This window comes from Macaca thibetana, chromosome 11, assembly GCF_024542745.1.
Source record: "Macaca thibetana thibetana isolate TM-01 chromosome 11, ASM2454274v1, whole genome shotgun sequence".
In the NCBI taxonomy this organism is placed as follows: Eukaryota; Metazoa; Chordata; class Mammalia; order Primates; family Cercopithecidae; genus Macaca; species Macaca thibetana.
In genome coordinates this window covers 31,996,428-32,573,143 of record NC_065588.1, presented here as the reverse complement: position 1 = coordinate 32,573,143, position 576,716 = coordinate 31,996,428, and the positions used below count along the sequence as shown (strand labels likewise).

The window sequence follows — 576,716 nt, the reverse complement described above, 5'->3', positions numbered from 1 at the left end:
CACTTTCCCCTCCATTGGGCCCTCTGGACCTTTCACTCTAGAATCAAACTCTTCCATATCCTCAGGCTCTTTTCTCTAGTGGCGGCTTTTTTTTTTTTTTGAGACGGAGTCTCGCTCTGTCGCCCAGGCTGGAGTGCAGTGGCCGGATCTCGGCTCACTGCAAGCTCCGCCTCCTGGGTTCACGCCATTCTCCTGCCTCAGCCTCCGGAGCAGCTGGGACTACAGGCGCCCGCCACCTCGCCCAGCTAGTTTTTTTTTGTATTTTTTAGTAGAGACGGGGTTGCACCGTGTTAGCCAGGATGGTCTCGATCTCCTGACCTCGTGATCCGCCCGTCTCGGCCTCCCAAAGTGCTGGGATTACAGGCTTGAGCCACCGCGCCCGGCCCTTTTTTTTTTTTTTTTTTCACTTCACCTTCTGTCACCTCTGAGACCTCAGGGCTGAGAACTGAGGCATGTATTCCCTGACTCTTCTTGCCTTCAAAAACCCCTGGCAGCTCTGAGGCCCATCATCGTCTGGCTCTACCCATCTCTCCTACTGAGTTAGCATCTCCTCATCATCTGCCCCACACCCACTCACTCAGGAATTTCTCACTAACAGATCATAGTTCTCTGCTCTACCACAATGTCTGTGGACTTCAACATTCACATGACAAGCCCAGCTCTACTGCCTTGTATCTCTGCTGCCAGCGCAGTGCAGTCTACCTTCTCTGTCCAATCTCATGGTCACCCCCGGGACTGTCACCACCAGAGGGTGAACCATATCTGGCATGCCAGGTTCACATATCCCATTTTTTTTTTTTACCAACATCTCTCTTATTTCTAATTCATTGGCCCCAAGATGTCCGCTACCATACATCTCTGAACTTACCGAAATTATTCTGTCCACAGACCCCACCACTTTCTCATTAACCATCAGCCTGTTTCCCAGCTTTCCTGCTCTTTTTATCCAATTGAGACTTCTCTTATTCATTATTAACTCTCTGGTGCAAATACTTCCCTTCTCTTCCAGTGTTTTTCTCATTGTACTTACTCTGGATAAATCCTGCTATCTGCCTTCGCTGGCCTGAGTTGCTGTATCTTGTTAGAGAAAAATCACTGCCATTAAACTGACTAGTGTCCCTTTAAATTTATAACTGTAAATTTCTAACAGGTGCCCAAGTCCAACTTTGTTTCTCTACTAGGCTCACCTTTCTCTACCCAGAGAAAATTTTCACACTTAGTCCTCTTTCTTGAATCTCCCCATCTCTTCCTCCTTCCCCTTCACTTTCAACTGATGACTCTACTTCATTCTTCAGTGAACATACAGATATTGCACCTAAATGGAGCCAGGTGCGGTGGCTTATGCCTGTAATCCCAGCACTTTGGGAGGCCGAGGTGGGCAGATCATGAAGTCAGGAGTTCGAGACCAGCCTGGCCAACATGGTGAAACCTCATCTGTACTAAAGATACAAAAAATTACCTAGACATGGTGGTGCACGCCCGTAATCCCAGCTACTTGGGAGGCTGAGGCAGGATAATCACTTGAACCTGGGAGGCGGAGGTTGCAGTGAGCCGAGATCACACCATTGCACTCCAACTCGGGCAAAAGGGCGAGACTCTGTCTCAAAAAAAAAAAATGTATTTAGCCAGGCGTGGTGGCTCACGCCTGTAACCCAGTACTTTGGGAGGCCGAGGTAGGCGGATCACCTGAGGTCGGGAGTTCAAGACCAGCCTGACCAACATGGAGAAACCCCATCCCTACTAAAAATACAAAAATTAGCCAGGTGTGGTGGCGCATGCCTGTAATCCTAGTTACTAGGGAAGCTGAGGCAGGAGAATTGCTTGAACCCGGGAGGCGGAGGTTGTGGTGAACCGAGATCACGTCATCGCACTCCAGCCTGGGCAACAAGAGTGAAACTCGTCTCAAAAAAAAAAACAAAAAAAAACACAAATAAACACATATTGCACCTAAACTCCCTCATTTCTCACCACCAGAGCAACAAAAACGGCAACTCACCCACATTTGTACCCATCTTTTTCTTTTTCCCTTCTGATATAATGGAGGAAGTTTTCCTCTCCCCATCAAAGCCAGCACATCTACTTGTACTGTGGGTTCCATCTATTCTTGTTTCTCACACACATCCTTTGGCCATTATTTATCTAACATTCCTCCTCTTACTCATCATGCTCCAGCCTCATGACCTTTGGCAGTCTCATGAATAGACCAAGTTCCTTCCTAGCTCAGGGGCTTTGCATATAGACTTTCACTGTCTGAAGTTTCTCCCTGTCTCTATTGATTATCGGCTCTTTCTCAACGCCCCCCCCCTTTTTTTCCTTTCTTTTCTGAGACAGAGTTTTACTCTTGCTGCCCAGGCTGGAGTGCAATGGCACGATCTCAGCTCACTGCAACCTCCGCCTTCTGGGTTCAAGTGATTCCCCTACCTCAGCCTCCCAAGTAGCTGGGATTACAGGCACGTGCTGCCATGCCTGGCTAATTTTGTATTTTTAGTGAAGATGGGATTTCACCATGTTGGTCAGGCTGGTCTCAAACTTCTGACCTCAGGTGATCTGCCTGCCTTGGCCTCCCAAAGTGCTGGGATTATAGGCGTGAGCCACTGCACCCAGCCCCTTTCTCAGTCTTTTAAGCATCATCTTAAATACCAACCCCTCAGATAGGTCTCTTTTTCTAACCAAAATTGGTTCCAAATCTTCCTCTGTTACTAATACTGTCCGTTTTTAACTTCTCAATTGTTTTATTTCATCTATAGTAATTTGAAATTCTTATTTGTCTGTCTTCTCCATTACAATGTAAGCTCTGTAAAGCCAGGGAACCTTTTGTCTAACGTTTTTTCTCCAGGGCTCAGCACAGTTCTCTGCACATAGTTGGCAGCAAAATAAATTTATTAAGTGATTTGTTGAAAGTCGTTTTTGTGTGTGTCCCAAGTTGATGACTTTATATCACTTATATGGTTACTAGCAACCTTAATGATCAAGAAATCTCACTTACATATCCACATGCTCGACAATGATGCCTCCTCCGTGTCAGTGCATTGAAAGGCTCTTTACATTTCATACACATTGTCACTTCATTATCTCGGATCCATCTTGGGGCTCTTTTCCCTAGCTCAGCAGTCTAAAAAGGGAAGAAAGATTCAATTTTAATAGAAAAAAACTATAATTCCCTTTTATTATTATTTTTTGAAAGAACTTTAACTATATTGCTCAAACCATGTTCTGAAACTCAAGAACAAGGCCGGGTGCAGTGGCTCACGCCTATAATCCCAGCACTCTGGGAGGCTGAGGTGGGCAGATCATCTGAAGTCAGTAGTTCGAGACCAGTCTGGCCAACGTGGTGAAACCCTCTCTCTACTAAAAATACAAAAATTAGCTCGGCATGGTGGCATGCACCTATAATCCCAGCTACTCGGGAGGCTGAGGCAGGAAAATTGCTTGAACCCAGGAGGCGGAGGTTGCAGTGGGCCAAGATTGTGCCACTGCAATAGCCTGGGCGACAGAGCAAGACTCTGTTTCAAAAAAAAAAAAAAAAAAGAATAAAAAAAATTCAAAGAAGTTCAAGTAGAATGAAAAGTCACTCACTATTGTGTTCATCTAAGAAAGAATGAGATTCTGTCTAACCAGCCAGTTCTGACATTGTAAAGGGAAAAGGTTGGAGAACAAAATGATTAGACAGATCTTCTGCACCTGCAAAGATATGAAAGAGCTTGAAGTTAAGAATTTAATTCAACTCACAGAAACCTCTGAGTGAATGTCATTATCCTTTGCAATTGCATTTCTGAAGGTTTCATGCCTTTGATGAAAAGCATCGATGGTTTCTTGAAGGGCCTAAAGTATAAGTAAAATTCAAAGCACACATTAAAGTTTCTCATATAAACCAACGAATATACTTTATCAAACAAATATCTATGATAGGAATCATTTTGAAAATTAAGTGAACCTGTTCTGATGACTGCATATTAAAACACACACAATATATGCACATTTGTATACACATAGATGTTACTAAAAAACAAAAGTGAAAATAAGCTGGGTGCGGTGGCTCACACCTGTAATCCCAGCACTTTGGGAGACTGAAGCAGGCAGATCGCTTGAGCTCAGGGGTTTGAGACCAGCCTGGGCAACATGGCGAAACCTCATCTCTACGAAATACAAAAAAAATTAACCAGGCATGGTGGTGCACGCCTATAGTCCCAGCTACGTGAGAGGCTGAGATGCAAGAATTGCTTGAGCCCAGGCCCAGGCTGCAGTGAGACATGACGCACCACTGCACTCCACACTGGGTGAGAGTGAGACTCTGTCTCAAAAAAAAGAAAGAAAAGGAAATAGAAATGAGGCGTACCTTGATCCACTCTTCTTTGTCTTGCGCAGAACTAAAACAAAACAAAATTAAAGTGAATGTAAAGAACATTAATGATTCACAGCCAGTGAATAAAACTATGCTTTCATGTTGTTCCAACTTTCTGGAAAATTCAGGGATGTTACGGAAGGAATTATAATAAAAATTAATCTCTGGCAATTAAACAAATAAAAATCTTAAAAACAGGTTCAGACTATTCACTGACTTTGGTACACATCAAATTTGATGGGGCTAGTTAGGTTTAGCTTCCATTAATATACTGTCCAGACATGAAGTCTAATCACCATCATCCGGTTTGATATATCAGGTGACTGTATATATAGCATTACACTGAATATACAACAGCTAATCTTCCAGTTTTCTAAAACACATGAAGGCTACTAAAGGCTACTAATCACAGCCCATCTTAGAAGAGATAGTAATTATCTTTGAGAATCTAAAATATCTCTGTAAAGCCTTAGGGAGCTATTTAACATTTCCTTTGATAAACAATTTAATTTTATTTTCCAGTTCTTAGAAGGCTTTAGGCAATACCAAACCTAACCCCTTTTAGATAAAGAAAAGCATATAAAAATTTTAAATGCCTATAGGAAGGAGGTGTTACAGATTAAGAGACCCCAGTGTTTAGTAATTATCCTTAGAAAACAAATTTCCTTGACTGTCGTCAGGTTCCCTTTTTCCCTATAAGGCAAACGTTATTTCCTCTTTCTTGCAGGTAGCTTATGTTGCTGGCTGCTATCACAGACCGCATTTGAAAAATCCTCCGTAGTGGAGTCTGAACTGGGTAAGATCTCCAAATTGAAAAATTCTGAAGAGGATGAAAGAGTGTGCTCTATCTGTTTGTATGTGCTTGGTAGAGGGGCTAAGTTTGAATTCTAGCCTGAAGGTCACCTGCCTGCCCACAGGTATGAAATATGCATGAGGCTAGCTGAAGGATTGTTTCTGTGTCACAATCTATCTTTCCAGCAAATTGATTATTGAACACCATGATGTGCCAGGAATGCTGCTGGAATCTGTGTCCACCAAGTGGAAGCTTCTGCTCATTGTTCACCTGGGGGCTTCAATCTTGCTTCTCAAAATAAAAAAAAAAATTAAAAATTAAAAAACTCTCCCTATTGCTCTGCCTTGCCACCACAGCTCTGTTGCCCTGGAAGCACAGTTATTTGCTAGCTGCTTTTAGCCTTTCAAATGCAGAGACACCCAACAAGTCTTTATAGCTTTTCATTTTAGTTTTTAGTTATGGTAGATTGTTTTCCCCCTTATATTTTTATTTCCACTTAGCCATAGAAAACCATAATGGTATTCTGTATATAAAACAGAATACTTTTTATCTTTTTGAAAGTAGAAGAAGCAGCACAAAAGTACTTCAGTCTTGAGGCTGACTCACACCTTAGCAAGAAAAGTGGGGTCCTTTTTTCCCAGTTAGCTTCAGAATCAAATACTCTTTCAGTATCTACAAATATATACCCAAGTTTTGATTCCACATAATTCCTATGGCACTCTGACTTTCTTGGAACTTCAGTGTTTGTCCCATTCTTAACAGAGCATGATAGGCTGGGTGCAGTGGCTTAGGCCTGTAATCCCAGCACTTTGGGAGGCTAAGGAGGGCAGATCACCTGAGGTCAGGAGTTTGAGACCAGCCTGGCCAACATGGTGAAACTCTGTCTCCACTAAAAAAAAAAAATTAGCTGGGTGTGGCGTCATGTGCCCATAATCCTGGCTACTCTGGGAGGCTGAGGCAGAGGAATTGCTTGAACCTGGGAGGAGGAGGTTGCAGTGAGCTAAGATTGCACCATTGCACTCCAGCCTGGGTGACAAGAGTAAAACTCAGCCTCAGAAAAAAAAAAAAAAGAGCATGATAGATCATACCGAAAATAATCACTTAATTCAGATGTTCAATATCACCATATAAGCACAAATATAACTAAAGCAATGAGATTAGGTAAATAAAAATTTTTTGACAGAATAACCATGTTTCCAATAAGAAATGGAAGGTATCCAGTACTGTGTGTTGGAATGTTATAAAGTGATGACTGCCTGTACTTAAGAAAATTCCTCACCAATTAGCCCCATCTTGATGAGAAAATAGCCCAACTGGCTAAAGGAGGACTGAAAGTATCCATTCAGGCAAACTAAGAAACCTTAGAAATATCTCCCCTGTAGTTACACACATCTCTTGGGTTTGCAGATTGGAAGTGTGCTGAAATTTCAGAGTCAGCAATGCCTTCATTCTTTCTGCAATGAAAACTATGATGATCAGAACTCTTGATGAGGCTGGGTGCGGTGGCTCACGCCTATAATTCCAGTACTTTGGAAGGCCAAGGTGGGTGGACCACCTGAGGTCAGTTCGAGACTAGCCCGGCCAAAATGGCGAAACCCCATCTATACTAAAAATACAAAAGTTAGTAGGGCTTGGTGGCAGGCACCTATAGTCCCAGCTACTTGGGAGGCTGAGGCATGAGAATCACTTGAACCCAGGGTATGGAGGTTGCAGTGAGCCAAGATCATGCCACTGCACTCTAGCCTGGGCAACAGAGCGAGACTCTGTCTCAAAAAAAAACAAAAAAACAAACAAAAAAGAACTATTGATAGTGTTCCTTGTTGCCAGGGCCATTAGCTCAGTAAATCAACCACTGAGTGAGGACTCAGTCAAGAGCCTTCAGCAGAGCATCATATATTCTGCCCTTGGGTTTGAGGGGCTAGGGCCCGAACCCACCATGAGGTAGGGAAACAATGACACTCAAAGGCAAGTTTCAAATGCTACCTGCTCCCTGAGGAAAAGGAAGTTCAGTACATATTCTCTGTGGCAAATCAAAGAACGGGCTGTTTCTTCAAACTTTCCCAGCCTGCCCACATTCCAAAACTGTAAATTCACCAATTCTTGGACTCCCTGGGTACAGATACCTGTTAAAATGATTTATTCTCTTTTAAAATCTGAAATTTCAGCTTTTAAGCAGTTACTAAGTACAAATATTCAGGGTAAATTCATCTGAGCAGCCAGAAGCATAAGCTAATGGTGGAAAGGACCAGAAGAATATTCTGAGTCTCCATGGATTCTGGGATATTGACGCCACTAGAGCTAGGATTGGTTCTTCACCCTCTGCTCTGTGACCCCCTGAAGCATCTAAATTTTTACCAGGCCATGCATTAGAACAATAAATGGATGACTTATTATTATTTTTTGAGACAGAGTCTCACTCTGTTGTCCAGGCTGGAGTGCAGTAATGGGATCATGCCTGGCTAATTTTTGTAGTTTTAGCAAAGACGGGGTTTTGCCATGTTGGCCAGGCTGGTCTAGAACTCCTGATCTCAAGTGATCCCCCCACCTCAGCCTCCCAAAGTGTTGGGATTACAGGCGTGAGCCACCGAGCCCAGCTTGGAAGACTGTTTTCTAAAGCAGGTATTTCAAAACCTGACAGCACTCTGTATTCCAGAGGTTCATGCATGAGGTAGCTCTGATCAACTGCAGTGGTTCTCATGGACTTTTTAATCCTTTAAAAATGGTTACGGGCTGGGTGCAGTGGCTCATGCCTGTAATCCTAGCATTATGAGAGGCTGAGGCGGGCGGATCACCTGAGCTCAGGAGTTCAAGACCACCCTGGTCAACATGGTGAAACCCTGTTTCCATTAAAAATACAAAAATTAACTCAGGAGGCTGAGGTAGGAGAATGGTGTGAACCCAGGAGGCGGAGCTTGCAGTGAGCCGAGATCAGGCCACTGCACTCTAGCCTGGGAGACAGAGCGAGACTCCGTCTCAAAAAAAAAAAAAAAAAAAAAAAAAAAATTTGCCAGGCGTGGTGGCAGGTGCCTGTAATCCCAGCTACTCAGGAGACTGAGCCAGGAAAATCGCTTGAACCTGGGAGGCAGAGGTTGCCGTGAGCTGAGATCATGCCATTGCACTCCAGTTTGGGCAACAAGAGTGAAATTCCATCTCAAAAAAAAAAAGTAAGGGAAAAAAAAAAAGGTTATGGCTAGGGGAATGTTAGCCAGAACTCCAAACCTTTCTCTCCCAATAAAAATATAACAAGAGCCATACCTTCTAGAAGTCCTGGTTGTCAGAGGCCACCTGAGTCCCTAATGGCTCCCTTCATGTATTCTGCAACTATGGTGGGAGAAGTTTTACCCTTACCACCCTGCCTCTTACGAACATTTCTTTCCATTCAAGTGCCCCTAAGGCCCTAAAATGTAGAGTATCTGAAAGACTCAGAGATTAGCATGGAATAACAAGCATCAACAAATATTTGTGGACCAAAAGGAGGGGTGGAAGGATTAGGAGAGAACCTTTTCCTGTAAATCAAGGTACTGGCTTGATGGCAATAATTTCATCCTCTGAGTACCCTGTATTTCTGAAGAGTTAATCAATTTACTGAACGCTTACTGTCAACAAACCACTGTCCTAGGCACTATGGAGGAATTGAGAGAGAGGAGACATGACTTTTCAAGAACCTACAGCTCTGCATTTATATCCAACCAGAGTCCCAGAGATCTGCAGTATTCACTTGGGGAAAACCCTCAGAGCCATTCTGTTCTAATGATTCATTCTGATGCTTGCTTTTGGAAAGCAGTGTGATAGTAATGGTTCCCTTACCTGGCCTGCAGTTCCAGTGTTCTCTCTTTCCCAGATACCTGGAAAGTATGTGGATATTCTTCATTTTGAGTCTCTACAATTTTCATTCCATCAATGCCAACCCTGGTTCGAACTGTGAATTTAGAGCCTACCAAGCTGAATCTGGGCACACAGTACAGCAACATGTTGTTGAACTGCAAGGAAGGAGAACATATATCAGTAAAGAAAATAAATAGGGGAAACTGATCAGTGTTTTTTTTTTTTTTTTTTTTTTTGAGACGGAGTCTTGCTCTGTTGCCCAGGCTGGAGTGCAGTGGTGCGATCTCGGCTCACTGCTAGCTCTGCCTCCCGGGTTCACGCCATTCTCCTGCCTCAGCCCCCCGAGTAGCTGGGACTACAGGCGCCTGCCACCACGCCTGGCTCCTTTTTTTGTATTTTTAGTAGAGACGGGGTTTCACCATGTTAGCTGGGATGGTCTGGATCTCCTGACCTCGTGATTCGCCTGCCTCAGCCTCCCAAAGTGCTGGGATTACAGGTGTGAGCCACCGTGCCCAGTCGGAAACTGATCAATTTTAAAGGCAGCCCTAGACAAAAATTCTAAGTAATTTCTAGAGAACACAGTACTGCCTGCATGAGAAAAATTATTTTCTAAAACATTGAGGTTTATGCTTGTATAAAAAATCATATTCTCGCACTTTGAAAAATATATTTCCCATTCATGACTCATACATATTTTATTGATATTCATTTAAATCAACAGTTTTATACTACTGTACTAAGCAAATTAGTTCAATAAATTCACAACAAATTACTAAGGACCTTTTGATATACCAGGAGCTTAATTTCTTAACCTTTTAAGTTCTTAAACACAAGAATTTCTCATTGATGTATCTTAGAGGGCAAGTCTAAAACTAGGTGTTAGAAGAAGAGAGTAATATTTAGCAATTATTATTACATCGGAGATAGGGTCTCACTCTGTCACCCAGGCTGCAGTACGGTGGTGCAATCATAACTCACTGCAGTCTTTAACTTCTGGGTTCAAGCCATCCTTCTGCCTCAGCCTTCTGAGTAGGCGGGACTATAGAAACACACCACCATGCCCAGTTAGTTTTTCTTAGTAGAGATGAGGTCTTGCTATGTTGCCCAGGCTGGTCTTGAACTCCTGAACTCAAGAAATCCTTCTGCCTTGGCCTCCCAAAGTGCTGGGATTACAGGCCTGAGCTACCACGCCTGGCCTCAATTACAAATTGTTTTTGTAGACATAGGGCCTACCTATGTTGCCCAGGCTGGTCTTGAACTCCTGGCCTCAAAGGATACTCCCGCCTCTGCCTCCGGAAGTGCTGGGATTATAGTGTGAGACACAGCACCTGGTCAGCAATTTTTTTTTTTTTTTAAACCGGACTGTTGAATGTTAAGCTTTTAAAAAATAGCCTATTTATTAGTTCAAATCTCATTAGAACATGTGGGGTTTGGACATTAAACCCTACATAAAAAGCAAGCCACAGGGCCAAGGTCTCTGTGATCCCACAGTGCTCTTGAATAGTATTATGAATCCTTAAGTCTTGCTTAAAAATTTACCACATATGGGCCAGGCGCGGTGGCTCACGTCTGTAATCCCAACACTTTGGAAGGCTGAGCGGGGTGGATCACCTGAGGTCAGGAGTTCGAGACCAGACTGGCTAACATGGTGAAACTCTGTTTCTACTAAAAATACAAAAAACTAGCTGGGCACGGTGGCGTGCACCTATAATCCCAGCTACTCGGGAGGTTGAGGCAGGAGAATCACTTGAACCCAGGAGGCTGAGGTTGCAGCGAACTCAGATTGTGCCATTGCACTCTAGCTTGGGCAACAAGAGCAAAACTCCGTCTCAAAAAAAAAAAAAAAAAAAAGACTTTACCACATATGATTTTTCTGAAAAGCCATCAGTTTTATTAGAGGTCTTTAAAGGCAGCGCCTTATTCTTTACAAGATGTACCTTTAAAAATGAAGACTATCCCTGTCTCTACAAAAAATACAAAAATTAGTCAGGTGTGGTAGCACGCACATATAGTCCCAGCTACTCAGGAGGCTAAGGTGGGATCCCTTGAACCAGGGAGGTAGAGGTTTCAGGGAACCGAGATCACGCCACTGTACTCCTGCTTGGGTGATAGAGTGAGATTCCATTCAAAACAGGAAAAAAAAAAAAAGCACGGGCTATTAATTGCATGAAAAATGGTATGTTAGAAGGCTGACACGATAGAAATTGACTTTCAAAGACTTTATGAAATTATTTAGTTCACTTTTGACTATGTTAAAATATGCAAAGAAATAAAACCGTAAATATTTGTGTTAATTTGAGGGCGGATTCCTGAGAGAAGATCTATACTCATCTTCTTCATATTTATTGCTTCTCAAGTTGTTTCTAGGGTTACATGTATTTTCTAAGACCAGAGCAATTAGGGAATAAAATTGCTTTAAAATTTACTTTCCCAATAGCATGTGGGCTAAATTCAACATGGTTTTTATTTTACTTGCTTCATCAAGATTTCTCAATTTATTAATTCTTCAAATTTTCTCTAAAATTTTACTTTCAGCTGAGTACTATTATTAGCAGAGGCTCTGAAGCCAGACAAGAAGCTCTCAAACCTGCACTCTACCTCTTATGAGCTGTGCAAACCCTCATGCCTCGAGGTCATTATCTGTAAAATTCACAGGTTGCTGAGATTAAATGGAACAAATGTGAAGTATGTAGAACAGTGCTTTGCACAGACTAAGTGCCTAAATTCAACAAGTCTTCTCATTTTATCTCCTTGGGACTTGAGTCTAGATCCGTCCTGCTAGGCCCTCTGTTCAGTTTCACATTGCTATGAAGACAAGAAAGGTTGATGGGTATGTAAAACATTCCAACAAGTTTATGTGACGGTCTGTAATAGTCATTCTGGATGTTAGTTTCTCACAGTTGTTTTCTCATTTTGTAAGTTTCTGTATCCAGTGTTATAAATTTCAGTTCCACACTGGAGAATGTAGAAATAAATGATTACATCTGTAATGATCACATTACAGATATATCCAAAGATATAACCTATATCCTGGAAAAAAAGACAGAGCTGTTTTTTTTTTTTTTTTCCTTAAATAGAGATGGGGTACTGCTATGCTGCCCAGGTTGGTCTTGAATTCCTGGGCTCAAGAGATCCTCCAGTCTCAGCCTCTCAAATATATCCTCTTGGGGTGTAGGCCTTTATCACTAACTGTCCACTGTATCTGAATCTGGCAATGACACCCTCATTATACATAGATTTTAGAGATCTGAAAAAAAGCTCCAAAAGGTTTTTTATCACCATCCATATCATTGTCTGATTAAGGCCACAGCTTGCTTGCTAAGTTTTCCTGTTAACACTTCTATCAAGGCCTTCTCAGGGGGATATTTGGTTGAAGCTGTGAATGTTGCAGGAGCTGCAGAGCCACCAGCACAAGGGACAGAGGTCACACATTCCAGCCATCAACAATAATCAAATTGTTCCTGCAAACTGAGTGACAAATGTAATGGTATGGCATAAAATTTGTGAGTTATCTGATACTTGTCCTCAAGTTGGCTTTTAAGTTCAGCACTCATGCTGTTTTATAGAAACAAGTCCATGAATATGAAGGTTTTTAGCATTTACTATTTGTAGTTATGCTCACATGACAGATTATCTTATAAATGTGTATGTTTCTCCTTCCCTTTCATGCTTTCAGGACTATATTCCCTCTATTATATTCTCCCTAAATGGGACTTCACATATATCCTTTTCTTCTTTGCATAGGTGAAGGTGGGAGCTCCTGCACGATAGAAATCATTGCTTACAAAGAAGATATCAATATATAGGAAGAAACCAAGTAGCTCGTCCTGTTCCCTCCATGAACCTTGCTCCTGTAGCAAAAGCCACCACCACCTTTCACAAATAATTACTTCCCCCTGGGTTTTCCCTGATACTGAAAAAAGAAATTATAGCAACTATGGTATGAAGAACATTGACTTTCCCTTTTAGGGTAGGAGATTCCCTTTTATTTCATGCCCACAGCTTAGAAGTAGTGATCAGTGAAGCAATCTCAGACTAGCGAGGCAATTTCTACAAGTCCTAGGTGGTGATAAAAACTACAAGCCTCGGCTGGGCGCGGTGGTTCATGCCTGTAATCCCAGCACTTTGGGAGACTGAGGTGGGCAGATCATGAGGTCAGGAGATCGAGACCATGCTGGCTAACACAGTGAAACCCCGTCTCTACTAAAAATACAAAAAATTAGCCGGGCGTGGTGGCGGGCGCCTGTAGTCCCAGCTACTCAGGAGGCTGAGGCAGGAGAATGGCATGAACCCGGGAGGCGGAGCTTGTAGTGAGCCGAGATTGCGCCACTGCACTCCAGCCTGGGCGACAGAGCAAGACTGTCTTGAAAAAAAAAAAAAAAACAACAACAAACAACAAACCTCAATATTATTAAAAACACAGGGAGGGAGGGTCTTTCTTGATCTCTACTGTTCAAGTATTTATTTCAAGCCTCTAAAAATATGTTTGACTGAAATAATTCAATTTTGTTTTCTCACCAGTGACAATTTCATTAATGTTTGTTTCCAAAGGTAATAGGATATTGGTGGAGAAAATTTCTAGTGCTTGTTCTGTGTTCAAAGATTAAATAAGGGAAAAATAATCTGACTCTATCAAGTTCCAAGGAAATAAGGAACAGAACAACTCCAAAGAGCCAAGAATAAAATGTCTTGGTTGTTTTGCGGGGTAATTTGCTGCTTTTATTTTATTTTTTTTAAACTTTTGGATGTCAGACAGTTTATTTCAAGAGTACCTGCCATAGTAATGTGTAAAAAGTATGTGTTGGGAAACTTAATCCCTAATGCAGAAGTGTTGGGAGGTGGGGCCTAATGTAAGTGTTTGGGTCATGAGGACTCCAGTAATCTATGAATTAATCCAGGAATAGACTAACGCCGATTATAAAAGGGCTTGAGGCCATGAATTGGATTTCTTGCTCTCTCTCTTTCTCACCATGTGATGCCGGCCTTCTGCATGTTACGATGCAGTAAGAAGGCCCTCACCAGATGCCAGCCCCCCAATCTTGGACTTCCCAGCCTCCAGTACTGTAGAAAATAAACCCCTGTTCCTTATAAATTAGCCAGTCTCAGGTGTTCTGTGATAGCAACATGAAATGGCTTACGTTAAACAGCATCCTACATTAAAATAAAAAACCATGAAAAAGTGTGGTGTGGAGGCATGAAAACATGCAAACACATGAAGATCATTTAAAAGCAGATAGAGGATTCTAAATATAGTTTGGTTTTCTAGACAAATGTAATATCTCAAGTGTAGGAAACAGAAAACTAGCCCTCATTACCTTTCTAGAGAGAAAAGAAGATAAAAATGGTGCTTCTGAAGTTTCTACAAGCAAAAGAACAAGAGGCTCCATGGGAATAAATGTGCACTGGCGAGGCAGGATTCTGTGACAAGCACAGCACTGGAGAGGGTGGATGAAAAGAACCAACATGACACTGGAAATGTTTCTAAGATGGTCTTCAAAGAATGAATGTGGCTCTCCTAAAATTCCTGCCACGTGGCCTCATTCTCCTGGGAGGCAATGGCATGATATGTTTGATGGCTTAAAGTAGCTGGAACAGGAGGAGTCTTTTCCTCAGTCACTGACTGCCATTTTCCCCAAGGTTCTTTGCCACCTGTCCTCCAAAGAGCTGTTTAATTCAGCTCTGCACCAAGATATTCAACATAAACCTCTTTCCAAAATAACTCCCAAATGTGAAAATTGGGCCGAGGCAATTGGTTAGACCCAGAGCTCAGAGTTTAACTGCAGAGGCTGTCACATTAATGAGGAAGAAGAGAAAGGAAAATGATCCTAGCACCTAAAAGGCAAAGACAGAGGAAAGACATTGGCTCCCAGTTATGTTGTCTAGAATGGTGTATTAAGCATGTCTTTTTATTTATGTATTTTTGATTTTAGGCATCTTAATGCCTTGTTGACACTGACAGGACTGCCCCTCCCAAGGTTATCCAATTCCTAGAGAGAGTAACACGCCTTTCATGTGGAAATCAACCAATTCAGAACTCATACCTGCAGTCACCTCCTGTATTGAACACTTACTCTCTGGGCCACTATTCTCCTGCCCCAGTCACCTCAGGGCCAGGACAACAGACCCTAAGCCCGGCCCCTAAGCCCTAAAGAAATTATTCCAACTAGCCATTCCTAATCCTGATGCTCTGTCTTGCCCATTCCTTCCTGCAGAAACCACAATAAAGGCTCTTGCCCACGTTTCTGCTTGCTCCTCTGCCTCCTGATGCTGGTGCTTTCCCACTGCTCTCCCGATTCATATGCCACACCCCCACCCCACCCCGATTTGCCTTTCCGATGGCAATCATCTGACCTTTTATAACAGACCTCTGAAGAGGACTCTGAACCCTAACATGACACATCCTTGTTTTCTATCTAGCTCTCTATATTACCTGTGAAAGAAGTACTTCTGTTTAGCACAAATGAGAACTTTTATAGTTAATCTGGTAAAAATACACATTTTTAAATTATGAAGATATTCACATACCATAAAATTTACTCTTTTAAAATGTACAAATCATGGTTTTTAGGATATCTGTAACAGAACATTTTACGTCTCTAAAAGGGAACCTCGTATCCATTTTCCATTCCTTGCTAGTATTAGGGAACCACTGATTACATCCTGTCTCTATGCATTTGCTTTTTCTGGACATTTCATATAAATACTGTAGATGGTCTGTTGTAACTGGCATCTTCCACTTGATACAACATTTTAAGGTTAATCCATGTAGCATTCATAAGTTTTTATTCCTTTTTCTCAACATATACTATTTCATTACATGAACATACCACATTTTGTTTATCTATTCAGTTGATGGACATTTAGGTTGCCTCAAATTTTTTGGCTACTATGAATAATGCTGTTATGGACAAATATGTACAGGTTTTTGTGCAGACACACGTTTTCAATTTTCTTGAATTATAAAAACTTGGAGTAGAACTAGTGGGTCATATAGCGACCAAATTCTTTTAAAAACATGACTGTTACAAAAAGACTTTTAAAAGTTTGTGGAAAAATGGAATTAAAAGAAAAAATTTTATTTCAACTTAAGGTCTACCAAGTTCAATTTTGTAATCAATGATAGCAGTCATTTAATCCGTCCTAAAGAACTGAGGGTCCTGAGAATTTTACCATGGCAATGCAGTAGTTTTTACACTATTAACTGAAGAAAATGGGTGTCCTTTACAGATTCTTTAAGATTAGGAAACAAAAAGAATTCAGAGCCACCAAACCAGGACTGTAAGGTGTATGCTTAATGATTCTCTGCCAAAACTCTAAAAAAATTGCACTTGTTTGATGAGAATAATGAGCAAGAACATTGTCATGGTTTAGAAGGACTCTTTGGAGAAGCTTTCTTGGGTGTTTTTCTGCGAAACTCTTTGGCTAGCTTTCTCAAAATCGTCTTATAATAAGCAGATGTTATTGTTCTTTGGCCCTCGAGAAAGTCAGCAGGCATATTGTCTTGAGCATCCCAAAAAAACACTTGCCACGACCTTTGCTCCTGACTGGACCTCTTTTGCTTTGACTGGACCACTTCTACCTGTTGGTAACCATTGTTCTGATTGTATTTTGTCTTCAGGATTGTACTGGGAAAGCCATGTTTCATCTCCTGTTACAATTTGTTGTAGAAATGCTTTAGAAGCTTGATGCCACTTATTTAAGATTTCCACCAAAACTTCTGCTCTTGTCTGCAGCTGATCTGGGTGCAACATTTTTGGTACCCATTGAGTGGAAAGTTGCTCAACTTTAAGTTTTCAGTCAGACTTGTGCAAGATGAACCCCACTGAGATGTGTGTGGTATTGGCTACTGCTTCCGCTGTTCACTGTCAGTCCTCTTCAATTAGGGCAGGAACGAGATGAATTTCTTCCTAGCGAAAGGATGTGGATGGTCTGCTGCTGCAGGTTTCATCTTCAACAATGTCTTGACCCTTCTTAAAATCAGTTACCCATTTGTAAACTGCTGATTTCTTTGTGGCACTGTCTCCATTAACTTTTCATGAAGAATCAATGATTTTGTCATTTTTGCATCCAAGCTTCACCGTAAGTTTGAGGTTTGTTCTTGCTTCAACTTTAACAGAATTCATGTTGCTTTGATTCAACCTGATGTCTTTATTTTTTATTTATTTATTTTTCTGAGACAGGGTCTCACTCTGTCACCCAGGCTGGGTAGCATGGTCATAGCTCAGTGCAGCCTGGGAACTCTTTGGCTCAAGAGATCCTCCTGCCTCAGCCTCTCAAGTAGCTACGACTACAGGTGCAAGCTACCATGCCCAGCTAATTTTTAAATTTTTTGTAGAGACAGGGAGGTCTCTCTGTATGTTGCCCAGGCTGGTCTTGAACTCCTAAGCTCAAGCCATCTTCCTGTCTCGAATTCCCAAAGTGCTGGTATTAGACGTATGAGCCACTGTGCCTGGTCTCAAACTGAGGTCTTACCCTTCTTAGTGCCTCAAACCAGATACTGTTTGGACATGTTATAATAAGTTACTATGGGTTTATTTTGTTGCAAAATGCTTTGAAATCTATGCATAGTTTTTTCATAATATGCATTTTCCATGAACTTTGTCAAGACCCCTTGTACTGAACACCCCTCTGCATGACAATTAGTTCCTAAGTTTTCCTTTCAATGGAGACTGGAAACAGACACAGAAGTCTCTAAGCCCCCATGACAACTCATGCCATGGTGGGTGAGATGACTGCCTCGCAGCAGAAAAGTCAGACATGAATAACATCGTAAGAATGTACTGTATGCCAGTCACCAGGCAGCCTTTTCACCCATGTGTCTGTTTCTCTTTAATAACAATCAGAATGAAAGCTAACGTTTATTAAGCTACCATTCGATGTTAGCTTATTCTTTGTCAATGCATATTATTATTATGATTCTTCTTATCATCTTATTAGATATAGAAAGGAACTGAAATTCATTAGGATAACAAAGAGTAAAGGTCAGGTGGACAGAGTCCAAAAAAAAAAAAAAAATGGTCTGGATGCCCCAGGAAGTGCTCTTATATTTGAGATAAGCCTCAGACTGTCATTTCCAGGAAGTGAAGAAAGGGCCAAGGACTGATTGCAGTGAGAAAGAACTATCTAGAGAACTCATGTACTTTTCCCATAGATATTTTAGACATAAGTCTTACAACCAGGCCTATATATATTTTTAGCCTAGAAAGATTAAAAATAGTGACTACAGAGGATTAGGAAGAGAATTGATGTCAGGAAATGACACACCAACAAAATATCCAGGAAATGGTACCCAATTACCTGAGAATGAAAGAGAAAATCTGAAACAAGCAAAAGGAGCATTTCCGAAAGTATCATATCCCACATGTGTAAAGTTAAATTGTTGTCAGTATGTGCTACTGCAGTAAATTATACAGTCAAAGGATCCTTGGGGTGTTGCTTTGTCAGCGGTAAACCTTTGTGGCCAGTGGCTCCTTTGCCTGAGATCTGCTTGGGCCTGCTGGGCTCATTCTGCCCATTTGGCCTGGCGGGCTGCGCTTGGCTTGTGCTACCAGCCCAGATCCCACACCTGCCAAGGGCGAGCCTGGAGCAGCAAGGGGTACGTGAATGAGCGAGCACAGGTTCTGGGTCATGTGCACAGCCAGGCATGCCGGCTACAGCAAGGGGAGCATTTCCAGGCACCAGCATGGGTGCCGGCTCCCTGCAAAGCTATGGCTGGACCAAGCATACCGCAAGCGGCTTCCACTGCTGGCACTGGGGAACATGTAGGGCCACACCAAGCCACCCTCAGCACCCCCTTGGCTTCCCTCCCATGCTCATTGGCACCCAAAGTCTAGAAGAGGCTGAGACACCAGGGGCCTGGCATATCAGCACTGTCCCCAGTGTGTGCACACCCTGCTGGTTTGCAACAGCACCCAGGCTTGACCCCAAATTTGCTCCGAGATCGGAAGGGGCATCGGGAGCGGGGAGAGGCCAGGCAGTGGGAGCAGGCATTTCTGAGCCTGCAGGGGTACAGGGGGCTTCCCAGGAATGCCTGGGTCAGCAGCTGCGACTGGGTAGCTGCCCTGGCCATGCCTCTCCTGCTGCAACCAGCATCATTGCAGCACCGCTCCAGATGGGCCACTACTGCTGGCCATCCATACCAAGTATACAGAAAAATTACAGAAAAATACGTTACTTAGAATATTTCCCTAAATGGAATCCCTAAATGGAATATCCCCTAAATGGAATGTTGACTAAAACAGGTTAGATATAATTGCTTTGGTGAATAAGGAAACATTCTACTTTTCCACGCTGTATACAACTATTTTTATATATAATTCCTTTTTTTAGATGGAGTCTCACTCTGCTGATCTCAGCTCACTACAACCTCCACTTCCCAGGTCCAAGCAATTCTCCTGCCTCGTCCTCTTGAGTAGCTGGGATTACAGGCACCTGCCACCACACTCAGCTAATTTTTGTATTTTTAGTAGACTGGTCTCAAACTCCTGACCTCAGGAGATCCACTTGCCTCGGCCTCCCAAAGTGCTGGGATTACAAGCATGAGCCACCGTGCCCAGTCACATTTTTATATATAGTTCTTTTTTTTTGAGATGGAGTCTCGCTCTGTTGCCCAGGCTGGAGTGCAGTGGTGCCATCTTGGCACCACTGTTCACCACGGGTTCATGCCATTCTCCTGCCTCAGCCTCCCGAGTAGCTGGGACTACAGGCGCCCGCTACCACGCCTGGCTAGTTTTTTGTATTTTTAGTAGAGACGGGGTTTCACCGTGTTAGCCAGGATGGTCTTGATCTCCTAACCTCACGATCCGCCCGCCTCAGCCTCCCAAAGTGCTGGGATTACAGGCGTGAGCCACCACGCCCGGCCTATAGTTCTTATATGACTTGTAACACTATAATACTCACTAAGAAAAGGTAGCGTTCTTGTGCTGATGTGTTCCGAGCAGCTAGTTTGAGGATCTGTCCTTCTTTTATTAGTTCATTTGAAGGGTTTACAATGTCTTCTTCTTCTCCCAACATTTCATAAATCTCTAAGAGTTTCTTTAGGTTCTCCTAGGAAATTAAAACAGCAAGATCACATACAGGCAAGTTTCAACCTAGTAGTTTTAATAATACTATGACCTTAACTAAAATGTAAATTCAGAAGGGATTAGGAGTAAGCATACATTTTGATATAAATTCCATCAATTATTAGCAAGTTCAGAGAGTTATTCCAGATAACATTAAACATTTCATAAACATTCTTTTTGGTTCATCTATTTCAATTCACTTTGGTCCAAATCTACATAGTATTGAGGCAGTATTATTGATAATTGTCTAATCAGAAGGCTCCTGTCTCCTCCGAAAACCACTTACCATTTTTCTTATTGCACTATTAGAATGGCTTGCTGCTGTAGATATAATTTCAAGTGATTCTAAATGGGAAAAAAAGAAAAGTAAATAAATATGCTTTGTCCTTTCTGTGCTTCTATATAGCTGAATAACTTACTAAATTAAGAAGTCTGAGACCAAAGATACAACAAAAATAGTGGCATTTTCCATTTATAAACGGTATACTTTCTAAAGTTCATTTGTAAGCAAATTACTTGAAACTTCATATTTCCTTATGAAAAGTCACACATGATGATTAGGCTCACAGGTTTAATTAATCCCTAATGAACCATCAAAATTAATAAGCAGAGATAGAAACATCACTGCTTTTCCTTAGTTCATCTCTTGAGCTGTGGCCCCAGCCCAACTTATTTTGTCTCCCCCTATCCTGGATCCTGTATTGAGTGCACAGAATTGCCCAAATCAGAATAGTTCTCCAAACTGTAAACAAAAATTCAGTTTCTTCTATACTCAAAGACTTTGAAACTTACAGCGTACCCTAACTCCATACTAGGTACTTTGCCAGGTACTTACGGTATCAATTCTTACACAGCCTTAAACCATTAAGTATTTTAGCTTCATTTGGCAGATGAATGAAATGGGGAAGTAATACAACTTGGCTGAGGTCACACAGCTATGCTATTGGAGGGCCAGATTTAAACCCAGGTTTCTGACTCAAAAGTTCTAAAATATTTCAGGAGCAGTAAGTATTTTACTAGTTGTATGAGCAAATTAACCACTAAGCATAGCCTACTTTCTCTGGGAAAATACATTCACAATTCTAGCCTGGGTCGGGTGAAAGGGACTCTTCTGAGGCCAGTGTTGGAGGGTTTTGTTGCTGTGGCAGCTGGGAATGGGAACTCTGTGGTGTGGACATCATAGGAGCTCCAGGGGCTGCTGGTGGATGCTGAGACCTCTTGCGGGACTGACACCAGGGAAAACCTCTCAATCCTAAATCACGTCCCGTTTTCTTCTTTTCTTTTTTGTTTTGTGAATACTGGCCTGCCTAATTCTGTTACCACAACAACCCTGAGACTTTTCAACTACATTTTTTGTCTTCTGTGCACTGCTGGACAGAATGCACTTTTGCTGCTTTCGCTTCTACTTTTAGGTCACCAAAAGCCCTTCTCCTGTGATCTCTTTAGAATTTTAGTTTAAGTAGCAATGAAAAACAAACGAAAAGGAATAAAATGCCATACCATGTCACCAACTTTTTCATTTTTGACATGGGCATCTAAGGGGATACCAAAGTCTGAGTATAGAAGAAACTGAATTTTAATTTACATTTTAAAGAACTATTCTGATGTGGGCCATGCTGTGCACTTGATACAGGATCTAGGATACAGGAAGACAAAATAAGACGGGATAAAGCCACTGCTCTAGAGATGAGTTCGAGGAAGAGCAGTGGTGTTTCCACCCCCACCCCCACCACTAGATCTGCCACTCAAATTAAGCAGTCAGGTGAGATGGATGGAAGTGGAGACAGGGCAGAGTTCCCAGGAAGTAGTTGGTTTGAGGAGATGGCAAGTCGAGTTCATTCTACACTATGGAAGGGGCGAATGGAGAAGAGAAGTTTCTGTGATCAGTCACTCAAATGGTGGGAGAAACACATCTGAGACAGCCTGTGTTCTAGAAAAGACTAAGGATCAGGGCCAGGAGCAGTGGCTCACGCCTGTAATCCCAGCACTTTGGGAGGCCGAGGTAGGTGGATCATCTGAAGTCAGGAGTTTAAGACCAGCCTGGCCAACATGGTGAAAACCCGTCTCTATTAAAATTACAACAATTAGCTGAATGGCTTGAACTCGGGAGGTGGAGGTTACAGTGAGCCAAGATTGTGCCACTGCACTCTAGCCTGGGCAACAGAGTGAGGCTCTGTCTCAAAATAATAATAATAATAATAAAAAGAAAAGGTTAAAGATCCAAGACAAAAAATGTTTTATGTACTTCATCTCTCATCAAGGGTCACTTATGACAGAAAACAAGAAATTACAAGGGAAGGTAGCAATGTTTTAAGGTTGTACACAAGTACCCTTACTGCTTGTTGAATATCAAGCCACTGTTATTTCTTAAATTTTCATTCATGCCTTTACAGTTGATTCACAAAAGTACAGAAAAAGGTAAAGTATTATTGAAACTTATAAGCCTTTAAAAAAAAAACCCTTTCATTATAATCTAAGGAAAAAATAAGACATCTAACAGAATTAAAGTTTTCTTGGAGAAAATGTTACTGGACAATAAAAAGCACCATTTCCTGTTATGGTAGGCATGTTAGGGCAGGTGGAACCAACTCTGCTTAGGTTATTTTTACATAGTGAATGTCACCTTAGCTTTCTTGGTATGCACCAACCTATCTAATTAAACAGCAGCACTTGTAATTCTGAATGGTTGTATTCTTCCTCTGACAAGGAAATTGTGTATTGCTATTCTAGATGTCTTTAAGTCTATAATTTTATATTTCAGAGCCAGTGACTAACATGAAACCAGAAAAATAAATGTGATTTGCACTGCTCTAAACTTGTCATTTTGGCTCAAAAGTGACTTGCCTAACTGAGGTGATGATAACAATTTCCAATGAAATTATCTTCTAACAGCAACATTTGACTAAAGTAGCTGTGAGATATATTTCCCTTTGAAACCATAAGGCTGCTTGGCCACTTGCTTATTCCATAATAGAGAGAAAACAAAAAAAGCATTTACTTTTAGCATCATTCCAGTCCAGGGAATCAGGAGGCAATTTCCTTAGATAGTCCTTAAGGAGCATCTCATACCGGGGAATCCGCTGAACAGGTTCTAGCATGTGATGCTGCAAAGTTAAGCTCCCACAGATTTTCTGTTTCTGTAATGAGAAAGGTTTTCTAAGAAACATTTAAAAATTAGGTTAGCAAGTCTAAAAACTCACTGTAAAACAGAACTTTCGTCAAGGACAATATTTTTTGACAAAGTTGTCCATCACCTGCATGAAATGCAGATTTCTGGCCAGGCGCAGTGTCTCACACCTGTAATCCCAGCACTTTGGGAGGCTGAGATGGGTAGATCACCTGAGGTGAGGGTTTGAGACCAGCCTGGCCAACATGGCAAAACCCTGCCTCTACTAAAAATACAAAAATTAGCCAGGCATGGTGGCACACACCTGTAGTCCCAGCTATGCGGAGGCTGAGGCTGAGGCTGAGGCAGGAGAATTGCTTGAACTCAGGAGGTGGAAGTTTCAGTGAGCCAAGATCATGTCACTTAGCCTGGGTGAAGAGTGAGACTCCATCTCAAAAAAATAAAAAAAAATGGCCGGGCGTGGTGGCTCAAGCCTGTAATCCCAGCACTTTGGAAGGCCGTAATGGGCGGATCACAAGGTCAGGAGATCGAGACCATCCTGGCTAACACGGTGAAACCCTGTCTCTACTAAAAAAATACAAAAAACTAGCCGGGCGAGGTGGCGGGTGCCTGTAGTCCCAGTTACTCGGGAGGCTGAGGCAGGAGAATGGCGTAAACCCAGGAGGTGGAGCTTGCAGTGAGCTGAGATCTGGCCACTGCACTCCAGCCTGGGCAACAGAGCAAGACTCCGTCTCAAAAAATAAATAAATAAATAAAAAATAAAAAAAATTTAAAAAATTAAAAAAAAAAAAGCAGACTTCTGAACCCCACTTCAATCTATAACATCACAATCTTTGGGGAAGGAGATGGAGAATACGCATTTTTTTCTTCTTTTCTTGAGATGGAGTCTCACTCTGTTGCCCAGGCACACAGTGGTGTGATCTCACTGCAACCTCTGCCTCCTGGGCCCAAGTGGTCCTCCCACCTCAGCCTTCCAAGTAGCTATAGGCATGTGCCATCATTCCCAGCTACAGAATATGCATTTAAAAACACCTGATATTTCTATAACACTGAAGTTGAGAACTACCAATCTGGTGTAAGAACAGAAAGGGGGAAAAAAATCAAGCAGAATTTTAAGCAAGAAAATTCCAGATTGCTGACAACCACTTCAATTAGTCACTACAAGGGTTTGTGAAGTCACATCATTAAATCATTCTATAGAGATGTTTCAAAAGATGTGCCTGTTTAATGAGGTTTGCTAAGAACAACTGTATTAAATGACTTTGGACTCAGCAGAAACTATTTCATAATAAGGCTATGATAAATGTCATTGCCTTTGAACTTAAAAAAGACTCCACAAAGAAGAATAACAAGATCTGGGCATCTTATCTGTCAGAAAATTTTAATTTTTCATCAGTTCAAAGCATTCTTTTTCATTAGAAACCAATTTCTGTAAATAGAACTCCATTTCTTAGGGCAAAATTAAGTCTGTATCACTTGCTTCCAAGAAGCTGTTAACAAAAGAGAGGAAAAAATAAGAAATGTTCTTGTTCCTGTTAAACAAAGCAGAAATCCCATTAAAATATATACTGAACTCACACCACAATCAGGACACTGCAAGGCATCAAAGCTATCTTAAGACATAGTGTTTGCATTTGAAGCAAACAAGTAACTAAAGGCTTCACAGAGAAGGGAACATTTAATGCAACCTCTGATGAGTGCAGGTTTTGGAGAAAAAGACAGACTAGGGAGCAAGTCCAGGGGAGAACAGGCCCACGGTAATGAAGCATGAAGTATGTTCAGTGAAAGGGACAGACAGGTTTTCTTGGCAAAAAAGATAAGTGGAGGGAAATAGAAGATGTAAAGTAAAGGTAATATGAGGTAATGATGTCAAGGTGAGTTTAGATTTGTTTCATCTAATGTAGATTTTTGTGCATGACAGTTGTATCATTAGATCTGAGCTCTATTAGATTAATCTACTACAGCGTAGCTTTAGGGGGACGGGGGAAACTAGTTTGGAAGTTGTTACGACAGACCAGGAAGAAAATAATAAGGGCCTGAAATTGGCATAGAAGTTGAGAGAATAATAGCTTTCTTTAATAAAGTTTAAGATATTAATTATATAAATTTAAATATGTCATTTGATTTTCCCAAAATCTATTATGTACATCAAGGAAAGTATTACTGATCCTAAATATTTTATATGAAGAAACTGTGGCTTTCTAAGGTCAAGTAAGTGGCAGACTTAGAATTCTAAACTAGGTTAGTTGATTCCCAATCTACCACTCTTTTCATAAGCCATGTCGTTTGGTCATAATATGGAGAAGACAGACATTGTAGAGACAGAATTCAGAGGATGATAAGACAATAACTACCACTATCACTACCATCACCACTATCATTTAGTGAGCACTTACCATGCAACAAGCACTATGCTAAGCAATTGGAATACATTATTTCACAGGCAAATGAACACATACAGAGAATGAAGACATGTAACAAATCAAAGATAAAGCTAAGTTGTCAAGCTCTGGTAAATGACAGGATAATGGTGTCACCTAATAAATCCAATACATATCAGAATAATTATCTACTCTACACAAGGCCTAAAAAGTCAGATAGAAAAATGCTTGCGAGCTAAAAATAGGAAAAAATGTTGACTTTGTTTGGATGACAAGATGTTCACATGCTCAGCTATCTGTACCTGGAGTTTGGGAGTAGAGAACTAGACTAGAAACAGCAATCCTAGAGGAACCTGTCTGGCAAGATAGTTAAAGGCGTGCGGGAATAAGATATCACTGAAAAGCATGAAAAGAAAGATTGTAGAAGGCAAACTTTATGCTCTGCCCACGTTTCAGAATTAGCAAAAGAAGCTAGTAAAAATCAAAGGAGCCCAGTAAGGTAGGTGAGTGTTTAATTACAAAAGAAAAGAAGGTTAAAAAAAAAAAAAAAAAAAAAAAAAAGGAGTGAAGAGGATGAGGCAGGCTTTTTGGCTACAGCTGAATGAAGAGACTGGCAAATCCTCCCTGTTAAAAGCAGCTTATAGGCCAGGTGCAGTGGCTCATGCCTGTAATCTCAGCACTTTGGAAAGCCGAGGTTGGGGGATCATTTGAGGCCAGGAGTTTGAGACCAGCCTGGCCAACATGGCGAAACCCCATCTCTACTAAAAGTACAAAAATTAGCCAGGTGTAGTGGCACACACCTGTAATCCCAGCTACTCAGGAAGCTGAGGCACAAGAATCGCTTGAACCCAGGAGGCAGAGGTTGCAGTGAGCCGAGATCATACCACTGCACTCCAGCCTGGGGCGACAGAGCGAGATTCTATCTCCAAAAATTAAAAAAAAAATTAAAGCAGCTATAAAGCTAGATAAAATTGACAAAACAATATCTGCATTTTAGAAATTGATTAAAAGGCATGCAACAATCTGAAATCTGTTTATGCTTTAAAAATTGTTGAACTTTGGGTAAGAACGGTGAGAATCTGTGGCATGCTAGCCTGCAGCTGCTCCTGTCCCTCTCCCAGCTCAGTCACTAGGAAGGGGGCGTCAGGGTGGCATGGGCTGTGAGGACTGGCGGCTCCTCTGCTGAGGCTGAAAAGGGCTCATTCAATTTGGAATGGTGGGGAACACACACACCCAACAACATCAGTAGAAGTGAAGATCCCTGAGGTGAGCGAGGGGTGAGAGCCAATAACTCTCCTAGCCAGAAGTTGTGGTTGTGGATGTGAAAAAATATAATAATTGAAAAGAAAAATTCACCATAGGTTCAACAGCAGATTTGAGATGACAGAAGAATCAGGGAACTTGAAGAAAAACTAGTAGAAATTATACAATCTGAATAACAGAAGAGAGATTGGGAGGATCACTTGAACCCAGGAGTTTGAAGCCAGCCTAGGCAACATAGCAAGACACCATATCCAAAACAAACAAAAGGAACCCATAAAATTTGTGTAATGGGAGTAAAAAGATTAAAAAAAAAGAGAACATGAAAAGGACAGAAAATATTTGAAGAAATAATGGCTGAAAACTTCTGAAAATGATTTAAAAAAAAATCAATCCACAAATGCAAAAAGTTCAACCAACCCTAACTAGGACAAATACAAAAAGGTCCACACCCAGACACATCATATTTAAACTGTTGAAAGCCAAAACACAGAGAAAATCTTGAAAGCAGCAAGAGAAAAGTGACTCATCACATACATGGGAATATCAATACAATCAATGGCTGGCTTCTCATCTCAAACCACAGAGGATGGAAAGCAGGAGAACGACATATTCAAAGTGCTGGCAGGGACCCCATATACTGGTTGAGTGTAGTGGCTCATGCTTGTAATCCCAGCACTCTGGGAGGCTGAGTCTAGGTGTTTAAGACCAGGCTGGGCAAGAGAACCAGACCTTGTCTCTACAAAAAAATCTAAAATTTAGCCAGCGTGGTAGTGCATGCCTGTAGTCCCAGCTACCTGAGAGGCTGAGGTGGAAAGATTGCTTGTGCCCAGGTGTTGAAGCCTGCAGTGAGCTGTGATTGGGCCACTGCACTCTAGCCTGGGTGACAAGAGCAATACCTTATCTCTAAAATAATAATAATAATAATAATAATAGTTATAGAAACAAAGACTGGGCGTGGTGGCTCACCCCTGTAATCCTAGCACTTTGGGAGGCTGAGGTGGGCGAATCACGAGGTCAGGAGATCGAGATCATCCTGGCTAACACGGTGAAACCCCGTCTCTACTAAAAATACAAAAAATTAGCTAGGTGTTGTGGCAGGCGCCTGTAGCCGCAGCTACAGGCTGAGGCAGGAGAATGGCGTAAGTAAACCCGGGAGGCGGAGCTTGCAGTGAGCCTAGATCGCGCCACTGCACTCACGCCTGGGCAACGGAGCAGCGAGACTCCGTCTCAAAACAAACACACACACACAAATTATAGAAGCAAAATAGAAAATAAAAAAGGAAAAACCCATATACTAGGAATTCTGAATCTAGCACTTCATTCTTCATTCATTCAATAGTCAAGAAAAAATAAGTGTAGTCCCAGACAAAAAGACTGACAGAATTCATTGCTAGCTGGCCTACTTTTTAAGAAACAACAATCATGTATGCTGAAAGAAAGTTACTCTAGAAAGGGCAAATATAAAAGTTAGTATAAAATAGACTTATAGATACATTTTTTCTCATATCCTTCCATAACAATTGTAGCACTGTATTATAGACTCACAACATACAAAAAACGTAATATACAGGACACTAACAGTACAGAGCACAGAGGAGGGAACAGAGCTATATTGGAACTAAGTGTCTACATTTTACAAGAATTAAGGTGAGTATAATCTGAAGTACATTGTGAAAAATTAAGATGCATACTATAATCCTAAAAGCAACCACTGGAAAATAACTCAAAAAATCGTTGACAGAGGAATTAAAATGGTACAATTAAAAAAATTCCTATGACACAAAATAAGACAGTCAAGGAGCAAAAGAAGTCCCACGCCAAGAATCTTAGATGATCTAAAATATGCCTCTTCAATATCAACTGTATCAAAGAATATGATATTAACAATTTCGGCTAGAGAATCAAGTGGAAATTATTACGGTATTATTAAAGTGTGTTATTCAGGTTTGGTGACACAGAAGAAAATGAGGATACAGATATCAAGTGACAAAAAAAGAATGATTAGTTTCCCAAATCTCAAGGTTTACAGCAATCATTCTTTATATTCCTTCCAACAACTCAACCTCTGAAATAATGCAAGAGAGGCACAGACCTGAATGTGAACTCATTTTGTAAATTTATGTAGACCCTAATAAAAATCATCCTCTGCTGGTCTCAAAAGCAAATGGAGAAGTTATTGCTTAGTACGCAGCATGTGATTGATGTCTATTTCAGCTTTGCAGAGATGATCTTGCATAATTCGGCGTAGTATGAATTTTGGCTAGGTGTCCCAGATCTCTAGATCTCAGTTTTAGATCTAGAAGACTGTATAATTTGTATGGCAATAGTAATTTATAGCTTTGAATGAAACAGTCCTATTACCTGAATTTCTTCAACCACTGATTTGAATTGGGGAATACGTTCTGTCATGTTTTTAACCAATTCCATTGCGTTATCAAATCCTTTCACATATTCTCCATACATCTTAAGGAATGGTGCCAATTTCTGAAGGATGTCTCCAATTCTAGGAGTAGTTTCCCTGTATCAAATGTAGAAAAACAAGTCATTAAAAAAAATTTTTTTTTTTGAAACAGGGTCTCTTTCTGTCATGTAGTGCAGTGGCATGATCACAGCTCAGTGCGACCTCGACCTCCCAGGTTCAATCAATCCTCCAGCTTCAGCCCCCTCAGTAGCTGGGACTACAGGCACGCGCCACCACGCCTGGCTAGTTTTTTGTATTTTTTGTAGAGACAGAGTTTCACCATGTTGCCCAGGCTGGTCTTGAACTCCTGGGCTTAGGTGATTCGCCTGCCTTGGCCTCCTAAAGTGCTGGGATTACAGGCATGAGCTACCACGCCCGGCACATTAAGATTTTTTATAGAATGAGTGAACTGACAGGACTAGAGAGGAAGTCATCACATTCTACATACGCTCTGTGCTTTATCTCATTCACCGTACTATGAGGCTGGTAGAGAACAATGCAGCACCTTTTTAAAGGGACTATAGGAATGTCATAGCAAAGAGAGATGTTCTGGAATTCTTGAAGCTCCACATGACCCGATATCTTGTCTTCACTAGCCAAATGATAGTTTGGAGAGCAGACATGAAGTCCTTTGTACGACAACTTCTATCAGTAGTCTTCAATGTAAAAATTTAGCATAAATGTCTAGTTACAGTTGTGTGTGGCATTTCTATTTCAATTTAAAAGCTGAAAAATACAGCATCTTATATGACTGCCTTAAACATATCATTTTCTATCTACTCCTCTTACCATTCTTGCATTCGTTTCTCCAGCTCTGGCAAGAGGAATTTACTATGGAAGGCATTTATTGATGAAATATTAGAAAAGATTTTATTCACCATCTCTGCTGGAAACGAGCCTCGGTTTGCTTCTTCCAACAGTTTGCAATAAAATACCTGAATAAAAGAATAATGTAAGCATTACTTCACATTTACTGGTTAACCACCTAGCACTGTGCTAGGCACATAGTGGGCTCTTAGTAACTTTTTATTGAGCAATTGGAAAAGTTTATGGTTCAAGAAAATCCTTTGAAATTTAGGAGTATATGCTTTGATTTAGAAGAATCAGGAATAAGAATCAGAAAGTTTTGATTCTAATCTAGGCTATGCTCCTATCCATAGGAAAATTATGGTGAATAATTCACCCTTTCTGTGCCAGAAAATTTCCAATTGAGGTTAATAGAATTTACCCTTCCTATCCATAAGCCAGAGTTAAGAAATGTGAAAACACTTTATGTACACACAATAATTGTGGTATTTTTCACTTCTCTTTATGTTTTGAAAGACTTGTTCACTTATTACATATTTCCCTTTATTGTAGTTTGCTGATGTAAGTCTCATTTTTCCTGTTAAAACTGTATGCTCCTTGGGAAAGGGGAACATCATGATTTAGTTCCCACAACAGAACAAGTGCATAATATCTGGCCAATGAATGGACAAAGGAATATTTCAATTCTCAGATATTTACTTGCTTTTTAGTAAATAATAATGCACAGTAACATAAAACACTGATACGCAGGGGGAAAAGTCTCTTTCTACACATAGTAACACGTACGTTGAAGACAAAAAAAACAACAAAAAAACCCCAAACCTTCAGTCTTAGCTATGCTTCACTAAGGTTACTATACCTCTTAATTGCCATTCTGTTACATGTAGGCAGAAGGAGGTCTATTCCTTCATAATATCCAGATGGTTGTTAATTTTCTAAATTCACCTCCACTGTATTTTCTTGAGAGGCAAAAAGAACAAAAAATTATGTCCTTAGAGGCTCCAATAGTTAGGTTACTGTAGTAATTAGGACTCTAGAATTCTAAAAGGTCAGCAACAGTGGCTAATGAGTTATTTGGCTTTAAAAAACCACATAACGGCCGGGCGCGGTGGCTCAAGCCTGTAATCCCAGCACTTTGGGAGGCCGAGATGGGCGGATCACGAGGTCAGGAGATCGAGACCATCCTGGCTAACACGGTGCAACCCCGTCTCTACTAAAAAATACAAAAAATTAGCCAGGCAAGGTGGCGGGCGCCTGTGGTCCCAGCTACTCGGGAGGCTGAGGCAGGAGAATGGCGTAAACCCAGGAGGTGGAGCTTGCAGTGAGCCGAGATCCGGCCACTGCACTCCAGCCTGGGTGACAGAGCGAGACTCCGTCTCAAAAAAAAAAAAAAAAAAAAAAAAAAAAAACAACATATAACTTGATAAGAGAAGAGAAATACGTCCACTATGGGAATATCTAAAATTTCAAGTCTGTAATTCCCATAAGGAAGAGAGTTGTTTCAAAAGTACAAACTTCACATTATTTGATTTTGGCTTATGATGAAATTCCTTTAAAAATGAATATGTGACCCATAAACTCATTCTTTCAAAGAGCATAAGCCTTAAAATGGCTTCCCACGGCTCACCCTAGCAGGCAAGCAGTTCACTTCTGAAACTAATGATAAGGAGGTACGCACAGGATTGCCTGTTTCCATGAAATTCCAGTTTCCAGCAGCAGAAGTGGGACAATTCTTACAAGTAACACTCTAACATGGCAGCTTTCCCTTCTAACAAGGAGTCTGTATGGGCAATCAACCATTTGTCCTATTTATTGCTGATACAGGATTAAGATGCCTCAGTGGCCGGGGGTGGTGGCTCACGCCTGTAATCCCAGCACTTTGAGAGGCCGAGGTGGGAGGATCACAAGGTCAGGAGTTTAAGACCAGCCTGGCCAAAATGGTGAAACCCCATCTCTACTAAAGATATAAAAAATTAGCCGGGCCTGGTGGTGCATGCCTGTAATTTCAGCTACTTGGGGGGCTGAGGCAGGGGAATCGCTTGAACCCGGGAGGTGAAGGTTGCAGTGAGCCAAGATCGTGCCATTGCGCTACAGCCTGGGCGACAGGGCCAGACTCCGTCTCAAAAAAACCAAAACACAAAAAAAGATGCCTTAGTTTTCAAAAGTTATTCTTATAATATGTTCTTAGACTTTCCAAGTGTATATTTGAAATGATACTCAAGGTTCCATGATAAAAGTACAAAACACGATAAAGTAGATTCACACATTAAACCAATATCAGCTGGGCAACTTTATGCCAGCTACTATATTAAATGTTTCATACAAGGTTGAACAAGTGAACTTTCAAAATCCCTTCTGGCCCTATGACTACACCAGCTCAGATCACTCGCATAATGCTAGATAGCAAATGAGGCAAACAGAATCAATGATTTTTAGCATTAGAATCATCAATATCTTACTTAGATTATAATGGTAACATGGTTCTTAGGATGACAATGAAAGGTCAAGAAACAGACTAGTGTATAAGTTTACAGGACACTTGATAAACACGTTTTGTGATTCACACAGAGAGAAACCTCTACTGTTTACAAATTAGAAAATGCCCATACTTGACCAAGCTGAAAGTGCTGGAGATTTCCTTGAGCAAGTACTTTTCACTAGTCTAAAACAGGCCCTTCCTTCATGCAGTTTCTAAAATACTTTCATTACTAGGTTAAAATGATGTACAATGCCAAAATATCAAATAATTCTGCGAAAGAAAATCTTACCTGATCTAAGAGGTCAAGTCGGTTGACATAAGCTCTTTCGGTAAGCAAAAGTTCATTGGCTATTTTGTGAAGTTTTTGCTCATTAGTCTCCTAAAAATTGAACAGATATTCACACATTAGGAAAGATACCTTGGACAATATTTCTAAAGTAAAAAACACCTCTTCAAATGATTTGATCGAAACAGTTTTCTCAAGCTTTTCAGTTACTCAGTTCTTTCAGCCATCAAGAGATGTCAAATCAGAAACGAACAAAACTAGAAATTAGTAAGCAGTTGGATTTAAACTATAGTTTCTCCTTTGACCTCTGCAGCAGTTACCACCATCGTATCTACCTTTTTCCTGGAAATCTTTTATATTTTTCAGTTTCTAGCATTACTCTTTCTTCATTTTTCCATCTTTCTCAGGCTACTCTTTGGAAATGTTATCACTCAGACATCTTGTCTGATTATCAGCTCTATACATTCATTAAGTTTTTATTTAAAAAAAATATTTTATTAGGCCAGCTGCAGTGGCGCATGCCTATAATTCCAACACACTGGGAGGTAGAGGAGGGAGGATCACTTGAGCACAGGCGTGGTAGCGCATGTCTATAGTCCCAGCTACTTGGGAGGTGGAGATGGGAGGAGGTTGAGGCCACGTAAGCCATGACTGTGCCACTGCACTCTAGCCTGGGCGACAGAGCAAGACCCTATCTCAAAAAAAATAGAAAGAAAAACTTCAGTCAAATAATACAGAAAATAGTAAAGTGAACTCCCACATGCCCATCAAGATTCAACAAGTATCAACTCATTGTTAATCTTGTTTCATTTACGCTCCCCCTCACCTCTGTCTGCCCATATTATTTTCCATTAAATCCCACTTTATTTCTTCAGTATGTGTTTATTTAACCCTTAAATATATTTATATAACCCTACCAGTTTCATGATGACAGAAACATTTTTTTCTTGCTAGCTGCTGTATCCCCTGTGCCTACTACAATGCTTCAATAAAAACATTGGTATTCAATACAATATTGCTGAACAAATGAATGAATGAGTAGCAATCACATACCTAACTATCGCTGGACATTTATTACTACTTTGACATGCTGACAACACAAGCCCAAATTCATCTTTTCTGAGAAACCTCTACCCTACTACTAACTCCTAATTTTCTCCTCCTGGTAATGGTACAGTTACCTGGCTTTGGAATCTTGAATTAAACTTTGTTCTCTACTATGGCATCCTAACTGCTACCAAGTCCTACTTATGATACTATGTCTAAATTTAGCATTCATCCTTTAAGCTGTCAACACTGCCACCCTGTTTTGCTCATCTCTTCTCAAGCCCAGCCCAATCAATAGCTATCAAATGGTCTGATTCCAATATTTTGTGGTTCTTACCTTGTATATTGCTGTATGAGAAATCTTTCTAAAACTTTTCTTTGTTCCACATTTATAAAGCATTGCCAAGAATGAATTAATCCTTATAAATACTAAAAAGAAACAGTATTTCCAAATAATTAAGCCATTGTCTCTGAATGTTATTATTTTTGTATTTTATCAATTGTTTTGTGGAAATCTTTCTAATGTATATGCTAAGATTTCTGCTCTGAGAAAAATATATAACAAAGTTATATCCTTCCATGTACTTCTCTCTTTTTTTTTGAGACAGAATTTTCTTCTTGTTGCCCAAGCTAGAGCACAATGGCGTGATCTTGGCTCACTGCAACCCCCGTCTCCTGGGTTCAAGTGATTCTCCTGCCTCAGCCTCCTAAGTAGCTGGGATTACACGCATGAGCCACTACGCCCAGCTAATTTTGTATTTTAAGTAGAGACAGGGTTTCTCCATGTTGGTCAGCCTGGTCTCGAACTCCTGACCTCAGGTGATCTGCCCCCCTCAGCCTCCCAAAGTGCTGGGATTACAGGCATGAGCCACCGCGCCTGGCTCCTTCTAAGTACTTTCTAGGGTTATTTATCTTAAAGTGAAAAGAAAATTCTAAACTTAAAAAACAAAACAAAACACTTTGCATTGCACACATAATTCTACTTTCACAGAAAGAAAAGCCTTCGTTCGTCTTCTCCTCAGTGACAGGATAAAATCCATACCGTGTACATTCAGGGTAATTCAGATCTCCACTCACTTCCTCAAACTTCCTTCTCATTCTATCATCACAGGCACCATTCCCTCCAAACACATCACTCAAATGCATGTTTGATTACCATCCAAATGTGTCCCTGAACATCTCGAAACCTTTCTGCTTTCCATCCTCTGCCTGGCATATGCTCTTGCTATTGTAGCTCTCTAGGCGTCTAAGACACTTTTCTTTTGATGGTTGCATTTCCAATTCTTGTCCATGGAGCCTTCTTCAACTATTCAAAGCCCTTGGGCTTGGTCCTATTAGAAGGCATTTTGTGTTTCATATGCAAATCTTTGTATTGAAAACTTTCTATCTACTACTTTGCTGAAATACCCTCCCTTTCTCTGTAGGAGATTATAAAGTATAGGTAAAACTCTAGAAGCAAAGTAGACCAAAGTATATTTTAAGCCAGTGTCTAACTTATGTATAAATACTACATTTTAAACTGTGTATAAATGCTACTAAGTTCTACGAATACTTCACTGTGTTCACCTCATGAGATCTACTTCATGCTTTACACTTTACATACAAGATCCATTCTAATATATAAAGTTAATGTGTTGCTTCTTACAGTGGCATTGAAATGAAGTATTTTTAGGTGAAGTCCTCAGGTAAAGCAATATAATACTGTTTAAATAATCTGTGGTCTCAGAAACACAGATATAAGAACTATGTAGTCATCTAGTTGCACAATTAGTCAAAGTTTTGGTTTAACTTAATACAATTCGGGATAAAGTATTGGCACTGTTGGTTGCCAGCTTGGCATATTTCCCACACGTCATTTCTTAATAGTATCCAGGTTGGGTTAGTGTATATATTACTACTATACAGTCAGTTCCTCTAGGGAAACAGACCTTATTTCCAGATCAAAAGATGGAGCCCTGAATAGCGTAAGAATCCAAGTACATAGTGATTGGTTCCGGAGATGAGATATGAGGAAATATACACTGAAGGCTTTGGCAATAGGTAGCTTCCTATTCTTAAGGCAGAGCCAATGGGAAGACGTCTCCTTTTGGGGTTCCCAGAAAATGAGAGTATATGGAGGCTTAAGTGCTATGAGCAACCAGCCCATAACCACAGGAATGAAACCAACACACTTCATTATTGTTTAGGCCAGGCTAAGTGTTACTTGTGGCCAGAAGTATCCTGATTGATATATGAAACATATGCAGGATACTCCATGAAATTTAAAAACCTAAGTAATTTTTAAGCAATTACTACTTATAAGGAGAAAGAGATAAAACTTAAATACATTGTGGGATAAAAATGTGACTTTCCAAACTGTAATAAGTAAACATAAATGCATAGTAAATACGTAAGATACCTATCAACATTTCAGAGGAAGATACAGGAATATGCTGTCCTTCATATTCACAGGAAATACTCCCCTGTATCAATGTTGTAAGCCCTTTGTTTTATTTTGCTGTGTTTTTTTTTTTTTTGAGACAGAGTCTCACTCTGTCACCCAGGCTGGAGTGCAGTGGTGTGATCTCGGTTCACTGCAACCTCCACCTGCTGGGTTTAAGTAATTCTCCTGCCTCAGCCTCCCAAGTAGCTGAAACTACAGGTGCATGCCACCATGCCCAGCTAATTTTTTGTATTTTTAGTAGAGACGGGGTTTCATCATGCTGGCCAGGCTGGTCTCGAACTCCTGACCTCGTGTTCTGCCTGCTTTGGCCTCCCAAAGTGCTGGGATTACAGGCATGAGCCACTGTGCCCGGCCTGTTTTGCTTTTCTAAGCAGGAACGGTTGAGGCATAATTTATAAACAGTAAAATTCGCCCTTTTTGGTGCATAGTTCCAGGAGTTTTGACGAATGCATGTGATAATGTAACCCAGACTTCCCCAACCTTTTTGGCATCAGGGACCGGTTTTGGGGAAGACAATTTTTCCATTGACTGGATTGGGGTGGGGAGAGGTTTCACGATGATTCAAGCACATTACATTTATTGCACACTTTATTTCTATTATTATTACATTGTAATATATAAGGAAGTAATTATACAACTCATCATAATGTTGAATCAGTGGGAGACCTGAGCTTGTTTTCCTGCAACTAGGCAGTCCCATCTGGGAGTGATGGGAGACAGTGACAGATCGTCAGTCGTTAGATTCTCATAAGGAGTGGGTAACCTAGATCCCTCACATGCGCAGTTCACAATAGGGTTCAAATTCCTATGAGAATCTAATGCTGCTGCTGATCTGACAGGAGGTGGAGCTCAGATGGTAATGTGAGTGATGGGGAGCAAGTCTGGAAATACAGATGAAGCTTCACTTGCTTGCTTGCCTGTCCCACTACTCACCTCCCGCTGTGCGGCCCCATCCCTAATACGCCACAGACCAGCCAGTACCAGTCTGTGACCCACAGGCTGAGAACCTCTGATACAACCGCTACCATAACCAAGATATGGAATATTTCCATCATGCCTCAACTATTCTTGTGCCCCTTTGCAATCAACCCCGTCTATCCTCCTATCACCAGATCCTGGTACCTACTGATCTTTCCTTTTCTATGTCATGTAAATGCATGTGCCTTCTTAGTCTTGCTTCTGTCATTCAGCAAAATTCATTTGAAATACATGCATGTTGTTATTAGTAGCAGTAGTTTATTCTTTTCAAGCCCCTGGTTTTATTCTGATAGTGGTGATGTATCGTTTTGACTCACTCATACCCTATGTTCTGAATATCTTTAAAGACAGCAACCTGGCAGAACTTGTGCCATGATAAAATAATACATCTTTCATGAATCAGGGAATATGTTAACTAACAGATCTTACTATGCATTACTGCTATGCAATGAAGTCACCCCTGAGGTCTTCCACAATCCTACAGGATCTTAAATAGGAAGCTTATCAGAACAATCTGCTGACTGCAAAGCATGCTTTAGCTGAACTTGGCAATTGTGGATATCCTGGTCAGATTTTGCAAAATCCAAGGGGGATGCCAGCAGTTATTAGCAAAAGCTATGCTCTCTCCACACAGATGGTCTTCTACATGTTAGGTCCTTAACCCTGACAAAGCCAACACAAAGATAAGCAAAAAGCAAGTTTGCTGACAACATACGGTTTAACCACTCACTTACATATAGGTTTGCAGAAAAGTTACTAGGGATTTCGAGATGGAGATGAGTAAATCACGGACTAATTGTGCCTTGCTTTAGGTCAACCAAAACAGCAATAATATCGCCATAATAATAAAAGCTAACACTTATTCACTGATTACTGTATGCCAGACTCCGTTATAATTATTTTATATAAACTGATTAATCCTTACAACAATAAATACCATTATTATTTCTATTTTACAGATAGCACACATACAACAAACAAAATCCAGAGGCTCAAAGAGGCCAGGTTACTTACCCAAGGTCAGAGTTAGAAAGTAAGTGTATCATATAGGCAAGTACATGATTTTAAGTTACTATTCATGATATACCTTGGTTCTCACTATCATCTTTCTTTCAACAAAACCCAAGACTGTGATATATGCCTGTAAACAGGCAGACTGACAAATCACCAACTATCTGCTTATAAAATCCACCTGAAAATGAAAAGTGGTACTACTATATACTTTAACTTATACATTCTTTTTTTCCAATGTAAATTCTATTAAAAAGAGACTTTTCAGCATTTTAGTAATTATTAGGTATACAAAATACAGTCATTTTGAAGTAATAATATGGTGGCCTCCAACTTGAAAAACTTATTTAAGGAAACTCATCTATAAGTACATTTAAGGAGAAATAGATGATTTATTTGCATGCATGGGGCTTTATTACTATATTAGAATTACATATAAATAATAAAGTAGTTTTAAAATTGCTGGTACATTGGGGCTGTAGCCAGATTTTTGTTAACTAGGAAAGCTAAATAGGTACACACTGTTTCTCAACATCGGGCACCTCAAAGTTATATAACCACTACTTGTGCTTAGCACTTTACCATGAAGCCATTTATTCTTGCAATCCTTTGGGAAACAGTAATAGTCATGCACTATTAATTTAATATATAATCCCATTTTCTTCTACTGAAGTCTAAGAAAAAAAGCTTGACTTTTCAACATAATTTATAATTAAAGTATAATTTATAGTTTTTCAAAAATGGGATTTTAAAAGCATCTTACTTTTGATATCCCTATTTAAAATAAAGGGATATAAAATACAAAAATTAGCTGGGAATGGTGGTGCACACCTGTAGTCCCAGCAACTCAGGAGGCTCAGGCAGGAGAATCGCTTGAACCCAGGAAGCGGAGGCTGCAGTGAGCCGAGATCACGCCATTGCACCCCAGCCTGGGCGACAGAGCGAGACTCTGTCTCAAAAAATGAAAAATAAATAAATAAATAAATAAATAGATTAATTTTTAACTTACAAATATACACACAATACTATACTCATAAATTGAAAGGTGATTCCCAGAGTATTGCCTCAAAATAAAAATACACAAGAGGATATCTAAGCTATCAGCACCAAAAGTCACACTCCTCTTAACAATAATAGAGTACGCAATTAACTTTCCTCTTTCTGTGTAACGCACTTCCTAGGCTGTTACTGTCTGCCTTCACACCTCCAGTACCCTTTAGGAGAGATCTGCTCCTTTCTCTCTGGGCTTAGGTTCAGCCTGGTTGTTAGTCACTGTAGCCCACTACTTCATAAATGTACTGCAGTGTCAGTCCTGCCTCCTCATTTGCAGATGTTACCAGATCCTGTAGCTCTTTTCAGACCTTTTGGCATGACTCTCCCATACGGCTGGAGGCAGAACAAAGGGCCCGCACTGCAGCTCACAGAGTTCATTAACCGTATAGGCAGAAACACTTGGGTGGCACCAGTGATTCATTCTTCAAAATCTTGGTGCCATCCACCCTGCTACATGCCTCGAAACTACCAAGTCGGGGAGCAGATCTTCTGGGAAGAATGTTGTAAATGCTAAAAACAATTATAGTTTCCTGAGAAATGCTTCAAAGGCAAAATCTTCAATTATTTTAAAATGAATCAGACAATATTATTTTTTATGACTCTTCAGCACATGTTCTCATATGTGATTTCATTTTAGGTAGGAAGAAGTTCCCTAAAAACATATACTAAAAGCTACTAAAAGGCTTTGCAGCTTTTCCTATCTATTTATTAGAGGTTATAGTCAAAACAAGTAAATTATCAGGTTTTTACAGGACATGAATGAACAATTATTAATCATGGCAAGTCTCTACTCAAATCTGCTGTCAGTTAATTATATTCTTCTATGGAAAAAGAGGGTGTACCCTTTGTATAGGTACATATGTCTCTGTGGTCCCTAAAACCCATTCTCTGGTAAAGAAGTTGAGTCAACTTAGGGAATGAATATTTGATTTTGTACCACAATTTATCAGATGCATCAACACTTTGATATGTCATTTTATATGTCTTGCCACATACTGAAGTCTTCAATGGGGCTGCAGCCTGTTAAATTAAAAATTAGGTCACAAGGACATTTGAATGTCACATAATTGGTCTAACCTATTACTTGTATTAGACATCTTTATTCTGTGATATTCCAAAATTCTGCAGATTCTTTATCATGAAAGTAAAGAGCTGGGAAATCAAGGAAGCTATTACAAGTGAGAGATGCTGACACCACCATTTAATGAGTACTTACTACAAGCACTATTCTATGTGCTGCACATGAGTTATCTCATATAATCTCAATCCACCTGTGAAGCAGGAGTATTATCACTCTCATTTTATAGATGAGGAAGCTGTGTCATCACGAGGTTAAGTAACTGGCCCAAAGTCACACAGCTAGTAAGTGACTGAGCCAGGATTCAAACCCAGGTCTGTGAAAACCAAGTTCTTGCTCTGCTACAGCCTTTTGCACGAGGAGAAATCCCTCTGGATTTAGGGAACAAGAAAACCAGAAGGTAGAGGAATAAAACACAGGTTTCATGTTCAAATAAGATCATGTCATAAATGCCATCAAAAGGGTCATGAGGTCTCAAGAAAGATTTGTTAACAGTAAGGAATTTATCACCAGACTCACATTATTAAAAAGAGAGAGAGAGAGAGAGAACACTCACTTATGATATGCATATGTTATTCCTTGCTTTTTTTTTTTTTTTGAGACGAAGTCTCGCTCTTGTCCCTTAGGCTGGAGTGCGAAGGCACGATCTCGGCTCACTGCAACCTCGGCCTCTCGGGTTCAAGTGATTCTCCTGCCTCGGCCCTCGCAAGTAGCTGGGATTATAGGTGCCTGCCACCATGCCCGGCTAACTTTTGTTATTTTTAGTAGAGACGGGGTTTCACCATGTTGGCCAGGCTGGTCTAGAACTCCTGACCTCAGGTGATCCACCCGCCTCGGCCTCCCAAAGTGCTGGGATTTCAGGCATGAGCCACTGTGCCCGGCATTCTTTGCTTTATAATATAGTGTCATAAGCATCAACAGGCTGTCAGCTCAGCATGATCCTGTAAGAAGCTTTGGGAGGTAAGTCCAGGCCTCCTTGTGACCCACCACCAATATGTTCCCAAACTTAGGTCTTCCACACTATCCAATTCAAAACTTGAAACCAGACGGGCGAACAGATGAGTGAGAGTTAATGGCACGATCTCAGCTCACTGCAACCTCTGCCTCCTGGGTTCAAGGAGTTAAAAGTGAGAGCTTTTAGGCCGGGCGCGGTGGCTCAGGTCTGTAATCCCAGGACTTTGGGAGGCTGAGATGGGCGGATTACGAGGTCAGGAGATCGAGACCATCTTGGCTAACACGGTGAAACCCCATCTCTACTAAAAATACAAAAAATTAGCAGGGCATGGTGGCGGGCGCCTGTAGTCCCAGCTACTCAGGAGGCTGAGGCAGGAGAATGGCGTGAACCCAGGAGTCGGAACTTGCAGTGAGCTAAGATCGCACCACTGCACTCCAGCCTGGGTGACAGAGCGAGACTCCATGTCAAAAAAAAAAAAAAGAAAAAAAAGTGAGAGCTTTTAATCTGAAGGTTTCAATTACATTCTTTCGTGACATGTCGGGGAGGAGGGGGAAATAGAGGTTGCACAAAGAAGAAAAGTTTGGTTACTTGCACAAGATCAGACAGGAAGTAAGTGGTGGTGAAGAGAGAACAACTTTGGTCTTCTTATAATCCACGTAATATAAGTTACACTAAAGAGTCCTTTGAGTTTTATAGAAATTAAAGAACAGGCACCAAAAAAAAAACTGAGTTTATGTATACACATTAAATAAATGAATTAACCTATCTAAAGACTCAGTCATCAAAGTATCTCAGTCACTTATAAATGCTTTACGTTAATTCCCTTAAGTCAGAACTTTGTACACACTAATGAGAGTACATCATGTGGTAACAACCAACGGTCCTCAAGCAGGAGAAACAAAATACAGGAACCCTAGGTTAAAAAAGAGGTGGTATGCAAATTGATCTCTGTGTATCCCACAGTGGGAGAACTGAAAGAGAGGGCTCATATTAACCTGGCAGAATGTGTTGAAATTTGGATCTATTAAATGACATCTCAGGTCTTCAGTCTATTGATCTTGATTCACAAGTGAGGAAACAGGATGTTTAATTAATAAACACATAGCTTTTATGTGCCAAGGCACTGTTCTAAAGCATTTTACAACTAGTACATGATCTATACCTCATAATATTACAAGGTAGATATGCTATCTCCATTTTACAGATGAGGAAACTGAGGCACAGGGAGGTTGAAGTAATCTGCTCAAGGTCACAGAGCTAGTAACTGGTTGAGTGGGATTCAAATCTAGAGGACCTGGCTCTTGAGCCTGTGCTCCTGACCACTAGGTTACGGTATCTGGCTTTTTAATTTGTTTTTAAACCCATATAAAGCAAGATTTTAGCTTTTCATTTCTCTCACACTCACACTAAACTGGGTCTTTCTACACGCTGTGACCTCCAAGCACCTGATCTTTCCCAATTCTCCTGGTTCAACTCAACATTCTGTTAAACCCCATCCTTTGTTCTCTTGGCACTGCTGACTTGCTGATCCTGGCTAATTCCCGCTCCAAGTCTGCTTTTTCTCTTTCTTGAATTCCAGGCCACTCAGCAATGCTGGGAAGACTTCTGACTGGCCCTACAGTCTTTGCCCGAGGCTCTCAGAATCATGGTCACAGTCGCCACAATAGCCACCTTTTCCAAGCTCCAAGTCTTGCACCCGGAGGATTTCCTACTGGTCTTGACAGGGCACTGCCCAAATAGACACTTCAATCACAAAGCCTGCCAGCTACCTTGGTGCTGTGGTCCCTCAGTCCATCCTAGATTCTCCATGACTTCTCTGTTTCTGCTAACAACAGCGAATTCACACTAATAGCCATGATGTAAACTTAGCTTTATGAGTGAGGCCTTTTCTCTTTATCTCAGGATATCTTGAGTAATGGTCATTTGTTGTCTTAACTCTCCATCTCAACTATAAGTTTCTTCTTTGGATTTACTGCAGTGCCTTGCCCATAGCCTATGTGCAATATACATTTGCTCAACTTTGTTCAATTACCCAAGTTCACCAAGTTATATACTGGTATACAGCTAGTTAGCTATCAAGTCCTACTAAAGGCCTAGGTCTCCAAGTTAAATCCTAGTTCCATATTCTAAACGCTGACCATACTTTTTTCCTTAAAGCTTACCAATATGCCTGCACCCCCACCCCATTCCCCTCCATCCCTGTGGTTCCAAAACACTGTTCTCTCTTCTTTTTCCTCTTAGACAATTTATTAAACATCCTTTTCTATTGTTTGTGCTTCACAGCTCAACTCCTGGCCCATTTCCTGTTCCTACACATTCTGCTTTGCCAACGTTAATCACACCCTCATGCACATCCTCTTACATTCTTACCCTTTCCTGGGCTCTGGATCCGTAGTTCCACTTGCTTAATTAATATCTCCAAATGGATGTTTTGCAGGAACCATAAACTTAGTGTAAGAGTACAAAACTCACCTAATTAGCAACTCTACTTCCTTTTCTCAAACCCACACCATTACTTTCCTTCCTGTCATCTCGATGATTTCAACATGTCAGGAAGCCATGGCCTGGTGAGTTTGTTAAAGTGATATGTCTGGCCAGACACGGTGGCTCACACCTGTCAGCACTTTGGGAGGCTAAGGCGGGTGGATCACTTGAGCTCAGGAATTCAAGACCAGCCTGGGCAACATGGTGAAAACCCGTCTCTACAAAAAATACAAAAATTAGCCAGGCGTGGTGGCGCATGCCTGTAGTCCCAGGTACTCGGGAGGCTGAGGCAGGAGAATTGCTTGAACCTAGGAGGTGGAGGTTGCAGTGAGCCGAGATAGCGCCACTGCACTCCAGCCTGGCAGCCTGGGCAACAGACTGAGACCCTGTCTCAAAATAAATAAATAAAATAAAATAAAATAGCCATTAAAAATTTTTAATTATAAAAAATGTGATGTGTCAGTGGTCACCTAGCTAGTAAGTGATGGGGCTGGGATTCGAACTCAGGTCTTTTTATTCCAAAGCCTTCATGCTTAACCTGTAAATCGTAATGTTTCCAGAATATTCCTTTTTTTTTTTTTTTTTTTTTTTTTTTGAAACAGTCTCACTCTGTCATCCAGGCTGGAGTGTAATGGCGCGACCTAGGCTCACTGCAACCTCCACCTCCAGAATTTAAGCAATTCGTCTGCCTCAGCCTCCTAAGTAGCTGGGACTACACGTGCGTGCCACCACACCCAGCTAATTTTTGTATTTTTAGTAGAGATGGGGTTTCACCACATTGGCCAGGCTGATCTTGAACTCCTGACCTCAGGTGATCCCACCACCTTGGCCTCCTAAAGTGCTGGGATTACAGGCGTGAGCCACTGCACCAGGCCCAGAATATTCCATTTCTGTGAGACATCTACACCCGGACTTCCAAGAAGCCCCTCAATTCAGTATGTTAAAATGTAATTTTCTTTTTTGCCCATAAAATAGGTTCTGCCTTCCATTCTCTTGTAGCTCATTCAATGGCACACCATCTGCCAATTCATCCAGCCTAGGAATTAAACCTGACTTAACCCCCACATCTACCCACAAGGTCCTCAGAATCTTCCTTGTCTCTCACCCTCTGCCTCATCCAGGACCCCTTCATCTCACACCTGGACTAGTGCAGTTGCTTCCTAACCACGTGTCCTGCTCCATCTGTTTTCCCTTTCATCTGACTCATTTTTCAAAAACCCACACATGTGTCATCATGTCACTTCCATGCTTCAATTGTTTCTGAGGCCAGATAATATTAGGCTTATGGAAAGTCTGAATTAATATGAGGGAAATACCTATGTATAACCCAACAAAACAGGATATAGAGTGACCATACATTATGCGATCAAGTATGTTTTTTCAAACAGCTCAGAAAAACAAGCTAGAATATCAAATATCTAGGCAATTCTCACTGGTAGAATTACGGGTGTGGTTTTTGTGTGTATTTTCTGTGCTTTGCCAATTTTCCTCTTTTTCAATGAAAATTGTAAACTTTTAGCAACTTAAAAGGTTTTAAAAACCATTTAAGATTTTTAAACTTTTTAAACTTTCAAACGTTTAAAAAAAGTCTCTAATGTTTTCAGGAAAAAAATATGTACATTCTTAACAGGCATTCAAAAGGCCATCGCAGTCTGTTCTTAGCTTACTCTTTTAAATCTAGCCTTGTACCTCTACATTAATTTCTCTAGCCATTCTGACCTCTGATTATGCAGTCAGAAATATTCCCCCAAATGCAGCATCTACAATCTTGCCTCTACTCATTGCTCACATTTTCACTCATCCCCATCCCACCACATCTTTGATCTCACCCAGCAATCTCCCATCCTTGCTTCAAGGATACTTCAACTGCTTCTCAGCAGCCTGGCCCTCAACTATCACTCCTGGGGCACAACTGCTTCTTCATCTGCATTTCCTTCTTTTTTTCTTTCTTCCTTTCTTTTTTTTTTTTTTTGAGACAAGGTCTCAGCTCTGTGGCCCAGGTGAGAGTGAAGTAGCAGGATCATAGCTCACTGCTGCCTCGACCTTCTGGGTTCAAACAATCCTCCCACCTTAGCCTCCTGAGTAGCGGGGACCACAAGCAAGTGCCACCACACCCAGCAAACTTTTACATTTTTTGTAGAGATGGGGTTTTGCCCGTTGCCCAGGTTGGTCTCGAACTCCTGGGCTCTAGAGATCCTCTGCCATAGCCTCCCAAAGTGCTGGGATAGCAAGTGTGAACCACTGCACCTGGCCCAGTCATCTGTATTTCCAAAGCACTTACTGTACCACATTATGTCCATTTATGTATGTCTCTCACCCCTCAGCGGACTGAGGCTTTGTTGATAGGATTTGTTTAGTCCATTTCTATGTTTCTGGTGCCGAGGAGAGTGAGCCTGGCACACTGAATTTTTTAATTGAACAGTTCAATTTTTTCACATTTTTCTTTCTTATATTATGAACATAGTAAACTGAGTAGCCACAAAAAAGAATTTTCTGAGTTCACCATTCAGTTCTAAGTGAATAAAGAAAAGCTGCCTTTAAGATATATGTATATATACATACATACACACACATACACACACATATATACATATATATACACACACACACACACATATATAATTTTTGAGACAGGATCTCACTCTGTCACCTAGCCTGGAGTGCTGTGGTGCTGCCTCCCAGGCTCAAGCGATCCTCCCACCTCAGCCTCCCGAGTAGCTGGTGGTGCATGACACCACACCAGCTAATTTTTTGTATTTTTAGTAGAGATGGGGTTTTGCCACGTTGCTCAGGTTGGTCTTCAACTCCTGGACTCAAGCAATCCACCCACCTCGGCCTTCCAAAGTGCTGGGATTACACAGGTGTGAGCCACCGTACCTGGCTGCTCTCCTTTCTTTCATTCCCTATCCCTTCATTTTCCCACTCCTGTGGGCATTTGGGAAATGCCATCAAATCTAACACTAGCTTAAACAAAACATATTTAAGACTATTCTGAAGTCAGTATCTATATCCACTTCCAGGAAGATTAAAGTTTTTCAGTTGTCTGCATATTGAAACTAAAAATATTCCATTGTATCTTAGAAGTTCAACACATTAGATAGCTTAAGCAGCAGCTGATAATCTGGTGTGCTATGCTAGCAAGGGAATATACCTACATATCACAGCATAGAATTAGTACACAGTCACTGAAATGGGCCTTAAGATTTTTCTTTTTTTTTTAGTGGGGGGGGGTTGGCTTTTACAACATGAAGATAGGGCCTTAAGATTATATACGGTTAGATTCTTTCACTAAACACACAAAGAATTGTTGACTTGTTCAAGCTCATACTGCAAGTTAATGGACAAACCAGAAGTAGAATTGAGATTTCTTTGTTCTAATCGTTTGGTCTACTATATTACTACTGATATTTTTATTAAGATTTTTTTCTTAATTGTGGTAAAACACACCTAATAAAATTTACCATCTTAACAATACTAAGATTTAAGTTTGTATTTAGGAACAAGGAAAGGCAACATAACAAACATCAGCACAGCAAAGGTGAACACACTGCTGCAGCACAGATACGAAATCCTAACATTGCATTTTAACAGGAGAGATGTGGTATTTGCCAGAGAAATTTTGCTTTTTCTTCCCACATACAGCATGTGCCATCCACTGTGTAAAGGCCCATTCAGGAGAAAGGCCAGTAGTACTATTCTATGTTTCACTAGTTCAGTAGGAAAATTCTATAAAATCTCTCCCAAAGAAGTGTAAGGTTCATCTATGAAAATGCATCCATAATAATATGTGAAGGGAAGGAAAAGTACCATCCAACAACCATAGGCGTCATCACCGTTTAAAATATTTTTCTTTGTAAGAACAGCTCTTACTATTTTATATATACTTGCTGGTGGCGTCATCCCAACAGTAGTAAAAGATTTTCTGGGTTCTAACCTTCTCTTCCTTCCATCATGGTTTATGAACAAATACACTAAAATCTATCATTGTATTGAGGTATACGGATTCACTTTGCAATGTCCTGTTTCTTTACTGTTTCAGATGTTACTGAGTATGACTCACTTTCTCCCACCCACTTCCTCCTTTAAACTTTCTCTGCTTCAGAGTCAGTATATATTTCACCAGCAAATCAGCATTTTCTTAGCTGACATTGTGCATATGGGCAGAAACCCCATCCAGGCAGTTCATCAAATCACTTCCTTCTTTAGAAACGACAGAAATGTCCAGTTCTCAATAATCCCACCAGCTTATTACCCATAGCTGCTTCATTTAGTGACATTTCTTGCATTTAGCCATTTAAGTTTGTGATGTGTTGCTTCAGGGACACAACACTGGCCTGGGAGTCACAGCATGAGGTTGGGAGCTATTATTCAAAAAACAGTGTGACCTTGAAAACAAAATCATAAGCTTTCTGGGGCTATTTCTGCTTCTATAAATGAATTGCTAAACTAAGATTTTTTTTTTTTCTTTTGTTGTTTTTGAGACAGGGTCTCGCTCTGTCACCCTGGCTGGAGTGCAGTGGCACAATCATGGCTCATTACAGCCTTGACCTCCTGGGCTCAAGCAATTATCCCACCTCAGCCTCCCGCGTAGCTGAGATCACGGGTGTGAACTACCATGCTCTGCTAAGTTTTAAAATCTTTGTAGATAGGGGCTCTCGCCATGTTGCCCAGACTGGTCTTGAATTACTGGGCTGAGGAACTCTTCCTGCTTTGGCCCCACAAAGTACTGGGATTACAGCAATCAGCCACCATGCCTGGCTCTAAAATGATTTTTTTTTTTTTTTTTTTTTTTTTGAGACGGAGTCTCGCTCTGTCACCCAGGCTGGAGTGCTGTGGCCGGATCTCAGCTCACTGCAAGCTCCGCCTCCCGGGTTCCCGCCATTCTCCTGCCTCAGCCTCCCGAGTAGCCAGGACTACAGGCGCCCGCCACCTCGCCCGGCTAGTTTTTTTTTTGTATTTTTTAGTAGAGACGGGGTTTCACCGTGTTAGCCAGGATGGTCTCGATCTCCTGACCTCGTGATCCGCCCGTCTCGGCCTCCCAAAGTGCTGGGATTACAGGCTTGAGCCACCGCGCCCGGCTCTAAAATGATTTTTAAATGGCCTTGTAACTCAAAGACTATACCATTTATTACAAAATTGGGCATTAATTAGAAAACTTAAAAAAATTAAAAGCCTAGAGTTATAAATATAATCTGTTGAATAATTTAATACTTCCATATTCATGTCCTTAAAAGTAACATTTACTAGTGGCAAGTTCATCTTACAGGTCTACTATTTATTCTATTAGAAACTTCTGAACAACAAAGATTATACAATTTCTTCTTGCTTGGTCCATAAGTATTAGGGATACAGCACCAACATCTAGAACAACAAGGAACATTTTCTTTCTATGTAAAAACAATACGTTTGTGGATTTCCTACATTAAAGTTTCCACACTGTTCTGACTCCTGAAATTACAACAGAGATATTAACAGAAACTACACGAAAAGAAAAAGTGAAATATCTGCTTAGAGCATAGGGGAAATACTCATCAGCAACCAGAGCTTGAAAATCATTTAACTGCCAGTGTGGGTGACCTGATTCATACATTGCAGGGGTGCAATAAATAAAGAGTTTTAAGCCTGTAATCCCAGCACTTTGGGAGGCCGAGGCGGGCGGATCACAAGGTCAGGAGATCCAGACCATCCTGGCTAACACAGTGAAACCCCGTCTCTACTAAAAATATGAAAAATTAGCTGGGTGTGGTGGTGAGCGCCTGTAGTCCCAGCTACTTGGGAGGCTGAGGCCGGAGAATGGCGTGAACCCAGGAGGCGGAGATTGCAGTGAGCCGAGATCACGCCACTGCACTCCAGCCTGGGCAACAGAGTGAGACTCCCTCTCCAAAAAAAAAAAAAAAAAAAGTAGAGTTTTAAGACAACAATCGAACAGGCAGGGTTTTCCCTGCTTATGAGCTAGTCTCATGCTCTACCTTCATCTCATGGTGCTGGTCCAGCTGCTCCAGTTCCAGAGGGCTTTCCCCATTTTGCCTCTCTTGTACGTTGGCTTCTGTTTCTGCCCCTCTTTCTTCTAGGGGGAGCACTGGGCCTATGCCTGGAGTCCTGTAGCTACTGTCAGAAGCATTTCCATCACAGTCATCTGCTGTGGGTGATGCAGGAGCTGTGGCAGTTTCATCTCTTTCTCCATTCACTATGTGCGTATCAAGCAAGGGTTCAGAAGCTTGAATAGAAGTATCTGGGCTAAGAGTGGCAGCTTTCTCCTCCTCACATTCCATCTGGTTTTGTGCTGCCATTACACCATTGGCCACACAAGTCTGTGCACCCTGAGTCTTATCTGTCTCATTTCCCTGCCTCTGTGGCAACTGCTGGGAGAGGAGTTTTTGTGGAGGTGTGGTTGTCAATCCATGCCTTCCTGGGGTTCTAGAAGCATTGAGGTTCACAGCAGAATCTTTCTTCAAATCACTATAATTTGATAATGAGCTAAAAGATAAAACACAAAGGAAGCATGAAAACATTGGCATGGAAAAGTTCTAGAATTAAGACAAGTTTATTCCAGTTGAAAAGGGATATTTGCTAATTTTTTTTTCTATCTCTGATGGTTTTAGAAACATGGATTTGAATATTCTCAGTGTAGCCCCAAGTCTCTGGGGATGCTATCCACATTTAAATAAAGATTTAAATAAAGAAGATGACCCTGAGTCTACCTATGGGGACTGGAACACTTCCTTGGGCTGTTTATTTTATTTATAACTTAACTTTTCTTGATCCTTGCAGTGTTTAATAATGTGACTAGTTAGTAAAGACTTAGATATAATACTTACGTATATATCATCTCTTCCTAACATTTTTACTTAGTGATGTTTCTTAACATTTTTAAATAGGTGTAGCCAGTCCTTAATTCATGAACAAATTGTGAACCAAAAAGTTACTTTTATTTGGAAGGCATAATGAACACTCTGAAAGCTTTTTTACTCATGCTGTCATAGCTTTTTACCTGGTCTCTTTGTTTCCACTCTGATCTCCTCCACTAGAACCTCTACAAGTCAGTCACAGAACTCTGACGGCTTCTTCACACACTCAAGGGAAAATTCAAGTCCCAGTGACAGCCTATGAGATTCTACATACTCTAGTTCCCAAAGTGCCTGGCCTCATTAGATTCCATTCTTCCCTAACTCACTGTGTTCTTGCCATACTCCTTGCTGCTCCCCATTCTTAATAACCAAGTATATGTGTCTTTGGGTCTTTGCAGCTGCTGTTCTCTGCTTAGGACAATCTCCCCCAAAACGCTGGTATTTCTTCTCGTCATTCGAGTTTCTGCTCAGGTATCACCTCTCCAAAGAGGTTTTCCTAGATGCATCTATCATAACAGCACTCTCCATCACTAACTCCACATCTTATTTTATTTTTTTTAAAGTCCTTATTACTGCTTGACATAATAGTAGTCCTAATAGGAGAATGAAACTTACTCCCAATATATAACAATATTCCTGTGGAAATATTTGTATAGATTTTAATCTAGGATTCTGGGAGTGAAGTGGGGAATGGAACAAAAAACTTTGGGCTATACTCTTTGAAAGATTCCTGTGACCTAAACGAGAAGAAATAAAGGAACTAAAACTCGGTGAGGGTGTAGATTTCCTCTCTGCTTTATTCCTACCTCTTAGCATGGTGCTTGACACAGGGGAAGTACTCAATAAATATTTGATGAGCTTTGAATAACCATGATAATGATGATAATTGTGACAATAATAACAGCCGGAAACATTTATTAAGTGCTTACTAAGAACCACAAACTACAAGAAGCCCCTTACAATAATTACCTTGTTTCCTCCTCACAATAATTCCAAAGACAGGGATCCCATAGAGAAATCTAGGCTTAGAAAATTAAGGTGGCTAATGTCACAATGTAACGAGCAGAAAAGCCAGAAGGCAAACCATGAATCCAACTCTAAATCATATGGTCTTCACCCCAAGTTATGATGTACTGCAGCAGAAGGACAGAATGAGCATCAGGTGAATAGGCTGCAGGCAAAATGTGGGAAGAAAGTCTAGGGTTGATTATCTTCCCCAGTGCAGGTAACAGGATAAAGGGAGGTGGGGAAGGAAACAGCAAGCAGCCCAGTTCCAAGGACAATGCTGAGATGTGTCACCTTTGCTCTCACTTCACCCTTCCCGGTCACGGCTGATCTGGACTAGAGAATGAAACAAGGAATAAAAGTAGACAGCAAGAAAGTGACGAAGGAGGAAAAAAGATACGGGTAAAGTCCAACACCAGAGGAAAGAAAGGATAAATGGAGTAGGGGAAAATGTCATATACATAAAAGTTGGAGGTGGGCAATATAAATAAATGCTATACACTCTTCAATTGAGATTTGTCCCCTCGAAGAGGACACCTTTGGCTGTATAATTTCCCAAGTAGTCTTTAGAGATTTGAATCAAACTGTCCTCCTTCTCCTGCCTGCATCAGTCTCTGGATTCCCTGGTGAAAAGATCCTCAACAGATCCTCTGAAACAAATTTAAGCATGTTCAGGTCTTGTCTAAAGAATGGCTTTGAATGAGAGCTGCAAATGCCCCACAGTAAGTGACATCAAGGGTATGAGTGGGGAGGGAGAGGAGACTGGGAAGGATTAGGTGGGTAAGGAGTTGGTAAAAGCAGTAGTTGAACCAGTACTTGGAAGATTCCTGCTGCTTTGTGGATGCCAAACCATAAGGGGAAAACAGTTGACCCTGGAGTGTCCATGGGAAAAACCAATGTTCTGGCCAGGCGCGGTGGCTCACGCCTATAATCCCAGTACTTTGGGAGGATGAGGTGGGCGGATCACCTGAGGTCAGGAGTTCAAGACCAGCCTCAACATGGAGAAACCCCATCTCTACTAAAAATACAAAATTAGCCAGGTGTGGTGGTGCATGCCTGTCATCCCAGCTACTTGGGAGGCTGAGGCAGGAGAATTGCTTGAACCTGGGAGGTAGAGCTGAGATTGCACGACTGCACTCCAGCCTGGGCAACAAGAGCGAAACTCCATCTCAAAAAAAACAAAAACAAAAACAAAAACAAAAATCACCAATGTTCAGGTCTGTAGAAACATAATCTTATTTCTAAAATCTTAAAGTCTTTCCTAGGTTAAAAAGAGTATTCTCTCTTACTCTGAAAGAGAGAAAGAAGGAGGAATAGGAGAAAGAAAGAAGGAAACCACAGTAAAAATTAAAGAAAATCTACTTGCTCCAAATCTCTCATCTTAACAAACTAGTGTTACTTGGGATTTTTTTTTTTTTTTTTTTTTTTAAGGCAGGGTCCCACTCCATTGCCCAGGCTGGAGTGCAGTGGCACAATCTCGGCTCACTGCAGCCTTGACCTCCTGGGCTCAAGCAATCCTTTCACAACAGCCTCCCAAGTAGCTGGGACCACAGGCGTGCACCACCATGCCTGGCTAATTTTTGTATTTTTTGTAGAGATAGGGTTTTGCCATGTTACCCAGGCTGATCTCGAACTCCTGAGCTCAGATAATCCAACCACTGCGGCCTCCCAAAGTGCTGGGAATATAGGCATGAGCCACCGCACCCAGCCGGGTAAGGTCTTAACAACAGTATGCTATGACCATTCTGACCAGACTCCACTCTAACAGTTGTTGGTTCTTCCTATCAATTTCCTGTAACAACTCAGAGCCTCCCTCTATTTTACAAAGCTAGTCTAAGCTCTCATAAGAAAGGTTAAAACTGAAAACAACCCTTGCAAGGGCAAGGACACCACTCAACAGTAAATACAAATCTCCTACTCAAGTCCTATAGATCCAATGCAGTATTAACCCACTCAAACACTTTTGGGGCCAGTCTGTAGTGGTAATACCTCACTGAGAACATATCATTGTTTTTTGTATTGGCAGTGGACTCTACCACAAATAATATTTTTTCACCAGACCTGCCAAAATACACTATACCCAATTTGCACTCAGAATAAATTTGCTTAAAAAAAAATCATAAATTATAGCACATTTTTCCTTAGATGAATTAAACCTTCAACCTCTGCATCAAAACAGGATTGAATTTGTGAAGCTTGAATGATTAAAAGTACAAACATTTCACATGTAGAAGAATCTAAAACAATGCAGAGTGGGTTAACCAAAATGGAGGACGCAGTCTTTGGAATACTGACCCTTTCCAGGTTTCAGAGAGTTATCCCTGAAACCTAGGGATGCAGGCTCTGACATGCCTTATGACAGGGATCAGGGCTCCAGGCCCTCCTATTACGCAGTCACTGGGCATGGCCCCTGGAATCTGCAAACGCGAGGGGTCACTCTGTTGTTATTAAGTCAACTTATACCCTGAGCAGCAAAAAAATGTTTTAAATGGAATTAAACCATTCTAGTAAAGATCACTGTAATTCAAGATAGCAAAGGTCCTATAAATCCTACTTCAGAGGAAGAGATGCTGAAGTTGAAATATTTATGACCAAAGTTCCTAAAATTTATCAGGAATGAAAATTGAAGACAGGCTTCTAAGTTAATTTTCTCCAGAACTTGTAACTTTGTAAAATAGAGGGGGGTTCTGAGTTGTCACAGGAAATTGATAGGAAGAACCAACATCTGTTAGACCCATTTTAAAAATGAGGGACACTGCAGGTTTTGTGCTTGGTCACAATTCCCAGACGATACTCAAACTATTTCCAAGCTATGATTTCATTACATAAATAACAGTAAATCCCACAAATAAATAATAAAATCACCCTAATGGGAAATAAGTCCCAAATATTACACTGGAATGAATGAAAATATTTGGTTTCAAGGATGAAAGTGAAGTTATACACATTCTATTTAGTTATACATAGATTTTGGTGACAGATAACAAAATCCTACTCATAACATTGTTTAAAATTATATTTAAGTCAGTGACAAAATTCCTTTTTATCAAAAGACTAAGAAAAAATAAACAATTGAGATTTTTATTTTTATTTTATTTTATTTTTTTGAGACGGAGTCTCACTCTGTCGCCGGGGCTGGAGTGCAGTGGCCGGATCTCAGCTCACTGCAAGCTCCAGGTGGGTTCCATTTATCTTTAAATGAGAAATATAATATTTCACCTACTTTCAAACATTGGGATTAAGAATAGAAATTATATTTAATAAATACAAAACTGAAATTTAGCATACATTTTGCCATTGGTAATATTATCTCTTTGCAAAACCTAGCATATGACGGAGTATATGGAGAGGGGAAACAGGGACTGAATGGGTATAGAATACCCACATTAAATAAAATGGGATGGAAAATGGGATGGAAAGAAGAGACGGCCCCAGGGAGGAGACAAGCCCACAGGGGTCACATTCACAAACACACAAAGTGAGAAACGAAGAGACAGAGGCCCGCTCAGCCTTTCCAACCCAGATATCCAGCGCCCCACAGAATGAGCCACAAGGAGTAATACGTAGAGAATGACACACAGAGATACAGAGGAAACGAGAAACCACACAGATACCCAAGCACACAATTTCATGAAAAAGCTGGTGGCCTACAGTGCTGCATCTAGCTAATACATAGCACATGACAGTTCACATTAGGGTAAGACTAAGTCATTTGTTTTAAAAATTCACCCTTTCTAAAGGCCTATCAAACCTAATGGAATAAGATACTATGCTTTTTATTTAGAAAATCTATGACTATGGCTATCATTTTTTCGAAAATCAGCTTTCTTCTTCCCCTGCCTCCTCCCATTGTAAATTAGCTCTTACCTGCCTCCTTCAAAGCGACTGATGAGATCTGATACCTTACTGGGTTTTTCTTTTGAGACACAAGAAGCAGGGGCAGGTTTAATTTCCTCCATCCTTGGTTTTGCACTAGGTAAAGCTTTATGCCTGGGGGTTTGGTGTATATTGGACGAAGGAGAATTCTGCAGGTGTAATGGCTTTGGAGGCACTGTAGAAAAAGAATAGAATTCAGTATTTCACTGATATTTCGTTCAATAACAATAAAAATTCTGGTGTCCTGGGTGCAAAATATTCAGCATTATAAAACTATTGTAAAGGGGGCGGGAGTCAAATTTTGAACTAAACCACAATCAAAAGACTTTTGTTCATTTTGGACATTTGCTTTGTGCCTTGTGGAAATCCCATCTCCAAACTTAAGTGGCTCTTTTAATTTTATTGTATCTTAAATATGGCAATATTAAACACCTCAGAATCTACATAAGGCTAAAGCATTCTAAGATCTACAGATAACACAGCAGTTATTCATCTCAACAGGGTAAAGGTGGTGCTAAATTTAAAACTAAATCCTAGAGATACATTGTCTGCTACAAAACAGGTTTTCTAATAGAGTGATAGTTGATATACCCAAATCCACAGCTAACAAGTTAAACAACATAAAAGCCAACAAAACAACAACAAACAACAGTAATACAGTGTTGCATTAATATAGCATCTTCTTCCCATTTAACAAAAGCACTTTATCTCTTTGATCTTTGATGAAATGTTATACTTTATAGTTTTCTCAGGTAGGTACCACTATTCTCCTCTTATGTCTATGAAGGCTTAGAGAGGTTAAGTGGCCTGGGGTAACAGAGTTGGTGCTACAGGTTTGTATATTTGTCCCCTCCAAACATCATGTTGAAATCTGGTCCCCAATGTTGGAGGTGGAAACTATGGGAGGGGTTTGAGTCATGGGCGCAGATCCCTCACGTATGGCTTGGTACCATTCTTGCCATAGTGAATAGGTTCTTGCTCCATTAGTTCCTCCAAGACTGGTTATTAAAAAGAGCCGGAAACCTCCCCCATCTCTCTCTTGCTTCCTCTCTCTCCATGTGATCTTTACACATGCCAGCTACCCTATATCTTCTGCCATGAGTGGAAGCAGCCTGAGGCCCTCACCAAAGGTTAAGCAGATGCTGGCACTGTGCTTCCTGTACAGCCTGCAGAACTGTGAGCCAAATAAGCCTCTTTATAAATTACCTAGCCTCAGGTATTCACATATAACAACACTAAACGGCTTAAGACGGCTGGCCTGCATCAATATACCACAAATCATCTACTTTCTTCACAAGTCCTTCAATCAATTAATAGGATAAATACAGATCATTTCATGAAATACTAAAATCTACAGAAGTTTCCCTAACACACTGTAGATGATAAGTACCCAATTGGTAGAGAAATTACATCACTTTGGAAAACCAGTATTACTTTTCTCTAAGATTAACATGCAGGATAAAATACTATAACATGTAGTATTTTTTAATAAGCAGTGTTGACAGATCAAATAGAATCATCTTTTCTCTTCCTTAAATCCTTTTCTTACCTTCTGGAAGAAGGGTGAGGAATCATGTCGCCTCCTAATTACATGCCCCATTTTCCCCCAGCTGGTTCCCTGGTTTTTAGTGATCTCATCTCTTTTATAAACTCAGTTAGCTGACAGTTGGCTCATGCTCACTGGCCTAGATTTCATCATTTCAGTGCCAGTTATCAATTTATTATAGGGAAGGAAAAAAATGTCACAATGAACTACAAGTGGAGCAATTAATTCACTTAATTCTCTTTCAATATAAACAAGAAGAAAATCTCAATTTAAAAATGGCATGCTTCTTTTGTGAAAATGATATTTTCCAACATATGTGTGGGGGAGTGATTAACGTAGTATTATTTGAGAACAAACGGGCTTATATAAGTGTAATATTTGTTAATTTTACAGAAAAACTTCTGTGTAGAATAAATATGTACTAATGTAGCAAAACAGGAAAATCTCCCACCAAAAAACCCTTTTAACATTATGAGTAGTAAATATGAACTAATGCAGTAAAACAGGAAAATCTCCCACCCCCCCAACAAAAAAAACAAACCTCTTAAGGTTATGAATAATCCAACATTCTTAACTAGAATACTAAAAGAAGGAAGTGAATATACTTTTGTGTGCTAAAATTGTTATGAAATAACTCATTCATCTACCTAGAGTTTACTCACTAAACCGTGCCTTATTTATTAGGTGTCAGATGAGTGAAAAACTAAAACACAATGATACCCATCACTTTCTCGGGGATGACTCCACCTACTTTCCCAGTCTAAATTCTGTCCATCTCTTAAACTGTTTCATAAGCACTGTGTGCTTTCTCCAAACTGCTTATCACAATTTGTGGTATACTTATTAAATAATCAGTATTGAGTAGGATTAAATAATAAAGCTGCAGTGAAATAGTAAATATATTACAGGTTTGAAGTTTTTTTCTTTCTTCCACAAGGCAGTTGATGAAGGTAAGGAATATATTACTTTTGATCACAGCTATATTTATAGTGACTATTTGCATTATGTTTGGCAAATGGAGATCATATACTAGTGGAGAGGCACTTTAACAATGTTGATACAAGTGAACACTGGGTATTTTAGAAGCACAGAGGAGGTATCAAATTCAGCAAGGGAGAAAATGCAAATGTATAGGCAAATGTATAGTAAATCAGTAAATATACATATTTTAAATAAAAAAGAACAAATGGTACATGGATATGACAAATCTGAAGATGATACATGAATGGCTAAAGTTAGACACACTGTCTTAGAAAAAATTCTATCACTTGTTCATCATTTATAATGTAATAACAATAACAGATACTTTGGCTCAGAATACCTAACTGATGAATGAAAATGATTCTTTCAACTCCCAAAGTTATGGAGTTAACCGAGGAATATCTAATGCAGGACTAAAAGAAAAAGAAATCTTGTATGCTATGTACTTACGAAGCAAAAAAAAATCCAATTTCAGTTAAAAACCAAGATCTCAGAGAGTTTCAATCTAATAGTCCGTACCCAGAGGAAATGACAACAGATGGCAGGAGCAACCCAGGAATTGATACTTCAAATTATTGAGACTAAATTTCTCTTCATGGCCGCCTTTCTTAGCTTCTGGGCAACCAAACAAATTACAGCCAACGGCCTTTATATCTCTTGTATGTTTTTGTTCCGCTAATCTGTTGTTATGTCAGTTTAATTCGTAGGCCCAGCTGGAGACCTAAAAGGTAAGTAAACTGACATAAAACCATATGCAAGATCACGAATTAGAAAGGACCAGTAAATCCTTTGTATAGCAACATAATCCAGATTATGAACACTATATTATAAAACAAAAAAAGAAAATAAAAATCAAGGGGTAAAGAAATTACGATTTTATCAAATAGACAATTATTCACTTTTAAAAAGATTTCCCAAATTAGTTACATAAGAAGGGAAAAGATTACAAATTGTAGGCAATATTCTAAGGATGCAGTTTATTATTAGTCTCTATTGGCATTACAGACCATGAGAATGGAAAACCCTAAAGTTCCGATTCCTTCTCTTCTTGATATTTCAATTATTTATTTATTTAGATTTTTTTCCTTTCTTCAGACACAATATTAATTCTAGAGATCAACAGTGTGACATTTAAAACATGCAAAATCATTTCCAGATTTGTGTTTCACACTCTGAGAACAGTGCAGTATGCAAACACAGTCTTTCCCTACTTGATTGTTAAGCTCTCTAGAGCAAGTAAGCTTTTCAGGTAAAAGGTGCCCTGAATCCAACATACCTACTGTAACATTTACTTAGCTGAATAAGATCCGCTAAGTACAGTTCTGCTAGGATATGAACAACTGCAGAATCATGTTGTAAGAACCTTATTATATATCTAGAGCTAAATGAAAACAACATGTTTATTGGAAAGCCACCACAGTAGGTTCATTTTTTCTATTTTATCTTGTATGTGTGTGTGTATATGTGGGTATAAATACACACACACATGCACGCACACACACTGTCACCCAGGCTAGAGTGCACTGGTGCAATCATATCTCATTGTAACCTCAAACTCCTGGGCATAAGTGATCCTACATCGCAGTCTCCAGAGTAGCTGGGATTACAGGTGAGAGCCACCTCTCCTGGCTTCATTTTCTTTTGAAATAGATTTCTTGGGAACTTTCTTACTGCTTGCCTCATCTCTACTCTCCCACCCCCTATGTGGCCTAGATTCCAGCCACACTGAATTGCATCTTCCATTGTAAGCTTGGGAAGGTTCTCTCAGGCCTTCAGGCTCTGGCACATACGTAGAATGGTCCACTTGGCAAAATCCCATAATTCCCACAAGGCTCACCTCAGTCATCAACTCTTTTTCAGAAGGCTTACCTGACTCTTCCACCTCTTGCCCTCCCATCCTGCCTCAAAAATCTTCAAATATCTTCTCAACTAACATTTGTAATTTTGTTTTATAATATTTTACAACCAGGGTTGCCTCCCTAGACTTTTGAGTTCCTTGATGAACAGGAAATGAGTCTCATCTTTGTTTCGGCTCAATACTTCTTGTAACCCATGATTATAGGTTAACATTCAACTGTTTTTTTTGGAGACCATATCTCACTCTGTCACCCAGGTGGAGTGCAGTGGCACAATCTCAGCTCACTGCAACCTTCACCTTCTGGGTTCAAGTGATTCTTGTGCCTCAGTCTCCAGAGTAGCTGGGATTACAGGCACCTGCCACCACACTGTTAAGTTTTGTACTTTTAGTAGAGATGGGGTTCTGCCATGTTGGCCAGGTTGGCCTCAAACTCCCGACCTCAGGTGATCTGCCTGCCTCAGCCTCCCAAAGTGCTGGGATTACAAGCGTGAGCCACCGTGCCCAGCAACATTCAGCTCTTAAGGAAAATTACTATTTCATAAAATGAATTCATATTTAATCTTACTGCTCCTATCAAAGACTGAAAAAGTAACACACAGCTACTTTGAGAAGTAAATGACTAGAAAAGGATTCAAAAACACATGAAAGAACCCTACCTATGAAAGCACTTTGTACTTGCACAAGATTAACATATATGAGACATCTATTTTTAAGATAACCATATAATATCTATGTGAAATTTTGTGGCAGGATACAAAGTTTCAAAATGCAAGAATGCCCTTCATCTGCCCCTTTATTCAGCCGTCCTTGGCTCTTCTACAAGGCCCTGTGAAGAACTGGATCTTACCGACCCAGATAAGACTTTTGTATTATATATAAGGAAGAAAGGAATAACAATCAGAATAAAAAAACTCGGGCACAGTGTCTCATGCCTGTAAGCCTAGCACTTTGGGAGGTCGAGACAGGTGGCTCACCTGAGGTCAGGAGTTCAAGACCAGCCTGGACAACATGGCAAAACCCTGACTCTACTAAAAATACAAAAATTAGTTGGGCGTGGTGGCAAATGCCTGTAGTCCCAGCTACTTGGGAGGCTGAGGCAGGAGAATCGCTTGAACCCGGGAGGTGGAGGTTGCTGTGAGTTGAGATTGTGCCACTACACTCCAGCCTGGGCAATGAGAGCAAAACTCCATCTCAAAAAAAAATAATAATAAATAAATAAATAAATAAGTAAATAAATAAATAAAATAAAATAAACTACTATGCACTATTAACTAAAAGACCTAACAACTCAAAGGATATAGACAGGAAAAACTGTGTTCACACTCACTTATTAGTATTTCAGGGAAATACAAATTAAATCCATAAGCTGATACTATTTCAGACAAATCAGATTGACTACAATTTGAGCATTTCTTTTTATTTTTTTTCTTTTTTTTTGAGACAGAGTCTCACCCTCTCGCCCAGGCTGGAGTACAATGGCGCGATCTCAGCTCACTGCAACCTCCGCCTCCTGGGTTCAAGCAATTCTGCCGCCTCCAACTCCCGAATAGTTGGGATTACAGGTGCACACCCCCATGACTGGCTAATTTTTTCTATCTTTAGTAGAGATGGGGTTTCACCATGTTGGCCAGGCTGGTCTCGAACTCCTGACCTCGTGATCCACCCACCTCGGCCTCCCAAAGTGCTGGGATTACAAGTGTGAGCCACCATGCCTGGCTTGACTAGAATTTTAAATCTGACAATACCACGTATCAGTAAAGATATCAAGTAATGTGAACACAACATTTTTGATGAGAGTATAAATTTATAAAACCACTAAGAATTCAGCATTCAAAAAATATATATCCTAGAACAATCCTCATACCTCTATATAGGGTGTTTCATTTTTTCATTAATTAAATGAATATTTATTGAATATCCACTAGGTTCTAGGCACTTGAGCCTATGAATGAGCAAAGGAAAAATAAACAAAAAAAATCAAGTAAATCATTTATCGGAAGGAGGTAAGTGCTAGAAAAAAACGTGGTGAGGGCTAAAAGAACAAGATCAATACGATCCAGGGTGTGGGAAGTCAAAGGGAGAGCAGATTTCAGTCTTAAACAGGGTGTTCAAAGTTAGGCCTCCGTGAAAAGTCAGGATTTGAGTAAGCCTTGAAGCGGAAGGAATTGTTTGGGGAAGGGCTTTCCAGCAGGTGGAATGAGAGCCAGGGACACCTGGGGTCTGGAGGCCAGCAGGACTGGAGCAGAACGAGCATGTGGACAAAAGTAGTGCATAGCGAGGCCTGAGAAAGTAGACTCTGGACCACTTATTTTGACTTTGCATGAAATGAGAAGTCCCTGCAGGGTTCTGAGCTGAAATGTAACATGATATAACTTAACTTTCAGCAGGATCACTCTGGGAGCTGTGTTGAGAATGTAGAGGAGGAACAGGGGAGAAGCAGGGTGGACAATTAAGCAGATATTGTAGAAATTCAGGCAAGAGATCACAGTGCTTAGGAAAAGGCAGTGAGAAATACTTGGATTCTAGGTATATTTTTAAAGTAGATTTCCTGGTAAGATTAAGTGAGACATATTAGAGAAAGAGAGAGGAGGCAAGGATGACTCTGAAGCCTTGGGTCTCAACTGCCAGAAGGATGGAATGGTGGTCAAGTGACATAGCAGGCAAAGCAATTTTTGGAGAGGAGAATAGCAGTTCAGTTTCATACATGTGAAGTTTGAGATCTCTATTAGACTATAAATAAGTTGGGTTTTATTACACCCAAATTTACAGATGTAAATAGGAAAAAAAATTGATTATTCAAAGTGATTATCTAGAATGAAAAGAAACTAATTGCCAGTTTAAGTCAGTAGTCTTCAATTACTCTTCTTTTTAAAAACAGAAACAACAAAAGCTGGCTATGTATAAATGCATTATAATATTACACTTTTAAAAGAATGGATCATTATACATAGACTTTTACTTTAGAAGCTAATGAATAGGTTTAAGTACTCTATATTTATGTAAGTTACTCAAACAACAATGTGGCTCTTTAAAGCATTTAATGATTGAGACATTATGTGACAATTTGCACTTTATAAAAATAATCAGGAATTACGGAGGATGTTCTGGATAAAAGCTGTTAAGAGAAAAAGAACTATTAACTTTAATTACTAAAGGAGTTATTTTGAGTCACTGTCTAGCATGGTAGGAAACAGGCCAGTATTAAAAGTGGTGAACAAGAAGAAAGACTTATGCTGGAGGTTGCTCAGTAATTTGTTTGACTATTAGGATTGGTATGAAGTGAATAAGCCATTGTTTCCAAGGCCTTAGGGTATTTTCTGAGGCTAAGGCAAAACAAGCTCTAATTATGAAACAAATCCATTTCGAAATCTACGTATTTCAATTTGGATCCAAATGCGAGTTTATCCAATCTCTAATCTAAAATTTATCTTTCTTTCTGCTGATTTTGAAACACCATGCAAAGGGCTGCCATTCTGGTCGTTCCTTTTTCAGGTTTAAAATAAAACTTAGCTCATTCACCTTTTAAAAACCTACAAATAATTCTTCAAAAATATTTACTTACTGGTAATTAATAAACATAAACCATATATTGTTCCAGAGACATTACTACATAATCACCACTAATAAAGATGTGCAATACTTTCCCCTTTTAAAATTATCACAATAGGCCGGGCATGGTGGCTCATGCCTGTAATCCCAGCACTTTGGGAGGCCAAGGCAGGCAGATCACCTGAGGTGAGGAGTTCGAGACCAGTCTTGCCAACATGGTAAAACCCGATCTCTACCAAAAAATACAAAAATTAGCTGGGCGTTGTGGTGCATGCCTGTAGTCCAGCAACTGGGGAGGCTGAGGCAGGAGAATCACTTAAACCTGCGAGGTGGAGGCTGCAGTGAGCCGAGATTGCACCACTGCACTCCAGCCTGGGTGACAAAACAAAACCATCTCTCTCAAAAAAAAAAAAAAAAAAATCCCACAATAAATTATAACTATAATCTTCTTAGCAATCTACGTAAGGGAAAAAAAGATATAATTATGTGCTTATTTTTATCTAGATCAGAGTTTTGCAAATGCAGCAACTGATATTATAGTTTGTATGAATTCTTAGTTGTGGACTGTCCCGTGCATTGCAGGATATAGAGCAACTTTACCCTCCACTCACCAGCTGCAAGTAGCAACTCCTACAAGCAGTGTCAAGCAGAAATGTCCCCAGATACTACCAATGTCCTATTGTTGGGAGAGGATATGCAAGTGTGGGCAAAACTGTCTCTGCTTGAGAACTACTCACCTAGAATAAGAGTCCTAAATTAAACTAAAACAACATAGTGTTGTGGGTAGCAACTATCCGGGGCTGGTGGCATGGGCAGTAAAGGAATTCACCAAGACAGGTAGGTAGAGAAAGGCATATTTATTAGACAAAATACGAAAATACACTGCAAGAAAGCAACAGGCAGATCAGCAAGAGAGGAGCTGACTACAAAGAGACAAAGGTGTCCTGGGGATTTTACAGCATGGTGCTGGAGGGGGCTACATGCAGTACCGATGATGCCAAGGTTGCAGTGAGCTAATTTCCATTTTTCTATCAGCCACGTGTCTGGTGATAAGTCAGTGCAGGAAGATTGTGAGTTATTTGCACAGGAGGGCTACGTGCCTTGGACCAGGAAGAAAGGCAGACTTAACAGTTTATCAGCTTTTTGTTTCTGCTTTCCCCTGCTCCTGCCAGCCTGACTCCCCTTCCCTTGTTAGGACCCCACACAGTGACCTTGAAGCCCCAGCAACCTCACCATTCACAACTTGTAAGGGATTTGCAGTGAGGCAGGAACAAAGGTGTCAGGGTGATAATTCCTTGCTCCACACAGTAGGTCCCTATTAGCACCCCCTTCTCTTCTCTGCCTCAGTCACCCAAATGTTAGGAGAAATTAAAATTAGCTCTCTCCACTAAACAAACACTCATTATTGGGTACTGTTGATTGAATTACTGACCAATCTATGTAGCAGCTCATCTGACAATACTAAGATGTAGCCTCATTTCAGGGACGTTGGTCGCTACATGGCACATGTTCAAAGTTTTAAACAATAGCAGAAACAAAGGGGAAGAAATGTAGCAATATAGCAGTATTATTGAAGACTGGTTATGTACTATGTGAGCGGACACATAGGCAGAAAAAACTGAGCTGATGAGTAAAATATACAGCAGTTTAGGTTGTAAAGAATGAGAAAAAATAAAGTTCGTATGGAGTGCTATGGTCTGAGTGTTCGTTTGTGTCCCAAAATACATGTTGACATCCTCATTCCCAAGGTGACAATATGAAGAGGTGGGGCCTTTGGGAGGTGATTAGGTCATGAGGACTGAGCTCTCATTAATCAAATTAGTGCCACTGAAAAGAAGCCCCAGAAAGAGCTCCCACCCCTTCCACCCTGTGAGGTTATAGTGAAAAGATGGCCATCTACAGACCAGAAAGCAGGCCCTCATTACACCCTGAATCTGATTTTGGACCCATCTGTGGACCAGAAAGCAAGCCCTCATCAGACCCTGAATCTGATCTTGGACTTCATACCACAGAACTGTGAGAACTACATTTCCGTTGTTTATAAGCTACCAATTTATGGTATTTTGTTACAGCAGCCTGAACAGACTACAGCATAGGGAAATATAAAAGGACAGGGTGAAAGGTGGGGTTAAAACTTTAGCCATGGGTATCAGGGAAAGGCCAAACACCACTTGAACGTATTTTGAAAAAGAAGTATAAAGTACTCTGTGATTTGTTTAATATCTGCAAATATTCCCTTTAGTTAGAAAAGTATATATATATAATTAGCCCATATTTAAGATAGGAAGTAAATATGTATTTAAATAACTATACAGAGGTTTTAATATAACCACAAAACAGCAAAAGCAAGGTTAGTGTTGTCTACTTAAAAAGGGGATTATTTTGGCACATGCAGCTCAGGAAGGACACTCTTATTATATCTCTCAATACACTGACTTTGGAAAACAATGAAGTATTGCAGTGCATCTTCAAAAATAAAGGCTTTTTAAGTCACGAAATTCTTCCTTTGATCAGGAAAGTTACATCAACTAGAATTGTATTCATTATTAATATTCTTACCTCACGCTGGATCTTTGTCAACTCGGGTCTAATGGGTGAAATGGAATTTCATATTTTGGAAATAAAAAGGCTCAAATCATGATCAAAAAAAGTCATATGCTTATATTCACATCAATGCTATAAGGGAGCAGTATAGTCAAAAGAAATGGTTGTAAGATCATGAATAGGCTACTCATCCGAATCATCAATTATCTGACCTTGCTTGATAGTGATATTCCATATCACCACAAATATAACTGTAGTGAGAACAAGACAAATATCCCATAATCTAGAAGATTCATTTTAAACTTGTTCTAAAATTTTTTTTCAGAAATCCTTAAAACATACAACTTTAAGGAATAACACCACTTATTTTATAATGTATGCTCTAGAATACATTTTTCTTTGCAAGAACAGGAAAGAGACCTAAGTAAACACAAAATACGCAAAAACAGAAATTGATTTTTCCCAACTGCAGTAACTCTGACAATGCCCAGTATTGTTTCTCATATCTGTTTAGCATTCATTATAAATGAAAATCTATAAGGAAGAAACTACACATTAAACCACAGGGTAGCTTAGCTTTTGTGTTCCATTTCAAAAGGCCTTGCTCCCTATCATCAAAACTGTAATTTTTTGCTTCTCAAAGTTAATACCAAGTTCACTGGAAATTTATTTGTAAAAGGAAATGGTCACTGAAAAAAATCATTCAAGCTTCCTACCATTATGGCTTTTTCTTTACCCTCACTGGCCACAGAATCCTGAATGAAGGGCTGCTACTGTTCCTTTCTGTGGCTGAAACAATACCTCCACAGAAAGTGGAAGTATAAAAATACTATCAGGTGTTTTCAGGCCCCACCTCCTTAATATTTTCAAGTCATGTTCTTGGTAAGTACATGAAGTGCTGTTTTAGAATTATGTTTCACAAATGCTGACATCTAGCAAATCATTTCTTTCTAACAGTAGCTCCAAACACATTTATTACACAGACAGTAGTAAGTCCCTGTGCTAGGTCAGCCATAATAAAGAGATCACAGTTCCATTAAGATGACATGCAAAGAATTTCAGCGACATGAAAAGATCCATAATAGAGAAATGTATGTTGTTTCAGGAGCAGAGCAAATAGCAACCTCTGCCTGAGAAGATGCACACATGGACTATTCTCTAAAAAATAATGTACCCAATTGCTTCCTTCTAGCTTAAAACACTTTCTTTGTGGCCATCATTTTTCTGGTTAGCCTTCTTTGATCAACAAAGTACCCACCCTGATCACAAACCCTCAATGAACATACCTTGTGGCTTTGGACTTGCAGCTGAGTGTTTCGCTGGCCTGTTCCCATTTATTCCCTGAGCCTCTTCTTCAGATACATTCTCACCAACCAGTGTGGTTGTGCTGCTTATGGAGCAAGGCGGAATTAAAGCGATCTTTGGACAGGTACTGCTGCTACCTGCAAGAGTTCAGAAAGAAAGGGCAGGTAAGTATGGAGGCATAGCACAATGCTGTCTTATAAGTCAAATTTCTCCTGACCCCATAAAACAAAAACAGTCATCGTTATAGGACTAAGCACAGAAATATTTTTCCCACATGGACTGGCCTTGACAAAGAGTTTTCCTGGGAACTATCTCATTCCATGTGCTTTAGCAATCTTATAATGGATGTTGACAGAAGACTGTTATACACAGGCCTCCTCTCCTTGCAGGGCCACAGAAAGGGCAGAACGCAGCTGCTACAATGTAGGCGAAGGAAAGGACGGAATTAATCCGTTAAAAGCCTTCCTTTTTAGTGTTAGGTCTGTGGCTAGTCATAGAGCAACTCAAAAGAACAAAGGAGGAAAGCCCAACGTGACAGCTGACCTAAAGACTCTAGAAGAATGGCTCGATTAGAAACGAACAAATACACGCACGCGCCCACGTCCACACACACCCTCGTGCCCACTAGGCTTACTCAGACTCCACATCAGCATCCATGACATACTTTAACAGTGACCCATGTTTTCCAAAGAAGGGATGGCAAGATTATACAGATAACAGGGTCACATTTACATAGAACTAAAAAAAACCCAAAATGTTCTTTAAAATCACACAAATACATCATAAACCATAGACGAAAAGATTAAATTTTTGTTCACATTCTGGTATAAAAAATTATATGTTGAATTTCAGAGACTTTTAAAGAAGTCATGTGTCAGTGTTCTCTCTTTATTATGCATATTAGATTTCCTTCTTTTCTGGTTGACATGGTGATATTAAGATGACTGACTCTGCTTCAGAGAAAATAAAATTTCTACCAGGAAATTCACTATAATTGAACCAAACAATGCAATTTAAGGAATTATCATTTGGTTAAGAAACAAAGCGTTTCATTTTTATAGAATCCAAATATCTCAAAGAGAACTCTTAGAGATTTTTTAAGCCTTAATTATTGAAAACAAGAGAAGCTATTTTTAAAAAACCCAATCAACTTTGTTGAGTAAAAAAAACCACCTCTCTTAATCCAATTCATTATTAAACAATACTGATTAAAAACCACGTGGTGGCTCATGCCTGTAATCCTAGCACACTGGGAGGCCAAGGCAGGTGGATCACCTGAGGTCAGGAGTTCAAGACCAGCCTGGCCAACATAGTGAAACCCCGTCTCTACTAAAAATACAAAAATTAGCCGGGTGTGGTGATGGGCGCATGTAATCCCAGCTACTTGGGAGGCTGAGACAGGAGAATCACCTGAACCCGGGACAAGGGGGAGGTTGCGGCGTGCCGAGATCGCACCACTGCACTCCAGCCTGGGCGACGAGAGTGAAACTCCGTCTCAAAAATAAATAAATAAATAAACAACCAAAAAAAACCACCTTTGTGCTTTATTTTCTGTTGCTCTCCTTAAAATTTATCTTAGTAAAACAGATTTTGGAAAATATCAAGAGTTCCAAGTACCTTCTCAACAGGTCTTTCAGAGCCGATACCAAAACAGAAATTAAATGACACTAGGAGTTTGAGACCAGCCTGGGCAACATAATGAGACCTTGTCTTTACTTAAAAAAAAAAAAAAAAAATTAGCTGGGCATGGTGGTGCATGTTTGTGGTCCCAGCTACTGGGGAGGTTGAGGTGAGAGGATCTCTTGAGCCCAGGAAATTGAGGCTGCAGTCAGCTATAATCACACCACTACACTCCAGCCTGGTAAACAGAGGGAGACCTTATAACTTTGAGAAAAGAAAAAAAAAAGCTGGGGTGGGAGGGGTGGTACTCATTAGACACCCTTCTGCTAAAATGGTTTATCAGCGAGATTAAGCATTGTTTAGTAAAATATAACAAGAATTTAGAAAGCAAAAGTAATGAAGGATTATTTGACAGATCATTATTAAAATTATAAAAAGGCCGGGTGCAGTGGCTCACGCCACTCAACACTTTGTGAGGCTGAGGCAGGCAGATCATTTAAGCCCAGGAGCTTGAGACCAACGAGGCAGCCACGGCAAAATCCTGTCTCTTAAAAAAATCCAAAAAAAAAAAAAAATTAACTGGGTGTGGAGGCATACATCCGTAGTGTCAGCTACTTAGAAGGCTGAGGTGGGAGGATGGCTTAAACCTGGGAGTTTGAGGCCACAGTGAGCCGTGATCACACCATTGCACTGCACTCCAAACTGAGTGACAAGCGAGACACCATCTCAAATAAAATTATAAACAGAAGAAAAACAGTTCAAACCTTTAAATGTGTAAGCTCACCTATCTTCTTGGAAAAAAGTATGTGAAATAGGCAAAATATATCCCTAAAATCCACAACACATCATGCAACTACTTGGCCTTTTTGGGGGAAAATCTGGATGGTTTTCACAGTGACACTAAGAATGGCTTAAAGGCCACCTTTGAGCCTGCTAAAGGCCACCTGCCGGGGACTTGTGAAGGATGCCTGTACAGGCCCACACAGTGCAGAGCCACAGCTCAACTACAAACTCAAGGAAGAAACTAATGTAATTGTAAATTGAGACCCTGAGACATCATCAATTTATAAGAGAAAGCAGCAACAATACTATTCAAAGGGGGCAGTTAATGGCTTAAATGAGAAAACGAATTACACTGAGTCTTTTTAAAAAGGTCATCACTATTACACATTAAAATATGAAAAAAGTTTGACAGTCTATTTAGAAATAAAACATGTCTTACCTAAATATTAATGTGAATGAAAACTAGGCACTAATTTCTAGACAGCAAACGTTCAGGGTATGGTAGGTTTTGCAAGTGTCATGTTTATAGAGAATATCTCTCATGAATTTGCCAAAATGCGTGCAATAAGAGATCAACTGTGCATCTATTTTTAAAATAAGTTCATCAAAAGTCATGATTACACATCTTTTGCCAGAGGCAATTAGATCAACATTTCAGAACATTGTTTATTAAAACAAGTCTCTAAACTTCAGCCACTATCACAAAGCATGAAAACATGGTGAAGGACACAGAGAACATTTACATTTTTAAACATTTGTTTAAAAAAACAAAAAGGCAATGACAAATACATAGAGATCATATGTAGCTGCAAGGCTAAAAATACTATTAATAATTATTTGATTCCCATACAATAATAATGGGAGACTTCAACACCCCACTGTCAACATTAGACAGATCAACGAGACAGAAAGTTAACAAGGATATCCAGGAATTGAACTCATCTCTGCACCAAGCGGACCTAATAGACATCTACAGAACTCTCCACCCCAAATCAACAGAATATACATTCTTTTCAGCACTACATCGCACTTATTCCAAAATTGACCACATAATTGGAAGTAAAGCACTCCTCAGCAAATGTACAAGAACAGAAATTATAACAAACTGTCTCTCAGACCACAGTGCAATCAAACTAGAACTCAGGACTAAGAAACTCAATCAAAACCGCTCAACTACTTGGAAACTGAACAACCTGCTCCTGAATGACTACTGGGTACATAACAAAATGAAGGCAGAAATAAAGATGTTCTTTGAAACCAATGAGAACAAAGATACAACATACCAGAATCTCTGGGACACATTTAAAGCAGTGTGTAGAGGGAAATTTATAGCACTAAAGGCCCACAAAAGAAAGCTGGAAAAATCTAAAATTGACACTCTAACATCACAATTAAAAGAACTAGAGAAGCAAGAGCAAACACATTCAAAAGCTAGCAGAAGGCAAGAAATAACTAAGATCAGAGCAGAACTGAAAGAGATAGAGACACAAAAAACCCTCCAAAAAAATCAATGAATCCAGGAGTTGGTTTTTTGTAAAGATCAACAAAATTGATAGACCGCTAGCAAGACTAATAAAGAAGAAAAGAGAGAAGAATCAAATCGACGCAATTAAAAATGATAAAGGGGATATCACCACCGACCCCACAGAAATACAAACTACCATCAGAGAATACTATAAACACCTCTACGCAAAAAAACTAGAAAATCTAGAAGAAATGGACAATTTCCGGAACACTTACACTCTTCCAAGACTAAACCAGGAAGAAGTTGAATCCCTGAATAGACCAATAGCAGGCTCTGAAATTGAGGCAATAATTAATAGCCTACCAACCAAAAAAAGTCCAGGACCAGATGGATTCACAGCTGAATTCTACCAGAGGTACAAGGAGGAGTTGGTACCATTCCTTCTGAAACTATTCCAATCAACAGAAAAAGAGGGAATCCTCCCTAACTCATTTTATGAGGCCAACACATCATCCTTGATACCAAAGCCTGGCAGAGACACAACAAAAAAAGAGAATTTTAGACCAATATCCCCTGATGAACACTGATGCAAAAATCCTCAATAAAATACTGGCAGACCGGATTCAGCAGCACATCAAAAAGCTTATCCACCATGATCAAGGGCTTCATCCCTGGGATGCAAGGCTGGTTCAACATACGCAAATCAATAAACATAATCCAGCATATAAACAGAACCAAAGACAAAAACCACATGATTATCTCAATAGATGCAGAAAAGGCCTTTGAAAAAATTCAACAGCCCTTCATGCTAAAAAACTCTTAATAAATTTGGTATTGATGGAACGTATCTCAAAATAATAAGAGCTATTTATGACAAACCCACAGCCAATATCATACTGAATGGGCAAAAACTGGAAGCATTCCCTTTGAAAACTGGCACAGGACAGGGATGCCCTCTCTCACCACTCCTATTCAACATAGTGTTGGAAGTTCTGGCTAGGGCAATCAGGCAAGAGAAAGAAATCAAGGGTATTCAGTTAGGAAAAGAAGAAGTCAAATTGTCCCTGTTTGCAGATGACATAATTGTATATTTAGAAAACCCCATCATCTCAGCCCAAAATCTCCTTAAGCTGATAAGCAACTTCAGCAAAGTCTCAGGATACAAAATTAATGTGCAAAAATCACAAGCATTCTTATACACCAGTAACAGACAAACAGAGAACCAAATCATGAATGAACTTCCATTCACAATAGCTTCAAAGAGAATAAAATACCTAGGAATCCAACTTACAAGGGATGTAAAGGACCTCGTCAAGGAGAACTACAAACCACTGCTCAGTGAAATAAAAGAGGACACAAACAAATGGAAGAACATACCATACTCAGGGATAGGAAGAATCGATATCGTGAAAATGGCCATATTGCCCAAGGTGATTTATAGATTCAATGCCATCCCCATCAAGCTACCAATGAGTTTCTTCACAGAATTGGAAAAAACTGCTTTAAAGTTCATATGGAACCAAAAAAGAGCCCGCATCTCCAAGACAATCCTAAGTCAAAAGAACAAAGCTGAAGGCATCATGCTACCTGACTTCAAACTATACTACAAGGCTACAGTAACCAAAACAGCATGGTACTGGTACCAAAACAGAGATATAGACCAATGGAACAGAACAGAGCCCTCAGAAATAATACCATACATCTACAGCCATCTGATCTTTGACAAACCTGAGAAAAACAAGAAATGGGGAAAGGATTCCCTATTAAATAAATGGTGCTGGGAAAATTGGCTAGCTATAAGTAGAAAGCTGAAACTGGATCCTTTCCTTACTCCTTATATGAAAATTAATTCAAGATGGATTAGAGACTTAAATGTTAGACCTAAAACCATAAAAACCCTAGAAGAAAACCTAGGTAATACCATTCAGGACATAGGCATAGGCAAGGACTTCATGTCTAAAACACCAAAAGCAATGGCAACAAAAGCCAAAATTGACTAATGGGATCTAATTAAACTAAACAGCTTCTGCACAGCAAAAGAAACTACCATCGGAGTGAACAGGTAACCTACAGAATGGGAGAAAATTTTTGGAATCTACTCATCTGACAAAGGGCTAATATCCAGAATCTACAAAGAACTCAAACAAATTTACAAGAAAAAAACAACCCCGTCAAAAAGTGGGCAAAGGATATGAACAGACATTTCTCAAAAGAAGACATGCATACAGCCAACAGACACATGAAAAAATGCTCGTCATCACTGGCCATCAGAGAAATGCAAATCAAAACCACAATGAGATACCATCTCACGCCAGTTAGAATGGCAATCATTAAAAAGTCAGGAAACAACAGGTGCTGGAGAGGATGTGGAGAAATAGGAACACCTTTACACTGTTGGTGGGATTGTAAACTAGTTCAACCATTATGGAAAACAGTATGGCGATTCCTCAAGGATCTAGAACTAGAAGTACCATATGACCCAGCAATCCCATTACTGGGTATATACCCAAAGGATTATAAATCATGCTGCTATAAAGACACATGCACACGTATGTTCATTGCAGCACTATTCACAATAGCAAAGACTTGGAATCAACCCAAATGTCCATCAGTGACAGACTGGATTAAGAAAATGTGGCACATACACACCATGGAATACTATGCAGCCATAAAAAAAGGATGAGTTTGTGTAGGGACATGGATGCAGCTGGAAACCATCATTCTCAGCAAACTATCGCAAGAACAGAAAACCAAACATCACATGTTCTCACTCATAGGTGAGAACACTCACTCATAGGTGAACAATGAGATCACTTGGACTCGGGAAGGGGAACATCACACACCGGGGCCTATTATGGGGAGGGGGGAGCGGGGGAGGGATTGCATTGGGAGTTATACCTGATGTAAATTACTGGTTGATGGGTGCTGACGAGTTGATGGGTGCAGCACAGCAACATGGCACAAGTATACATATGTAACAAACCTGCACGTTATGCACATGTACCCTAGAACTTAAAGTATAATAATAAAAAAAATGAAAAAAAAAGAAAGATAGGACTTTGTAATATTATAGTACATTCCACAGATATTTAGCCAAATAAAATTGATGTTGAGGGAGAAAAAAAAAAAGAAGTAGGGAGTATCATGGCTACTAAAGGCTGAGGTGGGGTGGGGGTGGGGAGGGAGGGAATGAGGAGTTGTTGATGGAAGGGTGCAAAGTTTCAGGTAGAAAGGAGAAACATATTTTGAGATCTACCACACAGCAGGATGACTATAATCTATAATAATATGTTATGTATTTCAAAGTAAGAGAGTAAATTTCAAGTGTCTCCCCATAAAAAATGGTGAGCAAGATGACAAATATGTAATTAGCTTGATTTAATCATGCCACTTTGTATATATATATCAAAACATAACATTGTGCCCCCAAAATGATAGAATTATAGTTTGTGAATCAAAATAACATTAATACGTTTTAAATAAAAATAAATACATAAATACATAAAAACCTAAAGAAAAATAAAGTATATGGTGGAATGAAGAACCCAAGCCAAGAGGATCCAAATAGCTAGCATACAAATCTCAACAATACATTAAACAGGAAATGCATTATTTAGACTATGTCACACATTATTATGTATTTTAATATTTTTCTGCTAAAGCAGATTTGTTCAGTGTCTGGTACTATACATGAAAATCAAACTAAAGTAACTACAACATTATTCTCATCCTCAACACTCTAGAGCTAAAGTATGCCACCACATTCCGTCTCTTTTCAGCCAGGGTTTAAAGTACATAGATGCTATGTTCTGTTAACCTTTTTCAGCAGGTTGATGCCTTTTGGGAATCGTTGGTTTCCTAAGACAAGACGTGTGGGGCTTTGGGAATATTTTAATTAAATATAAAGTCACAGATAAAAAATAATAATAATTATTATTATTTGACCCTTTACAGGAAAAAATGTACGGACCACTGGTATAGGTTAAACAAATCATGGTAAAAGAAGTTTGCCTAAAAGAAGCACCCTTTCATTAAACACTTCATCTGCTAACATCTTGGATAATAGCAACAAAAAATGAAACTTTTTGCTTGTTTATGACTGACTTAGCCTACTCATATTTGGAAACAGTCCTTATTTGGGTGCCAGTTGCATAACAGGGAATTGAAACCAAAATTGTAACCAGATGGTCCTCTCATTTAAGACGTTTTACATTAACTCTAGAGGTTCTTTGACTAGAAATTACAGTATCAAGAAGAACCAGTAGGGCTGATTTATAATTATAAATAGTTATCTTAGACACAGCTATAACAAATTACAGTACGTTAGTTAGCATGGGGAAGGAGAGGTATATGATTTAAATACTGTCTCCTCTTGAGGGCTGGTCATCTTTTTAGCCACTTTTTAGTACTAACCCATTTTGTACTCTGACCTTGGGTTGCTGACCTATGCTTGCTGGGTTGTAATACCTACAGGAATTCCTAGACATATGCTAACTGCAAATATTCTCAATTGGCCTCAGTGTTGACTGCATGTAGCTCCCTCGTTCCATCTGCAGAGGTTGCCACTATAGCTTAACTTTCCTTTATCTGTCTTTTTTGGCATTTCAATAGTCATGCACTAAGTCATGCTTTTGTGTGGTAGATATGCCCTATGATTAGGTTAAGGTGACTTTTGGCTACTATTTGCAAGACTCTGTTATAGGCTGTTATATTATATTTTACCAAATCATTCTTGAATTATTCTTTTGCATTTTAAGTTTGGACCCTCTCTTTGGCTATCCATTGCAAAGTCCACTCAGTTCTCTGATTCTTCGGGCCTGACCTCTTGCCACAGCGTCCATGAGCGCAGATCACATCATTACACGGTCTTGCTTACAGTCTGGTTATACTGTTTCATCCATCCATGCACTGGGTCTCTAGCCCAGGAGATCTCAATGGAGTCCACCCTTTGGGATAAGGATCTCTTGGATTTAAGAGGGAAGACACAGTTTTCTAGGGTAGACGATCTTTATGGGAGCATATTGTCCATTAGGATAAACATACTTTAAAAAACCAAAACCCACTTTATTTGCAATTAGTTTTCACTGTCTCCTTAGTGTACTACAACCTGTGAGAATTACTTAGATTTGTCTTGCATGACTTTTGGCACCATGGATGGTACTTTTGAAGAACACGGTCAGGTATTTTGTAGAATGTCCCTCAAATTGGGTTTCTCTGTTATTTTCTCATTATGAGACTGTGGTTATGGGTTTGGGGGAAGAATATCACAGAGGCAATGCACCCATCTCACTTTATTATATTAATATCACTGCATGATAGCAATATGATTATCATGTGATGTTAACCCTGGTCGGCTGATGAGGTGGCATCTTCCAGGTTTCTCCACTGTAAAACATTATAAAACGTTACTCAACAGTCTTCTATCATAACTCCCAAAACTCCCCCATTTGTCCCACAGATTGCAGATTACATCTCCCATATGATAGCTAAAACACCTAGATTAAGAGATCAATTGCCTTTTTTTAAAAAAAGTCATTAAGGTTATAAAACTCACAGTTTACAACTCTCTTGCTAAGGGGAACGAATCCAAAGCCAGGAAATTCATTTGAGTGTTATTTCAAACAGCTCCCCAAACTTCTAAACCTGAATAACAAATTTTCTAGAAACATAATTATCAAGCCACAAAGGTTCTTCAAAAAGAAAATCTGATGAAGAGTTAAAGAAAGTTCCTTGAACCCAGGAACTGCACTTCTAGGACTCTCATCTACGCTAACAGCCCTGAACACGTAAAGGTAAATATAACACTATAGAACATATGCAGCAGATTGGGAAGATTTCTGAAATATTAATAATTGAGAGGTCTCCAAGACATTATTAAACTATAGACTATGTACAATATCTCAGTTTTTAAAAAGAATAAGATATAGACAAATGTATAGAAATGTACTGAAAGAGAGGGAAGATAACACACCAAATGTAACTTTGGGAATTGCAGATGGAGGTGAGGTGAGAGAATGAATGAGAATTTTCATATTTTGGTCTCTAATTAGCTGTATCACTTAAATCTTTTATGATAAAAATGTATTTATATATTACTCATATTTTTAAAAATCTATGAAAGTCACAAAGTATACATACCACAGAGACTTTTAAAAAAGCATATCCCTGCTGGGCACGGTGGTGCATGCCTGTAATCCCAACACTTTGCGAGGCGGGCAGATCACCTGAGGTCAGGAGTTCAAGACCAGCCTGGGAAACATGGTGAAACCTTGTTTCTACTAAAAATACAAAAAGTAGCTGGGCATGATAGTGGGTACCTGTAATCTCAGCTACTCAGGAGACTGAGGTGGGAGAATTGCTTGAACCTGGGAGGCGGAGGTTGCAGTGAGCCGAGATTGTGCCACTGCACTCCAGTCTGGGTGACAGAGTGAGACTCCATCTTGGGGGGGGGGGGAAAGCATATCACTTACATTTGTACATCCATGTTCACAGCAGCATTAATTCACAAGAGTCAAAAAGTAGAAGCAGGCCCGGAGCAGTGGCTCACACCTGTAATCCCAACACTTTGGGAGGCTGTGTCGTCTACCACCACGTGCAGCTGATTTTTTTATTTTTAGTAGAGACCGGATTTCACCATGCTGGCCAGGCTGGTCTCGAACTCCTGACTTCAGGTGATCCACCCACCTTGGCCTCTCAAAGTGCTGAGATTACAGGTGTGAGCCACTGCACCCAGCAGGAAATTCTATCAACAACATGGATGAATCTTGAGGACATACATAATGCTAAGTGAAATAAGCCAGTTACAAAAAGAGAAATACTGTATAATTCCACTTTAAAAGGTACTTAGAATAGTCAAAATCATAGAAACAGAAAATGGAATGATGATTTTGAGGAGCTGGGAGGAGGGGGAAAAGGGGGTTATTGTTTAGTGGGTGCAGAATTCAGTTTTGCAAGATGAAGAGTTCTGTGGATGACAGTGGTGAATGTATTTAATGACAGTGAAATGTACATTTAAAAATGGTTATGGCAAATTTTAAGTGCTTTCTACCACAATTAAAATTTTAAAAAATTTTAAAGCATACCCTTTGTTTAACCAAGGAAAAGTCAAGAAATATTAAGCTGTTCCTATCTCTGATAGGGCAAGAAACCATATTAAAGACTCTTTAAAATTAAAGCGCCTGGCCAGGCGTGATGGCTCATGCATGTAATCCCAGCACTTTGGGATGCTGTGGAGAGAGGACTGCTTAAGATCAGAGTTTGAGACTAGCCTGGGCAACACAGCAAGACACTATCTCTACAAAAAGTAAAAAAAAAAAAAAAAAAAAAAAAAAATTAATTGGGCATGGTGGTGCACACCTATAGTCTTAGCTACTTGGGAAGATTACTTGAGCCCAGGAGTTTGAGATTGCAGTGACCTGTGATGGCGCCACCGTACTCCAGCTGTAACAGAGTGAAAGACCTTGTCTCTTAAAATAAAAATTAAATATTGAAGTGCACTTGCATTAGTGCTTGGTTCTCATCTCCCACTTGCACCCACAATTCCATGCCTTCCACATGTTGAGATTATCCTACACTTAAATCTCCACTGCAGACCTCGCCCGCCTCCAGATTTACGCATACAGTTGCCTACCAGAATCTTCCCCAGTATGTCTGAGAGCCATCTCACTATCAACAGATTCATATCCGAACCCCTCATCACCCAACTCTTATCTAAAACTAACTTCCTTAAGGTTTTCTCTGACTCAAGAGCAACAACTCCATTTATGCATAGGCTAAAACCTTGGAAACACTCCAAATCCTCTTTTTCTCTCATACTCTACATCCTATCCACCAGGAAATTCTGGTGGCTCTACTTCCAAAATATTTCCAGATTTTACCATCTAGCATTATCTCTGGTGCTACTATTCCGGCCTAAACTACCATGATTTTTAACTGAATTATAGCAATAAGATCCCTGCTCCTTCCCTTGTTCCCAGTGCAGTCCGTATTTTCAAACCAGGACCAGAAAGACCCTTTTAAAACTCAAGTCAGATACTGTGCTTAAAATTCTCCAGTGGATCCACATTCTACTGAGAGTAAAATCTCAAGTTATTTGCAATGCTTTGTAAGCTCTATAGGATCTGGCCTTAGCCCCATTACTACTTTCACCTGATTGGCCACTATTGCCCCTTGGGCATTCCATTCCAGGCATGCTGGCTCCTTGCTATTCCTCCAACAGGCTGAGCAAACTAGTTGGTGCTAGAATGTTCTTCCCCCTGATTTTATTTTGAGGTTAATTGCTTTATCTTTTTAAAATCTTGGCTCAAATTGTATCTTGTCCATATGAACTACCCTGGCCACACTATGTAGTTTTATTGCTACTCCAACCCTACATTATAGTTTATTTTTTCCTGTAGCACTTATGGCTTTCTAACAAACTACATCATTTATTTTTTTTATTGCTTATTGTCAGTTTTCCCTGGTTAGAATGTAAGCTCCAGGAAGACAGCAATCGTGCTCCTGACAAATCCCAGGAATACCACCTGTCACAGGGTAGATGCTCAATACATATTTGTCAAACAAATGAATTCTGGAGACCTTGGGCAAGTTTCTCTGTTTGCCAAAATTCTTAGTTTCTATTTCATAAAAGATGTTTTCTAAATTCTGACAATATGGAAATATGTAGTTTAGAGCCCAACCTATATAAAATTTTTGATATTTCCATTTAAATCTAAGATCCAAAACATTCAAAGTTATTCTACACAAATCCTCAATATTCAGTTTTTTTTAAAAAAAAGTTAAAAGCTACACATACCCAAATGATTTTCTTCACAACCCAGAAGCAGATTTGTAAGCATTTGGAATTGTGGAACTCTTCAGATGTTTGTCTTGATGAAAAAAATAGCAATGGTAAAAAAAAAATCCCAGTTATTGCCTGAATGTTTGTTATTATAATTATTTTCATTTATCATTATGTTTTTGAGACAGGACCTCACTCCGCCACCTAGACTGAGGTGCAATCACAACTCACTGCAGCCTCAATCTGAGCTCAAGTGATCCTCCCTCCTCAGCCTCCTGAGCAGCTGTAACTACAGGTATGCACCACCACATCCAGCTGATTTTTAAAAGATTTTTGTAGAGATGGGGTTTCTGTTGCCCAAGCTGGTCTCTAACTCCTGGTGTGAAGCAGTCCTCCTCCCTCAGCCTCCCAAAGTTACGGAATTACAGGCATAAGCCACCATGCCCAGCATGTTTCTGTTTATTATTTTATTTACATTTACTAGGATCACTAACTTATATGCATTATAAGCTGCCAATATTTTAGACTCATCATACAATGCTACTTAAAATTAAAGAATGTTATACTGTCAGGTAAATCAAATGGCTTGAGGTCTTTTGAGTTCAAAAGTAATATAAACTCAAAATAAGACTTGAAGGGAGATAACTGCAGATATTCAATATTTCTAAGGGTCTCATGGTTGGATGACCACAAATATAAAGTGTAAAAAGGCAATCTTGACTGTTATCTTTCTTAAGCATATCAACAATGTGGCCATGCAGTTGACATAAATGTACAGCCTCTAAAGACAAAAATAATTTTTAAAACAATAATTTTCAGACTAGAAATATTTTGTTTTCCCCAAATTAGACTCCATATTATTTACTGAGTGCCTTTTGTTTGCTACCCCAAAAGGATGAAAAGGATAACACTAAGATTTCTAAAGAATACTATCGTCTGTGGCACCTTAAAAGTTAGAATTCTGTTAGAATGCAACCTGCTATGCTCGTCCTAATTCCAATTTTCAACAGGAGCTGATAAGACCCATGGCCATAGTACCTGTTATAAGAAGACTGCATACTGCTACAATAAAAATGTGGGCTCTAGAGGTCCAATACTCTGCTCCACCACTCTCGGGATGGTCATTTATTGTTAGAGACCATGTGTCCCCTGCACAGACATGTTGAAAGTGCACACTCCAGCCAGGCACAGTGGCTCACGCCTGTAATCCCAACACTTTGGGAGGCCAAGGCGGACGGAACACCTGAGGTAGGGAGTTCCAGAACAGCCTGACCAACATGGAGAAACCCTGTCTCTACTAAAAATACAAAAAAAAAATTAGCCAGGCGTGGTGGCGCATGCCTGTAATCCCAGCTACTCAGGAGAATAGCTTGAACCCAGGAGGTGGAGGTTGTGGTGAGCCAAGATCGCGCCATTGCACACCAGCCTGGGCAACAAGAGCAAAACTCTGTCTCAAAAAAACCAAAAAAAACAAAAAGGCACACTCCATGATGACTCCTGCACTGGGGCTGGCCAGTGTGCTCTGTTGTACCTTGGCATGCTGTTTTCTTAGGTGGAGACTGAACTTGCAGCAGGAAGGCAGCTCTCCCACACATATTTGCCCTCACTACTGCCTGAGTTCCATGTGATAATGGAGGTTCCCCTTTCTGCTGTGTTCAACTAAGAATGTTGGTTAAAGCCGGGAGTGGTGGTTCACGCCTATAATCCCAGCACTTTGGGAGGCCAAGGCAGGCAGATCACCTGAGGTCAGGAGTTCGAGACCAGCCTAGCCAATATGGTGAAACTCTATTTAAAAAAAAAAAAAATGCAAAAATTAGCCGGGCATGGTGGCGGGCGCCTGTAATCCCAGCTACTCAGGAGACTGAAGCAGGAGAATCGCTTGAACCCAGGAGGCGGAGGTTGCAGTGAGCGGAGATCGAGCCACTGCACTCCAGCCTGGGCGACAGAGTGAGACTCCATCTCATAAAACAAACAAACAAAGAAACAAATAAAGATTACAAAAAGATCTAGCTATTTACAGTACACACATTACTCTGTGTCTGTAGTGATGACCAGAGTGGAAGGTGGCAGTAAAGAGAAACCACAATCAAGTACATGTGTCTTTTCTGCCTGCTTAAAAAGGCAATTCTATTGACACCATCTTGAGCTGGAGGAGGTTTGCAGACTGATGTGCTTTATCTGAAAATTGTTTCCAATTCAGCATAACACCCATTTCTTGGTTCCTTCTTTTAGAGCTAAGCATAGCCATATGGAAGAGACTGGGCAATAGATTTATTAAAACACCTTGCGTTATTGCTGTGCTGGTGGTGAGAAATGGGCCTGAGAAGTTGCCCATCCACAGGATAAGATAAATGCCGAATTTTTAAACAATCACATTTTTTTGCCAGAGCCTGAGAGTCATAATAGTTTTGAGCTTTGATATCAGTGAACAGTGAAATAGTTTTGAGCTTTGACATCATGAAGAACTCCAAGCATATTACTGTGCAGATAGGCCTGAAAACTGATGGTATACTTTTCTGGTATGATCATCTGTATCAGAAGGCAACTCAAATGCTAGGTACATGCACACTTAGGCAGCTTTCCTTGATCCCTAAAAGCATGACATTCAGCTGTTTGGATACCAATTGTATCAGTTATTGTATATCGTTAAGCATTAAATACAGTTCTACAGCAATCTAAACATTCTTCAAGTCAGCCCTGTCAAATAACCCTCATTTTCCTGCGGTCAAATCGTGGCTTTTCCATTTACTGATGATCAGCTGGGTGAATGACTTACTTTCCCGGTATTTCAATTTTGTCATCTATAAATGAAAAGTCATAGGATTCATAATAGTATCCACCTAGGTTGCTGTGAGGATTAAAGCAGTAAATTCTAGTGAGCATACTACAACAGTAGCTAGCACATGGTATATCTAAAATAGTTATAACTATTGGAAATTACTAACACTTATGTAATAATGCTGCATGATGCCCGGGGAGTGTTCCTGAGTCTCTGCTCCTTCAGCCTCCTAAAGCCTCTTACTTCCTGTCTCCTTCTAGGTCTGCCCTGTCTGCTTGTATTTACCTCACAACTACCTGAGTTCTATTTTCTTACCACCCAGCACTTGCTCATGCTGGCTTTAGGACCTGCTGTTAGCTTCACTGCCCAGTGCCTCTGCTACTCTCTGGGATTACCAATCGACCATTCTGGATAAATTCTTGCAAAATCATGACTCTTGCAAACTAACATAATAATGAATTATTTACAAATGTATGGACCTTGTATATTAAGTATGACCCTCTTATTCAACAATGATGGTAACAGGATTAGTAATGATAAAATGCCTAACAACCGATATGCAGCTGAATTTACTGCAGGTAATTCAAGTCTCAGATAATTTAATCATAATTCTCCTCCAAATTATTTTCACAGTATTTCACATTCTTGTAAATGTGTGTCCTGGATTCTATAAACGTTTTTCATTTCTCCTCCATTTGACATTTCTTCATTTGCTATTATCACAATTGCTAGTTTTTGATAATTAGTTGTTTTCTGAAAAGCATGTTTAAGTATTTATGAACTTTTTGGCTTTTTTGTGAGATAGGGTCTTGCTCTGTCGCCCAGGCTGGAGTGCAGTGGCACTGTCACAGCTCACTGCAGCTCTCACCTTACAGGTTCAAGTGATCCTCTCACTTCAGCCTCACAAGTAGCTAGGACGGCAGGTGCACAATCACACCCAGCTAATTTTTTGAAAAATTTTTGTAGGCCGGGTGTGGTGGCTCACACTTGTAATCCCAGCATTTTGGGAGGCCGAGGCGGGCGGATCACGAGGTCAGGAGATCGAGACCACAGGGAAACCCCGTATCTACTAAAAATACAAAAAAATAGCTGGGAGTGGTGGCGGGCGCCTGTAGTCCCAGCTACTCAGGAGGCTGAGGCAGAAGAATGGTGTGAACCCGGGAGGCGGAGCTTGCAGTGAGCCTACATCGCACCACTGCACTCCAACCTGGGCAACAGAACGAGATTCCATCTCAAAAAAAAAAAAAAAAAAAAATTTGTAGAGACGGGGTCCCACTATGTTGCCCAGGCTGGTCTCAAACTCTTGGGCTCAAGTGATCCTTCTTCCTCGCCCTCCCAAAGTGATGGGATTACAGGCATGAGCCACCACGCCCACCTACTTTTTAAAAACTCAATGTATGATTTTAACGTATCTTATCTGTATGCTGCTAAAGTGCTAACTGTTCTACAAGCATTAAGAATAGCCAATGAGCAACTGCAAAAAGAGTAACAAAACCTATCAAGCTTTTACTTTATTCCATTCTTTGTTTTTTTCTTTTTTTCCCTATTTAAAAGTACTGAGTGATAACTCCTTAATTAAAAGTGTCAGGTACTGGGCTAATTACTAGAGACAGAAAGGCAAATAAGACACTATCTTCACCCTCAAGTAACTCATGGTTAATGGGAAAAGAGACATGAACAATTCTATAAATATCTGGAATGCCTGCCTTACCCCCACGTCCATCCCCAGCCGACTGCAGCTGGGAAGCAAAGGCATCAGCCCAGGCACAGGATGATGAGACCAGAAGCAAGGCCGTGCCGAGGCGGAAGAGAAGAGGAACACGGGAGACATGCTGAGGAGACAACTGGCAGGGGCACTAGCTGTAGAAGGCAGGGCCAAGGAGGAGGCAAGGATGACACTTACTTCGCAGCATTGCTAGTGTGACAGGGAAACAGTGCCTTTCACTTTAAGAATGCAAGAAGAATACTGTTTTGTGTGTGATGATTTCAGGAGCCAGTGAGGCGAGGCTGTCAAAGATGCAGTCTGTCTTGACATTCATTAGCCTCAGCCATCCCTAAACACACAGTGTGCCCTCATTTTTCAATCTCATTGTTACATTATTAGATACAGTCACTTTGGTACTTTCTTTAAAATTTTCATTATATTTTCATTTTAAGGGAGTGGGGAAAGCCTGTTTGCCTAATTCAGGGCCAATTATACACAAGCTCTGATCCATTCATTATGTTTCGTTGTTTGTGGTCTCACTTGTCCTTCTTCCTCTAAGAAGGGCTGATTTCCTGAATTCTGTTAATAGCAGCAACAAATATCAGCCAAGTGACTCAGATGGAGGACGAGGGGGAAGCACTCAATAAGAGCCTAGATAACTTTTTTGGGTGTTTGCTGGTTCCTTCCGAACCCCAGAGTTAAGAGCCAGGCGAAAGGTCACGGCAATGAATTCAGAGCACACGCCACAGGCCCTGGGACAACTTTTCCCTAAGTGCGTTCTGTGGAGTGCTACTCTGACGAGAGGATCCCTCCTCTCTCATCACTCTTGGCCACATCCAGGATTCTGTATGAAATATCTGTTATTTGCCCAATTTTAAAGCTACATCTTGTATACTTACAATATTAATGGGCATATCAGAGGCTCTGACAAGCTCTGCAATAGAAAAAACCTGCTTAACTCTGAACTCAGTGTTTGTCTAGAAAACCTTTCCACCACATATTATTGTAAGTCAACATCCCATACAGCTAGTATATCTTGGAACATGTTTTGGGAAAAGCTGCCCTAGGGGCTCCGTCCCACGTTCCTGACAGTTACGTTTTGGCTGTTTCCCAGACTTTCCCATTGAAATTACTGGCACGTGCTTTTGACTTCTCGGTAATCATCTTGAGGTGCCCTCACGACCCTGACCTTGAAATCATGAACTCAAACTCCAACCTGCTCTTGGACCTGATCCCATATGTTCCCAGCCTTGAGGCTGCACGATCTCACGATGTTCTGACCACAAAGCAGCAGTGGGGCAGGACCCAGGATGCCTGAGTTCTATGCATGGAATCTAAAAATGGAGTAGTCCTCAGCCTAAAAAATCAGATGAAACCACATTCTGTAATTCTGCCAGTCCACTTTCTCTTCATTCTCTCCACCTCCCTCATTTCTCTCAAATGCAAAATCCCACAACCTAACAGACTTGGAGGCATGCAACTTAGGAACCACAGGAAATCTCCAAAGGAATTGGTTCTTTCCTTGAAGTGGTTATAAAATAAATCTGCATGCTGCTTTAAGTACGCGAAGCAAGTATCGTAATAATTACCAATACAGAGAATAGTAATATGGAAATGCAGAATAATGCATGCACAGTTTTACTTCATTGAGACAAGTATCATAAGATCTCAGAATACAAAAGCAAATTTCTGGCCTGTAATTCTAAGTAGTGAAAAGATGTTTTAGCCCTTTGCTTTGTTACCTCCTTGTGGGTTTAAACTCTAAGATCAGACAAAACACTTCATTTGATAAGAAGCTTGCCTTCACACTGAAGACCTATAATCCAAATACCCCTCACACACGGACGCCCCAACAGGGTACTAAGGTATGCTCCCTGGAAAAAAATAGTTATCAAAATGGCCTTGTCTCAACTGATTTGTTCTCTGGACACCAAGACAACTCCGTGTAAATGCAATGTAACATATGGGCTTCAGGAAAGGACACACCGATCCTGAGACATGCCCTTCAGTAGCATAATACTAAAAAGTATTTATCCTGAATGTCACAAAAATATTAACAATTATAACTTAAGGCCGAGTGCGGTGGCTCATCCCTGTAATCCTAGCACTTTGGGAGGCCAAGGCGGGAGGATCACTTGAGGTCAGCAGTTTGGGAACAGCCTGGCCAACATGGTAAAACCCTGTCTCTACTAAAAAATACAAAGAAAAATTAGCTGGATGTGGTGGCACGCACCTGTAATCAGAGCTACTCAGGGGGCTGAAGCAGCAGAATCGCTTGAACCCAGGAGGCAGAGACTGTAGTGAGCCAAGACTGCACCACTACACCCCAGCCTGGGCAACAAAGTGAGACTCCGTCTTAAAAAACCTGGGATTTCATACTGCTTTAAAACTAATGCAAACTTGCTTTTTAAGTATTATTACTATTCTTACTACTGTTAGTAATACTGGTAGAAATCATATCTAATAATACTAAGTGTTTATTGTGAGCCAAGCACATTGTGCACGGCACATTATATGCATTATTTTATTTACTCCACTCAAGAATACTATGATGTAAAGTATAGCAGGCATTTTTATGTCCATTATAAAGATGATTAAGAGGTGGTAAGTGGTTAGGCTGGTGTGTGTGTGTGTGTGGGCGCACGCACGCACGCGTGTGTCTTTATTTTTTGTTTTCACATGCAGACAGGCTGGAATATAGTGGCATGACCGTATCTCACTGCAACCTGAAACTCGTGGGCTCAAGTGATCCTCTCACCTCAGCCTCCCAAGTAGGTGGGACTACAGATGCATGCCACCACACTCAGCTATTTTTTTTTCTTTTTTCATTTTTATAGAGACGGAGTCTCATCATCTTGCAGAGGCTGGTCTCAAACTTCTGGGCTCCAGTGATCCTCCCAAAGTGCTGGAATTACAGGTGTGAGCCACCGTGCCTAGCCTTGCCTGATATTAAATGTCGTATCTACATGTGGTTTGTAAGCAATTTGTGGACACAGATTCTAGCCATTGATTCTTTGGCTTTCACTCAGCAGGTACACAAGTGACTGCAGCTATTTGCCCTAATTCTGTGCCTTTATTTCAGCCAAGATTATGCAACTAGGAGCTTCAAAATACCCAGGGCATCAAACAAATCAATTTAAGAAATATAAGGTAAGAAGAACACGAGTCTCGATTTAGCATAACTCAACAGACATCAAGACAGAGTTCCAGATTACCTTGCCTGTTTCCAGCTTTGAATCACTTACCACCTCTTCAGCTCTGCAGACTCCTGACCTTCCTCTTTTCCTCTTGTTCTGCTCCCCATTTCTGACCTACACTTGCTTCTCAAATCGAGGCTGATGAGGCCTCCCCATTGTAGACTCTTTGACATTCTCTCTGGAAACCAGTGGGCACACTCCCATAGACTCACTCTATGCTAGTCTAGTCCTACTTCCCTCTGTGCTCTATGGCTGTAGTTTCTGCTGGGCCTGACCCAAACCTCCTTAGGGAGACGTCAGAAAAGTGCTCACAAGGCACTGTCACATAGACAGCACACCTCATTTCACCTTTGGCATCCCTAAAGAGTGGGACAGATACCTGCACACTATAGGTAAATAAAAGTAGGGTTGGTTAAAAGTGGCAAAGCCATGAGTCACAACAGGGCTTTGAATTCCAAGGTCACTGCTCTTTCCACCACAACCAAGGGCCCTGTTGTCAGGTCAATATCTGTTTTGCATCAGAAATTAGAAATGGGTTCATGTCTGGGGTGGTGGCTCATGCCTGTAATCCCAGCTACTTGGAAGGCTGAGGCGGGAGAATGGCTTCAGCCCAGGAGTTTGAGACCAGCCTGAGCAACATACTGAGACTCTATCTCTTTAAAATAAGAAGAAGAAGAAAAGAAAAAGAGAAACGGACTCCTAATCTGGGGCCATACTTCTAACATTTGGGTGGCTGTGGGAACCCATTAGCATTTGTTTAATTTTGCTAAAGAGTCTACTGGCCACACATAAGTATAACAAAGATCTTAGGTCCAAATGAATTGAAATAAATATTGTTGTGAGAAACTAACAACATTCACAAAAATAATTAAAGACAGTGTATCATAAAACAGATTTTAAGAAAAACTTTCAGATTTAAAATGAATTCTTAGAATCTGTTCCAGGAAATTAAGATAATTATAAATGCCCTAGGGCAAATTCAGATCTTTAATTCGCTTGAAGAATTCAGCAATTATACCCTGCTACAGACTTCAAGCATTTCCTCTCCAAAGCTGGAATATGTGCCAACTGTTTCCCCTACTGGAAGGGTTAGAAGCAACAAAAAAAGTTAAGAGCTGACTAGATATGAATTCAACAAGCACTCATCTAACACCTTGCAACACAGGGCACTGTAACAGTACCAGGAAGTAAGGCACCACGGGGGACCAGTAACGTCTTCAACCTACTCTCAAGGAGCCAACTTTCCAGCGGGAAGATTCAAACAATCCTCAATCAGGGATCTGCAGCCTACAGGTCACAGGCCAAATCCAGTTTCTGTCAATAAAGTTTTACTAAAATACACATTCATTCATTTACATAATGTGTGTGATGCTTTTTACTATGTTAGCAGAGTTGAGTAGTTGCAACAAAGACCATATGGCCTGCAAAGCCTAAAATCTTTATAATCTGGCCCTTTACAGAAAAAGTTTACAGAACTTGACCTAAATAATCAAGGCAACAAACTATGAATTACTGCTGTAATTTTCCAGTTTTGGTTGTGTCCCCAGCTAGTGGTGTGACCTTGGGCAAGTAAAAACCTCTAGGTTTCTGTGAACTCATTAGCAGCACCATACACAGTTGATCTAGCACATTTTGGCTTATAACCCACTCTGGAATGTATTTAATAAATTCACAGTGTTGTATGGTATAATCTTTAGTTTCTTACCGTTCTAAACCCTGCATGCCTACCACGTGATTGTGTCAGTTGTTTTCCTATTTTAAGCAAAAATTATCTCCCCAACTATCTCTACTGCATGTAAACCAGGAGACCAGAAGGGGTTAGCCACCTTAAAAAATCATGCTTCTTGGTCAGTAGTTCTCAACCATGACTACATTAGAATCATCTGTGGAACTTTAAGAAAGAAAACTGCAGTACCTGGGTTGCACCCCAAACCACTTAAGTCAATCTCTAGGGTGTGAGACCCACGTATCAGTGTATGTTAAAGCTTCCCAGGCAATCCCACTGTGCAGTCATGGTTGAGAATCACAGTGCTTAGTGTTATTAACAGGATTGGATCAAGTTAGTATTTACAGTGGAAGCTATATGAAATGAATTCCATAATTTTAAGCTGGTAAGCTAAAGTTCACCAAAACACCATGAAAATTAATTTTAATAGTAATTTTTTTTTTCTTTTTGGAGACAGAGTATCCCTCTGTCACCAGGCTGCAGTGCAATGGCACGATCTCAACTCACTGCAACCTCCACTTCCCGGCTCAAGCAGTCCTCCAGCCTCAGCCTCCCAAGTAGCTGGAACCACAGGTGTGAGCCACCATGCCTGGCTCATTTTTGTATTTTTTTGTAGAGACGGGATTTCACCATACTGACCAGGCTGGTCTCAAACTCCTGAGTTCAAAGTGATCCACCTGCCTTAGCCTCCCAAAGTGCTGGGATTACAGGCATGAGCCACTGCGCCCAGCCAAAAAAAAATTTTTTTTTGTTTTGAGACAGAGTCTTGCTTTGTCACCCAGGCTGGAGTGCAATGGCACCATCGCGGCTCACTGCAACCTCTGCCTCCCAAGTTCAAGTGACTCTCCTGCCTCAGCCTCCCAAGTAGCTGGGATTATAGTTACTCACCACCATGCCCAGCTCATTTTTGCATTTTTTGTAGAGACAGGGTTTCACCATGTTAGCCAGGCTGGTCTCGAACTCCTGACCTCAGGGGATCTGCCCATCTCGGACTCCCAAAGTGCTGGGATTACAAGCATAAGCCATGGCACCTGGCCCTGGCTAAATTTTACTAGTAATTATTTAAGTTCATAGCACCATGTGACTCTTGTTTAAGTCATGGCCAGTACTTATGTACAAAGTATGAAGTCCTCTTCACAGGTAAGTAACAGTAAGATTATCTGATTTTAGAATCCATTTGTGACATAATAAAAATATATATACTTGATCTTTGTCTCTGGTTTCTGACAAAGGGCAGTACTTAAATCAAAATTTCCGGCTGGGTGCGGTGGCTCACGCCTGTAATCCCAGCACTTTGGGAGGCTGAGGCAGGTGGATCATGAGGTCAGGAGATCCAGACCATCCTGGTTAACACAGTGAAACCCTGTCTCTACTAAAAATACAAAAAATTAGCCAGGCGTGGTGGCGGGTGCCTGTAGTCCCAGCTACTCGGGAGGCTGAGGCAGGAGAATAGCGTGAACCCGGAAGATGGAGCATGCAGTGAGCTGAGATGGCGCCACTGCACTCCACCCTGGGGGACAGAGCGAGACTCCGTCTCAAAACAACAACAGCAACGACAACAACAACAACCTCTTGTAATTTCCTAAGTGGTGGGGATAAGAGGAGCATCTTTTGTTCCTAACAGAGAGTTCTTAAATCTCTTGACGCTTCATAGGTGGAAGAAGCCTCTTTTGTTTTGATGAAACGACTCTTGGCGCAACCCTAGGTAGCCTCAGGATGGAGCTGGCTGCCAGAAAGATCAAGTAATGATCAGAAGCATAGAACTTTCAGACCCATTCCTCCCAACTTCTGGAGAGGGAGAGGGCCTGGAGACTGAGTTAATAATTGATCACGTGCACATGATGAAACCTCTAAATGACAAGGATCAGAGAGCTTCCAAGTTGGTGAATACATCCATGTGCAGGGAGGGTGGCCTACCCTAACCCATGGGACAGGAGCACACAAGATCAGGAATCTTCTGGACCTCACCTTATGTATTAATCTCTCTTCATCGGGCTGTTCATCTATATTCTTCATAGTATCCTTTATAATAAACCAGCAAATGTCAGTAAAGTGCTTTCCTGAGTTCTGTGAACCAATCTAGTAAACCTGATGAGGAGTTCATGGGAACTTCTGATTTACAGTGAATGAGTCAGAATTATGGGGTGCATGAGACTTGTGACTGGCATCTAAAGTGGAGATAGTCTTGTGGGACTCAGCGTTTCACCTATGGGATCTGACGTGAACTCCAGGTAGAGTTGAAGAACTGGTTGTTGCTGGGAGGAAGACCCTCCATTTGGTGTCAGAGGTGTTCTCTGGGTACAAAGAGATAATATCAGAAACAACCTAGGCATCCCCTTATATGAAAAGTCACCAATCAGGAGCCTTGAGAAATCAAAAGTAAATTATTTATGGCCAACAGAAGGCATGAAAAGCTCCTATACAAGGAGAAACTTCTGTAACAATGAAATCAAAATTTTTATTGACTTCATAAAGTATGAAAGAAATAAAAACAGATGTAGGAAAAGAACTTGAAGGACAAAAGTTAGCCTTTTTCTAAGAGCTGTAGCCAACTCATTTATTCACAATGTCTGGTTTATAAATCGACCAGATTCTTGGCTTTTCCCGTGCTTCTGCCCACTGCCAAACTATTTTCCATTTATTCACAACAAATTTATCTGCAGGTCCAGAGAGGAGAAGAAAATCAAACTGCCTAATATTTCATAAGTTTTCACAAGGAGGCTGCTAAAACCAAATAAAATTGCTTTTAATTATCTCAATCATAAGTAACCAAGGGTGAACAAATGTTTCTCTTCACAAAAGGGAAAATAGATCCTTTTCATAAGCAAATTCTTCCTGACATTGTTGCTATTAATTTTGTACTACTTTGCTGGTTTATTTTTCTAAACTTGATTTCTCTAAATCTGAAATCTAGTGGCCAAAACATCCCAGCCTAACACTATTTCTGTAAACTAATTTCTGTAGACTTTATCTGCTTCAAACTACCTCAGCCTCCTGTGTTGCAACACTTTGTTTTGCAGTTACCAACACTGCTCATTCAACTTTTCAAACCTGTATTTTGCTTCATGGCAGTAATAGATAAAATGAACACTGCTAAGTAGGAAAAACTCCTCAGGACCAGCCAGTCACCCAAAAGCTGCTACTTTAAATGCACCAACACTATCACTTGTTCCAAGGTCAGGATCACCCAGACCTGCGGTGAAACGCAAGGTGATGTTTATCTGGGAAGTACATTTTTTTTTTTTCTGAGGAAAAAAGCAGGGTGGATTACTAAAACTAGTAGTTGAAAGGTCAAATTTTTGACATGATTATTTTATGACTGTGGGAAAGTTGCTTAACTTCCTTATAAATTAGAGAAATATTTTTACTGCTCTACTGACATCTCTTAGGCATAGATACAGATCAAAATTCTTCTTTTTGATGGTTGGTAATTTTAAGAAAAACTTAACAAATTAGGTGACTCTCTAAAAAAGGCTTGGTGATACCCTCTAGTCTTGACTCTCCTCTTTATTTTGATATTCTCTCTTTAAGAAAAATATTACTGGCCAGGCACGGTGGCTCATGCCTGTAATCCCAGCACTTTGGGAGGCCAAGGCGGGTGGATCACGAGGTCAGGAGATTGAGACCAGCCTGGCCAACGTGGTGAAATCCCATCTCTACTAAAAATACAAAAATTAGCTAGGTGTGGTGGCGGGCGCCTCTAATCCCAGCTACTCAGGAGGCTGAGGAAGGAGAATCGCTTGAACCCGGGAGGCGGAGGTTGCAGTGAGCCAAGATTGCGCCACTACACTCCAGCCTGGCAACACAGTGAGACTCCATCACAAAAAAAATTACTATAAACCCCGTTTTACTAAACATTTAATATTTAGTAGCTTACAAAGTTAAGTATTGGCTTTCCTTACTCCCTGCTGCAGAATCAGACTAGCAGGCCTCACATTTTTTCTAGACCCAGAGCACAATAGCATTGTGTGTTAGGCTTCTAACAGTGTAGGGGATTGTTTCAGTGATGCAAAACTTAAAAAGCAAATACTGCTTCTAGCTTATCCATTATTTCCTATATTTTTTTCTGGCTGACAGAAGAAAGAAGTTAGGAAGAAAAGAAAATGAACCAGTTAATCAAAGATAACCAATTTTCCAATTCTGAATTTTTAAATTGCATTACATAAGCCATATTTGGCTACATCTAATACAATTTTTCTCCTATAAATAAAAAGGTTGATGATTTTATTCATTCAGTGATATAACCAATTTTACTACTCCCTTGCTTAAAATTATTTAATGGAACTGCAAGGCCCAGTGGGGAGGGGGAACCTCAAAACCTCTAGTTTGCATAAAGGACCCTTCACATTAAGACATCAATCTCACCTGCAATCCCAGCACTTTGGGAGGCCGAGGCGGGTGGATCAACTGAGTCGGGAGTTCGAGACCAGCCTGACCAACATGGAGAAACACCGTCTCTACTAAAAATACAAAATTAGCTGGGCGTAGCGGCACATGCCTGTAATCCCAGCACTTTGGGAGGCCGAGGTGGGTGAATCACCTGAGGTCAGGAATTCAAGACCAGCCTGATCAACATGGAGAAACCCAGTCTCTACTAAAAATACAAAATTAGCCAGGTGTGGTGGCGCATGCCTGTAATCCCAGCTACTAGGGAGGTTGAGGCAGAAGAATTGCTTGAACCCTGGAGGCAGAGGTTACGGTGAGCCAAGATCACGCCACTGCACTCCAGCCTGAGCAACAAAAGCAAAACTCTGTCTCAAAAAAAAAAAGAAAAAAAAAGGTGTCAATCTCCTCAAGGGCCTAATATCCATCTACTCGGAACTATGCGCCCTAACGCTCTAGCCACATTCCCATCTTCTCCATTCCTGGAAAACGTGGTTCTCTTTTCATATGTTTCTCTCCGCTTTTGCATACGTTAGTTCTTTCAGCTTAAAAAACAGAAAGTCTTTGTTTAAACAAATTCGTCAATATCTAGTTCCAATGTTACCTTTTTTGAGGAAATTTCCTGGAATCAATGAAACGTTAGTTGTTCCTCCTTTTCTATTCTTCAAACATATTTTGTACCTCTCCTATGACATTTCCATAGTCATTGCTTTTAGAGGAGTATGAGGGAGGCAAACTTAAACCTCCTTGAAGATAGAGGTACTGAGTATAGTGAATACAGTTACATGTCCTAACCCTAAGCATGTCTTGTTACCATTCTGTATCTAAATGGTCAATTTTAGATAAAAAGTTACCAGAAATACCTTTTTTCCTTGATATTTCTTATTTTGCTATTTTATACTCTAAATTTGTAACTCTGATGGAAATAAATAAAAAAAATTTAACTGGGCAATATTAGAGAAAAACTTGCTATTTCTAATAAATCAGTAACTCTACTGATAGTCATTAGGGGTCTTACATTTATAAAATAACAAAATTATTTTCAAGCTTTGAATAATTTCTTTTTGCTATAGCCAAAATTGATTCCATATTTCTAAGAAGTCATGTAATCTAATAATGCATAATTACTATTCAGATCAAGTATATTATCAAATAGCAAACAGCAGTTCACAGATTTTAACTGTGCATTTGGGGAAGGGAACTTTTTTTTTTTTAATGTTAACTGTTGCTACAGATTTTAAAATGTAGGTCAATTTCCAATTATCTAAATTTGGAAATAAACTACATGAAGTGTAAACACACAAATAATTCTTACACTTTAATTCATGTACTGTTTTTCTTTCTTTCTTTTTCTTTTTTTTTTTTTTCCTGAGACAGAGTTTCGCTCTTCTTGCCCAGGCTGGAGTGCAATGGCGTGATCTCAGCTCACCACAACCTCCGCCTCCCAGGTTCAAGTGATTCTCCTGCCTTAGCCTCCCAAGTAGCTCGGATTACAGGTGTGTGCCACTACGCCCGGCTAATTTGGTATTTTTAGGAGAGACGGGGTTTCTCCATGTTGGTCAGGCTGATCTTGAACTCCCAACCTCAGATGATCCACCTGCCTAGGCCTCTCAAAGTGCTGGGATTACAGATGTGAGCCACTGCACCTGGCCCATGTACTGGTTTTCTATTCCACATCAAGCCTTACAGGAACTACTAAGGAAACATTTCTAAATTATTTTTTATTCAATCTTTTTACTTTTCCTATCACCCTCCTACAAGAGTATTTCAAAGAGTGAAATGACTTAAATGTAGGAAGAGAAAAAACAAAAAGAGGGGCAAGTACATCATTAATACAAAACATTAAGTACCTCTTTTTTATATATTTTTATCTTTTTATTTTTTGAGACAGAGTCTCCGTCTCCCAGGTTGGAGTACAATAGCACGATCTCGGCTCACTGCAACCTCCGCCTCCTGGGTTCAAGTGATTCTCCCGCCTCAGCCTACTGAGTAGCTGGGACTACAAGTGCGTGCCACCATGCCCAGCTGATTTTTTGTATCTTTACTAGAGACAAGGTTTCACCGTGTTAGCAAGGATGGTCTCGATCTCCTGATCTCATGAGCCGCCCTCCTCGGCCTCCCAAAGTGCTGGGATTACAGGTGTGAGCCACCATGCCCAGACTAAGTACATCTTTAATAGCAAAAAATCTTGGCCACAATTTTCTCCATACAGACAGTGTCGCTCCAAATTTTTTAGTTTCACACCCCAAAGCTTCTCCCCCTCATCTCTTTTCTGTCTTACAACACAGCCCATTAATTCATCATCCAAAATCATGTATGGGCTCAGCCACAGATTCCAGTCTCACTAACCCCTCCTTACTTTATTTGTTGATTGAAATGTATTCAATCAACAAATATTAACAAAGTACCCAGTACCTACCTATTAGCTACCTTTCTAGACCCTAGGAATATAGCAGTGAACACCACCACAACAACAACAACAAAAAATCTGTACAACATGCTAAATGGTAAAAGTGCTATGAAGAGCCAGGCACAGTGGCTCACCCCTGCAATCCCAGCACTTTGGAAAGCCAAGGCTGGTGAATTGCTTGAGCTCAGGAGTTTGAGACCTGCCTGGGCAACAAGGCAAAACCCATGTCTCTACTAAAAATATAAAAATTAGCCAGGCATGGTGGTATGTGCCTGTAAGTCCTGGCTACTATGGAGGCTGAGGTGGGAGGATCGTTTGAGCCTGAAAGGCAGAGGTTACAGTGAGCCAAGACTGCGCCACCACATTCCAGCCTGGATAACAGAAAGACCCTGTCTCAAAAAAAAAAAAAAAAAAAGTGCTATAAAGAAAGTACAGCTAGGTGAAGGAACAGGAGTGCTATTAGATGAGAAGATATTATTATATCCTATATACAGGGAGGACAAGGAGGTCTCACTAATACAGTGTTAGCTGAGTAGACATGAAGGGAATAAGGCATAACATATTTTGAGGATTAGCATTCCAAGCAAAGTGTAAACACTACAAAAATTCTAAGGTAGAATCACAGTTGATATGTTCAAAGAGAAATAAGGAATACAACATGGATAAACTAGGGAGCATATTTGATGCTGAGGTCAGAAAGTTAAGGGGGTAGGGATAGGGGCTAGAGAAGGTAGGGCCTTGCACATCATTGAAAGAACAGGTGATTTCCTTTGAAAGAGATGGGAATCCACTGAAGGACTGCGAGCAGAGAAGTGGCAATTATCTGCCTTTCGTTTTTAGAGGTGCACACAGGCTGTTAGGTAGAGAATGGACTCCAGGAGGTCAAGGGTAGATAGGAGACTAGTAGAACCAATCCAGGGGAAAGCTGTGGGTAACCTAAAGCAGGGCAAGAAGCAGTAGAGGCAATAAGACATAGTCAATTTGATAGATCTTGAAGCCAGATTTGTTGCCAGATTGTATGTAAGAGAAAAATGACTCAAGGAAGACTAGGTTTTTGGGACTGAGCATAAGAAATAATAACTGCTTTATGATCAGGCACGGTGGCTCATGCCACCAGCACTTTGGAAGGCCGACTGGGCGGATCACAAGGTCAGGTGACCAAGACCATCCTGGCTAACATGGTGAAACCCTATCTCTACTAAAAATACAAAAAATTAGCCGGGTGTGGTGGCAGGCGCCTGTAGTCCCAGCCACTCAGGAAGCTGAGGCAGGAGAATGGCGTGAACCCGGGAGATGGAGCTTAGCGCCACTGTACTCCAGCCTGGGTGACAGAGTGAGACTCCGTCTCAAAAAAAAAGGAAAAAAAAAAGAAAGAAATAACTGCTTTATAATGGCATGGAAAAGACAAGACCACAGTGACACAGTCTTTTATTTTTTTGTTTAAATTAAAAAAAAAATGTGTGTGTACTTATTCTCTAAGAAGGTGAAGGACCCATTTTCGCCAGGCCAAATTTATTATAATAACCACCATGTAGAATGACCAAATTCTATGATCAACACTATTTTTCTTCTCATAAGTATTTTCCTTCTGCCTGCTAAAACATATAACCAACTAACTGTGTCAATTCGCCAGGGAATAAAAATGGAAGGACCTGTTCCAGCCAGAGCTTAGCAGGTGCTGTGGTGGGAGATAAATCAGAGAACACACACAAACCAGGGTGAAGACATTTATAAATGTACTTCAGCCAATAAAAATTAGCTTGTTATTTTATAAAGATAAAAGGCGCCTATAGTAAAGGTTATCAGAAGGTGGCTCAGGAAGTGGGCAGGGATGGTCTACAAAACATCTAAGAAAATGCCTTTTTATTTTTGAAATAAATGAACTCAACTTTTCCTTAGATTATTCCAGGAACCTCCTATCTACTCTTGACCTCCTCAAGTCTATTCTAGTATCTAAGAAGAACCGATTAAATTTAAATCTTAATCCTAGTTTGCAGTTCAGGTTACACGTACATTTGGATGTTTATTAAATGAATACCAGGTTATCATCCTTCCAAAGAACTGCATAATATTTCCTATTGAGTCATTCATCATACTCCATCATATTTCATTTCTTTCACATGAAAGGAGTTTGCCTGAAAGCATAAGCTTTAGAAAAAGAAGTTTTTTCAGGTCATTTAAAAAAGATAAAACTGTTGTAAATAACATGTGCACTAAATACGCATATTTACAATTTTTCTTAGATGATTTAACAAAATTATCCAGTAGTGTAGGCAGGAAGTGCTATATTACTATCTTCTCAGTTTAAAAACCTAAAAAGGAACTTAAAAAGCCCGTACTGTTGTAGTGGCCACTCTCTAAAGGGTGCTGTCCATTAAAGCAGAAAACAAGAGCCAACAAGTTCTCTATGTTTGTCAACATTGACCTCTCAAGCTTCATCTTCCTGTTCTAGAAGGATTTTCCTCCCTAATTAAGAGCTGCCTTCCAGGAGGGAATACTGTCTCTCCAATCATCTCTAACTAAAGATGAAATGAGAAGGGACAGAAGCTATTTCAGGAAAAAGAGAACCTAAAACTTCACTGCTTGGGGTGAGAAAACACTTTCCTTTTGCAGCATTTTAAAAAATTTATTTCATATTTAGAGTATGATGGTAAATTTTGGAGAGATCACAAGACCTCCAAACTTGATGCAAGAGTGGTAGAACGCCTGCAAAAGAATTCAGCCTTCTGCCTGAGTGACGGAGGGAGCAGGGGCAGGCATGGACTGGGCTGCTTAACCCTCCCACAGCTACTAGAACCTGGGAACAGAGCCAGCTGTGCAGCTGCAGGAGGGGCGCCTCAGCTCTCCCGAGGCAGTGCTGTCACCAACCCCAACCTTGGGCTTCCACACTCAGCGTATGCCCCTGACACTTAAGGAAGGAAAGAGCCACACCACCATCAGAAAGAATACTGATAACTGTGAGGGCTGCCGGTTCTAAGTTTTAGTTTATCTTGTTCAGCAATGTAGACATTTTTCAGCGAGGCTTATATCCAGTCAAAAACGAACGGAAAAATAGATAAACAAAATGAACCCATTTCAGCTATTAAAAATATTTTTAGCAGACATTTCCCGTCACATGATTACATTTCTATCACACAGTAGAATTACACTTCTATTTCAAAGACTCAGTTTCTCATTAATATACTCTCTACAACATTCAAAGAGACCACAGTGGCTTACTACTACTACCACTAACAATTTTTAAAAAACAAACTCGTGCCTATCTCTACAATGTTGTCTTTTATGGAAAAACAAATAATACTTACTCCCCTGAACTTCACCAAAACAAGACTGGGATGGTGGGAATTTTTGTTTGTTTTAACAGAACAATGCTCCATGCAGTAGCATTAGAAAAAAGATTAGTAATAAATATTTCTTAACATTTGTTCACACCAGAAATGGAAGGAAAAAGAGAAAACTGTTTCTTTCTTTCTCTGTATTTCTCCCCTCAGTGACTGAATTTCCAAACTTTACTTATGTTAATAAAAATAAGCCAGAGGAACATAACTATCAAACACATTTGTATCTGGTTAGCCCAGAAGAAGCCTCCAGGAGAGTCAAACCCATCAATAGCATATATTTTAATCTTGAAGTTGAAAACCAATGTGAGTTCTATTAACTTTAAAATAAAACCAAACTCTGCCACTTTTACATCCCGCAGCATGCCGTGTTACAAAGTGACCCACGCTGGGGAAGAAAAAACTATATCTACTAGAAAATGAAACCACTTACCTTGATCAGTGGACATGATTTCACATATACTGATAATTAATCTACTCTGGTTTAATAAAAAGATATTTGGCTTTACTCTTTTAAAGTTCATGTGATAAAATCTCACTCCTGGCTGTAAAGCCTCGGGGAGGCTGAAGATCACACAGGATCTGCCAGGAGCTCAGACCAATGCACTATGACTTCAGTGCATTCTTCGAACTTAACTGCCCAAGGACGACCTCATGCAAAACATGCCACACCTCCCCAGAGGACGGACTGCTGCAGCGCACTGCATGAGACGGAGTATATGAGCACAGAGAGCCTTCTATTTATCAAAGTAAAGTAAACAACTGAGGCACATGGAACCTTTAAAAGCGTTCAAAGTACAGCTGGGAATAGGGTGATTTCTAAATGGACTAATGCCTTAACTATTAGTAATGCTCTAAAAAGCTAACGGAAAAACAGTTTGTTTCTATTTAACAGGGCTACTGCCCTGGACCAAGATGTTGGTTACAGATTCATGATTCACAAGCTTAAGATGTTAAAATCTCATTTTGAATGACCTCAAATACCATTTTCCTATTTATGTTTTCCTTTCCAGCACAGCTCATTGATTTCAGTGACTAAATAATACAGAATTAATAACTACTACATACATATTTCCTAAGGAAAACAAGTTGTATATGTTATTTCAAAACATAGTTTAACTGGTAAAATATTTATTACTCATTTTTATCTGTCTTTATAATTTTACATACTGCAATCAGTACATTAACAATTTCCCACAGCCTTGAAAAATCAGAAAATGTCAGATTAAAGCCAGGCACGGTGGCTCATGCCTGTAATCTCAGCACTTTGGCAGGCTGAGGTGGGTGGATCACCTGAGGTCAGGAATTCCGAGACCAGCCTGGCCAACATGGTAAAATCCATCTCTACCAAAAATACAACAATTAGCCAGGCGTGGTGGGGGGTACCTGTAATCTAAGCTACTCAGGAGGCTGAGGCAGAAGAATCGCTTGAACCCAGGAGGTGGAGGTTGCAGTGAGCTGACATTGCGCCACTGCACTCCAGCCTGGGCGACAGAGTGAGACTCCATCTCAAAAACAAACAAACAAACAAAAGAAAATGTCAGATTAAAATATTTATAAAATCATAATGAGTTAACAGGCTACAGACATTCTCCCTCACTGGGGAAAATAACCTCTCCAACCCCCTCCTCTCTGGTGGTTCCCTCTCTCTAGTGTGCACTTGAATCACCTAGTGGGTTATCAAGACGTACATCACTGAATGCCCTATCAAAGTCAGATTCAGTGTACGGTGGGGCCACATAATTTGCATTTCTAACAAGCTCCCAGGAGACAGTGACACTGCTGACCTGGGCCTTCACTACAGGAATCACACTTTGAGAGCCACTGGGGCAGTGAATTGCTGGGTTGGGGAGGATTAAAGGACTTGTAAATTGCACGCCTGCTAGGAGCTGATGGATGTCAGGTGGGAGCCAATACAATGCTGAGGATGAGGTGTAAGGGGTTTGTTCTCCCACTTCAACACAAGCTCCCCATCAGGACACAGGGGTTGTCAATCATTTTAATGAAAGTGGTACTTTTTTAGTAATAGAAATGTGTATATAAGGCATGAATAAATAAGCTTTACAATTAATCTAATACAGAATAGGGTAATAGTACATGGAGAAAATAAGTCAAAGAGAAGAAACCTGAATTGTTTTTAATTCCTTTGCAAACTCCACCCATATGTGTTTAAATTTCACTGTGGCAGAGAAACTGTTTAGGTTTGATTCCAAGACCACTTAGCCTTGGCAAATTTCAGTAATGTAAAAACCAGACTATTTCCCTGTCACAAAAATGCCCCAGCGTCTGTCTGTACTTCCTGAGCTTTGATAGGAATGTTTAAATTATAATCTCAGGTTTGGTATTAAAACAAACACTTAAAAAAAAAAAAAAAAGCTAACATGTGCTTTGTGCCCATTGCTATGTTAAGCATTTTCCATGTAGAATTTCATAAAGTCCTTATTGCAGGGTAATAATTTATCACCATCTTACGGAAGAATACCACTCTGTAAGGTAGCGATAATTTATCACCATTTTGCAGAAGAGAAAACTAAGTTCAGGAGGTTAAAAATCTTGACCACTCATGCTAGTACAATGATAACCATTAAGATATTAAATTCATCGTTGTACAACAAATTAAGACATAATGGTACAGCAGTCACCGTTTACCTGTGATCAACTTTAGGCTGAAAATATTACATACAATATTTTGAGAGAGATACCACATTCACATAATCTTTATTACAGTATATTGTTATAATTGTTCTATTTTATTGCTATTGCTGTTAATCTCTTACTGTGACTAATTTATAAATTAAACTTTATTATAGGTATGGATGTAAAGGAGAAAACAGTACATATACTATTCAGTACTATATGCAGTTTCAGGCATCCACTAGGGTCTTGGAATACATCCCCTGCGGAAAACGGGACACTACTGCATTCACTTTTGAATCTTTATAGATGAAGGCCAGAAATCAAAACATGGCTTGCAGGAGAAAGTGGTAACTAAAATAAAACATAACAATTATGACTGACTCTCAATTGCCCACAAGTGGACAATCTGCAATAATCTGCAGCATCTACCACAAACTTAACACGAAATTCTAGGCTACCCAATAGGAGCAACAGCAGTTTCTCACCAGGTGGGAATGCACTTACCCTATGAGCCAGCAATCCTAACTCTTAGGTACTTAACCTAAGTAAAACGATTATTTACATTGACAAAAATGTTTACAGAGCCTTTATTCATAATCACCCAAAACTAGAAATGCATACTTGTTCTTCAAGTAGTGAATGGGAAACAAACTGTGGTACATCCATACAATGGCATACCACAAAGCAATAATAAGGGATGAACGCAAGATACCTGCATATGCATTAGAAAGAAGCCAACGTAAAGGGCTACACATATATGATAAAATGAGACATTCTGGAAAAGACAAACCTATAGGAATAGTAAACAGATCCAAGGTTGCCAGGGCTGGTGGTAAGGGAACTGACTTTTCGTAAAAGGGCATGACAGAATTTTGGAACTGAAGGAACTGTTCTGTATCTTCATTGTGGTGGTGGTGGTTACATGACTGCATGCATTTGTCAAAATTCAGAATTGTACCCTAAAGAGGTTGAATTTTAATGTATGCAAATTATCTTTTAATTAAAAAAAAATTAGAAGCAAATAAAAACAATTCATTCATTAAAAAAGATGCTAGTTGGGCCGGGAGCGGTGGCTTACACCTGTAATCCCAGCACTTTGGGAGGCCAAGGTGGGATCATGAGGTCAAGATCGAGACCATCTGACCAACATGGTGAAACCCTGTCTCTACTAAAAATACAAAAATTAGCTGGGCATGGTGGCGTGCGCCTGTAGTCCCAGCTACTCAGGAGACTGAGGCAGGAGAATTGCTTGAACCCGGAAAGGGGAGGTGCAGTGAGCTGCGATCGCACCATTGCACTCTACCTGGCGACAGAACAAGGCTCCGTTTAAAAAAAAAAAAGGCTAGGAAACTAACTGTCATAGATAGTGTAAACTCAACACTAAATGATTTTTGGTATATCCACTACACTTCTCATTGTCAACAGTAGAGATAATCACAAATTCATTTTCTGTGATTTACAAAAAAGTTGGCAAATTTATTAAAAGTGATCTAATTAATTCCCCATACATTGTCCATTTGTAAAAGCTGAAGTTTATGATATCATGCTCTGAAGACTTAGTGGCTATCATCCAACCCTTTCACTTCTCCCTCCTCGTAGAGATGTTATTTCTGTACACATTCCACTGAATAAGAAACTTAACCAAGTTCTGCCAAACATTCACGTGATATTTCTTTTTTTGAGGACTCTCTGTCACCCAGGTTAGAGTGCAGTGGTGTGACCTCAGCTCACTGCAACCTCTGTCTCCTGGGTTCAAGCAATTCCCATGCCTCAGCTTCTCTAGTAGCTGGGATTATAGACACATGCCACTGGGCCTGGCTAATTTTCGTTTTAGTAGAGACAGGGTTTCACCATGTTGGCCAGTCTGGTCTCGAACTCCTCACCTCAAGTGATCCACCTGCCTCAGCCTCCCAAAGTGCTGTGATTACAGGCATGAGCCACCGTGCCCAGCACACATGATATTTCGTAATAATGTTTTTTCATTATATTAAAATTTTAAATAAAAGCCTACCTATATTATATTCAATAGTTTACCATTTTCCATGGAAATGATCTGAAATCAAGAATTTTATATGCAACCTGCACTTCCTGAATTAAAACCTATAAATCTACAATGTTTAAAAATAAAAGGAAGACTAAGTTGTTTGCCTTAGCATTTTTATTTAAACTTAACTGGCACATTAGCTGTCATATAATTGAAGACATCCCAATTAACCTAACATACCATTGGCAATGTCAGCTTTATTTATTTTTTTTAAATTTTTTTATTTTCAGACAGAGTCTCACCCTGTCACCCAGGCTGGAGTGAAGTGGCTTAATTTTGGCTCACTGCAACCTCCGCCTCCCAGGTTCAAGTGATTCTCCTGCCAGCCTCCTGAGCAGCTGGGATTACAGGCAAGTGCCACCACGCTTGGCTAATTTTTGTATTTTTAGTAGAGATGGGGTTTCACCATGTTGGTCAGACTGGTCTTGAAATCCTGAACTCATGATCCAACTGCCTCAGCCTCCCAAAGTGCTGGGATTACAGGCGTGAGCCACCGCGCCCAGCCGGCAATGTCAGCTTTAATAAATTATGTACAAATAAGCACATACTAGCAAAAAAGTAACAGGAAAATTATTCCTAGTAAATGTTAGTATTTAACTAACAGATAATATAGAAAATGGAGTAGGAAAACATAATGAAAGTAGGCCAGGTGCGGTGACTCACGCCTGTAATCCCAGCACTTTGGCAGGCCGAGGCGGGTGGATCACGAGGTTAAGAGATGGAGACCATCCTGGCCAACATGGTGAAACCCCGTATCTACTAAAAATACAAAAATTAACTGGGCGTGGTGGTGCACGCCTGTAGTTGCAGCTACTTGGGAGGCTAAGGCAGGAGAATTGCTTGAATCCGGGAGACGATATTGCAGTGAGCCGAGATTGTGTCACTGCACTCCAGCCTGGCAACAGAGTGAGATTCCGTATCAAAAAAAAAAAAAAGAAAAAAAAAAAGATGCATAATTTCCATTTTGCATGTCTCTGAGGCTTAATAAAATGAGGCATAGAAATTCTTGAATGTATGCCAAGTAAATCCTATTGCTTGAATATTTTTGTACCAAACCATTTTGGTACAAATCTTCAAAGCAAATCTATTATCCTTGAACATCTTTTTTTTATTAAAAATAATTAATAAAAAAAGTTTTCTATCACCTCTTTAGTTATCTGTTCACTTATAGTCACACACACACACAGAGTACAGCTGGCCTCCACACCCAAAGTTTCTGCATTTGCAGGTGCAAGCAACTGTGGATCAAAAATATTCAAATACGATTTCAAATAAAAACAATACAACAATAAAAAAAAAATTTTAAAAAATATAACTATTTGCATAGTGTTTACATTGCACCGTATTAAATATTATGAGATGATTTAAAGTATAAGGGAAGGGCGGGTGCAGTGGCACACACTTGTAATCTCAGCATTTTGGGAGGCTGAGGCAGGCAGATCGCCTGAGGTCAGGAGTTTGAGATCAGCCTGGTCAATATGGTGAAACTTCGTCTCTACTAAAAATACAAAAAGTAAGCCAGGCATGGTGGTGCGCACCTGTAATCCCAGGTACTCAGGAGGCTTGAGTCAGGAGAATTGCTTGAAACTGGGAGGCAGAGGTTACAGTGAGCTGAGATTATGCCACTGCACTCCAGCCTGGGTGACAGAGCGAGACTCTATCTCAAAAAAAAAAAAAAAGTATAAGCAAGGATGTGCCTAGGTTATATGCAAACACTATGCCATTTTATATAAGAGACTTGTGCAAGCACAGATTTCGATATGAGGGTGATGGTCCTGGAACCAATCCCCCAACCCACACACGCTGAGTGACAACTTAGTACTGTTAAGAAGAAACCTTACCAGCCCAGCTCAGTGGCTCACGCCTGTAATCCCAGCACTCTGGGAGGCTGAAGCCGAAGGATCGGTTGAGTCCAGGAGTTTGAGACCAGGCTGGACAACATGGTGAAACCCTGTCTCTACTAAAAAAGAAAAACAAAAATCAGCCAGGTGTGGTGGAACGTGCTTGAAATCCCAGCTACTTGGGAGGCTGAGGCAGAGGTTGCAGCGACCTGAGATCACACCACTGAACTCCAGCCTGGGTGACAGAGCAAGACTGTCACCAAAAAAAATAGGAAAAAGAAAAAGGAAATTTTATCTGTGATGTCATCCTCCCTTGATCCTCTTCCACCAAAAAATACATAATACTAGAGAATAAAAACATTATACTAATCTAAATTAGGAAATTGATCCCTAAACCCCAATTTACAATCTCTCTGATCTTATCTATAAGGATTTCAGTTGGTAATATTTCCTCTTTCAGCATTTTCCCTCACCGTGGTCGACTTACTACATTAAAATACTAAGATAGGCCGGGTGCAGTGGCTTACACCTGTTAATCCCAGCACTTTGGGAGGATGAGGCGGGTGTATCATGAGGTCAGGAGATCGAGACCATCCTGGCCAACGCAGTAAAACCCATCTCTACTAAAAATACAACAATTAGCTGGATGTGGTGGCACAACTGTAGTCCCAGCTACTCAGGAGGCTGAAGCAGGGGAATCACTTGAATCTAGGAGGCGAAGTCTGCAGTGAGCTGAGATCGTGCCACTGCATTCTAGCCTGGTGACAGGGTGAGACTCTGTCTCAAAAAAGAAAGAAGGGGAGAAAAAAAAGAAAAAACTAAGATAACCATGACACAGATGATGACTTCCAACAAGATACCATGTTAAGGATTAGGATTTTATTGTTATACTTGAGATGTCTGGGGCTGGGCACAGTAGCTCATGCCTGTAATTCCAGCACTTTGGGAGGCCGAGGCAGGCGGATCACTTGAGGTCAGGAGCTCGAGACCAGCCTCACCAACATGGTGAAACGCCGCCTCTACTAAAAATACAAAAATTAGCCGGGCGTGGTGACAGACGCCTGTAGTCCCAGCTACTCGGGAGGCTGAGGCAGGAGAATTGCTTGAACCAAGGAGGCGGAGGTTGCAGTGAGTCGAGATTGCGCCACTGCACTTCAGCCTGGGCGACAGAGTGAGACTCTATCTCAAAAAAAAAAAAAAAAAAAAAAAAAAGAGAGAGAGATGCCTGGCCAGGCTCTGGGAAGAAAACGATTCTGGATGTGTGTGGTGCCCCTGGTCAAGTAGGGGCAGGACTGCAAAGGGAGCGCATCATCCTCGCTCACTGCTCCTGTCAGCATTCCATAGGCTAGGCTCCCTGTCAGACACCCTTCAACGTATATGTGTTGATCAGCCTGACATTAAACACTGCATAATATTCCATGGTTTAACTCTATTGTAATTCATTTAATTTAATTAACAAACATAATTTTATTACTTTTTTAAAAGAGCATCCTAGTAAATTTCTCTATATTTGCACAAATTTTTTTTGGATAGATTACTAGATGTGGACTTGACAGCTCAATGGTGTCTGAAATTTTAAATTTTGGTAACTTACTGAAAACTTTACCTTGCAAGGGATGATATCAATATATATCCTCTCTGCCCTTTACCATTAATCTACACTAGATTATTAATTTTTAAAATCTTTACTCTTAGTTGACAGAGTATGGATAAGTAAATTTATAGTATATTTATGTGATGTAATACTATATCTGAGTTAAAACAAATGAACTACAGCTACACATCAACATAGGCCATTCTCACAATGTGTAGTGAATAAAGTACACAGAATAAAGCACAATTCCAGTTGTATATAGTATGTAGTTTTAAAACATTCCAAAATGTTGTTATAGACACATAACCATATGTGGTGTGATGTTATGATTTTTGTCCACAGTTCCAGTTCATAACTCTCACGGCCTTGTTATGAGGCTGGGGTACTTTACACCTCAGAAAATAATCTCTCTTTGCCCTCCTTGCACCTGCCCAACGCAGGACTCTAATCAGATTGTTGGGTCACAAAACCCTCATTCTGGAGAGGGAGAAAAGCAAAGGTACACTAGACAACAATTTCAGGACGGCAGATACCTCTGGTGGGGAGGCACAGTAGAAAAAGGAAGAACACAGGGGCTTCAAAGGTATTGGTAACATCCTAATTCTTAAAGTCTGTTTTGCTCTTGTTCTTTAAACAATCTTTAGAGATATATACATACACACACAACTTATTATGCATAAAATATTTCATACTAAACAACAGCACTTCATTGTTTAAATTTTGTATTTTCCTAATCAACAATTTCTATGTTTATAAATATTTATTAGCCATTTTTCTAAAAAAACTTCTGTAATCTCTGCACTCTTTTTTGTTTGTTTGTATTTTTAAACAGAGTCTCACTCTGTCACCCAGGTGGATCACAGTGGTATGATCACAGCTCACCGCAGCCTTGACCTCCCATGCTCAAGCAATCCTCCCACCTTAGCCTCTTAAGTAGCTGAGACTACAGGCACATGTCACCATGCCCAGCTAATTTTTCACATTTTTGTACAGCCAGAGTCTCCCTATGTTGTCCAGGATAGTCTCAAACTCCTAGGCTTAAGCAGTCCTCCCATCTTGGCCTCCCAAAGTGCTGGGATTGCAGGTGTGAGCCACCGTGCCCGGCCACATATATTTTTTGTTTGTTTAACTGAATTATAGCTGTCTTTGAAGGAGTTCATATCACAAATATTTTCTCCAAATCTGTTGTCTCTTATCAAATTTTGCTTTTATACTAATTCCAGGTAATTTATCTTTTTTTTTTTTTTAGACAGAGTTTCCCTCTGTCGCCCATGCTGGAGTGCAGTGGTGCAATCTCAGTTCACTGCACCCTCTGCCTCGTGGATTCAAGCAATTCTCCTGCCTCAGCCTCCCGAGTAGCTGGGACTACAGGCGCCCGCCCACGCCCAGCTAATTTTTTGTATTTTTAGTAGAGATGGGGTTTAATCGTGTTGGCCAGGATGGTCTCGATCTCCTGACCTCGTGATCCGCCCACCTCGGCCTCCCAAAGTGCTGGGATTACAGGCATGAACCACCACGCCCGGCCAATTTATCTTACTTCTAAGAACAAACATGGTGTTTAATTATAACCATTATTATTTTTACTATTAATTTCTTTGGATTCCAGTAGATCAATGCCAGGTGGCTATTCATACCAGAAGAACTATGTATTTTCTCTTTTTTTTTTTGAGATGGAGTCTCGCTCTGTTGCCCAGGCTGGAGTGCAGTGGCAAGATCTCAGCTCATTGCAAGCTCCACCTCCCGGGTTCACGCCATTCTCCAACCTCACCCTCCCAAGTAGCTGGGACTACAGGTGCCCACCACAACATCAGGCTAATTTTGTTTTTGTATTTTTAGTAGAGACAGGGTTTCACCGTGTTAGCCAGGATGGTCTCGATCTCCTGACCTCGTGATCTGCCCGCCTTGGCCTCCCAAAGTGCTGGGATTACAGGCGTGAGCCACCACACCTGGCCCAGAGCTATGTATTTTCTGAATGTGAATCATTTACTTAAATGCAACCAGATACAAGTTTATTTCTCTTCTCTGCCTCATCCCTCCTTATCAGTCCCTCTCAGCTTCATCCACCTGCAAACAGTAAATGCTTTGTGTAGCATTTTAGAATCCTTTAACCACATCTCTTTCATGCATACCTACCATGACACAGTCCTCTGTCCACCAGTTCTAGTTCTAAGGTTGTCATGTATTGCTAGCTTAAAACTACTACATTAATTGAATGAGTACAGAGTTTCAGTTGGGAAGGATGAAAAAGTTCTAAAGATGGATGGTGGTGGTGGCTGGACTACAACATAAATGTATTTAATGCCACAGAACCACACACTTAAAAATATTCAAAATAGTAAATGTCATAAATATTTTATCACACTTTCAAAAATTGCAAACATTCTCTGCCATAAATTTATGCTTCCCAACCTCAGCAGCCTCTCCTTGCATCCCAACTTGTATGCTCATGCTTAGTCAACCCTATGATAGACACTCCACTGCTTGCACTATTTCTCTGTGTTCTCTTTTTTCACTCTCTGCTCTGAGGAACTGAGCCAGGAGGGGGTTTACAGTTACTCCACTATGCAGAAGGTTCCCTTTTCAGTTCATGCTCTCCTTCCTAAATATCTAGATAACTACCTCCTTCACTGAAGAAGGGAAGCTTGAACTTTACATTGAAGGATAAGTAGGATTTCATTAGGCATCATAAGGAGGGAAAGGATATTATTTCAGGCTTTGTAGAAAGGAAATTGGCGGCAGACATGCAAACTTCACTGTGGTTTACAGAAGTGTTCATCAGTGCCTGCCAAAAGCCTCAGTGGCTGCATACTGCACTTGGAATGCGATCTTAATTTCACAGAAAGCCTGAAGGCTCTACCCCTCATCTCTTGCCACTTTGCTTTCAAAATATGGCTCCTAAACCATGCTCCCTCTATCAATCACCCAAGGTTTTGAGAAGGAAGTCAAGAAAAATGTTTTCATAAATTTCCACAGGAACCTATTATTTTTTCCAACTTTGAAATAACCATGCAGCTTCCAGAAAAGGCTCCTCTGAGACTTAAAGAAAATAAAATGTTGGTTCTGCCCCTGCCGGGTCAGACAAAGGATAAAGTACAGCCAGTTACTTGCTACTAACTTGAGAGAAAAGAAGGAAGGCTTTCATTTCTCTTTTTTTTTTGAGACGGAGTCTCGCTCTGTCACCCAGGCTGGAGTGCAGTGGCATGATCTTGGCTCACTGCAAGCTCCACCTCCCAGGTTCACACCATTCTCCTGCCTCAGCCTCCCGAGTAGCTGGGACTACAGGCACCTGCCACCATGCCTGGCTAATTTTCTTGTATTTTTAGTAGAGACAGGGTTTCACCGTGTTAGCCAGGATGGTCTCCATCTCCTGACCTCATGATCCACCCGCCTCGGCCTCCCAAAGTGCTGGGATTACAGGCGTGAGCCACCGCACCTGGCCCATTTCTCTATTTTTTGATGAGCTGCCCGATCCAAATTTCTTCTAATTATCGTCCTCCTTCCCCCAAAACCCTAATGCACAGCTTCCTGGGGTAACAGCAGTGATTTGGGCCTTTTGTGTTGGCCCGAATATTCTTAAAGGCCAAATTCAGAATGTGGAAAGAAAAGATACCCTAAATATAACGAGGATCTATCTTCCTTTCTTTTGCAAATCATCCACTCTACGTATCCACCCCCACCCACCACAGATAATGATAATCTTACACATGCAGTTTCTTTTTTAATACAATCTCAGAACTTTCTTTTTTAATACAATCTCAGAAGTACATTACAGTAATAAAATTCCAAGGAAAAAAGAATATTAGTAGATCCAAATTTAGTCAGCTTTTAAATATCTTCATAAGTTACTGAATTTGTGGTAGGAAATAAGGTCAAAGATAAAAAAGGAACTAATTTTTTAAAAAAACAGCTCATTTCCATCACATGCACTTTTAAATGGGTACTAAATAAATTACACATTTATTTATTTGGAATTTTCTAATTATTATTCTGGCAATCTATATATTGTCAACTTTAGTAATCATGTTGAAACAGTTCTTCAGTACTATGCTAAGGATTATAAAATATCTACATAGGCTTTAAGACACAACAGTTCATCAGTAGTGGAACTTAAGATAAATAATCTTGTATTAGTAAACACTTCACTGTTCAGGGAGTATGGCTTATCTTCATCTTCTGCACGGGATAGCAGAGGCAAATGTTATTTGCCACAAATGGGTAAGGATTCGAGTTTAAAACAGTAGAAATTAGAGTAACCTATGGCAAACTAGAAAACAATATTTTTTAAAGTAAATGCTAAAACTCAAAAACATTTAAAATTCTTTCTAAAGATGCTGTATTTGTTTATTTACAAAGAATTACTGAGCCCCTATATGGGACTCAATATACTATATGGGACACATTGTTAGGGACTTGGGAATTTTTTATAAAGTCCTGCCCATCACTTCAGCCACATCAGCTTTTTCACTTCCTGTGACCTTAAGGTCTCTACATATGAATAAGTATAATTATTCCCTGTGGGTTTCCTTTGAATACTTCCACACAAACATAATTAAATATTCATGCAATGTCCTTTTTTCTTCTGGAGACGGAGTCTCGCTCTGTCCCAGGCTGGAGTGCAGTGGCACGATCTTGGCTCACTGCAACCTCCGATTCCCTGGTTCAAGGGATTCTCCTGCCTCAGCCTCACGAGTAGCTGGAATTACAGGCATGCCAGCTAATTTTTGTATTTTCAGTAGAGACAGGGTTTTGCCATGTTGGCCAGGATGGTCTCAATCTCTTGACCTCGTGATCCGCCCGCCTTGGACTCCCAAAGTGCTGGGATTACAGGCATGAGCCACCGCGCCTGACTTGCAATGTCCTTTTTTAGCATGTCTTCCCTACCACGTCCAAAGTTTCTACAGGACAGGGACCGTGTCTGTCCTGTTCATTATTATGGGTCCCATGCACATTGTTTCAAACACTTTACACAATCTCATTAAATAGTTCCATCTCGAGGAACCAAAGGGAGAGCAGACAAGCAAAATAGTAATCGACGAGTTTGGCTGAGGCTCTGTGACTGCTGGAGGTCCAGAGCAGAGGGTAAGAGAAGGCTTTCTAGAATACTTTATCTCTAAACTTTTTGAGGGCACATCCCTATCAGAATAAAACCTGGGCATGGACCCGCTAGTATGTATATTCACACATAATGTAGGTGTGAGTTAAATACAAGCATTCCTGCATTAAGATACACACTTTAAAACACAAAAATAGGCTGGGCGTGGCAGCTCACACCTGTCCCAGCACTTTGGGAGGCCGAGGCAGGCAGATCATGAGGTCAGGAGATCCAGACCATCCTGGCTAACACAGTGAAACCCCGTCTCTACTAAAAATACAAAAAATTAGCCGGGTGTGGTGGTGGGCACCTGTAGTCCCAGCTACTTGGGAGGCTGAGGCAGGAGAATGGCGTGAACCCGGGAGGCAGAGCTTGCAGTGAGGCGAGAACATACCACTGTACTCCAGCCTGGGTGACAGAGCGAGACTCCATCTCAAAAAAAAATCCCACAATAGAACTTAAAATAGGGCAAGGTAAAGGTAAAAATACTATTGTTAAGAGAACAATGTGACTGAATCTGCTTGTTTTTTAAAAATCTTTTAAGGTAAATGCTAAAACTCAAAAACATTTAAAATCTCTTTAAAGCTGTTGTATTCGTTTATTTAAAAAGAAATTTTAGTTTTAAGTAGAGGCATGGTCTTGCTGTGTTGCCCAGGCTGGCCTTGAACTCCTGGCCTCAAGTGATCCTCCTGCCTCAGCCTCCCAAGTTGCTGGGAGTTACAGGTGTGAGCCAGTGTACCTGGCCAAAGACTTTAAAAGATAGTTAAAAAGATCTGTATGTAAGTTTGAGTATACTTGCAGAAAAAAGCTTTTTTAAAAATAAGATTTTAAAAATAAAAGATACATCCATTGTAGTGATAAAATTACACAATAATGGAACATTTCCAATCATTTCAGAAATACTGTGTCTATAGTGTACTTTTCTGCTGCTCCTGATTGCAGTCACTTTCTAACTCATTCAAATGTTACCTGTACCTCAAAGGGACAGACTGTGTTTTCCAAATATATCTGCTAAGTAAGAACCTGCTAAATATTTACTGACGGACACTTGTCTTCACATGAAAGTTAGCAAATGGGCACATGGCGGGGTTGGGGGGCGGGGCTTTTTTTTTTTTTTTTTTTTTTTTCCCTGAGATGGAGTTTTGCTCTTGTTGCCCAGGCTGAAGTGAATGGCATGATCTCCGGCTCACTGCAACCTCTGCCTCGCGGGTTCAAGCGATTCTCCTGCCTCAGCCTCCCGACTAGCTGGGATTACAGGCATGCACCACCACACCCGGCTAGTTTTTGTATTTTTAGTAGAGACGAATTTCTCCATGTTGGTCAGGCTGGTCTCGACCTCCCAACATCAGGTGATCTGCCTGCCTCGGCCTCCCAAAGTGCTGAGATTACAGGCGTGAGCCACCATGCCCGGCCCATTTTTGTGTGTGTGTGTGTGTAAAGAAAAAGATGCAATACCTTTAGTCTCACAACTTGTTTAAGAATCGTGCCATTAATTAACTTATGTTTGTGGTCACTTATTACCAAGTATTGCCAGAATTCCACTATCTAAAATGCCATGGACACAAAAACAGACAAGTGAGCTTGCATTGTCCACTCTCTCTCCTCAGAATTCCACACATATACCATATAGATTAGATGTATCTGACACATAGATGGAAAAAAGTGCCAGAAAAAGGACAAAAATATTAGGAATGCTAGGGCTGGTTTGTTGTTGTTGTTGTTTGAGACGGAGTTTCACTCTTGTTGCCCAGATTGGAGTGCAATGGCGCTTACTTGGCTCACCACAACCTCCGCCTACCGGTTCAAGCGATTCTCCCAAGTAGCTGAGATTACAGGCATGTGCCACCACGCCCGGCTAATTTTGTATTTTTAGTAGAGACAGGGTTTTTCTGTATTGGTCAGGCTGGTTTTGAACTCCAAGGTCTAGTACCTGCTTCCTGCTCTCCAAGCGTTCATCTTTTGCGCACTGTAGGGCACACCACCCTTCATAGAACATTGCTCCATAGAAGGCATTTCCTAGAATGTAAGCAGTAGTCGTGTTCCTAGACAGATAGTCTTTCACAAGAATCTCGTACATGTCATCTACACATGTCAATCCTGAAGTTAGTTCTAAAACTTAGTAAGTCATAAAGCTGACATAAATATGCTATAGTGCCAATGTTAAAACCACGATGACGGCAGAAAGTAGGCGGAATAAACAGTAAATGTTACATGCAAAAAACCACTAACGATATTGGGGTTGAGTGGGGGGGAATCTCCAAAATGATTTCAAGTTGAATTTTTCCAAAACTTTTTTTTTTTTTTGAGACAGGGTCTCACTCTGTCACCCAGGCTGGAGTGCAGCGGCATGGTCTTGGCTCAGTGCAGCCTCAACTTCTCAGGCTCAAGTGATCCTCCCATCTTAGCCTCCCAAGTAGCTGGGACTACAGGCACATGCCACCATGCGAAGCTATTTTTTTTGTAGAGACAGGGTTTCACCTTGTTGCCCAGGCTGGTCTCCAACTCCTGGGCTCAAGCGATCCTCCTGCCTTGGCCTCTCAAAATTCTAGGATTACAGGAGTGAGCAGCCGTGCCTGGCATGTCTTCTACACATCAGTCTAGATACGAAGACTACCTAATCCTGTAGTTTGATTCTGGGACATCAACTATGATACTGAAAATTTCATTAAACTAAGGATGCCATTAAATTCTAACATAAAAGTAATGATAATTTAATAAGGATATATGTGTAAAAAATTAATCTCCATATAATAAAGACACAAGTTTTTTTTAGACTTCGACCAGAAAAAAATGACTTTAAATTATAAAATCCAGTGCCGAAGACATCATTGTCTCAAGCACTCACAGTAGCAGGTAAATTGAAACAGCGATGGAGAAGGCAGCGTGGCAATACCTACTGCACACCAGAAAACTGTGAGTCATCCGCCTATGATGCTTGGGCAAGCTATCCCAACCAAAGAGCTATATGCATAAAGATGAATGTAATGCCATTTAAAACAGAGAACAATTAGAATTAACCTAACAGTTTAACAAAACTATTTTTATGATTATGCTCTGGCACCCAAAATAAGCTCAGCTCAAAGCACGAAAAAGGCATACAAATATTTGCTGATTTGAATGTGTTAATAAAGAAGCTTTACTACGCATCTAGGAACTTTTTGGGTACCCACTAACTACGCTAGACCTGAAATTGCCCGATTTAAATTATGGTCATTTCCAGATCTACTACAGTATTACAGAGTGATATTCCCAATATTATGTCTTAGGTATGTATTCATTAGATAAAATTACCATCTTAAAGTACCAAGTTTCCCATTCTTTTCCTCATTTAAATAATGAATTAAACTTTTGGTACCTTCATAGATCAGTGGCATTTTACCAGAAAATAATTTTTATTCTTTTTTTTTTTTTTGAGACAGAGTCTCGCTCTGATGCCCAGGTTGGAGTGCAGTGCTGCAATCTCAGCTCACTGCAGACTCCGTCTCCTGGGTTCATGCCATTCTCCTGCCTCAGCCTCCTGAGTAGGTGGGCTACAGGTGCCCACCACCATGCCTGGCTAATTTTTTGTATTTCTAGTAGAGATGGGGTTTCACTGTGTTAGCCAGGATGGTCTCGATCTCCTGACCTCGTGATCTGCCCATCTCGGCCTCCCAAAGTGCTGGGATTATAGGCGTCAGCCACCACACCTGGCCAATTTTTACTCTTATCATTTACAAACAACTCGCCTAATAACTACCCTGGGATTTTACCACGTAAGCCATCATACCTGACTGAGATATTTATTCTGTTAAAATAAAACCTTATGCTATGTTAAATGTGAGAGTTTACGCCAAAAGTGCCAACAGACTGCTTCATCATTTCATACTTTATGCATATAGCTCTTTGGTTGGGATAGCTTGCCCAAGCATCACAGGCGGATGACTCACAGTTTTCTGGTGTGCAGTAGGTATTGCCACGCTGCCTTCTCCATCGCTGTTTCAATTTACCTGCTACTGTGAGTGCCTGAGATAATGATGTCTTCAGCACTGGATTTTATAATTTAAAGTCATTTTTTTCTGGTCGAAGTCTAAAAAAAACTTGTGTCTTTATTATATGGAGATTTATTTTTTTACACATATATCCTTATTAAATTATCATTACTTTTATGTTAGAATTTAATGGCATCCTTAGTTTAATGAAATTTTCAGTATCATAGTTGATGTCCCAGAATCAAACTACATTTTACAGTTTACATATGCATCAATGTAAGCATATATGTTTACAACAGATAACTTCTGTCAGTGTCACCGTTACCATTATTCCTATTAATCGAGATGCTGTCTAAAAGTCCACCGATACTCAAAGTAAATAGGAAATACTGATGATACTAACCACAACTCAAAAAGAGAAGTTAGGCCAGGCATGGTGGCTCATGCCTGTAATCCCAGCACTGTGGGAGGCTGAGATAAGAGAATCACTTGGGCCCAGGAGTTCAAGACCAGACTGGGCAACAGAGTGGAACTCCCTCCCTACAAATAAAAAATAAAAAAATTAGCCAGGCATGGTGGCGTGCACCTGGAGCAATCCTCCTGCCTCAGCTGCTCAGGAGGCTGACCAGGTGAAGGCTGCAGTAAACTGTGATCGCGCCACTCCACTCCAGCCTGGACAACAGTGAGATCCTGTCTAAAAGGCAAAAGGGAAATTAGTTCCAGCTTGCTGCCTAATTCTAATCATGCCCAGCCCCCGCACCCCCCGATTATTATTTTTCTCCTGGCTTCTGAGAACGGCTTTGCTTTTGGCAATTTTAGTTATTACATCATGCACTAATTTGGGTTAACAGTTTGTTATTTATTAAAATCAAGTTACTGGTTGAAGACTGGGTTCAACTTCTTCAATACGATTGTCACGTTTGTTTAAAGCTTATTTGCCTGCCCTTTAAAAAGGTGTATTGCATTCAGAACCACAGTTTTCAATTTATCCTATCTTCCTCTGTGGGATTTTGGTCTGTATCCATCCCTGATCATTTTTATATTCAAAAGACACAAGTACCTACATATACCTGCAAAAATAGTTTCCATCTGCCCATGTCTCTTTTATTACTTATGTAAAAGGAGGTACAGGCAATTCATAATTAATTCAAGAGGAAACAAGAAGATGAAGTTGTTTGAAGTGGCACAGCATGTGCAATGCTCAATGTCAGTGCAGATACCTGAAAAGAACAGGAGGGACAGGCAGGAAAGCAGATTTTCAAACCAAAACAAATATGTATTTTAAAATAAGACTTTGGTTTCATTTAAAAAGATTATTGTTGATTGTAACTCAGCCCTACTGTCTATGATACCTTTCAAATTCCTTAGTGATTCTCAAACACTTTAAGAGGTCTGCTTAAGACTCATTCTTTTCCTCACTGCTTCCATTAGGTGCTTTATCTAGCACATTCTATGTGCTGGGCTTCATGCAATCATCTGGGAGCACAACGATGACCAGGACAAAAACCTATGACCTTCAACAGCACCCAATCTAATCAGAGAAATCTGGACAAGAATGGAGCAAGAACCATAAGATTTGAGCAGGAGCTGTGAAATTCTTACTGGAGTGGGGCCCTTTCCAGGGACAGTGGAACTGGAGCAAGGTGGTATCGTCCCTGTTCTAATCCCATGGTGTGGTGCCACTCCTTATCTTCCCATTGTTGAAATCGGATTGCTAATTTTAATAAGTTCCTTTAAAGTTTTCCTTTAGCCTTAGTTCTGTTCAATCTAAATGTTAGTATAGGTTCTGTGCTGAGTCAAAAGCTGGGGATATAAGGTGAGTAAAATAGTTCCTGGGGCTGGAAGTGGTGACTTAAGCCTTTAATCCCAACACTTTGGGAGGCTGAGGCAGGCAGATAGCTTGAGTCCAGGACATCAAAATCAGCCTGGGCAACATGGCGAAAACCACATATCTACAAAAAATTAGCTAGGCATTTAGCAATATGAAATTTATTTTTAGTTAAGGTATGTATTCCTTTTAAACAAATGGATAGTACACTTTCCCAACAATGTTTAGTAAACAATCTGCAATTCGGGCCGTTGATTTGAGATGTTAACTTTATCTTACATTGAATTTTTATAAATACATAAAATACATCCTTTAATAAAATACATCCTTCTGTTAAAAAAAAAATTAGCTAGGCATGATGGTGTACACCTGTAGTCTCGCCTACACAAGAGGCTGAGGCAGGAGGATTGCTTAAGCCCAGAAGTTCAAGGCTGCAGTGAGCCACAATCATGCCACCGCACTCCAGCCCAGGAGACGGAGTAAGACCCTGTCTCAAAACAAAAAGAAACAGCTTCCTGGCCTCAGAAACACTATCTATTTGGGGAGAGAGACAAGACAAGAGCCAACTCGTTAATGATAGATAAAAATCATGAGAGCTTCAAGAGCTCAGAAAAGACTAACGTGGCTGAGGGAAAAGGTTTATTGAAAAAGTGGTATTATAGTTAAGAAGTCCAATTAACACTGAACCACTTCTTACATTCATACATAACCACTTCATACATTCAACCACTTCATACATAAGAAAATCAACATCTTATGGCCATTTCTTGCCTCAGCATTCACACTGCTTCTGTATTGTATAACTGAAATGTCTATCACTAAACAAACTACTTGACTGACTGGATAACATGAATATATATCCATTAGTTTTTCCAAGTTATATTGTGAGCTCAAAAGATCCCTGTTTTATTCTCTGCTTTCACCGCACAGCAAGGGTACAGTCACCTGTTGATAGGCAACAATTAATTTTAAACGGTAGAGAGTTGTAGAATTTGAAGTGTGATGTATAAAGAGAAAATGGGAATGGGAGTTTGTTTTGAAATATTTGATTTTCTTTTTATTGTTACACTTTACGTTTTCATAAAATGGAAGCTAATACTGTTTATCAGACATGAATATATAGGATTTCTATGGCATTTATTTGCAAAATTGTAAAGAATACAAATTTCTTTCTTTTTTTTTTTTTTTTTTTTGAGACGGAGTCTCGCTCCGTTGCCCAGGCTGGAGTGCAGTGGTGCGATCTCGGCTCACTGCAAGCTCCACCTCCCGGGTTCATGCCATTCTCCTGCCTCAGCCTCCCGAGTAGCTGGGACTACAGGCACCTGCCACCATGCCCGGCTAATTTTTTGTATTTTTAGTAAAGACGGGGTTTCATCGTGTTAGCCAGGATGGTCTCGATCTCTTGATCTCGTGATCCGCCCGTCTCGGCCTCCCAAAGTGCTGGGATTACAGGCGTGAGCCACCGCGCCTGGCCAAGAATACAAATTTCATACATACATTTAAACCAGTTATTATAAACCGGTGATGAGGAATTTACTAGCGTTCCTGAGTCAAACATAGGATCCGAGTCTGCTTCCCCCACATTATTCCTTATATTAGCCAATGATGCATCATCTAGTCAGCTATCCAAGCTGGAAACTTCAGAGCTGTTCTTGACACTTTCCACTCCTTTACCCCATCTACACATCCAATTAATCCTATAAATTTCTCAATTCCTTCTCTCTTCTACATCCTTGTGCCAGTCTTAACTCAGAGGACTCATCATCTTTCTCCTGTACCATCTGCTCCTCATCAAAATGCCAAGGCTCCTGCACCTTGCAACCTTAGCCCCTCCTCTGCAGTTCCATCAGAGTCATATTCCCAAAATGTATAAAGAACCATGTTGCCTGGCAGCTTAAAACTCTCAGAGAGCTCCCTCCACTGCTTACTGGATCATGTCCCACATCTAACTTACAGCTTAGACTAACATAATCTGGTGCCATTTATCTTACAGATTCCAACCTTTCCACTCCTACACCTAATTCCAATACTCTAGTTAAACTAATTTCCTGTATTCTAAACAAATACGATGCTTTTACAGTTTTCAAGCTTTTATGTGTGCTGTTCCCTTTATATGAAACGCCCTTCACCATGTAGGAGATCTTACTTCCTCCTAAAATCTCCAAAGTGATGTATTTCTGATTCTCTGGCCTAGCCATGAGTCCTCCCTTCTCTCTGTGCAATCATAGCACTTTGCATGTACCTTTGTACAGTATTATGACCTTGCATCATACATTGTAGTTTCTAAAGTGAGCTTACTGAAAGCAAGACTGTATCTTTATTGGCCCAGCAAAGCTTTGGACATAAACCCTTAAATGTTTAAATGAATGTCCAGGTTGCCTGGGTAAGTATATAAATCTACCTAACTTGGATGTGAGGAGACTCCATCTAATCTGTTCTCCACTAGAAATTTTATGCAGATACCATGCCCTTCCCTCTTTCTGCCAAGGTTTACAAACAATAAAAAGCCTTTCTGAAAGGTATTATGCCTCTGAGTAATTAAGAGAATACAGGCTCTTTACTTCCATGTGGCCAAAATAACTCAATTTTTCCTACTGTTAAAACATAAATGCTCTCTAGGAGAGAAAGAGGTAGGCCCTGGAGCAGCCTGTCTCCAATCAACTGTGCATTTCAGGCAGGCAAGCTATTGGATTTACTGGCTGTTCACCTACCTGGGTCCTTCCAAGAGATGAAACCGCTACCCTGACAATTTTCTGTGACAAGGGGACAGTGACAAAACCTGATAAGGACTTGGCATGTGAGTCCCAAGTGATGGAGCAACAGAAACCGAAGGCTGAGACTAAATGAGCTCAGAGTCATGAACAAGCACTCTACTTCTTTTTTTTTTTTTTTTTTTTTTTGAGACAGAGTCTCACTCTGTCCCCCAGGCTGGGGTGCAACGGCACAATATTAGCTCACCGCAACCTCTGTCTCCCAGGTTCAAGCGATTCTCCTGCCTCAGCCTCCCGAGTAGCTGGAATTACAGGCTCGTGCAACCACATCCAGCTAATTTTTTATTTTTAGTAGAGACAGAGTTTCACCATGTTGGCCAGGCTGGTCTCGAACTCCTAACCTCAGATGATCCACCAGCCTCGGCCTCCCAAAGTGCTGGGATTACAGGCGAGAGCCACTGCGCCCGGCCACAAGCACTGTACTTCTTTGAGCCCTCAAGTTGGCTACAACTTTCAGTTTAGGATCACTCACCAGAATTTGTTTAGAAGTTGAGAAGCATCACAGAAAAGACTTCTATGTACACAATCATAAAAAAGTATAATTCAAAGAAAAGCAATATTAATCATTTTATAGTAATAATTTTACATCTGTTCCATGTTTTTTTAAATAGGGGGAACAATCAGCTTCACACAAAATGCTAAGCTGAGTTTCAGTTCTAAAATCAGCTTACTCTTCAGGGAAATTCATCTTCTGAGATTAGACAAGATCGAATGCATTTAGGGTGGTATGGCTGTAGACTGTCTTTTTCTAATGAACAGAAAAAATATATCTTTAATACTGCTTTACTTAAAAAAAAGATGATCACATAACATACAGTAAGACTAAAAGTTCTCGGTTTCTTTATAGTTCTGTGCAGTTTCAAAGAATTTTAATGTGTGAGTTAAATAAGTAGATTGATTTTTATAGCACAGCTGTTAATGTACTATTAATGCCATCATTTAACATAACCACCAAAACATAAAAATCACACCAATCAGGCCAGGCACGGTGGTTCACGCCTGTAATCCCAGCACTTTGGGAGGCCGAGGAGGGCAGATCACGAGGTCAGGAAATCGAGACCACCTGGCTAACGTGGTGAAATCCCATCTCTACTAAAAAAAATACAAAAAATTAGCCGGGCGTGGTGGCGGGCGCCTGTAGTCCCAAGCTGAGGCAGGAGAATTGCTTGAACCTGGGAGGCTGAGCTTGTAGTGAGCCGAGATGGCACCACTGCACTCCAGCCTGGGCAACAGAGTGAGACTCTGTCCTAAAAAAAAAAAAAATCACACAGATGGCCCTAAAGTTTTTCTTCTCAGAATATAATTAAGCCCACAAACACGCAGATTTACCATGGTTGCTTCCCTTTGCTCTCTTGTTCAATCTAAGTTTTGTACCACTTCATGCTCATCTCACTAGAAAGTGAACAAGGAAAATAAATGCCTCTGCCATTTGGCAAGCAATTTGGTTACTATCCCTCATCCATAACTGGCTGAATCCTAACTCTGCCTTAGCACCAATTACTACCTAAGCCTTAAAATAACTTCCCTCTTATAATCTAGTCCCTGCCTATCACCCTCTTCAAAATCTGGCTCAATCCTCCTGCTTAATCCTATAGACTCTGATGACTTCTATATAATTTCACATCTCTTTCATAAAAGGTACTCAGCTTGTATTATTACAGTATCTTCCCCTAACACTTGAGTACTTTAAAAATAATCTTTCCAAAGTAAATTCTACATTCTCAACAGAACATTGGGGTTGAATACTTTTGAAGTCATTTAGTTCCACATACTTGATAGATGAATCTTCTCTACAATATATCTGACAAAGTGTCTAATTTATATTTAAATACCACCAGTGATAGGAAAATAGTTCTTGAACAGGACATTCCATGTGTGAAACAGTCTAATTACTAGGAAATTCATCCTTAAGTTCTTACTATATAATCTATAACACAAATTAAATACTAGCCTGCATTGGTTACTATTACTTACAACAGGTTTATCGTCCCTATTAGATTATAATGTCTTTTTTGAGCATTTTATATTAGTTCACTTTTTTATTATAGTAAAATTCCTATAAGGTCATTGTTCATTATTTAAAATCTACAAAAAACTTGTAAAGAAGAAAACAAAAGTGATCCTAAAATCTAGAAATAACTAGTGTTATTACTAGAATTTCTAGTAATTCCCTCTAGTATTTTATTGTTATATAAAAAGCATAACATAGCATATACAACATTATATACATTTAACATTTTGTCATGAGCATTTTCCCACATTTTGTGAAGATGTTTTAGTAGTTGTATAACTTACAATCCAATGAATGTATAGTAATTTATTTAGCTATTTTCCTATTGTTGAACATGTTACTAGCTTCCCACTTCTTCCCATTCCCACTAAAACACCTGATGTGATGTGATAAATCATTCACTGAATCACTCAGCAACTTACTAGTGGTAGATTTCTAAAATTGGAATTAGGAGAGTAAAAAACATTTTTAGAGCTATTGATAAGGTAGTAGTTGTATTCTATTTGCTTATTACAGGCCAAGTGACTCCTATGTTCCATGGCCACAGCTGACTAGCAAAGGTAATCAATGACCAAAACTTAGCCCATTGGAGTCTCTCCAGGGCATCTGTAGTTAGAACTGTGTGCTTCTACTGAGCACTGGAAAGGGTGTAATCTGAGATTAGAGGTGGCCACGTTTTCTGCCATTCACAGAGGCATCCTAAGAGGCCAGTGCAAACAGCATGAGGCACACAGGCAGAGTAGTGGGGTTGAGAGGTCACACACCCAGAGGGACGGAGATGTAGCTGTCCAGGGTCCAGCTTCTTGAGAGGCATGGATGAATTTATTGCCCCTGGGTTCCATGAGACACGTTTATGTTGTTTCTATACATCCTCTTTTCTCTTAAATTACAGGGGGATTCTATTTCTTGCAGCCATGTGTTCTCTGATTAAGATAAAACATATTTACCAAATTGTTTTCCAAAAAACTCCATCAGTTTACAGTGTCATCTGAAGTATACAAGGGTGCCAATCCAAAATATGAGCATTTGGAAAATTTCTGCCGATATAAGCATGAATATTTTGTGTATTCTTTGCTTACAAGTTGTATATAATTTTTTTCATACATTAGCCAATGGTGTCTTCTCCCTCCGTTTATGTTCTTTGACAATGACTAACCCTGAGGACTTCTTAAAGACATTTCTCATTAATTCTCTTTTCATCTCTTTAGAGTCTTATTTCTGTACTCTCGCTGCTACTGTGGTAGTTATGTTTCCTATATTATTATTTTGCCTAGGTTAATGGAATGGCTAACTCAAAAAAAAAAAGAGGATAAAAGTTAAGAACATAGAATTGAGGCCAGAACAGATCAAGGTATTTTTCCTGGTTCATCACTTAATGTTGGTGAACTTGGAAATCCTAGGTACTATACCTCCTAACAACATTTGTATTTTTTCAATGAGGATAAATCTCTTATCTCAAATATTAGTTAACCATTAGATGGATGAATATACTTTGCAGCCTCTGACATATAGAAAACACCAAAAGTTGGTATATATTGCAATTAGAGTAGTTGCATCTTAACTTGCTCAAAGTGAACTATATACACTTTGCAGACACAGAAAACAGCTGTGTGTGATAGCGTGTGCGCATGCACCCAAACGCGGGTGCAATAGTTTAACTTGTTCAGGCAATCTGACCCAATGCTCATGTGCCTTGTAGTGGGAGTAAGACAGACAGAAATTATGAACCTGCAGCTCCTGCAATTCCTCTTGGTTCACATGAGTCACTTGGTGACTCTCCAAGTGTGAGGTCTCAGCACACTGAGCTAAATTCTAGGACTCTATTTCATACAGCATGACCTCTAAATGCAAGCAAAGTAATTATTATATCATGCTCAACCCAAGAAGCAGCAATCTTCTAATGCTAAAAAAACACACATACAGTGTTGGACTTAACAAGAAGAGAGTTGATCTACAAACCTATGCCTTCCTAAGGGATTTTTCAAGAGCTTTTTTGACTTCATTCAAGTTCCGCTTTCTGTGCTGACTTCAGAATCTAAATACCAAAAATAAGATATGACAACTATATTGTGGTGGTGAAAATAAAAGAAAAAGTCTACGTGCTGTGGATGAAAAAGATAAAGAAGAGAATTCCGGCGTCCTTGGAGATTGTTCCCTCCCATGTTTCCATCATTTAAACTGCCAGTTATCTTTTTCAGACTATAAAACTGAAGATCTATTCCCAAATGTTTTAAAAGTATTCAAACATTCCTCATTCTTTACAGGATACAGTAAAAACTTCTGTGCAAGGCAGTATCTCCACTTGCATATCCTGCCCTGCCTTAGCCCAAAGACTGCACTTCCTGGCCCATCATATCTCCTTGCTTTAGCATCCTCAGATCAGAATTCTCAGCTGCGCCTCACGTGCACAGCCGAGGAACCCGTACCCTCTGTACCCTTCATTCCTCCTCTGCTATGTCAATCACACTGAATGCAAATGATACTCTTAGCTGAGCACTGTGTGAGTGCAGAGCATGTCTTGGTCCTGCTCTTCACCCAGAATCTAGCAAGGGAAGAGTGAACACCAAGAAAGGATTTGCTGAATACATGAATCTGTGGGCTGATAGTCCTACCAAGCTTTCACTGCCAAGAGTAGCAAATATTTCAACATTCAGGCATTATTAATGATGCCCCTAAGAGAACATCACAGTAATCCCCATCATTGTCAGAACAACTTGAATTTTTGAACATAACCTCCTTAATACCCAGGATAACCCCACAAGTTCTAACAAATGGGGAAGATGGGGTTTAAGGAAGTTAAGTGACTGGCCTAGAGACATCCAGGTAGCTAGTATGAGAGACCAGCCTAGCCCCAGGTCTGCTCAACTTTAAAACTGCTGCTCTTAATCACTGGTAAATGCTTTCCTGTGCTCTCCCAATAAACTGTGACTTTGAAAAAGAACACACATTCGGGATTAAGTCCTGAAAGAGAAGTAAAGATAACACGCAGTGTGGCTTTGTAGCACTCACTTAACATGACTGTTATACGATCCTGATGACTGGCTTTCCTCTATTTCTACCTCCATAAATTGAGGATAACAGCAACACACTTTCACCGCACCAGAATACACGTGGCTGGTTCCTTATCATTTGCGTCTCAGCTTATATGGGACTGCCCTAGATAAACATCTGCTGGTTACCCAATCTAAAGTTTGCCACCCTCAACTCCCTCTTTAACACAGCCCGTTTTGTCATCACATACTTGCCACTATTTGAAATTAAGTTGTTTACTTATCTCTTTACTTTTGTATTATGTCTCTTCCCACTACTAGGTAAATTTCACTAACATCTTGCCCATTGTGCTTACTGCCGTATCCTCCACATCTGCAATAGGAATGGCATAGAGTAAACGTGCAAGAAATATTTGATGAATGAATGCAACGTTAATACTGAAGACAGTGAATGTCTCCTTAGGGGGTAGGGTGGTCCTGAGCAAGGAGGTGCCTGTGGGTTGGTGCAGGGAGCGGAGGAAAGGCCGATTAAGTACGCAAGTGCGGGTCGTATACCTGCGGGAAAGGTCCACAGAAAAGCTGTACTAACCCACAACAGGAATGCTATATGCTGCCCAGGTGACAGATATGTCCTAGAGTGGACCATAGTCATTCCTCAGGCTCCTCCCTCCCCCACTTGCTCTGGGATCCACAATGACTAGGCAGCACTCTGATCATTTTACTTCACGTATAGATTGGGCTAGAAGGGAGAATGCCTGCAAGCTGAGAAACCTAAGTGTCCAATTGGCTTGGCAGTTAATGTTTTGTAAAAGCTTGGTATGTATAATGACAAACTGTTTCTTATGACTTTGATTACGGAGAAAATCATCTTTCAAAGGTGTATTCCACCTAGGCACACTGAACATTTCATCTGTGGAATCTGAGGGTAACACCCCAATGTTGTGCTCCTCTTAAGGACAACAATGTAGGATGTTAAGCTGATACTGCCCTACGTGTTTGCATTCAACATGCAATACCCAACATTAGCTGTTTCTGTAACTCACAGGTTTCCTGACCTTGGAAAAGCTACTTAATCTTTATGGGCTCCAGGTTCTTCTCTAAAATGAGGGCATTAAAAAGCAGACAATCCTGTTTAGATTGGCACCCTTAAATTATGTGAAAATAAACATCTAGTGATGTATAACAGGGATCTAAAAACATCCCAGAGATTCAGTCTGTTTGCCTTATGGGAACATACTACATCTCATAATTTCATTAATCTGAGTTTAGGACGAGTAAATTGGTAAAAATAAAAAAAGAATACAGGATTTAGGCAGACAAGGAAGGAAGGAACTATTACTTACACAGGAAGTCAGTAATTCAACAGGTTTGTTACAAAAGAACAATTAGCCGTACAGAGTGGCGGTTATTTGTAAAACATGGAACTTTTCTAAGAATAAGGTATGCCAGGCACCCTCATGTAACTCCATCAAGCTATTTCTGGGGTTAAAGTGCCAGCAACTGAGCAAGAAAAGGTTAAGTGCCATACAGAAGCTGTTCCAACAATCTACATCAACCTGCATAGACGTACTTATTGCCAATTTATGGAAAGTTTGCCTTTTTAGTTTACAGAAGCTCAAGAGCAGTTAAAAAAATAGAAGACGACAACTCAGAAGAAACAGCTGCCGATACTCAAATCAACTGGCACACATATAGAGAAAAATCCTGCCAAATGAAACCGGCTTTGAGCTATAGCTTTTGTGTAAGTTCACATCGTTCACAGGCATGCTTTCCAGGCTCCCCATCCTGTAAATGTATATCTAATGCAGCAATGCAAAATTGTGCTGATGCACACAATTAACTCATTCCAAGCATTTCTTGTACCCATGGTAATATGGCATTGTGGGAGACAGCAAAAGGGCAATTTTCAGTACATCTATTTCTTAAAATTATGAAAAATGTGAACAGATTCAATCCCAAGGACATGTGAACACAGCAGCATTAGCAATGACAGCATCTGCAGGTGCTCCTCCACTTCAGATCCCTAGCATTCCATCATCTCAGACAGCTCTAGGGCCAAATGGACCACAATGGTCAAAAATACTTAACTTCAAAAAATGGATTATAAATCTGTACCTCAAAAGCAAAGAAACTGAAGGACTCAATTTAGGCGAGGCAGAATGAATGTGTCCACAAAACATAGTATGAAAAACTAAGAAATTTAATCGCCATTAATTAAGTCTAGAGTTTACATGTCTGAATTTGTTATGTCAGGCAACATTCCAGCATAATATGTCAAAGGGGCAGAAAGATTTGACTGTGTGTGCTGAACTAATGCTGGCTGATTTGCTGCCTACTCAACGTTCATGGATTTGAATCATTCTAAGTACTCTGTTCAAAGTTTCACATTGCCATCTACACAATCCTTTTACATGAAATAACCAAATAAGGTTAGTTTTACATATTTACAAGCATAAATATAAACTCATCACTTAGTAAGGTCTTAAGTCATATTGAAGAATTGAAAATCATCAAGCCCTCAGACAGTTGGAAAAGTTGGAAGAAAGCACAGACACCTCGGAAATCTAGCAAGTCTCTTCACCCCCACAAGTAAGGATGGTGAGAATCAGAAAGCAGTGCTTCACAGTGGATCCGCGAATTCAGTACATTCTAAATTCTAAATTCCTTACTGTAAGAAGCTGTGTGCCCAGTGGCAGGTCTCACTGCTGACAGTGTTGTGAGTGGAAGTGGACATCTCACCAGGTCCTTCATGTACAGGACAGTCATATGACAGTGCACTCCTGTCCCATAGGTACCCTGGTTGGGATCACAGATGTTCCAGGGACTGTCCCTGCTGCCCACTCTTCACCTATTTTTGTAAAGGGTTACCCTCAAGAACCACTAAGTCTCTTGTTAGTGGTGGATTGGACAAAGCTTTTTAAAAAAATTTTGAAAAACCTGTGGTTTTATTACTTGTTACTCTGGAAACTTGGTCAATGTAACATGCTCACACATGAAAATATACACATGCCTGCCAATACTCAAAAGGCTGGAATACTGTCTAACATTAACACCCAATTAAAAACACAATCTTAAAACTTTACCTCAATAACAAAAAGAAAAGAGTAAGTAAATTCACCAACACTAGGAACTTGAGAAGTGTACAGATTTATCTAGCCCACCTCAATTGCTCTAGGTAACTACATCCCAAGCACCCAGATGCCACACACTTCAGACCCATTCACTCACAGCCTTTTTCTGGATTCTAAGATAATGGTAATTAAAGCAACATGAACACCTAATCATACACGAGACTTTCAAATTACCTAATTTCCTCCCAAGCCTTATATTGCTTATGAAAGACTGACATTTATGGGTGAAAAAAATTATCCCAATACTATTACATTGGCTTGAAAATTTTTAGATTATGCTAAGGAAATTTTGAGGCAGACATGTATCTACTATTATTAAAACATGCTTCTTAGAGCTAGTATGTAGCTAAACTACTTTTGTACATTAAGAAAAAAACTTTTTAAAAGTAGTAATAATGATGTATAAACACCAGTAAGCACAAAAGAGGGTAACAATTTTAAAGTCAACTACAATTAACACCAAGAACTCGCAACTGTCTGGCCTAAAAACCTGTTCTTGAAATAAGAACATGAGTCCTTGACTAATATGAGGTTATCTAATTTTACATTATCATCTTAAAAAGAAAATGAAACAATTAGGGCCTATTAGCAATAACCTTTTCTAACTCTCCGGGCAGCCACTGACATGAATGTCCAAGATGACAGCAGCACCGCACAATTAGAAAGGCTGAACCTGCATGAGCCAAGCCTTTCCTTGCAACCTTTCCTCTATCCCTCTATCAAGTAAAAATGGCAGACCCAGTTAGACTCACAGAGCACTGGCCCTATGGTTTCAATGATAAAAAACAAACAAACAAAAAAAAAACTTACACAAAAGAAGTATCCAGAATATAGACAGCACTCTTTTTGTTTTTTCACATTTATATTTTAGGGAACAGTTTTGGGGAAGGGGATACAATGCTGCCTTACAAAGGACATAGAAGTCCCTTGTTTGAGCTACCAACCTCTTAGCCACACAGAAAAATGTCAGTCATCCGTTTGTTAGGACCCAAATCTCCTTCTACTGCTCACAATATGCAACACACATTTTAAGGGGCTGTTGAAATAGAAAAACAAAGGAAGCCCTTGAAATAGAAGCTGATCTTCCTTGTCTTGCCCTTCCTTTACCACGGTGCCTGCATGCATGCCTTAAAGCACTGCCACATTGTTTCCACATGCTCAGGCCCTTGAAACTTGTGCCAAAGCATTGCAAAATAAAACTGCATAAACATCACATTTCAAAACATCAGCTAGTAATGGTGGGTCAGTCCTGTGGGCCAGAATAATCATTAATTAAATCATAACCTACAAACGTCCCTGACCTGAGTTATTTTTTCAAATAGTAAGAACAGGCATTGAATACGTTGGGGCCATGGGCGTATTTCAGAAAGATACCAGTGTAATTCATTCTGAAAAACCATTAAAAATGACTGTCCTTTTGCCACTTTCAGGAGTCACAAAACAATTTCACAAGCAGAAAACAGTTTAAAAGATTAATTTTTTTCCCATTTTTTCCAAAATCAACATGTAATTGCACAGGCATTATTGAACTGCATAAAATCAATACAAGAGAAGTGTATAACGCTGGAGGTTTCTTTAAAAAGAGCTTAGAGCTCACTTTCCTTGGACCACATGGAGATAATGCCCTCACACAAATGTACTACAAACTGGATACATATTACTAGGGTTACTTACCTTATAAAAGCTGAATTTATTCCTCTTGGCCAGAAGTCACAAATGGCTGAAGTAAAACTCCCTTCATTTGTTCTTCCAGTGAGCCAAAGCAAGCCTCCCATTAACCCGGTCCATTGCAGATAATCTCACCCAGCACAGGCTCCCCTGCTTTCCCCAGTTCCCAGCCCAGCAAGGATAATCACATTCCGGTGGGGAGTGAACAGATGGTGGATTCCATGGTAACCAGCCCTCCTAAGGCGATTGGTAGAAGTGTGTGACTACTGCTTATTGGGTAACAATCGCTGTCTTTGTGCTCCAGCCTTGCAAATCCTAAAGGAAGGAACATATATAGCCACTCACATGCGCAGGGCTTGCCTAGCAGGTGTTTGGCTATTTAAACAAGTCAGTGCAGCCCAACTAAAAGCTTTCCAGCAAATTTACCCTTGGTGGTACAAACTCCTGACATTTCAGATAGCTAGCTCTGCTCATTCAGGGAGAAAGGTCACAAGAGGCTTGACTTGACAAACAGAAAATAAAACCTCAAAGTTAACTTGAAAACTAAAGATAAAGCATTCTAGAAATGTAAGCTTCATCAGCAAGTTGTTTTATGATTTGGAATCCACATCAGAACTGAAACTGCTTTTATAAGGATTTTTTAAAACAAATATAATACTCAAACATGGAAAAAATGTTAATTTGAAAATAAAGTTTTCAAAAATCAATTGTGTTATAAATGAATAATTTCTGGGCAAACATACATTCATTTTTACTGCATTAATTGAACTTTGTGGGGAGAGGCGGTGCTGGATTTAAAATTTTCATCTAGAGTCCTACCCAGTTATAGGATTAAAATATCTTAATTTTATACTATCTACTGAATTTACTCTGTTTCAGTATATGAAGGTTAAACACTGATTCTGCTGAACAGTTGCCCACCCCGTGGTCTTCATGAAGGAATCACAGATTAAGTCCTTGGAAGATCAAATTGGCTGAAAACCAAATATACCACATAAAAACCAACTATTAGAGGTAAACTATAAATCTAGAAAATATAAAACTATAGGCACTCAAAATGTCCATTATTGACACCAGCCTGAGTAACACAGTGAGACCCTGTCTCCACAGAAAATTTTTTAAAAAATTAGCCAGGTGTGGTGGTGCCCACCTGTAGTCCCAGCTCCTCAGAAGGCTGAGGTGGGAGGATTGCTTGGGCCCAAGAGGTCAAGGGTGTAGTGAGCCATGACTGCATCATTGTATTTCAGCCTGGGTGATAGACAGACCTTGTCTCCAAGAAAATAAAAAATAAAGAATAAAAAATAAATGGCAAAGAAAATAATTAGGATAAGCCAAAAAAGAAAATGAAACAAAAACAGTGTATTGTGACTAGACTTTTAGGTATTAATTACCTCCTTACTCTATAGTAACTCCCTATCTTAATTTCAAAGTTCTTGTCTTGGTACGAACCAGAAATGAGACACGAACACCAAAAGGAAAAAGACAAAAATTATTTCAAATAGATGATATGATTCTATTTCTCCTAAATAAGATCCATTTTATAGATACCTAGCCCCCCCTCAAAAAAATTAAAAGAATGAAGTACAATATTACTTATAGTACCAGAAGTTTAGTGAGGTAATCATATACAAATATATCAACATAATTCCTTTATAAGGGCAAAACTATCAGAATACCAGTAAGACTGGATTCATAATGGCAACAGAAAGTATAGAAATAATATTATCTAGAAATGTGTGTGAACTATTTGGGGGAAAAAATGAACTCTAAGAGAAATAAAGGAAAGCTAAACAGCGACATAATGTGTTGAAGAATAAGAATATCCATTTTATAGATGCCAAGTCTTCCCTATTTACCAAATAGTCTCCTAGTAAAATTTCCAACATACTCTAAAAAATCAATTTAACAAAGTGACTGTAAAGTTTATTTAAAATTTTTAAAAATAGATAAAAATGGCTGGGTGCGGTGGCTCACCCCTGTAATTCCAGCACTTTGGGGGGCCGAGGTGGGCGGATCAGGAGGTCAGTAGTTCGAGACCAGCTTGGCCAATATGGTAAAACCCCATCTCTACTAAAAATACAAAATTAGCCAGGCGTAGTGGCGCATGCCTGTAATCTCAGCTACTCGGGAGGTTGAGGCAGGAGAACCGCTTGAACCCAGGAGGCGGAGGTTGCAGGAGAATTGCTTGAACCCGGGAGGCGGAGCCAAGTTGCGCCAATGCACTCCAGCCTGGGCAACAGATCAAGACTCCGTCTCAAAAATATTTAAAAAGGCCGGGCACGGAGGCTCACGCCTATAATCCCAGCACTTTGGGAGGCCGAGGCGGGTGGATCACGAGGTCAGGAGATCGAGACCGTCTTGGCTAACATGGTGAAACCCCGTCTCTACTAAAAATACAAAAAAAAAATTAGCCGGGCGTGGTGGCGGGCGCCTGTAGTCCCAGCTACCCGGGAGGCTGAGGCAGGAGAATGGCGTGAACCCGGGAGGTGGAGCTTGCAGTCAGCCGAGATCGTGCCACTGCACTCCAGCCTGGGAGACAGAGCAAGACTCCATCTCAAAAATAAATAAATAAATAAAACATAAAAATATGAAAGAAAATTCTACATGAGTTGTAATAGTAATAATGATGGGTGAAGTAACTGTACCATGTTTTTAAAACATCTTATAAATACCATGAATACATTAATACTTCCCAAATATATGACTCCAGGACAAATCTCTCTCCCTGTGAATTCCACACTCTTACTTCTGACTACCTATTGAACATCCTGGACTTGGATGTTTAATAAGCATCTCAAGTCCGGGTGCGGTGGCTCACGCCTGTAATCCCAGCACTTTGGGAGGCCGAGGCGGATAGATCACCTGAGGTCAGGAATTCGAGACCAGCCTAATCAATATGGTGAAACCCCATCTCTACTAAAAATACAAAAATTAGCCGGGCATTGGTGGTACGTGCCTGTAATCCCAGCTACTCAGGAGGCTGAGACAGGAGAATTGCTTGAAACCAGGAGGCAGAGGTTGCAGTGAGCTGAGATAGTGCCACTGCACTCCAGCCTGGGCGACAGAGCGAGACTCCGTCTCTTTAAAAAAAAAAAAGGCATCTCAAATATAACATTTCAAAACCCAATTCCCCATTTAATCTTCAAATCTGGTCCTCCTGTGTCTTTCCTTGTGTTTGGAAATGGCAACTCTATCCTTCTAGTCACTCAAGTCACTCAGCCTGGGAGGCCATCCTTCACTCCTCTCTGACATTTTATATCCAACTGTCCCCTTGTGTCCTGGGTATTTCTTCAAATTCAGCCACTTCTTACACCTCCACCATTCCCCCTTGGTGTAGGCCACACCATCTCTCACCTGGATCCCTTAACTTCCTAATTAGACTCTCTGCCCCCATCTTGTACCCTACAGGCTAAAATACCATCGAGATAAGGTCAATTCTCTTCATAAAACTGGCTTTCCCATTTTAATGGGAATAGAAGTCCCAATCTGTATGATGGCTTAAAAAGCCCTTGATAACCTGACCCCACCCACATTAACTCACTTATCTCCTACAACCCCTCCTGACTTCCCTGAGCTCTCGAGGCAGAGTCTGACATTTTTGTTCTCTCCTCTACACTTTCTCAGTAAGTTGGACACTGATGGTGTTTACCACAGGGCACAGTTATTTGTACACATCTCTTCTTCAGACTGTGAGCACCTCAAGGCCAGGGACAGTGCCACTGTGAACCATTTGTTAACAGCAAGCCAAGGTCCTTGTACACAGTGTGAATTTAGTAAATCTGATGAATGACTAAAGACTGTTTTAAAATTCTAGTGCAAATTTAGAGGTACCTAAGAATCCAGAATTAGAAGAATGGTGATGCAAATATTAATGTATACACAACTGACACACTCTTATGCAGTTATTAAAATATGGTCATGGCCGGGCACGGTGGCTCACGCCTGTAATCCCAGCACTTTGGGAGGTCAAGGCAGGCGGATCACAAGGTCAGGATCTCGAGACCATCCTGGCTAACATGTGAAATCCTGTCTCTACTAAAAATGCAAAAAATTAGCCGGGTGTGGTGACGGGCCCCTGTAGTCCCTGCTACTTGGGAGGCTGAGGCAGAAGAATCTCTTGAACCCGGGAGGCAGAGGTTGCAATGAGCCGAGATCGCGCCACTGCACTCCACCACCTGGGTAACAGAGCAAGACTTCGTCTCAAAATAAAATAAAATAAAATAAGATCAGAAAGACTATGTGGCAAAGGGGAAATGTTTATATTAACAAGTACTGTTTACTGGTCCCTAGTATGTGCTAGACACTATAATAAACACTTTACAAATATTTTATATAAACCTCACAGGGCCTATGAAGTAGGGATTATTATCTTCATGTTTTAGGTATAGAACTGAGATTCAGAATTTAAGCTCTTTGCCCTTGGTCTCACCGTTGCAACGAGAACCTCATTTGTCTGAGACCAAAGCTTGGATCTAAGTCACTACGCTACACCACCTCCCAGAAGTGGGAGGAAAAACAAATACAAAACTGAATACCCACTACGAATAAACACTATGCATTTGCAATGATATAAAAATACATATATATTTTTTTTGGAGACAGGCTCTCACTTTGTCACCCATGCTGAAGTACAATGGCACAGTCTTAGCTCACTGCAGCCTCAACGTTCCAGGCTCAACTGATCCTCCTGCCTCAGCCCCTCAAGTAGTTGGGACTACAGGCACGTGCCACCACACCCAGTTAATTTTTCTGTATTTTTAGTACAGACGGAGTTTCGCCATGCTGGCTTGAGCTCAAGCGATCTACCTGCCTCGGCCTCCCAAACTGTTGGGATTACAGGATTCTTGCCGAGCAGAGAAGAGAATCTTAGCAACAAAAGGCCAGGCTTACCTAGGCTTCAAAATTTTCAGAGTACCTGTGAGGAAGAAATATTGAACTTATTTTTCTTCTCCAGTTTCCAAAATTTTTAATGTCAAATTATAATTTTATAATCTTCTAAAAATATATTTACTCCTCCTATACGTATTTTTTAATGTTCACTCCACCATGTTCTTGGGAAGATCTACAAACAAGTGAGACAATAAAAAAACTAAAAAGAATTGGCACAGTTTTTAGAGAATTGATGCCATGGGAAAAAATGACTCAGAAAGGAAAAATAAAGGCAGATCTATGAAAGGTGAGTAAGGAATAGTAATGTCCTCTGGAGCTCCAAGTTCACCTCCAAGTGTTCTGGTATTATCATCATTATAGTATCCCCTCAAACCACACTGCCCGGAATCTAATTATAGGGCCTGAAACCGAAGTGTAGGGCATGTGACGAACAGCCAACAATCTCCATAAAGGTTCTTAAGATAAAAAGGCGTTGGAAGCAGGAGCCTGATAATTTATCTTTCTCAAATACTGGGCAGGCGGCAACTTTGCCTTGAATATCTGCTGTTGCAGCCATTGTGCCAGCTAGGCAGAGATGGAATAATCTCGGGAGCATTTTTCCATTTCCCTTCGTGGCTGAATATGCCTAATTCCATTTGCCCTTACTCCTCCTTTCTCTTTCCTTTTGTAAGAGGCTTTACCCAGGAAATCAGAGGTTCCCAAACTTTTCAAATCAGAGCATCTCAGTAACTTCTGCACAGTGACCCGGGGCAGGAGCAATTACTTAGAGTTCCACTGATTAAGTGGTTTGGTACAAAAAAACTAATAACTGCTGGGCACAGTGTCTCACGCCTGTAATCCCAGCACTTTGGGAGGCCAAGGTGGGCAGGTCACAAGGTAAGGAGTTCGAGACCAGCCTGACCAACATGGTGAAACCCTGTCTCTACTAAAAATACAAAAATTAGCTGGGCATGGTGGTGCATGCCTGTGGTCCCAACTACCTGGAAGGCTGAGGTGGGAGAATCACTTGAACCCAGGAGGCAGAGGTGGCAGTAAGCCGAGATCACATCACTGCACTCCAGCCTGGGCGACAGAGATTCTGTCTCAAAACAAACAAACAGACAAACAAACAAAAAACGAATAACTACCTTTGACTTAGCAACTTAGCAACATTTGAGAATATAACAAATAATAATTTCAAGAAAAAAAATCGCACTTTTATTCTATTCCTAAATCACTCCTACTACTTACTAACGGGATGTGGATGTACCCTGCCAACCTCTCATACCATAGGATCCTATTAAACATCGCAAACCTCATTTCCTCTCCCAAGTTGATTTTCACCAGCTTGTTATCATGGTACCCACCAAACCCTCGACTCCGTAAAATATGCCACTATCAAAAGAAATATATTGCAATCAAATATTTTTTAAAAGGGAACTATCTAGAGGTAGGAGTTTGCACAGTATTTGATAGATGTTGTTGTTTTTCCCTTGAAATTTTTAAATACCCTGCAGACAGCACTCCTGTGAGTTGGCAGTGATACCCAAAGTACCTAGGCACATAATTTTGGGAATTATGTGTTTAAGCCCTTAGCCTCTATAATTAGGGAGTCCAACTACAACTCCCTAATTACAAATTCAGAAACCCAGACTCCAGTTCCTGTTTAGCCAGCCCTATGACACAGGCAAGACATTTACTCTGTCTGCTCCTGTGCAATTCAGTCACAAAAGGAGGACGCTGGCTTAGATCATCTCCAAAGTTCTCTTCAGCTCTAAAATAATGAGAATAAACGTTAGAGGAGAGTCTTACTGAGTCGAGAAGAAGAAAAAAGCTTGAAGCAGCAAAGACAAGAAACATTTATTTTCCAGAAGGAAATCGCATATTAAAATTTAAAATAACATACTTCTGCATACTACCCTTACATGTGGTATGACTGAAAGGCTTGAGCAGGAGGTATTGCTCAAGTACCAGTTGAAATGGCAATTGTACCTACACAATGACATGCAATTTAGGGTGTACTTTCAGTAAAAATGCCACAAGCTCTGCTACTGGTTTTACTTGTCTTTCCATGTTCTCTTTCCATTCTTGCTGAGACTCCTTCTTGACAAACAGTTTATATTATGAATTGACCAGATATTGTTAGTGTTGCCTGTGACTATGAAACACTCAAATTACCTATCCTAATTGGGGATCAAACATATCAATGAACCCAAAAAGCCTAAACAGCAGAGCTAACCAATTACAGATATTGAAACCACAAAATACAGTATCTATAAAGAGGTGGCATCTCCTTAGATATTTTCTATACATTACCAATAATTTTGCATTTTTGGTTAATATTCTATGAATTTGTTTTGTTTTAATTTAATGGGGTTTTTATAATTCGTGTCATAAAAGTGACTTAGAGCAAAAATGTATTTGCAGGGTACAGAGTACTTTATAAGGAAGATAAAACACATTGAAATATTAATAAATTGAACTTTTCCGCCCAGTTTGCAAGGGGTTAAGGTTAAGAATCTAAAGCCTAATTTGATAGAAACTTTTTTAGTGGGAGCAATACCTCCTGCTCAAGCCTTTCATTCCTCTCCTGTGGTTAGCATTTCAGAGAAGTACTTGTTGTTCCAGGGCTTGCCCAAGTATACACTGCCAAAAAAACAACCAACATTGACTAGGGAAGTCTATGCGAGGAGGTTCTTATATTTCTAGCCCTTTTCTATTCATGTCCAACCATCAAAAAACTCACCCAGATCTACCAATGCCCCAGGGATATTTTTAATTAAAGTTTGAAAGATAATGTGGCTTAGTCAAATAAGAATAATGAGATTTAGTTCTTTACATCATTAGATTGTTTGTTACTGTCTTCATTATAGTAATATTCCCTATCCTTCCAAATCCTTAATATTGATTCTAAAACAAAGGTGGGAGGAAATTACACAAGCACCTAGGCCCTGCCTTCTACACTCTTAATTCTTATCCATATTTTTTTTCAAAAAGTGATTCATAGATAATTGAAATCTAGATATTTTAATTCTTCTTTCCTTAAGAAAATTTCTGAAATATATGAAAATGAAGACTCTACAAGGATATATGTAAGACATATGTATAACATATATAGATGTATTAATTACATTAACAAATCTAAAATATGTGTGGAGTGTAAAACAGAAAAAGGGCTAATAATAAAGAACGTTCTATAAATGAGGCTTCTAATAATATGCAAAGTTCCATTCTAAACTCCACAGACATAAAAGCATACGTTACCCCTTTTTCTTGATGAGTTTTTGATATGTATGAGAAATAAAGACATTTAACTTTTGTTGTAGGGGGTTGGGGAGAGGAGCTAACAAGATAGATGTATAGCACCAGGTAAACAGCAAAGATATATCACACAGACATTCTGCAAAAGCTAATACATTACCAACATTATGAACCTTCGCTTCATATTTTAGGGCTGAGATCAGGCCAGAATAAAAAGTATAATTCAAGCTTTGTGCTGATAAAACCCAATGCTGAATGGTTAATCCTTGCTGCTCAAAAAATATCCTAAAGGACCAAAGCATGCAAACAACTATGGCTTTAGGTTCAAACTTAAACAAAAACTGTTTCACTCAAGTTCTACAGGGTTGCATTTTTGAAGAGAGAAAGCAAATTCAGCAAAAATGTAATGATCACTTGAATGTTTATTGTTGATACCAGGGAGTTATTTATGACCTCTCATCTGATCTTTTAAAATCAATCCTAACTTTACTTTTCTACCCCAAGCCCAAATCCCAGAAAGAATAAAGTATTGAAAAGCGAGGGTGGCCGGGCGCGGTGGCTCACGCCTGTAATCCCAGCACTTTGGGAGGCCGAGGCGGGCGGATCACGAGGTCAGGAGATCGAGACCATCCTGGATAACACGGTGAAACCCCGTCTCTACTAAAAAATACAAAAAATTGGCTGGGCACGGTGGCGGGCGCCTGTAGTCCCAGCTACTCGGGAGGCTGAGGCAGGAGAATGGCGTGAAGTCGGGAGGCGGAGCTTGCAGTGAGCCGAGATTAGCGCCACTGCACTCCAGCCTGGGCGACAGAGCGAGACTCCGTCTCAAAAAAAAAAAGAAAAGCGAGGGTGGCCAAGCCTGGTGGGCAAGAGTCCCTTAAGACTAGGACTGAGGTGCATCTAATTATGACATTTGAAGATAACTGAATTTGAGGTTTTGTATGCAGCAAGGGTGTGTATGCAGGGTAGGCAGAGTGTGTGTGTGCGCACATGCATGCACACAAACAGATATGCAGCAGTGATATGCAAGGCGGGTGAGATCAATGTGTGTGTGCAGGAGGATATGGAAGGAGGTGGTGGAGGGGGTTCTGAAAAGCTTCTTCTTTTTCTTTTTTCTTTTTTTTTTTTTTGAGACAGAGTCTCGCTCTGTCGCCCAGGCTGGAGTGCAGTGGTGCAATCTCGCCTCACTGCAAGCTCTGCCTCCCGGGTTCACGCCACTCTCCTGCCTCAGCCTCCCAAGTAGCTGGGACTACAGGTGCCCGCCACCATGCCTGGCTAATTTTTCGTATTTTTTAGTAGAGACGGGGTTTCGCCGTGTTAGCCAGGACGGTCTAGATCTCCTGACCTTGTGATCCGCCTGCCTCGGCCTCCCAAAGTGCTGGGATTACAGGCGTGAGCCACTGCGCCCAGCCCTGAAAAGCTTCTTAATCGCCCTGCAAGTTTTATTTCATAAATGCTCTGGGTTCTTTTCTAAGATAACCAAGGCATAACCAGTTAAATATGGGGCAAATCATGATTGGTTAATGCTGTGAATATAGGTTCACAAACTCTGTGAATGTATGTGACAAAACAACTTGTTAGCAGGGTGATTTCTAAGCTACAATCTCTGAGCTTTGAGGCTTTCATTTAAGAAATAAACAGGCATAATATTTGGTACCATCGTCTCAGGAAGATCAATGAGATCATGTAGGTGAAACCTCTTTGAATATCTGGAAAACTATGCAGCTATAAGAAGTATTAAGCAGGTTTAAAAATGGGGGGTGGGGGGACTCTATTCTGTGAAGACAGAATGTCAAACAATTGACTTCCTATTGTGAAAAAACAACAACACAGAAGTCTCTTACGAAAAAAACCTCTTGGCCCCATTCATATTACTGTCAAGCTGTCTAAGCTCATTCCTTTCTTGCTTTTCTATGCTTATCAAAAGGGTGGGAGGTCTAGTCACTTCTCACCTCTTAGTCACTCCTCAGCCACATCTATCTGACCCAGCACTCAACTGACACTGCTCCCAGCAAGGCCAGCAGTGACATCTCAGCTCCAAACCCATAGGTCGGGTTCAGTTCTCGCATCCTGGACCCTCTTGGGTGCCAATCACGCCCTCTTTCTTGACCTTTCCTCCCTGGCCTTCTCATAACCAGCTCTCCTGGTTCTCCAGGATTCTGAACACTTCTTTCATCAGCAATTCTGTGCCCTGCTCTCTCCTCCATCACATCTAATAAATCGGGTAAGATCAATAAATGTTCACTGAACAGATGTTCATAAAAACAGATATCACCAGTAAATGTGTTTAGATATTACCGCACAGCAATTCATTGTTAAAATATAAAGTTATCAGTTCAGACATGGAATCCTACTGAATGGCTAGAAGCTCTTAATCTCTGTAAATAAGAAAGCAAACTAAATAATATTTTACTGATTATATGGCTGGAGGTGGGTAAAAGACCTCACCATCCCTCACAAATTGGTCCAATGAACAGTTGTGTAGGTATTTTAACACTTCTTTGCAAAATCCCAGCACCTCTGGGAGGCCAAGGAGGGAGGATCGCGAGCCCAGGAGTTCAAGACTAGCCTGGACAACATAGCGAGATCTCATCTCTACAAAAACAAAATAAAAAAGTTAGCCAGCTTTGGGAGGCCGAGACGGGCGGATCACAAGGTCAGGAGATCGAGACCACCCTGGCGAACACAGCAAAACCCCGTCTCTACTAAAAAAATACAAAAAACTAGCCGGGCGAGGTGGCGGGCGCCTGTAGTCCCAGCTACTCGGGAGGCTGAGGCAGGAGAATGGCGTGAACCTGGGAGGCGGAGCTTGCAGTGAGCTGAGATCCAGCCACAGCACTCCAGCCTGGGCGACAGAGCGAGACTCCATCTCAACAACAACAACAGCAAAAAAGTTAGCCAGGTGTGGTGGCATACACCTGTAGTCCTAGCTACTCGCAAGGTTGAGGCGGGAGGATTGCTTGAGCACAGGAATTTGAAGGTGCATTGATCGCACCACTGCACTCCAGCCTGGGCAACATAGCTAGACCAACTCTTAAAAAACACTTCCCTGATGAAATTTGACTACCAAAGCTCATTCCTGCCTCAGACCCTTTACATTTGCAGTTCCCTCTACCTAAGACATTTTCATCCAGATCTTTCTCTTGTTTCTTCAATACACTTCATTCAAATCTGCTGAATGCCCCTTCCTCAGGTGTTTCCTTCCCCACCACCCTATCAAAAATAGGAATACTATTCCCACCTCTGTACTTTCTATCTATTCCAATGCCTTGCTTGTTGTTTAAGGTATCACTGCCCAACATTATACTGAACATTTCTTTTTCCCTTGCTTTAATTTCTGGCTCCTACCCTAAAAGGTAAAATCCATACAGACAGGGGGCTTTGTCTTGTTTACCAAGAAATCTCCAGTGTCTGGCACACAGTAGGTGCTCATTAAATCTTTGTTGAAGGAACAAATAAAAAACGGCTGGGCATGAAGGTAATGCTAAGCCTGGGCGGCACCAGGAGGTTATTCAGGAGGTAACCGTGGACCTGGGTCACTGACACATCTGAGCTAATAGAGTGGAGGTGGGTGACAAGTGTCTGAAGCAGGTCAAGCAGCAAGAATGCTTTCTAGTCCTGATGAGCTGCCAGACAGGAAGCCTATGTCCCAGGACTAATAACCCTGGCTCATCAGATTACCACACCTTCTCCAGGACAACAGAGTAGGGCTCAAAGGAAAGCGGTGTGACAGCCTGGGAGACAATCAGGACCCTGCAGAGGTCACTGACTTTCTCCATGCTTTTTGAGGAAACTTGAAAGAGAAGTCCATTCTTAACAAAACTGGAAATCAAGTGAAACATTTAAAAAACTAAGGAAAACAAAGCAAAACAAAAACTCCTTTTTCCATATCTCCCTATTTCTCTGCTATATTGCCAGGTAGCTGGACGCTGACTGCCCAGTGACTTTGATGCTAGATTTCTACCTTCCTGGCTGTGACCCAGACATCTTGTGACCTAAATCTGGCAGTCATCTAAATCCCAACCGGGTGCAATGAGCTCAGACCAGAGTTTTCACCTTGAAAACTGAAATAGAGTCAGCAGGCCTGGGTGTCCATAATAGCTGCCCAGTCCATAAGCATCCAACTACATTCTCTTAGAGTCTGTTCCACCTTCACTGTCTGTTCCTGGAAGGCAAGGCTGCCCGAGGTGGCGCAGCACCAGCCTTTCACCTTTGCTAAAGCTAGAAGAAATACTGATTCCCATGCTTGCTGCGACTGCTTTTTAAAAAACTTTGTGAACCAGGAATTAAGGTTTTATTTTAAAAATTATAAGAGAAATAACCAAAAATATAACCAACATAGCTTATTTCCCATCATCTAGAGGTAACTCCCAATGATACCTTTTCCTATCATTTTGGTATACATTCATATACCTCTACACATGAATATATCACAAATGTATTATGTTTATAAAGCAGCATATTGTACATCCTGCTCTAACACTTTTATCATAAACTATAGCAATTTCAAAGACACATTCTGTGGAACATATTTGTAAGTATATTTAAAATATGAGTTGCAACTAACATCAATTGTTTTGATAAAAAGAAGAAATTAAAATCCACTATAAAACCACTGTGTAGACATAATCACAATCAGCATTTTGGTGCATTTCTGAAAGGTATTGTGTGACACATATCAGAATTAGGGTTTTTCTGAATATTGTGCTCTGTAACAACTTTTACGAAATGATTTCGACCGAAGAGTCTGCTTTGTATTTTCTCAATCATGTCAGGTAGTTGCGGTTAAAAGGAGACTTTGATGTATAATTAAGCCACTTAATTAACTTTTATTTCATAGAGGTTGGCACTATTTATGAACCTAATTTCTGTAACAGCCCAATAAATGTCAATACATTCATTTCAAGTTTCTTTAAATAAACACTCTGCCCAAGAAGGCTTGCCACCTGATTCAAAGAAGACCTGTCAGCTGATGTACACTTTCCTCCTGCAAGTTAAGCTAATTCATTGTCCAGAGTCACTATCTTTCTAAAAAGGCTTTTAATAGTCTCCAAAGTGCTGTTCACTTTAGAAAATTTTCAACCATCAGCTGAATAGTGATTCATGCTGGATAAAACTCATGAATGTTAACAAGCAATTGGGATGCTATAATTTGGTTCTTTTCTTTTAAAAACGGACAACGCAGTATCTGAAGGAACTGTAATGCCAGAGAAATGGCAAAAACATGCAGAGACATAATCCAGTCTACACTTCCGCTGCCCCTGGACCAAAATAACAAATTGCCATTGCTAGAAAGAGGATCAGTGTTACTTTTGGTTTAACGTATAAAACAGGATTTAAGATTTTCAGTTAAAGTAGCATACCTAGGAACATCATAGCTCACAATGTTCATGATGGGCTATAGTGACGTATGCGATGTATATGTACCAAAGAAACCCTGAGGCATTCTTATTCAGATATAGTTTCACAAACATAAGAAATGAAACCTTTACCGTATCAGCAGGAACATACATTTTCTGAAATGCATTAGAGAGAAGGACAAAAGTTCCTTACCAAGGAAAAAAGGTTAAAAAAAATTATTAGGTGTTTCAAGGGATGGGACTTTCTGTACCTGGTACCATGTCATGCTCTCAATTCTATTCAACAAACATTTACCAAGAATGTTATACCACACACAGACAATTAAAAGAGGCTTATAGACCTCAGAAGCCTAAGACAATGATCCTCAAAGTGCGGTTCCTGGACTGGCAGCACTATGGCATTATTTACTAGATCTCAAATTGCAAATTCATTTCCTTTAGCACATGTAGGGCTATTTGACCTTTCTCTCTCTACTTAGAGTTTAATTATTTCCTTAAGGTGGAAGCTTATATCTTCATAATTTGTTTCTAATATGTTCCTATAATGCCTATATATCTTTCCAATTTTATAGTTTGTTCTTTTTTTATTTTTATTTTTTAACTGGCAGAAGGTATTCCAGCATCCATTACTCTTCGTACCGGCCAAAACCAAAAGTCTTTCATGGAAGTCTTTACCTCAGTGCTTACTTAAAAATCCAATGGGTCATTGAAAAGAGTGAGTAAAACAAAACAAATCAGGCAGGGTAAAAGGTCTCCAGTCTGGTGAACTGTGTAGACTGACTGAAAAGACACCCCAGCGCACACACAGAACACAGCAGATACTGCAGTTGAAGAACTCTGTTTTGAATGGATGACTCCTCTGATACTTGCTTTCACTCCTGTGAAAGGAACTATAATCCAACCTTTCCTGATTTTTAGTAGAAAGAAATTTATGGGAAAAGTGCAGCTAGGAAGATTATACCCACAGACACACATACTGCTTCCATCTAGCAATGTGAAGCCATTTCCTTCTCTTTCCCTGCAGGAATGTATACATCCCAGCTGCTGCCATCCCATTAAAAAAGACTGATAAGGCCAGGCGTGGTGGCTCATGCCTGTAATCCCAGCACTTTGGGAGGCCGAAGCAGGTGGATCACAAGGTCAGGAGTTCAAGACCAGCCTGGCCAATATGGTGAAACCCTGTCTCTACTGAAAATACAAAAATTAGCCGGGTGTGGTGGCAGGTACCTGCAGTCCCAACTACTCGGGAGGCTGAGGCAGGATAATTGCTTGAACCTGGGAGGTGGAGGATTCAGTGAGCCGAGATCCCAGCACTGCACTCCACCCTGGGTGACAGAGCAAGGCTGTCTCAAAAAAAAAAAAAAAAAAGACTGATAAAAATCTCTTTTCCTACAATATATATTTTCTATTTTATCTCACTATACTATACTAGATAAAATAGAAAACATAGTCTATGCCTGAGACAATTTAAGAAAAACTACAAAAAGCATCTGAGATAGTTTAGATTCTGGAAATGTCAAATGTCAGAATTTTTAGTCAAAACTGTAGAGATTACAAAGTTGCCACTAAAATATAGTGGGCAAAGGATAGTCACTCCAAATGGGAAAAAAAATGAATCTTGATTCCTACCTCTCATCATTCACGCAGATCAATTACAGATGAGTCATAGACCTAAATGTGAAAGGTAAAACAGTAAAGCTTCTGGAAATACTATAGGAAAATACCTTTATGACCTTCAGGTAGGCAAAGTTTTTAAAACAGGATACAGAGACCTAACGGTAAAGGAAAAGACTGAAACTGTTCAAAGGATACCAAGTATGAAAAAGAAAGCCTTAGAGGAGAAAAACACGTTTAGCTCATATCTCTGACATACAGAATACATGAAGAACTCGGACAACTTAACAAGACAAAAAAATGTCTTTAATAGGCCAAAGTCTTGTTTTTTTTAATATAAATAAAATAACCTCATTGAGCTTGCTTTCTCCACACGAAAAATAGGGTCTTATCACCTATCTTATAAGATTGTTCTCAGGATCAGGAATAATGTGTATATAACACAAACCACCGTGTCTAATAGGTGCTCAATAAGCAATAATACAAGGAGTTCGCAGACACAATATCACTCAGAATCAATCATCAACCCCTTTTATACACAAACTTTCCTCTCGTAAAATCAAGATAACTGTAAAATCAAGATAATGTTCCACCTGACCTGCCAAATAAGTCTGTAGCATTTCTGCTATAGAAAGACATAGGAGGTAAAACTACTCACTGAATATACGTGAACTTCCAAAGAAAATTATGCAGTTTGATCATTCCCACTTGAATATGAAAAGAGTTGTTGATTTAGTCATCAGTGAAACTGTACAAGAACTGGGTCATGACATTTGATTATTCAGCTACTTTATGAACTCCATATGCAACTGCAGCTGTCAGCTCTAATACCAGAGGATCAAATGAGTTGGAAAGATTAAACAAATGGGCAGGAGAGATGCCAAGAAGGGTATAAACTCCTGGACAGGAGTCCAGTTGGTTCAGTTACAAAGTTGATCCTTAGAAGACTTAATGTGCACTACAGGCATACACTGAAGAGAAGCATATGACAGGCTGAGATGCATGAAATACAAAAAAAAGAAAAGAAAAGAAAATGAAGGCAAATACAGGAGGAAAAAAAATTAGTGTGGTTTTCAGACTAACTCTGAGTCTACTTTTAGTCTTACAAATGAATATACTCACTACTTATCACAGAGAATAAAATATAGGTTCTATAATAAATCCCACTGTTACTTTTTTTTTTTTTTTTTTTTTTTTTTTGAGACAGAGTCTCACCCTGTCACCCAGGCTGGAGTGCAGTGGCACAATCTCAGCTCACCGCAACCTCCGCCTCCCGGGTTCAAGCAATTCTCCTGCCTCAGCCTCCTGACTAGCTGGGACTACAGGCAAGCGCCACCACACCGAGCTAATTTTTGTATTTTTAGTAGAGATGGTGTTTCGCCATGTTGGCCAGGCTGGTCTTGAACTCCTGACCTCATGATCTGCCCACCTTGGCCTCCTAAAGCGCTGGGATTACAGGCGTGAGTCACTGTGCTCAGCCAACTTATTTTTTAATATTAACATATATCTGGGATTTAATACAAATCAGATAATGTATTTTTAAACAAAAAAATCAGGTTGTTGCCTATACTACACCATCTAAGCTCACAAAGGGAACACAAAGAATGGGCAAATAAAAAAAGAAATCCCCTGAGATCTTGAAGTCAAATTAAAAAAAAAAAAAAAACACCTCAAATTTTCTGGTCTAAAATTACTTGAAGATAAGGCTTCAAACTTCCAAATTCTGACCGTATAATCATATTACCCTAGCTATTTCTCTTCTATTATTATCTTTATGACTGTAAGTTTTAAATAGAAGGCACACTTAAGAATTTATAAGTAACTCAAAGTACTCTAAACTCAGTTCTATTCATTCCCCAAGAAAGGTCAGTACACCATCTTGGTGCAAGTCTGTGACACAGAAACTTTTTACAATGTCACAATGTTAAAAAACAAAAAGCCTTTTCTCTCTCTCTCTCTTTTTTTTTTTCTGTGGCTGAATTATTTGGGAAAATCTAAGGCCATTGATAACCTAATAAAACAAAGAAAAACTGGCCAAAAGCTTTGTGAATTTCTGTTTTTCCAGTTACCAACATTTTCACAGCCCAGGCTTGATTTATCTCCTATGCATGGATCTAGTTTTCATTCATATAAGACTGGGAACATAGAAGAGCTTGTCTTAGTTGAAGTCCTCTATTAGTTTTCTCAAGGGTCCAGCTATCTGAATAAGTTCTATGGCTTCCATTCCACTTTGTCTCTCTGAAAAAAGCAATGGAATCCACATTTTTAAAATGGCTAAGGCAGGTGTGATGGTACTTGCCCATAGTCCCAGCTATCGGGAGGCTGAGGTGGGAGGACTGCTTGAGCCCAGGAGTTCAAGTCCAACCTGGGAAACATAGTGAGAAAACCTTGTTTCTATAAATAAATAATATAAATTGGCTGGGCATGGTGGCTCACGCTTGTAATACCAGCATTTTCGGAGGCCGAGGCAGGCGGATCACTTGAAGTCTGGAGTTCAAGACCAGCCCGGCCGACGTGGCAAAACCTCATCTCTACTAAAAACACAAAAATTAGCCAGGCGTGGTGACATGCACCTGTCATTCTTGGGAGGCTGAGGCACGAGAATCACTGAAACCCAGGAGGCAGAGGTTGCAGTGAGTCGAGAACAGGCCACTATACTCCAGCTTGGGCAACAGAGTAAGACTATGTCTCTTAAAAAATGATAATAATGATAACAACAACAATAATAACATAAATTTTAAAATGGTAAGCACATCGCTACCTGTCACATAGAAGTAAAAGTGTAAAAAGGGCAATATTCATAAGTTTAAACAAATATATGCCCAACACATGTGTTTAAAATCCTAATTCAATGTTTGTGCTTAAAAATCTAAGGTCGAGCTATTATTGATATCTTAAAATCAAGAATACAACTACAGTGAGACTCCCCCCAACCAAAGGCACCTTGCAAAATAGTCTTACAAATTCATGTTCTTCTCACGGTTATTTATAAAACAAAATTTAGAAAAATTTTAAATATCTAATAATAGTGGATGTGTTAATTAAGGTACTACCCTGTAACAGAATAGAGTACAGCAACTGAAATGGATATTTCCTAAGAAATTTTAGTAACCTGAAATAATTTAATGATACTTGGTGGGGGTTAGAGGGAGAAGCATAATTCAAAATCCACACACAGTATAGCCTCAGTTTCACAAAACGATAGGTACAAAGAGGAAAAACACCTCAAAATGTTATAGTAGCTGATACTTGGATATTTACTTTTTTCTCCTTCCTACTCAACAAAAATATTGGTTTAAAATTTAAAATGTTTCTCTGAACAAAAACATCCACCTAAAATGGTTTTTCAGTTAAATATAAAAGACTACAAGATCACTTAAGCCACAATGATAGAAGTATCTAGTCGAGTCAACTATGCTTCAGATCCCAATAAATCAGATAATGTTATTTCAAGAAATCCTTAAGCCTGAGAATTACCAATGTACCTTGCTAATGTTTTAACAGTAGGGGGAATTCTTATCCTCAAATAATTGATGACCAAGAGAATATTAGGTACACAAGTTTTAAGAAACTGGCTAAAGCATAAATCTTAAATATTAGAAATAGAAGACAAGTGAAAAAAGTAGAAGGAAAGAGGTTATAATAAAAAAGACTGAGATGACAAGGGTCAACAGTGGTTGCACTTACTTCCACTACTCTCAGGAAACACTCTGTGCCACAAACTCACAGGGAGAAATGCCATTCCCTCAAGTAATTGTTCCTGGATCATGAAGATAAGAAAAAACACACCTTTGTGCTAAAACCACAGCACTGAATTACTCTAAAGAAAATCCACAGTAATTTTTCCATAATGGTACAAATTACTGTCACTTAATAGTGAACAAAGAGAAATACCTGTTACTTCATTTATTTTATACTTTGCATAGTGAAAAAATCCAAATGTTTTAAGCTAAGATATTTCAGAAATGGCAATTGCAAAACAATACTCACAGCCCCCCATAAAAGATTCCTTTCATAACATCCAGCAGTCTTCTGATTAACCTATTTCCTGCTTCTGGAGCAAGGATTTGGATCCATAATTTATTGGTAGAAACTATAGGCATTCTGTATTTAGACACTAGACACTTACACTTCTAGTGTTCAACATGATAAAGAACTAACTAATGGGAAGTACAGAGTTCTGTTTCATAAGTCTTCTTCTAGCAGTGATGCAGCCTCAAGGAACTACGCAAGTAATGCATTTCAAAATTCCACGAAGGTGTTTCAAAATGTAGTGAGAGAGCTCTAGAACACTGGGGGTGGACTAGGAAGTATGACGCCAAATGCACGTGACTTTATTACATTTATGGCATTTAGGCTTGTAACAAACTTCCCTTTAAAAATAGGTCTTGGCCGGGCGCGGTGGCTCACGCCTGTAATCCCAGCACTTTGGGGGGCCGAGGTGGGCGGATCATGAGGTCAGGAGATCGAGACCATCCTGACTAACACAGTGAAACCCCGTCTCCACTAAAAATAGAAAAAAAAAAAAAAATTAGCCGAGCGTGGTGGCGGGTGCTGTAGTCCAGCAACTCAGGAGGCTGAAGCAGAAGAATGGCCTGAACCCGGGAGGCGGAGCTTGCAGTGAACAGAGATCGCGCCACCGCACTCCAGCCTGGGCGACAGAGAGAGACTCTCTCAAAAAAAAAAAAAAAATTGGTCATAAAAGATCTCGGAATTCTTCCTGACAGACATCAGAAAATTGTAAGAAATAGTGCAAGCAATGCTGAATAGTGAAACTGCGTATAAGCTCTCCTGTCCGGAGCTGCACGCCCCGGCCATAGCGAATAATAATTGAGGATTAAACGCCTGAGCTATATTCATTTCCACCCCACACCTTCTCCCTATCTTTGCCTTTTTTCTCCTGTACTAATACCTCATTAAAGATGGCGCTCTTCCTGCTTCTTCTTCACTCACTTTTCCCACGCCCGGGAAAATTGTTACTTAATAGCGCAAGCGCAACATGACCTCCGACCGGAGAAACCGAAACTAACCTGGCCACGCCCTCGGCAATGAGATCATTTCCGCCTTAGCCCAACCCCTTCCCCTCCAAATGTATATAAGGCACTGCATTACCGCCATTAAACGAGACTTGATCAGAGCACTGTCTTGTCTCCATTTCTCGTGTCTCTTGTTCCCCAAATTCCCACCCCCTCCTCCAGGGCCTACTCGGACTATCCCGCGGGCCGGGATACGTGGCGCCCAACGTGGGGCCTGGAAACGAGGGACTCCGTGAGGAAGAGGACGCCAAAGGACGGTCGACCGCTAACGAAGACAAAAGGAGTCAAATTCTTCCGATCACCGCGGGAACCTGCCGCGTCAGAATCGAAGGTAAGTGACGCGTCCGAAATGGGACAAGAATTAAGCCAACATCAAATATATGTAGGACAATTAAAAGAGGCTTTAAAGATACGAGGAGTAAAGGTTAAAGGTAATGATTTGTTTAAATTTTTTGATTTTGTAAAAGACACTTGCCCTTGGTTCCCACAGGAAGGAACTATTGATATTAAAAGATGGCGTAGAGTAGGGGATTGTTTGCAGCACTATCAGCTTTTCCTTGTCAGCCACTTAACATTTATACAGACAGCGCCTACCTGGCTCATTCAATACCCCTCTTAGAGACCGTGTCTCAAATTAAACATATTTCAGACACAGCTAACCTATTTTTACAATGTCAACAACTTATCCGAAAAAGGACTACTCCCTTTTTTCTTGGGCATATTAGAGCACATTCAGGATTACCGGGACCTCTAACACAAGGTAACGCAACAGCTGACACGGCAACAAAAACCATAGCCACAGTCACTACAGACAATTTGCAACAAGCGCAAAAAGCACATGCCTTACATCATTTAAACGCCCAAACTTAAGACTTATGTTTAAACTTACCAGAGAACAAGCTCGACAATAGTTAAACAATGCGCCAACTGCATAACATATTTACCTGTTCCCCATCTAGGCGTTAACCCCCGAGGACTCATCCCCAACGAAATTTGGCAAATGGACGTTACTCACCACTTAGAATTCGGTCAAGTAAAATATATCCATGTATGCATAGACACCTATAGTGGATTCATCAGTGCAACTCTCCAAACAGGAGAGGCCACCAAACATGTCATAGCTCATTTATTACACTGCTTTTCTATTTTAGGAATACCCAAACAAATCAAAACAGATAATGGCCCCGGTTATATATCCAAAACCTTCTTACAATTTTGTAATACCCTACAAATTAAACATACCACAGGCATTCCCTATAATCCCCAAGGACAAGGTATAGTAGAAAGAGCTCATCTGTCATTAAAAACTATTATCACAAAATTAAAAGGGGGGAGCTGGTACCCCGTGAAGGGTACCCCCAGAAACATACTCAATCATGCCCTGTTTATCCTTAATTTTTTAAATTTGGACAGTCATGGAAAATCGGCTGCCGACCGTTTCTGGCATCCTGAATCTCAAAAACAGTTTGCAATGGTAAAATGGAAAGATCCACTTGATAGTTCATGGCATGGCCCCGATCCAGTTTTAATTTGGGGAAGAGGCTCAGTATGCATCTTCTCACAAAAAAATGATGCAGCCAGATGGCTGCCTGAAAGATTGGTAAGACAAATAAATCATAACCATTGTCAGTCCAGGGAAGATAAATCTCCCTGAGAAGTTCTTTCCTTCTTGTTTTTCAGGAAATGAAGCCTAACATGAAATTCCTTTGGAGAATAATCGCTCTATACAACATAGTGACAGTCTATGCAGGTTTTGGTGACCCTCGTAAGGCAAAAGAATTATTACGAAAACAATACAGCCAGCCTTGTGACTGCAGAGGGGGACAAATATCTGAACCTCCATCAGATAGAATCACCCAGGTGACCTGCACGGGCAAGACAGCTTACCTAATGCCAAACCAGTTATGGAAATGTAAGTCTACCCCAAGAGATACCTCACCTAACGGGCCGCTCCTAGAATGCCCTTGTAGCTCTTTCCAATCTTCTGTACATAGTTCCTGTTATACATCCTATCAACAATGCAAATCAGGCAATAGAACATATTATACGGCCACGTTACTAAAAACACAAACTGGAGGCATTAATGACGTACAAGTATTAGGATCCACTAATAAACTTGTACAATCTCCTTGTAACGGCCAAAAAGGAAAGCCTGTTTGTTGGAGCACTACCGCCCCCATTCACATTTCTGATGGAGGAGGCCCATTAGATATTGCAAGAATTAAAACCGTCCAGAAAAAATTAGAAGAAATTCATAAAGCTTCATATCCTGAACTTCAATATCACCCTTTAGCCCTGCCTGAGCTTAGAGATAATTTTAGGCTCGATGCCCAAACCTTTGATATCCTCAATGCTGCTTACAATTTACTTCAAATGTCCAATAGAAGCCTGGCCCACGATTGTTGGCTTTGTCTTAAAATGGGCCCCCCTATTCCTCTAGCCATACCTAACCTTTCATTGCCCTATGTCAATTACTCAAATGAATCCTTAGTAAATAATTCCTGTCCTATTACCCCCCCCCTTAGTTCAACCGATGACATTTTCTAATTCCTCTTGCCTCTTTTCACCATCATATAACAACACTAAAGAAATTGATTTAGGCTATGTTGTGTTTGGCAACTGTACTTCCATAATCAATGCCACCAACCCTTTGTGTGCTGTAAATGTCTCGGTTTTCGTTTGTGGAAACAACATGGCATATACATATCTACCTACAAATTGGACAGGGCTTTGTGTTCTGGCCACTCTTCTCCCCGACATTGATATCATCCCTGGAGATGAACCTATCCCCATCCCCGCTATTGAACATTTTATTTATAGACCGAAACGAGCCATACAATTTATTCCCTTGTTGGCTGGACTAGGAATCACCACTGCTTTTACTACAGGAGCCACAGGCCTAGGAGTCTCACTAACCCAATATACTAAATTATCCAATCAATTAATCTCAGATGTACAGACCTTATCCAGTACTATACAAGATTTACAAGACCAAGTAGACTCGTTAGCTGAAGTAGTTCTCCAGAATAGAAGAGGTCTAGATTTGTTAACGGCAGAACAGGGAGGGATATGTTTGGCTTTACAGGAAAAGTGCTGTTTTTTTTTACGCCAACAAATCCGGAATCGTCAGAGATAAGATAAAAACTTTGCAAGAAGAACTAGAAAAGCGCAGAAAAGGCCTGGCCGCCAATCCACTATGGACTAGACTCGATGGACTTCTCCCCTATCTCCTGCCATTTCTTGGTCCTGTACTCACTCTTCTACTCTTCCTCACTCTCGGGCCTATAATCCTTAATAAGCTTATGGCATTTGTCAGACAACAAATTGAGGCCTTCCAGGCCAAACCTATACAGGTCCATTATCATCGCCTTGAGATGACTGAAAATGGTGAGTCTTATTTACCTTAATAAGACCACCTCCCCTGTGTGCTGAACTGGACAGTCAATGACGGGTAAGAGGACACTATCTCCATCGGAGCCTAAGACAGGAGGGCCGCCCTTGCTGCTGCCTTATCCCATGATGGGCCTAGAAGGTGGGGGTGAGTTGACCCAACCTAAGACAGGCGCAGTTCCCGAGGGGTTTTCTTATAAAAATATAAAAAGGGGGACCTGTCCAGAGCTGCACGCCCCGGCCATAGCGAATAATAATTGAGGATTAAACGCCTGAGCTATATTCATTTCCACCCCACACCTTCTCCCTATCTTTGCCTTTTTTCCCCTGTACTAATACCTCATTAAAGATGGCGCTCTTCCTGCTTCTTCTTCACTCACTTTTCCCGCGCCCGGGAAAATTGTTACTTAATAGCGCAAGCGCAACATGACGTCCGACCGGAGAAACCGAAACTAACCTGGCCACGCCCTCGGCAATGAGATCATTTCCGCCTTAGCCCAACCCCTTCCCCTCCAAATGTATATAAGGCACTGCATTACCGCCATTAAACGAGACTTGATCAGAGCACTGTCTTGTCTCCATTTCTCGTGTCTCTTGTTCCCCAAATTCCCACCCCCTCCTCCAGGGCCTACTCGGACTATCCCACGGGCCGGGATACTCTCCATATTCCCAAAAGCAAAAAAGGGCCTTCCATTTTTTTCCAGGAATGGCTATGCGGGTTACCTAGCAATCCCAAGTAATTTCTATAGAAAAACATGTCAGGTTTTTAAAAGAGGAAGACACTGATTGGTAGGCAAATTTCTCATCCTTGTTATGCCTATAAATTAAAATTATGGATTAAAATGAATGTTTTATGTTTGAGGCCGGAAACTAGAGACCAACCTAGGCAACATGGTGAGACCCCATGTCTACAAAAATAAATTTTAAAAAATTAGCTGTGTGTTACTGCACGTGCCTGTCATCCCAGCTACTCAACAGGTGGGAGGATCACTTGAACCCAGAAGGTTGATGTTACATAGTGAGCTATCATCATACCACTGTACCTCGGTCTGGGCGACAGAGCAAGGCACCATTTCTTAAAAAATACAACGGGAAATTTTTTTTTTTTTTTTTTTTTTTAAGACAGAGTCTCCCTCTGTCACCCAGGTTGGAGTGCAGTGGCGTGATCTCGGCTCCCCGCAACCTCCACCTCCCAGGTTCAAGCGATTCTCCTGCCTCAGCCTCCAGAGTAGCTGGGATTACAGGTGCCCGCCACCATGCCTGGCTAATTTCTGTATTTTTAGTAAAGGTGAGGTTTCACCACGTTGGCCAGGCTGGTCTGAACTCCTGACCTCAGGAGATCCACCTGCCTTGGCCTCCGAAAATGCTGGGATTACAGGCATGAGCGACCGCACCTAGCCTAAAAGGGTTATTTTAGTTAATTTATCACATAACAGATGTTTCAAACACACCTAAACATTAATGACCATGTAAATTCAACATTTACATAATAACACAAATGTCCCTTTTCATGTAATATTTAAATGTTGAAGTCAGAATCAAACCATAATACCTAGACTCAGTTCAACTTTATAATATCACTTCTTAAAATTATTATGTTTCTACAAGAATAACAAACTGAAAATTGTGTATTACCTTAAAGCATTTTGAGAGTACGTGAGAAAATTTTGATGGGTGTAGTAAAACAGATACCTGATATAGCTTATGAACCAACAAGTGGAAGCATGGAGGAAACTACTTGGAGAAGTAACACTAACATCATAAAGTCTTAAGCCATTTAGAAATCCTCCCACTGCGTGGATAAGAAAATTGAGGCCAAGACTGATAAGGCAGTCAAGATAAAGCCATACTGTATGAGGGAGACAAGATATGTACAATTCAGAGCTTCCAATGGATCTTCTTTGGTGTAATTTCTAAGGCAATATACATCTAAATAATTAACTCTTTCTTGAACACACCATAATCTAGTATAATACTGCAATGGAGTGGTGATTTTGAGAGCTACTAACCTACCTCCAACAATCACTTGCTGTCAATGGATGTTATTTTCATAAACTTTAAAAGCTGATCTTTATGAAGTGAAAGGTATAGGAATAAGACACAGCATGTTCATATACTGCGGTGGTGTCCATCTGAGGGCTCATGCTTTCCAAACCTCACCAATTCCAGCCATCATCCTCATCCAGGTCAGCTGAGGGCTGGGGGTGTCCTCTACAGTCAGGATAGGTTTTATACAGGAAGTGCTGGCACTTACACAGGCTGGAGTGAAGATGTCAAATGAGGATGTCAGCATTTTTGGTTCCCTCTCTCTAGTTCAGAAAAGTACTGCAGGAAACTTCAAACTGACCATATGGGCTAAAACTGGAACTGTCCTGCACTGCTACTGGGAACCAGGGCCAGAAGGATCCTCATGAGTATGCTGCCTTTTGTTCTTGACCTCTTTTTCAATATTTTGGCAGTTTGGAGGGCAAAGAAAAGAAAAGTTATATGGAATATTTTCTGATAATTTGACATTGTATATTGTAGATTTTTATATATCTTTACAATTGACTAAACCTTTCACTATTCAGTCAGAGATTACATGGATCTAGCCGTAGAAAACTGCTGCAGGGATTACACTGAAATAAAATTGCACTCATAGATGTGTGATTGTGCTGTTTTTCTGAGTTCTATGCACAGATTCTCTGCCTTCTAGATTTTACAAAATACAGATTTATCCCTACTGGCTTTAAATCAAGAGATCCTGATCAATTTACTCACACACACTTAAAATTCAGAATGGCTCTAGGAACTGCGATTTTAACCAATTTGTTACAAGCTAAAATTAGTATGCTACCCACAAAAAATTATCACATGGCTAAAAATAAAGCTTCATAAAAAGAGAATACCATAAGCTATTCATATTTTCCTAATACCACTATTATATTCCGTATCTTGATAAAATTAAGATTATCAGTAATCATAGCAGTATACTTAACTTGCTATGTGCTCTCCTCATAACCACCTCAACAAAAAGTCATTATTAGGTGTTGAAACTGAGAAAATCTACACATCATCTATAACTGAGAAAGTAACTTTCCAGATAGTAAATGGCAGGTCTGGAATGCAAATCCTCAACTATTTAAACTTCAAAACCTGATTCTAAAGTGCAGAATGTCTGCTTATCCTCCCAAAGTTTGTCAACCTGGGATGAAATAAAAACTTTTAAAATATGTCTTCGTTTTCTTGTATTTTCCCCCCAAACTCAAAACTTAAAAATTTTTATGCCTGGTAAAGTTCCTCTTTCTACCTCATGTGATTTTTTGCATAACTAAATTCCTGAAAACTCTGCATTTAATCTACTTGTAAGCAAATCATTTTATATATAATCTGGAATAGTGGGATCATTTTAGAGTAACATATCTTGCAGTCCTACAGTCCGCTCAGCAAGAGTTGCTTTGATCTTAATTTGCTTATTCGCTGTACAAATGAGAAGAACACATTTGTAACTTCCTCAAGGTCACTTCGAGCCAGAAATAGAATTTTGGTTTAAGCTCTGGTTGCTAAATCACACTTCCTCTGCAATGGTAAGCTACCATTGGTAAGCTGGTCACTAAGAAATAGAAAACAAGAAGTATGGGATATTCAAAATACTTTTCATGCCAGAATTTCTCTTTTCCCTACCCATCTGTCTCTGTTTTGCCATCTCCTAAATATGCTATATTGTGATTACGGAAAAAGCAACTACTTTGGCAGATAAGGAAAAACACCTTATTCCTATTTCAAACATGAAGCAAATACTTCATTTCCTTTGTTCATTAAAATATAGAATGTGGCCTTGAAAGTCATGGCACTGTTTAAAAAAATGCTTGTTAAATTTATTTATTCTATTTAATCTTACTGGTATAGACAATTATTTTGATTTATAAATTTGAGACTGTTCTCTAAGAAATGTGTAGGTACCAAGACATGTGACAACTGGCACTACTGTAGAGGGTTTTATCTAAAGCAGACTGCCCAATTGAACTTTATGCAATAATGGAAAGTTCTGTAATTATGGTATATAATAAGGTGGCCACGTGAGCACTTGAAACATGGTTTGTGTGATCAAGGAACTGAAATTAACTTTTATTCTTTTATTTCAATTAACTTAGTTTTTTGTTTGTTTGTTTGTTTGTTTTCTGAGATAGCCTCACTCTGTCACCCAGGCTGGAGTACAGTGGCATGATCTTGGCTCACTGCAAACCTCTGCCTCCCAGGTTCAAGAGATCCTCCCACCTTAGCCTCCCAAGTAGCTAGGACTACAGGTGCACACCACCACACCCAGCTAATTTATATATTTTTAGTAGAGACAGGGTTTCACCATGTTGGCCAGGCTGGTCTCGAACTCCTGACCTCAAGTGATCTGCCCACCTGGGCCTCCCGAAATGCTGGGATTATAGGCGGGAGCCACCACGCCTAGCCTGATGTTTTTGTTGTTGTAGTTGTTGTTGCTTTTGAGATGGAGTCTCACTCTGTCACCCAGGCTGGAGTACAATGGCATGATCTCGGCTCACTGCAACCTCCAGCTCCTGGGTTCAAGCAATTCTCCTGCCCCAGCCTCCCGAGTAGCTAAGATTACAGGTGCAAGCCACCACGCCCAGCTAATTTTTGTATTTTTAGTAGAGATGGGATTTCACCATGTTGGTCAGGCTAGTCTCGAACTCCTGACCTTGTGATCCACCCGCCTCAGCCTCCCAAAGTGCTGAGATTACAGGCATGAGCCACCGCACCTGGCTGATGTTATTTTTAAAGCAATCTGTGGCTAGTGGACAGCATAGGTCTAAAGTCTGGATATATCTTTTAGCTTTTTATTTTGAAATACTTACAGACTCATAGGAAGTTGCAAAAACATGACAGAGAGGTCCAGTGTACCATTCACCCAGTTTCCTTTGATCATTACATCTTCTAAGACCATAACACAATATGAAAACTAGAACACTGGCATTGCTACAATGTATTTGGTTCTATACCACTTTGTCACTTGTATAGATTTGTGTAATCATCACCACAGTTAAAATACAGACAATCATTCTAACAGAGTTCCCTGGAACTACCTCTTTATCACACCCAATGCCCTGCTCCCCAGTATCCTTAACACTTGGCAACTACTAACCTGTTCTCCAACTCTACCATTTTGTCACTTACAGAATGTTTCTTATATAAACGGAATCACACAGTATGCAACTTTTTGAGATTACTTTTTTGCACTCCACATAATGCCCTTGACAGTCATTCAAGTTCTTGCAGGTACCAATCTCACATTCCTTTGTCCTGCTGCACAGAATTCCACTGTGTGGATGTACCACAGTTAGTTTAGCTATTCATGTATTAAAGAACATTTTGGTGGGAAAGGTGGCTCACGCTTGTAATCTCAGCACTTCGGGAGGCTGAGGCGGGCAGATCACCTGAGGTCCGGAGTTTGAGGCCAGCCAGGCCAACATGGTAAAACACAGTCTCTAATAAAAATACAAAAATTAGCTGTGCATAGTGGTGCACCCCTCTAATCGCAGCTACTTGGGAGGGTGAGGCAGGAGAATCGCTTGAACCCGGGAGGCAGAGGTTGCAGTGAGCCGAGATCGCACCACTGCACTCCAGCCTGCATGATAGATCAAGACTCTGACTCAAAAAAACAAAATTTTTCATTGTTCATAGGTTTTGGCTATTACAAATAAAACTGGTATGGGCATTCATGTACAACTTGTTTGTGTGGCTCTAACATTTCATTTCTCTGGAATAAATGCCCAGAAGTATAACTGCGAGGTCTTATGATTATCATAAGTGTTCACACATGCTTATCTCGTCTGTCTTCTGTATATCCTTTGTGGGGAAACATGTCATTATGTTGTTTGCCATTTTCTAATTAATTGATTTTTGCTTTTTACTGTTGAGTTTTGAGGTCTGTTTAAATAGTCTAGATAGAATGTTTTGTCAACTACAGAGTTTCCAAGTGGTTTTTTCCCCAGGTTAAACCTTGTCTTTTCTACCTTTTAACAGAGACTTTTGCAAAGCAAAAGCCTTTCCTTTCAATCAAATTCGATTTATCAACTTTTTTTGATGGATTATGCTTTTGGTGTCATGGCTAAGAACTTTTTATCAGATTTTCTCCTATGTTTTCTTTAGAAAGTATTACAGTATTACTTTAGAAAATATTACAGTTTTGGCTGGGCACGGTGGCTCACGCCTGTAATCCTGACACTTTGGGAGGCTGAGGTGGGCGGATCATGAGGTCAAGAGATCAAGACCATCCTGGCCAATATGGTGAAACCCTGTCTCTACTAAAAATACAAAAATTAGCTGGGTGTGGCGGCACGAGCCTGTAATCCCAGCTACTCGGGAGGTTGAGGCAGGAGAATCGCTTGAACCCGGGAGGCGGAGGTTGCAGTGAGCCGAGATCGCACCACTGCCCATCAGACTGGTGACAAAGTGAGACTCTGTCTCAAAAAAAAAAAAAAAAAAAAAAAAAGTATTACAGTTTTATGTTTAACGTTTTAATAAATGATCTATTTTGAGCTAATTTTTATGTAGGGGCTGAGGTATTTTTATTTTTTTGTCCACAGACATCCAACTGCTCTATAACCATTTGTTAAAAAGATCATCCTTCCTCAACTGTAATACTTTTGCACCTTTGTCAAAGACCAGCTGGCTGTACTTATGCACGCGTATTTCTGGGTTCTATATTCTGTTTCCTCTATTTGTCTATCTCTCTTCCAATATCACAGTCTTGAAGATTGTAGTGACATAATAAATCCTAAAAGTGAATAGAGTGATCCCACATACATTTTTCTTTTTCAAAACTGTTTACTATCCTAGTTACTTTGCCTTTTTCTCCCTGCAGACAGGGTCTCATTCTGTCACCCAGGCTGGAGAACAATGGCACAATCTTGGCTCCCTGTAGCCAGTCTCCTGGGCTCAAGCAATGCTCCTGCTTCAGCCTCCTGAGTAGCTGGGACTACAGCCACCACACCTGGCTAACTTTTGTAATTTTGTAGAAACAAAGTCTCCCCATGTTACCCCAGGCTGGTCTCAAACTCCTGGACTCAAGTTATCTGCCTGCATTGGCCTTCCAAAGCACTGGGATTACAGGGTGAGCCACCATACCCAGTCTACTACTTTGCTTTCTATGTAAACCTTTAGAATGATCTTGTGTTTAGCTACAAAAATCTTGCTAGAGATTTTATAGGAATTGTGTTACACCTTTATATAAATGTGGGATAACTGAGATCTTTACTATACTGAGCCTTCCAATTCATGAATACAGCATGTCTCTCCATTTATTTACTCCACTCACTGCCCCCTCCTCCTATTAAAAAATCTTCTTTGACAGGTGGAGTTTTGCCTTTTGTCTTTTAACTTACATACTAAAGATATAATTTACACACCAATACAGTATTTAAGTATTCTTTTTCTTTGTTTTTTGAGACGGAGTCTCGCTCTGTTGCCCAGGCTGAAGTGCAGTGGTGCAATCTCGGCTCACTGCAAGCTCCGCCTCCCAGGTTCAAGCAATTCTTCTGCCTCAGCCTCCTGAGTAGCTAGGACTACAGGCGCATGCCACCATGCCCAGCTAATTTTTGTATTTTTAGTAGAGAAGGGGTTTCACCATGTTAGCCAGGATGGTCTTGATCTCCTGACCTCATGATCCACCTGCATCAGCCTCCCAAAGTACTGGGATTACAGGCATGAGGCACCAAGCCTGGCTTTTTTTTTTTTTTTTTTTTTTTTGAGACGGAGTCTCACTCTGTCACCCAGGCTGGAGTGCAGTGGCACTATCTCAGCTTACTGCAAGCCGGTCTTGCAGTGACACAAACACAAGCTGGGCACATGGCTTACACCCATAATCTCAGCAATTTGGTAGGCTGAGGTGGGACGATGCTGAGCCCAGGAGTTCAAGGCCAGCCTGGGCAACATAGGGAAACCCCATCTCAGCATGCACACACACACAATTATTTTTACATTGGCCGGATGTGGCCGTGCACACCTATGGTTCCAGCTACTTGGGAATGTAAGGTGAGAGCATCATTTAAGCCCAGGACATCAAGGCTGTAGTGAGCCATAATGGTGCCATAACACTCCAGCCTGGGCAATAGAGCAAGACCCTGTCTCAAGATTTAAAAAAAAAAAAAAAAAAAAAGCCATGTGCGGTGGCTCACACCTGTAATCCCAGCACTTTGGGAGGCTGAGGCGGACAGATCACGAGGTCAGGAGATCAAGACCATCCTGGCCAACATGGTGAAACCCCATCTCTACTAAAAGTACAAAAAAATTAGCCTGGCGTGGTGGCACGCACCTGTAATCCCAGCTACTTGGGAGGCTGAGGCAGGAGGATGGCGTGAACCCGGGAGGCAGAGCTTACAGTGACTTGCAGTGAGCCGAGATCACGCCACTGCACTCTAGCCTGGACAATAGAGCAAGACTCTGTCTCAAAAACAAACAATCAAACAAACAAACAAACAAGTATATCCATTTGGGGCAAATAAGCAGAATATGCTGAAAAATAGACTTTACAGCCAGGGCGTAGTGGTTCATGCCTGTAATCTCAGCACTTTGGGAGGCTGAGGTGGGCAGATCACTTAGTCCAGAAGTTTGAGACTACGCTGAGCAACATGGCAGGACCCTGTCTCTATAAAAAAATACAAAAAATTAGCTGGATGTGGAGGCATGCATCTGTGGTCCCAGTTACTTGGGAGGCTGAGGCAGGAGAATCACTTGAACTTGGAAGGTGGAGGTTGCAGTGAGCCAAGATTGTGCCACTGAACTCCAGCCACAGTGACAGAGACTGAGTCTCCAAAAAAGAAAAGAAAAAAGAAAAAATAATAATGCTTTATAAATTTTTCTTAGATTTCTGCAGAGAAGGTCAAGTGGAAAAAATAAATTCTGTTAAATAGTAAACAAATATAACTATTTGGACAATTTACTAAAACTACAGGGAAGAGTGAAATGTATGGAAAAATCTTTAGAGGATTAAATTTAATTAGCCCAGCAGTGAGAGGTCTGTGAAAATACAGACCTCTCACTGCTAGGCTAATTAAGGAATATATTCCTTAATCAGAAAGTTATGTACCTACCCAGGGGAAATAAAGGATAATTTAAAAATTGTATGCAAGAATACATTCTTAACAACAGAAGTTTAAAATAGTAAGAACTCATGGGAGGCTGAGGTAGGAGGACTGCTTAAGGCCGGAAGTTTGAGACCAGCCTGGGCAACACAGCGAGACCCCATCTCTATTAAAAATAAAATAGAACACGGCAAGTTTTACAAAACTTTAGTCATATGACTATACTTTAGTCATATTTAATAGGAAATGAAACAATATTAAATATGACTAAGTATAGTTCTAAGGCAAGAGCACCAAAAAAACTCAGAGACCTCCTAAAACAGCACAAGTATATACTCCAAGCCTTCAGAAAACTACATTCAGCTCTCAAATCTGACTGAAAAATTGTGAAGACTGAAGACCAAGGAGCCAATTACAGTGAACATTTCCTGTTCACCTCTGTGTCTCCTAGTTAACATTTTACTAGTTCACATATAATAATTGCTTGACGGATTGATAAGTATCTAGCATATCCCAAAGCAAACGGAGCTATAATTTGCACAGATACAGAAGGAAATAATCTCTAGAAACCAAGAGTGTGGGCATCGTTGTTGAAACAGTTGGTAATGGTATCGTGCCACGGAAGTTTGACACTGGGATGGAGAATATCAAGAAGGAGCTGGAAGGATTCCTCATGCAGATTCATATGACACGGATCATAATTGTGATCATGCCTCAACCACGCTACCCATAAGATCATTCCTAAATATGTTACTCCACCAGACTTGGTAAGGTATGAGGAGGATGGAAGATACACTTGCAAACTACTCAGGTGTGGCAGAGTAAAACTGCAAGCAACTAAGGGAAGCTTGTGCTATCCCAAACATTTTCACAATCATGATGAAGAAAAAATATTCGAGTTATTTCAATATTTAACAAGAAGTCAGGCACAATGGCTCACATCTGTAAGCCCAGCATTTTGCGAGGTCAAGATGGGCAGATCACCTGATGTCAGGAAATCAAGACCAGCTTGGCCAACATGGTGAAACCCCATCTGTACAAAAAATACAAAAAATTAGCTGGGTGTGGTGGCATACACCTGTAGTTTCAGCTACTCGGGATGCTGAGGCATCAGAATTGCTTTAATCTGGGAGATGGAGGCTGCAGTGAAAGTCGAGATCGGGGCACTGCACTTCAGCCTGGGCAACAGACTGAGACTCTGTCTCATTAAAAAACACAATCACGTTGAAGAAAAATATTTAAGTTATTTCAATACTTACCAACAACTTACGGATGCTATCAAGAAAATGTATAACCAGAAACAAAAGCATTAAATCAAAAGTACAACAATACGATAAAAAAACAAAATAAAGGTCAAAGACTTAATACTAATCAGATTCTATGAAAGATGGATATAAACTCTGTTGAATCACTGTTGTCACAGGGCATTAATTTGATATTTTTTTTTCTAAACAGAACTCCAAATAAGACATGGAGAAATTTACGAGTCTAAGTGCTTAACAAATTCAGGAAGCCATTTACTATCCCGTATGAGCAAACCTAATAGATGACTCGGGTGAATAAGCAAAGGCAGAGGCAACCTCTGCTGCCATCTGTTTTGTCATCTCCTAGCAATCTACAAACAGCTGCACCACGAAAGTTCCAAGTGATAGAAGGCCCTGGGCTCCTGTCATCCCATTATTCCCTCTTTGGTTTACCACAATCATTTCTACCATGCATCCAGATTATGCCTCTCATTGTTCACAACTCTTGAGCATCTGGTTGCTATTTTGAGGAGGGGAGTATGTGGAAGGGGACTCTTTCTCTACATTGAGTAGTGTATAAGGCAAGCTTTATTTTAAAAAAATACACAGCTCACTGGTAAGATCAAGTAAGATGTATAAATGCATTCACACTTCCCTGTCACACACAAACTTTGACACAACCAATGGTGCTGGAGAGTGTTACTCTGTTGGCAAGGAACTTAAAATGACTTCTGTCCATCTGTGAAATATACCATTTCAAATTCCTTCCAATAGTGCTTACTTTGGCAGCACATATACTAAAATTGGAATGACACAGAGAAGAATACAAGGATGACATGCAAATTCGTGAAGTGTTCCATATTAAAATAAGATTTCAACAAACTGATATCAAGAGAGGCTCTTTATATGGAAAGGTTTTCTTGCTACCTCTTTCCAGATCTTCAAGGTTTTTTCTTTTTTTTTTTGAGACAGAGTCTCACTCTAATCACCTAGGCTAGAGTGCAGTGCATGATCTCAGCTCACTACAACTTCTGCCTCCTGGGTTCAAGCGATTCTCCTGTTTCAGCCTCCTGAATAGCTGGGATTACAGGCACCTGCCACCATGCCCGGCTAATTTTCGTACTTTTAGTAGAGAAAGGGTTTCGCCATGTTGGCCAGGATGGTCCTGAACTCCTGACCTCAGGTGATCCGCCTGCCTAGGCCTCCCAAAGTGCTGGGATTACAGGCCCGAGCCACGCGCCTGGCCAGATCTTCAAGTTTTTCAAGTAGTAAACAATTACTTTTCATCAACTCATAACCTTAAGCCAAGAGTGTCTTCTGTCACTACCCCCACTAAGAGATGGGGTATATTTCTCCACCTCCTTGAATCTGAGCTAGGTATATGACTGCTTTGTTCAGCAGAAAAGACCAGAAATTCCACTGTATACCAATTGTGAGCTTAATGTTTAAGAGTCCAGGCAACTTCTGTTTTGTTTGTTGTTGTTGTTTTTTTTTAATTAGAAACAGGTTCTCACTGTTACCCGGGCTGGCCTCAAATGATCCATTCACTTCAGCCTCCTGAGTAGCTGGTATTACAGGCACCATAACCCTCCACCTAGCTAGAGGCATGGCAACTTCTGCTTCCTGCTTTTTGGAGTCTAGCTGCCACGTTGTGAGAAGGTCTAAGCAGCAACATGCATCAGGAAGGGCTGTGTGGAGTAGAATTAAGGCCCCAGTTGACAATCCCAACTAAAACCTCAGGTGGTGGGACCAACTTGACAGTCATATAATTAAGGTATCTTGGAAATAAATCAAATCAAGCCACCCAAGCTGACAGCACACAGATCACAGATGCGCCATTCCTACCAAACTCTGGCCAAACTGCAAGACCATCCTCAAGAAAATACTTGTTTTAAGCCATTAAATTTTGAAATTATTAATTATGCAACAACAGATACAAAATAAAATTTGGTATCAGAAGTGAGGCTCTGCTGTAACAAAAACTCAAAATATGTACTGGTTTTGGGTCCAGGTGGTAGACAACAGCTAGAAGACTGTTAGTAAAGATTTGAAAAACAGTATAGATATGTTACTGGTGGCTGAAGAAATGGAGACCCAAGAAAAAGCAGCAGACCCGTTTCATACAGTAATATGGAGGACAGAAAGGGTCCCTAATGAACTCATGGACCCAACTAAGGAGAATTCCAAGAATGTCAAAAGTGCCAACTGGCTTGTTTTTAGCTGCCTATAATACAGGAGTAGTGAGATGAATTAAAAAAGGAACTGTTTGGTTCCTTTTTAAGCAGAATTCAGAGGAAATACAAAGAAGTTGGACTTCATGGGTTAAAAAATAAAACAATTCCTCTTTTCAGCAGCTAAGCTTAAAACCACTCAAAATAAGAAATGACCTTAGGGCAAAGATCAAATCCAGTGCTACCAGTAGAGCCTCTAGGATGTAGTGGTAAGACCCTTTTTTGAGACCTCATGAAGATGTTAGGTGGTTGCTCGTGGACTTTCTGTTAGACCAGTGATTCTAAAAGTTCATATGCATCAGACTCAGATGGAGATTTTATTAAAACCTAGATTGCTGGGATGGATCATCACAGTTTTTCATCTAGCAAGTCTGGATGCAGACTTCAACTGTAAGTTCCCAGGTGATACAAATGCTGCTGGTACAGACACCCATGCTTTTGGAATCACATAGCTAGACCAAAAGGCTTTAAAGAATCTTAAGTGGGTGCTTTGAGTATCAACTAAACCAGACAGTAGAGCTTTTGACAATAAAAGGTTATTTTCACATGACAGTCTGATACAAAGGCAGTCCAGGGTAAAGAAAGTCCTATCTTAAAAAGATTTGTAGGGGTATTTTTTATCTAATATTGTGAACACCTAAAAGATCTATGGTAAAACCCAAAAGGCATTTCAGAGAAATATACCAGTGGAAACACCATCAGCTTGGACTAATAGAGCTAGTTAAAAATGAAAAATATTAGCACCCCTATTCGGACAGGAAGAGGCCAAAAAACACGGGCCATTTCTTGTGGAAAAGAAAGAATCAGAAGACAGCCAAGAGCCTAGGGATGGAGATGAGGGCCAAAGAGAGGCACCCGGTAGTGAACTAGTTCCTCAACAAGGATATAGATCGAGCTAAATGTCAGAACTGCTATGTACCAGTCACAGCCATGTGTCTCCCAGTCACATCTGCTGCTTTTTTCTATTTAAATAAGTTTACAATGGCAAGGTTTTTACTATATTCACAGATACATACACCCACCATCAATTTTAGACCTTTTTCATCACACCAAAAATAAATTTGTTTTTAATTTGGAGATAGGGTCTGGCTTTGTCACCCAGGCTGGAGTACAATGGTGCAATCATGGCTCACTGCAGCCTCAACCTCCTGGGCTCAAGCGATCCTCCTGCCTCAGCCTTGGAGTAGCTGGGACTACAGGCACGTGACACCATGCCTGACAAATTTTTGTGTTTTTTGTAGAAATGGGGTTTCGCCATGCTGTCCAGGCTACTCTCAAACTCCTGGATTCAAGCAATCTACCCACCTTGGCCTCCCAAAGTGCTGGGATTACAGACATGAGCCACCTCTCCCAGCCCAAAAAAGTTATACCTTTTAGCTATCACCTTCCCCCCATTCCAGCCCTCCCAGCCTAAGCAACGCTAATCTTTCTGTCTATAGATTTGGCTGTTTGGGACATTTCATATACATAGAAGCACACAATATGTGGTCTTCTGTGACTGGATTCTTTCACTTAGCACATTTTTAAGATTCATCCATGTTGTAGGTAGGAATACTTTATTCTTTCATATGGCCAAAAAATTCTATCATACAGGCATATCACTTTTTATTTATCCATTCATCAGCTGGACATTTCAGTTGTTTCCACCTTTCGTATATTATATTGCAACTATAAACATTTATGTACAATGTTTTCTGTGGAACTAAGGTTTCATTGCTTTTGAGTATATGCTTAGGTACAGAATTGCTGGATCATATGGCAACTCTATGTTTAACCTTCAAAGAACTACCCAGACTGTTTTCCAAAGCAACTGTTCCATTTTACATTTCTACCAGCAGCGTGTCAGGGCTCTGATTTCTCCACAGCCCCAATACCTTTTTTTTTTTTGAGACGGAGTCTCGCACTGTCGCCCAGGCTGGAGTGCAGTGGCGCAATCTCAGCTCACTGCAACCTCTGCCTCCCAGGTTCACGCCATTCTGCTGCCTCAGCCTCCCAAGTAGCTGGGACTACAGACGCCCGCCACCATGTCTGGCTAATTTTTTGTATTTTTTAGTAGAGACGGGGTTTCACCGTGTTAGCCAGGATGGTCTCAGTCTCCTGACCTCGTGATCTGCCCGCCTCAGCCTCCCAAAGTGCTAGGATTACAAGCATTGGCCACCGCGCACGGCCCACAGCCCCTAATACCTTTTTGAAGAGGAATATCTGATGCAATTTTCCTGTCCCTGTCTTACCATTATATGTTGGGGTGGAAAGTGGGGAAGAAGGGAAAATAACGTGTCCTTTTAGTTCATAGGTCTTCAGTTTGAGATGAGCTGCACTCAAGGAGCCTCACCTGCACCTGGACCTGATTTACAGGATGAGATCCTAGACCCGTCAAGCTGATGTAGTAATGGAGTGAGTGAGAGAGACTTGTGTGGGCTGCTCTATCGTGCATGTGTGAAGGGCCAGAGAGCACAGTCTGGTCAGTGGTTATTTTGGTGATCATCCCCAGTGAACTACATGTCTAGGTGCTTACATCTTTGTTTAGTCCCTTCCCACACTGATGTAGGCTGGGCCTATTACTGCCTTGACCATTAACACATGGCAGAAATGATGCTGTCCCGGTTCTGGGCCTAGTCCTTAACTGTGTAGGGTAGCATCCACTGCCTCCCTGTTGGAATCCAGATACAACTCCACAAGTGACCCAAGCATCCACCGGGTCCCAGCTGAGCACCCATCCAAGTCTCAGAGGAACACAGCCATTCCAGCACCTAGCCAACACCACATGAACCAGAAGAACAGCTTGGTCAGCCCACTGAATCATGAGACATAATAAATCACTAGATGAAGCTACTAAGCTTTAGAGTGGTTTATTACACTGCAATAAATAGCCAAAACAGAGATCCCCTTTGGGTGGGCTTCTGAAGAGATGTAATGTGGAATAAACCTTTTCTTTCTTCTGAAAAATCTAATGCATTACATCTAGATCAATTCAACAACGTTTAAACAAAGGAAACATAGCTTCTAAGTCTCAGGAGGCTTTTCTAGAATACATATTAGCTACGGTTCTCCAGAGACACATAACGAATAGGATATAGATCAGATAGAGAGAGATGGATGGATAAGAGGGAATTCATTAGGGAAATTGACTCACGTGATTATGGAGGCTCAGAAGTCCCACAACTGGCCATTTGCAAGCTGGAGGCCCAGGGATGCCAGTGCCTGGCTCAGTTGAAGCCCAAAAGCCTCAGAACCAAGGAAGGCAATGATGTAATTCTCAGTCTGAGGCCAAAGACCTGAGAGCTTGGTGTGGGGGTTGGGGGGAAGGTTGGCAGGCCCCTAATTAGTCCAAAGGCCAAAGAGCCCGGGGTTCTGATGTCCAAGGACAGGAAAAGAATGGAAAGACAGAGAAAGAGAAACATCTAAAATTAACCATCACAGGGTCTAAACAATTAATAACAAATATTTAAAGTTTCCATTTTCATCAGAAAACAACAAGCAGCTATGGAGACCATCAGGGAAGAGCACCCAACTGACATGTCTTGATGGCAGACCAGAATACAGCCCAATCTAAGGCAAGGCCCTGTGTATCAATTAAATTCACAAGAGAATGTGGAAGTCAGCAAGGACTACACAGACACCAATCAATTGGTGGGAAGAGCCAAGGAAACCTTCAAAGCAGGCCGGACGTGGTGGCTCATGCCTGTAATCCCAGTACTTTGGAAAGCCGAGGAGGCCGGATTATCTGAGGTCAGGAGTTTGAGACCAGCAAGGCCAACATGGTAAAACCGTCTCTCTACCAAAATACAAAAATTAGCCAGGTGCAGTGGTGTGCACCTGTACTCCCAGCTACTAGGGAGGCTGAGGCAGGAGAATCGCTTGAACCCGGGAGGCAGAGGTTGCAGTGAGCCAAGATCAAGCCACTGCACTCCAGCCTAGGCAACAGAGCAAGACTCCATCTCAAAAAAAAAAAAGAAAAGAAAAAAGAAAAAGAAAAAAGAAACCTTCGAAGCAGTCAGAACGGTTAAGAAACCAGTTCTTCTGAAACCTGTCATGGCAACCAGCGAATACTTTGGCATCAATACCTCGGCAAAAACTTGTGAGCTCTGCTTTTTTGTACTGAGGCAGATACTTCCTTCCGCCTGTTCCTTTGGATTTAGGAGCCCTCACATGTCTGATCCAATCACCCTGTCTTTTGGTCCATCTCAGGGAGGGTCAAGATGGCGCATAGGGAACTTGGAGGCTTTCTGAACTCTGGAAGAGGTATAGCAACTCCCTCATAAAGTTGTAGAATTATTCTAATTCGTGCAGGATAATTCTTAGAAAACTTCTAGACACATAGTAAAATGTGAATATATTAAACTATTAAATTACTACGTATTTGTTCAATGACAAGTGTATCTGCTCTAAAAATGATGACTTTCAAGAAAAAAATGTTTTTAAATAAAATATTATCAACCCACAGGTCTATTAATAGAAAATTGGTTAGGCCAGACGCAGTGGCTCACGACTGTAATCCCAGCACTTTGGGAGGCCGAGGTGGGTGGATCATCTAAATTTGTGAGTTCAAGACCAGCCTGACCAATATGGAGAAACGCCATCTCTATAAAAATACAAAATTAGCCAGGCATGGTGCCGCATGCCTGTAATCCCAGCTACTCAGGAGGCTGAGGCAGGAGAATTGCTTGAACCTGGTAGGCAAAGGTTGTGGTGAGATGAGATCATGCCATTGCACTCTAGCCTGGGCAACAAGAGTGAAACTCCGTCTCAAAAAAAAAAAAAGAAGAAAAAGAGAATTGGTTTAAACGAACTGTAGTCTAGGTATAGAGTGAAATACTATGTTGTCTTTAAAAAGACAGCAAATGCCTGGACGCGGTGGCTCACGCCTATAATCCCAGCACTTTGGGAGGCTGGGGCGGGTAGACTGCCTGAGGTCAGGAGTTTGAGACCAGCCTGGCTAACATGGTGAAACCCCGTCTCTACTAAAAATACAAAAAAATTAGCCAGACATGGTGGCGCACACCTGTAGTCCCAGCTACTTGAGAGGCTGAGGCAGGAGAATTCCTTGAACCCAGGAGGCAGAGGTTGCAATGAGCCGAGATCACACCACTGCACCCAGCCTGGGCGACAGAGCAAGACTCCGTCTCAATAAATAAATAAATAAATAATAAAAAGATAGCAAGATAGGGAATTTTAAAAGATTTCTGTGGAAATTTTCTAATATATATAAATAAAAAAACAAGTTGGATAAACAGTATAATTCCATTTAAAGAAAAAGTATATACTGTTAAAATATGTATTTTAAAAATCTGATAGAAACCACCAGAATAGGCCGGGCTCATGCCTATAATCCCAGCACTTTGGGAGGCTCAGGAGGGTGGATTATCTGAGGTCAGGGGTTTGAGAACAGCCTGGCCAACATGGCAAAATCCTGTCTCTACTAAAAATACAAAAATTAGTTGGGCGTGGTGGCGGGCACCTGTAATCCCAGCTACTTGGGAGGCTGAGGCAGGAGAATCGCTTGAACCCAGAGGCAGAGGTTGCAGTGAGCCGAGATCGTGCCATTGCACTCCAGCCTGGGTGACAGAGCGAGACTCCGTCTCAAAAAAACAAAAAAAGAAACCACCAGAATAAATAAATGCTATAAATTGGGTGCGAATTTCATCTTCTACAAAATACATGGTTACAATATCCTTTTTTACTTTTGACAGGGTCTCATTCCGTTGCTGAGGCTGCAGTGCAGTTGCGCGATCACAGCTCACTGCAGCCTCAACCTCCTGGACTCAAGCCATCTGCCTGCCTCGGCCTCCCAAAGTGCTGGCTTTACAGGCATGAGCCACTGCGCCCAGCCCCTATACTATCTTTTTAACAGTAAGCACACGACTTTTAGAATCAGAAAACTATTAATGTAAAGGCACATGGATCCTTCTTAGAACACACCATACTTTTACCTGAATTTGTTCACAATGTTTTCAATATTCGTGCTTCTCTAGCACCCGAGAGCTCAAGTCTGTTTTTAGAACAGCATCATAAGCTGCTACATGAGCTGTTTCCTGTGTTGGTCAGCTATTTTTAATTAATGAGCATTTGCTGTAAGAGATCACTGAGAAAGAGAAACACTAACTCTTTTGCAAGTTACACTACAGAAAGGTTTCCTCTCTAGAATTAAACAAAAAAAAAAAATCTAAGCTATAAAAAAAGTACCCTACTTCATTTTTATTTTGAGACAGGGTCTCACTCTGCCACTCAGGTGGAGTGCAATGGCACGATCATAGCTCACTGCAGCCTTCAACTCCTAGGCTCAAGCAAGTAGCCTCAGGAGTATCTAAGACTACAGGCACATGTCACCACGCCCAGCTAATTACGTTTATTTAGAGATGCTGGTCCCAAAGGCTGGGCTCAGGCAAGCCTCCCACCTTGGCCTCCCAAAGTGCTGAGATTACAGGCATGAACCACTGTGCCCAGCCAGCCAGTATTCTACTTAAAAAGGTGTTAGACAGTATTTTGTATTAAGTACTCACTTCCACTCTGATATTAAGATAAATTAATCTGTCAAAAGTTCCTCAAGGGACAGATCTAAATTCTATTACTTTTTCTTAAAAAAAAAAAATACATATATATATATATAGCATTCATCATATAGTAGACAATGATTGAGAATAAAATTAGAGGTAAGCATTGGCTGGGCATAGTGAGGCATACCTGTAGTTCCCAGCTACTTGGAAGGCTGAGGTGGGAAGATTGCTTGAGTCCAAGAGTTTGAGGTTGCAGTGAGCCAAGAGGGTGCTACTGCACTCCAGCCTGGGTGACAGGGTGAGACCCCAACTCAGGAAAAAAAAAATTATAATTAAATAAAAATTAAAAAAATTTTTTTTTTGAGATGGAGTCTCGCTCTGTTGCCTAGTCTGGAGTGCAATGGCGTGATCTCGGCTCACTGCAACCTCCACCTCCTGGGTTCAAGCAATTCTACTGCCTCAGCCTCCCAAGTAGCTGGGATTACAGGCGCCCACCACCACTCTTGGCTTATTTTTGTATTTTTAGTAGAGACGGGGTTTCACCACGTTAGCCAGGCTGGTCTCAAACTCCTAACCTCAGGTGATCTGCCCGCCTTGGTCTCCCAAAGTGCGGGGATTACAGGCGTGAGCCACCACACCCGGCCAAAGGTTAAAATTAAAGACCAGTGGAAGAGAAAAAAGAAAACAATTACAAAAATAGAACAAGATTGGTTTTAAATCAAACATTTATATTAAGCACCTATATACAAAACACTGTCCTACACTGACTAGAAGACTTAAAATTGTGGTTGCTGTTTCTGTAAGAGCAGTAATATAACTATGCCCTCCACTTTATTAGCTCCTTTCAAGGTTTATATGAGATAATATGGTTAAACAGTAGCTGCTATATAGACTTTAATTACGTTTTATGCATTTATTCTTCAACCAATGAGTTATATACCACCACAAGGAATTCCTCTGAAGAGTTAGCAGCATCAAAAGAGGTAAGACTTGTCCAGTGTTTGGGTAGTACAGCCAGGGTTCCTAAGGTCCCACAGCTACTCTCCCTTAGAATGAAGATAGAATTTTCCTGTAGATCTAATAAGGCCCCTATTGCACTGTGTATAGTAACATACATTCCAGGCTCAAAATGAAGAAAAGGTTTATTTTTCTTTTGCCAAACTGTAATCCTTATGACAGGTGACAATCCACACAATTATAATAAACTCTACCCACATCCTCTTAACTCACCACTCCCCTAAATTCTTTGCATTGTAACTGTTTCACAATAGGATGCTTTCTTGCCTATTTTTATTTGGTTTGAATAGGTTTTAGGATTTCTACCTAATAAAATATATTTCTACCTAATAAAATATATGTGCAAAAATACAGCTAAAAATGCTGGGCTTGGAGAGAAGCTCTGGGAGTAGGGTGGTGAGGGCTGATGCCCTCTAAAAAGGCCTTGCCTGTACCACATTCCACAGGGGCTATGATTGCTAAATTTTTTTTTTTTTTTTTTTTTTTTTTGAGACAGACTCTCACTCTGTTGCCCAGGCTGGAGTGCAGTGACGCCATCTTGACTCATTACAACCTCCCACTCCCAACTTCAAGCAATTTTCCTGTTTCAGCCTCCCAAGTATCTGGGAGTACAAGCGTGCGCCACCACTTCTGGCTTATTTTTGTATTTTTAGTAGAGACAGGGTTATGCCATATTGGCCAGGCTGGTTTCAAACTCCTGGCCTCATCCAATCAGTTAAAGGCCTGAACAGAACAGAGACCAGCCTCCCAAGCAAGAGCAAATTCCCCAGCAAATGGCCTTTGGACTTGTTTTGCACCATTGACTCTCCTGGGTCTTGAGTCTGCCAACCCCACTGCAGATTTGGAATTGTCAGCCTCCATAATCTCATCAGTCAATTCCTTACAATACATTTTTTTATATGTATATATACAGGCACACTCAGAGATATTGCAGGTTCAGTTCCAGACCACCAAAACAAAATAAATACCTCAAAGCTAGTTGCAAACTTTTTTCATTTCCTAGCAAATATAAAAGTTAAAGTTATGTTTACAATATACTGTAGTTTGGCAAATGTGCAATACCATTATGTTTTAAAAACCAATGGGCATCCTTAATTAAAATATACTTTAGGCTGGAAACAGTAGCTCATGCCTATAATCCCAACACTTTGGGAGGCCAAGGTGGGAGGACTGCTTGAGGCCAGGAGTTCAACACCAGCCTGAGCAACATAGCAAGACACCATCACTACAAAAATTTAAAAAGCAGCCAGGCATGGTGGCGTATGACTGTGGCCCCAGCTACTTGAGAGGCTGAGGCAGAAGGATTACTTGAGACCAGGAAGCTAATGTTGCAGTGCAGTGACTGTACCACTGCATTACAGTTTGGGTGACAGAGCAAGATCCTGTCTCAAAAAACAAACAAATACACAAATACACACACACACTTTGTTGCTAAAAAATACTAATAATCATCTAAGTCTTCAGTAAGTAATAATCTTTCTGCTAGCGGAGGGTCTTTCTTTGATTTTTTTTTTTTTTTTAGGCGGAATCTTGCTCTGTTGCCAGGCTGGAGTGCAGTGGTGCAAATCTCAGCTCACTGCAACCTCTGCCTCCTGGGTTCAAGTGATTCTCCTGCCTCAGCCTCCGGAGGAGCTGGGACTACAGGTGTGCGCCACCACGCCCAGCTAATTTTTGTAGTTTTAGTAGAGACAGGGTTTTACCATGTTGGCCAGGATGGTCTCTATCTCTTGACCTCATGATCCGCCCACCTCAGTCTCCCAAAGTGCTGGGATTATAGGTGTGAGCCACTGCATCCAGCCTCTTTCTTTGATTTTAATGGCTGCTGACTGGTGAGGGTGGTGGCTGCTAAAGGTGAGGGCTGGGGGGACTATGGCAATTTCTTAAGACAAGGAAGAAAACAGTATATAATATATATAACATACAAAATATGTATTAATCGACTGTTTATGTTATCAGTAAGGCTTCTGGTCAATAGTAGGCTATTAGTAAACTAAGTTTTCGGGGAGTCAAAAGTTATATGTGAATTTTCAGCTCAACAGGGGTCACTGCCCCAACCCCCAAGCTGTTCAAAAGTCAACTGCATTTTTTAACACTTTCTATTGTTTTTACTCCTCCTGTTCCTCTAATTTCCATAATGTATCCTAGCCTATAGCCACCACTCTGGCTTTAATCCCTATTACATCACAATTTAATCAGAAACTGGAGTTGTAGGTAGAACAGCACAATTTAGGATGACGAAACAAAAAAAGAGATTGACTTGTACAAGCTCGAACTTTAATGATAAAATTATGATTAGGACCCATTTTCTAGTAACTCTTAGTTTCATGTCTATTATAAGGGACCAGCATAACACAGTTATTTTAGCACAGGATGTAAGTCACATTACTCTATCATTTATGAAACTATGACCCTTAATATTAACTTGTATTTTTTGTGCTTTGGTTTCTTCATCTATAAAAATTGAAGTAATTAATAGCATCTATCTTCAGACGAGATTTTTCTGAGATAAAATGCATAAAACACCTTGAATATTACCCAGTACACAGAAGCTCTCAATAAATTTTATCCATTCTTACTCTTCTATTATTATTCAATCAGCCTTTCAATGAGCATATAATATAAACACCCTATGTGCATTTGTCCTTTTTCTTTAACCCCTTGTGGAATCAAACTTCAGGTGGTTGGGGCCAAAAACACTTATAAAACATGACTAGGCTGGGTGCAGTGGCTCACACCTGTAATCCTAGCACTTTGGGAGGCCGAGGTGGGCGGATTGCTGGAGCTCAGGAGTTCAAGACCAGCCTGGGCAACACGGTGAAACCCCGTCTCTATTAAAATAGAAAAAATTAGCCGGGTGAAGTGGTGCGCACCTGTAGTCCCAGCCACTTGGGAGGCTGAGGCAGGAGAATTGCTTGACCCAGGAAGAGGGAGGTTGCAGTGAGCCGAGATCACACCAGTGCACACCAGCCTTGGCGACAGAGCGAGATTCTGTCTCAAAAAACCAACCAACCAAACAAACAAAACCCAAAAACATGACTAATCCAGTATGTACATACGTAACATGTTTCACTGGGACACATGCAAATAAGTGCTTAGCAAAAGTTAAAAGAAACTTGGGGCCTAAAGGAAATCAGAATTTTTAAGAATATTTCTACCTACTGAGTTGTCTACTTAGTGGCTACGTTAAATTAGTGTCTTCTAAATATAGAATTTTACTGAATTCTTTCTTCATGGGATCACTTTATTCAACACTGACAAAGTCTTCACAAGGCTACATTCTAAATCCAAGTAGCAAATAAATCGCAAATAAATCTTCCTCTGCCATTTTTTATCTCTTGACTTTAACCACAACATTTCATTTTCTGCCCACATGGACTAATGCTTCTGCAAAGAAATGGGCAGTGGTCAGAAAGCCTGAGTTCTCATTTCAATTCTCACACAAAAGTTAAAAGAAACTTGGGGCCTAAGTTTCTTGGGGCAACCTCAGTGTTGCCAACAATGGCACCACCTGCTCCCCCTATTTCACAGGTTTTCAGAACAAAAACAGTGAAGACACATCATAAAACAGGGACATTTACCCAGGCTTCCAGGTTCACTGCACAGGGTTAAAAAATACATATTTATGGGGACTGTATCAATGTTTCTCCAAATGAAGGCATTTTAGACATCTGAAGCTCAAAGTCAAGAAGAATACATTATTTACCTTTAAACAATGAAAACTGAATGATACTTTATTATATTATAGTCTAACCTAATCTGTTGCCCCAAAAGTTGGTGTTTTAATCCACAACAAAGGTGACTCTTGACATTCTTAATTACATAATGAAGGGGTTTTTGTTTTAAGATCTTCAGTATGAAATCCACACGTGGGTTGAAGTTTTACTCTTTTCTACTAGTCACATGTGACTTAGAACAAGCTATCTCAGCTCTTGGGTTTTGTTTGCTTGTTTTTCGGTAATGGTTATCGTGAAAGAAGAAAATTCCATCTGGTCTCAGAGCTACCTATGAGGAGGCAAGTGAGATCATACACACCAAGTTATGAACAAGAAGGCACCTGTTCAACACTGGTTGCTCAGTTCAGTCAGCATCTGAGGCAGCAGTTTTCATTCAAGAGCTCCCACTTGATTTCTAAAGTTGTCTCCAGTGTATTCTCTAAGTGATGTGAGTTAACACAAGCCCACTGCTCTAAAAATTGCAAGAAATTAGGTTAAAATCCCCCCACAAAAGAAATACAGGATGAGTAGAAGTTTTAGCAAGAATATTTGCCATGACGCACAGTACTTACATTGCGTTTTCTTGCTGTTCTCACTGCTTTTGTATTACAGCAATGGCACAAGTAAATGTGGGGGGAGCTGATGAAAATTCCACTGCCTGAAAGCACTATTTTAAGCATCAAGGTCTAATTATCCAACCTTACATATTTCAAGAGGTATATAACCTTCTCACTTTGAATCTGGCCCTTGGATATTGCCAGCCTGGAAGGTATTCAGCTAAGACAGAAAAATAAACAAAAAAGAAAATGTCTTCCTATCTTTTTCTCTAAGGCATGAGGTTTTACAAACTATGGTCTCATCTCATTAGTGGTTCTGATAAAAAAAAAAAAAATCAGTGTACAAGCACCTGAAAAAGTTTTATTTCAAACACACATACAAGCACACTCACACACATACACACAGTGTTATACTGGGCTGTGGTTAAAAAATTTGAAAGTCGGCCGGGCGCAGTGGCTCACGCCTACAATCCCAGCACTTTGGGAGGCTGAGGCAGGCAGATTGCCTGAGGTCAGGAGTTTGAGGCCAGTCTGGCCAACATGATGAAACCCCGTCTATACCAAAAATACAAAAAAATTAGCCAGGCCTGATGGCATGCATTTGTAATCCCAGCTACTTCAGAGGCTGAGGAAGCGGAATTGCTCGAACCAGAGAGGTGGAGGTTGCAGTGAGCCAAGGTCACGCCACTGCACTCCTGCCTGGGCAACAGAGCAAGACTCCTTCTCAAAAAAAAAAAAAAAAAAATTGAAAGTCACTGTTCTAAAGTACCCACTATGTGAGCAACAGTGCCAGAATCAGAAATCTTGCTTGGAATCACTACTTTGTCAGTTATTAGTGGTACAACCTTCGAGAGCCTGTTACTTAAATTCTCTGAAGCCCAGTTTCCTCCAACCTAAACTGGGGATAACACATTCCATAATGTATACTAAACAGCCGAGCCCTGCACCTGGCTAGTGTTGGTTGCATTCCCTCTATTGTCACCCTGCTTCTACTTTCTTGCAGCAATCAGGGGCAAGGGAGCAGTTAAGTAGGGTTCCAAGCATTTTTGCACATATAAATGCCTCCAGTATTTTGTCTATTTATAGAAATATTTGGAATTCTATTAGGATAAAATTTAAGTTCAGTTTTAAATAAAAGTATATAGTGGCTTCCTCACCGATAAAAAAAGAAATAGATAAAAACAAATGCAGGGTCTAAATGGCAATTATGTAAAAGATGAGTGAACCCTGGAGAGAATACACGAATGAATGATAATAGAAGCTAATTGCCTTGAATCAGAAAAGGAAGCTAGTCAAAAATAGGAGATAAAGGAATAATAGCAATTAAGTATTCAGCACTTACCTCTGCACTGGACATTGGGTTAAAAGTTTCGCATGCATCATTGTATCTGACACCCACCAAAAAAAAAAAAGGCAAACCACAGAACAAACTGTGATGGCACTTAAGGCTGCCACATCAAGAATGGAAAAGTAATCTTCCCACCAACTTTCCAATCACAGATATGCAGTGTTTACTTGCTATAAACCACCTGATATTATGCAGAAACCAAACTAAATCCATAACTTAAAAGGTCACGGTTAAAACTATTATAAAGGCCAAGCGCGGTGGGTCATGCCTGTAATCCCGGCACTTTGGGAGGCTGAGGTGGGTGGATCACGAGGTCAGAAGTTCAAGACCAGCATGGCCAAGATGGTGAAAGCCCGTCTCTACTAAAAACATAAAAATTTGCCTGGCGTGGTGGCGGGCGCCTGTAATCCCAGCCACTCGGGAAGCTGAGGCAGGAGAATTGCTTGAACCCGGGAGGCAGAGGTAGCAGTAAGCTGAGATTGCACCACTGCACTCCAGCCTGGGTGACAGAGCAAGACTCCTTCTCAAAAACAAAAACAAGGCCGGGCGAGGTGGCTCAAGCCTGTAATCCCAGCACTTTGGGAGGCCGAGACGGGCGGATCACGAGGTCAGGAGATCGAGACCATCCTGGCTAACACAGTGAAACCCCGTCTCTACTAAAAATACAAAAAAAACTTAGCCGGGCGAGGTGGCAGGCACCTGTAGTCCCAGCTACTCGGGAGGCTGAGGCAGGAGAATGGCGTGAACCCGGAGGCGGAGCTTGCAGTGAGCTGAGATCCGGCCACTGCACTCCAGCCTGGGTGACAGAGCGAGACTCCGTCTCAAAAAAACAAACAAACAAACAAACAAACAAAACTGTTGCAAAGATGAAAAGAAAGGATAATAGTCACAAGGGAAAGGGCATAAACTGTGGAAACAGAGCACAGCAGACACTTACATTTTAAAAATGCACAACATTCTTGAAATTCTCCCTGGAAGCCTTCTTCTGTTTGCTTTATGGGAGCTTTCAGTGCTCTGTACAAATACGTGGATTCAAATTCCACTTCTGCTAAATTCACATTAAATAAACTACCTGGCAAAAACATGTCAAAAGAAATAGAAAAACAGATGAATAAATGGAAATGTTACTACTAATTTCTTCAGGTAAAAGCCTCTTAAGCATTGTGGCATTTTTCTACAACATGTGAGCTCCTGAGACTGAAGAAATCATTTTAATCAACACTTTTGTTACTAGAGCTTGGTGATATCATGAATCATATAGGACCATGAAAACTCTCATCTGAAAAGGGTAAAAAAAAAAATCAGAAAATTTCATATTTATACCAGTTTTAATTGCTTAAATAGTTATTATGGTTTTTTGTACATCATCTTAATTTAAAATATGATATTTTCCCAAAGGAAAAATATTTTGCCATAACTGAATATTCTGTTATCAAACACAAACTTAGAAGAATCAATACTAACTTTCAACATGATGAATAAGTTACGGACCACAGATACAACTAGCACACATTATATATGTATTAGATGTCTCAAGTAGGGTTAGTACAAATACATTCTTATAAAAAATTCAATTAGTAATCTGGAGAACATCAGTTACTTGTATTCCTTATCTCAGCTAATGGCATTTTCAAATGCCCGGTTAATTCAATAGAAACAGAATGTGGAAAGAGTTTAGAAAGAAGACTGAGGCTGAAATACAGAATCCGCAATACAGTGACTGTGCCCATGGGCAGGTTATTACACTTCTCTGAGCCTCAGTCTTGCTGACTATAAAGTGGAAATATTTATTTCAGAAGATTATTAACATCACGTCACATAACATATGCAAAGGAAATCATATAATCACCGATACCTACTAGAATCTAAACCCATCCTCAAATGACCGATCTTTCTTTGCCTTAGTTTTCCAGTGTCTTTCTCTAAGTTGTCTCAAGTTTTTCATCATGCAATCCATTGACTTTTGGACTCTCCACTCCAGGATATCTCCACTTATAAATTCTATACATGTACTACTCTACTATATTATAAAATACTCAAAAATAGCTTTTTCTTTTTCTTTTTGTTTTTTGAGACAGGGTCTCACTGTCGCCCAGGCTGGAGTGCAGTGGTACCACTGCAGCCTTGTATCTTCCAGACTCAAGCCTCAGCCTCCCAAGTAGCTGGCACTACAGGCACGCACCACCACCAGTGGCTAATTATTTTATTTTTGTTAGTAAAGCCAAAGTCTCACTAGGTTGCCCAGGCTGGTCTTGAACTCCTAGGCTCAAGCAAACCTCCCGCCTCAGCTTCTCAAAGTCCTGGGATTACAGGCGTGAGTCACCATGTCTGGCCAAAAATAGCACTTTTAATAAGATGATACAAAGATAAAATGAAGAGCAGTTTTAAATATTGGCTTCACAATACTAGTTAATATCTCAAGGCATGATAAAATGTCAGGCAAAGTTCATACATAATAACAGTGGATGTAAATTCAGACTTCAAAGAATCTCTGTGATAGTTCTGATTTTATTTGCGGCTGTAGAGGCCTAGTCTCCCTAAACAATAATCATCAAGTAGGCTAAGCATGGTGGCTCATGCCTATAATCCCAGCACTTCAGGAGGCTGAGTTGGGGGGATCACTTGAGTCAGGAAGTTAGAGACCAGCCTAGGCAACATGAGACCACATCTCTCCAAAAACAAAAAACAAAAAAAATCAGCCAGCTGTGGTGCCATGTGCCTGTAGTCCCAGCTACTGAGGAGGCTGAGGCTGGAGGATTGCTTGAGCCCAAGAAATGGAGGCTGCAGTAAGCTGTCATCACACCATGCACTCCAGACTGGACAACACAGTGAGGCCCTGTCTTGAAATTAAAAAAAAAAAAAAAAAAAAACTACTTATAAACACTTTTAGATTTTTAAATACATTTCTTTTTCAAATCTTTTTTAAGTTTTTATTTTATTTGTATTTTTATTTCGGGAATAGCACAAAAGAATCAAATGTTTATTTTTGAAGGAGATAAATCCAAATGCAGAAGCATTTTTGAGTGCCTTAAATTTACATTTTATGATCCTTATAAATAGCAGTGTCTGGCCAGGCACAGTAGCTCATGCCTATAATCCCAGCACTTTGGGAGGCCAAGGCAGCGGATCACTTGAGGCCAGGAGTTAGAGACTAGCCTGGCCGACATGGCGAGACCCCATCTCTACTAAAAATACAAAAATTAGCCAGGCGTGGTGGTGCACACCTGTAACCCCAGCTAGTTAGGAGGCTGAGGCATGAGAATCGCTTGAACCTGGGAGGTGAGGTTGCAGTGAGCAGAGCGTGTACCCATGGACTCCTGCCTGGGCGACAGAGTGAGAGACTCTGTCTCAAAAAAAAAAAAAAAAAAAAAAGCAGTGTCAAACATCCCAATAAACACAATTTACTAACCAAATTAATAATCTTTTGCTGGCCAACTCTTCCTGCTATCTAAATACTTGAAAATTATTAATTCTAATAAGTTGTTGACTCAAGAGATTTCTGAAGGTATCATCACTCCTGTTAATAATTTTCCTCCTACCAATAGCCAATTACATAAGGAAAGGATTGATAATTCCAATGAAAAGACCTGGCTTCTTTTCTAACTAGTGGAGAAGCTTCAGGAAAACTTTAGGCAAATCCTTCAAACTCTATGAGCCTGTTTCCTCTTTGGTAAAAATGAGGATTGTATGATGGGTGAATGCTTCCTAAACAAAAACTCCCTCCAAATTCAGTTGTACCTGTGAAGTACTGCTGTTAAATTTAGAACAATGAATGTTAAGTTGTAAGCCACAGAATACAACCTGGACCCTACCATTAATTTGTCAAGTAACCTTAAGAAAGTCAATCTCTCTGGGCCTAATTGGTAAAAGAGATTACTGGACCAAATCACTAGTTCCAATAATTGTTATGGGATATGGAGCACTTGAAATTAACAAATGATGCTCTTTGCTTAACACATTTCAGTGGAATAAAATATTTATTTACCAGCTAAGTTCAGTTCTATCACACACAGGGGATATTGAATGGAAAATTCAATCATATTATATATATTAAAAATTTTAAAAATCAGGCCGGGCACATTGGCTCAGGCCTGTAATCCCAGCACTTTGGGAGGCTAAGGCAGGAGGATCACTTCAGCCCAGTTCAAGAGCAGCCTGCACAACATGGCAAAATCCTGTCTCTATAAAAAAAAAAAAACACAAAAATGAGCATGGTGGCGCACGCCTGTAGTCCCAACTACTCAGGAGGCTAAGGTGGGAGGATCACCTGAGCCCAGGGAGGTCAACACTGCAGTGAGCAGTGATCACAGTACTGAATTTCAGCCTAGGCAACAGAATGAGAGCCTGTCTCAAATGGAAAAAAAAAAAAAAGGAAAAAAAGAAAAACAAAGAAAAAAATCACAGCTACCAGCACACAAGACTACAAAAAAAATTGGTTATTTGAGTCTTCCCTCTTAATCTGTATTCATTTGTACCTGTTATTTCACTTTGAATTCAGGTTAGTACTCCCAAGCAGAGAAATGGTAGAAAATAATGAAAATTAAAAAAAAAAAAAATAGGTGAAAAAAATCATAAATGAGGAAATTATATTATCTAATTGAAAGAAAACAATCCTGTCATTAATTATTAATTATTTATTTAAATTCACTAGCAGAACTCCACAACCAAGCTCCTTAGAGCAGAGCTAGAAGATTAAGGCACCACATATTCTCCAAGGTCCCTTTCGACCCTAGGGACTCTGTTTCTGGTTTCCACTGCAATTTGCATTCTATTTTTATATGTTACACACTGTTCCAGGCACAAATAACAATGTAATATTTTTAATAGTACCTGATAAACTGATCATTTTAGTAAGAGTCCAGTAAACATTTATTTACACATTTACACATAAAACACATACCCACAAGAAGCAATCCTTGTATTCTGAGTCCACTGAAGATATCTCAGAAGCTCAATAAACACTGTTAACAGTACATATTATTCCATACTAATTTAATAAACCAAGCACAAACTGTCTTTTCTTGCAAAAGACCCCAGCAATTAGATATTAAAATTTTCCTGGCACACTGCACTATATTTGTGACATATACTTGTGGCATGCATAAGATAGGCTAGTTCCAAAATAAACACAGTGGTAATTAGTAAGAAAAGAAAAATCTAGTCACTACAGTTTTTCATCTTAAGATCATGACATCTTTAGGCATTATTATTTCAAGTGTTACAGTCCTGAACTAAGTTAACAGACAAAAACAAGCCAAGGCACACTTTGGCTAAAATAGAAAATGTCTCACATGTGTATCTCTGATTTCTAGTTAAAAAAAAAAAAAAAAAAAAACTATAAACAATGTTAAAATGGAATACTTAAAACTTTACTGTTGCTTATAAGAAACTTTCTAATGACATAATGTAGAGATAAGTAAAAAATTGAGGATAGAAGCCTTATTCTGCTTTGTAAAATCTAGAGGTTTTCAAATAATTCAATCCCTTCATCAAGTCCACTCCTGCTCATTACAGAGCTTAGAACAGGATACACCAGTTCCTGTTCTCCCATTCTCATTTTGTCCCAAATATCATCCTGTCAATGCAGAAACAATGCACATTCAAATAAGTGTTTACAGAAAAAGCAAAAGAAGCCCAGCTCATTAGCTGACTGAAGACATTTATGTCTCAAATACAAAAGTGGAGATGGAAGTCTCAGATCACTCAAACAAGAAAATGGCAGGTTCCTTTAAAAAGGACTGCATCTTTTTGTGGACGAGGATCTACTGGAATTATTTAGAAATATACAGCAGCTCTAATTTTTCTAAACATTTATCAATTCTTTCAGTATAGCTTTTGACTACTTTGGTCAAATATTTCTAGATTAAGTATATTCTAGGGCATGAGAGCATGACCTGAACTTTATAACATTTTGATCAAAATAGATCCAAAATTAAATTAATGATAATATTTGGCAGCATCAATCTCATTAATAAGATTACAGGTAAATCCTCTCACAAGTTACTTTGCCTTCTGAACCTAAAGTTTTGAGCAGAATAAATTCTCCCAAAGCTGGCAATTCCAACAACCAAGGGGCAGTATCCTTTTACTACAGTAGTCTCATGTGAGACACTAAATAGAAATTATCCAGGTGCTACAAAAACAGAAAGAAGTAAAGAAAAATAGATCGGCTAAAGGATAACCGTTCATCCACTGTCCCCTTACAATACATGCCTAGTCTCTATTCCCCTGAAGCCACAAATTATGGCAATAGTCACATGGGTACATTCTAATCACATAGGAAAAGTATACACTCTTACAGTGAAAAAATGGGCACAATGTATCTCCTGAATTTCAAGCAATTTTAGATAGCTTTTAGTAATAACTATAGGAGAGCTATAACATTTGCTAAGATTTTACTGATGTTATCTTTAAATAAACACTTGACACATTATTTTAGCAAAAACATCAGCTAGAAAAAGATATCCTCAGCTGTTAATGACAGTAATGCTTGCAGGGTTTTACACAACTGAGAAGGCTGGATGGACACTAGCAGTCTGCAAACTGAAAATGCACTCATCCATTGAAATGATTACTTTTTCTATTGTTATTCTACTGCTACAGCAACCACAATAATTCCTTTTGCTTTTTAAGTATTCACAAAGAGAATAACAGGATCACAAAGTCTAGTCTAGGGCTCTGTGATGATCCGCTATTATTTAATTCATTTATAGCAAAACTTTAAGATTCAGAAGGCAAATATTTTCATACACAAAAGTTCTTAAAATGACAGAGGACTAAGTTTCCTGATTCAGGATACAGAAATCTTAGACTAGATCATGCTGCCTCCTAGAGGCCAAAGGTACGTAAAAACACCTCTATTTCACAAAAAGTCTAATTTTAACAAAAATTACACACTCTCAAATTTGAGGCTTCACAAAAACTGCAAAGAATATGTCTTGTTTATTATCTTAAGGGACTCTATTTTCTAGTTTTTGGGTAAATACCTTTGTATGTTAAAATACTGAACTGATTAGGGAAAGTCTATGGCAAATGATCCAACCTTGAAGAGACAAAAGAAATGGCATAGATATTCTGCTATCACAGAAATGGAATATTAATAAACGTAAATATTTCAAAATCTATACTATACGTTTAAATACAATTATCCTGATATTTTAAAATAAACTATCTAAAAGGAATATACTACTATACTTCATGATACAGCCATGTCTAAAAAAGCTCTAAAGATAAATAAAAAATTTTATGTGTAAGTATGATCTCCTACTGAACAAAATGCATAAAGGTGTTTCAACAGAGCAAACATACTGACAATGAACACATATGCAATCAACTGTTGCTGCTAAATCCTCATTCACAATATTATTGTCAAAGAAATCTGTAGAAAATACCAAGATGAATAAACTTCTTAATTCAAGGAAGTACAAGAACAATGCAATTTTCCTCATTTCTTTTTGGCTGCCTGCTGCTTCATTGTGTTTGTATAATAAAAGATCTGGCAAGTTGCAAGTCTCAATGCATTCACATGGGCAATTCTGTAGCAGAGTTACCTTGGGAATAAACATGCTCTCTGGCACAAAGAACCATTCTAAGTAGGTCAAAGCTCCCCTAAACTGTATTTAGATCACCAGATGTTTCAAAAAAGACTTTAAAATTCTGTCACTTCACCCAGAAAGGAAGAAAAATTTAAAAATCACAAGATACACTGTCAGAACAAGAACACTGAGGATGGAAAAAGGCAACTATTTAAAAGAAAATTTTCTGAGACTCTAAATTATACTGCAGTCAATTTAAGATAACAGCAAAATATTTGGTCAAAAGCATGCTTTATGATCCTGTTGAATTTAATTTTTAAAAGTAAAACAAAACTACTACAGTCAAAGGAAAACAGGAATCAAAACTTAAAACAATCATTTGATAGGAAGGAATCAGCAGCTGGGACCTATCACACTGACAGTATTTTAAAGCACTAGTGGTTTTTTAAAAATAAAAGTTTAGAAAAGACTAGTAATTGGCCCTAACCTTATATGCTTATGAAATTAAGACCGACAAAAAAAAAATGTTTTTAACCAGTAACATGGTTTAAAAAATTATCTTTGCTATAAAATCCTCAACTATAGGAAAACGTCTTAAGTGATGGAAGAAAGATCACTTCTCTTAAGGAAGAGAGGATGCTGCCTAATCATTTCCACTCTGCTTTTTGGGCAACTGAGATTTTGCATTTCAAAGAACAAAAGGCTAATCCCTTAATGAAGGCACTAGAAAAAGCAAAAACCCTCGCATGCAGTACAAATGCTCATTCCTTCAAGTCACTCCCATATTACTCATTCAGTGTGAATGTTAGAGAAAAGAACATTGCTCTGCTCCTGAAACACAGAGAACTTGTCTCTTATGTCTCGTTATCAATGTGCCTATTTCTCCTCAATGCTGTTAGGAGTTTAATAACTGGCTACCAGGTTAAGAAATAAACCATTTTTTTATCATTTCACATCTTATCTTCAGTTGGGGCTTTTTATTAACAGCTAAACACTCACAGAGATCGAGTCCACAATATTTCCCTGGTGGCAAGAGTCCACTTACAAGGAAAACCACAGAATTATTATTGATGGGAAGGAAATAAATAATGCCACCTAAAATATTTTTAGATGCAAATCAGACTCCTAATATAAAATAGTTTTGATCCATTCATTCAACAAATATTTAATGAACTCTATACATCCGTTGTTCAGCTAGGTACTGGGTGTGGATTAGTAAATACAACAGGTGTAAGCCTGCCCTCCTCAGTCTGAAGAATGAGATAAATGAATATCTAAAAAATAAAGTATGGTAATAATTACAGAAAAAAGTTTTTGAAAGCCTGAAACAACGAACCCAGGTTAGGCTTCTCCTAAGCAAGTTGGGCAAGTTAATTGCCTGTCTGAACACCAGTTTGCTTCTTGGTACGATGAGCACACAATTTATCAGCCAAATTGGAGTACTTATCCAGGACTAATGATAAATAAGAGATCCTAGGCCAGGAGCAGTGGCTCACACCTGTAATTCCAGCACTTTGGGATGCTGAGGCGGGTGGATCACTTGAGGCCAGGAGTTCGACGCCAGTCTGGCCAACATGGCAAAACCCCATCTCTACTAAAAATACAAAAATTAGCCAGGCATGGTGGTGCATACCTGTGATCCCAGCTACTCGGGAGGCTGAGACACAAGCATTGCTTAAACCCGGGAGGTGGAGTTAGAAGTGAGCCAAGATTGCACTCTACTCCAGCCTGGGCAACAGAGTGAGGCTCTACATTAAAAAAAATAATAATAATAATTATATATATATTTATTCTAAATTTTATAAATCTTTATAACATAAAATTATTTGGATGTGTTAATAATTATCAAAGCTGGATGATGGGTAAATGGAGATCATACCAGTCTTTGCATAAGTTTGAAATTTTCCGTAATAGAAAGTTCAATAAAATTGTGTATCTAGTGCATTCTTATTTTTTGAGACAGAATCTCGCTCTGTTGCCCAGGCTGGAGTGAAGTGGCACAATCACTGCTCACTGCAGCCTCGACCTGCTGGGCTCAAGTGATCTCCCACCTCAGCCTGATGAGTAGCTGGAACTACAGGCATGTACCACCATGCCCAGCTAATTTTTTAATTACTTGAAGAGACAGGGTATCTGTATGTTGCCCAGGCTGGTCTTGAACTCCTGGGCTCACTCACACAATCCTCCTGCTTCAGCCTCCCAAAGTGATGGGATTACAGACGTGAGCCACTGCACCCCGCTCATTCTTTACCATAATACACTCTTGGCTATTAAGAGTCATATGGTTCAAAGGACAATAGCAGACTAGAATTCAAAGCAAGGAGAATGCTCAAGTAAAATCATTCACCTACCATGTGATCACTGCAGCTTTACTTTTTGTGTAAATCTAACCAATTCAATCAGTTGTATTACTTTGCATGCAGTGTAACTGCATTTACCTACACTCAGATTACCTACACTCAGATTATTGATCTACCTACACTCAGATTAATAACTTCTTCAGTAGTTTCCTACTTGTCTACCAATATTTAAATATTGTCTATCAATAATTCATTTGTAGACAAATGAATGCATTAACTTGCTTTTGGAAGAACATTTATCTGCCCACTTATGGCTGCAACACTGACCTCTAGATTCATTATGAATGAGAGATGATATCTGAATTCTGTCTGGTACTTACTAGCAATGAGAATTCCATAAAAATTTCTATCTATCACAGGCAAAGACATAAATCTTTTTCCTATACAACTGTTCCCCAGATCACTGAAAAATAATAGTGAAACAGGATGGCTTCCCAGAAGAGTTACTTCAGTAGAATGGACTTAACAAAAGGAAATGTAAAGAAGAAAAAGAACTCTAAAGTCAGCATGCTTTTTAATTAGTCAGAACCTTGGGAGTAATTAAACAATTGTTGCCAGAGTGCCCACATTTACGTAGCTTGCTATAAATTAGGGTAGGCGCATAGAATAAAAAACACTCAGGAAGTTCTATTTTCCAACAAAGTGACTTGTTTTTGAAGAAGGATATCCATGGAAACATAGCTTGGGCAGGTAAGAAACTCTGTTATTGTTATCTTTAGAATATCAGCATGATCTTAAGTAGTAACTTTCTTTTTTTTTTTTTTTTTGAGATGGAATTTCGCTTTTGGTGCCCAGGCTGTAGTGCAATGGAGTGATCTCAGCACCGCCACTACAACGGCTAATTTTTTGTGTTTTTAGTAAAGACAGGGTTTTGCCATGTTGGCCAGGCCGGTCTCGAACTCCTGACCTCGGGTGATCTACCCATCTTGGCCTTCCAAATCCCTCCTGGGATTACAGGTGTGAGACATCACGCCCGGCCTTAAGTAGTAACTTTCAAACCTCATGCATTTTTTAAAGAAAAAAAAGATCCTTCTAAGGAATAACAAACACAAAAGAAACTAAATCACTACTGGTGAGCTCTTTGATATAATTTTAAAATCAGAGAATCATAAGTTTTGTGATAGTCTAGTTATATTGGGTACTCTGATATGATTACAGACTCTATGCAATCCATAATCATGAGGATCACAGGCAGACACATGAGACTTTTAAGCAGGGTCTAACACCTTTGCATTTTATGTTGATGTAGAAACATATAGCTTTACTACTTACACCTTAAAAAGTACTACATATAACATTTATGTAACATATCACAAGCTGTCTAATAATAATGTACATACCCATTGATACGAGAATCAACACCCACCGGTAAATATATTCATCACTACTGTAGTTAAGGACAAAACAAACAAAAAGAAAGTTAATTAGATAGAAGGACTGACCAAAAAAATGCAATTTAAGGTTAAGGGAGATAGGCAAGACCTCAATAAGAACTTTTGCTCTTTGCAAAGCTTCACCCAAATTATAAGAGAAGTCCAGTCCTTGTAGACGTGTCACACTTAAAAAGAGAACCAAGTGCATGCCAAGTGAGGAGGGTGTGTCCATGTGGGGGTCACTGCAGCACAGGATGTCAGGGAGGGCCCAAGTGTATAGGACATCTGCACAGAGGGAGGGAGCAGCAGCAGTGGGAGACTGGTTACACAGAGCAGAATTGACTAAGTAAGTAACTTAGGGATAAAGGAACCAGGTTTCTCATCTTCAGGAAAAGAAGTTACAAATGGGGCAAGGGAGAAAACTGGAATGAATGAATCCTGTGGTAAGATTAGAAGTGGATACGTCAGTAGGAACAATTCATGACTTTTAGAGAGAGAGACAACATGTAAATGTGTACGTGTATATGAATATATTCCCTACCTTTGCTCACCAAGAAAGCCTGAAAGGAGAAACAACCTTTGATTACACTTAGCAGCCAGATCTTGGTTTGTATACGTCCTTTTCCACTAAGAAACCAGGGCTCTTGGAGAAATGGCTGATTCTAGTACCAGGGTAGGGAAGAATAAGATGAGCCTAGAACATTTTGTGTCAGCTAGACATGCTCAAAGAATTATAATAACTTGTTAAAAGAGAACAGAAGCCAACTTGAAAGGGGAGTAAAAGATTACAATTTTTAGGAAATGGTGAGTATACACTGATACAAGTGAATAAACTTAAAGTGTGATAAGAAAAATAGTTGGCCTGGCGTGGTGGCTCATATCTGTAATCCCAGCACTTTGGAAGGCTGAGGCAGAAGGATCTCCTAAATCCGAGAGTTCAAGACCAGCCTGGGCAACATGGCAAAACCGTGTCTCTACAAAAATTTGAAAAATAAAAATAGGCCAGGTGCAGTGGCTCATGCCTGTAATCCCAGCAGTTTGGGAGGCTGACGCAGGCGGATCACAAAGTCAGGAGTTCGAGACCAGCCTGGCCGATATGGTGAAACCCTGTCACTACTAAAATACAAAAATTAGCCAGGCATGGTAGCACGTGCCTGTAATCCCAGCTACATTCTGCTGAGGCAGAAGAATGGCTTGAACCAGGGAGACAGAGGTTGCAGTGAGCTGAGATCACGCCATTGCACTCCAGCCTCGGTGACAAAGCAAGACTCTGTCTCAAAAAAATAAAATAAAATAAATAAATAAATATAAATAAATTAGCTGGGCAGAGTGGTGCATGCCTGTGGAACCAGCTACTTGGGAGACTAAAGTAAGAAGATCCCTTGAGCCCAGGAGGTCAAGGCAGGAAGTAAGGTGTGACTGCACCACTGTACTTTAGGCTGGGCAACACAGCCAGACCCTGTCTCAAAAGAAAAGAAATGAAATAGTTACATAGTTTTAGAGTACTTCCCCACAAAATATTACAAAGAAGAAAAGAAATTTCACACTGGAGAAGCCAGGCAGACACGACCTTAATCAAGTGATCAAAGTAACAGCATCAATAATGGGACAAACAGAAATCATAAGTCACCTGATAAGATGCAATTAGAACATAGCATCAGTTCTATGACAGTCCCATCAAAGGTGTCCAACCTGAATTCAATCACAAGGAAACCTCAGATAAACCCAAGTTTAAGAACATTCTACAAAACACGTGGCCTTTCACCTCTAGGTCATAAAAGTCAAGGAAAGACTAAGGATCTGTCCCAGGCTATAGGAACCTAAATAGACAGGATACTAAAAGCAATGGATAATCCTGAAATTAATCCTTTTGCCATGAAGGGCATTACTGGTGCAACTGGTGAAACTTAAATGGGATCTGGGGATTACATGGTAATAATAGATCAAGATTAACTTCCTGATTTTGATAGCTATATTATAGCTATGTAGGTGCATGTCCTTGTTTGTTCAGACAAAAAAAAAGGCACTAAATATACAGAAATGATGGGGCTTCAAGTGGGTAACTTACTATTAAATCAATTAGGAAAAAAATTTTCTGTATATTTGAGATGGTTTTTGAAATTAAAAAATAATATATAGGAACCACATCTAGTGTAATTACCTGACTTTGATTTATCTATCTCAGTTTCTCAGTCTATAAATGTTAATACTGTCTATCTCTCCAAGAGCATTATGAAGATGATTAAGTTACATAAAAATAAAACATTTAGTTCACTTAGTGGAACAAAGGTTTTATTTAACATATTATTTAATGTATTCATGTTCTAACCACACTTTAGAAACAGTCTAATCTGTCTCAGGAGCTGTCTCATGGTTTCCGGTTTTCCCGTTTTACCTTGCTCTCCCTCCCACACATCCTCTCCTATACTGCAGCCTACAGGAAGTGATGAGGCTGCTCCCGTGTTACCGGACTGCTTCCCTTCTATCTTCTTTCCTTCCCCCTGCTTAACACACATTCCTACCTCAAGTCCAAGCTCAATCACCCCTTTTTCTTTTTTTTTTTGTGATGGAGTTTCACTATTTGTTGCCGAGGCTGGAGTGCTGTGGCGCGATCTCAGCTCACTGCAACCTTTGCTTCCTGGGTTTAAGCGATTCTCCTGCCTTAGCCTCCCAAGTAGCTGGGATTACAGGCGCGTGCCACCACGCCTGGCTAATTTTGTATTTTTAGTAGAGATAGGGCTTCACCATGTTGGTCAGGCTGCTCTCGAACTCCTGACCTCAGGTGATCCACTCGCCTCAGCCTCCCAAAGTGCAAGGATTACAGGCGTGAACTACCACGCCCAGCCAAGCACCCCTTTTTCTATGAGTCCATATGACTCCGCTCCATTTGCTCAGACAAAAATGATGGCTCCCTTCCCTTCTTTGTACTCTCACTGTACTTTCTACATCCATCCATCCTAATACCTCTAACACCATATTGCACTGTGACCTGCTTCCAGTCATTTTCCGTCTTAAGATCATGGCTTACTTGCTAGCATGAACTCAAGCTCATCTTATGAATCAATCAAAGTGAGTGAATGAGCAAGTGAGGGCATCCAAGAGGCCATGGTTAACATCTGCAGCATCTGAAGATTTGGGGACAGATCAGACATTCAAATCTATTTTTGCTGAACAGTTCTTTGTCTTGTACTGTTATGCCCAGACTGTTTGTTCCCCAAAGAAGACCACCAGAGTCCAGAGTCAAAGCCAAGCGGCAAGGATCTTTACTACAAGTTCGAACCTGGTCCCTCCTTTACACAGTATACAAGAGGGCCCTGAACAATGCGAGCGTTTGCTTTTTATAGCCCGAAAGTTGCAGGGGAACAAAGAAATTCTTTTGGCTCCTGCGCTTTCAGTAACCTTGAACGGCTGTCTCCTTATCGGAGACTTTCCAGGTGGTGTTTATACTGGGCTCAGGGAGTTTGAGAGATATATGGTGGTGGGATGGGAGGATGGGATGTGTTTGTGCTAGGCTCAGGGAGTTTTGAGCCCGGGGCTGAGGAATGTGCCCAGCTCCTTTCAGTACCAATGTTCTTTCCCTCTGTAATGGGTAAAGGTTTTAGGGTCTGTTCCTTCCCCAACACAGACACAAAAACAAACAGTGAAAATATACACCTTCTGCCTCTAATAATGACCACAGGAAAAATAGGTGTACTTCTCTCTTACATTTATTTCAACCAACAAATATTTGAGTGCTTGCTATGTGTGAAGCACTGTACGAGATGCTAAGGGCTCAAGTGAACAAATCAGACATGGTGTACAAAGTGTTTGTATGTTTCAGACCTTGCCCCATCAAGTATTTAACCAAGTTACACTTCTCTATTTAGGCAAATAACAAAGCAAGTCATTCAGCATAAGTGATTTGACCTGTGTCACTGAGCAGATTTGGATGGCTCAAGACTAGAATGCTAAACCTTTCAGTTGTACATTTAATTCTGAGTTGTATCAGGTTATCTCATATATTACAAATGGGCCATCTCATTTAATACAATATGATACTGTAAATATTATAACTGTGTCACCATAAGTTGGGAATCTAATGGTTAAAAAGAATGACAATAAACTTTAACTCTGGAAAGGTTAAAGGTTAAAAGAATAACTTTAATAGCCTCTATTTGAGTAAACCAACCACACCCCATAAACTACTCACTGAGAAATGTAAAAGTGGTTCTAAAACATGAAAGTCCAGTGAAGGAATAACAAAATTTAAGGGACCAAAGATTTAAATTTGTCCAATCGTAAGCCAATATCCTTTTTAAGGTAAGGAGTACAAGCAAGAGTTTTATTTTCAGCCCAATGACTCCCCAGATAAAATGAGTGACTACCTATAGAACAGTGGCAGCTCCACTAGACAGAAAAGTTTTCTTAAAGGAGTCAACGGTCTGGATGAGCTAGGAGACATGCCTTAAAGCAGCTATCTCACAGCTTTATATTTTCATAGTTTCCTTTAACCTGTATGATTTATTTTGGGGGGCTTTGAGTGTATATAGGGACTCAAACAAAATAAAGGGGTAGCTTTGCCTTATCCTTTTGTTACCTGGAACTTTTCCATAGCCCAAGGCTGCTAACACACTGAACTGTCTGCTGCTCACAATAACCATATTGTGCTTCCAGCTCTGGGCAGGATGCATGCCCCTCATTGCACCACTGCTAAATCCTACCTGTGCTCCAGGAACGAGATCAACATCACTTCCTGTATGCGCTGTTCCTCAATGTCCCCACTGCAGGTCTTTGGTGTCTCTACGTGCTCTAGGCATTAACACTTTTCAGCTTGTAGAATGGGTATTGATGTCCTGTTTCTCCTCAGAATCATGCCCACACTGTTGATAGGGCTCAGGACATGCTACTCCAAAATATGGCCCGTTGGCACTTGAGGAAACAGCAGAAGCAGGAAGTTTGTTCCCTGTTCCCTTGCCTCTTCTCCCCTGAAGCAGACCATAAAACCTAACTGACCTTCCCCTGAATAGGTCTTAATAGCCTCATTTCCTATACCTGGAGGAAAGGAATATCTTTATCTCTGTAGACACAGGAACACAGAAAAGAATCTGAACAAACAGGCCTTGCTAAGTACCCCCGACCCTGTGTACTGCCATTAGACATAACCCCTGTATTCAGCATACTGAAGCTTTCACCTCTTAATTACTATTACATTGGGCTTCAACATAAAAATACTGGGGTGCGGTGGGGAGGGGAAGGTGGGGTGACACAAACACTCAGACTCTAGCAGTGCACCAGCCATGAACCTTGTAATGAGTGAGGAAAAAAAGATACTACTTTTTCTACCCTATCTTGTCTAGGCCATTCGACCTAGCCCACAGGCAGGTTTCCCTTGGTCCACAAAACAAAGTAACACTTTATTTTTATTTTTTGAGGCAAGGTCTCACTGCAGTTGGCCAGGCTGGAGTGCAGTGGCCTGATCTCTGGCTCCCTACAGCCCTGACCTTCTAGGCTCAGGTGATTCTCCCACCTCAGTCTCCCGAGTAGCTGGGACTACATGCTGGGCTAACTTTTTGAATTTTTAGTAGAGACGGGGTTTCTCCAGTTGCCCAGGCTGGACTCGAACTCCTGGACTTAAACAATCTGCCCACCTTGGCCTCACAAAGTGCTCACAGAAGTGTGAGTCACAGCACCCAGTCCAAACTAACATTTAAATTAGCTGCAAACAAATGCATTTTAAATAAAATTCCAGTCTTCGGACTTTTCTTGAAAATTTGTTCTATAGGTAGAAGGTCCTTACAATTATTTTGAATCTGTGTTTAACAAAGAAATTTTAGGCCCTTGGAAATAGTGTGTGTCTTCTTCATAACTCGCAGTATAGCCCAACTCCCAGTCTTGAATTATGCTTCCTTCCACAAAATGACTGCTTATATGACCATTTGAAATGTGTAAATTCAGTTCCAAAACAGCCAATGCACAGAGGCCCATTGATGAAATGCAATAAATATGTTTTCCAACTGCCATTTTCAGCATTCACAGAAACAACAGATTTTATTCAATAATCCTATCATGAGATGTGTTCTTCAGTCCTCACCCAAATAAAAAGCCATTGTCTTTCAGACAATCCCCAATTTGCAACCTAATCATTCCTAAGCAATGGTCCAAGAGTAAATCAAAGTCAAATTTCCTAAAAACCTATTTTATACCACAGAAATGGCAAAATTAGATGAAGAGAGGAAAACCTCAATAAGGACTTTTTACAAATATTAAACATATAAAAATTTATTTTAAAACAGTCACATTATGAATATTGTATTCCTTTCAAAGGATTTCTTTCTCGTAAGGACTAGCCAAACTGAGATTTCTCTAAATACTTCAATAGGCACCTACTTCTTTCTCTAGCAAATCTTACGAAGGCAAGGGTGAGCTTTTCTGTCTCTTTAAGGACCTTTGAACTACCTTCACACTTCGTCTCACATCCTTTTTTTTTTTTCCGAGACGAGTCTCACTCTGTGGCCCAGGATGGAGTGCAGTGGTGCAATCTCGGCTCACTGAAAGCTCCGCCTCCCGGGTTCACGCCATTCTCCTGCCTCCGCCTCCCGAGTAGCTGGGACTACAGGCGCCCGCCACCACGCCCAACTAATTTTCTGTACTTTTAGTAGAGAGGGGGTTTCCCCGTGTTAGCCAGGATGGTCTCGATCTCCTGACCTCATGATCCGCCCACCTCAGCCTCCCAAAATGCTGGGATTACAGGTGTGAGCCACCGCGCCCGGCTCTGTCTCACATTCTTTCACGGCTAATTCATCACTTTTGGCACACACCCAAAAGTCTTCATCTGGTAAAAGTTACAGGAAGGTACATATCTGCATGGAACTTACTCATCAACGACCCTTGTTCTTCTATCTCAATTTTGCTAAGTGTTGGTGAATGATATTCTAATAAGTCAAACATATATATTAATATCAATCACCATTTCAAATCTATTTGTTACACAATTTGGTAGAAAGCATTTATGTTATTACAAATTTGGAACGGCATGTCTACTTAAAGGCTGGCAAATCTTTTTGCTGAATTCTGAAGAAATGCCCACCCATCCTTTATCTTCACCTCAGGTCTCACTTTGCCACAATTAAGCACTTTTGAAAGGAGAAAATTCTTGTCAAAAATCATTGCTTAGGCCATGCACAGTGGCTCACACCTGTAATCTCAGCACGTTAGGAAGCTGAGGCAGGTGGGTCACCTGAGGTCAGGAGTTCAAGACCAGCCTGGCCAACATGGTGAAACTCCCTCTCTACTAAAAATACAAAAATTAGCTAGGTGTGGTGGTAGGCGCCTGTAATCCCAGCTACTCGGGAGGCAAGGCTGGACAATCACTTGAACCTGGGAGGCAGAGGTTGCCATGAGCCGAGATCGCACCATTGCACTCCAGAGCGAAAATCCGTCTCAAAAAAAACAAAAACAAAAACAAAAACAAAAATTGCTTAATTCAGAGTTCCATGGAACTGCATTAAAACAAACCAAAGTTTTCTATCTTGAAAATCAGCCTGTCTGCTGGGTGCAGTGGCTCACACCTGTAACCCCAGCACTTTGGGAAGCCAAGGTGGGAGATCACTTGAGCCCAGGAGTTCGAGACTAGCCTGGGCAACATAGTAAGACTCTGTCTCTATAAAAAATTTAAAAATTAGCCAGGTGTGGTGGCTCATGCCTGTAGTTCCAGCTTCTTGGGAGGCTGAGGTGGAGCACTGCTTGAGCCTGGGAAGTCGAGACTGCAGTGAGCCATGATGGCACCACTGTACTCCAGCTTGGGCAAGAGAGTGAGACTCTGTCTCAAAAAGAGAAAAGGAGAGGAGAGGGAAGGGGAGAGGAGGGGAAGGAGGGGGAGGGAAGGGAGGAGAAGGAGGGGAAGGGGAGGGGAGGGGAGGGGAGAGGAGTCGTCAGCCTGTACACTTTACATGGGTGAACTGTATAATATGCGAACTACATCTCCGTAGAATTGTTTTTCAAAATAAGTCAACCTGTCAATTTTTTTAAAATCACAACTTATTGCTTTAGTTTGGTTTTAGGCTCTTTGAAATAAACATTTTTTCCTTCTTCAAAATTGTCATAATAAAACACAAAACACTCAATTTGAAGGCTGTACCATTCACTTTCATTCTGGCTTTTTTTTTTTTTTTTTTCAAGAGAAAGACAACCTGGGCAACATGGCGATACCCCGTGTCTACAAAATATACAAAAAAAATTAGGGCTTCTCCATGTTTCGCCACCACCAGGTGTGATGCCACATTCCTGTAGTCCCAGCTACTCCAGAGGATCACCTGAGCTTGGGAGTTCGAGGCTACAGTGAGCTGTGATCGCACCACTACACTCCAGCCTGGGTGGCAGAGTGAGAACCTGCCTCAAAAAAAAAAAAAAACCAACAACAACCTAAAACACAAGATCTCAGCCAGGCATGGTAGTGGCATGCCTGTAGTCCCAGCTGCTCAGGAGGCTGAGGCAGGAGGATTGCTTGAGCCCAGGAGGTCAAGGCTACAGTGAGCTATGATTGCACCACTGCACTCTAGCCCAGGAGACAGAATGAGATCCCATCTCTAAAAATAACAATAAACCAAAAAAACCAGGAGTCTTGTTCTGTTGCCCAGGCTAGACTCAAACTCCTGGTCTCAAGTAATCTTCTCAAGTAGCTGGAACTATAGGCCTGGCCAATTTTTCTACTCTTGATGTCAGATTGTCAGACATAACTCCTGTTACTGTGCCTGTGTCTAAAAGCACCCTTACTATGAACTTATACCGAACTAAAAAGCTTCTGCACAGCCAAGGAAACAATAAGAGCAAAGAGACAACCTATGGAATGGGGAAAATATCTGCTAATCATACATCTAGTGAGAGGTTAAATCCAAAACACATAAGGAACTCAACAGCAGGAAAACAACCCAATTTAAACATGGGCAAAATACCTGAACAGACATCTGTCAAGACAACAAACAGCCAACAGATATATGAAAAATGCTCAACATCATTAATCAGAGAAACACAAATTAAGACCACAATGAGCTATCACCTCACGCCTGTTAGAATGGCTACTAGTAAAAAGATGGAAGGCTGGGCACAGTGTCTCATGCCTGTAATCCCGACACTTTGGGAGGCCTAGGCAGGTGGATCGCCTGGGCTCAGGAGTTCGAGACCAGCATGGGCAACATGGTGAAATCCTGTCCCTACTAAAAATGCAAAAAATTAGCTGGGTGTGGTAGTGTGCCTATAATCCCAGCTACTCAGGAGGCTGAGACAGGAGAATTACTTGAGACAGGGAGGCAGAGGTTGCAGTGAGATCGCACCACTGTACTCTAGCCTGGGAGACAGAGTGAAACTCCATCTCTTAAAAAAAAAAAAAAAAAAAAAAAAGGATGAAAGATGGGAGAGGCAGAGCAAGATGGCAGAATAGAAAGCTCCATCTATCGCCCCACCCCACCACAAGGACACCAAGTTAACTACGATCTACACAGAAAAAAAAACACCTTTGTGAGAACCAAAAGTCAGGTAAGCACTCACAGTACCTGGTTTTAGCTTCATATCACTGAAATAGGCACTGAAGAGACAGAAAAATCAGTCCTGGCCAGGCACAGTAGCTTACACCTGTAATACCAGCACTTTGGAAGGCTAAGGCGGGTAGATCACGAGGTCAGGCGATTGAGACCTTCCTGGCTAACACAGTGAAACCCCGTCTCTACTAAAAATACAAAAAATTAGCCAGGTGTGGTGGCACATGCCTGTTGTCCCAGCTACTTGGGAGGCTGAAGCTGGAGAATCACTTGAACCTGGGAGGCAGAGGTTGCAGTGAGCCAAGATCGCACCACTGCACTCCAGCCTGGATGACAGAGCGAGACCCCATTTCAAACAAAAAAAACAAAAAACACAACAAAAACAACACTCCTGAATTGCCAGCACCACCCTTCCCCCACCCTGAGAGCAGCGGCATGGCGTGGAGAGCATCTCTGGACACTGGGGGAGAACACAACAATTGTGGGGCACTGAACTCAGTGCTGTCCTGTTAGAGCAGAAAAGAAAACCAGACCAAACTCAGCTGACCCCTGCCCACAGAAGGAGCACTTAAACCAGCCCTAGCCAGAGGGAAATCGCAATCCCAGTGCCCACAAACCTAAGGCCAAAGTGCTTTCGGTGTCTAAGTAAACTTGAAAGGCAGTCTATCTAGGTCACAAGGACTGCAACTTCTAGGTGAGTCCTAGGGCTGAACTAGGCCCAGAGACAGTGGACTAGGGGGACAAGCAACACACTAAGACACAAACTGGGGCAGCCAAGGGAGTGCTGGCATCACCCCTCCCCTGGTTCCAGGTTGCACAGCTTGCAAATCCAAAAGAGACCCCTTTCTTCCACTTTAGGAGGGGAAAAAGCGGGGAGGACGTTATCCTGCATCTTGGATACCAGCTCAGCCACAGCAGGAAAGGGCACCAGTCAGAGTCACCAGTCAGAGTCAAGAGGCCCCTGTTCCAGGCCCTAGTTCCCAGATTACACTTCTAGACACATCCTGGGCCACAAGGGAACCCGCTGCCTTGAAGGAAAGGACCCAGTCCTGGCAGCATTCATCACCTGCTAAGTGAAGAGACTTTAGACCCTGAATAACCAGCAGAGATACCCAGGTACTACATTGAGGGCCTTGGGTGAACCACTGAGACTTGCCGACTTCAGGCAAGGCTCAGCATATTAACCAGCTGTGATAGGTACAGGGCAAAAAAGCTGCTTGAGAAAAGCAGAGGGAAAAGTAAAGGGGACTTTCTCCTGCACCTTATGTACCAACACTGCCACAGGAGGGTAGAGCACCAAGCGAGCTCTTGGGGTCCCTGGTTCCAGACTCTGACTCTTGGATGGCATTTCTGGACCTGCCCAAGCCAGAGGGGAACCCATTTCCCTGAAGGGTGAGTCCCAGCCCGGCAGCGTTCACCACAGGCTGACTTAAGAGATCCTGGGCCTTAAGGGAACATCAGCAGGAGTCTGGCAGTGCCCTTTGTGGCAAGGCGTGGCAAGGCGTGGCAGCGGCCACGGGATGAGGCTCTTCTGCCTTTTGGAAAACGGAGGGAAGAGTAGGAAAGACTGCATTGTGTGGTCTGAGTGCCAGCTCAGCTGCAAAACAACAGATTACCAGGTAGACTTCTAAGGTTTTTGACTCTGGTTCCTGACTTCTGGCCCCACCCAGGGCATGGGGGACCTTGCCGCCCTGAAGGGAAGGGCACAGGCCTGGCTGGTTTAGCCACGTGCCATCTGTAGAGCCCCAGGGACCTTGAGCGAACATAGGCAGCAGCCAGGAAGTAGTTACAGCAAGCCTTGGGCAAGACCCAGTGCTCTCCTGGCTTCAAGTCTGACCCCATGCAGTATAGTGGTAGTGGCCACAGGGGTTCAGTTATAGTGGTGGTGGTCACAGGGGTCACTCTAACCCCAGCTTTATGTGGCTTAGAACAGAGACAGGGACTCTATGTTTGGGAGAAAGTAAGGGAAGAGAACAGGAGTCTCTGCCCGGTGATCCAGAGAATTTTACTGAATCTTGTCCAAGATTGTCAAGGTGGTATTAAACCTCTATGAGTCTACAAGAACTACGCATTACTGAGCTTGGGGTGCCCCCTAAAGCAGAAACCGCTTAGATGACAACAGCCACATCCTTTCAAACACCTGAAAAGCCTTCCAAGAAGGATGGGCACAAACAAGCCCAGACAGGGAAGACTACAATAAATACCTAACTCTTCAATGCCCAGATACTGAAAAACATCTACGAGCATCAACAGCATCCAGGGAAACATGACCTCACCAAATGAACTAAATAAAGCTCTAGGGACCAATCCTGGTAAAACAGAGACATGTGACCTTTCAGATAGTGAATTCAAAATAGCCGTGTTGAGGAAATTCAAAGAAATTCAAAATAACACAGAGAAGGGACTGATACTTCTATCTGATAAATTTAACAGAGATTGAAATAATTAAAAAGAATCATGCAGAAATTCTAGAGCTAAAAAATGTAATTGGCATCAGGGTCCTTTATTAGCAAACTAGATCAAGCAGAATAATTAGTGAGCCTGAAGACAGGCTATTTGAAAAGACACAAAAGAGACTAAAGAAAAAAAAAAAAAATGAAGCACACCTACAGAATCTAGAAACTAGCCTCAAAAGGGCAAATCTAAGAGTTATATTGGCCTTAAAGAGGAGGCAGAGAGAGCGGTAGGCTGCAGAAAGTTTATTCAATGGGACAATAACAAAGAATGTCTCAAACCTGGAGAAAGATATCAATATCCAAGTAAAAGAAGGTTATGGAACACCAAGCAGATTTAACCCAAAGAAGACTACCTTAAGGCATGTAATAAACTCCCAAAGGTCAAGAACAAAGAGAAAAAGGAAATCTTGTACACTGCTGGTAGGAATGTAAATTAGTATAGCCATTACGGGAAACAGTATGAAGGTTCTTCAAAAAATTATAAATAGAACGGCCATATGATCTAGCAATCGCACTACTGGATAACTGGGTATGTATCCAAAGGAAATGAAATCAGTATGTCAGAGTTATCTGCATCCCCACGTTCACTGCAGCATTATTCACAATAGCCAAGATATGGAATCAACCTAAGTGTTCAGCAACAGATGAACAGAAAATGTGGCAAAGATACACAAGGGAATACTATTCAGCCTTTAAAAATAAAGAAATTATATCATTTGCAACAAGATGAATGAATCTGGACAGCATTATGTTATAAGCCAGATACAGAATGACAAATACTGCATGATCTCAACTATATGTGGAATCTAAAAAAGTTAAACTCATAGAATTTGAGAGTAGAATAGCAGTTACCTGGGACTGGGAGTTGGGGGTGCAGTTTTGGGGAAATGTTTGGTTAAAGGATACAAAATTTCAGTTGGATAGGAAGAATAAGTTCAAGAGATCTATTTTACAACATGATATCTATAATAATTTTTAGTAAATTATAAGTGAGGTAATACATATGTTAACTAGTTCAATCAAAAAATGAAGACACTGGTCAAATCGATCAAGTCATTCCACAATGTATCCATATTTTAAAACATGTTGTAGGGCCAGGCGCGGTGGCTCACTTCTGTAATCCCAGCACTTTGGGAGGCTGAGGCGGGCGGATCACGAGGTCAGGAGATCGAGACCATCCTGGCTAACACGGTGAAAACCCATCTCTACTAAAAATACAAAAAATTAGCCCAGTGTGGTGGCGGGCGCCTGTAGTCCCAGCTACTCAGGAGGCTGAGGCAGGAGAATGGTGTGAACCCGGGAGGCAGAGCTTGCAGTGAGCCGCGATCGTGCCATTGCACTCCAGCCTGGGCAACAGAGCGAGACTCCGTCTCAAAACAAACAAACAAACAAACAAGAAAAAAACATGTTGTATGTGAATAGTATATAAAATTTGACAATTAAAAAAACAACTAAAAGCATCCTCCTGTGTCCACTTACTTACAGATATTCACATTCACATACCTCTCCTAGTTTTTCATCTGCCTTGCCTTGAGCAGTTGAAACCTAAAAGAAAGCTTATTGAAGAATTTGCTAAGAGAAGGCTAACATTTTGAATAAAGTACAGGAAGTACAGAGTTTTCAACTTTATCTTAACAGCAGATATTTTTACCTTTGTCAACCTCAGCTGATGCCTTAGGAGTTACTGTTATCCCAAGTCCGCTCTATAGAAGTGCAGTATTGTTAGATGCTATACATCTCCAAACCATTTCAATAAGGCAAGTGAGAATTCAGTGTTTTCTAAGATGGGAAGAAATGGTTCTAGAACCATTCCTGGCCAGACGTGGTGGCTCGCGTCTATAATTCGAGCACTTCGGGAGGCCCAGGCACGTGGATCACTTGAAGTCAAGAGTTCGAGACCAGCCTGGCCAACATAGCGAAACCCAGTCTCTACTAAAACTATAGAAATTACCCCGACATGATGGCATATGCCTATAGTCCCAGCTACTCAGGAGGCTGAGGCAGAAGAATCGCTTGAACCCGAGAGTAGAGACTGCAGTGAGCTGAGATTGTGCCACTGCACTCCAGCCTGGGGGACAGAGCAAGACCATGTCTCGAAGAAAAGATCCATTCCTGCATAGTCCTACCTACAACACTGGAGACCAATAACAATGTAAAAAAATAATATTCACAGTGGCCAAGGATGTTATCAGTGGTATATACAATGTATCAGTGGTATGTGTGGTATGTAGGGTGAGATGAAATAGTATGCAACGTCAATTAGCAGGATTATGTCTAGAAAAAATTTTACTTTTACTAAAAATGAAAAGACACTGGTCAAATGCAAACCATCCAACGAGTAACAGGGAATTCATATTATATGTTAATATAACATCACTTTCTAAGACTTTAGGAACAAATAAAAACATCTGCTTATGTGAAATCTGCTGGTTTTACTCAATGAATACCACAGATATCTGTGTAGCGAAGCCCTGGTAGTTGCTACATGAGCTTTATCAAACATCTTTAAAAAGGCCTGGGCCACGTTGTCCATTAACACATCCGGGTGTTGTCGGACACCTCGCCTAGCTCATCATGTAGAGAGCATAAAGAGCCTCCGTCCTCAGCCACGTGTAGCTGAAGTGGCTTTCCTGAGCAGAAGGCTCTTCTTTCTTTTATGGGTGTCCCAGCTTCTTCAAGACCTTCACACTACTCTGCCTCAATGGACAGTCATTTCTTTTTTGAGGTATAACCTTTTGTTTTCATACCTTCAACTTGAGTCATCCGATGTTTTGTAATCAGCTGTCTGGCCAAATGTCTGACCAGAAAGAGAATGTATTTACATTCCTCCTGCATTGTTCAGCAGCCCCTTGGTGTTCTGTGTGATTTGTTTTCTTTTTCCCAATGTTTTTTTTTTTTTTTTTTTTGACATGGAGTCTCACTCTGTCACCGAGACTGGGGTGCAGTGGTGCAATCTTGGCTCACTGCAACCTTCACCTCCCAGGTTCAAGCAATTCTCCTGCCTTAGCCTCCCAAGCAGCTGGGACTACAGGCACCCGCCACCACGCCTGGTTAATTGTAGTAGAGACAGGGTTTCACCATGTTGGCCAGGCTGGTCTCGAACTCCTGATCTCAAGCTATCCACCTGTATTGGCCTCCCAAATTGCTGGGATTACAGACATGAGCCACCACACCTGGCCTCCTTTTTTTGTTTTTTATATGCAGGGAAGTAATTGTACTGGTAGTGTAGGTTCTTTGTGCGGTTCAAACATGAATTTCAAACACACCAAGCTGCTAATGAGATAGCAGCTTTTTTCTGGGACCTAGTGTCATAACCAAATTGATTTAAGACCAGACCCAAGACACCTTTAACATAGGATTAAAGGGAAAAGGCATAGGGAAAAAGCTTATTAAGAAATTTATCAACAGTAAAAGTAAAGCGGGAGAACCACAACCAGTTCATAATACTGAACTGGTTCAAGGGAGAAATAAGGCTTTGGCATTCTGCTGGCTCCAGTGTTTCCTCTGAAACCTGAGGCTTGCCAGTGTGTGGTCACTGTGCAGTCTTTTATTGCAGCCATTCAATGCCCACATGCTTTGCCTTCTTGTTTCAGAAAAACACAAAGTCACAACAAGGTATTTTATTTCCCTCCAAAGCCTTTTGTCTCCTTGTGCCACTTTTTATCCTTAGGAAAAGATACAGGTGTTTGTGAAAAGAACCATGAATGGAACAGGGGAGGCTGGTCCGGTTGCTGTTGCTGATTAAGCTTTAAACTTTTATTTATTATTTATGTGTGCTGTATTTTAAATAAACATTCTCTCTCCTTCTACTTCCAGTCATAGTGTGTCTGTAGCATTCCAGTCCAACTATATAATTTATTTATTCTAATAGGAGGGCTGCACTGTACATCACAGTGTCCTGTGACAACTTGTTCCAGACATTCACAGAAGGAAAATACCCTAGGTAAATGAAATCATCATTCTGTGTCCTCCCCCTGCAGCAGATATGTCCTTCTGTTGAGTGAGGGTAACCTTACGTCCACCAAGGATACTTTGAGAAACTCCCTAAGGAACAAGCTTCAGTCCCAAGGTTTCAGACTATTTATTCTCTGAACACAAAAGTATTGATTAATTATGTTCTCAGCTCTCCTTGCTGTTGCATTTGGGCACTCACTCACTGCAAGTAACTTACATCTTTTTATTTGAATGTATTTTAAAGCAGTGGGTAGAATAACAAAGGAATATGAAAACCATGGACTGAATTTTATGTATTCAGAAAGCAGGGGCCACCCATCACTGCCAGAAATACCATGTAAAAATTGGCAATTCAGATGTTGCAGTATTTAGTACAATAAATAAATAAATGATCGACATTGTGTAATCACTAACAAAAAGTGTTATAATGCACCAAAAGAAAATCAACAAAATTATATTCGCTAATGAGTATCAATAAGTTTGAATGATGGAAACCACACACACACAAAAAAGGCCAATTCCAACTTAGTCATCTAAAACACACACACTTTTTTAATTGTAGCTAGCATTTACTGAGTACTGAATATGTAAATATATCATTTTATAAGCATTACTCTAATCCTTCAGAACTTCTGAAATGAGAACTTTGATTATCCTGATTTTACAAATAAACAGCCTGAGAGAAACTGACTCACCCAAATCTGCAAATTAACAGAGGCAGCACCTGAACCCAGGCCTATCTAACTCCTGAGCTAGATCTCTCAACCAGTTTTATCTCACTTTAATGAAGTGGCTGGACACGGTGGCTCACACCTGTAATCAATCCCAGCACTTTGGGAGGCCAAGGTGAGCGGATCACCTAAGGTCGGGAGTTCAAGACCAGCCTGACAAACATGGAGAAATCCCATCTCTACTAAAAATACAAAATTAGCCGGGCATGGTGGCACATGCCTGTAATCCTAGCTACTTGGGAGGCTGAGACAGGACAATCACTTGAACCCGGGAGGCAGAGGTTGCGGTAAGTCAAGATTGTGCCATTGCACTCCAGCCTGGTCAATAAGAATGAAATTCCGTCTCAAAAAAAAAAGAAAAGAAAGAAAGAAAGAAAGAAAAGAAATGAAGCAAAGCTGCTCCTCTCAGAAAAGAAATCTGTATCATTCACCATTATATTTGATTTTTTGCATCTTATTCAATCCTCTCACTCATATATAGTACACTGACAAAATCTGGTCAAAACATAATATGGTGTCTCAATGCATTGTGTAGATTTTTGCATCAGAATAAATGTGTACCTTGTTAACAAGTTAACCATGTTCTAAACATCAATATCTACAAAAGTTTAAAGTACTTTCCCATTTTCCTAGCATAAAGCAATGAGAAGGCAATTAAGTTAATTACATTCATGAAGAAATCACAGAGCTACCAGAAGCACAAAAGTCATAATTTACATGAAGGAAATAACCTTCCTGAGGAATACAGTGTAATTAATGCTTTCTTCTTTGAAAGGCCAAATATTTCTAAGGAGCTAAGAAATGAATTTAGCCCACAAGTTCAAACTTATTCTTCCTGTGTACAAAATTTATCCAACTTGAAGGGAGGAAAGAAATTATTTTCAATATTCTAGCTGTAAAAAACTGTGTGTATTTAAAACTATTACTGCTCACCTGAGTCTCTGTTCTCTAATCACAGGATAATCAACTTTTCTATGAATTACAAGCATTAGATAATGCAAACTCACACAGAACAAATTACCATTAAGTCACACAGGGTGTGTGAGGAACTTTGAAAATCAAGGGAAAGGCCCAGCTTCTTGTGCAATTCAGGTTTAAATATATTATCAGGCCGGGAACAGTGGTTCACGCTGTAATCCCAGCACTTTGGGAGGTTGAGGCGGGCTAACATGGTGAAACCCCGTCTCTACTAAAAATACAAAAATTAGCTGGACGTGGTGGTGCATGCCTGTAGTCCTAGCTACTCCGGAGGCTGAGGCAGAAGAATCGCTTGAACCCAGAAGGTGGAGGTTGCAGTAAGCCAAGATCGTGCCACTGCACTCTAGCGTGGTGATAGAGCAAGACTCTGTCTGTCTATATATATTTTTTTTTTCAGGTAGCCAATTCCTTTACTTTGTAGAAGGATGTTTCATTGCATTCCATGATAAAAAATTTTAAAGAGGTAACTTTGTCTGAAAGCAACAATTAACAGTGATATGGCTAACTTCAATAGCTAGAATTAGAGGATGCTTTGTTACATAAAACATGTACTTTTGAAAGCTACATTTAAAAAACGCACCTTTAGGCTGGGAACGGTGGTTCACACCTATAATTCCAGCACTTTGGGAGGCCGCGATGGGCAGATCACTTGAGGTCAGGAGTTCAAGACCAGCCTGGTCAACATGGTGAAACCCCGTCTCTACAAAAATACAAAAATGATGGCAGGTGCCTGTAATCCCAGCTACTCAAGAGGCTGAGGCAGGAGAATTGCTTGAACCTGGGAGGCAGAGGTTGCAGTGAGCCAAAATCGAGCCACTGAACTCCAGTCTGGGTGAAAGAGCAAGACTCCAACTCAAAAAAAAAAAAAAAAAAAAAAAAAGTATTTTTAAAGTGAATTAGCTCACAAGCAAATTTATGTTAAAGTATCTTATTCCAGGCTGGGCACGGTGGCTCAATCCCAGTACTTCAGGAGGCTGAGGCAGGTGGGTCACTTGAGGCCAGGAGTTCGAGCCCAGCTTGGCCAACATGGGGAAATCCCATCTCTACTAAAAATACAAAAATTAGCCAGGTGTGGTGGTGCACACCTGTAGTCCCAGCTATTTGGGAGGCCGAGGCATGAGAATTGCTTGAATCAAGGAGGTGGAGGTTGCAGTGAAGCGAGATTGCATCACTGCACTCCAGGCTGGGCGACAGTGAGACCTTGTCTCAAAAAAAAAAAAAAAAAAAAAAAAAAAAAAATTCTTGTTCCAAAAAAATGCAGAAACCAGGCAAAGAAAATATTAAAGGGGCAAGAAGGTGATAAAGCTTCTATGTAAACTAGGTTTTTATATATTGAGCTGGCATTAAAATATATACTTTGAAAATTAGCACTCAATAGGATTTCATTCACTCACTCATTCAATTAATTAACAAATAACATGAGCCAAGAACTCTTCTGGGTGTTGGAGAGACAGCAAAGAATAAGACAGGTATAGTCACTGTTATTACAATGTTAACATGAAGGTTCATGTTCATGTTAAAGGGATTCACCAAATGACTAAAGACAGTGATGAAGAACCCTTCTCTGTATATAATGCTCTCAACTTTATAAAATGAAGGGCCAACCCCTATTACTACCTTCCTTTTTTGTGTGTGTGAGATGGAGTCTTGCTCTGTCACACAGGCTGGAGTGCAGTGGCGCGATCTTGGTTCACTGCAACCTCTGCCTCCTGGGTTCAAGCGAGATTCTCATGCCTCAGCCCCCCGAGTAGCTGGGATTACAGGCGTGTGCCACCATGCCCAGCTAATTTTTGTACTTTCAGTAGAGATGGGGTTTCACCATATTGGCCAGGCTGGTCTCAAACTCCTGACCTCAAGTGATCCACCCGCCTTGGCCTCCCGAAATGCTAGGATTACAGGCATGAGCCACTGTGCCCGACCAGGACTTCCAATTTTAAATAAGATGCCCAGAGAAGGCCATAAGGTCCATTTAAGTAAAGGTTCAAAGGAGATGAGCTCAATACTTTTTAAAACTTAAAAGGTTTCAAACACCTGAAACTTCATATTAGTCACACCTTTCAGGTTTACCATAAAATTCTATTTGTGTAATTGTATCAATTAACACAGGAGCAAGGAGAAAATATTAGAAGAAAAAAAGGGGAATTATTTTCTTTTTCTTTTTTTTTGAGATGGAGTCTTGCTCTGTCGCCCAGGCTGGAGTGCAGTGGCGCGATCTCGGGCTCAGCTCCGCCTCCCGGGTTCTGCAAGCTGCCCGCCTCCCTGGGTTCAGATGCCATTTCTCGTGGTCTCGCTCTCACCCGCCTCAGCCTCCCAAAGTGCTGGGATTACAGGCGTGAGCCACCACGCCTGGCCTTATTTTCTTATTTTTTTAAGACAGAATCTCGCTGTGTCACCCAGGCTGGAGTGCAGTGGCACAATCTTGGCTCACTGCAGCCTCCACCTCCCAGGCTCAAGTGATCTGCCCACCTCAGCCTTCTTAAGTGCCAGGATTACAGGTGTGAGCCACTGCGCCTGGTTCAGAAATTATTTTCTTAATCTATTTGTTGGGGACGGGTAGGGGGGAGATTAAAGAAAAACATGCAGACATAAACTATTAAATTTTTCCAAAAGTCCACAAAAAGCCTATCTTCTAAATATGCCACTACAGCATTTGCAGGAACTGAATGTAAGGAACTAGCTTTGAGACTCAAAACAAGGAGTGAGAATAAAAAAGCCCTTTTCCAAATGAAAAACAGTATAAATTACACTGGGACCCAGGATCTATGCCAGAAATGGACAATTGACAAAAGATCTGAAAAAGTGGATATTCTGAAATAAGGGCTTGTGCATGAATCAGTGATACATGCAATTGTCAATATAATTTTCCTGGAAGTTTACAGAAAGGGGCTATAATCAAGAGGCAGAGAAGGACGTAACACACCTGCTGCCTGCTAATCAGAGAGGTTTCATGACATTATACAATGACAGCTGCTCCCTACAGGTGGGGGTTACATGATTTTTAATATTTTATTCCTTTTTTCGACCTCTCCAATGCCCATTATGTGGCGAAAGCGAATCTCCCACGTTAACAAAAACATACCAGTTGTTCATTCAGTTCCAAAACCTGGAAATGGACATTAGCCCTCAATGAAAATCAGCTTAGATTGGGCACCACACTGACTTCAGAACAATGACTGCCATCATTGGCAGTTTCCTCCTTGCTTCCTCCAGAACCCTTCTCCTCTTCCCTTCTTTTCAATGCTTTCACAGGCAATGGCTTGAGTTTACCACTTTCTATAAAAGGACTACAGAGGGTCTCTAATTAGCACCCTAGTCAGTTCCTAGTCCTGAAGCTAGTTCTTCTACTTTGGACAGTATCTCTGGGTGTGAATACTCTCAATTTTTTATTACACTAAGATGTTAAAAGAGTGGGGAAAGGCTTACCTAATTTTCTTAGAAAAATTAAAGTGGTTTGCCAACATATACCAGTAAGATCATGATATTAATATATTAATATTACTTTTACACACATGCAATTATATGTATCAATCCATTACAGTTTTTGTAAATAGAGTAAAAGAGGAATGAAGTTTTAGCTGTTTTTGCAGAACATATAAAATTCACAGGATTCTTGAAAATAAAGATTATTCAAATAACTTCAAAATTTAGTAGGTAACTGTTACCCTGCTAATGATATATGATATAATCTAGTAATATAAGTTCCTAGAAAGCAATAGAAGATCTGAGTTAATCAAGTATTACCAAAAGTACAGTTGCCCAGCAAAGATCAAGAAACTATTTCTTGTTTCCACCTCCAGCATCTTTTCTTTCCTTTTTTTTTTTTTTTTTTTTTTTTGTTTTCCTTTTTCGAGAGAGTCTCACTTTATCACCCAGGCTGGAGCACAGTGGGGCGATCTCAGCTCACTGCAACCTCTCCCTCCCAGCTTCAAGCAATTCTCCTGCCTCAGCCTCCCAAGTAGCTGGATTACAGATGCCTGCTACCACACCTGGCTAATTTTTGTATTTTTAGTAGAGATGGGATTTCACCATGTTGGTCAGGCTAGTCCCAAACTCCTGACCTCAGGTGATCTGCCCACCTCAGTCTCCCAAAGTGCTGGGATACAGGCATGAGCCATCACGCCCAGCCCAGAATCTTTTCTAATAATGTTTCTGTTTCTCCTTGAAAATGTCCTTTTTTTTTTTCCTCATTAACTACAGTAAACCTGAGATAGGAATTTGGCAGGACTTGTTTTAACAAGATGCAAATCACAAAGACCTCGCTGATAAAACAGGATAAGAAGCCAGCGGGCCAAAACCCACCAAAACCAAGATGGCGACAAAAGAGACCTCTGGTTGTCCTTGCACCAATTACAGTTAATTATAATTATGTATGCTAATTAGCATGCTAAAAGACACTCCCAGTAGCCAGACTGCCTCTCTAGATTCCTCCTCTCTGGACAGGGCATCTCTGAAAGAAAGACAGCAGCCCCAGTCAGGGGTTTAAACTCCCATCTCCCTGGGACAGAGCAACTGGGGGAAGGGGCGGCTGTGGGCGCAGCTTCAGCAAACTTAAGAATTCCTGCCTCTCAGCTCTGAAGAGAGCAGCAGATCTCTCAGGAAAGTGCTTGAGCACTGCTAAAGGACAGACTGCCTCCTCATGTGGGTCCCTGACTCCATGCCTCCTGATTGGGAGATACCTCCCAGCAGGGGTCAACAGACACCTCATACAGGAGAGCTCTGGCTGGCATGTGGAGGGTGCCCCTCTGGGATTAAGCTTCCAGAGGAAGGAATAGGGAGCAATCTTTGCTGTTCTGTAGCCTCCACTAGTGATACCCAGGCAAACAGGGTCTGGAGTGGACCTCTAGCAAACTCCAGCAGACCTGCAGCAGAGGGGCCTGACTGTTAGAAGGAAAACTAACAAACAGAAAGGAAGAGGATCAACATCAACAAAAAGGATGTCCACATAGAAACCCCATCTGAAGGTCACCAACATCAAAGACCAAAGGCAGATAAATTCACGAAGATGAGGAAAAACCAGTGCAAAAAGACTGAAAATCCCAAACACCAGAACACCTCTTCTCCGAAGGATCACAACAACTCGCCAGCAAGGGAACAAAACTGGACGGAAAATAAGTTTGATGAACTGACAGAAGTAGGCTTCAGAAGGCAGGTAATAAAAAAACTCCTCCGAGCTAAAGGAGCATGTTCTAACTCAATGCAAGGAAGCTAAGAACTTTGAAAAAAGGTTAGAGGAATTGCTAACTAGAATAACTAGTTTAGAGAAGAACATAAATGACCTGAAGGAAGTGAAAAACACAGCACAAGAACTTCGTGAAGCATACACAAGTATCAATAACCAAATCAATCAAGTGGAAGAAAGGATATCAGAGATTGAAGACCACTTAATGAAATAAAGCATAAGACAAGATTAAAGAAATATGGGACTATGTGAAAAGACCAAAGCTACGTTTGATTGGTGTACCTGAAAGTGATGGGGAGAACTGAACCAAGCTGGAAAACACTCTGCAGGATATTATCCAGGAGAACTTCCCCAACCTAGCAAGACAGGCCAATATTCAGAAATACAGAGAACACCGCAAAGATACTCCCCGAGAAGAGCAACCCCAAGACACATAATCGTCAGATTCACCAAGGTTGAAATGAGGGAAAAAATGTTAAGGGCAGCCAGAGAGAAAGGTCGAGTTACCCACAAAGGGAAGCCCATCAGACTAACAGCGAATCTCTCTGCAGAAACCCTACAAGCCAGAAGAAGAGTGGGGGCCAATATTCAACATTCTTAAAGTAAGGAATTTTCAACCCAGAATTTCATATCCAGCCAAACTAAGCTTCATAAGCAAAGGAGAAATAAAATCCTTTACAGACAAGCAAATGCAGAGCGATTGTGTCACCACCAGGCCTACCTTACAAGAGCTCCTGAAGGAAGCACTAAATATGGAAAGGAAAAATCAGTACCAGCCACTGCAAAAACATACCAAATTGTAAAGACTGTTGACACTATGAAGAAACTGCATCAACTAATGGGCAAAATAACCAGCCAGCATCATAATGACAGGATCAAATTCACACATAACAATACTAACCTTATATGTAAATGGGCTAAATGCCCCAATTAAAAGGCACAGAGTGGCAAATTGGATAAAGGGTCAAGACCCATCAGTGTGCTGTATTCAGGAGATCCATCTCACATGCAAAGACACATATAGGCTCAAAATAAAGGGATGCAGGAATATTTGCCAAGGAAATGGAAAGCAAAGAAAAGCAGGAGTTGTAATCCTAGTCTCTGATAAAACAGATTTTAAACCAACAAAGATCAAAAGAGACAAAGAAGGGCATTACATAATGCTAAAGGGATCAATGCAACAAGAAGAGCTAACTATCCTAAATATATATGCACCCAATACAGGAGCACCCAGATTCATAAAGCAAGTTCTTAGAGACCTACAAAGAGACTTAGACTCCCACACAATAATAGTGGGAGACTTTAACACCCCACTGTCAATATTAGACAGATTGCGACAGAAAATTAGCAAGGATATTCAGGACTTGAACTCAGCTCTCGACCAAGCAGACCTAATAGACATCTACAGAACTCTCCACCCAAAATCAACAGAATATACATTCTTCTCAGCACCACATCTCACTTATTCTAAAATCGACCGCATATTTGGAAATAAAATACTCCTCAGCAAATGCAAAAGAATGGAAATCATAACAAATAGTCTCTCAGACCACAGCGCAATCAAATTAGAACTCAGGATTAAGAAACTCACTCAAAACTGCACAACTACATGGAAACCGAACAACCTACTCCTGAATGACTACTGGGTAAATAATGAAATTAAGGCAGAAACAAATTCTTTGAAACCAATGAGAACAAAGAAACAACATACCAGAATCTCTGGGATGCAGCTAAAGCAGTGTTTAGAGGGGAATTTATAGCACTAAATGCCCACAGGAGAAAGTGGGAAAGATCTAAAATTGACACCCTAACATCACAATTAAAAGAACTAGAGAAGCAAGAGCAAACACATTCAAAAGCTAGCAGAAGGCAAGAAATAACTAAGATCAGAGCAGAACTGAAGGAGATAGAGAAATGAAAAACCATGAAAAAAATTTAATAAATCCAAGAGCTAGTTTTTTTTTAAGATTAACAAAATAGACCACTAGCCAGACTAATAAAGAAGAAAAGAGAGAAGAATCAAATAGACACAATAAAAAATGATAAAGAGGATATCACCACTGATCCCACAGAAATACAAACTATCATCAGAGAATACTATAAACACCTCTATGCAAATAAACTATAAAATCTAGAAGAAATTGATAAAATTCCTGGACACATACACCCTCCCAAGACTACACCAGGAATAAGTTGAATCCCTGAATACACCAATAACAAGTTCTGAAATTGAGGCAGTAATTAATAGACCACCAACCAAAAAAAGTCCAGGACCAGACAGATTCACAGCGGAACTCTACCAGAGGTACAAAGAGGAGCTGGTACCATTCCTTCTGAAACTATGCCAAACAATAGAAAAAGAGGGAATCCTCCCTAACTCATTTTATGAGGCCAGCATCATCCTGATACCAAAACCTGGCAGAGACACAACAAAAAAAGAAAATTTCAGGCCAATATCCCTGATGAACATCGATGTGAAAATCCTCAATAAAATACTAGCAAACCGAATCCAGTAGCACATCAAAAAGCTTATCCACCACAATCAAGTTGGCTTCATCCCTGGGATGCAAGGCTGGTTCAACATACACAAATCAATAAACATAATCCATCACATAAACAGAACCAATGACAAAAACCGCATGATTATCTCAACAGATGCAGAAAAGGCCTTTGATAAAATTCAACACCCTTCATGCTAAAAACTCCCAATAAACTAGGTATTGATGGAATGTATCTCAAAATAATAAGAGCTATTTATGACAAATCCACAGCTAATATTATACTGAATGGGCAAAAGCTGGAAGCATTCCCTTTGAAAACCGGCACAAGACAAGGATGCCCTCTCTCACCACTTCTATTCAACATAGTATTGGAAGTTCTGGCCAGGACAATCAGACAAGAGAAATAAATAAAGGGTATTTAAATAGGAAGACAGGAAGTCAAATTGTCTCTGTCTGCCGATGACCTGATTGTATATTTAGAAAACCCAGCATCTCAGCCACAAATCTCCTTAAGCTGATAAGCAACTTCAGCAAAGTCTCAGGATACAATATCAATGTGCAAAAATCACAAGCATCCCTATACACCAATAATAGACAAACAGAGAGCCAAATCATGAGTGAACTCCCATTCACAACTACTACAAACAGAATAAAATACCTAGGAATACATCTTACAAGAAATGTGAAGGACCTCTTCAAGGAGAACTACAAACCACTGCTCAAGGAAATAAGAGAGGACACAAACAAATGGAAAAACATTCCATGCTCATGGATAGGAAGAATCAATATCATGAAAATGGCCACACTGCCCGAAGTAATTTACAGATTCAATGCTATCCCCATGAAACTACTATTGACTTTCTTCACAGAATTAGAAAAAACTACTTTAAATTTCATATGGAACCAAAAAAGAGCTTGTATAGCCAAGACAATCCTAAGCAAAAGAACACAGCTGGAGGCATCGTGCTACCTGACTTCAAACTGTACTACAAGGTTACAGTAACCAAAACAGCACGGTACTGGTACTGAAACAGATTAATAGACTAATGGAACAGAACAGAGACCTCAGAAATAATGCCACACATCTACAACCATCTGATCTTTGACAAACCTGACAAAAACAAGCAATGGGAAAAGGATTCCCTATTTAATAAATGGTGTTGGGAAAACTGGCTAGGCATGTGCAGAAAACTGAAACTGGATCCCTTCCTTACACCTTATACAAAAATTGACTCAAGATGGATTAAAGACTTAAATGTAAGACCTGAAACCATAAAAACCCTAGAAGAAAACCTAGACAATACCATTCAGGGCATAGGCATGGGCAACAACTTCATGACTAAAACACCAAAAGCAATGGCAACAAAAGTCAAAATTGACAAATGAGATCTAATTAAACTAAAAAGCTTCTGCACAGCAAAAGAAACTATCATCAGAGTGAACAGGCAACCTATAGAATGGGAGAAAATTTCTGCAATCTATCCAACTGATAAAGGGCTAATATCCAGTATCTACAAAGAACTTAAACAAATTTACAAGAAAAAAACAACCCCATTAAAAAATGGGCAAAGGATATGAACAGACACTTCTCAAAAGAAGACATTTATGCGGCCAACAAACATGAAAAAAAGCTCATCATCACTGGTCATTAGAGAAATGCAAATCAAAACCACAATGAGATACCATCTCATGCCAGTTAGAATGGCGATCATTAAAAAGTCAGGAAACAACAGATGCTGGAGAGGATGTGGAGAAACAGGAATGCTTTTACACTGTTGGTGGAAGTGTAAATTAGTTCAACCATTGTGGAAGACAGTGTGGCGATTTCTCAAGGATCGAGGACCAGAAATACCATTTGACCCAGCCATCCCATTACTGGGCATATACCCAAAGGATTATAAATCATTCTACTATAAAGACACATGCACACGTATGTTGACTGCAGCACTATTCACAATAGCAAAGACCTGGAACCAACCCAAATGTCCATCAATGATAGACTGGATAAAGAAAATGTGACACACATACACCATGGAATACTATGCAGCCATAAAAAAGAATGAGTTCATGTCCTTTGCAGAGACGTGGATAAAGCTAGAAACTATCATTTTAAGCAAACTAACACAGGAACAGAAAACCAAACACCGTATGTTCTCACTCATATGTGGGAGGTGAACAATGAGAATACATGGACACAGGGAGGGGAACATCACACACCAGGGCCTGTTGAGGGGTTGGGGGCTAGGGGTGGGATAGCATTAGGAGAAATACCTAATGTAAATGACGGGTTGATGGATGCAGCAAACTATCATGGCACGTGTATACCTATGTAACAAACCTGCACGTTCTGCACGTGTATCCCAGAACTTAAAGTATAATAAAAAATAAATTAATTAATAGCAGGAAATTCTGTCATTTGCAACAACATGGATGAACCTAGAGAACATTATGTTAAGTCAAATGAGCTAGGCACAGAAAGACAGCTTATGTGTGGAATTTAGAAAAGTCAAATTCATAGAAGTAGAGAGTAGAATGGTAGAAGTAGGGAAAAGGTGGACAAAAAAAAAAAAAAAAAGACCCTCCCACCAGTGCCATGACAGTAAATTTACAGATGCCAGCAACTCCTGGAAATTACTCTATATGGTGTAAAAAAGGGATGAACTCTTGGTTCCAGGAACTCCCAGCTTCTTTCCTGGAAAACTCATGAATAATGCACCCCTTGCTTAGCATATGATCAAAAATAACCATAAAAATAGCCAACCAATAGCCCATGGGGCCGCTCTGCCTATGGAGTAGCCAGCCTTTTATTTATTCCTTCACTTTTTTTTTTTTTTTTTTTTTTGAGATGAAGTCTCACTCTTGCCCAGGCTGTAGTACAGTGGTGCGATCCCAGCTCACTGCAAGCTCCGCCTCCCAGGTTCGAGCAATTCTCCTGCCTCAGATACCTGAATAGCTGGGATTACAGGTGCCTGCCACCACGCTTGGCTAACTTTTTGTATTTTTTAAGAGACAGGGTTTCACCACGTTGGCCAGGCTGGTCCTGATCTCCTGACCTTGTGATCTGCCCGCCTCGGCCTCCCAAAGTGCTGGGATTACAGGAGTGACCCACCACACCTGGCCTATTCCTTCACTTTCTTAATAAACTTGATTTCACTTTATTCTGTCAGCTTGTTCTTGAATTCTTTCCTGGAGGAAGACAAGAACCCACGTGGCCTCTCCAGCTGAATCCCAATTTTGGGGTTTACCCAATGACAAACCAGTTGTTTTGTTTTTTAGACTTTAGATAAACTGGATAAAGAATATCAGGAGGAAATGATTTTTCCATTGCTAAAGATAAACAATATCCTCACATTCAGTGATACTAAAAATGGGCAATAAGAAATTTACATCAGACAGAAAAGTACAGAGATTAAGAGCACGAGTTTAAATCTTCACTCCCGCACCTACTAGCCATGTGAACCTGGAGAAAGTATTTAAACGTATGGGCTTCTGCTTCCTCTTCTGTACCGTGAGGATGATAGTTCCCACTTGTGATGACTAAGCAAGTTTATACACGTGAAGCACTTGGAACAGCATCTAAAAAGTAAGTAGTCAATAAATAACAGCTGCTATGACTCAAGTTTATAATTAAGAAGGCTAAGGAAGTAGCAAGATATATGAAAATGATATTCATATATAGTATGTTTTTAATTTAGAAAAGGGGGAGGAGAATTTGTTAGTGTATTTTCTCAGTTATATAGTCTAGGAGAGTATTTAATAAACTATTATGCAGAGGCAGTAAATATTGTGCAATTACATTTTAAAATTTAGGCCAATCTACATTTCAATGTCACATAATTTTTAAAATGCCGCCGATTTAAGAAGCTCCCAATTTGGGAGGCCGAGGCAGGCGGATCACGAGGTCAGGAGATCGAGACCATCCTAGCTAACATGGTGAAACCCCGCTTCTACCAAAAATACAAAAAATTAGCTAGGCATGGTGGCGGGCGCCTGTAGTCCCAGCTACTCAGGAGACTGAGGAAGGAGAACGGTGTGAACCCGGGAAGCGGAGCTTGCAGTGATGCAGTGAACCAAGATCACGCCACTGCACTGCAGCCTGGGCGACAGAGCAAGACTCTGTCTCAAAAAAAAAAAAAAAAAGGCTCCCAATTTCAGAGATGCTTAAATGTGGAAAAAAAAAATGTACATTTTAGATTTAATGAAATAGATTAAGTAAAAGAGATGGAAAACAGTAACAGCAATATTCCAAGCATCAGATGTTTTATAGTCTCATCTTTTTTTTTGAGACAGAGTCTTGCTCTGTCGCCCAGGCTGGAGTGCAGTGGCGTGATCTCGGCTCACTGCTACCTTCACCTCCTGGGTTCACGCCATTCTCCTGCCTCAGCCTCCAAAGTAGCTGGGATTACTCGGGTGCCTGCCACCACGCCTGGCTAATTTTTCGTTTCTTTTTAGTAGAGACAGAGTTTCACCGTGTTGGCCAGGATGGTCTCGATTTCCCGATCTCGTGATCTGCCCGCCTCCACCTCCCAAAGTGATGGGATTACAGGCATGAGCCACCGCGCCTGGCCTATAGTCTCATCTTTTTCTATACAAGCTGTGAACTAAAATCCAGCTTCTAAACATGCATAGCTTCTTTTGTTTTGCTTTTGTTGGTGGTGGTTTTTTTGTTTTTTGTTTTTAAAGCAAAGCCCACTAGAGACAGCACCACGTATGTGACTGGTAAGTCAACAGCAGAAGAAAGGAGTACTTTTATTAGGAGTCTTGACCTAAAAAGCCAAGTCCTAATAGTGAAAAAACAATGAGCAAAGAAAGAGGAAGAAAAAAGCTAGGAAAGAAGAAAGGACAGTGGAAATGGGATAGGATAGAGAAAGCTACAAGATAAAGAAACAGAAATTCCTGACAACCTAACAAAGCATTCTGGGGGCTTCCAGTGGAGGAGCAGCCGGGTCCTACAGCCCAACATGCTCTTGAAATGAGGCCCTACTACAACATCGGAAAGGACGCCAAGAATATTGGAACTGTTAAACTAAAAGGGACATAAAGAAAGTCCAGTCTGTGAATACTCGAAGAGAACAAAAAGTATACTATTCTATAACACACCCCAGCACAAAATTGCTACACATTGCTGATGGGAGTATGTGAATGGTGTAGACACACAAGGAAAGCTGAGTACCACTGATGTTATTTAGTTTGCAAGCTGGGATTACAGGTCAGAAAGAATTACATCTGGCATTCTGTCTCCTCTATAGCAAAGTCAATAAGTCATCTAGCCTCTCCTTGAATATCCTCATTATTAAGAAACTCATGATCACTGCAGGACCTGAATTCCACTTTCTGACAGTGTTGGTGGAAAATTCTTATGTTTGGTTGGGCATGGTGGCTAATGCTGGTAATTCCAGCACTTTGAGAGGCCAAGGCAGGAGGATCACTTGAGCCCAGGAGTTCGAGGTTGCAGTGAGCTATGATCATGCCACCATACTCCAGTCTAGGTGACAGAGTGGAGACCCTGTCTCTTTAAAAAAATAAAAAGTAAAAAATAATTATTACATTGAACCAAAACGTACCAACTAGTTTGGGGTTCTTCTGTTTATTCAATATCTATTGAGCCCCTGAATGGACTTTGAGAGGCCCTTGAGCAATGGATGACTACAGAATTAGGGGCTATACAGACACAGAGCAAAAACAAGGACAAGTTTGGTGAAGAAATTGAGGTGACTGACAAGGCTGAAAGCAGGAGGAATTTTTTCTAGTCAGGAAAAGCTAGAAGAGGGCTGATCTCAGGTCCTAACCGGAGACATGTGGGTCATGAAAGATGACCAGCTGTCACTTGAGTGTCACCAGGGAATCAGTGATGTGGGAGAAAGCCAGGCTTTATGCAGGAAACTGTGTGGGTTTTAGGGAATTTTCTAAACATAAAACTGAGGCTGCTCAAGACAGCACAGAAGGAAGGACTGAGGAAAGTGGTCAGCAACAAAAGGCAGTTTTGGAAGGTGCTAGGGAGGCAAGGGCTAAGCCAGAGGGATTGAAAGGGAATGGAAAGACATGCCCAGAAGAGCTTGCACCGAGGGCAGTAACTTGTAGTAGGTGCTAGATCCTTGTAAACAAACATGATCCAATGAGACAGGCATTAGATTAGAGATACACAAAAGCTGCCACAAAGAACTGCTGGGGCATGAAAAACAATACCCCAAAATACAGCACTTTGGCATGCTGAACTAAAGCAGCAGCCACAGGGGCAGAGCGAGAGAGTGGAATAGAAGAAGCCTACACTGTTTGTCACCCCCCTCACACCCAGGAGGAACACCAAATTTTAACAACTAACTGCATGTAAAAGACACCCATCTCAAAGAACCAAAAATCAGGTGGACATTCACAGTAGCTGGTTTTAACTTCCTCTCACTGAAAGAGACATTGAAGAGGACAGGAAAGACAGTCTTGAAGGGCCAATGCCAGCCTTCCCCCTTCTCCCAGCAGTGGCCACACATGCAGATTTTGTGCTTTTGGGCGAGGGAGAGCACAGCAGTTGTGAGGCTTTACTTTGAACTCAGCGCTGTCCTGTTAGTGAAAAGCAGAACCAGGCTGCACTCAGATGACATCTAACCACAGAAGAAGCATTTGGACTGGCCTTAGCCAGAGGGAAGTCACCCACCACAGCAGTCAGAGCTTGAGTTCCCACAAGCCTCACAACCATAGGCCAGAGTGCTCTGGGGCCCTAAAAAGTCTTGAGGGGCAGTTTAGGCCACAAGGACCACAATTCCTAGGCAAGTCCTAGTGCTGGGCTGGGCCCAGAGCCAGTGGACTGGGGCACATGACCTACTAAGACACCGGCCAGGGCAACTAAGGGAGTGCTTCTGCCATGCCTCCCCCAACCCCAGCAGTGGCTATGTGGCCGGGAGAAGTCTGTGCATTTAGTAGAGGGAGAATGCAGTGACTGGGGGACTTTAACTTAACTCAGTGCTGCCCTGTCACAGAGGAAACCTGGCAGGATTTATCACCTGCTGACTCAGGAGCCCCAGGGCCCTGAATTATCAACAGCACTACCCAGGTAATATACCAGAGGCACTGGGCTCTGAGACATGCTGGCTTCAGGTGTGATCCAGCACATTCCCAGCTGTGATGGCTACAGTGAAAGACTCCTGTTTAAGAAAAGCAGGAGGCCGGGCGCAGTGGCTCAAGCCTGTAATCCCAGCACTTTGGGAGGCCGAGATGGGCAGATCATGAGCTCAGGAGATCGAGACCATCCTGGCTAACACGGTGAAACCCCGTCTCTACTAAAAAATACAAAAAACTAGCCGGGCGAGGTGGCGGGCGCCTGTGGTCCCAGCTACTCGGGAGGCTGAGGCAGGAGAATGGCGTAAACCCGGGAGTCGGAGCTTGCAGTAAGCTGAGATCCGGCCACTGCACTCCAGCCTGGGTGACAGAGCGAGACTCCGTCTCAAAAAAAAAAAAAAAAAAAAAGGCAGGGGGAAAATAAAGGAGACACTCTGTCTTGCACCTTAGGTATCAGCTCAGCCACAGAGGGCAGAGCAGCAAGCAGGCTTCTGAGGTCACTGAGTCCAGGCCTAGGCTCTTGGTCAGCATTTCTGGACCTGCCCTGAGCCAAAAGGTGAGTCCCAGACTTGGCAGCATTGGTCACAAGCTGACTGAAGAGCCCTTAGGCTTTAAGTGAGTATCAGTGATGGCCTGGCAGAACCCCCCCGTCATGAGCCAGTGGTGATGGCAGCCACAGGGAAAGGATCTTCTGCCCGCGGAACGGGGAGAAAAGGGTGGGAAGCACCTTGTCTTGTGGGTCGCGTGCCACCTTAACCATAGTAGAACAAAACACCAGGTAAATATCTAAGGTTTTGACTTTAATTCCTGGTTCTCAGACAGCATCTATGAACCAATCCGGGGCCTAGGGGAACTCACCACCCTGGAGGGAAGGGCACAAACCTGGCTGGCTTTGCCACCTGCTGACTGCAGAGTCCTAGGGCCTGGCGTAAACTTAGGTAGTAGCCAGGTAGTGTTTACAGTGGGCCTTGGGCAAGATCGAGTGCTGTCCTGGCTTCAAGTCTGAACCAGTGCAGTCCCGGTTGTGGTGGCCACAGGGGTGCTGGTGACACCCCACCCCCCAGTTCCGGGTGGCTTAGCACAGAGAGAGACTCCATTTGTTTGGGAGAAAATAAAGGAAGAGAACAAGAGTCTCTGCTTGGTAATCCAGAGAATTCTTCCAGATCTTATCTAAGTCCATCTAGGTGGTACCTCTATAAGTCAGCAAGAACCACAGAGTTCTTCAGTTTGGGCCCACATCCCCTCAAATACCTGAAAAGCCTTTCCAAGAAGGATGGGCACAAGCCCAGACAGTGAAGACTACAATAAATACCTAACTCTTCAATGCCCAGACATAGGCAAATATCTATAAGGATGAAGACCATCCAGGAAAACATGACCTCGCCCAAAGAACAAAGTAAGGCACCAGGGACCAATCCTGGAAAAAACAGATACGTGACCTTTCATACAGAGAATTCAAAAGAGCTGTGGTAAGGAAACTCAAAGAAATTGAAGATAACACAGAGAAGGAATTGATCATTCTATCAGATAAATGTAACAAAGAGACTGAAATAACTAAAAAGAATTATGCAGAAATTAAAAATGCACTTGGCATACTGAAGAATGCATCAGAGTCTCATTAGCAGAACAGATCAAGCAGAAGAAATTAGTGAGCCTGCAGTTGGAGACCAGCCTGGTCAACACGGGGAAACCCTATCTCTACAAAAAATACAAAAATTAGCCAGACATGGTGACATGCACCTGTAATCCCAGATACTCAGGAGGCTGAGGCATAAGAATCACTTTAACCCGGGAGGCGGAGGTTGCAGTGAGCCAAGACCGCACCACTGTACTCCAGCGTGGGTGACAGAGTGAGACTCTATCTCAGAAAAAAAAAAAATAGATAACATATAATGGAGCTCCAATACATGTAGCACTTTTCAGTGGAAACTTTACAGGCCAGGAGAGAGTAGCATGACATATTTAAAGTGTGGAAGAAAAAAAAATTTAACCTAGAATAGTGTATCCAGCAAAAATATCCTTTAAGCATGAAGGAGAAATAAAGACTTTCCCAGACAAACAAAAGCTGAGAGATTTTATCAACACCAGGCCTGTCCTACAAAAAATGCTAAAGGATACTTCAATCAGAAAGAAAAGGACAGGCCGGGCGCGGTGGCTCAAGCCTGTAATCCCAGCACTTTGGGAGGCCGAGACGGGTGGATCACGAGGTCAGGAGATCGAGACCATCCTGGCTAACACGGTGAAACTCCATCTCTACTAAAAAATACAAAAAACTAGCTGGGCGAGGTGGCGGGCGCCTGTAGTCGCAGCTACTCAGGAGGCTGAGGCAGGAGAATGGCGTAAACCCGGGAGGTGGAGCTTGCAGTGAGCTGAGATCCGGCCATTGCACCCCAGCCTGGGCGACAGAGCAAGACTCCGTCTCAAAAAAAAAAAAAAAAAGAAAGAAAGAAAGAAAAGGACATTACACCAGGCGCGATGGCTCACGTCTGTAATCTCAGCACTTTGGGAGGCTGAGGTGGGTGGCGGTCAGGAGTTCAAGATCAGCCTGACCAACATGGTGAAACCTCATCTCTACTAAAAATACAAAAATTAGCTGGGCGTGGTGGCACGCTCCTGTAGTTCCAGCTACTCAGGAGGCTGAGGCAGGAGAACTGCTTGAACCTGGGAGGCAGAGGTTGCAGTGGGCCGAGATCATGCCATTGTACTCCAACCTGGGTGACAAAGCAAGACTCCATCTCAAAAAAAAAAAAAAAGGAAAGGATGTTAATGAGCAATAAGAAATCATCTGAAGGTACAAAACTCACTAGTAATGGCACATAGAGAAATGGAAATACAACGTGGAAATTTTTGGTGTGTGAAATACTCTTAAGTAGAAAGACTAAACCATGAACCAATCAAAAATAATAACTACAACTTTTCAAGATACAGACAGAACAATAAGACATAAAAAGAAACAAAAGTTAAAAGGGGAGGAGAAAGTTAAAGTGTATAGTTTTTATTCATTTTCTTTTTGCTTACGTCTGCGATCAGTGTTGTCATCCATTTAAAATAATGGGTTACAACATAGTATTTGCAAGTCAAATACTAATTGTTGTGTTTTATGTGTGTCCATTGTGTGCATGTCCAACATACAATGGACACACAAAAAATAAAAAGAAATTAAAGCATATCACTGGAGAAAATCATCTTCACTAAAAGGAAGACAGAAAAGAAGGAAAGAAGGAAGAGAAAACCAGAAGACAAATAAAATGGTAGGAGTAGTGCTTACCTACCAATAATAACATTGATTGTAAATCAATTAAACTCTATAATCGAAAGACATAAAGTTGGCCAGGTACAGTGGTTCACACCTGTAATCCCAGCACTTTGGGAGGCCAAGGTGAGCAGATTGCTTGAGCCCAGGAGTTCAAGATCAGCCTGGGCAACACAGGGAAACCCTGTCTCTACAAAAAAATACAAAAATTAGCTGGACATGGTGGCATGCACCTGTAGTCCCAGCTACTTTACTTGGAAGGCTGAAGAAAAGGACCACTCGAGCCCAGGAAACAGAAGTTGCAGTAAGCTGAGGTTGCACCACTGCACTTCAGCCTGGGTGACACAGCAACCCAAAGACACAGAGTGGCTGAATGGATGAAAAAGCAAGCCCCAATGATCTGTTGCCTAAAAGAAACACACTTCATTTATAAAGATACAAATAGACTGAAAATAAAGGAATAGAAAAAGATATTCCATGCCAATGAAAACAAAAAAAGAGCAGAAGTAGCTATACTTATCAGATGAAATAGGTTTCAAGAGAAAAACTTTAAGAAAACACAGATTAGGTCATTATACAATAATAAAGGGATCCATTCAGCAAGAGGACGTAACACCTAGATATAAAGGAAATATTATTAGAGCTAAAGAAAGAGGCCAGGCACAGTGGCTCACGCCTATAATCCCAGTACTTTGGGAGGCCAAGGTGGGAGGATCACGAGGTCAGGAGATCGAGACCATCCTGGCTAATGCGGTGAAACCCCATCTCTACTAAAAATACAAAAAATTAGCCAGGCGTGGTGGTGGGCGCCTGTAGTCCCAGCTACTTGGGAGACTGAAGCAGGAGAATGGTGTGAACCCAGGAAGCAGAGCTTACGGTGAGCCAAGATCCCACCACAGCACTCCAGCCTGGGTGACAGAGTTAGACTCTCTGTCTCAAAAAAAAAAAAAAGAGAGAGAGATCCCAATACAGTAATAGCTGGAGACATCTAAACCCTACTTTCAGCACTGGACAGATTTTCTAGACAGAAGATAAGTAACGAAATATCAGACTTAATCTGCAGAATAGAACAAATGAACCTAATAAGTATTTATGAAACATTTCATCCGACGGCTCCAGAACATCCTTCTGAGCACATGGATCATCCTCAAGTACAGATGACATGTTAGGTCACAAAACAAGGCTTGAAACATTCAAAAAAACTGAAATGATATGAAGCATCTTCTCTGACCACAACGAAATAAAGCTACAAATAAATAACAAGGGGAATTTTGGAACATATACAAACACATGGAAATTAAATAATATGCTCCTGAATGAACAGTGGGTCAATGAAAACATTACAAGGGAAACTGAAAAATTTCTTGAAACAAATAATAATGGAAACACAACTACCAAAATCTATGAGACACAGTGAAAGCAGTTCTAAGAAGGAAATTTATACCTATGAGTGCCTACGTCAAAAAAGAAGAAAAACCTCAAATAAATAACTTAATAATGCACCTTAAAGAACTAGAAGAGCAAGAGCAAACCAAACCCAAAATTAGAACAAACAATAAATATCAGAGCAGAAATAAATACATTTGAAACGAATAAAATACAAAATATCAATAAATATCATTTGCAACAGCATGGATACAACCAGAGGTCATTATGCTAAAGTGAAATAGGTCAGTCACAGAAAGACAGACTTTGCGTGTTCTCACTTATTTGTGGGTGCTAAAAAATCAAAACAACTGAACTCATGGAGATAGCAGAAGAATGATTACCAGAGGCTGGGAAGTGTAGCTGGGGAGGAGGGGAAATGGGGATGATTCATGAGTACAAAAAAAAAAATAGAAAGAATAAGACTTAGTATTTGATAGCACAACAGGGTGATACAGACAATAATTTTAATTGGACATTTTATAACTAAAAGAGTGTAATTGGATTGTAATACAACGATGAATGCTTCACAGGATAGTTACGCCATTTTCCATGATGTGATTATTACTTGTTGAATGCCTCTATCAAAGTATCTCATATGCCCCATAAATATATATGCCAACTCTACACCCACAAAAATAAGTATAAAAAAAAAAAAAAAAGAAGAAGTAGGCTGGGTGCAGTGGCTCACACCTGTAATCCCAACACTTTAGGAGGTCGAGGCAGGTGGATCACCTGAGGTCAGGAATTTGAGACCAGCTTGGTTAACACGGTGAAACACCATCTCTACTAAAAATATAAAAATTAGCTGGGTGTGGTGGTGGGCGCCTATAATCCCAGCTACTCAGGAGGCTGAGGCAGGAGAATCAATTGAACCCAGGAGGCAGAGGTTGCAGTGAGCCGAGACCACGCCATTACACTCCAGCCTGGGTCACAAGAGCGAAACTCCTTCTCAAAAAAAAAAGGGCCGGGCATGGTGGCTCACGCCTGTAATCCCAGCTCTTTGGGAGGCCCGGGTGAGTGGATCACACAAGAGATCAAGACCATCTGGCCAATATGGTGAAACCCCATGTCTACTAAAAACACAAAAGTTAGCTGGGCATGGTGGCGCCTGCCTGTAATCCCAGCTACTTGGGAGGCTGAGGCAGAAAAATCACTTGAACCCGGGAAGCAGAGGTTGCAGTGAGCCGAGATCACACCATTGCACTCCAGCCTGGTGACAGAGCAAGACTCCGTCTCAAAAAAAAAGAAAGAAATAGCTTCAAGGGCTCTCTGACCTTCGCTCCCCTATCTCTCAATTATCTTTCTCTCCAAAAGTACAGGATGAGGCTGTTCTCTGTAGTTCTTTCATCTACCTAGAAACTGGACCCCCAAAGAATACAATTGCCTTCAATCCTGTTGATAAAAAAAAGCAAATTCTGTAAAATATTTAAGGTTTATTCTGCACCAAACATAAGTGACCATGGCCCGAAGCACAGTCTCCAGAGGTCCTGAGAAAGCGTGCCCAAGGTGGTTGGATTATAACTTGGTTTTATACATTTTAGGGAGATTTCCAGATTGTGCCAGCAGGCTGCTGCTCCCACCAGATGCATAAGCCAGTACACACAGGCTCCCAGATGACCTTGAGGGCACAAATTACATGTTCAGTTTTCCCCAAAGATGGATGCAGCACAGTCCCAAGTGTGCCTTCCTCTTAGACACAACAGTGGTATTAAAATTATGCATCATATTCCCCTTTCTAGGATGAAAATTACCAATACTGCTAACGTACTGCTAAGTCATTAATATGACAGCATAATTTACACATCACATTAATATGACAGCATAATTTACACAGCATGTAAATGTTACATGTTAGTCAACTTTCTGCAGAGTAAACGAAGATCATTTTGTTAAAAGCTTTTTTTTCTATAAAGGGGTTTTTGGTAATTTTTTATATATATATACTTCAAGTTCTGGGAACATGTGCGGAACGTGCAGGTTTGTTACATAGGTATACATGTGCTGTGGTGGTTTGCTGCACCCATCAACCCATCATCTACATTAAGTATTTCTCCTAAAGCTATCCCTCCCCTAGCCTCCACCCTGCTGGTAATTATTTTTAACCAAACTTGGCTATGATTTTTTAAAATTTTTTAATTTTTTTGGAGACAGAGTCTTACTCTGTCACCCAGGCTGGAGTGCAGTGGTGCAATTATGGCTCCACTGCAGCCCTGACCCCCCAAACTCAAGCAATCCTCCCACCTCAGTCTCCTGAGTAGTTGGGACTGCAGGCATGCACCACCGTGGCTGGCTAATTAAAAAAAAAAAAATTCTAGAAAAGGGGTCTCTCGACAGGCGCAGTGGCTCACACCTGTAATTCCAGAACTTTGGGAGGCTGAGGCAGGCAGATCACAAGGTCTAGAGATCAAGACCATCCTTGATCTTGATGGATGGTGAAACCTCATCTCCACTAAAAATACAAAAAATTAGCTGGGCATGGTGGGTGTGCCTGTAATCCCAGCTACTCGGGAAACTGAGGCAGGAGGATTGCTTGAACCCAAGATGCGGAGGTTGCAGTGAGCCGAGATCGTGACACTGCACTCCAGCCTAGCGACAGAGCGAGATTCCATCTCAAAACAACAACAACAAAAACGAAAAGGGGACTCCCTATTGCCCAGCCTGGTCCTGAACTTCTGGTTTCAAGCAATGCTTCCACCTAGGCCTCCCAAAGTGCTGGAACACAGGTGTGAGCCACCATAACCAGCCTACAACAATTTGATAACTTCCAATTGAAGAACACAAGGAATTTCCATCCCAAAACACGGCCTCCTGAGATAATGAGTATTTTGAATTAAAAGTCCTTAGAAATCAACAGGTATTAGGAATAGACTTTTCTTCTGTCTACATAAACACCAGACAGACCCAACAAAAACAATACTTTTTCCTTCCCTCCATTATCTCACTATCTACTGTAGAAAAAATGACCAAGAATGTAACCAGACCTAATCAGACCTTTCTACAAAATAACATCTGCCTCTTGGGATCACTCCATTTCCAAAGAGAATCATTTACACATCAATCTCTGTTCCCTCATCCATTCATTCTCCACAGTAATCAATTATTACTCAGCAGAATACCAATATTCCCTATCTCCTCTTCCCCTCTGAAATAAGGTTATGTAAGTATTTGGGCCCCACTGGGACACTGGGCAATCATTCTGTGATTGTCACGTGTGCATGTTAATAAATTTGTATGCTTTTTCCCTATGTGCCTTTTTTTTATTTCCTTTTAAGATGGAGTCTTGCTCTGTCACCCAGTATGGAGTTCAGTGGCATAATATCAGCTCACTGCAACCTCCACCTCCTGGTTTCAAGCGATTCTCCTGCCTTAGCCTCCCAAGTAGCTGGGACTACAGGCGCCCGCCACCACACCCTGTGAATTTTTGTACTTTTAGTAGAGACAGGGTTTCACCATGTTGGGCAGGCTGGTCTAGAACTCTTGACCTCAGCTGATCTGTCCACCTTCGCCTCCCAAAGTGCTGGGATTACAGGCATGAATCAATGCACCCAACCAGTATGCCTTTCTGAGTTGATTTTTACACCGCTCTGTACTTGCAACTTGATAAGCAATGACCCCTCAATATTCTTCAGTTTGGGGTATCTTATAATTTATATGGTTCCACATGCAGACTTTTCACCTCCTAGCATGTGTTTGTTGTTGTTGTTGTTGTTTTAAGACGGAGTCTTGCTCTGTCCCCCAGGCTGGAGTGCAGCGGCGTGCTCTCGGCTCACTGCAACCTCCGCCTCCCAGGTTCAAGCAATTCTCCTGCCTCAGCCTCCTGTGTAGCTGGGATTGCAGGTGGGCGCCACCACACCCCGCCTGTATGTTTTAAAAATATAAAGGCGTGGCCAGGCACGGTGGCTCACGCCTGTAATCCCAGCATTTTGGGAGGCGAGGCGGGTGGATTGACTGAGATCAGGAGTTCGAGACCAGTCTAGCCAACCTGGTGAAACCCCATCTCTACTAAAAATACAAAAAGTAGCCAGGCGTGGTGGGGGGTGCCTCTAATCCTACCCACCCGGGAGGCTGAGGCAGGAGAATCGCTGGAACCCAGGAGGCGGAGGCCGATCCAAGATCTCACCACTGCACTCCAGCCTGGGCAACACAGCAAGACTTTCTCCAAAAAACAAAAGAGTTCATTGTAAAGTCATTGTACCTTTTAAGACTATTATTAACATGTGGCCTAAAACAAAACCCTGCCAGAGGCCCCAGGGGACAACCTCAGCCTTGCAGAGTAGGGTGGACATTTGGCATTTTGTTCAAAGCTGCACTGAGGCTCAGTGCAGTTCCCAGAACCATGGTAGCTCCCTGGTTTCCACAGACACTGCAGTTGATGAAGGCTGACAGTTTAATTTCAATGAATGGATGTGCATGTGTGAGGCCCACAGCAACTGGGTTTGTTTTCACTCTATTCTCGCTTAAGTGAGGCAATAATACGAAGTTGACTGTGGGCTCCCAGAACACTTGCTGGTGCTAATGTCTGCACTGCCAACTGCAATTCAAGAACAGATGACAAATTCAAGACAATGACCTGCAAATGATGCCAATTTTTTTTTTTTTTTTTTTTTTTTTGAGACAGAGTCTCATTCCATTGCCCAGGTTGGAATACAGTGGTATGATCACAGGTCACTGCAGCCTCAGCCTCGCCCTTTGGGACTTCAGCAATCCTCCCACCTCACCCTCCTGAGTAGCTAAGACTACAGGCCATACTGGCAATTTTTTTTTTTTTTTTTTTTTTTTGAGATGGAGTCTCATTCTGTCGCCCAGGCTAGAGTGCAGTGGCGCGATCTTGGCTCATTGCAAGCTGCACCTCTCAGGTTCACGCCTTTCTCCTCCCTCAGCCTCCCCAGTAGCTGGGACTACAGGAGCCCGCCACCACGCACAGCTAATTTTTTGTATTTTCAGTAGAGATGGAGTTCACCGTGTTAGCCAGGATGGTCTCGATCTCCTGACCTTGTGATCCGCCTGCCTCGGCCCTCCCAAAGTGCTGGGATTACAGGCATGAGCCACCGCGCCCGGCCCATACTGGCAAATTTTTTTACTTTTTTTTTTTTTTTTTTTTTTTTTTTGAGAGACAAGGTTTCACTGTGTTACCCAGGCTGATTTTGAACTCCTGAACTCAAGCAATCCTCCCGCTATGGCCTCCCAAACTGCTGGTTTTACAGATGTGAGCTACGACGACTGGACCAAATGATGCCAAATATATTCCTCAAAACAAACATACACACAACTTCTAAAGTGTGATCAATGCATGACTACTCTAGCTTTCATAGTTCAAGTAAGATTAAATATTTGTGTCGATTTTTAAAAGATATACCTATTCCAAGGGTTACTGGTAAGGTTTAACCAACAATCACTAAGGCAATCATTTCCGGATCCCATCACAGACATCAGTAACAGGCAGCTGGGGAGACATGAAAGGTTTTTGACTATGGCAAAGATATGATACATACTCAGATTTAAGAAAAATTACTGGGGGGAGGCTGGGCGCAGTGGCTTATGCCTGTAATCCCAGCATTTTGGAAAGCCGAGGCGAGCAGATCACCTGAGGTCAGGAGTTTGAGACCAGCCTGGCCAACTTGGTGAAACTCCGTCTCTACTAAAAATATAAAAATTAACCAGGCGGGGTGGCAGGCGCCTGTAGTCCTAGCTACTTGGGAGGCTGAGGCAGGAGAATCACTTTAACCTGGGAGGTGGAGGTTGTAGTGAGCCAAATCATGCCATTGCACTCCAGCCTGGGGGACAAGAGTGAGACTTCAACTCAAAAAAAAAAAAAAGGAAAAAAAAGAAAAATTACTGGGGCGAGGAAAGAGATACATAGAATGAACAGTAACACTATTGTTGAGAAATAGGCCAAAAATAAGGCAAAAACATTCAATGTGAAATAAAGGAAAACTGATAAGAACTGGTAGCTCATTGGGTGGCAGGTAGATTCCATTTTAAAAAAAACTTTGAAGCCAAACAAAAGCAAGGTTAGGAAAATTGCTAAGGAAAGTCAGGAGAAGGGGCTGGATTGCAATATTAAAAGAAATTGTGATTTGGTGCCCTTGGGGCATTTATGTTCATTAAGCAGGCTCTTGAAAACACGAAGTAGCTATAGATACTCTCTGCTGAACCTTCCCAAAGGGCAGATGGGACCCCCAATGATAAGGGAAGGCTGGGGAGAGGAGAAAAAGGGGATGCTGGCAGAAGACAAGAGGAGAAAGGAGAAAATGGGAAAGCCAGAGGAAGAAAGTTGAAGAACCAATGAGGTAAGAAAATCAGGATATCTCAGGTCATCAGAACCAAGACAAGAGCTTTAAGAAGGTATAAATGTCACAGAAAAATTAAGAAGGGCTGAAAATAGGCGCTGAATGCTACTTGGGAATTCACTGCTGACCTTAAAATTGCTAATCCAATGTTGTAAACACAAGTCAGTCCAAAAGAAGACAAGGAAGTGGTGAGGATGATGAAGAAGTGAGGGCAGCAAGGGAGGTCCCACACAGTAAGTTAAGTCACTGGGAGGATGGTGAGGTCGAGGCAGGTGGATCATTCAAAGCCAGGAATTCAAAACTAGTCTGGCCAACACGGCGAAACCCCATCTCTACTAAAAATTAAAAAATTAGGCTAGGTGCGGTGGCTCACACCTGTAAACCCAGCACTTCGGGAGGCCAAGGTGGGCAGATCACCTGAGGTTGAGAGTTCAAGACCAGCCTGACCAACATGGAGAAACCCCGTCTCTACCAAAAATATAGAATTAGCCGGGTATGGTGGCGCATGCCTGTCATCCCAACTACTCAGGAGGCTGAGGCAGGAGAATAGCTTGAACTTGGGAGGCAGAGGTTGCGGTGAGCTGAGATCGCACCATTGCACTCCAGCCTGGGCAACGACAGCGAAACTCCGTCTCAGAAAAAAAAAAAAAATTGGCTGGGCGTGATGGTGTGGCCTGTAATCCCAGCTACTCAGGAGGCTGAGGCAGGAGAATTGTTTGAACTTGGGAGGTGAAAGCTGCAGGGAGCCAAGATGCACTCTAGCCTGGGTAACAAAGGGAGGCTCTGTATCAAAAATAAATAAATAAATAAATAAATAAATAAATAAATAAATAAAGTCTAGGATTACCTCACTGGGGGAGGGGAGGGGAAAAAATACCCTATAAATGAGAATAAAGGGGCAAACCATGGAAGGTAACACAGGAGAAATGTCTCTGAGGACTGGGTTTACCTGCCAGATTAGGAAAAGGAGAGGGCTGCAATAAAGGAGATTATAAATCAAGTCTGAAGTGACAGGTCAGTTGAGCTCACTTCAGATACCCCAGTCTGATAAAAATTGTATATCGGCACAAATTCAGGTCTACTTCAAGAGAGAGAAGGTGGAGTTGAGACAAAACAACAAAGTAGGAAAGACCTGTAACAGATACAAAAAATGCAATTAGGAATCAAACAGAAATGAGCAAAAAGTCTGCCAGAAAGTACAGAGGGCCCAGATTATGTATTGAGGGACTATCTATAACACTCCTTGTCTTATTCCAAGCAAATCTTGGCTACCTGTCCTCAGGACCAAAGTGGGGTTTACCCATGTTTGGGAATGCACAGAAGCTTATAAACCGGGTTGTACATCAGGATCGTCTGGGTACTTGTTAAAAATACAGCTTCTTGGCTGGGCGTGGTGGCTCACGCCTGTTATCCCAGCACTTTGGGAGGCCAAGGCAAGTGGATCACGAGATCAGGAGTTCAAGACCAGCCTGGCCAAGATGGTGGAACCCCATCTCTACTAAAAATACAAAAATTGGCCGGGTGCAGTGGCTCAAGCCTATAATTCCAGCACTTTGGGAGGCCGCGGCGGGTGGATCACGAGGTCAGATCGAGACCATCCTAACTAACACAATGAAACCCCATCTCTACTAAAAATACAAAATATTAGCTGGGCGTGGTGGTAGGTGCCTGTAGTCCCAGATACTCTGGAGGCTGAGGCAGGAGAATGGCATGAACCCAGGAGGAGGAGCTTGCAGTGAGCCGAGATCGCACCACTGCACTCCAGCCTGGGCGACAGAGCAAGACTCCATCTCAAAAAAAAAAAAAAAAAAAAAAAAATTAGCTAGGCATGGTGGCAGGTGCCTATAATACCAGCTACTTGGGAGGCTGAGGCAGAGGACTGCTTACACCTGGGAGGCAGAGGTTGCTGTGAGCCAAGATCACACCACTGCACTCCAGCCTGGGTGACAGAACAAGACTCTGTCTCAAAAAAAAAAAAAAAAAAAAAAATACAGCTTCTTTAACCCTACCCCTCAGATTCTGAGTCATTATGTCAAGGGTGTGGCTAGGGATTTTTAATTAGCAATCCCAAGTAATTCTGATACAGTTGGCAGAATGACATCTGGAAACCAAGCAGATCATCAGCATTATCTAATAGACCTTTTTACGCCCGGCCCCACATCCATATATTTAAATGCATCATGTAGGCTGGGCACAGTGGCTCACGCCTGTAATCCCAGCACTTTGGGAGGCCGAGGCAGGTGGATCACCTGAGGTCAGGAGTTTGAGACCAGCCTGACCAACATGGAGATACCCTGTCTCTACTAAAAATACAAAATTAGCCAGGCATGGTGGTGCATGCTGGTAATCCCAGCTACTCAGGAGGATGAGGCAGGAGAATCACTTGAACCCAGGAGGCAGAGGTTGCGGTGAGCCAAGATCGCGCCACTGCACTCCAGCCTGGGCAACAAGGGCGAAACTCCGTCTCAAAAAATAAAAAAATAAAATAAAATAAAAAATAAATGCATCGTGTTCTAATCCTTTTTCAATCAATTTTCCAGCAAATGCATATTTGAAAAAAAAGAGATTTCAGTAAGAGCAATACAAATAATTACTACTGATTGAATTCTGGTTCTGAACCAGAACTATATGTATGTTATCTCCCTAAAAAAGGACTGACTCCAACAGCAAGTGGCCGCAGGCAGCCCCCCAATCAAGTTCCCATTCCCTCAACAAGTTCCAGTTCCTCTCCTCTGTCACCAGTTAAAACCATGAACCTAGATTTCCTTCAGCAGAGAAAAGGAATGCAAGCAAGCAGGTGACTGTGGAATAAGAGTCTCTCTCAGTGTTCTTAGGTCCACAAGTTTACATGGCTATTCATTAAAAGACCACTGACTAGGCCAGGCGCGGTGGCTCACACCTGTAATCCCAGCACTTTGGGAGGCCGAGGCTGGTGGGTCACCTGAGGTCGGGAGTTCGAGACCAGCCTGACCAACATGGAGAAACCCCGTCTCTACTAAAAATACAAAATTAGCCAGGCATGGTAACGCTTGCCTGTAATCCCAGCTACTCAGGAGGCTCAGGCAACAGAATCGCTTGAACCTGGGAGATGGAGGTTGTGGTGAGCTGAGTCCGCTCCATTGCACTCCAGCCTGGGCAACAAAAGTGAAACTCCTTCTTAAAAAACAAAACAAAACAAAAAAAACACTGACTGCTCTTTAAACTGTTCTTGGAAGGAAATATAAGAAACCTTTCCTGGTTCCAATTTCAGAGCCCATCTTTAAGGAGCTTCTAAGAAGCATTATTGATAATTAATGATATTCATGTACATGCATACCATCCATCATTTTAATGTAAATCTTTACTTGTTTAGAACATTGTATGATTCTAATAATGCTAAAGATACTTTTATATAAAAATATAATATAGATTTGTTAATGTTACAAATAACATGAGCTCTAACATATAAATGCAAATGACCTATAGGTATTGCTTTACGTTTGGCCACTCAAAGCCCTGGTAAACCTTAAGAACAGGTGTTAACAGGCATGAAAGCACTGAAGCTAGTGACATAAGTCTGAATCCTGCCTCCAAAATTTACCAGGTGCAGGGTACTGCAAAAGGACTTTCTGAAACTTCGGTTTTTTCCTTCCCTAAAATTGTAATAATACTACCTATTTTTTCAGGGTTGTTATAAGAACTAGAGGTAAAATACACATAGTCCTGGTTCAGTGCCAGAATTCAATAAATAGTACTTTTTTGTATTGCTCTTACCAAAATTTCTATCCCTCTTCCCCGAAGATGAAATTAGTATTCTAGAAGTTCTCAGGATACTGGAGTATATGTTGAAAATGTAAGCATTCCAGCCATGGTGAGTACCAGGAAAAAACAAAACAAAACTGTACTTATACTTATATAGAAAGTTTACCAAGTAAATAATGTAAAAAGTCCCTCACCGCAAAGCACCCAGATGTTGAATAAATTAAAACAGATATTCAGCTGCTCAGATACAACAAATGCATTGCTGAGCTCATAACAAAATAAAGGAGGTGCCCAAAGGGAAGCAAAAAAAAAAAAAAAAAAAGAATCCGAAACCTAAACACAAGTAACTAACTTGTAAGACCACACTGCCCAAGAGGCAAAGCCATTGCCAGGAACCTGAAAGCCTAGGGGACTAAAAGCCTTGCAGAGGACCGAAGTTTCGGCCTTGGGTTTTCACAATAGGAAAGAGCAGAACCTGAGGCCTGGGACTAAGGTTCCATAAAAGGGAGCACTGGGCCAGGCACGGTGGCTCCCGCCTGTAATCCCAGCACTTTGGGAGGCTGAAGTGGGCGGATCACTTGAGGTCAGAAGTTGTAGACCAGCCTGGCCACCATGGTGAAACCCCATCTCTACAAAAATACAAAACTTAGCCAGGTGTGGTGGCAGACGCTGTAATCCCAGCTAATCAGGAGGCTGAGGCAGGAGAACCGTTTGAACCTGGGAGGTGGAGGTTGCAGTAATCCCAGCACTTTGGGAAGCTGAAGCGGGCGGATCATGAGGTCAGGAGTTCGAGACCAACCTGGCCAATATGATGAAACCCCGCCTCTACTAAAAAATACAAAAATTAGCCGGGCGTGGTGGCGCACGCTTCTAGCTACTCAGGAGGCTGAGGCAAGAGAATCGCTGGAACCCGGGAGGCGGAGGTTGCAGTAGCTGAGATGGTACCACTGCACTCTAGCCCGGGCGACAGGGTGAGACTCCATCTCAAAAACAAAGGGAACACTGTAAGGCAGATTTTTCTCAAGCTACCTTCTATTAAAAAAAAAAACAAAAAAAACTGCCTTCCACCAAAGCAAACTGAGAAAATCTGTAGACCTATACCAAGCCTAAGTGGAAAAATAAGCGCCCCTACGCAAACCTACACTACACTACCCTGAAGTTAGGGAAATGCCGGCTATTAAATTAAAGCTGGGTTGAAAGTAAAAACAAATATTTGCTACAGAAAGGCATCTTCAATACAGACCCTTAAGAATTCCCATAAAACTAAGGAATAGTAAGGTAATAAGCCACCTTGAATGAGTCAGCAGGAACATTCAATAGACACACTCTCTGGCCAAGTGTGGTGCTTCACACCTGTAGTCCCAGCACTTTGGGAGGCTGAGGCAGGAGGATCGCTTGAGCCTGGTGTTCGAGTCTGCAGTGAGCTCTAATTATGCCACTGCACTCTAGGTGACAGAGCAAGATCCTGTCTCAAAAATAAATAAATTTTTTTTAAAAAGAGACTCTCCTCTACCCTCAAGGGCTTCAGATATTCAACTATAGAAAAGAAAAAGGCTTAAAAAAATCTGGGCCAAATACAGCATGAAATAAGAAGGCAGAAATAAATCCAAGTGTAACAGTACTTAGAAATGGACTAAACTGATACAGTAGACTTAACAAAGAATTTTTAAACTTACTTTGTGTGTGCCTGTATTTATATTCCTTTGAATGTGTGTGTGTGTGTGTGTGTTTTTTTTTTTGAGACAGAGTCTCATTCTGTCACCCAGGCTAGAGTGCAGTGGTGCAATCTCGGCTTACTGCAAGCTCCGCCTCCTGGGTTCACGCCGTTCTCCTGCTTCAGCCTCCAGAGTGGCTGGGACTGCAGGCGCCCACCACCACGCCCGGCTAGTTTTTTGTATAGAGACGGGGTTTCACTGTGTTAGCCAGGATAGTCTCGATCTCCTGACCTCATGATCCACCCGCCTCGGCCTCCCAAAGTGCTGGGATTACAGGCGTGAGCCACCATGCCTGGCCTGAATGTATGAATTTTTTATAATGGAAAAGACCACTTTGAGAGAGGGTAACCAAATGACTTCTAGATCTTTAAATTTATGGGGCCACAATAGTCAAAATGTTCCCCCTACTCCATGCCTAAAGACAACCTGGTGTCTTTTACCCTCTTTGCTCTCATAGCACTTCTTAGCAACTTGCTTAGGACTAGGACTAAAGAAGCGAACTCATTTTCCAAAGAGACTACTTTATGAATATGGTCAGAGCGCTGCTTCTGATGCCAAACGCACTTATGTTTGAATCCTGACTAATCAACTACCAGTTAATAATGCCAAGCCAGTTAGTAAAACTCTCTGTCTCAAATTTTCAGTTGTAAAATGAGCATAATGTTACCTACTCGGTAGAATTGCTATAAATTCATACACAAGCATATTTGTGTGTACCACAATACAGTTCTCAGTGTAGAAAATGCATTCAATAGGCCGGGTGCAGTGGCTCATGCCTGTAATCCCAGCACTTTGGGAGGCCGAGGCGGGCGGATCACCTGAGGTCAGGAGTTCAGGACCAGCGTGAACAACATGGAGAAACCCTGTCTCTACCAAAAATACAAAATGAGCCGGGCATGGTGGCACATGCCTGTGAACCCAGCTACTTGGGAGGCAGAGGCAGGAGAATCACTTGGACCCGGGAGGCGGAGGTTACTGTGAGCCGAGATCAAGCCATTGCACTCCAGCCTGGGCAACAAGAGCGAAACTCTGTCTCAAAAAAAAAAAAGAAAAGAAAATGCATTCAATAGCCAGTTGCGGTGGCTCAAGCCTATAATCCCAGTACTTTAGGAGGCCGAGGCAGGTGGATCATCTGAGGTCAGGAGTTTGAGACCAGCCTGGCCACTGTGGTGAAACCCTGTCTCTATCAAAAGTATGAAAATTAGCTGGGCATGGTGGCAGGTGCCTGTAATCCCAGCTACTTGGGAGGCTGAGGCAGGAGAATTGCTGCAACCCAGGGGGTGGAGGTTGCAGTGAGCCAAGATCGTGCCATTGCACTCCAATCTGGGCAACAAGAGCGAAACTCTGTCTCAAAAAAAAAAGAAAAAGAAAAGAAAATGCATTCAATGAACAGTAGCTATTATGAACATCACAGGGGACAGCATTAATTCATTAATTTATTTAAGTATCTATAGAATGTCTCCTATATGTCAGTACTAGTGGTAGACTTTTGGGGACACAGAGATGAGTAAAAATAATGACTCCTTGTGATGATACTGTTTGCTTTGTGTCAGACATTTACCTATACAATTTTACTTAATCCTGCCAGCAGTCTTATTAAGTACTGTTTGTTGGGGGGTGTGTGTGTGTGTGTGTGTGTGTGTGTGTGTGTGTGTGTGTTTAAGAGAGGGAGTCTTGGCCAGGCACATTGGCTCACACCTGTAATCCCAGCACTTTGCGAGGCTGAGGTGGGAGGATCACAAGGGCAAGAGATCAAGACCATTCTAGCCAACATGGTGAAACCCCGTCTCTACTAAAAATATAAAAATTAGCTGGGTGTGGTGGCATTGTGCCTGTAGTCCCAGCTACTTGGGAGGCTGAGGCAGGAGAATCACTTGAACCTGGAAGGTGGAGGTTGCAGTGAGCCAAGATCATGCCACTGCACTCCAGCCTGGCAACAGATTAAGACTCAGTCTCAAAAAAAAAAAAAAAAAAAAAAGAGATGGTGTATTGCTATGTTGCTCAGGCTGGAATGCAGTAGCTATTCATGGGTTCAATCATAGCATACTTCATCCTCAATCTCATGGCTTGTAGTGATTCTCCTGTCTCAGCCTCCCAAGTAGCTGAGACTACAGGAGTGCACCACTGCACTGATTATAAGGACTGTTATCTCCATTGTCCAGATGAAGAAACTTAGAAATTAAGAGACAGTCCAATTCACACAGCTAGCTATGTAAGAGGGACTAGAACGTGAGTGCTATATAACCCCAAAGCCTATGTCTTACTTGCTTCACCTTTCTGTTTCACTTAAACGGGGAGCTTCACATTCAGGAATACACGAAGGATACAGTTGGTACAGTTTATTATTTTTGCCAAAAAGCATAGAACTCTAAAAACAGCAGGGTTTAAAACCATAGAACATGACACAACAATGCTAAGCACAATTATCTGGCAAGTTCTTGAGTTTTCAGTTTTTGTTGCTTCTTCTTTAAAAGGGAAAGTAATGTTTCAATTGAGTAATGCCTACTTTGTAATGCGTTTAAATTTTGTGGTTTTCATATATAAATATTTTTCTAGGTGCTATAGAATGAACTGGCACTTTTCAGTAATTTAAATCTGGTTTACTTTTTGATGAGGGGGGAGGAACAGAATTATCTAATGATAAATAGTTCAATGAGACTATTGAACTAATAGGGAGGCAGATTTGAGTCACAGAAGAAAGCACTTTCTAAAATAGTTTTTACCCTTCCCAAAGTGAACAGGGTATGGTCATCCAGTAGTTTGAGAGTGCTTCTCAAAACACTAGATCATTCTCTCACAGATACTACAAATTTTATTATGGAAAGGGGAACGGCTGTATCTATTAAGATAATTACTTTTTGACCCTGAAAATAGCAACAAGAATTTTGAGTTTCAGCCAGTTAACAATATTGATACAATGTAACACACCTAGAAAAGGTATTGCTAGGTTCTCCATTTAAAAAAACTGCTCTGGGTTTTCTCTGAATTAAAAAAAAAAATTGGTGTGTGCCTGTAGACCCATCTACTTAGGAGACTGAGGCAGAAGGATAGCTTTGAGCCCATAAGTTCAAAGCTGTAGTGAGCTACGATTGTACCTACGAATAACCATAGCACTCCAGCCTTAGCCTGGGCAACACAGTGAGACTCCATCTCTCTCTGACTCCCCTCTCCCCTTCTCTCTCTCTCCCTCTCTCTCTCTCTCTGTTTGAGATAAGGTCTCACTCTGTTGCCCAGGCTGGAATACAGTGAAACGATCATGGCTCACTGCAGCCTCCACCTCCTGAGCTCAAGGGATCCTCCCACTTCAGCCTGCACCGGGTCATTTTTTGTAGAGACGGCGTTTTGAAATGTTCCCAGGCTGGTCTCAAACTCCTGGGCTCAAGCGATCCTCCCCCTCGGTCTCTCAAAGTGCTGGGATTACAGGCGTGAGCCCCCGTGCCAAGCAACCCGTCTCTTAAAAAAAAAAAAAAAAATGCCTGGCCAACATGGTGAAACCTCGTCTCTACTAAAAGTACAAAAATGAGCTGTGCGTGGTGGCAGGCATCTGTAACCCTAGCGACTCAGGAGGCTGAGGCAGGAGAATCTTGAAATCAGGAGGCAGAGGTTGCAGTGAGCCGAGATTGCGCCACTGCACTCCAGCCTGCAGGACAAGAGCAAAACTGCGTCTCAAAAAAAAAGAGAGAGAGAGAGAGAGAGAGAGAGAGAGAGAGAGAATGGAAAACAAAAAAAGCAGAGCCACCTTGTAGAAATGATTTGTAGACTGCCACAACTCCCTTTTATCCTTACCGCTAAGAGGGCACTTCCTCTTTTCACCTACTCAATGGGTTTGTAATTAAGCCAGGTGATTTTAAGTAAAATGATAAGCAATTTGAGGCCGGGAGCGGTGACTCACAACTGTAATCCCAGCACTTTGGGAGGCTGAGGCGGGCGGATCACTTGAGGTCAGGAGTTCGAGAGCAGCCTGGGCAACTACTAAAAGCAGAAAAATTAGTTGGGCATGGTGGCGCACGTCTGTAATCCCAGCCACTCGGGAGGCTTAGGCAGGAAAATCGCTTGAACCCAGGAGGCAGCGGTTGCAGTGAGCTGAGATCATGCCACTGCACTCCAGCCTGGGCGACAGAGCGAGACTCCGTCTTAAAAAAAAAAAAAAAAAAAAAAAAAAAAAAACAGTTGATGATTCACAAATTCTGTACATTAAATAACTTGAAAAACCATTAAATAAATACCTTCGATCCAAAGCAAATCATTTTCATTTGATAAGGAAGAAAACAACACCCTTCCATTAATTTGAGCGAATCACACCTACGACTGGAAGAGAGTTCAGAAACTGTTTCACTAGTGTCTTTATTCTGTAGACGAGGAAATGAAGACCGAAGGCACTGTAATTCAGTTACTTGTTTACATATGTTCTCACCTCACAATTTCTTCCCTTATCTAGTGTAGTTACATATTTTTAATTCATCATGTTTTTCTGCTCTATGCCTACTACAACTTCAGAACCAGGACTAAAAGGGAACATTTAAAAGCTCTAAAATTTGTCATATTTAAATCGTCATATTTGCTTAATCAGAATGAAATGCGTGAAAATAATTAGAATTATTTGTATTTCTGCTGCTCAAATGAAGTTTTGCCTCGTAAGCTGGTCTACATAGCAGACATCTCTGGTTACCGCATAAACGAGGGGAGGGGATTTTAATGAAGTTTTGCAAATCAAAGAAAAAAGAAATCCCTAGTTTCAAACTCGCCTGGGGAGAAGGAACACATTTACAAGACGGGGGAGATTATTTGGCCTTGAATAGATCGCCTTGAATAGATCACCTTGAGGACTTATTCGATGAGAATTCAGAAATCACAACACCGCATTACTGACATCTGAACCTATTAACATGAAAACAGCAATAATGATTCCGTTTTCTGATACCAGGAACAGCTTTCCTTGGCGCTTTTCACACACAGCCTGGGAGTCAAACGTCCCTTTAAGAAAACCCAGGCACTAAGGAGGTTTGCTCACCACACCTAAGTTGTCGGACCTGGGTGGACATCAGCCTCCCCTTCACCCTATTAGGCCTTCACCACGGCTGCCCAAAGCAGGAATTTAGCGAAGCAGCTTAAGCTTCAGTAGCTAGAAAACTGGTCTCTCCAATTCCTAACAAAAGTTAGAGAGAAAGAAAGAATTATACCTTTACTTTCTGAATTCTCTGAGAAGTGACCTCCAGGGCAAGCTCAGCGGTAGGCGGATTCTTGCCCAAGGTCCTCTGGGGGAAGGGACAGCATAGCTAAGGGAGTGGGCGGCCGAGCGCAACCTTCCACGACCAGTCTCTCGAACCAGTTACTTCCGCAGCGGGAGGAAAGGGCGCACCTGCAGGGCGCTGAGAGCGTCCCTCACTCGCACCTACGCGCCGGGGCCACCCTCCCCCCGCGCCCCAAGGCGCTTACCTGTGGTGCCTGAGGGCACCTGGCCCTTGAAGGCAGCCGTCCCCGCACGTCCCAGGTGCGACGCAGGACTGCTCCAGGGCCGGGGGACCCCGGGCGGCAGGTAGGAGGGGTTAGACTTCCGCCGGATCGCCACCCGCCTGAAGTTGGAGCCGCCCTCGTCGCTCATCTTGCCGGGCTCGACCGCCGCTCCGCGACTTCTCCCGCTGCAGTCCAGCAGCGAGCGGCCCCTGGGGGGCGTCGCCTGCATGCCCAGGTTCGGTGCGACTCCGGAGGCGCCCTCTACCGCGGCGTCTCCTCAGCGAGTGCCTCCTCTCCCTCTCCTTCCCGGGACGCTTCCTCCGGGCGTCGCGACGAGTTTGGCTGCAACTCCTCCTGCGGCAGCCGCAGCGTCTCGGTCTCTGCAGCTCCCGCACTCACTCAAAGCCGCTACCGCAGTGGCCAGGCCGGGGCTGCCTCCACCCCTTCCTCTGGAGCCAATCCCCAGCAGGCCCCCAAGGGCGGGAGAAGGAGAGCGCAGAGGGTTCAGCCTGTTGGCGCCGCCGCCGCCGCCGCCGCCGCCGCCGCCTCCTCCGGCCGGGGAAGCCGCCAAGAACTTGCAGTGCCCAGCGGACCGCCCTGGGCGCGGCCCGGGAGCTGGAGCCGGTTCGCTCTGGCCGGCCCCGCCCCGCCGCGCTACTGCCTCGCCCTTCGGCGGAGGGGAGCCGCGCGGGCGCGCACCTGCGGCCGCACACCTGGGGTGCTGCGAGGCTGGGGGCCGCGCTCACCTGCGGGCCACGCAGTGCAGTCGGGAAGAAGTCAGCTACATGTCCAGAGTGCTTGCATTCTCGCAGACCCACACTCTGAGGGTCGCATATGTGTCTCAAGCCGTTGTGCTGAACCCTTGATCTTATGTCCTAAAACTACCGAATAAGTATTTCAGATCAGCAAGGTGCTGAACCTACAGTGGGGTCACGTAACACCGCAGAGCTGGAGTCTCCGCACTGAAGTCTGTCCTTACTCCACTGAACCAAACATTTTGCCAGGGACAGAAAATGAAATAAGGGGTGTGGAAATAAACGAGCAGGGGTAGAGGTAACAATCCACAGGTTTCCAGAAAAGCAGCAGACCCTCCATTCAGGACTTCATTAGGAATACAATTTACAGTCCTTTTACTTTGTTTGTTTGTTTTGAGACAGGGTCTCGCTCTGTCACCAAGGCTGCAGTGCAGTGTTGTGATCATAGCTCACTGCAGCCTCGACCCTCTGGTCTCAAGCGATTCTACTGCCTCAGCCTCCTGAGTAGCTGGGACAACAGGGGCGCGCCACTACTGCTGGCTAATTTTTCTAGGTTTTGTAGAAATGAGGCCTCGCTATGTTGCCGAGGCTGGTTTCTAACTCCTGGGCTCAAGCAGTGCTACTGCCTTGGCCTCCCAAAGCGCTGGGATACAGGCTGGAGTCACTGCGCCCAGCCTAGAGTCCTTTTAAATTATCAAGTCATGTTTTTGTTTTTAACACCAGCTAAATACTAAGTTGAAGAAATGCTTTTTTGTTTGTATGTTTGTTTTTTAGATACCGATCACACCCTGACCCAAGCTGGAGTGCAGTGGCCCTATCAACTCACTGCAGCCTGGACCTCCTGGGCTCAAGGGATCCTACTGCCTCAGCCCCACCACTAGCGGGAACTACAGGCCCATGCCACCACACTCAGCTAATTATTAGTAGTAGTAGCATTTGTTTATTTATTCTTAGTGGAGATGAGGTTTTCCTATGTTGACCAGACTGCTCTCCAACCCCTGGACTCAAGAGTTCCTCCCACCTTGACCTCCCAAAGAGCTGGGATTACAGTCGTTAGCCACAGTGCCTGACCAAAAAAATACATTTTAAATTGACTTGCTTATCTGCATTTGAAAATTCACTAGTCTAATAAAAAAGAGGCTGTGTCCCAAAATCACACAGATAGGAGGCAAAAAGACACCATTCCAAGTACCCCAGCTCAAGCCAAGTTCTCCAGCCATCACTTCCATCTTGGAAGCCACCCCACCTTTTTTCAAATGGTCATTCACCCAAGTACCATCTCCAGTGATGTTTACAACACACTGATGACAACCAGTTACAGATTTCTTTGTTTCTTCTCCACTCCAATTGCTTTCCATAACTAGCCTTAAAAAAAAAAAAAAAAGGCTGGGCACGGTGGCTCATGACTGTAATCCCAATGCTTTGGGAGGCTCAGGTGGGAGGATTTCTTGAGTCCAGGAATTCGAGACCAGCCCGGGCAAGAACATGAGCCCTTCTCTCTACAGGGTAAAGAAAAAAAGAAAGATTGATTGATTTTAATGGCATCACTATTTATGGGGGTTTTTTTTTTCTTTTTTTTTTTTTAGTAGCCAATATAGGAGAATATTTTGTTTTTTAAAAAGTATAATTTATTCATCCTATAGAATATTTTGTCAACCTTAAAAATATTGTAATTGCAGGCCGGGCGCGGTGGCTCAAGCCTGTAATCCCAGCACTTTGGGAGGCCGAGACGGGCGGATCACGAGCTCAGGAGATCGAGACCATCCTGGCTAACACGGTGAAACCGCGTCTCTACTAAAAAATACAAAAAACTAGCCGGGCGAGGTGGTGGGCGCCTGTAGTCCCAGCTACTCAGGAGGCTGAGGCAGGAGAATGGCGTAAACCCAGGAGGCGGAGCTTGCAGTGAGCTGAGATCCGGCCACTGCACTCCAGCCTGGGCGATAGAGCGAGACTCCGTCTCAAAAAAAAAAAAAAAAAAAAATTGTAATTGCAAACTTTTAATAACCTACAAAAATATTCACCATAAGTGTTACAAGGTGAAAAACAGGATTTAAAATTGTATATTCAACATGATTCAAGGAAAGGCACCAAAATATTAACAGCAGTTTTCATTGAGAGAGATTATGGGTGAATTGTATTGCTTCCTTTCCACTTTTCCGTATCTTTCAAAGTGGCTACAGGAAATATATATTACTTTATTACTAGAAAAAGAGAAGCAAACATTTGAGAAATAAATGAATGAATGGGATTGGCAGACCTGTATCTGTGGCCAATCTGAAAAAAATAAGCTAATTTATTCCAGGTGAAATTAAAGTTTTTATCCTCAACTGAGCAGATGTCTCCCAAACTTCCTGTCTGTGAGGCAGAGATGTAAATCCTGTCCAAGGACACAGAGAACCTCTGCCAGTGACAAGTTGACAAGTATAATGAGTAAGGCTAGGCTGTTAATAGGATCTTGAACTTAAAAATCTGACACTGGGCCGGGCGCGGTGGCTCAAGCCTGTAATCCCAGCACTTTGGGAGGCCGAGACGGGTGGATCACGAGGTCAGGAGATCGAGACCATCCTGGCTAACACGGTGAAACCCCGTCTCTACTAAAAAATACAAAAAACTAGCCGGGCGAGGTGGCGGGCGCCTGTAGTCCCAGCTGCTCGGGAGGCTGAGGCAGGAGAATGGCGTAAACCCGGGAGGCGGAGCTTGCAGTGAGCTGAGATCCGGCCACTGCACTCCAGCCTGGGCGACAGAGAGAGACTCCGTCTCCAAAAAAAAAAAAAAAAAAAAAAAAAAAAAAAAAAAATCTGACACTGCCTCCGCAGCCTAATTGGTGTGATTATCACTTAGCCAATTATCATCCTGTGTATTTGCTTATCTAGGAGATCTTTAAGAACACAATCAGTTCTTGAATAATTTGAACAACACCTTAGGCACAGTTTTTCCATCTGAAAATACACACTGTCACAGGCTCTGCAAGTCTGTTTTCAAACTTTATCAGATGCACTCTAGAACATATTTTAACTATATTCTATTGAATTTTACATCCTAAATTAATGGAATTGCTTTAGAAGCATGGGTATACTTCAGTATAGGATTGCAAGTGCCAGGAGAATGCCATTACTTCAGCACATATTCCAGTGTTTCATGTTTGATAGTTGGTATAATTTTGCTCAGTTGATCATAAAGAAATTTTTTTAGATTCCACTGATGCAAAAAGAAAAAGAACTCTTCACAAGAAATAATTGAATAGACTTTTAGTAGGGAAGATTTTCACCAATTAGGCTTTATTCTCATCTTTGATATTTATTTGTTTGATATTTATTTTGTTTTGTTTTTATTTTTGTTTTTTGAGATGGAATCTTACTTTGTCTGGAGTCCAGAGAGAGTCCAGGCATGATCTCAGCTGACTGCAACCTCCGCCTCCCAGGTTCAAGCAATTCTCTGTGCCTCAGCCTCCCAAGTGGCTGGGATTACAGGTACCCGCCACCATGTCTGACTAATTTTTGTATTTTTAGTGGAGACGGGGTTTCACCATGTTGGCCAGGCTGGTCTTGAACTCCTGACCTCAAGTGATCCGCCAGCATCGGCCTCCCAAAGTGCTGGGATTACAGGTGTGAGCCACCACACCCGACTGTTTGATATTTGTTAAGTACTCCTAGTACTTACCTAGGTATAAAATGTGATGATGCCCTTTCCATATTACATAAACATATTAAGTACCGTGGCCTTTATATTCTAATAAAGTAACCCAGAATTAGGACAACTCTTCATGTGAATAAAGCAAACACTGACTTTTAAATATATACTAATTTCTGTTAATTCTGCTGAAATAGCCAACTTTGAAGTTTGAATCTATGTAAACCTAAGAAAAATGGTAACACTAGACAGAAAAAAAAAAAAAGTAATGCAAAGCTTAGCAATGTAATAATACTTCTCTTTTTTTTTTTTTTTAATTGAGATGGAGTCTCCGTCTTGTCACCCAAGCTAGAGTGCGATAGTACGATCTCGGCTCACTGCAACCTCCGCCTTCCAGGTTCAAGCAATTCTCCTGCCTCAGCCTCCCAAGTGGCTGGGATTACAGGCATCCACCACCACGCTCAGCTAATTCGTGTGTGTATATGTGTGTGTGTGTGTGTGTGTGTGTGTGTGTGTGTGTGTGTGTGTGTGTGTGTGTGTGTGTGTGTTTTGAGACAGAGTCTCGCTCTGTCGCCCAGGCTGGAGTGCAATGGCGCGATCTCGGCTCACTGCAAGCTCTGCCTCCCGGGTTCACACCATTCTGCCTCAGCCTCCTGAGTAGCTGGGACTACAGGCGCCTGCCACCGCACCCGGCCATTTTTTTTTTTTTTTTTTTTTTTTTTTTTGAGACGGAGTCTCGCTCTGTCACCCGGGCTGGAGTGCAGTGGCCGGATCTCAGCTCACTGCAAGCTCCGCCTCCCGGGTTTACGCCATTCTCCTGCCTCAGCCTCCCGAGTAGCTGAGACTACAGGCGCCCGCCACCTCGCCCGGCTAGTTTTTTGTATTTTTTAGTAGAGACGGGGTTTCACCGGGTTAGCCAGGATGGTCTCGATCTCCTGACCTCTTGATCCACCCGTCTCGGCCTCCCAAAGTGCTGGGATTACAGGCTTGAGCCACCGCACCCGGCCATTTTTTTGTATTTTTAGTGGAGACAGGGTTTTACCATATTGGCCAGGCTGGTCTGAACTCCTGACCTCAGGTGATCCACCCACCTTGGCCTCACAAAGTGCCAGGATTACAGGCATGAGCCACCACACCCAGGCAAATAATACTTCTTTATTTTTATTTATTTATTTATTTTAGAGAAAGGTTTTTGCTATGTTGGCCTGGTTGGTCTTGAACTTTTGACCTCAAGCAATCCATCCTCCTGCCTCGGCCTCCCAAACTGCTAGGATCACAGGCATGAGCCACTGCACCTGACCAGCAACGTAATAATAGTTCTTACTTTTGTATTAGGAAGTTTATGAGAAAATATTTTAAAAGACGCCATTAATTTTATAGAAAATCTGGATGAAAGGGTCATTCAAGGAGAAGAGAGTTAGAATTAAGGACTAGAAGAAAAAATAGCCTAGTTTCTGTCTATATGTTGAAAAATAACATTATGACTTATCTCAAAGATTATTTATACAGTCAATTACAAGTCCCTTAGAATTGACAGTTGGCTGGGTACAGTGGCTAATGCCTGTAATCCCAGCACTTTCAGAGTCCAAGGTGGGCGGATCGCCTGAAGTCAGGAGTTTGGGACTGGTCTGGCCAACATGGTGAAACCCCATCTCTACTAAAAAAAAAAAAAAACAAAACAATTAGCCGGGCTTGGTGATGTGCTCCTGTAATCCAAGCTACTTGGGAGGCTGAGGTAGGGGAATTGCTTGAACCAGGGAGGTGGAGGTTGCAGTGAGCCAAGATCACGCCACTGCACTGCAGCCTAGGCAACAGAATGAGACTCCGTCTCGAAAAAAGAAAAAAAAAGGCCAGGCGCAGTGGCTCATGCCTGTTATCTCAGTACTGTGAGAGGCCGAGGCAGACGGATCACCTGAGGTCGTGAGTTTGAGACCAGCCTCACCAACATGGAGTTTGTCTCTACTAAAAACACAAAAAATTAGCTGGGCGTGAGCCTGTAATCCCAGCTACTTGGGAGGCTGAAGCAGGAGAATGGCTTGAACCCGGGAAGCAGGAGTTGCAGTGAGCTGAGAGCATGCCATTGCACTCCAGCCTGAATGACAGAGCGAGACTCTATCTCAAAAAAAAAAAAAAAAAAGAGGAGTTACAGTTATCAATAAACCAGTTGAGTTAAATTATTTGATACAAATATTTAAAGGAGAAACCTTAGTGGACAAGTCCCAAAGCTTCAAGAAGGCATGATTTATAAAATAAATATTGGGATTTTAAAGCAACACTATCATGAAATAAAATATATGCATATTAGCTGGGCATAATGGTGCACAGCTGCAGTCTTAGCTACTTGGGAGGCTGAGGCAGGAGTGAGCCCAGGCGTTCAAGTCCAGCTTGGGCAACACAGCAAGACCCTGTCTCTCTTATTTATTTACTTTTTTTTTTGAGACAGAGGAGTCTTGCTCTGTTGCCCAGGCTGGAGCGCAGCGGCATGATCTCAGCTCACTGCAACCTCCACTTCCCGGTTTCAAGCAATTCTCCTGCCTCAGCCTCCCAAGTAGCTGGGACTACAGGGGCGCACCACCACGCCCAGCTAGTTTTTGTATTTTTAGTAGAGACAGGGTTTCATCATGTTGGCCAGGATAGTCTTGATCTCCTGACCTCGTGATCGCCCACCTTGGCCTCCCAAAGTGCTGGGATTACAGGCATGAGCCACCGCACCCAGCTGACCCTGTCTCTTAAAAAATATATATCTATATCTATATCTATATATACATATTTTGTAATGGTTATGCCAAACTATTACACAACTTAAAAAGACTTGTTTTTGAGAATGCTATTACTTAATATTAATTGTTGTTTGATATTTATTTTTATTTTCATTTTTTTGAGATAGTCTCCCTCTGTCACCCAGGCTGGAATACAGTGGCATGATCAAGGTTCACTGTGGCATTAAACTCCTGGTGTCAAGCAGTCCTCACACCCCAGATTCTCAGTAGCTGGGACTACCAGCAGATGCCACCATGCTTGGCTAATTTTTTAATTTTTTTTATAGAGATGAGGACTCGCTATGTTGCCTATGGTTGTCTCAAACTCCTGGCCTCAAATTGATCCTCCTGCCTTGGCCTCCCAAAGTGCTGAGATTATAGGCATGAGCCACTGCACCTGGCCTGGTATTTTTAGATGGAGAATTAGTTCTACAAAATTTGGGGAAAAAAATTGAATATAGGTTATTTAATATTTTTTAAAACTGAAGCAACCATAATACGAAAAGAATGATTTTTTCTTGTTTCATCTTTTTGATGAGGCCCAACCTGATCACCCCATTTAATAATCTGTTTTACTTTCTCCCTACCCCAATCTGACACAATCTTTTTTCCCTGTTCTTTTTATTTTTACATTACAGTTTCATAATCTAACATACTATGATAGCTATATAATTATTATACAACTCTTTTTTGTTTGTTTGTTTGAGACAGAGTCTCCCTCTGTCACCCAGGCTGGAGTGCATTGGCACGATCCCGGCTCACTGCAACCCCTGGCCCCAGGGTTCAAGCGATTCCCTTGCCTCAGCCTCCCTAAGTAGCTGCGATTACAGGCTCATGCCCCTGCGCCCAGCTATTTTTTTTTTCCAGACCTCAGGTGATCTGCCCGCCTCAGCCTCCCAAAGTGCTGGGAGTACAGATGTGAGCCACTGCGCCCAGCCACTAATATTATTTTTAATAACACAGTACCTAGATAATTGGAGTCCTATATATTGACATGCATGAAATTCATTCATTCATTTATACATGCGTTAATTCAGCAACTGTTATTGAGAGCTTATTTCATGCCAGATTCTACTCTAGGGGTTTAAGATACATTAGGGAACAAAACGAGGGTTCATACCTTTTGGAAGTTCCTATTATATATGTACCATGGATGGGGGAGACACAGAAAATGGTAGTATCGGCTGGGCGCGGTGGCTCAGGCCTGTAATCCCAGCATTTTGGGAGGCCCAGGTGTGTGGATCACTTGAGGTCAGGAGTTAGAGACCAGCCTGGCTAACATGGTGAAACCCCGTCTCTACTAAAAATGCAAAAAATTGGCCAGGCGAGGTGGTACATGCCTGTAATCCCAGCTACTCAGGAGGCTGAGGCAGGAGAAGTGCTTGAACCCAGGAGGTGGAGGTTGCCCTGAGCCGAGATCGCCCATTACACTCCAGCCTGGGCAACAAGAGCAAAATTCTAGCCGGGTGCGGTGGTTCACGCCTGTAATCCCAGCACTTTGGGAGGCCGAGGCAGGCGGATCACGACGTCAGGAGATCGAGACCATCCTGGCTAACACGGTGAAACCCCATCTCTATTTTAAAAATACAAAAAATTTAGCCGGATGTGGTGGCAGGTGCCTGTAGTCCCAGCTACTTGGGAGGCTGAGGCAGGAGAATGGCGTGAACCCGGGAGACTGAACTTGCAGTGAGCCGAGATAGGCGACTGCACTCCAGCCTGGGCGACAGAGCTAGACTCCATGTCAAAAAAAAAAAAAAAAAAAAGAGTGAAACTCTAGTAATAATAATAGCTACTAAATACTAAACACTGTTTGAAAGATGTTTAGTATTTAGTAGCTATTATTATTACTAGAGTTTCACAAAGATTTAATTACAAAGATTAAATGAAATATATGTTATTTCATTTAATCTTTGTAGTAACCTTGCCAAGTAGGCTTTTGTTTTATTTTTGCTGAGTTTCGCTCTGTTGCCCAGGCTGGAGTGCAGCGGCCTATCTCGGCTCACAGCAACCTCCACCTCCCAGGTTCAAGCAATTTTCCGTCTCAGCCTCCCAAGTAGCTGGGATTACAACCACGCGCCACCACACCTGGCTGATTTAGAGCCGGGGTTTCATTATGTTGGCCAGGCTGATCTCAAACTCCTGACCTCAAGTGATCCACCCAGCCGGTTTTTTTTCCCGATCTCAGGTGATCCGCCCACCTTGGTCTCCCAAAGTGCTGGGATTACAGGCATGAGCCACTGAGTCCCGCCGAAGTAGGCATTTTTTTAATCCTCATTTAAAAAACGAGACCACTTAAGCTTGGAGAGGGTAAGAACCTTTCTAAAGTGACAGAGCTAGTAAGTGCCAGGGTTAGAATTTAAACACAATTTTATTTATTTATTTATTTAGAGACGGAGTCTCACTCTGTCGCCCAGGCTGGAGTGCAGTGGCGCGATCTCGGCTCACTACAAGCTCCGCCTCCGGAGGGTTCACGCCATTCTCCTGCCTCAGCCTCCCAAGTAGCTGGGACTACAAGCTCCTGCCCCAACGCTCGGCTAATTTTTTTGTATTTTTAGTAGAGACGGGGTTTCACCGTGTTAGTCAGGTTGGTCTTGATCTCCTGACCTCATGATCCGCCTGCCTCGGCCTCCCAAAGTGCTAGGATTACAGGCGTGAGCCACCGCGCCCGGCCGATTTTGTGCTTTTATTTCTGGCTTGTGAAATTTTTAAGAGCCCACATTTTCTTAATTTTTTTTCTTTGGATAAATCATTTATTTACGTGGTTGAAAACAATACATAAAAAAGGCATTCATACACTGGAAGAGTCTGGCTTCCACCCTTTTATCATACCCTTTGCTCTTTTACAGATAATCATTTTTATTGGTGTCCACTGTTACTTTATCCAAAACAAGAAAAACTTAATATATATTTTTATATTCTCCCCTTTTTACATATAGGGTGGTTTACTACACATAAGCACCCATATATTCTAAATCAATGAATTTCAATGAGGTAAATAATTTCTTTTTTGATTTATTTGGAATAAAGGTTGTCATGAATTACTGATTAATCTTGGGCTAATAGCTCTTTTCAGTTAGGCAAACCTTCCTGTGACATTTGACTGACATTATTAATACTTCACAACTTCAAAGGACATCAAACTATAAAAGTAGCAGTAGGGTTCTTAAATTAGTTTTACTTTAATATACACTAATTAAAATGTCTACTGCTGCTTTTTTGAAGATTTAAAGATTTTTATAATCTTAGTATGACTTGATACACGTGTCAGGGTTTAGAAATTTTGAGTTGACATGTTATGGCTTCATTGGAATATGGAAGTATTGCAAGATTCAACTTTAGATCTCTTTGATATATTAGCATTAAATATTTTTCCCCAGGACAGAAACACATTAATATTTTTCCTTCCAAGCACAGAAACTTAGAAATCTATTTTGTTACAAACAAAGCCCAGTTTCCTATATATATATATGTGTGTGTGTATTTTTGAGATAGTGTCTTGCTCTGTCACCCAGGCTGGAGCACAGTGGTGCAATCTCGGCTCACTGCAACCTCTGCTTCCCGGGTTCAAGCTGTTCTCCTGCCTCAACCTCCTGAATAGCTGGGATTACAGGCGCGCACCACCAAGTCTGGCTAATTTTTGTATTTTTAGTAGAGACGGGGTTTCACCATTTTAGTCAGGCTGGTCTCAAACTCCTGACCTCGTGATCCACCTGCTTTGGCCTCCCAAAGTGCTGGGATTACAGGCGTGATCCACAGCGCCTGGTCAACAAAGCCCAGTTTCTGAATAGCTACATTCAGTGTTGAGATCCTGAATCATTATTTCAGCATATTCTGGGGCAAGGCTGACTTCATGGCCTGTGGATCCCTGCAGTCAAACAAGGCCCTGTGCTTAAAAGGACCCCATGCTTGACCTAATGCATTACTGTCACTGTCTTGAAATTCTATTTTTTGATCAAGGAGTCCTGCATTTTCATTTTGCACTGGGACTAGCAAATTATATAGACAAGCCCATCTTGGCATATGAGACATACGTCTATCCTACTTTTTACAGTCTTTCACCTGACTTTAGTAGTAACAGAAGCTAACTTACTGAATTATCTTTCTTTTATCCCCTACTGATATAGATAATAAGGAAAATGAGGGGCCGGGCGTGGTGGCTCACACCTGTATTCCGAGCACTTTGGGAGGTCAAGGAGGGTGGATCATCTGACGTCAGGAGTTCAGGACCAGGCTGGCCAACATGGTGAAACCCCATCTTTACTAAAAATACAAAAAATTAACCAGGCATGGTGGTAATCCCAGCTACTCCAGAGGCTGAGGTAGGAGAATCACTTGAACTTGGGAGGTGGAGGTTGCAGTGAGCTGAGATCGCCCCATTGTACTCCAGCCTGAGCTACAAAAGTGAAACTAAAAACTAACTAAATAAATAAATCTTAAAAAAAAAAAAAAAAAAAGGCTGGGCACAGTGGCTAACGCCTGTAATCCCCAGCACTTCAGGAGGCCGAGGCCGGCAGATCACGAGGTCAGGAGATCAACACCATCCTGGCTAACATGGTGAAACCCCATTTCTACTAAAAATACAAAAAAATTAGCCAGGTGTGGTGGTGGGCACCTGTAGTCCCAGCTACTGGGGAGGCTGAGGCAGGAGAATGGTGTGAACCCAGGAGGTGGAGCTTGCAGTGAACTGAGATCACGCCACTGCACTCCAGCCTAGGAAACAGTGCGAGACTCTGTCTCAAAAAAAAAAAAAGAAAACAAGATATTCTTACTTTAACGTTTCTTTACTATTTAACAAGAAGCCAATATAGTTATGATTTATCTTTACGTTGCTTCCTACATTCAAATTATATTATAAATTGTTTACTTTTGACACTGGCAATATTTTTCCCAGAGATTTATCTTCCTTGACAGTTATTTTGTGGATTAATTATTCTGACGGTCTTCTAAAGCATTTAAGTGTAGTTGATTCATAGATTGTTTAAAAAACTCAATTGGACATGGTGGCTCATACCTGTGTAATCCCAGCACTTTGAGAGGCCGTGGCAGGAGCATCGCTTGAGTCTAGGGCTTTGAAACCAGACTGGGCAACATAGGAAAACCTCATCTTTACAAAAAATAAAAAATTAGCCAGGCATGATGGTGTGTACCTGTGGTCCTAGCTACTTAGGAGGCTGCAGTGGGAGGATCACTTGAGAGGTCAGGGCTGCAGTGAACTGTGATCTCGCCAGTGCACTCCAGCCTGGGCAACACAGCAAGATCTTGTCACACACAAAAAAAAGAAGAACAACTCTTAGATTATTTCATCTTACATACTTAGCCTCCTGTTACAATGTTAGAGATCCAGTTTTTAGATTCACTAAGAAAGAATGATAGGAATAAGCATTCACTTAATTTAAAGGCCATTTCCCCTAATTAGTTGATATGTAGTGTCTGCTGTAATTATTTAAGTAGGTGACATTAGGTTCTGTAAACTCAATTCTGGATGTCTTATGAGAAAGCTAGATATCAAGAAAGCCAAGAAACTCACTTCTCAGGAACAACTACTCTAATTCAAAATTGACTGAGTTCCTACAATGTACTAGTCAGCATGTGTACAACCAAAAACTAGGAAAATCCTTTCCTGGCTGGGCGATGTGGCTCATGCCTGTAATTACAACACTTTCAGAGTCTCAGGTGAGAGAATTACTTGAGCCCAGGAGCTCAATACCAGCCTAGGCAACATAATGGGACCTCATCTGTTCAAAAAAAAAAAAAATTAAACAATTAGCCAGGCATGGTGGTACATGCCTGTGATCCCAGCTACTTAGGAGGCTGAGGTGGTAGAATCGTTTGAGCCCAGGAGGTAGAGGCTGCTGTGAGCCAAGATCATGCCACTGCACTCCTGCCTGGGTGGCAGAGTGAGGCCATGTTTCAAAAGGAAGAAAAAAAAGAAAATTCGGCCAGGTGTGGTGGCTCACGCCTGTAATTCCAGCACTTTGGGAGGCTGAGGCGAGCAGATCATGAGGTCAGGAGATCAAGACCATCCTGGCCAACATGATGATACCCCATCTCTACTAAAAATACAAAAATTAGCTGGGCACAGTAGTACGTGCCTGTAACCCCAGCTACTCAGGAGGCTGAGGCAGGAGAATAGCTTGAACCAGGGAGTCAGAGGTTGCAGTGAGCCGAGATCGTGCCACTGCGCTCCAGCCTGGGTGACAGAGCAAGACTCCCTCAAGTTCCCACCAATTCTGATCTCTTTCTCATCTCTTATGGGTTGCAGGAATCCTCCCAATGCCTTCACAATATAGGCTGCCCAAGTTGCCTGCAAAACACATAGATAAGAGGAGACTCTCTTGATGCATCCAGCTGTTTTTGCTTTTGAATGTGACAGACTATCAGCTTTATCATGTAAGAGAAAGTCAAGCATCAAATAGACTTATAGATCCAACCTCAGAGAAAAACAATAGTTCTTTTGGAAGAGAAAAAGGAGAGATTTGTAGAAAAGTTGACATTATTTCTAGTGCTATATTTATGTAGCAGGTGAGCAGACAACTTTAGCCAGGATGTTGGCTGCCCGTGTGGCATGAATTTGATTAGCTATAATGATTGCGTTAGATTTTTTTTTTTTTTTTTTTTGAGACGGAAAGTCTCGCTCTGTCGCCCAGGCTGGAGTGCAGTGGCCGGATCTCAGCTCGCCGCAAGCTCCGCCTCCCGGGTTCACGCCATTCTCCTGCCTCAGCCTCCCGAGTAGCTGGGACTACAGGCGCCCGCCACCTTGCCCAGCTAGTTTTTTTGTATTTTTTAGTAGAGACGGGGTTTCACCGCGTTAGCCAGGATGGTCTCGATCTCCTGACCTTGTGATCCGCCCGTCTCGGCCTCCCAAAGTGCTGGGATTACAGGCCTGAGCCACCGCGCCCGGCCTGCGTTAGATATTTTAACTCACTAGAATGCCATATTCTATCTGGCTCTCTCCCTCCTCCACCCTTTAAATAAAATCAATCAAAGTGGATGGTTCCCAAAGCAGCTGATTTACTACAATATGTATTTGTAGGAGGAGCTAGTCAATTAACCTCCCTCAAAGTTTTGGAACTCTGCTGTTCCAAAAAGAACAAAGAGGAAAGAGAACAAAGACAAATTGTCTCCCAAAATACTGCATACAAACTTCATTCTTCTTTCATCAAAATAATGTTTCCTGTTTTAGAACAAGCATTTTCTTCATGTTGCTACATTTCTAATCGAATTCAGCCAAGTATATCCTCCTGCCAAAATAGCTTTCTAGAAAAGATTACAAGTAGAAGAGGTGATAACTGGAGGGAATTAGCAGAGTTGATGCACATTACTTATCAGGATGTATAGAATTGTTGTTAAGGCCGGGCGCGGTGGCTCACGCCTGTAATCCCAGCACTTTGGGAGGCCGAGAGGGACGGATCACAAGGTCAAGAGATCGAGACCATCCTGGCTAACACGGTGAAACCCCGTCTCTACTAAAAAATACAAAAAATTAGTCGGGCATGGTAGCAGGCGCCTGTAGTCCCAGCTACTCGGGAGGCTGAGGCAGGAGAATGGTGTGAACCCGGGAGGCGGAGCTTGCAGTGAGCCGAGCTCTCCCCACTGCACTCCAGCCTGGGTGACAGAGCAAAGACTCCATCTCAAAAAAAAAAAAAAAAAAAAAAAAAAAAAAAAAGAATTGTTGTTAAAGCAAGGAATTTAATTTTTAGTTCAAATAAGTCCTCACTTTGAATAAACATGTAAATCATATCTGAATTCATATACTCTTATCCTTTTTGTAAGTATACATCAAAACGACATACAGAAAAACTGCTCAAATTGATAAAAAGGCAGCATTAATGAAATGAACAAAAAATAACCAGTTTATTTACTGGAAAAAGTTATGCATTACACCATATGCAGTTGGTAACATAAACCAAGATATAAGAATTGACATATTGGCTTCTGGTTATTTTCTTAGCACTGGAGTGCCTTTTCCAACCATTGAGTGCATGATCAGATTACACAAATACAAGCACATATCATGTGGATTCTCCCATGAGACATTATTCACTTAGGATTGTCTACAATAAAAAAAGTTAAAGTACAAGCAATAATAAATTCATAAGAATTTTTTGAATTTAAAACAAATGCATGTGTCTTTGAGAACATTTTTTTGCAATTCATATTTTTAAAAATAACAACAAAAAAGTTTCTTAGATCAGTCTTTTAGGTCACGTTTTCATATGGTATTTATCAGTAGGTGGAAACACTTCACATCATTTAACCCCAAAAGGCATAATAAAAAAACTGCAATTAAATGTAGGAACAGTTGAATCATTACAACAATAATACAGTGTACAAATCAAGGTTGGCCACACAATACACATGTTAATACTGGAAAGAAATACAGCATCAGAATCATGGATGGTTCATCACGTAAGCATAATCATGCAAATAAAAACAGAGTAGATTATAAAAATATCATGAGATTTTCAAATAATAATTGTTTGACTCTCATAGTCAAACCATGGAGCTTAAACATTTCATGGGAATAATGTTAAAATGATGTATTTCCTCTAAGATTGGCTGCATAAATCATACCTATGAACCATATCTCCATTATCTATCACTGAATAATTATTTTTAAATAAAATGATATTTCCCCTTTATAGTTCTCTCATCTTTGTTTTAAAATGATTTTTTAAAAAGAAAAACATATTTACACTAAGAAGCACCAGATTTACTTCTCGGTGTTTTCATTAGAGAAAATGATCGAATAATAATTCTGAAAGAAAAAAAGTAAAAAATATGTTCTCAATGAGTGTTCTACAGCAATTAAATTCCAATCACAGGAATAATCTGGCTCAGCAGTTTATCCAGGCTTCAGTTTAAATAGGGCAAATTTTAAATAACTCAAGAAGGGATAAAAATACACCAAGGATTAGAGCCATGCATTTCAATATGGAAAGGAGACTAGATATAGATAACAATCTCCTTACACTCCTAATGGACAGAAGATCACAGAGAAATGAGACTTCTATAGTGTTCATCTTATGAATATGGGAAAGCTTACATGATGTGAAATAATTCATGCAAACATTTTACATTGCATATTTCTATGCACTCTCGCCCTTACACTAAAGGCAGTTAATTGCTCTTCTTCTTCTTAAGTAGAATATTCTGGAAAATTCTCAGTTGGGGAACATACTAAATATCTCTTTCAATTACACTTTGAATAATACGGACGAAAGACATGTCTAGATGAAATCTTTCAGGTATTAACATAATAGGATCAGGTTACAAATGCAATACGTTAGGGACTCTGGCAGTTAAGTTGGCATATAAATAAAGATGAACTTAATTTTAGACACAACTCATCCGAGGGCATTATTACAGACAATGGAAAAGGTCACTCGGGAGCTAGATTGATCTTGTAGTTCCATAGAAGTTGATTTTAAGATAAAAAAGTACTTGTCAGTATCAGCACTGATCATGCTATCTGTCATAACCTATCATAACTCCAGTTCAACAGCTTTTTGAAGAATTATGTTCCCTTTACTTGAAAACATATTCTTGTACATTTTTTGCAGCCTTAAATGTAAGGATTACTTAAAATCACTCTAGTTTATAAACAAACAAAAAAACTGGAGGGCAACCTTTATAAAATTGTGAACTTTATCCTATAAGTTTCTTTCAAATGTAGTCCTACTTCCTACCTACCATATCAATGTATTTGTGGCAGCCTGAGGTTGAACCCACCACAGCTCCTTACTGGAAATCCATCAGCTTCCCCCGATGTCACTGAGGGACAGATTGTAACTTTTGACTGATTATGACAATTATACATTAAAATTGACACTCATCCCAGAAGAAAAGGTATTTCATTTCTTCCTTTTCATGTTTTGTGATCTCCATTTGAGACATGTAGAGAACTTTAATTAATACAGAATATCAAGAAATTTCCATATTCTTAGGTTATTGGACCAATGTTTCATGCTTGTTTCAAACAGAAGGACTTCTCTGCACAAGGATATTTTCCAAAGCACGAAAAAGCAAATGTCGTAGACTGAAGATCCTTCTAAATAAAGACAAAATCTGAAATGCATTTGCCCCCACTGAGGGACTGCATACCTTCTATTTCTGAAGTATTCCTGAGGACATTGTTTTCTAGACTCCGACAATTGAAGTTTTTTAGTAAAAGTACTATATTCTGAACAATTTTAAAGATACCATAGAATATAGTTGGAAGAAAAAATAATACCAACAATCCTTCTTTTTTTCCAACCAATATCTTGGAAAAATTAAGATTGATTGCCATCCTATTTTCAAATACAAAATATTTTATGATTAACCAGTAAAACTTTAACGTATCTTAAAACTTAAAAGAATCACAGGATTATGAGCTCCCAGAACTGAAATGCATTCTCCTATCTTGCCACTTAATACTTACTAGACCACCAATGATATTCAATTTTTAAAAAACAACTATTCCTTATGATTTTCAATTTCCATGTTAATTTCCCAGTGTTAAAAATCTCTTTCCTAGAGTTACTATACATCCTTCACACTGAAGCCTTTTTCATTCTAGACTTAGTAACAATATCTTAGCTGATATCTATCATTTGTTAAATGTTCTTTTCTTGAAGACCACTATTGTACCTCCTCTTGGTTAGACTAAAGTATAATTTCTAAATAGGTCTTCTCTTATTTAACAGTTTTCCTTTTTCTCAAATTCTCCAAATTCCTTTTATTAGAATCCAGAATTGGATATATGAATGGGATCTAATGGATTATGTGTGGACGAGAAAGATCAAGCCAAGCTCCTTTATTTATGCCACTCAGCACTCAGGCCAAAGACAATTTATTGCTGCTTCTTATTTTTTGATTAAGGAAAATTCTCAGGAGAAAAGCATTTCTCCATACTATTCTTTTCAATATTGTAATTGTGCTTACTTTTTAAAAACTACCTGTTTACTTTGCCAACTACTTTTACTTAGTTAGCATTAATCTTTGCGCACTGTGTTTGCAATAATTAGCCAGTATTTTTTAGTGTATTTCTGCTGTTTATTTTTCCTCTCCAAGTATGTCTTCAATCAGTCTTTTAAGGTTCATTCTTTTCGGTTCTCACTAGTTCTTCCACTTTTCAATTTCCTTTTGAATTCCTGATGTTATCTTTACAGATACTGATTTTTATCAACACTACACATATTGATTCATTTTAAATGCCTATAAATAAATAGAGATATGGCTCAGTTTAAACTATACTAAATGATGCCACAGTGTAAATACATGTTATTCTCTCTTACTTCTTAGGGACTATCACTTAATTTTGTGCTGAAAATGAGAAATGTATTTCCAAGTTTCTATAACTTCTTGGCAAAGATTCACTAAAATTATTATTTTCATAGAATTAGTATTTCAGAACAAGCCTTTCCCACTCTATGAAGATAAATAACTGAAATGAAACTAGTTTATAATAGACGTAATAATACACTTTGTATTGGAAGAAATACATGTTTTGTGTGTGACCCGGCTTTTCATGGAGTCCTAGATCCAGAGTTAGGGATAAAGAATGCAAATACAACATCGCCGACCGGCAGTACTGCCCCATCCTCACACACAGACAGTACTTCCTGCTGAACTCCCAGTCCCCCAAACAAAACCGATGCAGTGATATAGGAACATGTTCTGAGGTACGTTTTAAAAAGGCATATATTTCCCTCAGGCACAAACAGTTTTTATTAAAAGTCAGCTTAGCAGCTATGCCACTTGTCAGGTCCAAATACATGGTGCTTGACAAAGGGGGAAAAATAAAAAAACAAAAAGTGAGGGCAGGGGTAAGCTTTCTTTCATTGAACTCTGATAAAATCCACAGTCACACCAATACTGGTACCAGACAGACACACCACCAATGAAATGAAGACAATGTTTAGGAACAGCAAGGCCATGCAGGTAGAAAAGAGTGGAAGGTTAGGCTGCTATGGTTAGGACCTTCGTGTCGAATTGTTTTGTTTCTGTTTCTGTACTTTAACCTGAATCCCTATTTTGGTGAAGAATTCAACTCTTTACTCCACGTTGCATAATAAATGACACTGTGGAAAATAGCACTCATATAAAGAACACAAAACGTCCTGGTTGCTTTGGTAATAGCGACCACTACTTAATAGGTGTATGACTGACAAAAGCTCCTGCAATGTGCTTTATGACTTACCATTTGGTCTCTGATGGACCACTCCATTTCTGTGCCACCCATGTCCGCTCAGTAAGCTGAGTGGCTCCTGGATCTCCTTTTTCAGTGCCCTACACTGGTAACTGTCCTTTGTGTTAACAGTGAGGGTCATTTTTGTTTGAAGAGAAGTTACAGATGTCTTTACATGAAAAGGTAAACCCTTATGGTTTTAAATAAGTTAAGGCTACCTGACAAAGACAAGGAATCAGGGCTAGGAGCAGTTGTGTGGGCAGCACTTGATGGTTAAGGAGCCCAAGAGTGTTAGACCTTTCAGCTCAGTTAGCTGTTTTCCTTGTTTGTCAGATTATGTGCAAAATAAATTTTGCTATGAAAATCCACTGCCTTAAATCAAGTCATAAAAGTTACCCAGCAGAATCTGTAAATTAACCAGGAACATGTATTATCTCAAGATAATAGAATGTTTGTAGGCACCTGAGTGTTTGTCAAAAGTAGACAATGAGCTAAGGTTTATTATCTATTGTTTTTTGGCAAGGAAGATTCGTTATGAAAAAACCTAACAACAACAAAACATACAATTTTAATCAAACTTTGAACACTCTCTGGGTAAATTAATTAATTAAAGGCTATCTTACATCTATGTATGTATATATTTTCCTATTTGTACTTGATACCTTTTATCAGGAAAGACTCAGTAGGACCCTGATTTTGGGAGAAGTAAAAAAAATCCTGGTCGTTAAATAAACACACCATTTTTTCCCCTTCAAGTTATTGAGCCTTCTTTAACGTTATCACACACATACACACATACAAAGGAGCAGCACCAGTACATCTACTCAACTGCGATGAAAAAATAAAATTAAAGATGCCATCAAAACTTGAATAAGTCAATAAATCATAACTTAGTCTCTTTCTTAGATTTACTTAGTAATGTCCAGTGAAGAACTCTAGTTAAAAATACAAAAACAAAACCCAGCAGTTAATAAGCTACTGATTAGAAAATAAGTGCATAAACAATACCAGCGTAGCAGCAAAATACAGTTATTGTTAACATTCTGATGCACCTCATTTATCATTTTGTGCAAGAAAAATGACCACAGTCTGGCCAATTCCAGATTTCAAACTAAATTCAAACTCATACTTAATTGAGCAAATTATGCTTATTTGAAAATAAATGAAGTAAATTCACTTCAGAGAAATTATTTTTATAGACATAAATCATGTGGCAAACAAAGTACAAAATAAACATCAATGACAAAAATATTGGAATCAACTTCCCTAGCTGAATTTGGAGTGTGAGGAAAGATATTACAATATATGTATTTTACATGTCTTAGGTCTCTCTTATGCTATCGAGGTAAAGCCAGCCATCTGAGACATGTTTCCTGTTTCTCTTTTCTTTTTTTTAAACTTAAATGAACTGTAGCCATTTGATGGCAGAAGTTTATCTGTGACTCAGAGAAACCACAAATGTTTTATCACATCAGGGTCTGTGCTTCGTGTTCTTCTCAATTTTCTCTCGTCTTCCAAAATGACGGACATTAATCCAATTGTACATCTAACAACTGAGAAGAAAACACCCGCTGGATCTTGGGCAGTATCCTGTGTGTGGCTACAAAACTTCCACCCCAGATGTTCGTCCACAGGAGATGAAGACTAGGGGTGAGGAGGCTTGGAGAGACAGTGGAGAGGGGCGCACTGGGAGCTGGAATGTGGCTGCTCCTCGGGGAGAGCTGTGTCAGGACTGGAAAGGAGAAACAAGCACGTCAGCAAGAAACACATTTCAAAGGGCCAGGCACAGTAGTAGGGGTTAGACAAGTTATTTTTGCATACATTTAAGAACATGAACAGAAATCTTGCACAGTAAATGGTTTCCATCTAAAGCATGCCAAGATAATGGTGGCTTTTCAAAACAAGGCATAAAAAAGAAAAATGAAATGTATTAAGGAAATGATATATGAAAGGCACTCTTTTTTTTTCTTTCTTTTCTTGCCCCCAGCATTTTACAGAAGTTCTTTTCAATTTTTGCACAGTGTTGTTCTCCTAGGTCTCTGCGTTAGCTGTAAGATTTCATGAGATCAGTTCTTTTCAAACTTTAATATGCATTCAAATTACCTGGGGATCTCAGTATAAAGGGCAGATTTGGATTCATTAGGTGTGGGGTGGGACCTGAGATTCTGCATTTTTAATGAGCTCCCACTGATGCTGGTGGTACTGGTAGGTTGACAAGGCTTTGGAGTTTAGAGGATTCTATAGTTATCTGGTAGATCCAGATTCACTAGGATAAAGAATTTGCCTGTGGAAGTCCAATTTGCTCTAAGGATTCCTGCTTGGGCTTGGAGGTATAAAAAATACAGAAGAGTTTTATATTTCACCTTTTTTTTTTTTTTTTTTTTTTTAAGATGAGTCTCGCTCTTTTACCCAGGCAGATCACTGCAGCCTCCACCTCCCGGGTTCAAGCAATTCTCCTGCCTCAGCCTCCCAAGCAGCTGGGATTTCAGGCACGCACCACCATGCCCGGCCAATTTTTGTATTTTTAGTAGCGACGGGGTTTTGCCATATTGGCCAGACTGGTCTCAAACTCCTGACCTCAGGTGATCCACCTGCCTCGGCCTCCCAAAGTGTTGGGATTATAGGCATGAGCCACTGAGCCCAGCCTAACATTTCACATTTGTTAAGTATATAGTAGCTTTCCAAATGACCGCCTATGATAGCCTCTAGTTTGCATGAACCCGTGCTCAGGCCTATCAGTGTCTGGATGAATAATCTTGAAGAATAAAGAAGCAAAATCATTTGAGTTTCCTAGTATAAAATGACAAAACACATTTGGGTTTGGGCCTTTTAAAATGTGATTAGTGACCAGGCACAGTGGCTCACACCTGTAATCCCAGCACTTTGGGAGGCCGGGGCGGGCGGATCATGAGGTCAAGAGATCGAGACCATCCTGACCAACATGGTGAAACCCTGTCTCTACTAAAAATACAAAAAAAAAAAATTAGCTGGTCATGGTGGTGTGTGCCTGCAGTCCCAGCTACTTGGGAGGCTGAGGCAGGAGAACGGCTTGAATCTGGGAGGCAGAGATTGCAGTGAACCAAGATGGTGTCACTGCACTCCAACAGCCTCGCGACAGGGCGAGACTCCCTCTCAAACAAACAAACAAACAAACAAACAAAAAAATGAGACTAGCAGTGGGGGAATCACAACATGGGATTTTTTTTTTTTTAATTAGAAAAGATGAGTATTTTTCTAAAACTCTTATTTTCCCTTAAACTATGAAAGTCAGTACTATATAATTCGTTTCTGCCAGAAGTGATGTTTGAGAGAATGATTCAAAGCTCATTATTACTTTTTTTTTTTTTTTTTTTTTTTTTTTGAGACGGAGTCTTGCTCTGTCACCCAGGCTGGAGTGCAGTGGCCAGATCTCAGCTCACTGCAAGCTCCGCCTCCCAGGTTCACGCCATTCTCCGGCCTCAGCCTCCCAAGTAGCTGGGACTACAGGCGCCCGCCACCTCGCCCGGCTAGTTTTTTTGTATTTAATAGAGACGGGGTTTCACCGTGTTTGCCAGGATGGTCTCGATCTCCTGACCTCGTGATCCGCCCGTCTCGGCCTCCCAAAGTGCTGGGATTACAGACTTGAGCCACCGCGCCCGGCCCTCATTATTACTATTTAAGCATAGCTTTTTAAAGCTAATATTGTTGGAGTCATTAAAATTAGTATTAAACAAATAATTTTTATCTTTGGTATTGAAATTATCCTTTATATCTCTTACATTTTAATACAAAATCGCAATTATGTAAAATATCTGATTGGCTTGAGGTTATTCTTACTTCCCAAACTTTTTAAAGTGCTGTAAATTTAGTTTAAAAGAAGATTTGCTGTTCTGTACTGGTTAAGACAAGCACTGATTGCCGGGCACGGTGGCTCACGCCTGTAATCCCAGCACTTTGGGAGGCCGAGATGGGCGGATCACGAGGTCAGGAGATCGAGTCCATTCTGGCTAACATGGTGACACCCCGTCTCTACTAAAAATACAATAAAAATTAGCCGGGCTTGGTGGTGGGCGCCTGTAGTCCCAGCTAGTCGAGAGGCTGAGGCAGGAGAATGGCGTGAACCCGGGAGGCAGAGGTTGGCAGTGAGCTGAGATCGCGCCATTGCACTCCAGCCTGCGTGACAGAGCGAGACTCCGTCTCAACAACAACAACAACAACAAAAACAACAACAACAAAGACAAGCACTGATAAAAAATTTTTTTCCTACCTATTTTTAAAATGTGGTAAGTAAACATGGGAGAACTGGAGCTTCAACAAAAAGCCTAAGAAAATAGTGCATAGTTTCATTTGTAAAATTTTTTGATAAAGTCTCACTCTGTCCCCCAGGCAGGAGTGTAGTGGCACGATCTCGGCTCACTGCAACCTTCCCGTCCTGGGTTCAAGCAATTCTTCTGCTTTAGCCTCCCGAGTAGCTGGGATTACAGGCGCCCACCACCGCGTCTGGCTAATTTTTTAAATGTTTTTAGTAGAGACGAGGTTTCACCATGTTGGCCAGGCTGGTCTCGAACTCCTGACTTAAAGTGATCTGCCCACCTTGGCCTCCCAAAGTGCTGGGATTACACACAAGCCACCGTGCCTGGCCTCATTTATAAATTGGAAAATAAGGCCGGGCGCGGTGCCTCACGCCTGTAATCCCAGCACTTTGGGAGGCCCAGGCGGGCGGATCACGAGGTCAGGAGATAGAGACCATCCTGGCTAACATGGTGAAACCCCGTCTCTACTGAGAATGGCGTCAACCCAGGAGGCGGAGCTTGCAGTGAGCCGAGATCGCGCCAATGCAATCCAGCCTGAGGGTGACAGAGTGAGACTCCATCTCAAAAAAAAAAAAAAAAATTAATTAATTAATTAATTAAGAAACTCTTAGGCCTGTCGCAGTGGCTCTCGCCTGTAATCCCAGCACTTTGGGAGGCCGGGGCAAGCGAATCACCTGAGGTTGGGAGTTCAAGACCAGCCTGACCAACATGGAGAAACCCTGTCTCCACTAAAAATACAAATAATAATAATAATAATAATAAGCCGGGCGTCGTGACACATGCCTGTAATCTCAGCTACTCTGGAGGCTGAGGCAGGAGAATCGCTTGAACCCGGGAGGTGGAGGTTGTGGTGAGCCGAGACCATGCCATTGCACTCCAGCCTGGTTAACAATAGCAAAACTCCGACTCAAAAACAGAAAAGAAAATCTTTAAAAAAGAAAACAGAAAATAATATATGGCAAGATTCATGCTTGACCCTCCAAACGGAGTTTGACGGCCTGGGAAACAGCAGGTTACAGGTCAGACTTTCCCACGGACCTAACAGTTTCTTTCTGTAAATATGCATGACTTAGAGCTAATTTCTTTTTTTTAAGTGTTTTATTTCTTCTTTTTACTTTATTTTAATATGGAACGCTTCACTAATTTGTGTCATCCTCGTGCAGGGGTCATGCTAATCTCTGTATCATTCCAATTTTACTATATGTGCTGTGGAAGTCAGCACCAGAACTAATTTCTTTTTAGGGAATTAAACATATTATGCAATGTGATTTATGGCAAGTAACGCAGAATGGTCACATTACACAAGAAAGATATGGGGTTGTTTTTTATCTTTTCTTTTCTTTTGAGCAGAATCTCACTTTGTCGCCCAGGATGGAATGCAGTGGCGCGATCTCAGCTCACTACAACCTCTGCCTCCTGGGTTCAAGCAATTCTAGTGCCTCAGCCTCCTGAGTAGCTGGGATTACAGGCCTGTGCCACCACACCTGGCTAATTTTTGTATTTTTAGTAGAGACGGAGTTTCACCATGTTGCCCAGGCTGGTCTTGAACTCGAACCTCAAGTGATCAGCCTGCCTCAACTTCCCGAAGTGCTAGGATTACAGGCATGAGCCACCATGTCCGCCCAAGAAAGATATGTTTTTGAAGACCTTGTGTAATCCAATACTCTTTTTTTTTTTGAGACAGTCTCAATCTGTCGCCCGGCCTGGAGTGCAGTGGTGCGATCTGGGCTCACTGCAACCTCCACCTCCCAGGTTCAAGTGATTCTCCTGCCTCAGCCTCCCGAGTAGCTGGGACTACAGGCACATGCCACCACACCTGGCTAATTTTTTGTATTTTTTGTATTTTTTTTTTTTTTTTTTTTTTTTTAGTAGAGACAGGGTTTCACTGTGTTAGCCAGGATAGTCTCGAACTCCTGACCTTGGGATCCGCCCGCCTTGGCCTCCCAAAGTGTTGGGATTACAGGCGTGAGCCACTGCGCCTGGCCTCGGTACTCTTTTTGATAAAGGAGGACAAATATTTCTGCTTGACCAGCTGAAGTGTGTAACAATAGCTTAAATATGGGTTACAACTCACTTTGCCTCACATCTTGACCTTACATCATTCGTGATGATTTAAACATTTTTTCACTCCTTTAGATAGATTTCTCATATAAAGTGAGTTATTATCTATAGTATTATATTTTTAATTTGCATAAAATGCTGCAATCCCATGGTGTATATTATGTGTAAATTAACCTGTAAAACACACGTTCTTGGCTTACAGGTTAAGATACTATTTCTTGGATATAAATATTTGATAAATTATAATCATTTAAGTCATAGAATGAATTCAGTTTCAGTTGTGATTGCTAAATATTTTCAAGAGTCCACTTGTTATTCAACATTTACCATTGATTTTACTTTACATAGGTAGATCACGTTGTAAACAGCAAGTTTAGGAAACTGTTACTAAGATATAAAATTGGATACCTCTTCAGGAAGTTTCTTTTTTTTTTCCCAAGTGGAAAACTACTTGATAGAAGGGAAGTGTTAAATACCAAACAACTCTATATATTTCAATATTATATCCAAGGCTATAAACTTTGGGCATTCCTTTCATATTATAGTATCTATTATCTATAAACAGTTTTGATAATTTAGCTCTACAATGGAATCAGCCTGTACAAAGTATACATGGAAATGTTCTACTTTTTTTCTTTTTTTTGGAGACAGGGTCGTCTTCTGCCACCCAAGCTGGAACACAGTGGCACAATCTCGGCTCACTGCTGCCTTGAACTCCTAGGCTCAAACGATCCTCCCACCGCAGCCTCCTGACTAGCTGGGACTACAGATGCAGCCCACTATGCCTAATTTTTGTATTTTTTTTAAAGGACAGGGTTTCACCAAGTTGCCTAGGCTGGTCTGGAAATCCTGGGCTCCAGTGATCTTCCCACTTTGGCCTCCCAATGTGCTGGGACTACAGAGGTGAGTCACTGTGCCCAACTGAAAAGTTCTACATTATTAAATGTGAGAAAATGCTCTTTTATTAAAAAAATCATTCACCTTAAAAGCTGTTTGAATATATGTATAAACTGAGGGAAGTACAAAATAATTTTTTTTTTTTTTTTTTAAGATAGAGTCTCACTCTGTCGCCCAAGTTGGAGTGCTTGGTTCACTGCAACCTCCGCCTCCCTGGTCCAAGTGATTCTCCTGCCTCAGCCTCCCAAGGAGCTGGGATTACAGTTGCCTGCCACCATGCCCAGCTAATTTATGTCTTTTTAGAAGAGAAGGGGTTTCACAATGTTGGCAAGGCTGGTCTCAAACTCCTGACCTCAGGTGATCCGCCCACCTTGGCCTCCCAAAGTACTGGGATTACAGGCATGAGCCACCACACCCAGCACTGAAAATCATTTTTCAAAATGAGAAACAGAACACCTGATATGAAATAACTCAACATTCTTAGCACATCTTCTATTTCCCATTAAACAAATATTCCTTTTCGTTTGAGGGAAAAGGAATCATGGTGGGTGATTTCCATACTCTCACTTTGTTCCTCACAGTGTAACTGAAACAGATTTCTCTTCTGCAGTGCAGCCACCTGTGGTGGTAGGTAGGAGTCACTGGGCTCAGTTGTGTTCAGGATATGTGACCTTGAACAAGTCATTTTACCTTCCCAAACCTTGAATTCATCACATAAAAATGGGTGTAAGGCCAGGGGTGGTGGCTCATGCTTGTAACCCCAGTACTTTGGGAGGCTGAGGTGGGCAGATCACTGGAGGTCAGGAGTTCAAGAGCAGCCTGGCCAACATGGTGAAACTCTGTCTCTACTAAAAATACAAAAATCAGCTGGGTGTGGTGGCGCACACCTGAAATTGCAGCTACTTGGGTGGTTGCGGCAGGAGAATCGCTTGAACCCAGGAGGTGGAGGTTCCTGTGAGTCAAGGTCACGCCACTGCACTCCAGCCTGGGCAACAGAGGGAGACTCCGTCTCAAAACAAAAACAAAAACAAAAGCCAAAAATTAAACCAAACAAAAACAACAAAAAAATGGGTGTAATAACTGGCTCACCCCTTACGGGAGGTTACATGCCTGGAATCCCAGCACTTTGGGAGGCTGAGGCGGGTGGATCATGAGGTCAGGAGATCGAGACCATCCTGGCTAACATGGTGAAACCCCATCTCTACTAAAAATACAAAAAAAATTAGCTGGGCATGGTGGGGGACGCCTGCAGTCCCAGCTACTCAGGAGGCTGAGGCAGGAGAACGGCGTGAACTCGGGAGGTGGAGCTTGCAGTGAGCCGAGATCGCGCCACTGCACTCCAGCCTGGGTGACAGAGCGAGACTCTGTCTCAAAAAAAAAAAAAAAAAAAAAAAAAAAAGAACTGAAACCTTGTCTGGTTTATACTAAGAATTCGAATGTTGGCTATGGGTTAACTTTTCTGCCAAGAAGGAGTAAAAAGGGCAATGAAAGTATTAACATTGACCCATTTAGCAGTGGGTATGGGTGGGAAGAGAGTCAGTCATCATCCCAGCAACTTTGAAAAGGAGCCTTTTCAGATCTATATGCATTTAATCATTTCTTTATGCAGACCACGACGGGGAACAGTAGAATTGGGCTCTAGATCAGGCTGTATTCATGCGGGTAGAAACTGGAAACATTTGAGAAGCTGGAAATATTTGCAATTCATTAAATTGCTTTTCTTTGAAGTAAATCATCCCTGTGGCAGTAGTAAGCAACCTAAATTCATTAATCTCAGAACAGATGGAACTAGACTACATAATTGTTTAGTCAAACTGGTTCTCAAAAAACAAGCAAGGTGGGAAAAAAAAAAGTTAAAAAATCTCCTGCTAGCCTTTCAATTTCCTATTTAATGGAAACACTTAAAGCAGTAGTCTTCTGAGGCAGGAGGATTGCTTGAGCCCAGGGTTCAAGTCCAGTTTGGGCAACCTAGCCAGACCCAATCGGAAACAAACAAGCAAACGAAACAGTAGCCTGCTCCATGCTTTCTTCAAGCAAATTAGAGAGGTCAAGAGATTGCAGATCTTTGTCTTAAGGAATGGGAAGATACTAAAAGAGTATTGATAACAGTTCCCGAGCAGACACTCCAAGCCAGGAGTGTGCCTCACTGAATTCCCCCAATAACTACTGTCACCTGAACTTTACTAGTGAAGAAATGGAATCTTAGCCAGCAAAAGAAATTTTCCAAAATTAAACAACTAGTGGGTATTAGAGGTGGGATTTCAACCCAAGCAACCTGATTCCAGAGCTCATTCACTCATTCGGGTATAATCAATATTCAGTGAACAGCTGTCATGTGCCCAGCACTGACCCAGGCCCTGGGTAAGGGCTGGGGGTGCTTGGTAGAGAATGGACTGTAGGTGAAGAGCCTATGTTCTTAACCGCGACACATGTAGAATCCCACTGAGACGAGTTTGAATATTTACATTCAGTTACTTACATAACTGAGATAAATCTATAATTATACTATCATTATTTTTTTTTTTTTTTTTTCCTTTTTTGGGACAGAGTCTCGCTCTGTCACCAGGCTGGAGTGCAGTGGCACCATCTTGGTTCACTGCAACCTCCGCCTCCCGGGTTCAAGTGATTATTCTGCCTCAGCCTCCTGAATAGCTGCGACTATAGGCACACGCCACCATGCCCCGCTAAGTAGAGACAGGGTTTCACCATGTTAGCCAGGATGGTCTCGATCTCTTGACCTCGTGATCCGCCCACCTCGGCCTCCCAAAGTGCTGGGATTACAGGCGTGAGCCACCGCACCGGGCCGCGAAGAATCTTTCTTAAAGCCCTGTTGCTGAAGGCGGTTGGAACAATCGACTAAAAGACACCAATTGGAAACTGCTGGCTAGTAACCTATTTTATAATGTATTTTTCTTTTTATTTATTTATTTATTTATTTGAGACGGAGTCTCGCTCTGTCGCCCAGCCCAGGCTGGAGTGCAGTGGCGCGATCTCGGCTCACTGCAAGCTCCGCCTCCCGGGTTCACGCCATTCTCCTGCCTCAGCCTCCCGAGTAGCTGGGACTGCAGGCGCCCACAACCGCGCCCGGCTAATTTTTTGTAATTTTTAGTAGAGACGGGGTTTCACCGTGGTCTCGATCTCCTGACCTTGTGATCCGCCCGCCTCGGCCTCCCAAAGTGCTGGGATTACAGGCGTGAGCCACCGCACCCGGCCGCGAAGAATCTTTCTTAAAGCCCTGTTGCTGAAGGTGGTTGGAACAATCGACTAAAAGACACCAATTGGAAACTGCTGGCTAGTAACCTATTTTATAATGTATTTTTCTTTTTATTTATTTATTTGTTTTTTGAGACAAGGTTTCGCTCTGTTACCGAGGCTGGAGCACAGTGGTGCAATCACAGCTCGCTGCAGCCTTGACCTCACCAGCTCAAGCGATCCTCCCACCTCAGCTTCCTAAATAGCTGGGACTACAGGCATGTGCCATTACACCTGGCTGATTAAAAAAAAAATGTTTGTAGAGGTTGGGGGGGCGGTCTCCCTGTGTTGCCCAGACTGGTCTCGAAGTTCTGGGTTCAAGCCCTCCTCCCACGTCAGCCTCCCAAAGTGCTGGGATTACAGGCTTTAGCCACGACACCTGGCCAGTAATGTACCTTTCTGTGCTAACTCAATGTTCCACTGATAAAACTGGCTGCACAATCAGCTCTGAGACCATGTGACACTTGGGCTTCAGCTGCCACTGTGCTTCCACACTTGTGGCACCCCAGCTCCCCTGGCTCTGACCCCGACCACGTGTAGCCTGCTACTGACATCTACTCCTCAGACACACATGGAAAGTGTTTGGGCCTGCCCCTGCTCAAAAGAAGCCTTCCCCTGGTAGAAGGGCAACAGCTGTGATAAGGAGACAACACTGAGGAGACGATGAAAACCACAACCAGACTACTAAAGTCTGGCACCATCAGAGGCCAGGTGGCTGAAGATGAAGCATTCCAGGATGGAGGCGAGGTCCTGATGGAATGCTGAGATGCTATGTGGAGGTTCACCAGGATGGAGGGCAATTCATGACTGATTTGGAAAGCTTTCCTTTGGAATCGGAATTGTCAGCAAACTCTCCAGTTAGTGTTCAGGGACTGTGCAAACCTGCTTTTACAATTTTTCAAGTAATCTCACATAAAGTTCACTGTCACAGCAAATATTTTCTTTTGAATGCTGACTACAATGTTTTCCTCTACCTTTCAAATTTAGTTTTTACCAAGGCTACTGCGTGGACAGAGAACAGAAACACAGAAACACTTTTACACAGCTGTTTTGTCTGTCTCTCTATCTATCGACAGGGTCTTGCTCTGTCACCCAGACTGGAGTGCAGTGATGTGATTTTACTCACTGTAACTGCAAATCCATGAACTCAAGCAATCCTCCTGCCTCAGCCTCCCAAAAGTGCTGAGATTACAGGCGTGAGGCACTGCACCCAGCCTTTGTATCTAATCCTTTATATTCTTCCTATCTTTCTGTTTGTTGGCCTGAGATACATATCTTTTTAATTTTTTAATTTTTTTTTTTTTTTTTTTTTTAGATGGACTCTCTCTCTGTCATCTAGGTTGGAGTGCAGTGGCACCATCTTAGCTCACTGCAACCTCCACCTCCCGGGTTCAAGTGATTCTCTTGTCTCAGCCTCCTGAGTAGCTGGGATTGCAGGCATGTGCCACCATGTCTGGCTAATTTTTGTATTTTTAGTAGAGACGGGGTTTCACCATGTTGCCCAGGCTGGTCTCAGACTCCTGACCTCAGGTAATCCCTCTGCCTTAGCCTCCCGAAGTGCTGGGATTACAGGTGTGAGTCATCACGCCTGGCCTATTTAAACATTTTAAGTTTTATTTTACTGTGGGTTTTGTTTTGTTTTGTTTTTTAGCGACAGGATCTTACTCACCAGGCAGGTGTGCAGTGGTGTGATCATAGCTCGCTGCAGCCTTGAACTCCCAGGCTCAAGCGATTGATCCTCCTACCTCAGCCTCCTGAGTAGCGGGGATTTTATTTTTTTAAATTGACAAATAATAATTGTACATATTCATGGAGTATATAGTGATGTTTTAATACGTATAATGTATAGGAATCAAAGCAAGTCAATTAGTATATTGGTGTCCCTTGGATTCCATAGGAAAATAAATATATTTTAAAGACAAAAGACAAAAGAAAATGAAAAGTAGGACAAACATCATAACAATTCCAGCTTTTATTTTTTGGAAAGGAATGAAACAGTGGACTAATCCAAGTATTTACACAGACAAAGGGGCTGAACGTAGCCTGTAGACTACCAGCTGGCAGCCAGCAAAATAAACCCCAGCTCTCTTGTATTCCCATTGGGAACACAGGGACTGCAGGTGTCCAATGTGTGCCTATGTAACCCACACTTGAAATAAAATATAGCAAAACATAAGGATGCCTAGGCAGTTCAGGTGTTGGAAAGTGGAGCTGGGGTCTATGGATCTGACATGCAGCTGGGTGGGAAGGGAAAGGACATCTGAATTTACCTGACAGTCGGGCAGTCTTGCCTCCCGGCTAGTTGTGAGCACTGTGGCGGTACGGAGGCAGCAGGCTGCTGACAATCTACAAGAAACTGATAAATTAGACATGTATACAAAGAGATGACAGAGCAAGGTGTTAGTAACAGTGACTAAAGCAGCTGCCTGAGAGATTTAGTGAGGAATGTGCATTCACACAGAAACATCCTGATTCAGCTTTTTTTTTTTTTTTTTTTTTCTTGAATGATGCCAATAGAAAAGACAGGTTTTTTTTTTTTCTTAAATACAGTACTAAAAAATTAGTGACACAGCATTAGTAGCGAGATTTCTCAAGTACATTAGGACATATGTGATCATTTATCTTTGGTATTTTGTTATATCTAAAAATAAAGGGTCTATTAATATAATGAAAGATCTTCCAGTTCTAAACTTGAATGTGGTGGTGGTGGTTAATTGCTTAGCACTTAGATCTGTTACTCCAAAATGGAACGTATTCAGATAACTGACTTTACTGTCAGGACACATGGACATATTGTCAGTCCCATAGGTAACTTGAGAAAAGTGTGCAATATAATCTTTTCTATAATTAGTAGAATCTTAATTGAACAAGGAAATCATCTTTACAGTTTTCTGAAAATTGATTTTATATATTGAAAGTAGAATTGTTGGCAGAAATCTTAGAATGTCTATTACATAGTAAATTGTTAGTGACTTGGACTAGAGCACTAACCTGAATAAGAACTCCACTTTATTTTGTTTTTATCATTTTAAAGTCACACAGTATAACATACTAGGTTAACAAAGTGCTAGCTAGTAAAAATCAAGCTTTAGCTGGGTTAATCATCTACTCCAAGAAAGCAGCGCCTGGTGTTCTAAAAAAAAATCAAACAGCAGTCTGTTTACTGGTACTAGGTGACTATATTAGAATCATGCAAGAAGCTGGTTAGAAATGCATATACATCATATTTCTTTTGCAAACAAGATTAGAATTAAACTTAAAAATTCTTCTTAAATAATTGAAGCATTTCCTCTTGCCCACTGCTTAGACTATGTATTTGCTTAGCAAATCCCTTTCCTTATATGTGTTTGTTTGTTTATTTGAGACAGAGTTTTGCTCTTGTTGCCCAGGCTGGAGTGCAATGGCTTAATCTTAGCTCACTGCAAACTCCGCCTCCTGGGTTCAGGCGATTCTCCTGCCTCAGCCTCCACAGGAGCAGGGATTACAGGCATGTGCCACCACGCCTGGCTCATTTTATATTTTTAGTAGAGATGGGGTTTCACCATATTGGTCAGGCTGGTCTCGAACTCCTGACCTCAGGTAATCCACCTGCCTCGGCCTCCCAAAGTGCCGGGATTACAGGCGTGAGCCCCTGCGCCCAGCCTCCTTATATGTTATGTAAATACTATTTAATCCACATTATCACAAATTCTGGATTTACAGCCTTAACGAGGCTCTACTGATTTTTACATTTAAAGTCTTCTATTTAAATATCACCTGTTTTAAAGCTAATATATTCTATTATAAAAAAGCCTGCCTATATAGTTATATAATTCCAGAATTTAAAATTCAAAAAAACTGCTGATGCTTTTCCAGAAATACACTAAAACTGTTTGTGATGCAAAGCAGAATACAATATAAGGCAGGCTTGATTTTTGTTCACTCAAGAAAACATTACTGAAGGGACCCTTTTATATGGTGGGCTTTGTTGCCATCTTACTAATTAGCACATCTTAACAGGAACAAGGAGATCTGATTTTTGTTTAGTAGCTGGTGTTCAGATGATCATATGCTGTAAAAGTCTTTCAAATGTAACAAATCTGTTTTCTCAGATTGAGGAAATTCCTTTTTTAACTCTATTATCCCATTTTGCAGCATTGATTAGCTCCAGATTCCCTTTTGTAGAAACTCAGAGTCTTAAGGAATGCATTCTTTTGTCTTTTTTAAAATCTTTGCTCCTTTTGTCTTTTCCAACAGCTTTCCTGCCTATCTGAGTGGTAATTTAGGAATGTCTTAGACTAATTTGACAACTATTTTGATAAGGCACCAGACAGGCAGTTTTTAAGTTAACCAGGTGTGCGCTGCCCTCTGATGGTGTATTTGGGTAAATGCAATGGATGTAAAAACCACTCTGGATTCCTTATGTCTTACATTGCTAGGGAAGTATAATGAAACTCTTCCAAAGCAGAGTAGTGGCCTCTGTGGAATAGCGATCCTTAGAATTAGAGTAACTAGAGTATTCAAATGGCTTACATCTTTTAAAAATATCTCATATTTGACTATTTTTGCCAATACAGTCACAGATTATTATTCATTCAAAATATAATTTATGATAAAATTCAGAAAGCAGGTGATCAGAACCACAGTGTACTCCCTTAATGAAATGCTAGAGAGGTGGTAGACATTCTTCATATTTGTAGTGAATATTACTTTTTCCTTCGTTAGAAGTAACATCATCTCTGGCTAATATTTATTTTTTTATTTTATTTTAGTTTTGAGACAAGAGTTTCGCTCTTGTTGCCCAGGCTGGAGTGCAATAGTGCAATCTCGGCTCACTGCAATCTCCACCTCCTGGGTTCATGCAATTCTCCTGCCTCAGCCTCCCGAGTAGCTGGGATTACAAGCATGCACCACCACGCCCAGCTAATTTTTCGTGTTTTTAGTAGAGATGAGGTCTCACCACGTTAGCCAGGCTGGTCTCTAACTCCTGACCTCACGTGATCCACCCGCCTTGGCCTCCCAGAGTGCTGGGATTACAGGTGTGAGCCACTGCACTCGGCCTATTTATTTAGTTTTTGAGACAGGATGTCATGCTGTTGCCTAGGTGGCTATCATAGCTCACTTCAGCATCCAATGCCTGGGCTCAAGTGATCCTCCTGCCTCCGCCTCTTGAGTGGCTGGGACTACAGGCACACACCACCACACCCTGCTAATTTTTAAAATTTTTGTAGAGATAGGGTCACGCTATTTTACCTAGGCTGATCTTGAACTCCTGGCCTCAAGCAGTCTTCCTGCCTCGGCCTCCCAAAATGTGGGGATTGCAGGTGTGAGCCACTGCTCCTAGCCAAGCTAATTATTATGATTTTGCATTTATTATTTATAAGCACTTAGCTACATGTTATCCTTAAAGAATAAAAAACAAATTTCATAGAAAAAATGGTGATAGATTTAAAAAATTAAACTAAAATGTAGCTACATTGCTCTGACTCAATTGTCTTCTAAATCCCTGTTCTCAGGTCTACAGCCCTCCATTGTGTCAATTGTAGCCTGGCTGAGTCACGGATGTGTCTTAGCATGTACTTTGTAAAATGAAGGAGGTAGGTTGGGAGGCTGAGGAAGTCCCTTGTAGCTCTGAGATGCTGCTGGCTCTGAGTGATCTCCCCTGCTCCATCTAGGATCTATTCTGCTAGGCTCATTCTTGAAGGAACTAGGCCACTCTTGAAGGAACTTGTTGCTTTGGGAGGCATAAAAGATGACAGCTATGTGCATTAAGGAGCAGGCACTGTAGAACCCACAAAGCCATTGCTGTTTGGCCACCAGGGTTTGTCTAAACCATTCAACAGTCAAGTTACTAAACTTCTATTTTGTGTCAGAAACTGTGTTAGGCAGCAGGGGGATAAAGGTGAACAGAGAAAATGTGGTCTCTGCTTCATGGAGGAAGATAAGCATATTTAATAAGCAACTACAATGAAGTGTCATGATGGTGATGGTGATGATGATGGTGATGGTGATGATGATGGTGATGGTGATGATGATGGTGATGGTGATGATGACAGCATCTAGTACTTATTTATTGCTTACGATGTGTCAGGCACTGTATAGGCACTTAATATACATTCTCTTCTATAACCCTGTTTTATTAATCTCACTTTACGTATAAGGAAAGGGGAACTTAGGTTAAGTAACTTGACAAACTCTACTAGGAGGTAGAGGTACAATTTGAATCCAGGACTGTATGGTCCAAGGGCCGAGTTGAACTTGCAGAGTTATCACTGTATTGCCTCCTATGATAGGGAAAGTGTAGGGTGTTACAGGACCTCATAGCGGAAGTTAATTAAATTAAATTAGACTGAATCTAACTAACCATACACAACTAAATCTAATTAACATAACTAAATCTAAGAGATAAGGGAGTACTTCCTGGAGGTTGTGATATCTAAGCTGACATCTAACAAAATGAGTTACTCAAGTAACTTCTTTGTAACTACAAACTTTCTATGGTCTTTAGTAACAGTAATAAGACATTTTTTCATAAAATTAAAGTGTTTATTTGAAATGATCAGAATGGAATTAGAAAATGCTATACATTTATATAAGGCCACAGGCTTGAGAAATGTCATAGCACACTCAAGAGATTATGTATTTTTTTAGAGACAAGCTCTTGCTGTGTCGCCCAGGCTGTAGTGCAATGAGTTCAAGCAATCCTCCTGCCTCAATCTCGTGAGTAGATGGGACTACAAGTGTGTACCACCGTGCCCAGCTCAAGAGATTACTAATGCCTCAAGGGCAGGGATGAATATGGAATACTATAGCTCAAAGCATCTATAGGTCTGTCTTGATATGCGCAAGAAAAGTACCCTTGTATGACATTCCTCCATAAACAAGGGCCTCATGTAGAAGGAAGATAGAAAAGAAAGGGAGAAACAAGAGAGGAAACTATTTTCTGAATCAACGTGATGTAATCTTTCCTATAGACTTTACAGTTGTTATCTGTTTTAAGACAGGGTCTTGCTATGTTGCCCAGCCTGGTCTTGAACTCCTGGGTTCATGTGATGCTCTCATTTCAGCCTCTAAAACAGCTGGGTCGACAGGCTCGCACTATTCCTACATTGAGGAAAATAAGTGTTTTTGATAATATGGGAGTATATCATAGTCTCACATATATATACATTTTTATTTAACTTCTTTTTATAATCTCTCCTGCCAGAAACAAACACAGAATTTGCCATCACAGTAGGTGCTCTACAAGCCTCCACTGATTAATCCAAGATCACTATGTGTATTAACTTGCCCAAGGTCACACAGTTAGGAAGTGGCAGAACAAGGATTTAAATTTAGACTCTTTAATGCTAAGGCTGCTTTTCTGTTCACTCCTCTGGATGCTTCTCAAGTTGACACCAGCTACTTCTAGAAAATATCAGGGTCATAGAGTCAAAGAAACAGAAGGAACTTCGCCAGAGATTTGAGATACTGATTTTAAGGCAACCAACGCTCTCAAAAACACAAAGCAAAATGAAGGGTAGACGAATGAAGATAATATTCAGTTTTTAAAAAGAGGTGGCTGAAAATATTACATTTCATTGGCAGGGAGAGAAAGTTTTGCTGTGTGGTTTTCTCTCGGGCTTCTATTATTTATAAAATTTTCAACGTAATTTAGAAAACTAACCAATTTTCTTTTGTTTTCTTTGAGACAGAGTTTCACTCTTGTTGCCCAGGCTGGAGTGCAATGGCATGATCTCGGCTCTCTGCAACCTCTGCCTCCCGGGTTCAAGGGATTCTCCTGCCTCAGCCTCTCGAGTAGCTGGGATTACAGGCACGCACCGCCATGCCTGGCTAATTTTTATAATTTTAGTAGAGACGGGGTATCACCATGTTGGCCAGGCTGGTCTTGAACTCCTGACCTCAGGTGATCCACCTGCCTCGACCTCCCCAAGTGTTGGGATTACAGGCGTGAGCCACTGCGCCCAGCCAAACTACCAAATTTTCTAAAAGTCAATGCCTTAGGGAGTCCAGGAGCCCACTGGTGGCTGTTTGGGATGGGGAGGAGCAGCTCATGTAGGAGACAGGGAACACTTCCATGTTTTGGCTTCACACCTGGCCCAGATGGCAGTAGTGGGCACTGGTGAGCACCATGTGGGTGAAAGCCCATCTGTGGAGACCAAACCAAGCCAGGATGAGTAGTGAGGCTGCAGAGGTGGCTTCTTTGGGGCCTAAGTGCTCTGGGGCAGGCACAGCAGCAGTTATTTGTGGCAAACAGTCTCCTGTAGCATTGCTTGACCCCACCTCCTCGTTTTCCTGACTTGAGAACTAATGCATCCCTACTTTTTCATGAGATCGTACTTTCTACACCACATCTCTTTCCCTCATGACCACAAACACTTCCGGGTGCTCCACATATTCCCATGAAAACTATCTCTGTCCTCTGAGTTCTCCTCAGGCCAAGTATCCAAGTTCTTTTCTTTTCTTTCTTTCTTTCTTTTTTTTTTTTTTTGAGATGGAGTCTCGCTCTGTTGCCCAGGCTGGAGTGAAGTGACGCGATCTTGGCTCATTGCAAACTCCGCTTCCCAGGTTCAAGTGATTCTTGTGTTTCAGCCTCCAGAGTAGCTGGGATTACAGGCATGTGCTGCCATGCCTGGCTAATTTTTGTATGTTTAGTAGAGATGGGGTTTCACCATGTTGGCCAGGCTGGTCTCAAACTCCTGGCCTCAAATGATCTACCCGCCTCGGCCTCTGAAAGTGCTGGGATTATAGGTGTGAGCCATCAGGCCCAACCCCATTTCTTCCTTTTAAGATGTGATGTCAATTTCCCTCAATCTTCTCTTGCTCTCTGACCTTGTTCCAGTTTGTGCACATCCTTCTAAAAATGAGGTGATAAGAAAGGAAATCCTGTGTGGTAAGATATGCCTGGTGAAAAGTACAGTGGCACTGTCTTGTCTCATCTGAGACATCCCAGTCCTATTAAAACAGCAGAAACCTCATGGCATTTTTGGACAGCCACATCACACTGCTATATCCATTGAGCTGGCTTTGTTTACAGATAGTGCTATCAAGTCATTCTTCCTCCATCTTACAATGCTTGGAATTCTAGCACAATATTTCGTATCCATTTAAACTTTATGTTTAAAATACATGTGATATATTTCACCTCTTCCTATCTGATGAATATTTTGGATCCTATTCCGTCATTTAGCATTTTTTTCTCTCTCAAATCAGAAAATGTGAGAATCATGACCTTGATAGCTTTATGTAAGATTAGCAATTAATAATAAGGTCACGCTATGTGAAGATCATATTTCATAAATATAGGTCAATGAATTTGGACCCTTTGCATATATCATTCAATTACTTATGAGTCTACACAATTATATTATCCTCTAGAATTGATTTCTCATTCGTCTCAAGAATATTTTTAAAAAAATGTCTGGTTAGTTGCTTGCCCAAGTTCAGACACATTATTTTACCATTTCCCTGGTCTTACGAGATAGAGAATGTGGGTAGTCCAGTTCAAGTTATTCTTGACGAACTCACATTGGCTTTTAACAATCCCCATTCTATGGAGAGCATTTGTAACTCATCCATTTCCAGAAATTTGCCGAGGATGAGGCTCAAGTTTGTTGGTCTACAGTTTAGAGAAACTTTTCTTTTCCACTGTGTAAAAAACTGTATTTCTACATTTCTTCTTCTGACATATATAGGTACTAATCCTCTTACTTAAAAATACTCTATTTCTCCTCAGGCACCTCTTCCTCTATCTTTCATAAGTTCATGATTTTTCAGTCTCTTTCCTTCAACAAGAAAAGTGAGAAAAAAAGGGATGTGTGCTTTCTTCTTTTCCTTTCCTGTTTTGAAAATGGGCAATTCATATACTTATATTGTTTTTTTTTTTTGTTTTTTTTTTTTTTGAGACGGAGCCTCGCTCTGTTGCCCAGGCTGGAGTGCAGTGGCGCGATCTCGGCTCACTGCAAGCTCCGCCTCCAGGTCTCCGCCATTCTCCTGCCTCAGCCTCCCAGGTAGCTGGGACTACAGGTGCCCGCCACCTCGCCCGGCTAATTTTTTTGTATGCTTAGTAGAGATGGGGTTTCACTGTGTTAGCCAGGATGGTCTCGATCTCCTGACCTTATGATCTACCTGCCTCGGCCTCCCAAAGTGCTGGGATTATAGGTGTGAGCCACTGCGACCAGCGCATACACACATTTTTTTTTTTTTTTTTTTTTTGAGACGGAGTCTCACTCTGTCACCCAGGCTGAAGTGCAGTGTCGTGATCTCGGCTCACTGTAACCTCCGCCTCCTGGGTTCAGGCAATTCTCCCGCCTCAGCCTCCCGAGTAGCTGGGATTATAGGCATGCGCCACTACACCTAGCTACTTTTTTATATTTTTTTGGTAGAGATGGGGTTTCACCATATTGGCCAGACTGGTCTCAAACTCCTGACCTTGTGATCCGCCCACCTCGGCCTTCCTAAGTGCTGAGATTACAGGGGTGAGCCACTGCACCCGGCCTTATATTCTTAAAAATAGGCAGGAGAAATGGAAGTTGATGATATAAGGAACACGCATGCCTCTTGATGAGACTCTTAGTTATTATCTTTGCTAACTTGGTGTGCTCTTTCCAAGACTGTTTATAAAAAAGGTTTAATACATTTATTTGAACAACTGCTATCATAGAACATTGCTGCTACTATCTATTTGAAAGTAAATACATTCAAATAGATACCACTGCTATGGTTTGAATATCCCCTCCAAAATTCATGTTGATGCTTAATCTCCAACGTGGCAGTATTGAGAGGTGGAACTTTTTAAGAGGTGATTGGATCATATGGGTCTGCCCTCATGAATAGATAAATCCATTCGTGAATTAATGGATTAATGGGTTAATGGACTGATGGATTATGATGGGAGTGGAACTGGTGGCTTTATAAGAGGAAGACAGACCTGACTTAGCACGTCCAGCCCCCTTGCCGTGTGATGCCCTGCACCACTTTGGGACTCTGCAGAGTCCCCACCAGCAAGAAGGCTCTCGCCGTGACCTTGGACTTCTCAGCCTCCATAATTGCAAATTACAAATTCCTTTTCTTTATAAATCACCCAGTTTCAAGTATTCTGTTATAAGCAACAGAAAATGGACTAAGACAACCACTTTAGACCAAAAATCTTATAAACTTGGAGAAAACAGTCAATATTCATTAAAGACCTTTCAATAAGAACAGATGATTAACAGTAGAAAAGCAAGAACATTTAATTTTGAAAGCGTTAACTAGGAAATTGACAGAGCGTTATAGATTGTCCTAAAATTAACACTCCATAGATATGATCAAAGCACAGAGACATCGTCTTTTAGTCCTTATGGGAAGGAAAAGATACCTCTCTTCCTTCTTTTTCCAAACCTGGCCATGTTCTCCCAAACTATTCATTAACTGAAACTTTAGGCAATGACAAAAAAGGAAGAGCAGGCAGAAGAAATGTAGAAGAAAGAAGAACGGATGAGAAATAATGGTAATATGTAATGCTTATAAAAAGTGCTATTATATATATATATTTGCAGACAATTTGCATGCAAAAGCTCTTGAATCCTTGTAAAAACTCTGAGATATATTTTATTTTTGTTTAGAAATGAGAAACTAAGTTTATGCAAGGTCACTTTCTGTATTACCTTTTTTTTTTTTTTGAGATGGAGTCTCACTCTGTTGCCAGGTTGGAGTGCAGTGGTGCAATCTCGGCTCACTGCAACCTCCACCTCCCGGGTTCAAGCGATTCTCCTGCCTCAGCCTCCTGAGTGGCTGGGACTACAGGTGCACAGCACCATGCCCAGTTAATTTTTGTATTTTTAGTAGAGACAGGGTTTTGCCATGTTGGCCAGGATGGTCTACAACTCTTGACTTCCTGATCCACCTGCCTCGGCCTCCCAAAGTGCTGGGATTACAGGTGTGAGCCAATGCACCTGGCCTCTGTATGACTTTTATAATGAACAAAAGCTTTTTAGTGCCTAGAAAACTCAATTGAGGCCAGGAGCAGTGGTTCATGCCTGTAATCCCAGCACTTTGGGAAACTGAGGCTGGCAGATAGCTTCAGTTCAGGAGTTCAAGACCAGCCTGGCCAACATGGTGAAACCTCATCTCTACTAAAATAACAAAAATTCTGGCCATGGTGGTGCTTGCTTGTAGTCCCAGCTACTTAGGACGCTGAGGCATGAGAACTGCTTGAACCCAGGAGGTGGAGGTTGCAGTGAGCCGAGATTGCACCACCGTACTCCAGCCTGAGCGACAGAGCGAGACTCTGTCTCAAAACAAAAAACAAAAAACAAAAACAAACAAACAAAAATTCAACTGAGATTGGTAGCCATAATCTCCATTTTACAGACTAGAACACTGAGGATCAGAAGGGTTACGTGATTTTCTTAGGTCCCATGGAGAGAGTGGCAGAGTGAGAACTTGTGCCCAGGTTTCTGGCTGTCCACACACGCCCTTTCAGTGGAGTGGCCCATGATGTTATAGACTGAATTGCGTTCCCCTAAATTCATATACTGAAGCCTTAACTCTCAGAACCTTAGAATGCAACTGTATTTGAACACAGGACCTTTACAAGAGGTGCTTAAAGTGACACTGTTAGAGTTGGCCCTAATCCAATCTGATTGGTGTCCTTGTAAAGGAGAGAGGATTACTACATACAGAGAGACACCGGGGATGCAGTGCACAGAGGAAAGACCACGTGAGGACAGTGAGAAGGTGGCCTTCTGCAATCCAAGGAGGGAGACCTCAGGAGAAAACAGACCTGCAGACACCTCGATTTTGAACTTCGGGCCTCCAGCACTGTGAGAAAATAAACTTCTGTTGTTTAAGGCATCCAGGCTGTGGTCATGTGATGGAAGCCCCTGCATACTAACACAGTCTTTGATTCTTGCTCCAAAGTAGAAGCAGTTAGTGCTCCTTTTTACTCTGCCGAGAGTACTTCTTCGGTCTAAATAAACCAAGAACAGCCCAAATTCTCTCAAATTATTCAAAACTAAGCAATCCAAGAGTTGAATTAAAAAGTTTTAATTCAAGGAAACTCAAAGTGAAAAAGATGTATACAAAAGGCAGGAAGCACAAATTACGAAGGATAATCTGGGGCCGGGCGTGGTGGCTCACGCCTGTAATCCCAGCACTTTAGGAGGCCAAGGCAGGTGGACCACCTGAGGTCAGGAGTTCGAGACCAGCCTGGCTAACATGGTGAAACCCCATTTCTACTAAAAATACAAAAAATTAGCCGGGCGTGGTGGCGTGTGCCTGTAATCCCAGCTACTCGGGAGGCTGAGGCAGGAGAATTGCTTGAACCCGGGAGGTGGAGGTTGCAGTGAGAGCCAAGATGGCGCCATCACACTCCAGCTTGGGCAACAAGAGTGAAACTCCGTCTCAAAAAAAAAAAAAAAAAAAAAAAGAAGGAGAATCTGCATTCGAATTTAGCGGATTCCTTCTTAGCAAAAGCACTGTAGACAGAAGTGTGAAAGTGGTCAAAACAGTGGTACTGGGGAAAACTAAACTGACGGAAGCGGAATGTGAGGAGTTGTGTTAGTAGAAAACATAAATGTCCATATACTGTGCACTGATGTGGAGATAGAAAAGTTGCACAGATATAAAAGGCTCCCACACCCAGTAATTCTGATAATAGCACAAAGGTGCTCTCCATAATCAGTTACTAACACGCTTACATGCACTGGGGTCTTAAGTGAGGGTACACCACAATAATTTCCTTGCATTTGCCAATGATACTTCTGCAGCCATTTCCTATGGCCTCTCAGCTTTCTTCTTTTATTTGTTGAGATGGAGTCTCACTCTGTCACCCAGGCTAGCGTGCAGTAGTGTGCTCTCGGCTCACTGCAACCTCTGCCTCCCAGGTTCAGGCAATCCTCCCACCTCAGCCTCCCCAGTGCCACTAAGCCCAGCTTGTTTTTTTTTAACTTTTTGTAGAGACAGGGTTTTGCCATGTTGCCAAGGCTGCTCTTGAACTCCTGCGCTCAAACGATTCGCTTACCTTAGCTTCCCAAAGCGCTAGGATTACAGGCATGAGCCACCGCACCTAGCCCTCTTTATTCTCTATTCTCTCTCCTCTGTGCTCCTCAGCTCTTCTCCATTTCAGCATGAAATTTAGAGTCCATCAGCAAGACCTCTGTCTCTCTGTTAGACTCCAGCTCCAACAACCAGTAGCTAGGGACACTGAAGAAGTGACTTAACTGTTCTGAGCCTCAGTTTTTCTGTTAAGTGAGAACATTAAATACCAATCCTGCAGGGTCCACGTGAAGATCAGGTGAGAGAATGTTTGTGAAAGCGTGCAGCCCTGAGTCCCTCCATTAGACATGATGGACAAAGGAAAGGGAGGAATCGAACGCCCTTAAGGTTTTCAGCTTCAAGAAACAAAGTAAATGCTATTAACAATGATGAAATAAGAAAGGTCAAAATGGATCATAGGAGAAATTCATTTCAACAAGCTATTCCTCCTATCATTATATTCATCGGAAATGCTCTTGTCTATCAGACCATGCAAAGTCAAATTTCAGTCATTATTTCTGGTCACCCCAAAAGGAGGTGTCTGCTTCTTGCAGACTCCTTTAGCACTTCTCTCACCTCCTTTGGCATTTCTTTCTTTCTTTCTTTTTTTTTTTTGAGACAGAGTCTTGCTCTGTCACCCAGGAGTGCAGTGGCGTGATCTCCATCTCAGCTCACTGCAATCTTCACCTCCCAGGTTCAAGTGATTCTTATGCCTCAGCCTCCTGAGTTGCTGGGATTACACGTGCACGCTACCACACCCAGCTAATTTTTGTATTTTTAGTAGAGACGAAGTTTCACCATGTTGCCCAGGCTGGTCTTGTACTCCTGACCTCAAGCAATCCGCCTGCCTCAGCCTCCCAGAGTGCTGGGATTACAGGCGTGAGCCACTGTGCCCAGCTTCCTTTGGCATTTCTTATAGAACTCTAGACCCTTGCTTCCCTTGCAGTATATCTATTCTCCCTAGCCACACCGTGCAGCTCCTTGAGAGCAGGCAGGACCCTGCCTTATAATTCTTCAATTCCCCACAACACTTTGCTAGGGAATTTATGTGGTGCAAACCACCTCCCTTAAAAAAATCCTTGGATTTATTTATTAGTATCATCAATGTCATTGTTTAATTAATTCACTTGAAGGGAGAGTTTACAATTTAGACATTCCTGTCATTGTAACAACATCTTTCTAACAAAAGTAATAAGAATGGATAAATATTATCTGATAAAGATTTTAAGGTGAATTTAGTGTTATCAGATGATCAATTCTTCTTCTTTGGTAACTGTAAGACTTTGATATATAAACCTTGAAAATAATTTTTAAATTGCCATCATTTAAGATGTGCCAGATAACATAAACAGTAAATTATTCCTCACTAAATCTACAAAATGATTAATAATGTTAGTGAATTAACAGAAAGGTTAATGGAAAGAAGCATCAAAGTACATTCTCCTTGTAGTAACAACTTGAACATTTAAACAGTCCTGTGTATTCCTAAACAAATAAACTAAAAACCGCACATATAGAGAGTTTAGAAATAATAAAAAAAACTGAGAAGGAAATATTATATATAAAAGAAGAAGAGCATGAGATAGAAACATTTACATAAATATTAACAGTAGCTAGAAAATAACTACTTTCAGAAATCTAATGATGAATTTAATGGTACACTGATATGAATAAAAATGGAGAGCTGTGAAGCACTGTCAGCATTTTATAATCAAACACATAAAGTTGGCTATCTCATCCCTTTTCACCAAACGTATTACATCCCGTTAAAACATTAGTTATTCTGAAAGTACCCACAGATGATAGTGTAATTTCTGACTTCTCAGGGGTGAAATCTGCTAATTTATTAGCCAAACACTTCAGACATATTTACATCAGTCTTTAACACAGCAAAGTCTATGATAGCGTATGCTCTTGATAGTCAGAAACAATCATTCTTCATTAATAAATTTCCAGAGAACAAAAAGAAGGAATTGTTGAAACACATCAAAAAGTTTCAATATAGACAATGCAAAAATAAGACCTGGTGACAAATCTTAAAAAGCATCTGGCTCTTCCTTCACATAAATAACAACTGCATATAGTTCATCCCACTTCAGTGACAAGCATGAAAGTCGTCTTCAACAATGTAGAATGACAGATGCCTTGCTAAGTAGAGAGGGAGCATTTTTAGATTTTTCAGTGGTTATGGATTTGACAAAACTTTTCACCCATCTTCCCATTTGCTGTCCTGATGAATATCGGATGACTAGCTGATAAAACAAAGCAATATTCATGCAAAAATCTATTTTTATTTCAAATCTTGCAAAAGAGAAATAGAAAAATGCCCTGCAGTACAGTCAGCTTTCTGTTTCTGAACAACTTACAATTAAATCGTGAGCATGTGTGTTATCAATAGCCTATGGTAGGAAATACATGGAGGATAAATGGGGTGAGGGTAATTAAATACAGTGGCACCAAGAGGTAAAAGTACAGTTTGCTGCCAGATTCTTACACCAATTAAAAACCTTCAAAAAATAACCTTTTGTTTAGAAATGACCTTCTCAAGAGCAACGCCAGCTGGCACAGAGTTAACTCAAGGTGGTATGATGGTCTGTTCTTGTTAAGAAAAGTCAGTAACAGCACATATCTAATGACGACCAGCTGTACCTCTGAAATGTCAGAATTGATGCATCATCAAAAAGAAAAGAGAAATAAGTTAAACTACAACCAATAATTCACTAAAAAGATCAATTATAAAAATAGATCCCAAACAAGAAAAACATGAGACACCACTCAATGAAATGTGTTTGATCTTCTTGTTTAATATTTTCTTCATTTCTTCTAATCATTAAAAAAATTACGCTAGAAAATATTCTGAGAGTTTCAGGGCATCTTCTTCTGTAAATCAATGGATCTGAAAATTATAGACTTTCACCAATGTCCGTTGTTTCTTGGCTTTTTTTTTTTTTCATTTTTAAGGAAACAGGAAATACTTATAACATGTAATCCACATTTTTGGTGGGAGAAACAATTCAGTTATCTCAAGTTTCAAAATGCCTTGTCTTCACAAGCAAATTAAACCATAAGTATAACTTGGTTAAAGGAAAAGCAAAATGTTTAAATACTAGATATCTTGAAAATCTAAGTTTACAGAAGATGCTTATTCATTTTCAAAGAAAAGAATAAGAATTTCCAATGACTATCTTCCTAATGTAAAAGTATTTGATTCGTAGAAATTTAACTGAAGCAAAGCTACTCAGGAACAAATCTATTAAGAAAAATAAGGTTCACCTTCAGGTTTATAGCCAACTTACCTCTTTTTGCTTTTGATGTCAAGTAGTGCATAAAAAGAGAAAAAAATTTATGTTTAACTGATTCTAATGTCAATACATAATGGCTTATTCCATAAATACCTTCTCAGAGTAAAGGACCTCAGAACTAGTCTTTTAAAAGACCCTATGGTTAGAGGTGAAGCTTGGCCAGAAGCAAACGGTAGTCCTTCCTACTTTAAATTTCTTTCTTTTCTTCTTTTTATTTTTTAGAGACTGGGTCTTGTTCTGTCACCCAGGCTGGAAAGCAGTGGCACGATCTCAGCTCACTGCAGCCTCTGACTCCCAGGCTCAAGTGATCCTCCCACCTCAGCCTCCTGAGTAGCTGGGATCATGGGTGTGCCTCACATCCCTGGCTTCTATTCTAAATGTACAATTCCAGTTCTTATGATCCAAGCTGATCACAGACTAATTTTCTCTTTGTAGTAAGACACAATCTGAAGTGCAATGAAGAACTGGGAGGCAAGGCTCAGTTTACAGCAAAAGAATGGACTAGATATGGACTAGATGATCAGCATCAGAGCAGCAAAAAGGTCCCTAAGATGAGGAAATGTGTCTCCTTAAACTAAAAAACAAAACAAACAAACAAAAAACCACCAATTTTTCTTTTTTTTGAGACGGAGTCTTACACTGTCGCCAGGCTGGAGTGCAGTGTTGCAATCTCAGCTCATTGCAACCTCAGCTTCCTGGGTTCAAATGATTCTCCTGCCTCAGCTTCCCAAGTAGCTGGGATTACAGGCACATGCCACCATGCCTGGCTAATTTTTTTGTATTTTTAGTAGAGATGGGGTTTCACCATGTTGGCCAGAATGGTCTCCATCTCTTGACCTCGTGATCCACCCGCCTCGGCCTCCCAAAAGGCTGGGATTACAGACGTGAGCTACCGCGCCTGGCCAAAAACACCAATTTTTATATTCACTAAGAACAACCTTTTTTTTTTTTTTTTGACAGAGTCTTGCTCTGTCACCCAGGCTAGAGTGCAGTGGCACGATCTTGGCTCACTGTAACCTCCACCTCCCAGGTTCAAGCGATTCTTCTGCCTCAGCCTCCTGAGTAGCTGGGATTACAGGTGCCCGCCAGTGCGCCCGGCTAATTTTTGTATTTTTAGTAGAGACGGCGTTTCACCATCTTGGCCAGGCTGGTCTCGAACTCCTGATCTTGTGATCCACCCGCTTTGGCCTCCCAGAGTGCTGGGATTACAGGCGTGAGCCACTGTGCCTGGCCAACTTTTGTTTTTGTTTTTAAGATGGAGTCTGGCTCTGTAGTATAGGCTGGAGTGCAGTGGCGCGATATTGGCTCATTGCAACCTCCGCCTCCCGCGTCCTTGTTCAAGCAATTCTCCTGCCTCAGCCTTCTGAGTAGCTGGGATTACAGGAACGCACCACCATGCCCAGATAATTTTTGTATTTTTAGTAGAGACAGGGTTTCACCATATTGGCCAGGCTGGTCTTGCACTCCTGACCTCATGATCCGCCTGCCTCGGCCTCCCAAAGTGCTGGGATTACAGGCATGAGCCACCACGCCTGGCCAAAAATAACTTTAGTTAAAATGACAGTCCTGCTGTAGATCATTATTCTGCAAAATAAATATATGTATTTTCATATAAGTCTTAAATGCAAATTTTTCTTTTCTTTTTTCTTTCTTTTTTTTGAGACAGAGTCTTGCTCTGTTGACCAGGCTGAAGTGCAGTGGGTGCCATCTCCGCTCACTGCAGCCTCCACCTCCCAGGTTCAAGCGAATTCTCCCGCCTCAGCCTCCTGAGTAGCTGAAATTACAGGCCTGTGCCACCATGCCTGGCTAATTTTTGTATTTTTAGTAGAGACAGGGTTTCACCATGTTGACAGGCTGCTCTCGAATTCCTGACTTTAAGTGATCCACCCACCTCGGCTTCCCAAAGTGCTGGGATTACAGGTGTGAGCCACCACACCCAGCCACAAAATGTTCAAGTTATAGAAGTTGGTTTTTTTTTTAAGTAATTATTTTAAGAGTAACAATCTAATCTAGCCCTGAGAATCATCACTGACTAATTCAGTCACACAAGAGGGCCAGCACCAGAAGTGGTCCCTCAGAAGATCTCATGTGTGTACTGGGCACACTCAAGTGACATAAATCATCTATATGCCAAAAAAGAAAAAGAAAATCTCTGAGATCCAGTAAGACTAAAGTTAAAATAAACTTGGCTATCGCATGTACAGTTCACAAAAAAACTTTAAATTTGTGGTATGGAGAGTATATCAATGACTATTATTGGCTGACAGGTGACAAAGGACAATGAATTTAGTGGTTCCATGGCATCTTTATGACTTTACACTTTTTGAAGAAAACAAAGAATGGAATAGTCAACCATTTTGAGTTGTGCTTTTCCTTTTTCCTCTCGTACCTTTCCGGCAAAATACACTAGGGAAACTGCCAGGAAAACTGAATAAGATCAATAGACGACTAAAGAGATGGGTGTGTGAAGGACAGAACACAGAGTTATGCAAGAGGAATCCCAGAGGGTGGCAGCAATGCTTCCCTGCTCTATAATGAGTGTGGTGCACCAGGAATCTTTGCTGGTTGATGAGCTATGTAAGTTTAATTACTAGGTCACTTTAAGTAGTGTAGGTATAAGTGCTATGAAACTATATTTTCACTACATCATTTCTTTCTTTCTATTTATTTATTTAGGCACTGTCACCCAGGCTAGAGTGCAGTGGTGCGATCACAGCTCACTGCAGCCCCCACCTCCTGGGCTCAAGCAATTTTCCCACCTCAGCCTCCTCTGAAACTATAGGCAGCTAATTTTTGTATTTTTTGTAGAGACAGGGTTTCACCATGTTGCCCAGGTTGGTCTCGAACTCCTGGGCTCAAGTGATCCACCCACCTCGGCCTCCCAAAGTGCTGGGATTACAGGCGTGAGCCACTGCGCCTAGCTCACTATATCATTTAAAGTAAAGGAACGGGAAGGAGCAAGCCTGGGCGTTCCATGAACATTCTAACTGCACATCAGTTGAGCTATGCTCACAGCTGGAGCTCAGGCTGCCCTGCCCAGCTCCCTCAGAGCTCAGGAGAACCACTACCGCCAGATTCAGTGTGTAGAAAGGTCAATTTTCCTAACCATTTACAATGCCTCAGAGCACTTTAGGTGGCTGTCATGTTGACGGACATTCCGGAATTGTATCAGTGGTTTCCATATGCCATGTAACAATATCGGTATACTTTTAGATATCAAATCCTGCCCATTTTAAGAGAGAAATCAAAGTGTTGGCACATTGTCAGAATTCAGCAAGAACTCAGGAACATCACTACTCCTTCCTGCCTTGTCTACTCAGTTCACAACACATAGTCACTTTAAATCATCAAAAAGTTTGTTTTACATATTAATGGGAATTTTCCTTCTTTTTTTTTTTTTTTGAAAAAACATTCCCTTTTCTTGGGAACTATACTATATGGTGCTGAAATATCATAACATTTATTTAGAAGCACAGATTTTACACAGTGACCTCCGGAGCCAGTCATGGACAGAATAACTTGAATTCATAGCATCAGAGAGTCTCAGACCTGGGAGATGCCCTTCCGGGATTTCTTCACTGTAGGCTCTCCTTTTACATTTATGAGGAGAAATGGACAGATAAGTAGTTGGTTAACCTAGAGACTGGCTTCCCCGGGTACCTACTGTGACTTTCTCTTAATATGTTTTCTTAGTATTCTTTGCAGATAGGAGAAGTCCCTTTGCAAGGTACAGTTTGGATATACCATCTCAGATAATGCCTTATAATCAGAGGGTTTGTTGTAATAGAGGTGGTTGTTATGTAGGTACAGTGGGGGCAAATAGTAGAACATAATAGACTGATGTCAGCAGATTGGATTAAATAGGTATGAGGACAGCATAGAAGATACTGATGCCTCTCTTCCTCTGGACTACAACAAATGGCCCTAGCTGCCCAACAGAACTCTTCTTTGCTTGCAGAGCTTTGGGATATGAAGGCGAGGCAATGTTATAGGTAGATTGTTCAGCACCCAACTCCCTGGGAAGATACCAAAGAAACTGTGGATTTGGTGTTGTAGGCTAGTGACTGCTGGTTGGTAGAATAAAGGCTATTCTCTGTCTTGAGCGTTGAGAGCACACACAGGTAGAAGGTGGTGAGATTAAAATGTATAATTGTTTTATTCTGGATTTAGACTAGTTTGTTATTACTGGGTGGAGGCTGGTCACTTCAGTGAGTCTGAGGCAGTATCTGTGATCTAGAAACGAATCCTAGAAATGTCTCTTTCAGCTTGAGTATCTGCCTGCTGAGATATATATCTATATCTATATCTATATCTATATCTATATATATATATCTCATTGTTTGGGCAGAGTCAAGAGAGGCAGACAGTTTTTGCCTGGAATGTCCTGGGCCTCATGTATATCTCAGCCCACCCTTTCCTCCCTGTTACTCGTCTGGACACAGTCACCTTCTGGAGGCCGCTATCTTTAGCACTGTATGGGTGGACTTAGGTGAACATAAGTACGAACTAATTACTCTTGCTCTTAAATATGTAACAATTAAGAATATCAAACAAGTACTTCTTTCCTTTATGGATATATTAGAGAAAAATTGTAGTTCTTCCTCCTAAGGATTTAAATATATTAGGAACTTACAATTTTCATGGATTTAATAAAATTTTAACAAAATCTAAAAGACTTTAAAATTACATAATGATACTAAAATAGTCAATATGGATTGAAAAGTATGATCTAATATAATATACACTTTCTTGCTACAGAGTTTTTCATATTGATCTCTTCAGTAATTAAAAAGTTTCATCCTTTCATCATAGCTTATTTTGCTTACAACGCTCAGGTTTTGAATATGAAATCTTTTAAGGAGACATAATTTCTGGACAGGAATACCTGACAGAGGAGAGAACAGTAAACAATAACAAAAATAAAACAAAACAAAAACACGAACAGGACCGTGGTCACAGATGTTCTACTAAGTATTGCATTTTTGTTGACTGGGTCCAATTTGTAGCATGGAATGGTTTACTCAGTATTATCTTTATCTTCTCTCTTACTGTGGGAAGAAGGAAGACACATGAAATAATTAATCTTGAAAGACTTTGATGTGTTTTCAGTTTATATACGGTGTTGATAAATTCTGCTATTTAAAACTGGCAGGATGTATTTTAAACTTTTTAAGGCACTCTCTGCTTAAAATAAGAAACAAGGGCTTTCATAACTTGATTACAGTAATTAAAAAAGTCATTATACTGTTTTAAGAATGTTTAAGGAATATGTTTTGTTAGGATATATCTAAGTAGTTACGTTCTTATACCGACAAAGAAATCTAGTAACAAATAAGAGATGTATGAAAAAGGTATACAGGTACAAACTTTTTTTTGTTTTGTTTTATTGAGACAGAATTTCGCTCTTGTTGCCCTGGCTGGAGTGCAATGGTGTGCTCTCGGCTCACTGAAACCTCCACCTCCTGGGTTTAAGCGATTCTCCTGCCTCAGCCTCCCGAGTAGCTGGGACTACAGGCGCGTGCTACCACGACCAGCCTGATTTTTGTATTTTTAGCAGAGACGGGGTTTCACCATGTTGGCCAGGATGGTCTCAATCTCTTGACCTCGTGATCTGCCCGCCTCGGTCTCCCAAAGTGCTGGGATTACAGGCATGAGCCACCACGCCTGGCTCAAACATTTAATATATATCTATTTTAAAAAGCATTGCCACCAATCAGAGACAAAGCATAATCAGCAAAATAGCAAATGTTTGCTCCAATATTTCAGTTTAAAAGAAAAATGAGGGCCGGGCGCGGTGGCTCATGCCTGTAATCCCAGCACTTTGGGAGGCTGAGGCGAGAGGATCACCTGAGGTCAGGAGTTTGAGACCAGTCTTACCAACATGGAGAAACCCCATCTCTACTAAAAATACAAAATTAGCTGGGCATGGTGGCACATGCCTGTAATCCTAGCTAGTTGGGAGGCTGGGGCAGAAGAATTGTTTGAACCTGGAAGGCAGAGGTTGCAGTGAGCCAATATTGCGCCACTGCACTCCAGCCTGGGCAACAAGAGCGAGACTCTGTCTAAAAAAAAAAAAAAAAAGAAAGAAAAAATAAAAATGAAATACATGCTATCTTAAATTTTATTTTAAAATCAGTTATTCAAATTTAGATTTCTGTGTGGAAATTCTATCTAGTAAAAACTATTGGTAAGAAGTTCTAGAACTGCACCATCCAATACAGTAGCCCTTAGCCAAATGTGGCCGTTGAGCATTTGAAATGTGGCTAGTTCAAATCAAGATATGCTGTAAGTGCCTAATACTGAATTTCAAAGGCTGAATAAGAAAAACAGAATGTGTACGTATGTATGTATGTATGTGTGTGTGTATATATATATATATTTTTTGACAGGGTCTCACTCTGTCATCCAGGCTGGAGAGAACTAGCACAATCTTGGCTCACTGCAACCTCTGCTTCCTGGGCTCAAGGGATCCCCACACCTTGGCCTCCTGAGTAGCTGGAACTACAGGCATGCACCACCATGACTGGCTAATTTTTGTAGTTTTTGTAGAGACAGGGTTTCGCCATGATGCCCAGGCTGGTCTTGAACTCTTGGCCTCAAGGGATCCACCCACCTCAGCCTCCCAAAGTGGAATTATAGGTGTTAGCCACCTATGAATTCCATGTTGAAATGATAACATTATGGATATAGTGTGTCAGTTCAAATCTATTACTAAAATTAAGTTCACCTGTTTCTTTTTATTTTATTTATTTTATGAAACAGGGTCTTGCTCTGTCACCCAGCCTGGAGTGCAGTTGCACAATCACGGCTCACTGCAGCCTCCATCTCCTGGGCTCAAGCAATCCTCCCATCTCAGCCTCCTGAGTAGCTGAGACTACAGGCGCATGCCACTATGCCTGGATAATCTTTTTATTTTTGGTAGAGACATGGTTTCGCCATGTTGCCCAGGCTGGTCTTGAACTCCTGGGCTCAGGTGATCCTCCATTTTGGCCTCCCAAAGTGCTGGGATTATAGGCATGAGCCATGGCGCCTGACTTCTTTTTACTTTTTCTAACATGACTACTAGACTACTAGAGAATTTAAATTTACATATGTGGTTTATATCATATTTCTATTGAATACTTCTGAATACAAACATTCTTGTAGCTGTCATTTTATCATTTGGCAAGAAATATTTCTACTGTACACAGAGAAACATTCCAAGCTTTCTTAAAGAGCTCAAGCATGTCTTCCTTCCCCTTCGTAACTTCTTCTGACTCAAAAGAAACAAAAAGATGAATGGATAGGAAAGAAGAACCCAGATACAGCAATTCAAAAAAACCTGGCAAGCATAGTGTCTGTGGTTGTGCCAATGGTATTAATACATATGTAAAATGCATATTTGTTTTTATATATGTATATATTTATATGCATTTCTTTATGTATAGAATGTTTCTGGAAAAATACACAAGGTTAGTTGGGTGGGCACAGTTGTGGCAGAAATCTACCATCTACTGTATACTTCGTACTTAAAAATTTTTGAACCATTACCTATTGAAAAATATACAGCAAGTTTAAAAATATATTTCTCAACATGTGGTTGACAATTTTGTGAATTAATATATTTTTTCTTCTTCTTTTTACTCTGTCACTCGTTGGAGTGCAGTGGCTCACTGCAGCCTTGACCTCCCCGACTCAAGCAATCCTCCCGCCTTAGCCTCCTGAGCAGCTGGGACTATGAGTGCCTGCCAGCACATCCAGCTAATTTTTAAATTTTTAATGGAGAGATGAGGTCTTGCTATGTTACCCAGGCCAGTCTCGGACTCCTGGGCTCAAGCAATCGTCCTGCTTTGGCTTCTCGAAATGCTGGGGTGACAGGAATTAACATTTTTGATTTAACTTTTGTTTTGGCAGATTCCAAACTAAAGACAACATATTCTGACATCAAGAAGGGCCTGGGCCTTCCCCTACAGGGAAGAATTCTGTGGAAACTATGTTCAAAGAAAATACAAGCCTAAAAGATTACAGGTTTCAACAGACTACCCCTTCACTCCTACTACTTCAATAATTGAATCCTGTGGAAAAAGAAAGTATAGTGATATAGGAAGTGAAACACACATAAATAGAAAAGCCTCTATAGGAAAAAATATAATTTATAAAGTACAAAACACTGAGGCCATTAGTTCAAACAAGATTGACTGAGCTCCTTTGACACACAGAACATGGAAAGCGTAAGAGCAGGTCATGTGTGCACAGGATATGCTGGCTGATGAAATATATAGTTGAATTGTAAGTTGGGACATATTTAAACATTCCTATTCTTCACAGTTTTGATTCTGGTCTCCACTACCTCTCATCTGCATATTTTATGAGTCTTTGTACCTGCTTCTTTATCTTAGATGTTACCCACATCTAATCCATTCTCCACCTTGTCATCAGGGTGATTTTATCAAATGAAAATCTGATCCTATTCTTAAAACTGCTAAGCTATGCCCATGGTAAGGTCTGCTCTCACTAACCTGGCTCTCTGTCTTCAGGTCCCTGTCCACCTTCGCAGCCTCGCTTTCTATTACTTCCAAGTCCTGCACCAGGTTGTAGTGCTGAGCTCACTGGCACTGGGGCAAGTTGACCTCCTTTCCTATAAGGTTCTTCTCATGACCAAAACCTGCGCGGCTACCTTCTGCCTATTACGGTATAACCACCTTTCATGGCCAGCGTTGCATTTCTTCTGGAAGGATGTTCCTAACCGCCCTAATTCCTTTATTTATTCCAGGAATATCTATTAACATCAGTACATATTTGTCTCCTACCTCCCCTACCAGACTGTGAGTTTTATTTGAATATCATTGTCTATCAAGAGCCAAGAAAAGTGCCTGACACATAGCAGATATTCACTAAATTTTGTTAAATTCTGGTGAATGAGTAAATGGATTAATGAAATAAATGTGATTTTGGTACATGCTTAAGAACATAGGCTTTGCAATACATGCAACAAACAAATATCTACTTGTTTGAATGCAGTGAAACATAAAGGCAGTTTTTACTACGAACATGTCGGTGTGTATGGTAGACTATGTATCTCAATGGGTGATTATGTATCTAAGGCTAATACACTTCTGTGAGTTGTTTTAAAAAACAGTAAAATGTAAAATGTCACAGGAACATTTTCAGACTTCAAAATAATACCATTCTCTTAAACTAGCTGAGTCACTGTGTCAGAGAAAGAGAGGGAGGGAGGGATGAAGGAGGGAGGAACAGAGGAAGGGAGGAGATTGAAATGATAGGGAGAAGCAAGATATCTAAGAGGAAAAGCGTGACATGGGAAACACAGTGTGAAGAGCAAGCTGCTTAGGCTATTACTTCCAGACTGAGTTCAAACTTGCTTCTCCAGGTTTGCCATTTCCTACTTATCTTGTGTAAATGCTGCAGTCAGGTCTTTACTACAGAAATAACAACTCCTGCCTGTGAATTACATGGATTCCTTTTACATATTCTGACAGGCTGATTATAATTATTGATTAAATGGTAAGATCATGATGAAGAAAATGAGGAGGAGGAGGAAGAGAAGAAGGAGGAAGAGAAGGATATAGGCCTAGGTAGTTAAGGAATCAAGATAAAATGCTGACTAAAAAATACGCAACAATTTTGTGAAGACATACAATCTGCTGCCTAATTACAAACTCCTTGATGACAACAGGGTCCCTTTTGAGTCAAGGTCATCAAGGCTGATAGGCACTTCTCAGATCAGCTGGTAAATGAAACTGTGAAAACTAAGATGAGCATGTGGAAGGACACTGGAATTTGTGTGCCAGGATAAGGATAACGTCAAGAGCAAGAAAATCAACAAGCAAGCCATGGCCAGAAGCACTGGAATTGCAAGGGCTGAGGTTGCAGAAGCTGAGCCAGCCAGAGGGAAACGCCAGAATTTTCCCTTAAAAGGTTGTACTAATGCAGCAAATCAATCAGGTAATGCATTAATTAGTATAAAACATTCTACTAATGTTGAAAATCAGTGGCCTACCCTATAGTTGATTCTCTAGAATTGAGAAATTGTGTACTTGAGATGAGGTTTTCTGTTTACCATCTCATAGAAATAAAATCTATTTGAAAGTATCTCTTATATAGAATAAATAACATTTTATGTTCTGTGTCTTAAATTTTTAAATGAGACATACCTCTCTCAATTCCTCAACTGAAGGATTAAGAACAAATTAAACTAATTTCATTTTTAGTTGAGATAATTGCTTCAACGGTCCTCAGTAGAAAAATAAAGCCCATATTTGCTTATTAGAATAATTAAAAATCACCTAAAAACATGTATTAAAAATATATTTTTTAGGTGATTTAAAAATCACCTAAAACATGTATTAAAAATATATTTTAGAAATATATTTTAGTTTTTAGCTTATCAAAAACATTCTGACAAATTAAGAGAACTTTTTGTTTAAAATGACTAATAAATACTGTTACTAGCTAGCAAATTTTATAATGGTTAAACTCATGAATTTAAAAATACTCATAAAATCTATTATTTCCCATAGGCTTATGATATTTCTTATATAGAACATGAGACTGGTCATATATGGCATATTTTATCTTTCTTGGCTTAATGAAAATATTTTATATAGTAAAAGCATCATAATGAATGTTTGATATGTCTTACCCTATATAGGGAAAATAACATATATTGGTAATAATGCAGATATTTATAGAAGCTACAATTTATTTGGTGTGGATGGTCAGTCACTTTCTATAGTAATTCATTGAACTAGGACCTTTTAGAAAATGTTGCTAAGACTCATAAGAATTTATTAAGTGTTAATCTGGTTGATTCCATGATACATAATTAAAAATTCCTAAGGCTATAATAACAGCTTTACTTCCTTTCCTCTTTTATTATTTTAACTTTACATAAATGGTGAGAATTATAAAGGTTATCAATATGTTAAGCTGTCAGCGTGATCTTCCGGTCTGGTGATGATTCTGAATTCCACATTCCTTATATCGCTAATCTTTTTTTTTTTTTTGAGACGGTGTCTCACTCTGTCACCCAGGCTGGAGTGTAGTGGTGCCATCTCGGTTCACTGAAACTTCTGCCTCCCTGGCTCAAGGGATCCTACCTTGGCCTCCTGAGTAGCTGGGACTACAGGCGCCCACTACCACACCTGGCTAATTTTTGTATTTTTTGTAGAGATGGGGTTTCACCATGTTGCCTAGGCTAGTCTAAAACTCCTGAGCCCAAGTGATTCACCTGCCTCGGCCTCCCAAAGTGCTGGGATTACAGGTGTGAACCACCGCACTCAGCCTCGAATCTCATAAATATAGTAATCATTTCTAAGGTCAATTTCTAAGGTATTTTCTGGTTATTCAAAACTAAAGAGTTTAAGACAATATACTGGTACTCTTATTCGTGTATGCTCACTGACTTTAGAGTTGTAAGATGCGTACAGTGTGTATAAAGTAGCAGAAAGATTCCCAATCTGGGAAAACAGGGAAGTGTTTTATGGGCTTTTAGTACATTGATATACCCTTCTTGACAGCAACATCAGAATGGAGCCAAAAACGTAAAGATGTTCAACTTTTAACTGAGTGATCTCACTCCTGAGAAGCATTTAATAGATGAGAAGCTGAGTGCATGAGGGCATTCCCGGCAGTACTCTGTAATATAACAAACAATGAAAAACTACCTCAGTGGACGAGGGGAAGTAGTGATTAATGTGGTAACAGCATCTGAAACAAAATCTATGATACAATGACTTTAACAAATAAAAGACTAGATAGCAACATGGAAAAGCTTGTGATATAATGTTCATGGCTTAAACAATGTAATGATAACAATATAAAATATATATCCATGTAAACAAAAACCAGTCATACAAAAATGAAAAGTTATTGTTGTTAACATTGATTATTTTTAACCTTACTGAGATGTTATCTTTTTAATTAAACAACAATAGGAGTTATTTATTAATCATACCAATTTCTTTTCTAAGTTCCAGTAGATAGTTCTACTAAATCCATTTGGAACACTAAAAAGACGACTTTTGTGGGTTTTATCCGAGTTAGGTATCCTGATAAATCATTACCACTTTGGTGATTCACAGAATACTTCAAGGTACCTTCCAAGGAGGTCTAAAACAATAGGAAATCAGTTATGAAATTAAAAACACCAAGCAGTTTTTACTTTTTTTCTTCTTAGGTGTATATTTTGGCTACTACACCATTCCAACGCATTATCACTACCAATTTCCTCAAACACCTTTAGAACATGAAATGCACTATCAGTTTCTACACCACATCTTTTAATCCCAATCAGTAGGCTGATTCCATGAATCAGATAAGGAAAGTATTAGAGATTCAAAGGCTGAGGTTTGCAAAAAGGAATTAAGGTAAAATGAAAAAATAAATTCTATTTCAGCGGTGGCAAACTCAAAGACTACAGGAGGGGCCAGGAGAGAATAGAAATGAGGATAGCAGGCTGGGTATAAGTAATAAGGAGTGGGGACTGTGGCAAAGTGCAGAGCTTGCCCTAACAGCAACAGCCACTACAGAGCTCCAACAGGTGTTGACATGCGTGAACGCAGACCTAGGGCTGCCAGATATTCAGAATCTTCCAAAAGAGGCCAGAAATACTGATGCTCATACAAAATCTCTTGAATTTTTAACTTTCGATAACTAACTTGAATTAGTTTTATATTTTATTTTCTAGCAATAGTCAAATAACAGCTGCCCTTAAGCTTACTTTGGTTTATGGGCTCCTTGTTTGCCACTTCTGCCCTATACTCACATGCAGGGATTCCTCAAAAGGATGATTTTTATTTGCAAGAAGTCACATTTTCTCTGTTTGCCATATGTCACATTTTCAATTTAGGCGTCTTCATAGAACAAGTAAAAAGAATGAAAGGAAGGAAGGAAGGAAGAAAAATGCAAAATAGGGAAGCTAAGTGTGAGCATGTTGGTAAGCATTAACCAGCGGGGGCTTGCAATCTACAAGAACATTATACTAAGACCTAAATGTTCTTGAGGAGTAAAATCTTAGAGGGTTTTACTTTTATTCTCAATATAATGATTGAGGAGACATTCTGAGTCACTACAAAAGGAAATCAGCCCAAAAGCCTTGTTATACATATGGCTCCCTTTACGGAAATTACATTAAAAATGATAAGAGAGAACTGGCCAAATCTGACCAAGATGGAATCGCCATGAGCTACCAAACTGCAAATAGGATCCAAGTGTGTATGTATTGTGCTTGTTGCTAATTTCCCTTTTCCTATCCCAGTCCTTCCAACTCTCATTTGCCATCTTTGGCTGTTAAATGGAAGTCTGTCATTCTAAGGAATATGAGTAAAGGAGGAAACGGGAAGCTAAGTGTAAGGAAGTTTTTATTTGACCTGTAGGAATTTACACATCATCAAATGTAGACTCTGCGGATGGGTGGGCCTGAGTGACTGGAAGGAAGGGGAGAGTCTACTCAACTAATCATTTGCATCACATGCACCCAAGGAAAAAATGTTTACCTGGTGGAGCCACGGTTAACCTTTTTTCCTTGCTGAGCCGGTGCCCTTGGATGAATTCACTCATGGAGGGGGGGCCCTTCAGAAGAAATGATTCTGTGGAGGTGGGATCAGGGGGAACTCTTAATAAATTCTGTAGGTAGGAAGCCCCTGAAGTCCTGGGACGGCTCTGATCACAAAGGGAAGGTGAAAATTGTCTTGCAGGAGATCCAAGAAAAATACATATAGGAAACAAAAAAGTTTTACTTTAATTACCTTTCAACGCCTCACCAGTGACAACATTATTTATATTGGCATTTCATTGTTTAAATATGTAAATCAATATTTTTGCTATTTTTTTTTTTTTAAGTTTCCACATCAGGATACAACCCTATTTGGAAACTGTTCTGGATACTGGAAAAGAGATTTATTACAGTTAGTCAGCTTGAACCACAAATAGAAAATATATTATTTGAGTCTTTAATGAAAGCTCCTAAAATAAAAATGTTACCATTAACCGAAAATACATGGTAAGTAACTCAACAGCCAGGACTCTGGAAAAAGGTCACACAATCAAGCCCCTAAAAACCTTACAAGTGGTTTCTCTGGGCAATATTCCCATGCCAAATGAAAAAGCACAAAAACCACTGTCAAGAAAAGGACTGTGCGTATTCCACCCCATTTTATCTAGATATAGACATGCCCTTTCAGTCCGTCATCAATTTTGGTCATATGGACAAAAGTTACCCTAAGAGAACATATTCATATCCTTGTCCCATTAAAGAGAAGCTGATAAACAGCACCATTTCCAAAGGTACAACGACTTTTAAAATTATAACCCAGGTAGAACACGCTTCATTCTTAATATCCACCTTTATCTACTAATTCTTAGGTTGGAGGGAAGGGAGAGGCACATTTACACATACAAAGAGTAGCAAAAATATTAACAGACACTTGAAAATTATATTACGATTAACCAAGAGGAGGGATTGGGCAGGGGGTTAGAAAGGACTACGTAAACACAATTATCAAAAAGGTTTTGATCTGGAAAGACCCACATTAGCAAGGATCATTTATATGCCAGCTCCCATTTTTTCTTTTCCTTCCCCTCCTCCATCCTCCACAGCAAGAGCACATTCATTTTTGCAGTTAACTAAAATCTGGCCACTGCACCGTACTATGAAGATCGCTGCATGCATACCTTTTCCTCTGAGTGCCACTGCTGACCCGAATGTTGGGTGTCTGTGGGCCCTGACTATGCAGGAGGTAAGTGTCTATGGTGGGCACGGTGACTGATGCCTCCCCACTTACTTTAGGGCTGCCGATCTTGCTCTTTCCAAGTTTGCCTTTGCTGCGTCGGGACTGCTCATGGTCAAACTCTAAGTCCTCCAGCCTCTGGGTCAGGGCGAGTTTTTGCTGGATAGCCATTCGTAACAAAGTGTTTAGAGTCTTCTTCTCATCCTCTGCGGCTGCTAACTGTCTCTGCATCTCATCCAACTGGGTGACATATTCATCACATCTGCAACCAAAACAGAGAAGGGGTCAGGGGAAAATCTTGGTGAAACTGAATTTGGACTTAAGTTGAAAAGTAATAAATTTGACTGAAATTTAGAAATGCAGAAGACTGGTTTAAAGATCTAGCAATAGAATGTAGATAACTTATAATAGCAGAAAATTGGAATGTATGTTCATCCATACAATGAAGGATAGACAGGACATTTAAAAAAATTTATTATTATTTTCTGGTTGTTTTGTTTGTTTGTTTTTTAAGACTGAGTCTTGCTGTATTGCCCAGGCTGTAGTGCAGTGGCGTGATCTTGGCTCACTGCAACCTCTGCCTCCCAGGTTCAAGCAATTCTCATGCCTCAGCCTCCCAAGTAGTTGGAATTACAGGAGTGTGCCACCATGCCCAGCTAATTTTTGTATTTTTTTAGAAGAGACGGGGTTTCACCATGTTGGCCAGGCTGGTCTCGAACTCCTGACCTTAAGTGATCCTCCCACCCTGGCCTCCCAAAGTGCTGGGATTACAGGTATCAGCCACTGCACCCAGCCCATATGGAGACAGTCTTAATAGGCAACGTCTTAAACCCCAGGGACAGAGTTATTGTGGGGCTGCCGTGTAACAGCAGAATAACGGTCAAGTCTCCCACAATGTCCACAGTACCTGAAGTGTCTTACAGTAGCTCTTTTTACTGTATAACATTTTATTCTTTGGAGGAATGTAACAAGTTTATTATCGGCTATGCCTATAATATCCAAAATAATAATGTTTATGAAGAAAACATTTCCTTATCTGTATTTACAGGTTTTAGTTTTAGTACAGATTGCAGCTGTTGCTCTTGTCAATTTGACTGATTTGCCTGAATTAGAAAACTGAGTATTTTCAATGATTTCTCAACCAGATGACAGAGCAATGAGTTGTCAAAAAAACAAAAAACAGAAAACCCTGCAAAAACCAAGAATTGCGCAAGGTTTGATACAGATATAGCAGGCTGTCCGAAACATCTTTATTCAGGTTTCATACTTGTGCCAAAGAAGGAAGATAAGCTTAGTGATCTTTTTTCCTTACCAAAGGCAAAACCTGAGCACATATACATTTGGAAGATAGAGGTGGCGTGGGGAAAAAGCTCTTTCTGAGTTTTTTTTTTTTTCTGAATTTATTTACCCACTAAAATATGAATAATAAATATTGTTCACGCCAAAAAAAGTATATGAAAATGGACAGTTTGGGGATAACAATTCCTTTTTATAAAAAACTATTATTATTATTATTTTTGAGACGGAGTCTTGCTCTATCACCCAGGCTGGAGTGCAGTGGCATGATCTCAGCTCACTGCAACTTCCGCCTCCCAGGTTCAAGCAATTCTCCTCCCTTAGCCTCCTGAGTAGCTGGGACTACAGGTGTGTGCCACCATGCCCGGCTAATTTTTGTATTTTTAGTAGAGACGGGGTTTTACCATGTTGGCCACACTGGTCTCGAACTCCTGACCTCAGGTGATCCACCCGCCTTGGCCTCCCAAAGTGCTGGGATTATAGGTGTGAGCCACCGTGCCTGGCTAGGGGATAATAATTCTTATATAAATCAGATTCAGACTTGAAATGTCCTTTGACATTTTTAAAAGTTTCCTTCTCAAAGAGGAAATTTATGTTTTCTTGATTCCAAATGTAATCCTGATTCTTTCATCAAAGAGGGGGACATTGTGCCCTATTCCTATTCTCTATCCTGTCTACCATAGCAGCCAGGTAAACACATTCTATTCCCCAAACACTGTCATGCCCTGAGACCCAGAAGCCAGTTCCCTACAGTTCCTCTGCACCCCTGTAGGCTTTCAGGCACTCAGCCTTCTCACTGCCATCTCCAAGAGATTCAATCACAAGGTCTGAGCTTAAGCCTGTACTCTCCTAACATACAAAAAAAGCTGGGCAGTTTCTGGGGGACTCCTATAAAGCACAAGAGATCTTTTTTTGTTTGTTGTTAACACTTTTACATGTATCAGCTACATGTAAATTATTTAAAAATTCTGCCAGTAAAGACATAGTAATTATTTGTGAATTTTGCACCAAGTTTGCATCATACAAGATATATAATTGGTGGGATTTGGTCGGGCATGGTGGCTCATACCCTAACTCAGGACTTTTGGAGGCCAAGGTGGGCGGATCTCTTGAGCCCAGGAATTTGAGACCAGCCTGGGCAACATGGCGAGACCCTGCCTCCACAAAATCCACAAAAATTAGCGGGAGTGGTGGTGCAAGCCTGCAGTCCCAGCTACTGGGGAGGCTGAGGTGAGGTGGGAGGATTGCTTGAGCCCAGGATGTCCAGGCTGCAGTGAACCGAGATGGCGCCACTGCACTTCAGCCTGGGTGACAGAGACCCTATCTCAAAAAAAAAAGTAATTTTTTTTTACACTGCATTGTGACAGCAAAATATGTATTTCAACAGTATACTGAAAATCTCAAGATTCTGAAAACTTCAAATCAAATACATTCTTAACAATCACTTCACGTTTAAAAACAAAATATGGCCGGGTGCAGTGGCTCACGCCCATGATCCGAGCACTTTGGGAGGCCAAGGCGGGTGGATCATGAGGTCAGGAGATCCAGACCATCCTGGCTAACACGGTGAAACCCCGTCTCTACTAAAAGTACAAAGAATTAGCCAGGTGTGGTGGCGGGTGCCTGTACTTCCAGCTACTCGGGAGGCTGAGGCAGGAGAACGGTGTGAACCCGGGAGGCAGAGCTTGCAGTGAGCCGAGCTCTCGCCACTGCACTCCAGCCTGGGCAACAGTGCAAGACTCTGTCTCAAAAAGAAAAAAAAAGCTGGGTGCGGTGGCTCATGCCTTTGATCCCAGCACTTTGGGAGGCTGAGGATCACGAGGTCAGGAGATCGAGACCCTGTCTCTAGTAAAAATACAAAAAATTAGCCGGGCGTGGTGGCGGGTGGGTGCCTGTAGTCCCAGCTACTCGGGAGGGTGAGGCAGGAGACTCTCTAGAACCCGGGAGGTGGAGCTTGCAGTGAGCTGAGATCGCGCCACTGCCCTCCAGCCTGGGCAACAGTGTGAGACTCTGTCTCAAAAAAAAAAAAAAAAAAAAAAAAAAAAAATTCTAAGTAATTAGCTGGTATGATGATTATTAACCTTCATTATGACAGTATCTTCTCACACAGTACTAAAGGTAAGGTGCTTTTATATACTTTGATGTACTTCCTTCACAGAACTCTATTTCAGAGGTGATAATATTTAGCTATTCTAGGAAGTGGGGTTTTTTGCCTTATTGAAAGCTTTTTATTTGGAAGGCGAGTCTCTTTGGGATGCATAAATTCTAGAAACAATCTATTAATATTAACTCACTTAAAAAATATTTTTATGTAATAGAATTTCTGGATCCAGAGTGTTCAGTAGGGGGCTCTGGAAAACAGCACAGAAGGCTTGCAAAATTTTAGATACATCAGAGGGGACTTCCACAGATTTTCTTCACACTTAGCCATCCTAGACTACACACTGAATACACTCAACATGCACAAAGGCAGGGCTGTGAATTTTAAAGCCTTTTCCCCACCTACCACACCCAGTCGTAGGAAGAAAATACTGTTACCTTGTTGCAAACATTGCTCTCAGGGAGGAGAAGGTTGCAGCATCTTCTTTCAAAGCCTTCAGTTCATTTCTAAGCTTCGTCATGGTTTCAGTCACCATTGCTTTTTCATTTTCATATTTGTTCTTGAGATTAGCTAGTGCCACCTCAGCTGTCTAAAGCAGAAAATCACACTGCTTACAATTTTCATATCAGGAAAATCCATCATACAGATTGCTTCATGCTGGGCCTATTATGTTCTTTTATAAAAGGAAAGTGAAATTGATTTGGTTACATTTTATATAAACATAGGTATGCGCTTTGGACAGAGGAAAGTTTTTCTTTAATGTCAAAATGTGTTGTGAATTCATAATGTAGTTAAATTGCCCTATAAGCCCTTTGTGAGCCAGAGTCAGTATCAGGAGCTAAGAGAATGCCAGTAGTTTAATAAATATTTAATGCAGATTGTTGAAAGTATGGGATTTCAGGACAAGGAGGGAGCCAAAATGAAACTTTATACAAGAAAAATTTTACTAATTATTTCGTAAAGAAGCAGAGCTTCTATTGGAATAATCAAATTGGAATATGTTAGAACTCAAATTTTGTCACCTGTGCTCTGTGGGGCCAAAACATAGAATAAAAGACATACACCATTGTAATTTATGAGTATATGATAAACTATAAATCCATGTTATATGTTTAAGGAAAAGAAGTGATAGAGAACTAATTACTTTCTAATTTGCATACAATTTGTCCAAACAATGAAAGAGTCAAATATAATTCCTTAAAAATCTCCACAAAAGTAGGGGTTACGAAATGTTGAATGAGTTAAAACATTTGTTTGAATCTAGGATTTGGGCATAGTGTTTCAAATCAAGAGCTACCCTGGCACACACATAAGTAAAAAAACACACTGACTGAATCAATGCATAAAATCAGTGTATACTTAGGGATTGCCCGTTTGATGCATAGCACATAGTTTGCATGTTGAAGCCAAACTGGGAACACATTATTTTTATGAACTGGAAACTATAACTTTTCAAAATGTATACAAATACCCCATACTAATGAAAAACCCCATTACGAGTAGAGAAATCCATTACTAATGGGATTTCCCAGGAAGACTACCCTGGTTTTTAACATTTCTTTTGGGGCTTGAAATGGGCAGCTTGAAACCTTCATATGCAAAGTGACAACATCTATAGAAATAAATTCTTTCTTAATTAAATCAATGTTGGGATGGGGTACTTTGTTATTGTTTTGGTTTCGAAGTAGTTCTTATGAGTTTTGATTGGATTTAAATTCAGATTAAAATGAGACTTTACTCATAAAATACTTCTGTATGTTCTGTAGTGTTAATACTTGGAGGAATCTTCAGAAATATTACACATTCAGAAAATTATCCACAATGCAGAAATTGACCGAGGGAAAAACGGCAGTTGTTTAGTGTTTAAAAAGCTTAGACACATATTCATTTAAAACAGAAAAGTATGTTTAAGTTGTGAAAATGTAGATGTAACAAATTTGTAAGCACAGAGTCCCATGGTCAGTATCTAAGGGGAATAAAGAGGGGGATAACAGAAGAGCTAGACCTGAAATAGAAATACAAACTCATTTATTGTTTGTGACAAATACCCTAAAGCCTCAGTTTTGTTTGTAGATTTGTTTGTCCATAGACTGTGCAAAGTTTTCCCAGAATTAAGTAATTTTAAGTATCCATAACTCATTGGATTTGCTGATGTCTGCATTCACCACATTCTCCACACACTCCAAAGTTGACTTTCTAAATAAAAAAGTCTTATTTCCAGCCACGTAGACCTTTGTGTGCATTCCCTGAATATATCATTCTATTTTGTCATTCCTAAGCCTCTCTACCTACTGTTCTGTCTGGAATTACTTCCTCCTCCTCTGGAAAACAACTCCTTACCCTTTAAGAACAAACTAAAGTATAATTGCTTCTGTGAAGTCTTTTCCGCTCCTCTAGGAAACCTTAGTTGCTTCCTCTGCATTGTTCTCATAACTTGGATTACAGCACGTGTAATGCTGAACTGTAATTGTGTTTCTATCCTGACATCCCCAGGAGGCTGAGTCTTCTGGAAGGCAGGGACCATGTGTTAGTCTCTGAATCTTCAGCATGTAGCACAGTGCTAGATGGATGGTGCTTCATAAGCATTTACTGACTTCATCAGAAGGCACTGTGCCTATGAAAAAATCCTTAAGTAAATGAGAAGATTCATAGAGACTACAGAATGCCTATTTTATTTATTTATTTTTAACTTCTATTTTAAGTTCGGGGTACAGGTGCAGGATGTGCAGGTTTGTTACATAGGTAAATGTGTGTCATGGGGGTTTGTTGTACCTATTATTTCTTCACCCAGGTATTAAGCCTAGTATCCATTCTTTATTTTTCCTGATCCTCTCCTTCCTTTCATCCTTCAGCCTCCAATAGGAACCAGTGCGTGTTGTTCCCCTCTATGTGGCTATTTGCTCTCATCATGTAGCTCCCACTTATAAGTGAGAATATGCGGTATCTGGTTTTCTGTCCCTGTGTTAGTTTGCTAAGGATAATGGTCTCCAGCTCCAACTATGTCCCTGCAAATGACATGATCTCACTCTTTCTTATGGCTGTATAGTAGAATGCCTATTTTAAAACAGGGAGATTTCCTTTTTACCCTAGAATTCTCACCTTAGCCTTAAAAATGAACATTCCACAATGTCTAAATATAGTGAATGTCATCTGTTAATACTTAAAGTTATTTATGGCACATAAGCATCACAGCAACAGGCCCAACATAATGAACATGTAGACCAAATGCATCACTAGAAACGGGTTTTCATTTAATTTACTGAGTCCATATAGACTGTAACTCTAATGTAATGCAAATGGTACAGGTTGAGCATCCTTAATCCAAAACCCAAAAGGCTTCAAAATCTCAAACCTTTTGAGTGCTGACATGATGCCATAAAATTCTACACTTGACCTCATGTAATCAGTCACAGTCAAAATTTTGTTTCAGCCACAAAATTATTAAAAATATTGTATAAAATTACCATCAGGCTATGTATATATGAATACATGAAATTTCTTGTTTCCTGTCTCATGAAATTTCATGTTTGGACTTGGATCCCATCCCCAAGTTATCTCATTATATATATATGCAAATGTCCAAAATCCAAAATCTGAAACATTTTTCATCCCGAACATTTTGGAAAAGGGATACTCAACCTGTACCACAAAAAATTGTGAAAATAAAACTTCAGCTAGGAATGCTTTGTTCTGTTCTGAATTCCCGTGCTACTGTTTACATCACTCTAAAGCGCTTGATGAGTCCTATCTTATAAATAGCTATAGGCAATTGTGGAATTCCTACTAGAGTATGTCATTTATTTTTGCATCCCTGAAAATATGTTATTTTATTACTGTCTCCCAGAAAATATGTAATCAATGAATGCTGGTTCACAAATTAGTCTCTGTTGGTGGGCCAAGTGTCCTTATCTATACATCTCTGTTTCAGTTAAGCATCTTGATTTTTTTTTTTTTTTAAGACAGATTTTCACTCTTGTTGCCCAGGCTGGAGTGCAATCGCTCAATCTCAGCTCACTGCAACTTCCGCCTCCCGGGTTCAAGCAATTCTCCTGCCTCAGCCTCCCGAGTAGCTGGGATTACAGGCACGCACCACCACGCCTGGCTAATTTTGTATTTTTAGTAGAGACGGGGTTTCTCCATGTTGGTCAGGCTGGTCTCAAATTCCTGACCTCAAGTGATCCGCCCGCCTTGGCCTCCCCAAGTGCTGGGATTACAGGCGTGAGCCACTGCACGCGGCCCTAAATTGTTAATATTCAACCTTTAGGAAGAAGTCAGAGAAGTTATTTGGATGGCTTGACCAAGAATGCCCTAGGATAGCATGTCCTTGATAAAGTTTATGTAAGCCTTATCTAATATGGTATTGGTTATTTATGACCACTCTGAATCATTGAGTCTTTAAATTATAGCAGAGTTATAATAATAAATTCCTTTATTCTGACCTAAAATTGGAGTCAGATCTCTCACAAACTCTTCATTCACTCTAATCTTTTCTATTTTTCTAAAGTGACAACACAAAATAAAGTCGTATTTTGCCCTTAGGTTTATATAAAACATGTTAATAGTGCAAACACTATTATAGCTTATGGTATAGATGTCAATTATATAAATAGATTTATGGGAACTAGAGATGAGGACTCGAAAGCTGCACTGTAGATGACATAATAAGGGCGTGGTTTTCCCCAGATAATGGCAAACGGAGAAGGCATTCTGAATCTGAAATTAACCTTCAATCTCTAAAGACCAAGAGCTCCCCTGACCTACTATTCACTGGCACTGCTTGCGTTTGCAAGAGGGCATTTGGTGCTTTGTTGCTTCTCTTTATCAACACCAACACTTATTCAGCACCTTTCTCAAATATGTGTCTTTTGAGGCTATCTTTTCAGATAAACTAAATAAAGGTGAAAAGAATTTTCCTGCTTATATTTCGCAGCACTCCCACCCAGGTAAAACTCAAGGGTGGAAAACAATTTCAGTCATTAAAGAGGGCTGGGAATTAGACAGGTTCATGTTGTAACATTACTACTTGTCCAGAAGGACAGGATCAATAGCTAGGAAAAGCTCCCTATTACTTAAGCTCTGACCCATGTGAGTTAACATCCCATATGAACCTAAATTTCAGATACGTGGTCACTAGCACAGGTAGAGCTCATTCTCATACTCTCTCACATGCACACTCTCTCTCATTTGCTTGCTAAAGTGGCCCCAAACTATTTAATTTGTTGATAACAATCTGTCTGGCTTTGTTTCTGTAACTCAGTTCCTCACAGTTGTCTTGCCTTTCATCCCTGACTTGTTCATTTATTTAGCACTCTTGTTTCTCTAGGTTTGGGATGAAGGACAAAACACTCCTTTTAATCTTGCTATACTTGGCTGGGTGTGGTGGCTCATGTCTGTAATCCCAGCACTTTGGGAGGTCGAGGCAGGCGGATCACTTGAGGTCAGCAGTTCAAGACCAGCCTAGACAATATGGCGAAATCCTGTCTATTTGAAAATACAAAAAATTAGCCAGGCATGGTGGCACACGCCTGTAATCCCAGCTGCTTGGGAGGCTGAGGCATGAGAATCGCTTGAACCCAGGAGGCGGAGGTTACAGTGAGCTGAGATGGCGCCACTGCACTGCAGCCTGGGCAACAGAGTGAGACTCTGTCTCAAAACAAACAAACAAAAAACAAAAACAAAAACAAAAAATTCTTGCTATACCCCTAGAAATTGAGTCTTGAATCTGAACCTCCAGCTCCAAAGCCGGGGTCCAGTTATTGGCCATCAGACCTTCTTCATGATCTGCACCCAGATTTCCCTCTGTTTGCTCCGGCTGTCTGCTGGGTGTCTGTCTTTCTTGCTGTATCTCCCTGGTTGGTGTAACCTGTCTTGCCAGCCTATTCTGCCACCCTCCATCTCCTGTTTCCACAGCTACTCACTGCCAGGCTTCAGCCCAGCACCGCCTGAGCTGCCTTTCTACATCTGCGGAAAGGCATCTGGATCTTCTCCTGTGTTTTTAACTTCCTCACCTCTGCCTCCACCTAGCTGGGCACAGATATTTCATCCATTCACTCATTTAAAAATAATAATTATTATGACATTCTGATCTGACACTGGGACATGGTTTTATTTCTCCACTGACCAAGAATCTGAACTCTCATCTTGATGATACTGGATACTCAATAAATTAGGGAATAAATTAGTTAAGAAAGCTTTAACTAGCATGCTTTCACCAGTAGAATGAGATTACCTGCTTATTGGCTTTCAATACCGCCCTCAATGTGGCAATCTGCTCCCGTTTGGTGCTCAGCAGGGACTTTAGCTTGAGGATCTCTTCCATTAAGGCTTCCTTGTCTTTATCAATCATGGGGGCTAGCTCCCGAGCCGCTGCTCTTTGACGAGACAGTTGCAAGGACCGGTCCACAGCTTTCTGCAGATGCTTGATTTGGTCCCGGATTATGGCATTAAGGTTGTAGATATTCATTGGCTCTTTGCGGATGTCACTTGTATCCAATACTGGAGATGACGGTGGGGCAGTAATAACAGGAGAGATTGTGGGGGTCTTAGTTGGACTTGGTTCTTTGCTGGCCTCTGTGCTTTCTTTTGCAACTGGTTCAGATGAGGTCCTTGTTTCTACCGGGGATGACACACCCCGCCTGGCTAATCGTGGGGACAAAAGTCCTCTGGGATCATCAGGCCCTTTCAGGCTGCCACTGCGGGTGACTCTGCTCTGCCTATAGTAATCCAGCATGACCCTGTTGGGAGTTTCATTATTACATAGACACACATGGTGGTAAAGCTGAGCTAACTCCTCACTGAATGTCACTAACTCATCCTGGGCCGTATTAAGAGTATTGTGATTTTCATTGGCTATGCTGGTCATCTTTTGCAACTCCTTCTCCATGTGGGCCATCTTCTCACCACTCTCCTTGGTGGTCTTCTCAAGGCTTGTCACCTGCTCATCATACATCTGGATTTTACTCTCATATTTGGCCTTCTCATCAGTGTAGTTTTCTACAGATTTATTATATTTCTCCTTTAAGGCCTTAATTTCAGCTTTCAGATCAATCACCTCAGTTACTGCCACCCTATATTTGCATTCAAGGATCTCTAAGCCATTGATGTCCACTTCGTAGTCATGGGCCTCCTCCCCTGAGTCCCGGCCCTTCTCCCCGTCCAGCTCGGCCTTGAGCTCCTTGCTGCTTTGCAGGCCCCTCATGGCATTGACGTGCTCTGTGAGCCGGTGCACGCGCTCATGCTGCTCCGTCAGTGCTCCCTTGGTGTGTTCCAGCTGTGTCTGTGACTCCTGTAGGTTGGCCAAAAGAATGGCCTTTTCCCGCTCTACCTGCAATGGCAAAAGAAAGTCTCTGAATGACCTCAATGCAGCACCAATGATGAACTTAATCCATTCACAGTCGGGCATGTATACACTTAAAAATCACTGCAGCAGAGCCAATGTTCCCACTATTTCAAATTAAAATGGAGTGTTTTTTATTTCAGCAGTTCTGGTAAGTCAATCTAAAAGTACATAATTCTAAAAGAATTATACTGCAAGTAGTTACCCATCAATTTCACTTGTATCATACACACATACTCATGAAACTTCAATGTTATTAGAACAATCTGATTTTCATTTTTAACACCTTGCAGAAAACAACATGACTTTAAGAGATAAGCATAGGACTGGTGTTATTTTTATGAGTGCCTTATAGTACATCTGTTTTTCAGATCATTAAGTGACTGTATCAGGGTGCCTATGAATCAATCATCCTTTCCTTCCCAGAGCTCAACCCCAAATCAGGTTTAAAACCTAAGGCTTTAACTTACTAAATATTGCTGAGTACTTTAACCATCCTCTTAAAAATAAGCATTTAGTCCCCAAAACAAACATGCACTACATTTGACAGTTTTTATCTTTTTTTAAGACAGGGTCTCGCTCTGTCACCCACACTGGAGTGCAGTGGCACAATTGTGGCTTACTGAAGCCTCTGCCTCTCAGGCTCAAGTGATCCTTCCACCTCAGTGTCCTGAGCAGCTAGGACCACAGGTGCGCACCACCACACCTGGCTAATTGTGTGTGTGTGTAGAGACAGAGTCTTGCTATGTTGTCCAGGCTGGTCTTGAATTCCTAGGCGCATGCCAGCCCCCTGCCTCTGCCTCCCAAAGTACTGGAATTACAGGCGTGAGCCACCATGCCCAGCTTTGATGGTTTTTAATATAAAAGTCAAAGAATACATATGGAATTTTAGAGCTAAAAGAACAACTTATAAGTCAATTCAATTCCTTTAGTCCAAAATAGGAACTGTAAATATTAGCAATTAATTTGAATAATGTGATATGTTTATGTAGACAGGAAGTATTACCACGTGATGAAAAACACTCAGGTGTCCATACAAAACACTGTCTCATTAAACATAGGTATATAAGAAATTGCAATGTGAAAAAATTTTAAAGCATTTCTCTCCTTCCATATGGGTAAATATTATGAATTATGAGTTTTTGCATTTATAATGTAACTGTTTCTCAATAACAAAATAATATTGTTTACATTATTGTTCTATAAGAAGTATCATGGTGTTCATATCCTTCTGCACTTGTGTTTTCTTTTCTTCTTCTTTTTAAAAAATAAACCATCATGAGATCTGCCTTAAGAGCAATGAATTGATGCTGAATGTCTTTATATCTAAAGGAAGATATCAATTCAAACTTTTTTTTTTTTTTTTTTTTTTTGAGACAGAGTCTCGCTCGGTCGTCCAGGCTGGACTGCAGTGGTGCGATCTCGGCTCACTGCAAGCTCCGCCTCCCAGGTTCACGCCATTCTCCGGCTTCAGCCTCCCAAGTAGCTGGGACTACAGGTGCCCACCATCACGCCCGGCTAATTTTTTTGCATTTTTAGTAGAGACAGGGTTTCACCATGTTAGCCAGGATGGTCTCGATCTCCTGACCTCGTGATCTGCCCTCCTCAGCCTCCCAAAGTGCTGGGATTACAGGCGTGAGCCACCGCACCCGGCCCAATTCAAACTTTCAAACTTCCTGGATCATACATTAAATCCCTAAATGGCAAGTAAAATTATTATAATTAGAATATAATAAATATCAATCATTAAGTATGGTTAATATTTTAAAACTAGCTTATTACTTTAGGATATACATATATATATGTAAATGTATAATACAGTAGAGTAGTATTTTTATGATCCTTTGTGGAATCTGATGCCCCTCATTAACTATCATGGTAGTCCTCTCTTGGTAAGGTTCTGATATGCATAAGTTTCAGTTACTATGCTTTAGTTAAAACATCAGCTACTCCCCAAACCATGGTCCAAATTTCAATGACCAAATAGATTGATTGTGAGCCATGCATAATGCACAATCTTCGCTGCCAGCTGTTCAGTCTATAAAATCACTACATAACATCATGACCTATGGCAAATGACACCACTTCATTCAAAGTCAACCAGTGATTGGTTACTATGTATCTGTTATTCAGTTCACTCACAGACGGCTAGGGATATAGTTGCCTTGTCTTGTCTCCTAGTGATAAATCCATGTGATGTTTTACAAAAATGGATTACAACAAGAAAGAAAGCACAGCAAAGAAACAAAGAGTGACAATGCTGGAAGTAAAATTTGAAAAAAAAAACATAAATCGAGTCAGGTGCAGTGGGGTGTGCCTGTAGTCCTAGCTACTCCAGGGGCTGAGGCAGGAGGATTGCTTGGGCCCAGGAGCTGAGGCAACATAGTGAAACCCTGCCTCTAAAAAAATCCCTGAAACTACCTAAATGGAGTTATAGAAGAAATAATTGAATATGGAAATATTGACACTAATGCTGTTTGAGGGACTTTAGATGTGCACCCAAAGAAACTTAGTGGAGGCAATTTTTTCAATTTATTAAATGAAAAAGTACAGTATGGCCGGGTGCGGTGGCTTGTGCCTGTAAGCCCAGCACTTTGGGAGGCCGAGGTGGGTGGATCATGAGGTCAGGAGTTTAAGACCAGCCTGGCCAAGATGGTGAAACCCCGTCTCTATTAAAAATATTTTAAAAAATTAGCCGGGCATAGTGGCATGCACCTGTAATCCCAGCTACTGGGGAGGCTGAGGCAGAATTGTCTGAACCCGGGGGGCAGAGGTTGCAGTGAGCTGAGATCACACCACTGCACTCCAGCCTGGGCGACAGAGTGAGACTCCGTCTGAAAAAAAAAAAAGAGAAAAAGAAAAAGAAAAGTACAGTACGGTAGTTGCAAAAAGGATGAAAATGTCGAAGAGGAAGTGATGCTGGCACATTAAAGGTACTCGCAAAGATATTTCCAGATGTTGAAAGTGCAGAGGATAAAATGTTGGAAGATGATCCAAACTTAAAAATGAGGAGGACAATTTGCCAAAGCAAAGAAAAGATTCTTGCTCAGTGTCCTAAGTTTTTTTTTTTTTTTTTTGAGATGGAGTCTAGCTCTGTCGCCAGGCTGAAGTGCAGTGGTATGATCTCTGCTTGCTGCAACCTCCGCCTCCTGGGTTCAAGCAATTCTCCTGCCTCAGCTTCCCAAGCAGCTGGGACTACAGGCATTCACCCCCACGCCCAGCTAATTTTTGTATTTTTAGTAGAAACAGGGTTTCACCATGTTGGCCAGGCTGGTCTCGAACTCCTGACCTCGTGATCTGCCCACCTTGGCCTCCCAAAGTGCTGGGATTTCAGGCATGAGCCACCGCACCGAACCCTAAGTTTTATAGAAGAAGGCAAGATCAAAATACACTTGATAAGCTGTTTACAAAGAAATAAAAGTTTAACTCTCAATGTTCCTAATGTTTTAAATTATGAAGTACTAAGTACTTTTACTATATTTTCATTTCTATATGTATTTATAAACAACAGTAAGAGACTTTTTAATGTTTCACAAAAATATTTAAAGATCACAACACAATTGTAAATTTCCCCATTAATTATTAAGTTTGTTTTGCATGGTTTCAGTTTGCATGATCATTTTTTACTGTCCCGGACTACTATGCATTCCAGGGACTGCCTGTATAGTATGATCACATATATTAGAACTTAAGATAACGGTTTTGTTATCTCAAGTTGTTATTTAGAGGCTTTTAAGTTATAGCTCTCATGTTATGACATGGTGTTTGCCCATATCTATGAAAGGAAAGCAACTCACAAATTACATTTTATGGCTGCAGAAACCAAATTATTCACAAATGACAGTACTGCAGGTAAAGAACTGGGCCTGTGGCATCGGAGAATACTGGAGTCAAATCTCGGGACTGACATTTACTTAGCTATGTGACTCTGAGAAAGCTTCAGTTTGGTAACCTATGCAAGGAGCACAGTAACACTTCATAGGAAATTTCGATGATGAAGTGAGATAGTGAATTTAATGCTGAAGGTTCTACAGTGTTAGCTATTGTGAACAATTGGTTAGCTGTGGTGCACCTCCCACAAGCCAAAATGTTTTTACATGGCAAACACATCTGTTTTCACAATTTTGAAAATTTTATAAAAGCAACTCTTTCATTTCAGAGTCAGGAAATATTTGAATACAAATCTTAGCTGGATTTCATTAGTTATAATAGAGTGTATCTCCAGAGGTGATGATGAATTTGCTTACCCAGACTATTTGGGTAATAGTTTTCAGTGAAAAACCTGGTAATTACGTAATATGGTATTTGATGAATAGCCATGTCATTTGAATTTTTCATAAAGGAGATGGAAAATCTCTAATCTATGCAATCTCAGTGAAAACTGATTATGTCAGAAGTGTTTTTCCCTTTTTTCCCTTGAAAATTAAGCAACTTTGCACTGGAAAGTGTCAACATTATTCGATTAGTACACATGATTACAGATAAGACTGTTTCCAAAACGCCCTTCAAAAGGAAAAGCCTCTGAATCAAATAAACATTGGATCAAAACAAAATGTACTGAATGTGTCTGAAGCTTGTTTTAGCAGCAAAAGTGTTAAGACGAATAAGGTAATGCCTTTAGAACAGTCTTCAATCTGGACTCTGACAGTTCAGATTGAATGTAAACATTTTCTAAGCCTAAAAAAGGTAAGTCTACAGTGTCTTCATGACAGCATCTCCAGAAAACATCAAATAGAACACTGTCTCTTGCACGTATGCTTCCTCCCTACACAACAGGGGTCCTCAACTCCCAGGCCTCTGACCAGTACCCGGTTGTGGCCTGTTAGGAACCAGCCCACATAGCAGGAGGTGAGTGGCAGGTGAGCAAACATTACCGCCTGAGCTCTGCCTCCTGTCAGATGAGTGGCAGCGTTAGATTGTCATAGAAGTGCAAACCCTATTGCGAACTGCGCATGCGAGGGATCTAGGTTGCATGCTCCTTATGAGAATCTAATGCCCTCCAACCACCTGCACCCTATCTGTGGAAAAATTGTCTCCTATGAAACAGATCACTGGTCCAAAAAGGTTGGGGACTGCTGCTATACAGTACTGCTTTCTATATTTAATACGTTTCTGCTGAAATCAATTGAATAGGAAATTTTATCCAAATTACACATATATTACACACATATGTAAATATATATTATACACATATATCATATCTATCTATCTATCTATCTGTCTATATATATTTCTCCCAGATAATTAAGTTTGGTCTGACAAAAAAATTACTAAAATACAGGTAATTTTGTAAAACTCTAACATTATATTTTCACTTAGCTATTAAGGCTTAGAGTACCTTAAATTGTATTTGGATTTCAAAGAGCAGATGCTTAAACTGTTTTTTAAATTAATTACTTTATTTATTTAATTTATTCTTTTGAGATGGAGTCTCACTCTGTCGCTCAGGTTGGAGTGCAATGGTATGATCTCGGCTCACTGCAACCTCTGCTTCCTAGGTTCAAGCGATTCTCCTGCCTCAGCGTCTCAAGTAGCTGGGATTACAGGCGTCTGCCACCATGCCTGGCTAATTTTTGCATTCTTAGTAGAGACAGAGTTTCTCCGTGTTGGTCAGGCTGGTCTCGAACTCTTGACCTCAGGTGATCCACCCGGCTTGGCCTCCGAAAGTGCTGGGATTACAGGCGTGAGCCACTGCACCTGGCCTAAAATGTTTTAGATTTAGTGCTTTGAATGAATAAAATGCAAAGCACTTTAAAGCTTAAAATTACTACACATTTTAAGCGTTACTATTTTAATTTCCATTTGTAAAGAATTTATCCGAGAGAGAGTTGAGGGGTTTATTATAATCTGCTGTAGTGACCGAGAATAGTTGTCTTATTTCTCTTCCTACAATCTTCATTTTCTGTCTGGAACTGGAGATTTTGTTTTTTCATGGTAGAGCTGGTTGTTTTGCCAGAAAACCTGACTTCAGTATTTGTAAACTGTTTGGTCTAGTGTAAGTATAAAACATGTGTTTACTATTATTATTGGTGTTACTATATCCCATAGAAATTATTTTTTACTTCACTGAATATTAACCTTTTATTTTTAATTTTTTAATTTTTGAGATGGAGTCTCATTCTGTCACCCAGGCTGGAGTGCAGTGGCATGATCTTAGATCACTGCAATCTTTGCCTCCGGGGTTCAAGCGATTCTCCTGCCTCAGCCTCCCAAGTAGCTGGGATTACAGGGATGTGTCACCACGCCCAGCTAATTTTTGCATTTTTAATAGAGACGGGGTTTCACCACGTTGACCAGGCTGGTCTCAAACTCCTGACACCTCAGGTGATCTGCCTGCCTCAGCCTCCCAAAGTGCTGGGATTACAGACGTGAGCCACTGCACCTGGCCTAAATTGTTTTAGATTTAGTGCTTTGAATGAATAAAATGCACAACACTTTAAAGCTTAAAATTACTATACATTTTAAGTGTTACTATTTTAATTTCCATTTGTAAAGAATTTATCCAAGAGAGTTGAGGGGTTTATTATAATCTTCTGTAGTGACTGAGAATAGTTGTCTTATTTCTCTTCCTACAATCTTCATTTTCTGTCTGGAACTGGGGATTTTGTTTTTTCACGGTAGAGCTGGTTGTTTTGCCAGAAAACCTGACTTCAGTATTTGTAAACTGTTTGGTCTAGTGTAAGTATACAACATGTTTACTATTATTATTGGTGTTACTATATCCCATAGAAATTATTTTTTACTTCACTGAGTGTTTTCCTTTTATGATTTATTTATTTTGAGATGGAGTCTCACTCTGTTGCCCAGGCTGGAGTGCAGTGGTATGATCTTGGCAACCTCTGCCTCCCGGGTTCAAGCAATTGTCCTGCCTCAGCCTCCTGAGTAGCTGGGATTACCGGCACGTGCCACCACACCAAGCTAATTTTTGTATATTTAGTAGAGACGAGGTTTCACCATGTCGGCCAGGCTGGTCTCAAACTCCTGACCTCATGTGATCTGCCCGCCTCGGCTTCCCAGAGTGTTGGGATTACAGGCGTAAGCCACTGCGCCCAGCCTCAATAACTTTTTATAAGTAGAGATGGGGTCTCTTTATGTCGCCTAGACTGATCTTGAATTCCTGGCCTCATGCAATCCTGCCAATCTGGCTTTCCCAAATGCTGGGATTACAGGTGAGAGCCACTCTGTCCAGCCAAGTCTTTTGACCCTCAATTTGACACTTAAATGATGATGTGATTCTTGTAACAGTATACATAGCATCAATATGCACAAATGGAACTCATAAATAATTTGTTCTTCTCTGCTTGAAGAGCAACAACTCTGATAATGCATGTCTGTGCCCCAACAAAAGAGAACTCTATGAAAAAAGATTGAGATAGAACAAAGAAACTCTATATGAGGGAATTCATCAGTTGTTAAAAGAAAAGTGTCTACTTTAGAGTGTGTGGTGAAAAGAAAATTCTCTCATGCACATGAACACACAAAGGTCAGTCAACTGGATGAAGACTAAAAAAGATGTAGGGAGAGGGGGCCCTTCCCAACTCTTATGAGATGAGGAGTACTCTGATACCAAAACTTGAGAAACAGCACTTTGGGAGGCCAAGGCGGGCAGATCACTTGAGGTCAGGAGTTTGAGACCAGCCTGGTCAACATGGTGAAACCCCATCCCTACTAAAAATACAAAAATTAGCCTGATGTGGTGGTGGGCACCTGTAATCCTAGCTACTTGGAAGGCTGAGGCAGGAGACTTGCTTGAACCTGGGAGGCAGAGGTTGCAATGAGCTGAGATCATGTCACTGCACTCCAGCCTGGGCAACAGACCAAGACTCTGTTTCAAAAAAAAAAAAAAAAACAAAAACTAAAAAACAAACAACCTCTCCATCCCAGAGAAACAAATTATAAGAAAATAAAACTAAAGACCAAGACCTCTTATGAATATAGACACAAAATCCTCAACAAAATACTAGCAAACTGAATCCAGCAATATAACCAAATGCAATCACAGAAACACAATGTTGATTTAACATTTGAGAGTCAATAAATATAATATACCATACTAATAGAATACATGAAACCATATTATCATCTCAATGTATGAAGGAAAAGCATTTGACAAAATTTAATATCCATTTGTGATAATTAAAAAAAAGTCAACAATCTAGTAACAGAAGAAAACTCCCTCACCCGGATAAAGGGCATCTGTGAAACACCCACAGCAAAACAAGGATGGCTGCTCTTGCCATTTTTATTCATCATTGTACTGGAGTTCTAGCCAGGGAACTTAGGTGAGAAAATGAAATAAAAGGTATTGAGGAAATATCTTTTAAGGAAAGAAAAAAGTAAAATGATCTTTATTTGCAGATGACATGATCTTGTATATATTAATAGAAATTCTTAAGGAATCCACTAAAAAACAACTATTAGGACTAATAAACAAGTATAGCAATGTTGCAGGATACAAGATCAATATATGAACATCAGTTGTATTTCTATATATTAGCAATGAACAATGAAAAATAAAGTGAATAAAATAATTGCTTTTATAGCACTATCAAAAAATAACATGCTTCAGAACAAATTTTTTTCTTTTATTGAGATGGAGTTTCGCTCTTGTTGCCCAGGCTGGAGTGCAATGGCACAATCTCGGCTCACTGCCACCTCCACCTCTCGGGTTCAAGCGATTCTCCTGCCTCAGCCTCCCGAGTAGCTGGGATTACAGGTATGCGCCACCACGCCTGGCTAATTTTGTATCTTTAGTAGAGATGGGGTTTCTCCATGTCGGTCAGGCTGGTCTCAAACTTCTGACCTCAGGTGATCCACCTGCCTCAGCCTCCCAAAGTGCTGGGAGGCCTGAGCCACCGCACCTGGCAGGAATAAATTTAACAGAAGAAGTGCAAAATGTATACAGACGCACCTCAACTTGTGATGGGGTTACATCTCAATAAACCCATTGTAAACTGAAAATATCATGAGTATGGCCAGGCACAGTGGCTCATGCCTGTAATACCAGCACTTTGGGAGGATGAGGTGGGCAGATCACCTGAGTTTGATCAAGAGTTTGAGACCAGCCTGGCCGACATGGTGAAACCCTGTCTCTACTGAAAACAATTTTTTAAAATTAGCTGAGTGTGGTGGCACGTGCCTGCGTTCAGCTACTCAGGAGGCTGAGGCACAAGAATCACTTGAACCCAGGAGGTGGAGGTTGCAGGGAGCCAAGATCGTGCCACTGCACTACAGCCTGCGCGACAGAGTGAGACTCCATCTCAAAAAAAAAAAAAAAAAAGAAAATATCATAAGTCTAAAATGCATTTAATACACATAACCTACCAAACATTATAGCTTAGTCTAGCCTACCTTAAAAGTGTCCAGAACACTTATGTTAGCCTACAGCTGGGCAAAAATAATCTAACTCAAAGGTTTTTTTGTTTGTTTGTTTTTTAAGACAGGGTCTCACTCTGTTGCCCAGGCTGGAATGCAGTGGCACAATCTCAGCTCACTGCAACCTCCGCCTCCCTGGTTCAAGTGATTCTCCTGCCTCAGCCTCCCAAGTAGCTGGGACTACAGGCGCACACCACCACGCCCGGCTAATTTTTGTATTTTTAGTAGATACAGGGTTTCACCTTGCTGCCCAGGCTGGTCTCGAACTCCCAACCTCAGATGATCCACCTGTCTCAGCCTCCTAAAGTGCTGGAATTACAGGTGCGAGCCACCATGCCCAGCCCCCTCTCAAAGCCTATTTTATAATAAAATGTTGACTATCTCATTTAATTTATTGACTACTGTACTGAAAATGAAAAACAGAATAGTTGTATAGGTACTCAAAGTATGGTTTCTACTAAATGTGTATTGCTTTAACACCATTGTTAAGTCAAAAAGTTTAGTCAAACCATCACAAGTTAAGGACCATCTGTACTCTGGAAACTATAAAGCATTGTTGAAAGAAATTAAAGAAGACCTAAATAAAGGGATAAATAGCCTCTGTTTTTGGGTAAAAAACTGAAAGTTAAGATGGCAATACTACCCAAATTGATTTACATATTCAATGCAAACTCCAACAAAATTTCAGATGGATTCTTTGTAGAAACTGACAAGATGGTCAAAAAATTTATATGGAAATGCAAAGAACCTGGAATAGCCAAAACAGTCCTGAAGAAACTTCTTGAGAAAGAACTAGCAAACTTTCCTATTTCAAAAATTGCTACGAAAAAACTATAATCAAGATACTATAGTATTGGCATAAGAACAGACATATAAATTAATGGAACAGAATTGAAAGTCTAGAAATAAGCCCACATATACATCTATGACCAACTGATTTTGGACAAGGGTGCAAAGATAATTCAATGGGGGAAAGAATAGAATAATAGTCTTTTCAACAAATGGTGCTGGGACAACTGGATGCCCACATGTAAAATAGTAATGTTGATCTCTTCCTCACATCATATTCAAAAATTAAGTCAAAATGGATCAAAGACCTAAATATAAGAGATAAACATAAAATTCTTAGAGGAAAACCTAGCCATGAATGTTCATGACCTTAGATCAGACAACAGTTTTGTATGACACCAAAAGCACAAACAACAAAAGAAAAAAAATAAATTAGACACATCAAAATTAAAAAGTTTTTTTTTAGCTGGGCATAGTGGCATGCGCCTGTAGTCCCAGCTACTCAGAAGGCTATGGTGGGAGGATTGCTTGAGACCAGGAGAGTCCAGGAGTTTGAGGCTGCAGTGTGCTATGATTGTGCCTATGAATAGCCACTGCACTCCAGCCTGGGCAACATAGTGAGATCCCATCTCTTTAAAAAAAAAAAAAAACTCCTATGTACATCAAAGGACACCATCAAGAAAGTGAAAAGACAATCCATAGAATGGGAGAAAATATTTGCAAATCATAAATCACTTTTATGATAAGGGATTTGTATCCAAATCGGTAAAGAACTGTTTCAACTCAGAAATAAAAAGATAGCCCAGTCAAAAAATAATCTGAATAGACATTTTTCCACAGAAGATATAAAAGAGCCAATAAGCTCATGAAAAGATGCTCACAAGGAAATACAAGTCAAGATGATAATGAAATACCACTTCACATCCACCAGGATGGCTATGATTGAAAAGGCACATAATAACAAGTGTTAGTGAGAATGTGGAGAAATCTGAACCCTCATACACTGCTGGTGGGGACATAAAAGGGTACACTCAATTTGTTTTCAAAACTAGCAGTTCCTCAGAAGGTAAAACATAGCATTACCATATGACCCAGCATTTCCAGCTCTAGAATTAACTCCCTCTGGGAATTAAAACATATGTGCACACAAAAACTTGTACATAAATGTTCATAGCAGCTTTACTGATAATAGCTAAAAAAATAGAAACAACTCAAAAGTCCATCAACTGATGAATGGTTACATGAAATGTGGTATATCCATACCATGGAGTATTATTTGACAATAAAAAGAAATGAAAATGAAGTGCTAATATATTATAGCATGGACGAACCTTGAAAATGTTACGCTAAGTGAAAGAAGCCAGTCACAAAAGGCCACACATTGTATGATTCCATTTATTTTTATTTTATGTATTTATTGAGACAGGGTCGTGCTCTTTCACCTAGGCTAGAGTGCAGTGGCATGGTCACGGCTCACTGCAGCCTTGACCCCCCAGGCTCAAGCAATCCTCCCACCTTAGCCTCCCCAGTGGCTGGGACTATAGGCACACACCACCATGCCCAGCTAATTTGTTTTGGTATTTTTGGTAGAGATGGGGTTTTGCCATGTGGTCCAGGCTGGTCTCAAACCCCTGGCCTCAAGCTATCCTCCTGCCTTGGCCTCCCAAAGTGCTGGGATTACAGGTATGAGCCACTGCGCCCAACTAGTTTGTAAAGGTAATCTCTAACTATAAAATCTGTAATAGTTTAACCACTTAAGTTGTCAACTTTGTACTAGGAAATAATTATACTTGTCACTTTAAATTTCAAAACCCAAGAACTGACCAATCTTGTTTTAATCAATATCATCCTATAAATATTCTGTGAGTCTTTAAGCAGAGATAATATTTGACTTGTTCAACTCTCTCTGTGTAGCAACTCCACTTACTAGATTTTTGACCTTGAACTAATGACATAACACAGTCGTGCCTCAGTTTCCTTATCTATAATATGAAGGTAATAATACCCTCTACCCCATACAGTTGTTATAAGCAGCAACCAATTAAGCAAATATATAAAAATTGCTTTGAACTCTTATGGGACATATAACAAATTACCATCACCACTTAACATCAATCATTATAGAAAAAATTAAAATTGCCTTTAACAGACTGGATCAAAACATAATAGGAATCTATTTCTTCCACATCCATGAAGATGCAACAAAACATATTAATTTTAGTTTTACAGAAACATTACTGTCTTCTCATACTACATGTGAAATTACATATCCAATGTAATACTGAAAAAAAAAAATCCAGAGTTTTCCCCTTCTTAGTTTGACTCTATGCAGATGTAAAGTTAGAGGCTATTTATCAAAGACAGAAATTTCAGCACAAGCATACAGGACTCCTTTAAATGGATTCAGTAATTTAGTTAGTATTTCCAGACAGTATCTACTTATTTTCATTCTAATGAAACTAATTAAGGTATTTGACTGTCACTGGAAAATGTCAATTACAACCTATTTGAAATAATGAGGTCTTGAGGGCACCAAAACACCAAAATAATTTATCCAATAATATGCTGAAAAACTTCTCTCATGAAAAAGGATGACACTCATTGAGCTACTCACTATCAAAGACTGTTGTCAAGTTTATAGAGACTCTGAGGTTAATCAAAATGTTTTCTTACTGTATTTTTTGTGTATATGTTTCTGTGTTATGTGAAACTTAGCATGATTAGCTAAGTTTAAAATATTCCTGTATGTTATTCCATAACCTAGGAAGGCATACAGTTCAGTAAAATATTCACTCTAATTTGTTCTGGGAAAAAGCTCTCCCTAATTTAGATAGAGGTTTACCATCACTTGCCTTTCCCATACATTTTATAATTTATGTATTGACTGTTTATACAAAGTGATACTGGGGACCTTCTTGGCATCTTGGAACCTGATGGCAGTTTCCAGGACAATAATAATTTACAAAATGTTATGACTTATACACAGTTTCATATTTACCATCCCATTTGGTCTTCACAATTCTACAGAAGAGGCATGGCATTATTACCAGGGCTTCACAGCAGAAGTCTGCAGGTTGCATGTAAACAACTCCAGGAGGCGCTATTTAAATGGTAGTCGCTATAAATTGTCATACTTGTTATTACCATTTCCCAGCAGATGGCAGTATGATGGCTTGAAGAAGGAGACCTGATTTTGTTTTTGTTTTTGTTTTTTTCCATAGTTTTCTCCAACAAAGGCATGGCAGAGACTAGTGGTGGGGCTAATTTATTACCTTCCCCTTTTGAATGAGCCTCAGAGAAGCAAAACAACTCACTCAACATTCCTGATAATTAAGGCAGAGGTGAGGACTAAGCTCTGTTTTTTTTTTTAGATTGCCCAAATTCCTATTTAAGAGGTCTGAGGAGTCATGCCCTACAAACTGTAAGTTCTCATGGGATGGGTTTTATTTAACCCTGTATATCAAGATTCACTTTCCAATCTGACACTGGCAAAGGAAGAAAACCAAAGTACATTTCCTTGCCATACCTTGAAATTGCCCTGAAAAGTCTCTTGTGGGAAAAATCCACATTCTGTAGAGAATCTCCTCTCCCCTTTGTTTTCCTTCCTTCCTTTCCGGATCCAGGAGATAATCAGCTAAGAGCCAGGCACCCTTCTAAGTGCAATAAGAAACATTTTACAACCTGCTGTCTCTGAAGTCTGCTGAGAGCTTCCTCTGCACAATAAAACTTGCTCTCCACAATCCTTTATCTTAACCTGAACATTTTCTTTCCATTGATCCCAGGCCTTCAGATAAACTCAACCAATTGTCAACCAGAAAATGTTTAAATTTACCTATAGCCTAGAAGCCCCCGCTTTGAGCTGTCCCACCTTTCTGAACCAAACCGATGTATTTCTTTCTTTTTTTCTCTCTCTTTTTTTTTTTTTTGAGACAGTCTTGATCTGTCGCAGGTTGGAGTGCAGTGGCATGATCTCGGCTCATTGCAACCTCCGCCTCCTGGGTTAAAGTGATTCTCCTGCCTCAGCCTCCCAAGTAGCTGGGACTACAGGCACGCACCACCATGCCCAGCTAATTTTTGTGGTTTTTTTTTTAGTAGAGACAGGGTTTCACCATGTTGGCCAGGATGGTCTCAATCTCTTGACTTCATGATCCACCCACCTCGGCCTCCCAAATTGTTGGGATTACAGGTGTGAGCCACCGCACCAGGCCCAATGTATTTCTTAAATATATTTAATTGATGTCTCATGCCTCCCTAAAATATATAAAACCAAGCTGTACCCCGACCACCTTGGGCACATGTTCTCAGGACCTCTTGAGGGCTGTGTCATGGGCCATGGTCACTCATATTTGGCTCAGAATAAGTCTGTTAAAATATTTTACAGAGTTTGACTTTCTTCATTGACAGAGGCATTGTTTTTTCCCTGGAACCAGTTTAAATAAATATCTATGGATGGGAAAACATAATTCATGTGCAAAAATTGAGCCTTATAGGAGAAGAAAAGGCCGAAAGGGTATGGAACTAGGTATGCTGTTTTCAAAGGAGTTCTTTAAAAAAAAAAAAAAAAGTATTTATTTTAACTGACAAAAATTGTACATATTTATTGTGTACAACATGATGTTTTGAAATACGTAGGCAAAGTGGAAATTGGGCTAATTGTGACATGCATGACCTGACATACTTATCATGTTTTTGGTGATGTAACTGAACCTATATTATCAAAATCATTAAACGTTTGTTTTACTTATTTTCCTTTCTCTTTGTCCTTTTCTTCCTCCATGCATGACTGCTTGCACATAGTCATTCGGTAGACGGTAGTCACTCATAATTGACTAACTTTGCATCCTAACCCTGGCTGCCAGTAAGATTAATGAACTTGTTTTCCTTTCAAAGAACAATGATCCTTAGACCTCCTGGACGGCATCCAGAAGTTTGACTGAGCTGAGGGACGCAAACAACTTTGATCTTTGGGGGATTTCATCTCCTGCAAAGCTGCCTTACTCACAAAAACCCCCAGTTACGTTCAAAGGCAGGTAGGATTTGACAGATTGTCTCTCCCACAATGTCATTTTTGGCCAAAATGAATACACCTTTCTCTACTGCTAAGCACTGATGTGTCAGTATTTGGCTTACTACCCATCCAGCACGCCGACCTACATTTGGGGGTTCTACAACACTGAGAACACTTAAAATCTACTCTTTAATTTTCAATACAATACAGTCACCATGTTGTACTATAGATCTCTTCAACTTACTTTATCAAAGGGGGACTTGATCAAAAGGAAGAAAACCTGAAAGCTGCATATCACCTGGATCAGGGTGTTATGTTATCACCTGGATCAGGGTGTTATGTTATCACCTGGATCAGGGTGTTATAGCCTTGCCTGTGCCCCTCTACACGGTCACGAGCTGTTAGCTAAGCGCAGCTGTTGGATTTAGAGGCACAAGGCCTTCTCTCCCGTGCAGTGTTGTGGATCCAGGCCAGGAGAAATCCTAAGAGATAAGGGAACTATGAACATACAAACTGCTCAGGGATAGCATTAGGAGATACACTTAATGTAAATCACAAGCTAATGGGTGCAGCACACCAACATGGCACATGTATACATACGTAACAAACCTGCACGTTGTGCACATGTACCCTACAACTTAAAGTATAATAAAAAAAGAGAAAACACAAACTGTCACGTCCCAAGTATGTCGACACTGTAAGCTGAGGTGCGCAAAACTGACAGCTGCCCAACAGGACAGTGCTATTCCTACAATACCCGCAACTCCAAAATCCAAAAAGCTCAAAATCAAGTTTGATCAAACTCACGTGGTTATGATAAAACTCACTTGGCAATATTCAGACAGTCCTAAACTCCCAGGGCAGCCAAGCTGCACCTGACTGGTGTGAGGCCTTTAATGGTTCTCATCTTATTCTTAGTGTGAATACTCATGTTTCACTGCAGAAATGTTAATATTACTTGGTCATCGGATGCTGCATCTGATCCCAGTGGAGATATCACAATCTATATGGTATATACTGTATATTGCCTTTCTATAATCTGAAACTTAAATTTAAAACACACCTGGCCCAAGCATTCCAGAAAGCTATACTTAAAGTACATCTGACTGGTTCCTCTTCAGAATTTCCAGAACAATGGTACTGACACATATATATTTCAGGTGTAGAGTACTCTCATTGATCAGAATTGCCATATTATTGTTAATCCTTATTAACATCAAAGCCAATTACAATGAATTCTAGGCAACGTATCCGGTAATGTTTTTGTAATGTGTTTATTTAAATGTGTTTATTTACATAAATTCAACCCAAAAAGATGTGTGGCTAAGGAAAAAACTGTATTACAAAGAAATAATTCATGAGAAGGTACACTTCTCATGAATTTACTCATTTGAATGAAATATATTCTTAGGAAAAGCTGATATGCTTTTTACAAATGCTGATTACAAGAAGATAAATGGATATTCCACCTAAAAAAAAAAATTACAGTTAGTGTTGTTAGTATGAGATTGGAAGCTGCAAAGCCCTTCCTGTGTTGAACCTGGTTTTCACAACTAAATCTGGAGCAAACTTGGGGATATAAGGACCTACCTGCGCCCCTCTACATCTTTGCAAACTGTCAACATCAGTTAAGGGTTGATGAAACATTTGAAGGGACACAGCTTTCTGGTAGACTGAGGAAGGGTTTATCCAGCAAAGTTTTCCTCACCCTAACATTTTGCTAAATGAATATCCTTTTTCAGACCTTCTTGCACCATGAGACTTAACTGTTATTTTTCTATATTCCTGCCAGTATCCACATCAGTCCCTTTTGGGATGATTATCCTTGAGCTAATAGCCCAAAAATAATAGTTAATAATAATTATCTAAATTATTATAAAGTGAGTGCCCAATAAATTAAAGGACCGAGGGAGGTGAAATAATGATAACAGTTTCTAATTACGGAGCATTTACTGTGCGCTAGTCCCTGTTCTCAGCACTCTGCATATAACTCATAAACCCACATGCCACTCTAATGAGGAAGGTATTATGTATCCCATTCCATGGGAAAGTACAGTGCTGTCCTCTAAGAATGACTGTCAACTAGTGACTGACTCTCAGAGCATTTGAAATACATGGGGAGTTTCTGGTCCTCACTTCAACTGAGGAAATGTAACCAGCATCTCATGAGTTGGGATCAGAGACGCTAAACCTTCTCAAGGAAGAAAACATTCTCTGGCAGTGAGGAACTGTCCCAACCCAAACGAAAACGACAGTCTATTGAGAACTCAGGAGAGCCACTCTCCTGCTGAGAACTTACTTGTTTTCCACCATTCTTTTTATTGAACTTTTCCTCTTTTTAGACTTTTGTATTACCCAATTCAGATCACATTTAGAATTAAATCTGAGCACAGCTCTGAGCTTTCAGCCAACAGAAGACCTGGTTGAAAATTGTTGTGTTGTTTTATGCATAGAAGTCTCTTTTCCTAATATCTTCTGCACTGCCACCAAAATAAAAAGAAGAAACAAAAAGTCTGAACCCAGTAACTTTTTATCTCAAAGCCACCAACGTAAGAGTTAAAAAAAACTCATATAACTTCTATTTAATGCTATTCAATCTGGGGGGCACAAATTCTTATAAATATATCCGTCATGTAAAACTTTTTCACAAGGAAGTATGTTTTCTGTTTCAATCTAGTTGTATTAGTGTAAACTGAGCAAAAAGACATAGAAAATAAACGGGTTAACAAATCAACATCATTGGCTCTCTATTCTCTTACTTTTTTCTGTTAATTTCACTTTTTCCAGTTATTTCTGTGGAGGCAGATGACTGCCAAAGGCTTAACAGCCTCTAATTATCAGCTATACATGAAGAACCTTGGAGGGATAAGATTGAGATTGAAGATTAAGTCTCAAATTTAATCACTTAACAAGCTTGTTAGACCAGATTTCTAGTTCAGTAGATCTACATGGAGCTCAACAATTTGTATAAATAAGCCCCCAGGTGATGGTCATGCTGCTGTTCCTTAAACAACATTTCCATTACGTGTGGCAGGAAGGCAAGACTCAAAACTAGAAAGCAATTTCACAAGGAAATAAGGTTAAAGGCTGGGATTCTTCACAAGACATTTGATTTGAAGATGCTAAAAATGTAAGGTTTAACTCATGTTGCAATAAGAATCCTTTGGTCTTAGATTATACCTGTTCTGTATTTTTAATCATATGGTATCCTGGATAATCTGTACATAGGAAGTCCTTTATGTCTTTTAAGGCTTCAAGTATTCCTGTGAAATGTAACCATAAATCTGGAAACTATATACACAGTTGCTTGTGATGAAAAACTGCATGGTTTCCATCATTTTACTTGTATATAAAGTTTTTGAATTCTTTTGTTAATCAGAAATGCATTAAGGCTCTGTCTTTTCTTTCTTCTTTTTCTTTTCTTTTTTTTTTTAAGATGAAGTTTCACTCTTGTTGCCCAGGCTGGAGTGCAATGGCAATCTCGGCTCACTGCAACCTCTGCCTCCTGGGTTCAAGTGATTCTCCTGCCTCAGCCTCCTGAGTAGCTGGGATTATAGGCACCCGCCACCACGTCCAGCTAATTTTTTGTATTTTTAGTAGAGTTGGGTTTCACCATGTTGGCCAGGCTGGTCTTGAACTCCTGACTTCAGGTGATCCACCAGCCTCAGCCTCCCAAAGTGCTGGGATTACAGGTGTGAGCCACTGCACCTGGCCCAAGGAACCTTTTTTCTCTTTAACACCCCTTCTGTCATGTCTTTTTTAAATATTGCACTTTGAAAGTTTCTAATTGAAGAAGCAATATTAGAAAAGAAATCTGGGGCTGGGCATGGTGGCTCACGCCTGTAATCCCAGCACTTTGGGAAGCTGAGGCAGGCGGATCATGAGGTCAGGAGATCAAGACCATCCTGGCTAATATGGTGAAACCCCGTCTCTACTAAAAATACAAAAAATTAGCCGGGCATGGTGACGGGCACCTGCAGTCCCAGCTACTCAGGAGGCTGAGGCAGGAGAATCGCTTGAACCCAGGAGGTGGAGGTTGCAGTGAGCTGAAATTGCACCACTGTACTCCAGCCTGGGCAACAGAGCAAGACTCTGTCTTGAAAAGAACAGAACAGAAAAGAAAATAAAAAAAGAAAAGAAAAGAGAAAAGAAAAGAAATCTGGAAGTGAAATGCGAGAATCAGGAGTCCCACAACATGCTACATGCAATCTATAAGAAATTCACTCTAGCGGTCCCAAACAAAGTTCTTACCTGCATAAGCTGCTGCTTCAATTTCTGTATTTCTGAAATGTTCAGCTCACTGAATAAGTCAGAGACAGGGTTCAGAGACTCTCCTTTCCTTAAGGTGGGAGTCCGATAGTCTCCATTCAGTTTCACAAGAGGCCCATGGATATGACCATTCATTTTGTCATCATTGTTTGGTTCACTCCCATCCTCGGCAAATTTGAGTCCATCTACTGAGATGCTGATATGGTTATCATTGAGGCTGATATACTGCGAGAGCTCCTTCCGCAGGTTGTTCTTTTGCTCTCTTTCATTTTTTAAAGTCTCAAGGGCTTCTTCTAGTTGGTGCTCAGCAATCTCTTTCAATCGGATGGCATCTTCCAGCTGGCTGTTCAGCAGTACCGTCTCCTCCTCAAATCGCTTAATCTCATGCTTTAAGCCTTCGTATTCAACCTGAATCAGACAGGATAAAGAAGATTCATAAAACTAAAATGTGGATCTTACAAAACTGCCACTAAACACTCTAGTGGACCTAATCGTTTAACAGGAGTCTAAAAAATAAATAATAAAAAGCACACAGTATATCCTTAAAGTTATATAGGATAGTTTCTTTAGAAATTATATACTATATATAAAATACATAATTATGTATTACAGCGACATAACATAAATATGCTATATATAATTAGATATAATATAAATCTATATAACTCTCTATATAATTCAATTTTTAGCAGAGATGAAAAGTCTATTGTCTTAGGATTTCTTTTATAGGATCCAGTGGTCAAAAGGGGGCACTGTTTGCCTAATAAATAGGGAATATTTTTGTAACGATTTATGAGAATATTCGCAATCTAAGAAGAGATTGTATCATCACCATTACTTTGTTTTAGTTCCTTATTAATAATGAAGAAATTTTTATATCCAGAGATACATTTGTTGAATGATCATAATAACATAATCTCAGTAAAATGTTTGAGAGTAAGATGAAAATTGTAAAGATCACTGTTATGTGCTTAAAGGATAGACAGAATCTCAAAGAACAGTTACATAAACTATCCAGTAACAAAAAATACCAACATTGTTTTTGTTTGTTTGTTTGTTTTGAGACAGGGTTTCGCTCTATTGCCTAGACTGGGGTGCAATGATATGATCATGGCTCACTGCAGCCTCAACCTCCCGGGCTCAAGTTATCTTCGCATTTCAGCCCCTCAAGTAGCTAGGATCACAGGCATGTGCCACCACGCCTGGCTATTTTACTGTTTTTTATTTTTTATTTTTTGCAGAGACGGGTCTCACTGTATTGCCCAGGCTGCTCTTGAACTCCTGAGCTCAAGCAATCTTCCGGCCTTGGCCTCCCAAAGTGCTAGGATTATATGTGTGAGCCACTGCACCTGGCCATATATTGTTAGTGAGGTAATATTCTTTTGAATTGCAATCAAAATAAACCTGCTCAAACAACCCCTTCCTCATGAAGGCCCACGGGTGACAGGGATGACTTCTGTGAGCCAACATGCCTCCTTGGGATCTTTTCCATGGCACTTATCACATGCCACCTTTTAAGAAACATTTTATCTCCACAAGTACACTGTAATCTTCTTAGAGAAAGGAAGTATTTTTTTATCCACCTCATTGCTCCTCATAGTGCTTCAGTGTTCCCTCATGGTGTTTAAAACAGAAGTCTGCTGTTCAGTGTGTATTTGCTGAATAAAGAACAACGAGGAATGAAAAAATAAACTAGAAAAAGTACAATAAAGTAATCATGATATTAGATGCACATAGAAACTATGTGCTTAGTTTCATATTTATTTTAGCATATATATTAGTTTGAACTTGAATTTTAAAAAAATACTTTAAAAACTGAAGAATAGGGAACATTGACCAGTATCATCATCATATATTTCTCTTTCTCTCCCCACTTCCCTTTACATAATCTCAATGCAATGGTTTGTCTTGCAAAGATTAGGGTAGAGATTTAGCTGGGATGTAAGCTTGCTGATGTAACAGACACCTAAACAAGAATGACTTAGTCAAGATGGAAGTTTTCCTCTTTTTGTTGGGGGGGATGGAGTCTCGCTCTGTTGCCCAGGCTGGAGTGCAGTGGCGCAATCTCGGCTCACTGCAAGCTGTGCCTCTGGGTTGACGCCATTCTCCTGCCCCAGTCTCCCGAGTAGCTGGGACTACAGGCGCCCGCCACCACTCCCAGCTAATGTTTTGTATTTTTAGTAGAGACAGGGTTTCACTGTGTTAGCCAGGATGGTTTTGATCTCCTGGCCTTGTGATCCGCCCACCTCAGCCTCCCAAAGTGCTGGGATTACAGGCGTGAACCACCGCGCCCGGCCAGAAGTATTTCCCTTATGTAACAGTACGGAGGTAGATAGTCAAGGACTAGTAGGGAATCTCTGCTCCATAAGGTCATCCAGGAGCCAGGCTCTTTCTCTGTTGTTGTATGGCCTTCTAGCCTAGACCATACTATCTAAGGTGGCTTGCCATTTGATAATGTTCTAAGTGGTGGGGCGAAATAAGGGGCACACTCTCTTCCTTTAAGGACATTAAAAGTTACCCACATCACTTGTTATATACCATTGGCTGGTACTAGTCTTATGCAATTTGGTTGCCAGGAGGAGTGAAGAATGTAGCCTTTACTCTGGGCAGCACTGGGCGCAGGTAAAAATTGAGAAATACACTGTCAGAAGGGAACAATGAAATCTGATGGTAAACCAGCACTCACTGGTCACTGGAACACTGTGGTGCTCTAGTAGAATGCAACTCATAAAGACATACGTATAGCAGATGTTTCTAACAATGCTAGTTGTATATGTGAATATGGATACTGTTATTTCAGTGAAAGAATGTGCTCACCACACTATGGTGTGTGAAATGAATTATGAGGGCTGGGCACAGTGGCTCAGGCCTGTAATCTCAGCACTTTGGGAGGCCAAGGCAGGTGAACTGCTTGAGCACAGGAGTTTGAGACCAACCTGGGCCACATAATGAAACCCCATCTCTACAAAAAATAAGAAAATTAGCCAGGTGTGGTGGCGTGCACCTGAAGTCCCAGCTATTCAGGAGGATGAGGTGGGAGGATCACTTGAGCCCAGGGAGGTCAAGGCTGCAGTGAGACCTGATGGTGTCACTACACTCCAGTCTGGGTGGCAGAGTGAGGCCCCGTCTTGAGAAAAAAAGAAAAAAAAATGCATTATACAAAACATGCCTCTAAGGCAAAAAAAAAAAAAAAAACGGTCATTGGAATTTCAACATGTCCCTGATAGAATTACTCAAAAGAGACAATAGTGGAGACCATTATTTATAATGTCCATTATTTAGAATGAAAACTAGAAAGTGCTAATTGTTCTACCATGAACATGCATTTGAATAAATATAACAAAAAATTAACAAATCTATCAATGGCATACTACCAATAACTGCCTCCTAATCAAGTAGGAATTTCTGGGTTCATATCAACTACATTACTTAAGATGATGAGTACTTCATGGGAGAAAAATCGCACTTTGTGAAAAATGATAACTGGGCACTATAAACGCATGTTACAAACATGATGGCAGGGAAATGAAATAACTTTTCAAAAGTCCAAGAACTTATTACTTGGCCTGGGACACATAATAACTTGACAGCCCCTGGCTATCAGCGACCTGCTCAAAGGCATGTGTCCCTGTGTTTGCATTCTGTACTCTAGTGGCTCCCCGGGCAGGTGTGTGCTCCCATGACCCTTCCACCAATTCAGATATCAGATGCTTTAGAGCAGAGATCACAAGTGGTGCCCACAGACCATCGAGCCTATGGATGTGCTTTATTTGGCTTGTAACATGTTACAAAACTTTTGGAATTGATTGCCAATATTTAGAAAACTGATGATTTCACAAACATTTGAAAACTTCTAACTTCTTTTATAAAAAATTCAAAAGTTTGGGCTGGGCGTGGTGGCTCACGCCTGTAATCCCAGCACTTTGGGAGGCAAGGCTGGCGGATCACGAGGTCAGGAGATCAAGACCATCCTGGCTAACATGATGAAACCCTGTCTCTACTAAAAGTACAAAAAAATTAGTGAGGCGTGGTGGCGGGCACCTGTAGTCCCAGCTACTCGGGAGTCTGAGGCAGGAGAATGGCGTGAACCCAGGAGGTGGAGCTGGCAGTGAGCCAAGACAGCGCCGGTGCACTCCAACCTGGGCGACTGAGCAAGACTCTGTCTCAAAAAAAATAAATAAATAAAAATTAAAAAATAAAAAATTCAGGCAACACCGGGCCTACGTTCACAGAAGACAAAAATCACCTGTAAGTGAGCACTGGCTGTTCCTTTTGCATCCACTTTTTCTTTTGTTTGTTTGTTTGTTTGTGACATGGTCTTGCTCTGTTGCCCAGGCTAGAGTATAGTAGCTTGATCACAACTCACTACAGCCTTGATCTCCCAGGCTCAATTAATCCTCCCACCTCAGCCTCCTGGGTAGCTGGGATTACAGGCGCATACCTCCATGCTTGGCTTTTTTCGTTTCTTTTTCTTTTTTTTTTCTGTAGAGACAAGGTTTTACCATGTTGCCCAGGCTGGTCTCAAACTCCTGGACTGAAGCAATCCTTCCACCTCAGCCTCCCAAAGTGCTGGGATTATAGGCGTGAACCACTGCATTTGGCCTCTACTTTTTCTTTACATCTTATACTTAATGCTATTTATGAGCTGCTTGTGGTCATTTGAGTTTGCCGCTCCTGCCCTGTGACTGGCTGTCTTCAACCTTTTCCACCTAGCAAACAACCTTTCCCACACTACAGGATCCAGCCACCTTTCCTTTACACTTGCTGACTGACTGCGTTTCAACTAGGTTGTTACCTCAAGCAAAAACGTGCATTTTTCACTTTCTCTCTGGCAGTGAAATGAACGGTTCATTCTCTGATTATAGGAATCTCAATTGTTAGCAAAGAAGCAGGGGGAAACTGAGGATGAAGTGTAGAGGAAGAGAGGCATCCATAAAAGCACGCTCAACATGATTAACTGTTTTGCAGGTGACTTGGGATTAACGAGTATGGAAATCAGAAGGGCCTTTACCCCCTTATGAAAGGAGAAGCAAGGATTGCCCTCAGTGTGGTTATAAGAAAGGCAACTTGGAAATTCTTCGGACAACTGTGTTTTCTTGTGTCATGGTTTCTTCCAGGCCTGCTTAAATACTGTAAAGTCGGGCCGGGTGCAGTGGCTCGCGGCTGTAATCACAGCACTTTGGGAGGCTGGGGCGGGCGGATCATAAGGTCAGGAGATAGAGACCACCCTGGCTAACACGGTGAAACCCCGTCTCTACTAAAAAAAAAAAAAAATTAGCTGGGCGTGGTGGCGCCTGTAGTCCCAGCTACTTGGGAGGCTGAGGCAGGAGAATGGTATGAACCCGGGAGGCGGAGCTTGCAGTGAGCCAGGATTGTGCCACTGCACTCCAGCCTGGGCAACAGAGCTAGACTCTGTCTAAAAAAAAAAATACACACACACACACACACACACACACACACACACACACACACATATATATACACACACACATACTGTAAAGTCATCCTCCTCCCAACCTTTCCTTTTTTTTCCCTGGACAACATAGGACACCTCTTTCCAACCTTTCCTAGTATTTCAACCAACCCTCTGACTGCCCCAGATTATGTGATAAGCTTATATTTGCAGACATTAGTTTGCACTGTAGACCTGTTATGCTGCAGTCTTTGTTAAACTGATGGCCTAGACCAGAGGTTGTCCAACAATAGTATGTACTCTGGAGCAAATCCAGCCCACCACCTATTTTTGTGTAGAAAGTTCTATTGGGACACACTCCCATTTATTTGTTTACATATTGTCTATGGCTGCTTTTACCAGAGCAGAGCTGGGTAGTTACAAGAGAGATCATATGGCCAGCAAAACCTAAAATACTTACTATCTGGCCCTTTACAGAAAAAGTTTGCCAACTCCGGGCTTGACTTGAAGACATTAATTTAGTTTGCATGGCAGAGTTTAAAATTCAGTAGTATTTATTCAATTGATGGCCTAGATTTCCCGTAAAACCTGATCTCTTGCTATGTCACCCAGGCAGGAGTCCAGTGGCATAATCATGGCTCGTTGCAGCCTCAACCTCCTGCACTCAAGTCATCCTCTTGCCTCATTTTTTAAACTTTTTTTGTGGACACAAGGTCTCACTATGTTGCCCAGGCTGGTCTCAAACTCCTCAAGTGATCCTCGTGACTTGGCCTCCTAAAGTGTTGGGATTACAGGTGTGAGCCACTGCGCCTGGCCCTGATCTCTTTCTGTCTGGGCAGCTTCACTCACACCACTCACTCAAATGTGGTACAAGCTCCTACTATTCACCCAGCTGTTTCATGTTTCTCCGCCTGGGAAAAGGCTGTCACCTGGAAAACTCTTATTCCTCTTTTAAGACCTAAGTTAAGAATCTCATCCTAACTATGAAGTCTTTGGTGCCCACTGAGGCAAACTCATCACTCCTTTCTGTGCCATTGTTGCAAGGCTGCACCATATGATTAGAGCCCCAGCAAGGCAGAGGAAGCAAGAAACAGAACAAGGGACTTAAAACTGGTGTTTGGTATTTTAAAGACAACATCAAAGCAGTCATCATAGGAAAAATAAGCGCTTTATTAGCATTCCTTATAGCAACTTCATAGTTTAATAACTTTATTTTTAACTACATGAGGGTCAAGGTTAGATATCACAATCCTTTCAGAGCTTAGGAACTCTAAAGATCTTAATCTATCCCTATGTCGCGAAACCTAACATATGGCTTTAATATTCATTTACACAAATTGCTACGAGTCCCTATTGGGACTACAAGCTCTTTGAGCCAGTGACTATATCTTTTGTCTCTAAAAAGTAAATGATCTCATAGAGAGATACCCCTGAAATACTGGTTGAATGAAATAAAACTGAATTGAATACATTTCCTAGGTTTTTTATGATATTACCTTATGATATTCTTTTTTTTTTTTTTGACATGGAGTTTCACTCTTGTTGGCCAGGCTGGAGTGCAATGGCACGATCTTGGCTCACCACAGCCTCCACCTTCCAAGTTCAAGTGATGCTCCTGCCTCAGCCTCCCTAGTAGCGGGGATTACAGGCATGCGCCACCATGCCTGGCTAATTTTGTATTTTTAGTAGAAACGGGGTTTCTCCATGTTGGTCAGGCTGGTCTTGAACTCCCGACCTCAGGTGATCCATGTGCCTCAGCCTCCCAAAGTGCTGGGATTACAGGCATGAGCCACCGCACCCAGCCTTTTTTTTTTTTTTTTTTTTTTTTTTTGGTGATGGATCGGCGTCTCACTCTGTCACCCAGGCTGGAGTGCAGTGGCGTGATCTCAGCTCACCGCAACCTCTGCCTCCCAGGTTCAAGTGGTTCTCCTGCCTCAGTCTCCCGAGTAGCTGGGACTACAGGCACCCGCCACTACGCCCGGCTACTTTTTTTTGGTATTTTTAGTAGAAACGGGGTTTCACTATGTTGGCCAGATTGATCTCGAACTCCTGACCTCGTGATCTGCCCACCTTGGCCTCCCAAAGTGCTGGGATTACAGACATGAGCCATTGCGCCCGGGGCGATATTCTTATATATTATTACCTGACATTGGAGGAAATGTTTCATAATAGAAGTGTGAATGAATTGTTGCTTTTCTTTTTCTTTTTTTTTTTTTTTTTTTTTGGAGACAGGGACTCACTCTATCGCTTAGGCTGGAGTACAGAGGTGTGGTCATAGCTCACTGCAGCCTCAACCTCCCAGGCTCAGGCAATCCTTCCATCTCAGACTCCCAAGTAGCTGGGACCACAGGTGTGCATCATCACACTTGGTTAATTTTTTTTTTGCTTTTGGTAGAGATGAGGTCTCCCTATGTTGCTGGACGTGAACTTTTGGACTCAAGTGATCCTCCTCAGCCTCCCAAAGTGCTGGGATTACAGGCTTGAGCCACAGTGCCTGGCCAGTTTTTTTATTCTTTCAACAAGTATTTATTTAATATCTACTATAGATCAGGCTCTATCGTAGGTGCTGTATGTTAGTGGAAGGAAATGGAATGTAAACAAATGAATAAATAGACTATAGAAAGAGGTGTTACTTAATAATTACACTGTACTTAGAAAATAATCAATAAATAGCTAAAAGAAAAATAATACTTCAGAAGGAAAAATTCTTTGAACTAAGCATTTTAAAATGGTAATAACTTTGCTGTTTAGAAACATCAAAGCAGGCTGAAGGACTATACAACGCATGGGGAACCTCACTACAAAGTAACACAACCCAATTTTGTGACTGAATGCTCCTCATTATCACCTCTTTAAAAAACTCTGTGGCATTTGTACATAAAACATTGTACTTAATACTTCATTAATTAGGGCCAGGCATGGTGGCTCATGCCTGTAATCCCAGCACTTTGGGAGGTCAAGGTGGGCGGATCACTTGAGACCAGCCTGGCCAACATGGCAAAACCCTGTCTCAACTAAAAATACAAAAATTAACTGGGCCTGGTGGCACACGCCTGTAATCCCAGCTACTCAGGAGGCTGAGTCACAAGACCACTAGGCAGAGGTTGCAGTGAGCCAAGATTAAGCCACTGCACTTCAGCCTGGGCGACAGAGCAAGACCCTGTCTCAAAAAAACCCAAAAAACCAAAAACCTTTATTGATTAGAAAGAGTTTACGATAGATGCTAGCATCTATAAATAAAGATCAATTACTACGGGAAACAAACACAGCATTTTCTTAGCTGGGAGAGACTTGTGGCATTTCAGTTCCTCCAATTTCAGGGAATGAACCAGAATGGCGCTCTGTGTAGAAAATGATTTTGAATGAATTAATTAGACACTTAATTGGGAAAATTAGCATATGGCATGTTGGAAATAAAAAATGTGTAAGTTCCCCCACCTTTTAAAAAAACTTCTGAGTTAACCATTGGATCCCATGTTTCAATTACTGGAAGGAGGGCATGGGGAAACTCACAACAGGAATGACAGTACAAATTCTCCCAGAAACGGCATCTGGGTTAATGAATACTCAAGGGATACCTTGGCAGTCTTTCAAGAATATCTAATACTGGCCTTCATTAACCTCCTGAGTCCCTCAGTCTACACATGCGGTCACGGAAGGCTCTCCAAGGAGGCTGCTGGTGGTGCTCTCACCATGCTCTAGAGAGCAGGGAGGAGTGTAGGAATCGGGAAGGAAGGGCCACTTCAAATAGTTGCACTTCAAGTAAATTTGTTTCAAATCCTCTATGTGCTTCATCAATAACCAAAAAAAGGACCACAAAAAATACCCTTCTTAGGCCAGGCACGGTGGCTCACACCTGTAATCTCAGCACTCTGGGAGGCTGAGGTGGGCGGATCACGAGGTCAGGAGATTGAGACCATCCTTGCTAACACGGTGAAACCCCGTCTCTACTGAAAATATAAAAAATTAGCCAGGTGTGGTGGCACATGCATGTAGTCCCAGCTAGTCAGGAGGCTGAGGCAGGAGAATCGGTTGATCCCGGGAGGCAGAGGTTGCAGTGAGCCAAGATCACGCCACTGCACTCCCGCCTGGTGAAAGAGCAAGACTCCGTCTCAAAAACAAACAAATGAACAAACAAAACCCTTCTTATTTTAAAAAGTATTCGAGAAGCATCTTTACAAATGTATTTTTCAAAGTCTACATTTCTCCACTGTGTGCTCACTTTTCCCAGCCAAATCAAGACCTGGGGAGCCTCTGGAATGGCCCCCCTCAGCACACATATGAGGATTCAGAGCTTACAGAAGGAATGAGGCAGAAACACATGGGGATACTCCAGTAGCCCTTTTTTGATGGACTGAAACTGTCCCCCTACATGCCTTCCTCCCAGCACTCCAAATCTGGGGGAAGTGGCAATGATCAGAAATCAAATTTTGGCCAAGCGCTGTGGCTGGTGCTTGTAATCCCAGCACTTCGGGAGGCTGAGGCGGGCGGACTGCTTAAGCTCAGGAGTTCAGACCAGCTTGGCCAACATGGTACAACCCTGTCTTTACTGAAACTACAAAAATTAGCTGGGTGTGGTGGCTCATGCCAGTAATCCCAGCTGCTCGGGAGGCTGAGGCAGGAGAATTGCTTGAACCAGGAGGTGGAGGTAGCAGCGAGCTGAGATCGCGCCACTGCATTCCAGCCTGGGCAACAGAGCAAGACTCTGTCGCAAAAAAAAAAAAAAAAAAAAGGAAATCAAATTTTAATTGTGCCACTACATGGATTTTTCTCTTCTATATTTTTTTCTTTTCCCTTTTAATGCTTATATCTATCAAAACATTATATCTATCTATCAATTGATCAATCAATCTATGTATCATGTAGATACCAACTCAGGAAGGGAGTGAGGTAAAAGCATACATCTGGGCTGGCTTCTAAGTTTACACAGGACAAGAATCATGCCCTACAGATTCTTGTGTCTGTCCAGCCTAGCACAGCACCTGGCACATAGGCTGTTGATCTGAACTGAGAGGTGGCAACAGCGTTTGGACCAGAATAGAGGTGTCGCTGAGGAAGCACCTTGAAAAGAACTCGAACATCCAATTCACCTTTGCTTAACTACTTGATTCAACTGTATTCATAAATAAATTCTTCTAAAATTACAGATTCAATCATTATTAATAGCTCTGAAAATCCACAATGCAAACCAATCAGGAAAATTAAGCTATCAAAGCCCCATTACAGCAAAAAAATTATTTAAATGTACGAATGTAACTTTGTAGTCAGGTTACAGCTGAAAAAGAAAACAGGCATTTTCTTTTTCTTTTTCTTTTTTTTTGAGATGGAGTCTCACTCTGTCATCCAGGCTGGAGTGCAGTGGTGTAATCTCGGTTCACTGCAACCTCCGCCTCCCGGGTTCAAGCAATTCTCCTGCCTTAGTCTCCTGAGTAGCTGAGATTATAGGCGCCCACCAACATGCCTGGCAAATTTTTGTATTTTTAGTAGAGACAGGGTTTCATCATATTGGCCAGACTGGTCTCAAACTCCTGACCTCAGGTGATCCACCCACCTCGGCCTCCCAAAGTGCTGGGATTACTGGTGTGAACCACAATGCCTGGCCTCTTTTTCTTATCATTTTGCTCTTCTTGATTTATACTTCATAATCCATTTCCCTCTATTATTTGAAAGCAATTTACAGAAAAAATTTTTAGGGCGTGAGAGACCAGTGATCGTAGGAAGACCTTAAGCTCATAGACAAGCGTACAGACCCGGGCTTTTTATTCTTTTTTTTTTTTTTTAAGACAGAGTCTCACTCTGTCACTAAGGCTGGAGGGCAGTGGCACAATCTGGGCTCACTGCTACCTCCACCTCTCGGGTTCAAGAGATTCTCCTGCCTCAGCCTCCCAAGTAGCTGGGATTACAGGCATATACCACCACGCCCGGCTAAGACTCAGGCTTTTAATGAGAAGTTGTCAGGTTAAATTTGTTACAATACATTTGGCTTATGAAATAAATGAATGCAGAACTAAAATACAAACTAAAATTCTTTTTCTTATTCAATAAAACTTTAGTGTACACTATACTACTTACAGGTGTATTTTTTCCTTCTATATTTTAGCTGAAATAGGAGGGTTGGGACATTTCAGTACATAAATGTTATAGAGAGAAGATTAAAGAGTAAACAATAAATTTTGACAAGTTCCTTCCTGAGAAATGAAGAGGAGATTTAACCTTAGTGGTCAGAAGATGTAGATCCATCTTCAGTATAACTCAAAAAATTTCTCAAACCTTACCTGGTTCTGCTTCAACGTGGACACTAGTTTCTGCAACGTGATATTTTCTTCTTCCAATTCAGTATAGTCCTGAAGGAGCCGTGCCTCTCGGAACTTATATTCTCGGATTTCATCCTTCATCCGTATTCTCTGTAGCTCCACCATCTCATTGTTCTGAAACAACAGAGTAAACAGTCAATACATAACTCTCTTATTGCAGATTTTACAAGGTGTAAAGTCCTGGTCGTTAAAAATAATAATAAAAACACCTCATGGGGTGTAAATTGTTACTGCCTTTTTTTTCGAATGGCAATTTAGTGATATCTGCCAAAAACTTAAAAGCACATATATATTATCCAGCAATTCAACATCTAAAAATCATTCTTAAATGTTTTCATAGAAGTAAATAAAAAGATAAATAAATCCATGTATACTTACACAAAAAATTGGAAACAGTATAAATGTTTGCTATTTGGGGAACACATTATCATGCATCCATTGAATGGAACATTATAACATTATTTTTAAGAAATGAGAAAGTCTGGGTGCAGTGGCTCATGCCTGTAATCCCAGCACTTTGGGAGGCTGAGGCAGGTGGATCACCTGAGGTCAGGAGTTCGAGACCAACCTGGCCAACATGGTGAAACCCTGTCTCTACTGAAAATACAAAAAAAAAAAAAAAATTAGCTAGGTGTGGCGGTGGGCACCTATAATCCTAGCTACTCGGGAGGCTGAGACAGGAGAACTGCTTGAACCCAGGATGCAGAGGTTGCAGTGAGCCGAGATCAGGCCACTTCACTCCAGCCTGGGTGACAGAGCAAGACTCCATCTCAAAAATAGAAAAAAAGAATGAAGAGAAACTTTATTGTACTAAAATGGAAATGTAGTCACAATATATTATTATATAATATATATATTATATATATACACAATATAATAATATATTATTAAATGTAAAAAGCAAGTTATAGATTAGTATGCATATTAGGATCCCAGGTATGTTAGAAATACAGGGAACATACACATACACAGATACATGCACACTTCCATGTCAGAAAAAATATTTGTAAGAATATCCAGAAAACTGTCAATAGTGGTGATTTATAAAGGATTAGACTGGGCAAGCCACAGGGATAAGGAGAGGAGCCTATTAGTTTGATTTTATGTCCTTCTGGATAATTTCAATTATTATTATTTTTTTAACAACAAGCTTGTATTACCAGGTCTTATGTGTAAAGTTACAGGATAGAAATCAATCAATTAAAAAAAATATTTAACTTTTTCCATAAACTTATGTGGCAAGTATAAGCTATGTTTTAGTTCAAACTGTATAATGACCACATAGTAGATACAAACATTTATACATGTAACATATTCATAGTCATGGAAAGATGGGATAGAAAAGTTTTCTTTTAATTAAGGATTAATTAGATTTGTTTCCAATTCAAACAAAGAGAAATACGCAAAAAAGTACCATAGAAACCAAAAACCACATTTTCTTATGTAATTCCTAGATCTCCATATGGGAAAAAAATGAGTCATGATGCATTTGGCCTTCACACCATAATTTGTGGAGCCTTGATATAGTGGTGGGCAGGACTGACAATGAATAGAAACTGCTACGGCAACACGGATGACTCTCACTAATATATTGACTGAAATAAGCCAGATGCAAATGACTACATACAAAATGATTCTGCATGTAAAGTTCAAAAACATGCTATGTAGGTTCCATTGTCTCCCAAAAAAGACATGTTGAAGTCCTAACTCCCAGGGTCTTTACAAAGGTAAAAATTAAAATAAGATCATTAGAATAGGCCCAATCCGATAGGGCTGCTGTCTTTATAAAAAGGGGAAATTCAGCCACACAGAAGCTGACACATACCTCTGCGTGTGGGGTGGGAAGACCATGTAAAGAAACACAGGGAAAAGACGGCCACGTGACCATGGAGGCAAAGACTGAAGTGACCCATCTACACTCCAAGGAACACCAAGGATTGCCAGCAAACACCAGAAGCCAGGAAGCGCAAGGAAAGGTCCTTCCCTAGAGCTGCCAGAGGGACCATGGCCCTGCCGACACCATGATTTCTGACTTCTGGCCTCCAGAACTGTGAGATGATAAATTTCTGTTGTTTTAAAGCCTCCCAGACTTTGTTACGGCAGCCCTAAGGAAAGAATACATGCGCAAAACTAATCTCTAGTGACAGAAGTAAATGCATTGTTATCTTTGTGGGAGGGCAGGGTGACATCTGCAAGCACCAGAAGAAACATTTTAAAGGTCTCTATCGTAACAGAGAGCCAGCTCTAGAAGAACACCTGATTTTCCTACATATGCTTTCAAATGTCTCTCATCTTGCTTCATATTCTACAGATTTTTTTTTTTTTAAAAAGACATGGTCTCGGCCGGGCGCGGTGGCTCAAGCCTGTTATCCCAGCACTTTGGGAGGCCGAGACGGGCGGATCACGAGGTCAGGAGATCGAGACCATCCTGGCTAACCCGGTGAAACCCCGTCTCTACTAAAAAATACAAAAAACTAGCCGGGCGAGGCGGCGGGCGCCTGTAGTCCCAGCTACTCGGGAGGCTGAGGCAGGAGAATGGCGTAAACCCGGGAGGCGGAGCTTGCAGTGAGCTGAGATCCGGCCACTGAACTCCAGCCTGGGTGACAGAGTGAGACTCCGTCTCAAAAAAAAAAAAAAAAAAAAAGACATGGTCTCACTCTGTCACCCACGCTACAGTGCAGTGGCATGATCACGGCTCACTGCAGCCTTGACCTCCCAGGCTCAAGCGATTCTCCCACCTCAACCTCCTAAGTAGCTGGGACTACAGGTGTACACCAACACGACTGGCTAATTTTTGTATTTTTTTGTAGAGATGGTATTTCACCATGTTGCCCAGGCTGGTCTTAAACTCCTGAGAGCAATCCTTCTGCCTCAGCCCCCAAAGTGCTGGGATTACAGGTGTGAGCCACTGTGCCCAGCCTTCTACAAATTTAATTTTTTTTTTTTTTTTTTTTTGGGTAGAGGCAAGGTCTTGCTCTGTTGCCCAGGTGCCTCGATCACAGCTCGATGTAGCCTTGACCTCCCAGGCTTAAGTGATCCTCCCACCTCAGCCTCCTGAGTAGCTGGGCCTACAGGTGCACATCAACCACGCCCAGCTAATTTTTAAATTTTCTGTAGAGGTGGGGTCTCGCCATGTTGCCTAAGCTGGTTTCGAATGTCTGGGTTCAAGCAATCCTCCTGCTTTTTGGCCTCCCAAAGTGCTGGGATTATAAGCGTGAGCCACCACACCCAGTCCATATTCTACAGATGTTAACTATAAATAACTGCCTTTGCCTCTGGTTTTCAGAGGCATGTTCAGTTGCCTATTTGAACATGGTGATGTTTTTTCTTCTAACTTGACTCCTGAGTACAGCTCTTCCTAGTTCTGTTTATGCTTATGTGAAAACAATAAATTATAAACACATAATCTTACATGTAAAAAATGAAAAATTCAGCTCCAAAATCACTGATGCAGTTCCAGCTAATAAAATAGGCAGACACTGTAATCTCTAAGTAGTGATGTTAGCTCAGAGTTTTGGGGAGGATAAGCGGTTGTTGACTGTGGTATGAAGACAGATGTTAAAAAAGTTATTCTGACACTTGTTAAAATGGTAAGGAAGACTTCATTCAAGACCATTGCAACTGGAGGGGAAAAAGAAGGGGTTCAACTCTGAAACAGCAAGAGCAAGTGAAGATTTACAGCCAAGAACAGCGTGAGGAGGTCAAAGGATGGGAAATTGCTGAAAGGACACATCAAGGGCAGGGGAATTCTTGCTAAGCTGGCCTAACAGGACTCTTGCTAAAGGCAGTCCAAGGACTTAGACATCAAAAAGGTGGAGGATGAAGAACTTGATCAGATATCAAGGGTAATTAGATAGCTAGGGTTTGGAGATGACTTAGCAGAATTCTTTGCTAAGGCTGGGCTGGGCAGGCCAAAGCTGGGGGTGGAGCAAGGATCAAGCCTGGTCCAAAAGAGATATTAGCAGAGCATGACTGAAGCTTGGTTAAGGAGAGAGTCTTTGATACCTCACATCATGAACTGCAGTCTGATAAGAACGAAAGCTAAGAAAGTTTGCAAGACACTTGACCTGGTGATAATATGAATATAGATCCTAACTAGAGCAGGGCCGAAGTTTTTTTGGCATCAGAAAATTTTTATCCATTATGTATCTTATCATCATAAAAGCTCACTGGCTATCTAGTAAGGACTTCCCTGGAGATGTGCAGATTTCATCAATTTAATGTAATATCCTATGGAATGCAATCATCAATCCTGAAGCTATACAAACTAACTGGTTGTTTTGGAAACCTGCTTTCAACCTACTATACGTAACCTCATTTATATATAAGGGGTTGGAGCTCCTTGTTAGTCAGAATGCTTCTAGACTGTCTGGCATTTCTCACTTTAGCTCTCGTTATAACAAACTGGTAGCTCCAACAGAGTCATTTCTTCAACACTTGAGTAATTCACATATGCCTACTCCACCAATTGACTTTAGCCTAATCCTCCCTTTTCAGCTTCCCTCTGCTTTTATCAATGCTGATCTCTTAAAGCAATTCTGTTCTACTATAGGTCACAAGTGTCAACATAGAAGTCTTCTGAAAATAGAGTTTGGCAACTTAAAAGAAGCTTACCAATGGCTTATATGAATTTCCTAAAAACAAACAAAAAATGGGCTTCTGTTTCTTGCCTCTCTAAAGGAGACATTTTAAGCAAATATGCCTGGATTTATGAAATAGTAAATATTGGTATGTAATCCTGTTGAAATGTGGTTTTCCCAGCTCTAGAAAGCTATTGCCCAGTCATCATCCTTTAGAAACAACAGACTCTGGGGCTGGGCACAGTGGCTCACGCCTGTAATCCCAACACTTTGGGAGGCCGAGGAGGGCAGATCACGAGTTCAGGAGATTGAGACGAGAGTGAGACTATCCTGGCCAAAATGGTGAAACCCCGTCTCTACTAAAAATACAAAAATTAGCCGGGCATGGAGGCTGTAGTCCCAGCTACTCGGGAGGCTGAGGCAGGAGAATCACTGAACCCAGGAGGTGGAGGTCGCCGTGAGCTGAGATTGCACCACTGCACTCCAGCCTGGCAACAGAGCAAGACTGTCTCAAACAAACAAACAAACAAACAAAAAAACTAAACAACAGACTCTGATATCACAATAGATATATGGAATAGCAAAAAAGAGTTTCCTTATTTCTGCCTAGATAACTGAAAAAAGTTAGCAACGACCCCAAAAAAATCAAAATACAATTTACATGCAATACCTACTTTTCACACTCTGTGGTGTGTTGCAGTGGGGAAGTGAAGGTCCCTCTGCAAGTTTCAAAAGCTTTCAACGAAGTCACATCTGGTCCTGCCTCTGTCTCCAACCACTCTGCCCCTCAATCTTTGGCTCTGGCCACAGGAGCTTTCCTTCTGCTCCTCCATCCCATTGGACATGCCGGCTTGCTTCTGCCTTGAGGCTTCTTTACTCCTCTTTCCAGAACTCCCTGACTTTAGATCAAGGGCTCTTAACCTCATATTGTGCCATGACCCTCTCTGACAAAGTGCTGAAGCCTATGAACCTCTTCTCAGAATAATATTTTAAAAAGTGTAAAAGACAAAATTATAAAAAACACTGATCACATTAAAATTATTTTTTATATATATTATTTTATTATTATTATTATTATTTTTTTTTTTTGAGAGACAGTCTTGCTGTATTGCCTAGGCTGGAGAGCAGTGGCACGATCTTGGCTCACTGCAACCTCCGTCTCCCAGGTTCAAGTGATTCTTGTGCCTCAGTCTCCCAAGTAGCTGGGATTACAGGTGCCTGCCACCACACCTGGCTAATTTTTGTATTTTTAGTAGAGACAGGATTTCGCCATGTCGGCCAGGCTGATTTTGAACTTCTGACCTCAAGTGATCCACCTGCCTTGGCCTCCCAAAGTGCTGGGACTACAAGTGTGAGTCACAAAGCCCGGCCAACTTATTATAATAATTTTTAAAATTATGACATATGCTGGGCACAGTGGTTCATGCCTGTAACCCCTGTACTTTGGGAAGCTGAGATGGGAGGATCACTTGAATCCAGGAGTTCAAGACCAGCCTGGAAAACATGGTGAGCCCCATCCAGAAGATTATTTTGTACAAAAAAAGAACATGCAAAAATTAGCCAGGTATGGTGGTGCACACTTGTAGTCCCAGCTACTCAGGGGGCTGAAGTGGGAGGACTGCTTGAGCCCCAAAGGTCAAGGATACAGTGAGCCATGATCATGTCACTACACTCCAGCCTGGGTGACAGAGTGAGACCATGTCTCGGGGGGGGAAAAAAAAAATTAGAACTTGGTAGGTGACAGATAAGTATAGTAAAGGCCCCCAATTAATCACACTTCCCTGAAGTCACAACCTATGGAATTGCCTCTCAAATTGACTGAGTTGGCCTTTGGATTTGTTTTGACCCACAGAAGATAGTGGAAGTGCTGGGGAGTTCTGAGCCTGAGCCTCAAGGGGCTTTGTGGCTCATGTTCTTGCTGTCTTGTAACACTGTGACTATGTGAAGAGCCCCAGGGTAGCCTGTTGGAGTCATGTGGCCCAGCCTGCAGCCAGCATCAGCTGCTGGGCATGGGAGGAAGGCCATCTTGGACTATTTGGCCCAGTGGGGCTGCCAGATGACTGCAGCCACATGAACAATCCTGGCAAGTCCTTAAAAACCACCCAGATGAGGCCGGGCGTGGTGGCTTATGCCTGTAATCCCAGCACTTTGGGAGGCCGAGGCAGGCAGATCACAAGGTCAGGAGATCGTGACCACCCTGGCTAACACAGTGAAACCCCGTCTCTACTAAAAATACAAAAAATTAGCTGGGTGTGGTGGCGGGCGCCTGTAGTCCCAGCTACTCGGGAGGCTGCAGCAGGAGAATGGCATGAACCTGGGAGGCAGAGCTTGCAGTGAGCCAAGATCGCGCCACTGCACTCCAGCCTGGGTGACAGAGTGAGACTCCGTCTCAAACAAAACAAAACAAAAGAACCACCCAGCTGAGCACAGCCCAAACTGCTGACCAAAAGAATCATGGGTTATTGCTTAAAGCTCCCAAATTGTGGGTCATTCATTACCCAGTAATATAGAATCAATACAGTAATACATGTGCTTCTTTATTAACACAATTAGAATCATATCTAGTGTCACATCTAAGAAATCTCATAATTTCAAAGCAATGATAGCATTTCAAGACACCTGTGAAAACTGAGACATAATTTTAAAAAACTATACTTTCGGCCAGGCGCGGTGGCTCATGCCTGTAATCCCAGCACTTTGGGAGGCCGAGGCGGGCGGATCACAAGGTCAGGAGATCAAGACCATCCTGGCTAACACAGTGAAACCCCGTCTCTACTAAAAATACAAAAAATTAGCTGGGCGTGGTGGCGGGCGCCTGTAGTCCCAGCTACTCAGGAGGCTGAGGCAGGAGAATTGCATGAACCTGGAAGGCAGAGCTTGCAGTGAGACGAGATTGCGCCACTGCACTCCAGCCTGGGTGACAGAGTGAGAATCCGTCTCAAACAAAACGAAACAAAATAACCACCTAGCTGAGCACAGCCCAAACTGCTGACCAACAGAATCATGGGTTATTGTTTAAAGCTCCCAAATTGTGGGTCATCATTACCCAGTAATATATAATCAATATAGTAATACATGTGCTTCTTTATTAACACAATTAGAATCATATCTAGTGTCACATCTAAGAAATCTCATAATTTCAAAGCAATGATAACATTCCAAGACACCTGTGAAAACTGAGATATAATTTTTAAAAACTATACTTTTGGCTGGGCACGGTGGCTCATGCCTGTAATCCCAGCACTTTGGGAGGCCGAGGCGGGCGGATCACAAGGTCAGGAGATCGAGACCATCCTGGCTAACATGGTGAAACCCCATCTCTACTAAAAATACAAAAATTAGCCAGGCGTGGCGGCATGCGCCTGTAGTCCCAGTTGCTGGGGAGGCTGAGGCAGGAATATGGCGTGAACCCAGGAGGCTGAGCTTGCAGTGAACGGAGATCGCACCACTGCACTCCAGCCTGGGCGACAGAGGGAGACTCAGTCTCAAAAAAAAAACCAACTATACTTTCTACTGGTAACAAAGTAACAAGTGCTACTACTGAGGTTTGTTGTCTATATTCAAATAGAAGAAAATGCTAAATTTCAGTCTGAGTTTAATGAAAATAAACATGTAATTATTTTTCCCATCCAAGTTTATAGACCTGAAATCTATCCACAGACTCCCAGAACCTCAGCTGAAAAACTCTTCTGCTTTTACTTGTTATTTAGGTCTCATTTCAGATGTCATCTCCTCAGAGAAACCTTCCTGAGCAACTAATATAAAATAGCTCCTCTCCCCCTCCACTCTCCCATCAGAGTTACTTTATAGATCAGTATTTAGCATAGAGTATGTACTCAGAAAATAAGTGTTGACAGAATGACACTGATTATTATTTGAAACTGGTTACTTACTTTTTATACATTTTATATTTATTACATTTCTTTTTGCATCTGAATATAATGATCCTTTTCTGTCTTGTTATCCTATGTCCCTAATACCTGGCACATTTTAGGCCCCGATAACCATGGAATGAATAATAAAACAGGTATACAAGTGGTTAATCACACACAAAAATATTTTTACATAGATGAGAGCTTCCTGTGTTGTGTTATTTGAGAAGGAGGCACAAAGGGAGAACAATGCACTTTGAAATAAAATACACCTAAATCTCTGAAATAACGTGACCTGTTATAATTCTTCTTCAATACATTATCAAGTTACTTGGTTTCTGTCTTCTGATCCTTGGGCAATACTTGGAGCATAGTGTGGAATAAGTGTAGAATGAAAAACAGTAGTGTTCCCCTAATTGGGCTATAAAGTCAAATTGCAGTATTTCATTAAATTCTTTTTTTGTAGAAACATATTATCTTAATTTTTTTCTTTCTTGAAAAATCTATCAACTGAGCGACTGATATATATATTTACTTATTTTTCCTTATTTAACATGTATAAAAAAGGTATCAGGAACCCAATGAACTGGATGCCAATCATTTATATAAAATTGTAAAGAAAAATGTTAAGATACAAGATTCTGAAATGGGAATATATACATTGTAAAAAATATAACAGCCAATAATCTGGCTTATATACTCTGGAAATTAACCATAAAATCTTATGCAGTGAAACAGTTAATGTCAAGAACATTTAAGTCCACAGCAAAGCTAATGAGGATCACTAACAACTCGTAAAATAACTAATGAAAACTCCTGATGCTAATTAAGGAAAAGGAAGCGTTTGGGCTGCAAAGACTGGTTCAGGTGAAAGACTCACTGAGATAAACAGACACAAGGCCCAGAGGAAGAAAACTGGTCTTATTTATTTTGCTAAAAATCCTTGGTTTTTGAATTGCCAGTGATTATATTCTAGGGGCATGTTCTTTAATTCCACAATAAATTTAAAAGATTGCAACTGTTGTTTTTTGCACCACTCATCATACATTTTCTCCTACAATTTTTTTTTTTTCTTCCTGGGATAAGATGATGCTGAGCTCTGCTAAAAACTCCCATCAAGAATAATCAGAGTAAGAAAAATAATGCATGAGAGAAAGGGGAGAAAATGGCACAACACGGGAAAGCTTCAGCTTCTCACCTCCAGGGAGCTGAGTCCCAGCTCCTCAGGGGAGAGGGGATTAGCCTGAGATGGCAGGGATAGACTCAACTCATTATTTGCATTGCACCTGAGTGTAGCAGCGTTCTTATAGTTTATTTTAATTAACATTAAAATATTTCTTTAGGAATCATAAATTTCCTTCACTATTGGCAAGAAGAAAAAATACAGATGAACACTTGTCACCACACAAAGAGTCATATATTAAAAATAACACTGCCTTGAGTTATAATGCTCTTAGTCTTTTATAAATTAATTATACCCACTGTCACATTAGATACTAATAATAGCTTGGTTAGGTGGGAACAAACCCCTGTTTACTATCTGCAAAATGGGAATCCTAATACTTAAGATTAGATGTTACGTAACTGTGAGGATTTAATGATATAACATGGGAAAATGAGCAAGGATGCTAGACATACAGATAATTTATGATAACACAAGCAGAAGTTCACACGCAAAAGCCTAAGCAATTGATTACCCCTGGGTGAGCCAGGGAACGCTTTATAAAGGAAGTTACCATTGAGTAGAACCTTAAAGGAAAAGTGAAGGTTAACTAAATGGAGATAGAGGAGGACAGATTTTCCAGCCAGAGATAAACCTTCAAACAGAAGTAGCCTTATATTTGTGTTGCAGGCAGTGCTAAAATTCTCCAGTCAGACTGAGGATTTCCTTAGAGCCCCAGAGAACCTGAGGCAGTGATCAAAAGAAAAAGAGAAGACAGAAACTCAGAAAAATCTGGAAAACAGCTATTTTCCGCATATGCCTAAGTTCGGTGCTGTTTTGTAAAATAAAATGTTAAATTAGTCTAGTGTTGTGAACCTCTGAAGTAGTGGGAAGAACCAAAGTATAGTCAGCGCTTGGAATCTCTAAAGTTCTTAAGTAGGCTGTGGTTTAGGGAACAGTGCAGTTTAGTGTGGTTGGAGCAGAGTAACCTGAGACAGATCCCGCAGGAAATTCTACTTTAAACAAAGGAATCTGGGGAACCATCAAAGACTTTTAAGCAAAGCAGCCACACGATCAGACCTATGTTTTGCCAAGTGACTCTGTTGAGAGTCGTGAGGGTGGACTTTAGCAAGAAAGGTCAAACAGAACAAATTAAGCAGCTGCTCTGATGGCCCAACATGAGAGAAGACATAAAGAATGCTGCGGAGGGGACAGATGAGGGAACATCTTGGTTAGAATGAACAGGATTTGGTAGCTGACTGATGTGATAATACAAGAAAATAAAGAGTAAAGAACAATGGCCTAATAACAATAAAAGTACCTAGAGTTGTTTTTTTTTTTTTTTTTTTGAGACGGAGTCTCGCTGTGTCTCCCAGGCTGGAGTGCAGTGGCGTGATCTCGGCTCACTGCAAGCTCCGCCTCCCGGGTTCACGCCATTCTTCCGCCTCAGCCTCCCAAGTAGCTGAGACTACAGGCGCCCGCCACCACGCCCGGCTAGTTTTTTGTATTTTTAGTAGAGATGGGGTTTCACCATGTTACCCAGGATAGTCTCGATCTCCTGACCTCGTGATCCACCCGCCTCGGCCTCCCAAAGTGCTGGGATTACAGGCTTGAGCCACCGCGCCCGTCCAAAAGTACCTAGAGTTGTTATAGAAAAAAGAAATTTTGCCAGGCGCGGTGGCTCAAGCCTGTAATCCCAGCACTTTGGGAGGCCGAGACGGGTGGACCACGAGGTCAGGAGATCGAGACCATCCTGGCGAACACGGTGAAACCCCGTCTCTACTAAAAAAATACAAAAAACTAGCCGGGCGAGATGGCGGGCACCTGTAGTCCCAGTTACTTGGGAGGCTGAGGCAGGAGAATGGCGTAAACCCGGGAGGCGGAGCTTGCAGTGAGCTGAGATCCGGCCACTGCACTCCAGCCCGGGCGACAGAGCGAGACTCCGCCTCAAAAAAAAAAAAAAAAAAAAAAAAAAAAAAAAAAAGAAATTTTATAACAAAGTGAATGTGAGAGTTATGACGTATCCTATAAATAATTGTAAGTAGTGTTACTTTTAATAGTCAAACCAGGAATTTCTGGATCCTAGAGGGGAGTAAAGGAGAACAGCTGGTCTGGTCCAGGTGGAGAAAGCTGGAGAGGGGGGTGTGGGAACAGGCCTTCTCGCTTCTCTCCCCGGGAGTGCCACTGCCAGGAGTTCTGGCAGTCTAAGACCCTAATATTCAGTGTCGTTCATTGGGCCAAAAATGAACTCTTTTTTTGTTGCAGACAGGAGTGGACAACACTTCCCCTTGCTCCCCATCCCACAGGGATTTCTGTGCTGGGACCAAGAAGGCCAGACCTTCAGTAGGTAAGGAAAGTTTCGGGGTAGAGGGAGGGCAGGGAAGGAGAAGGGCGACCCACTGTAGCCCAAGTGAGCCCAATGACATTGTTGGTTGCACGGCTGCTATTCTCTATACCTTGGGACAAGGACATACTTTATTTGAAAATTCCAGGGGCACAAGGCTCTGAGTTTCTCTTTTGTAGAAAACAAGAAGGCTGGGACCCCTGGATGTCAGATCCATGGGACAGGCCCAGACTTCTCAATCCGCCACCTTCCCAACACAGGTGATCTGCTCCTGTACCCACATGAGCCACTCACACCCATATCATTTGTCATGTTATCACCAATAACTGCACCTCTGATTCTTCCAAATCAGGCTCTCCAGTTCTTCCAATCAAACCACTCACTCTTCCACCTCATCGTTTCCTATCCTTTGATTCCCAATTTGCTCATTATCTACAACACTCATTCTTCACTTCTTTGATTTCACCATCATTGCATACTTACTGACTTGTAAACACATTTAATTCTGTCTCTTCTCTCTCTTTTGGTAATAAAACCTAACTCTCTGCCTTCTCTATGCATGCTCATAGCTGAGGAGAACTGGAGAAATGACAGATCTGTGCTGACTGGGGACTGGTTTCAGCTGTAACTCATGGAGAGGTAGTGGAGTGGACTGGTAAAGTGCCCAGACTCTGAACAAGACATCCCCGGGTTCAGATCCTGACTTGGTATTAACTAAATTTGGTCAAAATCACTGATATGAGTGATGGACTTAAAAAAATCAAAAAGTCCTGAATCTCTCAAATTCTAATAGGCTGTAAATACTGTCTAGTGGTCATATGTGTTCACAGGATAGCAAGTTATTTACTTCTCTCTCTTCCTACAATCAGTCCATCTTCCCTCCCTGAAAACCTTGCCTCATATTTCCTTAAGGGGGAAAAAACCCCAAGGAGATATGGCTTCTATCCCCACCTTCATTTCAATAGTTTCTTCCGTTCTACTGCAGACGGTTTAAAGACAGTAAGTCCCATCTTAAAACAAACAAACCTTAACCTTTACATTCATATTTTCACTTCTATGGTCATGAACGTCTGTTCTTAAACCACATTCCTCCCCAATCCTCCCAAAGAGCACTGAACTTGGTCTTGTCAAAGTCATTGACAACTTGCACGCTGTCACTGGATTGGTGGCCACCTCTGTATCTTCCTCTCTCTGGACTTCTTCAACAGCATGTGCCACTACTTTTGGAAACACTTTCTCCTATGGCTTCCCAGACATCTGAACTCTCACCTGACTGGCTGCTTCTTTGCAGTCCCCTCTTCTCTGCTCAACCTCTAAAGGCTGAGCCATCCAGGTCTGTACCAAGCCTCTCCTTTTGCTGTTTCCTCACTTCCCAAAGGCAACTTCATCCAGGCCTCCAGCTTTAGATACCTACTTGTGTGCTAATGATTCTCAAATCCATGTCAGGGTTAACAAAACCCTATGCGACTTGCCCTGACCTCCTTGAAAGAGCTCAGGAGGTATCTTTTTCCCACTCATCCCTCATCCACTTTGCTCCCCTCCCTGGCCTTCTGTTGGTTTGAAAGACTTCAAGGTGTAGCTGGGCATGGTGGTGTGTGCCTATAGTCCCAGCTACTTGGGAGGCTGAAGTGGGAGGATCACTTGAGCCCAGGAGGTGGAGGCTGTAGTGGGCTGAGATCATGCCACTGCACTCCAGTCTGGGCAACAGAGTGAGACCCTGTGTCAGAAAAAAAAAAAAAGGAAGAGGAAGAAGAAGAAGGAGGAGGAGGAGGAGAAGGAGGAGGCAGGAGGAGAAGAAGGAGGAGAAGAATGAGGAGAAGAAGGAGAAGAAGGAGAAGAAGAAGAAGAAGGAGGAGGAAGAGGAGAAGAAGGAGGAGAAGGAAAGAAGAAGAAAGAAGAAAGAAGAAGAAAAAGAAGAAGAAAGAAGGAAGAAGAAAGATGAAGGAAGAAGGAAGAAGAAAGAAGAAAGGAAGAAGGAAGAAGGAAGAGGAAGAAGAAGGAGAAGGAGAAGGAAAGAAGGAGAAGGAGAAGAAGACCTGAAGCTGGGTATTACTTTAGAGTTTTTGCAGCAGCTGTCTCCTCTGCCTGGATTTCTTTCTCCTTGTTCACACTCTTTTCACTAGGATCCTCAACCTAACTCTCATCTCCAAAAGCAGCTTTCCGAGACCATTCCTTCTATAGTAGCCACTTGGTCACACTCACATAATCTGATTTTAGTGATCTGAAAAGTGTTTATCAAGATTTTATTTCTTTGTGTGTTTATTGGCTATCTTTCCCCCACTAGATCTAAGAGCCATGAGAGCATGTTGTCAGTAATGGTTTACCACTATATCCCCAAGATCTAGAAGAGTGCCCCATGCACACTCCTTGTATTCCACACTTCCAGCCTGGATTGGATTGGTGGTGGCCTGAAGAAAGCTGGGAAGCGTTGTTGGGATGAGCCTAGTTGGGCTGCCAAAAGAAGGAGGGTACAGATAGATTTCATATATTTGAGTTCATAGATTGAAAAAAAAAAAAAAAAAAGATGTCTACAAAGCAGGCCCCATGTAAAATTCTCCAGTGTTTAAAAACCCTTATTGGTAACATCCTTTCCATGTGTATTTATACTTTATTCTATCTCTTTAAAAAATATGCACTAAGGGAAAGTATCTGACAAACTTATCCATTGTAAGGTATATACATGCCTGATACAACTTGTCTCTCTTAGGGTTGGTTACAATTAATGAGGGACAGAGAAACACATCTCTGTGGTGCCAGCCAATAACAAGCTGATGGACGCAGAAGGGCTGTCTTCTGAAACTGCAACGAGGCAAGCTCAGTTCTCTGCTGGGCAGTAATGTGTGCATCACAAATCTTTAGGAGAGTTACTGGTGAAGAATGAAAGGTATTCAGAGCACCATGTAATCAGCATCTTCCCAGGGCAATCCAGACTTAACAACTTGGCAATAACCAGGAAAAAGTAAATGTAGCAAGTTTGAATTGTGGCTTAAAACAAACATGTTCGGCAAGAAAAAAAGAAATATAAAAAGATCTGTCATAGCTGGGAAAGAGTAATAAGGTAATAAAGGGGGAGATACTTAGGACTCCAGAACACTATTTCCCATAGTGTGTTCCGCAGAGGCCAGTTCTACGGAGTGTTTCTACGAGTCACTAAAAATAAGTTTGGGAAATATTAGGTTAAATAAGGTTACATACTTGTTTCTTCTTCTGGATTTCTCAGAACCTTTAATATGCTAGTGAGCACTGAGACTTTCTAAGAGCAAGATGTGGTATGCACCATTTGCTAAATTGATTTGACCATAAGACCTTTGCCCTTTTAAAAAGGCATTTTGAACAATCCAAAGGTAGCCCAACCTAGACCCCTTCCAACTGTAGAGAACTCAATGGAATATCAGATTTAAATAATGGCATAAAATAAAAAGCATAGGGCTGGACAGCTGTAAAAAGGGGTGAGACAAAGATGATCAAGTCCTGATTAGCAATAAGTGAGTAAACAAGTGAAGGAGTTCAGGACATGCCACCCCAAAATATGCCACTTTGGCATGTTGATTATTTAGAGCTGAAAGCAATGGAGAAATAGCAGATGTAGGAAAGCCTTTTGACCTCCCCCTTTCTACTTAAAAACACACCATTACAATTTCCAGGAGAAGGGTGCCCTCCCTGTACCAGCAAGAAAAGAACATCTTTATCACCAGAGACTTGGAATTGCCTCTGAAATAGATCTGTACAAACTTACTAAAATATCCCTCATCTTCCATTAGTTTCCCCCTCTATACTTTTAGTGACTTCCTCACAATTTACTGCCTCTAATCCAAACTGCTTTGTCTTATCACTTATTCACACATTTATCATTTCTTTATCTAAAAGACATATAAGTTTGCTACTTCTGGTCATTTCTTTGGGTCTTCATTGTGTTGTGAGGACTTTCATGTACATGTAAAATTATAATAGAACTTGTATGCTTTTCTTCTGTTAATCTGTATTATAGAAATTTAATTCTTAGGCCTAGCCTGAGATTGTAAGAAGGTAGTGGAGAAATTTTTCCTCCTCTACACAAGAGTAGTAAAACTACAATGAAACCCATACTGCATAATTTTCACTATTTATTTATTTTGATACAGAGTTTCATTCTTGTTGCCCAGGCTGGAGTGCAATGGCATGATTCTGGCTCACCGCAGTCTCCGCCTCCCGGGTTCAAGCGATTCTCCTGCTTCAGCTTCCCAAGTAGCTGCGATTACAGGCAGGCGCCACCATGCCTGGCTAATTTTGTATTTTTAGTAGAGTTGGGGTTTCACCATGTTGGTCAGGCTGGTCTCGAACTCCTGACCCTGGTGATCCACCCGCCTTGGCCTCCCAAAGTGCTGGGATTACAGGTGTAAGCCACTGAGTCTGGCAATTTTCACTTTAATTCATATGCAAACCTTGCTCTGAAGAAAGTGGCACCATGAAGGGTTAATTTTCCTACAATGAATTTGAAGCAATACAAGCATCTGTCCCATGGGATACCTGCCTCCATTAGAAGCCAAGGAGAGCCCATCTCACAACCAGTTCACATTTCAGTGCCTCACTTCAAACACTTATCACAAGCAAAACCTTGACAGCAACACAAAATCTGCCCTTTTACTTTAAGCAGTTGAAATAAGTGGTACAAAATCAATCATAAATGACTTGTCTTCTTATATTCTGATCTATATTTTTTCTTCTTTGTGCAAAAGGATAGTAAAAGAACACATATGATTTTAAGCAATAAAATAGATGAATAAATACTGACATTGCATTTTAAATGGGTGGAACATGTATTTTTACAGGAAAGCTTTTTGGGGCAGATCTTTTAGTATCACTTTATCGAGATATAATTCATATATTTAAAATTCTCTCATTTAAAGTATACAATTGAATGATTTTTAATATTGTCACATAGTTGTGACCATCACTGCAATCAATTTAGAACACTTCTATCACCTAGAAAATAAATTCTGTATCTTTTAGGGAAGGCCGCTGCCCCGACCCCGTAATGCTTCTATCCCCGCAAGTCCTAGGCAACCACTAATCTATTTTCTATCTTTATAGATTTGCCTATTTTGGAAATTTCATACAAATGGAATCATAGAACATATGGTCCTTTGAAACTGTAAGATTTTAAACACTTTGGTTAATGCTCATATAACCTTTGTTTTTTGAAGACTATAGACAGCTTTGCTGCAGCACAAAATCTATTCCACACTATATCAGCAAAGTACTGCATAGTGCTGGCATTTGTCCAGCACACAGCAGATCTAGTAATGTGATATTCTATTTCACAAAGTAGCATGATCATTTAAAGTTCACTCAATGGGCTGCAAGTTATTTTTTTATTATTTATTTATTTATTTATTTATCTGAGACGGGGTCTCGCTCTGTTGCCCAGGCTGGTGTGCAGTGCCGTGATCTCAGCTCATTGCAAGCTCCACCTCCGGGGTTCACGCCATTCTCCTGCCTCAGGCTCCCGAGTAGCTGGGACTACAGGTGCCTGCCACTGCGCCCGGCTTTTTTTTTTTTTTTTTTTTTTTTGTACTTTTAGTAGAGATGCGGTTTCACTGTGTTAGCCAGGATGGTCTCGAGCTCCTGACCTCGTGTTCCACTGGTCTCAGCCTCCCAAAGTGCTGGGATTACAGGCGTGAGCCACCTCGCCCAGCCTGCAAGTTATTTTTTATTAATAAAAATGTGACTTTCTGACCTGGGTATTGTAACTTGGATTTACTGATTTGTTTTGGAATAAGCTTTTGCAGATATAAAATGCTACAATCTTTTCTCTTTTCTATAATCTACCCTGAAATCAAGAAACCATTGGTCATTGCCCAAAGTAGATTGGTTCTCTCTTGCTTACTAGCTTGATTGTTCTTTCTCTTTCTCTGTTTAAAATTTAAAGATGCAAAGCACCATAATGAATGATGGTATGACAATTTTCTTCTCTGATAATATCTTCTTATAACTATGTATATGCATGGTGCCCTGATACTACAATTACTGCAATAAAAGAATTCATTATATGGAAAAAGAAAATATTGGTAATACACTAAACAGATGTGAAATCTAGATGGTGCAATAATGGTGAAGGCCAGATTCGCAAATATTCCAGAAGTAGTTCAATCTCTGGCAAATATGGTTTCATCTCACCTTCATAGACTTAACTGTGACTTGGCTGTAAAGAGTGGCCTAACCCAAGAGATAAGCAGCAGCAACAACATAGAAACCATTGATTATAAGTAATTTTAGTTCCCATCACCATGGGAACACACTATATATAGACTTTTATTGAGAAGAGGTGCTGTGAAAGGGAAAGAAGTGAGCAAACATGTAGATAATGGTATGCATTAAGGTAATGTGTTAAAATGGAATTATATTCAAATAAAGAATGAAAAAATATAGGGATGAGAAAGGAGAAGGTATTCAAGATAGCAAAACGCTAGATAAGCATCATCCGAAAGGAAAGGTACAGAAAGGGGGGTATTAATATAATTTACAACTTGATTTGCAAATCAAGGGACTAAAAGTTAATCCCTCAAGGGACTGAGAGTTATTAGCAATAGCATTTTTGTTTATTCTTTAGGTACGTGTTTATAGTAGAGATTATTCTGATCCAGAGTCTTTGAAGCTTTAACAGGGTACCTGGATGGACTGATTTAGCTGTTCGTTTTTGTTACTATAAAACATCTTTACCATCCAGAAAATAAAGGTTAGTCCAACTATTGGTAATGAAAAAGAAAGCTTAAAATAATCATGAATATAGTTACCCAAATGAAGTCTTTGGTATATGTGACAGGATAAAAAATAATAGCTTCAGAGAAGTAACTGTTACCGTTGTTTTTGTTTTTTAAGATGGAGTCTCAGAGTCTCGCTCTGTTGCCCAGGCTGGAGTGCAGTGGCGTGGTCTCAGCTCACTGCAACCCTCACCTCCCCAGTTCAAGCAATTTTCCTGTCTCAGCCTCCTGAGTAGCTGGGATTACAGGTGTGTGCCACCATGTCCAACTAATTTTTGTATTTTTAGTAGACATGGGGTTTCACCAGGTTGGCCAGGCTGGTCTCGAACTCCTGGCCTCAAGTGATCCACCTCCCTTGGCCTCCCAAAGTGCTGGGATTACAGGAGTGAGCCACTGTGCCTGGCCACAGTTACTGTTTTATAAAGAGGTGAGTGGTAAACAGTTCTGGACATGGACCCGTGTTCATAGATTGACTTACACCAAAACATTTCTGGGACTGTCAGTTTTCTTCTAAAAGTAGGGGGGAAGCTTTTCTTTTCAACTCCAGAGTTGTCAGAAAAAAACGAAAAAGAATGTTTAAAAGCACTTTGTAAATAGTAATGAGCTACCCTCTTGATTAAGAGGTCTTTTTTTTACCTATTGGTTACTATGCTCACTACCTGGGTCCAATATACCCATGTAACAACCTACACACGTACTCCTATATCTAAAATAAAAGCTCACATTTTTTTTTTTTTTTTAAAGAGGCAGTTTAAAAAAAAAATCCCTTAAAAGCTTCTGTAGGAAATAACTGCATTGGAGAGTGCTCCTTCAGAACTTCCTTTAGCATCAGTAGCCATTTGAAGATTCTTTGAAAAAACTAACAGCAGGTAGATATGACTCTAACTCATCATACCAACAAGTTAGGATGAGGAGATACTGATTCTAGACCCAGAAATTATAAAAATATAGACGGTGAGTAAAAAAAATTTAACTCCCATCTTGTTCCACATCAGTCTACTTCTCATCCTCACTCCCGAACCACTGTTCCTAGTATCTTATCTATCCCTTCAGGGTTCCTTTATACCTTACTTACTTTCAAACTTTATTTATAAAGCTAGCTTATTCCACATGAAAACCAACATAGTTAGCATAATTTTATAATGAACAAATCACTACAAAGGTACTTTATTTATACATGTAATTTACAACTTGATTTGCAAATCAAGGAATTAAAAGTTAATCCCTGAGGGGACTGAAATATGAGTGTGTATATACATCATATATCTAATGATAAACATATAGATCACTAGAATGTGTATCTTATATGGCGATCTTCAATTATAAGCACGAATTTATTTGTTTAATAAGCACTTACACAATGTTTACAATGTGCCAAGACTATTACAAGCACATTGTTTTAGAAATATAAAACTCTTTTAACCTTTTAGCCTGCATAGCAATCCTATGAGTTGGACACCATTATTAGTCCCATTTTACAGTTAGGCCAATTGAGGCATGGGTAGATTATGTAATAATTTGCCCAAAGTTTTAGAATAAAATAAGTGGCAGCAGGAGTCAAACCCAGACTGTCTAGTTCTAGAACATACGTTCTTAACCACTATGCTTTGCTGCTTCTAAAAATGCCTTATTAAAGTGATTTGTTGTTGGAATGGGATGGCTAATACTAATCAGATTATTGGTACCTCTGTCTTAGGTCATAGTTTCCCTTTCTGTGTAAATAACAAATTAATAATATAAATATAAATGCCTCAGTAAAGTGGCCTCAGATTATGATTTAGTGAATGCTATTTCTGAAAAACATATTGCTTTATTATTTTCAAGATGACTTCCTACAAATTCTTCAGAACTGATTCTGGAGCTGATGGTAGCAATAGCTGCTCACATTTTGAATACTCATTCCCTTTATTTTTATTTTTTTATTTTTTGAGACGGAGTATGCTCTGTTGCCCAGGTTGGAGTGCAGTGGAGAGATCTCGGCTCACTGCAAGCTCCACGTCCTGGGTTCACACCATTCTTCTGCCTCAGTCTCTCGAGCAGCTGGGAATACAGGCGCCTGCCACCACGCCCGGCTAATTTTTTTGTATTTTCAGTAGAGACGGGGTTTCACCGTGTTAGCCAGGATGGTCTCGATCTCCTGACCTCGTGATCCGCCCACCTCGGCCTCCCAAAGTGCTGGGATTACAGGTTTGAGCCATTGTGCCCGGCCACTCATTGCCTTTTAAATAACTTTCTTAAGTAGAAAACCTGGTTACTGAAACAGAGCAATATCTGTGACCCTGACTATCAAAATGTGTTTCCAGAATCTTTCCTGTATGAAGGCTTTCAGTATTCCATGAATGTGAGTACAATAGGGTAACTAATACAGAATTTCACTTCCGATGTTCTTATTAAAGTTACAGACTTCGAGGTATTGATCTGTCGTCTTAAGTTTTTCTACAACTATATTAGAAGTCTAGAAAACTCAAAGATGTGTTTTTTAAGTAACTGTATGTTAAATGTGATCGATTTTTTTTCTACCTCTTACAATCTACATTGAAGTGTTGAAAAGAACTCTCCTTACCAAGGTCCCCCATGAAACCCTGCCTTCAAGCCTAAAACAGCCTGAAGGCTGAACAACTGGAGTCCTGGTCCCAGATGAAGCCTGCCCTTTCTCAGCTGGCTGAAAAATGCCCACCTGCACACTGGGGGAAGAGGGTGGAGCCAAGAGAAGGTCACTCTCGTTCAGTGGGGAGGAGCCTGGCCTCTTCAGTTCCTGTGTGGTGGCCTGGTGTTGAATCAGTGAGGAGGAGCGCCTGTTGGCAAGACTCCCCGTCACTTTGCTGAGAGTTCTTTTTCCTTTTCGCCCCTCACCCTTCTATGTGTCCCTGAGCCTAATCTTTTCCGGCTGTGTGACAAGAACCCGGTTTTAGCTGAACTAAGGAGAAAGTTCTGCAACAATAAGGATGAAATGGACTAGCTAGTGCTTTCTACTGTTATTTAAAGTCTGGGCCGGGCGCGGTGGCTCAAGCCTGTAATCCCAGCACTTTGGGAGGCCGAGACGGGCGGATCACGAGGTCAGGAGATCGAGACCATCCTGGGTAACACAGTGAAACTCCGTCTCTACTAAAAATACAAAAACTTAGCCGGGCAAGGTGGCAGGCGCCTGTAGTCCCAGCTACTCGGGAGGCTGAGGCAGGAGAATGGCGTGAACCCGGGAGGCGGAGCTTGCAGTGAGCTGAGATCCGGCCACTGCACTCCAGCCTGGGTGACAGGGCGAGACTCCGTCTCAAAAAAAATAAATAAATAAATAAATAAATAAATAAATAAATAAATAAATAAAGTCTGAAACTGCCTTGAGGCACCCTCTGCTAGCTGGTCATTATTACTGAAATTTATAGATGGCTTGGTACGTAGTTTAATCATCCAGTTTTAGCAATGTGGCGGGGGTATAAAGGCTTTTCTGTATACTTGTATCTTGGCTTCCCTGAAAACACGCATCTTGGGGGTTCACACCTGAACACAGAGCACACCCAGTGAGCCTGAGGAAAGGCGCTGCTCGCAGAAGTCTCAGCCCCTTCTGTGTCTGCTGGCGCTTGCTTTCTCCTGCTGTACCTTATCCTCCCATTTATACTCTACCAGTATACCCTTTGGAATCTTGTGAGTCTTTTCAATGATCTCACTCTGTGTCACTACCCCAATTTCAGTAAAAGCAAACAAAAACAGAAATTGAGGCTATGAGAGTAGCGTGCAATGATGATGAACTCTGGCAGCCACCCAGGAAGACACCACCGAAAGGACAAGGTCCTGCCTCCCTTACATCTTGCATACTCATGATGCTGAGCCTGTCAGTGACCAAAAATCAGACTATACAAGTCAGCAAAAGTGAAACAGAGGTCTCAAGTATATGAACTGCATCTGAAAGTTTTTGCCTTCCTAAGAATATTCTTAGGCCTCTTCTTCACACACTCCAGAACAATGAGAAACATCTGGAACTGAATTTTTCTATAAACTACATCTTTGCAGATAGACTTTTAAAACCAAATAAAGTCTTGTGGGTTTTTCTTTTCTTTCTTTTATACGAACATAACAACTGCTTCACTGTCATTACTTATTTTCCAATCTAAACCCTCCACAAGAGTCTACAAGACCATGGAACTTAAAATAAACTTTTCAATCAATTACAAGTCCATCGAAATGAAAAAATCTTGATTTTTAAAAATGTTTTAATATGTTTCCCTAACCATATTGTGGCAGGCCAGGTCTCACTAGTAGCTGGGATTACAGGTGCATGCCACCTTGCCCGGCTAATTTTTGGTATTTTTAGTAGAGATGGGGTTTCACCATGTTGGCCAGACTGGAATAAACAAGTTTTATTGTGGGTCTGAAGAAACTCCCCAGGCCTCCACAAACAAGTTTATTGGGGGTCTGAAGGAACTCCCCAAACCTCTGTGATTTAGCAGGAGACAAGATAAGGGGAATCACCCCAGCACCTGGACCCATTTAGATTAAGTAAATTGACTGAGACCCCAGAGGAAGGTCTTCAGGACTCAGACCTTGGTTATAGATTGAAAGAAGTTAATCACCTATGTCTTTAGATGAATGCACACTTATATTTAGACACATAGCTTGGAAGGTTTATAAGCTCTGGAAAACTGTGTAATTTTGAGTTGGTGAGGTAATAATTTCCAGGCCTTCTCCCTGTAACCAGATGCAAAAATAAAAACTTTCTTCTTCACCAGTTTGTCTGCATCTCATTATTGGGCCAGGAGAAATAGTAGCCTGACCCTCAGTTTGGTCCAGGAGCAACATGTGTATGATTTATACATTGGAAAGAAATTTCTCAGTCATAAAAGAGATAGTGAAAGAACATTATGATTTAACAATATATAACTAATATGTAATATTAGTGGTTGGGAATTAAATATGGCATAAGTAGTTAAATAAAAGTAACTTGTACATATTTTACTACAATAATGGGTAAACTGAGGCCCAGAGAGATTAAGGAAACAGGTAGGTCATAGAGCTAAGAAATGAGAGATGTAGGTTTTGACCCAGGAACCCCTAAGTATGAGCTCCTTTCACTAAGAAACCTTGACATTGTCTCTTGGCTTCAGGCAGTAAGTAAAAGAAAAACAGATAGAAAGGAAACAATCAAATATGCAAAGAGAAAATGAAGAGTTCTCTGAAAATTATCAACTTTAAATCGTGATCCAGGCAATAGGATTAAGGTACTGAGCACAAAGTTTGAGGAGGGTCACCCAGGAGGACTTCAAAAAGATGGGGTTAGTGCTCTGAATCTGAGAGGTTTGAGGGTTGTTTACACAGGCAAGGTCTGGGGAAGCTTAACAGGATGACAGCATTTTCCACACAAGGTTAGTGCATAGTTACAGCAATCTGACTGGTTTTAGGCAGTGATTCCTTTGAGGAAGGGAGTATTTAACATTCCACATTAAGGATGTAATAGTCAAGGGGTCTTTTATCTCAAGTGCTATCTGGTCTGAGCCAGGAACAATAAAATAGGAAGGAAATTAATCTATAACAAAAGGTCAGTAATTAAGGTCATGCTCTGTCACTCCCCACTCAGTCTCCCAGTCAACCTTCTTCAGGGCCTAACAACTTTCAGAAGCCCCAAATAGACGAACTATGCATTTTCTTTCACAAAATCAAAGAGATAAGCTCCTCATTTTGGGGGCGTCCAAACGGGATAGGGCTGGAAGCACTGTGGAAACAGAACCAAGGGGCCATACCCTCCAGCTCTGAGCAAAGTCTCATATGGTTCAAAGAAAGGACACTAATTCAGGGAGAAAATGGAGTGTTTGGAGGATGAAAACATGCTTTCTTTCCTTGGAGACTAAGTTCCACATAGGAGCTCCAAGTCTGGCTCCCTTCCCCCAGCCCTGGGAAAGGATTTTGGAAAGTGTGAGCATCTTCTTTTGGTGCCTAATTGCACGGGGGTCATACAGCCTGGAGTTGCTCTGTTGAGGACAGCGCATGGTGGCTTCCGGCTGGCCAACAGCTGCTCTCTATGTTGTTCCTTGAAGACCCCACTGAACACACTTCACACACAGGGTCCCTTTCAGTCTGCAGAGAACAGAAGTCTTTATACGGAGCAGGGTCCCACCAGGAGGCCTTTCAGAGATATACAAAGGCCAATGATGTATTTTCCCCTGCCCTGAATTTCAATTAGCATCTTAGGCAATAAACCTGAAAATGACTAATTGAGAAAATGTCTGTGTTTAGTTTGCAGGTCAAGGCCAAAGAAATCTTATAAAATATATATTCAGAATCAATACCAGCCAAATGAACTCAGTGTGTATGGGGTGGCGTTTTACTTTTTAAAAAATCTTATAGTTTTACGTAAAAACTTGTAATAATTGCCTTTTTGCTTTACCTGTTTAACATTTTAGTGACTTGAATAATGAGATAAAACAAGTTCTTATTCACCATTTAATTAATCAAAATATGTGTGAGATATCTTTAATTCTTCAGTGGTACCTCACTTATTCAGTTCTACCTGTAACAAACTGTTTCTTCTTTTACTTGTTTTTATTAGGGCCTGGTGTCTACAACAATGAAACTTTTATACTTTCAGTAAAGCTAACATTCTCCAGAAACAATGCAACTGATCGACTTTTACAATGTGAATTTTCCAGTAAGCCAGGACTGCTTTTTGTAACGAATCAGCTATAATACAAATACAGTACCATTAGATTCAGATTTTGGAGACACACCATATTATTTTATTACTATTCATATACCATATTAAAATGTTTTCTTCATCATTATTTTAGTCTTTCTCATGAACAGATAGAGAATATAAAACTAAATAATAATTTTTTTTTTTTAGAGGGAGTCCGGCTCTGTCGCTCAGGCTGGAGTGCAGTGGCGACATCTCGGTCACTGCAACCTCCGCCTCCTCGGTTCAGCGATTCTCCTGCCTCTCGGGCCTCAGCCTCCCGAGTAGCTGGGACTACAGGTGCGTGCCACTGGGCCTGGCCAATTTTTTTATTGTTAGTAGAGATGTGGTTTTGATATGTTGGCCAGGCTGGGCTCAAACTCACCCCGGCCTCCCAAAGTGCTGGGATGACAGGCGTGAGCCACCGTGCTCAGCCTGACATAAGAATTGTGAGTAAGCATATGTGTGGGACCCAAGATATGACCCGGCTAAAACAAACCAATTTTAAGCAAACATAAAATTAAACCGTATTTTAAAAACTGAAAGCCAAGAATTTCAGCATATATTTCTAATGGGTGATAGACCAGTGTCTCAGCCATCAGGTTTATAATGGCATCAGAAAGCAAGTTATAACCCAGAGAACTTAAAATTTCATCTATAACACTGTTGGGAATACTGCAATGATTGCTTAAATATTACTTATCTTTTTGATTTTAGTATTTCTTACTAAAATCATTTCTCTAATTCTCTTCTTTTTGGATGAAAGCAAATTTGAAAGTTGTAAGTACAGACTAGTAAAAATGCTTTTTTGCATATGGAGAATTACTGTTAAAAGTACTCACTTAATAATTCCTATACAGCACTTAGGCCTGAGGAAGAATATGCTCTAAGTTTTCACAATGTAAGAAAGTAATTCACATTAAAGAATCAAACACTATCATCAAAGTTTTGGAGGTCAATATTCATATTACTTTAATAAAAATCACTGTAACATTTATTTTAAGTTCAAAATATTCATGTTTCTATTTCCAATATTATGTTTTAAACAAATCTTTCTAATATGTCATTCAGTATTAATATATACTATTTATATCTGATGGCATTAATTCTTGGGAAAATAAAAAAATAATAATGCAGCTGTGGGCACATTATTGACAACAAAGGTTCTCAAAATGTGGTCCCAGAACCAGCAGCATCAACATCACACGGACACTTGGTAAAAAGCAAATTATCAAGTCCCATCCCAGACCTACAAATCAAAAACTTCAGCAATCTGTATTAAACTCTTCTGATTCACACGACAGTTTGACAACCAGTAGTCCAAGGAAAAAAAATCCACTTGCAACAGTTGAAGCTCATCCAGAAAACAGATGCTCGTAAGTAGGTTGGCTTATTAGCTATTCAATGTCCAGAAATTAGATATAATTATTATTATTAATTTTTTCTCAATGGGTCAAAATTCCATCTTATTTTATTTTTATTTTATTTATTTATTTTTATCGAGACGGAGTCTCACTCTGTCACCCAGGCTGGAGTGCAGTGGCATGATCCCAAATCACTGCAACCTCCGCCTCCTGGGTTCAAGTGATTCTTCTGCCTCAGCCTCCCAAGTAGCTGGGATTACAGGCACCCCCCACCTCATCTGGCTAATTTTTGTATTTTTAGTAGAGACAGGGTTTCGCCACGTTGGCTAAGCTAGTCTTGAATTTCTGACCTCAAGTGATCCACCCGCCTTGGCCTCCCAAAGTGCTGGGATTACAGGCATGAGCGACTGTGCCCAGCTCAAAAAATTCTATCTTATTTTAATAAGCTTCTAATTTCTTGCTTGCCGTGGCACTGACTTTTGAATGAAGTTGCTTATCCAATGATGTATTTCTGTTTTTATGATGGGCAGTTGAACATGGACCAATGATACACTTTTTATTTTGTTTTCTCCAAGAGAAGTTGCACATCTGTTCATATCTGGGGCTCAGTGTCCATAGTACCCTGACGGGCAGGAATGCAGGCACTCTCCATACTGGCACATCCCTTCTCTTTGAAGGAAGAAAAACAACTTCTGTTGACATTGGCTGTACTCATTGTCCTTTGAACAAGACAAACAACCCTTGCAAATGGGATGTGATTATAACTAGCTCAAACCGGACTTGTCAAACTGTCCAGCAATTAAAAATAAATAGTGGTAAATAAAAATAAATAGATAGGCCGGGTGCAGTGGCTCACACCTGTAATCCCAGTGCTTTGGGAGACTGAGGTGGGAGGAAGGCCAGGAGTTTGAGGACAGCCTGGGCTATGTAGTAAGACACCATTTCTTCAAAAAAACTTTTTTAATTAGCCAGAAGTGATGGCCCATGCCTGTAGTTCCAGTGACTCAGGAGGCTGGGGCGGATCACTTGAGCCCAGGAGTTAGAGGGTGTAGTGAGCCATGATTTTGCCACTGCACTCCAGCCTGGGCAACAGAGTTAGACCCTGTCCCTAAAAAAAATTATTTTAAAAAGGATAGCCAGACAATGAAACAAAATAGAGAGACTAGAAACAGACTCAGTGATAATAATAGTTAATTAACAACAAAAATGTCATTGCAGATCAGTGGGGGAAAGATGGGCTAGAAGAAAATATACCAGAACATATTTATCACTTTGCAGCAGAGAATTTCTTAAATAAGAAACAAAAAGTAGCTTAATATAGAGGGATTGATAAATTTAACAACATTAAAATTCCATACTTCTGTTCATTCAAACATCATTTACAATAAAGTAAATGAAAAGACCAGCCTCTAACTAGGAATAGATATTTCTCACACATATAATAATTGACAAAGATTTATATTTAGTATGGATTCACCCAGTAACTATTTACTGAGTACTTGTTATCTGCCACACACTATTATAAGTGCTAGGGATACAGTAGTAATTAAAATACAAAACAAAAAAAACTACAAAGATCTCTGCTTTCTTGAACTCACAAGAAATAGTTTAAAAGAGACCTAATCAATAAGTAAATTATGTAGTTGATTTAATTACAGTTCATTATATACACTGTGTACATATGCAGGGATCCAGGAGGAGAAAGTTTGAAAGGCTACGGACGAGATGTCTAGGAAAGAGGCAAATGGATGGACACATAGTAGTATCAGGCGTGTGATCTTTGTATTGCCTGGTAACACCTATCAGAGAGCATTTACCAAGGAAGAGACACTAAACAATGAAATAGACAGAATGATGTGCATGACATGTCAGCCTCTGTCATCAGCCACTCCTGTGCTGGCACCATGGAACCATGAGTGTACTGGGGACTGTCAGTACATAACGGAATTCAAACCTCAGAGTCAGGGTTCTGGGGCAGGGCTCTAATTCCCACAAGGAGGAACGGTTTCTTACTAGAATGAGACTGAGGTATTATTCATCAACTTCGTGGTCATTCTAATTTTTTTTTTTTTTTTGGAGACAGAGTCTCACTCTATTGCCCAGGCTAGAGTGCAGTGACGTGATCTTGGCTCACTGCAACCTCCATCTCCTGGGTTCAAGTGATTCTTCTGCCTCAGCCTCCTGAGTAGCTGGGATTACAGGTGCGCCCCACCACACCTGGCTAACTTTTTAAATTTTTGGTAGAGACGGGGTTTCACTATGTTGGCCAGTCTGGTCTCGAACTCCTGACCTCAAGTGATCCACCCTCCTTGGCCTCCCAAAGTGCTGGGGCTCATTCTAAATTCTATCTCAGCTGTCATTATCTTCCATTTGAGACCATGCATTTTCCCAAAATATCTTTTAGATGATGTGGTTTAAGATGATTTTGTGGCAGCTCACATAAAGGAGCTTCCAAGAGTTAGGTCCTAATTAAAGAGGAAATAAATTTTTAGAATGTGGCCTGTTATCGTATTTCCAGCACTATTACTGATAGTCACTATATTGAAAACGAAACCCCCTGTTACGTAATTGACAATGACCACATTTTAGTAAAATTCGAAATTTCCAAAAAATAGAATTCCTAGTGTTTCTAAGACAAGAACACTCTCCAATAGATACAATGCATCTTTCTGATAAAATGACTCCCGTTCCCCTCCTCCCACCATTGCTTCAGGTTTCTATTAAAATAGACAGTTTATGTATGATAGAACTACAGGGCTATGACCTAGGAAGAGGAAATGACTGCACAGAAATGACCTAAATAGAAATCATGTCTGTGCTTAGATAAGGAAATCTGTATACATCACCATTAAAAGTTTAAACCAATTTGTGAGAAGCAATGAAAATCTCTATAGACTATGGATATAAAAATGGATGCACAAATCAATCGAGAGCAGTGACACACTTATTCATCATGCTGCCTAACAAGCTGTGAGACAGATGTGTAATTGGGGCAGAGAACAGTGTACATTCTTCATACTTTAGAATTCTCTTCTCCATTCTAATTCACTTAAGCTGGAAGTGAAGATAGAAGAGTCTGTTCTTGAGTTAAACTGCTGACCAAGACTGAAAATTTGTCCAGCAGAAGCTCTTCAACACAGAAGAATTATACTGTAATTTTCTTTTCTTTTTTCTTTCTTTCTTTTTTTTTTTTTTTTTTTGAGACAGGATGTCACTGTGTCACCTAGGCTAAATGCAGTGGCACGATTATAGCTCACTGTAACCTCGAACCCTTGGGCTCAAGGGATTGATCGTCCTGCCTCAGCTTCCCAAGTAGCTTGAGACTACAGGCATGCAACACTGTGCCTGGCTAATTTCTACTTTTTTTTTTTTTTTTTTTTGTAGAAACGGGGTCTCACTCTGTTTCCCAGGCTGATCTTAAACTCTTGGCCTCAAGGGGTCCTCCTGCCTCAGCCTCCCCAAAGTTCTGGGATTACGGGTGTGAGCCATCGTGCCCAGCCCTGTAATTCTTAACAAAAAAACCAACTGAATTGATGTGAAAGTCTTAGTTTATAGTTACGTCATACATTTTTCTCCTTTAACCAAGACATTTGCGTGGGAACTGCTTCTAGCCATGATGAAGTAAGAAAGCTTTTTATTGTGAGCAATTAGAAAACTGAACGCAGTATATGAAACAGCTGTTTTCAGACTGAACACGAGGCCTTGTAAGACTAATCTCTGTCAGAGGGGAAACAGATGAGACGAGCATGAGAAACACCTGGGCCTTCTGCTTGGCGGCAATGTATAATTGCAGGTGCAAGAAGGAAACCCAGAGACCTCAGAGGCCTAGTGGAGGTAAGGAGAGGGGGCTCTGAGTTCAGGAGGCTGAGGCAGCTGGAAGATGCAGGGTAGAATTCTGGAAAGGAGCAACTAGCACAGAAAAATAACTCCAGGAATCTGCATAAGGATTTGCTTAAGCCCTTTCTCTGTACAAGGCCGCACATGTCTATTCTGCAAAACATCACACAAAATGCAGCAGTTACAAAGAAACAGGACAAGGTCTTTGCCTCCTAGGGGCTAAAATACAGTGAAGAATTTCACACTGGTGATAATTTCCTTTTTGCTCTGACATCTTAAAAATTCTATTTAGGCCAGGTGTTGTGGCTCACATTGTAATCCCAGCACTTTGGGAGGTCAAGGTGGGTGAATGGATCACTTGAGGTCAGGAGTTTGAGACCAGCCTGGCCAACAATGGTGAAACCCCATCTCTACTAAAAATACAAAAATTAGCTGGGTGTGGTGGCACGTGCCTGTAGTCCCAGCTACTCGGGAGGCTGAGGCAGGAGAATCCCTTGAACCCAGGGGGCAGAAGTTGCAGTAAGTTGACATCATGCCACTTTGCTCCAGCCTGGGCGACAGAGCGAGACCCTGTCTTAAAAAAAAAAAAAATTCCATTTAATTTCTAAAAACATTTTTTACTGTAACAAATGTTAGAATGTTATCAATTCTATATGTATTTTTTTATGGAGAAGGTATTGTAAACATATAGCCATTCATTCATTCCTTTTAGTAGTTCAACAAATACTCACTGAATGCATACAATATGCAAGAAATTGTGTAGATGCCAGGATTTTAAAAGGGATAGGACATTGCCTCTTCCTCAGAGTTTATAATTTAGTTAAGGAGATATACTTAAGAGCTAATAACGATATTTAAGATTTATTGAATCCTTACATGCAAGGATACTTAATGTTCTAAGTATTTAATACATAATAATTCATTTACTCCTCACAACAGCATTGTGAGATAGGTATTATCACAATTTTATAGACAAATAAATTGAAGCACACAGAGATTATGTAAATTTGCTTAATGATTTGCATTCTGTAACTGGCAGAGCCAGGATGTGAAGCCTTGCAATCTGACTCTAAAACAGCTGCTATCAAAGATTAGTGTATGGTGCTTTAAAAAATGAACTACTCTAATTGCAGATGTTTTCTTGTGGTAAACAAATTTAAAAAGAATAGAATCCCCCACTTGAAGAAAACTATAGTGTGCATACGATTAATATTAAAATAGTTATTATGGATTAAAATTTGAAAACATCCATAATATATCACATGACTCCTGCAGGAAAAATATGCATTCTGAGTCTCAATTTGCTTACGAATTAGCTTTTGGAGTACTTTATTGCCAGGTGAGAACTGGCTCTATGATGTGTTGCAAATAATTATTTAGCACGCATTCTTTTATTTGTTAATACTTGAAACATGTTCTCACATTCTTTTCTGGAATACTTTTTTTTTTTCTTTTTGGGATGGAGTCTCTCTCTGTCACCCTGGCCGGAGTGCAGTGGCGTGATCTCGGCTCACTGCAACCTCCGCCTCTCGGCTCAAGCGGTTCTCTGCCTCAGCCTCCCGAGTAGCTGGGATTACAGGCGTCCACCACCACGCCTGGCCAATTTTTGTATTTTTAGTAGAGACGGGGTTTCACCATCTTGGCCAGGCTTATCTTAAACTCCTGACCTCGTGATCCACCCATCCTGGCCTCCCAAAGTGCTGGGATTATAAAATGTTCACCAGTCATGAAATGGAAGTCCTTTGGTGCTGTATGGTCACCCATTGTCTCAGTTTCCTAGGGCTGCTGGTATAAATTACCACGAACTTAGTGGCTTTTTTGTTTGAGACCGGGTCTCACTCTGTCACCCAGGCTGGAGAGCAGTGGCCGGATCACAGCTTACTACAGCCTTGGTTGCCCGGCTCAGGTGATCCTCCCTCCCAAGTAGCTAGGACTATAGGCGTGCGCCACCACACCTGGCTAACTTTTTTTTTTTTTTTTTTTTTTTAATAGAGACGGGATTTCACCATGTTGGCCAGGCCGGTCTCAAACTCCTGAGCTCAAGCGATCCGCCCGCCTTGGCCTTTCAAAGTGCTGGGATTACAGGCGTGAGTCACTACTTCCCGGCAGAATTTGTTCTCTCACAGTTCTGGAAGCCAGACACTTGAAATTAAGGTGCTGGCAGGGCCATGCACCTTCAGAAGGCTCTAGGGGAGGCTCCTTCCTTGCCTTTTCCTGCTTCTGGTGCCCCTGGCATTCCTTGGCTTATGGCAGCAGAACTCCAACCTCTGTCTCTGTCTTCACACGACCACCTTCTCCTTTGCTGTCTCTTATAAGGATACTTGTCATTGGCTTTAGGGCTCACTGTAACCCAGGAGAGGGACTTATCTCTAGACCTTTATCTTAATTACATTGGCAAAGACCCTTATTCCAAATAAGTCACATTCTGAGGGACCAAGGGTTAGTATGTGTGGAGCTCTATGGTGTATCTTCTGGGGGCCACTATGCAATCTATTATACTCACCTTATTCTTATTTTTTTGTCATTTTGCTAATGTGAAGGGTGGCAGATGTCTGAAAGGAATGGATGGCAAAGACAGCAGGGAGGGACTTGCTAGTACCAGGGATGGGGCTGGAGAAGGAAATGGGAGACTGAGTAGGGAAAGCAGGAAGTAGAAAACTCAGATTATAGCGTAGCCAAGGACTCTCCAATTTCAGGCTCAGATGTAGACACGAGATCAAGAGCAGAGTGGCCAAAAAAAGAGACAGAATTAAGAAAAAGCCAATGTCAAGGCAATGGGGAGGGTTTGAAGACAGTGCTCATGGATTCTTGGTAATGAGCTGCATGTGCACAGTGATAAAAGTTTAAGGACATTTATAGGTAATGCACATAAAGCATATAACAAGCATAAATAACCTTGTTATATAAACCCAGGACTTAAAATGGGGTCACATTTAACAGTAACAACCCATATATTACTGGCTTTTGCCCTTGCTAGGTACTGTAACATCTCTATCCAAGTATGCACTCACCTCACCCCGACAATTATTTCTGAGAGTCCCCATGAGTTGTCCTCCTGGACGCACAAACATGGCCTATCAAGGCATTTGCCATTTCCTTCCTCTTCTGCCCCGACCCTTTCTGGTAAAGTCCACTTTTGGGTTTCTGATGCCCCCTAACTGGCACAAGGGGGCCTCACTACTGTCTCTGATGGTCCCAGTGAGTTCCTTTCTGCCAAGCTCCACCAGGCCTTGCTGCCGGATTTTGCTGGGTAAACCTGGTGCCAACACCACTTCAGTAGTAGAATCTCTTCCAGGAAACACCACCACAAAGATGGTGGAAGCTCTAGCATCAAAATGGCACTGGTCCTCAAAATGTAATTCACTGAATTCCATGAAAACATGACAACACGGTTTTCTTTCTCTATAATACCACCTTTTTCCACTGGGGTTTATAGCAGTGCTGCTTGTGTCTTAGTGGGCGGCAGACTTATACTTATTGTCTTTACATCCCCATACACTGTCCCTACAATGTGATGCACACATCCATTCTATATGCATACGAACACCAGTGAGAGCCCACAAAGATCTGAGCAGAAGGGAACATCCAAGCGACCAACAAGCACCAAGCCGGAACAGCCCTAGGACAACTGGTGAATTTCTGGATCAAGGGAATAAAAGAAGAAATAGGAAGGGTAAAATACTTTCATTTGCCCTTGATTCCTCAGCCCAGTCAGGAAACTGGGATTTTCTGAACCAGTGGCATATTTGCCTACAAGGCTATTTTTATTGAAATAGGAAATCAGACAAGTGAAAAGTCAGCGGGGAAACTGCCAGATATTCAAGCAGTTTAAGTTTTAAGACCTTGGGCAAAACCAGTAATTGCCCAGGTTTAAGTGAAGGGAAGCGGGTGCTGCTCACCCACACGGTGAATTCCTGTCTAACCCTAAAGGGCTTAGACAGGAATCCAGGCTAGAAAACTAACCAATAGCATTTAGAGGAGAAACAGACAAGTAACATGATAGACAACAATGTTTTCAACCTATGGGCTATGACCCAGAAGTGGTTTGTGAAATCAATTCAGGGAGTTGATTCCAGCATTAAAAAAAAAAAAAAAAACAAAACTAGAATACAGTAGGATAGAACAGAACAGACAATTGCAATGAGTAATGGTAAGCATTGTTTCCTTGATGTATTTTGCTTTGGAATGTATATGTATATGCATATCTATACCTAAATATGAATGCAAACACACATATATGCGTGCATGTGAGTCCTGGGTAGCAATGTAAAATGTATTGTTTATTGTGAGCTACGTAAAAAATCTTTGAAAGGCACTGCTGCAGAGAAGACAGGCAGATACAGTCACGGAAAACCAGAGAGTGCACATCCCACCAGAAGGGCAGCTACAACTCAGTTCCAGATGATTCTTGCTATAGCTTAGGATTTCCAAAAGAAGCCAGAAATCTGCATCTTTGTTAAATGTCATAATTTTTAAATGTTGGCAGCCAGTTCAACGAAACAAAACAAAGTGAGGCTGGCCGCGGTGGCTCACGCCTGTAATCTCAGCACTTTGGGAGGCCGAGGCAGGTGGATCACCTGAGGTTGGGAGTTCAAGACCAGCCTGACCAACATGAAGAAACCCCGTCTCTACTAAAAATACAAAAATTAGCTGGGCGTGGTGGCACATGCCTGTAATTCCCAGCTACTCGGGAGGCTGAGGCACAACAATCAGTTGAACCCGGGAGGCAGAGTTTGCGGTGAGCCGAGATCAAGCCATTGCACCCCAGCCTGGGCAATTAAGAGCAAAACTCCGTCTCAAAAAAATCAACAAACAAAAAACCAAAAATAAAGTGTAGTGTGTATATATATGTGTGTTGAAAACAGCCCACAGACATACAGCTTGTTTTCTCTATCCTAGAGTAATACTCTTATAAGCCTACTCTGCAGAAAAATGTCACTGATCATTCTCTTGTTCACAAATATTGACCGCCTCTTCCTACAAGCCCTTGCCTTTAGATTATATAATCCACTCATTAACATCAGTCTTGGACGTCTGATCTGCTTTGGCCAATGAAATGTGAGTGTAAGTGAAGTGTTTGCCACTTCTGAGCCAAAGTTCTAAGAACTTGTGTGTGGTCCATTGTGCTGCCATCTCTGTTTTATCTCTGCCTGAGGACCAGCAATGCCCCATATTAAGGCTGTCCCTTCATAGAAGCTGCCAGAATGATGCTGATGTGGAGCAGACCCACTTACTGTTGGAAATAGACATGCAGCAGGAACAAGAGTTAAACCTCGCCTTAAGCTACTGAAATTCTCAAGTCATGGTGTCACCATTAAGATGACCAAGCCTCAGTCCACTGATACATTGCTTTACATAGTGTGTCCGGAACTGGTGGGTTCTTGGTCTCGCTGACTTCAAGAATGAAGCCGTGGACCCTTGCAGTGTTAACAGTTCTTAAAGATGGTGTGTCCAAAATCCGTTCCTTCAGACGTTCAGATGTGTCTGGAGCTTCTTTCTTCTGGTTGGTTCGTGGTCTCGCTGTCAGGAGTAAAGCTGCAGACCTTCGCAGTGAGTGTTGCTCTTAAAGGCAGCGCCTCTACAGCTGTTCATTCTTTCCGGTGGGTTCGTGGTCTCGCTGGCTTCAGGAGTGAAGCTGCAGACCTTCCCGGTGAGTGTTACAGCTCATATAAGACAGCGTGGACCCAAAGACCAAGTGGCAGCAAGATTTGTTGTAAAGAGCGAAAGAAAACAGGCTCCACAGTGTAGAATGGGCCCCAGCGGGTTGCAGCTTGCTAGCACAGGCAGCCGGCTTTTAGTCCCTTATCTGGCCCCACCCACTTCCTGCTGATTGCTCTATTTTACAGAGAGTTGATTGGTCCATTTTACAGAGAGCTGATTGGTCCATTTTGACAGGGTGCTGATTGGTGCATTTACAATCCCTGAGCTAGACACAGAGTGCTAGACAGAAAAGTTCTCCAAGTCCCCACTAGGTTAGCTAGATACAGAGTACTGATTGGTGTATTTACAAACCCTGAGCTAGACACAGAGTGCTGATTGGTGTATTTAAACCCTGAGCTAGACACAGAGTGCTGATTGGTGCCTTTACGATCCCTTAGCTAGACATAAAAGTTCTCCACTTCCCTGCTAGACTCAGGAGCCCAGCTGGCTTCACCTAGTGGATCCCTCACTGGGGCTGTGGGCGGAGCTGCCTGCCAGTCCCCTGCTGTGCACCTATTTTACAGAGAGTTGATTGGTCCATTTTACAGAGAGCTGATTGGTCCTCCTCAGCCCTTGGGTGGTTGAAGGGACTGGGTGCTGCAGAGCAGGGGGCAGTGCTCCTCGAGGAGGCTCAGGCTGCGCAGGAGCCCACCATGGAGTGGGGGGTCTTGGACATGGCGGGCTGCAGGTCCTGAGCCCTGTCCCGTGGGGAGGTGGTTGAGGCCCAGCGAGAATTTGAGAGAGGTGCATGCAGGCCAGCAGTGCTGGGAGAACCAGCTGCAGCTGCTGGCCTGGGTGCTAAGCCCCTCACTGCCCTAGGCTGGGGGTGCTGGCCAGCCGCTCCGTGTATGGGGCCCGCGGAGCCCACGCCCCTGCCCACCGGAACTCGTACTGGCCTGTGAGCGCTAAGCAGTCCTGGTTCCCGCCCGCGCCTCTCCCTCCACACCTCCCCCCAAGCAGAGGGAGCTGGCTCCAGCCTGGGCCAGCCCAGAGAGGGGCTCCCACATTACCGTGGTGGGCTGAAGGGCTCCTCAAGCACTGCCAGAGTGGATGCCGAGGAGGTGCCGAGAGTAAGGGCTGCTAGCATGTTGTCACCTCTCAATAGTTCATAATCAACCTTATTAAGTAATTTTTCCAATAATCCTTTATTTGTGGGCAGAGAATTACCCAGGGGGCAAGGCAAGAGACTGAAGGCATAAACTGTTTCAGTATAATAAAGAAAATAGAATAAGAATAGTTATAATACAAATTAGATATAGAGATGATCATGGACATTAATAATTAGTATAAACATTATTAATCATTAGCTTTTAATGTTACTCTTTGTTGTATTACTAATATAAGCAAGGAATAACCGACGGGTATAGGGTCAGGTGCTGAAGGGACATTGTGAGAAGTGGCCAAGAAGGCAAGAGGTGAGCCCTCTGTTATGCCCACATAAGGGCTGCTTGAGGGCTCCTTGGTCAGGCAGTAACACCAGTGCCTGGGAAGGCACATGTTACTTAGCAGACCATGAAAAGGAGTCTCCCTTTCCTTGGAGGAGTCAGGGAACACTGCTCCACCAGCTTCTTGTGGGAGGCTGGATATTATCCAGGCCTGCCTGCAGTCTTAAACCCCTCCCTGTGGTGCTGTGCTTCAGCGGTCATGCTCCTTGTCCACTTTTATGTTCCTCCCGTACTCCTGGTTCCTCTTTGGAGTTCTTAGAAAATAGTGGTAGAAGAAATAGTGAAAGTCTTAAAGTCTTTGATCTTTCTGATAAGTGCATAGAAGAAAATGCTGACATATGCTGTCTTCCCTCTCTGCTTCGGCTACTTATAAGGGAAGGGCCCCTGGTCCTATGATCACGTGACTTGCTTGACCTTATCAATCACTTGGACGATTCACCCTCCTTACCCTGCCCCCTTGTCTTGTAAACAATAAATATCAGCATGCCAAACCATTCGGGGCCACTGATGGTCTCTGCGTCTTGGTGGTAGTGGTCCCCCGGGCCCAGCTGTCTTCTCTTTATCTCTTTGTCTTGTGTCTTTATTTCTTACAGTCTCTCGTCTCCACACACGGGGAGAACACCCGCTAAGCACTGTAGGACTGGACCCTATATTTATTACTTTAAAATAATAGCATATCAAATGACCAAGAGACATATTAAAAGGTCTTCAATTTCATTAGTCATAAGGAAAATACATATCAAAACCATAGTACAATACCACTATACACTCGCTAGAGTGACTAAAATGAAAACACATCAAAATGAAATAAAATACTGAAAGTCTTGAAATATGAAATGAAAATGAAAGTAAGTACTGAAATGAAAAAATACCAAATATTGGTGAAGCTGTGGAGTAAGCAGACCCTCATATATTGGGCCCGTGTACTGGTACAACCACTTTGGAAACTTGTTTGGCAGTCTCTACTAAAGCTGAACAAGCATACTCTGCTGTAATTCTACCTCTAGGCGTATAATAAACAGAAATGCTCATATACATGCTCCAAAATACATGAACAAGGATGTTCATAGGAGCTCTTTCATAATAGTCAACTATCTGAAACAACTTAAATGTCAAATGACAACAGAATGGAAAAATTAAATGTAGTATATTCACACAATGAAATATATGTATACACACATACATGTATCATCTATATATTATAACATATATATTGGGAATGAAATGAACTGTGGCCACATGCAACCACTTGAATAAATTGCACAAACATAAGGTTCCATTGTGTAACCATATTTACTGTAATACATTCTATTTACTGTAGATGGTAATTTGAGTTGTTTTTAGTTTTCTGTGTTACAAACAGTGCTGCTGTGAGTTTTGTTGTCTACATCTTCTGACTCAAAAGTGCAAGGTTTTCTAGGGTTCATACCTATAATTGGAATTGCTAGATCTTAGGATCTTTAGCTTTATCTTTAGGATCTTTAGCTTTATTAGACAAGGCCAGTTTTTCAAGATGGTTGTACCAAATTACATGCCTAATGTCAATGTTTGAGTGTTCCTGTTGACTACCATCTTGACCAACATTTGATGTTCTCCATACCTTTCTAAAGTCTTTGAAGTCTCTAAAGAGATAAGGAGGCTTGATAAAATGCTACATAAGTTCTTACAATCACTAGATCTATAGTGAGCAATACAAATAACATATTTTATATTCCAGAACAAATATAATTTTACATGTATATATTTTTACTTCCCTTACAAAATGTCCAACCTTTTCTCTACATTTTTGAAATTTCTGAAAAATTTGCATATATGATCCTAGTGATGCTTAGAAATATATATATATATTTTTTTGAGATGGAGTCTCACTCTGTTGCCAGGCTGGAGTGTAGTGGTGCCATCTCTGCTCACTGCAAGCTCCACCTCCCGGGTTCAAGCGATTCTCCTGCCTCAGCCTCCCGAGTAGCTGGGACTACAGGCGCACGCTACCATGCCCAGCTAATTTTTGTATTTTTAGTAGAGATGGGGTTTCACCATGTTAGCCAGAATGGTAGCCAGGATGGTCTCAATCTCCTGACCTTGTGATCTGCCTGCCTTGGCCTCTCAAAGTGCTGGGATTACAGGCATGAGCCACTACACCCGGCCAGAAAAGATTTTATATCATTAAAAATAAATTAAGTGCTTATTTGTATCTGATGATGAACTGCATAATTAGATGCTGCAATTTGTTATTATTATTCAATAAAATCAAACTAACATTGAATGAAAATCTGTTCATGTCAGTATTTATTTCATGTAATGCTCATAACTTCCTTTTTACAGATAAAAAACAAAAGAGAAGTCTTGAGTCCACAGTGACACAGCCAATTGGTGGCTGGGTCAGAATTCAAACCAAGGTCTGTGTGATTACAAAACAGCTTTATCATTGATTAGTCATCACTGTCTCTTTTTACAGTTTTCCTTCTTATCTATTATTTGTTCAATTTTTCAAAATAAAAAACCTTTTCTATCATTTTGTAAAAGAGGAATCTTTCTGACTTTAAAACCTGAAGCTCAACAAAACTGGGTAAATCTCAGTTCTGTTACTTTCCTGTGTGTGACCTTTGGCAGGTGCGTTGACCTCCTTAAGTTTTGGTTTTATGATCTGACCCAAAGTGGGGATGATAATCATATGTTTATCAGAGGATAGCTGTGAGGGTTAAATTAGATAAATAATGGCAAAGGCCTAGGCGTAGCGGCTCATGCCTGTAATCTCAGCATTTTTGAAGGTCGAGGCGGGAGGACTGCTTGAAGCCAGAAGTTCAAGAGCAGCCTGGGCAACATAGCAAAAACTTGTCTCAAAAAATTAAAAAATTAGCTGGGCATGGTAGTGCATGCTGTAGTCCTGCCTACTCAGGAGGCTGAGACAGGAGGATTGCTTGAGCCCAGGGGGTCAAGGTTGCAGTGAGCTATGATTGTACCACTGCACTCTAGCCTGGGCCACAGAGTGAGACCCTGTCTCTAAAAGAATAAAAAATAAAATGATAATAATAATAATGGCAAAGACTTAGCACAGTGCCTTGCAAATAGGTGTTCAATATATGCTCTATTAATAAATTATTAATTACTAATTAATAATATTAATATGCTCTATTATTAATAACAAGTCAACATTTATTAAGGGTAAATATTTAATATGCCTGGCTGCACTACTGGTCTTTGTGTCTTCATATCCAGCAAAGCATCTGGCACAGGCCAGCTGGTCAAGGGAGTAATTCTGATTGGGTGTCAGGGATGTCCTGTGAAAGATGACAATTAGCTGAGACCTGAATGATAAGAACGAGTTAGCCATCTGGGGCAAAGCACCACAAGGAGAGTGAACAGCCAGAGCAAAGGCTCTAAGAGAGAAAGCAGCAGCACGCAGGCCAGTGTGGCTGGAGCAGTGTGAGAGGTAAGCAGGTGTCTGATCACAGCCTTGCAGAACACGGTAGAAAATTTGAGTGCTTTCTCCAAGTTCCATGCCTCATCATTAGAAGCTTTTTAAGCCAGTGAGTAATATGGCATAAACAAGGAATATGTGTAGAATAAATGAACATTTTTAAAGGTTCACATTAGCAGTTATGCCTCTACTACCTTAAGAGGTAAGATTTTGGCACGGATAGGGCTTTTTCAAACTCTGTCCAGATGACTGGCACATGGTGGCTGTTATGAACTGAATGTTTGAGTTCCCCCAAACTCCTATGTTGAAACCCCAATTCCCAATGTGATGGTAATCGGAGATAGGGCCTTTGGGAAGTAAATGGGATTGGATGAGGCCATGAGGCTGGGGGATGATGGGATCAGTGGCCTGATGGAATCGGTGCCTTTATATGAAGAGACATCAGCGAATCTGTCTTGCTGTCTCTTTCTCTCCATGCAAGCACAGAGGAAAAGTCACGTGAGGACGCAGCAAGGCGGCGGCTGTCACAAGCAGGAAGAGGGCCCTCAGCAGGAATCGATCAGCAGAGACCTGGATCTTAGACCTCCCAGACTGCAGGACTGTGAGAAATCAATTTCTGTTGTTCGGGCCACCTGGTCTGTGATATGTGATATTTTGTTATGGCAGCCCAAGTTAATACAGTGGCCAAGATCTAGTCCAAGGAGAATGAATGAACCTCATCAAAACACTGAATGCACCTTACTTAATGCTTCTGCTTTGGGAGAAAAAATGCCTCTCAAGCTCAGGGAGAACAAAACAGACTAATTAAACAAGGAGAATAGTAAAGGAAATTGCTTTTTAAGCGAGGTTATATATTGGTTCATTGCTCATTTCTAATTGTACCAGAGGGAAACTAGATAATAGTAGTCACTAAATTCCAGAAGACTTGGCCCAAATTTCCTTCATCTAATTCAGAGGCTCGATTCAGCAAGGGCAGGTGACGCGACCGCCCCACTTGAACGGGACAGTGACACACACAAATGTGCTGCTCTTGATACAGCATGCTGAACAGAGGAGGAAAGATCTTGGGGAAGATCAGGGTTTATTTATGTGCTTGTGCTGCCTAGGCATTTCTAAATAGATGTTATACGTGATTATGTCAAAACGTGGTACCTGTTAAGATATTTAAATTTTCTATTTTGCTTACTCAGCAAACATTCACTGAGCATCTACGAATGCTGGAGCCTACTCTGGAAGCTTGGGATACAGCATGAATATGGCAGGTGGGGTACGGCAGTGAATATGGCAGGTGGGGTACGGCAGTGATTATGGCAGGTGGGGTACGGCAGTGAATATGGCAGGTGGGGTACGGCAGTGATTATGGCAGGTGGGGTACGGCAGTGAATATGGCAGGTGGGGTACAGCATGAATATGGCAGGTGGGGCACGGCAGTGAACATGACAGGTGGTATACAGCAGTGAATATGGCAGGTGGGGTACGGCAGTGAATACGGCAGGTGGAGTACGGCAGTGAATATGGCAGGTGGGGTACGGCAGTGAACATGACAGGTGGTACACAGCAGTGAATATGGCAGGTGGGGTACGGCAGTGAATACGGCAGGTGAAACATGGCAGTGAATATGGCAGGTGGGGTACGGCAGTGAATACGGCAGGTGGGGCACGGCAGTGAATATGGCAGGTGGGGTACGGCAGTGAATATGGCAGGTGGGGTACGGCAGTGAATACGGCAGGTGGGGTACGGCAGTGAATACGGCAGGTGAAACATGGCAGTGAATACGGCAGGTGGGGCACGGCAGTGAATACGGCAGGTGGGGTACGGCAGTGAATACGGCAGGTGGGGTACGGCAGTGAATACGGCAGGTGGGGTACGGCAGTGAATACGGCAGGTGGGGTACGGCAGTGAATATGGCAGGTGGGGTACGGCAGTGAATACGGCAGGTGGGGTACGGCAGTGAATATGGCAGGTGGGGCACGGCAGTGAATACGGCAGGTGAAACATGGCAGTGAATACGGCAGGTGGGGTACGGCAGTGAATACGGCAGGTGAAACATGGCAGTGAATATGGCAGGTGGGGTACGGCAGTGAATACGGCAGGTGGGGTACGGCAGTGAATACGGCAGGTGAAACATGGCAGTGAATACGGCAGGTGGGGTACGGCAGTGAATATGGCAGGTGGGGCACGGCAGTGAATACGGCAGGTGAAACATGGCAGTGAATACGGCAGGTGGGGTACGGCAGTGAATATGACAGGTGGGGCACGGCAGTGAATACGGCAGGTGGGGTACGGCAGTGATTATGGCAGGTGGGGTACGGCAGTGAATATGGCAGGTGGGGCACGGCAGTGAATATGACAGGTGGGGCACGGCAGTGAATATGACAGGTGGGGCACGGCAGTGATTATGGCAGGTGGGGTACAGCAGTGATTATGGCAGGTGGGGCACGGCAGTGAATATGGCAGGTGGGGTACGGCAGTGATTATGGCAGGTGGGGTACGGCAGTGATTATGGCAGGTGGGGTACGGCAGTGAATATGGCAGGTGGGGTACGGCAGTGATTATGGCAGGTGGGGTACGGCAGTGAATATGGCAGGTGGGGTACGGCAGTGAATATGGCAGGTGGGGTACGGCAGTGAATATGGCAGGTGGGGTACGGCAGTGATTATGGCAGGTGGGGTACGGCAGTGAATATGGCAGGTGGGGTACGGCAGTGAATATGACAGGTGGGGTACGGCAGTGAACATGACAGGTGGCGTACGGCAGTGAATATGGCAGGTGGTATACAGCAGTGAATATGGCAGGTGGGATTTGGCAGTGAATATGACAGGTGGGATACAGCAGTAAATATGGCAGATGACATATGGCAGTGAATATGACAAGTGGGATACAGCAGTGATTATGGCAGGTGGGATTTGGCAGTGACTATGACAGGTGTGGTTCCTGTCCACAAGGAGCTTGTATTGCAGTTAGAGGGAAGCAGAAAATAAAACAAATCTAGGAAATCTCACATCATGAAAAACGTTAAAAATAAAACAGAAATGTGCTAGAGAGTGACTAAGGAATTACTTCTGTCATTATTTACTTACTATTTGTGATGAATAAACATTAATTGGAAGCTTAATATTCACTTCTGCTTTCTTTTTGTTCTTAAAAGAGGAAAGAGTCTGATCATTTTTACTATAAAAATAATAAAATAAGAATCCAGTCTTTCTTGAGCTGTTATCATCAAATTAAATTTGTATATCTTGAGTCCTTTTGAAAGGGAAAATGGAAAATGCTGTTAGACAAGTCCAGTGGGGCATTAAAGTCAAACAATGAGTTCGGATTTGGAAAGTAAGCATTTTGAAAGCAGGGACCAGGTTTCCCTCAAGTCTGCATCTTGCATAGCAACTAGCATAATTCCTGGCATTATTAATAATGTAACAGAAAAAAAGGCCAACATATTAACAAGCAGCAATTCAAACAAAAAGGAATCCAAACAGCTAATAAACAGTATAAGATGCTGGCTAGGCGCGATGGCTCACACCTGTAATCTCAACACTTTGGGAGGCCAAGGCAGACTGATTGCTTGAGCCCAGGAGTTCAAGACCAGCCTGGGCAACATGGCAAAACCCAGTCTGTATAAAAAAATACAAAAATTGGCCCGGGCGCGGTGGGTCAAGCCAGTAATCCCAGCACTTTGGGAGACCGAGACGGGCAGATCACGAGGTCAGGAGATCGAGACCATCCTGGCTAACACGGTGAAACCCCGTCTCTACTAAAAAAAAAATACAAAAAACTAGCCGGGCCAGGTGGCGTGCGCCTGTAGTCCCAGCTACTCGGGAGGCTGAGGCAGGAGAATGGCGTAAACCCGGGAGGTGGAGCTTGCAGTGAGCTGAGATCCGGCCACTGCACTCCAGCCTGGGCGACAGAGTGAGACTCTGTGTCAAAAAAAAAAAAAAGCAAAAATTACTCGGGTGCGGTGGTGTGCACTGTAGTCCCAGCTGCTCAGGAGGCTGAGGTGGGAGGGTCTTCTGCCTTCCACTTGAACCCGGGAGGCGGAGTTTGCAATGAGCCTTGATCATGCCACTGCACTCCTGCCTGGATGACAGAGTAAGACCTTGTCTCAAAAACAAAAACAAAAAACAAAAGAAAACAAAAATAATCACACAACAACAAAACCACAGTAAGATGCTAAAACCAATTGCGTAGCATCCTATAGGAGACATATCATGACTACAAGATTAATGATAGCTATAAGGCATGCACAAGCTCTCACAGGACTGACACTATCTGCCACTTAGCAGTGTGAGGCCACCTGGCCTGGGGATTTCCAACCCTGGCCCAGGGATTTCCAGGACATAAGGCCACCTCATCACGGATGCAACTCTTGTAAACCTTTAACAAAGCTTACCCTTATAAGACTAGCTTAACCTCCTCTTATGAAAGAAACGTCTGGTAATTGACTGAACTAAACGCAGGTAGAAGAAAGGGGAAGAATCTCTGAAACTCTGAGGATAGTCTCCAGATGGAGACCATCCTGGACAGGCGATCGGCCATCTGACCTCTGAATGAATCTGGCCCATGCCACCCACCTGCTCCCACTATCTGACTTGTAAGAGCACTGCTACAATAAACTGCTTGAACATCAGATGGTGTTTAAGTCACATCTTTGATGTGAATCGGACTGAAGGGATGTTGCTTCTAGGGAAACTGGTTCGCTAAGACCATCTAAAACCTCCAAACATGGCAAATTTATAACTAAAGTGAAACAAAGTAAAAAGAGAAGGTGTATGTATATTATATATAAGATATATATTCTATATATTATGTTATATATTATATATTATACATTTATAATATATATTGTATATAAAAAGATATACTATATATTATATATATAGCAGTGGTAAAGTTCAAAAAGTTTTGTAAAAAAACAAACTCCCAAGCACCGCAAAACTGTGTGGAAATGTGAACTCTTACTCATCATTGGAGGAAAGGATAATAGATGTCTTTTGAGAAGGCAATTTAAAAAGTCTCAAAAGTGTAAATGTACATCCTGCTTTACCTGGAAACTACACCAAGAACAACTTATCCCATGGATCTGTTTGCCAAAATGCATACATATGAAAGTATAAAGATATTATTACGATATAATTTATGAAAATAAAAACCTGAAAATAAACCAAGACTCCATTAACACAGGGAACTGGACACATAATGTCTGGTGTATCCATACAGTAGAACAGTATGTAACTGTATACAAAAGAATGGAGGGTTCTTGAAAATATATAATTAAGTGATAAAAATCAAGAAGCATTAAATATTTCTGAAACAATATTTGAGTGTTAATAGTGGGGTCTAGAATGTGAGAAGGGCAAGGAAAAGGATTCTTCCCTAGAGCCTCCAGGAAGAAACCGGTCCTGCTGATGCCTTGCTTTTTCCCCCGGTGAGACGTATTTCAGACTGCTGAGCTACACAACTATGAGATGGATTTGTGTTGCTTTAAGCCACAAAGTTGGTGGTAATTTGTTACAGCAAACTAATTTAAGTACTTACTTCTATAGCGTGGGACTGGAGGTTGAGGTAGTGAGGAGGAAGATTTCATTTTTATGTCATTCCCATTTCACTTAAATATTTTAACATATGCATATATAGCTTAAAAATATATATAAGAACACAAGAAGATATTCTTAATTGGCATTTTAAAGAACAACAATTCCCTTTGTAATGGCAATAACTTAAGGATAATTTTCTATTATCGTCAGAAAATAATGAGGTAAACATTAGAAAAATAAAATTCCAAAAGGAGAAAATTTTGTATCGGTTCTAACTCACTCAAAAGAACTAGGACCTAAGCTTATGATTTCATCCTTATACTTCTTTTTTTTGACACAGGATCTCACTCTGTCACCCTGGCTAAAGTGAAGTGAGTGGTATGATCACATTTCACTGCAGCCTCGACCTCCTTGGGCTCAGGTGATCCTCCCATCTCAGCCTCCAAAGTAGCTGGGACTAGAGGCATATACCACCACATCTGGCTAATTTTTCTATTTTTTTGTAGAGACAGGATTTATCCATGTTGTCTAGGCTAGTCTTGAACTCATAGGCTCAAATGATCCACCTGCCTCGGCCTCCCAAAGTGCTAGGATTACAGGCATGAGCCACTGTGCCTGGCTTCATCCTTATACTTCCATATGGTGGCATAAATTTACCGAGAATATGTCTGTATGTAATAAGGATTAAAATAACACAATTTTGAAAAGTAGATGGATACCTGAGAGGCAAAAATAAAACAAAACAAGAGAAAACCTGTCTCATTTTTCATCCCTGAGCATTCGATGTCTGCCATCACTGTCCCATCACTACCTCTTTCAATTAACTGGATGATAAATGTGTATTACCAATTGCATGATGTTTTCTAGATAGCCATCCTATTATACAACAGTGCACTAGTAATAAAATATACAATGTTTAATGAACAGTATGTATCCCAGGCATCATTCTAATTATTTTCTATTAATCGCATTTTATCCTCACAATAAGCCCACTGAGGTAGGAATTATCATCATCTCCATTTCTTTAAGGCACAAAGGATTTACCTGCCCAAGCTCCACAAAGCTAATGCATGAGGAGACCCAGATTGGAACAGAAACAGCATAAATGCAGAATGCCCCATCTCAACCCTTAATCCTGTACTGAATACAGTTGAGAAAGTTTAACTCAACGTCTAAACAGAATTTCTTTGTGATTAACGTGGTGTAGGACAAGCTTTAGTTTTGGCAGTCCTTCCAGCATTGCAGATCTAGGGTGGTGGAATTAACATAATAATATGCTTCTTGTCTTTTCATTGCAACAGTTCAGCCTCTCCACCATACAGGATTTCCCAACATCCTTTCTTTCGTCTCCTATTTGAGCTCAAAATGGTCTGGCATGCCAACCTCAGAAGCATTTATGATCAAATCCCTTTTATTTCCTTTTCAAGCCTCTGTTCTAGGACCTGTGCTTCAGCATTCCTGGGAACCAAAGTCATGCTGCAATAAAATCATTTGCAAATTGTTGGCATTATCAAATCATATTGGAAGACACTTGCACATAAGAATGAACAAAATATAATAATGGAACAACTTTGGCATACTGCTACTAACTAACCAAATACATTTTAAAATACTAAAAAAAAAAAAAAAAAAAAAAAAAAAAAAAAGAGAGAGAAAGAGAAAAGAAAACTCCATCTGAAGGACTCCTGAAGCCCTTAGTGATCTCCAGGAAGACACTCCCAAACCCAGAGTATTTTAACTCAGGCTCCATGTGAATGGTTTCAGGACACCTGGGGAATACAGGAATCCTCCCCTTATAGCCATAATGATCTGTATCACCTTCCTCCACTAAAATCAGATCAGGAGTTCTCTTCTCTCTTGTTTATATTCTAGGTGAGGGGGAAAAGAGACAAGGAAAGACATATTCACAGACGAACTAATAAATTACTTTGAAGTACATTTATCCATTGTTAATGACAGTATAGTGGTATAATTAAGCTATTTCAAATAACTCATATATAGGAACACTTTCTGTTGTAAAGAGATCCCTGTACACCTTGGGCTTCTTGTGAGTTAAGGCCCAGCCTCACTTTTCCATCCCACATCTGCTCCCTAGGGCAACACAGAGTTTGTTTCTTCAAATCTTTTTTTCTCGCCAGCTGTTGCTATACTCTACCCTACCCACCTGAGGTTCCTTTCCCTAAAGACTGGTGCTGTAAGGTGTAAGAAGTTAGCCAGCTTGCTTTAGGCAGACAGTAAGGGAAGGCTCCCTACAGAACCTCCAACCCGCCCCACAAATGCTTACACCAGATATTTTGTGCAGATATGGGAATTTGCACAAGGGGCTTGCCTAAACATGCCCACAGTGGAAAATTCCGTTCCTTAACACATGTGCAGTAAGGGAAATAAATCAGTATGGCGCAGCTCAGCCTAAGGGCTCACATGCGCACTGGAAGGATGGGGTGGAGCCGCTGAGAGCTTTCCTCTTTCTTAATAAATTCTACTCTACTAACCCTCTGGTGTCCGCGTGCCTAATTCTTCCTGGTTGTGAGACAAGAGCCTGAACCTAGCTGAGCTAAAGTGCAAAAATCCTGCATCATGGGCTCCCCAGCTTCCCAGTTCTCCACACCCTCTTCTAACTTAGAGTTCTTAAAATCAGCACAAGAGTCTGTTTTATATTTTAAGGTTTCATCTATATGCATAATAAGGAAGCAGATCTCACTGCTCAAGGACTTCATTTTTGCAATTATCCCTCCCACCTCTCTCCTTCATCAATTTCTCCTTCTTTAAGGATCATCAGTTTAAAATATACATCTCCCATTAACACAACTACCACTGCAGCAGAAACCAACAACAAAACAAAATGAAAATAATGGTACCCCGTCCCTCTGTTGCCTTTCACAGCAAAATCCTGATATGAACTGCTGATTCTTGCCATCTCTGTTTCCCCACATTTGCTCTTCAGCCTACTCTCATCAGACTTTGGTTCCCACCACCTCAGGGAAACTCTCCTGCCAAGTCATCAGCAACCTCCATCTTGCCAAATCCAGTAATTAATTCTTAGCTTCATTTTACTCACACAGTTCTGTATTTCTTCCTTTTGGAAAGACATTTTTCTCTAGGATTCTAGGTGGCTGCTCTAGAAGACAGAGGTCTTCTTGGGTTTTTGGCGTTGTTTGTTTGTTTTTTGATGGAGTCTTGCTCTGTCCCTCAGGCTGGAGTGCAGTGGTGCAATCTTGGCTCACTGCAACTCCACCTCCCAGGTTCAAGCAATTCTCCTGCCTCAGCCTCCTGAATAGTTGGGATTACAGGCGCATACCACCATGCCTGGCTAATTTTTGTATTTTTAGTAGAGACGGGGTTTCGCTATGTTGGTCAGGCTGGTCTCTAACTCCTGATCTCAGGTGATCTGCCCGATTTGGCCTCCCAAAGTGCTGGGATTACAGGTGTAAGCCACCAAATTCAGGCTTCTTCTTGTTTTTTTTTTTTTTGTTGTTGTTGTTTTTTTGAGACAGTCTCACTCTGTCGCCCAGGCTGGTGTGCAGTGGTGCAATCTCGGCTTACTGCAACCTCTGCCTCATGGTTCAACCAATTTTCCTGCCTCAGCCTCCTGAGTAGCTGGGACTACGGGCTAGAGTGAAGTGAGTGTGCGCCACCACACCCAGCTAATTTTTGTATTTTTAGCAGAGACAGGGTTTTTCCATGTTGTCCAGGCTGGTCTCGAACTCCTGACCTTGAGTGATCTGCCCACCTCGGCCTCCCAAAGTGCTGGGATTACAGGCGTGAGCCACCATGCCCAGCCCAACAGAGGTCTTCTTTAATGGTTTCTCCTTTTCTCTACCTGTTTCTGTACACTACAGTATCTGAAGCTGGATCCTTAGACGTCTTCTCGTCATTCCTTAGGTTATCTCCTCTGAGCCCACGGCTTAAAATGTCATCTATTCACTGATGACTCCCAAATTTCTTTCTCTAGACCAGCCTCTACCCTGAACCCAGATTTGTGTATCCAATTACCTTCTTCACCACTTGGAGGTCAACAGACATCTTTTTTTTTTTCTTTTTTTCTTTTTTTGTTTTTTTTCTTTTTGAGACAGGGTCTCGCTCTGGGTGACAGAGTGAGTCTGTCACCATGACTCAAGTGATCCTCCCACCTCAGCCTCCCCAGTAGCTGGGACTACAGGCATACACCACCATACCGGGCTAATTTTTGTATTTTTTGTAGAAACGAGGTTTTGCTGTGTTGCCCAGGCTGGTCTCAAACTTCTGGACTCAAGGGATCCACCCGCCTCAGTCTCCCAAAGTTCTAGATTACAGGTGTGAGCCACGGTGCCTGGCCAGAACAGGCATCTTGAACTAAGCATGATCAAAACAGAACTCTTGATGTCATACACCCCACCCCCAAACCAACCCAGTTTCTCAATGAGGGGTCCCATTTTACAACATGATAGCACAGTATTATGTTTATGTCCATCTCACACACTTGACTGTAAGTTTCATGAGACCAAGGGTTTTGTCTTGTTTCTTGCTGTATCTCCTGTGCCTATAGCAGTCTCTGACAAAAAGATAGTGCCTAATGAATATATGATGAATGCAGAATATTGGGGCAAGGAAAGTAAAAACAATAAACATTGAAAAGCTACAAATAATCAAGTAACTGTAAAGACGATTTCTTTTTCTTTTTTTTTTTTTTTGAGACAAGGTCTCACTCTGTACTGCAGACTAGAGTGCATTGACACCATCATAGCTCACTGCAGCCTCGACCCCCCAGGCTCAAGCATTCCTCCTGCCTTAGCCTCCAAAGTAGCTGAGACTATAGGCACCTGGCACCATGCCTGGCTAATTTTTAAAATTTTTGTAGAGATGGAGTCCTACTGTGTTGTCCAGGCTTGTCTTTAATTACTGGCCTCAAGCGATCCTCCCACCTTGGCCTCCCAAAATGCTGGGATTACAAGTGTGAGCCACCATGTCTGGCCTTTTTTGTTTTTCTTTTTTTAATCAACCTTTTTTTTTTTTCCTTCCTGATGGGTTCTCACTATATTGCCCAGGCTGTACTCAAACTCCCAGGCTCAAGTGATCCTCCCGCCTCAACCTCCCCTCCCAAGCAGCTGGGACTACAGGCACACACCACTGGACCTGGCTATAATTCATGTTTCTTGATAAGAAAAGTTGATGGATGCTTTTTCTTTCCAGATGTTAAAACTTGTTTTAACCCAATACTCAAATCTTTAAATATGCCTTTGGCTTTTTTTACTCCAAGTTGTGATTTTATCCTTTTTCCTTTTGTTTTGAGACCAAGTCTCATTCTATCACCCAGGCTGGAGTGCAGTGGCATGATCTTGGCTCACTGCAACCTCTGCCTCCTGGGTTCAAGCGATTCTTCCACCTCAGCCTCCCAAGTAGCTGGGACTACAGGCATGTGCCACCACACCCAGCTAATTTTTGTATTTTCAGTAGAGAAGGGGTTTCACTATGTTGGCCAGGCTAGTCTCGAACTCCTGACCTCAGACAATCTGCCCACCTCAGCCTCCCAAAATGCTGGGATTATAAGCGTGAGCCATCGCGCTCGGCTCATCCTTTTTTCTTAGACTATGGCTAATTGGGCACTTATCTTAGTAACTACTCTAAGAGCTTTGCATTACCTCATTTAATTCTCAAAGTAACACTATATTGCAATATTATGCTCATCTAACAGAAGAAACTTAGGCAGAGAGAGGCACATAACTTGTTCAGGGCCATGATTCAAACCCAAGTCTGTTTGAGTTCAGATCCCATGCCTTAACTGCTAAGCTATACGGCCTCCTTTGTTCCTGCTGATGATTTGGATTACATTCAATTCACTGTTTGCTTTAGGAAAATCAATTGATCTTAGTCCTGGGCAAACAGCTTGTGTTCCAAATAACAGCAGATATCCTGACCAGCCCTCAAGTAGTCACTTGAGTTGAGCTTTAAACTAAGCTCTTTGAGAATGGTGTGGACCCAGGAGGCAGAGCTTGCAGTGAGCCGAGATTGCACCATTGCACTCCAGCCTGGGGGACACAGTGAGACTCCGTCTCAAAAAAACACACACACACACAAAAAACTAAGCTCTTTGATTCCCAGCAAACAAGTAAAAAATAAAGCACATAGAATTATATAATGCTAGTTATCTGATTTTTAAAATACTACTAGATATTCAAAAGAAATACATTTATTTGTTTACTATTATTTTTATCCCTACTATACAGGTGAAAAAACTGAGGCTTGGAAAGATCACAAGATTCAGACAAGATTCTATTGAAAATAAGTGGTGGGGCCTGATTGTGAGCCCATGCTTTGTCTTCAGAGTCCATATTTTAAAACATCACATTATATGGGTCAGACAAGCTTGTATTTTAAAAAGCAGCCTATGTTGGCCGGGCACGGTGGCTCACGCCTGTAATCCCAGCACTTTGGGAGGCCGAGGTGGGCGGATCACGAGGTCAAGAAATTGAGACCATACTGGCCAACATGGTGAAACCCCATTTCTACTAAAAATACAAAAATTAGCCGGGCACGGTGGCATGTGCCTGTAGTCCCAGCTACTCAGGAGGCTGAGGCAGGAGAATCGCTTGAACCCAGGAGGTGGAGGCTGCGGTGAGCCGAGATCGCACCACTGCACTCCAGCCTGGTGACAGAGCGAGACTCCATCTCAAAAAAAAATAATAATAAAATAAAATAAATTAAAAAAAATAAAAAGCCTATGTCAAGAGAAAGCTAAGACTTAAGAAAAAATGGAGAGATTGATGGATTACATGTCACTTGGGCTATGCCCCTTGCATATCTGTCAGCTGGGTTTTTGATAGGAATAGAATAACAAGTAGGCAATTGGAGGTAACTCTCTTTAATGGCAGCCTCAAGTACTGTGTGTTGCAGACTGAAGAGAGATTGTATGTGTTGGGTACCAGGCAAGCAGGAGGCAAGGCTGACATTCCATTAAAAATGAGGAACACCCTGCCGTGATGATTTGATTGGATGTAGGGGTCAGCCTATTTTCATAAGGGGAAGGGCAAAGAGAGACACAGGGTCAAATGGTCCTCAAGAAAAGCTCCGACATACTGAGCACCTATTAGCAGACAAAAAACTAGACTGGAACGTTTTAGGCATAGGTATTATTGGCTCTCTATCCTATATACAAAAGAAACTTAGTATTGATTTTTTTCCAAGTCTCATTGTAAAAATAATTGTTTTCCATATTTCATTTCAGAAAATATCTATGAAAGTCAATTAATTTTGAAATAGCAGATAACGAATGATTCTTCTTACCTATAAACAACTGAACTATTGATTTCTTAAATGCCACTGGTAAGTTTGAATAAGAAATAATTAATATGGATAAGAATGTAATATTCTTATCATAGGAGGGGTACCACACTGTAAATGGCATTAGGACATTTAGCCATTTATAGGAAGATTTTTAATTTAAACTCTCTTGCTGTTCCACACATCAAACTAAATCTCATGTAGATGAATACATTGAAAGCATAAAAGCCACAAAAACAGGTAGAAATGAGCGTTATATTTTTATAGTTTTGAGAAGAGTGAAGGGAAGAGGAGGGAGTGGGAAAGATAATCTGCCTAAGGGCACTCTAAGGAATTAAAACAGGAGCACTAAACCTTCAGGGTGTCAAAAGTAAAATAAAATCAAAAGGAAAATAAACCAGTGGAAAGGATTTCTACTCATAGAAAAGGATTGAGAAAATCAGTAATTTTTTGGCACACACAAGTAGTAGAAACATTAAAACCTAATAAATAAACGTGTAAAATTGATGAAATATAAATTTAAAAAGTCTTCTACCATTTGATCAAGTAATTATACTTCTGGAATGCTATCCCTAAGAAATAACCCTGGCCAGGCGCGGTTGCTCATGTCTGCAATCCTAGCACTTTGGGAGGCCAAAGCGGGCAGATTGCTTGAGCTCAGGAGTTTGGGACAAGCCTGGGCAACATGGCAAAACCCTGTCTCTACCAAAAATACAAAAAAAAAAAAAAAAAAAATTAGCCAGGCATGGTGGGGAGTGCCTGTAATCCGAGCTACTTGGGAGACTGAGATGGGAGGATCTCTTGAGCCTGGGAGGTGGAGGTTGCAGTGAGCCAAGATTGTACCACTGCACTCCGGCCTGGGCAGAGTGAGATCCTGTCTCAAAAAAGAAAAAAAAAAAAAAAAAAGGAACCCTAAATACACTTAAAAAATATATGCAAACTGCATGAAATAATAATACAATAGCTAACACTCACCCAGCCCTAACTCTGCACCAGGTACTATTTCAAGTACATCACATGTAATCCCCACAACACTCATTTAATCCCCACAACAGATCCATGAGTTAGGAATTGTCATTATTCCCACTTAATAGCTAACAAGATTGAGGCCCAGAGAGGATAATTTACTTGCCTAAGGTTATTCAGCTAACATGTACGTAACCAGAGTTAAACCCTGGCAAATAAGAAAATGAATGCATTTGCAAAATCTGCACTTAGCTCTAAAAGCAAAATCCAAAGCTTCTCACTTCAATTATTTGCAAAGTTTTAGGTAATAAACTTGTAAGAAATTCTATTAAATTGTACTTAATACAAGTTTTCTTTTGTGAATCTTTTTTTTTTTTCCTTTTTTGGAGATGGAGTCTCACTCTGTCAGCCAGGCTGGAGTGCAGTGGCATGATCTCGACTCACTGCAATGTCCGCCTCCTGGGGTCAGACAATTCTCCTGCCTTGGCCTCCCTCGTAGCTGGGATTACAGGTGCCCACCACCAAGCCCAGCTAATTTTTCTTTTTTGTATTTTAGTAGAGATGGGTTTTCACAGTGTTGGCAAGGCTGGTCTCGAACTCCTGACCTCAAGTGATCCACCTGCCTTGGCCTCCCAAAGTGCTGGGATTACAGACATAAACCACTGCATATGGCATATAGCTTTCTTTCTTTTTTTTTTTTTTTTTTGAGACAGGGTCTCAGTCTGTAGCCTAGGCTGGAGTGCAGTGGTGCAATCACTGCTCATTGCAGCCTTGACCTCCCTGGGCTCAGGTGATCATCCCACTTCAGCCTCCCGAGTAGCTGGGGCTAAAGGTGCACACCATCATGCCCAGTTATTTTTTTTTTTTTTTTTTGAGAGACAGGATCTTACCATGTTGCCCAGGTTGGTCTTGAACTCCTGAGCTCGAGTGATCCACCTGCCTCATCCTTCCAAAGTGCTAGGATTACAGGTGTGTCTTACCACGTCCCACCTTGTGCATCTTCTTTATCCAACATGAAATGTTATACTGTTAGGCTTCAATAAAATTTCCTGGAAATCTAGTTAAAACAAATTCAGGTGCCCAGGTCCTATGTGGCCAAGAATGAGGGAAAATAGACTGCTTTTAGTCTGTGATTTGATGGGATATACTGGGGAAAGTCTGTCTCCAAAAGCAGTCAGAGCAGAGCACTAACTCTAGTTATACTTTATAAAAATTCTTGCTGAATTCAACCTTCATAGCTCTGACCTCTACTCATTTCAGACAGGAGTACAACTCACAGATTGGTAATAGAGAACAGATCAATTTCAAGGCCATCTAGGACAGGCATAACCATACACAGAAGAACCTGGCTTTAAGTCTTTAATTAATAAGACTTCCCTTAGGCTGGAGAGCCAAGTAGTATCTGCCTCCGTGTTTCCCAGAGGGCACTAATCAGGCTGTGTACTTGGAGGATGTCCAGCAGGTGTTTTCTGCTCTGAGTCAGGCCACTATCCTGAAAGGTGCAGTCCATGGGGAGAGAACTGCATTTTAGTATTAGGATAAATTGTAACTTCATTTTATTCCCCTGTACAGTCTAATAAAGGCAGGCATGGCCTTATACATGCAGCTATTTCCAGCAGTGCTTGGCAAAGCATTTGCACAGAGTAGGTGCTTAATGGAATGCTAATTTCTGAAGGAAACATTTTACAGCCAATTAAAATACAGCACAGAGTTTCCATTTCTCTTTGCCACTGTCTGGTAGATACATATGACTCTCTGCACGTACACATCGAAAGCATTTGCCAACTCAATGGTATTTCTCTCAATCTGAAGCTTAATGGTGGATTTGCCCATCACAATAAGAGGGTAATAATACTGTCTGACCTTGGAGTGACTCACTGCCCTCCTCTGCTGACTGGCCCCAGGCAGAAAGGGTAATGCGAAATAAATGAATGGGTGAGTACATCGCAATGAGGTGAACATCATCAACTCTACTCTTCTGAATCCTATTAATTTTAAATATATCTTCTCTCTTTGTTCTAATAGCAAGTGCCCCAAATAGAAAAAGATATAATAAATAATCGATTTGTAGCCAAAGTTACACATTTATTATCTTTTACTCCTCTTTCTTATTTTCTTTCTTCCTTAGTGTTGTAGAACATGCATTTTTAATGGGTGGGGAGTGGCATCACCTCTGTGGCTGAGTATTGGTCCCCAAAGATATCCAGTTCCTAATCCTGGAAACCTGTGACTCTTACCTTATATGGTAACACAAGCTTTGCAGATGGGATTAAATTAAGGATTTTGAGATGGAGAGATTATCCAGGATTAGCAAGGTAGACCCTAAGTGTAATCACAGTGTCCTCATGAGAGGCAGGCAGAGGGAGACTTGACAGAAGAAAAAGGCAACGTGACATTGAAACAAGATGCTACACGGCCGCTGGCTTTGAAAATGGAGGAAGCAGCCGTGAGTCAGTGAATACACAGAATGCAAGTCTGGAAGCCGCAAAAAGATGGAAGCTGGAAGAGGAAATGTACGCTTCCCTAGAGCCTTACTAGGGGGTATGGCCCTACACCTTGACATTACCCCAGTGAACTGCATCTCTGGCCTCTAGAACTATAAGGGAATACGCTCTTATTGTTTTAAGCCACAAAATTCACAGTACTTTGTTATAGCTGCCATAGAAAATTAATATAGCTCCCAAATGGGTGAAAATTGGTCCTTGGGGAATCAAAACATGCTTAGGTTATTACAGCGGTTTGTAGTCTTTTCAAGATTAAACTCTGACAAAATCTTACTCTTCAGTACAGGCATATCTTTGAGATATTACAGGTTTGGTACCAGACCACTGCAATAAAGCAAGTATCTCAATAAAGTGAGTCACAGGAATTTTTTATTTTCTAGAGCATGTAAAAGTTATGTTTACACTATACTGTAGTCTCTTAAGTGTGCAATACCATATATAAAATATACATACCTTAATTTAAAAATGCTTGAGTGGGCCGGGCATGGTGACTCATGCCTGTAATCCCAGCACTTTGGGAGGCGGAGGTGGGCAGATCACTTGAGGTTGGGAGTTTGAGACCAGCCTGACCAACATGGTGAAACCCCACCACTACTAAAAATCCAAAGTTAGCCGGATGTGGTGGTGCATGCCTGTAATCTCAGCTACTCAGGAGGCTGAGGCAGGAGAATCGCTTGAACCCAGGAGGCGGAGGTTGCAGTGAGCTGAGATCACGCCATTGCACTCCAGCCTGGGCAACAAGAGCGTAACTCCTTCTCAAAAAAAGAAAACAAAACGAAACCAAAAACCACTTGAGTATTAAAAAATGCTAATGATCGTGAGCTAAGATCGCGCTACTGCACTCCAGCCTGGGCGACAGAGCGAGACTCCGTCTCAAAGCAAACAAACAAACAAACAAACAAACGCTAACGATCATTTGAGCCATCACTGAGTCATAATCTTTTTGCTGGTTGCAGGTCTTGGCTCAGTGTGAATGGCTGCCAGGACTGATAAGTGTGGTGGTTGCTAAAGGTTGCAGGGTGGCTGCGACAATTTCTTTTTCTCTTTTTTTGAGAAGGAGTTCCGCTCTTGTTGCCCAGGTTGGAGTGCAATGGTGTGATCTTGGCTCACTGCAACCTCCACCTCCTGGGTTCAACTGATTCTCCTGCCTCAGCCTCTCGAGCAGCTGGGATTACAGGCATGTGCCACCATGCCCAGATAATTTTGTATTTTTAGTAGAGACAGGGTTTCTCTGTGTTGGTCAGGCTGGTCTCAAACTCCTGACCTCAGATGATCCACCCACCTCAGCCTCCCAAAGTGCTGGGATTATAGGCGTAAGCCACAGCGCCCAGCCAACAACTTCCTTTCTTTTCTTTTTTCTTTTTCTTTTTCTTTTTTTTGTTTTGAACTGGAGTTTTGCTCTGTCGCCCAGGCTGGAGTGCAGTGGCACAATCTCGGCTCACTGCAAATTCCGCCTCCCAGGTTCACGTCATTCTCCTGCCTGAGCCTCCCGAGTATCTGGGACTATAGGCGCCTGCCACCATGCCCTGTAAATTTTCTTATATTTTTAGTGGAGACGGGGTTTCACCTTGTTAGCCAGGATGGTTTCGATCTCCTGACCTCGTGATCTGCCCGCCTCGCCTCCCAAAGTGCTGGGATTACAGGCGTGAGCCACCGTGCTCAGCTTTTTTTTTTTTTGAGACAAGAGTTTTGCTCTTGTTGCCCAAGCTGGAGTGCAATGGCGTGATCTCGGCTCACGGCAACCTCTGCCTCCCGAGTTCAATCAATTCTCCTGTCTCAGCCTCCCAAGTAGCTGGGATTACAGGCATGCCACCACGCCAGGCTAATTTTTTGTTATTTTTAGTAGAAATAGGGTTTCAGCATGTTAGCCAGGCTGGTCTTGAACTCCTGACCTTAGGTGATCCACCCGCCTTGGCCTCTCAAAGTGCTGGGATTACAGGCGTGAGCCACCACGCCCGGCTGACAATTTCTTAAAATAAGACAATTAATTTTGCTGCACTGATTGTTCCTTTTGTGAAGAAAGATTTCTCTGAAGCATGCGATGCTGTTTGATAGCATTTTACTCAAGTACAACTTCTTTCAAAATTGCAGTTGATCCTCTCAAACCCTGCCCCTGCTTTATCAACTAAGTTTATGGGATTTTCTAAATCCTATGGTGTCATTTCGACAATCTTCACAGTGTCTTCTCCAGGAATAGATTCCCTTTCAAGAAGTCATTTCCTTTGCTCATCCATAAGAAGCAACTCCTCATCCATTCAAGTTTTATCATGAGTTTATAGCAATTCAGTCACATTTTTAAGCTTCATTTTTAATGCTAGTTCTCTGGCTATTTCAACCATATTTACCAGTACTTCCTCTACTGAAGTCTTTAAAAAAAAAATTCTTTTTTAGGAGACAAGTCTCGCTATGTTGCCCAGGCTGGTGTCAAACCCTGTGCTTGTGATCCACCTGCCTCAGCCTTCCAAAGTGCTGAGAATTATAGGCCACCATGTCCAGCCTGCTCTACTGAAGTCTTAAAATCCTCAAAGTCACCATGAAGTTTGGAATCAACTTCTTTGAAACTCCTGTTCATGTTGATAATCTGACCTCCTCCCAATAGTATCTAGAATGGTGAATCCTTTCCAGAAGGTTTTCGATAGACCTTGCCCAGATCCATCAGAGGAATTACTATCAAGAGCAGCTATGTCCTTATAAAATGTATTTCTTATATAATAGACTCCTGGATCCACTGGCTGCCCAATGGATGTTGTGTTAGCAGGTATGAAAACAACAGTCATCCCCTTATACCATTAGAGCTCTTGGGTGACCAGGTACACTGTCAATTAACAGTAATATTTTGAAAGGAATCTTTGCTTCTGAGTGGTAGGTCTCAACAGCAGGCTTTAAACGTTTGATAAACTACTCTATAAACAGATGTGCTGTCATTCAGGCTTTGTTGTTTCATTAATAGAGTACAGATAGAGTACATTTAGTATCATTCTTAAGGGCCCTAGGATTTTTAGAATGTTCAATGACCATTGCCTTCAACTCAAAGTCACAAGCTATATTAGCCTCTAACAAGAGCCCAAGGGACAAAAGCCTGTCCCTTGAAACTCTAAAGCATTGACTTCTCCTCTCCAGCTATGAAAGTCCTAGCCTGAAGGCATCTTCTTCCAATACAAAGTTATTTCACCTACATTTGAAAATCTGTTATTTGGTGAAGCCACCTTCACTAATGATCTCAGCTAGATCTTCTGGATAATGTGCTGCAGCTTCTCCATCAGCACTTGCTGTTTACTCACCCTTTTATGTTATGAAGATGCTACCTTTCCTTAAACCTCATGAACCAACCCCTGTTGACTTCAAGCTTTTCTTCTGCAGGTTCCTCACCTTTCTCAGCCGTCAGGGAATTGAAGAGAGTTAGGGCCTTGCTCTGAATTAGGCTTTGGCTTAAAGGAATGTTATGGCTGGTTTGATCTTCTATCTAGACCACTCAAATTTTCTGCATATTGGCAATGAGGCTGTTTCACTTTCTTATCATTTGTGTGTTCAACGGAATAGCACTTTTCATTTCCTTCAAGAACTTTTCCTTTGCATTCACAATTTGGCTGTTTGGCACAATAGGCCTAGCTTTTGACCTATCTAGGCTTTCAACATGCCTTCCTCACTAAGCATAATCATTTCTATGTTTTGATTTAAAGTGAGAGACGTGCCACTCTTCCTTTCTCTTGAACATGTAGCAGTCATTGTAGGGTTATTAGTTGGCCTAATTTCAATATTGTTGTGTCTCATGGAATAGGGAGGTCTGAGGAGGAGGAGAAAGATGGGAAATAGCCGGTGGGTGGAGAACTCAGAACAGATACAACGTTTATGGATGAAATATCAATTAAGTATTTATTATTATTATTATTATTTGAGATGGAGTCTTGTTCTATCGCTGAGGCTGGAGTGCAGTGGCATGATCTTGGCTCACTGCAACCTCTGCCTCCCAGGTTCAAGCAATTCTCCTGCCTCAGCCTCCCAAGTAGCTGAGCTACAGGCACCCACCACCACACCCAGCTAATTTTTTTTTTTATTTTTAGTAGAGACAGGGTTTCACTATGTTGGTCAGGTTGATCTCGAATTCCTGACCTTGTGATCTGCCCGCCTCAGCCTCCCAAAGTGATGGGATTACAGGTGTGAGCTACCGTGCCTGGCCTCAATTAAGTCTTATATGGCTGCAGTTCATGCCATCCCAAAACAATTACAATAGTAACACCAAAGACAGTGATTACAGATCACCATAACAGATACAACAATAATTAAAACATTTGGGCCGGGCATGGTGCCTCATGCCTGTAATCCCAGCACTTTGGGAGGCCAAGGCAGGCAGATCACAAGGTCAAGAGATTGAGACCAGTATGGCCAACATGGTGAAATCCCGTCTCTACTAAAAATACAAAAAAATTAGCTAGGTGTGGTGGCGTACACCTATAGTTCCAGCTACTTGGGAGGCTGAGGCAGGAGAATCACTTGAACCTGGGAGGCGGAGGTTGCAGTGAGCCAAGATCGCGCCACTACACTCTAGCCTAGGTGGCTGATGGAGACTCTGTCTCAAAAAAAAAAAAAAAAAGAAAGAAAGAAAAAGTTTGAAATACTGCAAGAATTACCAAAATGTGACACAGACATAAAAGGAGCATATGCTGTTGAAAAGAAAATGGTCCCAGTAGACTTGCTCAATGTAGGGGTGCCACAAACCTTCAATTTGTAAAAAAAAACCACACAGTATCTGCCAAGAGGAAGAAAGTAAAGCACAGTAAGACACAGTATGCCTGTATTTAATTTTGTGGCAACTAGGAAAAAAAAATAGCCATGAAGGCTCTTTTCGGAGATGATAATGAAGAAAAGGTTGTGAAACATCATTTCATTGGAAGGCACTACCAGCGAAAGACTAATTCAAAGATGATACAAGATTTTTGTTCCACTCCAGGCCTAGATTTATTATCATTAATTGTTGAGGGCAAGAGAGCAGGTGTTATCCTGACAGGTTCTTTTACGTCCTTCATTCTAACTACTGAGTTAACTATCCAAGAAAGCTTGTGAGCCACCTGTTTTTACAGACCAACCTCTATCCCATTCTTAGACAGACATACTCTCGTGTAAGCTACAATAAGACACATGAGTAATTCTGCCTGTAAATATTGTCACTCTGTTAATATGTATGTTTTCAAACAACGGTAGGAATATTGTGTGTTAAGCCTATCAGGAAATAGATTTTTATATTCTAGATGTCTATAATCTACTGTAGGCTGTGAGAATAATATATATTGTGATAGCCTCAGAAGAGATGTTTAGGCTGGCAACCGTGGCTCACACCTGTAATCCCAGCACTTTGGGAGGCTGAGGCAGGCAGACTGCTTGAGCCCAAGAGTTTGAGACCAGCCTGGGCAACATGGGGTGATCTCTACAAAAAATACAAAAATTATTCAGGTGTAACGGCACATGGCTATAGTCCCAGCTACTCAGGAAGCTGAGGCAGGAGGATTGCCAAAATTGTGCCACTGCACTCCAGCCTGGGCAACAGAGTGAGAGACTCTGACTCCAGGGAGAAAAAAAAAAAAAGTGGTGTTTAGTTACAATTCTGCTTTTTTTTTTGAGACAGAGTTTCACTCTTGTTGCCCAGGCTGAAGTGCAGTGGCGTGATCCTGGCTCACTGCAACCTCTGCCTCCCAGGTTCAAGTGATTTCCTGCCTCAGCCTCCCAAGTAGCTGGGATCACAGGCATGAGCCACCACACCCAGCTAATTTTGTATTTTTAGTAGAGACAGGGTTTCTCCATGTTGGTCAGGCTGGTCTCGAACCCCCGACCTCAGGTGATCCACCCGCCTTGCCCTCCCAAAGTGCTGGGATTACAGGCATGAGCCACCACATCTTGCCTAATTTTGCTTTTTAAAAAGCTGTCTTAGTGAAACCAAAACTATATCAGAAAACTATTTCTAAATAAGTACTTTTAGTGTTCCTGAACAAGTGGTGATATGGAAGCTGGCTAACTAGGTAATCAATGTATAGCCTGTCTTATGAGATGCATAGTGTTCTAACTTAATTCAAATTGGAAGTTAAATTTGGATCTACTAATACAGCTAATACAGTTCAGTCTACAGTATTTGTTTTTAAAAATATGTTTGTTGGATATGCATTAAAAAGTGTAATTTGAGCTATATATAAAAATTCATTATGATATCACTAAGCTCATTCATTAGGTTGCTCAAGTATATGTTTCCTATAACCTTCAAGAAATTAAGTCCTGAGTAGATTCTGGTATCCTTGATTGTTAGATTAAGCTGTAAATTCCCTTAGGAGAATTAAATGCCTGAATGGAATCTTAATCAGGCTAGACCTGCCAACTGGGATGTTCTTTGGAAATAGAGGTCAAGATGTAAAAAAAAAGATTAAAATTGTCCAGTAAGCATCTCAGATGAAATGCTGACTATGCATCACTTCTCCGCCTACCAGGCTGCACAGGGAACAAAACCTGAACTTAGGGTGGGAGAAAAAGTTTGAAACCAAATCAAGCTATTTTTAGTCCAAGAATCAATATGTACAAAATGGATTGTGCACAGATCTTCATTCTTATGGACCAAGAAGTTAAAAACTGGTCTTTGACCCTATTCAAAAATAGGAAAGGGGAGGGAGGGAGGGAAGGAAGGAAGAGCAAGGGGGAAGAATGGGAGGGAGGGAGGCAAGAGAGAGGACAGACATCCTTATATATATGCTAAGTACACCATACCAGTTCTACATTTTAAAAAGTAGGCTGCTTTCCACTGCTTAGTTTTAAATGGTGAACAATAACAGACAAAAATATAATGACCTTGGAAAAACAGTAAAGGGAATGTGCAAGATTACTTTTTTTTTTTTTTTTTTTTTTTTTAAAAGACAGAGTCTTTCTCTGTCATCCAGGCTGTAGTGCAATGGCACAATCTCAGCTTACTGCAACCTCCTCCTCCTGGGTTCAAGCAATTCTCCTGTCTCAGTCTCCAGAGTAGCTGGGGTTACATGTGCCCGCCACTACGCCCACCTAATTTTTGTATTTTTAGTAGAGATGGGGTTTCACCATATTGGCCAGGCTGGTCTCAAATTTCTGACCTCAAGTGATACGCCCGCCTTGGCCTCCCAGCAAGATTACTTTTAAAACATAATTTTTTTAAAACCTATGTCAGTGCCAGAGTTGCCATTTCTACAGTATGTCCTGGGTAATGCTCTCTGCCATTTCCCATTTAATTTTCCATTTGGCACTGGCTTAACGACAGGCTATTACACAAGAGGTTGATGTCACTGTCATATCAGGCCAGAAGCTTCGGCCCCTTCTCATTGTCTAATGCAGAAATAAAGCAGTCACAAATTAAAAGAATTGGTACCATTTTGAAACTGTGTCCAAATAATGTTCAACATTTGGATTCCAGAAATATTTAAATATGGTTTCTTTGGAGGAGGGGTGGGGGGCAGGGTCTCGTTCTGTCACTCAGGCTGGAGTGCAGTGGTATGATCACAGCTCACTGCAGCCTCAACCTCCCAAGTATCTGGGACTACAGGTACACACCACCATGCCCTGTTAGTTTTTGTATTTTTTTATAGAGACAGGGTTTTGCCATGTTGCCCAGGATGGTCTCAAACTCCTGGGTTTAAGTGATCTGCTCACCTTGGCCTCCCAAAGTGCTGGAATTACAGGCATGAGTCACCATGCTCAGCCTAAATACGCTTTAATTTTTGAAGTTTTCTCCAAAATATTTGGGATTATGAAGATCCTGTCCCTTATTATCTCCCCAAAATAACCTCAAAAAGGCTAAAGATATTTTTGAATAAAGAGCAACTGACATCATTTTGTGAGCTATTAAAAAGCTATTGTATTCTTTCTCATTGACAAATATAATACCACTTTCCAAATCATGGAAAAAAATATTTCCAAGTCCTTAAAAAGAGAAATTAAATGTCCATGCTCCTTAAAATAATGCATGCATTTTATGACCAATCAATATTCACTGGTTCTATGAGCAGATGAGATGACAGCAGTCAGCATGATAATTTCACAGATGTGTATACTGCACCTTCCTTTAACGGAAACCTGACTCTCCCTTGAGGACACTGTTTCCCCGCAGCCCTCTGAAGTGCTGACTATTTCACTCCCATACCACTGGGCCTGAGAAAGATGCCCCTTTTGCTCCATGTGGCTGCTTTCATTCTCCCTCTCTCCTCTCTAAAACTCCTGTGCTTTAAACCTCATGTCATCGGATTCTATCATCCACTATCCAGCATTGTTACCGTGACCTACCAAACACCAACTCATTCCCCTTCATTTCTCATTGCCATTGCCATCATCTCTAGAATTTCTGGTCTTAATTCCTGGCAGTCTCAATACCCACAGAGATGATCTCAATTCTTGAATTCCTATTTATTTATTTGCTTCTTTATTTATTTGAGACAGGGTCTCATTCTGTTGCCTAGACTGGAGTGCAGTGGTGTGACCTTGGCTCACTGCAGCCCCGACCTCCTGGGCTCAAGCGATCCTCCCATCTCAGTGTCCTAAAGTGCTAGGATTACAGGCACGAGCCACTGCACCCAGCCCTGAATTCCTCTTTTCGAGGGATCTTCTCTCCTACGGCAGGCACTCACTCCCACGACTCCCGTGGTTCACTCTCCCGGGTGATTATCGCCCACTTTTGTCCCTTCAAATCTCAGTCCCGCCCCTACCTTCCCTCTCAGCTGCTGACCTTGCTTCCGCCGCAGTGAGGAAATGGAAGCAGGCTGAAGAGGACTCGCTTCACTCACATCTACCCATGTGCTGGCATCCGCATCCACATATTCTGCTTTTCCAAGCATTCCCCTATGTTAAATTTTCTAGCTCCTTCTAAGGGCAATCCTCCATTTTTGACTAGATTCCATCCCTTTCTCCTTTACTCAAGGAAATCAATTGCTCTAGGCTTTCTTGTCTTTTCTTCTTACATCATTAAAATTTCCCACTTTATGGGGTCATGGCCATTAGCATTCACAAATGTTACTTCTTCCATCTTAAAAAGGAACAAAACCCAATAACTTGCATGTGAGTCCATCTGTCCCCTAGCTACCTCCTCATTTCTTTGGTCCTATTTGCAAACAAACTCCATGAAAAACACTTCTATTCTCTGTCTGCAATTCCTCTCCTTTTATTCTCTCTTAAACCTACCATCCTCAGGCTTCTTCTCCCAACACTCTATGGAAACTTCTCTCACTGAGGTGACCAATGACCCTTTGTTGCTAAACACAATGGTCAATATATGTCCTCATCTTGCTTGACCTGTTAGCAGCATCCACACTGTTGATCATTTACTTCCTGGATACCATTTTCTTATTTGGATTTCAGAAAACATTCTCTACTTTCTTTCTACCTCACTACTAGTTTTCGGTCTCCTCTACCAGTTTCTTTTTTTTCCCCTCACCTCTCAATGCTGCAGTGACCCAGGGCTCAGTGCTTGCCCTTTTCTCTCTACATATCTGCCCTTGGTGATTTCACCAATGCCACAGCCTTACATAGCATCTATCTACTGATGGATCCAAAAATTTTTTGTTTTTGTTTTTGTTTTGAGATAGAGTCTCACTCTGTTGCCAAGGCTGGGTGCAGTGGCACAATCTCGGCTCACTGCAACCTCCACCTCCTGGGTTCAAGCAATTCTCTTGCCTCAGCCTCCTGAGTGGCTGGGATTATAAGCGCACACCACCACGCCTGGCTAATTTTTTGTATTTTTAGTACAGATGGGGTTTTGTCACGTTAGCCAGGCTCGTCTCAAACTCCTGGCCTCAGCTAATCTGCCCACCTCGACCTCCCAAAGTGCTGGAATTACAGGCGTGATCCCAGGCACCTGGCCAGGATCCAAAATGTATACCTCAATTTCCAGACCTTTCTCCCAAAGTCTTGGCCCTTATTACCCACTATTCACTCAACATCCACAGGTGGACCTCTAATAGAAATTTAAAACTTAACATGTTCAAAACTGAACTTCTGACCTTCCTTCCTTAAATGTGCTTCATTGGAAGGTTTTCCCATCTCAATTGATAACTCCATTTTTCACGTTGGTCAAGTCTGAGGGTTTACTCAGACTAGAGTTCTTTTCTCATACCTATCTCTCATTCTCTACATTCAACCCATTAGAAAATCCCATTGGGGCCACTCTCAAAAATTATTCAGAATATGAGTACTTTTCACCACTTCTGCCCATCATCCTGGTCCAAACCACCATTTTTGCATATCTGGATGACTGCAGTAACCTCACATTCCTATCCTTGCCTCAATAAAGTCAGGTTACTCCTTTGCTCAACACCTTCCTGTAGCTTCTCATTTCACTTAAGATAAAAGCCTAAATCCTTTCAATGGTCTACAAGGCCTTACACGATCTGGCTTCCTGTTACCTCTCTGACTTCATGACGGTGTGTATTGGTGAAAGGATGGACACACAGAACAATAGAGCAGAATGCAGATTCCAGAAATAGACCTACACAAACATGGCCAATAAATTTTGACAGAAGTGCAAAGGTAAGTCAACGGAGAAAGAGCAGTCTTTTCAACAAATGGACAGTTGGACATTTATATGCCATAAAAAGGAACCTCAATCTAAACCGACTCCTTTATGCAAAATTGAACTCAAGGCCCTGCATGAAGTCTCTTAGGACCCCTTTCCAAGAGACCACGGCACTCAACGAGAATCACTCAAAGGGTGGCAGAGTGATCAAGAACACCAAGAGCATCCAAATGTCCTATGTCCATGTGGAACTTATGTTCAATGACATGAAGAATTTGCCAGAGTCCTTCAAAGGGACCAAGAAAGCCATCGTCTACCTTACCCCTTACCGCTCATCTTTCTGTCCAAGAAGAAGAACTCCATGATGGCCTTCGAGATGCCTTTCCACCTGATGAAGGACTGTGACATCAACTAGCCTTTTTGCTGCAAACTACATCAAAAGAACAGTGAAGGGTGAAGCAGGAGATGGCTGGGAAGGCTGGGCTTCATACAAGTTAACCTTATAGCAGTTTGGACAATGAATGCTACAGGTGGCATTTCAAGCCTCCAGGGGTGAGGCCCCCAACAGACCCTATGGGTACTCTTACATACCCAACAGAGCCTATGTCTTTCCTCTGCCAATCACCAATGGAACATACCTTTGCCCTTCTGGCTGCCCCAATCCACAGTCCCCATCTGAGTTCTATCCAGGACCTCCCATGGTGGATGGAGCGATGGGATGCCTGCATTCCCTGTCACTGCCCTATCTGGGCTCATGGAACCTCTGGTCAGCGGCCCCATTGGCCCTGGCCCCTCTGCTCTGGCAGCTAAAGTCAGAGCTGCAGAAGCAGCTGTCAGTGCTGGGCAACCCACACAACACCTACATACTGAGGAACCAGCCTCTGCCGCTACACTATTACAGCTCCCTCCTCTGAAAATAAGAAGATGCAGTAGACTCCCTCCCACCTCCCTGTTTCCCAGCCTCTTTGCCTGCTCCTACCCCTCCCCTTGGGGCAGCATCAGAGGCGAGGGGAGGCGACGGAGGGCCTTGTTCCTCCTCCAAGTCTGACTGTAAAGTTACCAGCAACTGGTGATGAAGGAAGAGAGAGGCCCCTGGCCTCTGGAGAGGTGCCCCCCAGCTTCCCACACTAGCTCAGAATCCAGGGCGCTGCTCAGCCATGCTCCTGTTACCATCTTTAGGGCTCTTTTCTGGGGCACAGGTGTCCCCCTTGTTCTATTTTTGCTCTAGTAGCTTCACATGGAGGAGGTTCTCCAGCCACCTCCTCCTTCACAGTCCATCCAGCTCCCTTGGTCTGGCAGCCACTTTACACTCAACCTCCTGAGCTGTGTATCTTCCCCCAGGACCTCCCCAGGCCCTCCTCACATGCCTTCCCCTGGTCTGTGCCAAGCTGTGGAAGGCCACCATCCAGAAACTGTGAGCCCACATTCCCTTCCCAGCCAGGCTCCAGCCCCAGGCACACTGGCCTTCCCCGTCCTTGAAGAGTTCCAGGGGTTGGGTGGTGTCAGGAGCAAGGCCACCACATCTGGGGAGGAAGCCCCTGTACTTCCCTGCTAGTGTTTCTGGGATTTCTTTCCTATGCCTTTTCTCCTCTCCCTTCCGTCTAGAAGAGTCTTCTCAACTGGGACAGGAGAATGCATGTCTGTCCCATCATGGAATTTGAGGGCCACTAGGTGGGCTGGGAGAAGGGTCGCTGAGGCCTGGGGCCTGGCCTGGCCCTGTGGGATGCCCATGGCCTGCTGGCCACTCAGCCTGCACTCTCCCTTTAAGCTTCATGCCTGGCTGGTGATATGCTCCCTGGATGCACGGAAATTTGCTCTCATTTTTTTCCCAGACTAAGTGTGAAGTGAGAAGATGGTCATTTAAAGAGAATTCTCTAATTATTTGACAAAAATCCAGTTAATATATTAATATAAAATTTAAAAATAGGTCAGGTGCAGTGGCTCACGCCTGTAATCCCAGCACTTTGGGAGGCCGAGACAGGTGGATCACCTGAGGTCAGGAGTTTGAGACCAGCTGACCAACATGGTGAAACCCTGTCACTACTAAAAATACAAAAATCAGCCAGGCATGGTGGCATGTGCCTGTAGTCCCAGCTGCTTAGGAGGCTGAGGCAGGAGAATCGCTTGAACCCGGGAGGTGGAGGCTACGGTGAGCCGAGATCGCGCCACTGCATTCCAACATGGGCAACAGAGCGAGACTCCGTCTCAAAGCAAACAAACAAAACAAAACAAAACCAAAAAACTTACCTAGGAAAAGAAACACCCAATTAAAAATAGGCAAAAATCTTGAAAAGACAATATACCAAAGAGAATACATGGAAGGCAAACAAGCACACAAAAAATGTTCAATATTCTTAGTCAATAGTGAAATGCAAATTAAAACCATAATGAGATATCACTACACACCTATTAGAGTTGCTAAAATTGTAAAAATACTTTCAAGGCTGGGCCGGATGTGGTGGCTCATGCCTGTAATCGCAGCATTTTGGGAGGCCGAGGTGGGTGGATCACCTGAGGCCAGGAGTTTGAGACCAGCGTAGTCAACACGGTGAAATCCCGTCTCTATAAAAATATTAAAAAATTAGCCAGGTGTGGTGGTGGGTGCCTGTAATCCCAGCTACTTGGGAGGCTGAGGCAGGAAAATCACTTGAACCCCGGAGGCAGAGGTTGCAGTGAGCTGAGATCACGCCATTGCACTCCAGTCTGGGCAACAAGAGCAAAACTCCGTCTCAAAAAAGCAAAACAAAAACAAAAACAAAACAAAACAAAAACAACAACAAAAACTGTCAATACCAAGGGTTGGAAAGAATAGGGGCAACAGGAACTTTTACACATTGGTAGTGGGAAAGCAAAATGGTACGGCTGCTCTGGAAAACTTAACCATACACTTACCATATGACCTAGCATTCCCACTCTCCTAAGTATTTACTCTAGAAAAATGAAAACGTCACAAAAACATAAGTGTACGTGAATGCTTATAGAAGCTCTAGTCGTAATCACCAAAATCTAAAAACTACTCAACTGTTCTTCAGTAGGTGAACTGATTAATGCAACCACAGTATATCTATAAAGTGGAATAATACTCAGCAATAAAAAGGAACAAACTATTGACACATGTAACAACTTACATGAATCTCAAAGGCATTATGCTGAGAGAAAGGACCCAATCTCAAAAGGTTACATACTGTTTTATTCCACTTATATGACATTCCTGAAAAGAAAAAAAAAAAAAAAAAAAAAAACTATAGTGACAGAGAATAGATCACTGGTTATCAGAGGCTGAGGTAGGAGTGGCTTTGACTACAAAGAGTAGCACTGACCAAGAGAGGTTTCTGAAGTGGTGAAACTGGTCTGCCTCCTGATAGTGGTTGTGGCTATATGAATCTATTTACGAGTTAAAATTCATGGAACTGGCCAGGCGCAGTGACGCACACTTGTAACCCCAACACTTTAGGAGGCTGAGGTGAGTGGATCACTTGAGGTCAGGAGTTCGAGACCAGCCTGGCCAACGTAGTGAAACCCCATCTCTACTAAAAACACAAAATTTAGCCAAGTGTGGTGGTGCACACCTGTAATCCTAGCTACTCAGGAGCCTGAGGCAGGAGAATCGCTTGAATCTGGGAGGTGGATGTTGCAGTGAGCCAAGATTGCACCACTGTACTCCAGCCTGAGTGACAGAGCAAGACTCTATCTCAATAAAATAAAATAAAATTGATAGAACTGTATACACACACAAAAAAATTCTATGAGCCTAAATTGCAAACTAATCCTTACAAACAAACCCATTTTGTTATCTGATTTTCCCCGAAAGCATAATCAAATCACAACTATTAAAAAATGAATTGTCTATATTTTGTTAAGACTTTGCTTTCAAATTCCCAATGGCATTAATAGACATATTTGTTTACTGTAGCTCAGCAAGTGTTAGAAAGAACTTTTCAACCAAAAGAAATATAGCTCTCTCCTGTGGAATCGCATACGCGCTGCAAGTTTGTTGAGAGAATTAAATGCAATAATGAATGTAGTAAAGTGCTAAGCTTCATACCTGGCATATGGTGAGCTCAATAAATGTTAGCTATGATATTATGATCAGTTACGTAAATCAGTTAAAAACAACAAAAGTTCTCCACTGTTTGGTGCACTGCATCATTCCAGAGAGGTACGAGGTCCATTCCCACCAAGTATGGAGAGGAGGAGAGAGACAGGGACAGGCCAGGAAACAGAAAACTTTCCAGCTAGAGCCAAGCCATGCCTTCACAGAAATGTCAGCTTCACTCAGCTATGTGTAACCACAGCTCCCAATGACCATCAAAGACTGTAAGAAATACTTTGGTTTTTACCGGATACATTAAATAATTCAATCTTTTCCCTATGATTCAGGTCATCGGCAAGAACATCCAGTGCTGTACTAGGTAATAATGCAAGGATTTTTTCATGGACTAGCCAGATATGAAAGGGTGTTTATAGTGATAGGAAGATACCTAGATGGCTCTCCTCTTTGTAAATGTGTGTTCCATTTCCTCTTTTGGTGTCAGGATGTCAGCCATGACTTCTTGCTACTGTTGGATGGTGCTGAGGCCTCCTATGCTGCTCCAATCAAATAGAGCTTCTGTTTTCCTATGTGTGAATAAGTTTGACAACCAAACTTTGAAACAGTAAATTTCATTTACAAAGTCCTCTATTTCTTATAAGACACTTTCATGGAAAACATCTCATTTTATCTGCATAAAAATCATGAGGTGTAGGAGAGGTGTTAGTATGATAATGTTTATACAGGAAATGAGAAGTTTAATCACACAACCGGTAAAATGGCTGAGCTAGGACCTGAACTCAGAGTTCCTGATTTCTGGGGTTTTTTTGTTTGTTTGTTTTTGTTTTTTTTTTCAGACAGAGTCTCGCTTTGTCGCCAGGCTGGAGTACAGTGGTACAATCTCAGCTCACTGCAACCTCCGCCTCCTGGGTTCAAGCAATTCTCCTGCCTCAGTCTCCTGAGTAGCTGGGACTACATGCACACGCTACCACGCCCAGCTAATTTTTGTATTTTCAGGAGAGACGGGGTTTCACCATGTTGGCCAGAATGGTCTCGATCTCTTGACCTCATGATCCGCCTGCCTCGGTCTCCCAAAGTGCTGGGATTACAGGCGTGAGCCACCACGCCCAGCCCAGAGTTCCTGATTTCTAATTCCACACTATTACCAAATCTCCTATGTATCAAATACAGGCATATCTTATATTATTGTGATTAGTTTTATCGAGCTTTGCAAGGTTTTCTTTCTTTTTTTTCAAATTGAAGGTTTGTGACAACTCTGCATTGAGCATGTCTATTGGCTCCAGTTTTCCAACAGCCTGTGCTCACTTTGTGTGTCTGTGTCACATTTTGGTAATTCTTGCAATATTTCAAGCTTTTTCATTATTATTTTATCTGTTATATTGACATGAACCACATCCATATAAGACAGTAAACTTAACCCATAAACATGTGTGTCCTGACTGCCCCCCTGACCGGCCATTCCCCATCTCTTTCTCCTTGGGCCTTCCTATTCCCTAACATAAGACAATATTGAAATTAGGCCAATTAATAACCCCACAGTGGCCTCAAAGTGGCCAAGTGAAAGAATCATACTTTCAAGGAAAGGAAGAAATGATGAAGCATATGCCAAATTAGCCATGTTAAGTTAGCTAAGTTAGCTAAATTGTGAATGCAAAGGAAAAGTTCTTGAAGAAAATTAAAAGTGCTACTCCATTGACACATGAATGATAAGAAAGTGAAACAGCCTCATTTCTGACATGAAGAAAGGTCTGGATAGAAGATCAAACCAGCCAAAGCCTAATCCAGAGCAAGGGCTCTTGTTAATTCTTTTTTTTTTTTTTTGAGACAAAGTCTCTTCCTGTAACTCAGGCTGGAGTGCAGTGGTGTGATCTCGGTTCACTGCAACCGCTGACTGTTGGGTTCAAGCGATTCTCCTGACTCTAGCTGGGATTACAGGCGTGTACCACCACACCCAGCTAATTTTACTAAAAATGTAGAGATGGGGTTTCATCATGTTGGCCAGCCTGGTCTCAAACTCTTGACCTCAGGTGATCCACCCGCCTCAGCCTCCTGAGTAGCTGGGATTACAGGCGTGCACCACCACGCCCAGCTAATTTTACTAAAAATGTAGAGACAGGGTTTCGTCATGTTGGCCAGCCTGGCCTCAAACTCTTGACCTCAGATGATCTACCCGCCTCAGCCTCCCAAAGAGCTGGGATTACAGGCATGAGCCACTGCACCCGGATGCCTCTCTTCAATTCTACGAAGGCTGAGAGAGGTGAACATGCTGCAAAAGAAAAGTTTGATACTAGCAGAGGTTAGTTTATGAAGTTGAAGGAAAGAAGCCATCTCCATAACATAAAGCGCAAGGTGAAGTAGCAAGTGCTGACGTCATTAACTGATGCAGTAAGTGATCCAGCAGATCTAGCTAAGATCATTGATAAAGGTAAACTAAACTAAAAAATAGATTTTCAACACAGACAAAATAACCTTATAGAAGAAACCTTGTAGAAGAAGAATTTTTAAAAACACACAAATTTATTGATCATAGTTCTGCAGGCTGAAGATCTAAGATTAAGGTGCTGGCAGGTTCAGTGTCTGGTGAGGGCTGCTCTCTGTGTCCAAGATGGCACTTTGTTGCTGTGCCTTCCAGAGAGGATGAATGCTGTGTCCTCATACGCTGGAAAGGACAAAAGGGCCAAAAGGCCTAGCTAGTTCCCTCCAGCCCTTATATAAAGTCGCTAATCTCATTCACCAACTAAGTGCCTGACCTCTTAATATTATCACATTGATGATTAAGTTTCAGTGCATGAATCTGAAAGGGGCACATTCAGACCATAGCAGCTATCGTATTAAAACTTCATATACTTTTCTAGAAATTTCATTAGCTTGAGGCAGGGTTCGGAAGAGGGAAACCTGTGCTCTTGGCAGCTACGGTGACATGGCAAAGAATGGCACATCAGAGCCAGTGTTCCTGAGTTCAGATCACGGCCTGTCACTTGGTACCCATGTGCTCTGGACAAGTGATCTGACCTCTCTTTGATCCATGTGCCCCATCAGTAAAATAGGGGTAGAATATAAAAGGAGTTGCCTCAGGAGGGTTGTTAGAAAGATTCAGCAGTTAAGGCATGTAAGGTATTTAGAACACTGCCTGGCACTCAATAAATGTTGTTATTTTCACTTTAAATTATAGGCTTAATCTCTACTAAGGTCAATAATTCATTTGATAACTCCAATCTTCTGCATTCCACCTGAAGGCGCCTATCTTATGTGACATCTTTTTATCACATATATACCAGTTCTGGTTAGGAATACTGCATAACTGCTTTGTATACTTTGTAAATATTGCAGTTAATTCTAACATATCTTTTTTTTTTGAGACGCAGTCTCGCTCTGTTGCCCAGGCTGGAGGGCAGTGGCCAGATCTCAGCTCACTGCAAGCTCTGCCTCCTGGGTTTACACCATTCTCCTGCCTCAGCCTCCTGAGTAGCTGGGACTGCAGGTGCCCGCCACCTCGCCCGGCCCGTTTTTTGTATTTTTTAGTAGAGACGGGGTTTCACTGTGTTAGCCAGGATGGTCTCAATCTCCTGACGTCGTGATCCGCCCGTCTCGGCCTCCCAAAGTGCTGGGATTACAGGCTTGAGCCACCGTGCCCGGCCAATTCTAACATACCTTATATTGGAGACATTAACTGGTAATTGGGAGCATTAAGTTGTAATAAGTTTCATTAACCTATTTTATGGTTTCATTAATGTGGATTTTAGTTTAGTTTAGTACAAATAAGTATAAAAGTAAATATATTCTAGTATATTATACCTACAGGTTGAAGATAGAAAAAATGAAATTCAAACTTATTTACTAAATATCTGTTTACACCCTACAGCAATCTGCTTTCTTTATGCTTTTACCAAAATAATGCTGTGTCAAGAGAACTCAGAGATTTCTTCACTCTGTCTATGATTGGCCCTGTAGGATTAACTCCTAATTAGGTTAAGTTTAACTATTAATTTGGTTCTCCAATTTGGGTGACCAGTTTTTCTTTACACTCCCTGGATTTTATAAAATTATTATTGTTGTTATTATTTTTGAGACAGAGTCTCGCTGTGTCGCCAGGCTGGAGTGCAGTGGCACGATCGCGGTTCAATGCAATCTCTGCCTCCCGGGTTCAAGCAATTCTCTGCCTCAGCCTCCTGAGTAGTTGGGGACAGGCACCCACCACCATGCCTGGCTAAATTTTTAGTAGAAATGGGGTTTCACCACCTTGGCCAGGCTGATCTTGAGCTCACGACCTTGTGATCTACCCGCCTTGGCCTTCCAAAGTGCTGGGATTACAGGCATAAGCCACCACGCCCGGCCTGTAAAATTATTTAAAGTAGTTTACCACTAAATTCATATGTACAATAAGGCTAATAAAAATGTTTAAAAGTGAGAAATAGATTTTTAAAAAAAACCTAGGTTAGTGTTTTATACTTAAGCATAGCCCCAGAGCTTCTTAACAGTCAAGGCAGAAATAAAAATGTGTAATTCTACTGCCTGATTCATATCATGATAGAAAGAATTTTTGAGGTGATAAATTCAAAGAGATATTTATCTCATGTCTCTTACCCTAAGAATATAGATCTACATAATGAGTTATATTGTCAATGATATTTTTGGAGGACGCAGAACATTATTAATGATAATTGCTTATGTTTATTACGTATTCACTCTATATCAATATAATCTTAATATAAATTTTACAAACATCATGAATTTAATACTAAAACTTTCAGCAGAGCTGACTAGAATACTGATTTTCTAAAACCTAATTCAGTAATTTTTCCATTTTTCACCATACTATCCTGTAACTACTATTTATGGAAGAGAATTTGACATTGTAATCACACACAAACACACACACACACAGGTAAATCTTTCACACTGCACCCAACACATATGCATGCACACACACCTTTGCCAGGACAACAATACTACTGAAACAGGAAATGAGTCCTTTTAGTAAAGAAAAATGATCCCATTAATTAAGTTATTAAATACACAGCTTCTATCAAACTGATCATTTACTATATTTTGGGTTGGTTATCCTTGCACATTTCTCATGGTCCATTATGTCATAACTGTTCTAAGTTACATGATCTCTCTTCCAATCGCTGTACATCAGTTAATGCATATAGTACAAAAAATAAAACTGAGCTTACAAGGAAATCAAATCTGAGATTTCAACTTAATACCAACCATTAAAAGTCTGTTATCAATACACCAAAAAATAGAATTTATTCCTATTCTCCTTTTATGTTAGCTCTAAATGTTAATAATAATTCTTTTAGGTACAGCGAAACAAAATGTATCTGCTGGATTAAAAACAAAAACAAAAACTCAGGGTTATAGTAATATTACCAGCTCTCACCCCATCAGAAAGAACATTAACAAATACATTGTTGGCACACATGAAACACAAGACCTTTTATTTTCTTTTAGTTACCTGACAAATCTGAAGAAACACATTCATAGGCTAAAGTGCCTCAAGCTGTTTTAGATCAAAAATACCGAAATGTGGATATAACAAGTTATTCTCTTACTGCAAATCTACTATCGAAAATGCATAAAAATTGAAGGGTCACAACCAATTGATTTCTTCAGGAGATCATGGTGCTCATAGCAATGTCCCAATTGTGAGCCTTCCTCAACTTTGACAGGCCAAAAAATCTAAATTAGTGGTTCTTAAAATGTGGTTTCCAGAGCAGCAGCCCCCACATCACCTGGGAACTTGTTAGAGATGCAAATTATTGGGTCCTACCTCGATCTACTGAATCAGAATCTCTGGGAGAGGGCCCCATGTTCATGGGCTGATGAGTTCTCCAGGTGATTCAGATGTTCCTTCAAGTTGGAGAACTGATCTGAATGAAAGGCTCTTCAATTTGTTTTTCTTTTGCTGCCTCCATTCATTCCTAACTTGTAACTTCATGCTTAATTAACTTCTGCCACTCATCATAAATCTACTCATTGGAACTGCCCTCAAGCGCGGCTGTGTAAGTGAGGATGCTCCATCAATCATCACCACCTTGACTCACCCAGAAAAGCATCTGTGGATTCCCTGCCCCATCCTCAACCTTGGCTGTTCTTGGCTCAGCTGCAGCTGCTACACAACGGGGATTGCAGCTTTCAGAGGATCCACCCAACTAGCCATCAAGACTGCTCTACTCATTGGTCACATTCTTCTCCATAAACCACCTACATGCATGTGCACATGGTCCTCATGTTGCCTATGCCACGCCCTCTCTGCCAACTTGCACGTGACCCTGCTGCTCATGGCTGCTGAGGTTGCTCCCTGCAAATGTTTAGTGACTTGCTTAATCCAGAATGGTGGGCTTTGGCTCCACATGACCCTCTGTCCACTTCTGCAGTGGATGCTGGAATGTGCCACTGCACTCCAGATTGGGCAACAGAGTGACACCCTGTCTCAGAAAGAAGGAACCAAAGAGTAGCTGGGGTTTTAATAGTTGTTCACGTCGGAGGGAAATGAGGAGGCCCTGGTATCCTGAAAACTGTCTCATGTTCTTCTCAGTACTCAACACTAACTTCCACTTGACTGGATCCTTTCTCTGTCTTCACAAGTCATATTGCTATATTTGGGCATATCCAAAGATAATGAGATAAGTAAACCAGAAACCTTGCTGTCAGTATTCATTAGTTCATTGTAATATGAACATGTGTAAATGTAAATTATCTAGAAAATTCCAATAAATTCCGGACAACTTATATCTTATAAAAGTGAAACCCTATTTGCAATATGTCACTTATTTCAAATGTGGATTACTTCTCTTATAGTTTACAATATTGAAGAATATTTTCATCCTACATATTTCTATCACTAAAATGCTCAACTAGTGAGCCCATTTGGTTGTGGACCTGTCAATCACCACTGCATTGGTGTAGGAGTTAGAGGACGTCTGCGTCTCTTCTACAGTTTTCATATCAAAATACGGAGTGAATGATTGAATATAGTTTCCAAAAATGCTCTTACAGGGTTTGATGGATGAAGCTACTTTTGGCTATCTCTGTTTCCAACATCATCCACTAAACGATGACTCTGCCAGTCTGAAAATGATATGGCAGGTGATGCTGCCTTGGAAAATCTAACAAGGAATAGTGAGTTCGGTGGATGCTCAACACTCACAGACCGAGAGAGACTCCCTGACCTGATTCATTCCAGCCGTAATTTGCTGCCTTCTCTATAACCAGAAAAATAGTTTGGGGATCTGCATCACCAGACTCGAAGACTTCTCAGGACACTCGCCTAGGCTGTCATTCCCTGTGAGCAGTGTCCTGAGCCAACACCACTGTCAGTTGGAATTGGGGCTGATACAGAGCATTAGAGCCAACCGTTCTTCTCCACATTGTATTAAACCAGGTAATGCAGGGAGGAAGTGCTAAGGTCACTGTATTTTTAAAACACCTTTGCAGAAACAGTAAGGCCAATTCCCAAGTCCACAATACATACAAAACTTAATTCTCAAGAAACAATAAAAGAGAGAAAAGCTCATCTCAGAACAAGCTAGCTATCATTTCACTAAAAAATACGGAAAAGTTGCTAGCTCAGTATTAGTTGTTTTGTGCTTAATATAGCCCCTCTGATTAAATAAAAAGTGTTATTCCTCTCTGCTATGGAGAGAACTTTCTTATTTCTCCCTCTCACAAATCTCTCATAGGGAATTCGTTTGTTTACCTCTTTCAGATCCTGCACGACAGCGGTGAGCCTCTCATTTTCTGCCTGTACATTAGTGACCACAGCCCGGCTCTGTTTCAGCTCATTCTGCATCTCCAAGATCTTCCCGAGATAATAAGCCTCCTTTGATGCTGACTCCTGCAGAAGTGTTTCCTCCCGAGTCTCTCCATCTTCAGCAACCTTCCGGTGGATGGAGAAGGACTGCCCAAATGCCTGCAGAGTATGTGGGAAGAAACAGAGTGCACAATGAAATGCATCCTAGCCCTCTTTTCAGACTTGGCAAAATGTTTTCTTCTGCTTATATGTGTAAGAAAAGCTACTGTGCAAGACCCCCGAAATATAACAGTCTAGCAGCTCTCATTGATGCCTGAAATAATTCAATTCACTCAACAAGGAAAAAGAAAATTTTAAAATACCTTGCGAAAAAAGATGTAATGCATTAAAGAAAACTTGAAAAACGTTGCTTGCTTTATGTTCTCATTTTTTTCGACAACTCTTATCAAGAAATAGTTCAGTGCTAATAAGCCCATCAAAATTCATGTCATCTTCATTTTTTAAAAAATTCCACAAATATTTTACAAAAAAGAAAACAATCATTTAGTATGCTTTCTAATATATTGGCAGTAAGGACAGTCCAATTATAAACAGTATCCTTAAGAGTTAAAATTACCAAACAGCATTTAAATTGCCCAGTACCACAAAAAGAGACACTGAATATCATCTCTGTATGAGAAAACATATGTGTCTGTTTATTTGTGCAAAAAGAAGTACAGGAGAAAAAAAGTAGAAACTAAACTGGTTACTTATGGGGTGGGTGGGAATGGGGTGGGAAGAATGGGAGAGTGAGATGTGACAGAAGGGATAAGGTGGGATGACACTTTTCTGAAATGCCTTTTCATATAGTTCTTCTTTCTTTTTGAGATGGAGTCTAGCTTGTCACCCAGGATAGAGTGCAGTGGTGTGATCTGGCGCTACTGCAACCTCCGCCTCCTGGGTTCGAGCAATTCTCCTACTTCAGCCTCCCATGTAGCTGGGACTACAGGCGCCCACCACCACGCCCAGCTAATTTTTGTCCTTTTAGTAGAGAAGGGGTTTTACCATGTTGGCCAGGCTGGTCTCAAACTCCTGACCTCAAGTGATCCAACCGCCTCGGTCTCCCAAAGTGCTGGGATTACAGGCGTGAGCCACCGTGCCCGGCCCCTTTTCACAGAGTTCAGACTCTAAGAACTATAGTCATGTTTCACATCCCCCAAATAAATAATAATTAAAACCAACCTGTCGGTATTGAGGGAACCCAAAATGGAACACAAACAGTAACAAAAGAACCTAGCTGTATTACAAATGAAAAACAACAGCCACCATGAAAGAGGTAAGAAAGAAAATATCTAACCTAATTTTGGAAATCAGTACTTTTATTATATATCTTAAGACTAGACAAAAAGGACTGTACCCAAACACTATATAGTCTTTCTGGTAAACTTGTTTCTCATAGGGATTATGGAAATCACAGTTCTGAAACTTCTTTACATATATACTAGGGTTGAGCAAATAAGTAAATATATTGTAGATAATGAATGCCAGGTTTCTAATTGTTGGAGAAAAAGCCACGAGTAAGGAAAAAGAGATATCTAAAAGGAAACTAGTGGTATTGAGTTGTAAGTGGAAGTATCAGTAAGTGGATAAACTTATTGTTTTTAATAGGTAGATAAATATTCATAGGTATACAGATATGGAGAGAGAGGGAGAGAGAAACATGTTCGTGTATGTGTATATACAGACACATTATTTCCTAGCACTGTAAGGAGAGGGCCTAGAAGCAATGATATACCAGTAGCAATGAGCATATCCAGCACCCAGATTTTGTTTCTAAATACCAATCTCCAGTACAAAGAACTAGGGTCTTTGGAGAAGTTACTGATTCTAGGACTGACACATCTTGTGATGCCAGAGTTACAAAATGCATTTAAAAGATGACGGGGATGTGTCAAAAGGAGACAAGAGCCTGTCTGATGGGGCTTCCAATGGCCAAATCTATTTTGAGAAAAAAATTATAGTAATTATATCTCCACATTAACACAATAAATGAATAAATGGCAGAAGAACAGCTCTTCCTTACAACAGAATTCTAATAAAATAGAAGGAATGATGGAAATAAAATGTATCAGCATTTTAGCAAACATTAATAATCGTTACAGGTAAGAATCATCAATAGAATCTAAAATTAATGGGCAAAAGTATGATGAGAAACAGGATGTTTGCAGAGTCTTAAAGCGTCTCCCCCCAAGGTACTTATTAATTCTAATGGGAAAAATAGTAACTTTGCAGTGGAGAAACCTGGTAGACACCACCTTATCTAAGTGACCAAAACTTAGATCAACAGCAATGAGACATACTGACATCATATACCCTCTGATATAATACTTTGGGGGCTGGGGGCAGTGGCTCGCGTCTGTAATCCTGCTCTTTGGGAGACAGAGGTGGGAGACAGATCATCTGAGGTCAGGAGTTCGAGACCAGCCTGGCCAACATGGCAAAACCCTGTCTCTACTAAAAATACAAAAATTATCCAGGTGTGGTGGTGTGTGCCTGTGGTCCCAGGTTCACAGGAGGCTGAGGCAGGAGAATCACTTGAACCCAGGAGACGGAGGTTGCAGTGAGCCGAGATTGTGCCACTGCACTCTAGCAAGGCAACAGAGGGAGACTCCTTCTCAAAAAAAACAAAAAACAAAAAACCATTGGGAAGGGCACAACGTAACTTCAATGGTAATTCTTATCCTAAGAAAACATCAGACAAACCCAAACTGGGGATGTTGTACAAAATCACTGGTCAGGACTCTTCAAAAGCAGGAAGTTGCAAAAATTATAGAAAGACTCCTCCAGACTAGATGAGACTAACAAGACATCACAATTAAGTGTTGTATGGGATTCTGGATTGGATCCTGGGCTTTAAAAAGGACACTAGTAGGACAATCGGCAAACTGAAATAAGTTATTTAGGTTAGTTAGTGATGCTATTATACCAACATCAATTTCTGTTTCCTTCACCGTACTACGGTTATGTAAGATGGTAACATTTGGGGAAGTTGCATCAAGGGTACATGAAAATCAGTGTAGTATTTTGGGGCAACTTTTTTCTAAGTCTAAAGTTATTTCAAACAAAAAGTTAAAAAATAAATAAATGTAGTCTCTGCCTTAAAAGAGTTGATAGATTTGGTGAAATACTGGCACACAGAGTTATGAAAGAAGAGAAGGACACGAACACCAAGGAGATACTATATTCAATGAGAAGTACTGTGGCTTTCTGGCATAACTTGTGATTTTATTACATTTTGAAATTTAAAATGTCATAGCAGGCTAGACCCGGTGGCTAATGCCTGTAATTCTAGCACTTTGGGAGGCCGAGGTGGCAGATCACTTGAAGTCAGGCATTCGAGACCAGCCTGGCCAACATCACAAAACTCCGTCTCTGTTAAAATACAAAAATTAGCTGGGCGTGTTTGTGCATGCCTGTAATCCCAGCTACTTGGGTGGCTGAGGCAGGAGAATCACTTGAACCTGGGAAATGGAGGTTGCAGTGAGCCGAGATCATGCCACTGCACTCCAGCCTGGGCAACATAGCGAGACTCTGTCTCAAAAATAAAATAAAATAAAATAAAATAAAATAAAATAAAATGTCGCAGCATATTGCTTCTGGATTATGCTATCATCTATAAAAAGATTAGGCTGGAATGAACCTGTGAAACTTAGTTTCATATTTGTTATAAACCTTAAGGCGGAAAATATATGTGTTAATCAATGTAAGAAACAACTTATAAAAACAATCTGGTACACCTCCCTAAATTACACTCACAGAAACAGAAACTTAAAAAAAACAAAAACAAAAATAAAAAGCACTTAAAACCCATGTCTGAGTTAAACTACCTTAGAATCTTGACATGGATCAAAATCAAAAGATAGTCCCTAAGCATCAATGAGACAGAAATATTCCAGTATCGATGTCCATCTGTACATACAGAGTAAAATATTGCTGGTGCCTGGCTTGTTCAGTCTCTCAACAGAAATTCTTATTTGAGTAGTCAGATTTCCAGATGTGGTGATGAGCACAGGTACTCATGAATAGATGAGAAATTATCTTTGCAGATGATGTTGACTTTGCGCTTGCATCAGTAATGATCAGATTCTGAGGTCAATTCTGAATTCAGTACCCATTAAAAGGCCTCTGGAGGGGAAGCGTCTGATAGCCTCTCTCCCTGTCCCCACTGTGGCCTGCTGAGTCTTCAACAGATCATCACCCTGCACAGGACTCCTCACTGTATAGTCAAGTATTAGTACAATTTAAAATTAGCATGAACTGTCAAGAACCCCAGTTGGCTTTTTTTTTTTTTTTTTTTTCCACAACTGTTTCCCCATTTCTACGTACAGGAAACTGGAAATGTCTGTCACAAGGCCATTTCCTTCACTCTGCCAGAGTAAAAGCAATAATTTGGCCATTCTGTGGCTCTCGTATTTTTCACAGCACACAGGCAATGCTCTCTTGCCAGCTAAAACAACCCCTAAAGTCTTAAGAGCAAGTGACTTTATTATTCCACCCTTCCACCCATGATTTAAAGTTTTCAAAAAGTGTACTCTGGATCTAGCACCAAAGGAGATAAACATTTCAGATACAGACCCAGAATAGATTTTCAAAAAAGAATCAAGAATTGAAATTGCAAATATCCAAATGTTGATAAATCCTCCATTCATATTTATTCCAGTTCAGAAACCTTAACTGAACATATGGGTTTCCAAAATTAGCCATGATATTTATGAAGAACTTGGCCCTTCACTGGACCTGATTTGAAAAACAATGAAAGTATATGAGGTTATCCAAGGACACTAACCATCATGTTTTTTACTTGAAATAGCAAAATAACACCAATCCCGCACAAGCTCAAGGTGCCTCATGATCCGCATTTGAAAATCCACTGAGAACTAAGAACACTACTCAGAAAATGGCTGCTTTTAAGAAAGGGAGGGGGAAGGAGGAAACACTCCTATTTTAATCTAATTCCTAACTGTCAGCAACTAGAATTGGGTATGACACCCAACTGACATCTATCATCTGGCTACTTGTTAAAGTTGATTTACCAGACTTGTCTGGCTCCACCAGGTACCTCCTTCCTCCATCACCTCCTGAGTATCTCCTGACAAAGCCAGGCCTGATAGAAGGGAAACAATGTTTTTCAAGGTTACTGAAGCTGCATTTTTGGCTGAAATCATAAAACTAGCTTCAATCTGTATTTATAGGAGCTTTAGGGTAGTCGTGCTTCTAGTTATATTTTGTTCAGATCACAAATTCCTTTTAGGTACTGCAATCATTTCAAGGGTAATTTTTGTTTAAAATAAGTTGAAGTAAACTGACATTTTTCTATATACGTTTAGAATGTATTATGATTTCTTGTCATGCCTGTAGCTATAATTGCACAACATCACTTTTAGTATATTCCATTGCATGGAGCAAATTTGCTTTAAATTAGATGTGACTGTAAGTCCAGTTAGCTACGTAATAAGTACTTTGTTTTCTCCTTCTACTTACATGACTTCTTAATGCAAAGAAAATTGATATTTTATGTGTTCATATTCAGGATGATATGTTAACTAATAAACAGAAATTTCTTACCCATTATTCTTTATAATATGAAAGATAAAAGAAATAAAAATTTGACTAGTATATTTAATATCACTTTATCTTTAAAATGTTCTCTTTGGTCACAGAATTTTCATTCGTTCATCTTAAGAACTGTGGCAGGCCGGGCGCGGTGGCTCAAGCCTGTAATCCCAGCACTTTGGGAGGCCGAGACGAGCGGATCACTAGGTCAGGAGATCGAGACCATCCTGGCTAACACGGTGAAACCCCGTCTCTACTAAAAAATACAAAAAACTAGCCGGGCGAGGTGGCGGGCGCCTGTAGTCCCAGCTACTCAGGAGGCTGAGACAGGAGAATGGCCCGAACCCGGGAGGCGGAGCTTGCAGTGAGCTGAGATCCGGCCACTGCACTCCAGCCTGGGCGACAGAGCGAGACTCCGTCTCAAAAAAAAAAAAAAAAAAAAAAAAAAAAGAACTGTGGCAGAACGTGTACTAGGTCACCCAATGACATTAGACAAAACACTTTTGATTTGAAACTGCAAAATAATACTAAAATTCATTCGTTCATTTGTTATTCATTCACTCCTCAAGTATTTACAAAGCACTGTACTATGACAGGCACTGCTTTAGGCACTGGAGGATTCAGCTACGTTCTGGGAAAACGAAAAACAAAAAACTGTGATCCAGAGCATGTATTCTAGTGGAACATAAACAAATCATTAGGTGCATGGCATGGCATAGTGTTGAAAAAGTTCTGAGAAGAAAATGGAGGCAAGATAAGAACATAGGCTAGCAGTACCCAATGGAACTTTCTGTGATGATGTATCTGTGTTGTCCAATATGGTAACTATTAGCCACACGCGGCTACTGAGCTTTTGAAATGTGGCTGGTATGACCAAAGTACTGAATTTTTTATTTTATGTCATTTAATTAATTTTAGTTGTCATATATGGCTAGTGACTACTATGTTGGACAGGAATAGAGGGCAACCCAGGTGTGTTCCGTGGGAACCTCATATAGAAAGGGCAGTCAGGGAAGAGGTGACCTTTGGGCAGAGACTGGAACAAAGTGAGGGAGTGACCTAGAACCTGGCCTTTCCCCCAGAGAAGAACGAACCTGGCCTTTCCCCCAGTGCTTACAGCACTGCTATGGTGCCTCTTTAAAGACAATCACTGGCCATTCTTTATAGTCTCTTCTGAAGTATTTTAAGATCTGAGTGCTCCAGAGGATATTCAGACATAATCTAACTTGTAGGAAGAAAAAGGTTGCCTAGTGGCCTGACATGGTACTCCCTCCCCAATGAACTGGTTTACTTTACTTGAACACATAACAAAAATTATCTGACCAATTACCTTTCTGTTGCCTCAGCAGACAGGAAATTCAGCATTAAATGCTCAATAGCAATAACGAAAATACCTTAAGGTTTTGGTGTAATTATCTCTGTTTTCTCTACATTGTTCTGCATTTTTATTGTGCTTATCCCATTGTATTGGTTTCTTCTACTTCAAACATTTTTGGAGTAGAAAGCATATGAGTTATAATCACATCAAATGGTTAAAATGATGCTTCATTACTGTTTGTTTTAAACGAAGTCTTAATAAAAATCCTTATTAAGGCATGGAATTTGAGAGTTTAAGAGGTATGAAAGCTCTTCTAATGATTCATCCTTATTCCATGAAAAACACTGAGCCCAGACTGGGCGCGGTGGCTCACGTCTGTAATCCCAGCAGTTTGGTAGGCCGAGGCGGGTGGATCACCTAAGATCCACCTGGCCAACATAGTGAAATCCCATCTCTATTAAAAATACAAAAATTAGCCAGGTGTGATGGCAGGTGCTTGTAATCCCAGCTACTCTGAAGGCTGAGGCAGGAGAATCGTTGAACCCAGGAGGCAGAGGTTGCAGTGAGCCGAGATTGTGCCACTGCACTGCAGCCTGGGCAACAAAGTGAGATTCTGTCTCAAAAAAGAAAAAAAAAAAAGAAGGAAAGAAAGAAAGAAAACACTGAGCCCAAAGGATCTGATGAAGCACAAAAAATAGGAAGAACCCAGCTAAACATATTAGAACTGACTGAGAAGTGTCTCTCAAACTACTGCTGCATATTCCAGCAGCAAAGAGTCTTAGAGAGTAGATTCAATTAGAAAAGAGGAGCTCACAGGAGGCCAGGCGACCCAGAAGTGCCCAGCCAGGAGAAACCAGTTTCCATGTTGCATATGGCTCAAAAGTTAATAGGAGACATTAGGTCTCCCTGACAGATGCAAGCCTGATCCTTGAAAGGGCAGATGTACTCATAAAAGGGCAAAAGAAGTTAAGAGTGTGGGCTCCTGAGCTGGACCAACTCTGCCACTTACTGTGTGACATTGGGCAAATTACATAACATTCTGTGACTCCATTTTGTCATCTGTAAAATGGGGATAATAATAGCTTCTTTCTCATACTGCCATGAGGCTTAAAAGAGAAAATCTATGTATCACTTGGAACAGACCTTGGTACAAATATAGTAAGTACTCAATGACTGTTGGCTATTATTAGCAGAAAGACGACATGCTTTGGAATCAAATCCATTGGGGTTTAATGCAAATGCATTTGGGTTTAAATCTGCCTCTTCTGAAATCTTTGGCAAGGTTTTTAAGTTCTATGTTTCAGTTATCTCATGCATAAAATGAGAACAATAACATCTACCTTAAAGGTAAGAAGAGCCTAGTCCTAAAAGGCAAGGATATCAGATAAGAGATATAAAATTCGTACCAAAATGCCTCGGACACAGTAAATGCTTATTAAATATCAATGCCAATCCTCTTCTCTTCCGACCTTGGAAAGTCTCAGATTGAACACGGGCAAGTTGTTGCTTCCTCTGGTGTAAAGGTTTTCCTTGGACTTATCCAAGACTCAGGTGGCCGTTCACCTCATTATGAGAGCAGCTCCCTACTCATTTGTGAAAGACTCAACCTCCTGCTAGGAAAGGAGTCCTGACGTATCTTCTTTCTCATTAAGTCATTAAAAATGTACAAGGACAAACACAGAGAAACTTCTCGAGGCATAGGCTCTTACGGTTTATATTAGCAAAGGACGCAGTTTTTTGTTTGTTTGTTTTTTTCTCTTAACGGGAATTTTTAATTCTTTCTTAACTTCCTCAGTGTTTTCTAGCTTTTAACCTAACTCCCACCCAATTATAAATTCCATCCATGTGGGAAACACAGAATATCTAATTACCAATTTTTGATTCTCATTTTGTATTCTGAAAACCATTTTTCAATAATCATAAAAACAAAAGACATGCATTTTAAAAGAGATTTTTTTTAAATCGATCACATATTCTTAACTGATTTAATCATCACATTACATGCCTACCGAGTATCATTCAAGTAAATAGCATATCATATTTTCTATACTTCTTAACTAAATATTCTATGATAACCTGGTGTTAATACCCCAGGTTTTTCTAAGATAATACCCAATAGCCTATTATTTAGATATATATTTATTTAAAGCCTGGATTTTTTTCTAACCCTGATGGTTCGTAATTTGTACCTCTATTTGCTTAATAAACTCCCTTTTCAACTGTTCAGAGAGTTTTTTTGTATTTTGTGGTTATATATCGAATATGCACAAAAAATTTATGACAAAATATAAGCACAAAATGTAACATTAAAATACATTCCTGTAGTTTAAGAAAGGGACCAAGACCCACTAGCCTCAAAGGCCTCTGTCTGTCCTTCCTCGGTCCTCTCTCTCTCGTTGTACCCTTGGCCACTCCCCAAGGAAACACTATCCTGCATTTTGTATTACCATTTTCTTTATAGTTAACCATATATGTATGTTTCTATAAATAAAATGCTGTTTAATATTGTAATAAAATACTGTTTGTAAAATTCATATGATGAAATCCTTCCATATGCACTCTTTTGCAATTTGCTTTTGGAACTCAACTTTAAATTCCGTTTATTCATTCTGATTAATGTAGTTGCAGTTACATTAATGTAGCAGATAAACTGCAGCTACGTTAATGTAGTTTTCATTGTTATAGTCTACTGGATATATACCTCATATTAATAATCCATTCTCCTGACAATGGATGATTGGATTGTTTCCAGTATTTTGCTATTATAAACAATGTAGCTATGAACACTCTTGGGCATATCACTTAGGTTAGTACTTTTCAAAATACATTTGCTGAAGGAAGAGTTTTCTTTCTTTCTTTTCTTTTTTTTTTTTTTTTTTTGAGATGTTGTCTTGCTCTGTCTCCCAGGCTGGAGTGCAGTGGTGTGATCTCCGCTCACTGCAACCTCCACCTCCCAGGTTCAAGTGATTCTCCTACCTCAGCCTCCTGAGTAGCTGGGATTACAGGCATGAGCTGCCGCTCCCAGCCTGGGAGAGTTTTATTTCTAATCATTGTGGGCTAATGCTTTTTATTTATGAAATACAATAAAAATAAATTACTATATGCATATTCCTACCATGTGATCCAACCATTCCACTCTTAGGTATTTATTTATTCAAGAAAGCATGTGATCACATAAAGATTTATACACAAATTTCATAGCAGCCAAAATGCAAACAATTGAAATATCCATCAATTGGTGAACAAAAAACCAAGTTGTGACATATCCATACAATGGAATACTAATCAGCAATAAAAAGGAGTAAACTATTGATATATCCAACAACGTGGCTGAATTGCAAAATACTATGCTAAGTAAAATAAGCCAGACAAAAGCAAGAGTACATTCAGTAAAATTCCATTTACATGAAATTCTAGAGAATGCAAACGAATCTATAGTGACAATAGGCAGATCAGTGGTTGCACTGGGGAGGGGACAGGAGTGGAGGATTATGAAGAGATATGGAGGGGCATATGGGAGAGATTACAAAAGGACGAGAAAATATTTTAGAGAGTGACGGATATGTTCATTATCTTGGTTGTGTTGATGATTTCACAAGTATATACATATGTCAAAATTGACGTATAATAAATTGCACAATTTAAAGAGTGCAATTTGATCAATTATACATCAACAAAGCTGTAAAATCATAAATATTAGAAAAATATGAGAAAAAAGCACAAAATACAAGCCTCAATATTTCCATCATAAAATTTGACATAAAATTGTATTTCAATAAATTTAATCAGAAGACAAGTGATTACAAAAACTGTACCATTATTCACTGAAAGCATGATTCATATAAACTACTTATCTTGCTGCAGATCTGTAGGAAATAATTTGCAAACCAGCACTGGCCCCCAGGTACAATTTGAGTAGCATTATCCTAAGCCACATGTGCAAGAGTTTCTCAAGCAGTGGTTCTCAACCTTAGGAACCCATTAGAATCACTTGGGGAGCTTTTTAAAAACAAAGACATACAGATTCCATCTCCAAATATTCTGAGTTAACTAATTTGGCAAAGAGATTCCCAAATATTCTTGGTTCAAGGGACACTACTAGGTGGCTCAATTTTTTCAGGGTTCTAGGCACCCCTAGAACAAATTCCTAACAATTCCATTTAAGTAGTTAGGTCCAAAAACCTCAACAAGTCTTTTTGTCCTAACAACGCAGTAGCTGTTTGAAAAATCTGTACGAAAATACCAAAGAAAAAAGTTTTATTTCATTCTTAAATAACCTCAATTACTTATTAATGGAATGTGTGCACTCGTTGGGCACTACACAACTTCTTAAACTTTGGAATCATATTGGAATCTACCACCCTTATTTCCTCTTCCATATTGATTTTCATGATACCTGCTTTTTGTTACAGCAACCACTGAAAACCCAGCTGTGCATAACAGAAAGGGATGCTGTGTAGGGGGTAACACTGAGACTGAACTGAACTATCTTGAGCTAGTAATTCACATTGTGTTCAACAGATGCCAAGTAACACCGTGTTCCCCTTGAACATTTAAGATACCCCATGGTCTTCTGTGAGTTTGCTGTGGTTCCCCAGGGCATCTTGGCATACCATTTGGGAATCACAGGTCTGGGGTAAGGGCCAGGTGTAAGTATTTCCGACATGCTCATTTTGGGAGGCTAATATATGATGCCAGGCTTGAGAAGCATTGCTCTGGAGTGTGGGCAGTGTTGTAGATTACACACAGCTTCCACTCCTCCTGACAAGGCTGAAGAGTTCTCCAAAGTGGCTGTACTAATTCAACTGCCACCAGCGGTGTCTAAGGGTTCCCGTTTGTGACTCTACATCCTTATGGTTGTTTTTTAAGACTTAAAAATTTTGGCCACCCTGGAGAGTGTGAAACAGTATCACCTGGTGCTTCTCATTTGCATTTCCCTGAGTACTAATAAAGTTAAGTGGTTTCACATTTTTATTGACCATTCACATTGTCACTTTTTTTTTTTTTTTTTTTTTTTTTTTTTTTTTTTAAGACAGGGTCTCTCTGTTGCCCAGGCTAGAGTGCAGTGGCATGATCACAGCTCATTGCAACCTCCACCTCCCAGGCTCAGGCAATCCTCCCACCTCAGCCTCCCAAGTAGCTGGGAACACAGATGCCTGCCACTACACCCAGCCAATTTTTGTATTTTTTGTAGAGATAGGGTTTCACCATGTTGCCCAGGCTGGCCTCAAACTCCTGGGCTCAAGCAATCCACCTGTCTAGGCCTCCCAAAGTGTTGGGATTACAGATGTGAGCCACCACACCCAACCTCACATTTCCACTTCTGCGTAGTTTCTATTCAAGGCTTTTGTTCATTTTTCTCCAGAGTACTTTTTTCCTTTATTAGTCAGTTACATGTATGGCAAGTATCTCCCTCGAGTATTTATGGGTTGCTTCTTAATTCATTTTACAGTACTTTTGATGAAGAGACGTTCCACATTCTAAAAGACAGGTTTCTGTTTCTTAATGATTTGTTAGTTACATGTTATTGTGCCAGACCCCTATTGACTTCGATAGGGATAGCACCAGGTTCAAGAGGCCGGAGGGACCCAGAGCCGGCAAATGAGATCTAGGGCTTCTCGAGGGGACTTACATACACAGCGGTCCAGTGGTGGCATGCTGGATGGGAGAACCACTACTGTTTCTAAAAAGTATGCAGTTTATATAGCATTTTTACTTAGCTCACCTCCTGCAACCTTCACTTGGCAACCCTCCTTTAATCCAAAATGGGCCGGGGGTTCAGATGTTCCTCATAGATAAGGAATCAATCTCTGGGTTGGCCATTCCCAGGTTTCTCAGCTCGGAACTCCAAACACACATTCGTCTTAGACCGTAGGGTCATTCTCAGGGTACGCTTCGGTTGTTGCTGTCAGGTGTGACTGCCATACATATGTATGGCACATATTTCTCCCAGTGTGTGGATTTTCTCTCCTACTCTTTTAGCAATGTCTTTTGATGAAGTAATTTCCTTGATTTTAAGATGGTTCAATGACCAAACCTTTGCCTTATAGCTAACACTATTTGTAAATCCTTCCCTCCTCCAAGGTCATAAAGCTATTCTCCTGTACTATTTCCAAAAGTTTCAAAGTTTTGCCTTTTATAATTTAAGTCCCTTAATCTCCCTGAAATTGATTTTTGTGTATGAAGTACAGATCCATTTCAATTATTTTCTGAATGAATAATCAATTTCCCGTGCACCATTTAATGTATTACCCCTCCTATCCCACTGATGTCGAGTGCCAACTTAGCCATAAATCACACTGACATGAGTGTTTCTGTTTCTAAGCTATCCTATAATGTCCCACTAATGGTCCTAAGATATCTAAGTAGGAGCCAGTTCCCCTGAGACAAAAGGGGTATCTGACATCATCTAAACCTTACTCATTAAGTTATTCTAACTTTGGGCAGGGTGCAGTGGCTCATGCCTGTAATCCCAGCATTTGGGGAGGCTGAGGTGGGCAGATCTCTTGAGCCCAGGAGTTCAAGACCAGCATGGGCAACATGGCGAGATCCCATCTCTACAAAAAATAGAAAAATTAGCCAGGCATGGTGGTGCACACCTGTTGTTCCAGCTACTTGGGAGGCTGAGATGGGAGGACTGCTTGAGCCTGGAAGGTCGAGGCTGCAGTGAGCCAAGATCACACCACTATACTCCAGTCTGGGCAACAGAGTAAGACCCTGTCTCTAAAAAAATAAATAAATAAACAATAAACTTTGAAATATCTGCATCATAACTGACATCATTACTAAGGTATCCTAATGGCAATCTATAAATGAAAACAATGTTACTTTGTATAAAAGAAGCAAATACATATATAAAACCTAGAATTTTTTCCTTTAAGTAATATATATAATTGTTAAAGAAAATACAGGTAATACCAAAAAGTAGAAAAAAAATTACCCCTTGGATTACCTTTTCTCACCTGCCCCTATAATTTGGGCAAGTTCAGGACCTCCAGATTTTTTCCCACAATTGCCTACTGGGCCCCCTGAAGTCCTGAACACTTGTTCTTACTTACCAGGTTTTGGGTCTCAAACTAGGACCTGATCTTCTTTCCTGGTGAACCTGGCTCAATCAAACAGACGCCATCTGCCCAGGCTGGCAGCTGTCCATGCTTCCTCTGCCTAAGTCCTCCCGAGGTTCCTAGTTTTTCTTTTTGTTGGCACAGTGATAAATGTCAGGAAATCTTGGGTTCAAAAATGGTGGGCAACCACTGTCCCATAAGTATTATATATGATCAGTGTTATTTCTGGTGGTTCACATCAGCTTCTTCTGGCTGTGTTAAAAGCTAGTCTCTTATTACTAAAGCCGCCAACCAAATACAGAGACTTTTAAGAATCAGCATAAGAAAAGTATGTGTGCTCAGCAAGCAATCTAAGAGGAGATTGCTTGCTTAGCAGAATATATCTGTTCAGAAGCAAAACTTAAATGCACACATTTTCTCAGTATTATAACCAGAAATAAATTCTCCAGATTTTCCATAGATTCTGGGTATTTTTTTTTTAAATAAATACGAATAAAATATAGGTAAACTATTTTTTCTGGGTCTTGGCCAATGAGTATCTTTATCATTAAAATGTAAATAAAAGGAAGAAAACTTTTCTTTTTATTAAAGAAAATCATCATAAGTTATATTCTGGGTCCTCAAGTTTGAAAGTAATACATTTCACATTCCATTTCCCAATTAAAAATGAAACCTATCTCAAGGAAGAAAAAATAATTTTCCCCCTAATTTTCCCTGCTCCCACTTTCTCTCTTTCTACCATCCTCCTTCCCTTCAATATTTATTGAGGGCCTATGCATTTAGGTGCCAAATCGCTGCAACACTAAGGCTTCATTACATTGTATGAAGAAGTCAAGTGGTTTCATTTAAATGCAAGTTTTGTATAAAAGCACATCTATCCTTTTAAAGGACAACTTGTTACGACATTCATTTGATTCAGCTCAAGAAAATTAACTGAAATCAGCTGAGGCATTGTGACCATCCTACAATCCTCCCAGATAAGAGTATCTCAGAGGAAATTATTCTAGCTGGAAGCTCAGAGAAGGAAAGCCTTGTTTCAGAAGAAAGAACCATAGAAAGGAGATTTTCTTTCAGGAAAAGAGTTATTTCATACTATTTCAGAAGAAAAATTACAGTAGGCTCTTTTGAAAGCCAAGATGAAAGTAATGAGGGACCATTCCTGATCTTGCAGTTAGTAGCAAAAAGCAGTATTGACAGGGAGCTACCAACATGACCTCGACTTTCGTAAAATTCAGTTGTGACTAGGATATAGGAAACAGATCAAGAGGCTTTTAGTATTAAGAAAAGAAAAATGTTTCTTGGACATATTGTTTCCTTTGTTCCGTATTTGGACACTTATATTCTTATTGGTTAACAAACTGAATCAACCATATCTTTTGAATGTGCCTTCTAGTCCTCATGTAATGTGATCTTTCACTTGAATTTTTTAAAAACTACCTCAGACTAATAATCATTATTTATAATAACATTATTCCCTATGTTGCATATAAGGTTCAGTACAATCATTATTTATAATAACATTATTCACTGTTGCATATAAGGTTCAGTAAAATCATTTATAATAACAACATTATTCCCTATGGTAGCATTTAAGGTTCATAACCTGTCAGCTTCTAAGTAGCACCGCTGCTGTTCAAAGCCTGGTGGCCCTCCATCTGTCCACCAAAGATACCATACTATCTACTGCAGAATTGCAGCAAAACACCAGAAACGATGAGCTTGTCAAGAAACATTCATAAAATAATGTGAAACCTTGGCTCTGAACTTAGAGAAAGTTAGAAAATATAAAAGTAGTTTAAGGAGACGGAGCCACGAGCTTGTTTAAGCTCAACTAGAGCAAAACCATCATCCAGTTATCTCTATCCTGGTCGACTGTGGTGGAAGGGAGTGTGAGTTGCCTACACAATATCCACTCTTCCCACTTTCTGACTTTAAAATGTGTTATTTGCCGTGACAATGTCCTCAGCATAAAGCTTTCCCAACCTCCTTGGTTTCTAGAGGTGTTCAAGGAAATGTAAGCAGAAGTTAAGTGGACGGAAGCCAGGGAAGCTCTTTAAAGCAAACTGATTCAGCTGAGACATACGTACTTTTGCCATTATACTTTCTTCCATCTTGGAACGTGGACATAATAGCTAGAGCACCAGTGTGGCAGGCCAGGCCTCACTAACGCAGGCCTCCATAACAACTGTTTCGATACTGACTGAGTGGTGAAGTTAAATATTAAAAGCTAAAAAAGCCAGTGCCCTTATACAAAGGCTGGAATGTAACAAAAGCCCACCAAGAGTTTTGCCTAGGCCTTTCCTGGGCCTTAAAACATAACAAAATAACAAAGGAATTCTTAACCGGACCCATTTAGGATTAAACGAGTTTTATTTTGTGTCTGAAGAAACTCCCCAGGCCTCCAAAAACAAGTTTATTGGGGGTCTGAAGGAACTCCCCAAACCTCCGTGATTTAGCAGGAGACATAAGGGTAATCACGCCAGCAGCTGGACCCATTTAGATTAAGTAAGTTGACTGAGGCTCCAGAGGAAGGTCTTCAGGACTCAGACCTTAGTTAAAGATTAAAATAAGTTAATCTCTTACGTCTTTGGATGAATGCACACTTACACGTAGACATACAGCTTAGAAGGTATATAAGCTCTAGAAAACCGTAATTTTGAGTTGGTCTGGTGATAATTTCAGGCCTTCCCCCTATAACCGGTTGCAGAAATAAAAACTCTCTTTCTCCCCAGTTCATCTACATCTCGTTATTGGGCCATGAGAAATAGCAGCCCAACCCTCAGTTTGGTCTGGGAACACCAGGAGAATCTTGTGGTCATGAGGAGACATTTGGTATGTAAGCCAGTGCCAAGGATGGGAGAAAACAATGTGAGAAGGAACCTGGGGCCCCTGTGACCACGGAGTTGCCATACAAGCCCTGAACTACTTACCTCTGAACTTCTTTCATGCTTAAGCAACTCTCATTTGAGTTTTCTATAAAATGTGACTGAATCCTAATCCTAAGTGATGTCTTATATAATTTTTCAACTCTAATTATCCTCAATATCTTTTTTTGCCAGAAATTTACAAAAGCTATTAATAAGTTATATTCTCACTCGTAACTTATTTTCTGCCTTGTATTTATGCCTCTCTGCAACTCATCCCCCAACGGCCTCAAATTCATGTCTTTGTCTCTCTCAGTTCTACCCAAGACCACAGTAATGTTGACTTCTCCTGGGTTTCACAGCATATACTATTAACAGGGGAAAATGGAATATTAATAAAGGTAGAAATGAGCAGTAAATGCAAAAGTCGACAGCTCGGACTGGGATGTCAAAGGGAAAAAAGGTCATGGAAAATTAAAAGTTAAGAACCCTGTCTAGGATCACAACAGGTCCAGTAATTGCTGAAACCAGGGCTTAAATCTAATGACTCTTTTGTGATGTCAGGCTCAGGAAATGACTGATAGTGAACTGGCAAGAAGGAAGTGGAAGGAGCTTCAGGTTGAGGATGATAGGTTTTAGCAACACCCTTGACGGGAGGAGAGAGGTGGACAGTTCTTGTGTACAAACAGCCAGAAGCCGTAAGAGTGGAGGACCATTTCAAGAAGCCCAAAAAACTAATGAGGATGTGGTAAATAAAATAGGTAGGCTTGGAAGCATCTCTCAACCACCAGTTAAAAAAAAAAAAAAAAGAGTCGGGGTAGGAGAAGCAGATTAACAAGCAAGAACACTCAGCTACAAAGTAGGATATTCACACAGGCCCGTCAAACTGTACAATGGCTGCTTTTTATTGCCAACTAATGCAACATTCATCCCTGACCCTAACCTTAACTCTGACCATGGAGGACTTTCAGGTTCTTCATTATTTTTGCCAATATTTTTGGAATATATATATAATTCCCATAATCATCCCCTCATAAGAAGATTTACTAAAAAGTCTGTGCCGTAAAAACTTTAAGGGTATTTGGTGCTCTCCTCCAAATCATCAGTATAATTTTTTTTTTCTTTTTTCAGATGGAGTTTTGCTCTTGTTGCCCAGGCTGGAGTGCAATGGCACGATCTCAGCTCACCACAACCTCTGCCTCCCAGGTTCAAGCGATTCTCCTGCCTCAGCCTCCCAAGTAGCTGGGATTACAGGCATGCGCCACCACACCCGGCTAATTTTGTATTTTTAGTAGAGACAAGGTTTCTCCATATTGGTCAGGCTGGTCTCGAATTCCCCACCTCAGGTGATCCGCCCACCTTGGCCTCCCAAAATGTTGGGATTACAGGCATTAGCCACCATGCCTGGCAATTTTTTTTTTTTAATATATGCATGCTTGATACTGAAAGCTTTGTGCTGGAGAGTCACTCACAGCTTGTTCATAAAGGTGAAGGTTAGCAAAGTTCACAATATGTAAAACGGGCATACTGGGACTATAAATCCTAACTCTTGCTGGGTGAAGCCCCCTTTCTGTCTTACTTATTGCTGATCTGTATCATATCATCAAAAAATCTCCTAGCTAGTTTATAATAAGTTATCTTCAGATGTGCGGCCCTCAGAAGTGTAATCTATTTCTTGTGGAATACAGTCATAGCCTTAAGCTATACATATTAATTAGTTGTCAAGGAAATTGTTTCCCCTCTTTTATATGAAGCATCCCTGGTAAAGAGCCAAAATTACTTTGTCAGTTACTTCCTCCACTTTATCACTAAGAAAATATTAAGACTTTTGGTTTCCTTCTTCGGGCCTGATTATAATAAATTGATAATCATAAGCAGATTATTTTCTTCAAACAATATGAATTTATTTCCAACTTCATATTGTTTAGGCCCAAATATTTCCACCCCCACCCAAAAGTCTGCCAATGCTTTTAGCTTCTCGGGAGAATAAGAATTGAAATTCAAGATGCAGACATTTAAAATATAATTAAAATCTTGAGGCCAAGAGCAGTGTCTTACGCCTGTAATCCCAGCACTTTGGGAGGCCAAGGTGGGCAGATCACCTGAGGTCAGGAGTTCAAGACCAGCCTGGCCAACATGGTGAAACCCCATCTCTACCAAAAATACAAAAATCAGTTGGGCATGGTGAAGCATGCCTGTAATCCCAGCTACTTGGGAGACTGAGGCATGAGAATCACTTGAACCTGGGAGGCAGAGGTTGCAGTGAGCTGAGATCATGCCACTGCACTCTAGCCTGAGACTCTGTCTCAAAAAAAAAAAAAAAGAAAAGAAAAGAAAAGTAAAATCTTGAAAAGGAAAGGATGCTTTGCTTTGAATGACTGATGGCTTTTCCCAAGATGAGTAAGTGTGGCTTGTAAATGTCTTTTGTACAATTTTAAAGTTCTTATTTAAGAAAGAAAATTTGTACATATTCAAGGGGTACAACATGATGATTTGATATACATATACAGTGTATACTGACTACCACAATCAAATTAACATATCCTCACCACCCAGAGTTATCATCTGTGTGTGGCTGCAGTGATGACACTTAAAATCTATCTTCTTATCTAATTTCAAGTAAACACAGTATTGTTAACTATATTCACCATGTTCAACAGAACATCAGATCCACTGAACTTATTCATCTTAAAACTAAAAGTTTGTACACTTTGACTAATATCTCCCCTAATCCCTTACCCCCCAGGCCCTGGCAACCACCATTCTACTCTGTTACTAAGAGTTCAACTTTTTAGATTCCACATATAAGTAAGACAAAACAATATTTTCTTGCTGTGTTTGGCTTATTTTACTTACTATCGTGTCCTCCAGGTTCATTCCTGTTTTTGCAAATGGCAGAATTTCTCTCTTCTTTATGGCTAATAATATTCCATTGTGTATACACACCACATTTTCTTTATTCATTCATTGGTTGACAGACACTTAGGTTGTTTCCATATCTTGGCTATTGTGAATAGTGCTGCTATGAACATGGGGTGCAGATATCTCTTTGAGACACAGATTTCATTTCATCCCAGAAGTGGGATGGCTGAATCATATGGCAACTGTATTTTTAACTTTTTGAAGAACCTCCATACTGTTCTTTGACAATTCCTGTACCAATTGATATTCCCACCAACAATATACAAAGATTCTCTTTTCTCCACATCCTTGCCAACACTTACTATCTCTTGTCATTTTGATAAAAGCCATTATAACAAGTGCAAGGTGATATCTCATGGTGGTTTTGACTTGCATTTCTCTCATAATTAGTGATCTTGGGCAACTTTTCACATGTCTGTCAGCCATTTGTATGTCTTCTTTGGAAAAATGTCCATTCAAGTCCTTTGCCCATTTTTTAATTGGGCTTTTTGTTTTCTTGCTAATGAGTTGTGTGAAATCCCTTAAGTGAATTCCTTATATATTTTGGATATTAACTCCTTATCAAACATATGGTTTGCAAATATTTTGTCCCATTCTTTAGGCTGTCTTTTAATTTTGCTGATTGTTTCCTTTGTTGTGTAGAAGGTTTTTTAGTTTAACATAGTCCCATTTCATTATTTTTGCATTTGTTGCCTATGCTTTTATTGTCATTTCCAAAAAAATATTGCCAAGACCAAGGTCAAGCTTTTCGCTGATGTTTTCTTCCAAGAGTTTTATGATTTCAGATCTCACATTTAATTAAGTCTTTAATTCACTTGAAGTTAATTGTTGTATATGTTGTAAATCAAGGGTCCAATTTCAATCTTTTGCATATAGATACTCAGTTTTCCCAATGCTATTTATTGAAGAGATGATCTTTTCCCCATTGTTATTCTTGGCACCCTTGTCAAAGATTAGATGACCGTATATGTTTGGTTTATTTCTAGTCTTTCTATTCTGTTCCAGCGGTCCTAGTGGCTGTTTTTTAGGCCAGTTCCATACTGTTTTAATTACTAGAGCTTTGTAATGTAGTTTGAAACCAGGAAGTAGTTTGAAACCAGGAAGCGGTTCCTCCAGCTTTGTCCTTCTTTCTCAAGATTGCTTTGGTTACTTGGGGTCTTTTGCGATTCCATACAAATATTAGGATTGTTTTTCTGATATCTGTGAAAAATGCCATTAAAATTTTGATAGCCATTGCATTGAATCTGTATATTGCTTTCAGTAGTATGGACATTTTAACAATATTAATTATTCCACTCTTTGAACAGAGGATACCTTTCCATTTATTTCTGTCTTCTTCAATTTCTAATTTTTTTTTTTTTTTTTTTTTTTTTTTGGTTTCACTCTGTCACACCAGCTGCAGTGCAGTGGCACAATCATGACTTACTGCAGCCTCAAACTCCCGGAATCAGGCAATCCTTCTGCCCCAGCCTTCAATTTCTTTCATTAATATTTTGCAGTTTTCAATGTACAGATCTTTCACCTCCTTGGTATTCCTGAGCTCATTTCATTTCATTTCATTTCATTTCATTTCATTTTTTGAGATGGAGTTTTGCTCTTGCTGCCGAGGTGGGAGTGCAATGGCATGATCTTGGCTGACCACAACCTCCACCTCCCGGTTCAAGTGATTCTCCTACCTCAGCCTCCCGAGTAGCTGGGATTACAGGCATGCACCACCACGCCTGGCTATTTTTTTGTATTTCTAGTAGAGATGGGGTTTCTCCATGTTGGTCAGGCTGGTCTCGAAATCCCAACCCCATGTGATCCACCCCCATCGGCCTCCCAAAGTGTTGGGTTTACAGGCATAAGCCACCACACCCAGCCTATTTTATTATTTTTGATGCTATTGTAAATAGGATTGTTTTCTTAATTTCTGGATAGTTAGTTGTCGGTACACAGAAATGCAACTAATATTTGTATGTTAATTTTGTATCCTGCAACTTCACTGAATTCATTTCTTAGTTCTAACTGTGGAATCTTTAGGGTTCTTTAATACATAAGATCATGACATCTGCAAACAGAGACTATTTAGCTTCTCCCTAATTTGGATGTCTTTTGTTTCTTTTTCTTGCCTAATTGCTCTAGCTACGACTTCTAGTACTATGTACAACAGAAGTGATGAGTGTAGGCATCCTTCCCTTGTTCTTCGTTTTAGAGGAAAAGCTTTTAGCTTTTCACCATTAAGTATGATGTTAGTTGTGAGCTTATCATATATGGCCTTTATTATGTTGAGGTATATTCTTTCTATATCTGATTTGTTAATAGTTTTTAATCATGAAAGGATGTTGAATTTTGTCAAATACTTTTTCTGCAACTATTGAGATGATCACATGATTTTTATCCCTCATCCTGTTAATGTGGTATATCACATTTACTAATTTGCATATATTTGAACCATCCTTGCATCTCAGAGATACATTTCATTGATTATGGTGTATAATGTTTTCAGTGTGCTGTTGAATTAGGCTTGCTGGTATTTTGTTGAGAACTTTTGCATCTATGTTAATCAGTGATATTGGTCTGGAATTTTCTTGTAGTGTCCTTATCTGGCTTTGGTATGAGGGTGTTGCTGGCCTCATAAAATGAATTTGGAAGTTTTCCCTCCTCTCGAATTTCTTGGAAGAGTTTGAGAAGGATTGGTGTTAATTCTTATTTAAACGCATAGTAGAACTCACCAAAGAAGCCATCTGGTTTGGGGTTTTTCTTTGCTGGAGGGTTTTGATTACTGATTTAATCTATTTACTTATTTGGTCATTTATATTTTCTAGTTTTTTATGATTCAGTCTTTGTAGGTTGTTTGTTTCTAGGAATTGATCCATTTCTTCTATGTTATCCAATTTGTAGGCATATAATTATTCACAGTAGTCTCTTATGATTCTATTTATTTGGTATTAGCTATAATACAGGTATACCTCTGATACATTGCAGGTTCAGTTTCAAACCACCACAACACAGCAAATATCACAATAAAACAAGTAATATCCATTTTTTGGTTTCCCAGTGCACATGAAAGTTATATTGACACTATATTGTAGTCTAGTAAGTGTGCAACACCATTATGTCTAAAACAACAATGCACATACCTTAAAAATACTTTATTGCTAAAAAATGATAACGATCATCTAAGTCTTCAGTGAGTCACAATCTTTTTTGCTGGTAGAAGGTCTTGTTTCATTACTGATGCCTGCTGACTGATCAGGTTGGTGGCTGTTGAAGGGTGGGGTGGCTGTGGCAATTTCTTAAAATAGGACGACAAGTTTAGAGCATTGATCCGCTGTTCCTTTCATGAAAGATTTCTCTGTAGTAGGCAACACTGTCTGGCAGCATTTTACCCACAGTAGAACTTTTTTCAAAATTCGAGGCAATCCTCTCAAACTCTGCCACTGGTTATCAACTAAGTTTGTGAAATATTCTACATCTTTTGTTGTCACTTCAACAATGTCCACAGCATCTTCACCAGGAGTAGTTTCCATCTTTAAGAAAGATGTTCATCCATAAGAAACAAGTACTCATCCATTCACGTTTTGTCCTCAGATTGAAGCAATTCAGTCACATCTTCAGGATTCACTTCTAATTCTAGCTCTCTTGCTTTTTCCACCACATCTGCAGTTCCTTCCTCCACTGAAGTCTTGAACCCCTCAAAATCATCCACCTTTACCAATAATCTTAGCTAGATCTTCTGGATAACTTGCTGCAGCCCCTAGATCAGCATTTGCTGCTTATTTGCACTTTTATGTAATGGAGATGGCTTCTTTCCTTAAATCTCATGAACCAGTCTCTGCTAGTATCAAACTCTCCTTCCACAGCACTGCTGTTATTATAATTCCTGTTATTAATGTCTAATTTTATATCATTATAATCAGAAAAGGTACTGGAGATGATTCCAATCTTCTTAAATTTGTTAAGTCTTGTTTGTGGCCCAACATATAATCTAGCCCTTGCAAAAGTTCCATGTGTCCTTGAGAAGAATGTGTATTCTGCTGTTATTGGATGAGATGCTCTGTGTATGTTTGTTAGGTCCACTCAGTCTATAATATTATTCAGGCCACTGTTTCCTCATTGATTTTCTGTCTGGATGATCTATCCATTGTTGAAAGTGGTACTGAGGCATCCTGCTATTGTTGTATTGCTGTCTGTTTTTTCCCTTCAGCTCTGTTAATATTTGCTTTATGTATTAAGGTGCTTCAATGTTGGGTGCATATATATTTATAATTGTTATATCCTCTTGATGAACTGGCCTCTTTATTATTATATAGTGATCTTCTTTGTCTTCTGTGACAGATTTTGACTGAAAATCTATTTAGTCTGATATAAATAAAGCCACTCCTGCTCTCTTTTGATTACTATTTGCATGGAATATTTTTTTCCATCCCTTTACTTTCAGCGTATGTATGTCCTTAAGTCTAAAGTGAATTTCTTAGGATATTGTTAGATCTTGGGTTTTCTTTTAAACCATTTGGCCACTCTTTATCTTTCGGTTGGGGAATTCAATCCATTTATATTTAAACTAATTATTGAGAGTTAATGACTTAACTATTCTGTTCTGTTTTGCAGTTCATTTGTTCCTTTCTTCCTCTCTTACAGTCTTCCTTCGTGACTTAAAATTTTTTTTTGTAGGGGTATGCTTTGATTCATTTCTTTATCTTCTATGTTTCTACTAAAGATAAGTTCTTTGAGGTTACCATGGACCTTACATAAAACATAACATTCTGTTTAAACTGGTAACAACTTAACTTCAATTGCAAACAAAAATTCTACACTTGCCGGGAGCAGTGGCTCACACCTGTAATCCCAGCACTTTGGGAGGCCGAGGTGAGCAGATCACCTGAGGTCAGGAGTTGGAGACCAACCTGGCCAATATGGTGAAACCCCGTCTCTACTACAAATACAAAAATTAGCCTGGCGTGGTGGTGCGCACCTGTAGTCCTAGCTACTCGGGAGGATGAGGCAGGAGAATCTCTTGAACCCAGGAGGCAGAGGTTGCAGTGAGCTGAGATTGCACCACTGCACTCCAGTCTGGGTAACAGAGCAATACCCTGTCTCAAAAAAAAAAAAAAAAAAAATTACTACACTTTTACTTATCCCCCACCCACCATTCTATGCTGTTGATGTCACACTTTACACCTTTTTATACTGTGTATTCATCAACAAATTATACAGGTATAGTGATTTTTAATACTTTTGTCTTTTAACTTTTATACTACAGCTGAACTTCTAATGTCTAGTTATACATGGTTGGTCTGCCTGATGTTATTTAACCCTTAACCTTCTGCACAATTCTCTTTGGTTTTCACCTTATGTCTCACCCCATTTCTGATCTGCCATTATATCCAATATTGACAGGGCAAGGAAAGGGAGTAGGAGGAAGTGGAGGAGAAGAAGAGAAAGACATTACCACAGGCTAGTTAACAGTGAGGTAAAGCTCAGCAGATGGTGAGTTTGTTTGCACATTGTCTGGTAACTTTGAAACTTAAAGCCTGTCAGGGGGCCGGGCGCGGTGGCTCACACCTGTAATCCCAGCACTTTGGGAGGCCGAGGCGGGCGGATCACGAGGTCAGGAGATCGAGACCATCCTGGCTAACATGGTGAAACCCCGTCTCTACTAAAAATACAAAAAATTAGCTGGGTATGGTGGCGGGCGCCTGTAGTCCCAGCTACTCAGGAGGCTGAGGCAGGAGAATGGTGTGAACCCAGGAGGCGGAGCTTGCAGTGAGCCGAGATCCCGCCGCTGCACTTCAGCCTGGGTGATAGAGCGAGACTCCATCTCAAAAAAAAAAACAAACAAACAAACAAAAAAAACTGTCAGAATGACTCTGACAGAGCAATAGAATTTAAATGTCATGGAACTATTTCTCAGGGTTATTCTTCCTTAAAGGCACATTCTTCTTAAGTTCTAACTGCATGTCCTCAATAAGCTGCTTTCAGATCCATTGTTGAATTTCCTCAGGTAAAACTATGAGCCTAAGGGCAAAGCTTTTCCTATCAGGCTTCATGAGAAAATAAAAATTATAAACTTGAAAATGTTTTAATTAGGCCTTAGTTAAAATTAAAGAAAGAACTCACATGTGATAAAGATACTTAGTGAGAAGGTTCAAGAAAAATAACTTTGATACTGATTATTTAAGAATTCAGGATGCACCAGCCTGGCCAACATGGTGAAACCCCGTCTCTACTAAAAACATACAAAAATTAGCCAGGCATAGTGGTGGGCGCCTGTAGTCCCAGCTACTCCGAGGCTGAGGCATGAGAATCACTTGAGCCCACAAGGCGGAGATTGCAGTGAGCCGAGATCCCACCACTGCACTCCATCCTGGGCAACAGAGTGAGATTCTGTTTCAATAAAAAAAAGAATTCAAGATTCAGTGTCAAAAACACTAAGTTAAGAAGTACTTTTATTTGACAGTCTTCAAAGCCCAGTGAACAAAGAACACTTAGGCAACAGACACAAATTTCTGCCTTAAGTTTAAATGTGCACATACTCTGTCTCTCATCAAATTAGTAAGTAGCTCGTAAATGTTGGCAAGTAATGTCACGGAACCTCTATGGGTTTTGAACTGTAAACTTAAGACTATGTATTTTGTTACAGAAAACTGAATTTCTTACAATGTATATGATAAATATTTACATAAAGTTGTAAACTACGTTTGACACAGAAAATTGGTTTTATTCATTCTTGTCATAATTAACTCAATGTCTATGATGTGCTCACTAATCTTGTAATCAATCTTACCAGTATATAAACCATCTAGAGTCCCGTGCTAGTTGGAAAAATACCTAGACTTACATACGAAGACATTTTACTCCCAGTTAAATAGTAAATAAAATTGCATTTATAGTTGGCCGGCCACTGTGGCTTATGCCTGTAATCCCAGCACTTTGAGAGGCCGAGGTGGGTGGATCACGTGAGGTCAGGAGTTCAAGACCAGCCCGGCCAACATGGTGAAACCCCATCTCTACAAAAATACAAAAATTAGCCGGGCATGATGGCAGGTATCTGTAATCCCAGCTATTCAGGAGGCTGAGGTGGGATAATTGCTTGAACCCAGGAGGCGGAGGTTGCAGTGAGCTGAGATCGTGCCATTGTACTCCAGCCTGGTAACAGAGACAGACTGTCTCAAAGAAAAAAAAAAAAGCATTTATAGTAGATTCCAGCCTGCGTGACAGAGCGAGACTCAGTCTCAAACAACAACAACAACAAAATTTAGATTCAGGGGTACATGTGCAGGTTTGTTAGATGGATATATTGTGTGATGCTGAGGTTTGGGTTTCTACTGAATCCCTCACCCAAATAATAAACATAGTACCCAATAGGTAGTTCTTACATCCTTGCCCTTCGTTTGGAAACAGTGTCTACTGTTTCCATAGATTCATTTTTTTCCCCTTTTATTTGTTTATTTATTTTTTTGAGATGGAGTCTCGCTCTGTTGCCCAGGCTGGAGTGCAATGGCACGATCTCGGCTCACTGCAACCTCCGCCTCCCAGGTTCAAGCAATTTTCCTGCCTCAGCCTCCTGAGTAGCTGGGATTATAGGAGGGTGCCACCATGCCCAAATAATTTTTGTATTTTTAGTACAGATGGGGTTTCACCATGTTGATCAGGTTGGTCTCAAACTCCTGACCTTGTGATCTGCCCGCCTTGGCCTCCCCAAAGTGCTGGGATTACAGACGTGAGCCACCGCGCCCAGCCAATAGATTCATTTTCAAAACCACATTGCATAGTGACATTCTTTCACAAACTCATCAAGCTGTTTGCCCAGGTGAGCAACATACTGTTTTAATAAAACAACTGTTTGTCCAGATGAGCAAACTGTTTGTCCTGATAAATTGATTTGCAAGACTTTCCTAAAGCAAACAGTGAGTTTATTTATTAATTTACTGTCTTATCTTCCTGGGCACGAATTTCCTGGAACAAAAAGTTAAGTTATATTGACATGGGTGGGCTCAGTTTTAATACTTCACATTCCATGTGTGAATAACAAATGATTAAGAAGACCTGACCTAAATTCAACCAGGGAATTTTAGAGGTGGGTGATTAATCTAAGCCCATAAACTCAGCATAGAAGAAACAGAGACCTAGAGAGTTCAAATAGCCTGCCCAAATTCACAGAGCCAGTTAGTGAGAGAGTAGGCAACATAACCCAGATATTCTGGCTCCTAATCCAATGTTCTTTCCATTATACCACTCAGCTCCTATTTTGAAGTCTTTTGGACCTCAAGAAATAGTCTTTTATAACACCTCTAAATGGTTTCCAGCATCTCAAACATTTCCATAAATACAATGCAGAGATTTAAGCAGAGGCACGACATTTGCAAAGCTGTCAAGTCACATCTCACATACTTCGCAATGAAAGAAATCCAGAAATGAATATGGTCTTTTATTTTACATCGTTAAAGACCACAATCACTTTGGTAAAAATGTCCATTCCACCATTTGGTTTTCTGCACTCCATATTTGGAAACAAATAAAAAATAATGCAGAACTTTGACCAGCACTCCAATGTCATAAGTGTCCCCCTGAAACACCATATAAAGACTTTCTGTTCATTTTATGACTCTTCATCATCTAGAAAGTGTGAAATTTAGACATGTTGGTTTTATGTTTAGATTGCTAAGATAGTGGAAAGATCGATCACACATCACGTAGCAAAAAGCTTCCTACTGCTTAAGGTTCTGTGGCCCACTAGCCACGTGTGACCATTTAAATTTAAATGAATTAAAACAAAATTCAAAACTCAGTTCTTCACTCATAAATTTTTACAGTAGAAACAGCTGTGTACTTTCAGCAATGTTTCAGGGGTATGTTGTATGTGGCCACCTCACTGTTGAATGTACATCACTCTAGTAAATGTGCATCATTAAATAAACCACAAAGCAAGGTCAGGATAGGGTAACACAGTCATGAAGAGCCACAGAGTCTCAAGTGTTTTAACACAAAAAAGTTTCATTTGTTCTAACCATGTTCAAAGCAGACGTTTCTGGTCAGGCGAGGCTCTCCTGGAAACGCTGCCTCTATGCAGTGATTTGGAGTGACAGGCTCAAGGAGTCGGGGGAGAGTGGATTTTGCCAGTTGTGAGCTAGGTCTGGAAGTGCCGCATGTCATTCCTCCCTAATCAGTTGGCAGTGTTTAGTCTCCTGGCCCCACACAGATGCAAAGGGGTTGAGAAGACCATCCTCCTATCAACCCAGAGAGAAGATGAAATGGCGTGTTGAGCACAGTGCACTGTCTTTGCTACTGAAGTGGGCCATCACCCGGACCTCATCACACAAACAGATGAGAATTTGTTTATGGCAAGTCTCAAGATTTTGTAACTGTGGTGGATTCACCACCCCTCCGCATGAAAGGACTATAGATCCCTGTGTCATTGATGCTAGGAGTGGCCATCTGATTTGGGAGCCCCTCTCCTGCAGGACTGTGTGTCCCCAGAGCAGCCATCTGACTTGCTTTGTAAAGTGTGAGTGCCATGACATATGCTGCTTTGAAGCTGAAGCTTTAAGAACCATTGTGTGTGTTCCCATTGTGTTCTTTTTCTGTCTACTAAAACACTAGCAAAACCTCAGGGAGGTGATGTGCCTTCAGCCCACATCTCAGAATGACAGTGACATGGAATAGTGTCTTAGTTACCAGCAATGAATGTACAGCATGAAAGATAAACCTTTATTGTTGTCAGCCCTTGAAATTTTGGGGTTTGTTACCACAGCACAACTAAGCTGACTAATAAGGTTTCAAAACCATAGCAGTGGATGTGGCTCTTTCGAAATAATCAAGAGTATAAATTGCTTATGATTTTTGATTAATAATAAAACATTCCTGTGAATGGTAGAGAATATGACAAAAGCAATAATTTAAATTAGATACAACCTTTACTTTAGACTTCTTTGCTTGTGAAATTACCTCCCAGGTCATGTGAAAGGGGCTCTACCAGTGGCTTGAAGATGGCAGTCTCTGCTTCCCCTGCCAAATAGTGAAGGCTGCGGCAGGGGTGGAGTTCTTATGGGGTGGTTATGCTCCCATGGTCTCTGGTACTATTGGTCCAGGTACATAAAAGGGTGAAGAGCCATCCACCTGGACACAGCTTATACATAAAACAGGTTCCTACCAACCGATTTATAAATAACCTTCTGGAATTGAACATATCATATTGAAAATCACAAAATTGGTTCTATAGGCATATAGCTAATAAGAACTAATTTTGACATGTGCTTATAGCTTTTCTATTAAACCATAAAGCACATTTTATGAGTTGAAGATAATTTAGGTGTCATAAACTTTGAATGAAGATCAAGAAGGCAGAGCTGAAAGATGACTTAGTTGTAATTCATCTACCTTTTTCCAAAGTTTCAGGCAAGAGGAGTCCTATCATCCTCACTTTGCTTTTTTGAAGAAAGTTTCTTTGCCGTTATTCTAAGCAAATTCTCATTAGGTCTTCATTAAGGATAGAAAACAATTATTTTGGCTGGGCGTGGTGTGGCTCATGCCTGTAATCCCAGCACTTTGGGAGGGTGAGGTGGGTGGATCACGAGGTCAGGAGTTCAAGACCAGCCTGGCCAACACGGTGAAACCCCGTCTCTAATAAAAATACAAAAATTAGCTGGGTATGGTGGCATGCATCTGTAATCCCAGCTACTCGGGAGGCTGAGGCAGGAGAATCGCTTGAACCCAGAAGGTGGAAGCTGCAGTGAGCCAAGATCATGCCACTGCACTCCAGCCTGACGACAGAGCGAGACTCCATCTCAAAAACAAAAAAAAGAAAACAATTATTTTCCATATATCCTTTTGGTTACAGGCAATGCCTGACTATTCAAGGCCATAGAGCAGCAAAAAACATCAGTGTTGGCATGAAATCAAATCAACAAATACGTTTTTTCCTTGAGAGACACTAAATTAGATACTATGATAGATGATTAAACACTTCACAGCACCCTAAATTCTCAGCCTTCTTCAACTGACCACTGCCATGCCAGACTAGAATGGCTACAATAGGGATGGCGCCATGTTTGAGAGGCCAAAGAAGAGACCTGGAGTCAGTAAATGAGACAGGGTTTACTGAGAGGATTTACATACAGGGTGGTCCAGTGGTGACGGGCTGGACCAGAGAACGGCAATTGCTTGTAAAAAGCATGCGGTTTATACAGCATTTTTGCTTAGCACCCTCCCCGTAGCAACCTCTATCTAACCAAAAACAAAGGGCCTCAATCCCCTATATGGCCTGTGTTCCACAGAATGGGCTGAGGGTTCAGATGTTACTCATAGATAAGGAATGACTCTCCCAATCGGCCACTCCTGGATTTATTAGCTGAGAACTCTGAACACACATTTTTCTTAGGCTACAGGGTCATCCTCAGGTTATGCTTAAATTTTGCTGTCAGGTGCATCTGCCATGCAAGGTCATTCTCAGAGCAAGCTTAAGTTAGTTAGTGCTGTTAGCTGTGTCTGCCATACAACTACAAAAATCAATATTCCTTTTTAAAAAATATTAGTAGGCTGGGAACGGTGGCTCACGCCTGTAATCCCAGCCCTTCGGAAGGCCAAGGTGGGCAGATCACAAGGTCAGGAGTTCGAGACGAGCCTGGCCAACATGGTGAAACCCCATCTCTACTAAAAATACAAAAATTAGCTGGGCATGATGGCACATGCGCCTATAATCTCAGCTACTAGGGAGGCTGAGGCAGGAGAATCGCTTGAACCAGAGGTTGCAGTGAGCCAAGATCGCGCCACTGTACTGCAATCCAGCCTGGTGACAGAGCAAGACTCTGTATCAAAAAAAAATTTGTTTTAAAAATAACTATTAGTAAAATGGCCTAAAAACCTGTAGAAACACAGAGAAATAAAATTAAGAAACCTAAGACCAGGTGTGGTGGCTCATGCCTGTAATCCCAGGATTTGGGAGGCCAAGGAGGGAGGATCACTTGAGACCAGGAGTTTGAGACCAGCTTGGGCAACAAAGCAAGACTCCGTCTCTACAAAACATTTAAAAAATAAAAAAATTTAGCTGAGCGCACTGGTGCACACCTGTAGTTCCAGCTAATCTGGAGGCTGAGGTGGAAGGATTGCTTGAGTCTAGAAGGTCAAGGTTGCAGTGATCTCTGATCATATCACTGCACTCCAGCCTGGGCAACAGAGCAAGACACTATCTCTTAAAAAAGAAAAAAAAGAAAAAGAAAAAAGAAACTTGAATTTTCTAACCCAGTGGACAAACAAAGCTCTGTAATATTCACCAAATTTCATGATAAATTGTAATAATGCTTTTAATTTTCTTTTATTTCTAACCCTTTGATTTTCTCAAAGCAATTTCTCATACTTTCATAAATAAAAATACTACCATTATGTATTTGCCAGTATATATTTATTATGCATAATGCCAGACAGTAGGGAATGCAAAGATCCTTTTCTCTGGAAGTAAATCATCTGCTCAGGACAGAAATTTACATATAAAAAGAATTTAGAAAACAGCCAGGCATGGTGGCTCATGCCTATATTCCCAGTACATTGGGACACCAAGGTGGGCGGATCACTTGAGGTCAGGAGTTTGAGACCTACCTGGCCAACATGGTGAAAGCCCATCTCTACTAAAAATACAAAAATTACCTAGGCATGATGACGCCCACCTGTAATCCCAGCTACTAGAGAGGTTGAGGCAGGAGAACGCCTGGACCCGGGAGGTGGAGGTTGCAGTGAGCTGAGATTGCGCCATTGTACTCCAGCCTGGACAACAGAGCAAGCCACTGTCTCAAAAAAAAAAAAAAGAAAACCATACAATACAATACAGAATGCAATGGTCTGTGCCATAGGAAATCAGGTTTTTCTGCTTCCCATAAAACCAAAAGGATACATTCAGATATTTACCACTACCTTTCTGAACTTGGTTTACAATGAGCAGTTTCCTGTTTTACGTTGATATTCTTTAAATTCTGCTATATTTGCAATGGAATAAATTCAGGTAGATCTAACAAGCATACCCTGACAGTTTTTCATTTCTAGCAGCTAATTAAAAGCAGCTGCAACATTAGTCTTTGTAAACAGAATGCATCTTAGAGCAATTACTATCACAATTCTGCCAGACACCATGGTTTTATGGCCCAGACAAATCAGCTGACTACTTCTTTCCCTGCAATCTGCTGCACAGGGACTTCTAGATCAGGTTTTGCTTTTGCTGAATTGATGAGGTACACATAGGCATAAGGAGAAAAATTTAATTGCGCTAAAATTACATAGTTCGGTGTTTTTCTCTGTTAAAATTATAATAAGCAAATTCCAATTATAAGCAACAGTTGCTCAGAAAATCTAATTATGTTTCAAAAGCCAGTGAGGGAAAAAATGATATTTTCTGATAGAATCACTAGCTTAGCTGAATTTGAAAATGCACTTAAAATATTACCCTTCATACAGAGCATAAGATAACCAGTTGTTTTATTGCATTTATATGCATAAAATGAGAGGCTCCTGCTAGTAACTTTTAATGATTTCAAATGTTAATTGGAGAAAAAAAATCAAGTTTAAAAATAAATTGTTTTCATTTTGTAGCCAGAACTATAATACACCATGGCATTAAATATGACAAATTTATAGTAAAAAGTAAATTTTTTTTGAGACAGAGTCTCGCTCTGTTGCCCAGGCTGGAGTGTAGTGGCATGATCTCGGCTCACTGCAACCTCTGCCTCCCGGGTTCAAGCGATTCTCCTGCCTCAGCCTCCCCAGTAGCTAGGATTACAGGCACATGCCACCACTCTCAGCTAATTTTTGTATTTTTAGTAGAGACAGGGTTTCACTATTGTTGGGCAGGCTGGTCTTGAACTCCTGACCTCAAGTGGTCCACCCACCTCGGCCTCCCAAACTGTTGGGATTACAGGCGTGAGCCACTCCTCCTGGCCAAAAGTGGAATTTTTTTATAAGCACCTCTTTAGTATTTTTATGCATGTCTCAGAACGCCAAAAACATTCTTAAGTTAATTTCTAGTTCCACTGTAAAAAGTAATATTTCCATTTCTGGGTAAAGATGGATTGAAAAATATATTTATTTTTATTCTCTCCTGAAACTCCTCTAAAGATATAATTTAAAAAAACACAAAAAACTGGTGCCCACAAGAGAATGTGATAGGAAAGAGCAGTAATAAACTGTTAAAAGCTGGGATACAGATGGGTGAGGAGTGACTGATGCTGCAGACCTAAGAAAGCAAATGCTCCTTAATGAATAATATCATCACAGGGTTAAATGAGATAATGTATGTTACAAAACCAGTATCCAAGAAATGCTGGCTTTTATTATTAACAAAATGTTTACAAAGTGTGATGTTCTGGAAGGCAGAATAACATTTTTGAACTAGTGAGCAGAGGATTTAAGAATAAGGTTAGGAGAAAAATGTAACTTAGCAAGACCAGAGCTGGGTGTTACTCAAGGAAAAGGCTTATTTTAGACTCTTCAAGGAAGCCATGCTCTTCCAGTTAAGACTAGGGTAACTTTGCCGAGGAAATCCTTTGAAGACAATGAAGAGAACCAAAGGAGAGTATCTTTGGAAATCCAATAAAGTTGAGAAATTAAAAATTTGACCACGGGAAACACCAAAAAATAGGCCTAATCCCAAATCATAAATAGAGTGTGTACCTGATGCCTATTTTAAGGCCTCTGAGTCCCCTTTTGATGAAAAGTTAAGTGCAGCTGAGACTCTTCCAGAGGACATTCAAGAAGACATTCATCCTGAGGAGGTGAAAAACCAGAGCTGGGAAATATGTAGCAGGGAGGTGACTTCAAGGTCCAGGCAGGAAATCCTCTGGATTCTTTGAGAGGAGTCACAGAGCTGATTATTGGACCCAGAAGCTCAGGGACATAGGAGGCCACATCTATACTTAACTGGCTTTGCCACTTCATAAAGGGAGAAAATGAAAGTCTAAAAAATTCAAATCTGGGCTCCGGCTCTGAATAAGCAGGGCTTTGCTTCTTTACCTAGTGCGAGGGGAAATCCTCCACCTTAAATCTTCTTTAGCCTCATGACAAAGATTTTTTTTTTTTCTTTTTTGAGAGGGAGTCTTGCTTTGCTGCCCAAGATGGAGTGCAGTGGCGCAATGTTGGCTCACTGCAACCACTCCCTCCCGGGTTCAAGCAGTTCTCCTGCCTCAGCCCCCTGAGTAGCTGGGATTACAGGTGCTTACCACCATGCCCAGCTAATTTTTGTAATTTTAGTAAGATGGGGCTTCACCATGCTGGCCAGGCTGGTCTCAAACTCCTGACCTCAAGTGATCTGCCTGTCTCGGCCTCCCAAAGTGCTAAGATAACAGGCATGAGCCATTGCACCCGGCCCCTATGACAAAGGTATTAATTACTTCAGTCTAACACACAATCATCACATAATTTTTAAAAATCCTTATTATTGCTATGAAAAATATTTCGCTTATTCCCATAATTTTAGGAAAGTTAGCACACTGGGAATCAAGAAAGTAGAGATTTAGACTCCCTTACTATCCAATCATCACATCATTAGACTTAAAGCACCGGCTAGCACAAAGAGGAAGCAAAACAATTTAACTCCAAGTGTTTTTGTCTATTTTAAGAAGGGATCAATATTTTGATGTCAGGTTCAACTTTAGTTAATATGGATTAATACATAATAATACCAAGTTTCTCCTTTGTAATGTATACTTCACCTGGAAATTGATTTTATCATTTATGTAAAATATAAGCATATTCTTGGAATTATTTCTGGTGGAATGGCATCCGGAAACTGGTGTGAATGTGTTTCTCCACAGAACTGCTTCATCACTTGCGGCAGCAGAGCCTGCTATTTCTTCAGACGCACAGGCAGATGACTTCACACAGATAAATGCAGAGCAGCATGCCTTCCACCATGTGCAATAACCCCTCTTAAACGATATCTTCTTACACATTGGTTTACATGTCAATGGTCTTTAAAGAACTATGAAATATATAGTGCTCTTTTCGCTTAATACTCCATATGTCCAAAACCTGTCTTATCGTATGTGGAAAAAGGTGGCTGCTCTGTTAAAAGTGCAATGCTGTTTTAACCAAGGAACAGATGTTTTCCCTAAAATGAAGTGTGAACTCCTTAAATACAAATGTGACGCAAGAGCCTCACGCGCCACAGCTCAGGGTTCCAAACTGAGTGACGTCCTCCACCAAGAAATGATGCCCGGCCTGCAGTGCGCCAGGACAGCCTGCAGCAGTGCAGAGTAACCCCCAATGTCAGCGTGCGGGACAACTGCCATTTTTACCAACCCAGCCAGCCACCAGGCTTTTGTACAAATTTAGAGGCTGCTCAGACCAACAAGCAGCCACCTGCCTGAGGTTTTAATATTGCTAAGTCATAAGATCCCTGCTTCTATGGTCCATCCACCAGATAGAATAGCCTGGAGCAGTGGCTCCAACTTGAATCAAATGAAAGGCAATCAAATTCTTTTTTTTTTTTTTTTTTTTTTTTTTTTTTTTTGAGACGGAGTCTCACGCTGTTGCCCAGGCTGGAGTGCAGTGGCGCGGTCTCGGCTCACTGCAAGCTCCGCCTCCCGGGTTCCCGCCATTCTCCCGCCTCAGCCTCCTGAGTAGCTGGGACTACAGGCGCCCGCCACCGCGCCCGGCTAATTTTTTGTATTTTTAGTAGAGACGGGGTTTCACTGTGGTCTCGATCTCCTGACCTTGTGATCCGCCCGCCTCGGCCTCCCAAAGTGCTGGGATTACAGGCTTGAGCCACCGCGCCCGGCCGAAAGGCAATCAAATTCTAACCAAGTGAAATCCTGAGCTTAGTTCTGTAAATCACAGACAAATTTGCTGACCTAGCCAACAGGTCAGTCCCCTTTCATCCCATTCCTGACCTATCTTGGCTTTCTGCCTTTTCCCTGAAACTGTAGCTTAAGTTCCAGCAAGAACTAGAGCCAAGCCTGCTCAGCTGCAAAAGGTAGGCACCAAGCCTACGTAAGTGAAGAGCAGGCCCTGTCAAAGTACTCTCCAGGTCAGTCAAGTGGAGAATACTCTGACCAGGGCCTGATCTTCTTTAACACTCACACCTGGATCTCTCTAATGCTGTGCTCTTACTTTCCTACGGACTGTGTTCAACGGTGATCTCTTCATGTTATGAATGAGTCAGAATTACTCTGAGCTCTGAGGGTGACACATAGAATCTTGAGGGATCCCTACCCTCAATCAGCCTACCATCTAATTAAAGATTTGACTAAATCTTATATAATTACAGCTATCCCAAGAAAAGTATAATTTAAGGAATATTACTGTGTTTCAGTGATTCATACTTCTAGAAATATGCTTTCTTCCTGCTTTTTTCCCCATAAGATTTAAAAAGTAAAAAAAAAAAAAACAACGCGATAATCACAATCATATTAGCACAAAATAGTCAGGGCCACAGTATGCATACTGCTTTGCAATCTGAATTTGAATTTAATATACATTCTAAACACATGTATATCACTATTTTTAACAGCTGCAAAAACTTTGGTAAGCTCATCTTTACACTGGTTCCAATATTTTTATCATTAAAAAGTTTTTGCAATAAATATTTTATATAAATATCTACATTCTACTAAATCATCTTAGCTTTAATAATGTGTTTTCTTTATCCTTGTTTCATTTTTTTTTTAACTCAACCCTCTATACCTCCCCTTAACCATCTCCACCCCTCCAGCCACGAAACCATGGTTAGCATCCCAGTGAACATCTTTCACATCTTTTCCTTTGCCTATAGAGTTGTGAACATATATATACATGTTATTGCTTGTCTTACAAAATTTAGATTATACTATACACATTTCTGGGCAACTCATGTGCTTCATTAAAAAAAAAAAAAAGTCCCAGAAACTCCTCCAGATCAACAGATAAAGATCTAACTCAAAATTATACCTATCAGCAAATTGTAAAATAATTTAGAAAATCAAAGACACGCTATTTTAGAAACTATAATTCTTTTTCTTTGAGACTGAGTCTAGCTCTGTTGCCCAGGCTGGAGTGCAATGGTGTGATCTTGGCTCACTGCATTCTGCACCTCCCGGGTTCAAGAGATTCTCATGCCTCAGTCCCCCAAGTAGCTTGGATTACAGGTGCGCACCACCACACCCGGCTAATTTATGTATTTCTAGTAGAGACGGGGTTTCATCATGTTGGCCAGGCTGGTCTTGAACTCCTGGCCTCAAGGGATGCACCTGACTCGGCCTCCCAAAGTGCTGGGATTACAGGCATGAGCCACCGTGCCCAGCCAAAAAACTGTAATTCTTAAAGAATTTTGTAAAGTGACTTAATACTAGATAAAAAACAGTAAATAACATGTAACTACCCTATGACCCAGCAATTACACTCTTGGGAATTCACCCAAGAAAAATGAAATAATGTCCACAAAAAGACTGGTATACAAATGTTTAATAGTACCTTTGTTCCTAATAACTATAAATGAAAAATGACTCAAATGTCCATCAACAGGTAACTGCATAAACAAAAATGTGGGACATTCATACAATAGAGTGCTCTCAGCAACAAAAAGCAACAAACAATGGAGATAAACACAATAACACTGATGAAACTCAAAACCTTTACACTGAGTGAAAGAAGACAACACAAAAGAGTACATACTGTATGATTTGATTTGTATGAAATTCTGGAATAAACACTAATCTACAATTATAGAAATCAAAACAGTAGGATAGAATGATAGAAATCAAAATCTGAGGGCAAGGAACAAGGGACTTTCTCGAGTGATGGAAATGTTTCATATCTTGATTGACGCAGTAGTTGTATACATGCATGTATACATGTGTCCAAAAACAATTGAACTGTACACTTAGGATCCGAGCATTTTATCATATGTAAGTTATATCTCAATGTAAATGATACCTCAATCATTAAACTGGGAGAAAAACGTTAAGAAAGGAGAAATAGGAACCCTCATACATTACTGCTAGAAATATAAAATGGTGTGGCCACTTTGGAAAATAGTTTCACAATTTCTCAAAAACCATAAAATGAACCAGCAGTTCCACTCCTAGGTACCTACTGAAAAGAAATGAAAACGTATGTCCACACAGAGACTTACATGTGAAGTTCACTGGAGCATTACTCATAATAACCAAAAAGTGGAAACAACCTACATGTCCCAAAACTAATGAACAGATACACAAAATGTGGTACATGTATACAAGGGTACATTATTCAGCAGCAGAGGAACAGAATACTGACACAGGCGACAACATAGATGAACCTTGAAAACATTATGCTTAGTGAAAGCAGTCAGATGCAAAAGTTCACATATGGTACCATCTCATTTATATGAAATGTCCAGAATAGGCAAATCCATTGAAACAAGAAGTAAATTAATGATTGCTTGTGGATAGGGGTAAAAGTGCAAACAGGGATTAACTATAAATGGACATGAGAGATCCTATTAGGAGGATGAAAATGTTCTAAACCTGAACATTTATCGTTATGTTACGGTTGCATCACTCAGTAAAGCTACTAAAAATTATTGAATACTAAAATCATCTTGAAATAGGTGATTTTTATGACATATAACATATATTTCAATAAAGCTGTTTTTAAAAAGTTAAGGAAAAAATTGGGGGATCTTTCCAACTTATTTGGAACAGTAATCTAAGGATGTTAAAAGCTTAGAATGGGCTGGGATTGGTGGCTCATGCCTGTGTCTCAGCACTTTGGGGAGGCCGAGGCGGGTGGATCACCTGAGGTCAGCAGTTGGACAGCAGCCTGGCCAACATGGCGAAACCCCGTCTCTACTAAAAATACAAGAATTAGCTGGGCTTGGTGGCGTGCACCTGTAATCCCAGCTACTCAGGAGGCTGAAGCAGGAAAATCGCTTGAACCTGGGAGGCAGAGGTTGCAGTGCACCAAGATCGTGACACTGCACTCCAGCCTGGGTGACAGAGCAAAACCCCATTTTGGAAGAAAAAAAAAAAAAAAAGCTTAGTATGTGTTAGAAACACAAGGTAAGAAGAAGAAAAGGGAAAGTAGTGTACATTGTTGAATCTCCCCTCAAATGCTTTTTTGGATATCTATTCATGCATTCATTCTTTGTCCTGCCAGAATGCTGGGGATAAACTAGTAAACGAAATAAGCATGATCTACCTTGTGCTTACACATTAAAAAGAGAAAACAGACCCCAAAAGGTCAACTAATAAATGCTTCCAAATAATAAATGCTAGAAAATAAAGAGGAAAAAATCAATAGTTTTGTCTTATAGTAACAATGACCACATAGAATGGGGAATTTTAAAATTCTACTTACAAGAAACTATAAAATATTTAGGAAAAGTATACATCCTACATGAAAAAGACAATAGAACGCATATTTAAAATACTAAAAGGTTTGAATAAATGGAAATACATACATTTCATGCTTGTGAATCAGAAGATTCACTCCAATTAGACTGCCAATGAGGTTTTAGAGCTGAATTATTTAAGTGATTTAAAAATACATTTATTGAAAAGTAAAGATCTGGAAATAACTAAGAAAATTATGAATAAAAAAATGAAAGGAATAATTACTATTTAAAAATTTCCACTAAAGACAATGCTTTCACACATTATGATACTGGCCTGTAAATACATCAGTGGAACAGAGCAGAAAATCTGGGAAAAGATGTAAATATAGACAAGAGATAGCAACTCATTTCATAGGGCAAAATAGTTTGATTATGCTGACACAATGGTTAACTGGAAGAAAACAAATAAAGAGTAATCCAATGGATTAAACTTTTGTCTCTTTTTTTTTGGAGACAGGGTCTTGATCTGTGGTCCAGGCTTGAGTGCAGTAGTGTGAACGTTGTGCACTGCAGCCTCAAACTCCTGGGCTCAAGCAATCCTCCCACCTTGGCCTCCCAGGTGGTTGGGACTACAGGTGTATGTCACCACACCTGGCTCAGCAGATTACACTTTAACTGAAAAATACAATATTAAAACTTTAGAAGAAATTTAAGAATATTTATATAACTTACCAACTGGCAGATGTTTTTGTGTAAAACAAAAAATAATGACACTAAAAAGGAAAAACTAGATATATCTGACTCTGTACCCATCCTACATTTTATAAGACAAAAGATACATAAAGCCCACAGAGAAAGAGTACAGAAGGGAAAGCTATTTTCAAGACAAAGGGATAATATTTACAATAGACAAAGATCTCCTATGAATTCATAGGGAAAACAATGAACTCTCCAAAACAAAAATGTGATGATGCCTTTTTATTTCTGTCATAAACAAGATTACAATATGTTCGAGATTATTATGTAAAAGCTGTCTCAGAACTCTGTGGGAAGAAGCAGAGTGCTGTCTTGTTTTGTTTTTGTTTCAATATGAAAATAGTTTCTGGAACTCTTGGTAAGACATCATTTGTGGAATAAGTAATTCCTAAAGAGTTCACATTCATTTATCCAAAAAATGTTGACTGAATTCCAAAAAGACACAAATTTCTTAGAGAAGCGTTTGATGAACACATTTGGCAACTATATATAAGTCTGAATACTTTTTCAGAGATGAAAATCAAAATAAAGTAAGTGGCTAATAATTTCTAGAAAGTTGAAGAATATTGGGTTTAGAGTAAAGAATTGCTGTCTTTGGGTGTTTTTTTCTGTCTTTGAGCTACTGAACTTAGAAGAAGCAAAACTCTAAAGATGTTAAAACTAGGTGAACATGACTCTAGCTGTTATTTTTTTGTTTTCTTTTTTAGAGAACATATATCAGAATGATCACAATGTAAGTTACAGCTCTCATAGATAGCTGAGAAATAAGTGAACATCACGGTTACCTCAGCTACTCAGCAATGAATACTGAGTTATCCAACCAGGTCAGCAAGGCATCACTTTAAGGAATCCAGGTGAAAGTTTCTAGGAGTTGGACAATAGATGGTGGTCAATTAAAACTCTGCCTGGGCCGGGCGCGGTGGCTCAGGCCTGTAATCCCTCCCAAGGAGGCCAAGGCGGGCGGATTGCCTGAGCTCCGGAGTTTGAGGCCAGCCTGGGCAACATGGTGAAACCCCGTCTCTACTAAAATACAAAAATAAAAATAGCCAGGGGTGACAGTGTGAGCCTTAGTTCCAGCTACTCAGGAGGCTGAGGCAGGAGAATTACTTGAACCGGGGAGGCAGAGGTTGCAGTGATCCAAGATTGTGCCACTGCACTCCAGCCTGGTGACAGAGTGAGACACTGTCTCCAAAGAAAAAACAAACAAAAGAAATTCTGCCTCTGCCTGAACAGAGCGGGACTCCAGGGCAGTCAGCTGGGAGCTGAGCCGGGTGGTGAACTCAGGCACTTTATATTGTTGGTATTAGTTGGGTTACGCTGTCATCCTGGTGATGTTGGTTTAACAACTGAAAAATGCCTAAAGATAAGAAGGAGAATAGAGGATAGCTTGGCCTAGGGCAACAACTGGAGTTGAGATTAATATAATTAATGTCTAGCATGGAAACACCTTAAGAACAAAGACCTTATTGGTCTTATTTAGCAGTGGATCCCCAGTTCTGGAACTGTGCCTGGCACATGGTAAGCACACAAAGGAATGGATGAACAACCTGTCCTACCCAGGTCAGCATTTTCTGAGAGTAACATTGACCATTCATAAAAACCCTGGAGGTTTTATGTTTAGTAGACACTCTGGACTCCCCTACAAGTGCACGTCAGGCGTGACAGAGAGGGCCTGTGTCTTGGGAGTTTTCCACTCCTTTAAAACACCTAAAGCTGTGGGAATAGGGGACAAGAGAGAACAAGGTGAATTCAACCACATCTACCTGAAGCCTTGGGAAAGGCTCTAGATTCTGGATCTCTTACTACCTTTTCTCTGGAGGGCTTTTTCTTCACCATCAAAGTGTTAAGTTCAGAGATTCAAGTGTGAGTTTAGAGTAAGGGGGCAAAGCAGCTTGCTTGCAAATCAATTTCCCCGCAAGACTCTAAGGTAAGGTTCTTTTGAGTGAAGGAATCTTGTCTTTTCGTCTCTATATAACCAGTATCCAGTATAAAACCAAACTAGCCAGTCCCTGTCACAAAAGATCCAGCTACTTGGGAACTCCAGTTAACCACAACCTATATCCTTCACTAGCACTGATTCCCTCCTCTTTGGGTAACTGATCATTCTAGACTTACCACATAGATACAAGCCAGACAGCAATGTGTGCATTCGTGCCTGGTCCCGATTGAAGCAAACATAAAAGGAAGGGAGGGAGAGGCAGAGAAAATTGATGCAAAGAAACAAGGAAGGAAAATCTGTCTTACTGTATAATGCTCAATGTCAGCAGTTGATATGTATATATGTATATACCAGCAATGTCATATGTATATATATACACACACACACACACACACACACATATATATAGAGAGAGAAAGAGACAAAGTCTTGCTTTGTTACCCAAAGTGCAGTGGCATGATCTTAGCTCAAGGCAACCTCCGCCTCCTGGGTTCAAGTAATTCTCCTGCCTCAGCCTCCCAAGTAGCTGGGACTACAGGTGCACGCCACCATGCCCAGCTAATTTTTATATTTTTAGTAGAGATGGGGTTTCACCATGTTGGCCAGGCTGGTCTCCAGCTCCTGACCTCAAGTGATCCACCCGCCTCGGCCTCCCAAAGTGCTGAGATTATACGTGTGAGCGACTGTGCCTAGCCTAGTTTATAATTGTTAAAACATAAATACACAAACCACCAAAAAAGAAAAGCACTCATATTGCCATTTCAGTCATAGCAGGACTGTAGCATAGCCTTACTGTGTACTCCAGACAAGGTGCCCCAACTGAGGTACCACAGAAGAAGAATGCCCTGAAGGCTGTGTCTGCGGACTTGAAGTGATAAGGAAAGGAAAGCATCCCCATCTAGCTCTGCATAAGCACACCTAGTGCCACGCTCCCCAGGATCCTAATTTACAATGTGATTCCATTTTTAAAACAACAGCAAAGCTTTATTTCCAGTTCCCACAGCATCGCTATCGGGACCCAGCTGTGACTCCAAGACCCAGTCTGGCAGTCCGGCCACTCCCTGGAACACTGGCAGAGGGAAAAGGGCATGGGACACCAGGCATGTGTTACTAAGTCTCCTGCCTGAGCGTGATGTGTGTCGCCTCTGTTCCCACTTCATAGGCCCAAACAAGTCAAGTAACCATGTCTGCTTTCAACAGGCGGGAATGTAGATTTTGCCTATTGAGAGGCATCCCCAGGAGGAGCAGTACACTTCTGAGAATGGTCTATCATAACAGACATCTTTGTCTTGTTCTCAGTTTCGAAGGGAAATTTCTCATCGTTTTGCTATATTTTAAGAATGAATTTGGGCAATTAACTATTAAATCTTATATTTGAAGGTCAGGTCACTTAAACTCCCTGGGGTCTGAAAAATGACAGGATTGGCTAGATCAGGGCTTCTCAACCTCAGCAGTAGTGACGTGCTGGTGTAGGGCTGTCCTGTGCACTGCAGCGTTCTTGGCAGCATTCCTGACCTCCATCCCTGGATGCCAGCAGCACCCACCCCAGTTGTGACCAAAAGTATCTCCGGAAATTACCAAATGTCTCCCTGGTTGAGAATCACTGGACCAGAGAATCGCTAATGTCATTTCAAACTCTGAAATTCAATGCTCCGCTAATCTCTCCTCAAACTGATAAAGACCCTTTGCCGAATTTTGGTCACACAAAATTATGCCAGCCCAAGTAAGAACTCTACAATCCGTACCGTGGCATTTACTTCACCTGCTGAGGACATAGAATCTAGATCCACAAGCCTCTAATACGCTAACTACAGTTCTATAATCTTTAAAGAGTTGAGTACAATGCAGAGAAATGACTAAATAATATTCTTGGAGAAGGTGGGGAATCGGGTCTTTTTATATAAGTAATGTTTAGGCTCCAGCCCAAGAAGGTTTTGTTCATAAGTGGTTTAGACATATTTTATTTATTGAATGTATATCCTGCCTCAATCCAAAAAGCATTTAAGGCAGCTTACAAAGAGGCATACAAAATAAAATGGAAAGGAAGTAAGAAAAATAGGGGGAAATAGGTAAGGAACAGAGAAAACAAATACGCCAATCCAAAAAGTCAATACCATTTCTGTGACTCTAGCAGCTATTTTTTCTTTTTCAGAGCATGAAACTGAGCTCAGAATTTCAGGATGCCTAAGAGAAAGCTGGAAATAAATAATTAATTTGCCCTCTCAGAGAATGGAATTATTTGCTAGTGAAACAAGGTTTTTCTTAGGATTAAACTCAGGGACAGGTTTCATGTGGGCCCTGTGTGGGGAACAAGTGTGAAAGGGACCCATGTCAATTCCATATTCTCGCCTCTACAGTGTCACAGCTAAGCCTGTTCTTATATGAACTTTAAATATAATTTAAAAGCGTAACTTTGAAACACAGTTTGGTGAAAGTATCTTGGGGGCCAGGCGCAGTGGCTCATGCCTGTAATCTCAGCACTTTGGGAGGCTGAGGCCGAGGCATGAGGATCACTTGAGCCCAGGAGTTCAAGACCAGCCTGGGCAATACAGTGAGACCCTGTCTCAAAAAAAGGAAGTGTATCTTTGGAAGCTAAAGCCACATGGGTAGAACTTTCTAATGAAAGCTGTCCGGCGACCTAGGTGATCCAACGATAATACATCATTTTCTACAGAAATAATTTTTCAAAGTGTGGTTAGCAGAGAAAACTTTTCTTCAAAGAGAACCTTCTAGAAAAGTCTAATATATAAAATGGGTCCAGGCTGGGCAGTGTCTTACACCTGTAATCCCAGCACTTTGAGAGGCCGAGGTGGGAGGATCGTTTGAGCCCAGGAGTCTGAGACCAGCCTAGGCAAGATAGTAGAGAGCTCGTCTCTACTAAGAAAAAAAAAAAAAATTAATGGAAAAAATGGGTCCAGGCCAAGCTGCTTCTTCCCTTCCTTCCACTCTCTCCCCTCCTCAGAAGGCCTCAGAAGGAGAATTGAATTCTCCTGTGGCAGAATTCAAAAGCCACTAGCCTGAAAATAAAACTTCAAATACCTAGAAAAGATTCAACAGTTCAATAAACATTTATTGTGCTAAGTATCAGAGTAAGTAAATTTTATCTATTATTTTTCTTGAAAATCATTTTTCCATTGATCTTTTACGAGATAATTAACAGTTCCAGGTACAATTCCCCATCAGAGCCTGGAGTGCTCATTGAACCCAGATCCTTAAACTCCGCAGAGTTAATCACAGAGCCACCTTCTGCTATAGAAACTAAAGCTCCTGAGCAGGATCCACGCAGGGGCAAGGCTGTCCCATCTCCTCACAACAGATGCGCACAAAGCAAGGATTTTTCTTACGGTCCATTTTGTGTTTTTTTGTTTGTTTGTTTGTTTGAGATGAAGTTTCGCTCCTGTTGCCCAGGCCGGAGTGTGCAATGGCGTGATCTTGGCTCAATGCAACCTCTGCCTCCTGGGTTCAAGCCATTCTCCTGTCTCAGCCCCCCGAGTAGCTGGGATTACAGGTACCCGCCACAAACACCCGGCTAATTTTTTATATTTTTAGTAGAGTCAGGGTTTCACCATGTTGGCCAGGATGGACTCGAACTCCTGACGTCAGATGATCCACCCACCTTGGCCTTCCGAAGTGCTGGGATTACAGGAGTGAGACACCGTGCCTGGCCCTCAATGGTCCCTTTTGGATCCACAGTGGACCTGATTAAGACAGTGGTTCACGTCCCAAGTTCCTGCCTTGCTCAGCATGGCTGAGGCAGTTTGGGCCTGAAATGTTTTCATCACAAATGTTATCAGTGATCGACTACTGTTAGGACTTTCTGGTTCCTGTTCTCAGGCAACTGTTCTCACCTCAACCTCAAGGACACCGCACCCCACCCTCCCATCCTTTTCCCATGAAGCCCGGGTTGAAACCACTGAGCAGTTGGCTTCCATGCCTTGCCCTGGACCCTCATCTGCCTTTGCCCCTTAGTCTGAACTGAGGCTCTTCAAAGAAATGACTTACCCAAGCCAGGTCTCACCATGTGAGTAGAAAACAAGAAACAAAACAAAATAAAAACACAGAACACAATCCAATATAATTGAAAAAATTAATATAGAACTAGTTAATTTAGAGCAATCTAGTATTTCCCAGTTTACACAAGCAGTTTACATGTTAGAGAATGTCTACCAATGTCTACCAAAATTACCTTTATCAAAGCTGTGTTTTCCTTCTTTGCAAAAGATTGAAAAATAGAAATTAAAAAATATATCCAACTTTCAATAATAGTAGCAAGCACTTATATAGGGCCTACTATGAGCCAGGTTTTGTTTAGGAATGAGATACACAACTGTACACACACACACACACACACACACACACAGAGGTATATACACACACACACGCCATCTCCTTTTAACCTTCATGTTACCTATTGAGGACACTATTCCTTTTTCAAAGATGAGGGAAGTAATCACAAGGAAGTTAAGAAACTTCACTGAAGTCAAAAAGCTAGTAAGTGGTAGGGCTGAGATTTGGTACCAGGAAGCCTGGCTCCAGAATCTGTGCTGTTAACCACAACATAAAGCTGTTTCTGGGTTTCCCTCAATCACATAGCACCCAGCAATAGGGAAATTCCTGTCAAATAAGAATGATAGGCCAGGCACGGTAGGTCACGCCTGTAATCTCAGCACTTTGGAGGCCGAGGTGGGCAGATTATCTGAGGTCAGGAGTTTGAGACCAGCCTCGCCAACATGGTGAAGCCCCATTTCAACCAAAAATACAAAAATTAGCCAGGCATAGTGGTGTGCACCTGTAGTCCCAACTACTTGGGAGGCTGAGGCAAGAGAATCAGTTGAACCCAGGAAGCAGAGGTTGCAGTGAGCTGAGATCTCACCACTGCACTCCAGCCTGGGTGACAGAGAGACACTCTGTCTCAAAAAAAAAAAAAAAAAAAAAGAATGATTCTCAGCCACTTCCCAGTTATTGCTATGTGCTCATAGAAAAAGAAACAATTTTTAAGTCTAAGCAAGACACAAATATGTATGAATAAGTTCAGCAAAAACAAATCCTATCATCCACTCTCCAGTCTATCATAAATGCATCATTGCTTTTGCTATCTCAGAATATTGATAAGCATTTTATTTTTCATTTCATTTCATTCTAACAACAGAAAGCCACAGCATTCTACACACTCATGCGTTAGGTAGTAGCTGAAAATATCTGATGATTTCATGATCTAGATAGTCTAAACCTGACTCTGGAAAATAGAAGAGAACATTTATAATTTATGATATGGAATCAGAAGCTTCCTGAATCAACTTAAAACAAGTTAATTATGTTCTTATTATAAAGGCAACACATGTTATGGCGGAAAAATTTAAAACCTTACGTTCTTATTATAAAAGCAATACATGTTATGGTGGAAAAATTTTAAATCTAAGAAACAAAGTTAAAACCCATTACCCAAGGAGAACCAATGCAAACATTTTGTGTATATCTTTTCAATTTTATTTCTATGTTGATACCAGCTACCACTTATTGGGCATCTAAAGATTGTCAGGCACCATGCCACATCCTTACTGATGTTTTCTTATTCAATTTTCACAAAAACCTATGAGGCAAGAGCCACTATTATGCCCTCTTTTTTGTAATTGAGGTTTAGAGAGGTTGAGAATTTGCCTTCAGTCAAAGATTCCAATCCGGAACTACATACAGTACAGGGATTACTGATGCTGTGATGTCAGTGAGGCAGGCGCCTGTCTATAATCCCACATCAGGCACTGCGCTTGGTAGAGGCTTACAAATGTGGACAGGTTTACTCTCCTCTAGTCTTATCCCTTTTTTTCATTTGAATACAGGCTCTCAGGTTTACTTTAACTCAAGCTTTCTCAGCCTGGGCACTACTGACATTTGAGGCTGGATGATTCTTTCCTGTCCTGTGCAGTGTAGGATGGTTAGCAGCACCCCTGGCTTCTACCCACTAGACGCCAGAAGCATCCCCCCCAGTTGTGACCATCAAAAATGTCTCCAGATAGCCTGGCATGGTGGCTCACACCTGTAATCCCAGCACTTTGGGAGGCAGAGGCAGGTGGATCACCTCAGGTCAGGAGTTCGAGACCAGCCTGACCAATGCGGTGAAACTCCGTCTTTACTAAAAATACAAAAATTAGCCAGGCGTGGTGGCAGGTGCCTGTAATCCCAGCTACTCGGGAGACTAAGGCAGGAGAATCGCTTGAACCCAGGAAGCAGAGGCTGCAGTGAGCCAAGATTGCGCCGCTGCACTCCAGCCTGGGTGACAGAACGAGACTCCGTCTCCAAAAAAAAATGAAAAATAAAAATAAAAAAATAAATGTTTCCAGACATCGCTAAATGTCCCAGGGAGAAGGAGTAAAGCAGCTCTGGACTGAGAAGTAGGGCAGTTTAATAAAATTTCTGCAATCTCTGCTTCATAGTATGATCAACATGGTCTGTTCACTGAGATAGGCCTTTTTCATAATTCACAGAAACAACTCAATTAAGAGTAACAATAATTTTCCACTTAGAATGAGCCTCTTTAGGACTCCTGAACAGTTCCGCAGGTACTTCTTTATGGTTTTGAGGTGTTCTGCATTTTTTTATCGTGTGTTGCTTTTGAACAGATGAATCTTTGCACATCCTCAAACCCGCTGAGTTATAAATGAGTTCGAGGCAAGGTTTGGTTGCCTCAAACCAAACCCTCTTGATAAATGAGTTTTGACAGAGCATCAACTCAAATACTTTTTTTTTGTTTTTTTGTTTGAGACAGTGTCTCGCTCTGTCACCAGGCTGTACTACAGTGGCGCGATCTCGGCTCACTGCAACCTCCGACTCCCTGGTTCAAGCGATTCTCCTGCCTCAGCCTCCTGAGTAGCTGGAACTATAGGCATGTGCCACCATGTCCAGCTAATTTTTGTTTTGCTTTGTATTGTTTTGAGATGGAGTCTTGCTCTGTCGCCCAGGCTGGAGTGCAGTGGTGCGATCTCGGCTCACTGCAAGCTCAGCCTCCCGGGTTCCCACCATTCTCCTGGCTCAGCCTCCAGAGTAGCTGGGACTACAGGCGCCTGCCACCATGCCCAGCTAATTTTTTTGTATTTTTAGTAGAGACGGGGTTTCACCGTGTTAGCCAGGATGGTCTCGATCTCCTGACCTCGTGATCCGCCCGCCTCGGCCTCCCAAAGTGCTGGGATTACAGGCATGAGCCACCTCGCCCAGCCAACTCAAATACTTTTAAACAAACCTGTCCAGTAAATCCTAGAATCTCTTTTCAAGTATCTCTTCTAGTAACTCTAGTCTTTCCCCTCCTAATATTCCATTTTCCTAATCCATCTTTATTGTAATTCCTCTGAGCTCTCACGTGAACCTCAGGCTCTCAAGGAATACTTTGCCCGATTTATCATGGTCCCTTCTGGATCTTTCTCAAGAGACCTCCCTGTGCTTCAGCTAATTAGGGCAGTGTCAGGCATGGGCATGACCCCAGACGAGCCCCTTCACCCGTGCTGTCAGCACGCGCAGCTGTCAGGGAGCTCATTAAAAATAATTTTGATGAAGAGTACAAACACTGACAATTGGCTCCTGTGACCTTCTAAAATCCATTTTACCTCTTGAATGTTTTTCTTCCAGTAGTCACATTGCTTCCTAGAGTGTTAATGGATTCACTTTTGTCCTTAGAGGCCCTTGAAGAACAAGCTTTCTCTTTAACTATCTATGTGCCGTTGAAAGGGGTTTCTGAATCCAGACTGCAATGTGCCCCATTTGACCCTCACAACTAAGGAAAAGATACGGAGGGACAGGTTATATCTGGCTTTCTCTACGTACCCTAATTGCCTCTCTAACAAATACTATAAAGTTTCATTTACCTGCAGGAAATAATCCCAATCCATTCACTTTCCTAAGTGCAGTGGAAATTTTGCAGTCTAAAATAATGAATAGTTTGACGCCAATAAAAAAGAGAAAAGAGACAAAGATAGGATTGCATGGTAGTAAACTTTCTTTAGTCTTTCAATTTTGAACCATATATTCTAATTTATTTTCAGTTTACAGGGTGGAAAGAACTGATTTTTAAGTGCACTAATGAGAATTGCGGCATAATAGCATGGCCATTAAAACCACAAAGATTCCTTAAAAAATATAACAGTAAATCAATACCATCGGTAAACAAGATACATTCTACACATTATCAGGATAATTAACACAAGCTGCTATAATAGACAAATCCGTAAGTCTCAATGATTTAACTCAACATCAGTCTATTTCTCGCCCAGGTAAAGTTGAAAGTAGACTGGTAGTTCCTCCTCCAACTTATAGCTGTGCGATCCGCCATATGCCACTTCCAAGTTCGTTTCACTAAGAGAAGAAAGGAAGAAAGGAAACACACAGGAGGTGGAGGCTGCAGTGAGCTATGATTGTGCTGCTGCACTCCAGCCTGGAAGACAAAGTGAGACTCTGTCTTAAAAAAAGGAAAATAAAAAAGTAAAATTTGAAATTTCATAGTTTTACATTTTGGTTTTAGCATATTTAGCTGAAAAAGACTAGTCCAAAGCTTCATGAACATCTCTTACACATGTGGAATGATAACACAGGGGTCCTGGGTTCTGAGCATTGGCCTGGGAGTGGTACTAGTGGATTCTGTTCATGGGCCACTGACTCATACCAGTCTCATGATTCTAACTCAACAAAACGGGAAGGTAGGAAATAGAAAGGGCCACATGGAATATGTGGTGAGCACCAGAATCTATGTTCCAAAGACATGACTACAATACTGGAAAACTGGAAATAGCAATTTTTAATTTTTATATTTTATATAATAAAAGATTATCAAGCCATTAAAATGTTTTCCAAGAATATTTAATGGCACAGAAACATGCTCATAATACAGTCTTGAGTGAACAAGCGGGATACCATACTGAATATATACTGTCTTTCTGAAAAGTAAGGATATGCAGGAAAAACACTAGAGGAAAATATCACTTTGTTACCAACAGTTGGCCCTGCAGAGTATGATTATAGGTGATTTAATGTTATTCTCTATACACTTGTTTATTGTCAAATTCTCCACAATAAACATGTATTAGTCTTATAATAAAAATATTATTAAAGAAATAAGAATTTATACCATTCAAATAAAACAGAAGTACGTATCCACCTCAGTACCTAGTACATTAATCAACCCTCAAATGCTGCATAAATTAATGAAAAGGCAAGAAGAATTAAACAATAAAATATTACACTCATATGAAAATCTATTATAATGAAAATCATTCTCAATTAGGTGTGGAGCTAATAAGAAGCAAGCAGAAATACTGGAACAATCCTCAGAACTCAAGACCCCTGCATTATCATTCCACATGTGTAAGAGATATTCATGAGGCTTTGGAAGAGTCCTTTTCAACTGAGTATGTTAAAACCGTAATTAAAAACTATGACATTTCAAATTTTTTATTTTTTATTTTTTTAAGACAGAGTCTCACTTTGTCTCCCAGGCTGGAGTGCAATGGCACAATCATAGCTCACTGCAGCCTCCACTTGCCAAACTCAAACAATCCTCCTGCCTCAGCCTCCTGAGTAGCTGTGACCACAGGCACACACCACCACACCTGGCTAATTTTTGTTTGTTTTTAGTAGAGCAAGGTCTTGCTATGTTGCCCAGGCTGGTCTCAAACTCCTGAGTTCAAGCGATCCTCCTGCCTCGGCCTGCCAAAATGCGGGGTTTACAGGCGTGAGCCACCGTACCCAACCTCAAATTTTAATTTTTAATTAAAGAATCTCCATTTCCTGCCAGGAAAACAAAAATTTGAAGAATAAGGATTGGAAGTATAATAGCTAACTTCTATTGATTAAGTACCATTAGCCAGGCACTCTGCCTGGCATATCATACTGTTTTTCTTATTTATTCCTCAAAGCCATATTTTGAGGAAAGATGATGCCCATTTTATAGATATGGAAATGGATTCCCATAGAGGTGGAAGACGATTTGACTTCAGACAGCATCACTCTGGAGCCCATACTTAATCACTGCCCCATGTCACTTATCCATGTCAGTTATTTTTTGGTACCGAAAAATATTCGCCTATATTACATTCTTCCAAAGACTGTTAATGCAATGTAAGCTTTAAGGAAGTAGAATAGATACAGTAGATTGGCACTCAACATCCATTCCAACTTCCTTCTGATGAGCCTTCTCTCCAGCAGAGGCTGGAATATTAAAACCTGCACATTTCAGACTCCTTTGCAGCTACATTTCTGAGGGTGGTTTAGAATCCACCAATCAGACACAGGCATGGGGGTGGATAAAGGGGTGGATAAGGGGGATGTGAGACTGAGGGATGGCTGTTGCTGCCATCAAGCCTGGTCATGAAGGCACTTCCCTTCTCTGTGATGGTGCTACCAGAAGTTGCAGTGTCCATTCCCTTACTTCATGGGTACTGAAGGGTATGGTAAGGGGCATTCATTTGCTGGTTCTGGAACCTGCAAAAATATCTGCAGTTTCCTGATCTTGGTGGCTTTTTTTTATTATGTCAGTGTTGGTATAACTCTAAAACTGGCAGCTTCCCAATATGAGAAAATTGAACAAAAATTCATGAAAAGTTAGAAAATTATTCAAAAAATATTCATCCAGTGCCTACTATGCCAGGTGATAGACATGGCATAGGATGACAAATACAATGACAAGTAAAATATACACTTCCCTGCACTTAAGAAGCTTACCATCTAGTTGAGGAAGCAGAAATTAACAAAATAACTATACGAATTCAATTCTGATTATATTTACAATCTCTGATTGCTCTTCAAGTTCTGCCTGCCTCCATTACTTCTTATTCCTTAGGCAGTGCATACCAACAGGAATTTCTAGAATTCACAATTCACCGAATGTTTGGTCCAGTTTATTGATCTTAACCTTCAAACTAAGGTAAGTTATGACCAGGAGTTTAGATATCAAATAAAGACAAATTGAAACTGGTAACGATGACAATGTAAAACATCCAAGAATTTCTCGGCCAATGGCTATAATTCAACAATTACGGTAAGTAAAATTATTCTCTCCTAAAGATGAAGAAAAAAAAACACAGTCCTGATGTCAGTGCTGTGGAAATAATTGGTCATATTGACATACCATTAATGGAGTCTGTGTCTCTGGCTGAATCATATTGATTTCACTAATGTTCTTTCTAGTGTCAGCTCCCTTTCATTTGTTATACGGCATGCCATCTTTCAGCCCAGAGAGATTACTACTCAGCACTATGATGAGCAATGATTCGACAAGGAGTGTTTTCAGGCTCAGATCTTTTACCATGTTGGGGGCTCAGTAAGTCATGTTAAAGATTGCATTCAGGTGAGTCTCAAGACATAATGACATTTATATCACTTTTCTTTCCAGATCTAAAGAAGTTATAGGCAATATTAGATATTATTGTGTCATTAAGGCTTCCAGAGTAAAGGTTAAGATACTGCTCAGAGAGCCATAGAGTTAACCTATTCTGTATAAATGTGTGTTTTTAATGAAGTTAGATATTTACAAGGTTATATCATAGTCTTGCTGCACATAAAACAAATTTAGATAGCGCTTAAGTACAATTGACATATTATCTACCTTCATGTGTTAAGTTTTAATAAGAGGGGAAAAAATAAAACACATGTGTGTGTATCTATATATGTGTGTATGATACCTGAAACTTAATAAAAAATGTTTCAACAGTTACAAGTAGGAATCTCTACCCACCTTACTACCTTGTATATAATAAACCCTAAACTGCTGCATGAATGAATGAATATAAGATAGAAAAGCAATTTTAAGGGGCACCATGGTTTTCATATCAGATGATAAGGATTAAAAGTAATTTGAGTCAGTTAACTCTTATTAACCACACTTGATACTGAAAAACTCACACTTTCCACCTGGTTTTCTGACTGTATTGCGGTTCCCTTAAAAAAAAAAAAAAAAAAAAAAAAAAAAAAAAAGTGAGGCCAGGCGCGGTGGCTCAAGCCTGTAATCCCAGCACTTTGGGAGGCCGAGACAGGCGGATCACGAGGTCAGGAGATCGAGACCATCCTGGCTAACCCGGTGAAACCCCGTCTCTACTAAAAAATACAAAAAACTAGCCGGGTGAGGTGGCAGGCGCCTGTAGTCCCAGCTACTCGGGAGGCTGAGGCAGGAGAATGGTAGGAACCCAGGAGGCGGAGCTTGCAGTGAGCTGAGATCCGGCCACCACACTCCAGCCTGGGTGACAGAGCGAGACTCCGTCTCAAAAAAAAAAAAAAAAAAAAAAAGTGAGGTACTTCCATTTCAAGAAAAATGAACATTGCCTCTCTAAGAGTGGTTACATTTATTTTAGCCATATTTGTGGAAATATTTCTAAAGTATACAATAGAATTTTTAAGCTAGCTTAGCTAACAATGGCTTAACATTTTAAAGATAAAACCTTTTCTTAACAACCTGGAGAATTATAAAATCTTGTCAAAACAGGCCATGGAAGGCATGCTAGGAGAGATTCCCTTGCTGTGGGGACATCTCTAAGGGATTAGATGAGGCCGCCTGGCAAAGGTGGGCTTGGATCCAGAAGTGAACAGTATCCAGAGTGAGCTATTCCAGTAGCTGGGCCGTGGCCGTGGGAGGGGTAGCAGCTACCATTTGCTGAAAACTAAGTATGTGCCAGACTAAACCACATGCTAAGTATTTGTTAGATGCCATATGCGTTATCTAAGGGCACAACAACAGGATATTATTATCCCTATTTTTGGGTGAGAAATCTGACGCTTAGAGAGTTAAATATTTGCTGAGAGTGCATATTAACTAGGAAATGGTGGAGACTGGATTCAAACCTCAGGCTGTCAGGCCCAACTCATCCTAAACAAGGAAAGCTCTGGGTCCAAGGCAGGCAGTTTTGTAATTTCTCTTGAAGGAGAACCCAAACTACAGGTAGAAATTAACTGCTTTCTTTCCTCTCCGGGAAGGGGATGGCAAGATCACTGGAGAAGAACATTAAGGCACCAGGTAAACAGGTGGGAGTTCAACCAGAGCCCCAGTTCAGGGGGAGGGTCAACATGATGACTCTGGCTTGGGGACACAGACACCCAGTAATGATGGACACACCAAATATCTGGTCTCTGGCAGCCAAACAATTGCAGAATCGCACTTGCTGGCGAACTGATTCTCTCTGCACAGTTCTCGCCAGAACGTTCCTTTGGGACCAAGTGGTTGGTGCTGCATTAATAGACAAAGAGTAGTGGCTGAAGCTGAACAGGACTGAGAGGACACAGTTCTTATACCATGATATTATAGTGATGCCTGAAAGGGGTCCTGGGATGTGTAGTGTGTTACTGTGCCGTCCTTAAATAACCTCAGACCACTGTGCTTTTTATAGTATTTCTCTCTTCCATCCCTCATGGCCTACTAGTAGTCACTTTTTGCTGTCAACATGCCTGAAGAGCAGATTCTGTATCCCCTACTCTCTCCACATGGCTTCTGAAAAAAATACACATCTTGGCAGCTAGTTTATATGCTGGGAAACTGATAAATCAAACATGTTTGACGAGCCAGGCGTGGTGGCTCACACCTATAAACCAGCACTTTGGAAGGCCAACATGGGTGGATCACCTGAGGTCAGAAGTTCAAGACCAGCCTGGCCAAGGTAGTGAAACCCCATCTCTACTAAAACTACAAATATTAGATGGGCATGGTGGTGTGCAACTGTAATTCCAGCTACTCGAGAGGCTGAGGCAGGAGTATTGCTTGAATCCGGGAAGCAGAGGTTGCAGTGCGCCGAGAAAGAGCCACTGCACTCAAGCCTGGGCAACAGAGCGAGACTCCATCTCAAAAAAAAAAAGTTCAATGGCGTACAAATAACCATACAAGTTATTGGCCCCCCTTTCATGTACTCATTCAACAAGCATTTCTTAAGCATGCTTAATCAAGAGTGGGAAGCACTGTGCAAGGCCCTAGGAAAACAAAATCAAAGAACACAATTTTTATCTTTGACGGGCTCATAAACCAGTGGAGATGGAGAGGTGGGCAGGTAAACTTCACACTGCAGGATGCACCAGAGGCTCTATAAAAGCTCTGCATAAGTGTGAAAGCCACACGAGAAGGAAGCAAAGCCATTTGTGAGAATCACAGATGACTGTCCACAAATAAAATACATGGGCTTCTCTCCATACAGGAACAGGGACCAAGTCTGCCACCTTCAGAGTCCCAAGAAAAAGAATAGCTAATATTTGTTGAGTGTTTCCTATATACCAGAGGTATTCTTTCCACATATTAACTCACTTAATTTTTATTTTAAATTTTTTAATTTTTCTTTTTTATACAGGCAGGATCTCACTGTGTTGCCCAGGCTGATCTCAACTCTTGGGCTTGGGCCAGGCATGGTGGCTCACACCTGTGATTCCAGCACTTTGGGAGGCCGAGGCAGGCAGATCACCTGAGGTCAGAAGTTCAAGACTAGCCTGGCCAACATGGCGAAACCCCATCTCTACTTAAAAAATATAAAACTCAGCCGGGAAAGGTGGTGGGCGCCTATAATCCCAGCTACTCGGGAAGCTGAGGCAGGGGAATCGCCTGAACTTGGAAGCCAGAGGTTGCAGTAAACTGAGATTGTGCCATTGCACTCCAGCCTAGGCAACAAGAGCAAAACTCCATCTAAAAAAAAAAAAACCACCTCCTAGGCTCAAATGATCATCCTGTGTCAGCCTCCCACAGTGCTGGGGTTACTACAGGTGTGAGCCACTGAGCCCAGCCTCATTTAATTCTTAGGAAAACTTTAAGGTGTTGCTTTTTTTCATTTTATATCTGGAAACAGCCACAGAGAAGTTAAGTAATTTGTCCAAGGTCTCACAGCTAGTAGTGGGGAGCCAGGACCTAAACAGGAAGTCAAATTCCAAAGACCACACCTTAACCAAGAAACTGTATCACCACCTCCAACCATCAACACACTGCAGTGAATTCGTGGAAACCTTTAAAATATGAGAATAGGTTAAAAGTAAAATCTCTAAGGTAAAATTCACTAAGCTTTGGCCAAAGACAGAAAAAAGAGGGAAAAAGAAGAAAAGCAGGAAACAAGCTGTCATGCTGAGAGGATGAAGGAAATGGTGGCAAGGAGATTTGGGGTTAGGTGGTCCCTGCAACCACCCAACAGGTATCCTTGGGCACCCAGGAATCTTGGTAGCTTCCAGAAGAAGCAGAAAGGGTGGAGAGCACCCTTGATTGATCACTTTTACTATTTACACATAGAGTGTGTGGACCTCTGTTTGCCTGCTTGCTCCAGCCCCCCAGAATCTTTAGGAATGTGTCTGAAAATCTGTTAATACAAACTATCCAAAAGTAATCATAACAATACACCTGCATTTGCTCTACCAACATTTCATCCCTTCAAGAGAAAGTAAACTCCTTGGCATTTGTACAAATGGGACTGTATTCTTTATTAACATCTGCATCTATAATAAAGGGTAGTATTAAAAGACATATGCATTAAAAAAATGAAATTCACATGGACACACAAAAGTAGGGATCAAGTACTTATCTCTGAAAATAAGACTCTGGACTTAATATAATAGACAAGGGTGGTTTCTAGACAGTTTCATCTCCTGAATCAATATGAAATATTTTCAAAACTTGTACCAATTAACATCCAATTTTATTTTTTAAGCCTATGAAAATCAGACCTTTGATTTAGAAAAATAATAACTAGCACATATATACTAGTAATTATATCCCAGGCAACAGTTCAAAGTGTTGTATATTTACTAACTCATTTAGTATATGCTTATATGTGTATGTGTGTGTTGTAAAATGTATGTGTGTTATACACATATATACGAAAAACAATTTTACAGAATTTTCCTGTTTGGAGAGGAGAATTCAAACAGTTGGAATGTTTCTTGACCACTAGTAATTTTCAAATAATATATGAAGAACATAAAATGTAGCTTTGACTGCTTCTTGGATTGTTTCAAGCAGTTCTCTTGGTTGATCTAAACATGAGTGTTCTGCAATACACACATCTCCTCCGTGGGGTAAATAATACCAAGGATAGGGATGCCATCACAGCACTATTTCAAAATGTAAACTTGACAGCCAGTTAACAGCTCTTCAGGAAAGAGTAATAAGTACCTGGAGCCCAGAAGATCAAAAACCAAATGTTGGAATTTTAGTGGAAATGATCTAGGTTTCCATTCCAAATAGCTCCCAAAATGCTGTTCACAGTGATATCCCAGAGTGCCTCATTCCGAGTCAATATAACCCTAATGTGCTTTCCTTCAATTACTGTACGCACATCCTGAGATTTCAGTAATGTGACAGCTGGGAACTTGAGCCCCAACTAAGGCTGCCCTCGGCTATATCTCTTTATTAATTCATCCCGGGAGCTGGAATTGAGCTATGCTGAGGAGCAGAGAAAGTGGCATTGTGTCGTCCCTGACAAAGAGGACAAGTGCAGGCACCTCACACACAAAGGTATGTTTGTCCCGCCATTCAAACAGAGTGGTCTGCCTGCTGTCTGAACTGCAGCGTGCCTTGACACTGCATATGAAACACTGGAGGAGCAATCATATTTAAGTGTGTAATTTTATTGCAAAAAGGCCTGATTCTGCTGTTGTCTCTTTACAAATGTCTGATAATCCACTTCTGTCACAAACTGACAAGAGCTGCTACTTCATTTCCAGCTGTTGGGGAATACCTCAGGAGAATACTTCTCTCTCAATGGCAGCAACAGCAGGGCTATTTCAAGACCTTACTCCATTGTAAAGGTGTTATGTGTCCACACAGACCTACAAATCACCATGCAACATCTTTCCAGAAGTATGTGCTGGTCTGCCGAATTGCTAGATATTTCCAGGTGGGCTGGGATCACTGGAAAGGCCTGGTACATCCTGCCTGACAGCTAATTTAAAAGACTCTTTTAGGGTTACGTGTCATAAGAAAGGGGGAGATAACTTTAAAAGATTATCAATCACTTTTATAAAACCACTTAATGTAAATGACTGTATCTTAAGATCTTAACAAATGTTGCTCCCAATTTTTTTTTTTTAATGTTTTAATGCAACTGAAATATGAAAGCATTTTCTTATTTTCCCTTTTTATCTCTCAGGGATTTGGGGGCACAAACAAGTGTGAAAACCAAGGAAACGTACTGCTGCTTTGCTATTATATAGCAATAAAAGCGATCTCCTTGTATTTTACAAGAACTTTCCTTTCTCTGTAGTGTTTTGTTTTACAATAAACGTGTATTTTTGACTTTGAGATGTTCTTACTTCAATGAAGAGGGCTGTACTTTAATCTGTGAGAAACCTAAAAGATGTGTGACTGAACTAGATATCATGATTTTAAAAATTTAGCTGAAATCCTCAGCCTACGAAAGGTTGAATTTGAATCTCCATAGCTGGACAGTTGAAATTCTCCTTTCTGCATATCAATTAGATTTCGTCTCTCTACCTTATGGCATTACCATTCACAGATGGTTACTCCAGGGATGAATGCATTTCAGTAACAGTTTGAAATGCCCCTGGGTAATAACAAGTGTAAATGATTGCTTGTGCCATTGAAATAATGCAATGAGACTGTCAGTGGCTGATGGAGTACAGCTGTGGACAAAGTCTACACTTGCTTCTAGGGCCTTATCTACACTGTGGATTTAAAAACTTAAAATATGTTTATTAACTGAAAAAATAATAAATGTCATTCAAATAACTGGTTTTTTAAAACCACAACTTACTGAAAAAAAGCAACATTTCAGAGTAAGAAAAGCAAAAAGGTTGACTTCACAGATGCTTATTTTTCTGCCCAATTGCAGAAACAATGTGGGGTAAAATGTTTGAATCAGAGGAGAACCTGACGAGGGATCATTTTAATTGGATACAGGATAAAGCAGCAGGTTTATCCACAACCCATCAGTAAAGATACCATTTAGTGTATGATTAAGGTGACTTTGAGTACCAGGCTATGCTAGATTCTGTACAGGACACCAAAGACATTCCTCCTCCTAAGAAAATGAACATCTACTTTGACAGAAAAGACTTCATTTATACAAGACAATATACAATCAAGTATTGGGTTATAAGCAGTAGAGATAAGAGAACAGGAATTTGGAAAGGAAAGAACACCACAAGCTACATTCATTGGGAATGCTTGGTGGAAAAGGTGGTTCTTAAGGCAAATTAAGGAAGAATTTTCAGCAAGACCTGTAAAGTCATAAAAATGAGTACGAATGTGACAGATAAGGAGACACTGGCTGCTCATAATTCAGGACTCACACAGAGTAATGGTGAGTGCTACATGCCAGACTAAGGAGCTTGACTGTCAAGAGGAGGCTGCTGACAAAAGTGGGAGTTTAAGTGCTGTTTAAAGAACTGATCTAACAGTGGTGAGTAAGAGGGACTGCGAAGAAAACCAGAGCAGTGATTCTTAACCAAGAGCATGTATCAGAATCATCCAGGAACAGCTCCCCAGTAGACCTCGTCTTTTACTTTTCAAGATTTTCTGGTCACTCCAGAGAGTCTACGAAGCCCAGAACATACACATTAAGTAATAAAAAAAGGGTTAGGTCCAAAATATTGAGCACTGGAAAAATAATAATATTGACTTCATCAAAAAAATCTTAGAGTTGAGTGAGTCTTTTGTCTGTTTTTTGCCTGCACAGCAATAACTTGTCAGGCAACTGGGTGACATGCTTAATTCTCTCCAAGGTGAGAGTCCCCTTCCCGTCTGCAATTTTATAAAAGCTCATCCCTGGGACTCTCCCAGGAGTATACAATAATAAACAATGTTCACATGGCTACCCCAAGCATTCAGTGATGGTGACCAGACCAGAGTTGATTAGCCTTGATTCCAACCCCTGATTTCAAGCATTGGAGGGCTAATAAACATCATAAATATACACACACACACACACACACACACACACAAAGTCTGGCTCTATCACCCAAGCTGGAGTGCAAAGGCACTATCTTGGCTCACTGCAACCTCCGCCCCCAGGTCCAAGCCAGCCTCCCACCTCAGCCTCCTGAGTAGCTGTGACTACAGGTGCTTGCCATCATGCCCGGCTAATTTTGCATTTTTTGTAGAGATGAAGTTTCACCATGTTACCCAGGCTGGTCTTGAATTCATGAGCTCCAGTGATCCACCCACCTTGGCCTCCATCTTAACTGATTTAATGTTCTTGGGTTTCCTCTTCTGCCAGGTGGGCCTTGTTGACTCACTTAACAAGGAAAGATGCAGGTATATACCCAAAAGAAAACAAACCACTCTATTAATGCCCAAAAAGACAAGGGCACTCACATGTTTATCACAGCACTAGTCACAATAGCAAAGACATAGAATCAATTTAGGTTCCCATCAACAGTGACTTGGATAAAGAAAATGTGGTATATAAACACCATGGAATACTATGCAGCCATAAAAAAAAAATCAAAATCATGTCCTTTGCAGCAACATAGATGCAGCTGGAGGTCATTATTCTAAGCAAATTAATGCAGGAAAAGAAAAACAAATACCATATGTCCTCACTTATAAGTGGGAGCTACACATCAGGTACTTATGGACATAAAGATGGCAACACTAGGCACTAGGGATGCCTAGAGGGGAGAGGGAGAGAGGAGAGCAAGGGTTGAAAAACTGTTGCGTACTATGCTCAGTACCTGGGTGATGGGATCATTCGTACCCAAAACCTCAGCATGACATGACAGTAAAAAACATCAGTAAAAAACCTGCACATGTACCCTCTGAATACAAAGTAAAAGTTGGGGGAAAAAAGAGCAGTTTTGCTACTGAAGCTTCTGGAATGTAACTGAACAATCTTTTCTCACATCCAGGTATTGGATAAGAAATCAAATCCAGCCATACGTTGTTATGTACTTCTTTGACTGTATTATTATTATATTAAGTAGACTTGATTTCTTAAAAAGAAAAATAAAACGTTCTTAAAAAGAAAAATAAAAGACATATGCCTATAGAAATAACTCCATAAATAAAAGAATTTATTCTAATGTTGCTCAAATCTCTATGTTTTCAGGGTTGGGCCTCAGCAGCCAAGTTTATATACACAAATGTCTCCCTGGTTATAGCAAAATGAACCAAAAGCAAACACCTGGTCCCTGGTGGGCCAATCAATTTCTCTGTCCCTGGCAGCTAGAACTGAAACTTGAAAATACCAGTCTCAGCCGGGTGCACTGGCTCACGCCTGTAATCCAACACTTTGAGGAGCTGAGGCAGGAGGATCACTTGAGGCCAGAAGTTCAAGACTAGCCTGAGCATCATGGCAAGAAAATTAGATGGACATGGTGGCATGCACCTGTAGCCTTAGGTACTTGGGAGGCTAAGACGGGAGGATCACTTGAGCCCAGGAGTTCAAGGTTAAGGTGAGCTATGATCATGCCACTGCATACCAGCCTATGTGACAGAGCAAGACTATTTCAAAAAAAAAGTAGTCTCTGCCTGTAATCCCAGCACTTTGGGAGGCCGAGGCAGGTGCATCACCTGAGGTCAGGAGTTCAAGACCAGCCTGGCCAACATGGCGAAACCCCATCTCTACTAAATATACAAAAATTAGCCAGGCATGGTAGCGTGTGCCTGTAGTCCCAGCTAGTCAGGAGGCTGAGGCAGGAGAATCGCGTGAACCTGGGAGGCAGAGGTTGCAGTGAGCCGAGATCGCACCACTGCACTCCAGCCTGGGAGACACAGTGAGACTCTGTCTCAAAAAACAAAAATGAAAAACAACAACAAAAAACAAGTCTCTGCTGACTGCTTGAACTGAAGACATCTATTCTCAGGACTGTGTAGCCTCCATCTTCCACTATGGCCACATGGAAGGAGAAAAAGGGAGACTGGGGTAGGGAAGAAAGAAGCAGATGTGCAGGCAGAGGTAGGGATACCCTGCAACCGCAGACTCCACTCAGGTATTGCTCGTATGCCTCAGTGTACTCTGACTCAGTTGCTCTCAGTTCCTGCTCCTCTTTCTTCTGCTGTCTCTGTTGTCACCACTGGCATTTCTGTTCCTTTCCTTCCATGTCTCTCCAACTCCCAGAGGGAGGATTTGACCAAGTGTGTTTGGTCATCACCCAATATGAAATCAACATAATGTACACTTATAAGCTAGGGATGCCTGAGAACATAACCTTCGATGTATCTATTTAGTGCTTGCAATAAATACTGTGGCATTTATTGTACTTGGGTTGGCACGTGCATGTCTCCAAATTAATATGAATGAAAAATGTAAGTGACTTAGCCAAAGCTGTACCATAATCCAATGATCATATTGCATACAAGTAATTAACAAGTTGCACCTGGTGAGCAGGGAGGCACGCAGCCAGAGGCTCCAGAGCCATCAGAAGGGCTGTCAGGGCACAAGACTGCGAAGAAAGGAGGAAAGTGACTATCTACTGGAGGAATCTGTGCAGGCTGCATCACAGGCAGCTGCAGTTCTGTATGAGGGCCTCCGAGGGAGATGGGGACTTGTGCTTCTTTTTTTTTTTTTTTTTTTTTGAGACAGAGTCTGGCTCTGTTGCCCAGGCTAGAGTGCAGTGGCGCAATCTCCGCTCACTGCAAGCTCCGCCGCCTCCCGGGTTCACGCCATTCTCCTGCCTCAGCCTCCCTAGAAGCTGGGACTACAGGTGCCCGCCACCACGCCCAGCTAATTTTTTTGTATTTTCAGTAGAGACGGGGTTTCACCGTGTTCGCCAGGATGGTCTCGATCTTCTGACCTCGTGATCCGCCCGCCTCGGCCTCCCAAAGTGCTGGGATTACCGGCGTGAGCCACCGCGCCCGGCCAAGGGAACCTGTGCTTCTATGTGGGAACATGCTCCACTGTTTCCAGCTTCGTACATAAATTTCTAATCATATAAATCTCAGTATTCTTGGACATCAAAGAAGTCTTACATCTTTGTTTTGGTGGTGGTTGTTGTTTTTGTTGTTGTTTTTGTTTTTGTTTTTGTTTTTGTTGGGAGGGGGACGCAGTCTCACTCTGTCGCCCAGGCTGGAGTGCAGTGGCACGATCTCGGCTCACTGCAAGCTCCGCCTCCCGGGTTTACGCCATTCTCCTGCCTCAGCCTCCGGAGTAGCTGGGACTACAGGCGCCCACCACCACGCCCGGCTAATTTTTTGTATTTTTAGTAGAGACGGGGTTTCACCGTGTTAGCCAGGGTGGTCTCGATAACCTGACCTCGTGATCCGCCCGCCTCGGCGTCCCAAAGCGCTGGGATTACAGGCGTGAGCCACCGCGCCCGGCCTGAAGTCTTACATCTTTAAGCAACCCTGTCTGCTACCATCTTCCCAACAACCCCACTACCATCTGTTTTGATGCCTACACAGAAGACATAAGCCAGTGGATCCTACATTTTTGTCAAGTATTTGCTGAAATACAAAGGTGTACCAAAATTGCCGAGAAGCATGGTACTATTAAGGTTACAAGGAAGGGCTATAATGAAAATGACAAGAAAATGCTCAGACAGAAGAGTCAATGAATTTGCCATAAGTCTCATGTGCCTTCTTTACCTATGGAAGGGGTTCTTGTCCCTGCAATATCTTTGAACAAGAGCCTATATATTCTTATGTATTTTTTTTAAGATATCAGAGTATCATACACTCACCACTGTCATGGACTGACCCAAGGCCCCTGTGTCAGGTTGTGCAGGTCTGCACTGCATAAGTATTTCCATCCCTACTCCCCAGACTCGTGCAGCACACCAGCCCTGGAAGTTACCTGTCTATAGCATGGAAAAGCAAGTACATGAATTCATAAATGTTAACAAGCAGGGCATTTGTAAAGTGAAAAAGAAACATTTTACCTAGGTGTCCTTTCAGATCATCAGTCTCTCTGCTCAGCCAAGCCCAATTCGTTTAATCCCTATCTTCATCCACTTGCCTCTCTAAAATTGATTGGGCTTCTCCAAGGATCTTCATGTTTGTACAAAGCAAGCCCAAGCTAAATTTTCAAGATCAAGGAGAAAATATATACTTTTCCCTGCCTAGATAAAACCTTCAGACAGACCAAAATGATGGACCAGCATTGCTACTGTCCAGATGTTCATGTCCCCCTAAAATTTGTATGTTGGAACCTAAAACCCAATGTGATAGTATTAAGAGGTATGATAGCTGTGTCCTCACCCAAATCTCATCTTAAATTGTAGCTCCCATAATTCCCATGTGTTGTAGGAGGGACCTGGTGGAAGGTAAATGAATCATGGGGACAGGTCTTTCCTGTGCCATTCTCGTGACAGTAAGTCTCACTAGATCTGACGGTTTTATAAAGGAGAGTTCTCTTGCACACGCCCTCTGCCTGCTGCCATGTAAAATGTGTCTTTGGTCTTCCTTCACCTTCTGCCATGACTGTGAGGCCTCCCCAGCCACCTGGAGCTGTAAATCCATTAAATAAATTACCCAGTCTTGGGTATGTCTTTATTAGCAGCATGAGAATGAACGAATACAATAGTATTATAAGTAGGGGCTCTGCCCTCATGAATGGGATTAGTGCCCTTACAAAAAAGGCTTGAGGGAGACTGTTTGTTCCCTTTCACCATGTGAGGATGCCACAAGAAGGCACCATCTGTGAAGCAGAGAGCAAGCTGCCACCAGACACTGAATCTGCTGATGCCTTGATTTGGACTTCCCAGTCTCCAGAACTGTCAGTTACTCTCTCTTCTTAGGATCACATGACCAGAATTCTCCTAAGTCAGACAGGGTCAATGTTTTGCCTTAATTCTTGACTTGCCTCTTTTTAACTCTGACACTAATTTTTCACTTGGTTCACCTAAGACATCTATAGCACAACTTTATTGTTCTACATTTCAGATTATTTTCTGGCAAGGTTTCTTTGACAAAGCATACAAATTTTGCAACATGAAGCAATATACATTTCTCGACTTCAAAAAAATATGGTTTCCTCATAATGTATATGAAAACATATAAAAGGTGGGTTAGATTATTAAATTCTGTAACTTATATATTAATAACTTATAAAGTTTATGAATTATTATATACAAATGATGCAAGAACATACAGCAAAATTAATGCTATCATTCATAGTGGACCTCCTCCATCATCACAGAGAAAATCTTTTCATCGATGACCAGCACTGACTCCAATATTACCCAAGATCTATATTTAGTATGTGTTTAGGAGCATCATGGTTCCTTATTCAGAGGATGAGATTATATGGAAATGGCCTATCACATCTAGTTGAGCACAAGGAGACCCAGTGCAGTACAGGAACAATGTATGAAATGCTTAAAAATGACTATTCATTGCACATTAGAGAATGCGTATGTCACATTTTAACAATTACAGAACTCTTTTTTTTTTTTTTTTTTTTTGAGACAGAGCCTCACTTTATCACCCAGAGTGGAGTGCAGTGACGTGATCTCAGCTCACCGCAATCTCTACCTCCTGGGTTCAAGTGATTCTTGTGCCTCAGCCTCCTGAGGAACTGGGACTACAGGCATGCACCACCAGGTTCAGCTAATTTTTGTAGTTTTAGTAAAGACAGGGTTTCACCATGTTGCCCAGGCTGGTCTCAAACTCCTGACCTCAAGTGATTCTCCCACCTCAGCCTCCTAAACTGCTGTGATTACAGGCATAAGCCACTGTGCCCAGCAACATTATATTCTATCATTTTTATAAAAATAGCAGCAACCTGTAAAAGTTCCCAGGGGAAAGCTGCATGGTCATACAGGGAGGGTTCACCAGGAAAGCTCCTACCTGCCTGTCTGCCAAGTGACCTTAAAAGGGAGCATAACTTGGTGAATTTGACATGATTCACATCATGATTCATGGGCTGGGAAACTGTATTCCATTCCAGGCTCATTCAGGCTCGAGGATGCTCTTGCATGTGAATTAAACCCACAAGAGACTGATGCACAAAACCAGAATAGACCTTTATTTTACAGTAAGAATTATATAACTGCCGAGAGGTCAGAGAAGGACAGTGGGATAATCACATTCTCCGCTCAAAGGCACACTCTCCAGAAAGCCATTTTACTGGGCGCCTGTTGCGGGGAACATGGAATCAGAATCAGTATGAGATATGCCTAATTCGAATGTAACTGCATCAGGCCCTGAAAACCTAGTGTGTCTGTCTCCACAACACAGGCCTATCAGAAATGACCACTACAGAGTCAGGCAGGGTGCCCACCCCTGCTTAGCACCTCAGTGAATATGGCCAGTATCTGCTTCTCAGATTCTCTTTTTTCTCTGCTTCCCTTTTTAAACAACCTCACCTCTGATTATTGCAGTTTTTTTGTTTTTGTTTTTGTTTTTTTGTGAGACAGGATCTCACTCTGTAACCCAGGCTGGAGTGTGATGCTGTGATCATGGCTCACTGTAGCCTCAACCTCCCAGACTCAAGTGATCCTCCCACCTCAGCCTCCCAAGCAGCTGGGACCACAGGTGTGTACCACCACATCTGACTTATTTTTCTTATTTTTTGTAGAGATGGGGGGGTCTCCCTATATTGCTAGGGCTGGCCTCAAACACCTAGGCGCAAGCAATCCTCCCACTTCAGCCTCCCAAAGTGCTGCAATTTGAGGCATGTGCCACAGCACCTGGCCTACTGCAGTATAGATACAGATATGAATACTTTTCTTAAGAGTACTGTACAGTTAAATCAAGCTGCCCTGGAGCCATTCTGTCTCTTTGAGTTTCCTTCTCTACTCTGACCTTTAAGTGATATTTTCTAGGTCATAGAAGACATTTCACTATCACACCTGTGTATTTACTGCCCACATTAACTAAATTATTGTGTACTTATTCATGTTTCTAGAAAGCTTAAAAAAGATTTTTTTAAATTATCAACATAAAAACTCTGAAGAGAGGAGCCTTGAAGATGTTTTTAAAAAACTGAGTGAGCAGTTGAGGTAAATAATGAATGATGTTATAATCACAGATCATTTAACTTTAAATAGCATAAAAATTCTTCTTAGTAAATCGTAACTAACAAGAAGAAGGAAATATAATGGTCTGATAATTAATCAAATACCCAAAATGACGGCTAAGGAAAAAAAATCCACCACCATTACCTGAATGCCCTTTCAGTGAAATGAGTGTTGTGGATTTTAGAATTCAGAATTCTCTGTTCTTCTTCCTGTGAGTCTCTCCATCTAGCTGCTTTCCAGTCCTAATATTACTTAGCCTGTCTGGCAACATTGGTCTCTCTTGTTCTTGAAAGCTTCCCACAGCCAGGCACAGTGGCTCATATATGTAATCCCAGCACTTTGGGAAGCTGAGGCAGGAGGATCACTTGAGTTTGAGATTAACCTGGGCAACATAGGGAGGTCCCATCTCTACAAAAATTAAAACATTAGCTAGGCATGGTGGCTCACACCTATGGTCTTAGCTCCTCAGGAGGCTCAGGTGAGAGGATCACCTGAGCCTAGGGAGGTCAAGGCTGCAGTGAGCTATGATCATACCACTGCATTCCAGCCTGGATGACGGAGCAAGACTGTCTCAAAAAAGAAAAAGGAAGAAGGAGGAAGGAGGAAGAAGGAAGAAGAAGAGAAAGAAGAAGAGGAGGAGGAAGAGGAGAAAGGAGGAGGAGAAGAAGGAGAAGGAAGGAAGGAAGGAAGGAAGGAAGGAAGGAAGGAAGGAAGGAAGGAAGGAAGGAAGGGAGGGAGGGAGGGAGGGAGGGAGGGAGGGAAGCAGAAGGAGAAGAAGAAATAAGAAAGCTTCCACACTGGTTTCCATGCGCTACTCTCTAATTCTCCTCATCACTGCTCTCTGGCCACACTTCGAGGGCTCTGTCACTGCATGCCCTTCCTCTGCCTGCTCTGAGGCCTGGCACTCCCCAGGTCTCCATCTGTACCTCTCTTCCTTCTTCCTCTACTTAATGTCATTCACTCCCATGACTTTAAGAACTACTTAAATACAATGATTTGAAACGAGACAAAATGCATAAGCACAGCATAACCCATATTAATAGTTCCTCGCTGTTCGTTTTCTTGCTTTTTCATTAGTCATCCTGAGATTCAGAAGTGTATTTGCACCTGCCTACCCAGCACCTCCACTTGACCATAGTTCTCTTTAACTCTTCAACTTCATCTGCTCAAAACACTTTTTAAAAACATCTCAAATCTTTTCTCCCATGATCTCTATCTGAGCTCATGATATCACCATCCACCTGCTTTCCCAAGCCCAGGGTTTGGAAGCCACAGTGAATGTGAGGCAATATGTAATAGTGACCGTGTGACACTAATTGTTAACAATGTGCAAGAGAACACTGCAAGGCTGGCTGCTAAATATGCCTGATAAATAACTGTCAGCCTATGCTGGTAGTATGATTAGGAAGAAGAGTGAAAGGGAAGAACGATTGGGTTCTGAGAGAGCCTTTATTCATATGTATATGTCATTTCTAATTATAAATACGGAAATCTGATTAATCCTGTTTTTCCCACTCAACTCTAAGTTCTAAAAGAGCTGGACCCACCCCTGTTTTGCTCATCACTGCATGCCCAGCACCTAGTACAGCGCCTCACGTATAGTAAATGCTCAGTAAACACTCGGTTCCAATTCTCTATAACCAAAGCTGACAATTCAGACTGATAAAGACAAACATTCTATGAATTATTTACATACAAGAATAAGTGTATCTATAAATGTATTGTCATGATATACAAATATACAGAAGATAGAAATCTGCTGCCTGCTGGCACTTTCTCCTTTTCCTTAAAATCCTGTATTTATAGAAATAATATTCACTCCAGCCTTAAAATAAACAAACTAAAAAACTTCCTCTCCCTAACCCCTCACCTGATCATCACATCCTATCAATTTGGTCCTCTAAAATTCAGCTCAAAAGTTGCTCTCTCTGTGTAAAGCTACTGGCTCTCTATGTTCCAAATGCATTCTGCATATTATTGTGTATAATAGTAAAATATTATAATTATTTTAGTGTCTCCTCCTTCCTTCCCTCTTCCAAGTCCAGGAGCTACTTAAAGATTTTCAGGATCTCTTGTGCAATAACTGGGCTGAACATAGTACCTGATAACTAATTGACAGTCAATACATCACAAGTCAAAAGAAAAAAGAAATAGGATTTGGGAACATGAACACAGGATTTTGACAGCCACAATGAATTCTTTCATCCTTCCTACTCTGTACCTGTCTGTGGCTTTTTCCTCCACCATGTTCTGTCACATCCACATCATTATCTCACGTCAGACAGCCCTCCTTGTGACTTCCGTGATGTATGGCTGTGGGCATGGAATGGATGCACTTAACATTATGGCTCTTTTACAAAATTCTTTCTTCCTTTTTACTCTGTCCCTTTTCAGAAGCAAAGACCACAACATGTAGAAGTCTAACACAAAGTACTAAAATATGCGAAGATAATATATGCATAGGGGTGTTGATTAAAACATTGACAAAAATGAAAGAATGCTGCTTTCAAGACACTCAGGTCCCTTTCTATACCTAAGTATATTATTCAACCATCAGAAAAGAACCAACTCTTTCCTAGATAAGAGACAACAGCACTTGCCCCCACCCATACTAATGCCACAGCTATTTGTTCATCAAAGCAAATGAATGACTTTGTATTTGAATAGAAAAGAGGGGCACTCTGAGCTCTGCGGTGACAGATAATCCACTGATCAGTCACTCTCCAGTGGGGGTATCAGAAAAGTGAGGAAGAGAAAGTGATTCTGAGTACTTTGGATTAATATTTGAATCTCGATCTTTATGAAAGAAACAGGAGCTTAACTTGCTATATAAAAGATTTCAGTAGATAATAGATTTTTTGACATTGTTATACAAGTAGATAGAATATTAACCTGCCTGGATTAATGAAAGCAATTACTAAGTGCTGTTACTATAAGTGGAATAGTTTCACTGTATCATATGTCCTAGTGATTCTTCACTTAGCCCAGATGATGCCAGGGCTATTTGACAAAATGTTTCTTATATCTAAGAAGGTATATTTTGCTGGTTTAAACCATACTCTTTGACATTCGTACCCACTGTGGATTTATGCCTCTTGTACACTCATTACAATTTAAGCAGAAATATTTTTCATGAGCAGAAAAGGAGAAATCTTAGATTTCACTAGCAAAAAAGTCACTGTCCCCACTGTCCTATTGTGATATGCTAATATTCACCCTGGAAAGAATAATTTAAGAACTCAAGCCTCTATATATGCAATTCAACTACTGTAAATTCAAAGATGGTCACAATAATTTATATACTCTTAAAATTATGAAGGGTTAAAGAACTAATTATGAAAGACAATTTTTGTCTTTCTTCCCTACACAGGGAAAAATTTCTTAAAGACAAAAAAATACATAACAAAGAGAAAATTAATAAATTCAATTACATTAACTATATTAAATTAAGAATTTTATCAAAGGACACCACAAAAAGAGTAAACTGTATAGACGAAGATATCTGAAACACATACAAATAATAAAGGACTAGGGGCCAGAATATATATTATACAAAGAACTCCTATAGGTCATTTTGAAAACACAGATAATATCTGAAATGGCTAAAGACTTAAACAGGCATTTCATAAATTAGGAAATCGAAATAAAAATATGAAAAATTGCTCAACCTTATTAGTAACTAGGGAAATGCAAATTATAACTACCACAGGATAATATTATACACCCACCAGTTCAGCCAAATCTTAAAATCTGACAATATCCAATAATGGTGAGGATAGAGAATTCGCATACTCTGCTGAAAGGTAAATAAATTGGTATGATTGCTTTGGAAAATACAGGACGGTTGAAGATTAGCAATTCTACACCACAGTGATCACGTTCATAGAAATTCACAAACATGTTCACCAGCTATATGCACAACAGGTGCAGGGCAGCACTACTCATAATAGCCCAGTGAAAGCAAGTCAAAACCCATCAACTAAAAAATGGATAAACTGTGGTACAATCATACAATGGGATACTATACCATAACAAAATGAAATAACTAACACTGTGTACAACAACCTGGAGAATCTCACACACACAAAAAAGTTAAATAAAAGAAAAAGCACTAAGTAATATATGCAATATTATTCCATTTATGTAAAGTTCAAAAAGCAGACAAAAACTAAATTATATGTGATAAAACTATAAAAGAAAATCAAATAAATTATTATGACAAGTTGTGGACAATGGCTGTCTGGGACAGCGAAAGTTACGATGGAGAAGGGCACAAATGGAGATTGTGCGGTGCTTATGATATTCTACTTCCTTCCTCTGGGTGGTGGCTACATGAGTAGCAGCTTTATATTATTTGTTAAACTGTACATTCATGTTTGTGCACTTTTTCTGTATATATGGTATATTTCCCACAAGATGTTCTTCAGAAAAGTTATACAGACATATAAGACTAGATGGTCTGGTAAAAGAATGACAGGAGATAGACAAAAGGCAAACAAAAAATATAATCAGGAGGTAATTAGTTCTATGAAGAAAAGAAAAGCAGGATGGGGAATAGGTTGAGAAGAAAGAACTATTTAACAGCTTGTAGCATCAGTGTCACCATAGTTAAGCCTCATGGAGTGCCACTGTGAACACAGCAAAGGCAATGCAAATTGAATGCACAATGAAGTTTCAAATTGTGTTGCATGCAAGGTTTCATAAAGTCCACAAGAGATGGCTCCAATAACATCAAAAGTCCCTGACAGATAAAGATCTGGTAGCATTAGACTGCTAACAATTGAAGAAAAGAAAATAAGAAAGGCTGCCTATAATTTGGGTGCTTCATGAGAGAATAATCTTAATGATGAAATTTTTTTTAAGGCTTAGAAAAACTAATGAAGCCCTCAAATATGGTGTGAGATCTCTTTATAAGAATGCTGCGGCTGGACACGGCAGCTCACACCTGTAATCCCAGCACTTTGGGAGGCCAAGGTGGGCGGATCACGAGGTCAGGAGATTGAGACCATCCTGGCTAACACGGTGAAACCCCATCTCTACTAAAAATACAAAAAATTAGCTGGGCGTGGTGGCAGGTGCCTGTAATCCCAGCTACTCGGGAGGCTGAGACAGGAGAATGGCGTGAACCTGGGAGGTGGAGCTTGCACTGAGCTGAGATCGCGCCACTGCACTCCAGCCTGGGTGACAGAGTGAGACTGCGTCTCAAAAAAAAAAGAATGCTGCAAGAGTCAAATGTGAAGTGAAAGCTGTTGTAATTGCCTTTTTTGTAGAAAAACAATCAAGCTATAAATAACAATAAAGCATTTTCAATTTGAAAAATTAGATGACTGTTTTTATCTAGATAGACAGATACATAGATAGGTTTATTTATTTTTTGTTTGTTTGTTTTGAGGCAGAGTCTCGCTCTTTTGCCCAGGCTGGAGGTACAGTGGCATGATCTCAGCTCACTGCAACCTCTGCCTCCCGGGTTCAAGCTACTCTCCTGCCTCAGCCTCCAGAGTAGTTGGGATTACAGGCGCCCGCCACCATGCCCGGCTAATTTTTGTATTTTTAGTAGAGACAGGGTTTCACCATGTTGGCCAGGCTGGTCTCGAACTCTGGGCCTCAAGTGATCCACCCACTCTGGCCTCCCAAAGTGCTTGGATTACAGGCGTGAGCCATCACGCCAGGCTATCAATATGTGTTTATGTTGACATACTTTAATAGAGTTTCAATCAATCTTTCTTTTCCCTAATTTTTCCTCCCTATTTGAAAAGAATCCATTCTCTCCTCTTTTGTTCAGCAAAATGTAAAACGTTGATAAGAGTTATACCTTTTTAAAAAAAATAGACTATGATTGAACCCACACATTCGATAAACACTTGTTCATCACCTACTACGTGCTAGGCTCTGGGGAGAAACAAAAACAAACGAAACAAGAATCACCAAGACTCAAGAGGCTGACAACGAACAGGGACTAAAAAGGCTAGAAAACCACTGGCTTCAGGAATCTGTGGTGAGTACTATTCAAAAAGAGTGTCCAGGCCGGGGACGGTGGCTCACGCCTGTAATCCCAGCACTTTGGGAGGCTGAGGCGGATGCATCATTTGAGGTTAGAAGTTTGAGACCAGCCTGGCCAACATGGTGAAACCCCACCTCTACTAAAAATAGAAAAATTAGCCAGGCGTAGTGCCGGGCGCCTGTAGTCACAGCTACTTGGGAGGCTAAGACAGGAGAATCGCTTGAACCTAGGAGGCGGAACTTGCAGTGAGCCGAGATTGCGCCACTGCACTCCAGCCTGGGCGACAGAGAAAGACTCTGTCTCAAAAACAAAAACAAAAACAAAAAAACAAAAAAAACCAAAGTGTGTCCGAAGGAAGGGCCTCTAAATCAGATTTCTCATGGGGCATTAGAAATATAGAATTTTGTTTTTGCCATATTTTTCATACAATCTTAGCTTAATAACAAAAACACAAATTAGTCACAGGCAGTCTTCAGGACAAAAAAATAAATCAGAAATATAAATTCTGAATAAGCTATAAACTGGATACCAAGGCCTTGAATAATTCCATTTTCTTAACTTTAAGTTGATATAAGACAGCAGTGCAACATCGAAAGGCTGTCTTGTTTGAATTATAAATCTTCACTTTAAAGCGGCAGATGGAGAGCCTTATGTTCACAGAAAGCCAGCCAAGGGCTCAGAAAAGGTAACCGCTCTGCCAAAGGGAAAGACACAAAACAGAAAACATGGTTCTGAACTTGTATGCCCTCGAAGGGTTAACAGATGCCTGAATCTGTGAGAATTTTGCAGAGTTAGAATGGAACTAGTGCAAAGTCCTCCAATGTGTTTTCCTTTCTGGGCCATGCAAACATGTACGTTCTACGGAAGATTTCAAGTACACCAAAAAAACCCGGGTTTCCCATCACAGAATCTAAGTCGCCCCATTTTCTCTGGTGTATATCATGTTATTGAAGGAGTTCTTGTCCTTTGTATTTTTTAGCTCTGCTTCCTTAAATGCCAAAACTACACACACGAAGTATGTAATATGAACACTGTGAGAATGAGGAGATGCAAGCAGTATTTTATTCACCTGAAGAAACTAAAACCCAACATTTTGCTTTTTGTCTGCAGACACAGTTCCTGTAAACACAGAATCAAATACGGAGCGCGTAGAAAATAAAAGATCCTCCACATTATCGCACTTCCTTCAATGGAGGCTACTCGGGAGGCTGAAGCAGCGAATTGCTTGAACCCGGGAGGCGGAGGTTGCATTGAGCTGAGATCGCGCCACTGCACTCCAGCCTGGGCGACAGAGCTAGACTCCGTCTCAAAAAACAAACAAACAAAACAACAACAACAACAACAAAGATATTGTATTCTTGACATTTTGGCATTTTCTAAAATATTACATTTTTATAAAATTTCTCTGCCATGGAAAAAAAAAATCCACCTTTGCCAGAGCAAAGGAAGCCAGTGAAAGAAGTAATTCAGTGGGAGTATAATTATAAGCATTTAGCATTGTTTTGAACATGAGAAAAAGGCAAGCTTTCATCTAAGAGATTTTCATAATCTCAAGAAATAATTCATCTGCCATTTATTTTCAGGGAAATGTGGTGCTTCTTGGAAGAAGCCCAGAGGATCCTGCTGTTAAATCAAGACCCATGCAGGAAAAAAAATTATCCACTCCACAATAACATGGCAGGTAACACAAAGGCAGTGGTTCTTCTCCAGCAGGGAGAGGCCCCCTCAATACAGGAACTCCTGCCGGCTGACTTAATTACAGCGCAGCAAGGGAAGCCACTACAAAGGCAGGAGCCACTGAACAGAGAGCTGCTGAGATCCGTCCTCGGTACACGGACAGATGGTTCTGCTGCTTCTCGGCTGGTATAAGACCTTCTAGAGAACTCTGAAAACTGAAACACGCCAACGAGTTTTCTGCTACCAGTAATTTTTTTTAACTCTGTGCCCAGGCCAGGCGCGGTGGCTCATGCCTGTAATCTCAGCGCTTTGGGAGGCCGAGGCGGGCGGATAGCGAGGTCAGGAGTTTGAGCATCCTGGCCAACATGGTGAAAACCCGTCTCTACTTAAAATACAAAAATTAGCTGGGCATGGTGGCACGTGTCTGTAATCCCAGCTACTTGGGAGGCTGAGGCACGAGAATCGCTCGAACCCCGGAGGAGGAGGTTGCAGTGAGCTGAGATTGCACCACTGCACCCCAGCCTGGCGACAGAGCGAGACTCCATCTAAAACAAACAAACAAACAAACAAAAAACCCTTTGTGCCCACCTTATGCCAGTATAAAAGTAATCTGAATGTGAAAGTCAATCAGCAAGTATTTACTGAGCGACGTGTAAGGGATAAGGAAAAGGTCTAAAGCAGCTTATCTAGTTTAGGGACATGGATAAACTCTGATTTAATTTTAGGGCTTTTGACTTTTTCATCTCACACACACACAGACACACATACACACACACCCACACAACTAGAGGAGAAGCCATGAAAGCACTCCCTTGAAAATTCTCAGAGACAAATTTACAGAAACAGAGTGAGTCCATATAAGAAACCTGGCCTTATACACAGGGATGATGCACTGAAATCTGTTTCACAGCAAAGGTAATTCAAAGTCTCTAAAGCAGTCACCACAGCAGCCACATGGCTTAGAACCCAAAACAGACAGCCCCCCAAATTATGAAGTCATACACACAGCTGCTAAATAACAGCACTGAGTAAACTCTTATCTTGTAAAAATGTTTAAACAAAATGAAAATTTAACTACAAACTTATAAAGAAGGACTAAGCTTTTACTGCCATACTGTTTTATGGAATTAATAAACATGCAAATTTTCTGCATGCAAACTCTACCTTCCTGGTCACTTTGAAGGATATAAATTAATCAAAATCACAAAATTCTTCCATCTTATGTAAGAATGTACAATAATGCCCGAAGCAATTTAGAACTAACTTACAATTTCCATAGCATAGAATGTATATCTACCTATACACATACATACATATACAGATGCTCCTCAACTGCTGACCTTATGTCCTAATAAACCCATCATAGTTTAAAAACTATCATAAGTCAAAAATACATTTAATACGCCTAATCTATCAAATATAGCTTACTTAGCCTCACCTACCTTAAACATGCTCAAAACACTTACATTAGCCTACATTTGGGCAAAATCACCTAACACAAAGCCTATTTAAAATAAAGTGCTGAGTAGCTCATGTAATTTGTTGACTGGTGTACTGAAACTGAAAAACAGAATAGATGAGTGGGCACCAAAATATGGTTTCTTTTGAAAGCATGGTGCTTTCATACCATTGTAAAGTCAAAAATCATTAAGATGAACCATCATTAAGTCAGGGACCATCGGCATACATATATAAATACATACACATACATATTCCTATTTAATACTGATATCAACTCTGTAAAGTAAAAATGCATAGCTTGGTGAGCCTGAATGAGCTCATATATTTAAAGCACTTGGAGAACTTCTATCAATACAAGTTTTGAAGTCACACTGCCTGAGATTTGGTTCCATCGCTAGACAAATTAATTTATCTGTGCCGCAATTTTCTCATCCATGTAAGTGGAAGTAATAATAAAAGCCTCTACTTCATAGGCTAATGAGGCATATGCTATCTGGCATATTAAATATCTAGCACAATACCCAGTATGTGGTAAGCAATGAACACAAGCGAGCTATTTTAAACTTTATATATTTGGCTGGGCACAGTGGCTCACGCCTCAGCACTTTGGGAGGCCAAGGCAGGTAGATTGCCTGAGCTCAGGAGTCTGAGACCAGCTTGGCCAAAGTGGCAATACCCTGTCTCTACTAAAAATACAAAAAATTAACCAGGCATGGTGACGCGTGCCTGTAATCCCAGCTACTTGGGAGGCTGAGGCAGGAGAATCACTTGAACCTGGGAGGCGGAGGTTGCAGTGAGCTGAGATCACGCCACTGCACTCCAGCCTGGAAGACAGAAGGAGACTCTGTCTCAAAAAAAAAAAAAAAGTTTTTACATTTGGCCTCCAGTAAAAAGGAATCCAAATTAAAACTTGGGTCTCCTGATAAATTTGAGAATACTTTCTGTAGCCATGCTGCTGGGAACCACACAAAGGAGGCATTTAATCAAACTGATACAACTAAGTATTATTATGATACAGTAGCAAAAAGTAACAATGGTTGCACATGATGAGACTAAACATCAAAATGTTTACATGATGTCAGAAGATAAGGTCAGGTGCTTCTTCAGAACATCTGCCCCACAACACGTTACCTTGTTCTTTTCTGCTATGATTCTCTTTGTAAAAAATTATATATCTGAGTAATAAATTGCTACACTAAATATCTGAGAGTACTGCTTTGGGTCACAAAAGCAAAATAATTTGCTTATAAAAATAATTAACTTTAGGCCAGGTGCGCTGGCTCATGCCTGTAATCCCAGCACTTTGGGAGGCCGAGGTGCGCTGATCACTTGAGGCCAGGGGTTCAAGACCAGCCTGGTCAACACGGTGAAATCCTGTCTCTACTGAAAATTAAAAAATTAGCCAGGTGTGGTGGAGCACGCCTGTAATCCCAGCTACTCAGGTGGCTGAGGCACAAGAATTGCTTGAACCCGGGCAGTGGAGGCTGCAGTGAGCCGAAATCACACCACTGCAATCCAGTCTGGGCAACAGAGCGAGACATTGTCTCAAAAAAAAAAAACAAAAAAAACTTAACTTAAAAATAGTGAATATTCAGTGAAAACTAGTCATGCTAACCAAAACAGTGTTTTAGCTCCAGGTATTAATGGCCACTTCCGGAGCCATAAGCCAAGCTGATAATATAGCTCCTAAATAATGAACTGAAATATGGTTGGCAAAGAATCACCTTCTTAATTTCTTAAGAATGTTCAACGCTGGTACAAAGGGGACCAGGTGAGTATGGGTGAACATCCTTCTAGAAAGATGAGACTAGAAGACTGAGGATCTATGGAAGGGGATGCCCTGTTATTCTCTCTCCCCCTACTCTCAACATTCACTGATTAATTCATGCATTTACCGAAATGGCATGTCAATACCCTGAGCAGCCACTCAAGACAGGACTCCTGCATTGCTACAACACCGATTCCCCAGCCTCTCCTCTGCCCCTCAACCTGCCTTAGGGGCTGTCATTTTATCCACACTGGACAGGACCTGTCCATTTGCTATCTTCCTTCCAATTACGTTTGTCCATGTCTGGAGCTGGCTGGCTGCTCCCTGCAGCCCCTTGCTGGTTACCTTACCCTGACAGTGATGCAGCCAGAGGCGCTAAAGGTTAGCCCAAGGGCCCCAGCCCTGCATTGGGCCCATGAAGGGGCTTACGATCCTCGTTTTCCGGGTTTGGGTGATGTTAGAGGAAAATGCCCCGGCCCGGCACCATTCCTTTTTGCTTCTGATTTGGAGTTCTAGACCAGAGCCTTAGTCCTGGTCAGTTGTTAAGTAATTATTTAACAGTGTGACATTCAGACCTGCATGACATCTATACAGTGCCCAATAAAGAAAGAGGAGACCATGGTCCCTACCTTCAAAAAAGAAAAAACGCCACATACGTGCTTGGTGATACAAAGTTGAATAAGACACACAGAATCTGATGGAGAAAACAGACCTGAAAATCAATAATCACAGAGCATTGGAACGTTATAGCTGCCTCAGTCTTTACAGGGGAACACAGAGGAGCACCAGCTAACGAATGTGTACGTTGGACAAAGTTATATGCCAGGTACTCCTATATATATGATCTAATGCAAAAATAAACATCAGTCCTATACTGGTTGTTAGCTGAAAAAATAGGCTCCAAGATTTAAGAAGCAGAACTGAGAATGCAGGTCCTGCACTATCATCCTCCTTCACACCTCTCCTTTGTCCCTCTCCACTTTCCTTCCCCCTTTATTTTCCTTTCCTAGAAGGGAAGGAGAGGGTCAGCATCTCGATCAAAAGTCAAAACTCATATGTCAACAGGTAAGTGACAGATGATGTAAATGAGGGAGAACACAGACAGTGAGATAACGCGGATGAGATGGAATGGTGCGGACTCTGGTGAATTAGAGATCCATGCTGTTTCTAAAAGAAAGGTGAAGGTGCAGTGGTTCATGCCTGTAATCCCAGCACTTTGGGAGGTTAAGGCAGAAGATTGCTTGAGCCCAGGAATTTGAGACCGAGCCAGCCAATATAGTGAAGTGTTGTCTGTACAAAAAATTTAAAAATTAGCCAGGTGTGGTGATGCACACCTGTAGTCCCAGGTACTCAAGAGGCTGAGATGTAAGGATCACTTAAACCCAGGAGGTCTAGGCTGCAGTGAGCTGTGTTCATCTCACTGCACTCCAGCCTGGGTGACAAAGCAAGACCCTGTCTCAAAAAAAAGCCAGGAATGGTGGCTCACACCTGTAATCCCAGCGCTTTGGGAAGCCGAGGCAGGTGGATCACCTAAGGTCACAAGTTCAAGACCAGCCTGGCCAACATGGTGAAAGCCCATCTCTACTAAAAATATAAAATTAGCCAGGCATGGTGGCATGCACCTGTAATCCCAGCTACTCAGGAGTCTGAGGCAGGAAAATGGTTTGAACCTGGAAGATGGAGGCTGCAATGAGCTAAGACCACGCCACTGCACTCCAGCCTGGGTGACATAGCGAGACTCCATCTCAAAAAAAAAAAAAAAGAAAAAGAAAAAGGAGGGGAGAGGGGAGGGAGAGGACAGCAGAGGAGTGGGGTGGAGGGGAATGGAGGGGAACAGAGGGGAGTGGAGGGGAATGGAGGGGAGGGGAGGGGAGAGGAGAAGAGAGGAGAGGAGGACTCATTCAGCTCCAGCCCTCTCATGCCACACAGAAATGTGGGCCCAAGGCTCTGTGAAATCTTCCAGTTTTTTGAGACTGGCCTGAAATCCAGTTTATATGATTCTCCTTCTTGAAAAAAGCAGCTCCCTAAATCAAAATGTTTGTCAATCACCAGACCTGACTGTGGCCATGGGATACCAGCTTGCAATATCTGCTGTAGACCAAAGGTGGCCAGGCTTGTCAGCATTGCTCCCGTCACTATGGTGTTTCACTTAAAGAGTTTAACAACCAAGCAGTCACTGCAAAACAAACCACAGGACTGGTGCCACTACTGTTATCAAGACTTTATTTCTGAGGTATTAAGGAGAGAGGCACACAATGACAGAGACATGATGTTGAAAACAACTGACTCACTTCCTTGACATCCCTACAAAGTAGCTTTTTGGCTTGTGCTTAACCATCATGATAAGCCAACAGTCTCTAATGACTCTGCTCTTAGTCATTAGAGAAGGTCTTTTTTTATATAAAGTTGAGCTCTGTATCCCTGTACCTGCCACCCATTGGTCTCTGGACCACTTTACCTAGAACACAATATTCCAGGAGCAAGAAGCCAACATTATCATCACATTACAAACAGTGTTTCTGTTCATGCAGACAAAGATCATGTCAGCTTTTTACTTGGACTAGCACACTTGCCTCCCTGGCCCTCGGGGACCACAGCATGATCTAGCAGTGCGAGTGAGTCAACAAAGGCTTACCAAGTTCCACGGTAGGGCACAGGGAAAGCTGTTATTTCCATCAGTCACATGTTTTACTTTAATTCTAGCTCAAGAATATATTTATGCCCCAGTCTCCATGTTCCTAATCTACAGTGCATAATTGCTCCCTATAAATAATTATTTTAACTCTGGTTTAAAAAGTACTGGCATCCATTTCAGTAACTGGATGAAGTCGGTTTCACAGAATGTTAAAAAGTATCCGTGGCTAGTTTGTTTGACTTTATAGGAATAAAAATGACTTAACATTTTAGCTTTATAACAGAAACTAAGAAATATGGCTCCACACTTAATATGCATCATGAAAGGTAGCCAACTTAGGTCCAGTAAATTACATCATAGAGCATTATAACTATAGAATGCTGCTTGTTTTTCTGGCAAAGTCATGAATCCCTTCCAAATGAGAAACATTTTGGCAGACTCATCTTTTTTTTTTTTTTTTCCCCCAGATGGAGTCTTGCTCTGTCGCCCAGGCTGACTTGCAGTGGCACGATCTTGGCTCACTGCAACCTCCACCTCCCAGGTTCAAGTGATTCTTGTGCCTCAACCTCCTGAGTAGCTGGGATTACAGGTGTGCACCACCATACCCAGCTAATTTTTGCATTTTTAGTAGAGATAGGGTTTCACCATGTTGGCCAGGCTGGTCTCAAATGCCTGACCTCAAATGATCCACCTGCCTCAGCCTCCCAAAGTGCTGGGATTACAGGCATGAGCCACCCCACCTGGCCAGGAGACTCATCTTAAAATTATTTTTCAGACAAAGTATCAATATTGGTATCCATAAGAATTTTCAAATTCAAATAAGCAATATTTCATCGCGTAAATTTAAGTGTGAAATATTGTGCTATTCCTTCATTTTTATATCTTATCATATGATTTCTTTACATTCTTCCTAGCTCCTTATAAGAAACCTAGGAGCCATCCTGATTTCTCCACCTTCTTTTGCCTCCCATATTTAATTAATTAGCAAATCTTTCAACATATACCCTGAATCAGATCACTTCTTACCCTCAAGTAGATTCTCACTCAGTCCAAGCCACCATCATCTCTTACCTGAACTACTCCAATAGCCTCCTAACTTGGTTCACTCTTCCACTGTCTGCAAGGAATAACCAGAGTGATCTTTTAAAAACATGTATGAAATCACATCACTCAGGCAGCTTAAAATAAAATCCAGACTTCTTGCCAGGGCTCAGAGAATCTGCTTGCTGACTCCCTCTCCACTGCCCCTCTCACATTCCCCCTCCCCAACAACTGCCACACTGGAGTCTTTTGGAGTCCTGGTTGAAGGCAGTACTGCCCCCTTGGCGTCAGGGCAGGGAGCGGGTGTCTAGAATGTGTGACTATGTTTTTGTAATTACAATGACTAGGGATGCTAACCGTCCTGCATTGAGCCACACAGTCCCACAGTGCACAGCACGGTTCCACGCTGCAAAGGCTCACAGTACCCAAAATGCCATTTGCCATTTTCACAAAAACCTAGTTCATTCCCATCTCAAGATCTCTTTTTTTTTTTTTTTTTTTTTTTTTTGAGACAGAGTCTCGCTCTGTCGCCCAGGCTGGAGTGCAGTGGCACGATCTCGGCTCACTGCAACCTCTGCCTCCTGAGTTCAAGCAATTCTCCTGCCTCAACCTACTGAGTAGCTGGGATTACAAGTGTACACCCAGCTAATTTTTGTATTTTTAGTAGAGACAGGTTTTCACCATATTGGTCAAGCTGGTCTCGAACTCCTGACCTCATGATCTGCCCACCTTGGCCTCCCAAAGTGCTGGGATTACAGGCATAAGCCACAGTGCCCGGCCCCTGTCTCAAGATCTTTATACTTACTGTTACTCTTGACCCAGGAACTGAAATAGTTCCCCACCTTGCTCCTTGTGACCACTTGGGAGTCAGCTCCAACATCATCTCCTCTGAAAGGCCATGCCTGGCCATCATTTCTCAAATAGCCACCCCAACCAGCACCCCTGCCAGTCCTATTATTCCTCCACCTTGTTTTTTTTTTTTTTTCTTTTTTTGAGACGGAGTCTCGCTCTGTCGCCCAGGCTGGAGTGCAGTGGCGCCATCTCAGCTCACTGCAACCTCTGCCTCCTGGGTTAAAGCAATTGTCCTGCCTCAGCCTCTCAAGTAGCTGGGACTATAGATGCGTGTCACCATGCCTGGCTATTTTTTTTATTTTTAGTAGAGACAGGGTTTCACTACATTGGTCAGGCTGGTCTCGAACTCCTGACCTCAGGTCATCTGCCTACCTGGCCTCCCAAAGTGTTGGGATTACAGGCGTGAGCCACCATGCCCGGCCTACAAAAAAATTTTTAAAAATTAGTTGGGCCTCTAACCTCAGCACTTTGCAGGGCTGAGGCGGGCGGATCACCTGAGGTCAGGAGTTCAAGACCAGCCTAGACAACATGGTGAAATCCCGTCTATACTAAAAATACAAAAATTAGCCAGGCACAATGGCACATAATCCCAGCTACTGAGGAGGCTGAGGCAGGAGAATCTCTTAAACCCGGGAGGCAGAGGTTGCAGTGAGTCAAGATCATGCCACTGCACTCTAGCCTGGGCAACAGAGCAAGACTCTGTCCCAAAAAAAAAAAAAGAGTTGGACATGGTGGTGCATGCCTGTAGTCCTGGCTGCTTGTATGGCTGAGGTGGGAGGGTTGCTTGAGCCTGGGAGGTTGAGGCTACAGTAAGCCAAGATCGTGCCCTTGCATTCCAGCCTGGGCAACAAAACAATACCCTGTCTCAAAAAACAAAACAAAAAAAGGAATAAAAAGAAGTTTTAAAAGATTTTTAACAATACATTTCTCATACTGACAATATTATGACAGGAAAAAAACTCAAGTATTTTGGCTTGAAAATATAAACTATAAACATATGGGGAAAATTATTGGTTTAAAACTGAGCACAAATTATGTTGAATTTTTTTAAGGAAAAGGAACAATTATATTTTTCATAATACTAAAAATGAAATAATGTAAAGTGATAAAAAGCAATTAATTCCTATTTAGGTAGTATTTCATCTGAGCCTTTTCCATTAAAAGTTTAACTTCTATGTGATTATGAGGTTATTTATACCTAAAGAGACCATTTAAGTATATAGAGAATTAGTACAGGCATTTGTTCTTCCAGTGACTGAGATAAGAGGAAAATAACCAAAGGAAGAATCTGTACAACACTATAGGCAATATTTCAGATGCTTAAGTAGAAATACGCATATGCTTGCTCAAAAATCACAAACAGCAATGTTAGATTAGAACTTGTACCTTTTTTAATACTTTCTGAAAAGCCCTTAAATAATATTTTTCTCCAAAGTGACTTCTTAAGAATTAGATCAGGTTGGGCGTGGTGGCTCACGCCTGTAATCCCAACACTTTGGGAGGCGGAGGCAGGCAGATCACCTGAGGTCAGGAGTCTGAGACCAGCCTGGCCAACACGGTGAAACCCCGTCTCTACTAAAAATACAAAAATTAGCTGGGCGTGTGGCATGCACCTGTAATCCCAGCTACCCAAGAGGCTGAGGCAGGAGAATCACTGGAACATCGGAGGCAGAGGCTGCAGTGAACTGAGATCGCGCCACTGCACTTCAGCCTGGACAACAGAGCAAGAGTCTGTCTCAAAAAAAAAAAAAAAAAAAAGAATTAGATCACAGCCCCAGTAAGATTTCTAGTAACATCTAATTAGACAATTGAGTTCCCTTGCTGGAGCTTGTCTGCTTTGCTTATAAAATCATGTGCAAAGTCTAAGACAACCACAACCAGACCCTCAACATCCTCCTCCTTAATGTTTATTGGGGAAATGGAAATAAACAGTGTGATCTGCCTTCGTTCACACTTGTCACTTCCTTGTAAATGTTGAGAGCTTTCCAAAGCAAAGAGCCTATGACAGCAAGGAAGGTTTCCAAAGCCAGTGACTCCAGGGAAAGAACAAAATAAGAAGAATTATTCCATCAGCTACCAACAACTTATATTAAAATGGTAAGAGTAAGACAGTGTGGCATTTGCACAAGAACAGACCAACAAACCAATGTAACAGAATAGTCCAAAAATAGACCCATGCATATATAAAAACTTAATTTATCACAAAGCAGATACTGAAAATTAGTGCAGGAAAGATGGATTGTTCAGTAACCTGTGGTACTGAGATCATAAGCTAATTTTATTGGGGGGTGGGGCAGAATCATGGGAAAAAATTTAATTAGATTTCTACCTCACATCAAATGCAAAAATCAATTCCAGGAAGGATTAAAGATTTAAATATAAAAGGCAAACCATAAGATATTCAGAAGACAATATAGGTGCATGTTTTTATGACTTCATGGAACGGATTTCTTAAGAATAGGAAAACACAACCTAGAAACACAAAAGAGTGATAAATCAACTAAATTAAAATTATAAACTTCTCTCGTCAAAGGACACCACAGAAACAGTGAAAAGACAGCCCATGGACTAGGAAAGGTATTTCCTACATATCTAAATAACTACAAAGGCTTAGTATACAGAATATAAGTATAGGTGTATACTCTTACAAATCAATAAGAAAAATATAAACAATCCAACGGTAAATGAGCAAAGACATGAAATGCATTTCAGTGCAGGATAGTCATAAATGCCTGTAAATACTTAAGAGGCATGACCTCATAAGCAGCCACAAAAATGCAAACTAAAGTCACAAGGTACGAAGTGATGACAAGGATGTGGAGACAACGGTGTCTGTTCCTTGTATATTTATATTTTTGCAATTTTATTTTCTGCAGGGTATTTTTTTTTTTTTTAACAAAGTCTCACTCTGTCACCCAGGCTGGAGTGCAGTGGTATGATCTCGGCTCACTGCAACCTTCACCTCCCGGGTTCAAGCGATTCTCCCGCCTCAGCCTCCCAAGTAGCTGGGATTACAGGCTTGCATCACCATGCCAAGCTAATTTTTGTATTTTTAGTAGAAACAAGGTTTCACTATGCTGGCCAGGCTGGTCTCGAACTCCCGGCCTCAAGTGATCCACCCACCTCGGCCTCCCCAAATGCTAAGATTACAGGTGTGAGCCACCATGCCCCGCTGCCTCCTTTTTTTTTTTAGAATACTATCTATGGTGACTATTTCTAGCCTGCCATGATAGCAAGTGTCTTCAAAGAGAGCTGCAGGCATGACCAACCTGCATTCACTCTCATTCTAACCCTAAGATTTCTTCCCTCCTACACACACTTGGTGTGAACAGTCTGCAAACCGTAGTGAGAGCCCACAGGTGGGGTATGAAGTCTGAGAAGACGTATACAGTTTTTTCCACCACATCCAATTTCCCCCACAATGGTTGTAGGGTCCTCTGGAGCCCAAATCTGGGGAGATTCTAGGCTTTATCTCCTATTTCCTCTACTCTAAGTGGCCAGAAAACTAATGCTCAGTATTGAACCAATACTGATTCAGCAAATGCATTCAAGGCAAAAGTCAGATTTGATGCATTGCTTACTTTTTTGTTTGTTTTGTTTTTGTTTTTTGAGATGGAGTCTCGCTCTGTTGCCCAGGCTGGAGTGCAGTGGCACAATCTCAGCTAACTGCAACCTCCACCTCCTGGGCTCAAGCGATTCTCCCACCTCAGGCTCCCAAGTAGCTGGGACTACAGGTGTGTGCGACCATGCCTGCCTAATTTTGACTTTTTTTTTTTTTTTTTTTTTTGTAGAGACAGGGTCTTGTCATGTTGCCCAGGCTGGTCTCAAACTCCTGAGCTGAAGGGATCCACCCGCTTCGGCCTCCCAAAGTGTTGGGATTACAGGCTGAGCCACTGTGCCCAGTCAACACACTGCTTACTTCTAAGAGTTCCTGCTTTAATTCAGTTTTAGCCTCTGAGCATCCTCACCAAGTAGTCAACTCATTCATTCCATTTAAGGGCTACTTTTTTATTTCACTCAGCATGTTTAATTGTTGCCAGCAGGAAGGTTAGTCAGAGGCCTTAGATCACAGGACCACTGTATTGCCAGAATCTAAAGTCAAAAATTCGTTTTAAAACATAAAGCTAATTATGTCACTCTCCTGCTTTGAAACTTTCAATGCTTTTCTCATGATATACAGTGTAAATTTGAGCTCCTAAGTGCTCTTGACCCTGTTCAAGAGGCATAAGGGAAACTTCCCAGAGGAGAAGGAAAATGGAGATTAAACTTGAACCAGCTGCAACAGAGAGAAAAGACCAGAGCAGGGAAACAGCCAATGAATCAATCCTAATTAACAAATCAAATGGGCAGGAGAATATTCAAGTCCAGTATGGAAAGAACTCAACATTCAAGGGACTGATCAACCATTAGAAGCTCAGTCAAGACAGCAGGGCATCAGGGGCTCTCAAAGCCAAGAGTGAAGAATCAGAGGGGTCTGTAAGAGATCAGGGTCATTGGGAGCAACATCTATCCAACCACGCGGAAGGACAGTGGGCGCCCAAACCAAAGGGCCAATTAGGCAACCTGTTCACAATAGGAGTTAGACTGAGGAGCTGCCACTCCCTAATTCACAGGAGCCCAGAAGGTTCAAACAGACTCTAAAACACACGAAGGATGGCATGGGAGCAGCAGATCCTCCCAGACTCCTTGTTAGTCAGAGGTACTCCAGGCCTGGCTCTCTAAAGCAAGGCCTTCCCAACTTTGTTACAGTCAGCTATGCTGAAGTGTTGGCTGGCAGAAACTCACAAGCCCCATCACACAGCTTTCCCCATCTGGCCCCAAACCATCTCTCCAGGCTCACCTCCCCTCTCACCCAATTCCATCTACCCTCCTACTGCAACAACACAGACACTGACGAGCAGCACCCTCTCCAGCCTTCCCTCTTCTACAAGCTGTTTCATCTTCCTGAACGACTTTGCCCCTCTTCTCTCCCCGGAAAATCCCTACTCATTCTTCAAAGCCCCTTCAAATGTTGCCTGATCAGACAGATTACTCTGATTCAAACTGGGTTTGCTACCCTCCACTCCTATCAAGCACAATCAACACATTATTATTTTATTATTATTACTATTATTGTCACCATCACATCCATCATTTATTAAGTGCTTGTCATGTGTCAGGTACCATATTAAATCCTTCACGTGCATTTTTCCTTACCACTTGTAGTTATTATCGTTCTCCATCTTACTGAGGAGGAAACCAGCGTTCACATCATTTCAAGTATTGGCCTGAGGACACAGAGCTGCTAAAGGGATTTCAAACATAGTCTGTTCTTAACTCAAAAACCCATATTCTTTCCAGTAAAATATCACAATTTGTTTATCTCTGTTGCCTCCAACAACAAATAAGTAACTTAAAAATAAAGATCATGTCTTCCTAACTTTTGTGTAGCCTGCATAATACCTGGCATATATGTGATGCTCTCTAAAGACTTAATAGATAAATAAATGAATAACAAGCATTCAATCCATTTTCTCAGGAATCTGAATGACAGCTGTAGCACAGAACCAGTAATACAATGTTGAGACTGTCTGTATGCCCCCTTTGGCTAGGGTCTACTGGATGGCTCATATTATGGAGAATAAAGGACAGAGAGTTCAAGACACTTAGGTAAAGATTCAGGTACAAGGAACCAGGCAAGTCAGCACAGTGTCTTTTGAATAAATGGGTTTAATCTAGGCACACAAATGGTTATTTTTAAAACAAGTGGTCTACTCCAACCTCTTTTAAAATAACTCGCTGTCTTTTTATTTTGAGATGGAGTCTTGCTCTGTCATCCAGCATGGAGTGCAGTGGCGCAATCTCAGCTCACTGCAATCTCTGTCTCCCAGGTTCAAGCGATTCTCCCGGCTCAACCCCCGGGTAGCTGGGATTACAGGCGCCTGCCACCACGCCCGGCTTATTTTTTGTTTCACCATGTTGGCCAGGCTGGTCCTGAACTCCTGACCTCAGGTGATTTGCCCGCCTCAGCCTCCCAAACTGCTGAGATTACCGGCGTGAGCCACCGTGCCTGACCAGAACTGACTGTCTTAATAACTTCATCTTTATTTTTTTCCCAATCTAAATCAGTGCAATACCATAACCATCTATTAAACACCTGCTATGGTGGGAAGGAAGAGAATGCCGTATACCTCATGGGACACTTAGTTAATGAAAACTCCTGTTCCCTGAAGGGGGTTTTAGTCTTGCTTGAATGTATACAGAAGTTATCTCAATCAGGGAAAAAGCATAGAACATTGTGACTTTTTTGCTCAAAGCTCTCTGAAAGTTTCCCATCTCACTCAAAGTAAAAGCCAAAGTCCTAATAATCTAGAAGCTGCTACATCATGTGGCCCCCTCTGGTCTCACCTACTATTCACCCCCTAGCTCAGTCCCCTCCAGTCACATGGTCTCCATATTGTGTCTTCTCAATGAGCCTTTATCTGACCACTCTATTGAAAATCATAACCCTCTTCCACTTCACATGCTATCTCCCTATTCCCAGGGTTTTTTCCCGCCATAGCATTTTGGACGATCTAACATGCTATCTGCTTTACTCATTCATTTTGTTTATCATCTCTCTTCCCCCACAAAACGTAGGCTCCATGAATATGGACCTTCTGTTGTGTTTGTTCTCTGCTGTTTTCTCAACACCCAAATCTGACATTGAATTATTATTGTAGGAATGAATGAATGAACCATTAGTTATGTTTCCATTTTTCAAATTTCTGAATCACACTGGCATCACAAATTTAAATACATCTTAAGATTTTTTCGCTTGGCATTGATTAATGATGACTAAAATCTCATTGGTCTAGAGTTTTCTTCATTGCTTTTTCCCGAGAAGACTTACTGTGACCATTATCTAAAAATGTAATTGTTTTGAGACCCTGGTCTAAATTTTAGCAAGTAATTGTTTGTATTGTCCCAAGCACTTCAACATGATTTACAAAAATATATTACTTATTTTGCCACAATGAAAAATAGCAGTTGATTATAAAACATGACTGGAAATAACTACAGTAATTAAGGTAGAAGACCTGAGAATACTCTTAAGAAAGGGTTCTACTTCTAAATTATTGTAAAATATTAACAAACTGAGGCTGGGTGCAGTGGTACACACCTGTAATCCCAGCACCTTTGGAGGCCGAGGCAGGTAAATGGCTTGAGTCCAACAGTTTGAGACGAGCCTGTGCAACATTGTGAGACACTGTCTCTACAAAAAATACAAAAAAATTAGCTGGGCATGGTGACTCACATCTGTAGTCCCAGCTACTCAGGAGGCTGAGGCAGGAGGATCACTTGAGCCTGGGAAGTCAAGGCTGCAATGAGCTGAGATCACACCACTGCATTCCAGCCTGGGCAAGAGAGTGAGACCCTGTCTCAAAAAAAAAAAACAAAAATAATTGACAAACTGAGATCTTCTGTTGTTGAGATCACTAGATCATAATCTGCAAGATAATAGTTAGTTTTCATTTATTTGTTCGTTTGTTTGAGATGGAGTCTTGTTCTGTCACCCAGGCTGGAGTGCAGTATTGCCATCTTGGCTCTCTGCAGCCTCTGCCCTCTGGGCTCAAGCCATCCTCCCACCTCAGCCTTTTTTTTTGTTTTTTGAGACGGAATGAGACTCTCACCCAGGCTGGAATGTAATGGAGTGATCTCGGCTCACTGCAACCTCCGCCTCCCAGGTTCAAGAGATTCTCCTGCCTCAGCCTCCCAAGTAGCTGGGATTATAGGCACGCACCACCACATCTAGCTAATTTTTGTATTTTTAGTTGAGACGGGGTTTCACCACGTTGGCCAGGCTGGTCTTGAACTCTTGACCTCAAGTGATCTACCAGTCTTGGCCTCCCAAAATGCTGGGATTACAGGCGTGAGCCACCATTAGTTTTTAATGCCAACATTAATTAAGATCTGGTATGACTTTTAAAAATTATCTATGGAGGCCAGGCGCCCTGGGTCACGCCTGTAATCCCAGCACTTTAGAAGGCTGAGGCAGGTGGATCACGAGGTCAGAGGCTCGAGACCAGCCTGACCAACATGGTGAAACCCCGTCTCTACTAAAGACACAAAAAATTAGCCAGCATGGTAGCACACATCTGTAATCCCAGCTACTTGGGAGGCTGAGGCAGGAGAATCACTTGAACCCAGGAGGTGGTGGTTGCAGTGAGCTGAGATCACATCACTGCACTCCAGTCTGGGCAACAGGGCGAGACTCTGTCTCAAAAAAAAAAAAAAAATTATTTATCTATGGAGCCAACAATTCAAAAGCTATTTATAATTGGTTTGGAGCACATTATATTTTTTCTTTTTTTTTTCCTCTCTCTTTCTAATGGTCAATTTTCCTTCCTATATTTTCTTGAGATTTGGAGCTTAAAGAATCTAAGCACACCAACCTTAGCAAAAAGAAAGCCAGTTTGTGATTTAAAGGACAAAAAAAAAATGGTCGTGCGTGCCAAAGAGATAATCTGCAAGATAATAGTATCTCCAGCTCAACAAAAGAAGTCATGTACAAGATTAAACTCATCCTGTTTCCATCCAGTAACCTCACCAAGGTCAACTTCAAAATATCCCCTAAAACCATCTACAAAGTAGCAATCAGTAAGGCTTATCAACAGAGCCCATCCTTCTTACAATATAAACCTCTTTCAATTTCAAAAATTGATGACTAAGAGCTCTTCAATAGTGGCATTTGATTCCACATTACTCTGCAGTATGCAAGGGAAAAACAAAGACCCATCATTCTGAACCTTCTATTATAGACCCACGCCAAACTGCAACAAAACATTCTTAAGGAAATTGCTACTATTATTGTACACATATTGTTATTGTTCCCATAAATGTAAATAGGTTATCATTTTCAATTCTAAATTTAAAGACAGAAACACAGCAGTTAAATATTACATTTTAGAGTAGGCTTTTTCTCCTTAAAATGTTGGAAAACAGTAAAGATATATAACCAAAAGAAGAACTAAAAGTCACCCAGAAGTTAGACATCAATCCCTCAAAAAAAATCCTTTTTAAATATTCTATTTACAAATGTGTAAAGTTGGCATAAAAACTGCAAACAGAATAAAATAAATAGACATAATAAGAGAGAACTTTTAAAAGAAACTTTAAGCAGTCCTCAAGAATAGAAAATTAAATGCACTCAAATTTAACATATATCTCTGTCTAATGCAGTTAAGTTTTTGATATTTTCTGGTTTTCAGAAAGGATTTAATGTGTTCATTTTCAGAAAGTAGAAACAACACATTTTAAAAGACTATACAATGAAGGTTTATATATTAGCTCATAACTTCCCAGTTTTTTGTTTTGTTTTGTTTTGAGACAGAGTCTTGCTCTGTCGCCCAAGCTGGAGTGAAGTGGCACGATCTCAGCTCAATGCAACCTCCACCTCCTGGGTTCAAGCGATTCTCATGCCTCAGTCTCCCGAGTAGCTGGGATTACAGGCGCATGCCAGCAGGCCCAGCTAATTCTGTATTTTTAATAGAGATGGGGTTTCGCCATGTTGGTCAGGCTGGTCTCAAACTCCTGGCCTTGTATGATCCGTCCGCCTTGGCTTCCCTAAGTGCTGGGATTACAGGCATGAGCCACTGTGCCTAGAACCAGATTTTCTTACTAAACACTTCTTCGCCCATGGGGTCATTTAGTCCTCAAGTTGGAAATATAGAAGAGGGGTTCTTCACCCTGGCTGCATCTCTAAGGGAAGAGGGATTCACATGCTGAAGCCAGGCTCCACTTCCAAGGAGTGATTTAACTCTCCCGGAGTGGCGTCCAGGCAGCAGTAGTTTTATAAATCACCCAGGTGATTCTAACATACAGTCTGTATTGAAAGTCACTGGTTCCCACCCACCTCTTCTCAGAGAAGACCTCAGGAAGATATCTAGGCTCTGCTCAAACATTTCCAATGTTGAGACCCAATACCTCATTAGAAAAATCTAATAAGCAATACACTATGTTACAGAATGGTCATTATTTCAGATATGAATGGTCATTTTTACAGAGCATGGTAACACATCACTTCCCCTAACAACTACAACAGAGTTCGCAGATCTTGGCACTTGTCCTCTTCTTAAAAATCACATTCCCCAGTCTCCACATGACTGGCTCCTTGTCATCATTCAGGTCTGGGCTCAAGTCTCACCTCCTGGGGAAGACTGCCTGATCACGCTTTCCCCAGCCAGTCTGTCTCTTCCCTCATGGCACCTCTCACAACTGAAATATGTGTGGATGTTCGTTCGTTGACTCTCTTCCCAGTCTGAAACATAAGCTCCACCCAGGCAGCTCCATCGGGTCTGTCTTGTTTAACGCTGTATCTCCAGCAAGTGGAACCACGCCTGACACAGTAGCCACTCAATACAAATTTTTGAATGAATAAATGAAACAGATGAAGAGGTAATGGGCAATCTAAAGCAAAAAGAAAGTATCGGAGTGGTATATTATGTAAATACAGTCATCCCTCAATCTTGGTGAGGGTATGGGTATTCCAGTACCCCCTGTAGATATCAAAATCCATAGATGCTCAAGTCCCTGAGATAAAATAGTGTAATATTTGCATGTAACCTACACACATCCTCCAGTATACATTAAATCATCTCCAGATTACTTATAATACCTAATACGATGTAAATGCCATGGAAATAGCTGTTATACTGAATTATTGAGGGAACAATGACCAACAAAAGCTTGTATACGTTTAGTACAGATGCAAGTTTTTTCCAAATATTTTCAATCCAAGGTTTGTTGAATCCAAGGATGCAGAATCCAAGGATGCTGAACCCACAGATTCTGGGGACTGACTAGTTGACAATGCAGTATAAAATGTTGGACTAAGCAGGCCAGTGCAATGGCTCATGCCTGTATTCCCAGCACTTTGGGAGGCCGAGGCGAGCAGATCACCTGAGGTCAGGAGTTCGCAACCAGCCTGACCAACATGGAGAAACCCTGTCTCTGTTAAAAATACAAAATTAGCCAGGCGTGGTTGTAATCCCAGCATGCCTGTAATCCCAGCTACTCGGGAGCCTGAGACAGAAGAATTGCTTGAAACTGGGAGGTGGAGGTTGCAGTGAGCTGAGATCGTGCCATTGCACTCCAGCCTGGGCAACAAGAGCAAAACACGGTCTATAAAAAAATATATATATATACACACACACACACACACACACACAGGGCTAAGCGTAAATGACAAAATATAAAATCATGTGCATGTACATGTGCCCAGGTGTGTGTGAAAAGGAAGATTCTGGAGGCTGTAGACCTCCCTCAATGCAACCATGTAGCTTCAAAATGCATAGTTGCACTGAAAGCTCTCCAAATTTAGAGATACCCTCATCTTAAAGCTTTATATTACCCATTAGTTTTCTTCTGAAAATAAAGCAAAAACATAAATCAAAATAAAGTTTTGAGACATTCTGAAAACATTCCAAATGTTTACAGTCATCAAATAGTGTGAAATGCCAAACATTAAAGCAGAAAAATCTAACCAAGTCAGAAACACCGTGCTCTGGTGGTGGGAAAAGGAGTATAAAAAACATAAACTTATGAAATTATTTGGAACACCTGGAATGATAAAATCAAAGAAATCTGAATAAGAAGGAATCTTAGAGATCATTCCAGATATACCCTTCCCAAGGATAACCCCCCATAGAGTATTCTCAGCAAGTGGCTTACTAGCTTCTCCCTTTTGGTGACAGGGAATTCATTACTTCCTAAGAAGTCTGCCTCATTCCATTACTTTACAACGATATTTGTCAGAAACTGACTTATTTTGATCCAAAATCTGGCTCCCAGTGACTCACAGGGTCTTGTTCTCCTCTCTGAAGCCAAGCACAAATGGGTCAATGAAAACAAACCTAACATATCAGTTCTACAACATAATAGGTGAGATCAGAAAATATGAATCCAGAAGAAAAGTGAGTGTGGACCAAATGTTCAAAGACAAAGGGAACTATAAAGTGGTTAAAATATATATAGAGAGAGAAGGTCAGGCGCAGTAGTTCACACCTACAATCCCAACACTTTGGGAGGCTGAGGTGGGAGAATCACTTGAGCCCAGAAGTTCGAGACCAGCCTAAGCAACATAGCAAAACCTCATCTCTGCAAATAATAATTTCTAAAAATTAGTTGGGCCACCTGAGCCTCCAGTAAAAATAAAATCAGGTGGGTAAAAAAAAAAAAAGCCAGTATGGTGGTGTGCACCCGTGGTCCCAGCTACTCTGGAGGCTGAGGTGGGAGGATCATTTGAACCTGTGAGGTTGAGGCCACAGTGAGCCGTAATCACACCACTGCACTTCAGCCAGGGTGACAGAATGAGACTCCATCTCAAAATTATATATGTGTGTGTATATATATATATAGAGAGAGAGAGGGGGGGACATAGCACGAGTGCTAAAATAAGGTGGATTATCTTGGCTAGAACTGAGTGACCAGAGTGGAAAAAGAAAGGAGAAAAAATATGTAAAACAGACGATGGAAGATCCCTGAAGCCTAGGTGAAAATTACTGCAACTAGGCAAAACTATTCTGTACTTTGGAAAACTATTGAATGAATTTGAAATGTAAAGGACAGGCGGTAAATAAGCAGAACAGATAGCTCTAAAATACAGCCATCTCAGAGATTTAGAGCTGGTAAAAAAAAAAAAATCATAGAGATTATGTATTGCAACACCTTAATTTTATAGACATAATTAAATCCCAAGAGGAAAAGGTATCAATTTCCATTTTCATATTCCCCTCCATTGTAATAAGAACACCTTCACTGAACATTTTCCTCTTTTGTACCCCTTTCTCCCCACCTCCTGCACAGCATGCTGAATCTGAGATGTTGTATAAGATCCTAACTATTTCAAAACTCAGCTTTCAGAGGGCAAAGAAGGGATAACGTAATAAAGCCCAACTGCCTGAATCATCCTGGCTTGCCACCAAGACCCAGAATGGACAGGATGTGGTCACACTGCAGGACTGGCTCTTGCTGGCCATGGAAACCAGCCAGGTATTCTGCTGATACACGTATCTTCATCAGCAGCCAACAAGACAAGGAATCAAAATCACTGCTAATTCACCCACAAAACTGTCCATCTTTTCCCCTGGTACCATTGCATGGGTCTGCTATAGGGCAACCAAATTCCATCAGTTTCTTTTACGCAAACCTATACCTTTTTCTCTTTCACTTACCATCCATGCTACCCTCAGGGTACCATTTGTACTACCTTCCCACATCCCCAGGGTCACCCAAACTCTAAGCTTCTCTGGTTTTCTTCCCTAATCGGTCTCATTTTCTTCGCACTTCACTAGTGCTTTAAAAATGCAGGCTTGTCTCAGAAATACCTGCCTTTTGAAAGGACATACTACTAAATTTAAAACACCAGGCTGCAAGATCCTGTTTTTATAAAAACAAAGGAAGAAAACAGCAAAGAAAGAAAAGAAAAGAAAAAAAAAAAAAAACACCACACACACAAAAACCCTGACTATATGTTTAAAGACATTTAAAACAAGTACAGAAGAATACTCAGCAAAGTGTTAACAACACAGACAGAACTGTGGGAGAAGAAGGGAAAACTATTAATTTATATATGCTTTTCTCTAGCTTGGAGTACTGCAATAAAAACTGTCATGATTACACAATTGTAATTCTTAAAAAGCAAACTCTTGAAATGAAAAATGGAAAAGGCTAGGTGCAATGGCTCCTGCCTGTAATCCCAGCACTTTGGGAGGCTGAGGAGGGAGAATCGCTTGAGGCCAGGAGTTCAAGATCAGCCTGGTCAACACATCGAGACTCCCCTACCTCCCACACCCCTCACCAAAAGAAAAGAGGGGAAAAAAAACCATTTAAATTAAAAATGCTAACGCATCTTCAGTAAAGATTAAATAAGATTAATAAAGATTAGTCAGTGAGCAGTGAGGACTGTTGCTCCCAGCCCCCATAACCCTAAAGGGTGAGTAGAGACTGCCTTCTTAGACCTCACTGTCCCCAGTCAGCTTCTTTGCCCATTGTTTGTTTTCATTTTTCCTAACTTAGAAAGCAATCAAACTAACTGGTGAAAACATTATTAAATTGTTTATATCCCATACTCTAGAAATTAGGCTTCTATAAAATAACAACCAATTGCACAAATTAATTTTTTTATTAAATTGAAAGTTAGCCTGTAATCCTAGCACTTTGGGAGGCCAAGACAGGCGGATTGTTTTAGCTCAAGAGTTCTAGACCAACCTGGCCCACATGGCAAAACCCCGTGTCTACAAAAAAAACCACAAAAATTAGTCAGGCATGGCAGTGTGCGCCTGTAGTCCCAGCTACTTGGTGGCTGAGGCACAAGGACTGCTTGAGCCCAGGAGGTCAAGGCTGCAGTAAGCCACAATCACACCACTGCACTCCAGCCTGGGTGTCAAAATGAGACCCCATCTCAAAAAAAGAAAAAAAAAAGAAAGTTGAGTATCTGAATCTATCATGCAATGCGTGCTTCCCCAGCAAAGAAAACATGAACTAAAAGGACTTATGTGGCTGGGCACAGTGGCGCACGTCTGTAATCCCAACACTTTACGAGGGCAAGGCAGGCAGATCGCTCGAGCTCAAGAATTTGAGACCAGCCCGGGCAACATGGTGAAATCCTCTGTCTGCTAAAAGTACAAAAATTAGGCTGGTCGCGGTGGCTCACGCCTATAATCCCAGCACTTTCGGAGGCCAAGGTGGGTGGATCACGAGGTCAGAAGATCGAGACCACTCTGGCCAACAAGGTAAAACCCCATCTCTACTAAAAAAAATACAAAAACTAGCCGGGCGTGGTGGTGGCTAAGGCAGGAAAGTCACTTGAACCCGGGAGGCAGAGGTTGCAGTGAGCCGAGATTGTGCCACTGTGCTCCAGCCTAGGCAACAGAGCGAGACTGTCTCGAGAAAAAAAAAAAAAAATTATTCAGGCATGGTGGCAGGCACCTGTAGTCCCAGCTATTCAGGAGGCTGAGGCAGGAGAATCACTTGAACCTGAAAGGTGGAGGTTGCAGTGAGCTGAGATAAGGCCACTGCACTTCAGCCTGAGTGATAGAGCAAGATTCCATCTCAAAAACAAAAAATTTATCCAAGCGTGGTGGTATGCTCCTGTAGTACCAGTTACTTGGGAGGCTGAGGCAGGAGAATCGCTTGAACTCAGCAGGCGAAAGTTGCAATGAGCTGAGATCATGCCACTGCACTCCAGCCTGGGAAACAGAGTGAGACTCAGTCTCAAAAAAAAAAAAAAAAAAAATTAGGCAAGGTGGCATGGGTCTGCAGTCCCAGCTCCTTGGGAGGCTGAGGTGGGAGGATCACTTGAGCCAGGATGGTTGAGGTTGCAGTGAGCTGTGACAGCACCACCGCACTCCAGCATGGGTGACAGAGAGAGACCCTGTGTCAAAAACAACAAAAACTCATGTAACTTGAGCATCAGTTTCACCCTCTAAAACTGCTCTGCCCCATAATACCTTCCTTTGTAAATAGAACCACCTCCTATCCAGCCTGAGAAGATTCTCAACTCCACTGTCTTCCTCACTTTCCACATATAGTAACGTCCAATGCCTGTTCCACCCTACCTCCCAAATAGCTCTTAGATGTGCCCCCTCCTCACGATCCCTACTGCCACTGCCTATCCCACTGCACAGCCTCAGTCCACCCATTACGACCATCACCATAACCTTCTATATTGCGTTTGTAGACTAGGCAGAGATGTTTCACACTCTAAGGCAGTACGACGCAGTGGAAAAAAAAGTGGGCTTCTTCCAAGTTTCATCACTTGGTCTTGTGGCCCTGGGAAGAGACCTAAACCTCTGTAAGACTCAGTTTCCTCTTCTGTATAATGCAAGCAACACTTACCTTGTGTAAGGATTGCTGCATGAATTACAGGCAAGGCTTGTAAAGAACCTAGTTCTAAATGGAGCCTTGTACATTAAGTCAATGCTTTATTATTTTTATTATCTTTTTATCAGTAAAAATGAGTAGTAAGCCCTCTGAATTGTTTTGAAGACTGGTAAAATTAAAGACAGTGACTGTTTCATTTATTTTCAATGGCTCCACATCCCCAAGACAAAGACAAAATGTGGCCATGGCCCTTTCCCAATTGCATCTCCTGCCACTTGACTTTACATGCATTCTCCTTTAGCATAATGAATTATTTAATACTAAGACTATGAAGCCCTTCATGCCCTCCTCTCCTCAAAGCCATAATTACAGGTGGAATCTTATGTGTGGGCAAGTCCTTTATGTATATTTCAACATGCAAGTAATTAATTACCTTATTTTCAAATTTGGAAAGCAATATCCATGAGTACAAGTATATTTAAGGGGATGATAGGGCAAAATATTTGCAAGCAAAAAGTTCTGAAGAAATCTTTAAGCCATTGCTGTCATACATACTCACATAAACATGGGGAATGTGATAAAAGATGATAAATTCTTGCTAAGTTATATCTGAGAAATAACTTTGCCAGAGACGAAATCTTGATTTGAAATAAAAAGAACGGGACAGGCACAGTTGCCTGTAATCCCAGCACTTTGAGAGGCTGAGGCAGGTGGATCACCTGAGGTCGGGAGTTCAAGATCAACCTAACCAACATGGAGAAACCCCGTCTCTACTAAAAATACAAAATTGGCCAGGTGTGGTGGCACATGCCTGTAATCCCAGCTACTCAGGAGGCTGAAGCAGGAGAATCACTTGAACCTGGGAGGTAGAAGTTGCAGTGAGCCGATAGCACACCATTGCACTCTAGCCTGGGCAACAAGAGTGAAACTCCATCTCAAAGAAAAAAAAAAAAAAGAAGGGGTAGTGCAAGTTAGAGCAACTGGGTCCAGAAAAAAAGAGATGTGATTGAAAGCGATGATGTTTGTTTGTTGAGGTTGTTTGTAACAGTTTCCAAAAGCATATCTTAATGTATTTTAGATTTTTTTTTTTTTTTTTTTTTTTGAAGTTAAATCTTTTTTTTTTTTTTTTTTAATTTATTTATTATTATTATACTTTAAGTTGTAGGGTACATGTGCATAACGTGCAGGTTTGTTACATATGTATATTTGTGCCATGTTGCTGTGCTGCACCCATCAACTCGTCATTTACATCAGGTATAACTCCCAGTGCAATCCCTCCCCCCTCCCCCCTCCCCATGATAGGCCCCGGTGTGTGATGTTCCCCTTCCTGAGTCCGAGTGATCTCATTGTTCAGTTCCCACCTATGAGTGAGAACATGCGGTGTTTGGTTTTCTGTTCTTGTGATAGTTTGCTAAGAATGATGGATTCCAGCTGCATCCAAGTCCCTACAAAGGACTCAAACTCATCCTTTTTTATGGCTGCATAGTATTCCATGGTGTATATGTGCCACATTTTCTTAATCCAATCTGTCACTGATGGACATTTGGGTTGATTCCAAGTCTTTGCTATTGTGAATAGTGCTGCAATAAACATACGTGTGCATGTGTCTTTATAGCAGCATGATTTATAATCCTTTGGGTATATACCCAGTAATGGGATGGCTGGGTCATATGGTACATCTAGTTCTAGATCCTTGAGGAATCGCCATACTGTTTTCCATAATGGTTGAACTAGTTTACAATCCCACCAACAGTGTAAAAGTGTTCCTATTTCTCCACATCCTCTCCAGCACCTGTTGTTTCCTGACTTTTTAATGATCGCCATTCTAACTGGTGTGAGATGGTATCTCATTGTGGTTTTGATTTGCATTTCTCTGATGGCCAGTGATGATGAGCATTTTTTCATGTGTCTGTTGGCTGTATGAATGTCTTCTTTTGAGAAATGTCTGTTCATGTCCTTTGCCCACTTTTTGATGGGGTTGTTTGTTTTTTTCTTGTAAATTTGTTTGAGTTCTTTGTAGGTTCTGGATATTAGCCCTTTGTCAGATGAGTAGATTGCCAAAATTTTCTCCCATTCTGTAGGTTGCCTGTTCACTCTGATGGTAGTGTCTTTTGCTGTGCAGAAGCTCTTTAGTTTAATGAGATCCCATTTGTCAATTTTGGCTTTTGCTGCCGTTGCTTTTGGTGTTTTAGACATGAAATCTTTGCCCATGCCTATGTCCTGAATGGTACTACCTAGGTTTTCCTCTAGGATTTTTATGGTATTAGGTCTAACATTTAAGTCTCTAATCCATCTTGAATTAATTTCGTATAAGGAGTAAGGAAAGGATCCAGTTTCAGCTTTCTACTTATGGCTAGCCAATTTTCCCAGCACCATGTATTTTAGATTTTAAGATTAATTTGATGATAAATGTAAATATATTTTCTTTAAAAACATCGAGACCATCCTGGCTAACACAGTGAAACCCCATCTCTACTTAAAATACAAAAAATTAGCTGGGCGTGGTGGCGGGCGCCTATAGTCCCAGCTGCTTGGGAGGCTGAGGCAGGAGAATGGTGTGAACCCGGGAGGTGGAGCTTGCAGTGAGCCGAGATTGTGCCACTGCACTCCAGCCTGGGTGAAAGTGCGAGACTCCATCTCAAAAATAAAATAAAATAAAAAAATAAAAACAATGAGAGAAGTTAAAAATCATAGTTCAGGTCAATTAAGTATTAACTTTCTCTTTATGTTTATTTATAGATTGGAAAAGAAATCTGGGGTTTTTCTTGCCATATGATTTCGTGATTTAGAACTTAAAGATGTAAAAGAAACTAACAATCTTTCTAAGCATCTGAAGGGAAAACGATTCTGCTTAAAGATGAATCTAGGTAATTAAATGGCATTCATCAGGTCACCAATGTGACAGGCTCTAAAACTGTATAAGTACATATTTTTGTGTTGAATGATTTAACTATAACCCTGAAAAAGCATAGAGTTGGCTACAAAAGGAAAAGCTGCCCAATGTCCAGAAAGTGCTTCTTCAGCAGCTGGTAACTATCCTTGGTGTCAGGGTTGACAAAATGAGCAAGAAAATGGGTTGAAGCTCATTAGTGCATAGTTTACGGTATCCAAGCTGCAAAACTTTTCTAAAGCTGTCTCACAGATACATTTCCTTTTTAAAATGCCACCAGTAATGCTGAATCATTCCTTTCTAAAGGGGCTCTTTTTCAACTTTACAACATTTTAAATTTCAACCATTTTTAAGTTCAAAAAAACTCTTAAGTTTCAGATCTAGGGTATTTTTATATATGTATATTTTTAGTTTTCAGGTTATTTTGGAGCTATGACTCTTCTTCAAACACTATTCTGGCCTGGGTGACAGGCTCACAGTGCTGATTTACGTACATCCCAAACATATAATCAGCCAGGCCCTGAGCATAACTGGGTGTGGGTGACCCTCACTCAGGTCATTGAAGAGCAAGTGTTACTTGTGAAATCACAAAACCAGACTCAAGTATTCCAGTGGACATACTGCTCTGTCCAGCTGCCCAAAGAATCATGAAAAGGAGAACATTCTGATGATGTCAGAAGTCATCCTTTTTTCAAATCCTTAGTGTTTTTCTTTCAAATGTGGTCTTTTGTGAGCTGAATTACAGTAGGCCATGCAGAGCACTAAACAACATCAGGCCAGGTCAAAAAACAATTGAGTTAAGAGAAGAAATAACTAGGAAAAAAATTTAATGAATTTCATCTTCTTGATTTTGCACATCTTCAGGCAACACTGCCCACTTGCATTATTGTCACAGCAGTACCTAGCCTGGGAAGGAAGGTAGCAACATTGGTGGGCACTGACTCTGGAAAACAAAATGACCTGCAAAGACTGAGCCATGTTGCTACATTGCAAATTACTAATGTCCAACTTGGACTTAATACAGTAGTTTTCTGTTGACATTCCCATAAACTGGTTCAATTATTTTTAAACAAATCATATTTGTTCAAAGATCCCAGAAATAAGCCAGATTTATTTTATGCTTGGCTTTATAGATACAATGTAACATCATTTACTATATACACCTGATAATGAGCAAAACTTCCTTTTGAAAAATCAAAACACAAAATATATTTTTCAAAACTGACTTCTATATAATATTAGTGTTGGAACACCTCAGTTTGCACAATTATTTTGGATTTACTTTTCATACAAGAAATATTACTTGAAATCGATTTAACTAATTTAAGTTATATTTCCAACTAAAGTATATTCCATGTTTAAAGAATAAAAATAATAGGCCTCACTATCAAATAATCAACTATAATAATTATTACTTAAAATACATTTTTATATAACTGTATAAACCAGTTTTTTAGGAATCTTGAATTTCACTTATGCTAAATGCAACTGAAAATAAGTATATTAAAAGAATCATTTAGTAAAAATAATGCTGATAAATTTTTATTAACCTCCTGCTATACAGAACAAAATACACATTAAAATATTTATAGAAAAAATTTTAGCTGGTATTTGCATCATTCTGTATTAAGAAACCGCAGTTACATTATTCCTAAAAAACATTTTTTTCACATTTTTCTAATTACTGCTGGTGAAACTAATACAGGTAGTTTTATTAACATCTGTCACTTCCTATACATCCTAATTTTCTTAGTATTTCTCTAACACTAACCAATATTGACTACTGAACGCTTGACAAAAGTGTGCCTTCTTCTGGTACAAACTGATTCTTTCATAAAATATTTCATGCCCACCATGTGCTAGCTTTTGTGTTAAAGACTTTGGATGCAAAGCTCACAGTGTAGCAAAGGCAAAACACAATTGCATTAAGGTTTGCTATGCAAGGTAAGTGCAATGACAGAAATATCCCTAGAAGGATTGTTTAAATCAAGCAGGAAAGTCAGTAACAGGTACATTTCATTAAATTAAGCCCATCTCCTTTATCAAGAAGGTGATGGCTTACCACTTTCTGGTTTGCACTTCCCTGTCTTGGCAAAGCAGTGTTGATAGGTATAGACAGCATCAAAACATCTCTGAGAATTACAGTCATCATCCTGCTTCCTCACTTCATGAGGTTTAGCATCACTGCATTTAAATATGTCAGCCTAATCTAAGTTGGAAAATAAAAACAACTCCAGCGGTTGTTAAGACCAGACAGGTACATGGTAAGTAAAACATGAACTAGAAATGTACAGCCTGACACACACAAAAATTAGATTCCTAGCTGGGATTTTTAATCATAGGTGGTACATTTATTTTTTGGTAGACAGGCATCCAAATAAAATAAGACATATCTACAAGTATAAATGCTTACCATATTACATACTAAATTGGAAGGCAAGTTGATTCATTATGTCATAAATCACATTTTTTTAACTGTAACAGCATAAAATAAGACCCCTCCCAAGAAAAACCAAACTCATAAGAAATAGATTTGTGATATTATATGCCAAACAATAATTAACATTTAAATGTCAATATGCACCTAAAAATAAGGACTTGACGCATAGAAAAGGAGTGTATATTACATTTAAATTTATAAGCGGCTATTTGCTACCCATAGTGCCTCAAGAATCAGGTAAAATAGACCGAGTTACTTAAACAATATGTATGTTCTTAAGAGTGCTTGATAGGAAATCAAAGCACGTTCATTGTTTTCTCCCATACATCCGACAGGCTTTAAAAGAGGCCAAATACAAAAAAAACTGAAGACAGACATTATACATCACCCATTTATGATATTCTGGTTTTATAAATATATCATTTCAACCAGAGAAGAGCCTCATTTGAAATGCAACACTACCCACGTATTTCATATACACCACTCTCTCAGACTATTTGTAGGTGAGTTCAATTTTTTCTAGTCAGGGTGACCTCATAAGACTTGGGCATGGCCCAGCCTCCTCCGAGGTGAAATCAAGGCAATGGGATCACCCAGCAAAGTTGTTTTTCTCCTGCAGCCCAATGACAAGAATGACTAAAGCCAAGCAGAATGAAGATTGCCTAGCCTTTGTCAAATGGGATTGGTGCGGAGTTCCCTCTCTCACCAAGGAGCGGTTACATGTAGAGGAAAGCTGAGGTACCATACAGTCTACATCCTGAAATTGTGGGTCCTCAGGCACAAACCTCATCACTTCTGTGGACTATGAAACGGTCGCTGAAACCTGGGTTTGAGATAACAGCGGTTTTGAGAAGTTTGATTTATACATTCCAACCCACTTGAATGTCGCCTTAGAGGGCTGAGACTTGAAGACTCTTACGAATCTCCCTCCCCCGCAGGCCAAACAGCCATTGCCTCCCAAATTCCAGCTTATATATTCATTGCTTTGGCAATTTTTCTCTTGGGGGAGAAAACAACGGAATCTTTCAATCTTCTCTTATCAACAAAGGGCCCTAGAAGAAGAAACAGCCCTTTCAATCACCTCCTTCATGACTTCTTGATCATGATGAGTGGGCCTTGCGGGTGGGGGGAGTGCGGGCCAGGAAGGGGAGAGGCGACAGGCAACTCACCTCTTTGAGCTGCTCCAGCTCCTGTTTGAGGCTGTCGTACTCAGCCTCCAGCTCGTCATACTGCTGTTTGAGGGTCAGCTTCTCCTCCAGCACCACCAGCCCATACTCGGCAGCCTGGATCTTCTCGTGGGTGGTCTCCGTGAGCTCCTTGGTCAGCCTCTCTATCTCAGTCTTATAATGGTCCACCGTCTGCAATACCTCTTCTGCGGCCATAGCCCCGGTGGATGGAAGCAGGAGGGGGTGACGGGGTCGGGGAGATGGATGCAAAGCTGGCGGGGAAAGGGAGAAGGAAATGGGAAGGGAGGGGTGGAAATGGAAAAGAAAGTACTCTGGATGAATGAGCAGCGCGATACCCCGCAGGCTCTGGTGGCAGCGGCAGCTACACCGCCCGAGAAACTGACGAGAAATGCAACATGGAGAACAGGGCAGAGGGTCAGGGGCGAGGCGGCAGAGGCCGCCGCATGTGTCCTCGGGGCCGGCCCCTGCGTGCGGTCAGCAGCCGTGCGGCATGGCCCGGGCTGCGGCGGCCGGGGGCGGCGAGGGGCTCCGGATTCTGCTTATTCAGAGACGCCCGGCCGCCATGTCTCCCGGGCCGCGTCACTGCAGTCTCGCCCTGGGCCTGGCGCGCTCCGGCTCGCTCGCTCGTTCCACCTGCTCCCTCTGGCCCTGCAGCAGCCGGTGCGGAATGATGCAGTCTCGGGGCCGGCTCCCTCCCTTCCCGCGTGGCGGCGGCTCCGAGCAGGGGGCGGGGAGCGGATGGAGTCAGCGCGGGGGGAGGAGGGAAGGACCAGACGGAAACATCCCGAGGCGCCTCCCGCCGGGCGCGCGGGGCCACCGCCCGCTGCACCGCGAGGCGCGCCAAGCGGAGGCGTAGGCGACGGGCCCGGGACTGGGAAGCGGTGGGGCTCGCGCGGCGGGAGAGCCTCCTCCCTGTCCGGCTCGCGGGGGCGGGAGCTCCTCCTAGGGCTTTGTCCCGGTGGCGGTAGAAGACCCTGAGAGCGGCGTGGGCGCCCGGGCTCTTTTGCTACGTAGAGGGCCGAAGCTCAGAAAACTGCCTGGAACGCTTTCTCCCGAGAAAAGCAAACAAAACTATCGCGGTCGCGGCCCGCGCATCCTCCTCGTCCCCTGGGCGCGCAGAAGGCTCTCTGGGCCACCTGCCCCCAAAAGAACGCTGGGTTTCCAAAGCCTTCAAGACACACCCCCAAGGAGCCTTCGTCCGTCGTCCCCCTCTCTCCCTGCCTCTCCCGAGTCTGGCCTGGGCCATCTAACACTCTCACCAAATAACCTTATCATCCTCTCAGGACAGTCCGCTAAATATTGCTCGCTGTCGCCCAGCGTATCACAAGAGCGCTATCCGCTCAGAAAAAAAATCTCCATAATACATGCACCCAGGAAACCTCTCCAGGTACTGTATATCTTGCCCCAATAGTTTCCACCAAAGCACCTTGCTCTGTGTCTTCAATAAAGGAAAACTGCATGAAATGCCCTATATAAGATACCAGCAATGCCCTACAATAAGCATTTTTTAAGCACTAAGAGCTAAGAGTTCTTGAGACCCGTGCCAAGCATTCTTCTAAGTATGTAGCATGCGTTGTCTCCAATCCTAACAATGCTTTGAGGTAGGAGCCATTATCCGCAGTTTACAGGGGGTGAAAGAAAGGCAAAGGGAGATGGGGTGATTTGCCCAAAGTCAGGCAACTCTGGAATCTTAACTCTGGAGCACTAAACGGGATTCATCATGTTGGCTTCAGGTTCACTCATTACTCATACAAACCCAGCAACTAAATATTACATGATTGTAAGATAATCACATTCATCTACATAAAGAGTGATGATGAACGGTTGCAAAAGGAGGTGAAAGCAAAGTAAGAGTGGAGGAAATGAAAGAGCGGAGAAGGGTGGAGAATCAAGAGGAAAGAACGCAATAGAAGAGAAAAGAAGCGATTTCTGTGTAGCGGGAGGCTGTGAGACCCGCAGATCGGTGGGTCTTTCCAGTTCCTTCCCTCTCTTCTTCTGCATGGCACCTCTTCCGGAACTGTTTCTCCGTGGCCAGGTGTTCAACACACATGCCTTTTCTAAGTTAGAAAGCAGGACTCAAGTCTCTCATCATTGTGTACCTGGTTAAGAAAAAAAAAAAAAAGACAATTCTTGACCGGGCACAGTGGTTCAAGCCTATAATCCCAGCACTTTGGGAGGCCGAAGCAGGTGGATCATTTGAGGTCAGGAGTTCAAGATTAGCCTGGCCCACATGGTGAAACTCCGTCTCTACAAAAAAATACAAAAATTAGCCAGGCGTGGTGGTGCACACCTGTTATCCAAGCTACTTGGGAGGCTGAGGCAGGAGAATTGCTTAAACCCAGGAGATAGAGGGTGCAGTGAGCCGAGATGGCGCCACTGCATTCCAGCCTGGGCAACAGAGACTCCATTTCAAAAAAAAAAAAAAAAGACACTTGTTGATGGCATGGGAGGAAAAGCAAATGACAGTGCCCTTCCAAAGCTTCCACTAACAGGCTGTCTGGATGTGTTTTCCATTGCTTCACAAACCAGACAAGGTTCCTTCTAAACGCCAGTGATCACAACAGCATATTCTCATGTGATTGTCTGATCTGAAAATAAAACAAAAGAATATTCTCTTGTGATTGTCTGATCTAAAAATAAATAAATAAAAGGAGAAAACACTCCAAAAGTGCAGCTACCATAAATTCCAGCTTTGTAGAGAAGCGGATGATAATGACTACAACATCCGACCTATCTTTCCTTATCTCACACTCCAGGTGGGAAGCCCCTTCTGTGTGCTCCTGTGGCATCTGACCTCTGACATGTTCATGAATGATGATGAACTGCTGAAGAGAAAAGAGATGGAACCTGCAACTGCAAGTCGCTAACCTGCCTTTCCGGGAAGCCCCTGGCCATTCCTCACTGTATGAACTGTAAGCATAGTCCTTCCAAAGGGATCATAAGACTTGGACTAGATTGCCTGCACTTCCCTCTCCTTTGGATCAGACTAAGAACAGAGTTTGCCTCTGTGACTTTCCTTTTTTCTAAATTTCCATTGTGGCCCAGCCCCTATGCTCTATCCTGCCCCATTTTTCTGATTGATACACTTTTGTCACTTGTCACTTTTGTCTGATTTCAGGCATGTCTTGCACACTCTCACACTTTAAGATGTTGCTTAGTTGAACTTTGATCCTTAAATGTTGGTATTTAACGTAAAGAAGATAAACTTATTTTCTTGTTTTTTTTTTTTTTTTTTTTTTTTTTTTTTTTTTTTCCTGAGACAGGGTCTCCATCACTTCGGCTGGAGTGCAGTAGCGTGATCATGACTCCCTGCAGCCTCAACCTCCTGGGCTCAAGCGATCCTCCCACCTCAGCCTCCTGAGTAGCTGGGACTACAGATGTATGCTACCACACTCAGCTAATTTTTTAAATTTTTGTAGAGACGGGGTCTGCCTATGTTGCCCAGGCTGGTCTCGAACTCTTGGGATCAAGGGATCCTCCCACCCCAGCCTCCCAAAGTTCTGGGATTACAGATGTGAGCCACCATGCCCAGCCAAATTTATTTCCTATATACCATGCTGTTCCAGTGCGGTATTTCCCTCTTTTTTCGTATATGCCATATGTATTGCATATATATATCAATGACAGGAATATAGAAAATAATTTCTTAAAGCATTCTTAGGCTGGGTGTGGTGGCTGATACTGGTAATCCTAGCACTTTGGGAGGCTGAGGCAGGAGGTCACATGAGGCCAGGAGTTCAAGACCAGCCTGGGCAACATAGAGAGACTTCATGGCTACAAAAAACTAAAAAATATTAGCTGGGCATGGTAGTACATGCCTGTGGTCTGCACTACTTAGGAAGCGGAGACAGGATGATGGCTTGAACCCAAGAGATTAAGGCTGCAATGAACTGATTGTGCCACCGTGCTCTAACCTGGTGACAAAGCAAGACTCATCAAAAGAAAAAAAAAAAAAAAAAAAAGCACAAGCTACTCTACTTGGGTCAGATCCAACTTTGCCACTTACTAGCTGTGTGTTTCTCAGTTGCCTCATATCCAAAAAGGAGATAATAATATAATCTAATTATGAGATTGTTGTGAATAGAATAGTATCACACACCTAATAAGCATTTTATATGTGCTTTTAAAAGGTTTTAAAAGAAAAACAAGGATAAAATTTAGGTAAAAAGAAGAAAAAAATAATAATCAGTGGCGATCTCTCTGAAGAAGTGATATTCATTTTATTATCTAACGAACAAAAAGGAGTTGGATATATAAAATGTGGGGGAGAAGCTTTTCAGGAAAAGGAAATAACACGTGTAAAAGCCAAAGGCAGAAAAGAGCTTGTTGAGTGCAAAGAATAAAAATCAGGGAGGCTGCTGGGTGCAGTGGCTCATGCCTGTAATCCCAGTACTCTGGGAGGCAAAGGTGAGAGGATTATGTGAGCTCAGGAGTTCGAGACCAGCCTGGGCAACATACCGAGACCCCATCTCTACTAAAAAAAAAAAAAAATTTAATCAATCGGGCATGATGGTGCATACCTGTAGTCCCAGCTACTTAGGAGGCTGAGGTGGGATGATCCCATGAGCCTGGCAGTCAAGGCTGCAGTGAGCCGTGATTGTGCCACTGCACTCCAGGCTGGGTGACAGAGCAAGACCCTGTCTCAAAAACAAACCAAAAAAAAAAAAAAAAATCAAAGAGGCGAGGATTAATAAGCTCAAGGGAAATGACCTAAGACTATATCAAGAAGTCAGGCAACATCAGAGAGATAGGCAGGGATTATACTTGCCTTGCAAGTCAGAATGAAGAATTTGGGTTTTATTCTCAGGGCAGTGGGCGGCCTTTGATGATTCTTTAGTCGGGAAATGAAATAGTTATATTTGTATTTTAAGAATGTCGGCCGGATGCAATGGCTCACACCTGTAATCCCAGAGCACTTTGGGAGGCTGAGGCAGGCTGATTGCTTGATCCAGGAGTTCAAGACCAACCTGGACAACATAGTGAAAGCCCATCTCTCAAAAAAATTTTTTTAAGTTAAAATTTTTCTACCGCACACACAAAAAAGTTGGAAGTTATCAAAAGATTGAAGTAGGGTCCCTAGTTAGGAAGCTGTTGCAGTTGTCCAGGAAAAAGAAAATCATGGCCTAGACTGAGGTGATAGCAGCTGGGAAAAGAAGTACATGGATTTATATTGAGGAAGGAGTGGAATGGGAGGGTAGAATTCTTAAGACCTTGTTGAGGATTGAATGTGGGATAGGGAGAAAAAAGGAATGATAAATAAATTCTAATTTTCTGACTTGGGAAGACGGGCTGCCATTTAGTTAGCTGGAACAGTTTTAAGAATTCTATTTTGAACATATTAGACTTAAGACACTTTTGAAACATTTGTGAGTTTGGTTTGGTTTGGTTTGGTTTGGTTTGGTTTTTTTGAGATGGAGTCTCCTTCTATTGCCCAGGCTGGAGTGCAGTGGCACGATCTCGGCTCACTATAACCTCCACCTCACGGGTTCAAGCAATTTTCCTGCCTCACCTCCCAAGTAGCTGGGACTATAGGCATGTGCCACCAAACCCAGCTAATTTTTGTATTCTTAATAGAGACGTGGTTTCACCATGTTGGCCAGGCTGGTCTCGAACTCCTGACCTCAGGTGATCTGCCCACCTTGGCCTCCCAAAGTGCTGGGATTACAGGCGTGAGCCACCGTGCCCAGCCACTTTTGAGACATTTGAATAGAAATATTAAGTCAACAATTTGATGTAAGACCAAAATTAAGAAAACACTTCTTGGGAGGTATGATGACTTTGCTTTGAAAATCATTAGCATTAGATGGCATTGAAATCAATGGAAAACAGATGGGATTATCTAGGGAAAGATATAAATAAAGAAAAGAAAGGGATCTAGGATCTAGCCCTGAGGTACCCCTATAAAAGTTGAGTTGGAGAGGAAAAGCCAGCAAAGAGAGTTGAGAGGGACTGGGTGCAGGGGAAATCAGGAGAGAAACATTTGAAAGGTAACAAAAGAGAAGTGTGTATAAGGAGCTAGGGAATAAGGACCAAGTCAGTGCCAACAAGAGGTCACAGCAAAGTGCTATAAGAACACACAATGTCACTGGACTTGGCAACATGGAAGTGGGTGCTCTTGAAAAGGTTCATTTGTGTGGAACAGAGAAGGCAGATACCATGTTGTAGTGGATTGCAACATGAATAGAAATTTAAGATGTGTGCTGGGCGTGGTGGCTCATACCTGCAATCCCAGAACTTTGGGAGGACAAGGCAGGTGGATCACCTGAGGTCAAGAGTTCGAGATGAGCTTGGCCAACATGGTGAAACCCCGTCTCTACTAAAAATACAAAAATTAGCTAGGTGTGATGGCGCACACCTGTAGTCCTAGCTGCTCGGGAGGCTGAGGCAGGAGAATTGCTTGAACCTGGGAGGCGGTGGTTGCAGTGAGCCGAGATCATGCCACTGCACTCCTGCCTGGGCAACAGAGCAAGACTCCATCTCAAAAAATTTAAGATGTGGAGACAGCCTAATCAGACAACTCCATGTCCCCACAAATGATGGCAGGGAGAACACACAATGAGAAGGTGGATCTGTGGGGCACTGGGGTGCTCTGCTGTGCATGGCTGGTGGGGAATATGCCCTTCGAGAGCGCATCACATACTGAGATCTCCAGATGCACCCTCAAGGGAGACGTGTGGCTTCCACAGCAGTGCCTTCTGGGGCCAGGACTTCACCTCCAAGCTGCTTGGATACCAGCTCTCTCAGTGGCTGTCCTTGTCCACTTTAATCACCTGTACCCTTTAGCTGTCATCCTCCTATCCCATCCCCATCCTCCACCCCATTACCCCAGTCCTCAGGAACTACTGAACTATTTTTGGTCTCTGTAGCTTTCCCTAATCTTGATATTTCATATAAATAACATCACATAATATGTAGTCTTTTGTGACTGGCTTCTTTCTTACCATAATGTTTTCAAAATATATCTATATTTTAGCATGTGTCATACTACTTTCCTTTTTTTTTTTTTTTTTTTTTTGAGACAGAGTTTCGCTATTGTTGCCCAGGCTGGAGTGCAGTGGCGTGACCTTGGCTCACTGCAACCTCCACCTCCCAGGTTCAAGGGATTCTCCTACCTCAGCCTCCCGAGTAGCTGGGATTACAGGCATGTGCCACTATGCCTGGCTAATTTTTTTTTTTTTTTTTTTTTTTTGAGACGGAGTCTCGCTCTGTCACCCAGGCTGTAGTGCAGTGGTGGGATCTCGGCTCACTGCAAGCTCCACCTCCCGGGTTCATGCCATTCTCCCACCTCAGCCTCCTGAGTAGCTGGGACTACAGGTGTGCACCCGCCACCATGCCTGGCTAATTTTTTTTGTATTTTTAGTAGAGACGCGGTTTCACCATGTTAGCCAGGATGGTCTCGATCTCCTGACCTCGTGATCTGCCCGCCTCGGTCTCCCAAAGTGCTGAGATTACATGCGTGAGCCACCACTCCTGGCCAATGCCCGGCTAATTTTTTGTATTTTTAGTAGAGACAGAGTTTCTCCATGGTGGTCAGGCTGGCCTCGAACTCCCGACCTCAAGTGATCCACCCACCTCGGCTTTCCAAAGTGCTGGAATTACAGGCGTGAGCCACCGTGCCCGGCCACTACTTTCCTTTTCATGGCTGAAGAATATTGCATTGTGTAGAGATACCACCTGTGTATCCATTCATCAGTTTATGGGCATTTGGGTTGTTTCCACCTTTTGGCTATTATGAATAATATGTTACGAACATCGTGTACAACTTTTGTTGTGGACATATGTTCATTTCTTTTGGGCATACCTGGAAGTGGAATTGCTAAGTCATGTGTTAACTCAAAGTTTCACATTTGGAAGGACTTCTGGATTGTTCCCCAAAGTGGCTGAACCATTTTACATTCCCAACACCAGCGTATGAGGGGTCTGATTTCTCCACATCCTTGACAACCGTGGTATCATCTGAATTTTTGAGCCCAGCCACCCTAGTAGATGTAAAGTAGCATATTTTGTTGCGATTTTGATTTGCAATTCCATGATGGCTAATTATGTTGAGCTTTTTTTAATGTGTTTTTGGCCATTTGTATATCTTTGTTGGCAAAATGCCTGTCCAGATCCTTTGTCTACTGTTTGAGTTAGTAATCATTTTATTATTGAATGTATGGGTTCTTTGTATATTCTAGATGCAAGTCCCTTATCAGATATTTGATTTAGAATGATTTTCTCTCAACAGGGGGGTGGGGGGGTGGGGGTTGTCCTTTTACATTTTTAAATGGCCCTTTATCTGGGAGCAGTGGCTCCTGCCTGTAATCCCAGAACTTTGGGAGGCTGAGGCGGGCGGATCACTTGAGGCCAGGAGTTCAAGATGGGCCTGGCCAACATGGTGAAACCCTGTGTCTACAAAAATACAAAAATTAGCCGGATGTGATGGCGCATGCATGTAATCCCAGTTACTTGGGAGGCTAAGGCAGGAGAATTGCTTGAACCTGGAGCAGAAATCGCGCCACTGCACTCCAGCCTGGGCGACGGAGTGAGATCCTGTCTCAAAAAAATAAGTAAATAAATAAAGTGGTCCTTTAAAAAGGAAAAGTTTTTAACTTTGATGAAGTCTAATTTATTTTTTCTTTTGTTTGTGCTTTTGCTGTCGTATCATTGCCAACTCTGAGGTTGAGAAGATTTAGACCTATGTTTTATTTTTAAAATTTTTTAGTTTCAGCTCTTACATTTAGGTTTCTGGTTCATTTTGAATTAATTTCTTTAAATTGTGTAAGGTGAGGGTTCAATGTCATCCTTTGCAGGTGGCTATCCTGTTGTCCCAGTATCATTTGTCGAAAGGCTATTCTTTCCCCACTGAATGGTTTTGATACCCTTGTCAAAAGTCACTTGACCACAGACATATGGGTTTATTTCTAGGCTCTCAAATCTATTCCACTGGTCTACATGTCCATCTATCTTAGTCCATTCAGACACCTATAACAAAATGCATGAGACTGGGTAATTAATAAAGACCAGAAATGTATTTCTGCACAGTTCTAGAGACTAAGATGTACAAGATCAAGGTGCCAGTAGAGTTGGTGTCTGGCGAGGGCTGCTCTCTGCTTCCAGGGTGGTACCTTCCTGCTGTGACCTCATATGGTGGAAGACCGGAAGCACAAAAAAAAGGGCCTAGCCTATTTCCCCATATGCCATCCATGAGGGCAGAACCCGCATGCCCGAATCACCCCTGAAGGCCTCACCTCTTAAACTGCTGCATTGGGGAATAACTTCCAATATGAATTCTGGAAGGGACACAAACATTCAAACCATCACGCTATTTATGGCGCTACCACAATGTCTTGTTTACCACTGCTGTGTAGTAATTTTGAAATCAGGAAATGCGAATCCTGTAATAGAACTTGCCACACAGGCTGAGGTTTCAGGTAATGTCAGAGAGTAGATGAAGCTAGAAGGTCACAGCTTTTACTCAGGATTCTAAAATAAAACTTAGGCAAAAAGGCTATTGTGGCTGGGCACAGTAGCTCACGCCTGTAATCCCAGCACTTTGGGAGGCCAAAATGGGCAGATCACTTGAGGTCAGGAGTTTGAGACCAGGGTGGCCAATATGGTGAAACCCCATCTCTACTAAAAATACAAAAATTAGCTGGCCCTGGTGGTGCACGTCTGTAATCCCAGTTACTCAGGAGGCTGAGGCAGGAGAATCACTTGAACCCAGGAAGCAGAGGTTGCAGTGAGCTGAGCTCACGCCTTGGATTCTAGCCTGGGTGACAGAGGGAAACTCCATCTCAAAAAAAAAAAAAAAAAAAAAAAAAAAAAAAAAAGGTCAGGTGCAGTGGCTCATGCCTGTAATCCCAGCACTTTGGGAGGCCGAGGAGTGCAGATCACCTGAGGTCAGGAGTTTGAGACCAGCCTGGCCAACATGGTGAAACCCCGTCTTTACTAAAAATACAAAAATTAGCTGGGCATAGTGGTGCATGCCTGTAGTCCCAGCTACTCGGGAGGCTCAGGCAGGAGAATCACTTGAACCCGGGAGGCGGAGGTTGCAGTGAGCCGAGATCGAGCCACTGCACTCCAGCCTGGGCGACAGGGCAAGACTCCATCTCAAACAAAAAAAAAAAAAAGAAAAGAAAAGCAAAAAAAGGGCTGGTGGGGCGCAGTGGCTCACGCCTGTAATCCCAGCACTTTGGGAGGCCTAGACGGGAGAATCACGAGGTCAGGATATCGAGACCATCCCAGCTAACACGGTGAAACCACGTCTCTACTAAAAATACAAAAAACTAGCCGGGCATGGTGGCGAGCGCCTGTAGTCCCAGCTACTCGGGAGGCTGAGGCAGGAGAATGGTGTGAACCCAGGAGGCGGAGCTTGCAGTGAGACGAGATCACGCCACTGCACTCCAGCCTGGGCGACAGAGCGAGACTCCATCTCGGCTATTTCCTGGTTAGCACAGTATTCCACAGCCTGGGAATAAGAAGTTGATTCCCTAACAGGAAAGCATCAATCTCCTTTTCTTAGAAAAATAGACAGACCTGACTTTAAAACTTAGTCATCCTACTCTTCCAAGCTATTTGATCTTATACAAATTACCTGCTCAAAGTCTTGGTTTCCTCATTTGCTGATAAGGAACAATTATGCCTACTTCATAGAGAGGTTATAAGGATTCAATGAAGATATGCCTGTAAAATACCTAGCACAAGTGCTCATGTCTTTCTTTTTCCTAGGACCTTCCTTCTGATGATGCAATAATATTTGTCAAGGAGTTCCGGAATAAAAAACAAACACAAAGACAAAGATAAAAAGCTTGTGGATGAGAAACTAGATGTGCCTTTCGTGTGGAAACTCTGTTCTGGATGTCCTTAGACTGTAATTTAAGGAGACTCATAATGGAGATTTGAGATTTAATGCATATCAGAATTTGTATGGAAGTTGAAATAGCCCAAGGAGAGGATCTAGAATGAAAAGAAAGAAGGACTGAGAAGGAATTTGAAGCAATACCCACATTTAAGGAGCACTAGGGGAAAGGGGAAGGTGCAATTCTTGAAGAAGGTGTAGTTCTTGCAGTATTTTGTGTGTACACGTTTGCGTGTGTGTGTATGCTATTAAAATAATCTCAAGCTTGTTAGTTCAGCCTCTTCCCCTTAAATATAAAGAGCTTCCCCTCACCAGCCCCATTTTGTCATACTGATGTCCGGGGGCATGGTTACAGAGGATGCTCATACAGCGTAATGAATGAGGAACCCAACAGAGTTGTGGCGAGGCAATTGTCAGTTTAATGCATACGCAGGAAGGAGCAAGGCCTTCTCCATATCTCTGTGAGAAGAGATTGGGGTAGACCCTGGAGTGCTGGTAATGGGCAGGTTGTCATTCAGGTGAAGGCCTGTCTGACAGGGAATGAGGAGTCATTGGGGACAGAAATCTCCTAGCTCTGGGCCCTCTCTCTCATGGACAACTTCAGGGATTAGCTTTTTAGGTTCCTAAAGGCCCCTCTGGAAATCCTTCACATTGCTACATTTCTCCCCAGTTTTCCCCCCACATGGTCTTTATGCCTCCTCATATACATGCCTGCTTCCTAATCAAATCAAATCAAAACTGTTTTCTTCTTCTTTCCCCTTGGTTTGATGGTCGGTCATACCCAGGACCCAAGCAGTTAGTAATTGAAAACTGATGCCTCTTTCTAAGATACTCCAACCCATCCAGAAATTGTCTTTCATCTTTCTATTCAGTAAATAAAAGAAAAAAATAAGTCTCCATATCAAGAAAAACTAAAGATTCATACCTTGCTCTCTCTCTATATATATTATATATATATATATAAATTTTTTTTGAGACAGTCTTGCCGTCGCCCAGGCTGAAGTGCAGTAGCGCGATCTCAGCTCGCTGCAGCTCCATATATATTTTAAACATTGTTGAGATTACATATTACATATAGTTTTGTATCCTGCTTTATTTAATACTATAGTTTGAGAACATTTTCATATTATCAAGACATCCTAAACATCATGTTTAACAGCTATATAATTGATCATTTCATATTATAATATTTTTCACCATTCCTATCTCTAGTATCCTGGTCTTTAATGCACATAAGACTGACAAAATAGGCTGGGCGCAGTGACTCATGCCTGTAGCCCCAGTGCTTTGGGAGGCCAAGGCAGGCAGATGGCTTGAGCCCAGGAGTTCGAGACCAGCTGGGGCAACATGGCAAAACCCCATCTCTACAAAAAATACAAAATTAGCCAGGTATAATGGAACACGCCTGTAGTCTCAGCTCTCCAGGAGGCTGAGGTAAGAGGATCACCTAAGCCTAGGAAGATCAAGGCTACAGTGAGCCAAGACAACACCACCACACTCCAGCCTGAGAGCAACACGCTGTCTCAAAAAAAAAAAAAAAAAAAAAAAAAAAACGGCGGGGGGAGGGAGGGGGACTTACAAAATAGAACAGGTAAATTCTAGATATTTGTTGAAAAGCACAATCTCAGTCTCATTTCTCCCAGCATCTATCAAAGGCTATAAGTCCACTCACTCTCAGGTATCCTACAATCCCCCAAGCAGTAGGGACCTGGGTGCCTGAGCCATATCCTGGTTGCTTGTTACCATGTTTTGATGTTGGGCCATAAGCCCTAAGAGAAAAGCTGGAAGCCTCAACCCAGTGGAAGTGATTGTATTCGTCTGTGCTCATGCTGCTAATAAAGACATACCTGAGACTGGGTAATTTATAAAGGAAAGGGGTTTAATTGACTCATGGTTCAGCATGGCTGGGAAGGCCTCAGGAAATTTACAATACATGTCCTTCTTCACATGGTGGCAGCAAGGGTAAGTGCAGAGCAAAAGGGGGAAAGCCCCTATAAAACTATCAAATCTCATGAGAACTCACTATCGCAAGAACAGCATGGAGGTAACTGCCCCCATGATTCAGTTACCTCCCACCAGGTCCCTCCCATTACACGTGGGGATTATGGAAACTACAATTCAATATGAGATTTGGGTGGGGACACAGCCAAACCATATCAGTGGTCATCTTGCCTAAACAAGGATGCTGTTGAGGTCATTATCCATTAGTTCACACAGTGTCTCTTTTTACAAGAACCTTTTGTGTTCACAGAATAGATCTATGTCTGGTCTTACTACCTAGAATTGTTGGCTTCTTCTGAGTAATTGGTCTGCTTTTATCTTATGAATACTGTAAATTGTATAACTGATCAGATTTCCTTTTATCCACAGGCTGCTAGAAAGTTTCTAGCCAAATTTGTGGTCCTCTTAGCAAGTGTATAGGTCAAATTATATATCTTTTTGGCCTCATTCCTGGCTCTGTTTTATGCCTATCTTTGCCATTGTTTTTCTCTCTCCTACAGAATACTTGAGATTGTCTTGCATTTTATACAGCTCTGCCTGCTGCCTTAAGCCTCTTCTGAAACTAGGCAGTTGAGCATACTGATTCAGAGCCTGCCTCTGACGTTAGAGCCACTGTGCCTCCGTTTTTTCTGTACCGCAGTTTCCTCCTCCATAAAAAGGGAATACAGTATTGCTTCATAGAGTTCTGATGAGGATTAAATGACAAAATACATGTAAGGACCTCAGATGTGTGACTAGCTTGTAGTTAAGTGCTTAAAAGAAATTTTAAAATAATTAAAAAGAAATCATTGTAATCATTCTCCTATTATTGGAGTTTAACCTTGAATAGAACTTACTCCAAGTAGAGTTACTACTAGGTCCAAGAGTATGAATGTTTTGAAGGCTGTGAACTAGTTTATGTGTCAGTTGGAGTGGAAAAGAACTCCAGCTTTCCCATGCCTTTATCAGTGCTGAATGCTATTACTTTTAAAACTCTTTGCCAATTTGGGCCAGGCGCGGTGGCTCACGCCTGTAATCCCAGCACTTTGGGAAACTGAGGCAGGCAGATCACGAGGTCAGGAGATCGAGACCATCCTGGCTAACACGGTGAAACCCTGTCTCTACTAAAAATACCAAAAAATTAGCCGGGCATGGTGGTGGGCGCCTGTAGTCCCAGCTACTCGGGAGGCTGCGGCAGGAGAATGGCCTCAACCCAGGAGGCGGAGCTTGCCCTGAGCCGAGATCGCGCCACTGCACTCCAGCCTGGGCAACAGAGGGAGACTGTCTCTCAAAAAAACAAAACAAAACAAAACAAAAAAAAAACTCTTTGCCAATTTGACAGGTAGAAAAGGGGTATCATCTTATTGTCCTTCCAATGTACATTTTATTGGTAACTAATGAGATTGAACCTTCTGACACAAAACACTACATTTATTTGTTTATTATTTCTATTCTCTTTCTTTCCATCTTTTGCAATTTTTCCATTGAGGTCTTTGTGTTTCTTTTAATCTGTTTAAATAAGATGATGGACTCTTATTTTCTGTCTCCAGTCGTCTGCTAAGAGGGAGTCAGAGTACAGGGGCTTGAAAGGAATAAGAGTCACAGGAGGAAACAGAAAAAGGGTGACAAAGAACACATAAATGATCAGGCCAGCATGTGAATCCTGCAGAGTGAGCTGTCATCTGATTAGCCGAGAATGGATACACAGTTCTGAAATCTAAACACAGTTTATAGAAGAACATCCCCATAATCTGTCTCCTCTTGTCCTTTTAAAACATGACCAATTCCTGAAAAAAATCGTTTTGTCCTTTGAATGGAAATAAAATTCCTTGAATCACAAAGTAATTTTAAGATGCTAATCAAACACTTAGCTGTTGCAAACACTGTTTGCAGATGAGTAATTATTTTTGTTGCCATGGAACCCCAGCTGATGCTATGGGCATGGAATCAGCTTACACAGATCATTTTTATTAAACCAAGTCAAACCAATCAGTATAGCTACTAAAATCATTTCAGTTTAAAATGCTTTCTCTCATTGCTGGTGGAGGGAAGTTAGATGGTTTGACACTGTTTTTGCACATCCAGCTCAACTTCTTAGTTCTCTTTTTTGACATTTTTGCTTTTTCTGTTCTTTTTCTTTCTTTCTTTTTTTTTTTTATTTATTTGTTTTTGAGTCAGAGTCTTGCTCTGTCACCCAGGCTGGAGTGCAGTGGTGCGATTACAACACATTGCAGCCTCAACCTCCTAGGCTCAAGCAATTTTCCCACCTCAGCCTCTCAAGTATCGGGGGCTACAGGTATGAGCCACCACACCCAGCTAATTTTTTATTTTTTGCAGCAACAAGGTCTCACTATGTTGCCCAGGGGCTGGTCTGAAACTCCTGGGATCGAGCAATCACCCTGTCTCAGCCTCCCAAAGTGCTGGGATTACAGGCTTGAACCACTGCACCCAGCCTGTCCTTTTTAAAAAAAAATTTAATAAGTGCAAAGCACATGCCATAATAGTGTTCTGATTTCTCCTAATAAAGACCCTGGGTATCTCAGCCTATTTTCATGAGGATACTGAGTACCAAAATATACTGTGGGCAGCCCATGATCACATGCTAGACAGAGCGACACAAGCCTCATATACAACTTCTTTAATGTGCTACTAGAGTTTTTGGGTGACTGAGGAGAACGCAGTTACAAGCTCTTGGTGTTTAATTTGGTAAACAAACTTGAAGGTTGATCCCATTGTGCTTTTCTTTAACTTAAAAAAAAAATAACAGCGGGGCATGGTGGCTCACACCTGTAATCCCAGCACTTTGGGAGGCTGAGGCAGGAGGATCATTTGAGCCCAGAAGTTCAAGACCAGCCTGGGCAACATAGCAGAAACTCCATCTGTAGAAAAGTTTAAAAATTAGCCAGACATGGTGGTACACACCTGTAATCCCAGCTACTTGGGAGGCTGAGGTGGATCACTTGAGCCCAGGAGATTGAGACTGCAGTGAGCTGAGATTATGTGATTGCACTCCAGCCTGGATCACAGAGCAAGACCCTGTCTCAAAAAAAAAAAAAAAGAAAACAAAAACATGATTTGGATAGATAGATAGATAGATAGATCGACAGATAGATAGATTTACCCCTTACAACACCCCCAGACCCCAGGGTAATAATAAAATATTATTATTATTATTATTATTATTATTATTCCCATTTTATGGTGAGGAAATGAAGGCACAGAGAAGTTATACGCCTTACGTGAGGTCTTACAGCTGATAAATGATGTTTGTCAACTGTGAACTGTCTTTCCTAGGCCAGGTACTCCTCTCTCACTCCACTTTCTACTACTTCCTCCTATCCTCACTGAGTGTCTATGAATTATAAGTCATATTCTCTACCAAAATGCTATGATGGAACAAAACAGTGGACTAGTAGTCACAAGACTTGGATTCATGTCCCATGTGGCCATGGTGAAGTCACTTAACCCCACTGTGTTTTGGTTTTATCATCTGTCACATAAGAAAAATAATAATACTCATATAACCCCCAGGGCAGTCACAGAAATCAAGTGAGATGATGGAGGTGAAAGATCTTTGTAAGGTGAAAACTTTAAGCAACTCTGATGATTTTTCATACCTCTGCTAGTGAGTGTTGTCAGGGAAGTTTCACAGAAGAGGTGATATTGGAACCAAGTTGTGAAGTGGGGATGTGTATTCTAAGATAATCACAGATCATTTACTGAACAACTCCGGTGTTTCAGGCTTTGTGCTAAGAGCTATATACACATTGTCTCATTTAGTGCCGTCAACAGCTCTATCAGCTCTTTCAGGTGGGCCCTACTCACACTGCTCACATAAAGGCCTGCTAGCATGATTCAAGAATGGTTTGGTTATGTCGCTGTCAACTAGTCACAGCCCAAAGAGAGAGTGCTGGTGGCTGGAACAGTAAACTGCGCAGACTTTGAAGGTAGCAGCCCAGGTCCTCAGAATGAGTAGATCTGCAGGAGCCAAGCCACGCACTGTGAGCTCAATAAAGACACAACGGGAACAATTCCCTTTGGTCAGTGGCCACATCCTGTGAGGGTATAGCCTGGGGCATAACTGGCACGTCAATTCCATCGGGCTTTTTCCATTGCATTGGGAGACTTTGGAGAGTTTTCTTAATTGGTTTTGACAATGATTCTGGTTTAAGCCTTGTCTGCCCTTCGTTACACCAAGAGCACAAAAGCATAAAAAGACTAGAAACCCTGGATTGCCTCCAAAACAGACCCGCAACTTATAAAGCAACAAGCTAGTGAATGCATTTTAAGGCATACGCAATGCAAAATGAGCCACGTGGAAAAAACATAGTTGGTGATTTTTTTTTCATGTTTCTAAACATTACTCCTGAAGCATTTAGTACAATTGAAAAATTGGAATGGACAACTGAAGCAACTGCTACACAAAACATGAAATGGCAAGGGCATGAGGGACAGGCTTTCCAGACTATGAGAGGATATCGTGAAGCTGAACATGTAGGGCCCCAAAGGAAGAAATCTGGTTGAGCAATGTGCACAGGGTGGGATGGGGGATAACTCATATCACAACATAACCAACTAATTTTTAAAAATCACTTTTTCATCTCAGGACCAGAGATTCTATGACTCAGCCCCAAGACAAAAACGAAGAAATTCTGGCCCCTTTTGATTGTTTACATGAATGTGATGGGCAGAATTCTAATGAGATAAGCAAGTGAGGCTGGGTCGCTCTGGCATGTGACTAAGGCAGGATTGATGCATTCGTTACCCATCTTGTTACATGGAAAATATTCTCCATGATATACCTGTTCCACCCTTCAGCTGTGGCTGAGTATAGACAGGTAGAGGTGCACTCAAAGCCACTTCCTTCCATAAGACCAGGGGTATGAGCTCAGAAGGACTCCTCATGGAAAACAAGGGAGGTGGGCAGAAGAAACTTGGGTCATCAGGAAAGTATCTGTGTCGAGCTACACTTATTTTGACCTTTTACCCTAAAGAGAATGCTCTCTTAGCAATCTTTCCAAAAATATATATACAGACTGGGACAATGAATGCTGAGTGATGGCTCCATTATTAATACACCAAACCATGTTTAAAGCTATTTACTTCATAATATTAGGTCCAAACCATACTTGGCTCTTCTGGTTGGAGGCTGAAAAATGAACATTGTAGGTGCAAACAATCTCTTTTTTTTTTTCTTATTTTTGAGGGGGAGTCTTGCTCTTCTTGCCCAGGCTGGAGTGCAATGGCACGATCTCGGCTCACTATAAACTCCACCTCCCAGATTCAAGCATTTCTCCTTCCTCAGCCTCCCAAGTAGCTGGGATTACAGGCATGCACCACCACACCTGGCTAATTTTGAATTTTAGTAGAGATGGGGTTTCACCATGTTGGTCAGGCTGGTCTCAAACTCCTGACCTCAGATGATCCGCCCACCTTGGCCTCCCAAAGTGCTGGGATTACAGGCGTGAGCCGCGGCTCCCGGCCAGTTGCAAACAATCTCTAATGGAACATGTTTGAGACCAAAGGGAATGATTTTCGTATGTCTTCATTCAGCTCGCCAGTGCATGGCTTGGGTTCTTGTAGATTCATTCATTTTTGAAGACATGGGTTAACCTGCAAAATTCTGTGATTTTTTTTTTTGAAAAAGACAGGACACAGAATAAGTTGAGTTAGGAGGATCCTGTGGAATGATAGTTATAGTGACTAACTATAGCCAACTGTGACCCACTTCTAACTAAAGGCGATATGCATTATCGATCAAAAAAATAACCTGACTGGGCTCAGTGGCCTGTAATCCCAGCACTTTGGGAGGCCAAGGCGGGCAGATCACCTTATAGTAATAAGGTGGATCATCTTATAGTAATGGTAAGAGTCAACCTAGCCTACAGTGGGAAATTGAACTATGGTCACCGGTTGGCCTTAGGAAAAATTACAAAAGATGGGAGCAGGAGAGGGGAAATAGGTCAATCCCGAATCATTCAACTCAACTTATAATAAGGAACATGTTCAAACATTGAAAGGGAAGGCAAAAAGAATAACAAAATGGATGATCAAGTCATGAATAGAAAATATTTAGTTGTTTTATAAATGTTACACCTTCTTCACATTGGAGTTCAAATACATATGGAAATAAGAAACGTGTTATTGTGGTTCTCCTGTATATACGGGCATGTAAAAGGTGATAAGTCGTTATAACTGGGACTGCAAAGCTATTGAACCAGCCATTTACCATTGCAGAAGCTGTGCGTTTTGCAATATACGGGTGTGGATGGGTCAAATGTCCTTCTTAGGGATTCCCCTCTACCTTCAGGAAGCCGCCCAGCATGCTAACCAGAAAGGGATTGAGGCAGCTACTACAAGTGCTTTCTCTTTAATGAGCACTGGAGACTTTTAAAGTTAGCATGGGCCAGCAGCAGTGGCTCACACCTGTAATCCTAGCACTTTGGGAGGCCGAGAAGAGGGGTCACTTGAGCCCCGGTGTTCATGACTAGTCTGGACAACACAGGGAGACCCTGTCTCCACAAAAAATTAAACAATTAGCCAGAAATGGTGGTGCATACCTGTAGTTCCAGCTACTCAGGAAGCTGAGATGGGAAGATGGCTTGAGCCTAAGAGGGTTGAGGCTGTGTGAGCTGTGATCATGCCACTACACTCCAGCTGGGGCGACAGAGCAAGGCCCTACCTCACAAAAATAAAATAGGCCGGGCGAGGTGGCTCAAGCCTGTAATCCCAGCACTTTGGGAGGCCGAGATGGGCGGATCACGAGGTCAGGAGATCGAGACCATCCTGGCTAACATGGTGAAACCCCGTCTCTACTAAACAATACAAAAAAACTAGCCGGGCGAGGTGGCGGGCGCCTATAGTCCCAGCTACTTGGGAGGCTGACGCAGGAGAATGGCGTAAATCCGGGAGGCGGAGCTTGCAGTGAGTTGAGATCCGGCCACTGCACTCCAGCTTGGGTGACAGAGCAAGACTCTGTCTCAAAAAAATAAATAAAATAAAATAAAATAAAATTTAAAAAATAAAATAAATAAAATTAGCATCATTATGTTAGAAATGAGCTTCCAGTGTTAAAATTGGTAGTGGTAGGCCAGGCGCGGTGGCTCACACCTGTAATCACAGCACTTTGGGAGGCCAAGGCAGGCAGATCACAAGGTCAGGAGTTCAAGACCAGCCTGAACAATATGGTGAAATCCCATTTCTACTAAAATTACAAAAATTAGCCAGGCGTGGTGGTAGGCACCTGTAGTCCCAGCTAGTCGGGAGGCTGAGGCAGGAAAATTGCTTGAACACGGGAGGCAGAGGTTACAGTGAGCTGAGATTGTGCCACTGTACTCCAGCCTGGCAACAGAGCAAAACTCCATCTCAAAAAAAAAAAAAAAAAAAAGGCTGGGCACGATGGCTCATGCCTGTAATCCCAGCACTCAGGAGGCCGAGGAGGGTGGACCACCTGAGGTCAAGAGTTTGAGATCAGCCTGACCAACATGGTGAAACCTCATCTCTACTAAAAATACAAAAATTAGCTGGGCATGGTGGCAGACGCCGGTAATCCCAGCTACTCGGGAGGCTGAGGCAGGAGAATCACTTGAACCCAGGAGGCTGAGGTTGCAGTGAGCCGAGATCGCACCACTGCACTCTTCAGAGCGACACAACGAGACTCTGTCTCAAAAATAAATAAATAAATAAAAATAACCTAACATTTAGGTAAGTTCAAATGATGTTATGTCAGTTAACAACTATGTTCAATATTCATTTCACTCTTCCTGCTTTGTGTAAAAGTTGTGGTATTTTGGTAGTGTTGACTGTTCCACCTGGTGGCTCTTGATCAAGTCTTTGAGAGGGGCCTATAAATAGTGCCTCTCTTCCCATCTGGGTTCAGGGCCCATTGAAAAAAAATCCAAAGGAAATAGTCAAATCCTATATCACCTGAGAGCATGGCGGGGACAATGATCAGGATATAAACCCAAGCATTCGAGCAGGGAGCGGCAACCCCCTTTGGGTCCCCTCCCATTTTATGGGAGCTCTGTTTTCACCCTATTAAATCTTGCAACAAAAAAAAAAAAAAAAAAAAAAAAAAAAAAAAAAAAAAAAAAAAAAGAAAAGAAAAGAAAAATAATCCAAAGGAATAAGGGAAATGGAGGTTCAAATGTTGCTTTTATTACTAATAAAGGGTAGTTTGAAAGATGAAGCTTTTTATGAAAGACCCAATGATGGTGCTAACTCCCTATGCTCCAGTCTACTGTTCCTGTCCTCAAAACAGCTCACCTGAGGGCAAACTGGATTCTGCAGAGATGACACATAACCCCACTGGCCACCTTCATTGGACTGGGAAGACAGAGAAGTAGAAACAGACCAAACTCTTCATGCTTGGGGCCTTCGATAATTTAACTTCACCGAATCAAGAAACGAGGCCCAATGGCTGTCATCAACAGTCAGGCAACGTGTCCAGTCCACACAGAGAATAGTAAGAGACAAAGCAAGTGGCATTATCTCAAAACACCTAGTATTAAGAAAAAATGCATCCACAAATACCTTACGCGGTGGTCCATCATCAGATCACTGTCCTTCCATGTCCTTAGACCACAGTCAAGCAAAAGGCAAGAATTAGCTGCTCTTCAGGAGCCTCCTCCTCTTCCGACTCAGTCCATCCCCACCAGCTACACCTGTTGGGTAGAGGATAAAGGATGTCCCGAAAGTGTCTGTGAGTCTGGGGCCTCTCTCCAGTTCCACAACATAGCACTCCGGGCACAGTGTACAGCTAACCACGACTATCCCCACTGGAAACACTGCCACCTCCAGAGTATTATCTGGGAGCAGATCAGTATTCCACACCAGCTTACGAAGTAATTCTCATTCTCCGCTCCTTCCAAACTTGAAGTGCTCCTTGTTTCTGCTCTTAGCTCTTCACTTATGCAAACATAAACCCAGGAATGTGAAACTGAAGTCATCTCCACTTTACAGATGATGAAAAGGTAAACCTTGTCTTTTGTTTTGTTTTTGAGATAGGGTCTCACTCTATGGCCCAAGCTGGAGTGCAGTGGCATGATCATGGCTCACTGCAGCCTTGACCTCCTAGGCTGAAGTGATCCTCCAACCTCATGTGCCATCACACCTGGCTAATTTTGTTTATTTTTTGTAGATACAGAGTGTTACTATGTTCCCCAGGCTGGTCTCAAATTCCTGGGCTCAAGTGATTCTCTTTTCTCAGCCTCCCAAAGTGCTAGGATTACAGGTGTGAGCCAACACACCTGGTGAACCTTGTTTTAATAATCAAACTCTAGATTTGAAAGCAGGTCTTCAGTCTATTTAGCAAAAACTCTAAACTTTTCAAAACTCAGCATTTACCTCTAGAGATGAAGTGTTTTAGGAAGCACACAAAAAAATCATACAGCTCAGGCTTTGGAGGAATATAAAAGGAAATTGTATTTTAAGTGAATTTCTTTCTCAAAAAAGGAAGCAGATTGAAAGTGTTATTTTTTGCACTGTTGGTTCATTAGATTAGGACATAAATATGGCTCAGCTGTTGTCTATTTTAGCAAAATAGACTCAAGGCTCATGGAATGAACTGAGTCATCACTGTGGCTTCTATCCAGACCAAAACCAAAGTTGAGATATAATGATAGTCATGGAAGCATTTTAAGTGTTAGAATTTTGATGAATTTCAACATTTTATGTAGAAAAAAAGAGTAACATTTAAAAACACAGCAAATTGCTTATTGTTTCTAGTATATCTTAAAGAGCTTATAATATTTGGTCAAAAATATGTAGACACTGGGTAGGATTTTGTTGTTTTGGGGATCACCACAAGAAAAGAAATACAGTGGGATAGTGAGATTCATTGTAAGTGTAAATCTTGACATATAATGTTTATAAAAACAAGAGTTAGCCAGGCACAGTAGTTCATGCCTGTAATCCCAACACTTTGAGAGACCAGGGTGGGAGGATCACTTGAGCCCAGGAGTTCGAGACCAGCCTGGGCAACATAGTGAGACTCTGTCTCTATTAAAATTAACAATTGGAAAAAAACAAAACAAAACAAAACAAAACAAAAACAAGACCTAAATGGAAATGAAAACAAAGTTTTCACCTCTACAACTTTAGGCAACCACCACAAGTACTGAGCATTGTTTCTTAGGAAATTGGAAAAGAAAGTTAGTGTATATCAGAAACTGTACGTATTAAATATTTTTGTAGGTTTTTTTAGTTTTGCTTTTTTAGAGACAGGGTCTCTGTCGCCCAGGCTAGAATGCAGTGGTGCCATCATAGCTCATTGCAGCCTCAAACTCCTGGGCTCAATCAATCCTCCTTCCTCAGCCTCCTGAGTCACTGGGAATAGAGGAGTGAACCACCACAAACCGGCCTCCATATTTTTCGACTTCACACTACACAACTCTGAAGCATTATCCCTATTTTAGAGATAACAAAATTGGTGCTCATAAAGTTAAGATATATAACCGGAAGAGCCAGAATCCAAACCCAAGTTTGTCTTTTACAGAGTTCTCTGCTCTTCCTGGGGCCTCTTCTACAGAGTTAGATATAAACCAAGCCCTGGCCAGGCACAGTGGCTCACGCCTGTAATCCCAGCACTCTGGGAGGCTGAGGTGGGCAGATCATTTGAGGTCAGGAGTTCGAGACCAGCCTGGCCAACATGGTGAAACCCCATCTCTACTAAAAATGCAAAAATTAGACAGGTGTGGTCGTGGGCACCTGTAATCCCAGCTACTCGGGGAGGCTGAGGCAGAAGAATCTCTTGAACCCAGGAAGCAGAGGTTGCAATAAGCCAACATTGTGCCACTGCACTCCAGCCTGGGTGACAGAGCAAGAATCCATCATAAATTAATTAATTAATTAATAAAATAAACCAAGTCCCTCACTTTAACCAGAGGTCATCTCTGAGCTCAGATTGCAGCTTCTTAACATACGTATAGAGGCCAGGTGCAGTGGCTCATGCCTGTAACCATACCACTTTGGGAAACTGAGGCAGGTGGATCTCTTGAGCCCAGGAGTTCAAGACCAGCCTGGGAAACATGACAAAACTTCATCTCTACTGAAAAAGATACAAAAAATAGCCAGGCATGGTGGGATGCACCTGTAGTCCCAGCTATTTGGGAGGCTGAGACAGGAGGATTACCTGACCCTGGAAGGTCAAGACTACAGTGAGCCATGCTGGCACCACTGCACTCCAGCCTGGGTGACAGAATGAGACCCTGTCTCAAAAACAAAGATTAAAAATTCAGTCCCAGACTCACCAACAATGGCATCAAACTCAGAAAAGATATCGGTTGAGCATTTTATCTATCAGGTATTCTGACATATCTCAAAGTTGTGGAGTGTATAGTATGGACAGAAATCTTTAACAAAATAAACCAAATTGACGAACAAACAGCCAGAACAAAACAAACAACAAACAAAAACTCCTTTTCAGCAAACAGCTAAAGGCAATAGACCTGAGATTTTTAAAGGGTTGCCTACTAACTGCCTCTGATATTCAAATAACGTTATTTTAGTCCAAAGCAAACACTGAATTTGGTGTCAGTGTTAGCTGAAATGTGCTAAAATTTTTATTACCGATGTTCCCTTTTTCCTTTAAAAGTTTGTCTTAATTTTCTTCATCCTCTTGAGTGTTTTAACTTACCTATTAAGACCATTGTTTTATGAGCATGAAATCCCTATAAGATGATGTTAATAAGAAAAGCATGATTCCCTTTAAAGTAACTTCATAGTCAAGTTTATGAAAACCAGGCAATTTTGCAAAGAGAGGTACATGTCATCTTTGAGGACATTCACTAATGAAAATTGGATTCAGTAACCTCCAGTATAGCTGCTAATGAATACATTGAGAAAATGGACTAGAATCTGCTATGTTTGAAGATTTCAGAGAGTAGACATATTGCTGTACCGCGAAATATAGATAGTTCATTTGTACACTTGTCACAGTTCTCGCTGAGAAGTGTTGTCAAAGGAAAAACAGGCTCTGAAAATGAATGAACAGGGCAGGTGTGGAATTCAGAGAGGACTTCACTCCAGTATTTGGTTTCTGGCAGCAGCAGGAAACCTTCCATCTGCCACTCGGAGACTCCCTGCCAGTGGATTGACATTCTCTGCTGTCAGTACCTTGTGAGTGGGGGTGAAAAGCTCTCCAGAATCTTTCAAGAAAAGTAATATCCTTGTTACTTGTCAATGTCCTTGACAGCCTGTGGGACAAACTGTCATCTTAACTGGTGGTACTAAAATAATGAACATTGACCTTAAGGGAAAAAAAAAATCTAACAGTTTAGCACAGAATATTCGACTGAGAAACTTATGAGGTTTTTCTTAAGGTGTTAAAATGTGCCCATTACTAAGGTGCAGAATTTGGGAACTGTTTGAAAGCATTTTCCCATCCTTTCAGTTCAACAAGACTTCTCATAACCAGTTAGAAGTCTCTTTATGTAACATCTCTTATAAGATCACAGCAACATAGAAGAGGTGTCCCACACGTTGAGTGTTTTTCATACACTCATGTAGAAAGAGAAGGACACCAAGTGTCCTTCTCATGACAATAATCCTGACACTGGGAGGCCGAGGCCAGAAGATTGCTTGAGCCCAGAAGTTTGCAACAAGCCTGGCAACATAGGGAGACTCTGTCTCTGCAAAAAATAAAGATAAAAAATTAGCAGGTGTGGTGGTGTATGCCTATAGCCCCAGCTATTCAGGAGGCTGAAATGAAAGGATCACCTGAGCCTGGGAGGTCCAGGCTGCAGTGAGCTGTAATCACGCCACTGAACTCCAGCCTGGGCCACAGAGCAAGACCCTGTCTCAGGAAAAAAAAAAAAAAAAAAAAAAAGACAAGGAAAGCTTCATTTGGCCATATTCCTCCAGAAGTAAACTTAGAATAGGTAAATAATAATAATTGTAACAAATAACTAGCAAAAGATTTATATCAAAAACTATAAAACCCAGGCATGGTGGCTCATGCCTGTGGTCCCAACACTTTGGGAGGCCAAGGCGGGAGGATCATGAGGTCGGGAGTTCAAGACCAGCCTGGTCAACATGGTGGGGCCCCATCTCTGCTGAAAATACAAATACTAGCAAGATGTGGTGGCACGCACCTATAGTCCTGGCTACTTGGGAGGCTGAGGCTGGAGAATTGCTTGAACCTGGAAGGCGGAGGTTGCAGTAAGCCAAGACTGTGCCATTGCACTCCGGCCTGGGCATCAGAGTGAGACTCTATCCAAAAAAATAAAAAATAAAAATAAAAATAAAACAACAAAACAAACAAACAAAAACATAAAATGCCTCAGAAATTCAGAGTAGGAAAAATGAACAAAAATATGATTAGACATTTTGCAGGAAAGGGAACCATATCTTCAATAAACGTCAGTTCAATCTCATTACTAATAAAGGAAGATAAAGACAAAGATGAAATTCAAGTTACCCTCATTCGATTTGCAAAAATTCAGAAGTCTGGCAACAGCAAGTATTGAAGAGAATGTGGGTCAACCATTCTACTGTACATTGTTGGTGGAACTGTAATTTGACACAACCGTTCTGAAAAAAACCAGAAAGTATTATCTTGTGAAGTTGAATTTTCACATACTCTAGAACCCAGAAATTTCACTTCAAAATATGTGTGTACATGTGTATGTGTGTGTGAGTATGTACAAAAAGACATGCACCAGGAGACATATACAACAATATTTTCAGTAGTACTATTTGTAGTAGCAAAATAATGGCAACAACTCCAATGCTCATTGACAGGAAAATTGATAAATAAATTGTAATATATTTGCACAAAAGAATATTTTGTATATGCCAGCAAAATTGAATGAACTGTAGCCTGCATGACAACTTGAACAAATCTTGGTAACATTATGTTGAGTCTACGGCCATACCACCCTGAACGCGCCCGATCTCGTCTGATCTCGGTAACATTATGTTGAAAGAAAAAAAGCAAGCCTCAGAAGATTGTGTACAGCATGATACCTTTTTTCATAAATTTAATAAAAACTAAAACTAAAAATATTTTAAAAAATTAACAAAGTACTTGAACTAGATCACCATCTTATGTTTTTAATGTTTGTGATTTTTTTTTTTTTTTTTTTTTTTGAGATGGAGTCTCACTCTGTCGCCCAGGCTGGAATCCAGTGGCACCATCTCAGCTCACTGCAACCTCTGCCTCCTGGATTCAAGCAACTCTCCTGCCTCAGCCTCCCGAGCAACTAGGATTACAGGCGCCTGCCACCACTCTCTGCTAATTTTTGTATTTTTAATAGAGAGGGGATTTTACCATGTTGGCCAGGCTGGTCTTGAACTCCTGACCTTGTGATCCGCCCACCTCGGCCTCCCAAAGTGCTGGGATTACAGGTGTGAGCCACTGCGCCCAGCTGTGAATATTTTAATGTAAGCTTATATACTGTGCTACCTAAAAGAAATTTTAAGGACAACAGCTTCACCTATGGCAAGAAGTCACCATTTACCCCTTCTCATTTCACAGAGGGCATCATTCATTCATCATGCTCCTCATTTCCAAAATTCCACCTCAAAGCCATTCTAGCACTACCAGTTTTTTGCAGATGCTGCTGAATTCCAATCTGTACTCCCTGCCTTACAGTAGTAACTGAATGGGCAGCTCTTCTGTAAAGAAAGAGCCTTCCTCAAGGAGGCCTTGGCGGATCCTGTTATTGGCCCCATCTCCCTTTCCATCCTGCACTCTGGATACTGGAAAACTAGGAACTCTGTTTTCTAAATCCCTTTGCCCAGTGGAACTGTGGGAATGGGGGTCACTGCAAAGATACCCAAATAGGGTAATGCTTAGTAAAGCCGTGGGTCAGGGCCACTCTTAAGACATCAGAACTGTAGAGCCATTAGCATGCAACACTAGCCTGGGAGAGCCACAGACACAAGACTCCAACCCATGAGAGCTGCACCCAGCAAAGCCATGGGGGTAGGGCCACCAGGAGCCTTGAGAGTCCAGTCCTCACCCATTGTGTCCAGATGGTCTGACATGGAGTCAAAGAAGATGGCACTCAGGCCTTAAAATCTAATGTTGTTGGCCCCATTAGGTTTTGAGCTTTTACTTGGGACTTGTTATCCCTTTCTTCTTTCCTATTTCTCACTTTTGGAATAAGAGTGTCTATCCCATGCCTATCTCCATTGTATTTTGGAAACATGTGACTTGTTTAATTTCACAGGCATGAGCTAGAGGGGAATTTGCCTCAGGTTAAATCATGCCTTGAGTCTCAACCATATCTGTGCAAGATGAGACTCTGGACTTTTGAGTAGATGATTAAACAAGTTAAGACATTTGGGGCTACTGGCATGGAATGAATGCATTTTGCATGTGAGAAGGATATTTTGAGGGGATGGGGGGTGGAATGCTATGGTTTGAATGTTTATGTACCCTCCAAAGTTCCTGTTGAAACTTAATCCCCAATGTAACAGTGTTGGGAGGCAGGGCCTAATGAGAGGTGGTTAGATCATGAGGGCTCTCCCCTCGTGAATGGACTAAGTTTGCCATAAAACAGGTTTACAGGAGTGTGTTCTCTCTCTCCTGCACTGCTGCCCTGTGAGGACTCAGCGTTCCTCTTCTCTGGAGGATGCAGCAACAAGGCATCATCATGGAACCAGAGACTCAACCACTGGTGCCTTCATCTTGGATGTCCTAGGCTCCAGAACTGTGAGAGAATAAATACCTGTTCCTTATAAGTTACCCAGTCTGTGGTATTCTGTTACAGCAGCACAGAATGGACTAAGACAAATCCCTTTCTGCTTAAATTAGCTAGATTGCATTACTTTGCTTGGAATTAAGAACTCTGACAAATACAAGCCTGCTGCCTGAATTGCAAGAGCATTTTGGGGAATCCAATAGACCCGGATATGAAAACTGGCCTACTAATTGCTGGCTAAGAGGCCTTACGCAAGCTCTCTAACATTACTGTACTTATGTTTCCTCTGCTATAAAGGATGGTGGAGGAGGAGGATAATACCTACCACAATGGGCTATTGTGAAGATTGAATGAGGTAATGTCTGTAACATATGTGGTGTGGTGCCTGGCACATAGTAGGTCCTCCATATATCATCGTTTTCTATATTTTAAAAATACAATATTTTGTTGGAGTGGAGGACCAAACCTTTTAGAGAAAAGTGCAGCTGAACATCTAGTGGTGGGCAAGAACAAGTATACAACTTAAAGCTAGGACACAAGGAAAAATAAAATTCTGAGAGAGGTTGGGGCCAGAAGTATGTGCATGTGAGGACACAGTAAATGTCGTATGAGATAAAGCCTAGAAATAAGACCAGACTGATGTGTTAAAAGAAGAAAATTAACTACAAGTTAGAAAGGCATGCTTTTCTACTTGGGAGGCCGAGGGAGGTGAATCACTTGAACCCGGGAGGCAGAGGTTGCAGTGAGCCAAGATTGCGCCATTGCACTCCAGCCTGGGCGATAGAGTGAGACTCCGTCTCAAAAAAAAAAAAAAAAAAAAAAAAAAAGAAAGAAAGAAAGAAAGAAAGAAATGCGTGCTTTTGCAAATAAAAGAAAACACAACTTCAGGCTTAAACAAATAATAGGTAATTTTTCTCACAACATAAGTTCAGAAATGGATTGTTGCTGGCATCAGTTCAACTGCAAAATGATGCCATCACGGATTCAGATTTCTTCCCACCCTGCTGTGCTTGGCATGTTGGCATTTGTCCTCATGTGTGCCATCTCAAGGTTTCAAAGGGGCCGCTCCCGCTGTTCCAGGAATGCCCCCCGTTTAAGCTGATGAAAAGGGAGAGGGGGAAAAGGCTTTTTTCTCTGGTATTTTTGTGTGTTTTTCGGGAAAGGAATCCCTCTCAAGTCAGCTCCACTTCCATCTCATTTGCCGGACTGAATCATGTATCCACTCTAAATAATTAGTCAAGGGAATAAAATCACAGGAACACTATGATTTTTTTTTTTTTTTCGAGACAGAGTTTCACTGTTGTTGCCCAGGCTGGAGTGCAATGGCACAATCTCTGCTCACCACAACCTCCGCCTCCCGGGGTCAAGTGATTCTCCTGCCTCAGCCTCTCAAGTAGCTGAGATTACAAGGATACACCACCATGCCTGGCTAATTTTGTATTTTTAGTAGAGACGGGGTTTCCCCGTGTTGGTCAGGCTGGTCTCGAACTCCCAACCTCAGGTGATCCGCCTGCCTCGGCCTCCCAAAGAGCCAGGATTACAGGCGTGAGCCACCGTGCCCAGCACACTATGATTTTTTTAAATGCCATGTTAGGCCAGGCACAGTGGCTCATGCTTGTAATCTCAGCACTTTGGGAGGCCAAGATTATCAGATTGCTTGAGCTCAGGAGTTGGAGACCAGGTTGGGCAACATGGCAATATGGCAAAACCCCATCTCTACAAAAAATACAAAAATTAGTTGTAGTGGCATGTGCCTGTGGTCCCAGCTACTTGGGAGGATGAGGTGGGCAGATGGCTTGAGCCCAGGAGGTTGAAGCTGCAGTGAGCCAAGATTGCGCCACTGCACTCCAGCGTGGGTGACAGAGCAAGACTCCATCTCAAAAAAAAAAAAAAAAAAAAAAAAAAAGTTAAAATTAAAAAATAAATAAAATGAAATATTATGTTAGCTTTGTGGTTTAAAAAGGGAAAGTCATGACAGAGTCCCACTCCAAAAAGGTGGACAGATAAGAGTAAAATAAAGCAACAGAGTCACGCTATCTTTTTGCCACTCGCCACTGGAAGTCCTTGTGAAGTGCCAAGCAGAGGAGCCTTTCTCAAAACCATACGTAGCTCCAGTCTCCAGATCTGCTGGGAATTAAACAGTGAGCTGGCAGGGAGATGGAAGTAAGCCTAGAACAGACAAGCTGAGACTAAGAAAACATATTGGTGATAGACGCAATGCCCACAGTGAAGAGAGTATCTTAAAATTTAAAAGTTCAAAGCTAAGGAATCCATTCTGATAGACAGGAACCTCAGCACAGGAGTCTATGGGTTCTGGTGAAATTTGCTGTCAAAATTATGGTACCATTGTGGATTCAGGGACAGCCAGGACACACAACAAAGCTGTGGCTTCTGGGAACTGAGGCCAACTCCACTGGGAAGAAAAGAGAAGGCTAAAAGGAGCTATGCAGAAAATCTGGTTCATCACCAAATGGGCTAGGTTAATGGTGAGACTCACATCCTAGTAGGCACCTAAGAAGAATCCCATTCAATCAAACTAGACACATAAATTGCGGAGTGAGGAAGGGAGAAGTGGGAAAGTACCTCTGAAATTTTCCCTAGGATCACTTCAGCAGACCAGCTCCAGATCCCTCCCAGATGTTGGAGGTCCTAACCCAGTCAGATTTATTTTTCCTTGACTGTGCAGGGCTAGAGCCAAGCTATGACACTCAGCTGTTGAAAGAGGGAATATTAATTCCTTCAACATACTTGAGCATTCGTTAGGTGCCAAGCACCATTCTAAGTGCTGGAGATACAACAGTAGACACGATTACATCTGGAGTTCATTGGTTCCCCTTGAGTAATTATGGGGGAAAAAATAACTACTGACAAAGGCTACAGCTTACCAAGGCTTCAGCATCCCCTGACCTGAAAAGAAATGTGAGTCTCATGTAGTGATTAAAAATGTGTAAAATGCCATCCCTGTCTCCAAGGTGTGATGGCCTAAAGGGAAAGTTTCAATGAGGACACTCCTCCAGGAGACCTCTAAAGAGGCATAACCACCAACACAGAGACCACAACAGCTTCAGGAAACCAGCACCCCTGCCTCTCAGGGACTGTTCCAACCCTTTCACATAGGGCAAGGGCTGCATCTAGAGCTACCCTTACTCTAGAACAGGGAAAGGCAGCTGGAGCATCCTCCACAAATCACCTGCCCTCTCTCCTTTGCTTCTTACCAGTTATGTTTCCAGAGTCTGATATTCCTCTGGTAAACAGTGGACATCACCTGGTGATCAGTATACATCAAGAACAAGAGCACTGATGATAAATGTTATTAATACTAGAACTGTCATGCAACTGTCTACATTTCTTTTTTTTCTTTTTGATACAAAGTCTTGCTCTTGTCGCCCAGGCTGGAGTGCAGTGGCACAATCTCGGCTTACTGCAACCTCCACGTCTCGGGTTCAACTGATTCTTCTGCCTCAGCCTCCCCAGTAGCTGGGATTACAGGTGCCTGCCTCCAAGCCCAGTTAATTTTTTATTTTTAGTATAGAAACAGGTTTCACCATATTGGCCATTCTGGTCTCAAACTCCTGACCTCAAGTAATCCACCTGCCTCGGCCTCCCAAAGTGCTAGAATTTCAGATGTGAGCCACTACGCCCAGTCAACTGTCTAGATTTCTAAAAGCTGTGCCCAGGACTTCAATCTTTTTTTTTTTTGTATTCTTTTAATCATTTGAAAGGGCTTCACTCTTTACCTGAATTACCTACTATGTGCCTGAAAATGCTTTCCTGCCACTGATTGCTTGCCTTACTAATCCAATGATCTCAATTACAAATATGAATGGAGGCACTGAAAAACAGTTCAGAAACGCAAAGTTACTCATGCAAACCACCACTTTCACATTCCGTTCACCAGGTACTCTGTTAAAGCATATGTTATCAGGGCACATGTAACTTTCAGCCAACACCATTTCCCAAGGTGGTAGAGAATTAACATGCATTACTAAAATCAACATTCCAGTCTTTTCAACAAATGGTGCAGGAACAACTGTGTATTTTTTTTTTTTTTCCTTTTCTTTTCTCTATCTCTCTCTCTTTTTTTTTTTTTTTTTTTTTTTTTTTTTTTAATGAGACAGGGTTTGGCTCTGTCACCCAGGCTGGAGTGCAGTGCAGTGGCACCATCTCGGCTCACTGCAACCTCTGCCTCCTGGGCTCAAGCGATCCTCCCACCCACCTCAGCCTCCCAAGTAGCTAGGACTACAGATGCACGCTACCATACCCAGATAATATTTTTGTATTTTTGGTAGAGACGGGGTTTCACCAAGTTGCCCATGCTAGTCTCGAACTCCTGGGGTCAAGCAATTAACTGTCTTGGCCTCCCAAAGTGCTGGGATTACAGGTGTCAGCTACCACACCCAGCCTAAATTCTGCATATCTATATTGGAAAAAATAAACCTCAATCCCTACCTCACACCACACACAAAAATTAACTCCATATGGATCATAGACCTAAAGATAATTACTAAAACCATACAACATAGGGGAAAAAAATATTTACAACCTTGCCATAGTTAAAGATAACTTAGGACATAAAAAAGCACAAACCATAAAAGAAATAATTGGTAAGTTGCATTTTTATCAAAATGCAAAACTTCTGCTCTTCAAAAGACAAAAATTAAGAAAATTAAAAGGCAAGCCACAGTCTGGGAGGAATCATCACGATACATATATATGACAGAGGACTGGTAGTCAGAATACATACAAAACTCTCACAACTGGCCAGGCGTAGTGGCTTATGCCTGTAATTCCAGCACTCTGGGAGGCTGAGGCAGTCGGATCACTTGAGTTCAAGAGTTTGAGACCAGCCTGGCCAACATGATGAAACCCCATCTCTACCAAAAATACAAAAAAATTAGCCAAGCATGGTGGTATGTGCCTGTCGTCCCAGCTACTCTGGAGGCTGAGGTGGGAGGATGGCTTGAGCCCAGGAGGCAGAGGCTGCAGAGAGCCAAGATTGCACCACTGCACTCCAGCCTGGGTGACAGAGCAAGAATCCATCTCAAAACAAACAAACAAACAAACAAACTCTTACAACTTAGTAATAAAAAGATAACCTGACTGGCTGCCCAAACCAAACTTGGCTTCCCAGAATTGGCTGACAGAGCAAAAGCTTGTTTAACTTGAATTTGAAAAGGACACACAGTAACTCCTGATTTTTCACTCCTCACTCCTCACTCTTTGAGGAGGCTAGTGAGAGGAGTCATATATGGTGTTATGGGCTGAATTGTATTGTTTCCAACCCTCTCCATCCCTTGCCCAAAATTCATGTGCTGAAGCCCTGACCTGCAGTACCTCGAAATGTGACTGTGTTTGGAGATAGGGCCTTTAAAGAGGTAATTAAGTTAAAATTAGGGGAAAACCCCAATCCTATACAACTGATGTCCATAGAAGAGGAAATTTGGACAGGTACAGAGCAAAAGACCATGTGAAGACACTGAGAAAATGGCTGTTTCCAAGCCAAGGAGAGAGGCCTCAGAAAAAAACAATCTTGAGCTCAGACTTCTGGCCTCCAGAACTAATCTCCCAAGAAAGAAATTCTTAGAACTGCCCTAGGAATATCTACGAAAACAATGGTAAAATTTTTAAAAATATTGTCACATGAGTTACCTGTCTCCTGCTGCGATCTGGTGACCAAGGTGAAATACCATTGTATGGTGTACTAAGCAAGCCACATGGTTTCCAGCCCAAGCAGAGTCGTTCCCTCTCAGCCAGGTGAACTCCACATCTTTTCCATCATAGCCCTCTGGTAAAGGAAATGGAGCCCTGGTCAGTGCAAAGACGTTGCAGATTGAACTAGTCTAGAAAATGCTATAATATGTAAACAGCATGAGTTATGTCTTCATGGTGATAAGTCCAAGGACAATTCCTGCAAAACTTGGCATGATTTCTCAAGTGCAATTGCAATGTCTGTTCAAAATGAAGCAACCTGCTAGGACTATTTGCCGTCAGTTGAGAACAGGTCCTATGCTAGATATTGTGTAGATCAGGTGAATGATAAGTCTTTAGAAGTGGTCTCCCGCATTATTTAAATGTTATTATTGAACACATATCCATGAACACACAAAGCTTATGTTAAATACTGCCTTTCAAGACTGTCTGATAGCTCTGGTGGTATTTTCAGGAAACAGAATGTAGAATTGATCTGTTCATATTTTCACATTGGCATAAATGCAAAACCAAAACAAAAAACCTGCACTCAGCTGCTTTCTTAAAGTCTGTAACATGTGTGTTAAATAAATCTTAAGGCCGGGCGCGGTGGCTCAAGCCTGTAATCCCAGCACTTTGGGTGGCTGAGACAGGCGGATCACGAGGTCAGGAGATCGAGACCATCCTGGCAAACATGGTGAAACCCCGTCTCTACCAAAAAATACAAAAAACTAGCCAGGCAAGGTGGAGGGCGCCTGTAGTCCCAGCTACTCAGGAGGCTGAGGCAGGAGAATGGCGTAAACCTGGGAGGCGGAGCTTGCAGTGAGCTGAGATCCAGCCACTGCACTCCAGCCTGGGCGACAGAGCGAGACTCCGTCTCAAAAAAAAAAAAAAAAAAAAAAAAAAATCTTAAAACAGTTTAATTAATACAGTTGATAATAGTAACAACAGTTACCCTTTGAACACTTATGTTAAATACTTTATACATTATGTCACTAGTGTTCTTGCAAACTTGCAAGGTAACCATTTCTTCAGTTCTAAGATGGACATGTCTTCACATTTTCTGAAGTCGAGATGGACTTTACAGTTGATTATATATATGTATCTATATATAGAGATTTATATATATCTACATATAAAGATTTTTATATACATATATAGTAGAGCTTATATTTTTCCTAAAATGCTACTATCCAATAAATTCTGTTCCATAGGAAAAAAAATGACAACTCATTTTCTTAAAGTGGGTGAAAGATTTGAACAGACACTTTTTTTTTTGGAGACAGAGTCTTGCTCTGTCCCCTAGGCTAGAGTGCAGTGGGGTAATTTCGGCTTACTACAACCTCCGCCTCCCAGTGAATAGATGCTTTTACCAAAGAAGATATATGAATGATCAATCAGCACATGGAAAAATGCTCAAAATCATTAGTCATCAGAGAAATGCACATTAAAACCACAATGAAATATTACTATCCACCATTAGAATAGCTAAAATTCAATACTGTTTCTCACTAAAAAGCACCATACCTAATCCAGGTCCAGAGCAGAAAAGGTACAAAATAAAATTGGAAAAAAAAAAAGGAAGAAAAATAAGCTTGAAACAGCTTGTATCAGAAAGTAAAAACACTATCAAAGGCTAATGATGGGGCACATCAAATAACAAAAAAATTCCATAAGCCAGCTTGAAGAGGCTCCCTTTGGTCAAAGATAAGGTGATTTGAACATCAAGAAGAATTACGATTTCAACTGATTAAAATAAATAAGAATATTACTCTGGGGGCTGAGGTGAGAAGATTGCTTAAGCCCAGGAGATTGAGGCTACAGTGAGTTGTGTTCGCACCACTGCACTCCAGCCTGGGTGACAGAGTAAGACTCTGTCTCAAGTAAATAAATAAATATATAAATATATAAAAAGTCATAATTTTTTTAAAGAAGAAGAAAGAACAAACACACCATAGTGAATGAATACAAGCAAAGGTTGCTGTGCACCAACTCATTACTCCAAAAACTGATACTTAAGGGGAAAGAACCGAGATTTTATATCACCTTTCCAGTATGAACAGTATTTCCTGGAAATCAACCCTACCAGATAAGAGTTCTATATAGAATAATTACAGATAATAAATTGTGTGTATTAGAAAGTCAACATTTTGTAACTCCTAATAAAATGACTTAAATACTGGTTATCAATAGATGACAAAATCATTAGGTAAAAGGTTGATGCCACCACTTGAACTGGCTGATCCACCTTAGCAGCCACTATAAGTGAAACAAACAGCTATTGCACGCTTTTGAATATAAGGCAATATGAAGCACACAGCACTACCATGAAGTAGTCATAAACTAAGCAATACAAAGCAAAACCTTAAACCTGAATCTATTCAAGCCTGTCGTCTACAAGAAAAATAGTAGAGGAAAAAGTTAAGTAACACTAGGAGGAAGTATTTAGTCAAAGTCAGAATTTAGGACATCATGCAGGACAACTAACCTGTCTTTGTAATCAAGTCAATGGCATTAAAAAAAAAAAAAAAAAAAAAAGGGGGGGGCTCTAATAGAATTTGTAGAAACTCAACATAATCTAACCTTACTGAGGATGTTGAGTAAAGTGACTGACCAAATTTACTGTCACATAGATTGTCAACCTAAAATAACCAAAAGGCTCAGGATCCGGTTAAAAGAGTTTATTATACTACTCAGCCATGAAAAAGAATAAAATCATGTCTTTTGCAACAACATGGACGGAACTGGAGACCATTAATTTAAGTGCAATAACTCAGAAACAGAAAGCCAAATACCGCACATTCTCACTTGTAAGTGGGAGCTAAATACTATGTCCACATGGACATAGAGAATGGAGTGATAAACAATGGGGACTCAGAAGGGTGGGGGGCTGGATGCAGTGGCTCAGGCTTGTAATCTCAATACTCTGGGAGGCCGAGGTGGATGGATCACTTGAGGTCAGGAGTTTGAGACCAGCCAGATCATCAGGGTAAAACCCAGGAGGTTGAGCCGTGAGAATTGCTTGAACCCAGGATGGGCAATAGAGCAAGACTCTGTCTCAAAACAAAACAAAACAAAACAAAACAAAACGAAGCAAAACAAACAAACAAAAAACAAGAAGGGTGGGAGGATGCTGAGGGATGAGAAATTACTTAATGGGTACAATGTACTATTTGGATGTTGGCTACACTAAAAGCTGCTATGAAAATATATCCATGTAACAAAACTGCACTTGTACTCCCTAAATCTACAAAAATAATTTTTAAAATAGCTTATTCAAGTACAAAGTGTGAGGGTGGCTGTATGGGAAAACAGGGATACCAAAGAATGGCGATGAGTGCTCCCCAGTGTGGAGAAAGGTAGGGGTCGTTTACATAGGAAAAAAACAGGAGTGCTGAACAGAATTACATTTTCCATACAAGGCTAACAAACAGATATAAGATCTGATTGGTTATGATCAATTACACTCTAAGTGGTTGCTTAACATTTCATATAAAGAGGTAGATAAAGAGTGTCTATCTCCAACAAGATTTAATCTAGGTTTGAATAAAGCATAGGGAGTCTGGTTAATGTATAACATCTCAGCACAAAGGTCAGGAAGCAATGGTCCTGCACCAGACAAGAAAAACAGCCATATTATGTGAGTCAGTTTCCGGGACTTAATTTTTCCCCTTGGCATAATAAATCTGAAATGTTCTTTTCTTCTCACAGATGTTCTGTTAGAGACAACTGTAGGAAGTACTGATGAAAGAAATATGAAAACAGAACATCAAAGTAAATTTATTGAATCAATACTGACTGTTCACCAAAAGTAGGATGATGTAAAATAATTGGAGCTTTAACTCCAGATTAAATAGAGCTGAAAATACATCATAGCTTTGTAATCACTTGTGGGCTATCTGAATACATGAATTTAAATATTTTTTTTTTTTTGCTTAACAATTAAATTAGCTAATTCTATACTTATGAATTGGCATTTTCCCTTGGGTCTTAATTTCTTGTTTCTCCAACATGATGTTTTTTTCATAGACAAGGTCTCACTCTGTCGTCCAGGCTGGAGTGCAGTGGTGCAATCGTAGCTCACTGCAGCCTCAAACTCTTAGGTTCAAGCGATCCTCCTGCCTCAGCCATCTGAGTAGCTGGGATCACAGGCATGTGCCACCACACCCAGCTAATTTTTAAATTTTTTGTAGAGACAAGATCTCACTATGTTGCCCAGGCTGGTCTCCAACTCCTGGGCTCAAGTGATCCTCCCACTCAGAGACCAGACACAGTGGCTCAGGCCTGTAAAGCCAGCACTTTGGAAGGCCAAGGCAGGAGGATTGCTTGATGCCAGGAGTTTGAGACCAGCCTGGGCACTGGACAACATAGCAAGATCCTGTGTCTACAATTTTTTTTTAATTTGAGACAAAATTTACCTCCATCACCCAGGCAGCAGCACAGTGGCATGCTCTTTGGTCACTGCAACCTCTGCCTCCTAGATTCAAGCAATTCTCCCACCTCAGCCTCCCAAGTAGCTGAGACTACAGGCATGCACCACCTATGCCTGATTAATTTTTTTTTGTATTTTTGGGCTGTCTTTACAAATTTTTTTTTTTTTTGAGATGAAGTCTCACTCTATTGCCCAGGCTGGAGTGCAATGGCGTGCTCTCAGCTCACTGCAACCTCTGCTTCCCAGGTTCAAGTGATTTTCCTGCCTCAGCCTCCCAGGTAACTGGGATTATAGGCTCGCACCACCAGGCCCGGCTAATTTTTGTATTTTTAGTACAGACGGGGTTTCACCATGTTGGTCAGGCTGGTCTTGAACTTCTGACCTTGTGATCCACCCTCCTTGGCCTCCCAAAGTGCTGGGATTACAGGCATGAGCCACTGCACCTGGCCTACAAAATTTTTTAATTAGCTAGGCATGGTGCTGTGCACCTGTAGTCCCAGCTATTCAGGAGGCTGAGGCAGAAGGATTGCTTGAGCCTGGGAGTTCAAGGCTGCAGTGAGCTGTGACTGAGGTACAGCACTCCAGCCTGGCCCCCAGAGTGAGACCCTTCCTCCAAAAACAAAACAAAACAAAACAAAAATATTTAAAAGACAAAAAAGAGATGCAATGAGTGGGCCTTTTTTCTTGGTTTGCTTCATACCCTGATTCAAACAATCCAATAGCATAAATATAATTTTAGACATTTAGAAAAATTTAAGTAAGGACTCACTTTAGAAATCTGAATATGGGTCTGGGCACAGTGGCTCACGCCTGTAATCCCAGCACTTTGGGAGGCTGAGGCAGGCGGATCACCTGAGGTCAGGAGTTCAAGACCAACCTGCCCAAGATGGTGAAACCTGTCTCTACTAAAAATACAAGAAATTGGCTGGGCATGGTGGCGGGTGCCTGTAATCCCAGCTACTCAGGAGACTGAGCCAGGAGAATTGCTTGAACCCAGGAGGCAGAGGTTGCAGTGAGCCAAGATCGTGCCATTGCACTCCAGCCTGGGTGACAAGAGCAAAACTCCGTCTCAAAAAAAAAAGAACTTTGAATATGGGTATTGGATGATATCAAAAGAATATTGTTAATTTTGGCTCAGGAACTCCTCCAAGTCTTTGCTGCTACATCCTCAGGCTGCAGGCTAACTGAGATGCTTCCATTTAACCTTCTTTCTCCCTCTCCTTCACTCCGGGTCAGCCTTGCATGGGTCTGATAAGGCTGATCACTGTGACTGCTCTCTCAGCCTTCCCCGACTTCCTCCTTGTTTCCTTTCACTCTAGTGTTTCCCCAGTGAAATACGTCAAGTGTAATCCCATCTTGCTGTCTGCTTCTCAGAAGAGCCACACTAGTTGTTTTCTAATGCTTAATCCTGCTTCATATGCCTATGTTGGTTTCCTTCTACCATTTCCATATCTCTTTCACTTGTGTCTTTGTAACTTGCCCAGCACTCCTCCCTGAGAAGGCTGTGGTGATATGTACAAGCATCACTCTTCAAACCAGTGTGCACAGGAGGAGCCCCAATATACATTCATTTGGTTCTTCAAATATCAGTAGACAAGATTGAGATTGTAACAAATTCAAGCCATGGAAACTAGTTTATTCAAAGACTGCTTTTTGCATATGTCAAAATCTTATCCCAGCTGTGCCTGAAAGACTCAGGCATCAGGCAGCCATAGGCCCATATTTTGACCCCTCTCAGTACAGAGAAGAGCAAGTCAACTCACCACAGCCCGTTTTCACTATTTGTTTGTTTGTTTTTTGAGATGGAGTCTCACTCTGTCACCCAGGCTGGAGTATGGTGGCGGAATCTCTGCTCACTGCAACATCCGCCTCCAGGGTTCAAGCAATTCTCCTGCCTCAGCCTCCCAAGTAGATAGGATTACAGGCATATGCCACAATACCCAGCTAATTTTTGCCTTTTTAGTAGAGATGGAGTTTCACCATGTTGACCAGGCTGATCTCAAACTCCTGACCTCAAGTGATCCCCCGCCTTCACCTCCCAAAGTGCTGGGATTACAGGCGTGAGTCACCACCCCCAGCCTTTTTTTGCTGTTTTTTGAAACAGGGTCTCACAATGCTGCCCAGGCTGGACTCAAACTCCTGGGCTTAGGGGATCCTGCCTCCTCAGCCTCCCGAATAGCTGGAATTACTCAGGAGGCTGAGTAGCGCACACCATCATGCCCATACATATGATTTCTCCCTTCACATCAGCCTGATAAAAATCCCCATAGACTCTGTATGAGTATTCTATCATACCCTTTGGGAGGTTGTAGAGTTTGAAATTAAAGTCAATAGGTTCCAACAGACATTTATCAAAGATGGGATTTCCACTCTGCGTGTTAACCATTTGCAGTTTTGTTAGGCATATGGGTCATTCTTGCCATCAGCAGATGTTTTAATTAAATAAAGAAGGACAAAAAACAAACAAACAAAAA

The 576,716-nt window shown here is 41.2% G+C and overlaps 2 protein-coding genes, 1 long non-coding RNA gene, 1 other non-coding gene and 1 pseudogene across 9 annotated transcripts in view; 2 read left to right on the top strand and 3 right to left on the bottom strand.

Annotated features, from left to right (window-relative positions):
• The window catches only part of FGD4 (FYVE, RhoGEF and PH domain containing 4), a 263,589-nt gene extending 17,356 nt beyond the window's left edge, over positions 1-246,233 (bottom strand). The window contains 14 exon segments of the mRNA XM_050748560.1: positions 2,987-3,112; positions 3,730-3,822; positions 4,337-4,367; positions 8,943-9,115; positions 19,860-20,006; positions 20,310-20,368; positions 23,022-23,160; positions 29,156-29,312; positions 30,045-30,190; positions 32,831-32,920; positions 49,846-50,353; positions 55,597-55,780; positions 67,370-67,525; positions 245,849-246,233. Of these exon segments, the coding sequence (XP_050604517.1) occupies positions 2,987-3,112; positions 3,730-3,822; positions 4,337-4,367; positions 8,943-9,115; positions 19,860-20,006; positions 20,310-20,368; positions 23,022-23,160; positions 29,156-29,312; positions 30,045-30,190; positions 32,831-32,920; positions 49,846-50,353; positions 55,597-55,780; positions 67,370-67,525; positions 245,849-246,095 (2,256 nt within the window). The 5' untranslated portion in view covers positions 246,096-246,233.
• LOC126931863 (uncharacterized) lies at positions 165,770-165,862 on the top strand (annotated as a pseudogene).
• Positions 246,234-260,840: 14,607 nt separating the features above from the next.
• BICD1 (BICD cargo adaptor 1) lies at positions 260,841-536,478 on the bottom strand. 5 transcript variants are annotated; one of them, XM_050748564.1, is made up of 10 exons: positions 535,638-536,478; positions 429,253-429,465; positions 349,576-349,728; positions 337,870-338,295; positions 317,340-318,434; positions 311,548-311,699; positions 307,658-307,975; positions 306,481-306,674; positions 277,955-278,030; positions 260,841-266,914 (listed from the first exon to the last, which is right to left on the bottom strand). In XM_050748564.1, the coding sequence occupies exons 1-10, from the start codon at positions 535,848-535,850 to the stop codon at positions 266,827-266,829; spliced, it is 2,928 nt and encodes a 975-aa protein (XP_050604521.1). In that variant the 5' UTR covers positions 535,851-536,478; the 3' UTR covers positions 260,841-266,826. The 5 variants fall into 5 exon arrangements, 4 of the variants coding, with proteins under 4 accessions (XP_050604521.1, XP_050604520.1, XP_050604518.1 ...); XR_007717722.1 differs by lacking the exon at positions 260,841-266,914 and having other exon boundaries at positions 277,639-278,030; positions 307,768-307,975; XM_050748563.1 differs by lacking the exons at positions 277,955-278,030; positions 306,481-306,674 and having other exon boundaries at positions 307,768-307,975.
• Positions 270,595-270,696, bottom strand: LOC126931833 (U6 spliceosomal RNA). The gene has a single exon (XR_007717947.1). It is a non-coding gene; the product is annotated as a U6 spliceosomal RNA (small nuclear RNA).
• Positions 392,155-393,573, top strand: LOC126930950 (uncharacterized). 2 transcript variants are annotated; one of them, XR_007717723.1, is made up of 5 exons: positions 392,155-392,177; positions 393,010-393,035; positions 393,192-393,256; positions 393,310-393,373; positions 393,478-393,573. It is a non-coding gene; the product is annotated as an uncharacterized LOC126930950 (long non-coding RNA). The 2 variants fall into 2 exon arrangements; XR_007717724.1 differs by lacking the exons at positions 392,155-392,177; positions 393,010-393,035 and having other exon boundaries at positions 393,184-393,230.
• Positions 536,479-576,716: the final 40,238 nt, after the last annotated feature.

Coding starts and splice junctions, on each gene's coding strand:
- BICD1 (XM_050748564.1), bottom strand. CDS start 535,850: ATGGCCGCAGAAGAGGTATTGCAGACGGTGGACCATTATAAGACTGAG. Junction 318,435..337,869: donor TGAAGCAGCAGCTTATGCAG/GTAAGAACTTTG, acceptor TTGCCATTGCAG/GTAGAGCGGGAAAAGGCCAT. Junction 306,675..307,657: donor AGTGGCACTCAGAGGAAAAG/GTATGCATGCAG, acceptor ATCTCCTGCAAG/ACAATTTTCACCTTCCCTTT.